The 576716-nt window shown below is 39.2% G+C and overlaps 1 protein-coding gene, 2 non-coding genes and 3 pseudogenes across 6 annotated transcripts; 2 read left to right on the top strand and 4 right to left on the bottom strand.

The window, feature by feature from the left end:
- Positions 1–27025: 27025 nt before the first annotated feature.
- FUT8 (fucosyltransferase 8) lies at positions 27026–359949 on the top strand. Of its 4 annotated transcripts, none has more exons than XM_063089805.1 (14): positions 27026–27135; positions 89931–90028; positions 96407–96458; positions 136468–136561; positions 158606–158692; positions 182589–183015; positions 227088–227203; positions 227315–227477; positions 249504–249618; positions 290712–290949; positions 336572–336818; positions 338584–338760; positions 345316–345466; positions 358962–359949. In XM_063089805.1, the coding sequence occupies exons 6-14, from the start codon at positions 182813–182815 to the stop codon at positions 359277–359279; spliced, it is 1728 nt and encodes a 575-aa protein (XP_062945875.1). In that variant the 5' UTR covers positions 27026–27135; positions 89931–90028; positions 96407–96458; positions 136468–136561; positions 158606–158692; positions 182589–182812; the 3' UTR covers positions 359280–359949. The 4 variants fall into 4 exon arrangements, with proteins under 4 accessions (XP_062945875.1, XP_062945874.1, XP_062945876.1 ...); XM_063089804.1 differs by lacking the exon at positions 27026–27135 and adding an exon at positions 28218–28357; XM_063089806.1 differs by lacking the exons at positions 27026–27135; positions 158606–158692 and adding an exon at positions 28218–28357.
- Positions 77777–77850, bottom strand: TRNAI-GAU (transfer RNA isoleucine (anticodon GAU)). The gene has a single exon. It is a non-coding gene; the product is annotated as a tRNA-Ile (tRNA).
- LOC134373920 (ribosome biogenesis protein WDR12-like) lies at positions 156548–157809 on the bottom strand (annotated as a pseudogene).
- Positions 179158–179729, top strand: LOC134373602 (large ribosomal subunit protein uL6-like; annotated as a pseudogene).
- Positions 313694–313816, bottom strand: LOC134374458 (U6atac minor spliceosomal RNA). The gene has a single exon (XR_010023302.1). It is a non-coding gene; the product is annotated as a U6atac minor spliceosomal RNA (small nuclear RNA).
- A 70079-nt stretch (positions 359950–430028) lies between the features above and the next one.
- LOC134372766 (glutamine synthetase-like) lies at positions 430029–431155 on the bottom strand (annotated as a pseudogene).
- Between the last annotated feature and the right edge of the window lie 145561 nt (positions 431156–576716).

The following is a 576716-nucleotide window of genomic DNA, read 5'->3' on the forward strand; positions in this document are numbered from 1 at the left end:
GAGGCTAGGAAGTCCAAGATCAAGGCACCAGCATTTGGTGTCTAGTGAGGGCCTCTTCATATGGCAGAAGGGGTGAATGCTGGCTCCTCACATGGAGAAAGGTGGAAGAGCAAAAAGGGCCTAAGCTAGTTCCTGTCACCTCTTTTATAAGGCACTAATCTATTCATGAGGGCTCCACCCTCATGACTTAATCACTTCCCCAAAGGCCCCACCTCTTAGTACCATTACAATGAGGATTAAGTTTCAACATGAATTTTGCAGGGGGCACATTTAAACCATGCAGCAGGCTAGACATAAATAATAAATAGGATAGGGATAGAGTGCTGTGGTATTTTAGAGGCATTGCTCTGCAGCCTATTGCATGGGGTCCAATAGCAACTTTTTAAAAAAAGATGACCAGTAAGGGGATCTTAACCCTTCACTTGGTGTTGTCAGCACCACGCTCTCCCAAGTGAGCTAACCAGCCATCCCTATGTAGGGATCTGAACCCATGGCCTTGGTGTTACCAGCACCACCAAGGGAGCCACGGGCTGGCCCTCCAATAGCAGCTTTGAAAACAATTTATATAGTGGGCCAGTATTCAGGATGTGGAGAGCCAATTAGTGATGCTCCTCTGAGTGCATCCCAGCCTTTCCCAGACTCCTACAACCTCATCCCTGCCTTTGCTCTCACTGGATTTCAGCCAGCCTGTAGGATCACTCAGGCAGGGTGATCAGGTTTTCTGCCTTTTCTTGCAGCTACCCCTTCTCCTCAGCTTGGTTCACTTGGATATCAATGAAGAAAAACCCTTGGTAGCTACTTCTGAATTTACTGATCCTAATTTTGGAAAGTGTTTCCCAGAGAAAAGAACAGCCAATGTCACAAGTTTCCCATTTAGAGGTTCCCATTTGCCATCTGAAAAACTGGAAGCCATCTAGCCTGCTGGCCTGCTTGCCTGTACCACATGGCATAGATGACAGTGCGGAGGATCTGGCAATGTAGGATGGTTCAATGCTCAGCTTATATCCACTGAGCCCACACAATTACGCAGGCATTATAGAAAGAGGTGGCACAGTCCTAGCCTTTGATGGATTTGCAATCTAAAGTTACGTTTTTTTATACTTAAAAAAGGAACTTAAAATATGCAGGTTAAATCTACTTCCTAAATATTTATTGATTGCCATTAACTTGCACCATTGAAGACTATCTTTTTTTTTTTTTTTTTTTTTTTTAAAAGATGACCGGTAAGGGGATCTTAACCCTTGACTTGGTGTTGTCAGCACCACGCTCAGTCAGAGAGCTAACCGGCCATCCCTATATATAGGATCCGAACCCGGGGCCTTGGTGCCTTGGTGTTCTCAGCACCGCACTCTCCTGAGTGAGCCACAGGCCGGCCCAAAGACTATCTTTTTGAAGCCCCATCTCCCTTTGCCTTCACTAATGGAGCATTCTCAATAATAGGCTTTTTCTCTTTCTTAAATGATCTACAGCTCTTCCCTTTAAACTAAACTAAGGAAATATTATCATACTGAAATCTTATCCTATTCGGCTAGAAAAGAGCACTTAACTTAAAACAAATTGCAGGCCAAGCTTTAAAGGGCCATTAATTAGTAATGGTTACCAGAGGAGCAAGATGGCTAGATGGCTGAAGTTGGGCAGAATAGGCCTAATTTTTGCTTCTTACCCCCTCTGATAACATTTGTCCCTGTAAAGCACATTTAATTACTGAGTAAGGCAACTTGGTAGAACTCCAACATGGTGCCTGGCACGTGAAAAACTCTCAGTAACTGTTCTTTGCCCCTTTTTCCTTTCCCTTCTACCTTCTTTGCTCTCAGCAGTCATTCACGCCTTCTATCTCATTATCAAAATACTAGCTTGAACTCCTTCAGTTTTCCTCAACTTATAGCTTCTTTTTGGTATTTCTTTCCTGGGCTGACTACTGCATTGATGTCACCCACTCTGGGTTTCTGCGGGGCTCTGCTCTTCCAACAACCCCCTCTCTACTGTGTATCTACATTATCAAATGTTTTCTTACCCTTTGTTGACAAAGATGCTCTAACTTAAAATCCAATAAAACTTTCTCTCATCCTTTTTTCTTTGTAAATCACTGCCTGTTTTCTCCTACCTACTGCACCAAACTTCTTGAAAGAATAGTCTATATTCCCTTCCTTCAGTTCCTTGTCTAAAATCTTCTCCTTGCCTATTGCAACCTGGCTCCTGCAGCTACTAAAACTTCTTTCCCAGAGATCAGTAATGTCCTCCTATTTACCAAATCTAGTGGCCTTTTCTCATTCCTCTTCCATGTGTCCATGGCACGGATGTGCTTGTCCACTCCCTTGACAAAAATCTCCTTACTGCCTTTATCTCTATCTGCCACTCTTTATCATCTGTGCTGTTTTATCATCTCCCCTGCCAGTACCTGGTGCTAGTGTCCTCAAATACCCACTCTTAGCTGCTTCTGTTTTGCTCTGGATTAGTACTTCTCAATCTGGATGCAACTAAGAAGTTACCTAGGGAGCTCTTTAAAAATACAAATCCAGATTAAATCCCATTAAATCTCATTAAATACATACCAATTAAATGCGATTTCTGGCCCACCCAGAAATCGGATTTAAGTGATCTAGGTTTGGGCTCTGCCATCTAATTTTTTAAATGCTCCTCAGGTGATTCTCAAGTGCTGCTAGGATTGAGAACCATAGCTTTAGAATATCCACTTTTATATTCAATTCTTACCTCATTCCTGAATTTCCAGCTCTTTGCTGAGCCTCTCAGCCTGAACACTCAGCAGCATCTTACTTTCTATGTGGTCCAAATCAAACTCATTTTGTTCCCAATTCTGAGGACCTCTTCCTCTTATAGAGTTTGGATGTGTTGTCCCCCCAAAACTCATGTGGAAATCTGATCTCCAATGTGGCAGTATTCAAAGCTGTTTGAGTCATGGGGTGGATCCCTCATGAATGGATTAATGCTCACCCTGTGGGGTGGTCATGAGTGAGTTCTCACTCTATTAATTCCTATGAGAGCTGGTTGTTTAAAATGACCCTGGCACCTCCTCTCTCTCTCTCTTGCTTCCTTTCACCATGTGATCAGCTTGTACCCACCGGCTGCCTGCCATTTTCTTCCATGAGTAGAAGCAGCCTGAGGTCCGCCCCAGATGCAGCTGTCCCAGAATTGTGAGCCAAATAAATCTCTGTTCTTTATAAATTACCCAGTCTCAGGTATTTCTGTTAAAGCAGCACAGAAAGGGACTAATACATCCTCTGTGTTTATAGGGCCACTATTTTTCCATGCTCCTAAGCAGGAGACCTGAAAGACATCTTTAAAAATCTCTGTGCTTTGCCACTCCATTCACTTAATTGCCATAGCCTGTATATTTTATTGCCGACCCATTTCAAATCCATTCTCCCTACCACCAACCAGTGCCCCATTTTGAAGCCTTATTGCAATAACTTCTTACTTGGCTTTCCTGCCTTCAGTCTCTTTCCTCTTCATTTCATCTTCCACATACCAGCAAAGAGTTCTTTCTGGAAGACATATCTGATGATATCCGCTCAATAACCACCACTGGATTTCTCTTATCCAAAAATAAAGTCCAAACTCCTTAGTGAGGTCCCAAAATCTGGCCCCAATTTTCTAAAACCATTCTCCTCTATCCTAGGTTCCTACTGCGATGATGTTCCTCAAAGTGCAATTGTGGTTCCCCAATCATGTGTTCCTTCTTGTCTTTGCTTATACTATCCTGTCAGTTTACTCAGATGGTTCAAATGAAGGGACTATTAACAGAGAGATGGTCAGGGTAAAGGGAAACCACAAGAGTGGTTGAGGCACCCAGAGACAAGTAAAGTGGGAAGCTCTTACCTTCCTTAGGCTCAAAGGGCCAAGGGGATGAAATACTGTTACCACAGCTCCACGTGGGAAAGGGGGCCATCAGCACAGCTGTAGGCAGAGAAGGTTGCAGCCACTGCCAGAACCTCAGTGCTGAAGCAGAGAGGGGATAGTGCAGAAATACCCCAACTTCTCTCTCCTTCTGCCCTGTAATCTCCAGCCAGTGTCTTTCTTTGGCAAAACTCAACCACAAGGCAGCCAACCAGCAAGGATGGTCAGAGGAGGCAGTCTTCTGGTTACAAAGCAGGGCAAAGAGAGGCAGAGAACGAAAGGTGGTGGGAGGGTGGGGGAAATGAAATAGAGAATAACCACATCATCCTCTTTCATATATAGTAAAATCCCTTTTTCCTTTTAGGACACAGTTCAAATGTCACTTTTTATGTGACGTCTTTTCCTATTTTCCTACCCCAAGATTTAGTTATTTTACTCCTCTGTACTCCTTTAGCTGTTGTTATGTCTTCATTATTGCAGCTATCAGTCTGACTTATGATACAATTATTTATGTATCTGCACCCATTGCATCATATTTTGTGTTTCTGGAGGAAAGGGATAGTGCTTCATTTTGTGCAGTGTCTTGCAGGTAACAGGCACTCGATAACTGTTGGTTGAATTTAATTGCATTTTCATGGTATCCCCTTTCTCAGCCTCTGTCAGGGAGACTCATATATTGTAAACAATAGTTTTCACATTTTTTTAACATGCCTACTTTTCGTAACAGTTTCTTTTTTGATCCCACTTCTGCTTCTTTGATTTTTCCCTCCTCCTTACCTATATTTCATAGGTTAGATCCTTAACTGCAGCTCATCCACAAATTGTTGGGATACTGCCATCAATGATTTTGGCAAGGGTCTAAAAATCACTAGCTTTATTCCATATCCTGAGTGGTGCATATAAAAATATTTTTTTCTTTAATTTATGCATGCACCAATCTCAAAAATGAAGTCACAGGACCCAATTTTTCATTCTTCGTTGGATTTTAACTTCATAGAAGTTATGCTTGGCTTAGCATGTTTTGCATATAGGAAAGGCTGTGTGCTGCTCTTATTCTTCATAAATACCAATAGCAAGTGCAGGCAATGTATTTTTACTATGCAAACATTATATTACATTGATAGTTTTGATGCACATTTGTATATGGCTTTGAGATTTTTTTATGGAAAGGGACTATTTTTAGAACCAATGAAAAATATTTTTCTACTTGTGTGTTGATAATGATAGAAATAATGGCAAAAATTATAATTCCATAGCAGTACTGAATTTTTTCTCAACTATTGTAGTATTCATCTTACATTCAACTTGAGTTTTTTTTTATAAAAATATCTTTTCTCTCCTTAACAAGCTCACGCCTCCCTCTGCTTTCTTGAACATATGGAGCATAGTTATAATTGCTGTTTTAATGTCTTCATCTACTAACTTTATCACCTGTGGCATATCTGGGTCTGTTTCTATTGATTGATTTTTTCCCCCCTCATTATGAGTTATATTTTCTTGCTTCTTTGTATGCTTGGTAATTTTTTAGTGGATTTTAGATATTGTGAATTTCACACTGTTGGATGCTGGGTTTTTGTTTGCTTGTTTTTGTTTTGTTTTGTTTTGATTTATGTATTCCTTTAAATATTGTTGGGTTAGGTTCTGGGACACAATTTAAGTTACTTGGAAACAGTTTGGTCCTTTTGAGACTTGCATTTAAACTTTGGTAGGCAGAAGCAGAGCAACCTATACTCTGGGCTAATTTGGCCTCCTCTTGAGGCAAGACCTTTCTGAGTACTCAACTATTGTATCACAAAGTTTTTCCACTCAGGCTGTTGGAAGTGTGATCTATTTCCATTCCTGTGTTTCCTTTCAGGTGTCTCTTTCCCTGATCTCAGGTAGTTTCCACACACATGTGTGCCGATTGGTACTCAGCTAAAGACTCAAGGGGAAGCCCCTGCAAATCTCTAAAACTGCACAGCTTTCTCCTCTCTGGTTTTCTACCCTAAAAATTCAAGCTGTCTAGGCCACCCTGAATTATCCACTCCAACTCTTCAACTCACGAAAACTGCCAGGCTTTGTTGGGGCTCCCCTTGCCTGTGCTGTCTCTCCAGGCAGTGAGCTGGGGCAATTATAGGTTTACCTCATTTGTTTCTTTTCTTTCAGAGATCACTGTCCTGTGTTGCATGTTGTCCAACATCTGAAAACTGTTGTTTATATATTTTGTCTCGTTTTGATTTGTTTAAGGTACAGGGTAAATCAGGTCCCTGTTATTCCATCATGGCCACAAGTGAAAGTCACAGTTTTTATTTTTATTTTTTTTATTTTTATTTTTATTTTTATTTTTTTAAAAGATGACCGGTAAGGGGATCTTAACCCTTGACTTGGTGTGGTCAGCACCACGCTCACCCAGTGAGCGAACCGGCCATCCGTATATGGGATCCGAACCCGGGGCCTTGGTGTTATTAGCACCGCACTCTCCCGAGTGAGCCACGGGCCGGCCCCACAGTTTTGATTTTTAAATGGGGGATTAAGGGGGAGTATGTTGAACCAATTTTGAGTAAGAAAAATAAGCCAGAGTATGACCATGACCCAGTCATTTGTTGTCTTTTTAGCTTTATTTTCCTCATTCATAAAATGAAGAGGTTGGCCTGTGTGATTATAAGGTTCTTCTCTACCTCTTATATTCTGTGATTCTATAATTAAGCACAGGTGTATCTTTTAAAATTTTAGTTTATCAATATACAATGTAGTTGATTTTCATGTCCCTTTACCAATTCCTCCTTTCCCCTAAGCACAGGTGTATCTATACATGGAAAATTGATGTATATAGCCCACAAAGTGATAGATTAAAGATTCAGGGCTATGAACTTCCATTTTAAGAGCAAATTTAGAAGAGGTTTGTGTTTTAATAGATGAAAAAGGAGTCTTTACTTACAAACTTGGGAGGGACAATAAAATACCATGGCACTCATATGTAAAATGACCAAATAATTTAAAGATGAGGAAATGTATAGGAATATTCTTAGTTTTATTATTGTTTATAGGGCCTAGGCATAGTGTATTGAACATAGTAGGTGTTCAATAAATATCTGTTGAATGTCTCAGTGGTACATGAAATCATTTTCATAGCAGGGAAAACTCATTGAAAAAGCTCCTTCAATTCCAACAATACTGGGATTCTTTTTTTTTTTTTTTTGGTGGCTGTCTGATATAAGAATTTGAACCCTTGACCTTGGTGTTATCAACACCATGTTTTAACCACCTGAGCTAACTGGCCAGCCCAATATCAGGATTGAGAAGTGGTAGATCTGTATTAGTTCATTTCTGTTGCTTATAACAGAATACCTGAAACTGGGTAATGTATAAAGAAATGAAATTTATTTCTTACAGTTTTGGGGGCTGGGAAGTCCAAAGTTCAAGGAATACATCTGATGAGAGCCTTGTTCTTGGTTGTGGCCCTCCACGGCAATGAAGGGTATGACATGGCGACCTGACTGAGCAAGTGAGCTCACGTCCTCACTTGCTCTCCTTTTAAAGCCATCAGAACCATGCCCATTACCACACTATTAAATCATCAATAGATTAATCTATTCATGAGGTTACAGTCCTCACAATCTAACCACATCTTAAAGGCCCTACCTTTCGATTACCGTAATAGGATTTCCCACCCTCTCAACAGTTACAGTGAAGATTGTTTTCAATATATGAACCTTTGGGGGACATGTTCAACCCATAGAAACATCTGTCTAATGGAATGCTATGCAGCAGTCTAAAACACTGAAGCAGAGTGGTATGCTCTAATATGAAATGCTTTCAGAGACATATTGTTAAATGAAAAAAACAAGATCACTAAATATATTTTTATACTGTTCTATGTATATGATACATTTCAAAATAAAAAATGATTTAAAAAGGAAGTTAAGAAGCAATGTGTATAAAAGTATATATATATAATATATAAACACATATGTTTAAAGGCAATATATAAGTGCATACTTATATAGTCAGAGAATAGATCAAGAAGGATATACAATTGGTGAAACCAGTTCCTCAGGGGAGGAGGACTGGGGGACAGTGTGGGAGGGAGACTCACTTTTCCCTCCATGTCATTTTATGTACCCCTTGAATTATTATTATTTTTTTTTAAGATGACCGGTAAGGGGATCTTAACCCTTGACTTGGTGTTGTCAGCACCACACTCTCCCAAGTGAGCCGGCCCCTCCCTCTGAATTTTTTATTATGTGCATATGTTCTCTAGTTTTCAAAAATGCTGCTACTGGATATATATATTTTTTTCCAATGAAGAAATCGAATTTCTCTAAAGAGGTTAGATTTCTACAAGTCATTCTGGGAAAATTTTCCCATCTTTAGATAATGTGTTTAAAGGAGCCAGATCGCACCCACTCTCTCTACTATTACACCAGGAAAGTACAGAGCACCTCCATGGCTATGATTAGTTTCCTATTTCTTATGAAATAATTGTTATGCTAGATGCCTAAGTGACTGCATCTGGAGCATAATGCTTCCTTGAATATGCAATTCTTACTGGAATATCGGTGCTACAGAGAAAGAACAAGGCTATTCGTTTCTAATGATCCTATATACATTTTATGGTATTTAACCCTTATAATCTAACTACCATCTTTCAGGCTTCCAGAGGAGCTACCAAGAAAGCACAGGGTGCAGGAGCTAAACAGTGTGATTCACAAGATGTTAATTGTGGCCAGTTTGCTACTTTCAAATGGTACTGGTGACGTGTAAATGTGTTTGGAAGAGAGTGAAGTAACACCCACCAAGGGGGGATGCTACCTTTTCTGTTTTAGGAAAAGAGTTATTCTTCTGGTAAGCAATCATAAAAGAATGACTTCTAGACATAACCTGTGATCTTACAAGTGTGTGGCACACCTCAGGTAGAACCCAGCCAAGTAATCCCTGGAAGACATGGGGAGATATTTGGAAACGTGTGCAAGCCCAAAATTATAAAATCCATGGCTCATTATACAAGTCAGATTTGCTATTATGCATGCCCAAGCCACTTTCTTCTGACAGTTCTATCTGCTTTAAAATTTCTGGTGTTATTGCTGGTTTTGAATTCCTGAAATGCCAATGTAGCAAGTAAACAGCACATGAAAGATGTCACCAAGATCCAGCCAGCCAATGAAAGAATATGAAGAATAATATTCTTGACTTCAAGAAGCTTATTTTGTCATATGGGAGATATTATTGTGTAGAAATCACTGTAACACATGAATAATAGGAAGAAAAACATTGCTGTTGAGAAAGGAAATCTTATTTAAAATGGCAGTGTTTTTTTGGTGGATTATGCATCGGCAGGAAGAGTCCTGCTTCTCCCCGCAACCTGAGCCAAAGTTAAGAATTTAATAAATTTTTAATCCACTAAGGCCACTGTTGGGCAGGAATCTCAGATCCTTCTGCCACTTCCTGTGCAGGTTGTGAGTCAGGTAATCGAAAGAAGATACTGGCAGCTTTATGCAAGGTAGACACACTTTATTCTTCAGATATGAGCTTCGCAGACATGCTTAATTCTCAGACACAAGCTCAGGCTTTACTCCACTGACTCTGCATGCTCTGACCTCCTTCCATGCTCCACCGTCCCCTCTGCTGTGCTGACCAGTGGTTTAGACCAGTTACCTTTTACTCTTAGTACACAATAGCAGCACAAGCCAAGCATTACATAATTACAACAATCATGCTGAATCAGTAAATGGGCACACATGTGCAGTTACACTACTTTTATAACTTGTTTCTAGTGAATGTGCTGAATCTTGCCCATTTGTAACAGATGTGAGGTGAGAGATCCTGACTAAACTTTTTTACTTTCCTTACAGTCACTACTAGGGTTGCCAGATTTGGCAAATAAAAATGCAGGACACCCAGTTAAATTTGTATTTCAGAAAACAACAATTTTTTCTTTTTCTTTTCTTTTCTTTTTTTTTTAGCATATGTATGTCTCATGCAATATTTGGGACATACTTATACTAAAAAATGATTCACTGTTTATCAAATTTAATTGGGTGTCTGTATTTTATCTGGCAATTCTAGCAGTGACACAGAGTAGGAGTAGATGCATTACATGCTGTTGTCTTTCCCTCACCTCTTGGTTCCCTTGTGATGGGGTGAGTTGATATTGACACCCTCCACACAAGTATGATCTAACTAGGGATGAGAACACAGCTATGATTCTTTCTGTGCTGCAGAGCCAGAATGGAGGAACAGGCTGCAGAGTGAACTAAGCCAGGAATAACTGTGAGACAAACTCACTTCCACCCCCCTCCCCAAATTAACCAACTTATAATAATAAGGATGGAAGTTTAGCTTTTTAATTTGGATATTAAAAGAAAGGGTGACCCCAGAAGGCTGGGGACTTGAAGAAATTCCATGATGTGAAAATTCTTGTAGTAAGTGAAGGTGGAGGTTCCGTAAACTAGGTAGATGAAAGCTAGATATGAGATGGGGTGCACCTGCTATGTGGAGTCAGACTGAGGGAGCTCCTGGCTTTATGCCTTTCCAGAGCTGGAGAACACGGGTATGAGAAGACAAAGATAGTGATGAGGCTGCATAGGTGGATTTGTTCAATGAATTGTGGAGGATCTTGGAGACCATATTATGAATTTGAGGCTTAATCCATCAAGCAATGGGGTCCCTCTAAGAGTTTCTGAGCAGGAAATGGCATGATCAAAGCTGTGCTTTAGGAATATTAATGTGGAATCTCTTTATAGAGGGATTACAAAGGAGAAGAAGAGTGGAGACAAGATGGTCAATTGAGAGGGAACTACAGTCAGTGCTACTGCTAGTCTGTGTGGCATCTGTGTGTGAATTAGAAAAGGTACCTCCCCTGGGGGTATGCAGCCCAGGGCATTCAGTTTGGTAAAAGACTGAGCCAGGGCACATGGTTTGGTGACTAAACCAGGGGCTACTTTTTAGTTCTTCATTATCCCCTTGGCCAGTATAGTAGTTGGTTAATTAACATTAGTGGCTTAATGCAATAAAGAATTATTTGTTGCACATATCTCACAGTCCAATGCCTGTAGGGTGGCTCTCCTCCTAGTAGGCACTTCAGGATCCAGGCTACCTCTATCTTATAGTAGGACCACCTAGAATAAGTAGTCTCCAGGATCACCAAGGCAGGGGAAGGAAGAGCTCCTGGCAGGTGCTGCCAGATGCATTCATTGTAAGTTATGGAGGGAAACTAATCAAGGACATTTTTGTCTTAGAGATACATAGAATATTATAACTAAAAGGCCTGCATAGATTATTTTATTAGGCCTTTATTTTATTTTAAGAATCATTTATTTATTTGTGGCTAGCCAGTAACAGGATCTGAACCCTTGACCTGGGTGTTATCTAGGCCCTTATCTGAAAAGTGATATTCCTACAAAAAAAAAGACAAAGTTAATCGGATTTCTTCTATTATTTAGGAATGAGGACATAGGTATGTATAAAGTTTCCTATGGTATTTTAAAAATAACTATTCAAAGCTATTAAAATTTCCTTGGAAAACATTTGTAGGCTCTAACAACTTATAATGACAAAAATTCTTGTATTTAGTTAAATCATTTCCATTGCAATAAATTCCACTTTCTTCATTCATGCATTTATTCATTCACTCAGACATTCATTCGATAACTATTCATTGAGCATCTCCCATAGGCCAAGCACTATTTTATACACTAGAGATAAAATGGTGAATACATCTGACCATGATTATTTGTTAGGATATTTTGCATTTTTGTAAATGAAATACTGAGACTAACAGAGCAAAAAGAATATTGGGTTTAAGAAGACCTGAATTCTAAGTGTAATTATACTCAACCATGAACTATATTAATGACATCAAATAATTATTCACACAAGCCCCAAATCTCATTAATCTTTAGTCACTTTTTCATACAGTTATCAAGTCCTTCACAATTTCTGAAATTCACCTCCTGCTATCCATTTCATCTCCTGGTCATATTTGAATTATTGCATCCAGAGCCATGCCACATATAGTTGCGTAGGTCATCTACCACATGTGGCAGAGATATTAGTGCCCACCAAATATCCATGTACTCCTCTGTATTTCCAGTCTCCCCTGTTAATTCAGAGCCATAAGACTTCTATTGCCACTGTTTATATATTAGACATTCATAAACTCTTTGTTTTAATACATAGCATTATAAGGGATCCAAAATTATGAGCAAGCAGAAACCAAAAGGTGGAATAAAGAATGGAAGCGAGTTAATACCAAGAGAAAAGCAGAAATGAAATGGGGAGCATGAGCGAGATGAAGACATGGAGGGGCGGGTCTCCAGTAGCCTCAATATCCAAAGGTGTTTCAGCTCTAGGGCAAGTTTCAGATCTCAAGGTTTTTTTTTTTTTTTTTGCAGCTGGCCAGTAAAGGGATCAAACCCTGGACCTTGGTACTATCAGCACCACACTAACCAACTAAGCTAACTGGACAGCTAGCTCTTGTGTTTTTTTAACTAGCTCCCCTTTGTTTGAAGTAAAATGAGTGATTCTTGGTTCCTTGAGTTTTAAAAAGCTCAAGTTAGTTGTATGGTCTTCTGAGCCATATGACACATGAGTGTAAGAGCCAGAAGACAGAGTATATTTTAAACTAAATGATCAGCCCTGTAATACAGTTAGTTCCACTTGACCTCTATCTATCTGGATTTACAAGTCTACTTGTAAATTATGCCAGCACAATTTATAGGGAGTTGTTTTTAGAACCTTTACTCCTTGTTTCAAATACCAACAGTTGTGTTATAGCATGTGTTGCAGAACTGAAACGACATTCAGCCTCTGTTTCAGGAAATCTTGTCAATCACTTATTTGTTTTGCTTTTTTAGCTTCTGTTTTTATGTTATTATGACTTTGGATTTAGACCAGATAATAATAATAGTATCCACAAAGGCTTGCTTTAGCTTTGCATTTTTGGAGAGCTATAAATGACTAACATTTATTGTGTGCTCATTCTTTGTTAGCTCTGTTCTTAAGAGCCTTACATGTAATAAATCATTTTATAGTCACAACAACCCTATGAGGTAGATAATATTATTATTCCCATTTTACAGATATGAAAAAATGAAGCAGAGAGAGGTTTAAAATGTTTCCCAAGGTTTCATAGCTATTAAGTGGCAGAACCAGGATCAATCTGTAGTTAGAATCTATATTCTGAACCACGACTTTATATGGCCTTGTTCCCCTGGAAACTGTGGACAATCCTGACTAACCAGAGGTAATGAGTTTCTTTATCCCACTGGAAGTTATACTGTAATGGAAATTAATTAACCCATTCAATAAATGTGCTACAAAAAAAAAAAGAAAAAATTGTTGTTTTCTACATAGTGGCGATCAAAATGGATAGGCAAGGTCTCTCCTCAAGGGCTTCTGGTCCTTCTGACTCTTGTCAATTTGGTTAGAGTTAGTTTTTCCCCTCAGAACCTAATTTTCCTTTGGGTGAACTCATAAGATAGAGTTTCTGCTCCTGAAAGGCTGAATGTTGGAACTTTCATGATTTCAGCAAGCTTCGTTTTTGCTGGGGTAAATGTTATAACATATTGATAGTGGTCAATTATTGTATTGGCTGGAATTTTTCCCTCTGACTTTGCACCTATCCCATTTTTCCCCAGTCTAAATCTTTATTTTTAATTATTATTATTATTTTTGTGACTGGATGGCACTGGGATCCAAACCCTTGACCTTGGCGTTATCAGCACCATGCCATCCCAAAGGGCTCAGCCAGCCCTTTGGTTTTTAAGTTTTATTATTTTATTTTATTTTTTTAATCTTTATTTTATTTTATTTTTTTAAATTTTATTTTATTTTGTCAATATACAATGTGGTTGATTATAGTGGCCCATTACCGAAACCTCCCTCCCTCCTCCCTCTCCCCCCTCCTTCCCAACAACCTCGTATCTGTTCACTTGTTGTATCAACTTCAAGGAATTGTAATTGCTGTGTCTTCTTCCCCTCCCCCAAAGTTTATCTGTGTATTTATTTATTTATTTTTAGCTCCCACAAATAAGTGATATTTCTCTTTCTGTGCCCAACTAGTTTCACTTTATATATTTCTCTCTAGGTCCATCCGTGTTGTTGCAAATGGCAGTATTTCATTCTTTTTTATAGCAGAGTAGTATTCCATTGTGTAGATGTACCACATTTTCCATATCAACTCATCTGATGATGGACATTTGTGCTGGTTCCAACTCTTAGCTATTGTAAAGAGTGCTGCAATGAGCACTGGAGAACAGGTATACCTTCGACTTGATGATTTCCATTCCTCTGGGTATAGTCCCAGCAGTGGAATAGCTGAGTCATTTGGTAGATCTGTCTGCAATTGTTTGAGGAACTTCCATTCCATTTTCCATAGAAGCTACACCATTTTGCAGTCCCACCAACGATGTATGGGAGTTCCTTTTTCTCCACAACCTCGCCAGCACCATTTGTCTCTTCCCCAGTGTATAGGCTTGGTGCCTCTGTCAAAGATCAGATGGCTATAGGTGTGTGGGTTAATTTCTGGATTCTCTACTCTATTCCATTGATCAGTGTGTCTGTTTTTATGCCAGTACCATGCTGTTTTGGTTATTATAACTTTGTAGTATAGTTTAAAGTCAGGTAGTGTTATGTCTCCAGCTTTATTTTTTTGGCTCAGAATTGCTTTGGGTATGCATGGTCTTTTGTTATTCCAGATAAATGTCTGGATAGGTTTTTCCATTTCTGAGAAAACTGTCAATGGAATTTTAATGGGGATTGCTTGAATTTGTATATCACTTTGGGTAGTATGGACATTTTTACAATGTTGATTTTTCAAATCCAAGAGCATGGGATATCTTTCCAACTTCTTGTGTCCTCTTTAATTTCTCTCAGCGGTGGTTTGTAGATCTCATAGAGATTTTTCACATCCTTGGTTAACTCTATTCCTAAGTATTTTATTTTTTTGGTGGCTCTTGTAAATGGGCAAGCTTTCTTGATTTCTCTTTCTGCATGTTCACTATGAGAGAATAGAAATGCTACTAATTTTTGTGTGTTGATTTTGTATCCTGCTACTTTGCTGAAATCATTTATCAACTCCAAGAGTTTTGTTGTAGAGGCTTTAGGCTGTTTGATATATAAGATCATGTCATCTGCAAACAGATACAGTTTGACTTGATCTTTTCCAATCTGGATGCCCTTTATTTCCTTCTCTTCTCTGATTGCTCTGGCTAGTACTTCCAACACTATGTTGAATAGGAGTGGTGAGAGTGGGCATCCTTGTCTAGTTCCTGTTCTTAAAGGAAAAGCTTTCAGCCTTTCCCCATTCAGGATGATATTGGCAATGGGTTTATCATATATGGCTTTAATTATGTTGAGATACTTTCCATCTATACCTAATTTGTAGAAAGTCTTTATCATGAATGAGTGTTGAATTTTATCAAATGCTTTTTCAGCATCTATAGAGATGATCATATGGCCATTGTGTTTGATTTTATTGATATGGTGGATCACATTTATTGATTTGTGTATGTTGAACTAACCTTGCATCCCTGGGATGAATCCCATTTGATCATGGTGGAAAATTTTATGTATTTGTTGCTGTATTCTGTTAGCTAGTATTTTAGTGAGGATTTTTGCATCTATATTCATCAAGGATATTGGCCTGTTGTTTTCTTTTTTAGTTGTATCTTTACCTGGTTTTGGTATCAGGGTGATGTTTGCTTCATAGAATGAATTTGGGAAAATTGCCTCTGTTTCAGTCTTTTGGAATAGTTTGCAGAGAATTGGTGTCAATTCCTCTTTGAATGTTTGGTAGAATTCTGCTGTGAATCCATCTGGTCCTGGGCTTTTCTTTGTTGGGAGCCTTCTGATAACAGCTTCAATCTCTTTTATTGTTATTGGTCTGTTCAGATTTTCTACATCTTCTTGGCTCCGTTTTGGTAGTTTGTGTGTGTCCAGAAATTTATCCATTTCCTCCAGATTTTCAAATTTGTTGACATATAGTTTTTTATGGTAGTCTCTAATGATTCCTTGTATTTCAGAGGTATCAGTTGTAAAATCACTTTTTTCATTTCTAATTTTTGTTATTTGGGTCTTCTCTCTTCTTTTTTTAGTTAGCCATACTAATGGTTTGTCAATTTTATTTATCTTTTCAAAAATCCAACTTTTTGATTCATTTATCTTTTGTATCATTTTTTGGGTTTCTATTTCATTAAGTTCTGCTCTGATCTTAATGATTTCTTTCGGTCTGCTAACTTTGGGTTTGGATTGTTCTTGTTTTTGTAGTTTTTTAAGGTGAAGTATTAGGTTGTTCACTTGCCATCTTTCCATTCTTCTGAAGTAGGCATTTAATGCAATAAATTTCCCCCTTAGTACTGCTTTTGCAGTATTCCACAGGTTTTGCTATGATGTATCATTGTTTTCATTAGTTTCAATAAATTTTTTGATTTCCTGTTTGATTTCTTCTTGGACCCATATGTCATTAAGTAGAATGCTGTTTAATGTCCATGTGTTTGTATAGCTTCCAGAATTTCATTTGTTATTGATTTCCAATTTTAATCCATTGTGGTCTGAAAAAATACATGGGATAATCCTTTTTTTTGAATTTGTTGAGACTTGATTTGTGACCTGCATGTGATCTATCCTGGAGAATGATCCATGTGCTGATGAGAAGAACGAATATTCTGAGGTTGTTGGATGGAATGTTCTGTAGATATCTGCCAAGTTCAATAGGTCTAGAGTGTTGTTTAGATTTTGTGTTTCTCTGCTGATTCTTTGCCTAGATGGTCTGTCAAATATTGATAGTGGGGTATTCAGGTCCTCTGCCATTATGGTATTAGTGTCTATTTCCTTCTTTAGGTCTAATAGAGTTTGCTTTATAAATCTGGCTGTTCCAACATTGGGTACATATATATTTATGATTGTTATGTCTTCTTGATGGATCAATCCTTTAATCATTATGTAGTGGCCCTCATTATCTCTTTTTATGGTTTTTAGTTTAAAGTCTATTTTATCAGATATAAAAATCGCTACTCCAGCTCATTTTTCATTTCTGTTTGCATGGTATATCTTTTTCCATCCCTTCACTCTTATTCTGTGTGAGTCTTTATGGGTGAGGTGGGTCTCTTGAAGGCAGCATATAGTTGGGTCCTCCTTTTTAATCTAGTCAGCCAGTCTGTGTCTTTTGATTGGGGAATTTAATCCTTTTACATTAAGAGTTGTTATTGAAAAGTGTTGATTTACTCCTAGCATTTTATTGATTTTTGTTTGGATGTCTTAAGGGTCTTTTGTTCCTTTTTTTCTGATTTACTGTTTGTCTTCTGTATTTGTTGGTTCCTTGGGTTGTAGCTAAACTTTTTTTTTTCTCTTCATTGTTGGCATTTTTATTTTACTAGTGGGTTTTGATTTTTGAGTTTTTATGGCAGTGGTAGTTATTTATCAGGTACCAAACCCAGTGCTCCCTTGAGAATTTCTTGTAAGGGTGGTCGTGTGGTAGTGAACTCCTGTGGTTATTCTTTGTCTGAGAAATATACTAATTGCCCTTCATTTTGGAAGGATAGCCTTGCAGGGTAGAGTATGCTTGGCTGGCAATCTCTGTCTTTTAGTATTTTGAATATATCATCCCATTCCTTTCTGGCTTTTAGGGTTTGTGATGAAAAGTCTGATGTTAGTCTGATTTGGGCTCCCTTAGGTGATTTGACGCTTCTCTCTTGCAGCTTTTAAGATTCTCTCTTTGTCTTTGAGTTTTGCCAATTTGAGTATAACATGTCTTGGAGAAGACCTTTTTTGGTTGAATACATTTGGGGATCTTTGAGCTTCCTGAATCTGAAGATCTGTGTCTTTTCCTATACCTGGGAAGTTTTCTGCCACTATTTTGTTGAATATGTTTTCAATGCAATCTCCTTTTTCTCCCCTTCTGGAATACCCATGACTCGGATGTTTGAGCGCTTAAGGTTGTCTGATATCTCTCTTAGATTTTCTTCAGTGTTTTTAATTCTTTTTCTTTTTTTTGTCTGCCTGTGTTATTTTAAACATCTCCAAGGTCAGAAGTTCTCTCTTCTGCTTCTGCAAGTGTGCTGATTAAACTCTCCATTGTGTTTTTTGTTTTGTGAATGAATTCTTCAGCTCAGCAAGCTCTGCTACATTCTTTTTCAGGGCATTGATTTCCTTGTACATTTCTTCTTTCAGGTCCTGTATACGTTTCCTCATTTCATTGTGTTGTCTAGCTGAGTTTTCTTGTATCTCATTGAGTTTCCTTAGAATTATCACTCGAAATTCCTTGTCAGACATTTCAAGGGCTTCCTGTTCTACAGGATGTAGAACCTGAGAGTTATTACCCTTTGGTGGTATACGTTCTTGATTTTTCATATTTCTGGTATCTTTCCTTTGATGTTTAGTCATTGTGGCAAGGGATTTCACAGTCTACTGGTTCAACACTATTGTCTGGCTAGGATGCTACTGGGGCTGCCAATTTGGCACAGCTGCCTCAGTGTCTGCTCAGTCACCCACTGGTGCCTTGGGTGCATGGTCACCTTGGATTTTGGACCTCTCTGGGGAGGTGCCTCTCTGGTCGGTGTGCACTTGGCCGGGCTGGTGATGGAGTCTTTCAGCAGCAAGGCCTACCTGCTTGGTTGCACTCTGGCACCACAGGGAACGTGGTCTCCAGGGATCTCAGGCCTCTCTGGTGGGGTGCTTCTCTGATCAGCGCACACTCAGCGGGCTTGGTATGGAGTCTGGTGGCGGTGAGGCCTGCCTGCTCGGTCGTGCGCTGGCACTGCGGGGCACGTGGTCTCCACAGATCTTGGGCCTCTCTGGCAGGATGCCTCTCTGGTTGGTGCACACTTGGCCAGGCTGGGGATGGATGATGCTGGACTACTCTTGGTTTTTAATTTTTGAATATGTACATGCCTGTGCAACATTTCTTTCAAGATCCTTTTTGGTTACTTTTCTTTTCTTTTTGGCAGCTGGCGGGTATAGGGACCAATCCCCTGAACTTTGATGTTATCAGCATTAAGCTCTAGCAAACTGAGCAAACTGGCCAGCCCTACCTTTGTTTCTTTTTGTAGAGCATTAATAAGCCAACTTAACTTGATATAATTTATCAAACTACAATGGCATTGTATCAGAATTAGGTTCATTAGCATGTAACAGAAAACTCTAGATGATAATGGCTTAAAGAAGATAGCTTATTTCTTTTTCACATAAAATAATTCTGCAGGTGAGCATTCTGGGATTGGTGTGGAGGCTCCACAAAGTTGTCTGGAACCCAGCTCCTGCCCCAAGGTATGGTTCTCATGATCCAAGATGGCTGAAAGAGCCCCAGTCATTATATTTTGTCCCAGGTAATAGGATGGAGAGAACACATAAGAAGGGTGTACTTCCTTCCTTTTAATAGATTTTTTTTCTTTTATTGAATCATAATTCATAATATATATTTTTGGGGTTCAATGTCAACATGTTGGTCAAATCAATATTATTAGCATATATATTATTATAAATCATACTTTATGCCCCTTATCTAATTTCTCCCCACTCCCCTCTCCCTTCTCCCTCCCACCTCTGATAACCCTAGATTTCTTCTCTCCTTCCGAAAGAGTAACAGGCCCCATGACAGTGGTGGCATGCCTCGTTGCGGGAGGAGGGGTAAATCCCCAGCTCCATAACTCAGGATCCCAGCTGGGTGTGCCCCGTGGCAGTGGTGGTCTGCCTGGTTGTGGGAGGAGGGGTCAGTCCCTGGCTCCATACCTCCGGACACTGGGCAGGCCCCATGGCAGCGGCAGCATGCCTGGTGGCTGGAGGAGGGATTGGTCCCTGGCTCCATCTGTTTTTACATTCTAAGTTGTTGTTGTAGAACAGTTGGGTGGGAGGGGGAGAGGGGAAGGGAAAAAGGAGGAAGGAGGAGGGGCATGGTTGAGGCCCATGGCACCCCCCTCATTCTTGCAGGGGAGACCAGGGGGCTTCCAATGCTGGCTTGGTTGTTGCTGGGCTAAATGCAGATGTCAGGGGTATGGGGCTGAAGTCCTCAGCCCCCCACTGCCCCAGCTCAGGAGCCCGGGGTGCTTCTGCAGTGGTTCAGTGGTCATTGCTGGGCTGGTTGTGGGTGTTGGGGGGTGATGACACCACAACCTCGTGGGTGCTGAGGCCCTAGGTCCCCCACCGTCCTGGTTCAGGAGGCCAGGGTGCTTCCTGTTATGGCTTGGTGGTCATCACTGGGCTGGTTGTCAGTGTTGGGGGGCATGACTGAGGCCCCGGCCCTCCCCTCTCCCTGGCTTGGGGGCCCAGGGGACTTCTGGTCCTTCTAGGTTTTATAGGTGTCCTTTGGTGAAGTGAGACCTTTACTAGTTAATATCAAACTTTGTCTCTGGTCTGTGGGTATTTTGTTTTTTCTTTCAGTTCTGTGTTGGATTATTTGCTGTTCCCACTACTTAAACTCTGCACTGGAACTAATTTGTTGTCCTTTGCTTACTTATAAAATGGGGGACCAGCACTTGAGCCCTGAGGTTGAGCTAAATTGCTGCTTTGCTGCTCATTCCCTAGGGAAGTCTTTTTGTGCAGCTCAGGTTTTAATGGTTGACTTTGTAGATACTTTTGAGTCTCATGAGATCTGGTACACGTGGGTTATGTGGAAACCCTGGTCTGGGCCTGAGTCTTTTCAGCAGATTGCTCCCCCTGCAGATCTGTATTCCTGGCCAGTCTCCACTGAGTGGTCCTGCACGGACTGGAGGACAGATCAACTGTTTTTGCTGTGCCCCATTATTCTCCTGGTGGGCCTGTCTCCCCCACTGTCTGCACTCCAAACACTTCTCATGGGATGGGCTACATGCTGGTCCCTTGCGATGACTCACTGGCCTTCTGAGTGGCTTCTTTTTCCTATTGCTGTGGCCCCTTGCTCCTATGTGGGTCCATGGGAACCCTGTTAGTGGTCTTGCTGGCCTGAGGGCCACCAAGGCCCTCCTCTCCCCTGCCGCCTCCAAGCAACTTCATAGGAAGGGCACAGCAGCGACTTTTGCCAACTCTTGCTCCATGTGCTCACCAGCTCCAGCCTCGAAGCAGCTGGCCAGGATTCAAAATGGTAAGAACAGTTTTTTCTTTCTCTCATTCTGGCTTCTCCTGCCTTCATGTACTCCTTAGGTCTCTCCTCCTCTTCCCCTGAGCTCTAGTGGCCCCAGCTTGGCTGTAGTTGGTTTTTAATAGTTGTAAATTGGTTGATTTGTGAGAGATAGTGATGCTGGTGACTGTCTATTCTGCCATCTTGACCGGAAGCTCCTTAATGGATAATTTTTGTAAATACAAGTCCCACACAACATTTCTACTTAGATCTCAACATCCAGAATTTAGTTATGTGGCCACACCCACTGCAAGGGAGACTGGGAAATGTAAGATTTTCACTGAGTTGCAATAAGACCATCCAGAAATGGGAGAGAATGAGAGAGTAGATATAAGGAGGTAACCTGAAGTCTCTGCTGCAGATACTTTATTTTTTTTAGTTGTCATTTTATAAAAATTTGTTAATTCATTTTGATAAACTTGATGATCACTTTTTTAGTAGTATCACCCAGGTCATTAATGACGATAATGAATCTAAAGGTTTTTCTTCTTGTTTTTTTCTACTTTTTGATAATATAATATAGCATATCATTGCATTAATTGCATCTAAAATAAGCCCAACTGGAGGCTGGCCCGTGGCTCACTTGGGAGAGTGTGGTGCTGATAACACCAAGGCCACGGGTTCAGATCCCTATATAGGGATGGCCGGTGCACTCACTGGCTGAGCGTGGTGTGGATGACACCCTGCCGAGGGATGTGATCCCCTTACTGGTCAGAAAACAAAACAAAAAAACAAAACAAAAGAAAGATCCCCTTACCGGTCATCTTTTTTTAAAAAATAAAATAAAATAAAATAAGCCCAACTGGAAATAGCTTAGGAAAGATGGGAAATATATTGAAAGGATACAGGGAAACTCTAGAAAGAGATGAGCCTAAGAAGAAGGAAAGGCAGAAATTCAGCTATTGGTCAAGAAAACCTGGGACTGAGAATTCCAGTATAACAAAGACACTCTATCTTTTTTGCTTCCCTCTGTGCATTGACCTTACTGTCTAATGCAGAATGGGTTTATCCACTTGGCAAAAACATATCCATTGACATCTCCCAGATTTCATATCTAGGTGAGGCTCGAAATGACCTCTCTTCCAAACTCTAAGAAGTCTGAAGGAATGGCTTCATTGGTCCATCTTTGCAGGTGTTCTCCTCTTGACCAATTAGCTGGGGCCAAGAGATGGTCAGCAGTAACATGGATTTTCTTGCTGTCATCAAGATAGAGGTGTGGGAATGGGACGAGCAGTTCCTATAGGAAAGGTGGCCGCTGGCCACATAATTGTATAGGTATCCACTATAACTATATGTGATGGAAAAACACAGGTCAGTGGTCTGAATTAATTGAATGGTAAAGGAGAACAGGATCTATCTTAATGCATAAAAATGATTTATCTGTGAATAAACATCATTTAATAGGGCTGCAATGTGTATAATATTTACTATGTGTCAGGCATTGTATACTAAGTGCTTTTCATATGTTGAGTCATTTATTCCTCACAACCCTATGAACTAGGAATTATTATCCCCTTTTACAAATGAAAAAACCAGAGCTCAAAGAGGTTAAGTAAAACTTGTCCAAGATCACATAGCTAGTAAGTAAACTACATTTGTTTTAACTTCAAAGTTTTCAACTACCAGGGTAATATACTCCCTCAATACTTTATCTTAAGTTGGAAACTATGGTCATTTTTGATGAAGCAATTATTAGTTGTTTTTTCCCTTGTCAGTTCCGCCATAACAAAGCTGTATGAACTTGATAAACCTTGTAATGCTTTACAAGGGTTTAATCTCTTCATCTTTAAAAAGATTTGATTGAATCAAATTGCTTTTCCCCCTTGTTAACACAGATACTATTTTATTTCTGAAGGCAAGAGTGTGAGCTATTATATTTTTAAAAATTTTCTGCATATTTTTGAATGCTTCTTGAGCTAGATGTGCATTAGGAACTGTGATGAAATTAAAGATATACAAGATGTAGTTTCCCTGACAGTGTTAAGAAGGAACCAAGTTATTATTTTGCAGAATTAGAAGTCCAGGAGTGGTATGACCATTAGCTTAATTTTATCTCCAAAGGTTTTTTTTTTTTTTTATCTCTGTTTGCCATCCTCAGTATGTTGACTTCACTTTAAGGTTAGTTCCTCTTGTGATTACAAGACTGCTGCCAGTGGCAATCTGGGCTATAGGCTGACTTGTTCATACCTGGCAAGAAAGAGAAAATCCTCTCTCCCACTCATGGACTGAAAATCCTTCTCTTTGGTTTGATTGGGCCAGTTTACCCAGGACTAGAAAGGTTTTCAAGGTATTAATTAGAATACTCTTGGACTATTCTAGCATATATTAATCTAGCATAACCAACATTCTAGGTCATACTGCAGTGAAAAATACTCCCAGATCTCCGTGGGTTAAACAACAAAGGTGTATTTCTTACTCAAACTATACGAGGGTGGGAGGTAGGCTGCTTCATGGTCTTTTTTTGGGAACCTGGGCTGATAGAGGATTTACCATCTTCAGCAATACTGGTCTTGAGTCGGGGGAAAGAGTAAACACTGTAAGAACTTACACTGGCAATTAAATGTTTTAACTAAAAGTGACACATACCACTTCTACCCAGGATCCACTATAGACTGGTTGCTATAACTAGTCATGTGGTCCAGCCCAATTGCAAGGAAGGGAGGGTGTCCTGGGTGGGTGTGGGAAATGGTAATCTTTTTATATGACTGGAAGGAGAGGGTAAGCATTATAAGTCTCTTAGGGAGTCCATTTACTGATTGACTCAGTTTAATTGAGTTGCCCTTCTGTAGTTGGAGTTTGGGTGGTTACCTAAAAAAAACAAACAAATAAAACAAAAACAAGGAACTGTATTAATAAGGAAGGAACAGGAGTGGATGTTGAATAAGAAACCTGTCGTGTAAACCATATGCTCTTTTAACCCAATAGAGAAGTCAGAAATTTCAACCACGGAGGCGAGTCATAAGGAGTGAGAATCTGGCTAGTTTCATCAGCCTTTAAATCAATCATTTAGTTTACTCTTCTAATGGGACAGATTAGCTCTGGCTTTTTAATGAGTGGGTATAGAGTTTATACTTAAAGAATTGGCTCAAAAGTAAGTTAAAACATGTATTGGATTTGAAAATATAGACTCTTTTTCCATATTTCTTTTTTGTGGTTACTGTCAATGGTGTGTCAAGCTGGCTAGATTTATAGTTTTAGAACTGGCAAACAACAAAAATTTATCTAGTCCAACACCTTTATTTTACAGATGAGGAAGCTGAGGTGAAAATGAGGAAAATGATTATCTCAGGGTCATACCTTCTTGCCCATGATGATAACAGAGATATCCTTTGGATGATTTCCTGCAAAATGCAATCCTATAAGTGAAATGTAGCTAGAGCAACACTTGTAAAACAACAGGAACAATGAAAAGTTATTAAGAATGTTTCCAGGGCTGACATTCAGTTGGTATACATTGGTAGAGATGGAAAACTTTCTGAACTATTTGATAAGTAGCTGCTCCTGAGCTTCCTGAGAGCCTCGACTCCTCTTGGGGACCCCATAGATCTCCCCACTATAATAATAGAATCCATCTCAAAGCTTTGATTTGAGAATTGAATAGTTGCTGTAAAGAGTTTTGCATGGGGCTTGGTGCTCAGCAATATTATACCTTGGCTATTATTTTTATTACAGTCAAATAAAATGGTAGTAAATTTCAAACTAGTTTCTACGTGAATGTTCACAAGTTAGGAAACGTGATAGCATTCAAGTTCATTAACTTTGATCTAGCTAATCTCTCAATAAAATGGCCACTCATGTCCTCACTTTAACTTTCATTTCATCTTTTCCATTGTGTAAACTTTGCTTCTTCCTCACCCCCCACCCAAGTCCCCACAGTTCTGGTTGATGACCAAAAATTTGACCCAGGCTGCGTAAAAGAAAATAATATGCCGATAACGTGCTGTTCTTAGTATATAACGGGTCATGCAGAATGTTCTGTACAATCTTTTGTTGAGCAGAACCTGTCTGTATTGTTTGGGATAAGCAAAGATAGGCCCAAGGTCTAGTTTGGTGAGGGAGGGATGGAGGAAGAAGTGGGGCACTTCTACTTGCTTAAGCAAATATCAAAAATTAAGAGCGACAGGCAGAGGCAAGCAGTTGGGGTGAGAAGAGAAAGGGAGTGAGAGGTCCTAAGAGCAGGGTGGGAGGCTGAAGCTTCTGGAGAAAACACCTTTAACAGAGATACTTTCTGGTGGCCAGTGATGTTTAGAACCCTCTGGGGACTGCTTTCCCCCTCAGAAATTTAACCTGGCAAGAGAAAAGCAGAGTTTCAGCTTTTACTTTTTAAAAGCTGGTACTGCTGTCTCCACTTAGAGGAAGGGTAGGCACCCCTGGTATAAGTGAATTTTCTGGAAATTCATATTGGTCTGGAACTTAATGTCTAAAGATGTATTTTCAAATGTCAGTTGTTTAACGGATACTTCCAGTTCTGGGATAACAGCAAAATCTGGGCATGCCTTGGAAAGGGCTTAGATAATAGTGTTCTGTCAGAGGCTGAGAAGCACATTGACTCGACACAGCAGAGATCACAATCGCTGAAGAATTAGCTCATGAGTGTATTCCATAGACACCAAAGTTATTTCATATTTTAATATATACTATACTGTCCTATTAAAATGCTCTAAATCCTGGACAAACATCCCTAGGACAGGGTTTGTTTTTATTATTATTTTTATTGGAAGGAGGTGAGGAAGATAAGTATTTTAATTCCTAGGTTATTGGAAGGAAAAATTGAAGGCTACATTAAAAAACTGAACATTTTGAAGCAAATATAAAGTACAGCTTTGAACTTGGAGATATTAAAGTATTAGACAACATAAGCTATAATGATTGTTAACCAACCAGAAATTGTTCTCTTCTTTCTCCCCAAAATTAAAGTTACACATGCTTGTTAAAATATTTAGAAAAAATGCTGTGTTTCAACTAAAAAGTAAATATCCACTCCACCTCTGATTTCTAAAAATTACCTAGAGTATGTCTCATTAAGACTTTGTTCTTTAATCCATTTTGCTGTGGCATATGCCTAAAATTTCCGTTCATTTCCAACAAAGTGTGTAAACTTGGGCCGGCTCGTGGCTCACTTGGGAGAGTGTGGTGCCGATAACACCAAGGCCACGGGTTCGGATCCCTATATAGGGATGGCCGGTTCCCTCACTGGCTGAGCGTGGTGCTGACAACACCAAGCCAAGGGTTAAGATCCCCTTACTGGTCATCTTTTTTAAAAAAACAAACAACAACAACAAAAAACCCAAAGTGTGCAAACTTTACAGCAGAATTTTGTTCCGTTTGTGAGTTTAGTGCAGAAATTTCATGGGACATAGTATCCAGGCATTTAATAAATGATTACTGAATGATTTTATTGAATGATGACATTCAAACTCGCTGAGCTAGAACGTAATTCTGACTCTGCCAGTGTATTTTTTGTGTGGCCTTGGATATCACTACTCTTTCCTCTCAATTTTCTCTTCTTACAGGGAGAAAACAATCATAAAAACGACCTTAAACTACTTCGTGGAGAGCTTTTTGTTTGAAGAGCTGATGAGAAATACCAGAGTCACAAGGTCCAGCAAAGCCTACCTCAGAAGAACTGAGCTGCTTGGGGAACAGGGCATTTTTTTCTTCTTTGAGTCTATCTTATTTGTATAACTGTAATACAGTTCCTGGCCTATAAGAGGGTCTCAATAAATATTGTAGATTTATGAATGTTATAAGGCAGATTGCAGTCTTGGCAGGCCACTGCTTCTTAAATGTCTTTTCTGGATCCTCTTAATACTTAACATCTCAGAGGCCGCCGCTATTTGCTCTGGGATAAGTACCCATGGTATTTACTTAAAAATACCCAAGCCTAGAGTAATAACTCTTGTCTTCTGGGAACCACTTCGCTTCCCAGCATATTGCGCCCCAGGCTTGGGATCTGAGTCCCGAGGCTACAGGGAAGAGTTCGGTACGGGAAGCTCATTTCCCGGCCCTCTGATTGGTCGGCTCGCACTCCACTCACGCGGCTCGCGGCTCTGATTGGTCCGGGCGACACCCCCTTGGCCCGCGACTACTTTGTGTGCCGGGGCGGCGCGCTCAGGTCCTGCAGCTCAGCTAGCAGTCCGGGCTGGTCTGAGGTAGCTCTTCGGCCCACTGCTGTGCGTCGCGGGCGCCAGGAATGTCCCGAGTCCGAGCGGGTAGGAAGCATCCTAGGGAAAAGCCTCCCCCTCCATCCCCATGCTGTTCTTTTTTTCCCCTTACTGAATAAACTTCCGCCTCACAGGGGCTGTCGCAGCCGCGGGTCGGGAGAGGCCGGGCGTCGAACTCAGGCCCTCGTGGGGGGGTCTTTCTCTTGGAGCGAATGTGGAAACACGGCTCTCACAAGATAAAATAGGGCTTCGCGGAGTCGCCTGTGGGAGCGATGCCATAGTATCGTATGATCGCTCCGCAAGCTGCAGCCGAGCGGCCAGGCGCGGGCCGCGGGGGCTGAGCGACCACCCCTAAAAGTAGCAAGGAGCCTGCTTCGGATCCCCAGTGCGGGTGCTCCTTCGGGCCGTAGACTGAGCTGGCAGGGCCCCGTGCGTTCCCCGGATCTCTAGAGAATACGACATTCCCCGGAGGTGGCTCCCCGGGAGTGGGAAGCCAGGCTCGACTCGCGCCCCCCTCAGCCTCCGGCCTGCCGGCGGTAGAGGGCGGCCTACGCTTGTGCTAGGCGGTACCGCGCGCAGCCAATACCCTGCTGGAAGTCGGCCGTCCCGCGGTAGCCCGCGGCTCTGCTCGGCGGTGGATGCTGCAGCTACGCTATCCACGGGCGCAGCGAGGAAGGGGGCGGGGAGAAGCCCTGGCACATGCCAGGGTCGCCGTAGGTGGCAGCGGCCGGCGCATGCGTGCCCCCTCCCAGCAGCCTGGAACGCTGAGCGGTGCGCGCCCCCATCCGCGCGCGGCCGCTGGCGCTGGCCGAGGCTTCCCTGCCCGCGCTCCTTGTCAGCCGCTCCGGCGCGTGCGCGCGTTATCTCCGGCCGACCCGAGCCGCCGGTGCCCTCGGCTCCCGGCCTGCCGCCCGCCCCGCTTCGCCCGCTCTCGGCCCCCAGCCAACCCGTCCCCTTCCTCTCCTCGCGGAATGGGTCCGGCGCTGCTCGGGGTCGCGCGCCCTGGACCCGGCTCGCGCTCGGTCTCGCGCTGTCAGCTACTGCCCGGCTCGCGCCGCCTCGCGCTCTCCCTCAGTCAGTGGCGCCGAAGGCTCCGTTAAGCGGCGGCGGCGGTTCCTGTTTCCGTTTCTTCCTCTCCCTTCAGTCGGGAGTAGCATCCTCCACCCAGCCACCCCTCCCACTCCCCCAGCGCAGGGCAGCTGCAGCGGAGTGCTGTGGCTGTGGCGGCGGCGACGAGGGACGGCGGAGACCGCCTCAGCTCCCGCCTCGGGTAAGGGGGCGTTTGGGAGCCGGGCCCCGCGCGCCTTGAGGTCTTGGGCTGGGCAAGCGCGGGATCTGAGGAGGCTTCAGGGCTGTCGCTGCTCTTTTTTTCTGGGAGATCCCCGGGCCTGTTGCAACTGCTGCTGCTTATCCAGCAGCTTCCGGAAAAGTGGGGAGGAGCCCCCGGGATGCTCTGGCGGGTGCCACGGCGCGGCCCCGGAGGCGCGGGCAGGGGGTGACCGGCGCCCACCGGTCCAGCCCGGACGCGGAGCGACGCCGCAGCTGCTCCCGGCGTCGCGCATCCTTGCTTCGGGCAAGGGCTGAAGCCGAACAGCGGAGAAGGGATGGGGGCGGGGGCGGGGGCGGGAGGTGTCACTCATCTCCCCTCGTCTCCGCTCATCTCCCCTCGACACCTACCTTCCTTTCGCGGGCAGCTCTCTCGCAGTAGTCACGGACTGTGGGAAGGAGGATGCCTGTGTGTTGTGGGGTTTCTGTGAGTGCTTCTCAGGCTAGAAATCAGGGAGTGGACCCGCACCAAGATCCGCTCCCGGCGAGGGGCCATTGCAGGGCAATTAACAGCGTGAGTGCCGCTGTGCACCTTTTTGATGTGCAAATAATGAGCTGGCGGCTTTTGAGTATCTAAACTTACTTAGGAGTGTTAAATGGGTTCATATTTATTAGTTCCAAGAGGTCTGTCCTGCAAGAATGGGTCGTCGGGTGCATCACCTGTTCTTGCCTCACTGGGGGGACTGCAGTCTTCAGAGATGCAATGTATTTCTTAAGTTAAATGGCAGTGTCACGGTTAGGGTTTATCCCTGGTGAGCTTTCAGTGTTTTGATTACCCTTTAGATTGAGGCCTTGGATAAAGGCAAGGAGAGGTGGTGTTTTTTTCCTTCCTGTGTATGAATTAATTTGCAGTTTACTTAACCCAGTTCAAGAAGGTGGACCCAGGAAAGCCAGACTCTGCAGATCACCCCAGACCTCAGGATTTCACGGAACGAATGAAACACGTTTTGTATCAGTTTAGAGTTAAACTCATCGCAAGTAACTGACTTAACTTTGGCTTGCCTGTGTAGAAACTGTAGGCAGGTTTCGTTATAGTTTTTTTTCCTTGTTATTTTTGGGGTTAAGTGCATATCTGTTTTCTTGATTTAAATTAAATGTTTTATGCAAAATTCTTTAAAAGGGTGCATCATAAAGAAAGTATTTTAGGAGGGAAATTATTTAAGCACTACAGAGCTATTCTGAAATAATGGAATAAATTGTAGTCTCCTTTCTTTAAAATAACTTTAAACCAACCTAAAACCCTATGCTGAATAATAAGGCCCTGTGCATTACTATCCTTGTGAAATATGTGAATAGAAAGTCTTAATTACTTGATTTATAAGTACTACAGTACAGTAGTAAGGAGGAGGTGGGAATTTAAGCATTTGAAATTGTGATTTTACAGGCTTAGTATGTAAAAATATCGGGAGTTAGAGATGAATAGGCTTTAAGGAACATACAAGTATGGTTTGGAGGCATGGATTTTCCTTTTGCTGGTCTGTAGATTGAGAATTCTGTTTCATTTTGAACAGCTGGAATGAAACTTGCATGGATTGCAGAAAGAGATGCAGAAATGTATTTTTGATCAAGTAGCCAGTTAGCATGAAGGGTATCTTGTGGTTGTTAGGATAGTGATTCAAAAATTTTCCATACAGTATGGCACTATATAGATTGTATTTTAAGGATGGTTTTGAATTTAACTAAAAAGTCACTTGAAGTTGTGTTCCTACAAATCAGTTCTATTTAAGATATACAGAATTGAAAAAACAATCTGATTACATACTGCAATGTTTTGATGCAAAATCTAACCAGTTATTTTTAAGAAATTGGAATGTTAAAAGTGGTGAAATTTTGAAATTTCCTAGTGCTTTGGGAAAACTTGTGTGCCTAACTTGTTTATTTTTTAAATGCGGTTGTATTAGTAGGTTGGTCTGGAGGGGGAGCTAGTGCCAAATCAAAGTATAGCTTAATAGCTGAACTTTGAAAACACCTAAAAGCAGATTTTTATGACCAGGAGAAACATACATTTTTAATCAAAAGAGTAGGGAAATTGTGTGGGCATATATTTGTACATAGTTACTTGTGGAGTCATATATTGTGTATTAAAAATTAGTCTGAAAAATCTCATGATCTGAAATAAGGGAAAGCAAATGCTTATTTATTAAATTTCTCATTTGAAAATCTCTGAAAATGTGTCCCAAAACTTAGAACATGTCATTAGTATTTTCTTAACCTTCTTGTGCAGTGCATCAGAAGGCAAGGTGTGTATTCTTTACCCTTTGTGCATGTTGCATGTTCTTAAATTTTTTCTTTGCAGTATCTATTGTCCTGAAATTTCAAAAAAAGTTTAAAAAAATTTTTTAAAAGTTGAGTGTTCTACGGGGATGGATACTAATTGTTTATTAAGCTAGGTATTTATCTAAAGTAGAGATATTCTCAATAAAGAAATGGACCCTTCATACATCTAGAAAGTAATATCCCAAGGTCACTTCTTAACCTCTGTTTCCTGCAATATAATGCAGTAATCCAGCTGATTTACTAAATTGAACTTGTGCCTTTGAATATGAAGCAGTTATTTTGTGGTCTATGGCACTTTATTTAGATTTCTTAAGTGTAATCAATTAGGTATGTTAATTTATTTCTGCCTATTCACATATTCTTTAAATTCAAGCCTAGAAATTGATAATTCATGTGTCTATTAAAATAATATATTCAGTTTTCTGAGGATAGTTGTTAGGCTGTTTGTTATCCATAGCTCTTTATTATGTAAATAGAATTTCAGTACTGATAAAATAGATTTTTCCATTTCTTTATCGGTTATTTTTGACCTACCATAAACTGCATTTAGTAAATCTTACTTTAATTAAATGGTAGATACACGTGTTTCATATGTTAGCACATTTATAAACGTAAAAGTGTTTTGTTCAATTTTATGATTATAAGAGTAAATGTTTGAACAATGTTAAATTAGTTCTTTACTTAAAAATAAAACAGAACTAAGATTCTAAGGAACTCTGAAACCAAAAGTATTACTATTATAATTCTTTTATACCCTGCATCAATACTGGTCCTATTGGTTCTTTTCAGATGAGATAGCAACTTCTGGTCTTTTGCAGTCAACAGTAGTGTAACATTTAGAGGACCAATACAGGATTCCCTTTGGTTCTCCTCTTAGTGATTCTCTGGCTTGTTATTTCTGTACCATATAGTAAGTACTGAGTTTCTTTTTGTGCCGTTTGAATTGTTTCTAAATTGTAGCTTGTTATAATGAGACAATTAAACATGTTTAAAAGTAAAAGATATTTACAACTGATTTTTAAAGAAGGTTTTTTAAATCCCCAAAGAAGAACATTATGTGGGGATGTGTGTGCATTTAAGATACGTATTTTTAAATAGATTTGTCTTCCTTTTTCTCTACATTCTACTCTCCTGCCTACATTTTCCCTTCCCCAGCCACCCTCCGTCATGCTACAATTTTCTCTTTGGAATAATTAAGAATCAAACCAATAAAGTTAACCTTATTACTCACCTGGCAAAGGTTTTTCTTCCTTGATCAAATGACTTTATATCAATCTCTGTAATATTTGGAACCCATGTAAACTTTACATGATACTGTACATTTTACTTTTAATGCAAGAAGAGCAGATAGGGCCTGTGGGGTTATGCCATGTATGTCAATGTAAGTTTTACTCTTTACTGCAAGCAGAGCTATAGGGTTAATTTCATTTAAGTTTTCTTTTAAGAAGACTATTTGCCAAAACCTAAGCCTCACTCATCTACTACTTTTTAAAAACATCTCTTTGTAATTGTTTTTTTGGTTAGAAAATGACAATGTGAAGGGGAAATATGTTTTGAATTTACATGTTTTTTTTTTCAGAATTAACAAATTATACCAATGTAAGGCTAATGTGATTCAAATTTGCCTTTATGAGCTGGCCAGCTAGCTCAGTTGCCTAGAACCTGATGTTATGACACCAAGGTCAAGGGTTCGGATCCCCATTCCGGCCAGCTGCCAAAAAACCCCAAAAACCAACCACACAGAAACTACAAATTTGCCTTTACTATTACTCTAGCTTTTCTTTTGTATTAGTTCTATAGTATAACTTCTTCATTGAAACACCAGAATAAAAAAAACTTTAAAGATCATTACAGAAATGCTCTCTGTATTTATTATACCTTAGAGTTTGGGTTTTTCAAATGTACTTTTCTACTGGGATAAACTGAATAAATATGAAAACAGACTAAAATTTTTTGTCACATCCTTGATAAAGTTCACATCATGAAATAAATAATAAAATGTTGATATTAATCTCAGATGTAAATGGGAAATTAAGGTAACGCTTATTTTAGAATCAGAGTTATGAGAAACAGTATATTGTTATAATTGTTATATTTTAATATTTGTTATTGTTAATATCTCACTGTGCCTAACTTATAAATTAAACTTATTATCATAGGTATGTATATGTAGGAAAAAACATAGTGAATATAGGGTTCAGTACTATCCAAGGTTTCAGGCATCCACTGGGGTCTTGGAACATATCCCCTGAGAATAAGGGGGGATATCTGTAGTTTCCTGAGAGCTCAGGGGGGCTTCAAGCTAAAATCTGAGTTTTTCTTTTTTTTTTTTTTTTAAGTAAAATGTTCTTTTCCCCCCAGTTTTATTGAGGTATAATTGGCAAATAAAAATTGTATATGGGGGTACTTCACAAAGTTTGTGGAAAAATAGAATTAAAAGGTAATATTAATCTTTCTATGAGCTTTTCAAATTACCCTCATATTTATTTTTTATTGAAACATAATTGATTTTACATATTTGTGGGGTCCAGAGTTGATTATCTATACCTGTGTACAATGTATGATGACCAAATCAGGATACCCTCATATATTTAAAGTGTATTTGTATGTACACATTATGAAATTATTATCACAATCAAGCTAATTCACATATTCATCACCTCACATAGTTACCTTTTTTTTTTTTTTTTTGGTGGTAGAAACATTTCAAATCTACTCTCCCAGCAAATTCCAAGTGTACAATATAGTATTGCTAACTGCAGTCACCAGGGTGTACAATAGATCTTCACAGTTTATTCATCCTGCATAACTGAAACTTTGTACCAACATCTCCCCATTTTCTTCACCAGACCCTTGCCCTTGGTGACCACCATTCTACTCTGCTTCTATGAGTTCAAATTTTTTAGATTCCACATATAAGTGAGGTCATGCAGTGTCTGTCTTTCTGTGCCTGGCTTATTTCACTTAGCATAATGTACTCCGGGTTTATCCACATTGTTGCAAATGACAGTGTAGGGGAGGCAAAACTTTACATTCACCCTTTTAGGGCTTTTTCTGGCTGGGCCTGAGAAATTAGCATAGGATAGGTCAACTGGAGAAAAGAATACACATTTATTTAACGCAAGTTTTACATGGTATGGGAACCCTCATAGGGAAATGAAGGCACGAAGACACAGTTAGTGTTGAACTCTTACATAACAAATTAAACAAAGAATAGAAAGTTGTGCAAAAGCAACTCAGTTATATTGGGAGACTTAAAATGTAAGAATTATTTTACCAAGATCTGTACAGAATTGTTTCAGTTTCAGCTTTCCATCCTTGATGGTAAGAATGTTGTTTTCAACTACAGGTAGAACTTCCATATGATCCAGCAATCCCACTACTGGGGATATATCCAGAGGATTAGAAAACATCAGGTCAAAGGGATACCTGCACTTCCATGTTTATTGCAGCTCTATTTACAATAGCCAGGCAAAGGAACCAACCTAAATGTCCATTGATGGATGACTGGATAAGGAAATTGTGGTATATATACACAATGGAATACTACTCAGCCATAAAAAAGAATGAAATTCTACCATCTGTGGCAATGTGGATGAGCCTGGAGAAAATTATTCTAAGTGAAACAACCCAGGTACAGAAAGAAATACTGCATGTTCTCACTCATAACTGGGAGCTGAATCCATAAATAAACAAATAAACAGTAAAGAGAGATAGAGAGAAAGAAAGAAAGAAACAACAATCACAGTAACATGTTGAACTTTTAGAAAACTAGAGGTGGGAAAGGGGAGGGGAGGGGAAGAAGGAGGGGGGCTAATGAGGAATTGGTCAAAGGACACAAAGAATGATTGCATATTGTAATGATGAATAAACTAACTATTGATCTAACCACCACACGTTCTACACAATTTGAAAATCAACGTTGTACCCCACATGTATGTATAATTAAAAAAAAAAAGAATGTTGCTTTTAGTAGTATAGGGAGAGCATCTTTCATGTGGGAATTTCATCTCCTTTTAAGAAACAGAAAGGTCAGAGTGATCTTCTTGCACCTGCTGTTTTTCAAGTGCCTTTAGCTCAAAATAGTTAATATGCCAGAACAGCATATTTTTAACTCCTTCAACAGGATTGCCTTCTTTTTAAAGCTAAATAGCATTCATTCCATTGTGTATTTGTGTGTGTATATATGTGTATATATATATACATTTATACCACATTTTCTTTACCCATTCATCCATTGATGGATACTTACGTTGATTCCGTATCTTAGCTGTTAGAAAAAAATGCTTCAATGAACACGGGAGTGCAGATATCTCTTTGACATACTGATTTTATTTCCTCTGGATGTATACCCAGAAGTGGGGTTGCTTGAGCATATGGTAATTCAATTTTTAGTTTTTTGAGGAATCTTTGTGCTGTTTTCCATAAAGACTGTACCAATTCACTTCCCCTCCAGCAAGTGTACGAGGGTTCCCTTTCTCCACATCCTCACCAGTTGTATTAATCCATTTCTGTTGCTTATAACAAAATACCTAGAACAGGGTAATTTGTAAGAAAATGAAATTTATTGCTTATAGTTTCGGGGCTGGGAAGTCCAAAGTCCAGAGAACACTTATGAGGAGGGCCTTCTTTGGTGGTGACTCACATGGTGAGAATGGCGGAGCAGAGAGAGGGAGACTCTCACGTGCTCTCCTTTTAAAGCGCCCAGAACCAGACCCGTGACCACCGTTACCAATCCATTCACTACAGCATGGTCCTCACAATCTAATCACCTCTCCAGGGCCCCACCTTTCAACTACCACAATAGGATTTCCCAACCTCAACAGTTACAGTGGGGATTAAGCTTCAATGACTTTGGGGGGCCATTCAATCCATGGCAACAAGACTTGCTATATCATTTGTCTTTATGTGAATAGTCATTCTAACAGATGTGAGATGTTATCTAATTGTGGTTTTGGTTTGCATTTCCCCTATGATTAGTGGTGATGAGCAGTTTTTCATATACTTGTTGGCTTTTGAGAAATGTCTAAGTTGTTTGCCCACTTTTTAATTAGGTTGTTTTTTTGCTGTTGAGCTGTTTGAGTTCCTTATGTACTGAGTTTCTTCTTAGTAATTTAAAAAATAGCTTTATGGAGGTATAATTTATATACCAAAAAATTCACAGCTTAAGTTTTAGTAAATTTATACAGTGTGCAACAATTATCACAATCCAGTTTTAGAACACTTTCATCTTCTAAAAATTCCCTCTTGCCTATTTGTAGTCAATTCCTGCTCCGATCTCTAGTTCCAGGTAACCACTGACCTGCTTTTTGTCTCTCTAGTTTGGCCATTTCTAGAAATTTGCCATTAATGGAATCATACAATTTGGAATTTTTTTTTTTTTTTTTTTTGGTGGCTGGTCACAGGGATTGAACCCAGGACCTTGGTGTTATCAGCACCACGCTCCCAACTGAGCTAACTGGCCGGCTTAATACGTAATCTTTTGTGTCTACCTCCTTTCATTTAGCATACTCCTGTTTAATAATTTGAATGAATGAATAAAGTAGAAAAGCTTTGAAATTGGAATCAAGAGACTCGGATACTAATAATAGCTTGGCCACCAAATGTATACAGTTGGGTAAGCCACTTGTCCTCTGAGGGCCTCTGCTTCTTTCTCCATAAAATGAGTTATTTTAACTTTCTCATATTTCAGTTTTTACAGCGTGGTAGGCATTCACTGACCTTCTCCTAGAATGTACCTTAATAACTCTTCCCTTAAATATAGTCACTGGGTTTTTTTTTTTTTCCCCCTCCTTGTGGGGGAAATGAGGCTTATGTCTGCTATGGTCTGAATGTTTGTGTCCCCCCATAATGTGTATGTTGAAACTTAACTCTCACATTGGTGATATTAAGAGATGGGGCCTTTGGGAAGTGATTAAGTCATGAAGGTGGGGAGCTATTTTACCCCTTCTGCCATGTGAGGATGCAGTGAGAAGGTGCCATCTATGAAGTAGAGCTAGTCCTCACCTGACACCGACTCTGCTGGAGCCTTGATCTTGGACTTTCTAGCCCCCAGAGCTGTGAGCAATACATTTCTGCTTTTTGTAAACTACCCATTCTAACATATTTGGTATAGCAGCCTGAATAGACTAAGACATGGTCTAGTAGATGACTAAGCAATGAACAAATTTGGGACTGTCTTGAAGAATTAAAATGGGTGATTAAACTTTTTCTTGGGCATTTCTTAGTTCATGTATACAATTCTGAGAATAGGGATAATCTTAAATGCTGAGTTAATAATAAAGATTTTTGAAGAGTATAAAGGCACAGTTGAATAACTCTCTGAGGTAGAGCTTCAAAAGTGATTGAAGCTTATTGTGAAGATAAGAAAGAGGCTGCTGTTTTAGTTATTTTTTTGTTTCGGGGGTAGAAAGTGGGGTGGAACAATATTATTAAGTATGTGCCAAACTGACAGGTAAAATTCAGGTTATAAACTAGGAAAAAAATACATATATAGGGGATTAAAAAAAATAAGAATGTGTGTGTGTGCATGCATATATGCATGCATGTGTATATGTGTGTGTGTGTAACAGGAATAGACAACTGATTGAGTAGGCTGGTATCAGGTATATGCCAAAGAGGTAATGTACATTTTCAGTATAGTGTAACAAAAGAAAGGGCATTGAATAACAACTAGCTAAATTTAAAAATCAGAGTGCTGTAATTTCTTTCAAATATTCAGTAATTTGACTCTTAGAGACCTTCAGGGCTTCTTATATTACCTGTAATCGTAGGAAGTATGGCTATATAATAATTGAACTTTATCTTTACCCAACATACTAGAGTGTATGAGTGGTAACTCACAGAGCAGACACTGGCAAGGAGGTATAGCTATAAATATATTTTATAAATATATTTTAATGATGGTGTCATTACAGCAACGTAAGAGAATTTGTTTCATGTTTTATAGTCACACCTTTTGTTCAAAAGAGGCATTTCTCATTTAGGTGAACCACTTTATGTTAAACAGAAATACCACCAAATCGAACCTATATTTAATATATGAAGATTTGTCACTTCTGACAATATTATAAAAATTGTGTTAAGACTTTAAAGTGATTCCAAAAATTGAATTCCAAAGTTTTTTATGCAATGCCAGCATTCTAGGAATAAGTGTAGAGTTTTCTGAGGTGACTGTTTTTATGGCAAGAATATTCTTTTGAATATATGCTATGTCATATTTATTTTTAAATGTCCCACTGAATTTGTAATACATATAGAGTAGCTAAATATGAATTGTGTAATTGGAAAAATTTCAGTGTAAAGGAAAAGTGACACCTCTTTCTAACTTCTGAAGCTTCAAGATATTAAAGACCATCATCATTTGTATTTCCTCAGGGGATTTTTATTTTTAGTCATAATAATAAATGAGCAGTTGTCAGAAGATAATAGCCATTTCTCGGTTTAGAATTTCTGTGTATAGCTTTCTCAAATACTTTTCTTTAGCAAAATAGGTATTAAGGATTTCTTGAGTAATCAAATACTACTTTGATATTTCTGCAATGTATCTGAGTAAGACTAGAACCACAGTAAAGCAGTAAGAATGATTAATCTAAAAGTTTTGTAACATAGCAAAGAACAGATGGGGTAATGCGCAAAGGAAAAGAAGACATGCAGAACATCATTACCTCAGATCAGATATAGAAGGCTGTCTTTTCGAAAGAACAGCAATCACATCAAATACACTAAAGAATTTGTACCCTTCTACTAGTTAAGTGAAAAGGAGATGAACAATGAATTAGAAAATATACTCTAAAATAGTTGCTTACATTGGTTGGCAATTCTTTTTCACTTCCTTTAGGGGCTGTTTCAGACCTTTTCTATCCCTTTCTAGTGCCTGATTCCAAGCACGATATACTCCTCTCAGACTATGTAGGTTGTTTCACTTACTATTTTTTTTTTAAAAAGAGTAAGAAGATTCAGACCATTCAACAGAAGCTTCTTCAGCTTCGCTTTCCTCTTGCTCTAAATTGCATAATTTTTCCTCTCCCATTTGGTGTCAGGGGTGTATCCTTTAGGTTTTCATGACTAACTAATGGCTATCTCTTTTATCCCTTCTACCTGTCAGAATGTGTAGGTCTGTTAATTAACTCCTTTATCATTTTTATTCCAATCTTTCTTAACAAACATCATTGGCCTAAAAAGAAACAAAACCCAAAACCTTTCCTTATTCTTTCTTCTTCCCCCTTTTTCCTTCTTTTGAATTGCCCAACAGCTCAAAAGAAAAAACCAATATCTATTGTTTTAATTTTGCTTTCTTTTTCACTAAAACTATTCTATTGTTATCAGTAGCCTTCTGAATTACCAAATGGGGACTCTTGTCTTCTTGTTTCATATCTGACATGGTGAACCCCTTTTCCTCTTCCCTTCCTCTTTACTTTTAGTCCTCCTGGCTCTCCTATAGAAGATTCTATCTACTCCTCTTTTCATTTACAAGGTCAACTTATTTCTCAAGTATTTGCCATATGTGTGTGTGCGTGCGTGTGTGTGTGTGTGTGTATATATATATATATATATTCTCTCTCTCTAGATTCTTTGCCTTGCAGTGTTACCTGTTCCTTTGGCTTTAGTGAGAACTTCTTTCAGATAACTCCTATACTGAACTTTGGTTTCCAGCGGAGGTTGTCACCTGATCATTATGCTTTCAAGCTTGACACACCCAAGTTTGAATTTTCTTTCTCCTAAAATGTATTCTTCTTTCTGACTTTCCTTTCTCCAATATTGGCTTATCCCTTCTATTGCCCAAACTTGAATTCTGAGTCACCTTTGAATTCTCTATCAGATCCATTCAGTTGTCAAACTTTGAATACTACAGTGTTTCTTTACTTCACTGACTCTTTTCTATTTCATTTTTTTCTAACAGTTCAGGCTCTCATTACCATAACATATAAATAAATATTGGTAATTGCCATGATAGAGGAAGAAGAGGCAATTCTACTAGGGTGTGATAAGTGGGGATGGTTGAATTGAAAGGTGACATTTAAGCATAGTATCAGAAAAGTAGTAGGTGCACTCTAGGCAGACAAACTGAAGAAAGGCTTATTAGAAGTATTGCCAACTCATGAAACCTTTTACTTTAATCCTTACTGCAAGTATGTGCTTTTCCTATTGGCATATATTATTGCCTTTCTTCAGATATTGATTAAAATCAGTGAATGAGCATGTAAAGACAGAGTGACACAAAATAACATATATCTTTATTACCTAGTTTTGAGTGAGTAGAGTAGTAAAATAAAATGTAAGGTAGCAAAAAGTGAGCACTGCCTGCACTGAAGATGTAAAACCTGACTAAAATTTACATTAAAAGCTGTCTTAAAGGTTCCTGACTACTTGGAATGTAAATCTTCAATAGGCAGCTGTTTTTAATTTACTAAAATGTGGCTTTATCTTTTATGTCTGCTTCTTTTCCACATGTGTGTCATTGCCCTACAGTAAGGTTGGGTAATATCTTTATATTAATAGCTACTAAAAGTAGATTAACTGAAGGCTACAGCAAGTAAAGAGGTAATTTACTATTTTTGCTTCCTTAGAGAAACAAAATATTTTGTGCTTTTAAAATGAGAAGCATTAAAAAGAACAATAACAATTCTAAAATGGCTTAAACAAAAAAGTGATTTATTGGCTACATAAGCAGGAAGAACAGAGATGGAGTAGTCTAGAAAAAACCAGATCCAGGAACTTAGATGATGTCTTCAGGATACTATCCATTTCCAGGCTTCATTTCTTTTTGTGTGTTGGTCTCATTTTGTGCTTATGTCAGAAATCTTCTTTCATGACAGAGATGCATGGCTTCACACGGTTGAGAACTTAGTTTCCCAAGGAAGGCCTCTAATGGGCCCCATCCCTGCACTAATCACTGTGGAGAATTGTCATTGGCATTACCATCTGTAAAGCTACACGACTGTGCCAGTTGTAGTGCTACCAGGCAATTGTAGGGCTAGGCATTTCATAACTAAAGTCAAAACGTTTCATTATTTTAGTTATACTAAGTTTCCATTTGTATTGTCAGGGCTAGGGCTCAGACCCTTCAAACCCATTGTACAGACTGGGTCACCAGATCCCTCACACTCAGATCCATGCTAGGTAATTGGGAAAGATCGTGGGAGCTGTTGGCAGATGACATGAGCTCAGTCCTCAGCAGCAGCAGCAGCAGCAGAGGCAGCTGCAGCAGCTTACAGCAGCCTCCAGCAGCAATGGCGGTGGCCTCCTGGAGGGTCCCGGGGGCCCTGGCAGCAACAGCTTGCAGCAACAGTAGCGGCTTCCCCGTGGTCCCCCCGGGGGCATCCCAGGGGCTGGGGGGCACTGTGGATCAGAGCCACTTGTCCTTTATACTTAAGTCATGATCCAGGACACCTGGTTGCGCATGCGCAATTACATTAGACAATAACCAAGGAACAACTGGGCACACGTGCCTATTTACATCAAATGCTTGAGAAGATTCTGAACCTCTGAGGGGCCCTGACCATTTTCCTTGCTTTCCCTACAATCCACCCCCTCAGCATCCCTCGCTCTACAGTCTACGTGTTCAGAATCTTCCACGATGTTATCTTAATGAGGATAACTGATCCTTGCATTCACATATTACATATTCCAACAGTCTCAAAAATCTTGAGTTGGTGCTACAACAAGCTAAAAAGTCCAAAGTCTCATCTGAGACTAAAAGCAAACTCCTTTCAGCTGTGAACCTGTAAAGAGTCAAAAAAGAATTTTATCTACCTCCAAGGTACAGTGGGACAGACACTGAGTACACATTCCTGTTCCAAAAGGGAGAAATAGAGAAGAAAGGAAAAACAAGCCCAAACACAGCAAACATTAAGCACACTGGGGCATCTGGACCCCCAAAGCATTGGGCAGCCTGGCTCCTGCAGCTCTGCCAGGTGTAGCCTATTGAGGTGCCCTGATACCTGCCGCTTTTCCAAGCCGGTACACGTTGCCAGCAGCTCCACAGTTCTGGGCTCCTGGTGGCAATCCCGCCATCCTGGCTCCACTAGACATTTCTCCAGTGGGGGCTCCCTGTGGGGGCTCTGACCCCACTTTTCTGCTCCACATTGCTCTGTAGATGACCTCCACAGCGGCTCCATCCCTGCAGCAGGCCTCTGCCCGAGTTTCATACATCTTCTGCAATCTGGGTGGAAGCTGCCACGCCTCCACTTCTCAAATTCTTCCGGCCAAACTTAACACAATGTGGATGCCACCAAGTTTTCCGGCTTGTGCTCTCCGGAGCTCCTGCATGAATCACATTTGGGGCCATGCAAGGCAGGGCTGCTCCAGCCAGAGTGGCTGGGATGCAGGGAGCAGTTTCCCGAGCGCAGTGGTGCCATAGGTCTGTCCTCTGGAGAAACTCAGTTCTCTTAGGCCTCCAGGCCTATGATCAGAGGGGCATTCCTCCAAACTTCTGAAATGCCCTCAGGGCCTTTCCTCCATTGTCTTGGTATTAGCACCTAGCTGCTCCATCCCCAGCTCTCGAACTACTTGAATCAGCTCGGCTTATACCGGCTATTTATTTACAGTCTTCGGCAATTCTCCAATGTTCGCCCACTCAATTCGAACAGCTGAGTTCACCCTGTCCATCAAGGAGTGGCTATCCTGTAACCACTGCCACTGAGACAGGTGCTTAGTAGCAGAGGCTTTTTCCACCTTTTCACCAGATGAAAACATACTTGAAATTCTGCAGTGGTACCCATCCTCAGGTCATCAGCCCATCTGCATGAGGCACTCTTTTCTTGGGTTTAAACAGTACCTGGCAAGCCCTCAAGTTTAAGTGGCACGCTCCAAGCCTTCTTGGGTTTAAGTGGCACTCGGCGAGCCATCTGCCTTTGGACAAATGCAACATGCGTTTATTACATCGTGTCCAGAGCACATCACACCATCCATCCCTAGGTCCCGTAACTGCAGCAGCCAGGGGCTTTACCTATTTCTGCTGCTTTACGGTTTTCCCAAGTCAACCAATTCGACCTGGGTATATGTGACACAGGTAGTAAATTGGGTCACCTGTTGGTTGCCTACCAGTCCACCCAGTCCCATAGGCTCAGCTCGTGCTTCACTTTCTGGTGAGCAACGGGTTGTTCTGGGAGACACTCAGTCTCCAACTCACCATTGGGTTTGTCATCATCCCCGATGATGGAAGCAGGAGTGACCTGTTGCTGTATTTCAGCCTCCAGGGCATGTATCTCTACTTCCAACCTGCCTGCTTTCTGCTGCAAATCTCAAAACTGTGCCACTTCATGGGGTTTCTGATCCATGTTGGCTCTCAGGACAGTGAGCAACAGCCAGACCCTGTTCAACAGGAAAGTGGCCACCGAGCACCACATACTCAAGGGTAGCCACATTTCTTTCTCCTCCCAAGGGGCTTTCTGCTTCTTTACCTGCTTGGCGTCCTACTCGTGATGCTAATTGCTGGGCTCTTTTACCTGCCTGGAATCCTGCTGACTACACCAATTGTAAAGTTACGCAGCTACGCCAGTTGTATTGCTACCAGTCAATTGTAGGGCTAGGTATTTCATAACTAAAGCCAAAATGTTTCATTATTTTAGTTATACTAAGTTTCTGTTTGTATTGTCAGGGCTAGGGCTCAGACCCTTTAAACCCATTGTATAGACTGGGTCACCAGACCCCTCACATGCAGGTCCACACTAGGTAATTGGGAAAGATCCTGGGAGCGACTGGCAGATGACACAAGTTCAGTCCTCAGCAGCAGCACTAGCAGCAACAGCTTACAGCAGCCTCCAGCAATAATGGCGGTGGCCTCCTGGAGGGTCTTGGGGGCCCTGGCAGCAACAGCTTGCAGCAACAGGCTCCAGCAGCAGTAGCAGCCTCCCTGTGCCCCCCCCCCCGGCTCCCCCGGTCATCCTGGGGGCCGGGGAGGTGCTGTGGATCGGAGCCACTCATCCTTTATACTTCAGTCATAACCCAGGACACCTGGGTGCACATATACAATTACATTAGACAATAACCAAGGAACACCTGAGCACACGTGCCTATTTACATTAAATACTTGGCCAGATTCTGAACATCTGAGAGGCCCTGACCATTTTCCTTTACTTTCCCTACATGATCACAATACATAAATAGGGGAGGGTCAGTTCCCCAAGGAATAGAGATAATATTAACCAGAGAAATAGGGGGAAGGAATGTGAAGTAGCAAAAATAATTGATAGCCATTACAGAGGTGGAGAAAAGAAAAGAAGAAAAAAAAAAGTGAGTGGGAGATATAGTGAAAGAGAAATGCTTGCATAGGATAGAAGCAGGGAAACGGGAGGGAACTAGTAATGGTTAAACATTTACTGTCTGGTAAACCTTGTGTTAAACATTTTACATTATATCTCCACAGCTCAGTAGAGGCCACTATATTATCTTCAGAGGATAACCATTTCTAGGTCTAGTAATTAAAACCTTTTTCTTTCCTTTTTTCCCCCCAATCTGGCACATTTTATTTTTCCATTCATATTTTTCCATTTTAAAATTTGTATACAGTAGAATTCACACTTTGTGATACAATTTTATGAGTTTTGGCCAATATATAGAATATGTGTCTGCTCCCATCATCAAGACACAGAGCTTCTGCTGCCCCTCTGTAGTTAGCTTCTTCCCCTGCCTCCATCCCCTGGGCAAACTCTGATCTGGTCTCCAGGGCTATTGTTTGGTTTTCCAGAATGTCATATACATGGTATCATAGTTATGTAGACGTTTGGATCAGCCTTTCACTTAGAAAATGCATTTGATGTTCATTCATGTTGTTGCACGTATCAATAGTTTGTTCCTTTTCATTGCTGAGTAGTAATCTATAGTTTGGATATACCATGGTTTGTTTATCCATCTCCATCTGTTGATAGACATTTGGCTTGTTTCTGGTTTTTGGCAATAATGAATAAATCTGCTATAAATTTTCACATATAACTTTTTGTGTGATCATGTTTTCATTTCACTTGGGTAAATACCTAGGAGTGGGATTGCTGGGTCATGTGGTAAGCATATGTTCAATTTTGTAAGAAACTGCCAAATTGTTTTCCAAAGTGGCTGTACCATTTTCCATTCTCACCAGCAGTGTATGAGAATATCAGTTGCTCTGCATCCTTGCTAGCACTTGATATTATCGGTTTTTAAAATTTTAGCTCTTTTAATAAGTGTATAATGGCATTATGTTTTTAGTTTTTATTTTCCTAATAACTAATGATTTTGAGTACATTTTCTTGTGGTTTAAAATACCTTTCATTAACATTCTGAGAATGCTTATCTGCTCTTTATTTTTTTATTTTATTTTATTTTTTTATCTTTAAAAATTTTTTTTAATCTTTTTTTATCTTTTTAAAAATCTTTTTATTTTTATATTTATTTATTTATTTATTTATTTATTTATTAATTATCATCTGCTCTTTAAAAAGTGATTGTAGTTTTTTTTTCCCCCCAAAATGGAACAGTAAATGGTCTTGATGAGGCTTTTGACAAGCATTTGAGTTACCACTACTACATCATGCAACTCCACCATTCATAAAAGAAAAACATTCTCTGGGGTTGTGCAGCTGTCCTGGCTATATATTTACAGCCATTATCTAGGATTATCAGTTATTAGGTTCCATGGCCAATTTGAGTACTATCAAATGATGCATTTAGAAAGCATTTTTCAGTGTTTCTCTGAAATGAAATTCTGTCCAGGAGCTGATTCTGAAGAAATGCCTAAGGCAGTATGTCTAATGGATCAGACTTGGGAGACAGAAAGGCCTATTTCAGATACTCACATCTTCCATTTACTGCATGAGTGACCTTGGGTATCTTATCTAGCCTCTCTAGGCTATTTATCAGCAAAACAAGGTTGATAATATCTCCTTTTTGTGGATGTGGTAAGAATTATAAATAACGCAGGGAAAATACCTGATAAGAGTAGACCTCTTCAAGTTGCAACTGCTTTTATGTCTCTTTCTTACCACTACTTAGTGCTGATTACCCAAATGGCATAGCAAACAAAGCATACCAGCAAAGCAGAGGAAAAACAATTTGAAATAAAATTGAAAGCATTTACTATTTAATGTTTTAAAAAATTATTGAAGTAGTAATCCAGAAAGAAATAAGAATTTTATTGGACTAACTTAATCTTAGTTTTTTAGCATTGTTTTTACTTTGAATTTAATAGGGAGTAGAGGGCTATACATTGTATGAGTATTTTCTATACTTAAGGCCTTTTTTATTTTTTTGTCTTTTTGTGACTGGCCGTACCGGCCATCCTTATATAGGACCCAAACCCGCGGCGGGAGCACTGCTGTGCTCCCAGAGCCGCACTCTCCCAAGTACGCCACGGGGTCGGCCCATTAAGGCCTTTAAAGGTCTTAATTTGGTCTTACCACCATCACCAACACCACCATCATCATCACCACCACCACCACCACCACCACCACCACCACCCCCCCACCCCCGGTTATCTTTATATCATGCCTATATTAAAGACAGACGAATATTTTACATAATGTTCAGGGTTTTAGAAATGCAATTTATTTTCTTGAGACAAGAAGGCCCATGAATGAATACTGGTTGACATCATTAGTTCTGCCCACTGAAGTGAGAGTATTTCAGGTCCTAGGTAATTTTATAGGATTCTTAAAACTTTATAAGTTATTTATGATTATTTTTTTTGTAATTACCCATGGTGGTGACAGTAAAATCCTTAAAACAGCAAGGAAGGAGAATTGGGGAGATTAGATGTGCCTTGTGGATGTAAGGAGAGAGATTTATTAAGCAATGGAGTAGTAATGAAGAGGAGGAGTTTAGACTGAGTTTCTGGACCTGGGAAATAATTTTAAAAGTCTTAACTGTAGAAGAGTCTACATAGTGATAGTGATTTTGTTTCTTGTTTGGTCTTAAAGATCTCTTTCTATCTTGGTGTTTTTTATTTATTAGACATACTGGTTTCAAACCTTTGTATAGTAAGGAGATTTGAGCCAAATTATTTTGGCTCACACTTTTGTTTCTCATATGGATTTTTGTAATACTATGAAGAGAAGGAGTAATAAATAGTCTAAGAAGTAGGATTAAAGGTTCTTCTTCTCTTTCTCCATTTTTCTCTCCTCTTTCAGGTAAGTAATACATCAAAAATGTTTCAGTCTTGCCATTTTGTAGCTTGAGATTAGAGAAGGAAAGTTTATATTCACATCTCTTATCTTCATCTGCCTTTCTTGCCTTTAGCAGAGGTTGCTAGCTTTTTCCAAATATCTGTTCTCTACTTCTCTGAAGTTAACAAAACCTAGATATTTAGGGTGCACAATTGCCACATGCTGAAAGACCACATTTCTGAGGTTCTCTTGCAGTTAGGTATAACCTTGTGACTAAATTCTGATCAATGATACTCATATGTAAGTGGAAGTGTGATACTTCCCAAAATTCTATTTGAAGGGAGAAGTGTACCCTTCTTTATCTTTTTCACCACCTGCTAACTTAGACCATGAAGACAGAGGCTATACTCTAGCGATGGTAAATAGAGAGCTGGAAAGACCCTGTATATTGATGACATGGTAGAGCAGCCCTGGACTGTCTTTTCAGATTATTTTATGTTAGAGAGAAATAAACTATTTTGTTTAAGCCACAGTTATTTTGGGTTTTTCTTTTATGCATAGCTGAATCTACTACCCCTACATCTCCATCCTGAGATACTTCCCCTTCTCCTGCTTCCTGATCTATGGTTGAACTCTTGGTGCCATTTTAATTCTCCACTTATAAATCCCTGAAGTCTCTTGCTCCTAATGTGTTCCACAATATTTATTCACAGGCACAACATTGCAGTTAGAAGCTGATGTGCATGCTAATTATGTAGCTTCTGAAATTTTAATTCCTTTAAATAAACTTTTTAGACAGGAATTAAAAGAATGTGTAAATACAGTTTATTTCCTAATGAAAAAGATATAATTTCTAAAAAAATAATGTGTAGCCACTGTTTCCCCTATCCTGCAGTTGTAATAGATATAGATTGGTTTGCTTAATTGACTGCTAGCAACTCCTCCCGTGAGTATGTCTAGATCATTAACAGCCCCCTTCTTACCTGCTTCTTTTGGAGAACTCATCCTACCCCTATTGTAAGGCCATCACACATATGGTCCAGATGGAAGCCTATTATCATTATAATTATTGGTTCAAGGATGGTTATGTGAGATGTACAAAAATACCAGCTGTATCATGGGTTTTTGGAATTGTGCCTAGGAGGAAAAGAGGTCTTCTCTATTCTTGAGGCTATAAGGATATGTAAAAGCTGGTTTAGGAGAATCATCAAAAACTGACTATATAGGGCTGGCCTGTGGCTCACTTGGAAGAGCATAGTGCTGACAGCACCAAATCAAGGGTTAAGATCCCCTTACTGGTCATCTTTTTTTTTTTTTTTTTTTTAAAAAACTGACTATATAAACATTATCAAGCACTAGGAAATGTAAACTGAAATCATGCAATATCATTACATACCTACTAGAATAGCAAAATAAAAGCAAACAAATCCTGGCAATACAAAGGTGGCAAGGATGTCGAGTAACTGGAACTCTTATACATTGCTGATGGGAATGCAAAATTGTACAGCTACTTTGGATAATAGTTTGACAGCTTTTTATAAAGTTACCATATGAGCTAGCAATTCCACTCCTAGGTATTTGTCCAAGAGAAATGAAACATATATTCACGCAAAAACCAGTACAGCTCTGTTCATAACTGTCGAAAACTGGAAATAACCCAAATGTCAACGTGTGATGGACAAATCTCAATGTGTGAATGGATAAACAACAATATATCATTGTGATGGTTAATTTTAGGTGTCACCTTGACTAGATTAAGGAAAACCTGGAAAACTGGTAAAGTGTTATTTTGGGGGTGTGTCTGTGAGGGTGTTTCCAGAAGAGATTAGCATGTGAGCCTGAGTGTACTAGGTGTGAAATATCCACCTTCAGTATCGGTAGTCACTATTCAATCTGTTGGGGACCCAGAGAGAGCAAAAACAGAGGAAAAGGCAAACCTCTCTATCTGCTGGAGCTGGGATATACTCTTTTCTTCTGTCCATGGACATCAGAACTTGAGACTCTTCAGCCTTTAGGTTCCAGGACTTAAACCAGTAGCACCTCTGGGCTCTCAGGCCTTTGGCCTTGGACTGAGAATTATACCATTGACTTCCCAGGTTCTGAGGCTTTGGACTTGGACTGAGCAACACTACTGGCATCCACTTTGCACACAGCTTGTCATAGGACTTTTCAGCCTTCGTAATCATATGAGCCAATTCCCCTAAGAAATCCCCTCTCATATATCTATATACATATTCTATTGGTTCTGTCTCTCTGGAGAACCCTGACTATACAGTAGTACAATACCGTTCAGTAATACAAAGGAATGAACTGTTGGTGCATGTAACAAGTTGGATGAATCTCAAAGGCGTTCTGCTTTGTGAAAGAAGCCAGTCTCATAATAACATTAATATGACATTCTCAAAAATACAAAACTATAGTGATGGAGAACAGATCACTGGTTCTGGCGCTGTGGTTTGAACCTTTTTATCCCCTCCAAGAATTCATGTTGAAACTTAATCCACAAAGTTGGGAAGTGGGGGCCTAATTGGGAGTGTTTAGGTTGTAAGGGCTCTGCTCTCATGAAGGGATTAATGCTGTTATAAAAAGGGCTTGTAGTAGTGGGTTAGCTCTCTTCTGTTCTTCTGCCTTGTGAGGACACAATGTTTGTCCCCTTTTGCCCTTCCATCTTTCATCACGTGAAGACACAGCAAATAGGCCCTTACCAGATGCTAGTGCCTTGGACTTCTCAGCCTCCAGAACTGTGAGAAATAAATTTCTGTTCTTTTAGAATTACCCAGTTTCAGGTATTCTGTGTGGCAGCATAAAACAGATCAAGACACCCATGGCTATGAGTGGGGAGAGAGTATGACCATGGATAGATAGCATGAGGGACATTTTGTGGTGATAGAACTATTGGGTATCCTGAGTGTGGTGATAGTTACATGAATTTATATGTGTGTCGAAATTCATAGAACTGTATACTGCCACTCCCTCCAAAAAGTCCATTTTACTGTATGTTAATTTAAAAAATAAAATGGAAGACATATTAAACTGAATATATGTATATTTTAAAAGGAATTTGTTCTGGTTAAATACACTTCTTTAACTACTGTCTGATTTTTCTCTGTTAGATTTTTTTTTTAACTTTTAAGGATTTGTGTGAAAAATGACTGATACACAGGAAAACTTTTATATTAAAAGAATTAGCACTGTAATTATTCCGTGCAAATAATTTGGATGGTCACCTAGGACACATCACATTTTTGAATAGGTAATAACTATCATTTATTGAACTAATACTATTTAGTGGGCATTTTGCTAAACATTTTAACTCTACTATGCTTATAATTATGGTACATTATTTTCCCTTTTACAGATGAAGAAGCTGAAGCATAGAAGTGTTAGATAACTTGCTTAGATTCACACATCAAGAATGTGATAGAGCTGGAATTTTAACTTTGTACAAGTATGGCACTCAGACATCCTTTTTGAGCTTAACAAAACTCAAACTGTCCCATCTTTGAATAGTGGGAGCCTCTTCAAGAGGTTCTGAATCCTTCTAACATAATCCTACTAGTTTTTGATAGCTTCCTTGTTACTGGTGTGACAAGTTGATCCAGGCTTATTTTGTAAATTTTCTGTTGATTCTTTGGAAACAGTCATTTCTCCAAAAATTTCTGGCAACAGAGATTATTATATAATAGGTTTAATGCTAGTTGAAGAGAGCCCCAGCTAGAGCCACCAGCAAAAACAACTTTGATTTGGCTTATAACAGTACCGGGAACATAATAGTAGCTCAAAGAATATTTGCTGAATGAATGGTGTTAGGATGTGAATATCTTTAGGTTAAGGCCCATAATTTGTACCTCTTTTTCCCCCCATAGAGCCTGGCTCCTAGGTGCTCACTACATATACTGCAATGAATAAGATCATGGTCTTTGATATCAGACCTCACTCTACCAAATATTAGTTGTGAGACGTTGAAGAAAGAAGTTACTTTACCAAACTTCTATCTCTTTATCTGTGAAATGGGTTAATAAATTTAAAAAATAAATAGCTTACAGGGTTGTTATGAGTTTTGAATGAAATAATTTAATCAATCAACATAGTGGCTGGTACGTTGTATATGCCTAATAGAACATAGTATAATTATTATTACTGTTATTGGGTTTATATGTATATTTTCAATTAATTGTCTAATTATATTTCATTTAATATCAATGTAAAACTAAATGCATGGAGTATATATACTAATTGGTGGGTGAGAGCCACTTAACAGCAGGGTGGGTAACAAAAATGAACTAACTTGGCAGTGTAGCTTTCCTGTCACAAATGAATGTAGAGATAAGAGTTGCATGTGTTAATTTAAATCATAACATTTGCCAAATTAGCTATTAAGCATTAAATTTATAGTTTTATGTTAAATGGAAACAGACAAAAAGGAAAGTAAAGATGTGTTTTCTACAGCACACCAAATTTACTCATGATATAGTTAGTGTTTGACTTAAAGCACCCTAAGTGCTTTATAGAATAGAAATTGCCAATATGGAAGCCCTTCTTCTGCTTTACTCAATTTAAATTACTTGGGAAGTGAGTGATACCTATGTAGAGGAATGCCATCTCTTACATGATTGTACATATTCTCCAGCAGGAACCATCAATTTATCTTCTCTTTGACCCCAGACTCTGCTGCTGAATCCCTGCCTCTCTCCAAGGCTGCTATGCTGTCATGGGTGTCAGGGACATCCCTGCTCTCTCTGACAAGGAGGGAGGCAAATGAATTCCTGGGATCACAGTTTGGAACTCCAGAATATAAATACATACATTTGTATATTTCTCTATCTTTATAAATGGTAGCTAGTTATTTAGTGATAAATGTGGGCTGACTTAGGAATAGAATTACCTTTTATAGCATTGTTTTTATATAAAAGGAAAGTGCATTCTAAGTTCTGAATAGGTCTTAGAACAGCCTGTTTATTCATGGTAACCTGCCTGTTTTTACATATGAGGACCATGTTGTTTGTCAGGTGCCAAGCATGAAATGTTTGGTACATTTACAAACTTGTAATCATCAGGGATTATTTATCTGAGTCTGGGGTTAAACCATTCACTATAGATAATTTATTCTTTTGTGTAATTGAGCCTGAATGATAGTATCTTAGTCCATTTGTGCTGCTATTACAAAGTATCACAGACTGGATAATTTTTAATGAACTTAAGTTTATTTCTTACAGTTCTGGAGGCTGTGAAGTCCAAGATCAGGGCCTCAGCATTTGATATCTGGTGAGAGACTTCTTCCTGTATTCTTACAAGGTGGAAGAGTAGAAGAAATTGAACCCACTCTCTCAAGCCCTTTTAAGGACTCTAATCCCATCCAGGAGGGCTCTACCCTCATGGCTTAATCACCTCCTAAAGGCCCACTTCTTAATACAATCACATTGGCCATTAAGTTTCAACACATGAATTTTGGGGACATATTTAGATGATAGCAGATTTGATTACTGATATTTTATTAATGAGTGATTGAAGACTAATTTTTAATCTGTATAACCTGGTAGAATGGAAAAAAACTCTGGTACTGAGTATCTGAGAACTCTGGTATCTGAGTTCTGACCATTTCATTTACTAGCTGAATTTGTTCTCTCAGCTCTAAAATGAAGATGATAATTACAGGGTTTTGTCGAGGTTTTAAATGATTTAGCAGTAGCCCACGTAAAGTGCTTAGTCAAGGCACTTGGTACACATTAAACACTTAATAGCAATACCATTAGAATTTTAAATCCTTGCAGTTGGTTCTTTAGTAACTTGACATGCATAAAAATGATCATTTTACTGAGTTACAGTGTAGGATTATGTTTTAAAAATCATGATAGTATATAGGTGTGTCTCTTTGGCTATGTTAAATAAAAGATGGCTTTTTAAAATTTTTCACTTTTTTCAATGCTCCCTAAAAGCCTTTAACTACTTATGTTTTTTTTTTTTTTTTTGGTGGAAGTACTGGGGAATTAAGTACTTATCTAGCAAGTAAAAACAATGAATAAAATAATGTGCTGCGGTTTTTTTTTCCTGTCTTTAAAAAAAAAAATTATCAATATACAATGTAGTTGATTTTTTTTTTTTTTTTTTAAAGATGACTGGTAAGGGGATCTTAACCCTTGACTTGGTGTTGTCAGCACTACACTGTCCCAAGTGAGCTAACCAGCCATCCCTAAATAGGGATCCGAACCCATGGCCTTGGTATTATCAGCACCACTTTCTCCCAAGTGAACCATGGGCCGGCCCTCAACGTAGTTGATTTTTATGTCCCTTTACCAATTCCTCCTTTTCCTGCCTCCCTCACTACCCTACACCCCCAAAATAATGTGCTGTTTGTTCTTCAAATTGTTATTGTAGTAGTGTTTGCTTTGGCAGGAATTTTGTGGAGATATTGTATTTTTAATTTTCTGTTATGAAATAGTGAACTTTTGAAATGCATGTATACTTCTGAAATTCCAGTGTAGTTTAATTTAGCATTGGCCAAGACTGACCTACAAAGCTATTTAAGTGAATGTGAAAGTGAGCCTTAGAATGTAAATGAATTTGATTATTTTTTTAATAATAATTTTTATTTTTATTTTTAAAATTTTTTTAAAAGATGACTGGTAATGAGATCTTAACCCTTGACTTGGTGTTGTCAGCAGCACGCTCTCCCAAGTGAGCTAACTGGCCATCCCTATGTAGGGATCTGAACCCATGGCCTTAGTGTTATCAGCACCACACTCCTCCCAAGTGAGCCACGGGCCAGCACTTAATGATAATTTTTATATGAACCTGATGATATAAATATAGTTTAGCTATTTTAATATGTTTACAGTCCAATTTCAGATTAGCAAGACTAAGCACAATTACACAAATAGAATAATGTGCCTGGCCTTGAACACTGAAAATGGTTTGTAGGAAAGTTTGTCTCAGTTAACAAATGCTTCATTTAAACAATGCTATTTGGCTAGGCCGTAGTAAGTATGAGATGCCTAGAGAAAATTTGTTGATGGGTATCATATACTTAAAATGTCTAGCCAGCTTTGTGGGAGGTAGTAGAGTTAGGAGGTTCTTCACTCTTCTCTACCTCTCCTCTCTGGCTGCTGCCTTCTCCGCCATAACTCAGCGTAGGCTGTTACAAGTAGCCATGCAGCTTCCTTAATGCTTTGCTGCTTAGAAATTTCCACCAGGTACTCTGGTTCACAAGTCTTAGGTTCCACCTTCCACAAAGTCCTAGGGCATAGACAATGCAGCCACATTCCTTGTCAGTTCACAGCAAGGGTGATCTTTGCCCTAGTTTCTGATAAACTTCTTATTTCTGTCTGAGACCTCTTTAGAAGGGTCTTTACAGTCCATATTTCTGTCAGCATTCTGCTTGCCACTACATAACCAATCTCTAAGATATTCCAAACTTTCCCTCATCTTTTTGTCTTCTTCTGAGTCCTCCAAACTCCTTCAACCTCTCCTCAACACCCAGTTCCAAAGCTGCTTCCACATTTTCAAGTACTTGTTATAAGTAACACCCCACTTCTCTGGTACCAATTTTCTGTATTAGTCCGTTTTTGTTGCTTATAACAAAATACCTGCAACTGGATGATTTATAAAGAAAATGAAATTTATTGCTTACAGTTTCTGAGGCTGAGAAGTCCAAAGTCCATCTGGTGGTGGTTACAGTGACCCAGAGATCTCACATTGCAAGATGGTGGAAGCAGAGAGAGAGAGACAGACTTTCCTCTTCTTTTAAAGCCTCCAGAACCACGCTTTAATCCTTCATTACTGCATGGTCCTACAACACAATCACCTCTTCAAGGCCCCACCTTACAATTATTGTAATAGGAGTTCCCACCCTGTTAACAGTCACAGTGGGGGCTAAGTTTCTAATACATAAAACTTGGGGGATAAAGTTCAAGCTTCAGTGAGTTTTGGGGGGACATAATTTAATCCACTACAACAGCCATTCTTAAAAATTATTGAGGTACTACAAGGAACTTGTGTTTCTTTTTCTTTTTTTGGCAGTTGGTGGGTATATGGATCCAAATCTTGACTGTGGTGTTATTAGCACCATTCTCGAACCAAGTGAGCTAATTGGCCAGCCTTAGGAGCTTTTTTTTTTTTTGAGTTGTATTGATATTTATCAGAAATTAAAACTGAAAAATTTAAAACAATTAATCATTAAAAAATAGCAGTAATACACATATTACATGTTTACATAAATAACATTTTTTAACAAAAATTAACTGATTTCCAAAAAAAAAGTTTAATCAGAAGAGTGGCATTGTTTTACAGTTTTGTTAATCTCTTTCATGTCTGGCTTAACAGAAGATGGCTGGATTTTTATATCTGCGTCTTCATTAAATATATGCAGTGTTACTTTGGTTGAAGGAAATGAAGAAAATCTGGACTCATATACATATAGAATTGGAAAAGGGAGAAGTATTTTAATAGCTTTTTAGATGATTGTGGATATCCTTTTTTGATATTACATCAAAACTTGACAGATGATAGTTTTTTAAACTGTGAAATCTAGAACTGTATTGGTGAACCTTTTTACTTTTTACTTTGTTAACATTAAAATCCATGGCTCTGTTGTTGAAGCTCCTGGAATGGAATCCACATAATAGAAGTAGCTTCTTCAGAAGAACCAATCTCAAATATTAATTATTTAACAGTCCCAAAGACCTAAAAAGTGGAGAGAAAAATGTTTTGTCTTGGGTTTGAATGATTCTTTGGATCGAGGTTTAAAAAAAGCAAGGATAATTAGTTTTGTTAGGAAAAGTTTGTATCAGTGGAGGCTGGTATAATAGCTTTAAAATATAGACTATCTTTTTATCTCTAAATTGGGTTCCCAGAGCTCTTAGATGTTGAAAAATTGATGTTGGAGTTTCCGGGCTGGAGGAAGAGAGTCAGTTGAGGGGTTTCAAACCTCCATCCCTGCCACACTAAAATGACAACAACTCCACTTTATTATTTTTTTCTGCATTGGGTTTCTGTTTAAGATTTTAATAGAAATGAGGATTCTGCTGTTTAGAAGTAAGTGCTGAAGATGAACTTGAATTGTTTAAAAACTTCATGTTCATCTTCAGGACTTACTTCTAAACAGCTTGGTTTGTTTTCTCATTGCAGATTATCTGTGCTGGTTGTTATTTACATATGGGTTCATCCATTTAACACATATTTATTGAGTATACCCTGTGTGGCAGTCACTGGCTGGGTTTGGGAATGAGTAAGACAAAAGGCAGACATTGACAGACATGGTCCTAGTCCCTACTTATATGCTATACAATTTTGGGCCTTACAGTCTAGCAGAATCTTCTCTATACTTTAGTTGGTTCTGGGTTAGGTTCTCTGCATTTCTGTTCCAATCCTAAAATTATTACCCTAGTGACCTTTATTCTTAATTTTATTTTGTCAATATACAATGTGGTTGATTATTGTTGCCCATTACTGAAACCTCCCTCCCTCCTCCCTCTCCCCCCTCCCGCCCAACAATGTCCTTTCTGTTTGCTTGTCGTACCAACTTCAAGGAATTGTAGTTGTTATGTTTTCTTCCCCCCCCCGTTTTGTGTGTGTGTGTGTGTGTGTGTGTGTGTGTGTGTGAATTTATTTATTTATTTTTAGCTCCCACCAATAAGTGAGAACATGTGTTATTTCTCTTTCTGTGCCTGACTTGTTTCACTTAATATAATTCTCTCAAGGTCCATCCATGTTGTTGCAAATGGCAGTATTTCATTTGTTTTTATAGCAGAGTAGTATTCCATTGTGTAGATATACCACATTTTCCTTATCCACTCATCCGATGATGGACATTTGGGCTGGTTCCAACTCTTGGCTATTGTAAAGAGTGCTGCGATGAACATTGGGGAACAGGTATACCTTCGACTTGATGATTTCCATTCCTCTGGGTATATTCCCAGCAGTGGGATAGCTGGGTCATATGGTAGATCTATCTGCAATTGTTTGAGGAACCTCCATACCATTTTCCATAGAGGCTGCACCATTTTGCAGTCCCACCAACAATGTATGAGAGTTCCTTTTTCTCCGCAGCCTCGCCAGCATTTATCGTTCAGAGTCTTTTGGATTTTAGCCATCCTAACTGGGGTGACATGGTATCTCAGTGTAGTTTTGATTTGCATTTCCCGGATGCTGAGTGATACTGAGCATTTTTTCATATGTCTGTTGGCCATTTGTATATCTTCCTTAGAGAGATGCCTACTTAGCTCTTTTGCCCATTTTTTAATTGGGTTGCTTGTTTTTTTCTTGTAAAGTTGTTTGAGTTCCTTGTATATTCTGGATATTAATCCTTTGTCAGATGTATATTTTGCAGATATTTTCTCCCACTCTGTTGGTTGTCTTTTAACTCTGTTAATTGTTTCTTTTGCTGTGCAGAAGCTCTTTAGTTTGATATAATCCCATTTGTTTATTTTTCCTTTGGTTGCCCGTGCTTTTGGGGTCATATTCATGAAGTCTGTGTCCAGTCCTATTTCCTGAAGTGTCTCTCCTATGTTTTCTTTAAGTTTTATTGTTTCAGGGTGTATGTTTAATTCTTTAATCCATTTTGAGTTGACTTTAGTGTATGGTGAAATACCCTAGTGACCTTTAAAGTTTTTTTAAGTTTTGCATTTTTAAAATAATTTCAGACTTGAAAAAATAGTATAAGACTAGTACAAAGAATTCTATATCTTTCTTGTAGTTCCCCCAAATATAACATTTTACCATATTTTCCTTATAATTTTTTTTATTATATGCATATTATTATTTTTCTGAACTATTTGAAAGTTACAGACATGTTCCTTTAAACTTCAGTGTTATTTTATGAAATGTAGGACAGTCTCCTGAAGTAACCAAAGGACATTAATCTGTCTGCAGATTTCATTCATTTAATCTATCCCTATATTTATTAAACTTCATTTATTTATTCTACCTTTAGATCATATTTAAATTTTATATCACCAAATTATATAGCAGAAGAAAAAATTTTTTTCCAAGTCTAGGATTAAATTCAGGGTCATGAATTGCTTTTAGTTCTCATTTTCTTTTGTTTTCTTTAATTTGGGAAAGTTCCTCTGTTTCCTTTCTTTTACGACACTGACTTTTCTGGAGCATAGGCCAGTTATTTTGTAAATTGTCTTTCAATGTGGATTTGTTTAGTGCTTCCTTTTAGTAGAATCAGGTTATGACTTTTTGACAGGGATGCTACAGCAATTCATGCATTTTTTGGCAGGGTTCCACGGCAGTGATGTTGTATCCTTCTCAGGGTGTTATATCTGGAAACATCTGATGTTGATTTGTCTTATTACTGGTGATGTTGACTTTGATCACCTGTCATTTTTCTTTACTATAAAGGTACTATTTTTTCATTTGTAATTAACAAGTATCTTGTGAGGAAATAATTGAGACTATGTAAATATCTAATTTCTCATCAGACTTTTATTCACTACTTTTGCATCCCTTTGCAGAGTTTTGATTCAATCAGTTATTAATGTGATGGTTGCCAAATGGTGAATCTTTCCTTTAATTAGTTGACATTTTTGACATATAATACACATGGGTTCTTATTTTACTCAGTGCAATCAAATTACTACTGTTTATTTTGATTCTCAGATTATCCCAGATTTGGCCCTTTCAGGCTGAGTCCTGTGATCTAAAGACATGTTTCCATCCTTCCTTAAGCATTTCATTGGTTTATGGCATGAGGTGTTCTGGGTCCATCTTGTACTATCTCCGCTCCTTAGGTGGAATCAGACATTTTTCCCAATTCCTTTTAGTGGACAATAGTATTTAGACACGAAGGTCTGGGTGCTAGTTGCTGTGCTCATTATTACTGGAATGTTATTGCTTTTTGGCCCTCACAGTTGACATACACACAACCAAAAGTGCACACGCACACGCATGTATTCGTAGCTATGTATATTTCTGTCTGTGTATCTGTAACTCAGTTCAAGTTGATACCTTCAATTGCAATCCAGCACCATAGGGTTCATTCTAATCTTCCCCCTTTTCAGTATTTCTAACTTCCTTTGCTGACAGTGAGACACCTGTTTCGGATTACCTGTATAATACATTTACTTTATCAATCCTAGAATGCCTGGAAGATAGTTTTGGAATTGATAACCCACCATGAGTAAGAACGAACTTATTAACTAGTGTTCTTTTTTTTTCATCTTGAGGGTATATAGAAAAAATAACATGTTCAAAAGTTACTTCAGTTAGTTCTCCATTGGCCCTCCCTCTTTTCAGCATGGATATTTTTAGCATTAATTATTTGACATACCATTAGATCTATTTCCTTTTGTTTGTATTCCATTTTAGGGGTTATCTCTTTTCCATCCTTGTTGATTTTATTTAAATATTTTTGAATATGTGAAATATTAACATGGTTCCAGGAGTCAGATCTCTATAAAAAGGTGTATTGAGAAGTGTTATTCCTCATCTCTTCTACTTCATTCTTATATAACTCCTCTCTGGCTAAAAAATGGCCCCATAATACATGTGTATACCAATCCCTGTAAGCTCTGAGTGTTACCTTATATGAAACTAGGGTCTTTGCATATGTGATTAATTTAAGGCTCTTGAGATGGAGAGATTATCCTGGGTTATCAGTATGGGCGCTAAATGGAATCACAAATATCCTTATAAGAGAGAGGCAGAGGGAGATTTGACATAGACAGAAGAAGAGAAGGCAGTGTGATCATGGAGGCAAAGATCAAAGCGATACAGCCACAAATCAAGGAATGCTGGCAGCCACCAGACTCTGTGGAAGAGACAAAGATGGATTCCTTCCTGAGCCTCCTAAGGGAGTGCAGCCCTGGGTACACCCTTGATTTCTGCGCAGTGAAACTGATTTTGACTTTTGGCCTTCAGAACTGTGAGAGAATAAATTTCTATTGTATTACGCCAGCAGGTTTGTGCTAGTTATAGCAGCCACAGAAAAGTAATATACACAATAAGTAATATTACTTACTGGTAATTAATCTTATTATTTTCTGGTTTAAATTTTTATTTTGCAAAATGCTGACTTATGGATATTTTCTTATTTCCTTTTCTTACTTAAAAGGTTGCATACAATAAATACTCTTTGCCCTTTGCTTTTTTCTGTTTATACTCATATGTCTTGGGAGTCACTCCATATCAATTCATAGAGATCTTCCTCATGTCTTTCTGTAGCTACATAATACTTGATTGTAAACTGTTAAGTTTATTCAACCATGCCCAACATTAGGGTTTTTCTGTTAATTTGCAGTTAATAGCAATGCTGCAATGAATAACCTTGTGCATATGTGTGTTGTATACTATACTTACTCTTTTTTTCTTTTCCTGAGGTAAATTCCTAGAAGTGAAATTGCTAGGTCAAAAGGTAAATGCCCTTTCTAGTTTTGTTAGATATTGCCAAATTGCCCTCCATTAGCATTGTACCAATATATATTTTCAACAGCAATTTGTGAAAGTTCCTTTTTTTTCCAGTCTTGCTAGCAGAATGTTATCATTTTTTAAAATTTGGGATAGGTGAGAAGTAGTATGTCTGTACTGACTGAGTGAGGTTGGACATTTTTTCATACGTTTAAGGACCATTTTTATATATTTTATTTTTTCATGTGAATTGTTTGTCTATTGACTATTTTTCTATCAGGTTTTTGTTCTTACTTTCAATTTTTAAGAATTCTTTCTATACTAAGGATATTAGCTTCTTATCCGTAATATATATTGTAAGTATTTTTTCCTAGTTTTTCTTTTGAATTTGCTTGAGTTAAAGAGAAGTTTTAGGTTTACAGAAAAACTTATCAATAAATACAGAATTCTCACATTACACTCCTTCCTTCCCCAGTCCCCAGTATTATTTACATTTTATTTTAGGGTGGTACATTTGTTACAAATTATGAACCGTATTGATACATTGATAAAGTCCATAGTTTGCTTTAGAGTTCACTCTTTGTGTTGTATATCCTGAGTTTTGACAAACATATAATCACATTTATCTACTATTACTGTATCATACAGAATAGTTTCACTGCCCTAAGTAACCCCTGTGCTCCATCTATTCAAATTTCCCTCCTTCTTGAATCCTTGGCAACCACCAATATTTTTACTGTCTTCATAGTTTAGTCTTTTCTAAAATGTCATATGGTTGGAATCACATAGTATTTAAGATTTTCAGATTGATCTCTTTCACTTAGCAATGTGCTTTTAAGGTTCCTCCACGTCCTTTCATTGCATGATAGTTCATTTCTTTTTATTGCTGAATAATATTCCATTTTATAGATGTGTCACAGTTTATTTATTTATTTATTTATTTATTTTATTTTTTATTTTTATTTTTTTTTGTCTTTTTCGTGACCGGCACTCAGCCAGTGAGTGCACCGGCCATTCCTATATAGGATCCGAACCCACCGCGGGAGCGTTGCTGCGTTCCCAGCGCTGCACTCTCCCGAGTGCGCCACGGGCTCGGCCCTCAGTTTATTTATTCACTCACCTATTGATGGACATCTTAGTTGCTTCTAAGTTTTGGCAATTACGAATAAAGCTGCTATAAGTATTCATGTGCAGATTTTTGTGTGGACATAAATTTTCAGCTCATTAGGGTAAATAGCAAGGTGATCAATTGCTGAGTGATATTGGGTAAGAATATTGTTTAATTTTGTAAGAAACTGCCAAACTGTCTTCCAGAGTGGCTGTACCATTTTGCATTACAACAGTAATGAACGAGACTTCCTTTTGCTACATATCCTCGCCTGCATTTGGTGGTGTTAGTGTTTTGAATTTTAGCTATTCTAATAGATATGTAGTGATATCTCATTGTTGTTTTACTTTGCAGTTTCCTAATGACATATGAAGTTGAGCATCTATTCATATGCTTGTTAACCATCTGTTGTCTATCTTTGGTGAGGTGTCTGTTCAGATCTTTTGTTCATTTTATAATAGGGTTATTTATTTTCTTATTGTTGAGTTTTAAGAGTTCCTTGTATGAGGGTTCTTAAAAAGTTTGTGGAAAAATAGAATTAAAAGATAATATAAATCTTTTCATGAACTTTTTGAAGTATCCTCATATTCTTGGATACCAGTCCTTTATCATTTATGAGTTTTATGAAGATTTTCTACTAGTTTACAGCTTGTCCTACCAAATAACTTGGTAGGATTTTGATTGGGTTTTCATTCGAATCCATAGATCAAATCAGGAAGAACTGACATCTTGACAGTATTGAGTCTTCCTATCAATAGACGTGGAATATGTCTCTATTTATTTAAATCTTCTTTAATTTCTTTCATCAGACTTTTGTAGTTTTCTTCATGTAGATCTTATACAGATTGTTTTATTTTTATACCTAAGTACAGCAATCCCCTCTTATCCAAGGAGGGTATGTTCTGGGATCCCCAGTGGATGCCTGAAATTGCAAATAGTACTGAACCATATATATACTATTTTTTTTCCTATACATACTATGTTTTTTTCTGCACACACACACACATACTTATGATAAAGTTTAATTTATAAATTAGGAACAATAAGAGAGTAACAATAACTAATCATCAAATAGAACATTATAACAATATAGTGTAATGAGTTATATGAATATATGAATGTGGGCTCTCTCTCTCAAAATCTTATTTTACTGAACTTACCAATATTCAGATTGTGGTTAACACTGAGTAACTAAAACCATGGAAAACAAATTTGTGGTTAAATGGAGACAACTGTATTTCTTTTTTTGTGTGTGTGTGCTAATATAAATGGTATTGTGTTTTTAATTTCAAATTTCAGTTCATTGCTGGTATATAAGGAAGCAGTTAACTTTTGTATATTAAACTTATATCCTGCAGTCTTGCTATAATCACTATAATCACTTTTAGATATTAAACCTGTATCCTGAAACTTTGCTATAATTGCTTTGCTATAAAACTTAGTTCCTGGAGTTTTTGTTGCTGTTGTTAATCCTTTGGTATTTTTTAGACAATATGTCATCTGTCAACAATTTTATTTCTTCCCAATCTGTGTAACTTATATTAACTTTTCTTGTCTTATTGCATTAGCTAGATGTATTAGTCCATTTCTTTTGCTTATAACAGAACACCTGGAACTGGTTAATTTATAAAGAAATGAAATTTCTTTCTTTCTTACAGTTTTGGTGGCTTGGAAGTCCAAGGTCCAGGTGTTGGGAAAATGGAACAATTTGGTCAGGCTCACTTCTCCTTGGAGCCGGTTTAGGGGTGGTTCAGAAAGCATTGTGTGGTGGAGTGAGTGTACCCGCATGGTGCTGCTTTGGCTGGTGTTTTTACTGCTTCAGGCACCCGCCCTGCACGGCCATGTTTTTTCCAGACCTGCAGCTTCCAAGGACCGTGTGGCCAGTTACCTAGCTGATAGACCTGGGTGGAGGGGTCTGGTGACCTGGCCTGGCATGTTAAGGGTTTGTGACCGAGTCTGTGAATGGGTTTGAGGGGTCTGGGAGCTCCAGACCCAGCCCTAGCTCAACCATCAGCCCAGTTGGTGCAGGATTACCGGCAGGTAAAAGAGCTGTGACAACTAGCATGGTTGCCTAGCTTTACAATTGGCGTCATGAACAGGATTAAGAGCTAAACAATTGGTGCTGTGAGGATTCCAGGCCTTACCCGTAACCACTGCAGTAGCCAGACACCAGGGAACACATCTGGTGAGGGCCTTGTTGGTGGGTGGTGACTCTTCACAGCAATGCAGGGTGTCACGTGGCAGATGGCTTGAGTGAGAGAGAGCTATGCTTTTCAGTTACGCTCCTTTTAAAACCATCAGAACCATTCCCATTACTCCATGAATTGATCAACCCATTCACAAGGGTACAGTCCTCACAATCTAATCACCTGTTTGAGGCCCCACCTTTCAATTACCATAATAGGATTTCCCACCCTCTTAACACTGACATAGTGGGAATTAAATTTCTAATATGTGGAACTTTGGTGGACATGTTGAACCCATATCTCTAGAACTTCCAGTATGAAATTGAGTAGGAGTGGTGAGAGGGGGGCATCCTTGTCTTGTTCCTCATCTTAGGAGGAAAGCATCTAGTTTCTCACTATTAAGTATGATATTAGCTGTAGGTTTTTTGTAGATGTTTTTTATCAAGCTGAAGAAGTTCTCCTCTATTTCTGGTTTGCTTAGAATTTTTATCATGAATGGTATTGGATTTTATCTAATACTTTTTCTGCATCTGTTAATATGATCATATGGTCATGTATGAAGAAAACTTTAATATGCACATAAAGTTATAAAAGTAGATTAAATAAATGGAAAGACATTCTTTGTTCTTGCAGAGCACAAGTGAACATCATAAAGATGTCATTTCTCTAAATCTGTAAATTTAAAGCAATCCTTATAAATATACCAACATGTTTTTTACAGAGCTAGTTAAGTAGGTACTAAAGTTCATATGAAAAATTAAAAATGTAAAAAATGCTAAAAAAGCACACAAAAAGTTAAACTATAAGGGAGGATTAGGTCTACCAGAAATTAAAATATGCAACAAAGTTTCTAAAAGTTGAACAATACTGGTATAGGAATCAAGAAAAACCACTAGAACAAAATAGAAAGTAAAAAAGGAAAATAAACCAAAGTACATATTGTATTTAGTATATGTGGAAGATGGCATTGCAAATCACTAGGCAGAGACAGACTTTTAAAGTGTGTGTGCTAGCTCAAAGACAGTCTAGTTACTGATTGTTATGTAAAGATACTGAGAAACTGCTAGAGGGAGAAGGAATGTTTGCTAAATCAAGCCTTTGTTAGTGGATCACTTAATTGCCTAACAGAATGTCATCTGACTTGTTTTTACTGAATGTTACCAGCTTCTATTGTAAAACTTGTTAAACTGTACTTAGCAAAACCCCACCTATGTCTCTTCCTGTAATTTCTTGGTCTGGAGAATAAATGCAGGAAGAGAAAAAAAAAAAATAAAAAAAATAAAGTGTGTGTGCTAGGGCAACTCAGTAGCCATTTGAAAAAGTTAATTATATTTATACCTCACACTATACACAAGAACAAAGTACAAATGTATCTAAGATCTAAATATAGAAAAATGAAATCATAAGAGAATATGGATAAATTCCCCTTTAATCTGAGTTTAGGGAAGAGCCTTTAAAACATGGCTCAAATCAAAAAGCAATAAAAGAGGGCTGGCTGGTTAGCTTACTTGGTCAGAGCATGGTGTTATAACACCAGGGTCAAGGGTTTGGATCCCCTTACTGGTCAGCTGCCAAAAAGGAAAAAAAAAAAAAAAAAAAAAGTGGGTGGCAGGGTGAAAAGAAATCTTTAATAAAATTGACTACTTAAAATTTTTTTTTTCTGCCAAAAAAGACTTCTGTTTTCTACTTTGGCACGTTAAGGAGCTTGGAAATTGTCAGTCTTTAATGCTGAACAAACTGAAAATCAACAACTCTTTTAGATCCATCAGAAAATCGAAGTCACAGGGCTAAATAATGCACCCCAAACTGGAGAGTCAGACAGAGAAACAGCTTATCAGAACGGAAGCCTAGGAGCAAAAATAGAGCTGAAGTCACCACTGATAAGGAAAATGTATATGGTAACTAAGTAATTGCTGGAGGCTTGGAATGGGCAAGCTTGAGTGTTAAAAAATTCAGGAGGGACCAAGTGGGAATTTGGGGATGGTAAGGGGAGGGGACAGGAATCAGAGAAGCATTTGTGAAAGTCACAGCCTAGGGGCACAGCCTCACTAAAAGACATAGATTTAATCATAGTATTATGGAATGCTTTCCTTTTCCCCATAACTTACCACTGTATCAGTTGGGCTCCTGTATATTAACAGGAGAGTACCACTGAAAGAACTTCAAGTCTTAGATCTCATTTAAGAAACCTCTAGGGAAACCTAATAATAACCGAGGAGACAGAAACAAGAACACCAGAGGAGATTTAAGCTTCTGACACCCACAGTTCTTAGATATTCTGTTCCATCCTTTTCATTCTTTTTATTTCTTTCCATTCAGTTTTTGAAGTTTCTATTGTCACAGCTTCAAACTCACTGATTCTTTCATTGGTCATGTCCAGTCTATTGATGAGCCTGTTAGAGGCATTCTTCATTTCCATTACAGTTCTTTTGATTTTTAGCATTTCCTTTTTTATTCTTTCTTTATTTCCTATCTCTTTGCTAACATTACTTATCTGTTCTTGCATGTTGCCTCCCTTTTCCATTAGAGGCCACAATTCTATTCTCTACCTCCATAATATATTTTTTTGTTTTTCCCTTAGTTTCCACATATGTGTGAGACCATGGGGTATTTGTCTTTCTGTGCTTACTTCACTTAACATAATGACCTCCAAGTCCATCCCTTTTGCGCAGAGACAGGAATTCATTCTTTTTTATGGTTGAATAGTATTCTATTGTAGAATATGGTAAATGGTATAATAATATGGTATAATATAATATGGTATAATGTGGTGTACACACACACACACACACACACACACACACACACACACACATTTTAAAAATTCATTCATCTGGTGTTGGATGCTTAAGTTGATTCTATCTCTTTGGCTATTGTAAATTGTGCTGCAATAAACTTGGGAGTGCAGATATCTCTTTGACATACTGACTTCATTTCCTTTGGGTATATACCCAGTAATGGGATTGCTGGATCAAATGGTAGTTCTATTTTTAATTTTTTCAGGAAACTTCCTCCTGTTTTTTATAATGGTTGTACTATACTCCTACCAACAGCACAAGTGTTCCCTTTTCTCCACATCTTCACCAACACTGTTTTATCTTTTTGTTAATAGCCATTCTAACTGGAGTGAGGTGGTATCTCATTGTTGTTTTGACTTGCATTTCCCTGATGATTAGTGATGTTGAGCAATTTTTTACATCCCTCTTGGCCATTTGTATGTCTTCTTTTGAGAAGTGTCTATTAAGATCCTTTGCCCATTTCTCAATTGGGTTATTTTCTTTTTTTGCTGTTAAGTTCCTTATATATTATTGATATTAATCCCTTGTCAGATGTATGGTTTGCACATATTGGTTGGCTCTTTGTTGATTGTTTCCTTTATTGTGCACAGCTTATTAGTTTGATGTAATCCTATTTGTTTATTTTTTTGTTTTTGAGGCCTATGATTTTGGGGTCATATTTAAAAAAATCATTACCCAGACTAATGTCATGGAGCTTTAATCCTATACTTTCTTCTAGTAGTTTTAGTTTCAGGTCTTAACTTTAAGTTTTTAACCTATTTTGCATTGGTTTTTGTGTATGTTGTGTGAGATGAGGGTCTAATTTCGTTCTTTTGCACGTGGCTATCCAGTTTTCCCAGTACCATGAATTTTATTATTTCTGGCATGGTGGCTTAAAGATCAGGGGATAATAAAAGCTGAATGGCACAGTTGTGTCTCAGTATAACCAAGATATTTTTAGCAGAATTAACTGTGTATTTCTTATTTCGTCATAGGCATTGAGAACTTGAACTCAATATAAAAACAATACATGTGAGATGGAGTAACTGAGTCTTACAAAAGAAAAATTAGTTAGCAACTGGTAGTAACTATTCTACTTCAAGAATTTTACTTTGATCTACTGCAAATCAAAGAAGCTATGGCATTAATTGGTATATACTCTACTTAAATACTATATAAATGGAATATGTACTTGGTTACAAAATTATTTGTGAGCATTTTTAAGAAACAACTAAAAAACATTTCCAAAGGGTATTTACTTACTAGTATTATGTAGGCTTGAAAAACTTTATTTTTTCTAATTATTTGGATTAACTCTGCCATTTCTTTTCTACCTCAATTTAACCTTTCTCCCTGATAGTGTTTATTTGTTTGTTTTATAATTTAATTTATGTAAGATTACTTTGATGGCATAAAGAAAACCCAGAGGTAGGAATAAAAGACAGATAATTTAAAACTAGTATGTTTATTTATCTAGAACCTTTGGAAGCATTTTTTAGTCACCTTATTTATACAGTAGACCCCCCTTATTTGCAGGGGATATGTTGGAAGACCCCCAGTTGATGCCTGAAACTATGGATAGTACTGAACCCTATATACATATATAGACAATTGAGCCTTGAACAATGTGGGCGTTAGGAGTGCTGACCCCCCACACAGTTGAAAATTTGATTATAACTTTTGACTCCATTTTGCGTGCTTTTCCCAGGTCTTGGCTGTGTGGTACTGCCTATCCTAACCCCTTCAGAGGGGTACCAGGTAGTTACTTAAGTAGTAGTTAAGTAGTTAAATAATTAAATGCTTAACTACTAATAGCCTACTGTTAGGTAGGCTGCTTAAGTGCATTCATGACATACTTAACCAAAAAATTTCCAAAATATTTTTTGAAAAAATTCTGCATGTAAGTGGACCCACGCAGTTCAAACCTCTGTTGTTCAGGGATTTGCAGTACTATGTTTTTTGATCTGATATATAGCTACTAAATGACCGAAGGGCAGATACTGTATATATATATCATGGATACACTGGGCAAAGGGATGATTTACACACCAGGCGGTACAAAGCAGGATGGTGCAAAATTTTACCACGCCACTCACAATGGGCATGCAATTTAAAACTTATGAAATGCTTATTTCTGGAATTTTCCATTTAATATTTTTGGATTGTGGGTAACTGAAACCATGGAAAGGTAAACCACAGATAATGTGAGGCTATTGTAGTGTGCAGCTGGTTTGTAAGGGAATTTAGGTTAGGGTTGAAGGCCTTTACCTAGCCGCTTGTAGAATGTTAGTTGGGTTTAGCTGAATTGGCACTGTACTTTCAGTTTTGTTTTGTTGATTGACTTATTCTTTGCTCCCGCTCTATTTTTCTGCATTTAATTCTTCTTTTGTTTATTTATGATATTAATGACATAATAGCAGTAACGATTAACATTTCTTTTTAAAAAAATTTTATTTTATTTTGTCAATATACAATGTGGTTGATTATTGTGGCCCATTACTGAAACAATTAACATTTCTTAAATGCTTACTATGTGCTGGGTACTGTTCTAAGTACTTTTTATATTACGACAATACTATGAAATTAAGTACTATTATTATCCCCATTTTATAGATGAGTAACCTGAGGCATGAAGAAGTTAAATAAGTGAGATTACAGCTCAAACATTCTGGATCCAGAATCTTTGCTATATTAACCACTATACCATATTGCCTCTCAACCAGGGAATTGTATTTGGTTTTCATTTCTTTCATGTATGCTTTCTTTATTCTTTGATTGTGGTTGATATAGCATGGCTGTTAAGAGCATGGATTTAGGAGTTGTCCTGGGCCTGAATCCTTGATTCTGCCCCTTATTCTGGTAATGAGACCATGGGCAAATTATCTCATCTCTTGAGGCCTCCGTTTTCTCACTGGTTAAAAGCAAATAATAGTACCTACTTGTCTTTTGAATAATGTATCTACCTTAAATAAAATAATTTGTGTAAAGCTTTATTTTTAATCATAGGAGCTTTTATTCCCAAGGAATTCATCCAGGAGATATACCTGATTATTTCCACAACTCATTTTTTATTTCTCATAACCTTGTCATGTCTGCTTACTGTTCTCTTTATGGTATATAAATATATCCATATAATGTAAATTTGTCGAAGACTAAGCTTCTCAAATCCCAGACCTCTCTCTTTTCCTTACATTTGCCTTACCTTCCCCAATATCGTTAAATGCCTTTGTTATTCTGTCAGTCCCTAAGACTGTAAATGGGGAGACTTTCACCCCTTTCTTCCAAATTTTCTATCGCTACATTGTTTTGCTTTTTCCAATATTGTTGGTCAAATCTTATCTTTCCTTTTCATATTGTATAGGTCTCATTTAGAACCTAAGACCAATAAAATTATGGTAGTAAGTTCCTGACACTTTCCCACCTTTAGCATTTCCCACCTGTAATATAGATTACTGGTCTTTACTGATTCATTAGGGAAGAGAAGGATGGGATGCTTTTCTGTTTATGACTTTCTTACTGAAAACCCTAAAAGATGTAGTTGGTTCGTACTGTTGGCCTTCCTGTTGGTTGGATGATATTTTAGTAGCTCCTTTTCACCTATCTTTTTTTTTTTTTACTTTTATAGTGACTGGCTGGTACAGGGATCTAACTTTGGACTTTGGTGTTATCAGTACCATGTTCTAACCAACTGAGCTAACTGGCCATTCTTTGCAATATCATTTCACCAAAGACTGTTTATGGCTCAACATTGTGTTAAGATTACAGGAAATAACTGACCTTGGTTTTGTGTTCTCCGAGTAGGCAGCTGTGGTGTGGTAGAAAGAAAGATTTAAAGTTAGAGAACCTGGATTTGGATCTTGGTCTTGGTCTTGACATTGAGCTGTATGAGGCAAGTTACTTATCTCATTGGCCCTCAGTTTTCTCAATTGTAAAATGGGGACATTATTTTTCAGATGAGGATGAAATGAGGAAAGAGTTGAAAGAATAGTACCTGTGTACCCACAACCTAGATTCAACAATTGTTAACATTTTTCTTTATCTCTATCTCTGTATGTAGATGTGGTATATTTTTTCCTGAACTATTTGAAAACAAGTTGAAGAATTTATGATTCATTCTTAAATACTTAACCATGCATCACTTGAAAATAAGGACATCTTCTGTAACTACAATATCATTATCAAAGCTAAAAAAACTAATAATTTCCTAATATCATTAAGTCTAAATTCAGATTTCTGTAGTTGTCCCTGAACATGTTTTAGGTCTGTACTTTTTCAACCAGGATCTAGGCAAGGCACGTGCATTGCATTTGGTTGTTATGGATCTCCAATATCTTTTAGTCTGGAGCAGTCATCCTAATTTTTGTGCCCCATGAGATTTATTTTTTTGAAGAGACCGGGCTGATTGCTTCATAGAATATTGCACAGTCTGGATTTATTTCCTTATGGGTTCTCTGTTTCCTATATTATTGTAAATGGAAGATAGACTTGCTTGATTTGGATTAAACAGTTTTTGACAAGATATTTCATAGATGATATTGTGTAGCTAGTATTATTTCACATTATGAGAGACATAAAGTCAGATTGCTCTACTGGTAGTTTGATATCTTGGTTACTGTGGTGACCCAGCAGATCTCTCTGTTGTAAAGGAACTTTATCTCTTTGCAATTAGCAGGTAAAATGTGGGGTGATACTTCGGCACTCTCTTTAAAAGTCTGTTCCCTAACTATCCTTTACTTAACATTTTGAACACTCATTGATAATCATTGCTTGAATTAATTAGTAGGGGGTTACAAAATGATTTTTAAAGTTATTTTATTTTCTTCAGCATTTATTAGTTGCCATTCGTCTGTAATGAAGAGCTTTTGTTTGTCAATTGGGAATATTCTACAGTTCCTTTTATAGTTATGACAAGTGCTTAATACATCACTTTAATTGCCAATTACCTAAAAAGAGTAACCAAATTGATCTATTAATAAAATACCTTTGTGGCAAATGAGTTATCCCCCTTTTTTCCGCAATATTTTATTATGGAAAATTTAAAACATACAGCAAAGTAGAAATGATATAATAATAAACAACCATATACCCACCACCTAGATTAACATTGTGCTACACTTCTTTTATCACATATCTATCTGTCCACCCCTCTATTCATTTATCACTTAATCTTATTTCCTGCATTTCAGAATTGTAGACATCAGTATACATCTCCCGAAATACTTAAGCATGCATATCGTTAGCTAGAGTTCAATACTCGTTTAATTTTTTAAATCATGATTCAAAATTTACATTCAATGAAATGTACAATTCTTAAGTGTTCATTCATTGAGTTAAAAAATGCATGCATTTGTGTATTGCAGACCCCTATAAGATACAGAACATTATATCCCCTTAGAAAGTACTTTGATGCCCCTTTCCAGTCAATTCCCTCCCTGCTACCTTAGATTCAGCCATTTTTCTGAATTTTTCATGCTGTGAATCACTTTTGCTCTTATAAGTAGAATTACATGGTATGTACCTTTTTGTGAAAGCTGTCTTTCACTTAGCATAATGTTTTTGAGAGGTATCCATATTTTTGTGTGCTTTAATAGTTTCTTTTTTTTAATAGTTTCTTTTAAATTTATTCTACTGTATTAGATACTACAGTGTTTGTTTATTCTCCTGTTTCAAATTTTTGGCTATTATGGATAAAGCTACTATGAACATTCTCATATGAACCTTTTTGTGAATATATGTTTTTATTTTTCAGGTGAATACCTAGGAATATAATTCCTGGGCCAAAAGGTATATGTTTAATTATAAGAAATTGCAAGACCTCTTTCCAAAGTGATTTTAACATTTTACATTCTCACTATGTTATTTCTAGTATTTATGAATACATGCATACTATATTTGTAGAATTCTAGTTGCTGTACATCTTTGCTATTATTTGGTGTTGTAAGCTCTTTTAATTTTAGCAATTTTGGTAATGTGTATGTTATTTCATTGTGGTTGTAATTTTCTTTTTTTTCACTGATGAATGATTATGTTGGTTACTTTATGTGCTCACTGGACAATTGTATTCTTTTGTGAAGTATCTGTTCAAATCTTTTGACTGTTTTTTAATTGGGTCATTTGTCTTATTATTAAGTGTGGGAGTTCTTATCCTGAGTATGAATTCTTTGTCAGATATATGTTTTGGGAATCTTTTCTTCAAGTCTGTTGCCTGCCTTTTCCATTTTCTTAATGGTGTCTTTTGTTGAGCCTATGTTTATAATTTTGAGGAAGTCTAATTTGTCACTTTTTATTTCATGGTTATTGGTTTCTGTAAACTATGAAACCTTTGTCTATACTCAAATTATGTTTCCTCTAAAAGCTTTATATCATTAATTTTTATGTTTAGGACTATGTTCTATCATGAATTAATTTTTGTGTTTGATATGTGGTAGGGATTAATTTCCTTTTTTTTTAAATGTGGATATCAGATTATTCTGGCGTCAGTTTTTTTTTTTTAAAGACTTTACTCCTCACTGGATTTCTTTGGTGCTTTATGTTTTATTGTTTTCAACATAGAAGTCTTATATGTCTCTTGTTAAATTTATTTCAAAGTAATGTTTTTTTCTGAATGCATTTTTTAAAAAAATTATTTTCTAATTATATGCTGCTAGTATATAAAAATACAATTGATTTTGTATGTTAACTTTGTATCTTGTGACCTTACTAAGTTACTTATTAGTTCTAATAGTTGTTTTAAAGATTTCTTAAGATTTTCTAAATAAACAATCATTTTTCTTTTTGACTGGTAAGAGGATCACAACCCTCAGCACAGTGTAGGCTGCACCACGCTCAACAAGTGAACGCACCGGCCATCCCTATATAGGATGAACCAGCGCCTCAGTGCTACCAGTGCTGCACTCTCCCGAGTGAGCCATGGGGCCAGCCCAACTATCATTTTTTCTGTAGGTAGAGACAGCTTCCTTTCCTACTTTTATGCCTTTTATTTATTTTTCTTACTTATTGCAATAGCTAGAGTCTCTATTACAATATTTAATGAAGTGCTATGGAAGGATCCTTGCCTTATTCTTGATTTTAGGGGGAAATCATTCAATATTTTAATAGTAAGTATGATATTAGCTGCAGTTTTTCATGATTGTCTTTTATCAGATTGATGAAGTCCCATTCTATTTCTAATTTGCTCAGAGTTTTTATTAGGAAAGGTAATTGAATTTCATTATATATATTTTTTGTATTTATTGAAGTGATCATAGGATGTTTCTCCTTTATTCTGTTTGTGTGATGAATATATTGATTGATTTTTTAAAAATGGTTAAGCCAACCTTGTGTTCTTGGGATAGACTGTATTTGATCATACTGTATTATTATTCTTTCTGTATATTGCTAGATTTTATTTGCTGATATTTCATTAAAATATTTTTTGTATATTTGTTCACGAAAGATATTGGTCATTAATGGTGTTAGTCTGCTTGGGCTGCCATAACAAAGTATCACAGACTGGGTGGTTTAAACAACAGAAATTTCTTTTCTCACAGTACTAGATGCTGGAAGTCCAAGATCAAGGTGCCAGCAGGGTTGATTTCTGGTGAGGCCTCTCCTTGGTTCACAGACAGCATCTTCTCACTGTGTCCTCACATGGTCTTTCTTCTGTGTGGGTACGTGGGGGTTGGTGATAGGTCTCTGGTGTCTCTTTTCTTTTATAAGGCCACTAGCCCTGTTAGATCCTACTGTTATGACCTTATTTAACCTGAATTACTTGCTTAAATGCCTTATTTCCAAATGCAATCACATGGGGTGTTAGAGTTTCAGCATGTGAATTTTGGGGGGAAGCAATTCAGTCCAAAATAGTAATTTTCCTTTTCAGGAATTTCTTTAAGAATGAAAATGGTTTCTTTTATTGGGTTTTAGTATTAGAATTTTGCTGGCCCCATAAAACAATTAGGAAAGTGTCCCCCCTTCCTGCTTTTTGAATAAATTTATGTAAGATTAGTGCTCTTTCTTTCTAAATGTTTGAAAGATTACTCCTGGCTTGGAATTTTCTTTATGAAAGGTTTTTAAATGACATATTCAATTTCTTTAACAGATATAGGACTATACAGAGTTTTTGTTTTGGCTTATATCAATTTTGGTTGTATTTTTCAAGGAATTAGGCCATTTTGTCGAAATTGTCAAATTTTATTAGCAGAAATGTTTTCATAATATTTTCTTTATTATCCTTGTAATGTCTTTAGGATCTTTTATCCTGATGATGGTAATTTATGGTTGTTCTCTTTTTTCCTTGATTATCTAGCTAGGGTTTATCAATTTTGTTGATCTTTTTTTCCAAGAGGTAACTTTTGGCTTTGTTATTTTTTCTATTGCGTTTTTTTTGTTTTCTATTTAATTGATTTCTACTTATATCTTTATTTCCTTTTTTCTACATACTTTGGGTTTATTTTACTCTTTTTCTAGCCTCTTCAGATAGAAACTTAAGATATTGATTTTGCAACTTTCTTTTTTCTTTTTAAAGGTAGAGATTTCCTTCTAAGCATTGCTTTAGCTGCATTTCACAAATTTCAATGTTATATTTTTATTTTCATTCAGTTAGAAATACAGTTGTCCTTCAGTATCCATGGGGGATTGATTTGGGGACCCTCTACCCTCTTCACAGATACCAAAAATCCATGGATACTCAAGTTCCTTATGTAAAATGATGTAGTATTTGCAAATAACCTATGCATGTACTTTAAATCATATCTAGAATACTTATAATACCTAATGCAATGTAAATACTATATAAATAGTTGTTAATACTGTATTGTTTTTTATTTGTATTATTTTTAATTGTTGTATTGTTATTTTTATTGTTTTTTTCTTCTTGAATATTTTTGATTCATGATTGGTTCAATCTATGGATGCAGAACCTGTGGACATGGTGGGCTGAGTGTAATTTTATAAAGTTTTCCTTGTGATTTCTCTTTGGACCCATGTAATTTTTGAAAGTATATTGTATGATTTCCAAATATGAGACATTTTTCTAGATATCTTATTGTTATTCATTTCTAATTTAATTCTGTGGTGGTCAGAAAACATACTCTGTATGACTTTAATCTCTTTAAATTTATTGAGACTTTTTTATGGCTCATCATATGTTCTGTTATGGTAAACATACCATGTGCACTTGAGAAGAATATGTATTCTGGAATTCTGGTGTTGTTTAGTGGAGATTTTTATAAATATCAGTTAGGTTAAATTGGTTGTAGTGAGGTTTGGATGATCTGGGTCATTACAAATTTTTTGGTCTGGTGGTTCTATCAGTTATTGATAGAGAGATTTTAAAATCTCTATTCTCATGAAATATCTGTTTCTTTATTTCTGATTGATCAATAAACTGCACGTGTGGGCTACTCATTTGTAATTATTTGTTCCTGATGAATTGACCCTTTTATCATTGTGAAATGTTCTTCATCTCTAATACTCTCAGTTTTGAAGTCTTTTTTTTAAAATCTGATATTAAAACAGCTACTTCAGACAGGTTTTTTTTTTGGCAGCTGGCTGGTATGGGAATCCAAACCCTTGACTCAACTTATGCTTACTATTTGTATGGTATTATCTTTTCCAGTCATTTATTTCCACTGTAAATGTTTCTTTATATTTAAAGTGTGTTTCTTGTAGATAGCATATAGTTAGATCTTGTGTTTTTATTTGCTTTGACAATCTCTGCGTTTTCTTTGGAGTTCATCAACATTTAATGTAATTATTGATATTATTGGATTTAGGCCTACCATTTATTATTTGCTTTATGTTTCTTCTATATTGTTTAACATTCTTTTTCCTTTATTGCCTTTCTTTGGTTTATTTTAATGTTTGAAAATTTTTATTTTTTAATATTGTTGGGAAAATTAAATAATTTAATCAGGCCCCCTCGCCTGCCTGGTTGGGGGTGGTGCAGTGCATTCTTTGTAAGCAAATTGTGTGTGTGTGTGTGTGTGTGTGTGTGTGTGTGTGTGTGTGCGTGTGCGTGTGTGTGTGTGTATGTGTGTGTGTGTGTGTGTGGAGTTAGTGTGCATGTGTGGCACTGTGGCTTGGCTGGTTTATTGCCTTGGGCGGCCACCATGCAAGCAGCCATGCTTTCCAACTTATTTCTTCCAAGGACCTGTTTGCTGGTTACCTAGCTCACAGACCTGTGTGTGAGGGGTCTGGTGACCCAGCTTGATGTGTGTGGGGTTTGGGGACACAGCCTGGCATGCTAAGGGTTTGTGACCCAGTCTGGACAATGGGCTTGAGGGCTCTGTGAACTCCAGACCCAGCCCTAGATTGACAATTGGCCCAGTCGGTGCAGGATTACTGGCAGGTAAAAGAGCCCAACAACTGGCTTGGTCATATAGCTCTACAATTGGCATCATGAACAGGATTGTAGCGCCACAATTGGTGACGTCGGCAGGATTCTGACATTAGCCTAGCTTTACAAATATATTATTGGCTGTTTAACTATATCTCTTTGTGACATTTTTAGTAGTTCTAGGGATTACATTATACATCTCAATGGTTTTACTTAGAGTTAATATTGTTCCATTTCCCATTAAAGTCAGAAATTGTACAGCCATACAAGTCCATTTACTCCCTGCTTGTTGCTTCATGCTGTAGTTATTTTCTATATCTATGCGTATTGCTTCATATAGTCATATGCATTTTAAAGAAATTAAGAACAATTACCTATCCAGATATTTTTTGTTTCTGATGATTTTTTGGCTTACTGAAGATTCATGTTTTGATCTAGTATCATTTTCCTTCAGCTTGAAGCACTTCCTTTAGTAGTTCCTGTAGTGGAGGCCTGCTGGCAATACATTATTTTAGTTTTATTTTATCTGAAATATCTTTATTGTGCCTTGTTTTTGAAGGCCATTCTGAGAGTTCTTTCAGCAAGGTATTGTTTTATTGCCTTTTGACCTCTGTAGTTCCTTATGAAAAGTCATTGATTTTGATTTGTATGTAACATATTATGTGTCTATGGTTGCTTCAAGATATCCTGTTTCTTTTAGGTTTTCAACAGTTTGGCTGTAATGGGCCTAAGTGTGGTTTACTTATTTTTTTAATCTTAGGGTTAGCTGAGCTTCTTGTATCTATAAGCTTGTGTTTATTATCAGATTTAGGAAATTTTCAGTCATTATGTCTTCAAATATTTCTTCCTGACTCTTCTTTATCTCTTGTCTTTCTGGAACAAAATTTCTTGTCTTAGAAATTTTGTTTTGGTTCCACCAAACCCTGAGGCTGTGTCCATTTCTTTTTTTTTTTTTAGTTCTTCTTCTTCTTCTTTTTTTTTTTTTTAAAAGATGACTGGTAAGGGGGTCTTAACCCTTGACTTGGTGTTATCAGCACCACACTCTCCCAAGTGAGTTAACCAGTCATCCCTATAAGGGATCCGAATCTGTGACCTTGGTTTTATCAGCACCACATTCTCCCAGGTGAGCCATGGGCTGGCCCTCTCACTGTTCTTCTGAATTGAAAGCTTCTATTGATCTATTCTCAGGTTACTGACTTTTTCCTATATCATCCCCAATCTGTTCTTAAGCCCATTCCATTAATTTATTATTATTATTGTTATTTTTTGGTGGCTGGCTGGTACAGGGATTGAACCCTGGACCTTGGCGTTATCAACACCACACTCTGACCAACTGAGCTAACCAGCCAGTCCTCTATCCAGTTTATTTTAAAAAAATTTCAGATACTCTTTCCGTTTTCCAGAATTTCCATTTGGTTCTTTTTATGGTTTCTGTTTCTCTGTGAGCATATTTTCTTTTATTCATCCATCATAATTATGGTAGCTATTTTAAAATCCTTATCTGCTGATAACATCTGGTTCTACCAGTTCAGTATCTATTGTTCTTAGTTTGTTTGGTCTCATTTTCTTGGCATTTCTATGTCAAGTAATTTTAGATCATATTCTTTATGGTATTGTAAGAAATTGTAGGAAATTGTAGGGGAATTGTAGAAAAATATAACTTTAGTATACGCAGTTTTGTAACAAATGCCTAAGTAAAGCAGCTTCTAAGGGGCCATACAAAGGTCAGGCCCGAGCACACTAAACATTCCAAGGAAGGGAATGTCCCCCACCCAGTTCCAGGAACTGACTAGTTCCTTATCTAAAGGCCACCTGGCCAGACCCTGGGGAAGATAAACGATTGAGAAATGCACCGTTCCTTATCGGGGTGCCAGCCAGCCTGCTAAAACCTACCTGTAAATCTAAAGGTGCCACAGATCTATTGGGGTACCAGCCTGCTAAAGCCTACCCATAAATCTAAAGGCGACACAGATAACCAGCAACTCATCCTGTCACTAAAAAACTGTATAAAAAGTGCTTGTATTGTAAACTCAGGGTCTCTTCTGTCCAGAAGACAAAGTGACCCCAGCATGCTGGAATAAAGTCCCTCTTGCTTGATTGCATCGGTCTCAGTCTCATGGTCTTTGTGAAGTGAGCTGTCCCAGTCTGTGGGATTTGTGCATGGTGCACGGATCTTACAGTATGATTGTAGTGGGTTCTGTTATATTCCTCCAGAGAGGGCTGACATCTTTGTGTAAATAAGCAATAAATTTGGTTGTATTTATATTGCAAACCCTGTATCTTAGCATTTCAACTCTTAGTTCAGTTCTTTTTTTATCATTAGCTGGAATCTGCACTGCAATTTGTGCAGTTCATTGGTCGGTCACAGATTTGGGTAAAAATACACGTAGAATTTATGACTTCCCCTTTCTGGCCCTTCCCTTTCTGGGATTTCCCCCTCACTTTTGAGTGTTGGTGGTTGCTTTGAATGCTTCCTCTGTTTCTTCAGAAAATAAAAACTATAAATGAAATCTGCAGTTCTCTACTGGAACTTTTAGCTACTTTGTGTGGCTGCTGATTGTGGCCTGCCTTCAGGCTATATGCAATATGTTTGGCAACTTACCTCCTGCCATTCTCTTGTTCCAAATATTCATTGCCCTCCAGAATCTGCCTGCTCTTTTTTCATGTTTCTGTGCCTTTGGGTAGTAGATTGCAGAAGGATTGGTCTGGTACAGGCTTTCTCTACCATAGTGGACATGGAACACTTCCCCTCCATCTTTTTTTTTTTTTTTAATGCATAATCTCATTGATTTTTATATATTTAATGTTGTACAATCATTTGTGGTAACTTTTTCTTGATGTTCATATTTGCCCAGTGGGAGCCCCTTCAGGCTCACTTTTGTGTCTTTGTGTGTGGGTATGTCTTTTTGGTGTGCCTTTATGGTCTTTGAACTCTTTCTTTCAGGCTTAAAATGATGTCCCAGTCTCACTTTTCACTTTTCCTGATTCAGATATGTAAACAAGATTTAGATACCAAGATCTGGTGCTAGGTTCATTTTTTTTTTTTTTTTTTTTTTGTCTTTTTCGTGACTGGTAAGGGGATTGCAATCCTTGGCTTGGTGTTGTCTGCATCGCGCTCAGCCAGTGAGCACACCAGCCATTCCTATATAGGATCTGAACCCGCGGTGGGAGCGTTGCTGCGCTCCCAGCACCGCACTCTCCTGAGTGCACCATGGGGTCGGCCTTGCTAGGTTCATTTTTTGAGTGTATCATTGTTTCTAAGACTTCTTATTGGACAAAGCTAGGAAATAACAGTTTTTTAGAAAAGTAAATTTATATATCCATTCAAATTTAACATTAGAGTTTACTTTGTCCTAAATTTTTAATTTTATATTTCATGTTTTTCCTACCATACTAAAAATCCTTGTTTCTTAAAACATATTTACTTATCTTTTATCCTATAATATGCAAAAAAGTTGTTTGCAAATCACAATACCAGTATTGCTACTGTCATGAAACTGAATGAATTTCAAGATTTCTTTAGCAGTTCTTTTTTTCCTCAGAATACTTTCTACTAATACATCCTATTCCTATAGCCAGAGTACTATCTTTGAAAATCATTTTAAATGATTCTCTTTTGTGTGTGGTTATTTTACCAACTCAGTATACATTTGTTTTGATTTGATTTGATTTAATTTTTTTTTTTTGGGTGGCTGGCTCATATAGGGATCCAAATGATTTTACTTTTCAAGATGTAAAATATTTGCTTAGTGCAAAAATCAAAACTATTCAATAAGATATACTTAGATGAGTCTTGCTTTTGTCCCTATCTCTTCCTTCCTCACCCCTTTTCCTTAAAGTTTTTAATATTTCCTTGTAGTATTTCCTTTAAAAAAAACAAAATATTTCTACTGTTTTTCTTAAAAGGTAACATACAATATATTTATCCTGTTCTGTGCTTTGCTTTTATTTATGTAACCATATGTTCTGGAGAGCACTGGATATCAGTGCATCGAAATCTTCCTCATTCTTTTTTTACAGCTGTATAATATCCATTGTGTTTATGTAAAACAGTTTATTCAACCATCCTGTTGGGGTATTTCTAATCTTTTCTCTTCCAAATAATGTTTCAGTGAATAACCTTCTGCATATGCTTTGTTGTATTTGTGAAATTGTAGTTTCAGGATTGTTACTGAACTCAGGTCTGGCTGCCCGCCCCCCTTGAGAAGGAAAGAAAAAAGCTGAGAAGTCAAATGGTTGGTGTTAGAAAAGCAGATGTATTCAGCTCAAGGAGATGGTAGGCTATCCCATCTCAAAGATTTAGATTTACCGAGGGCTTTGTAAAGGAGGGGCTGAGGGAATGGAATGTGGGAGGTGAAAAGCAGGAGAGAAGGAGAAGTGAGTTAGGAGGGGTCCATTTCTGTGGGTCAGGTACGAGGTCTTGTCAGGGCCTCATGTGGTTTCTGTTCTCATCTTTGCTGTTGTCTCTGGACCCTGCAAGATTTTGATCTGTGCTGGTGTACATGGCTGGTGCCCAAGGTTAGCTTCCAGTCATTTGGCCTTGATCATTTCTCAAAACTCTACAAGTCTCAGAGAAAGAACTGTTAGCTTTGCAAAGTACTAATTAGCATCTTGGCCTTATTTTCCTACTTAACGAGCAAGGTAAGAAAGTCAGGCGATGGGAAGAAAAAGAGTGGAGAGAGAAAAACTGTCCTTTTTAAAATCCTGCCCCCCTCCACATCCCAGGCAGTTTTAGGTCCCTGTGTTGCTCACTCCAACAGGATGGTCACAGGGTCAGGGGATAGTTGGGTCAGAGTCTAAATTAGTGCTGTCCAATAGAAATGTAGTGTAAGCTGGATGTGCCTACTAGAAACTTTAAATTACATGTTAAAAAATTAAAAATAAAGTTTTAGTTAATTAATTAACTTAATTATATGTCCAAACATTGTCACATATATTCAAAATATTTTCAAAATTCAACATGAATGTTATCATTAACATTAAATCAATTAAAAATTATTGAGATATTAAATCAACTAAAAACTATTGAGATATTAAAGAATTTTTTTTGATACCATGTCTTCAAAATCTGGTGTGTATTTTATTACACACATAGCACATCTGAGTTTGGACTGGCCACAATTCAAGTGTGCTGTAGTGCTTAGTAGCCACATATTTTCTCATAATTTGATTTTTGCCTTTGCTTATAAGGTTTTTTTTTTGTCATGTAAACTTTAAAAAACTTTATTTATTGTTGGGTCTGTCAATTAAAAAATACTTTTGTTTTGCCTTTTGATTTTGAGTCTCACTGCTTGATTTTCCTCATTTCCAGATTATAACTGAATTCATGTTTTTGTCTAGGACTTACATGGTTTTTTTTTTTTTTTATATATATATATTTTACCCTCTCATCCATTACGAGTGTATTTTTGTGTGCGTGTGTGTATTTTACAGTTTTGGTTGTGTTTTCTATTTCATTCAAAAGTTGTTTAATAGAGAATTTTTTTTCAGGAGGAAAAGCTTTTTGTTGTTGCTGTTTTCATATCTAGTTTTATTGCATTGTGATCAGACAACACAGTTTGATCATTTCTACCCTGTTGAACTTATTGAGATTTATGATCTTAAATATGGTCAGTGTTTGTGAATATTCCATGCCCACTTGAAATGAGGTTGTTTTCTCTTTCAGTACAAAAACGTTTTTTTATTGCATTAAATTCATTATAACATTATAAGATTTACTTTATTGATTATATTGCTTGGGTCTTCTATTGCTTTACCTTCTGTTTCTATTAATTTCTCAATGTATCTACGATAGATTTTTGCTTTACAAAACTTGTTACTGTGCTATTTGGTGAAAACATTAATAACCGGGGTTTTTTTCATTCATAATTTGGCCTTTAGCATAAAAAGTGTCCTCCTTTGACTTGTTAGGTACTTTTTGGCCTGAATTTTGACTTGTTAGTTATTAAGATAACTACCCGTGCTTTCTTTTTTATGATATTTGCCTGTTATGCCTTTGCTCTTCTCTTTTTCCTTTTAATGTTTCTTAAAGGTGTATGTCTTTCTATATAGAACATAAAAGGGGTTTTCTCTGTGAGCCAATCTGAAAATCATTTTTCTTTTAATAGAGAAGTTAAGCTCCTTACACTTATTATTGAAACTGGTATTCTTGATTTTAGCTTTGACAATTATTTATTATATTTTCTGCATATATTCTATTTACTGTGTTTTTTCATTACATTGTATGCTTTTATTGCTTTTTTTAAAAGTTTTGCTTTGAAATTTTTTTTTGGTATTTAGTATATTTATCTGAATCAAGTACGGAGTTAAATAGTGACACACTGTTTCATTAATTGTGACATATGTGCCATAGTAATGCAAGATGTTAACAATAAGGGAATCTGGGTGCATGATATATGGAAACTTTTTGTGCTATCTTTGCAACTTTTCTGTTAAACTAAAACTATTCTAAAATTAAAAAAGAATTTTTTTCAATGTACTGGTGTTGAAGGTATCCTGAATTGTTGTTGCCAAGCAAATTTTATATGAATTTATTACTGAAGTTGGTAAATATAAGCCACATTTTTCAGTTTCTAGTAAATCAGGAAGTGTAATCATTGTACATTTCATATTCCAGGAAAGCATCTCTATTTTACAATAATGAAGCAAAAGAAGTTTTTGAATTGGAAAATAATTTTTTAATAAAAGATTAAAGAAAAATTTTGCTTCTAGAACTGATTACTCAAATGGTATCTTGTCTGGTTGAATTATTTAGAATGTTATTGGCATGTTTAGTAGCAACTGGTAAGGTTGACTGAAATATAAACTGAAAAATTTTAATGGTTCCTAGAGGTGGCAGTTCAGACTTTCAGTCCCAGAATTTTAGAACTGGAAGAGACCTATAGATTTTATTCCAGTTCCTTCATTACGGAAAAATAACTATAAGTCTAGGGACATGATGTGTCGTGTCAAAGATCATGTAGTAAATTGATGTTTAGAGCTGGGACTGTATAATCTTCATTCTTATTGCAGGATTTTTCCTCAATGTCAGAAAGGCACAATAACCCAGATTCTGGACTCCTTATATTCTACTTTCAATTAGTGCAGCTAAGGCAATGTTACATATTTATATTGGTATTTTAAAAGAGGCACAGAAACATAAGGGATTTACTCATTACAGAGATAAAGTTCGGTCATAAGACCCTGATCTATTGATTCTCTCTCTGTATGTTATCCAGTAAGGGGTGAGCTAGCTTGAAGATTGTAGCTAAAAAAGCAAATTGTTATGAACTATAGACTTGGAGCTGGAAGTGAAGTTGGTATTGGTACTGGAAACCATAAAAATGCCAGATGATGTTTGGGGTGTAGTAAGGAATACTACGATGATGTGTTTGGGGAGTGATGAAAGCTTCTACTATGACTAAGTGGGCTCTAGAACCTGTAGAATGGGGGACAGAAAAAAGGAGGCTATAGAGCCACCGTCTATCTCGTTTTTATCGTGAGGGTTATTTGTTCTGTTCCCATTCCTTAGAGCATGCTACTACTTGCTAACTAAGATTTAGGGTAATCATAGATAATAATGAAGTAAAATCTGTTTGATGTCTTCAAAGCATTTTTATTTTCACAGTATTCTTACAAGTATTATAGTATTTGATCCTTGCAATATCCTTGTGAGGTAAGTAGAAGAGTTATTGGTGAACAGAAAATATTAAATACAACATGATTTAAGGTAGTGTGCTAGAAACCACTAAGGGACAAAGATGAATAGGCAATAGACTGTGCCCTCATGGTGTGAACAATCTTGTGGGGATTGGGTGTGAAAAACAGCCAATTATAATGTATGGAAAGTTGAAAAATATTTAGAAATTCAAACTATGTCCTATGGGAATTTAGAAGTGATGATATTACAACTAATGGAAATTTTGGTATTTTGCCTTCTAATTTCAGAGTAATTGAAAGGATAATGACTATAAAAGGATCTTTTGTAATAGAAAATTGATAAAGTTTTTCTTTTTAATTTTCCAGAAATCTTATTTTTATTTTGGATAATTCTACAAAGCTTATCTGAACAAATTTGTGAATTAAGGATGATGGAAGTCACTTAAGTTGTTTTAGTTATTTTTGGCATATGGAGCTGGCTTGAGGAGGAGGATTAAAAAACATGAATTGATTTTGTAACATCAAACAGATCTTGTAAACTTAGGACATATTTACCTAGGCCAATATGAAGAATATTTAAATGGGCCCTATTAATTGGTAGGAAACTAGACAAAATTTATTAGGGTAAAGTTGATTCAGTACTAGTTTACGTTAACAATGTAGACAACCATAGAAAAGGGAGAGTAGTGAGTAAGTTAGTTCCTAACTTCTTATTTTACTTTAAAATAATGTTAATTGTGAGGATAATTATAGGAAACATTTGCTTACCAAAAAATATGAGTTTGACAGTCTTACAGTGATGAATTTATTTTTGTTAAAATAGTGGACAAAACAGACTTTTCAGTTTTTATATTTGTTCCTAAAATTCATTTTAGTTTCTTTAGTCTTTAACATAAAATACTTTTCTTTTTTCATTAATATCACCTACGTTACCTGTTTCTCTTTGACAATATAGAAAGAATGCAACTTCCCTTGATATACTGTCATCACTGGAATATTAATGATACAGGGAAAGGAGAAGGAAGGGGAGGGTACACCGTTATCACTTGCCCATCTTTGAGGCTTTATTTCTCCCTCCTTGTATTTTCTCAATATTTTTCCATAGCTAGAAGACACTGAGGTCCTGCCTGATTGCTTTTTATCTAAGCCAGCCAGCAACATGCCCCCAACTATATTTAGGTTAACAGATTTACAGTAGTAAAATTATTCACAGTGAGTAGCCTCCTCTGGGCTGTCCTCACCCCTCTTCTGCCCCACTACAATCTGGTAGTCTCATCAATCTAATAATACTTTCTCTCTGAAGCACCTCCCTGTTTGAAGTCCAGCTTTTGGGGTACCTAGAACCACCTTAGGACCATCGATCTTCTGAGACTCAGTAATGCCTCAGTCATAATTAGCTTTTTAATTTAAACATGCTTACAGTCTTCACTCCCTATAGGTGTATATTAACAACACAGTACTTCTTCTTTTTCTTAAAAATGACAATTTTTACCTGTAACAGAGTTTCTTTTTGACATATGTTTAAACATGTATTATTTTACCATAAATTTATTTTTTTCATTTCGTATGTGCTTGTGTGTGTGGTTTCCTTTTTTAGAACAGGACATATTATTTCTTTAAAGATGATAATCAATGGGCCATTTGCTCTTTTTCTCTTCCCACCAAGGTTATGTTCAGTTTAGTTCACAGTCTTTCTGCCTAACAATGTGGGTAAAAATGACTCGCTCTGTTCAGTATGATGGATTGAAAATAAAACCTGTGATTCTTAACCTCCTTTTTTGCACTTTATTTAAAAATCTTATAATGGATTTTTCTTTTTTAAACTTTCCTTTACCTATCATGGAAAGAATTTAAGATGTTTATTTAGTTCTATTATTTTGCTTCTCTTCCTTTAGTATGTTCACTTTCAATTAATATACAGCAGATCTTGTAATACTTAACCCGAATTTCAGTGTCACTAATGATAAGCAAGTATAACATTTTCTCCACATTTGATTTGAGCATGTATGAAGTTATATGCTGCACCCTTGGTTATATATTTCCAGGTACCTTTCCTTTTTTCAGAGAAGTCTTTCAGTTTGTATCTTTTCTAAAATGAGTTTTCACTTATGTTGGCTTTTTATTATAGGTCATTACTGGGTATTGTTTATTCTTTGTACCCTGCTGATACTCACCTGTTTCACTTTCATGGTTAATATTTTTTTCTACCACATATTATGCATTTATTATATGCTTTTAGTTTCTCATAGAATGATATTTCCTGTTTTCACACTAGTCCTCTTTTACTCTTTGATCCATTATCTATCCTTTTTTGCTTCAGGATAACTTATGAACATATGAATGGTATTAATTGAATACATCCAATTTTTAGAAAATGTCACCACTTGGTGCTGTCATAAAGTAAATTTAGTGCATAGTCCCTTCCCATTTAAAAGAAGTAAAATAGGGGCCGGCCCGTGGCTCACTCGGGAGAATGTGGTGCTGATAACACCAAGGCCCCAGGTTCGGATCCCATATAGGGATGGCCAGTTAGCTCACTGGCTGAGCATGGTGCTGACAACACCAAGTCAAGGGCTAAGATCCCCTTACCGGTCATCTTTAAAAAAAAAAAAAAAAAAAAAAAAAAGAAGTAAAATAGTTTTTCCAGCCAAGATGGAGTAACAGGGATTGGTACCCTTCCACATGAAATAACTAAAGGACTGGACAAAATAATGAAACAACAGTTCTCACAGACATTCTTCATCAAGCAACAAAAGACTTTGATCCCTGAGAGACAGGAAACAAATCAGATGAGCCCCAGCTACTGCCTGGAGAGTTTTTAGGCATGGGAGAGGTCCATAGAACCAGGAGGAACCTAGAGATCTCCCTGAATTAAAGAGATGAAGCTTGGAGACTGGGAAACTCAGGCCACTACAGTTCACAGGGTAGAATACCAGAGAGGAGAGAACTTCCACAGATCTGCACAGGTCCCTTTCAAGAATTTAGTTGAGTACTGATTAATATGTGCTGTGAGGAAACTACTTGAGGCCCAGGAAGAATTACCCAAAAGGAATTGAGGGAACAATAGAATACTCAGAGATCATACAGGGCCAGGAATCTCTAGAGCCTGAATCCGTCAGAGTAAAAAACTTAGCAATTCACTGCTTATCAGTGAGAGCATTTTCAGTATTCCCGTTTTCATTTCTAGATGTTCCGTTTGGATCTTTTTTTCTGTGTCTTTACTTAACATACTTAATCTTTCCTCTGGCTTCTAGAGCATATGGAATACGTGTATAATAACTTTTAATGTTCTAGTCTGCTAATTCTATCAACTGTCATTTTTAGGTTGATTTTCATTGATTGATATTTCTCCTCACTATGGCTCTAGTTTCTTGCCCTAAAATTTTTTATTTTTATTTATTTTTTTAACTTGCTTGGTTATCATTTGATGCTTACCCGCCATGTAAAAGATGATATTGTAAATTTTACCTTGCTGAATTCTGGATATTGTTGTGTTTCTATAAATATTCTTGAGCTTTTTTCTGAGATGTATTTATGTTAATTGAAAAGTTTTTTTTTCTTTCAGGTATTGCTTTTAATCCTTGTTAATTGGAACAATTTAATCTGAGGTTAATTTTGCCCCACTACTGAGGCAAACCATTTGAATACTTTACTTGATGTCCCATAAATTATGAAGTTTCCCATTCTGGCTGGTGGTTATAGGTGTTGAGTTGAGGATTAGATAATTCCTTCAAGGCTTGTTTTTAAGCTCTCTTGGGATCATTATAGTCTTTATTTTAGAATTAATTTAGCTCTATTGAGGTCTGTACTTATTGCCTAGAGTGTAAACATGGTCCCTCTACTGTGGCTGGATGGAACTCAATGTCTCCAAGCTCACAGTAAACCTCTAAGTTGTTCATTTTTTAGCTCCTGGAAGTTTTTTTTTTTTTTTTTTGCGTGACTGCATGGAATTTCACCCTAAGTGTGAGTTGTATTAAAGTGAGATTAGTATTAAGTTGAAGACTCAAGTGCACCCCTGTGTACATGTCTGGAACTTTGTTCTGCATAATTCCCTCCTTTCTGGCACATTATTCCAGTAATTCCTGCCACATCTACTGTTCCACACTCTGATCTTTTTCTCTTCAAGTTAGCGAGGCTGAATGTTCTGCTTTGAATCTTCTGCTTGCAGTGGTGTCTAGAACATGTCTCTTGGCAGAAAGCCAGAGTGCTCTTAGGGCTTTTCTAGTTTGTTTCCTTCCTTCAGGGAACACAGATCTTCACTAATTGTTGTTCAGTGTCTGAAAACTTTTGCATCATATATTTTGTCTAGTTTTGCAGTTGTTTACCATCTGAGGGTAAATCTGGTACCACTTACTTCATAATGGCTAGAAATGTAATTCCCATACTATTGTATTATTGTGGAAGGCTGGCAAAAGCCTTTGCTTGAAGTTACAGGAAAGAATCACAATGAACCTTGGCTGATTTTTAGTCTAATGGCTATTTAGCAATTGCATATTTATGGGCTTTGGGAGTAGTTGACTTGGCAGTTGTTTTTCCTCTTCAAATAGGCCTATTAGTTGAGATAATATAAATAATAAAGTACTATATAAATGTGCTTATTATTTTGAGTTTAGAATAATTTTTTGAATGTTCTTATAGGCTGTTCTGTCTCAGAGCAGAATTTTGACTCTTGGAATTTAAAATGAAAATATTTGTATTACCTTTGTGGTGGAGGAGTTTAAGTTGGTGATGGTGCTTTTATATTACTTCTAATGGCCTAAAATTGGTTTCAGTAGCTTTTGATGTTATTGGAAAAAAACTGCTTCTCACAGTTGAAAGTAATGTCAATCTGAGAATAATCTCATGTTGTAACATAGCAGTAAAGCAACTAGCAAAAAGACATATTTCCGTAGAATGTATTGTATCTTTATATTATTCTTGGGATTTTATACTCAGTGACTTACACATACATACTCAGTAAAGGTTTGATGTGTGAATCTTTATTATGACCATTTTACTTGTTGGTTAATCATATTGATTATGTACTGTGTGTCAAACATGGTACTGGATGATGGACAGGCAGCATCAAAAGAAGTAGGAGATATGGCCCCTAATCAGAAGACTACATGAGATGGCAGATATGTAAGGCAGCAAAATATTCTAGAAAAGATTAATGGAGTATAGAATGATTATATCAGCTCTCAGACGTTGGGTATAGAGGGGTTGGGTTTTGAGAAAGTTGATGGATATGCATTGATTGACAAAGAGGATAAGGGAGGAAAAAAAATCCCTGTTCTAAAAAGAAGGTATGGTGTGCTGCAGGGTGACAGCTGAGAATCACACAATTGTCCTTTGGAAAGCAAGCAAATTAAATTGGTTTGAGTGGAACTTTGTGTAGAATATAGTAAGAAACCAGGTTATAGAGCTAATCAGAGTGTGGAGGTGTTGATTTTGAGCCATAGTCTGAAAAGAAAGACATTTCTGATTGTCCTATATGTTAATAGATAGACGAAATTAAAGAATTTCATGTGGATGAAGCAAGTTTTATGGACACTGACTTATTTTAAGATGAACTATGAAGCAAATTAAGACACAGTGTTACTGAGTTTGGGTGTAATTTGCAAAATGAAAACCCATTCCTTGTTGGCATTTGAAAAGGACTGCTTGCAGAATAGGTGAATGTACAAATACGTGAATTTACATGTTATGACTGGCTACATAGGGAAAATAAGAGGGATTTTTAAAAAAGTATAATGATGCTAACTGAAATTTGAGTAGGGCTGAATTTCACATATTTTTCTTTTGTTCTAGGTTGCTGCTTTTGCTAAGAGGGCATCCATGACCCTGATGTTGTTTTCACTCAAGATAAAGTACTTTATTGCCTTTATTGATTAACTGAACATTTTCAGGTTAGTATATTTTGTGGACAGCACTTCCCTATTCCAATTATATGTTAATATTTTGAAAAATGGGTAATTTTATAGTTAAAGTCATATATGTATGTACCAGTGAAGTAGAAAGGTCAATTCAGTCTAAACTCTATTGAATTGTGTATTAGTTAGGAAACATTTTCTGACTACCCACTGTGTACAATCTGCACTGCATAAAATGAAAAATATTTTACTTCCTTTTTAATAGTTTTGTGCTTTAAAGTATGGGCCTGAATAAAACAAGCTGTGGCTAACGGTGGCATATCAAACTTTTGGTACCTTTGTGCGGCATATTTGATGCTGAAAATAAACAACTCATCTTAAAAGTTTCTGACTTTTTAGTAGTTGGCTTTTAAAGATATAATTCTTGCCCAGATTTCAGTCATACATTAACGTTTTTATTTATTTATTTTTAGTGTTCAGGCTATGTGTTTTGACAAATGTATATTTATCACCACAATTAAAACAGTTCTATAACCTTCCAAATTTACTCATGTTGCCCCTTTGGAGTTAACTTCTCCTTCCACCCAATTCCTAGCATTTGTTTTCTGTATCTAAACTTTGCCTGTTCCAATGTGTCATTTAAATGTAGTCATCTAGTATGTAGCTTTTTAAGTCTGGCTTCTTTTACTTAGCATAATGCATTTGAAGTTTATCCATGTTACGGTGTGTATCAGTAGTTGTATGTGTCAGTATTTAGTTCTTTTTTTAATGCAGAGTAGTGTTCCACTGTATGGATATACCACAGTTTATTCCTATACCAGTTGATGAATATCTGGAATATCTGGGCTCTTTCTAGTTTTTGGTAATTATATAGCTGCTGCAGTCATATATTAAAAATAAAAAGGTGATTCTATATTCTTTATTAATAGCAGTTACTTTTTTGTTGCTGTTAAAGAGACTGCAAGTATGTAACTATTGCATTTTTGGGCCATGATTGCATTTTTTTAAAAAATGTCATTAAAAAATAACCAGAAAAAATTTTTTTAACAGACATGGTGGCTAGGGGAAGAGACCTGCAATATATGGTCATTTTGAGTATAGAAAGAGAAGTAATGCAAAATTATAAGAAATGGGGTATATTGGAACTTGAGGAACTTTTGGAAAAATCAGGTAGATTTAATAGTTAAGTGCAGAGGTAGATCAAGTGCAGAGGTAGATCAGAAATATACAGGTAGATTTAATAGTTAAGCTCCAAAAGTTACCTGATTATAAAAGTCAAGTAAATTATTAGAGTTCTCTTATCTTAAAAATTTACTTGAAGAGGTCAAATGTTGGGCATGAAAAAGTCAATTTAAGCCTTCTTGAATGAATATTTAGGATGAATGTGGTAGAAACTGTCCTTCTGCCTTGGGGAAGTTACTGAACTCAAAAAGTAGCTTTGAAAAGCTGTTTGAATATTTATAAGAAATACCTGGTTTATAATTTGTTATAGAAATAAAAATGTCTTGAGAAAATATTATGGTCTGACTCAGAGAATGTTGGTTGGTTTTAGATTTCAGCTCGTAAGCATGGATCCTAAAAGAGTCATAGCAACTTCAAACTATTCTATTGTTTCTGAATATTTTTAGATGAATTATATGACTTTCATAGTATCTGTATAGATAAATGGTAGGCTATATTGTGTTCTAAGAGAACACTTCTAATCAGGCAAGACATTTTAGGCAGAGTCAGCATTTTAGAGATGTTTCTGAGAGAGAATAATTTATTTGTTCAATGGGCAAATGCAACACAAGAGTCAAAGACAGTTCTGTGCTCAAGTCACTATTTCTTTGGGAATTCAGGGTACTTAATTTTAAACCAGAATTCCAATCTCCATATTTACCTAAAGTATTTGTGAAAATAGGGCTCTTATTTATTTATTTGGGTTCTTGTTTAAATTTCAATTCTGTAAATTTTAAATTAATCTATAAAGGAATGTTTGGCGGTTATTACGAAATAAAAAAAATTTGTTAGATTTTTCCGGCTGTATATTCAACATCAGCATATTTTTGTCATCTATTGGAAAATTAAGATCATATCTTGTACCATTTGTACAGTGGCCAGTTTTAACGTAAAATCATCTGGAAAAGAAATAAATTAAAACTGCGTTTTGTAAACAATATTAAGTTGAGCAATTTAACTTTATCTCAATTCAGTGATCTCAGGGTGAACAGAGTTAGGGTGATGAGTAAAATGGGTACTACACTATGTTTCTTCAGTTAGCTGTATGATTAAAAGCATATCACTTCACCTCTCTGTGTCTGTGTTTTCCAATTTACAAAAAAAAGGCATAAGGTATTCATTAAGGTCAGGTATAACTGGTGAAATTTAAAACAACCAAACAGATTCTTTTATTTCATGAGCACTACCAGGCCTAGAAAACTAGTGATAAAACTTGTTCAAGATATTATTCTAGAAATGGAATATTTTAAAATAAAAATAAGATTTAAACATATCATAAGTATTTACTTTTGGCTATTTGATGTATAAGCATGTTACGAGATTGTTACTCAATTGAAGTGGTTTTACAGAATTTTTGAGAGAAGTATATTTTTTTGCTCCATCTTTTCCCTTCTGAAACATCTTCTACTCATTGTATTACACCAACTTCATCCTGATACCCTGAAAATCTTTTTACCCCTTTAGGACAAAGGCAACAGCTATTGGGAGACATTTCTCTTGGGTGTCATGAGGCTTGGTATTTCTGCACATCAACTGAGAAGAAGCATTGACAGGTTTTGCTGGGGGCTTTTTCAAGGAAATCTGTACAGCAAACAACCTAGGACAATATAAGCAGTGTCTCCATTAGTACAGGGGGAAGATTTCTTTGCTGTCTAGGATAATAAAGACAATCCTTCTAGAGAAAAGGATGGGCATACTTTCTTGCAGCTCTTTTAAAATACTGGAGTTTCATAAGCTCAGGTTTCTTCTCCTGTAATACAACACATTGAGTGTGCAGGCATCTCTTGGTTCTCTTTGCATTTCTCCTGAGGAATTAGAGCTTGAGGAACTAGTACAAATGATGATACTCTAGGTATTGTTATTGTTGTGAGTAGTAAACTGTTCTTTGTTTCTGACTGAGGAGCATCATATCTTCTGCTAAGGTTATCTGATGCTAGCTTACTAAATATCATTAATACATCCTATAAAACAAAGCTGAGTTTATTGCTTATTGCTATAAGGAGGAATACCACCTTGACAGAGCTTTGATAGTATCTGCATAAGTCCATTTCTGTTGCCTGTAACAAAATACCTGGAACTGGATAATTTGTTAGAAAATGAAATTTATTGCTTACAGTTTGTGAGGCTGGGAAGTCTGAAGTCCAGGGAATATATCTTGTAAGGGTCTTCTTTGGCAGTGGCTTTGTAGCAATGCAGGGGTCTCCATGGTGGTCCCACTCCACTAGACATGGCCCTGGTGGGGTTTTTCTGCTGCAAGTCCGACAGTTCCTCTTGGCATCACTCTAGCAAGACTCTATGCAGTGAATCCGCCCCTGTGACAGATGTCTTCCTGAGCCCCCAGGCTTTTCCATAGATCCTTTGAAATTGGGGTGTAGGCTCCCAAGCTTTCACAGCTCTGGAATTCTGTGAGCCTGCAGACCTAACACCACGTGGATGCTGCCAAACCTTCCAGTGTGTAGCTGTAGGTCCAGCCACACCTGGGGCCAATTCAGCCACAGCTGGAGCAGCCAAAGCAGCTGGGGTGCTAGTGTGGGAAGCAGCATGGAGGGTGCCTCGGGCCTGTTCCCCAAGACCATTCTTAGAGGAACAAAGTTAAGGTCAAAATTTGAGAGTTTGAAGTTTAGTTTGAGTTGGGTCTTTCAGTGGTGGTGACGGGGCCTGATTAGGATTGGGTAGGTAACATGATAGAACAGTTTAGGATTGATGGAAACAGTAAAGCAAGGATTTTGAAAACTTGATGCTTCCTACTGAAGAGTTGATGAAACTTTCCAGAAGGTTTGTAATGAACACTCAGGTTATATCCCTGCAAGTCTCCTAGAATAGTAAAGTTATGCTAATGAAGGCAATGGACTAGTAAATTCATGCTAATGTACACAGAAAGCTGTGTGTTTGGAAATATTAGTTTTCTAGGGCTGCTGTAACAAAGTACCATGAACTGGATAGCTTAAAACAACAGAAATTTATTCTCTCATAGTTCTGGAGGCTAGAAGTTTGAAATCAAGGTGTTGGCAGGGCCATTCTCTCTTCGAAGACTCTAGGGAAGAATCCTTTCCTCCCTCTTCCAGCTTCTGGTGGTTTCCAGCAATCCTTAGTGTTTCTTGGCTTGTGACAGCTTAACGTCAATCTCTACCTCAGTATTCACATGGAGGTCTTCTCTCTGTGTGTTATCTGTGTCCAAATTTCCTTCTTCTTATAAGGATATCAGTCATTGCATTAGGGCCCACACTAATCCAGTGTGATGTCATATTAACTTAATTATATCTGCAAAGACTCTATTTCTGAATCAGTTTCCATTCACAGATTCTAGTGTATGAATTTTTGAGGCACTGTTCCACCTAGTACTAGCTGTGTGTGGGTAGGTGGTTTTGGTTCTCATGAATCCATGAAACTATAGCAGGCTAATTTTGTTAGCTTGCATGTAGGGTAAAATCTCAAGCTCTTCACAACATCATGGTGTAGTAGAAAGAATACCAGTCTGGAAGTCAAGGTGCCTTGGTTCTAGTTTCTGCTGTTATTAACTAGCTTGAGAAAGTTCCTATCTTCTCCAGCTATTAGTTTCCTCATGGTTAAAATGGAAGGCCTTGAGGGAAAGAGGAGGAATGAACCAAATGATCTCTAAGGACCTTTCTAGCTTTCAGATTCTGAAGTTCTGTAATTTACTGCCTGCTGTATACCATATTTATAGTAGTTTTTTTGGAGTCACAAAATAAAAAGGAAATAGAGGATGTTATAAGTGCTGATCAGATAGGTTCTGACTTATGAATGTAGTATCTACAGATTAATTTAAAATGTTTTGTTTACTTGGGTAAAAATCATTAATGAAGATAATAGGTAAACATGCTTTTAGCTCTGATCTTTCTGACTTACCATATTTTATCTTTCAATTTGAATAGTGTATTTGGAAGAGGAACATTCTTCTGGTCAGTTAATTTGTTCAAAGTTAGAAAAATGTGTGTTGCTGCTCTCTTGTGCTGAGTTCAGAAAATGAAATAACCTTTCCAGAAGTGAGCATGAGAATGTATTCCCTCCTTCATTGCCCACATTTCTCAGTCATATCATTCCTGTGGTCAAGGAATCTTAGAAAAATAATTACTAGAGAATGGTAATAGTCCTGAGAGGTGGAGCATGGTACCAGAGTTCTAGGTGTAAGTGATTCATCTGCTATTGATTTTCCTTGTGTTTGAAATAGGTCACTGTGGTATTGTGTTTGAATTCTTTCTTTGAGTCATGTTAGAAATACATGATAATTACTTCAAAGAGATATTTTGGGCACTAAAAAGGAAATTCTTTTGTAATACCAAAATGTGTATGTGTTTGTTCTTTGCAGGGTATAAATTAACAGTGTCTGAATATTGATGATAAGGATAAGTTCAGGTTGAACCAACATTTTTTGATCTGGATAAAAGTCACTGAAGTGGGAGGAAACAGGAATTTTTGATTCATTCTATACAGTAAAAATTCAAAACCATATTCCAGGGGGTGCTGGGAATCTCTCACTACTTGAACTTAAGGATTTTCCTGCATGCAGCCCTTCAATTACGCACAAATTGTACTAGGTGTTTTCATAGTGGGTATTTGGGCAGTTCAGAGTCTATCACCAGATGTTGTAACAATGGTGATTTATTTATTTATTTATGTTTATTGTAGAAGCTACATTAGAATACAGAATTTGTAGGAACACTGCAGCAATACCTGAATTAAATTTATTAAAATGGATAGAATATAGAAACTAAAAAGACACTATAATTATAATAATACAAAGATATACCTCTGGATCATATTTTCTATTCACATTTCTATTCTTTAATGAGAAGATTGTTACTATATTTTCTTAATAACTTGACCTTTTTGGTGTGGGCCTTTTTGATGATTCCTGGGAAGGCTTTTTTTTTTTTTTTTTGACATGGTGGCAGATCATTCAGGCTTGGATTAAATTCTGTCCACTTGCAATTTTCCCTACTTAGACTTTGGAGTTGGTATTCTGATATTGCCAATAAAATAACGTTCCTCCAACTTGTAAGAAATATTTTCGAGTTTCAGAGAATTGGCAAAGATTAAAAATTAGTGTATGGACGTGTTTGATTTCTATACTTTCATGGTTTGGAGTATTCACTTTATACATTGTTTATGTTTGGTTGGATTCATAGATGCTTGAGAAATTAGAGTGATTCTCCCTAACTTTTCCCTCCCCAGCCATCCCAACAGCACCATCGGGGAAAAAAGGAAAGAAAGAAGGAAAACCATGGTAAATATTTTTTTCTTTTCTCACCTATACTGAATTAATGTATTACTGTGTACGTTGTTGAAGGTGTTTTTATTTTTGCTTTTTAAATAGATTTTATTTCTTAGAGTAGTTTTTAAGTTTACAGAAAAATTGAACAGAAAGTACAGGGAGTTCCCATATACTCTCTTGTATCCTGCAACCTTCATATAATCACTATTACTTCCAGAAGTTTGTTCGACAGTTCTTTGGGATTTTCGACATAGGCGACCATATCATCTGCAAACAAAGACAGTTGTATTTCTTCCATCCCAATTTGTATGCCATTTATATCTTTTTCTTGTTTTAGAGCATTCGCTAGGATGTCCAGTATGATGTTTTTTGTTTTTTGGTTTTTTTGGCTTGTTTGGTTTTTTTTTTGGTGGCTGGCTGGTACGGGGATCCAATCCTGTGAACTTGGTGTTATAGGGCTCCGCTCTAACCAACTGAGTTAACTGGCCAGCACTCCAGTGTGATGTTGAATGGGAGTGGTGAGAAGGGAAATTCTTACCTCATTGCTGATCTTAGGGGGAACACATCTAGTTTCTAACCATTAGGTATGATATTTGCTGTAGGTTTTTTGTAGTTTTTTAAAATTAAGTTGAGGAAATTCTCCTCTATTCCTAGTTTGCTGAGACTTTTAAATCATGAATGGATATTGAATTCTTTCAAATACTTTTTCTGCATGTATTGCTGTGATCATATGATTTTTCATGTTTACTGGGTTGCATTAATTGATTTTCAGATGTTGAACCTGCCTTGTATACTTGGAATAAATCCTACTTGTTGTGTAAAATTTGATTTGCTAATATTTGTGAGGGCTTATGCATGTATGTTCGTGAGAGATAATGATCTGTAGTTTTGTTTGTTTGTTTGTTTTTCTTATGCTATTGTCTGGGCTTAGTATTAGGGTAAAGCTGGTCTCAGAGAATGAGTTAGGAGATGCTCACTCTGCTTCTGTTTTCTGGAACAGATTGTAGAGAATTGTTATGATTTGTTCCTTAAATATTTGGTAGAATTCACCACTGAACCATCTGGGTGTGATGCTTTCTGTTTTGGAAAGTTATTAATTATCTACTCAATTTCTTTGATTGATATAAGCCTACTCAGATTATCTATGAGTTTTGGTAAATTTTGTCTTTCAAGGAATTGGTGTATTTCATCTAAGTTATCAAATTTGTGGGCATAGAACCACCTTTTAGTTTTGTGGATTTTTCTCTGCTTTCCTGTTTTCAATTTTACTAATTTCTGCTCTGAGTTTTATTATTTCATTTGTTCTCCTTTCTTTGGATTTAATTGGCTCTTCTTTTTCTAGTTTCATAAGGTAGGAACTTAAATTATTGATTTTAACTCTATTTTTAATAATTCCTTTTTAAATTTATTTTTATTTTTATTTTTACTTTTATTATTATTTTTTGATTATTTTTTTTTTTTTGAATCAAAAATGATTATACATATTTTTGGGGTTCAACACTGAGATATTTTGATGAAATCAATATTACCAGCATATATTGTTACAAATCATAATTATTCTTTTTGCTCCTTGTCCAATCTCTCCCCATCCCCATCCCCCTCTCCCTTCCCCTCCCCCCTCTAATTACCCTAGATTTCTTCTCTCCTTCTGGAAAAATAATGGTTACTCTGTTGATTTGTTGCCTAGATGATCTGTCCAATGCTGAGAGGTGTGATCAGGTCCCCCAATATTATCATAGAGCAGATGCTGCTTCTGTCACTCTGATATGTGCTTTGTGGAAAGAGACATCCTCTTCTTTTCTTTATCTCTGCTGGTGACTCTCCTTGTGTCAATGCACTCCAGTGGCTGGTGGACCATCTGCATGGTGGTTGTGGTGTCTAGATGCTTCCATGGCAGCCACGGTTATTGTGGTGGCTGTGGTGGGCCACCCCACAGAGGCGATGTTTTTGGCATGCTCCTTGGTGCTGGTGGTGTACCTGGTTGTGGAGTGTGTCTGGTCCCTGGCTCCATGCTTCAGGTCCCCTGGTGGGTTCCGAGGCGCTGGCATGGTGTGCTTGATTGTGGGAGGGGGGCCACTCCCTGGCTCCATGCTTTGGGTCACCGGGTGGGCCCCGAGGTGCTGGAATGGTGTGCCTGGTTGTGGGAGGGGGTCTGGTCCTGTTCTCCATGCCTCAGGTCCCCAGGTGGGCCCTGAGGTGCTGGCAGTGTGCCTGGTTGTGGCTGGGGTGGGGGGGGTCCGGTCCCCGGCTCCAAGCCTTGGGTCACTGGGCAGGCCCCTAGGCACTGGTGTTATATGTCTGGTTGTGGGAGGGGGGTCTGGTCCCTGGATCCATGCCTTAGGTCCCCAGGCAGGCCCCAAGGCGCTGGTGGTGTGCCTGGGCTGAAACTAATTTGTTGTCCTTTTCTTACTTCTAAAATGGGGAAACTTCCTATGGGAACCAGTATTTGAGCTGTGTGGTTGAGCTAAATTGCTGCTTTACTGCTGTTTCCCTAGGGAAGGCTTGTTGTGCAGCTCAGGGTTTAATGGTTGACTTTATAGGTACTTCCGGCTCTCCAGAGACCTGGTGGGTCTGTTTTGTGTAGAAACTCTGATCTGTGCCTGAGTTTTTGCATCAAACTGCACCCCATGCAATTCTGCATTACTGACCAGTCTCCCCTGAGCGGTCCTGCGCCGATTGGGGGGTGGGTTAGCTGTCTTTGCTGTGTCCCAGTGTTCTCCCAGTTGGCCTGTCTCCCACACAGCCTTTGCTCCCAACACTTCCAAGGGACGGGTCCTGTGCCTGTACCCTGCGATGACTCACCAGCCTCTGAATGGTTCCCTTTTTTCAGATGTTCTGGCTCCTCACTCCTGCATGGGTCCATGGGAATCCTATTAGTGGTCTTGCTGTCCTTGGGGCTGCAAAGGCCCTCTTCTCTCCTGCCGCCTCCAGGCAACTCAATCTGAAGGGCACAGCTGTGGCTTCTGCTGGCTCCTGCTCCATGTGCTCATCAGTTCCAGCTTTAAAGCAGCTGCAGCCCGAAACCCTCAGAGCAGTTTTTTCTTTCTCTCTTCTTGGATTCTCCTGCCTTCATGAACTCTGTGGTCTCTCCTCCTCTTCCCCTTAGCTCCAGTGGCCCCAGCTTGGCTGATGTTACATTTTTATGATTGTAAATTGATTGATTTCTGGGAGAGAATGATGCTTTGGACTGTCTATTCTGCCATCTTGACCGGAACTCTCTGATATAATTCTTATTCTTGTTCCTCTGTAGGTAAGATTTTTTTGTTTGTTTTGTTTTGTTTTTCCCTTTTTTCAAGATTTTCTCTTCGTCTGATCATCTTCAGGTTTTAATATCATATGCCTACTCATATTTGGTATTTATCTTGCTTGGTGGTATCTGAGCACCTGGTTTGCTGTCTATAATTAAAGATATTATTTAGTTTTTGCATGCTGTTCAATTTTACCATTAGAACCCTTTGTTTAAATTCCTGGTAATAATTTTAAAACCTCTGACAAATCTGAGTCTGTTTTTGAGGCTTGTTTTGTTTCTTCAGATTGTGTTTTTTTGCCTTTACAATGACTTGTAATTTTTTGTTGATAGCCATTCATGATGTATTAGGTATAGGCTTTTAGTGTTAGAGTTTGTGTTTATCTAGTTATGAATTAGGCTATTTACTGTTTACTGTAGCTGTAGTGTCAGAGGCTAAAATTTCTTTGTGTCCTTTTTTAAATCTTCCTTGTTATCTTTGGGTTTTTGTGGAGAATCTTTAAATAGGGACTGAGGCTTGTAGTTCTGTTAGTTGTAATCCCCTGTTACTGATACAATGGTAGGGGGAGAGGGGTGAGGGTAAAAGTTCTGTATTCTTGTAATTAGGTCTCAGTCTTTTGTGAGCCTGAATTGGGTATCTCTTTCCCCATTTGAAAGGATAGATGGGGCTGGAGTTGGGTTTTTCCCTTCCCCCTGGTTAGTTAAGCGTTGTAAAACCATACTAGGTTAGGCTATATAAAACCCCAATTGGTTGGGTTCTGGTAAAATAATTTTCTTTTTGGGAAGGCCTTTTAAGAAGGACAAAGAGCTCAGGGAATATTTCAAAATGGTTACTTTTCTCTTTTCCCTGCTGGAAGCAGGAGGGGATTTTTTCCAAGATCTTCACTGTGAGAACCTGGTAGGGCTCTTAGAGGTAAAACTCAAGAAAGTGGGGAGGGGAGGCCCTCTCCAAGACTGGGTCTCCTCACAGTTTTTAACTCTCTAGCTTGTCTACATTGAGCCACCAGCAGTTTCTCAATTACTGTTTAAAGTGTTCCTACTGAGATCCTAAGATGGCAGTGGCTGCGGCGGTTGGCGTGGAGTAGCTGAGGTGGAAAAGGCGGCTACTGGGCCTTAGGCAGCCGGGAAACTTGTGGACCTTCCTCTTGCCGTCTCTTAAGGGAGGACTGCTGCTGGTGGCCGGTCGTGGGGGGTGACCGCCACTTTGCCCTTAGCAGGAGAGGCTGCCTCATTTACAGGCAACAGCTTTGAAGTATGGAGCAGGAAAAGAACTGTTTCTTAGCTGCAAAAGCGAGTCTATAAACAGAGAACACAGCTCCGGGGCTGCTGTTGATGCTGCCAGGATCCCGGAGGCCGGGGTTGCGCTGAAGGCGGCCAGCTGCCCTATTCAGGATTGGAGGTTTCAGGCTGGCATAAAAAAAGATTCCTGGGAGCCCCCGAGCCGTGCTGCGGGACCGAGTGAGCAGCCCAAGGCGGCGGCGGCCGAGAACGGCGACGACGCAGAGGCAGAGAGGGAGCCGCCCGAACCGGCACAGCCCTGTGAGTGACCCCTGGCCTGGCCCGGACCTGCTCAGGTGGCGGACACCTGCCCGGCTTCCGCCTGTCCCACCAGGCCACTCACTGGCCCCGGGGCTGCCTCCATTTTCTCAGGTGGTGGTGGTTCCGGCCCGGCTCGGCCAAGCCTGTCCTCCTCGCCTGGCTGGGCTCCTCACTGAGCCTTCCCACTTGCTTGCCCCGGCATGGGGCTTCCCGGGGCCTGCGGACCGGCCTTCCCTCCCACTCCCTCCACGGTTCTCTGGCAGGGCTGGTGGTGTGGGGCGTCCACAGCCAGCGTTGGGAGGGCAAGGAAGTACGGGCTGGGCTGACTGTCACTCCACCGCACCCTGGGCTCCGGCACCTGGTAAACTTCCTGTTACCGGGAAGCAGATACCATCTCTGCGGCCACCAGTTCGGAAACACGTCTAACCGATTTCTGGTTAGGAATAGTGTGGTCAGAGAGTTCCCGAGTTCCCTTGAACCTGCCGGAGAGCTGACTGTGGGCGGGCACCGGACTCAGTCCGCACCAGGGGGATGCAAAGGTGAACTGTGTGCTGTGGGCTCCTCCCCTGAGGAGATCATGCTCTGGTGCGGAAGATAAGACAAGTACACAAATAATCGTGATATCAGGAGGAAGGTGATAAGTCCCGAGAAAGATCTACACAGTGCTACAGAGGCACCCAGAGCGATCAGTCGTCTGCGCCTAGCAGAAACCTGGTAGACTTCCTGGGTGAGGTGGTGCCGAGCAGGGTCTGGAAGGCCCAGCTGATAGATGAGGGTTGCAGAAGACACGTCCGAGCCGAGCCCAGTGCGCACAGAGCGGGGAGACATCCGGCTAGGGAGGTGGAGACTTGACAGAAATCACACACCCTGTGGGGTTGCCACTGCGTGATCCAACAGCCTGGGCCAGAGCGCACGGAACAGGGAGAAGTCCTGCACGGGAAGTGGAAGCTCAGCAGAGAACACACACCCTGCGGTATTGCCCCGTGATCCAGCAGCCCAGCAGAGTCCAAGCTGACCAGAGAGGTGGCTCCCCAGAGAGGCCCAAGACCCGAGGCAACCACACACACAAGGCACTACTGGCCAACTGAGCAGTCACGGAGGTAGCCATACCAAGTTGGCAACCACAGCAGCATCTTAGTCAATAGTCTCAAACCGGTGGACTGTGAAACCCCCTGCCACAATGAATAAACATCAAAAAAAAGATACCAGAAATACCAAAAATCAAGAAAGTACACCACCAAAAGTTAATAAATCTCAAACTCTAGATCCTATAGAACAATAAGCCCTTGAAATGACTGATAAGGAATTTCGAGTGATAATTCTAAGGAAACTGAATGAGATACAAGAAAACTCAGCTAGACATCATGATGAAACGAAGAAAAGTATACAGGACCTGAAAGAAGAAATGTACAAGGAAATCAATGTCCTGAAAAAAAATGTAGCAGAACTTGCCAAACTGAAGAAGTTATTCAGCGAAATAAAAAACACAATGGAGAGTTTAACTAGCAGGCTTGTCGAAGTTGAAGAGAGAACCTCTGAACTTGAAGATGGGCTGTTTGAAATAACACAAGCAGACAAAAAAGAAAGGAAAAAGAATCAAAGACATTGAAGAAAATCTGAGAGAGATATCAGACAACCTTAAGCGCTCAAATATCCGAGTCATGGGTATTCCAGAAGGGGAGGAAAATGGAGATTCCATTGAAAACATATTCAACAAAATAGTGGCAGAAAACTTCCCAGGTATAGGAAAAATCACAGATCTTCAGATCCAGGAAGCTCAACGATCTCCAAACGTATCCAACCCAAAAAGGCCTTCTCCAAGACATGTTATACTCAAATTGGCAAAACTCAGAGAAAAAGAGAGAATCTTTAAAGCTGCAAGAGAGAAGCATCAAATCACCTATAAGGGAGCCCCAATCAGGCTAACATCAGACTTTTCATCACAAACCCTAAAAGCTAGAAAGGAATGGGATGATATATTCAAAATACTAAAAGACAAAGATTGCCAGCCAAGAATACTCTACCCTGCAAGGCTATCCTTCCATAATGAAGGGCAAATAGTATATTTCTCAGACAAACAAAAACTGCGGGAGTTCACTACCACACGACCACCCTTACAAGAGATCCTCAAGGGAGTACTGGGTTTGGTTCCTGAAAAATAACTACCACTGCCATAAAAACCCAAGAAAAATCAAAACGCACTAGTATAATAAAAATGGCATTCATGAAGAGAAAACAAGCAAACAAAAAACGCTATCTACAACCTAAGGAACCAAGAAACACAGAAACCAAACAGTAAATCAGAAAGCAAGGAACAAAAGACACCTAAGACAACCAAACAACCAATAAAATGCTAGGGATAAATCAACACCTTTCAATAACAACTCTTAATGTAAAAGGCTTAAATTCCCCAAACAAAAGACACAGACTGGCTGACTGGATCAAAAAGGAGGACCCAACTATATGCTGCCTACAAGAGACCAACCTCACACATAAAGATTCACATAGACTAAGAGTGAAAGGATGGAAAAAGATTTACCATGCAAACAGAAAAGAAAAACGATGAGGAGTAGCTATTCTTATATCTGACAAAATAGACTTTAAACTAAAAACCATAAAGAGAGACAATGAGGGACACTACTTAATGATAAAAGGACTGATGCATCAAGAAGACATAACAATCATAAATATGTACGCACCCAATGTTGGAGCAGCCAGATTTATAAAACAAACTCTATTAGACCTAAGGAAGGAAATAGACACTAATACCATAATAGCAGGGGACCTGAACACCCCACTGTCAATATTAGACAGATCATCTAGGCACAGAATCAGTAGAGAAACACAAGATCTAAACAATACTGTAGACCAATTGGAATTGGTAGAAGTCTACAGAACATTCCATCCAACAACCTCAGAATATTCATTCTTCTCATCAGCACATGGATCATTCTCCAGGATAGATCACATATTAGGTCACAAATCAAGTCTCAATAAATTCAAAAAAATTGGAATTATCCCATGTATTTTCTCAGACCACAATGGATTAAAACTAGAAATTAATAACAAACGAAACTCTGGAAACTATACAAACACATGGAAATTAAACAGCATTCTACTTAATGACATATGGGTCCGAGAAGAAATCAAACAGGAAATCTAAAAATTTATTGAAACTAATGAAAATAATGATACATCATACCAAAACCTGTGGGATACTGCAAAAGCAGTTTTAAGGGGGAAATTTATTGCATTAAATGCTCACCTCAGAAGAATGGAAAGATGGCAAGTGTACAACCTAACACTTCACCTTAAAGAACTAGAAAAACAAGAACAATCCAAACCTAAAGTTAGCAGACGGAAAGAAATCATTAAGATCAGAGCAGAACTGAATGAAATTGAAACCCCCAAAATAATACAAGAGATCAATGAATCAAAAAGTTGGTTTTTTGAAAAGATAAAATTGACAAACCATTAGCATGGCTAACAAAAAAAAGAAGAGAGAAGATTTAAATAACAAAAATTAGAAATGAAAACGGCGATATTACAACTGATTCATCTGAAATACAAGGAATCATTCGAGACTACTATAAACAACTATACGCCAACAAATTTGAAAATCTGGAGGAAATGGATACTGGACACACACAAACTACCAAAACTGAACCATGAAGACGTAGAAAATTTGAACAGACCAATAACAATAAAGGAGATTGAAGCTGTTATCAGAAGGCTCCCAACAAAGAAAAGTGCAGGACCAGATGGATTCACAGCAGAATTTTACCAAACATTCAAAGAGGAATTGACACCGATTCTATACAAACTATTCCAAAAGATTGAAACGGATGCAGATCTCCCAAACTCATTCTATGAAGCAAACATCATCCTGATACCAAAACCAGGTAAAGATATAACCAAAACAGAAAACTACAGGCCGATATCCTTGATGAATATAGATGCAAAAATCCTCACTAAAATACTAGCAAACAGAATACAGCAACACATACGTAAAATTATTCAACAAGATCAAGTGGGATTCATCCCAGGGATGCAAGGTTGGTTCAACGTACGCAAAACAATAAATGTGATACACAATATTAATAAAGTCAAACACAAGGACCATATGATCATCTCTATAGATGCTGCAAAAGCATTTGATAAAATTCAGCACTCATTCATGACAAAGACCCTCTATAAGTTAGGTATAGATGGAAAGTATCTCAACATAATTAAAGCCATTTATGACAAACCCACTGCCAATATCATCCTGAATGGGGAAAAGCTGAAAGCTTTTCCTTTAAGAACAGGAACTAGACAAGGATGCCCACTCTCACCACTCCTATTCAACATAGTGTTGGAAGTACTAGCCAGAGCAATCAGAGAAGAGAAGGAAATAAAGGGCATCCAGATTGGAAAAGATGAAGTCAAACTGTCCCTGTTTCCAGATGACATGATCCTATATATCGAACAGCCCAAAACCTCTACAAAAAAACTGTTGGAATTGATAAATGATTTCAGCACAGTAGCAGGATACAAAATCAACATGCAAAAATCAGTAGCATTTCTTTTCTCCAATAGTGAACATGCAGAACGAGAAATCAAGAAAGCCTGCCCATTTACAATAGCCACCAAAAAAATAAAATACTTAGGAATTGAGTTAACCAAGGAGGTGAAAAATCTCTATAATGAGAACTACAAACCACTGCTTAGAGAAATTAGAGAGGATACAGGAAGATGGAAAGATATCCCATGCTCTTGGATTGGAAGAATCAGCATAGTGAAAATGTCCATACTTCCCAAAGTGATATACAAATTCAATGCAATCCCCATCAAAATTCCAAAGGCATTTTTCTCACAAATGGAAAGAACTATCCAGACATTTATATGGAATAATAAAAGACCACACGTAGCCAAAGCAATGCTGAGCAAAAAAAATAAAGCTGGAGGCCTTACACGACCCGACTTTAAGCTATACTACAAAGCTATAATAACCAAAACAGTATGGTACTGGCATAAAAACAGTCACACTGATCAATGGAATAGAATAGAGAATCCAGAAATCAACCCGCACACTTACTGCCATCTGATCTTTGACAAAGGCACCAAGCCTGTTCTCTGGGGAAGGGACTGCCTCTTCAGCAAATGGTGCTGGGATAACTGGATATCCATATGCAGGAGTATGAAACTAGACCCGTACCTCTCACCATATACTAAAATCAACTCAAAATGAATTAAGGATTTAAATATACACCCTGAAACAATAAAACTTCTTAAAGAAAACATAGGAGAAACACTTCAGGAAATAGGACTGGACATAGACTTCATGAATACGACCCCAAAAGCACGGGCAACCAAAGGAAAAATAAACAAATGGGATTATATTAAACTACAAAGCTTCTGCACAGCAAAAGAAACAATTAACAGAGTTAAAAGACAACGAACAGAGTGGGCGAAAATATTTGCAAAATATACATCTGACAAAGGATTAATATCCAGAATATATAAGGAATTCAAACAACTTTACAAGAAAAAAACAAGCAACCCAATTAAAAATGGGCAAAAGAGCTAAGTAGGTATTTCTCTAAGGAAGATATACAAATGGCCAACAGACATATGAAAAAATGCTCAACATCACTCAGCATCCGGGAAATGCAAATCAAAATCACACTGAGATACCATCTAACCCCAGTTAGGATGGCTAAAATCCAAAAGACTCTGAACGATAAATGCTGGCGAGGTTGTGGAGAAAAAGGAACTCTTGTACATTGTTGGTGGGACTGCAAAATGGTGCAGCATCTATGGAAAATGGTATGGAGGTTCCTCAAACAATTGCAGATAGATCTACCATATGACCCAGCTATCCCACTGCTGGGAATATACCCAGAGGAATGGAAATTATCAAGTCGAAGGTTTACCTGTTCCCCAATGTTCATTGCAGCACTCTTTACAGTAGCCAAGAGTTGGAACCAGCCCAAATGTCCATCATCGGATGAGTCGATATGGAAAATGTGGTACATCTACACAATGGAATACTACTCAGCTATAAAAACAAATGAAATACTGCCATTTGCAACAACATGGATGGACCTTGAGAGAATTATATTAAGTGAAACAAGTCAGGCACAGAAAGAGAAATACCACATGTTCTCACTTATTGGTGGGAGCTAAAAATTAATATATAAATTCACACACACACACACACACAAAAAAAGAACCGGGGCGGGTGAAGAAGATATAACAACCACAATTACTTGAAGTTGATACGAGAAGCAAACAGGACATTGTTTGAGGGGAGGGAGGAGAGAGAGGAGGGAGGGAGGTTTTGGTAAGGGGCAACAATAGTCAACTACAATGTATATCGACAAAATAAAAATTAAAAATATATAAATAAATAAAGTGTTCCTACTGATGCTGGCTGCAGTTGAGGACTTCTGTTCTTGGGCTTCTGCTGCTTGCACACAGATTCTCTGTATCCGTCAGCCTGTCTCTCTGGTTTTTAGGGCCGCCATCTGCCCTCTGTCCTGAATTCTCTGATGGATCTAAGAAGAGTTGTTGATTTTTATTTTTTTGTGTTTAAAAATAATTTTTTTTCAGTGTTTGTTGTTGTTGTGAGGATGGGTGTGATGAATTCCAAACTTTTTCCATGTTGAACCTGGTTGAAGGTAATTGTTTGAATATTTTTGACAATTTTTTAATAATAAAGACTCAGTACAATATCCTTTGTCTGAATTGGCTGTATAACTCATTAAGAATTTTATTTCCTTCTGACATCAAGTTTACACATTTTGGGATAATGAATTCTAAGTTGCCAGAAAGATTAAGGAACTTTTCCAGAGGGAAGTTGATTGTTGACCTGAGTCTTGCTATTTGTGAGGTAACTCAGTCCATTTACTGCTTTTCTGTTTGCAAGAGTAGTTTGCGGACAACAGCAACATTTGTTTCCTATGTGGAGAGTTAAAGGTTCATCTTTATGCTCTTTTACTATATGAAAAATACCTTACGTTTATACCCTTTTCCGGGTATAGGGTCATGTTACGTTTCACTAATTGCACTTCTGATAACTATACTGATGATGTTGAGGCTGGTTATTAAAGCTCTGTGTTGATACCTTGGATTTATGGAACCAATTAATTGGACTACTCATTTATATTGGATTCCTTAATTAGTAGATTGCATACTAATTATTTTTATGAGCAGAGAATAGGGTATTGATAATCCATACATTTTCTCTGATGTGGTAAAAAACTTAATTCATATCATGAATGTAGTTCAAATATTTTGGTAGATACTTAAGTAGAAAAAGAGAGGTTTGTGTAAAGTAAATGTAAAATATAGTTTTTAAGATTTTCCTTTGAAAAATCTTCACATTAAAAAAATCACTTTGTAGACAAGTTATAATTAAATAAAAGAATTCCTCTTAATCCCATGAACTAAACATGACTATGGTTACCAAGTTGGTGTATGTGACTTCTAGTCCTTTTTTATGTACATAAAAATAAAATCATAATTTATTTTTAAATTCGTGCCTTTCTTTTTCTCAGTATGAGTGTTTCTCATTCTGCTACACTGTATTTTTAATAATAATGTTTTTCATTGAGTGTGGTACTATTAGGTTGGTCAGAATGACATTTTATTGTACCTTTTGCTGTGATGAACATCTTTGTGCATTTAGCTTTTCCATGTCCTTTGATTCAGCTTTTCCATGTTTGTGCCAAGTTCTCATCTGGATTGTCAGAAGTCTCAGTTTCCCTCTTTCTTTGTCTGGTCTCTCTCTCTTTTTCTTTTAAGGAGCATTTTATATTCTCTTTCACAGGGCTAATTTTTACTGGATCTCGAAAGTGGTATTAAATTTTTTTTGCTTATATCATTAGAAAACAATACTTTAGGTCTTACATTGCCACAGTGATTCACAGTTTTGTTCCAAAATATTGGGATTTTGTAACTAGGTGATAAAAATGATCTCCTAGATGTGTCAATTTGCTTTAGTCAAATAGTTTAATATTTATATTTAATATTTGTAATTTTTTTCACAAATTGAATTTTTATTTACTGATTTAATGTTTCTGGGTTTAATTTGGTGTTTTTTTTTTCAGGATTCCTTATTAGATTTCTCTGCATTATTCTGATTTGCCTTCTTCCCTATCAGTAGTGTTTAGAGCTGAAGTGGATCTAGCCATTTAAGTGGAAAAATCAGTATGACTAGAGACTTCTAGAAACTTTTGGTTTCACTGAGGCTCTGAATTTGATGATTCTGACTCCACCTCCTGACTTGTAAAATCTAGCAGAGGATTGTTTTAAGACTTTCTGTCCTGCCTAACCCTTTCTTGCTTTCTGTGTTAGAGATTTTAGAAATGCATTTAGCTCTTTTACTCTTGTTATCTTCAAGATATTTTACCACGATTAAAAAATAAACACATCTTTCTACTAAGACCTTGGTGAGCCCAAGGGAAAGAAAGGGTTACACAGAATTGTTGGGTTCATTTCATTGTAAAAGTGGTGAAATTCCTCAACTGATATTTGGTCTTGTTCTTTGTGGATTTGTTCAGGGAAGATAGGATTTAAAAAAAAAAAAATTACTAAGGAATATCTACTGATATGGGATCTAAAGTGATGTATACAAGGGTGCTCACATATTTTTTTCTGTCCTATTCCTCCTTTTCTCCCCTAGTTTTGCTGTCCTGGCTTTTTTCTAACATATTTAATAAACTACAGGCATACCCTGAAGATATGGTGGGTTTGGGTCCAGATGACCACAATAAAGTGAATATTGAAATACACTGATTCACATGAATTTTTCAGTTTCCTAGTGCATATAAAAGTTATGTTTACACTAGACTGCATTTTATTAAGTGTGCAATAGCATTATATCTAATAAAACAATGTACATGCCTTCATTTAAAAATACTTTATTGCTAAAAAGTGCTAACAATCATGTGAACATTCAGTAAGGTTGTCTCATTGATAGACGTTTACTTTCACAAAAGATTTCTCTGCAGCATTTGATGCTGTTTGGTAGCATTTTACCCACAGTAAAACTTCTTTCATATTGGAGTCGGTCCTCTGAAGCTTGCCTCTGCTTTATCAACTAAGTTTATGTCATATTCTAAATCTTTTGTTGTCATTTCAGCAATGTTCACAGCGTCTTCACCAGGAGTAAATTCCATCTCAAGAAACCACTTTCTTTGCTCATTTATAAGAAGCAACTCTTCACCATTAGAGTTTTATCATGAGATTTCAGCAATTCATTCACATCTTCAGGCTCTACTTCTAATTCTAGTTCTCTTGCTATTTATACCATATCTGCAGTTACTTCTTCCACTGAAGTCTTGAACCCCTCAAAGTTATCCCTGAGGGTTGTAAATAGCTTCTTCCAAATTCTTGTTAATGTTGATATTTTGACTTCCTCCTATGAATCATGAATTTTTTTTTTTTTGTCTTTGTTGTGACCGGTAAGGGGATCAACCCTTGGCTTGGTGTCGCCCGCACCGCAGTGAGCACACGGGCCATCCCTATATAGGATCCGAACCCGCGGCGGGAGCGCCGCTGCGCTCCCAAGCGCTGCACTCTCCCGAGTGCGCCACGGGGCCGACCCAAATCATGAATGTTTTTAATAGCATCTAGAATGGTAAATCTTCCTAGAGGTTTTCAATTTGCTTTGCTCAGATCCATCAAAGGAATCACTGTCTATGGCATATATGGCCTTATGAAATGTATTTCCTAAGAAATAAGACTTGAAAGTCAAAATTACTACTTGATCCAGGGGCTGCAGAATGGATGTTGTGTTAGCAGGCAAGAAAACAACGTGAATCTCCTTGTACATCTCCATCAGATCTTTTGGGTGACCAGATGCATTGTTAATGAGTGGTAATATTTTGAAAGGAATCTTTTTTCAGAGAAGTATTTCTCAGCAGTGGGCTTAAAGTATTCAGTAACCATGCTATAAACAGAAGTGCTGTCATCCAGGCTTTGTTGTCTCATGTATAGAGCACAGGCAGAGTAGATTTAGCATAATTCTTAAGAGGCCCAAGAATTTTTGGAATAGTAAATGGGTATTGGCTTCAACTTAAAGTCACCAGCTGCATTAGGCCCTAACAAGATAGTCAGCCAGACACTGACTTCTCCTGAAAGTCCTGGATAGCATCTTCTTCCAATATAAAGCTGTTTCATCCACACTGAACATCTGTCGTTTAGAGTAGCCACCTTCATCAGTTATCTTTGCTAGATCTTCTGGATAACTTTCTGCCTCACCTTTCAGTTTTATGGTACAGAGATGGCCTCTTTCCTTCAGCCTCATGAACCATCCTCTAGTAGCCTCAAACTTTTCTTCTGCAGCTTCCTCACCTCTCTCAGCCTTCATAGATTTGGAGAGAGTTAGGGCCTTCCTCTGGATTAGGCTTTATCTTTAGGGAATGATGTGGGTGGTTTGATCTACCCAGACCACTAAAAAAAATAAAGCTGCAATAAAGCTGTTTTGATTTCTTATCATTCCCATGTACACTGGAATAGCACTTTTAATTTCCTTCAAGAACTTTTCCTTTGCATTACAACCTGGCTATCTTTTTGGTGCAAGAGGCCCAGTTTTTGGCCTGTCTTGGTGTTCGACATGCCTTACTCAGTAAACTTAATCATTTCTAGCTTTTGATTTAAAGTGAGAGATGTGCAGTTCTTTCTTTCACTTGAACACTTAGAGGCCATTGTAGGATTATTATTAATTGGCCTAATCTAATATTCTTTTTTTTTTGGTGGCTGGCTGGTATGGTAACTTAATATTCTTGTGTTTCAGGGAATAACGAGGCCCCAAGATAGAGAGAGATGGTAATGGCCTTTCGGTATAGCAGTAGACAACTTTTTCTCATTAAGTTTGCTGTCTTATATGTGTGTGGTTCGTGGCACCCCAAAGCAATTACAATAGTAACATCAAAGATCACTGATCACAGATCACCATAACAGATATAATAATAATGAAAAATTTGAAATATTGTGAGCATTACTAAAATATGACACAGAGACATGAAGTGAGCACATGCTGTTTGTTGAAAAAATGTTGCCGGGAGACTTGCTCAACACAGGGTTGCCACACACTTTCAGTTTGTAAAAAGTGCAATATCTGAGAAGTGCACTAAAACTTATGCCTGTACTATGAGTTTGGAATACAAAATGATAAAGATCCTGCCTTTAGGAAGCTGATAATTGAGTAGGTGAGCTGGAAATGTAAGTTGATAATTGAAGTACATGAAGTTCCTAATTTCCTGTGTAATGTTTTCCAAAATGTGGGCGAAAATAAAAAATCCACATGTCAAAGGGGTAGGAGGTATTTGGGTGTTTGTATGGAGAGTTATTCCACAGAGCTAAATTTTATTATTATGAAATATCTAATTCTAGTTCCTGGGCATGCTGTCTTCTATGGGACCAGAAATCCTAGTTGGTGTATAACGTTAAAATTATCTGGATGGGACTGCTAGTCATCCTTGGAGATGGCAAATGGATTCTGGGCCCAGCCTTTTGTGGGGATGGGTGAGGGTGTGGTAGTTTCTGAAATTTGAGACTTGGTCCTGGGATGGTAGGTATAAGAAGTTGGGAGGAAAAAGGTCTTTCTCACTTTGCTATGACGGTATGAGCTGGGTGCTTAATGGATGCCTCCCACTTATGTATTTGATCACCAGGGATGTCTGCTTAGAATCCAGAAACACTTGGAACTATGCACTGTCCCAAGGGAGAAGTCAAAGACCATTGGGGATGGTCAGGGGTAAGATTTAGGCCAGATGACAGGACACCTGTGTTGCAAGATATTAGAACTAGAGCTCTTGTCACTCCTTCACCCTCACTTCTTCCCCCTTCCAGCTTCTAAGTATATGTGACGAAGGCTTTGTCCAGAGCAGGACTGGAAGAAGGGGTGGGAAGAGGTACTTTTTTTTAATCATAGGTCAGGGTAGTGACAAGTGTCCCCCTAAACTTCAGGGAGGCCTGGCTTCATACCTCTACTCCCAACTCCCTAGCATTGTGAGATGACACAACTTCATAAAGTAACTCGAAATCATCATTAATAAGGTGATGTCTAAAAGATTGAATTTGGTGTTCTGAAGTTGGTTTGAAGATGTCAGTCTGTAATGTGTGAAATATTTTGAGCTGTGTGAAATTCATTCCTGGTTAGTGTTTAAGTTCAATTGAAGTATGTGTAAAACAGTAGTAGCACACAGGAAGGAGTAATGAATTATGCTTAGAGGGTCAGGAAAGGGCTCACAAAGTAGGGGATACTTGAATTCTTTGGTAAACTAGTGGATTTAAAAAAGTAGATCTAATAGTGGAAGTTTCTGCCTGATAAACTGAGATCTTGAAACCTACATTATTTGAGACTAAACTGTCCTAAGTATCTTTATGCCTTAATTCTTTATGCATAAACTTCAGCAACTTCTGAACTACCATTAGTAAATTTCATTGTAAATTATGCATCAGATGATTGAGTTTTCATAATTAGAGTTATTCCAAATAAAAGTCAACCTAGGTATAAAACTTTTCTGTACTTAAATAATTTTTTTAATTAAAAAAAATTTTTTTGGCAGCAGGCCTGTAAGCAGATCCAAACCCTCATCCTTGGTGTTATCAACACCACACTCTAACCAACTGAGCAACAGGCCTGCCCCTTCCTACTTAAGTATGTGCTATTTTTGTACTATTGAAGACTCTGAGTATTTCTGTGGGCATTCAGGTCAATCGGGTGTTTGTGTGATTTCTAGAATTGCCCTAGAGAGCATAAGATACAGAGTAAGGCAAATGTGGTGTACTGACTTGATGATTTAAGAGCTGAGCAACCTTGGATAGCTAACTTAGGTGCTAAATTTACACATTTGTAAATTGTGGATAAATAATAAATATAGAGTCCTTAGCACAGTGTGTGGCATGAAGTAATGGGTCAATAAATGTCAGTTATTACTATCGTTAACTAAACAGGAGCTCCCTAGGTCTCTGGTCTTAAACATATATATGTCGGAAACTGTGAATACCTTGGGACCATCTTGAGGGAATACTAGATGCTAGGGAGCATGTATTTTTTCATTATAGTCAATTTTATTTCTATACATTTACATCTATATAGAGAAGATTTCCTATTGGATGACCTATTCTGGGTTGCTTTTCTGACCTTCAGCTAATCAAGCACCCACAGCTTTGCTATTTTTTTAAAAGAGCCTCTAATATTGTAAAACAGTAATACAAAAGAAACAGGCTTTGGTATACTTCTAAACTCTGGCATGGGATGAAACTGCAGGTTGGTTAGATTTCCCTACATTCACTTACGTTAGTAAGCAAGTCATATAGCAAGGGTTGTTGAGAGAACCTTTTTCACAGCTTCTCACCTGGGTAAGTTTGGCTCACTTGAGATAAGTTAGAGGAATCTGAACTATAGAGCCAAACTGTAGGGAAAGATGCCTGGGTGTCACTGATGTGTATGTATGTTTTTCAAAAGAAGATCTAGATATAAGAAGCATCTTGTTTTAAATGTTATCAAACATCTGTGAAAGCAGCAGAAAAATCAGACTAATGAAGCCAAGTCTAGATCATATCTCCTGTAATCTTTTCAGTCAGAAGATCTGGGTTCTAGAACCAGATCTGTAAAATATTGAGAACCCTCTTAGGGAACTCCATGATAGTCATATACTTAAAGGGGTTGATGTTTGTGTTTCTTCTTGGGCAGTGCAGGTTTGAAGTGCATTCACAATCACAGAAGCCTTTTTATATATGGCTAATGTTCTGAAAAGAGAGTATTCCTCCTCTACCTCAGATAGTATCTATCTTGAGGGTTTTAGAACAATAGTGTTTCTATGCTTTAGGTTCTAAGTTACTGGCTTGACGGAATTTGATAAAGGCAATTGCAGAATAGAAAGAAGATAAAACTTATTTTAAAAATATTTGTTCTTCAGCAAATTGTGCTGGGAGAACTGGATATCCATATGCAGGAGAATGAAACTAGATCCATACCTCTCACCGTATACTAAAATCAACTCAAAATGGATTAAGGATTTAAATATACACCCTGAAACAATAAAACTTCTTAAAGAAAACATAGGAGAAACACTTCAGGAAATAGGACTGGGCACAGACTTCATGAATACGACACCAAAAGCACGGGCAACCAAAGGAAAAATAAACAAATGGGATTATATCAAACTAAAAAGCTTCTGCACAGCAAAAGAAACAATTAGAAGAGTTAAAAGACAACCAACAGAGTGGGAGAAAATATTTGCAAAATATACATCTGACAAAGGATTAATATCCAGAATATATAAGGAACTCAAACAACTTTACAAGAAGAAAACAAGCAACCCAATTAAAAAATGGGCAAAAGAGCTAAGTAGGCATTTCTCTAAGGAAGATATACAAATGGCCAACAGACATATGAAAAAATGCTCAACATCCCTCAGCATCCGGGAAATGCAAATCAAAACCACATTGAGATACCATCTAACCCCAGTTAGGATGGCTAAAATCCAAAAGACTCTGAACGATAAATGCTGGTGAGGCTGCGGAGAAAAAGGAACTCTCATACATTGTTGGTGGGACTGCAAAATGGTGCAGCCTCTATGGAAAATGGTATGGAGGTTCCTCAAACAATTGCAGATAGATCTACCATACGACCCAGCTATCCCACTGTTGGGAATATACCCAGAGGAATGGAAATCATCAAGTCGAAGGTATACCTGTTCCCCAATGTTTATCGCAGCACTCTTTACAATAGCCAAGAGTTGGAACCAGCCCAAATGCCCATCATCAGATGAGTGGATACGGAAAATGTGGTACATCTACACAATGGAATACTACTCAGCTATAAAAACGAATGAAATACTGCCATTTGCAACAACATGGATGGACCTTGAGAGAATTATATTAAGTGAAACAAGTCAGGCACAGAAAGAGAAATACCACATGTTCTCACTTATTGGTGGGAGCTAAAAATTAATATATAGTCACACACACACACACACACACACACACACACACACACACACACACACACACACACACACACACACACACACACACACACACAAACCAGGGGGGGGGGGAGAAGATATAACAACCACAATTATTTGAAGTTGATACGACAAGCAAACAGAAAGGACATTGTTGGGGGGGAGGGGGGGAGGGAGAAGGGAGGGAGGTCTTGGTGATGGGGAGCAATAATCAGCTACAATGTATATCGACAAAATAAAATTAAAAAAAAAAAATTTGTTATTTTCTGTGCCACCAGTTAGTAGTGACTTGTAATGTGGAAACGTTCTTAACAATTCTAGGGGAGCTATATTTTTGAGATAGTTTAATTTATTGTACACACGTTGTATTTTGGGGTTTTAAAAAAAGTGCTACACAGGGAGAGGAATAGCTTAAAAACGATAACTTTGGGGCCGAGCCCGTGGCGCACTTGGTAGAGTGCTGCGCTAGCAGCGCGGTGACGCTCCCGCCGCGGGTTCGGATCCTATATAGGACTGACCAGTGCACTCACTGGCTGAGTGCCGGTCACGAAAAAACGACCAAAAAAAAAAAAAAAAAAAAAAACCGATAACTTTGATTCTTTATGCATCAATAAGTTACTTGACAGTTTGACTGATTGTAATTGAAAGTAGAGTTTTTCATTTATTTAACTTTAGGTTCTAGAGGATGTTTTAAAAAACACCCATTTAATCAATAGAGTAGTAGTTTTCATGTGTATTGTTAAAAACTGCATTTGTAGGGGGTTTGAAGAGTTAAAAACAAAACAAAACAAAGCAAAATAAAACTGTGTTTGTAGAGTGATAGCATTATGTAACGACACTTTACCAGAGAGATTATATTAGTTGACAGCCTCAGAGAAGCTTTTCCTCATCACCCAGTCTGAAAAAAAATATCTATTTTTATCATATTATTTTATCTTCATTCTCTGTGTAACACTACTGTGCTCACATTTGTGTGTATATATGCATGTGTGTTTCTATTTGTTTACTGGCTATTTTCTTACTGGAGTGCAAGTTCTATGAAAACATATCTGGAGTACCTAAAATAGCACCAAATGCATATATAGTAGGTGGCCAATAAATATTTGATGAGGAGGATATTCTTTATTTAGAGAGGAGGAGCGGCAAGGTTCAGATCTGAGTGAGATATAAATAGCTGTAGATAATATGTTTTCATAGAGACTATGGCAGGAAAATGTATTTGCATAATAAAGTAATATATTTTAACACATTTAAAATTAAGAATGAATTAGTTTTAAAGCTTGATAGTTTTCATCATTGTAATCTGTTAAAGGAAAATATAAATTGTGATAATTCAATTGAGAATTCAAGAGAAATTTTGATTGAATTGGTAATAGATTTGTAATTAAATTAATAAATAAAATTTTAGAAAAACTTAAATACTGTGAAAGCACCACAAGTCAAAAACCCACAGGAAAATATCTGAAGTAAATCTTATTCCAGAATCTGGAGGAGAAAAGGAATGTAAATCAGATTATAAGTAAGGGTAGGTGTTGCCTGTGCAGGTCAACCAGAGGCTAAATGTTGTCAATCAGGATCAATGCTTTAGACCAGATGTTAGGTGGAGGAACTCAGAAGTAATGCCTTTAGTCCACTGTTAAATTAGACTGTGTTACATATAGCATAGAATCTTTGTAAGAACAATGTCAAAAGACAAAATTACAACAAATTTAGTTAAAAGTATTGTGCTGATTGAGAGGTGCTTCTGCAAATTTCTGGGTTTTTTCCCTGTGTAGCTTCTCTAAGACTTTCTCCTGGGATAGATGCATTAATTATCATAGACTCTCAACTCTTCATTTAGTCAACTCAAGTGAGTTCCTCAACTCACCTAGCTCTGCCTTGATTTTTCTTCCCTGTGCCATAGCCTGAAAAGTCTCTAAAGGTAGTAAGCTGGGGCAATTGTAGGTTTTATATTTGATTTCTATCTCTCTGGAATCACTGTTCTTTGTTGCTTGCTATTCAGTTTCTTCAGAACTCTTGTTTTCTATATTTTGTCTGTTTCTGTTGTTGTTTCAAGCAAGAGGACAAACCTGATTCCTGTTACTACATCCTGACCTCCCAGAGTATACTTTTAACCCCATTATTTTTGGTGGTCAAAATAATTGTGGTTTGGGAATTATCGTTTCTTTATATTTTAGTTAATGCAAGTATCTATTGTTGCATACAAATTTGTATTGGCAACTTGGTTTTTTCCTGATAAAATGAATCCCCCCAAAGCAGTTAGTCTGCATGTATAATACTTGGGTTTTAAAAAATTTTATTTCCAATATCATTTCTAATTGGTTGAAATATAAACTACGTACGGTACATACTAATGAAGTCTAATTATTGAACTGTGATGTGAAGAATAGAGAAAAAAACTGGGAAATGTCCAGGGAACATATCCTGATGAAATCTGAGTACAATCGTTTTAACTATAAAGTTACCTTCATTCAACATTACTTCATGCGAGACAGTTATAGGATACTTTAAGCCTCATTGTTGAATTTATTTTTGTGTGTGTGTGTGACCGGTAAGGGGATTGCAACCCTTGGCGTGGTGTCGCCCGCACTGCGCTCAGCCAGTGAGCACACCAGCCATCCCTACATAGGATCCGAACCTGCGGCCTCGGAGCTCCCAGCGCTGCACTCTCCCGAGTGAAACACGGGTTCAGCCCTTGAATGTATTTTTTTGAAGAATTTTTTTTAAAGCATGGAGGCTTACTGAAAGATTGAAAAAAGTAGATAAGTAGACCCAACAAAACACAGGGGGCTCAAAAGAATGCAGTTGCTTAGTTGGAGCTGGGGCAATGTAGCTTGTTGCTTTGGTTGAGTGGAAAGAGTTGGCCTGGGATAATTGGGTTTAAATCCTGTGTTTACCATTTGCTAACTGGGTAAGTTTCTTAAACTAATTTTCTGATTTCTCATCTGTAGAATGAGCATAAGAATATTTATCCCAAGGGCTATAGTGAGGTCTAAATAGAATCAATTACATGAAAGTGCATAGCTATATAGTTAGGTGGTTAGTAAGGATTTGTCTTTGTCTTTATCATTTTTTTTAATGATCAGTAGAAGCTTTACTTCCTATTGCACATTTTCCTCATGGGTATATGGACACAGAAGCAGTGCTTATAGTTGGAACCCATCAAGAAAACAAAAATGAAACATATTCCTGCCATGTGGACTTCCTGGAACATCATTTGGAAGAAAATCAACCAGAGTACTGTTAGCATAAGATTACATTAGAAAATGCTGGGCATGAGAAGGCTCTGAAGGAGAATTCTGACTTGGAGAAGGATGGTGGAATTTTTTTATTAGGCTTTAGTGGGAGGGAGTCAGGCAAAGTTCAGCTAGTTCGGGGAATAGTTGGTCAAGGATGACTCTCAGAGGAGGTGAGAATTGATCTTGTAGATTAGCAGCCATTGGGAAATTTGGATTTTATTAAGAGGGTTAGGGAGAAGCACTTGTCGGGAGCGAGGACATGAGAGGGCCCATGGGAAATTCTCAGTTTTTCAGTATCTTCACAGTAGATTTTTCTACCATTGGCTCTTGTGGTCTTCTCCAACCTCCCTCCTTTCCCCCCTAGTAGAAGGACCCATTATCCTGGTCATGATTTTAGACTCCTTCTAGCTACTGATTTCAGATGCCAATGTCTTTGTGAAACTTCAGAGAACAAGGAATTAAATATTTTGTGGTGTTGGAAAGTTCTCTCAGTCTTTGCTCTCTGCCTTCTTTGCACTGTTTTGGATCCTGCTATGTAGGTGTTCTGTAGTGGAAGAAAAAGTAATATATACTAATGAAAAGCTTCAAAGTAGACATTTGGCTGGAAGGAAGATTTTGAATAGGGTTCTGCAGCAGCTATTTTAGATGTCAACTTAAACTGCTATTGGCTTTTTTCATTTTGCCTCATCCTTCTGTGATAATTCTAGTAGAAGACAAATGAGATCATTTATGATAGTTGGTTTGCAAGCTTTGGTAAGTACACCTAACCTTCTAAAGCCTACCTGTGCTTTTCAGGGAGCTCAACTTGTGACTGAAAGGATCATCTATTCTCATATCTTTTTAAAGCTTTACTGGTTTCTAGCAGCCGCTTCTTAACACTGTTCATTCTTGAGTTTGGTGAATTGTTGTCTGTGCTCCGTGTGATTTCTTTGCCGTAATGAGGTATTTTTTGACTACATGTGAGCCAATTTCCTGTAAATATAATCTATGCTTTGAAATTAAATTGTACATATTCTCTTTGAATACATAAATCCTCTTATTATCTGCTAGTTTGCTTCTTGCTTTGTGGCTCCCTGTTTTCCTCTTGTAATGCTTAGCTTTTAAATACCAGGCTGTGTTGTTGAGCATCCATGGAAGGCATAGCTTATTCGGATGTTAGGAAAGTGTGAATATTTGGACACCACATTTAGGATTATTGGGGCATTTCTTTCTAACTTTTCAGAATATAGAAAAAGAGGTGAATTTCTTTTTCTTTTCTAACTGAGCTCAGCATAGACTTTGTACTTTTTAAACCAACTTGAATGGGAAAAATATGGAGAATAATATATCTGCTATTTGTAGATATATATATTGACTATAACTATGGAAAATATAGTTAATTCACTGTGAAGATATAAGAGTAAATGTGTCACATGTAACCAATATTTTAGTATTGTTGTGTATTGTGAAGTATTTTTCCTTAAATGATGAGAAAGTTATTTATGATTTTTTTGTTGTTCAGCAAAATTTCACAAAAATTTCAATAGTGTTACTTTCTCTTTTTGATAGCCAGAGGAAGTTAGAGAACACATTTATCTAACACTAAACAGTAAGTCACTGGTGAGAACCTTTGCTTTGTAATTTATTACTTTGCTTCTTAAATCTCATCTCTTCCACTTGTAATATTTGATAATATTAAACAAATGTTCACTATTCTAACTTTCTTTAATTTTCCAGGAAGTATTTTTTTTAGTCTCCATATCTTAAATCTTGGGGAATTGGAAAGGTTTCTTTATCCTTTTTTGATTCTTCCCAAGAAAGAATTTTATTTACTTTTGGTGTTTTTGTAGATATTCCAGCTACAAATAGATGGGAATAAAAACATGTAATTGAAAAAAACTCACCCATTGAGGACATTTTTTAAATTAACAGATTGGTTATTTAAAAAGTTCCATAGATTTGTCATTTTTTTCAAAGTAATTCTCCCTTTGAATAAATAATTATCCAGAGAATTAATTAAGATGCTGATCATATCTAAAATATAACACAAAAATGAGTCTTAAAATGTGTATAACTTCATTTGTGTTGATGCATGATGCAACTTTTTTGAATAAATGCACCATTAGAAATATATTTGGAATGATAACAGAAAGGATTCTTTTCATTTGGGTCATAGATGTTTCATAGTTACATAAAATAGATGTCATGACAAGGGAGAAGAAACATAAAATGCAAGTTTCTGCATAAATAGGAAGGAAAACAAAGGAAACAATTTCAGTGTACGTTTCCTTCAAAAAACATTAGAAATTCCAAAACCCAAGGAAGCTGAAAAAACTTCTTGCATTTGTATAACAATTCTTTTCTATTAGTTGCAGGGCAAAAATAATAGAATATGAACTAATTATGTAGTCACAAATAGCTTTTAACTATGAAGAAATTTTTCTATCTAGTTCTTTAGTTCATTAAACCTACTTTCGGTTATTATTTTTTAAGAAGTGTAATTGGGCAGTTCCAAGAAAAGTTTCAGAACAGCTGTAATTACAGCTGCAGATTTAGTCAAAATAGGGGTTTTAAAAGGCTCTTTACTCCCCTTTCGCATCTCTTTTTCCCACCCCAAATAACCCAAATTTAGTCGTAAAGTTTTGGTAAGCTCAGGATTCCTGAAACTGGAGTGCCATATGTTTAACTGCATGCAGATGTGATGATTACTTGTGACTTTTTATTAAGTTTCTGGAACCTTTTCATTCTTCTACTGCTCAAGGTATGCACAGTTAACTGATTTTTGTCACCTTATGTCTGCATTGAATTTTATAGATATACATGTATTCTAAACACAGTTTAGCAATTTTTGTCAAGGCCCAGGCATCTGCTAAAACTACATGGAAGAGTAATAGTTTTCAATCTAAATTTGAGCTAATGTTGAAATTATTACAATTTGACTGGAAATATCTGCAAAAGCCTGTATCTGTGTTTTAAAAAATATTTCTTCACATTTTACTGTAATTTAGAATTTACTGCAAATTGTGTTTAACCTCATCTAGAAATAAATTTGGCTAATGTCTTAATTTTTGGATCTAATTTATAATAATAAATCAAAATCTAAATACACATCCATGTTAGGTCCTCCCCCACTCACCTCACAGCTTTATAATTTAGGGACTGGATGGCACTGTAAGTTTCCTCAGTCAGGGATTAGATATAAGGGTTATGGAAGACTGGCTAAGAGCAAGGTTTGGGGCCAGTTTCCCTTTCCCAGTTAATTACCATCTCTTGAGGATTCTAGTTTTGCTGACTATCAGTCATGGGATATAATGACATAACTTGTATTCTAATCACAGTTTTACAGTGTTATCGACTCAGAATCTGGTTCAGAATCATAGTGGCTTGTTGAGTCACACACAGGGAAATTTGAAGAGTCTTCTACTGAAGCCAACAATTTAACACTTTCAGTTAGAAGACCAAGTGAAACTTGCATATATTTGCAAAGCACCATGTTCAAAGTGATAAGTGTACAAAGCTGTGTAAAATATGATAGACATGGTACAGATATATGCATTAAAATAATAAATCAACTGTTGAAGGGTAAATAAACTTGGGTTTAAGTCTTCAGACTCAGGAATGCTTTAGATCTTCATCAGCACCGCACTCTCCCGAGTGAGCCACGGGCCGGCCCATGCTTTAGATCTTAAAGAAATTCCAAAGATCTAGACTAATTTTCTTATTATTACACATGAAGAAACAGATTTGGAGAAGTGGAGTGAATTACTTTAAGTCATTGATTAAATAAGACCTTTACAAGACATTCTAAATATGAACTCAGGAGTGACAATAGTTAGCAAATTAACTTTGCTTTTATAATCTTGATTGTCAGCTAGTGTTGACTGATTGTTTATGGCAAGTACTTTTTTAAAAAATTTAATTTTATTTTGTCAATATACCGTCCCTCCTCCCTCTCCCCCCTCCCTCCCAACAATGTCCTTTCTGTTTGCTTGTCTATCAACTTCAAGGAATTGTAACTGTTATGTCTTCTTCCCTCCCCCCCCCAGTTGTTTGTGTATTTATTTATTTTTAGCTCCCATAAATAAGTGAGAACATCTGATATTTCTCTTTCTGTGCCTGACTTGTTTCACTTAATATAATTCTCTCTAGGTCCATCCATGTCATTGCAAATGGCAGTATTTCATTCTTTCTTATAGCAGAGTAGTATTCCATTGTGTAGATATACCACATTTTCCATATCCACTCATCTGATGATGGACATTTGGGCTGGTTCCAACTCTTGGCTATTGTAAAGAGTGCTGCAATGAACACTGGGGAACAGGTATACCTTCGACTTGATGATTTCCATTCCTCTGGGTATATTCCTAGCAGTGAGATAGCTGGGTCATATGGTAGATCTATGTGCAATTGGTTGAGGAACCTCCATACCATTTTCCATAGAGGCTGCACCATTTTGCAGTCCCATCAGCAATGTATGAGAGTTCCTTTTTCTCTGCAACCTCGCCAGCATTTATAATTCACAGTCTTTTGGATATTAGCCATCCTAACTGGGGTGAGATGGTATCTCAGTGTAGTTTTGATTTGCATTTCCCGAATGCTGAGTGATGTTGAGCATTTTTTCATATGTCTGTTGGCCATTTGTATACCTTCCTTTGAGAAATGTATGGCAAGTACTTTTATAGAGGAACTGCTTGTCTTTTTCTCACATGGGTCTAGGGGGAATCTCAGCAGAATGTGGACTTATATACAACAGGTTATTTTTAGAGAGGGTCAAATTGAACAGAAGCCATTTCAGAGAATACTGGTAAATGCAAATGAATAGTAAATTACATTCATGAAGACAAATTAAGGAAATTGTATTTACAAAATTGTGTAACTTTTAATATGTGGATTGAACTTTAATTACAAGAGAAGATAGAGGGTAAAATTTGAGATGGAGTATAATTTTGATGATGAAGGTACAACAAATTATGTGAAGAAAAAGGAAGAAACTTAACAGAAAGAAACCTTTAGGAAGGAAAATAAATCTTTGAGATGTTAATAAGATAGGTAAAATGAAATGTGAAAAGCAAGTTAATTTTTTTTAGGGACTAAGCATAGATTTAGCTCATTTTCAAAATCTTGTCATCATCACTGTGTTCTTTTGTGTTCTTTCTTTTCCCCTCGGTTCTCTCTGAGAGAAGTTCTGGTGTGGTGTGTGGTGTGGTATAGTGCTGTGAAGTTCTGGTTTTGTCACCTGTGACCAGCATGGTCTTAGACTTATTAAGACATACAAAAGTGAATAATTTTAAATTAATTAATTTGAACTTGTGAGATTCAGTTATTTAGCAAAAAATGAAACTATGTCTTTGATATGCCTAGTTATACGATTTTTGGGACAATCAAATGAAATCATGTGAAGTGTTTTAAAAACTGAAGTGCTTTAGAGAGGTAAATAATATTTTTTTCAGAACTATAGATTCAGTTCATCATGACAGATATTTGAGCAGTATATCAGATGCAGTGTTGTAGACTTTAGAATTCAGGAGGATACAGTCCTACCTTTAAGAAAAAGAAGAAATAAAACATGATGTAAATGTCTACAATAGATGACAGAATATGAAACAGGTAGTGAGAGGTTCAGCTTACCTATATTTTGGCTTAAGCTAAAGAGCTACCAATCTACATCTGCTCTAAGTCCATGAGACTTGGTTTGTCAATAGTGACAAAGTAAGCATTTTGAACTTTTCATATGTATCTTCTGCTTTTTGAGCTCTTGAGTAAGAATGAACAGATTTTTAACCTTGGTTGCCATAAGGTGAATGTCTAAACTTGGGCACTTCACTATTTACAGACAGTAGCTTGTTGATTTTTAGCTGTACAGGCATGTATCAGTAGCGGGGTCAGAGTGTCACAAAGAAATGTATAAGTTTTAGATTTGATGACTATTGCTAATGAGATAGGTTCTAGATTTTTAACATCTGGATTGGATATCTTACAGGGAACAGATGATTGAAGGGGGATTTTAGAAATATCTTTTCTAACGCCCTGTGAAGATACTTATTTATAGAGTCCCAGACTTAGATCAACTACTTTTCATAATGAGGAATCCTTCTATTATGTGATGCAAACCACTTTCTTGTGGCCTCTGGTATTTGGAATTCCTTGCTTTTGTCAGTCCCAAATGACTTCTCTCTCCAATTGTTGTTCTGTATTCTTTACATTTTATTGGATACACGGTAGGCTTCACTGAGGAGAGAACCTGTTGATGGGACAGTTAAGAATAAAAAAAGGAGAATGATAGGTTTAAGAAGCATGACAGTAAAAGGAAATCATGGTAATAATAATAATGGCTAATACTTATTAGCATTAAAGTCCCAGGTGTTTTTCTAAATGCTTTTCTTTTATTATCTCACAATAACCTATGGAATTGATATTAAAATATTAAATATTAAATGAAATATTAATTTAATATTAGATTCTAGAGAGCAAACCATTAAAATTACCACACATTGCCTCTTAGAGATAACATGGAGGTCCCTCTGGGAAAACTTATCTCTTTTCCTTTCTTTGAGTGAATCATTAGAAATAAAAGGTTAGTATTTCAAGGCCCATAACTTGGGTAGGAGTTGGGGGTGGTGGTGGAGGAGGTGAAATATTTTAGAATTTATTCAGCATTTTAAGGTTGAACGGAAATATCACAAAGAAAGGAACCTGGAAGAAGGTAAGTGAATGTAATCTACTTTGCAAGTCAGGAGGAAAGGTAATTTTGGTTTTGTTGTTGTAATGACTAGGTTTTATGCTGCTATATAAACATGAAAGCTTGATATAGGAACAGTTTAGTAAAAGCACGATCATTTGTTTATAGACCAGCGCTGTCTTAACAGAAATATAATGCAAACCACACATTTAATTTTAAATTTTCTGGTAGCCACATTAAAAAAATTTAAAAAAAAACAAATGTAATTTGTTTCAGAATTATAACTGAATATATTGAAAATATTATCATTTCAACTAATCAGTATAAAAATATCAATGAGCTACTTTACATTCTTTTATTCATACTAAGTCTGAAATCTATGTGTATTTTACATTTACAACATGTCTCAGTTCAGACTAGTCACATTTCATGTGCTTAATGGCCACATTTGGCTACTGAATACTTTACAATTAAAAGATACTTTACCATTAAAAGATAAAAGATTGCTTGCAGTTGTTACGTTCATAAAAAAAATTCTGATTGAATTACAAGTAGAGGGCTTATTTTCTCTGTGTGTGGCAGATTAGGAGTGGAGGGTAATATGGGGCTGAAAGGCATCACTATCTGGTTGTGTCCAGAGAACCTGCTCAGGGGAATTTATTTTTTATACCAAGAAGGAAGGGTGGAGGAAAATTTACCAAATATTTACGCTCCCTGCTGTTTGAGGTTCTGGGGATGTTATATAGTTAAAAGGACTTTCAAGAGATTTGAGAGAATTTCTGCTATTAGAAGTTCTTGGCTCTCTGGTTTTACATAAAGAGCCAATGCTTTTTCTGTAGAAAGAGCTCTGAAGGAGAAGCATGCAGTTCTTGCTCTTGAAATATAGTGTTTGTTGGTTCAGGGTCTCTGCCTCTGACTGAAACCCTTCACAATCTCACTATTTTTTTTTTTTTTTTTTAACTTTTACAGGAATTTCTAAAATCTGCTTTCCGCTTTAAAAAAAAAAACTAAGTAAACATCACATTAAAAAAATACACAAATCTTTTGTAGCTGTAAAAGTGTAATATTTATTCTTTGTAAAAATTTGGATAATGGAGATACCTACTTTTACGTATGTAATGAACAGATCTCCAGCAGAGGGAAGTGTTCTTTGGCTTCCTCCTGTAGCACTGGGGTTCCTTGGGAAGTAGCACTCCAGTAAATCATCACCTCTGTGGTTTGGATGAAAAAGTATTTAAGATTTTATTTCCTTTAAAGAGAGGGTGAGTGAATGGGAGATATGTGTTCTTCCTGGCTGAGGTATATTTGTACATTGCTCTTTATCTATGTATTATATTTTATTTGGCTAAGAGCCTAATAATGATGCATTTAATTAAAAAAAAGTCTTCTTAGAGAGTGATCTGTAAATTTGTAGGACTTATAAAACTAAAAAACAGTAATAGGAGCTGTATTACTTTTTGAGAGATACGAGATTAAAATACAAGTTCTCTGTATGGCTTAGAAGAACAGAAAATACTTTTATCATTAGTAATTTTCATTTTTTGAATTTGTAGTTTTAGTGATGTGCTGATGTTATCAGTATAAAAATGTAATCTCTTTTGCTATGACTAATTGTGTTTTGTTTGTTGTGAATGTAGTCTTGGTTCAAGTGGGGTAAGGGAGGTTCGTGGAAACCAATGCTGATTACCATTTTGGGGATAGGTGGTGGGAACAGACAAACTAGAAAGAAAACAACCACTTAAGAGGAACTTATGAGAAAACCATGTTTTGGAAAAAGTTACAGTGTTTTAAAAAATAAATGATTCATATAAAAAAATTAATCATTAGTAATGTAGATTTTTAAAAATTTGAGTAGAAAATATCATGTTAAATAGGGAATTTTAAATTTCATATTTATTATGTTCATATTTTATGTTGATGAAATAAGTCTCAGTTGTTTTTAATTCCCTGCCCCCCCCAGTGGCTTTTTAGATGTTGAAAACCCAGGACTGAGTTTGTAACATCCTTGAGTTTAACAGCTTACACTGAGGGACTTTATACTAGATTCCTTTAACCTGTCTGTTCATATTTTCTGTCAAGCTCTTTATGGAGTTATTTTTACATGGATTATCTAATTTGTAATTCTAAAGGGCTGTTGTCTGCTGTCTAGCTACTGCTAAACTATGGCTAAGGCCTGGAATCCTCACAGCGCCAGTTGTCTAGCTCTTAATCCTGTTTGTGACTCCAATTGTAAAGCTAGGTGACCACGCTAGTTGTCACGGCTCTTTTACCTGCCGGTTATCCTGCACTCACTGGGCCGATGGTCCAGCTAGGGCCGGGTCTGGAACTCCCAGACCCCTCAAGCTCATTCACAGACTGAGTCACAAACCCTTCACATGCCAGGCCGGGTCACCAGAAGCCTTCATGCAGGTCTATGAGCTAGGTAACCGGCCACACGGTCCTTGGAAGCTGCAGGTCTGGTAAAAACGTGGCTGTGCAGGGCAGGTGCCAGAGGCAGTAAAACACCAGCCAAAGCAGCACCGCTGTGCAGGCGCACCCGCTCCACCCACACACACAATGTTACCAAAGCACCCTGAACCGGCTCCAAGGTGAGGGGAGCCTGACCAAATTGTTCCATTTTCCCAAAGCTGTGAAACATTTAACACTCTTAGCAGCCCATCATAGTCCTATGCCTGTCTTTCTTTAACTTTTAGTCATACATTAACATTTGTGAGAATGTGTATAGGCCATGGTGGACCTGGGGATGACTCAGGAAAATTCTTGTAAAGGGTGGTTTTGACTGTGGAATGGTTTTGTTCATGTTGTTGTTGCCTTGCTGCTTCAGGAAGTTAGTCTAGATTAAAGAGTTCATGTTTTAGAGTCACATGGGTTGCCATAAATCCTTTCTCTGCTCCTTAACTATTCTTGTGACTTTGGGCAAATTAACTAAACCTGTTTCTTCAACTGCAAATTGGAAATAATAGCAACCACCTCCTAAGGTTGTTAACGAAGATTAGGGATAATAGAAGCTACGTTTATTGAACATTTATTTATTATAGCTAGACATTGTTACATACTTTATATGCAGTATACGTAAAAGTTCATGGCCAGTAGTAATATATGTCCAGTCACTGCTTGCTATTATTTTTTCTATATGTTAGTTCCTTAATCAGAAGTTGAGACTTTTAATATGAGAGTTGGAAGTGGGCATCTGATCCGACCTGAAGGACTTATTTGGAAGTTGATAGCAGTTTAAAGGTGAAACATTTATTAGAATGTGATTCAAGAATAATCTGCATGGTAATTACCTAGGAAGCCTGTTAAAATGTAGAGTTTTGGGTCTGTCCTCAGAAACTCATACACTGTGAATCAGAATCTTTTGCCATGGAGCCTAGACTGCAATTTTACCAGCTTAATCATAATTCTTACTATGAAACTTGAGAGTCATCTTTTTAATATATCCTTCCTGATGATTAAAAAATGATTCTAGTGATTTTTAAACAGTCATTTTTCTTTGCTGTAATAAGCTTTTCATTTTATTAGTGATAGAAATGGTGAATTTTTTTCATTTAAATTTTTACAAATGACATACGATAAATGTGATTTTCCTATATTATGAGGGTAGAAGGTATGGTGACATTTATTTATTCAACTAGTATTTAATAAATATCATTTATATGGGGTGTTTTTTGATTTTTTCATAAATATATCATATTTTACTCAATTATTCAAATAATGTAGTCTCTTTGAATATGGTGGAACAGAGGGCAGAGTGAGAACATGCTATTATGAAGCTTGTTGGAGAGGGGAAGGGTATGATTTTTCTTGCACTAACTAGATGGAAAAAAGTATTTAAAGCAGAGCATTACTAAGATATTTTAGCTTTATCTAGTCTGAGCATGCTCCTAAAAAAAAAAAAAAGTGTACAAGACCTAAAAAAAGCGTGCAAATGATTTACATAACTAATATGAATGATTAAAAGCTGATGGAAATTTTCAAGGAGTTTTGGTTTGGGTCATTTTATTAGTCATATTAGTTAATGAAAGTGTCATATCAGGAACACTCAGCTTCTGTGTTTTTTGACTGTTTTCTTGCCTCCTAAAAACACTTTTTTGGGTTTTATCTGTGTCAGTTTCCTGGGAAGTCTTACTTTACACTTTAGGAAATCAAGTGCTTCACATGGACCTTACCTTTTTTTAGATTCTTCTGGTAAAATAAATTGCTTCCAGTCATAATTTTAAACATAAGTGTTTGGAAGACTACATTTCAGTGAGTCTTTGCATTTGTCTCTTTAATTTCTAAATCTTTTGCTCCAGCATCCACTTTAGTAATTCTTATGGATTAAGCAACTCTATTTTTAATATTTATAGTTTTGTTCATTCTCAGAATCTAGGTCCTAGGGCATTATAATTGTTAATGAAAGGGTGTTAAGGATATTGTATACTTCTTTTCAGGAGCATGCTTGGACTGAATGAATCTAAACTATCATAGTAATGCTCTACTTTAAATACTCATAAGATATAATTTTACATATTTTAAACTTAATCTGTTTGCTAGTACAATGATGGTATTTATCTCTAGGAATTTTGACTCTTCTATTATGCTATACAGAATTCACAAGAATTATTAAAACTTCTTTTTTTTTTTTTTTTTTTACTGGTAAGGGGATCACAACCCTTGGCCCAGTGTGGTCCGCACCACGCTCAGCCAGTGAGCGCACCGGCCATCCCTATATAGGATCCAAACCCGCAGCCTCGGCACTACCAGCGCCGCACTCTCCCGAGTGAGCCACGGGGCCGGCCCATTAAAACTTCTAATAGGCTTTCTACTAACAGGTTCCATCTGACCTCTTCTTAGAAAGTTGTCCTCAACATTTTCAGAAGTAACATTTGGGTCTTAATGGAACTAGAATTTTAGCTTCTGTAATGACAGATGGAAAGAGAGTGGATTTTGTTAGAGGTTGGAAGCAGTGGGGTACAGAGGAGGAGACTCATCAGACTAAATTTACATCATGCCTCTTTCATTGTGAAAAATAATCATAGCCACATGTATTTTACTTTTCTGAGGGTGGTGGTGGTAGTGGTTATGGTAGTAGTAGTAATGTCGGGGTGAATTAAGGAGGCATTAGAGAGAATGTCTCCTAATAACATGGGGTTTCAATTACTTCCCAAATATAGAGATAACAAAGTGGTTATTACAAAAATTTTTCTTCTGTAGAATAGTCTCCTGTGCAGTGTTCGTTTATCACTCATCCCCAAATTTTGACAATGTTGGTGTTATAAGTAACCTTCTGAATTACTGTCTTCTTTGTCATGTTCCTCTCTCTTTTAAATGTGGATCACAAAGGGGGAGAGGGATGGGGGCTTAGGGAGAAATTGGTAAAGGGCCACAAAAAATAAATACATTGTGTAATGATAAACAGTAATTGTCCTGATTTGAGCATCACATATTGCACACAGATATTGATATTCAACACCACAGATATATACAATTAATGACGTTTCAATTAAAAAAAAATTTAAAAAATAAATAAGTAAATGTGGGCCACAGACTCGAATCAGTGTTGATGTAATTATATCATTATTATAACTCTGTTGAATTTTTTTTTTTAACCAGAGAAAAGCACACTACATTTTTCCTTTTCTGTTACAGCATTTTCATTAACAGTTATTGTTGGAATGATTTCAGAATGTTTTGGGATGATATTGGTAAGCACAGTATTATTTTGTGGTTTAGAGTATATCGGCTCTTATATAAACTACCTGGGATCAAATCTCAGGTTTGCCACTTACTAGCTTTGTGACTTGGGGCAAGTTATTTATTTAATGTCTCATCTATTTGTGAAACAGGGATTACAAAATACCTACTTTATAGACAAGTTTTGAGGACTGAATCAGTTTGTAAAGAATAAGACCTGCAAATAGTATGTGCTGAATAATTAATTCTTCTTATTTTTATTTGCTTTCTAAACTAGTATTCTCAGTAAACTCTAACAGACTTTAAAAGTGATAAATTTTATATTTAAAATTAAAGAAAAATTCAACTTAGAAAGTTATTTTTAGGTTGAATTTGGCCACACGGTAACATACACACGCACATTCTCTCTCTCTCTCTCATGCCCATTTCCAACTGTTATAGAGCAGTGTCTTTCAAACTTCAATGTGCATGGGATTATGGGATCTTATTAACATGTAGATTTTTATTCAGTAGTTTTGCAGTAGGCTTGAGATGTTGCCTTTCTAACAAGTTCCCCCACTAATCTGGATGTAGTCCATAGACCCTACCTTGAGCAGCAAAGTTAGAGAATGTGCCATTAGAGAAGGCTCTCAGTCTTTTTGCCAATATCTTATAAACACTTGGGTATTTTTTAAAAAATATGCCTGGGCTCTGTTTTAAACCGTTTAAATTAAATCTCTGGCACTGGGGTTTTGGGCATCATCATCATCTTTTTCTTTTTGGTAAAAATATCTCGGGTCATTCTCACATGCCACTGTTAGGTGATTTGAAGGAGAGTCAGTAAGTAAAGAAACTTCATTTTATGTCTTCATTTACTTTGTCGTCTTCCAGTTTAAGCTCATTTCCTTTGTAGAGATGATGAAGTACAGCTGGTCAGAACTCTTAAACTGGAAGGCAACTAATATGTTGGTCTGAAGTTTTCTATTCACTAGACTAGACTAAAAAGTTTGACTCCTTAAAAGTTTCTTAAGGGATCCTATTTCTCTTTCATCATTTGTGTAATCTTTTTTGATCTCTAATTTCTCAACAGCTTCCTTAAAGTATAGTAAACCAAACTAGATATAAAACTGCTTTAAAAAAACTGAATAATGGTAGAGGCAGAAGAAAATTTCTTACACTTTTAAAATTCTATGATTTCTGTTATTTAAAGTAGAAAACATATTTGTTTCAGATTATTTACTGGCCTTTTCTTTATGTTTTTGAGAGATAAATGTGCTTTCTACCATATTTAATTCAATATATTGTTATTTCAGGTTGTGTTTCCTCTTCCTTTTTTCTTAAGTGCACTACTTGCATCTATTTCTCATCTTGCACCTATTTTGGGGGCGAAGCAGTAAATACTTTCTCATGGATAATCATGTTTTGGGAAAACAGTTTAACAAAGTGATCAAGATTATGTTGAATGTTACTTATTCCATTTAGCCATGATTAGATCAGTTAGGATCAGGTCAGTTCAGGAAATCAATCCGTACTAGATACTTGAGTTTAAGAAAACTTAATAAAGGAATGGGTTATGCAGGTTTTGGAGGGCAGAAAAAGAGAAATGGGAACATAGGAGTAACACAGAGACAATAATTACAGGTCACCATCCATAGGGCTGAGGGAATAAAGAAGAGCTTGGAGTAGGGGCCCCATAGAATTGAGGGTCCAAAACCTCTACAGGGGGTAGTGTCTGGCTGCTGCTGGTATTTCTGAGAGGTATTCCTGGGAGTGCCAGAAAAAGCTGGTGGCTGTCACCAACTACCACTGCTGGGGCAGTGCTGACTGGAAAAAGCATGTATTCTTCCTTTAGTGCCCTTACTGGCAGTTTGAGGAAGCTAGCTGGCTAAAGAGAAAAATAGTTTACAGAGTTCTGTTTTCAGCGTTACAGAGTATTAAAAGGTGGATTTGGAACTGAAAGACAATAGCTGAATAAGTAGCACATGTATGCCTATTTTGGTTACACGATGGCATAGACCTTTGGTTTCCTGGTCTCTTTCCTAGCCACTGGGACCCCAAATGCTCGTAGTACTGAGGGCTTGGAAGGAAAGGCATTATTATGATTATTATTTTTATATTAATTTGCCTAGTTATATGATTTGGGGGCATGAGATATGACCGCTTGCTCTAAGATAACTTTGTCACAGCTTTTCTTGGGACTTGAGATTTAATCATTAGATACTCACTCTTTGACTTTTGAGGGGTTTCTGTTTTTCAAGAAATATTTGTGACAGGAGTAATGATGCTACAAACAGAGGTTAAAAATTGGCTGCCTGTTGTCCAAATTGGGGTCTGCAGTGGGAACCAATCTTTGAAAAGAAGATTATACCTTCTCTCTCATTCTGATATTCCCCCTCCTGTAGAGCTTCACAAATTTTAATGTGTATATGCATCACTTGTAGATCTTGTTAAAATGCAGATTCTGATTTAATACGTTGATGGATAGGGCCTGAGATTCTGCATTTCTAACAAGCCCTCAGAGGAGGCTGATGCTGTTGGTCTCTAGACCAGACTTTTCTCCTCCCTTTTCTGCTTTGAGAAGTACTGGTTTGGCTTGGATCCGCTGTTTCATCTGGGTTTGCATGGTTGAGTGGTAAATGATCATAAAATAAGAGTTTCTTGCAAGCCTACCTAACTGTCTAGAAATACTTTGAACAACCTTAGTAGAGGTATTTATAGCTGTTTTTTTCCTGGCAGGACCAGAAGGCATATGCCACTGAATAGGTTGAGTTTTCTTCTACAATTTAATACTGTCCTGGATGCAGACTATCACTTGTAGTTTTCGTGGAAGGTCTGAGGCTTTTCAGTAATTTTATATATGTTTAAGGGAAACTGACTAATGGGTGATAGGATAGAGTAATTAGCAAATGTATGCATCAGATAACTTGCTTTCATTGAAGCCATTATTGCCTTTTTTTTTCTTTCAATATTGCTCTTTTTTTTAATGTTTACTTGTACGTATTAGTGGAGGTATAGCGTGTTGTTTCAAAGCATGCGTATACGGTACGGTACAATGATTCACTTAGAGTAGATAGCATAGATGATAGGGCATGTATGGATTTTAAAATGTATGTTTGGTCTGAATTTTTTACTGATTGCATTTCCTCATTTTTGAGAGTTTCATATACTTAAACTTATCATCAAAATATATGATCTTGCCTTGAGCCAAATAATTGGTGATCTTTCTTAATGGAACTCTGAATAGAGCCCAAATTTATGAAGTTGTTACTTGCTCTTTACATCTGGATTTTACCTAAGGCGTCCCTGATAACATGAATAAAAAGTTAAATTAAAAGTTGTCATCCTTTGAGATCTTCTCTCTGCCCCTCTTTTCCTGAATTTTTCTTTTTGTCTTTATAGACCTAGATTTGCAAAGATTCTAGGCATTTTCCTTTTGTCTGTTGATGCTTATATGAAAGTTATCCTTAAAATTTTAATTTAGGCCATGAATAGAGAGATTATTGATCTCAATCAGCTGGGGTGAGAGTTAAAATGAAAGTTAAGGATTCAGGGGATTCCTACAGAAGGGTGAAAGAAAGCTCAATTTAGAATCCTAAACAAAGCATTTTGATTGGCATATGGAGACCCTTGCATGCACACAAACATCCATATTTGAATATTTATAGAAGATAATTTGTCAGAATTACTGTTATTTTAATTTGCCAAGCTTGGCTGATTGCCGCAGATGGATGTTCCTTGAATTCTAGATGAGGAACTGTAAATATGTTCTGGTGTGAAACTGGCTTTTGTCCTTGAAGCTGTTTGAATATTCCTGCCTCTTCCCCCCACCCTCATGTTTTGTAAACTGTGGAGCCTTTGTGTATTAGCTGAACTTTCATGTTCTTTTTTAGGGAAAAATATTAAAGTAGGATGATAACTGTAAAGATGTTAATTTTTTTTCACTAAATCTGTTGACATTTAGTGATTGTAAGAAAATAAGCTAAGTGATTCATTTTCAGAAATAATTCAGGCCCAGCCAGAAAGTTGTCTGACTGGTCCAGCTCATTCCTGGGGGGGTCCCTGAAATAGATAATGTTGTCCTTGAGATGGTAATGAGTTACCAGCCCTTAATTGTTTACTTCAAATGGATAAAGTTGTCCTTGAGATGGTAATGAATTAATAGCCTTTTATTGTTCTCTTCATTTTCTAATGTTTCTCCTTTCACAGGGTTTTGGGTGGGGCTTTTTTGCCAGCTTGTCCTGAGCCCTCAGACAAAGAAATTTCCTACAAGGGGGCAGTAAATTGGGGTAGTCTTAGACGTCCTCCAGGAAGACTGTGTACCCTGTAGTACTCTCAGCCAATGAGGAGGCAGGGGCAGGGACTAGCACACTATGAAATAAATTGCTTGTTAAAGCCCTTTTCTGTGTGCCTGCCCATCAGACACATGAAACTTGCAAGGCTGTAATTAAAGTCTTGCTTCGCTGTACCTCATGTCTCCATGTCCATCCTTTCACCTTGGAAGGGTGAGGGCGTTTCTCACAGTGATCAGGAATTGTTTCAATAATTTTAAATATTTGTCCCAATCTCTGCATCACAGAAGCTATCCCTGGAGTCAAACTCAGGGATATATATCTCATTTGAATGGTTTTGTGTGAGATATATTTCATGTTAAAAACAAAGAAAAGGTATACTTTTAGATAATTAACCTTGTCCCTTTCTTTTATCTCATTTTGAACAGCTAATAATGTTAGTGAACCACATTCAAGCAATAATACCTTCCTTTGGAAATATCATGTGGTTTCATCAGCTTCTTATGTTCTAGGGGAAGGAAGGTAAGCTATTTTTCACAGTTAATATTGAAATAACCTTGTTAACAAATCAATGTTTTCTCTTTTTAAAAGCCAGGAATGCTTTTCTCTTTAGATAGTGTCTCCTCACCCAGAAAAAACTATATTATTTACTGATGCACTATCACTATTCCTCAAAGGATTCTACTGAGATTACATTATTTCAGCTCTAGAGATAATACTATGACTTTCTCAAAGTCATATGACAGTTTTTGGAGCAGGACTACATTCTATGCTCCATCTGCTAGGCTATCTTGTCTCTTGCATAGCCCTTATCACCTGAGTAGTTTATTTTTACGTATACAACTACCTGCCACCATATACAACTACCTGCCATGACTAGCTAATCTTAAGTTTTTTGTGTGTGATGTTTTCATTTCTTTATTTCTTGTAAACTAACATAATTGAATCTGTTTTGTTGGTTATTTCTTTAGCTAGAAACTATGTCAAATGCTAAGTTTCTGTTTTACTTAGATATTGACTTTTTGGGGGGTTTCAGGAATATGGGGTCTAAGGAATATATTTTATATTTAGCAAACGGAGTGGAACTTTTTAAAAATAGCATTCTTTTCTGTTTTTCACAAGCATTCATCATTTTCATTCAACAACCTTTTTTTTTTTTTTGGTAGATTAATTTCTGATGTATCTCACTCTAATTCCTCATTATTTTCCTAGGACAACTTATTTGTCCAACTCTGTAACTATCCTCTGGCTGGATAGCAAAATTACTAATAAATCCTTAGGATGTTACCCTATTGTTACCCTAGCTCTTAATTTTGTAATGGCTCACCATCTGTTCACTGTGTAAAGGGTTCAGAGATATCTGTTGTACCTAATGCATCACACATGTGGAAATAATAATAAAATAAAATTTACGTATATATTTTTTGTAGGGGGATTTGAACCTGTGCCCTTGGTGTTATAAGGCTGTGCTCTAACCAGCTGAGCTAACTGGCCAGCCCCCAATTTCCATATATGTAAAGTGGAGATACTGCTCATATGTTCCCTTGTGTGTGGAAATTCTGATATTCTTATTGTGTTTGGAGGCTTATTTTGCAACCCTGCTTTCAAATTTCTTAAGGTGAATTAGCTACTGCATTCATCTTAACTTACTTAACCATCATACTTTTGATTAAGTAGGCTAAAACTCTGTTGAATAAAATTTAAGCCAGTAATATAAAAAGTAATAAACTGTTTTTTGGTGTTATTTGAAAAAAACATTGAGCTGTATTTCTTGCTATTAAGAACAGCACAGCACTATGCAGTGGGCAAAAATTTCCTATGTAAATTAATTTTGGTAAAAGTTAATTCCATGGTGATAGCAAATGTTGGGGACTGGCATCCAAATGTCAAATTTCACATAAAAATTTAGCTTTCTGCTGTTCCCCCCCACCCTCAAGGAAGAACTGTAAAACTTACATTTGTGTAGAAAATGTAATACTACTTTAGGAATAAAGAAACAGGCTTTAGTATTCTGAAAATTGAGCAGTAAGGATAACCAGTGATTGTAGTACTTATTGATAGATTTTTTTTAAAAGCCCATATTGAAATTTAATATTTAGTTGTTCATTTAGGAAATATTTTCATTACAATAATGATGTAGAATCTAAATGATCCCTGTAATATTTGATTGTTCACGTTTTCCTTGTGTCAGAAAGAAAGAAGTATATTTTTAACAATTTGCATTTTCTCATTATTTACAGAGTAAACAGTATAATTAATCATATTTTAGGTAATTTGTGTGCCACTGAGACAAATTTAGATTTTAATTTTTTTCTCTCCTTAATATAATAAGTGTTATATATTACTTTATCAATTAGTAAAATGTGAAGGTAAAAAATGAAAACGGAGATTTTTTGTGGTTTCTGGTCCAGTATGTAAGAAGTTTGGAAGTCGTCCCTCTGTCCTAACAACACATCAAAAGATGAACAAACTGAAAAATCAACACCTTTTCTTAAATTCTTCAGAGAAGAGGGGTCACAGGGTAAACCACTGCCCCCAAATTGGAGACACACTCAGGCAAATACAGCAAATTAAAACTTACTGCAGTAGAAACCGAGAGGCAGAAACCTCCACAGGAACCAGTACCAGGATAGGAAAGCCTAAACTGTAGTTGAAGAATTACTGGATGCTCACTGTGGACAAGTCTGAGAATTAAAACTTTATGGTGGCCCAGTAAAACTTGGGTGATTTTACCTCTAGGAGCTCAACTAGTACCTGAAAGTGAATATCACAGAAAAATACCCAAGTCCAGCCACCACTAGCCATTCTGTTTCATTCAAGGTGGCTGGGGGTGGGGGGTGGGGTGGGGTGAGGAACAGGGGCATGGAGGACTGAGAAGCACTTGTGAAGTTCATATTTATAGCTCAGAGGCACAGGCTCACTAAAAGACTTAGACCTAATCATGGGACTGTGGAATGCTTCTCCTCCCCCACATCTTACCATCACATTATTTGCTGCAGCCTATTTGTTGCAGTTCCTTTTACGTAGCATAACATGTCTGATTTTCACTGAAAAATTACAAGACACACTAAAAGGCAAAAACAAAACAAACCAAAAAACACCTCACAGTTTAAAGAGACAAATCAAAAACATCAGACAGACTCAGACATGGCAGGGATGTTGGAATCATCAGAGTGGAAATTTAAAACAACTATGATTAATATGCCAAGGGCTGTAATGGGAAAAGTAGACAACATGTAAGAACAGATGGATAATATAAGAGAGATGGAAATTCTAATAAAAAATCAAAAAGAAATGCTAGAGATCAGAAACATTTTAACAAATGAAGAATGCCTTTGATGGGCTCTTTAGCAGACAGGACACAGCTGAGGAAAGAATCTCTCTGAGCTCCAGACTATGTCAATAGAAATTTTTCTAAACTGAAAAGCAAAGAGACAAAAGAGTGAGGGGGGAAAAAAAAAAAGACAGAATATCTAAGAACTATGAGACAACAACAGGTATAACATATATCTAATGAGAATGCCCGAAGAAGAGGAAAGAAGAAAGGAACAGAAGAAATAATGATTGTGAATTTTCTCCAGTTAATGTCGGACACCAAATCACAGATCCAGGAAGCTCAGAGAACACCAAAAAGGATACACGTTCCCTGCAAAACACCTAGGTGTATCATAGTCAAACTGTAGAAAATCAAAGATACAGAAAATATCTTGAAAGAAGCCAGAGGAAAAAAACATCTTACCTGTGGAGGAGCAAAGATAAGAATTACATCTAACTTTTCCTCAAAACCAGGCAAGAAAGAAGAGAGTAGAATGAAGTATTTTAAGTGTTGACAGAAAAAAATCCACCAACTTATAATTCTGTGTCCTGAAAAATTATTCTTCAAAAGTGTTAAAGACTTTTTCAGACAAAAATTGAGAAAATTTGTTGCCGTAGACATGCCTTGCATGAAATGTTAAAAGAAATTCTTCATAGAGAATGAAAATGCGATAGGCCAGAAACTATGATCTGCATAATAAAAGGAAGAACATTAGAGAAGCAATAAGTGAAAGTCAAATAAAAACTTTTATTTTTCTTATTCTTAATTGATCTAGCAGTTAACAGATTATTCAAAATAATAATAGTAACATTGTATTTAATGATTTTATTATGTGTAAGTGAAACAAATGACAGTAAAGGAATGGAAGGGAGGAATTAGGAATATCTTGTTAGCTTAAGGTATTTGTACTATACATGTAGTGTTATTTGAAAATGGATTTGGATTAGTTGTAAATGTAGATTGCAAACTCTAGGAGAACTACTAAAAACGGTAAAAAAAAAAAGTATAGTTGATATGCTAAGAAAGAGGAGAAAATGAGATCATGTAAAATTCTCATTTAAAACCACAAAAGTCAGAAAAAGAGTGAAAGACAAAAACAGAACAAGAACAACAAATAAAATACAGTACAAATATGGTAGATACTCATCCAGCTATATCAATAATCATTTTAAACACAAATGGTCTAAATACATCAATTAAAAGACAGATTTCAGAGTAGATAAAAAAAGCAACCCACTTATTAAGCTGTCTACAAGAAACCCACTTTAAGTATGAAGACACATGTTAGATTAAAGGAATGGAATGGAGAAAGATAAATGATGCTAACACTAATCAAAAGAAAGCAGGAGTAGCTGTATTAATAATTTCAGACAGAGCAGACTTCAGAGCAAGGAAAATTATCAGGAATAACGAGGGGGCATAACAATGATAAAGGGGTCATTTCTCCAAAAGACATAATAATCCTTAACGTGTAGTTGCCTAACAACAGGGCATTAAAATATGTGAGGCAAAAACTGATAGGACTGCTAGGAGAAATAGATGAATCCATTATTACAGTTGGAGACTTCAGCATCTCTATCAGAAATGGGTAGATCCAGCAGGCAGATAATCAGAAAGTACATAGCTGAACTCAACAGTACTATCACACACAACTGGATATAATTGACATCTATAGACTATATCATTCAACAACAGCAAAATACACATTCTTTTTCAGAAAAGAAAATGCAATTATTGAGAAATGTCAGAGTTCTTTTTATACTTAATTTTTTATCTGTAGGATTTGCATCATAAATAAATGATCAGAGAAAAGAAAGATGAGGAACTCATTTTTTAAAAATCTAATGCACTGTTACCTGCCTGGCTATTTGATTATTATTCACCTGACCTCCAGATGTGTCACTGCCTTATTATTCTTTTGAGTGATCTTAAGAAGTACAAAAGCAGATGAGAAAGGTCAGGGGAGAATTTGTAAAGGAAGAGAAAATTCTAACTGGATTTAGAAGGCTAGTAGAAGACAAATTGCTGAACTTTCTAAAGGTGAGATGAAAGTGACTTAGGTTTGATTTTTTTGTTTGAAATGGTGGTGTTTCTTTTCCAAGACCACACTTTTCTTACTGCTCTTTCTTGCTTTTAGAGTTAGGCTAGTGGAGAGCAAGGTGATAGTGGAATGTAGGGACACTGTGTAGGATGGGGAGAAGTATTTAAGCTTCTTTCTCTAAATGTTAATTCCCGTTCTTTGTTACTAAAAGTGGTGTTTCAGTCATTTGCATCTGGTTCAAGAAGGGGGTCTGGTTCTTTGCGAAGCTATTCTAATGACAAAAGGCATTCACAGTGTTTTCCTATTGGATTAGTATTGGGTTGACATCTATTTGCATGCTAAGTGCTATATCATTGTTATCATTTGATATTTATTAACTAGCCTTAATATACTCTTCATTAATTGGCATTTATAAATGTCCTAGTCTGTGCATTAGAAGGAACATCCTAAAAGGGAGCTAAGGTGAGAAACACAGCCTTTTCTCACAAAGAGGGCTCCTTGGGAGCCTTCCTGTAAAGCCTTCTGTTTAAGCATTGCAAGGTCATTCTTTTAGTTGTTAGGATAGGACATGATAGTCTTGTAAAACATCTGCCAGTTAGACTTATGCTAATTGACCCTACAGGAGATTACGAAAATATAGATGTGATTCTCTAAGGGAATTGGAAATCTTTTAAAAACTACATCAGTGAAATTGTTCCTTTCTCTATAGAATATAAAAACAAAATAAAAAAACCCCATCAAATCAAACAAACTTCCCCCCTTGGATCACAGCAAGTGGTAGTTTCAGGACAAAATCTATTAATGAGTAATTCCAGAGTTTCTGTCTCGTCTTAGTTGCTGACTAGGTATACAAACCTAGTCAAGTCAAATCACTTCTTACCTCAGTTTCTTCATCTTCAAAATGGAGATAATACCTACCTCATAAAGCAATTGTGAGAATCAATTGACAAAATATGAGCAAAAATGTATTGCATGCCTAGTACATATTTGGCATGCAGCAAGTTTAAGTTGTTTTGGATCTCCCTGGACTCATTTACGTAATAACAGCATTCCTCCCCCAAGAACAGGCAGGTGCCTTCCTTCTCGGCTGTAAGGAAGTAAAGGGCCCAACGGTTCTGTAAAGCAACTGTTGCAAGTGAGGTGACTTGTCACTGGAGGGAGGAGATGCTATCTACACTTAGTTCTTCTGAGAGTTTTTGATAGAATTGAGAGGCAGTGGCAAGGCCCGCTATACCAGTTTCAGTTGCAGGAAGGAGCCCTGCCCCAATTAAAAAGTCACAATTAGTGCTCTACAGGAGCAGGGGGCACTTCCTGAAAGGGGGGGCTGAAGTTAGCCCCAGTGCCTTCTCCATCTCTCCATCTGTCTGGAGGGTGATGTCAGGGACGAGACAAAATAATATGCAAGAAATCGCATTAGCCGGGCAGGCACAGATAACATAGTTTTACAAAGGAAATATATTCTGGTTTTAGGGCATGGATGAGGAGGGGGTAAGTGAGTGGTAGCGTTTGGTGTTAGTAAGGCAGAGTATGGGCAGGCCCCACATAACACTGACAGTCCCCACTGAGGTGAGATTAAAGGAAAGTGAAGAGACGTTTGTGGAAACTTTGTGGGCTACATCAACAGGGAGGAGGGTGGCCACAAAAATTTTCTTGCAAAGTGGGAGACAGATGAGTCACCCGTGGACCAGTCTGATTCGCTGAGGACTGCATCATCCCTGCGGACCTGGAACCTCCATGTTCCAGGTAAGGGTGGGGGGGCATTGAGATAGGAGGAAAAACACGGGAAGGATGCAAAGGGTTAGGAAGCCAAAAGAATTTAAAGGGCACATTGTCACAGTGAAATTGCTAAGAAGCATCCTACCAATAGGAGGTAAAGGAGTGCCAGGAGAAATCTTCCTGTAATGATACACTCTTTGGGGGCAGCACTGGCTAATCCTGTAGCAAGTTCTAGAACAGATAGTAAAATAGTAGCTCTTGTGCGAAGGATGTGAAGCAGGCCTGCAAGAGTGAGAGGATAATCACCAGGGAAAAGATCATCCTTCTTCTGGGACTGGGGGAAGAGCAGAGGTCCTGGAGATTTTCAGTTTTGTGGGTCCTAAAACGGACGAAGTGTAAGGAGATGTCAGGTTGGGGTTTGAGTAGAGGGACCCCTCTGGCTTGGTGTTAACAGGTTTTTGGGTAAAGTCTCAGGTGCTAATTTTACTAAGGATAAGTGATACCAAGGGGCCTTTCCTAGTACTTTTACTGCCCTGGGGGTGGTGAGAAGTACTATATAAGGCCCTTCCTAACATGGCGAGAGAGGCTTTGGGATTCGGGTTTTAATATACACTTGCTGTCCCTCCCTCAGTGTAAAGACTGAGAGGGTGTTGGGGAAAGGATGAGGTAATAGAAGGTTGGCCTGTTCCTGAAGAAGAGCCCTAATGAGCAAAAGAGTAGGGAGATACTGTTCTAAAGGCAATGAGCTGGAAGGGAGAGGTGTGAGAGTGAAGGGCCTACTGTACATAAGTTTGAGAGGGCTGAGGCCTGTGGGCTTGCGGGGGGCAGTCCATAGGCGAGTGAGTGACTGGTGGGGAGACCAAAATGAGGGATGATTTCTGAGGTGAGAGCATGCGTTACTGCTGTAGCATCCTCTGAAGTGCAGGGAAAAGCCTCAAACCAACCTGAAAAGGTATCTACTAAGGTTAAAAGATAGCATGTTCTTTTGTTGGGAGAGTAATATAAGGGCTGAAAAGGCATAGTAGGGGTTCATAGCCTATATGAACTGAATTATGGAAATCTCAGCTTGTGTAGTAGGGAGGACATAGTGACTGGAGAGAGTACACCAGTTGTTCTTTCTCTGTGCCCCCAACTGTTGGAGGTGTTGTATTTCTTGAGGCATGTACTGGGGTGAGGGCATAGGGGCCATGAGAAGGACCTGAGCAGGAGATGAAGAGTGGGGGCCTGGTGACTGAGCAGCTTGTTTTGCGGTTAGATCCACCAGTTTGTTTCCCTGGGCTATAGGGTCAATGGAGGTTTGGTGTCCTCTGCAGTGTATAACCCCAACCTCCTTTGGGAGTTGTGCAGCCTCAATAGCTTGTGTTAGATTTACTATGGCATAACCCGCCCAGGGGCTCTCCCATCTATGAACTGTGTAATGGGATGTGGGAAGATGTGTGGAAAGGGATTGAGAAAGAGGTCTAAAGCCTCCATGCAATTGTGTTCTGATGGCCATGAGTGTTTTGTGATGAGAGTTGCTGGATTTTAAGAGAGGGTGAAGTTTAAAGGAGAACTGGGAATTTTCACTGAAAGTAAGGTGAATAAGTTGCAGGCAGGAAAGGGAGAGAATTAACTTGGCCTTATGGCTGAGAAGGTCTTGATGGTTTGTTGCTCAAAAGTTAGTTTGGAGCTTTTTTGTGTTAAAAGGGTGGCTTCCACTAAGGCTTGTAAACAGTGGCCTATCCTTGAGATGTGATGTCTAGTTATTTAGAGAGGTTGGTATCTGGGGAGAAAATATCTCCTGCCTTTTGTCCCAAAACCCCAACTGCGAATCGTTGGGATTCGGTATCAAATAGGATAAAAGAATGAGATAGATTTGGGAGAGATACAGCTGGGGCTGTGAGGAGAGCAGCTTTTAATCACTGGAAGGGAGAATGAATGAGCTTTGTGGGATCTAAAGGAATGGCAGGATCCCCTTTGGCTGCCCCATAAAGTGGCTTTGCTAGCACGCCAAAGTTAGGAATCCATAGGCGCAGATACCCTGCAAGCCCCAGGAAAGGAAGGATTTCACCCTTGGTGGTAGGAGTAGGGAGTTCAGAAATTAGACTCTTGAACTGAAGGAGAAGAAATTTGGGCCTTGCTGGGGGACACTTGATATCCCCTTGAGGCCAGGAAATTAAGGAGAGCAACAGTGTGGGCCTGTGAATCCTCATAGGAGGGGCTACAATGGAGGAGGTCATCCACATATTGTATTAAAGTGCTAAAGGTTGGAGGAAGTTCAGATAAGTCTTGAGCTAAGGCCTGGCTGGAGAGTGGGAGCTATCCCGAAACCCCCGAGGTACTACTGTTCAAGTAAGTTGTTGGGAATGGCGTGTGTTAGGATTAGTCCTGTACTAAATGGTAAATGGTATGAGCCATTAGGCTTTATAACCAGAAGGATGGGTGTATTAAAAGGCAAGCAGGTAGGCTGTGAGAGATGAGAAGAAAGGAGTTTGTATATGATGGGTTTTAAGCCTATTAGGTGTTTGTTATCGATGGGGTATTGTGGGACATCAGAGAACAAAGAGGGGTTCCACAATTTAACAAGGATAGGGGAATGGCGCATAGCAATGGAGGGAGAAGAAGCATCCCATACTAGGGATTAACCTTGTCTGAGGGGGAGGGGAAGGTGGAAGCCTCAGGGGCCAGGTCTGTGTGTGGCCTGTAACAGGAGTATTGTAGCTGGAGTTAAAGTGTTTAGGGTAAGTGTAGCTTTGAATTTGAAAAGAATGTCCCATCCCAGTAAGGGGGCTGGGCATTGAGGCATAATTAAAATTTGTGTGTGAATTGGGTGTGATGTAGGGTGCAGGAAAGGGGTTGAGTGATCTGTGGATAGTATTCTGATCCCATGACACCTACTATTGTGATAGAGGGTTAGGTTGTTGGTCCTGCATATACAGGAAGGGTTGAGTAAATGGCCCCTGTATTGATGACAAAAGAGATCGGCTTACCTGCTACAAAGTGAGTTATCATGGGCTCATGCATGATGATCTCTGTAGGGGCCTGGGGTCCTGGGCATCGTCAGTCCTCCTCCTGGGCAAAGCCAAGAAGCTCCAGTAGGGATGGCCATGAAGCCAAAGGCTGTAGGTTGGGGATTAGGCTACTCCCTCCTGGCAAGTGGCACAGTCAATCCCCCAGTGATCTGGCCGTTTGCAGTGAGGATGGGTTACAACAGGCCCGTGCCCAGTGGCCCAGTTGACCGCATTTGAAGCAGTTCTCGGGGGGCTTGCCTTTTAAGGCAGCTGGCTTTGGAGTATGTGAGACACGGATGGCATTAGCCAGGAGCTGGTATTTGGCCTGATCTCTTTTATAGTTTTTTGAATATCAGAGGCTGATTGGGTAATGGAATGAGAGTGTCAGAGGGCCATGCCTACAGGGGTGCTTGGATCTATGCATGTGTATTCATGTAAAGCCTCAGAGAGGCGGGTTAGGAACTTGCTGGGATTTTCAGTGGATCTCTGTGTGGTTTCTTTAAGCTTGTCATAATTGACTGACTTGTGAGTAGCCTTTTGGAGACCATGAAGTAGGCGTGTGATCATATTTTCCTGGAGATCCCAATCCCTGTGGCCAGCCTTGTAGTTCCCATTTGGGTCTGTGCAAGGAACAGCTCCCACAGGCCACCTATTATTTTGAGCATGTACCTGAGCCACCATCCAGACCTGCTCCCTGTACATGGACTCAGACAATTCCTTCCATTCCAGCCACTTCATGGAAGTGTTATAAAAAGCCAGAGCTGAGGCGGGGTTGTTACCTGATTAAGGGGGAGAAGGAGAAGAGTTGGGCTGAGGACGAGCATCTGGAGGCCAGGTGTGGGGAAGAGAGAAATGTGGAGGGCCGACGGATCAGCAAATTGATCCGAGTCTGGAAGGAGAGGTTGAGTATGAGCTAGGATAATTTGAGACATAGGACATTTCGAGAGAGAGAAGAATGCGTTCAGAGATAGGAAAAGGTCTGAACAAGGAATCTGTACAGCTTTTGGCATTTCTGTGAGTGTCTAAATCAAGTGCTATCTTGTAACCACTGGGATCCATTGTAATGAGGCGTACGGTAGAAAACAAGATGTTTAGGTTTAACGTCTCCCTGGAGGCCAAGAAATTGGCCAGGAGTCAGTCCAAGGGTATAGAGCATGGAGGTTTGGATTGTGAGGATCCATGTAGAGGGTGAGAAAGGGCAGTCAGTCCTCTCTGCTGTCCACCTTCTTTTCAAGAAAAAAGCCACTGGCTAGAGGAGTGTCCTCCAATAACTGGGGGGCACAAGAAGAGTTCCTTGGCCAGGCACCTGGGCTTCGGGAACGAGAGCGAGAGCGAGTCAGGGGGAGCGAGAGCAAGTCAGGGGAACCGAGACGAGGCAGGACTGACCCACTGACTCACCCTGAATTGAGGCTGGTGTTGGATGCATTGGTCTGAAATGGCAAAAGCAGAGAGTCCCGGAGGCATGCGGTTTTGGCAGGTCCTGGAAGGTTGGCTGAGGGACAATTACCCGAAGAGAGAGGGGATCATCCACAGCATCGGCCAAAACCCTTCCTGGGTTTCAGCACCATAATGAAAGAAAGTGAGACGAGATGCCAGGTACCATTCAAGCTTTATTAAAGAAAGGAATCTGCTGGCTGTGCTCAAAATGTAGGATAGCCCAGCAGATCTTTAGTAAAGCTTGAATGGTACCTGGCATCTTGCTCACTTTCTTTCAGAATTCAGTAGTTACTAGTTTTGAGATCAAATTGTTTTGTCTTTCTGAACCTCATTTTCCTTTAATATAAGACCAATAAAGCCCATTTCATACAGTGGTGGTTGGAATTCAGTTTCTGGTATAGTCTAGGAAACTTTTGTTGAATCTGAATTTGAATGTTAAATTCGTAAAACCTTATATAAATATGTGAGTTTTGCTAGATCTTTTGGACACAAACCAATGGTATCTTTTTTAGGAACGTATAGTAGGAGGAATATCGTAAGGAAAAGTAAATATCTAGGGTGTTTTCGTGGGGGACTCTACAATAGCTTACTGCATTTATATTTAATGTAATTCATTGGGATGGTAGGGAAATTATGGACGCAAAGGATTTATTTTCACTTCAAATAGCCACTTCTAGAAGGAGTATGAATAGAGCACTACTAGGAAGTCAGACACTTGAACAGAGCTCTTTCTTTGCTTTTATTCTTTTTATCTTAGGTGATTTGAGATTTTAATGAGACTTCAGTATACAATAATGGTTTTGTAGGAAGATCTTGGAAAATTAATGAGTACTGAAAATTTCCTAGTTTGGTAATTACCAGAGAAAGAATGAATAAACCAATATTATTAAAGTTTAGTGTGAAAATTAAGGCCAGGATTCAAATGAATTGTGTTAAATGAATTATGAATTAAATCAATATTGTTGAGATTAAGTGTGTTAAATCAATATAATTTCTTTGATATAATCACAGACTAGAAATCAATGTATGTGTGGTATATTGTATTAATGAAGGGTTGCAGAGTGATTAACAAGGGAGCTTGTATTTTTAAGGATATTATAGTATCATGAATTTTAGTTTGATTTAGTTAGTTTGTGTGAATCACTTTCTTAAATATTCAGCAACAAAATATTGCCTCTGTATTTTGTAGCAGTTGAATCAGCTTTTGTAGCAGTTGAGTCAGCTTTTGTATGTATCTACATGAATGTAAATTTTAACTTTTTTTTTTTAACATGTTAACAAAGTTTAGGAGATAATTTAGCATACTGTTTGCTAATCACTTAAGAAATGCCAGTTTAGTATTTTATTTGATGTTATGGCTCCTTATTAAATGCTTATTAACTGTCCTGAAAACGTTGCATAAGTAGAGAATAGTCCTTACATGCATAGCCCTTACCCCCAAGGAAAAATATAAGAGAAAGTAGAATCAAAACTAAATTGTAAAAACGTTAAGTGCATATGGCTGTGTTTAAGTATTTTTGTTGTAGGCAAAAGGTTTGTAGAGTTTGAGTAAATGCTTTAAAGATATATGCAAAAAACCCTATTTTTCAAGAGTTTTTTTGGTAATATGTTTGTTTTTTAAAGAAACCGGATACTTAAATATAAAAGTGGGTAATTATTTTTCTAACTGTGTACATTATGCATAATAGCTTAATGTTAAGAATTCTGTTATTTTACATTTACAGAGTATTATTTGGGCGCATCATAAAGTAATATTATAGCGATACGTATTTTCTCCCCTTTTTATTGTGGTAAAATATACTTAACACTAATTGCCATTTAACCATTTTAAATGACAATTCAGTGTCACTAGGTTCATTCATATTGTGCACCCATCACTACCATTCATCTCCAGAACTTTTTCATCATCCCGAGCTGAAACTCAGTATCCATTAAACAATAATTCCTCATTCTCACTGACCTCCAGCCCCTGTAAGCACTATTTTACTTTCTGTCTATATGATTTTGACTGTTCTAAATACTTCATATGAGTTGAATCATACACTATATGAGGATACTTCCGAAAGTTCATGGAAAGATTCAGATTATCTTTTTTTTTTTTAAAGATGACCGGTAAGGGGACCTTAACCCTTGACTGGGTGTTGTCAGCACCACGCTCTCCCAAGTGAGCCATGGGCCATCCCTATATGGGGATCTGAACCTGTGGCCTTGGTGTTATCAGCACTACACTCTCCCAAGTGAGCCATGGACCAGCCCTTCAGATTATCTTTTAATTTTACATTTTCATGAACTTTTTGAAGTACCATAGTATGTTCTTTTGTGACAGCCTTGATTCACTTTGTCTTCAAGGTTCATCCACGCTGTAGCATGTATCAGAATTTCATTTCTTTTTAAGACTGAGTAATAATATTCCATTGTATGTACAGTCAGCCTTTCCTATCTGTGGGTTTCACATCCATGGATTTAACCAACCATGGATCGAAAATATTTGGGAAAAAAATTGTCTCTGTACTGAATATGTACAGACTTTTTTCCTGTCATTATTTCCTAACAATGGAGTATAATAACTATTTACATAGCATTTACATTGTATTAGGTATTAGAAGTAATTTAGAGATGATTGAAAATATACGGAGGGATATGCATAGGTTATATGCAAATACTATGCCATTTTATATCAGGAACTTGAGCATCTGCAGATTTTGGTATCCATGGGGCTTCCTAGAGCCAGTCCCCCATGGACACCAAGGGATGATTATACCACATTTTGTTTGTTCATTCGCCAGTGGACATTGGGTTGTTTCCACCTGTTGGCTGTTGTGAATAATGCTGCTATGAACATTGGTGTGCAAGTATCTGTTTGAGTATGATAATATATTTTTGTATATCAGTTAAAAATATTTGGGGTAACAAAATTCTACTTAAATGGTCTAGATAAATACCTGAAATTTTGGTGATATCAGCGACTATTTATTGAATGCCTTTTGTATCACAAATATTGGGAATGTGAAGAGTTATAACATCATGATACTATTTTTGAAGAATGTACACTCTAATAAGAATAGGACATTTAAAAAAAATGCAGTACCTGATATCATATGCTTTTTGAAGGTGAAGAGATAGCCACAGTCTGACTCAAACTAACATACTCTCTTACCAAGATTTTTACTTGTCATCCTAAACAGAAGGCGGAATACATGGCCATAATCAAACATGCACATATTCCATTCAAGCATATGCATTTGACATTCAAGCATAAATTTTTGGGTGATCATATTAAAATGGAAATTGGATCATGACATACCTCTAAATAGTTTCCAAGGATCATATATGTAGGTGGCTTACATTCCTTTGGTGTTTCACCTTTGGTTTTTCAGTTGTTTATTTTTTTCCCCTTTACAGAGTATTTTTCCTGAAAAAGCAAAATAAATCTTTTATAAATTCAGTCATAGCTTTGCAGTTTAATTGAACTTCTAGGGTTTTTTTATATGTGCCAGCTGGACCTTTTGGACTTTAGCAGTGGAATACCAGCTTGAGTCCTCTTACTCTTTCCTTCCACTGAAATGTTAGAACAAAGGAAAACATAGAGGCAGCTGTTAGAATCACATTTCTTTTGAGTGATGTTTTGAAGGTCAAAGGAACTTTTTAAAACACAGCTAAGCAGAGCTTCCAAAAGGTAATGGTAATACTGGTTTTTCTCCCCCATATTTATATACTTGGCTCTCCATTGTGAGCCTGAACTTTGAGTTGTAAAGGCTCAACACTCTGTAGGGTAGCCTGCCCCTAAATAAAAAGATTTTTCTCATAGCCTTCAATCTCTGAATTTTTATGATTCTGTAAGCCTCTTGGTAACAGGGACTGTGGCTTCATTTTCATAAAACAGTAGTATGGTTGGTGCCTTCCACATAATAAAATTTATTTTTTGAAGTTATGAATCCTTGAAGAAAATGAAAACAAAACTAATTTCAAAGTTAAAACTTAAAAAAGGAGGTAATTGCAGAAGTGAAGAAGGCTGAGTGAACAAGGATGGCCAAACTATTCATTCAACACACATATGAAGGCCTACTGTATACTGGACACTCCAATAAGCACTGGAAATAAAGTGATGATTAAAGTAGACTCAGTCCTTGTACTCATGGAACTTAGAATGTTTAGAACAGCGTGCAGTGGCGTATACTAGGCACTTAATATATTTACATGAATGAATGTCTGTTTTGTGGAGAATGATTTGGAGTATGGGGCATTTTATTGAGGAATTGGAGATTGTCCCATTCATTGTGTTAGACATATATTATTTTTTAAAAATGGAAACAATTTATTAATAGGGAAAATAGTTAAGTAAGTTATGGTAATACATAGAAGGTAGTATAGTAGAGCCCTTAAAAATAGTGATATATATATATATATATATATATATATATATATATATATGTATAGGCTGACACAGAAAGATGTTTTTTACCTAATATCAAATTAAACAAAATAGGCTATAGAATAGGATGTATGGAATGATTCTTGTAATGTAAGTTTACCTACATTCATGTAAAAATGTCTCAAGATATAGTGGAGAAATAATGATTCTTCTAGGAGGTAAGTTTTTCTGGTATGCTTTTCTGTGATTGTTTCTTTTGTTTTACCATAACCATGTGCTGCTATTTAAGAATAAAGCTATTTTAAAACAATCAGCACAGTGAAAAGCAACCTACAGAAAGGGAGAAAATATTTGCAAACTATGCATCTGAAAAGGGGCTAATATCCAGAATATACAAGGAATTCAAACAACTTAATGGTTAAAAAAAAAATAATCTGATTAAAAAATGGGCAAAGGAGCTGAGTAGACACTTCTCAAAAGAAGACATACAAATGGATAATAGATATATGAAAAAATGCTCAATGCCACTAATCATGGAAATGCAAATTAAAACCACATTGAGATATCATCTCACCCCAATCAGACTGGCTACTACCAGAAAGATAGAAAATAACAAATGCTGGCAAGGATATGGAGAAAATGGAACCCTTATTTATTGTTAGTGGGGCTGTAAATTAGCATAGCCATTATGGAAAACAGTATTGAAGTTTCTCAAAAAACGACAGATAGAACTACCAGTGAACCAGCAGTCTCTCTACTGGGCATATACTCAAAGGAATGGAAAGTATCATGTCAAAGGGATACCTACACTCACATGTTTATCACAGCTCTGTTCACAATAGCCAAGATATGGAACAAACCTAAATGTTCATTGACAGGTGATTGGATAAAGAAAATGTGGTACGTATACACAATGGAATACTACTCAGCCATAAAAAGAATGAAATTTTGCCACTCATAGCAACATGGATGAGCTTGAAGAAAATTATATTAAATGAGATAAGCCAGGCACAGAAAGAAAAGTACTGCACATTCTCATTCATATGTGGGAGCTAAAAAATCAGACAAGAGAAAGAAATAAAGGATATCCAAATAGGAAAAGACAAAGCCAAAATTTCTCTGTTTGCAGGTGCCATAATCCTATAAATGGAAAACCCCAGAGACTCTACCAAAAACCTCTTAGCATTGATAAACAAATTCAGTAATGTTGCAGGATATAAAATCAATATAAAAAAAAATCAGTAGCAGTTTTATATTCCAACAACAAACTAGCAGAAAAAGAGATCAAGACAGCAAGCCCATTTACAATAGTCACCCCCCCCAAACAAAACAAGACAAAACCTAGAATAAATTTAACCAAGAAAGTGAAAGATCTTTACAATGAGAACTACAAATCATTGTTAAAAGAAATTAAAGAAGACATCAAAAGTTGAAAAGACACTTCTTGTTCATGGATTGGAAGAATCAACGTAGTGAAAATGTCCATACTACCCAAAGCCATCTACACATTCAGTGCAATCCCCATCAAAATACCAAGGGCATTCTTCACTGAAATAGAAAAAACAATCCTAATATTCATAGGGAACAACAAAAGACCCCCAATAGCCAAAGCAATCCTGAGCCCAAAAAATAAATAAATAAATAAATAAATAAAGCTGGAGGCATTACACTTCTGGACTTCAAATTATATTATAAAGCTATTGTAACCAAAACAACATGGTACCAGCATAAAAACAGACACTCAGACAGTGGGACAGAATAGAGAACCCAGAAATCAACCCACATATTTCAGCGACCTGATCTTCAACAAGGGCACCCAGAACATACAATAGGGAAAGGAGAAACTCTTCAATAAATTGTGCTGGGAAAACTGGATATTCATATGGAGAAAAGTGGAACTAGATCTGTACCTCTCACCATATACCAAAATCAACTCAGTATGGGTTAAAGACTTAAGTATAAGACCTGAGACTTTAAAACTCCTTGAAGAAAACATAGGGGAAACACTGTAGGATATAGGGCTGAGCAAAAACTTTAAGAATAAGGCCCCAAAAGCACAGACAGCAAAAGAAAAAAAATAAACAAATGGGATTATATCAAACTAAAATGCTTCTACACAGCAAAGGTAACAGTCAACAAAGTGAAAAGACAACCTACAGAATGGGGGAAAATATTTGCAAACTATAAATCTGACAAGGGATTAATATCTAAAATATATAGGAACTCAAACAACAGTAAAAAAAACACCAAATAATCTGATTAAAAAACGTGTAAAGGAACTGAATAGACATCTCTCAAAGGAGGACATACAAATGGCCAATATGTACATGAAAAAACACTCAGTACCACTAATTATCAGGGAAATGAAAGTTAAAACCACTTTGAAGTATCATCTCACCCCAGTTAGACTGGTTGTTATAGAAAAGAATAATAAATGCTGGTGAGGATGTGTAGAAAGGGGAACTCTTCTGCACTGTTGGTGGGACTGTAAATTAGTATAGCCATTATGGAAAATGGTACAGAGGTTCCTTAAACAACTACAGATAGAACTACCATATGATCCAGATATTCCATTACTGGGTATATACCCGGAGGAATGGAAATCATCATGCTGAAGGGATACCTGCATTCCCGTGTTCATCGCATGGCTACTCACAATAGCCAAGTTATGCAATCAACCTAAATTTCCATCAACAGATGACTGGATAAGGAAAAAGTGGTATATATACACAATGGAATACTACTCAACCATTAAAAAAGAGTCAAATTCTGCCATTTGCAGCAACATGGATTAGCCTGGAGAAAATTATGTTGAGTGAAATATCCCAGTCAGAGAAAGAAAAATAACCACATGTCCTCACTCATAAGTGGGAGCTGAATTAATATAGAAATAAACAATAATGAAAGAAAGAGAAAGGAACATCAGTCACAATAATACATTGAACTTTTAGAAGGAGAGAACAGAACTGCAGTTACTAGAAGTGGAAGGGGGTGGAGAGGAAGGGGTATTAATGGGAAATTAATGAGAAATAGGTTAACGGACACAAAAATGATTATGTATTGAAATGATGAATAAGGTAACTATCCTGACGTGACCATCACATACTGTACACAACTATTCATAGTCAACTTTGTACCCCCTAAATATGTATAATTAATTATGCTTCAGTAAAAAAACAAAACAAAACAATAACATAAATAATAATAAGTTGGACTGTTAAAAAGACAGAGAAAAACTGGTTACTAGAGGCAGGGAAGGGAAGGTGGAGAAGGGTTGGTGAGAAGCTGATTAATGGACACAAAATTACAGTTAGGTAGGAAAAATAAGCCTTATTGGTATATGGTTGACCCAGGAATCTATAATTAAGAATGATTTACTGCATGTTACCAAAGACTAGAAGAGAGGAGATCAAATGAGTACATCACAAAGAAATGATGAATTTTGCAATGGTAAATATGCTAATTATCCTGAATAAATCATCACATGTATACATTGTATACATGTATTGAAATATAAGTCTGTACTCCATAAATATATACAATTGATATGTTTCAATAAAAAATTTTTAAAAAATAAACAAGGAAACAAACAAAAAATAAGTTATTTTAAAACGTTTTTGGATAAATTAACTCTTTTTTAAGCTTAATATCTGCATTGATAAACATAGTTCTGTAAATGTTAAATGTATGTACATTAAAGAATTCTGCATTTTCGTTCTGGAAGAATATAGTTAACCAGAAGGAAATTCCTTTAATGTTTAATGTTTACCTTTAACATTTAACATTTACTTGTAACATTCAGAGATTATAGTTTTAAAATGAACAGTAACATTTTAAAATGTGTGTGATAGTAGGAATATTTAACAGTAATTTTAATTTTGTTTTGAGATACTTTGAAGTATTTCTACATAATTAAATAACGGATAACTGAAAATTTTTTAGCTTTTTGTGTATTTATTTTTATTTCTTATTTTACTTTTAAAAAGGAATTAAAAACTCAGTTTAATTTCAAGAGTTTGTATAGGATATAGAATATAGGCCACTGGCTTAGTCCATTTTGTGTTGCTGTAACAGAATACCTGAGACTGGGTAGTTTATGAAGAAAAGAGGTTTATTTGACTTACTATTCTGAGACAGCTGTATCTTATGCGGGCCTCAGGCTGCTAATACTCATGGAGGAAAGCAGCAGGCAGCTAGCGGGTACATGCAGATCACATAGGAGAGGAAGGAGAGAGAGAGAGAGAGAGGAAGAGAGAGAGAGAGAGAGAAGGAGGAGGAGGAGGTGCCAAGGTCTTTTAAACAACCAGCTCTTGCAAGAACTTATAGAGGGGGAACTCACACACTACCCTCTCCCCAGGGAGAGCATTAATCCATTCATGAGGGATCTATCCCTGTGACTCAGGTCCCAACACTGCCACATTGGGGATCAGATTTCCACATGAGTTTGGGGGGACAACACGTCCAAACACATTTTATATTTTATAATCACAAACTATTATAGATACAAAATAAAGAAAAAAAGATAGTGATATGTTAGGGTAAAAGCATTATAGAAACTTAAATGCTGTTTTCTGCATCTGATGGTTCTCTACCATTTCATTTATAGAAAGAATCTCTATAATCAAAGTATTCACTTTCATGCTCCCACATGGGAAGTGGTAGGTGAATATCTATAGGAATACAGTTGATTGTCTGCTTCTCCACTCAGAAGTAGCCCTGTGTCTGTCCAGTCTACACTCAGAACTTTGTATTCATAAGCAGCCAGATCATAGAGAGGAGCCTTACAACTTCTTGTATCCCACAGCTTGACAATGTTATCTAAAGAACTTGAAATCAGTTGCTGTTCATGGGTAGGAGACCACTTTACTGATGTGACCCAGTCTGTATGTGAGGTTAGGAACAGAGACACCAAAGAACCGTGTTTAGTTTGGGGATCCCACAGTCTGGTACGCCTATCTGTGCTTCTAGATGCCAAATGTTTACAAAGTGGAGAATAGGAAATACAATTAAACAGTTTATTTCCTGTCACGTTGACTTAAGACTGCCAAACTCAATATCCCACACTCTAATTGTGTGGTCCCAGGATTCACTGGAAATTTCTTCATTATCTGACCACAGAACTGAGGAAATGGTTTCCTTATGGCCAGAGAGGGTCACCATGGGAGTCCTTGTTAGTCCCAACTGCTCTGTTTTCTGTTTCTTTCTTGGTCTCTTCGTGGATTCCTCCATTTCATCTTCCTCATCTGTAGGGACTGTAGACCAGATCTTTAGCATCATATCCCAGGAGCCACTGCAAATTTAGTTCTGGAGCTATTAACAGTTATAGAATCCACACTTCCAGCATGACCTCTGAAGCAGTGTAGAGCTTTCACTTTGTTTCTTTTACATTCCACTCTCAGAATAGCCTGATGCATAAAGGCACTCAGTAATAAGCAAGACAAACTTGTCTTTTTTCACCCAGGCCACATCTTTTACAATGTCCGTGTGTCCCACAATTGTCATTATTGACTTTCCTTCCAAGGATCAGATTCGAGAAGTCTTTTCTTACGAACCATTCAAGATCCGTTCCTCTGCCCCTTTAATTGATCTTATCCAATTATCATGGAACATGCATTGCTCTGGCTGGGGTGCAGTGTACTTCTCCATGTATTCTAGTTCCACAGCTTTTTCCGATGAGATGTTCTCCAGTTCCATGTGTTTGACCAAGGGCATTTGCAGAAACTGGCCCTTGATAAGGAAATCAAACTCCACATGTTTGTGCAACTCATTTTTGGCCTCCAGGAATTTATCAATGATATTACTAATGTCAGCAATTTCAGAGGCAGCTAAGATTGTGGAGGGGACGCCATCTACTGCATATTTCTTGTCAGTATAGAAGCAAGTCTGGAGCAGGACCATGGTGAGGAATACATACAAGACTTGCCCACAGGAAGGTATGGCTTAGTAGTCAGAATGGGAACTCTTGTCTCTTAGGACTACAAAAAGAGAGAGCTCAAAATTAGACTACACAGGTATGCCAGAAGCTGCAGTAGAAGCCTGGCTTCCACTTTCTTTCCTCAGCAGCTTTTTTTGTGTATTTAAAAACAGTTTGGATGTAGTTATTAATAGATAGTAGATTGAACTACATTTTTAATCTGAAGATATTGGTTTTCCCCTTTGTTTGTTATGACTACTGATTTTCTCAATAGAGGAGAGAAGGCATGCTTTTTGGGAGTCTATTATATTATCTATTCAATATTCTTAGTTTTGATAGCATAATAGGCCATATTAAATTATTACCACATGACTTTTCTTCTTGATTTCTTTCAACAACATGTTTTTATCAGAAATTAACGGACTAATAAAAAAATGTTCCATTCTACACATAGATTGCTTGTAACAAATTCATTTTATTAGAAATGTTAAAGTAACCTTTTTTTTTTTATCCTCCAGAAGATCATGTTGAGTCTAGTTAATTGGAGTTTCAAAACATATGTGATCCAGTTTGAAAACTGTGTCTCTGGGTCTGTTTAACTTTTTAAATTATATTATTTAAAAAGGTTAACATTAAAAAAAAAAAAGGTTAACATTGCTTAGGTGGAAATAAAAGTATTATTCCTTTTCAAAACAAAAGTTTTATTTTTCAGAGAACACAGTCCTTTGGATTCTGATAGACCAAATTTGAAACAGTTCTTTCGTTTTTGTTTTTTTTTAGATATTTAGCTGTAAGTGCCATAATTCAATAATATCTTCGGAAACTATAAGCATATGATGCAGAGGTAACAGACTGTAAACCTTGAAGGTAATTTTAGATCTTTCTCTTTCTTTTTTTACTTCTTAACTTCTGAAAAAGTAAGATGCTTGTAACAGTTCAGTGAATATGGTAACTTAAAATCCTGGTAGAATAGTACATCTCATTTTGTCTTCATTTTTTAAGGTGAGATAGTTTGTATCATGGAGAATAAATTGCTATGTTAGAGGCTGACTCTATTCAGTATAAAAATATTAATCTTATTTAGTAATGTAACTCTATTTTAAATGCTCTAAGTGTTGAAAAATAATTTATAAGAAAAACTGAAATGCCTAAATTAATGCCTTAAACATGAATGATAGCATTTAGAATTGATATTTTAAATTGTTACATGAAGACATGTATATAGATTAAAAACAGTGTATATATTAGTGCAAACGAAATTAATGGTTTCTCCTTTTATACACTCTTATAATACTTGTACTTTCCTTCATTGCATTCATTTATTCATTATTCATCAATATTTATTGTCTGCTATATTCCTGGCATCAAGTGATACCAGTGAACAAAATAGACAGAAATTATTGATCTGATGGAACTGATATTCTAGTGGGTATACAGATACTGAACAAATACATATGGTCCGATGGTGATAAAATTCTAGAGAAAAATAAGTACATCAAGGTAGGTGATAGGGAAAGTTGGAGTGGGGAGCATGCCTTTTTTATATTGAATAATCAGGGAGGGTTTCACTGAGAAGGTGATAGTTGAGTGATGCTCTGAATTTGATGAGGGACACTGCTATGGGGATATTTGGGCAAGTTTGTTTCAGACAAGTTCAAAAGCCCTGTGCTGAGTGCAGGCTCAGCATATTTAGAATCATAAGAAATTAATTGTGTAATTATTTGTTTCATTTTTGCTTTCCTGGTAGATTATAAGACACAGGTCTTGCTCAACATGATATCCTTGGCACCCAGTATAGTACCAAACACAGGATAGGCAATGGATAAATATGGGGACATTTTAGAGTAATCTTTTTATTTCTTATTTTTAAGGTCACACTACTAAAATATCTCAAGTCTTTGTAGATCATCTAGATCAACTCTTTTTTGATGTTATGCATAAGAAAACAGGAGAGCTCTTTAGAGAGCTCCGACTCTTCTAAAAGTCACAGTTAATAGTAACCTTCTTCAGATGGCAAAGATTTTTTATCTCTTGTTCTAACTCTAGTCCATTGATGGGAGATCCTTTTATTTTGGATGTCTGATCTATACATGGGAAGATACTTGCTGTGGAAGGCCTCCTTGCAAAAGTCCCTGAAGTGAGAGATATACAAAAACGTATTTAAAAAAAAAAAAAAAATCAGACATTCCAGAAATCAGGCTCTGGAATTAGGTTGCTTGGTTGAAATTCCTGTTTGACACTTGGTAGCTGCGTGATTTTCTCCCTTTCCCAATGTCACATTTTAATGCCGTGGTTTTCTTATCTGTAAGACAGATACTGTTATTCCTGTATGGTATAAATGTTTTATACCATAAACATTATCTTAATACATTTATAATACATTTATTGTAAAAATGTATTATACCATAAACATTATCTCTTGTATAGTGGGATTTTCTCATAAATCTTTTAGTTTACTATTTCAGACTGTTATTTTCTTTTCTTTCTTTTTTAGGATTTATGATTAAGAGCATAAGACTTTGAAATCAGGCATACTTGAGTTCTATAAAAGTTTAATTCCTAAAGTTACTTGTTAGCATTTATCAAACTTATTTAACTAATGAGGGAATCATTAGAAAGACAAAAGGACTGCTTTCAAGAGTATTTGAGTGTCAGGAGTTCATGTATTCATTTAGGAAATTGATGCCAAATGAGTTCAATTTAGATCTTGTCAAGATCATCTCCAGTATCATAACACTGGATTTCATTAGAATCTCCAGGAACATATATATATATATATATATATATATATATATATATATATTTTTTTTGTATAGCTCTCTCACTTCAGGAACTTTTCTCCAAAATTTATGTTGCCTCCCCCTGCCACCATATACCCCCCTCTAGCCCCTACATAGAGTTTGCCCTATTATTAACATCATTCATTAGTGTGGTACATTTATTATAATTGAATTAATAGTAACATAATATTATTAGCAACTGAAGTCCATAGTTTACATTGGGGTTCACTGTTGGTGCTGTACATTCAATGGGCTTATTTTATTTTTTGGCAGCTGGCCAGTATGGGGATCTGAACCCTTGACATTGGTGTTACAAAGGTGTGCTCTAACTAACTGAACTAATAGGCCAGCCCCTGCCTTCGTGTTTTTGAATTCTGATCTCTGTCTTTTCAACTCAGCAATGGCACTGGATTGTATTTGGGTTTCCCCTCCTACATACTGCAGTCCCAAAAGTGCTTTCAGAAAGAAATCTCAGGCAATTAAATTATAAGGCTCATCTGTTTTGTTCTCCTTTTTCAGAAATCAGTTTTGAGCTGCTTATTGTCAAATGTCAGATACATAGTTTGTCCAATTTTCTAGTTGTTTACATTTGGAGAGTAATTCTGGACCCTATCACTCCCTCATGGGTGAAAGTAGAGGTCTCTTGACACTTTTATATGGAGAATAATGTCCTTAGCAAGTGATACGTCCTGCCCATTTCAAATTGAGTTCAAGTATTATTCTGTTTAAAGTCGCTTTTAAAAAATATTGCATAAATTAAATTTGTTAGTAACAACATTTCTGACATTTCTTTTATTTACAGCTGTAAATAAAGCCTGCATTGGCTGTTTTTCATCTAATATTTGTTACCAGTTAACTGATGCATTAAATTAAAGTTGGTGTAACTTTAATGATTTATAATAGCTGATTCTTTTTGGTGCTCTTATGCCTCACTGAAGATCACTGCCTGATTTATGGTGTCTTTTTTCCTTCCTTCCACCAAATTTAATACACCAACAATAAAAAAGAAATACTTAACTGTTAATTAGTATCGGAACATTTTACCAATATAAAGAGATACATTGAATTGGTATTAATTTAGTACTGTTCATTATTTCTTTAAAAGTTTCCCAATTACTTTAAAAGCATTGGCAATTGGAAGTAGGATGCAAACATTAATTTTTGTGAAGTAATTGAGAATGTCTCATTAAGTATGAAATTAAGAAAAAAGGATGTATTTGGTGAAGAATGATACACTGATCCTAAGTTTTTTTTTTTTTTTTTTAAAGGTTATGAGGTGCTGATGAAAGTTAAATTAATGGCTTTCATACATATGGTTGACTTAGTTGGTGACACGAGCTTCTTTATTATTTATTGTTTACAGTGTTTCAGTTACTGTAATAGGTATAAGGTGCACCCTACCTCATGGTCATTGTATGTCTATGCTGTTCTTGGAAGAGGGACTTGAGATTCTTAGGGGTATGTTTAAAGATGAGCCAGTAGTAGCATTTGATTGGTATGTTGTGTGCCTAGGCTTTACAAAGGCATTTTTTGACTCTGGCAACAGAAATCTTAAGAAAAAACCCTGAAGAAATTTATAGCTATAATTTCCATATCTCTCAAGGAATGAAGGTCAGGGTTGTGATTATAGGTAAGAAAACTACAAATGCATTAATTCTGATAAATACCAACAAAATGTCTGAATTTGATTTCATTACTTTTTATTTCCTAAAAATTTTTTTCTTATATCTTTAAAAATGACTGCTTCTAGAATATCCATTGAATTTGGTATAGCAAATATTTATCCCTTAATTTTTTGATAGCCTGTGTAAAATGCAGACATCTAATTATTCAAGATCTTTTAGATACTAATGACCATTCACCTGTGAGAAAATTCACACTCATGTATGGCAGTCACTAGATATATTTGCCAAAGGTGCTTTTGTTTTGGGTTTGTTATTGCTAAAAGAGATGGGTCTATCTGTAGTGTTACCTAGGAAATGTAAATTGCACTGGGTTTCATCCATCTAAATTGCAGTCCATTGAAATTCATGGATGTTTCTTATTTTGGTAGTGTGTTCCCTTGCAACACTGCCCCTGAAGAGTTGTAATTCCTTGGTCAGCCAAATCATGTTGCTTTGATTCATTTGGAGTTGAGAACAAGCGCTCCATTGTTAAATAGATGTGTCTGTGAATCTTGGCTCCTCCTGGTTTTGTGATCTTAGGTGAGTTACTTAACCTCTCCTGGTTAGTCTGATATTAGCATAGTGTAGTAGTTGAGTGGACTCTGGAGCCAGTTTGTGAGGATTTGCATTCTGGCTTTGCTACTTGCAAGCTGTGTGACTTTGGGCAAGTTAGTAACTTTTCTACCTCCTCTTTCTCATCTATAAATTAGGGATAATATTAGTATTTATCTGTAAAACACTTTGTGAAAACCTGGCACATAGGAAGCATTCAATACGTATTTGCTATTATCCTCTATAAAATAAGGGTAAAAATAACATAATAGGGTTGTTGTGAGGCCTGAATGAATAAAATAACTAAAACACTTTGCACAGGCACCTAGTACATATTTAGCAAATGATGACTGTAATGGGATTGATAAAAATTATGATGAAGAAGATATGTCTGTGGAAGAAGCATAGATTCAAGAGTAGTAATGATATTACACTGTGGAACTACATTGATTTGCTAATTGGTGTAGACACAGTGAGTTTCAGCATTCTATTAGGTAATTTGTACAAAACAATCTCCTTTTCTATCCCAGGTGATTCAGAAGATGTGACACATCGAGAATGACCTATCTAATGAAACTTCAGAATTATGGTCTTAGAATACCTATTGCATTAGCAGTTCAGTTTGGGGTTGGCCACACTCCATAAATGCTGTTGTTGGGGAGAGCTTTACACCAGCTGTGTTAGATTAAAGATATGATGAGAAACCTTTCCCAACATCAGTGGTGTGATTCAGAAGCTATGAAAAATGGATAGGGAGTCATGATGCAGGCTGACCCTAAAATCCATTTCCCCTTTCCTCTGTAGTGTCACTTCTCACTGTGTGACAGAGATGCAAAGATTACTCAGAGCCCAAATATTAAGAGCAATGAGAAGCCTGAAGGGACTGCCCTGAGAAAACTCCCTCAAGAAGGGAGAAACAAGGCACAGTCCCGAGTTGGTATTTGCTTCAGCTTTTATTGTAAAGACAAGGAAATACAAGAGAAAAAACAACTTGATCCATCATTTATCAAAGGAATGAAAAGAAATTGGCTATGTGGCATTTTCTGGAAAACATCTTGAGAAACAAAGGAAAGGGAGTGAAGCTGGTTAAGAAATGATTTTAATGTTCTTATCTAATCTAGCAGAAACTTTTTTCTTTTTTTGGCACTTGCTGTTTTCAGTACTTAGGTTTTGCGTAAGTGCATTTAAGACTTTTGCCCTTGGTGCACTCCCTGTTTTTTGTCAAGCCTATGTGTTCCCATACTATAGTAATAGAATCCTGATTTTTTTTTTTTTAAATCTGGTTACATTGATGCCTAGAAGAAAAGACTATATATTTCTCAGCCATGTGACTACGTTCTGGCAAAAGAAATGAAAACAGAAGTATTATGTGTGTGCTTCTGAAGGGCACTGACTCAGCTGGGAAGAGACACCTTTTTCCCCATTTAGTTTTCTTCCTCTTTTTGACCTTTATTGAAGATGTAATAACTGGAGCTTTAGCAATCATTTTGGACCATGAAGTGATTTTGGAGATGGAAGCCAGGTACATAGAATGCTGGAAGAGAAAGTTAGATGTTTGGGTCCCTGAAGACACTGTGCAGCCATCATCTCTATATTGCCTATCTCCAGACTTCTTCTACAAAAGAAAAAAGCAAGCCTCAGTATTGTTTAAGCTACTGCTATGTTGGGATATTCTGTAATGTGTAGAACCATATTCCTGTACAGAGGGGAAGAAGTATAAATAATAAAGTAACATTGAGACTTAATGGTTTGTATGTGTGTGTATGAGGGAAGTGAAGATATAAGGAGAATTGAAGGAGAGTAGCATAAGTGCCTAAGGGAATGAGAAGATTGTAGATCTATTATGATCATGCTGGTGAAATTGTATTAGATTGAAAGGAAATATGAAACTTTAAAATTTATTTTATAGGAAATATATTTAATAATTCAGTGACATTTGTACAATTAGTTATCAAATCACATTTTATTGGATATCAGAGGTGATTAGGAAAGCTGGTGAAATTAATAGAGGGTATAAATCATTCTTGTTTTTAGAATATACAATGGCAGTTTTTAATAGGTTGCTCTCATTAGCTTGCTATACCACTGTTAAATGAAGTATTTATAACTTCATAGATTTTTTTTTTCCCCAGTAAATTTCTTCCTATTAATGACACTTTAAGTGTCTCCTCTCAAAATTTTGGATTGGTAAATTTGAAAAAAATGTTAGAAAACATTGGATTAGACATTTCCTGTGGAAGAGGTTGAGCCTGCACAGCAAATGGTTGATATTCTTTAACTTTTTAATAGAAAGATGGATAATTGTTAGGGTTCTCCAGAGAAACAGAACCAGTAGTATACATATATACAGACAGATAGATGTATAAAAGGGGATTTATTATAGGAATTGGTTCAGGTGATTAAGGCTGCTGAGAAGTCCTAGCATATGCCACTTGTAAACTGGAGAATCAGGAAAGCCAGTGGTGTAATTCAGGCCGAGCTTGAAGGCCTGAGAACCAGGGGAGCACAAAGTGTAAATCTCAGCCCAAGACGGAATGCCTGTGTAGGGGAGTGCTGCTGCTGGTGTAAGTCTTAAGGCCCAAGAACCAGGAGTTCTGATCTCTGAGAACAGGAGAAGATAGCTGTTCCAGCTCAAGAAGAGAGAGAGAATTTGCCTTTCCTTGGCCTTTTTGTTCTATTCATTGGGCCCTTAGTGGATTGCATGATGTCTTCTCACATTGGTGAAGGCAGATCTTCTTTATTCAGTCTACTGATTCCAATGCCAGTTTCTTCTGGAAACACCCTCACTGACACACCCAGAAATAATGTTTTAACAGCTATCAAGGTATCCCTAAACTCAGTTGTCTTAGTCTGTTTTCTGCTGCTATAACAGAATACCACAGATTGGGTAATTTATAAAGAAAAGAGAGTTATTTTGTTCATGGTTCTGGAGGCTGGGAAGTCAAAGATCAAGGAGCTCCATCCGGTGAGGGCCTAATTGCTGCATCATAACATGGTGGAAGGCATCTTGTGGTGAAGAAGCATGCCTGAGAGACAGAGAGAGCAAACGGGGGCTGAACTTTTATCTTTTTATCAGGAGCTTGCTCCTGAGATAACTAAACCCCTCATGCATTAATTCATTTATGAGAGGAGAACCCTCATGACCCTCTTAAAAGTTTCACCTCTCAACATGGTTAATATGGCAAATAAATTTAACATAAATTTTGGAGGTGACATTCAAAGCATAGCATCAGTCAAGTTGACATGCAAAATTAACCATCATAAGATAGTCTGGTTTTCACTCACAAATCATAAAAATATTAAATTGTGGTGTTGCCTGTCTTTAGGTTAAAAAGTATGTACAGAAAGAGATTTTCTAGCTTCTCTTGCAATTCTTAAAGTCAGAATTCTTAATAACAATAATTTAAAAAATAGCTGCCATTGATTCTGGTTCTGCCATTTAGTGACTTTATGACCTTGGGAAAGTTTTTTAATCTCAACGTGCCTTAATTTTCTTCACTGTAAAGTGGGGATAATAGTACCAACTTTGTAAAGGTGTTGAGAAGATTAAATAGTATGATAATTGTGAAGCAATGAGAAAAGTGCCTTGCATTCAAGAAACACTTTGCAAATGTAGCCATTGTCACCATTATACTTAATGATAGGCCAACATGATATGAATTATTAGTCACTTCAAAGACAGAATATTCAGGCTCAGAGAGGGTAAGATGCCCTGATGGATTCTGTATTGGCCTATTTCTAGGTCAGTATTGCCAGGATTTAGATCTAGTTCTCTCTGAAATCGCACTTTCCAAGTTATCATACTACCTCCTAACAAATCATCAAATCCCTTTGTGTCCTTTTTCACCTAAAACCTTATGTATATTTGTGTTTAACATTTTGAATTGAGCCATAATATCTCTCCAGTGGTTGTGCAGTAATATATTTCTCTTTCCCTTATTTTGGGGTATATATATATTCTCTATGCCACCCATCTAGCCTATGTATTAGTGAATCGAATACCAGCCAATGATATTCTTTTTATATTATGATATTCTTCATGCACGCAGTAAAAAGATTAGCTTTTAACGGGCTTTCATGCCTCTTGTATGGAGATTGAAATTTTATTGCACTTTTGCATCTCTGCTGTTCTGTTGAAACAGTTTTGAATGTTTGAATCTTTACTTTTGAATCTTCTTTAGAAACAGTTTTCTTGGGCTGGCCCATGGCTCACTTAGGAGAGTGTGGTGCTGATAACACCAAGGTCACATGTTTGGATCCCTATATAGGGATGGCCGGTTAGTTCACTTGGGAGAGCACGGTGCTGACAACACCAAATCAAGGGTTAAGATCCCCTTACTGGTCATCTCTAAAAAAGAAGAGAAACAGTTTTCCAGAAAGACTGTGAATATTTATTAATTATTCTATCATATATAACTTGGAACTTTTTGCGATATGTTTATCTCTATTTACTAATTATTAAATGTAGTGTTTAAGTACTCTGCAGCTTACCAAGAGTCAGCTTGACTACAAGACTTTTTCTGGAATTATATTTGGACATATTTCTGAGCATCTATTTTTGACATTTTCTGCATATAAAAATAAATGAGTGAACGTATGGAAATGACTTTGAATCTTAGTTCTAATACTTCTAAGGCTTGATTTTATTTTTATTTTGCCTAGCATTTTGACTATAGGTATTATGTAAGTATGAGTATATGTATACTTGGGTAATATTCATGAACTAACTTATCCAACAAATATTAATAAAGGACTTGCTGTGTTTTAGGTGCTGTGCTTTAAGCTCCTGTTCTACTGATAACATACCTTTGGTATTAGAAATAAATAAGCCGATAAGTGCTGTAATAGAGAATAATGGGAGGAGTTGAGTGCTTTTCTAAAAAGTTAAGGTATTGTAGCATTCTTGTAGGATGTTGTAGTCATTCTTTCATTCTTTCTGGCTTTCAGGGTCCCAATTTTTTTCTGTAGCCTACCATCAGGGATAAATCCTGATTAGTTTAAACTAGTAATGGTAATCCTGTTCCACTTGCCAGTTATAGATTTTTCAAGGGACAGGTGATTCAATCTTGGATAATAAAATGTGCACATCTTTTGGGGAGACTTCTGTCTCCTTTCTCTAGTTTCTTTAGTTTCCTTTCTCTTAAAATGAGACAGATTGGAAGAGATTCCCAGCTGTTCTTTTGCACATAATTGCATGGGGCTGGAATTGAAGTTGCCAACTTGCTACCATGAAGAAAGCTAGCTTGAGGACAAAAACTGACATGCTAGGGAGGTAGAATAGAAAAATAAAAAGAGATCTTTTACTGTTTCATTGAACTACTGAATTTTCTAACTTTTTGTCAATTGAGAAATTACATGTCCACATTTTTAAAGCCATTTTGAGTTGCATTTTCTCTTACTTGTATTCTAATGTATTATAATTGCTACAAGTTGTCAGGGACTGTCCCTGAAAAGAGTTAGTATTTAAATAGAGATCTGAATTAAAAGAATGAGCCAAAGGTAGAAGGAACAGCAAGAACGAAGGCCCCATGATGAGTAAGGTCTTGGCATATTCTAGAAAGTGGCAGAAGGCTGGTATACTTAGTTTCTAATGAACAAGGGAAATATAATAGTAACTAATATTTATAAATTGCTTTGCATATTATCATATGATCTTCACAATTATGTGAGTTTACACTATTATTATTTCTATTTTTGGTGAGTAAACTGCCCATTTGTTATAGATTTGAAATGGTTGCTCTTTCTATTACATCATGGTACCAGTCAATATAATACGTTATATGTATATTATGTGTGCATGTATGCATACATACACACATGTACATATATACACACACACAACCAGAGAAAATAGTATATTTATACATTTCATTTGAATTTGTTAGTATTACCACTTTTCAGCAGTATAAATTTATTCAGGGCTGAAGTTACAGACAGTAAGGCCAGATTCATAGACCCATTTGAATAGTGTAAGTTAATTGTATCAGTAAACACACCTGGTGTGTTATCGTGTGTCACTGCTAAGGTGAATGAGATACTTCTAATAGAAACCTCATATAAATGTGATAATATGTTTGTATTTCATAACTAGGAAGATTAATTTGTAAGATATTGGCTGGTTTCAGTGAATTAATAGAACATTTTGTACTCATGTATTCAGGATGCCTGGTGTTTTAAATTCATATGTACATATACTGTTATCCTACCGATAAGAAATGTGAAAATATGATAGATGACTGTGTATGTAATGAATGCATGTTGAATTTTATAATTTTGGTAGGGGCTATATGAAAATTTTATTTTCTCTCCTGCCCTGACCTCTTCTTTTCTCCTTTTCCTTCCCATTCTTACTTTCCTCCTTTCCTCTCTCTCCCTCCCTCCTTTCCTTCCTTCCTTCTACATTTCAATTTAGTTGGTTGAAACCAAGTGCTTTTACATAAAGTAGAATTTGATTTCAGCTAGCATTAAAGGGCCATTTTAATTTATGATACTCTTACTTCTTCTTACTGCTTTCTTACATTGATAAACACATATTTTATAAACTACCCTTTTCCCTTACAGGGAGTTTGAGTGGAAAGATTTTAGTAAATTATATAACAATACTTAATTTAAAAATGAATTGAGATAAAAGGAGATGATGTTTAAAAGGTGTAGTCTTGGGCACATGTTAATCTAGAATCGAATGTATATGTATAAGCTCTTTAAATTAAATTTATGCTTTATAACAGATGACTAGGCTTTCTCTAAAAAGGTTTATGTATAATTTCCCTTATCAGCCTTAAAAATTTGTTTCCTAGCATTGATAATGAAGAAAATATGCCTTTAAAATGTGTTATGCTTAACCTCTGTTGCATTGTAGTCATCATTCATTAAATTTGTTGAATAAGTGATTTCATTTTTGTTGAATTTTTTGGTTCATTACATTATACTGAATTACTTCAGGAAACAATCTGTAATAATGATTTTGGTTTTTATTCTTTCTGGTTGTTAAAAAAGTAAATTGTTCTAAAGGTAACTTTTAAAACTGTAGTATATATTTATTGTAGTTTAGGGAATCTTATATGAATATTTATGATCATTTCTTTTGTTCTAATAAAAGGTTATACTGCTAAAAAGGTTCAGCAGAATTTCTCTATGGTTTATTAGTTATATTACTAGTTAATTGAATTGATTCTTACTGTCTTTGAAATGTGTGAAAAGTACGACTTTCACATTAACATTTGGATTGAAATTGATCATATCTATAGAATGCTAACTGTTGAACTTTTTTCTTTGAAGGTAAGAATGTACTATGATGATTTTGTTGAAAAAATCTGTCTCATATAAACTTAAAAGGCAAACACATAATTTAGGCATTTAATGAATTAGCAGCTTTCAGTTACTGACATTTTCAATTATATTTCCCAAATGGCGATAGTTTATATTTTCTCTTCAATTTTTTTTATCTTTGTTGAAGTATAATTTATATCAATTAAACATACCCATATTAAGTGTACAGTTAGATAGTTTTTCTCAAATCTATACCCTCATATAGATGTCATTTCCCTTTTTAATCAATCACCTTGCTTTCTGGCAAGCACTAGTCTGATTACAGTTACTACATATTAGTTTCTTTGTTGTAAAGCTTCATATAAATGGAATCATACAGTGTGTATTCCTTTTCATCTCTGACTTCTGTCAGGAATGTTTTTGAGATTCATCCATGTTGTTGTGATATCAGTAGTTTGTTCCTTTTTACTGATGAATAGTATTCCATTGTATAAATGTTCCTTCTAAATAAGGCACTTTACTCAGTGCAGTCATTCATGTTATATAAGCTTTATTTATTTTTAGATATGCAGCATGGTTCTTATAACATTTACACTGGAAAGCACCTGGAAGAAATCTGCCATGTATTTTATATGTCTATACAACACCATGACCCATTTACTCACACACTGAAAAAATACTTATTGAGTCCCTGTTACATAAAAGACACTATCCTAGGCCCTGGGAATGTAGCAGTGAACAAATGACAAAAAAATAACTGCCTTCAAGAGGTGATATTCTAGTGGATTTTGTTTTTTGAGCTGCACACTAAGGTGGGGAATTGCCTATAGATTTCCAGCGAGCTCTGAAGCTGATATTATAAATAGCTTTTTTGCTAGTGATGATGGATGACTTTTATTTGCCTTTTAGCATCTGAACAGTTTTTTGTTCATAATATTAGTCACTATAAGGTGATGCAGCTGTGGTGAAGCTATAAAATACCACAGTATCTAAAGATAAGTCCTGTTGACAGTCGCTACCCTCTCTAGGTTTTTTTGGCTTCACTTTGAATAATTTCTGTTAATCTGTTTTCAAGTTTACTTAACTTTTCTGCAGTATCTAATCTACTCTGAAGCCTATCCAGAAAATCTCTTAAAATTTCAGATATTGTATTTTTTTTTGTTCAAGTTGTACTTTTTGTTACAGTTTTTTTTTTCAATGTATTCATTTATTTCTTTAAATCCTAGCATTTAGTTTGAGAATTGTTTTAGTGTTCTTGTCTGCTATCACCCTCATCTCTGTTTTCTGGATTTGTTTTAATTGGTTGAGTTTCTTCTTGGTTATGAGTCCTGTTTTCCTCCTTGCTGGTATCATAGTATAAAAAATTTTGGGGGAGTAATTAATAATTTATTCAGCCACACATCTTTTGATGGGCAATTATGTTTTTTCCAGTTTTGAGCTATTGCAAACAATGCTGTAATGAGTAGCCTTGTGAACATATTTTGTTTGCATGTTACAATGCATCTTAGTATAAATTCCTGCTAGTGGAATTTCTTGTCAAAAGGCACATATATGTAAATATTTGATGTATAATACCATATTTCCCTTTGCATAAGGTACACATATATATATTAGTTAAATAAGTGCTGAATTATTTTTGAGTTTAGAAGTCAGTCCTTCTATGAACTTGGTTCCTAGCAAACCAGCTTATGGTCATTTTTACAGCAGATTGTCACATATTCATCTTCTGTCCTTCTCATAAAAGTGAAGCCATGTGAATGTGACTCTTGGAAGCATCGTTTTACACAGTCAGATGCCAAATGCAGCTATTGGTCTTCTTATTTGTTAGACTTAAGAACAGTCAGTTTGATAGTGTTATAAGTGGTACTGCATTTTTGTTGTTCCTAGTGGAGTGACTGAACTATTTCTATCTTTAAGAAATATAGGAAAAGGGACATATTTGTCAAAGAGTACAAAGTTTGATGATGTAAAATAAATAAGTCCTAGAGATCTACTGTACAGCATAGTGCTAATAGTTAACAATAAGGTGTTGTATACCTAAAATTTTACTAAGAGGATATATCTTACATAAAGTGTTCTTAACACCCCCCCCCCCACACACAAATAAATAAGAGAGTGGGAGGAAACTTTTGCAGGTGATGGATAGGTTTATGGCATAGATAGTGGTGATGAATTTACTTATCTTCAAACTCATCAAGTTGTATTCATTAGTTATGTACAGCTTACTGTATATAAAAAAAAGTTAAAAAGAATGTTTGATTTAGAAAAAGGAGAAAAAGGCAATACAGCATAGTCTGCTTATATTTTCAGGGAATTAGGATAATGGTAATGGTCACAATGATAGCAACACAGTTACCATCATAATCATTGTAAATTGAATAGAGACTCCACCTCTGAAGATTTTATTCAGTATAGCTGGAGCTAATAAAGGTACTAAATTATTTGTAATAAAACTTTGAAAGTCGCTTAGTTTCAGCTCTGTAATAAAACTTGACACAATAATCATCTGTTTGTGTATAATTTTAAACATTCTGTAATACATCTGTTACAGCAATAAATTACAAGGTTTTATCCTGACAATACACATATATTTCGATATGTTTTTAAAATTATAGTATTGTATCATTTTTGTGTTGTACAGGTAGCTATGTTCAATCTCATGCTTAAATTAAACACAATAAAATGATAGAAAAAAAAGAAATGTAATTAGGTGGTATAGTTTATATTCAATTTGTATTACATCACTCAGAATGTTAGTTGCTGTAACATGAGGGTATTTTGCTGTTGGTATTGTTGTTTGTTTTAGTGGTCCTTTTGCAGTCAGAATCCGCTAGAATATTACCTCTTGAAGGCAGTTATTTTTGTCTGTTTTGTTCACTGCTACATTCCCAGTGCCTAAAGTAGTGTCTTTCATGTAATAGGGACACAGTATTTTTCGAATGGGTGAGTGAATGGATTATGATGTAGTATAGATTTAGGTAAAATACATGGTAGGTGCTTTCTATTTAAAATAAATAAGACAAATGAATGGTTGCACTGAGTGAAGTATCTTATTTAGAAGGTGAGCTACTTTGTGGCACAGCAGAGAATGCTTCAGAAGTGACCATCCTAAAGAACAAAGACCTTAGCTCATGCCATTTCTTGTACTTCAGATGTGTTTTCACTACTGCAACTGTGAAACTTTTCCTGGTCCTTTTAAGATAGTGAACTCTCTCCTCTCTGAGAAATCCCATAGCACTCATCTTTATCAGATATCCTATCTTCTTCACTCTCTGTTTTCTATTGTGAATGACTCTTTTATTTTTTATTCCATTTTATCTTCACTGTTGCTTTTTTGTTTTACCTTTTTATTTTATTAAAAAATATTGTTTTTCTGGGCGAATGCTGTCTGATGTTGGAAATGCTCTGTATCTGCACCATTCATAATGGTAACCATTAGACACAGGTGGCTATTTGAGCAATTGAAATGTAGCTAATGTGACTGAGGAAATAAATTTTTAACTTTAATTCTAATTTAAATAGTTGTATGTAGTTATTAGCTATTGAAGCAGACAGTGTACCTCTAGGGCTTATAATATATGTCTTTAAGTTATCAGGCTACTTTCAAATAATATACCAGTTCATGTGTAGTGAGAGCTTTACTACAGTGTACTTCTATTTCCTCCCTACCATCTTTTTGTGTTTTGTCATATATATTTCTATTATAAACCCAATGTTAACATGTTATCATTTTTGAGTTAGACAGCTGTTTATCTTGTAATGTGATTAAATTAAGGGAAAATATCTCATGTGTTTTAGATTTTACCATTTCTTGTGCTATTTATTTCTCTGTTTAGATCCAAATTTTTGTCTGGTGTCGTACTTCTAGTGCAGTTTTGCTGGCATGGAATAATTTTTAGCTTTTTGCCCCTTTTTTTCTGGAAAAGTTTTTATTTTACCTTAACCTTTGAAAGATATTTTTACTGGGTTTAGTATTTTAAAGATGTTCCATTGTCTTCCGACTGGCATTGTTTCTGACACAAAGTATGTTCTCATTCTTTGTTTCTATGTATGTAATATATTTTTTTTAGTTACACATAAGATTTTCTCATTATCTTTGTTTTTCAACAGATTTGTCTGAATTTTGAATTTATCCTGCTGGTGGTTCTCTTCATTTCTTCAATCTGTGGTTTGTCATCATTCATTACTTTGGAAAATTCTCAGCTAGGATCTCTTAAAATAAGGTTTTCTGCCCCATTCTCCCTCTCCTCATCTTCTCGAAGTCCAATTAAACATTATTTGATATTGTCCCACAGCTTTCAAATTTCCTATTCTGTTTTTTTATTTGAATCCTTTTTTTTCCCTTTGGGTTTCATTTTGAATAATATTTATTGATCTCTCTTCAAGCTGACTTTTATTTTAGCTTTGTCTAATTTTCCAGTAATCCTCTTGAAGCCTCTCTGATATTTTGTTTTTATAGTTATTTAGCATTTCTTCTCTGTTGAATCTCTTATCTGTTCATGTATACTGCCCATATTTACCATGAGATCCTTTAATATATCAATCATAATTATTCTAAGTTTTGTCTGATACTTGCAACATCTGATTCATTTATGGGTCTGGTTGAGGGGTTTTCTTTGTCTTTTTGACAATATTTTGTTTTTCTTGCTTTTTTTGTGTGTGTGTGTGTGTCTCACGATTTTTTGTTGCATGTCAGACATTGTAAGTAAAGGGCAATAAAGACTGAGGTGAATAGTATTTATGCCCAGAAATGTGTATGTGTGGTTGGGGAACTGGGATTGAGTGTTGAGTGTTTGTGTATGTGTGGATGGTGTTGTGGGGGTTAGGGTTGAGTCAATTTAGTCTGTAATTGAGTTGGGTTTCTTTGTTTGTTTGTTATTACAGTAGTTAACTTTACTGAATGAGGGATTTAAAATTTCTGCAATACTGGTCTGCTGCTACCTTATTCCTGGTGTGGAGCCTAGGGGGCTGTAGTGTTTTCTCAATGTTCCAGTTCTATTCTTGGCCTTTAGCAGGTCCTTGGATGCCTGCATCACAAGATGATCTCTCTTTGTATTCTTAGTAATTTTTGATTAGTCACTGGATAATATGAACTTTATATTGTTGAGAGTCTGTGTTCTGTTATCTTGCTTTAAAGAATGTTGACTTTTATTTTGACAGGAAGTTAATTTACTTTTGGGTCACCTTGATCCCTTTGTAGCTTGTTTTTAAGCTTTGTTAGGGATCCTTTTAGCATAGCCTTTATTCCATGGCTAGAGTCAGTAAACTTTGGCTTATGAGCCAAATACGGTCCACAGCCTGTTTTGTGTAGCCCTTGAGCTAAGAATGGATTTTATGCTTTTAAAGGATTGTAAAGAAACAAAAATAAAACCTAAGAATATATGGCAGAGACTGTATGTGTTCCACAAAGCCTAAGATATTGCTGTCCTACTCTTTTACAGAAAACATTTTCTGATTCCTGCTTCCTTAATCCTAACTTCTAAGATATATTATTTCTTGGGTTTTTACTTGATGTTCCAGTTTTATATGTGGTATTTTCATTGTACTTGGTTGGAACTCATAGGTCTCCCAATTTTGTACAGTTTCTAAGATGTTCAGCTTTCAGCTACTCAGTATTTAATTTTTCTTTCCCTGATAATTGTTGTTTGCCAGCCTCATGAGGCATTACTATGTATGCATAGCTTAATATCCAGCCAAAAGACTGAAAGGATCTCCTATGCAAATTTCTGGAGCTTTTTCTGTGGGAAGCTATCTCCTCCTTAGTACACTGTCTTGCAAATTCCACCGACCTTAAACTCCCTGAACTGTGGTCTCTATCTTTTCACTTGAGGGAGATGGCTGTGCTTTGTTTGGATTATCCCTTTCTATGCCGGTGTTCAGTAGATTCCTCTAGGCAGAAGGATAGAGTGATCGTAGGGTTTACTTTTATTGTTAGTCTTCTCTAAGGCATTACAATCTTGTGTGACCGTTGCCCAATACCTGAAAACAGTTTTTCTAAATAGGTTTTTAAAAATTTTTCTAATTTACATATGAGCATAATCAAGTACCAGTTATTCTTTCATACCAGTTATTCTTTCTTTTGTTCTTTTATTAATATTAGTAAACAATAAAAATGCATTTAGATTTCTGATATAGTATAATACCAATAGTTGTAATTTATTTTCTATAAATTGAGGCTGTTTCTATACCATATATAAGGGGTATTTGCAGGATATATAAGGAGATGTGATTAAGATTCAGCTCTATCCTGCATCTTGAATTCCTACTCTATGTCCCAGGGTTTGTACAACTTTCTGGGGATGGAAATGAACTGAATGTGAACTGAGTACCAGGTCCTCAGTCTAGTAGGGAAGGTAGACATGTGTATTAATTATCTATTACTGCATAACAAATTACCCTAAGACTAAGTGGTTTAAAACATTTATTATCTGTTGGTCAAAAATTGGGGGATGGTTTAACTGCATCCTCCAGTTCAGCTACATTCTCTGGCTCAGGGTCTTTTAAAAGCCTGCAGTGAAGATGTAGACTAAAGCTGCATTCATCTGAAGGCTTGACCGGTGATGGTATGTTTCCAAACTCACTCACATAGTTGTTGGCAGGACTCAACAACCTTATGAGGTGCTTGCGGCCTTAGGACTAAGGTCCTTAGTTCTTCATTGGCTGTTGGTTGGAGGCTGTTCTCAATTCCTTTCCACATGAGCCTCTTCATAGGGCAGCTCACAATATGGAAACTTGTAACATTAAAATGAGCAAGTAGAGAGAATGTGAACAAGACAGAAGGTCCAGTCTTTTGTAACCTTATCTTGGAAGTGAAATCCTATCACTTCTGCTATATTGTATTTAAGAAGCAAGTCACTAGGTCCAACCTACACCCAAAAGGAAGAGATGACATAAGGGCATGGATACTTGACACAGAGATCATTGGCAGCTATTTTAGAAGCTGCCTGCAACAACATGCAGTAGATTAATTATGTAAGTAATTATAATTGGGTTTATAAAATAATGTAACAGCCTTAACATATACTCATAACAATTTGCTACATGGTGTGCTTAGTGCTTCCCATAGGTTATTTTATTTAAAACTTTCCCAATATTCTCTGGGAGAGTAGTATGTATTATCTCCTTTTTAACTGAGGTTACCTAACTATGATGTAGCAGAACTGTGACTCCAGTCTAGGCACGGCTGATTCTGGTACCCACAATTTTAATTTCCACATCTTGTCAGCATTAAAATAAAATTGCCTTTTATTGAGCACCTTTTATGTGCCAAGCATTATAGTAAATGATTTATACATACAGTTGGCCCTCCATATCCAGGGGTTTCACAGCCGTGGATTCAACCAACCATGGATTGAAAATATTCATAAAAAAATTGCATCTATATTGAACATTACAGACTTTTCCTACCATTATTCCCTAAACAATACTGTGTAAAAACTATTTACTTAGTATTTACATTGTATTAGGTATTATAGGTAATCTAGAAATGATTGGAAGTATACTGGAGGAAGTGTAAAGGTTACATGCAAATGCTTCATCGTTTTATATTGGGGACTGGTACAACTGAGGATTTTGGTATCCATGGGAAGTCCTGGAACCAATCCTCTGTGGATACTGAGGGACGACTATATTAACCTCATTTAAGCCTCACAGCAACTCTTTTAAAGCTCCTGATCTTACTGGTTCTGCACTCTAGCTTCCAGATTCAGGAAACTACTTTGAAAAATCACATATATTTATTGTTCCAGAGATATTAAACAAATATAACCCAGAGACTCTCTGCAAATACCAAAAGAAAAGAATTTAAATATCCTAGTAACTTAAAAAATGAAATCACTAGTTAAATAAATTTGCAAAAGGAAGCCTGACATATTTCAATTCATTTAATATTTGGCAGAGGAAGGGTACTATTTGAATCCTAAGTGGGAAGAAGCTTATAAATACTTGAAAAGAAAACAACCATTATAAGAAAAAAAATTTCAACAAACTGCTATATAAATTTTAGTCAGAAATTAGCTCATGGTATATGTAATTAATGTTGAAATTTTTTACTAATAAATTTAAAATATTTTCACTAATACTTTCACAAATATTGAGTGGCTTTCATATGAAAGGCTGTTCATACTTTTTTCAGTGACACCATTGTCTTTGCAAAGTGAATTTTCTAGATGAGGAAATAAAACAAAGTGAAGAGAAATTATTTTCTCATGGTTAAAAGATAAACCATAAGACTACTGGTTTGTTTTATTTTTTCCTGGTTCAGAATTTATTTTTTTCCATTTAGTTTTTGAATTGAAACATAACTGATTATACATATTTATGAGGTACAGAGTTGACTGTTAGTATTTGCGTACAGCATGTGATGATCAGTTCAATATTATTAGCATGTTCATCATTACAAATCATAGTTATTCTTTGTGTCCCTTACCCAATTACACCCTAACCCCTCTCCCCTTCCCCCTTTCCCACCTCTAGTAACTATAGTTCTGTTCTCTCCTTCTGAAAATATAATGTTTTATTGTGGCTTTCCTTCCTTCATTCATTCCCTCCCTCCCTCTCACTTTTGAGTGAGGACATGCGGTATTTCTCTTTCTGTGTGTATGGCCTTTTAGACCAGTTAATTTTAATCATTTAGGAGTGTTTTATGAGATATAGGTTGACAATATAAATTCTAAAGTTTATTAATGATTTTATTTTTGAATGGTTTTCTTTATAATACTACTCTCACTTTCTGGATTCAGATTTGCTGTCCTAAGTGGGGCATATGAAGCTGATGCTGGATTCCATGGCGTATGTTATTCTAGCGTATGTCATATGTGACACCCTTCTTTCACTTATTCACTTAGTCATTCATTTATTCAAAAATATTTATTAGTGTCTACTAAGAGCCAAGTACTGTTCTAAGTGCTTGGGATACATCACTGAACAAAATGAACAAAAATTTTGGTGCTAGCCATTTAGCTCAGTTGGTTAGAGTGTGGTGCTGATAACACCAAGGTCCGGGATTCGATCCCTGTACTGGCTAGCAAAAGAAAAAAAAGCTCTTTTTGCCACATCTACTGTGAGAATGAAGACCATTCTAAGCAATCAGACTGTAGATATTCCAGAAAATGTCGACATCACTCTGAAGGGACGCACAGTTATAGTGAAAGGCCCCAGAGAAACCCTGCAGAGGGTCTTCCATCACATCGATGTAGAGCTCAGTCTCCTTGGAAAGTAAAAGAAGAGTCTCAGGGTAAACAAATGGTGGGGAAATAGAAAGGAACTGGCTACTGTTCGCACTATCTATATTCATGTATAGGGTGTGATCAAGGGTGTTACGCTGAGCTTCCAGTACAAGATGAGGTCTGTGTAGGCTCACTTCCCCATCAACATCATTATTCAGGAGAATGGGTTGAAATCCAGAATTTCTTGGGTGAAAAATACATATGCAGGGTTCGGATGAGGACAGCTGTTGCTTGTTCACTCCCTCAAGCCCAGAAAGATGAGTTAATCCTTGAAGGAAATGACATTGAACTTGTTTCAAATTCAGCTGCTTTGATCCAGCAAGCCACAACAGATAAAAACAAGGATATCAGAAAATTTTTGGATGGTATTTATGTCTCTGAAAAAGGAACAGTTCGGCAGGATGACGAATAAGAGCTACAGAAGCAAGCAACAGGATGATTCCCAAGACATGCTTGTAAATTTTAAAGTACCTATTCATTTTGGGGGCGGGGGGAGGGAGAAAAAAGTAAAGAAAATCATGTAGTTTATATTTTAGCAGGCATTGTTCAAATAATAAACAGCAAACATAAGCAAGTAAGCAAGCATTCACTGTGGTTAGTAGATAAGGAAGAATTCTATACCTGCTCTTTTAAACCATTCTAAGGAAAATTACATCAAAAATTAGCTGTTTTTCAGCTTGGCTTGGTTTTGTTGGTACTGTTTTAAAATATTGGCTGAGAACAATAAAATCCTGGGAAATACTCTCTCCAAAAACTGAGTTAAAATAATGCTGTTAATTAAGAAAATGACCATGTTTTGCTCTTACAATAATTTCTTTCTTTTTACAACTTATATTATTATCAATATTGCTGTATAATGTAGTAATTTAATGGATTTTGTAGTAATTTTGTAGTATTTTTGTAGTAATTGAATATCCAAAAATATCTTGGATATTTTTGATGGTAGTTAATAAAAATCTGAAGTACTTTTTTATGACAAAATTTGTCTCTGTAAATACTTGTGTTATTATTCAAGTTATATTATGTCTTTTGCTAGCTTTCTGAATATTTATGATAATGTTTACAAGTAAAATGTTTCAGCACATCTTATTTGTTATTTAAATTATTCTTTTTTAGAAAGCTCTCTTTGCTTTGGTTGTTTATCACAGATGTCTATCTAAGTTATTTTGCTTTGAAGGGAAAGATAAAAATTTTTTAATATTTTCTATATGTCTATTTTAATAGCTTAGAATTAACTAGGATATAGGTTCCTCTATGTATCTGTTAACCAACTTCTCCCTACAAATAATATGATAGCATTTTATCATATCATATGATATGATAGCATTTTATCATATCATATGATATGATAGCATTTTATCATATCATATGATATGATAGCATTTTATCATATATGATATGATAGTATTGCATATGTGGTCATAAAAAGTATTATTAACTCAAATGTTAATACTTAAATTTTTTGTTGACTTACTGAATTGAATCCATCCTTAGGCCATCAGAGTTGATTCATTTTTTGTTTTTTAATCAGGAAGCTCTAAATGTCTGCATTTTTTCTACATAAGATGAAAAGCAGACCTCAAATGATTAGATCTTTTACCTGAAACATTGAATAGACTTTAATTATTCTTATGTTTTTGTGGATAGATATGGATACCTGAGAATTCGAAATTAGAGGAGCAGGGTTTTGACAAGAGTTTTGAGAAAGGAACAGGAGGAACAGTGAAGTCAATAAAAAAAGGGTTCTTGATACTGTATATTCTCACTCATGTGGGAGCTGCAAAAAAGTTGATCTTATCTTATAGAGTAGAGAGTAAATTGTGGTTACTAGAGTCTGGGAAGGCATATAGAGAGAAATTGGTTAACAGATACAAAATTACTGCTAAACAGGAAAAATAAACTCTAGGAGTTTATAGTAGTAATAGGCATCTATAATTAACAATAATTTATGATATTGTTCTGAAGTGACTAGAAGAGAGGAGCTCAAATGTTCTCATCGCAAAGAAGTGATAAATTTTTGTGATGATGAATATGGTAATTATCCTCATTTGATGATCACACATTGTATACGTGTATTGAAATATAACTCTGTACCCCATAAATATGTATAATATGTGTCAATTAAAAAATAATTAAAACATTTTTCATTTGGGCTATTGCTTTTTCATTTGGTTTTCGAGCATTTCTCAGTGAGTATAATTCTTTTCATTCTTTGTTTTAGGCAGCATAAACCAGTAACATCAAGGTACTAGTATAGTAGTAAATGGGAAGGAAGTAGAGTGTTTGTAAGACACTCATTTGAAGAGATTTACTTCTCTTTGAATACCTGGTCATTTAAAAACAATTGAGATTTGAGGTTCAAAAATAGAAAATAGTGACCCCGTGCTCTTATTTTTGAAGTCTTTTCTCCAACTTTTCTATCTAATCTTTTATATTTGTTTCATTAGTGGTCAAGTGCCCCTCACATTCGGTCTTACATACAGAGCTATTTCTTATCTTTTCTCTCTTTTCTTTTACAAAAAACTCTGCTTCTGGACATATGACTTCTCTTCTATAGCTCTGGAATTGTTAAATGGATTTAAATTATATCTTTGCCTACAAATTCTCTCTTTGGGGAGAAAATAGTTTTGTTTTCCAAGAGAATTCTAAGGCTAATAATGGAGAAATGATCAATGAAACCTATAACCAAGCCTGGGAAAGCATGTGCACATGTAGTTTCAGATGCACAGTCACTAGGATTTAACTGGTATTAGACTTTTGTTTTAATTGTTGGTATTTTTAGTGAATTTGAGGAAGAAATTGAGCCTGATCCATTTGAACCCTTGCCTGTGATGTTTGGAGTGGTTGCCAGCTGGTTAATGGGTGTGGTAACCTTTGCTTGACTAGTATGCATGTCACTTTTATAATTTATCCTAAAAGTGACAGTTTACCTCTCACCTGCAGAGTTAAACAGTATAATGGCAGCTGAACAGTGAGATGGAAGGGGATGGAGTAGAGAACTTGTAGAAATGAATTCACTTATACAGAGAACATGTTTCTGTTTGAGATAATGAACACATTAGCCCAAAATACATAGTTGAATACATTTTGTTTTTGACTGATTATTCAAAGATACAATGTTTTAATCACCATATATGATCTATTTACAATAACATAAGAAGGAAAAGTGATGATGGAAACACCAATGTGTTTCCTTTAACTCCGTGAATCTTCAGCATCTGCTATTTTACATATCCTAGAAATTTAAATACATTTCTTACTCTTTCCACAGCATGTAAAGTCTATGAAGCACAAGACAATAAAACTTCTACTCATATCACCAGAAGGATTCCTTTCAAAGATTCACCACAGGACTACCAGAGAGACTAATTTGTCTGAAGCACCATGTGTTGAAACAGCAGAAGTCTATTCACCTGTGCACTAACTAGAAACAGTTACCATGTTTTCAATTCTTTGAGCTCCAGGAAGCCAGGGAAGTGAGTTGAAAATCTGAAAATGCGGCCATGGACTGGTTCCTGGCGTTGGATTATGCTCATTCTTTTTGCTTGGGGGACTTTGCTCTTTTACATAGGTGGTCATTTGGTACGAGATAATGACCACCCTGATCACTCTAGCAGAGAACTGTCCAAGATTCTGGCAAAGCTTGAACGCTTAAAACAACAGAATGAAGATTTGAGGCGAATGGCTGAATCTCTCCGGTAGGTTCTAAAATACTGAAGGAAGAATGATGAAATATTGTATTTATTTTAAGGTGTAGGGCTTCATTCAGCTATTGAAAAATAGTTAATAATTTCTAGAAACTGCTGTCTTTGCAAAAATTTAATTATCTTAGGGTATTTTTTTATACCAATGGCATCTCTATATATTTAATATAGAGAATTTCTCCATAGTGGCAAAACTTATTTTATATATGAATTTTAATATAGAAAAATTATGCCATTAGGCACTTATATTTTATTTACAGTTATCTTCAGCATCTTGACAATTTGATGTATTAAATCCAAAATTTGAATGATTTAAATTAGTGTATATTAAAAATTTTATCATATGAATTATAACAAAGACATTAAAGTGATTGGGAGGCTAGGTCAGTCTAACCACAAACTGTTAAAATGAAGAAAATATTTATCATTAAATAAAACAACTGGATCTGGAAGTTGGAGAATTATCATTGCTACTTGTAGTCTATTAAAAAAAATGATGTATGTTTGTTGGAAGACATCAACTGTTTGGAAAACCAAAGTCTCCTATTTTCAGGGAGCAAGTAAACATTGTGTTACATAGGTGATCCTTATATTTTTTTCAAAGTTATTGAGTTTAAAAGTTATCTAGAATCTTCTAATTCCTTTACTTTATAAATGAAGATGACCATGTATTTAGTGCTTTCTGTCTCTCAAAACAGAGGTTGAGGCTAGAAACGAAGATGACCTTCACCCTTTCTTTAGAACTCAGTCTTTCCCTTTGCCTAGTTCTGTACTTTTTTCTTCACCATAATAATATTTTGGGTTTTTTAAAAAAATTTTTTTATGTCCAATGGAAGGCAATGCTAAATGTTAGGAGTTTTACAAATATGAATGAAACATCATCCCTATCATTTGTAGTAGTAGTGTCATCCAGCAAGGTGGTAAATGGTCAGTGATTTGAAAGTAGATAACTTCTTGAATTTGTGTTATCATTTTATTTCCTGCTGGAGAGTAATTAGGGAGCATCATGAAGGAGGTGATCTTTCAGTAGAGTCTTATTCAGTCATGCTTTATGAGAACTAAAGACCGATTATTTAGGGATTAGTAATAATAGCTATCATTTATTGAGAGTTTATAATATACCAGGTACAGTGCTGAGCACTCTGAATAGATAATCTCATTGAATTTCACAATATCTTTATGAGATGCTAGTACTATTTTTATAAGCATGTTACAGATGAAGGATCATAGGGATGTTAACTAATTTAAATTTGCCCAAAGTTACACTTTTCACAAGTGGTAGAGACTACTTTGAATCCCAGTAAAATGCCTCCAAAGCTTGAGCCCTGAGGAGTTAACTATATTGCCTGCATGTGCAGAAAACAGAGAGAAATCCATGAGCCCAAAATTTCAATTAAAAGTCTCAGGTAAGAGATCACCAAGAATAGCTGCTGCTGTAGCTGATAATGGAGTTTGCTTTGATTATAGTAAAATCTTGTTTTACATCATGGGAATTTTGTTCCTTAAAGAATATTTTGCCTCTTAAAATTTAGGCTCACAAACAATTGCTCACTTTTTCCTACTTTCATCTTCAATACTGATACTTCCATTTATTTCTGATTGCCAAGTGTCTTGCTTTTGTTGCATGAAGGAAAGCTTGCCTTTAGTATCTGTTGTTTCTAATGCAAAATAATCTTTGGGCCTCTTGTGTCACTTTCTTTATATTCTTACATGTTGAAATTAAATTCTCAATTAATACATTTAAATGTAGAGACAATTTCTAAGAGCTGAAGCACTAAGTCATGCTGGAATATCATATAAATGCAATCTAAAAATGCAGACTAAGTAAATGAGCCCATTTTTATATAAAGACATATAATGTTAGGAAAATAAATAAGTAGTTATTTTCTCTTATTGGGGAAGAAAACCTCCCTGGGCCCTTCCATTGACTTCACTCGTGGGGCCATTTGTGTTTTATCCAAAGGGATTTTATTTTAGAGCCCCTGGCATGAAAAGGAGAGCAATGGAGATGCTTCTGGCATTGGGATTTTTGTCTCTTATTGTAATTCAGCCAACATTTTGAACTTAATTTGCTATGTCTTTTTCTTATTAGAAAATTTATTCATAAGCCAGACCATAAAGGATTAATTCGGATGACTGTAAAACTAGGTCATTTCTTTGAGATAAGGCATATGGTTTGGAATTGGAAAGCAATCCAGAAGCCTGAAACTACAATTTTTTATATTCAGGACAATAATTTTAAAAGTAGTTCATCGACCTTCCAGCTAGAATTTGCTAATTTTATCGATAGTGCTACAAGTTTAGGAAAATAATTTAAAAATCATTTCTCTAAGGGATGCAAATGTATAAGCTCAATGTATGGGAAGTTGCTGTGTATGTGTATGTATACGTGTATGTGTGTGTATGTGTGTTTAAGTCTGACTTATTGATGAATAATTTTCATTAAGTAAAATTTACTTCTTTTAGTGTAGAGGTCTATGAGTTTTGGCAAATGCTTAGTCATGTAACCACTACCACAATCAAGTTATAGAAGAATTCTAAGTCCTCCCCCAGAATTCTGTTGTGCACCCTTGTAGTCAAATTCTTTTTTTTTTTTTAAATTTTATTTTGTCGATATACAATGTGGTTGATTATTGTTGCCCATCACCAAAACCTCACTCCCACCCCCCTCCGCCCTCCCCCACAACAATGTCCTTTCTGTTTGCTTGTCATATCAACTTCAAGTAATTGTGGTTGTTATATCTTCTTCCCCCCCCTTTTTTTTTTTTGTGTGTGTGTGTGTGTGTGTGAATTACATATTAATTTTTAGCTCCCACCAATAAGTGAGAACATGTGGTATTTCTCTTTCTGTGCCTGACTTGTTTCACTTACTATAATTCTCTCAAGGTCCATCCATGTTGTTGCAAATGGCAGTATTTCATTCGTTTTTATAGCTGAGTAGTATTCCATTGTGTAGATGTACCACATTTTCCGTATCCACTCATCTGATGATAGACATTTGGGCTGGTTCCAACTCTTGGCTATTGTAAAGAGTGCTGCGATGAACATTGGGGAACAGGTATACCTTCGACTTGATAATTTCCATTCCTCTGGGTATATTCCCAACAGTGGGATAGCTGGGTCGTATGGTAGATCTATCTGCAATTGTTTGAGGAACCTCCATGCCATTTTCCATAGAGGCTGCACCATTTTGCAGTCCCACCAACAATGTATGAGAGTTCCTTTTTCTCTGCAACCTCGCCAGCATTTATCGTTCAGAGTCTTTTGGATTTTAGCCATCCTAACTGGGGTGAGATGGTATCTCAGTGTGGTTTTGATTTGCATTTCCCTGATGCTGAGCGATGTTGAGCATTTTTTCATATGTCTGTTGGCCATTTGGATATCTTCCTTAGAGAAATGCCTACTTAGCTCTTTTGCCCATTTTTTAATTGGGTTGCTTGTTCTTGTAAAGTTGTTTGAGTTCCTTATATATTCTGGATATTAATCCTTTGTCAGATGTATATTTTGCAAATATTTTCTCCCACTCTGTTGGTTGTCTTTTAACTCTGTTAATTGTTTCTTTTGCTGTGCAGAAGCTTTTTAGTTTGATATAATCCCATTTGTTTATTTTTCCTTTGGTTGCCCATGCTTTTGGGGTCGTGTTCATGAAGTCTGTGTCCAGTCCTATTTCCTGAAGTGTTTTTCCTATGTTTTCTTTAAGAAGTTTTATTGTTTCAGGGTGTATATTTAAATCCTTAATCCATTTTGAGTTGATTTTAGTATACGGTGAGAGGTATGGATCTAGTTTCATTCTCCTGCATATGGATATCCAGTTATCCCAGCACCATTTGCTGAAGAGGCAGTCCCTTCCCCAGTGAATAGGCTTGGTGCCTTTGTCAAAGATCAGCTGGCAGTAAGTGTGTGGGTTGATTTCTGGATTCTCTATTCTATTCCATTGGTCAGTGTGTCTATTTTTATGCCAGTACCATACTGTTTTGCTTATTATGGCTTTGTAGTATAGCTTAAAGTCAGGTCGTGTTATGCCTCCAGCTTTATTTTTTTCGCTCAGCATTGCTTTGGCTATGCGTGGTCTTTTATTATTCCATATAAATGTCTGGATAGTTTTTTCCATTTCTGAGAAAAATGTCTTTGGAATTTTGATGGGGATTGCATTGAATTTGTATATCACTTTGGGTAGTATGGACATTTTCACTATGTTGATTCTTCTAATCCAAGAGCATGGGATATCTTTCCATCTTCTTGTATCCTCTCTAATTTCTCTCAGTAGTGGTTTGTAGTTCTCATTATAGAGATTTTTCACCTCCTTGGTTAACTCAATTCCTAAGTATTTTATATTTTTGGTGGCTATTGTAAATGGGCAGGCTTTCTTGATTTCTCGTTTGCATGTTCACTATTGGAGAAAAGAAATGCAACTGATTTTTGTGTGTTGATTTTGTATCCTGCTACTGTGCTGAAATCATTTATCAATTCCAACAGTTTTTTTGTAGAGGATTTGGGCTGTTCGATATATAGGATCATGTCATCTGCAAACAGGGACAGTTTGACTTCATCTTTTCCAATCGGGATGCCCTTTATTTCCTTCTCTTCTCTGATTGCTCTGACTAGTACTTCCAACACTATGTTAAATAGGAGTGGTGAGAGTGGGCATCCTTGTCTAGTTCCTGTTCTTAAAGGAAAAGCTTTCAGCTTTTCCCCATTCAGGATGATATTGGCAGTGGGTTTGGCATATATGGCTTTAATTATGTTGAGATACTTTCCCTCTATACCTAACTTATAGAGGGTCTTTGTCATGAATGAGTGCTGAACTTTATCAAATGCTTTTTCAGCATCTATAGAGATGATCATATGGTCCTTGTGTTTGAGTTTATTAATATGGTGTGTCACATTTATTGATTTGCATATATTGAACCAACCTTGCATCCCTGGGATGAATCCCACTTGATCTTGTTGAATAATTTTACGTATGTGTTGCTGTATTCTGTTTGCTAGTATTTTAGTGAGGATTTTGCATCTATATTCATCAAGGATATCGGCCTGTAGTTTTCTGTTTTGGTTATATCTTTACCTGGTTTTGGTATCAGGATGATGTTTGCTTCATAGAATGAGTTTGGGAGATTTGCGTCTGTTTCAATCTTTTGGAATAGTTTGTAAAGAATCGGTGTCAATTCCTCTTTGAATGTTTGGTAAAATTCTGCAGTAAATCCATCTGGTCCTGGGCTTTTCTTTGTTGGGAGCCTTCTGATAACAGCTTCAATCTCCTTTATTGTTATTGGTCTGTTCAAATTTTCTACGTCTTCATGGTTCAGTTTTGGTAGTTTGTGTGTGTCCAGAAATTTATCCATTTCCTCCAGATTTTCAAATTTGTTGGCGTATAGTTGTTTATAGTAGTCTCGAATGATTCCTCTATTTCAGATGAATCACTTGTAATATCGCCTTTATGATTTCTAATTTTTGTTATTTGAGTCTTCTCTCTTCTTTTTTTTGTTAGCCATGCTAATGGTTTGTCAATTTTATTTATCTTTTCAAAAAACCAACTTTTTGATTCATTGATCTTTTGAATTGTTTTTGGGGTTTCAATTTCATTCAGTTCTGCTCTGATCTTAATGATTTCTTTCCATCTGCTAACTTTAGGTTTGGATTGTTCTTGTTTTTCTAGTTCTTTAAGGTGAAGTGTTAGGTTGTTCACTTGCCATCTTTCCATTCTTCTGAGGTGAGCATTTAATGCAATAAATTTCCCCCTTAAAACTGCTTTTGCAGTATCCCACAGGTTTTGGTATGATGTATCATTATTTTCATTATTTCAATAAATGTTTTGATTTCCTGCTTGATTTCTTCTCGGACCCATATGTCATTAAGTAGAATGCTGTTTAATTTCTATGTGTTTGTATAGTTTCCAGAGTTTCGTTTGTTATTAATTTCTAATTTTAATCCATTGTGGTCTGAGAAAATACATGGGATAATTCCATTTTTTTTGAATTTATTGAGACTTGATTTGTGACCTAATATGTGATCTATCCTGGAGAATGATCCATGTGCTGATGAGAAGAATGAATATTCTGAGGTAGTTGGATGGAATGTTCTGTAGATATCTGCCAATTTCAATTGGTCTAGAGTTTTGTTTAGATCTTGTGTTTCTCTACTGATTCTGTGCCTAGATGATCTGTCTAATATTGACAGTGGGGTGTTCAGGTCCCCTGCTATTATGGTATTACTGTCTATTTCCTTCTTTAGGTCTAAGAGAGTTTGTTTTATAAATCTGGCTGCTCCAACACTGGGTGCGTACATATTTATGATTGTTATGTCTTCTTGATGGATCAGTCCTTTTATCATTAAGTAGTGTCCCTCATTGTCTCTTTTCATGGTTTTTAGTTTAAAGTCTATTTTGTCAGATATAAGAATAGCTACTCCAGCTCGTTTTTCTTTTCTGTTTGCATGGTAAATCTTTTTCCATCCTTTCACTCTTAGTCTATGTGAATCTTTATGGGTGAGGTGGGTGTCTTGTAGGCAGCATATAGTTGGGTCCTCCTTTTTAATCCAGTCAGCCAGTCTGTGTCTTTTGTTTGGGGAATTTAAGCCTTTTACATTAAGAGTTGTTATTGAAAGGTGTTGATTTATTCCTAGCATTTTATTGGTTGTTTGGTTGTCTTAGGTGTCTTTTGTTCCTTGCTTTCTGATTTACTGTTTGGTTTCTGTGTTTCTTGGTTCCTTAGGTTGTAGATAGCGTTTTTGTTTGCTTGTTTTCTCTTCATGAGTGCCATTTTTATTATACTAGTGGGTTTTGATTTTTCTTGGGTTTTTATGGCAGTGGTAGTTATTTTTCAGGAACCAAACCCAGTACTCCCTTGAGGATTTCTTGTAAGGGTGGTCGTGTGGTAGTGAACTCCCGCAGTTTTTGTTTGTCTGAGAAATATATTATTTGCCCTTCATTTCGGAAGGATAGCCTTGCAGGGTAGAGTATTCTTGGCTGGCAATCTTTGTCTTTTAGTATTTTGAATATATCATCCCATTCCTTTCTAGCTTTTAGGGTTTGTGATGAAAAGTCTGATGTTAGCCTGATTGGGGCTCCCTTATAGGTGATTTGATGCTTCTCTCTTGCAGCTTTTAAGATTCTCTCTCTTTTTCTCTGAGCTTTGCCAATTTGAGTATAACATGTCTTGGAGAAGGCCTTTTTGGGTTGGATACGTTTGGAGATCGTTGAGCTTCCTGGATCTGAAGATCTGTGATTTTTCCTATACCTGGGATGTTTTCTGCCACTATTTGGTTGAATATGTTTTCAATGCAATCTCAGTTTTCCTCCCCTTCTGGAATACCCATGACTCGGATATTTGAGCGCTTAAGGTTGTCTGATATCTCTCTCAGATTTTCTTCAATGTCTTTGATTCTTTTTTCTCTCTTTTTGTCTGCTTGTGTTATTTCAAACAGCCCATCTTCAAGTTCAGAGGTTCTCTCTTCAACTTCGACAAGCCTGCTGGTTAAACTCTCCATTGTGTTTTTTATTTCGCTGAATAACTTCTTCAGTTCAGCAAGTTCTGCTACATTTTTTTTCAGGACATTGATTTCCTTGTATATTTCCTCTTTCAGATCCTGTATACTTTTCCTCATTTCATCATGATGTCTAGCTGAGTTTTCTTGTATCTCATTCAGTTTCCTTAGAACTATCACTCGAAATTCCTTGTCAGTCATTTCAAGGGCTTCTTGTTCTATAGGATCTAGAGTTTGAGATTTATTAACTTTTGGTGGTGTACTTTCTTGAGTTTTTGTATTTCTCGTATCTTTTTTTTTGATGTTTATTCATTGTGGCAGGGGGTTTCACAGTCCACCGGTTTGAGACTATTGACTATCTATGATGTTGCTGTGCTTCCCAATTTGGTATGGCTACCTCCGTGACTGCTCAGTTGGCCTGTAGTGCCTTGTGTGTGTGGTTGCCTCGGGTCTTGGGCCTCTCTGGGGAGCCACCTCTCTGGTCAGCTTGGACTCTGCTGGGCTGCTGGATCACATACCACAGGGTGTGTGGTCTCTGCTGAGCTTTCAGTTCCTGTGCAGGACTTCTCCCTGTTCCGTGTGCTCTGGCCAAGGCTGTTGGATCGTGCAGTGGCGACCCCACTGGGTGTGTGGTTTCTGTCGAGTCTCCGCCTCCCTGGCCGCACGTCTCCCTGCTCTGTGCGCACTGGGCTGGGCTGGGACGTGTCTTCTGCAACCCTCGTCTATCAGCCGGGCCTTCAAGACCCTGCTTAGCACCGCCTCGCCCAGGAAGCCTACCAGGTTTCTGCTAGGCACAGATGACCGGTCTCTCTGGGTGCCTTTGTAGCACTGTGTAGATCTTTCTCGGGACTTATCACCTTCCTCCTGTTATTGCGGTTATTTGTGTACTTTTCTTATCTCCCACACCAGAGCGTGAGCTCCTCGGGGGAGTAGCCCACAGCACACGGTTCACCTTTGTATCCCCCCGGCATGGACCGAGTCCGGTGCCCTCCTGCAGTCAGCTCTCCGGCAGGTGCAAGCGGACTTGGGAACTCTCCTACCACACTATTCCTAACCAGAAATTGGTTAGGCATTTTTCCGAAGTGGTGGCCGTAGAGATGGTATCTGCCTCCCAGTAACAGGAAGTTTACCAGGGGCCGGAGTCCAGGGTGTGGTGGAGTGACAGTTGGCCCTGCCCGTACTTCCTTGCCCTCCTGACGCTGGCCGGGATGCCCCACGCCACCAGCCCCGCCAGAGAACCGCGGAGGGAGTGGGAGGGGAGGCCAGCCCGCAGGACCCGGGAAGCCCCGCGCCGGGGCAAGCAAGTGGGAAGGCTCAGTGAGGAGCCGAGCCGGGCGAGGAGGACAGGCTTGGCTGAGCCAGGCCGGGGCTGCCACCACCTGAGAAAATGTAGGCAGCCCCGGGGCGGTGAGTGGCCTGGTGATGCAGGCGGAAGCCGGGTGGGCATCAGCCCCCCGAGCAGGGCCTGGTCGGGGGTCAGTCACAGGGCTGTGCCAGGTCGGGCGCTCACTCTCTGCCTCTGGTTTGTCACCTTCCCCGTTCTCGGTTTCCTGCGCGGCTTGGGCACTCCCAGGAATCTTCTTTTATGCCACCCTGAAACCTCGAATCATGAATAGGGCAGCTGGCTGCCTTCAGCGCGGCCCCGGCCTCTGGGATCCTGTGTGCATCCACATCAGCCCTGGCGCCGTGTTCCCTGTTTAGAGACTCGCTTTTGCAGCTAAGAAACAGTTCTTTTCCTGCTCCATACTTCAAAGCTGTTGCCTGTAAATGAGGCAGCCTCTCCTGCCGAGGGCAAAGTGGCGGTCAGCCCTCACGACCGACCACCAGCAGCGGTCCTCCCTTAAGAGATGGCAAGAGGAAGGTCCACAAGTTTCCCGGCTGCCTAAGGCCCAGTGGCCACCTTTTCCACCTCAGCTACTCCGCACCAACCACCGCAGCCACCGCCATCTTGAAACCCCTTTGTAGTCAAATTCTATCACCACCTCCTTACCCTGAGTTCTACTGATCTATCATCTATCCCATATTTTTTCCTGTTCCAGAATATCACATAAATGTAATCATGCAGTATAAAATAAAGCCTTTTGAGTTTGACTTTTTAAATTTCACGTAATATATTTGAGATTCATCAGTGTTATTGTACATATCGTTATTGTGCTTATTCTTTTGTATTGCTGAGTAGTATTGTCATTCCTTTTTAATGTTGAATTTTATTCTATTGCATAGATGTATCACAGTTTTGTTTTTTCAAAAAATCCATTGACCAACTGAGGAATGTCAGGTTGTTTCCATTTTTTGGCAATTATGAATAAAGCCACTCATAACTTTTGCCCTATAGGTTTTTGTGTGAACACAAGTTTTTATTTCTCTTCAGTAAATACCTAGGAGTGGGAATGTTGGGTCATATGTTAAGTGCATTTTTAACTGTATAAGAAGCCACCCCAATATTTTCCAGAGTACCTGTACCATTTGAAATTCCCACCAGTGATCCTTGAGCGTTTGACTTGCTCTTATCCTTGCTTGCACTTGCTACCTATGTTTCAGCTGTTCTAATAGATTATGTAGTATTATCTCATTAAAGTTTCAATTTGCATTTCTATACTTAATGATGTTGAGCATTTTTTTAATGTGTTATTTGCTGTTCATTAATCTTCTTTGGTGAGGTATTTATTCAAATCTGTTGTCTATTTTTAAGAATTCAGTTATGTTTTCCTATTTTTGAGGTTTTTTAAAATTGGGGTTGCACATAAAATTATACATAAATTTATATATAACATAATTTAAAATAAAATCTTACATTATTTTTATAATGTAATTTAATATAAAAGCATAGTGGCTTAAGACAACAACAGTTTATTTGCTCTTGGTTTTTCAAATTGGGTTGGCCTTAGCTAGTCTTTTTTTCTAGGTATATATAGGGCCACTCATGTGGCTGAAGTAATCTGGTGGCTCAATTGTGGTTGGGCAGTCCAAGATGACTTCACTCATATTTGGGGATTATTTGGGACCATGAGCTGGTTACCTTCCATGTGTCTTCTCTGATAGGATGGTCCAGGTTTTTTTCCATGGTAGTGTTCCAAGCAGGCAATAGCAGGAATTGCAAGGCCTCTTGAGACTGAGAATCAGAAGTAGTTCAGTGTAGCCTCTGCCAAATTCTGTTGGTCAGTGCAAGTCGAAAGGCCAATCTCCACTCTGTATTCAAAGATGGAAGAAATAGACCTCACCTCTTGGTTGGAGGAACTACAAAGGGTTTGTAGCCATATTTATCCTACCATTCCTACCTCCAGAATAAGTTTGGATAGCGGGATTAAGTCAAATCATGGTGTTCTTAAACAGCCAGTGTTTAGTTTAGACCTGATTGATAGATATTAGGGAGTCATAGTCACTTTTCAACAGAGGAATGACTCTGAAAATGTTTGAGGAAAATTTAGGTTTTCAGATGGATTTGGGATACGTGCCAGAATGGAATTAAGAGATTACCTGGAAAACTTTAAAAATATTAATCTAGACCTGAGGTGATAGAGAGGTAGACTAAAATTAAGGATTGAATATGTTGGCTTTGGTACTTAAGTTTCTTACATGCTTATATTTGTCTTTTCCCAGACATCTCTTTCATACTTGTTAATTGGTAGCACATTAGGTACACATATACAGGTTGAGTATCCCTTATATGAAATGCTTTTGATGTTGGAATATTTGCAGAATACATACTGGTTGAGTATCCCTAATGTGAAAATCCAAAATCTGAAATGTTCCAATGAAAATTGCCTTTGAGTGTCATGTTGGCACTCAAAAAGTTTCTGATTTGGGGGCATTTCAGACTTGCCTCTCAGAATTGAAATTTACTGAAAAACACCTGGAAATTATTGAAGTTTGTACAGAAAGTCCTTAAGCAGTGAATCTCAAACTAGATGGGTGTTAGAATCTCACAGAGTTGTGAAGTCTGCAGAATGCTTGACAGCTTTCCTCTTAACTTAAATCCTTGTTATTCTAGGGACATTTATTTTTGAGAACATAACTTAAAAAAATTCAAATGTGACTTTGTGGCCCATTAATAAGATTATTTACTTATTTATTTATTTATTGCTTGTTTGTTTGGTCCAGGAAAGCATAAGAGATTTCTTCTGGAATTTAGATGATAGCTGTAAAACTGTAAATTTACAAACCACAAAGAATGTATAATTAACTTATCTGGGCAGATTACACAATCTACCCAGATGTATTACAGCCAAAGCATGAATCTTCTGGTGGAAAAAATTGTCCCAAGCAACAGAGTTATGGAATAATGAGGTAAAAAGCAAATTGAGGTGGTTCTTCACAGGTCATGTCTGTCTTCTGTTTGAGAAGATTGTATTAGAAATTGGGGGAAGCCTTTGTTCTAGTTGGTTGGTTGGAAGATTTGCTCTAGGCTCTCTTCTCTATACCTGCTTATCTCTCATGTAAGAAGTGTACTTATGTTCCTAGAGCAAGGGGCATAGATTGGAATGTTTGTTGGAATTCCATCAGTGAAGCCATCTGGGCCTGGAGTCTCTTTGCGTGGAGGGGTGGTAGGAAGGAGGATGTGTAGGAATTTTAAATTCTAGATTTGATCTCTTTTACAGAAACTGAACTAGTCAGCTTTTTAGTTTTTTTCTTAATGTCAGTTTTGGTAAGATGTGTTTTTTTGTGTCCTTTTTGTCAGCATTTCTAAATGAACTGGTATAAAGTTGTTTTCACTGCCATTTTCTTTTCCATGCCTGTAATATCTATAGTAATGCCCCCCCTTCTCATTCTTAATATTGTTATTTGTGTATTCTCCTTTTATCTTACTAAAAGTTTATTAATTTTGCCTTTTCAAGGAACAAACCTTTGTGGTTTTTCCTTCTGTTGTATGTCTGTTTGCTATTTTATTGATTTCTATTCTGAGTTTGATAATTTCTTTTCTTATACTTTCAAATTTCTATTGGGATTTCTTCTTTGACCCATAGGTTATTTAATGTGTTACTTAATTTCCAAATTGGGCAATTCTATTTTTCTTTCTGTTTTTGATTTCTAGTTTATTCTTCAACTAGGTAGAATTATATTCTATGTTTTTTCAGTTCTTTGAAATTTATTTAATGGCTCAGCAAATAACTTAGTTGGTGAATGCTTAAGAAAAATGTATTCTGCTATCGTTGGATCTGATGGTGCTATGTATGTCATTTAAGTTAGGTAATTTTGTTATTCAGATTTTGTAAATTCATACAGCCTTAATTTTTTAAAATGTTTTTTCTAATGAGAGAGGTATGTTCAAATCTCCTACAATGATTATGGATCCATTTCCTCTCAGCTCTGCCAACTTTTGTTTCATATATCTTAAATCTATTTAATTTGGTGAATGCAAATTCATGACTATTCTATTTTCTCTTAATTGACCCTGTAATCATTGTGAAATTTTCTTATTTATCTCTAATAATACTTTTTTGGCTATACAATCTAACTTTTTGGTATTAATATTGCTGCACCAACTTGCTTTTGGTGAGTGTTTACATGACATTTTCTTTTCCATCTTTTAAATTTAATCTGTCTTGTCTCTTTATATTTAAATATAATTTTGATATTTAAAGTGTTTCTCATAAGCAGAATAGAATTGAAATTTGTTGTTTTTGTCCATTCTGACAGTCTGACAACCTCTGTCTTCCTGTTGTATTGTTTTTTCCATTTATATTTAACATAATTACTGCATTTAAGTCTGCCTTGCCTTTTTTTTCTTTTTTTTCTTTTCCTTCCTATTTGTTTCATCTCTTTTTTCCTTTCTTTTAGATTTACCATTTTTTATTCTATTTTTTTTACTTGTAATAGAGCTTTAATTATACATTCTTTTAACAGTTACCATAGATATTATAAAATAGTCTTTTTTAAATTATAGTTTATCTTAAGCTAATACTTTAATCATTTCCAGAGCAATGCAAGAATATTATAGTATTTCAGCTTTTAAGACCTCATTCACTTTTGGTGTTTTTATTGTCATATATTTTAACAAAATGTAAGTTATAGGTTGGATATTATGTTATCATTATTTTTTAAAAAACTTATATTTGTTTATAATTGACCACATATTTGTCCTTTCTAATGTTCTTTATTCCTTCCTCTAATTCAGTTCTCTATTTTTAACAAAATGTAAGTTATAGGTTGCACACTGTTATTATTAATTTTTAAAAATACTCATATTCTTTTATAATTGGCCACATATTTATTCTTTCCAGTGTTTTTTATTTCCTTCTGTAATTCATTTCTCCCATGTTGAATCATTTTCATCAGCCTGAAGAACATCCTGTAGTATTTTTTATAGTACAGGTTTCATAGCAATAAATTCTCTCATTTTTTTTCTTAAAACTTTTTTATGTCTTTGATTTTTAAGAGGTATTTTTACTGAGTATAGAATTTAGGTCAGCAGTAATTTTTTACAGCATTTGAAACATGTCATTCCATTGTTTCCTGGCTTTCATAGCCTTTTTTGAAAAGTCTGCAATTTTAAGAAGTATATCTTTTTCTTTGGCTATATTTACATTTTTCTTTTTGTCTTTGGTGTTAAGCAGTTGACTGTAATGTGCCTAGATAAGGCTTTGTTTGTTTTTTATCCAACTTGAAAAGGTCATGATCTTCTTAAATCTGGGAGTTGATGTCTTTTATCAATTTTGGAAAATTCTAGGAATTCCGATTGCATATATTATTAGACTTTTAAAAATGGTATCTCCCACTTCTTTTATATGACTTTCCTAACCTTATTTCTCTTTGCACTTCATTTTGTATATTATATTAGTTAGTTTTCTGTTGCTTATAACAGAATACCTGAAACTGGGTAATTTTAAAGAAACAGAATTTATTTATTACAGTTTTGGAGGCTGGGAAGTCCATGGTTAAGGACTACATCCAGTGAGGGCCTTCTTAGTGGGGACTCTATACAGAGTCCCATGGTGATGTATCATATAGTGAGGGCTGAGCAAGAGTACATGCTAACATGCTTTTTCCTCTCCTCGTAAAGCCAGGAGTGCCACTCCTGAGTGCTACTCCTGTAATAACCCACTTACCCATTAATCCATTAATCCATGAGTGGATTAATCCATTCATGAGGGCATAACCCTCACAATATTATCACCTCCCAAAGGCCACACCTTTCAAATACCATTTGAAAGTCTGATTTTCCACTGTCTTAACACTGTTAGATGGGGATCAAGCTTCAGTGAGTTTTGGGGGCACATTCAAACCATAGCACATTATTTTCTAGTGAACTGTTTTCCAATTTATTTGACTTATCTTCTGCTGTGTGCATTCTGCTAATAAACACACCTAGTTAGTAATTTCTATATATTTTGATTCTAGAATGTTCAATTGATACTTTTTAATAATTTTAAATTTCTTTGGAAATTCTTTTTTAAAATTTATGCTGCTCATGGTTCTTTTAATTTCTTTTAATAGTTGTACTGAAATAATCATTATATTTGCTGCTTAGATCACCTTTTGATAGACTTCTATTGATTTTTCTTTTATTAGTCAAATTATTCTAATTCTTTGCATGTCTAGTAATTTTTAATTTTATGTCACATATTGTGTGTAAAGACAGTATGGAGAGTCTCTGTTAGAGATATATTATTTCTGGGCTGATTATTTGAATCCAGTCTAATCAGAGATTGAACATGGCTGTGTTGTGGTTTTAGTAAAACCTGTCCCACTTCTGTTTCTTCCTTGTTTCTCAGGCATAATTCTTCCAGGCTTTTTATTGAGAGTGTGGTGGATTTTTCTTTAAGACTTGAAATGTAGGAAATTTAGTCTGCCCTTCAGAGGTTTTGAACTTTGATCTTTGGTCTGTTGCCCACTCAGCATCTAAATTTGACAAACACTGAAGAGATTAGCTGTGAGTTTAAGGTAGGCCTCAAGCAGGACTTTGTTTTGTAAATATCACAAGATTATGAGAAATTTTAGTCTGTCTTAAAATTGCTCTCTAGCCTCCCTTGTAGCCCCAGAATTTAGTGAATATACCATAGAGAATACTGGCTATATGTTTAGTGCTCCTGCAGTTTTTAAATTTTTACCCTACTCTTCTGTGTGATCCAAGTCTATACCTCACATTGTACCTAGAATCAGCAAATGTTCCCTAAGTAAGAACATGACTAGTTCTAGACTGCTCTCCTCTGGAATTTTAGTTAATTTAATCCTGCATTTCCACAGTTTTCTGTTGGCTTTAAAAAGATGATATTGCAAATTATCTTTTTTTGAGGTGGTCATTATTGCATTTTTACAATGAGAATAGGGATTGCCATGTCATACCTACTACATTCTCCTTGTAACCAAATCTACTCTACCAGTATTGAAAATGGTTAGAGTGCATTTATCCCAATGTTGCTGCTGTAAGAGATTCCCATTAGTTCCTGTGCCTGTATCTCTAGGGCTGTCCTGGCTCTTGCCCTTTTTAAGACCTGATTCTTCAGGTTTTCCTTTGGGAAAAAAAATTTTTTTTTTTAAAAACATTCTCTCCCATTTTATCCCCAGTTGGGTGGTAAGGGAAAGAAATGGTTTAAGTGGTTTAGAAGTTTATAACTATCAGAGTAATTTTCTTCATTGACTGATTGACTGAATCAATTAGGTGAAAGAGATTAAGATAAGATTTAGATAGGTTGAGCTTCATGTACTTGCTGAACTTTGGAAAGTGAATCTAGAACTTGAGAAAAAATTCAGGGCAAGAGAGAAAGATGCTTTTGGGAACCATCCACATAGAAATGATTGCCAGAAAATGTGTGGCACAAAGTGAAAATTTCTCCATTTACTTTAGATAATTTATAGTTTCCCTAAACACTATAGATTTGGAGAGAAGAAGATGTGGGAATAGCATCAACGTACTCTTACTTGCAGGGCCAGCAAGAATCTCATATGGTAGGAAAATTCATTTTTCAAACACTGCACCTGTTTCATGGGTAAAGCAACTGGTTATATGGCACAGAAATATAGTATTACATGTATTTTTCCACAGTGTTGTCATTAGCAGCTTTTATGGGGGCAGAGCCTTAGTTGGAAAAGAACACATTGAGAATGTAATGCTGCTTTCATCATCATTTGTTACATTATCTTAATTTTCTTCTTTATACCCAGGATTGAATTCATATATATTTCTATTAGTTTACTTGGAAAAATGCCAAGTAAGGGGTTTCCAGGCAACAAATAGGTATTATATCAATTGTTCTGTGTCTTGCTATGCTACATATCCGTGTGTTCAAAACACTGCAGTTGTAGCATTGTAATCTGCCTTTTCATATGCACTGAAAAGTGTAACCCCGCTTAAACAAACTCAGTATGTGAAATTCTAGGGTTACCTGGAAGAGGGAGGGTAAAATAGTCTTTGGAAAATAGCAAACTCTTAATGAATTTGGACTTAAAATATAACACCCCATAGTCTTACAAGTATTTTGTAAAGCTAGACCTACCAGTGTGTAGACACAATGAATGGCTTATAATCCTATTCATAAGAGACCTGTAACTCATAATAATAATTTCATGGCACTTTTCTCAAGGTTTTATGTAGTACTTCATTGACTGTGTGTGCGATGCAGTGGGAAATGTTGTAAGAAAAGATGTTAGCTTCTGCTTTTACTGCTAGAATTTTGATTGTCCTTAGAACAGCATCAGTAGCAGCAGGAACTGCAAGACAATAACAAAAAAACAGCTATGAATGTTAATATGTGTTACTATGAATCATGCCATTTTCTAAACTCTTTATGTATATGAACTCATTTAATCCCTCCAGCAGACCTATGAATAAATATTCACATTATTCTCATTTTATAGATGTAGACAGAGAAGCACAGTTAAGTAGTTTGCTGAAATTTCTACAACCGAGTTGGAGCTGTAGTTTAAACCCAAGCATTCTGGCTTCATAGTCCACATTCTGAATCATGTTGCTGTGGTGACTCTAAAAGTAACTGCTATGTCACAAAAAATGTGCAAAAATCCTTTTTCTAACACCCTTTGCTTGTTGTGTATGTGATTCAGTAGACTAGACTATAGGCCATAATGGGCATCCAACGAATAGTTCTAGAAAAATGCTGTGCTTCATGCCCCTGTGCCTTTGTACACTTTACTATTTTACTGATTCAGCCCCACCCCCATCTTTCCTAAGCATTTTTAGTAAGTGATAGTGATCCTTTAAGACTTAGCCCAAGTATGCCCTACTCTGAGAATCTTTTCTTGACCCCATTGATCTGAATTAGGTCCCCTTTCTGTGTGTTCTCCCATCCCCTATGGTTTACTCCTGTCATTGTACTTACCACAGTGTGATAACTTTTTATACAGTTGTCTCTTCAGTTGAATCTTACTTGAGTCTCTAAGGAGTGGACCATACCTTATTCATCTTTGTATTACAGTGTTCAGATTCTGGTACCTTTGATAAAATGTTCATAAAATGAATGATTGAATGAGCGCACATATTACTTAGCTCAGTACTTTGGGCATAGTGAATGTTGCATGAATGAATTGGAATGCAGGACTATGTTTTGTATAAATCATACAATAAACATTTTTATCTGTAGATTTAAGTCTTTTTATGATTAAAGTTTAACATCCTTACATGTCATCTTTTTAAAAAATGATTTGTTGATCTACCTTTTACTTCCTCGATTACAGTACTCCTTCTGAGTTCTATTGCATTATGGATATTTTGTTGTCTAGCCATAGAATTCTTGTCAACAATTATATAGCAGTTTCCTCTGAAATTTTGCATGCTCATGTCATTGTGAAGGATATTAGAGATAATATTTTCTGTAGGTCAGGTCATGATGATAGTTATCACTGTGATAAACTATATAAAAATGTACATTGCCATTTATAAGCAACAGGAAGACCTAGTAAAGCTCTCTGCTAAGTGCTTTATAGGCTCTAGGCAACATAAGTGATAGTGAACTTATTTACATTGCTGAATATAATAAGCAAAAAAGAGAAAAGAGAACCCTGAGGCAAATGCAGTGCATTTAGCATATCCCATAACTTTGTATTTAATGATTAATCAGAAAGTGTATAGAAGCTGTTTGTTCTTTTCAACCCCATATTTTGATATTGAGGATCTTATCTTTGTTATGGAGTGTAGGCAGATATTTAGGAAGACAGTGCTTCACATTTATTTTCTTTAAACTTTTTGAATTAGATCTGAGTTATACTTCTTTGCTTCTTAATATCAAATCTTGAAATTTCCTGTTCAAAAGATTAAAGAAAGTGAATTACTATGTCACTGTTGCTATTTGCTTATTAGGGACATAAAAAATGGAACAAAAATGGAAAGATGAAAGGTCAGGTGGTAACAATTAAAGAGGAAGTAGAGAAAGTAAGTCAAGAGACTGAAGACATGTAGACTCAGAGTCAAGTTCTACTAATATTTTAATGTATCCTATGTGCCAGGATCTAGATGCTTTCAATGTTACCTTTAATTTATTTAATATCAAGTGAAAATTGTAGTTTGTTTTGCCTTAGGTCCTTCTTTTGCATCTTTCGGTATTTAACTCTTTAGTTTCTATATGTTTGCATTTGGCATACTAGTTTGTAAAACTTCATTTATTCATACATTCCTTCATTCAGACTTTGTAGTCAGACAAATCTGACTTTATATTCCATCTCTGCCATTTAACCAATAGCTAGGTGTGACCTCTGTGTTACTTATCTTCTCTGAGCCCTAGTTTTATCATTTATTAACCATAGAAATTAAATGTCTTGGTCAAAGATTTTTTGGATTCAGGTTATAGAAATCTACCTAATCACAAAATGATATTATTTTGTAGGGATACGTGGGTATCTTTTGCAATTGAAGGGCAAGAAGCAAGTCAAGACCTCTTGAGGGTCTAGAAACAGGAATTGGAAAGCTGATACAAATGCAGACCTTTAATCTCTGTCTCTCTTTGTCTCTGTCTCTCTTGTTCTATCTTTTCATATTCATTCTCTTTTCTCTCTTTTTTTTTCTCATTTCTGATTCTCTTTGTATGTCTTCCTTAATCTCCTCTCTTTCTCTCCTTCTCTCTCTCTGTCTCTTTCTCTCTCTCTCTCTCTCTCTGCAAATCAGCTTTCATTGTTTCAGGGTGCATATGGCCAAACATGGGAACCCCACAGCTCCCGAATTTACATAAACTCAGTTTGAGTGACAAGCTGAGACTAATTAGTGTCTCTTAGTCCAAATTGTGAATTTCCAGGAGAAAGAAACTGATTGGTCCAACTTCTATCAGATGTATGTTCCTGGTCCAATCAACTATGGGGGAAGAAGGAAGAGTCACATAGTCCAATGTGGTTGCCAGGACAGCTCTATAGGTGATGGCAGGAGTTGATGCTAAAATAAAGTGGCTGGTGGCTGTCTACTTAATACCTGTCTTATTAGGCTGCTGTGATGATTACATTAAATATCACACAAATATCTGTGAGTTCCTAATAGGCAGCCAACTACTAGTATAGTAGAAAATACCATGTATCACTCCAAAATGGATGCCTCCCAAATATTAATTACTTAACTTAATCTTCCTGTTTAAAAGGAACAATCATCACTCACATTTTATAGTTGTTCACATAAATATTAAGCAAGCTGCTTAATATAACAGAGTAAAATAGTTTTATTTTAAAATAGACTTAGAAATAGAATCTAGGCCTTTAAATTTCCTCTTTCTCTTCATTAAAATGCACTTATTAAATTCTTCATAGCACATGAGCCTATGCCAAGAAAATTACTTTGACCCCATTCCCTGATCTCTAATAGCTTATAATTAAGACATGCATTAGATATTGCAAATAGCCAATAAGAAATATCATTCAGTCATAAAAGGGCTAGTAATGTGCTTACATTTAATGCAATTTTAGGGTGCATTTATATGGGTTAGAATGCAGTGGTAATATTAGAGACAATATTGGAGTAGATATTAAATTTATGTGTGACCGTGGGAATTACACATCTCACCTGAGTAAGGTAAGTCAATGCAGTACACTTGAGTTGTAGTATGAAACCTCTTTTATGTTATTATTAAATATGTATACATCTATATTTATATATACATATCAGATTCAAAATTTGATTGTTCAAAATTATAAAACCTCTGTTAGATAATAACGTAACAGCTAAAGAATTTCTGAACTGGCTTATTGCCAGGAAGCCTTCAAAAGGAAAGAAAGATGAATAGATGGGGTGGGAGAGGTATTAATTGCATTGTTCATGCTGTCACTATCTGCTTTATCTATCTGAAAGTGGAATAGTAAAGTCATTGAGCTAGTTATAAGTAACTTGTAGGCATTATCTTTGATTCTTAGTAGTCATTAAGATAATGTTGATCACACTGTATATATTCATTATATAAGCTGATGCATAAACTGGTAGAAGCCTAACCTTGAAGGTCTTATTTCTTGGCATTAGTGATGGCAGAGAATAAATCATCAGTTATACTCAAGCATACATGCAACACTGGTGTAAAATTTCTGTAAGAGCTTTCCCAGCACTCTAAAAGGATTGAATAGACTCTTTTAAATATATATGAGATGGAATATTATCTCATTTTTTCAGAAACATCAAGGCAAAAGCAGCAAATGGTGATTTCTTTAATAAGATGGTAAGTTGAAAAGAGACCTTGATGATTGAATTCATTAAAATGGTATGCTATGGTTAAGTATTATGAAATGTGCTACAACAGGCCTAAAAGTGACAAAATTACAGAACAAGGGGGAAATTATTTCACTAGCTCATATGTTGCTTTTGATTGTATGTGCAATGAATCTAAGAGAAATTTGCTGCTATTCCTGGAAGAAAGAAAGTCTAACCTGGAGAAAAGCCTTCCGTGGAAGGTCTATCCTTTTTTGTAAGACTTTAAAAGAGAGTTTATGAGTCAAAATAAAGAAAAAGAAATATCTGAGTTTTAGGTATGATTGAAATAGAAGATAAGGAACATATTAAGACAGTGGAAGAGGAGATACAGGTTAATTATCTAAAGTTACATTTAAAGCTTTAGGAAATTATTTCTTATGCTTTTGTGTAGATTCCCAATCAAAGATACGTTTTTTTCTAGTTACAAGGTATTTTGGGACTCTTTGGATGTTACATACCTTTAGAATATTTTTAGCCTATTATATTGTATGCATTATGACCATACTAAAGTTTATTAAGTAAGGAAATAACATCAAAATGACTGTCAAATAAAAAATTAGCTAATTGGATATTTGTATAAAGGAAATCAGAGTTCATAAAGAAAATGGGAATTTGGAGGCTGGAGTATAAATGCTATTGAAACAGAAATGAAGCTGGTTCGTGAATGATTAAACCATCCATTCATTGCCTTCTGTATAAAGGGCAAATGTAATTCCACCACGTTTATAATACAGGCAACCCTGCCTAAAGAGTTATGGTTTTAAGGGTCAGTTAACTACATATCTATCAACTGTAATATTAGCAGAGTGACTATGTAACTAATCCTCTGCCTAGTGAAGAGGTGACTGTTTACAAAATGCAGTAGCACCTGCAATTAGTTGAGGTTTATAGCTCAAATGCATTGTATCACTTCATAAGGAACATCCCTTTAAATTTATATTAACAAATCTCCTTTGGCTTTGAAATGAGGAGTGGCTTTAAGGCACTCTGTTTCAGAGAAGACAAGTGGAGAATAGCTTGCTGAGGTTAAATCACAACTTGGCCTCTACCCCAGATGACGTCGATCATCTGAGGTTTGAAGGACCACTCTTGACAACTAAACTACATTTAAGTATTTAGTTCACTGTCATGTAAATACATTTTAATTTTCAGAATATAAAACAATATAATACCATTTCCTACAAAAAAGAACTGTACAAGTTTACTTCTCAAGCAATCATTAGAATGACATATTACATTTTTTATTGAGACTGTTTGTAATACCCATGTTTGAGTCATTTGGCCTAGTTGATGGCATGGGGCATAATGTTAATGAAAAGGTCATGAATTGAATCCACACACCGAACAGTTAGGTTTGTATGTAGAGTAGTTCTGTTTTGTAGTTAGGATGGCATTCTTCACCTGTAGGTACATATTTTATTGATTCCTTACTCCCCCTTTGAACACTATTTTAGAAGTGGGTTAAATTTTTCATGAAAGAAAATCAAATATACTATTTTTTTTTTTTTTTAATTTTATCGATATACATTGTGGCTGATTATTGCTCCCCATCACCAAAACCTCCCTCCCTTCTCCCTCCCCCCTCCCCCCCAACAATGTCCTTTCTGTTTGCTTGTCATATCAACTTCAAGTAATTGTGGTTGTTATATCTTCTCCCCCCCCCCCAGTTTTGTGTGTGAATTTATATATTAATTTTTAGCTCCCACCAATAAGTGAGAACATGTGGTATTTCTCTTTCTGTGCCTGACTTGTTTCACTTAATATAATTCTCTCGAGGTCCATCCATGTTGTTGCAAATGGCAGTATTTCATTCGTTTTTATAGCTGAGTAGTATTCCATTGTGTAGATGTACCACATTTCCCGTATCCACTCATCTGATGATGGACATTTGGGCTGGTTCCAACTCTTGGCTATTGTAAAGAGTGCTGCAATGAACATTGGGGAACAGGTATACCTTCGACTTGATGATTTCCATTCCTCTGGGTATATTCCCAACAGTGGGATAGCTGGGTCGTATGGTAGATCTATCTGCAATTGTTTGAGGAACCTCCATACCATTTTCCATAGAGGCTGCACCATTTTGCAGTCCCACCAACAATGTATGAGAGTTCCTTTTTCTCCGCAACCTCGCCAACATTTATCGTTCAGAGTCTTTTGGATTTTAGCCATCCTAACTGGGGTGAGATGGTATCTCAGTGTGGTTTTGATTTGCATTTCCCGGATGCTGAGTGATGTTGAGCATTTTTTCATATGTCTGTTGGCCATTTGTATATCTTCCTTAGAGAAATGCCTGCTTAGCTCTTTTGCCCATTTTTTAATTGGGTTGCTTGTTTTCTTCTTGTAAAGTTGTTTGAGTTCCTTGTATATTCTGGATATTAATCCTTTGTCAGATGTATATTTTGCAAATATTTTCTCCCACTCTGTTGGTTGTCTTTTAACTCTGTTAATTGTTTCTTTTGCTGTGCAGAAGCTTTTTAGTTTGATATAATCCCATTTGTTTATTTTTCCTTTGGTTGCCCATGCTTTTGGGGTCGTGTTCATGAAGTCTGTGTCCAGTCCTATTTCCTGAAGTGTTTTTCCTATGTTTTCTTTAAGAAGTTTTATTGTTTCAGGGTGTATATTTAAATCCTTAATCCATTTTGAGTTGATTTTAGTATACGGTGAGAGGTATGGATCTAGTTTCATTCTCCTGCATATGGATATCCAGTTATCCCAGCACCATTTGCTGAAGAGGCAGTCCCTTCCCCAGTGAATAGGCTTGGTGCCTTTGTCAAAGATCAGCTGGCAGTAAGTGTGTGGGTTGATTTCTGGATTCTCTATTCTACCATTGGTCAGTGTGTCTGTTTTTATGCCAGTACCATACTGTTTTGCTTATTATAGCTTTGTAGTATAGCTTAAAGTCAGGTAGTGTTATGCAACCCACTGCCAATATCATCCTGAATGGGCAAAAGCTGAAAGCTTTTCCTTTAAGAACAGGAACTAGACAAGGATGCCCACTCTTACCACTCCTATTTAACATAGTGTTGGAAGTACTAGCCAGAGCAATCAGAGAAGAGAAGGAAATAAAGGGCATCCAGATTGGAAAAGATGAAGTCAAACTGTCCCTGTTTGCAGATGACATGATCCTATATATCGAACAGCCTAAAACCTCTACAAAAAAACTGTTGGAATTGATAAATGATTTCAGCACAGTAGCAGGATACAAAATCAACACACAAAAATCAGTAGCATTTCTTTTCTCCAATAGTGAACATGCAGAATGAGAAATCAAGAAAGCCTGCCCATTTACAATAGCCACCAAAAATATTAAATACTTAGGAATTGAGTTAACCAAGGAGGTGAAAAATCTCTATAATGAGAACTACAAACCACTGCTGAGAGAAATTAGAGAGGATACAAGAAGATGGAAAGATATCCCATGCTCTTGGATTAGAAGAATCAACATAGTGAAAATGTCCATACTACCCAAAGTGATATACAAATTCAATGCAATCCCCATCAAAATTCCAAAGACATTTTTCTCAGAAATGGAAAAAACTATCCAGTCATTTATATGGAACAATAAAAGACCACGCGTAGCCAAAGCAATGCTGAGCAAAAAATACAAATATACTATTCAAAGCATATCACTGTGTAACAATATTTCCCCGAGATTTAATTTGGGTGTTTCATGGCGTGGCATCTGGCTACCCCCAGAACAAGTGATTTCAAGAGAGCAAGGCAGGAGCTTCAATGTCTTTTGTGATCTACATTAGAAGTCACACTACAGCATTATGCAGTATCAAAGTGGTTACTACACAGGTCATCTCTGTTCATTGTGATAATGGACCATAAGAGAGTGCACACCAGGAGGTGAGAATCATTGGGGGCCATCTTATAAGCTGGCTCTCCTAGCTGGTACCATAATTTTGTTACATGTTCATAGAATTTGAGAACTGAAAAGGGCTTTAACGGCCATCTCTGTCAACTCTTTCTTTTTAATAGCTAAATAAACTGTATATTAGATGGCTTACTGAATATTTCCCCCAAGGTGATACAGCTACAGCTAGTTCATGACAGAGCAAAGAGTAGAACTCAAGCCTCTGAACTTCAAGACAACTGTTAGACCTTATGATGTCACCGTCGGTTATAAAGTAACATTTTACAGTTTGGGAATATATTTAATCTGAACATTTAATTGTTTTAATAGATATTCCTAATTATTTATACATTACTTGGTTAAATTAATTTATTTAAAAACAATTCTATTTCATTTGCTTTCCAACTCAACTGTTAAGATGTTTGTGCATGTTTGCTCCCTCCTCTCCTCCTCTTCTCTCCCTCCTCTCCTCCTTTCTTGCTCTCATTCTCTCCTCCCCTCTCCCTTCCCCTCCCCGTCCACCTCTCTGTCTCTTTCTCTTTTATAATTCTCTAACCTGTAGAATGGCTGATTTGAAATGATAGCCAGGGTAAAGATCTGCCTATATTAATATGAAATAATAGGAAGTAACATGAACAGTATTGTAAAAATATGGATATTTTAAGCTATTCCCCTTTTTGATGCAACTACAATTACTTGTATTTTTTATTATACCTTTAGACAAGGAGCAAAAAAAGAAGGAAATACAAAGGGGGAAAAAGTAAATATAAATAAAGGGATTTTCCATAAGTTGTTACACAATAGTGAAGTTTGGGGAGTGGCAGGCATATCTGGTTAGCATAGTTTCCTTTGGAAATAATGTCTCTCCTGATTTCCTCAAAGCTGACAGGACCTAACATATGGAAGTCAGGTAGGCTTGCACCAGAAAGAATCTTTTTGCATGGTATCTTGAAACATAATTACTGAAACAGTAAATAAAATAGAAATAGCAAGGTAGAGACACAATAGCTAAAATTAAATTATTAACATTGGAGAAAAGCTTGACATAATTACAGAGCGTATAGATGATAAAACAATAGATTAAAACACATAGAATAAAATAAATATGGAGGAACAGCAAAGATCCAGCATTAAGGTAATTGCGTAGGGAATGTAGAATGTGGAAGAGAAAAATGATTCAAAGATAGATAAGTTTTCCCTGAAAAGAATAAACAATTAAATACTCAAGCCAAAATAATATTTTGGGTTCTATGAATTTTGATTACTTGGCATATCTAGGTTAAATGATAGAACTTTCATGTTTCTCCAGGTATCCAGGGAGAAGAGCATATCATTTCAAAGAGGGGGAAATCAGATTTTAAGTAAACTTCTTCCCTAGAACAGTCAATGCCAGAAACCAATGTAGCAATCTCTATACACTTCTGAAATAAAGAAAATATGATCAAGAAATATTGTTCCTAGCCAAGGTACCATCTAAGTATAAATTCAGCAAGCAGACATTCCCAAATATCCATGATTTCCCATACCTATTATTATGAAATTGAGCCAATTGATAGATAAATTAATAGCAAAATTGTAAGTGACACCATTTAATATGAAATACTAGATATTTATGTAAATTATGATTGTGGAATCTAATATGTTTATTATAAAGTTTGACAGTGAAAAATAACATGCCAACAAAACTTGGAGTAGGAAGTGGATGTTCTCATGTTTTGGTTAGTAACATCTAAAATTAAAAATATACTTATAAAGGATATAATTACTTTAGTCTATTAATGTTTTTCACAATTTTTTAACCCTAGATCTTTTAGAAAATATTCATTTAAAATGAGGAATTCATGTATTTTCACTGAATTTGTGCTTCTATTAAATTCAGTTAAAATTAAATGTATTTATAATTAAAAATCACTGATAATATCCTGTAATTTTTAATAAAAGCTTTTTTATTCATTTCCACATATGCACTGAAATGGCTAGAATATTATTATAAATGATAGTTATTTCTCTGTACCAGTGTATGAGGTGTTTTTTCCCTACATACTTTTTTATCACTTTAATCCTTTTAGAGGATGTACTAATTTTTACAAAAATAGTAAATTTTTATTAATTTAGGAAAAAGTTATGACTCTCACAGATGAAAAATGTGAGGCCCAGAAATAACATGACTTAAGTGAAATATTTAGTTTATTTATAGCCCGGTCAGTAGTCTAAGTCTTCTGAGTCTTTCTTTGTTTACTATCATTTACTCTCTTGCACAAGCAGTAATAGATAGGAATTAATATGTTTCTAGGGTAGTAGTATATAGAGCTACAGTGTGTCATAAACAGAACCAATAATAGGTTCTGTGTGTGTGTGTGTGTGTAAAATAGGCTGAAATATTTTACTAAGGCAAACTTATCTATATAGAACAGGTGCTCTTAAAACACGTATTAAAACATTCTAACATGTGCAAACATTCTAACATGATAACATGTTAGAACCCAATGTGTCATTCATCCATTACCTAAATGTGGATTGGTGTATGGGATACGTTAGGTATAGGAGAGAACTGCAGCCCTTTTTTAAAGTGGGAACACAGTAAAAACCTAACTCTAATTCTTACAGTAGACAAAATAAAAGGTTCTAAAACACTACCATGTAACTTGAGGGTTCAGTGAAGTTCTCCTTAAACTGTTGTTTTTCTAAGTCTCCCGGTATTTTTTAGAAATAGGTTTCATACTTCGGGCTGCTATTATATGCCTGAGGGCAAAGGATAGTAATGTTCTTTCACCTTCTGTCACTCCATCTGCCTGGATAAAAAATCTCCATGGGGAAAAGAAACGGTGTTATTGCTGTATTTTGGGGATTTTACTTGTCTGTCATTTTATTATAGTGGAAAAACAAAAACATTTCTGTATTGACTTGGGAAAATGTTACGTTCTTCAGTTTGGGGTTTTTAAAAATCTATATTTTGTTTAAAAAACACACACCTATTATATAGTGTTCTATAGTAATGGAAGAAAATTAAAAGTACTTTGTTGACACTTTGGGAAAAAAAGCCTAGAAGTTTTTGTGCAAAAGGTTAATTGTTTCCTCATAAGAACCGTTGTATGAATATATTGAAGTTACTTGAATGTGGAGTTAGTTTTAAATTTTCCCATTTTAATGTTGAGAAACTCAAATTTACCATTGGACTTGGTATTAATGGTCTGTATTGCTTTCTCTTGGCCTATTTTGATTATTTTCAATGAAAGGCAAAAAAAAAAAAGTTGATATTTAGTTCAGGTTTCAATTGAAGTACAGTATTTAAGAATATCAAAGGGGCATGAAATTCTACTTCTGAGAGCTTATAATACATTATATCTTTGAACTTCAACTCCCTTGTACTGACAACTGTATTACACCTCAGTTAGACAGCAAGATAATATACAAGAAAAATCCAAGTCTTTGAAAGGATTAACCTTCAGTTGTTAACAATGCTTACCTCAGTGAGTTTTGTGTAGCTGAGTTAGCATTGGCAAAGGAGCTTGATACTGTTGGATGAAAAGCAGTTAAGTTATTAAATGTTAGCTAGTGTTATTATGATTGCGATTTTGTAAACAGATGATCTTTTTTTTTTTCATTGGTGACATGAAGAGAAGCTGAAGAGAATGTTGGTCTTAACCTCTCAGGTAGTATAGCTTGAAGCTAGAATGCTTTATGAAGTGAGCCCCATCTTTAATATCTCAGCTGAAAATTAGTTTTCACCTTTCTCTTAAAATATTCTGGTACATAAACCAAGAGAAATGTGTCCTGTTAAAGCAGGCTTTTTGTTGTAATCTATAATCTATAATCTAGTAGCAGCATGCTTTACTGATGCAATTAACACTGCAGGCAAGTCACAGGTTAATTGCAATAATTCTTTGCATGGGTTGGTTGTAACTAAAAAGGTGTAAAATCTATTGCAAGATAACCAATTCTTTTTTTAACTGAAAATAAAAGATTCTAGATCTCACCTTCTAGTTCTTCAGGAAGTTTCCAGTTGGTTGTTAACTGAGGGATTAATTACAAAGGCTGTTTTGAAACTTTGTGCATTTGCAGCCATATGTACAATTGGGTTTTTTCCAGCTTTCTTTTTAAAACTATGCTGAATTTGTATATAAGAGATTAGTTCAGAAGTTCATGAAAGGGTTGACCAGTTAGCTCAGTTGGTTAGAGTGTGGTGTTGATAACACTAAGGTGAAGGATCCCTGTATGTCCCTGCTGCCAAAATACAAACAAATACCCCCCCCCAAAAATGCAAAAACAAAAAATTCATGGAAAGATTAGTATTATCTTTTAATTGTATCTTTCCACAAACTTTCTGAAGTACCCTGGTATATGAGGGTTTTCACTTTGGTTGTGTTATAATTGTTCCTCTGCTGGAAAATAGTTTACACACAAAAAATGATTGTGTGACTTAAAATAAAGTATATAATTTAAATTTATGGACCAAAAAAATGACTGTTTTTGGGGGATGGGGGGAAATGGAAAACTGACCTATGACCTATTTTTTTCCCTTCGTTCAAGCAATGGCTTCTTATAAAGGGAATTAATTGTGTTCTCTGAGAAAATGAATACGTAAGTGATGAGGTCTTCCTTAATTATCAAAGGTGTAAAGGGTTTGTTCAAACTTCAGCTTGTGGTGGAAAGCAAAAGAGGACTCTACCAGGGGATGTGATACTAGGCTTGCATTTAAAGAATGTCATTTTATGCAAATAGCTTAGTTTTGTCTAATAATGATACTAAAGAGAATTTCATTTTGGAGTATCCTCCAGACTACAACCTCAGAAGTTTTCATCCATATTTAATCACCTTCTCCCCTTATAATACTGATGGATCTGCTGTCTGTTGATTTATTGAAACTTTTTTTGAGCCTGTGTGTTGTCAACATTGGGAACAAAGCATTTCATGTATTTCTATTTTTTGTGGAGAGTATTCCTGTCTTTTACTTGTTGGGAAACTTCTATCTCTAATCATTCTTTAATGCATCATTCATTGGGTATATATTTCTTGAGCACTCACTATGTGTCAGCACTTGGACTGGACCAAGCCATGTTCATGGAGTTGAATAACACACGGTAGCTGCTCTCTAAGTAGAGGATTATTATTTGTGGATATCCTGGATGTTTTGTCCATCTTTCCTTTCTACTTCTTATTTTTCCTTTTCCTCCTCCTCTTCTTCTTCCTCCTCCTTTTCCTCCTCCTCCTCCAAGCAACAGATAAAATTTGCAATTATAGGGGAGGCTAAAGATCACCTCTTACCCATCTTAATTCCTAAGTGGGACCTTCAGCTCGGTCTAGGAATATAATTGACACAGGACAGATTAACAGGAGTAAAGTGTACAAGTTTTATTAATTTTACATGTACATGGGGACCCTCATGAGAGAGTAAAGATCCAAAGGAATGGCTAAAGCAGCAAGCTTTTATACTTTTTAGACAAAGAACGATAAATATGTAAAGAAATGACAGGACAAGGGATTTGTGTTAGGGGCAGTAAATTCTAGGGAAGTCACTAGAAGACATATTGGGGGAAATGGGGGTAAAGCTAGCGGAAGATAAGGGTTACATCAGTAAGTTTATTTGTACGGGTTTGTTGCTGCAACAATCCCCAGTCTCTGGTAATAAGGGCTACTTTCTTGCCCTGGTATAGGGAAGGCATCTTCTCAAATGAATTTTTATGGCTTGCTACATGTAGGAAGGGACAGGTCAGATAGCCTTTCTGCAACTATAGTTCTCAAATGCTTTCAGCTTGAAATAATCAGTATACTAAATTGGCATATTTTGGGGTGGATTGTCCTTAATTCTGTTTTAATTATATTATCTTTCACATGGTGCTACAGCATATCTTCACTGTGTCTTCCAGAATTCTTTAGCAATGATAAAATGGTCATATTTATAAAGTGCTTTTTGTTTTTCAGATGAAAGTCAATCATGTTTAACAAATTATATCTCTTTTTATTTAATTGGATAGGAATAGTCAGAAGTCAGAAAACATAAGAAGTCCCTTGAGTATTTTTAGGATATCTTTTTTGTTCTTAAGAGTAAGTATTCACTATTGCTTACCAGGGCTGGATTCAGTTCCACCAAGATTACTCAGAAGATTATTTGGCTCACTTTGTGGCTCTCAGCTAAGTTCCAAAGAAGACAGGCATTATGAACCACCAGTATATGATATAATTAATTTAGACGTATTTTATTAACCTGTCCTTATTTTCTTTTGCATTCTTTCATGTTAGTTTCAGAATCTGTGATTCAAAATCTGATCATCAGAATTATCTGTTTTTTTAAACATTAGATTTCTGGACCATTTAAAAAAATTAAATGTTATGTTTGTGAAGAAAAAAAACCTGATTGCCCTCCCCTCCCCCATTCATTGTTAACCTAAAAGATTTGTCTACTGTAATTTAAAGGGAGTATCCTTGATTTCATTTAGGAATATGATTCTCTGAATTGATTAGAGAGGGAAGCTCCTGAAATCCCAGCACTTTTCCTTTATTTCTTGAACATTATTTCTTTCCACTTCTATTGTTTTTGATAACTATACCATGGACTTATTATAGAGGAAGGGAAGCATGAAGGTACTGTTTCTCTGATCCATCCTATCCAGTAAGCTATCCAATTCCTCAACATCTCCAGCCATAGTAAGATGACTAGAGATCTCACTGTCTTCTGCCGTAGTATCTAATCCGTTTCCTTTCCTCTTTTCCATTTTCTATACACTATAGCTGAAATGAATATTCTTGACAACCTTATCTTGCCACAACTTGTTTAAAGCCCTTCAGTGACTCCCCGTTGCATACAGTAAAAGAAATTTGAACTTTTCATGGCATAACTTCTCTACTGGCTCCCACCAACCTCTTTGCCTTCAACTTCCACCACTCCCACTCTAAGATCAGCAGTACTACTGCTCTGCTATTCCATTTCACACCACCAATCCTTTGCACATGCTATTCTTTCTGCCTATAAGGCTTTCTACTCACTTCAGCCTATTTCTAGGTTACGCTTTAAAACACTCTTCCATTGTCTTCTCTGTAAAGCCACCTTTACCCATTCTCAATCTATCTACTCAGTCCACAGTGTTAATCACTTCCTCCCCTCTGCTACTTACACTCAAATTTGCTACTGCACTTTTCACATTGGATTGTAATTGTTTGCTTACTTGCCTACTTTTCCTTCCTCGACAGTGAGCTTGTTAAGTGTAGGATAAGGGTAGGATCTATGTCTTACCTATTTGTCCCAGTGTCAGGTACAAATAAAGCTCACAGCAAATGCTTATTTGAATAAAATTAAATTAGTATTTCACTTGGAGCCAAAGATCAGATATAAGGAGGTTACAGTACTCTGAGGCCATATTGAGGCTATGAGTCATTGGAGATCCTTTATAGATTATATTAGAAAGCAGAGTGATTGGCTTAAATGAGTGGGATGTTTAACTTGGGATTCCAGAAACAACATTTAGAAAGGTGATAGAGATAACTCCTTAGGGAAGGATACATTCCTGTAAGTGACAGCACTGATAGAATCAATAGTGCACAGGGTTTATGAGGGCATAGTCTCTAAAGAGCAGGTTCTGTGTGTGGTGTTTTGGTAATTTATTTCCCATTTCCTTCTCATCCTCTGAGATCATGTCATGCATCCAGCTTAGTTTCCTTCTACTAGTCTTCAGGTAATTGGTCAATCCTTTCAGGCTTCAATAATGTTAATAATCTCAAGCATAATTCCATAGATTGCCTGTTAATGTTTACCATATTTTTTTCTTGACTCATTTCCTTGAACCACTGTGATACACAATCCACTTCTTGGAGTCCACTTCTTTTGTGAGTCTTTATGCTGTATACCTTTTATTTACTTTTTTTTTTAACTGAAAAGAGTAGAGTAAGGAAAATATCCACTAGTTTTATTAATAATAATGTAACTTAACTACAATGAGTCTTGAAGTTAAGTGGGCAATCTACTGCATTTATTTTGAAACAGGGAAAATTGTTTTAGGAAACAAACCAGATTTTCTTTTGCTCTTGAAACATTCAAAATTTTATCATGAACACTGCAGATTCTATATTTTACAGAGTGAGGATGTAGATTAAAATTGTCTGCAGAATATCCATGTAAGGGAATGTGAAATTAATTACAGAAATTAAAATAGTCGTGAAATGATATGCTTTTCTAAGTGATTCTTTTCTAGCAAATTTCACAGTGCCAAATTAGACTTTTAAGAAAGCACCATTAAAAGTAATTAGAAAATAAAGTGAAAAACCACTTTCAAATGTGAATTCTTAAAATATAAATTTCATTTGATACATAAGAATGCAATCTTTGTTAATGGTATTTATCTAGCACCTAATATTCACTGTTTATTAATTAATAACCCCTAAATGTCCTGAAAGTGTCTGAATATGGTTAACATGAGGGGATATAATAACCAGAATGCCATCAGCTAGCATAATTTCAAAAATATTTAGATAGGGACTTTTCTTGTGTCTATTTAACTATTTTAATATGATCTAAAAATATTAGAATTTATTTTCTGAGGTGTAATGATGAAGAAAATTTATTCATTTCCACGGTTCATTTTATCTTCCATAAAAGTGAAGTTTTTCGTTTCCTCATTTCCATGATATACCTCAGTCTTGTTTAGAACTTTATTTTAAAATCAATAAAATGATTTTGAGAAGAAAGGCCACTTTGAATTAAAAGGAATTGACGCATATTCTTTATTAAAGAACATGGTAGGAGTGATTTATTTATCTTTCACAACATTCTCTTCTTTCAGCTCTAGTTTAAAATATTACTGTTCTGGCTGATAAAAAAATAACTGTTTCTTAGAGGATCAGTATAAAATCATCTAGTCCAGGAAATGTAAATTTATATAATAACAATGGAAATGAAATTTGTATAATGACGTGACACTGGTGATCTGGAGTCTATCACCTTTGTCAGTAGAACTGAAGATTAATTTTTGTTCTCTTTAGGCTTTGTTAATTTTTTTGCCCTTTTGGAGTGATTTTTTTTTTTAGCTGGATTAAATAAATTGTACACAGAGATGAACACATGCATATACACATGCAAAATAGAAAGTTGTAATTTTGTTGTGTTATGATTTTAAATATAGGTCTACTATATGAGAACCACATTTTTAACTTAAGTGTGAGTGTGCATAGTTTGAAGATTAAATACAGTAATTATCATTGCTTTGACAGCAGCAATGTTTAGTTAGACCTCTTGGCATTGTCATATAATTTATACGGCATTCTTTTCAAAGCTGTTAATTTACAGCAGTTATCCAGCCTATTGTTCTGGAGAAGGATTGTCTTCCTTTCTTATATGGTCAGCAATTTTAATGTTGCTATAAGTTTTAAGAGTCATCTTTCTTTCCTTCTCCTTCAGCTTTTTCTAGGAGGGCCAGCCTCGTGGCTCACTTGGGAGAGTGCAGCACTGGTAGCGACGAGGCCGCCGGTTCGGATCCTATATAGGGATGGCCGGTGCGCTCACTGGCTGAGCGTGGTGCAGACAACACCGCGCTGAGGACCGGTCAGAAAAACAAACAAACAAACAACAAAAAAACAAAAAACAAAACAGATTTTTCTAGGAGACTATGGTATGGCTTTGCAGGATAACTAGGGAAGTTACTAAATCTTATTTATTTTTAAGATGGTTTTCAATTAACATCTCCTAGATAGCGTGATAAGAAAACATACCCTCAAGAATATCAACTACACAATTATTTGATATCATAAGAGATTCTTTTTAAAAAAAAATTATAGTTTAAAATTGGTATTTAAAAATTAATATTGTTTTCTCTCATAGGACTTTCTATATTCTAGTCTATTGAGTTTTCCATATCTAAACACTTAACTGTGATATGTAGAATTTTATTAACTTTTTTTGTAGACCATTCATCCTGGTTTGCTCAGCAGCATAATTCATAAAAGGAAGCTATCATCATATTCTTTATAATCTTTATAAAATTTTAGGAATATACCATAAAGATATTCCACAGTATTCTGTGCTGCTCCATAATAGAACACAATAAAAATGTTAATAGGTAGCATTTCTTTGAATCCCTGCTATTTTGGAGCATTTAGTCCTCAAAATAAGTCTTTGTGGTATTATTGTTATTTTAATAGTACAGATAAGGAAACGGGCTTAGAAAGGTTAAATAACTTGCCTACAGTCACACAGCTAATAAATGGTAAGATTCTTATCAAGGTCTATCTTCCTCTAAAACCTATAGTTTTAATCTCTGTACTGCTTGCTGCTCTAGATGATATACCCAGCCAGCTGTTAAAAAGGTACCAATGTGGGCTGGCCCTGTGCCTCACTCAGGAGAGTGCGGCTCTGGTAGCGCCGAGGCCACGGGTTCGGATCCTATAGAGGGATGGCTGGTGCGCTCACTGGCTGAGCGTAGTGTGGACCACACCACGCCGAGGGTTGCGATTCCCTTACCGGTCAAGGAAAAAAAAAAATGGTACCGATGTGAGTGATCTTTTCAGTGATGGTAATGGAGTCATCTGATTTATTCACACTTATCAGAAAGATGCATATCTCAGAGTAGTTTGACAGGGGATAAAGTCCATTATAGTGTAACAGAATTTTTCTTTGGAGACCTGAAAACTCTGAACACCTATCTTAAAACACTGAGGATAACTGGCTGTAGCAGCACTGACCAATATGGACAAATAGATCAGGGTAACACTGAGTCAGGTATTTATAACTCATGCCATCTCATAGTGAATTTGTTCTTAGTGCTTTTTTTTTTTTTTCCTTTTTAAAAAATGTATTCTGCTAACAGGAATAAAGAAAAATAAAAGTCTGTATTTCAACTCTGGCTACACCATTTATGAGCTTTTTGTAATCTTGAGCAAAGTTGCCTCTGAGCCTGTTTTCTACCTCTTTTTTCAAGGTTATTGTGAGTTGGGTTATTGTGATTTGTTGCAAATGAAATAATGTATATTAAATGCTAAACATATTGCTTTGAATACAATGGGAATTGCGTACATATAATAGCTGTTATTACTGTATTATTATTGTTTTCATTATTGTTGTAAGAACAAACAAGAGTAAGGAATAAATTTAAAAAAAAAAACTGAAGCACTTGCTTAGTAAACTTGAGTCTTTAGGGACTAGCAGTTTGGTGATAAGCATTCATCTGGACTAATGTGCCCTGCCCTTACATTAAAAACATTATAATCATAGAAATCTATCAACTTCTTTAATTTAAAAGAGTTCTATTATGAATATAATTGTACATGTTTCTGCTTTTGGATATATCTGTGTATCTGTACATTTGTATACATCCTTGTTTTGGTGGAGAAAAGAGTATATGTATACATCTATTTAAATCTAGACTAATTTATCTTTGAGTATTTTCTTTTTTGATAGAGGTCTTTTCCTCATTTCTCCATTTCAACTTATTTAATTGAATTTCATAAATGTTTTACTGGTCCAAAGACTGAAATATTATTTGAAGATATATTTTATTTAGAAGTTAAGTAAAAATTTACAAATATTTTAATGGTTTTTGGAACAAAAATTTATTTGTGAGCCTCTGAACACAAAACGTAATTTTCGACTGAGCTCAGTTTTTCATCTTATAAATGAGAAACAAGCAAAAACAGACCTAGTCATCAGTGTTAAATAGAAAAAAAACGTTTTCAGAATGTGGTGTTCACTCTAGTATCAGGCATATAAATAAGATAATCATTTTTCTGAAAAGAAATTACAGGAGAAGATAAGAAAAGAAAATAACTCAAACCCATTGAGAATTAATTGTGTTTCCTCCCTTCTCTCCACGTGTACTTTTAACAGTGGTTTAACTTTGTCTCATCTTTATCTTAAAGCATTTCTTAAAAATTGAAGGTGTGCTTGAAAGGAGACAAAAGTTCCTTTTTGTTAACTTATGTGTTTCTTGGTTTGGTTATGAGTATTTTCAGAAATATTCTAAATTCTTACTCATGCTTAGGGAATGACTGATATGGGATGATAAGCAATCTACATGTGTTGGGCCTGTGTCATATAAAGGCCTTAGAACTGTGTTGCAGGAAGCCTATACTTAGAAGAATTTCAGGATACATTCCTGGGCCGGACATCCAGAGATGCTTTGTGATGTGCAGGTTTACAAGTCCCTTTTCAACTTTTTTGTCCTAAGTATTCTGCTTTACTTAGTAAACTAATAATTGCAGGGTTATCATTTGCAGTTGTGTTAATTGGCAGATAAAAAAGATCTTTCCATTTCTTAATAAAACCATTGATTGCTTTCTTTATTTGTAAGAGCGATTTCCAATAATACTTTATCAGGTCTACTTAGTACATAAACTCTGACAAAAATTTAGCAATCAACTATAAATCCAGTGCCCAGAAGATATTCTCACCAAAGTTTCTTGTCCTTTTGAGTACATGAAGAAAGTTAGCTAATACTATTGAGAAATGTCACTGTAGTATAGAAAATTTCTTCAGAAACCTATATAATTTAAAAGTAGAGTAATTCAATAATAGGGCCAGAATTGTACACATTGTAACCAAGTAAACCTAGAATAATATGTCTAAATTCCCCACAAGAAGTTGCATCTTGGGCATTTTCTTTCTTTAAGGGTATTCATTTCCTAATGCACAGCTTCAGCTTGTAAAGAGTATGTAAGTTGAATTGTCTATTTACTCATATTTCAATTTCACAAATGCTCTATTTTCACTTCTCACCAGTCTTAGCTGGTTACATGACAGAGCTTTGTTATTTTTTTCCTGCCTTTTCCACTTTGTTTTCTTTTTCCTTCTAGCTCTGGTAAATAGTAGGTGATTTGTTTATTTGTTCCTTCATTTATTCAAAAAATATTTTTGAAGCAACTGCTATGTGTCAGAGAATGTGTCAGGTGCTAGGTATAGAATAGTTCTCTCACAAATTTGAATGTAGCAGAGAGACAAGCCCTTAAACGAAATAAGTAGTTACGGAAACATGTTAAATAAACATCAGTTGGGGATGGGTTAATAGATAGTGAGTCTTCACGAGATGAAAATTCTGCAGCTGCTAAAATATATAAAACATTTGTAGAAGAATGCATAAGACACTAACAGTGATTGCCTCTACTGAGGGTTCTTGGGGACCAGACTCGTCATTCATTATGTATAATTTTGTACCTTAAAGTGAAAAACGAAAACAACTCTACTCATGTATTATATTTTCAGTTAAACTCTAAGTAAATAAGATTTACAAAAAAGTAGTAGTACACTGAACAAGCACATAAGTAAAGAAATACATTTCTATCAAAAAAAAATCTGGAGGTAGAACCTTGAATTATTAAAACTCATTACCCTGTTTTATAAGTTTTCTGCATAATCCCTTCTTTTAATGCATTTGAAGTAAGCATGGACAGCTATTCAGTCTACATTGTTCTGTTTCTGACTGCTGGATGATAAAAGAATGGTCTAGTTTACACTTGTCAAAGTAAACATGGACACAATTTCCTCAGAGAATTGAGCCAGAGACTTATTTAATTGATATCACAGTATCTTAGAACTGAATTTGGATACAGATTATCCCATGCGATATTCTTTTTGAGTCTGGAAGTTGTAGTTGGAAAATTATAAATGAATTATTTTGAATTTTTGCACACGTTAGGTAAAATGGATAAGTATAGACACAAGGAGCAATTAATTTGAATAATAAAATATTTTCTCTCAGCAGATAGAGGACCTGGCTCTTCCATGTGTCTAACTTGACAGACTCTTGTAAAACTTGACATTTGAATAGATGTAATTATTTCTTGTGCTTTTGCTGGGCATGTTTTAATCCCATGGGTAGCCACTTAAAGTTCTAATAAAAAAAAAAAAGTGAGCCTCTGCAAGTCGTTGAATATAATTCAATTTTCAGCCAGTTTCTTTTATATTTATAAATGGTACAAATTTGTGTTAATCTTAGTAGTTTGTGGACAGGATGCCACTATTACTGATTCTCTTTATAGATTGTTTTCTTTTTTATTTAAATTTCTTTTGTCAGTTGAAATGATCTTATTTTGGCAGCTTTACTCCTCTATAACAATGACTAAAAATTTAGGTAGGGATCGGGCAACTATGATCATTAATTTCTTCTGAATAAAAGACATTCCACTTGATATTTTTATAGCTGTATTCTAATTTTGTTGTATTACGTAATGCCAGAAGTTGAGAGTCAAATACCATTAATGATGAGCAACTACCCATTTTTAATTTACAAGGGATATTTCTGCTGTTAATTAAAGAATGCTTCTAATACATATGCAAAGCTCAGAAAATAATGTAACCCCATGTCTCTTATCAGATTGCCCTTCTATGACCCAAATATAAGCCCCATTCTTCAGGAATTTAGTGTGTCTAACCCAAAATATGAAAATCAATAAATTACTGCTTTGCAGCCAGAATATGAAAAAGCAGTGCTTTATAGCCTAAAAGGAATTATTATACAGCCCTCTGAGAAATTAAACTTTTCTTATCAGGAATGCATTTAATAATCACCTAAAACAGGTTGCCTTTCTCATATACTTTCAACAATTATGCCATGAATGCTAAGGAGAATAAAGATCTTAATTAAGAAAAAGAACATAGGCACAAATAAACAATATTAAGAATGAAATCATAAACACATAAAAAATTTTAAAACTCATCACAAAACACGATGAACATTTTCAGGCACTTAGTTTAAACACACAGAAAAAATAAATAATTTCTAGAATTAAATTACCAAAATAGATTCAAGAAGATACAGAAATTTTATTAGTAGTCAAAAATCTACTGAATTAAAAAAACTCTAGGTCTGCACATTTTTATATATGAGTTTTATAGATCTTCATAAAATAGTACCTGAATAGAAGTTTTCCAGAAAATATAAAAAGAGAAAAACTTCTAAAATTCTATTCCTGAGATTAATGTAAGATTGATATAAAAATAGACAGGGTTAATTTAAAAAAAAAGGAAATTTAAAGGCCAATTCAATTATAAACTTTTAAAAATCCTAAATGATAAAATTCATAAACATAGCAATGTATTAAAAAATATGTCATGACTATCTAGACATTATCCTAAGAATATTAGATTGTTTTATGATTAGAAGAGCTATTAATGTAATATCTTTTTCTTTTTTTGACATCAGGATAATACTGGCTTCATATAATGACTTGGGAAGTATTTCCTGTATGTTTCCTGATTAGTCTGGCCAGAGCAAACTATGGTTCATGGGCCAAATCCTACCAGCCTTTATATAGCTGCAAGCTAAGAATGATTTTACATTTTTAAATGGTTACATTTTAAATGTTATATATGTACCTATGTAATAGTCTTGATTTTGCCTATTGGCTTACAAAACCTAAAATATTTACTATTTGGCCCTTTAGGAAAACATGTCAATTTTATTGATTTTTCTAAAGAACCAGCATTTAGGTTTATTGATTTTTTTCTCTTGTTTTTCTTATTTCCCTTTCATTGGTTTTCTCTCTGGTCTTTATTATTTCTCTTCTTCTACTTAGTTGGGTTTTTTATTTGCTCTTTTTTCTTATTTTCTTAAGTTAGAAGCTACAATATATAATCTGCAATAAATTTCATTCATTATATTTTTCATTTAATGCATAATAATTTTCATCTTTAGAAGTTCAACTTGGGTCTTCATTATATCTTTAATATCTTTTTTATATCTTACCTGTCTATAACTTTTGAATGTATGAAATACAGTCATAAATAACGACTTCTTTATGCCAATTCTGTGTCAGTTTCGAATTGGTTTTGATTGATTTTTCTCTTCATTAAGAGTTGTCTTTTTCTGTTTCTTTGCAAACCTGGTAATTTTTTTTTGGATTCCAGACATGTGAATTTTACCTTGTTGGTTACTAGAAGCTTTTGTATTATTACAAATATTCTTAAGCTTTTTTCTTGTATGTAGTTAAGTTACTTGAAAGTAATTTGATCCTTTTGGGTCTTGCTTTTTAGAATTGTTGAGTAGGACCTAAGCAATGTTTATTCTAGGTCTGATTTCCCCACTACTGAGGCCAAATTCTTTTGAGCATTCTACCCAGTGTCCCATGAATTATGAAGTTTTCCAGTCTGGCTGATAGCATCAGGAACTGTTCCCACTCAACCCTGTGTGAATGCCAGGTACCACTTCCACTAATCCTTTTAGAGAATTCTTTCGCCAGCCTTGAGTTGTTTCCTTACGTGTGTGTGCTGATCAGTACTCTACTGAATCTCAAGTGGTACCCTCTGGCGATCTCTGGAGTTCTTTCTGTTCAGCTCTTTTTCTATACTTCAGTACTGCGTCATCCGAACTCTAACTGCTTTGATCTTTTTAGACTCAGTTTCATTTCTTCAACTTAGGGAATTTACAAGGCTCCACCGGGATTCCCTTTCTCTGCACTGTGGTCTGGAAACTCTCAGGGCAGTAAGCTGAGTCAGTTGTAGGGCTCTCATCATTTGTTTATTTCTCCTGGGATCACTGCCCTTTGTTGCCTGATTCCAATTTTATTAGAACATTGTGTCATACATTTTGTCTGGATTTTGAATTGTTTCAGGTAGGATGGTAAATCTGATCTCTTTTACTCCATCTTGGCCATAAGTGGAAGTCGTATATATCTTTAGCATAGTGAATATAATGAGAACATTTCATTCCCTAAGTAGTCAGAGAAGAGTCTATGCATGCAGATTGACTCTTTTCTGGATGGGGTTTGGAAAGAATAGGCCTCATGTATTTTTTTATGTTGATTTTTCCAGTACATTTATTTACAGTTTATTCACAGTTGCATTAGATTATTATATATAATAATGTTATATAAATCACTAGTTCCATCATGTTTTACTAGAATTAGATTGGATTTAGACTTAACGGACATATTTTGAAAAGATCACATACTGTTTTTTCATGTCTGTTTTGCTCCTGATGTTATTCCATCAATATATGAAGAAATGAGATAAAAAGAACCTAGGTATAATCTTTTTATTGCCTGAATTGTTCTATCACTGAAGTATGTTCTGCAAAAGGACACTTCTATCCTCTGGTGTACGGTTGCCGAAATAAATCCAAGCTGTAGAAGTTTTATTCTGTTTTCAAATTGTTTCCTAGAAACCAGCCATCTAATTCTGAAAAAGAGTAAGAGCCAAGTTTTAAAAACCATAAGCTTAACAAACTATATACCAGGACATGTCTCATTTGTGAATGTATATACACATGTACTCATAAATTGGGTAGTTGTACACCTAACTACTATATTCATTTTATCATTATTCACTTTGTGCTTATACAAATGAAGCATTTTTCATTCATGCTCTGTTACCTTGTGCACTCATGATTGGAGGAAGGTTATTTTTCATGCTCCTCTTTAATATTAAAGTGTATAATTTCACAAGAAATTATAAAATGCCTCCAATTACTCTGGTATAGCTGTAACAATAACTTCTTTACTAAACATGTATTCTGAAGTAGTGTAGGTTATTAATAGTTAATTTGTCTATCAGTTATATAAAAAATGTTAGAAAAGCTATAAAGTAATCTACTGTATCAGAGTCTTTTTCATCAAGGACTATGTTGACATCTGAATATAAGTTCTGCAAAATATAATTTAAAAATTAATTAAATTAAAAATTACATTCCCTTAAACTGATTGTGATGGTGAGAATAGATATCTCAGTCTTTTTGAGATTATAACTCATCTATAAAGTGACTAAGCCCAGATACAATAGCCTTTGTAAAGTTTATTGCCACTGTGCTTAGTACTTTTACAGACATTTTCTTATTTAATAAACTTTGAAAGGAAAATCAGCCATTATTTAGTCTTTGCAACAATTTTGCAAAAGGATATATATGTACACATGTATATATGTATTAGTTTCTGATTGCTGCTGTGGCAAATACCACAAAACTAGTGGCTTGAAGCAACAGAAATTTATTCTCTTACAAGTTTGGAGGCCAGAAGTTCAAAATGAGTTTGACTTGGCTAAAACAGGTATTAGGAGGGCTACATTCCCTAGGGAAGCTCTAGGAAAAAATCTGTTTCCTTGCCTTTTCCAACTTCTAATGATGCATTTCTTGCATTACATGCTCATGGCCCCTTCCTCCATCTTCAAAGCTAGTAGCCACATAAACTTTTGCTCTTCTGAAGTAAAATCTCCCTCTGCCTCACTCTTATAAGGACATTTGTGTTTACAATTATGGCCTTCCTGGATAATCCAGGACACTCTCCCAATCTCAAAATTCTCAATCACATATTCAAAGTTGCTTTTGCCATACAATTTAACATTCACAGGTTCCAGGAATTAGGATGTGGATATTTTTGGGGGACCTTTTTCAGTCTACCACAAAATTTATTTTATCTGTCTATTTATCTAATCTATCTTTGCCAAAATGGAATACAGAGTACTGCCAAAAGTTATATAAATACAAAACATGTTAGAAATATGCACAATGTGGAAAGAAGTTGAACAGATATGTCGATAATATAAGCAAAAGATCCTGGGGTGGTTCTGCTATGTTCCAACATATTGTACTATTGACTGATATTTTTTTATTGCTGATAGAAATGAATAGAACATTAAATTTTTTGAATATATTTCATCTTCCACTCTTGTCTTTCCCTATAAAAGCAATGCTTAGCAATATAAAGTTATAAATTCATAAGTTGAAAAACAGATTTGTATAGCCTGATATTCTGATTTCATTTAGAAATACTTTGTATTATTTGAACATGTCCACATTCATATATCCAAATACATGCTTCTGTATTCCCTTTAAGCCTTTTCTTCACCCTCTCCTTCACCTTTGTTATTCTCAAGACTAAAGAAAAATTGACCACTTTGCCACTGGTGGTGGTACTCTAAGTAATAGGATGAGAGTTTTTAGGAAACAGCTCTAAAGGTTTCTTGACTATTACAAGATTGTGGATCTGTAGGCTAGATTATTTTTTTCTGTTCTTTTTTCCCCTTTCATCATCATTACAATGTTTATGGTTAATCCTATACCTTTGAAGAGAAAATTTGCTTTTGTCCGTCTTTTGTGCTATTTGGTTCAATGACTTGTAGAGTTACTGATAAATATGCTTTAGAAAAGTGAGCATGTATTTTCTTGAATGATTTAAAAGCTAAATGTTAAAATTTTCTTTCTCGAATTGCAGGATACCAGAAGGCCCCATCGATCAGGGGCCAGCTACAGGAAGGATACGTGTTTTAGAAGAGCAGCTTGTTAAGGCCAAAGAACAGATTGAAAATTACAAGAAACAAACCAGAAATGGTAGGTGATTATACCAAGTTTTCCTCCCTCAATATATTGGCTTTACCAAAAAGAACTGAAAATTTCCTTTTTTCAAAATGTTGGAAATGCTGCTACTCTCTTTGACTGCAGGTCTGGGGAAGGATCATGAAATCCTAAGAAGGAGGATTGAAAATGGAGCTAAAGAGCTCTGGTTTTTTCTACAGAGTGAATTGAAGAAATTAAAGAATTTAGAAGGAAATGAACTCCAAAGACATGCAGATGAATTTCTTTCGGATTTAGGACATCATGAAAGGTACAATTCTCTTTTTATATTTTATTTGGGCTTTAGTAAAGATTATAATCTAAGAATGGGAAACTGAAACTTTTGTTAATTTTCCTGCCCAGTGGTAAATGGTACTGTGGAGCTAGGGCTGGGTCTGGAGCTCACAGACCCCTCAAGTCTGTTCAGAGACTGGGTAACAAACCCTTCACATGCAGGTCTCTGAGCTAGGTAACAGGCAAAAAGGTCCTTGGAGTCATAGGTTTGTAGGTTTGAGAGTATGGCCCGCGCACTGGGCGCACGCCCGAGGCAGTCAACACCAGCCAGGTGGTGGCTCCGCGAATGCGCACTAACTCCACCCACACACAACTTTTTTTCGAAGAATGCATGGCACCACCTCCAACTGGACCTAAGGCAAGGGGGCCTGATTAAATTATTCTGTTTTCCCAACTGATAACTTTCATGTTTAAGAGCAGGAGAGTACCTGAGGTCTCAAAGGACAATTGCCAAATGGAGTTCATCAAAATATATCACTGGAAAATATTATTTAAAATGTATTTCTAGAAATCTTTATACTCTAAGTAAACTCTGAAGGTAGCAGTGTCAGCCAACAAAACATTAAAATATCCTCCTACAAATTTCCTTCATATACAATCAATATTTGAAGTGGAGCATGCAGTTTTGCATTGTTTTACATTGAAACTCGTACTCAGGCTGGCAGTTATGTTTCTAATGTAAACATTAAAATCCTTAAAATAGCATCTTTTTAGGATTTCTGATTAAAGGTTAACAAATTTTTGAGAAACAGGAGCATTCTGTTAATTGCTCTTCCATTTAGTTACTAGAAAGAGGAACCTGAAGTCTGCCTAAATTTGTTCCTGCTATTTGTACATTTCTAAATAATATGCAGTTTATCTTCCATAGAAAAGAAAATATTTTGGTGCTGGGGTGTTCATGCAGAACAAAATGTATCTGAGAGTCATAAATACAGTGAAATCTGTCCTTAGACCTATAATATTTAAAAGTCTATGTTCCCAGTAGGATTTTGATGGCCATTACTGTCTCATTAATGAATAGTAAAAGTAAAATTGTTGTATTAGCACAACCCACCACTGTGAAGAGGAAAAGAATTACTCCATACAAACAAGAGATTCATATATTAACATCATCAACAATATTATAATGATTTGGAAAATTGCTCTGCTTTAGTTTTAAGTGAAATTACAAATAAAATCTATCAGTTTATTAAATCATTTTAACATTAATGAATCTACAGCATGGATTTCTATCATGGATTATGATAGCATGGATTTCAAGGGGCATTGAATTATTAAGGCACATATTAGACAGTCTCTTTGAAACATTTAGCCCAGCTTGCAGTCAGGCTGTACTTAGACCTTTAGACCAAATGCTGTGTAATTCTGTCCTTAATGCTTCTCTACCGTAAAGCTGATTCCAAGCAAGATTCTGTTAGATGGAGCTTGTGTGCTTTACTTATCACAGTTTTGTAAGAAAATGCAGATCTGGACAGGATTTGACTTGGATATACTATATGGTATGTAAAGGAGAATTTTGGCTATTGACTTCTCGTGGAATGTTTAATTTTAAGGTTTGAGATTTAATTCATTACTTGAGAATTTAATTTTAAGGTCTTTTCTAAATTAAAATAATTCTTTAAATATAATAAAAGGGCCACTGAAAAATTGATGTAAGTCAGTGTTACATTTTTTGTTAAACTCTATTTTAAATGTATTACGATTTTTGACACTGCCATTTAGTATATGTTAAATAATAATACTTTACTGAAAACAAAAATGGAATGTAAAGGTACCTAAATCAGTTTATTTTGCTGTCTTAAGCAGAAATTATCATGAATGTGCGATACAACTTCATAGGGTAGGAATTTAACTCCAGGATGCCAGATTAGAATGCAGCAATATAAATAATGAGAAAAACACAATCAAACATTAGAGAAATAACCTTTAAAGTAGTAAATGTACAAATAGAAAAGATTGGTATTATATAGACAGTACCCGCTTGCTGACCATTTTCAAGATCCTTAGTATAAGAATTAAAATTTTAAAAAACTTTTATGTTTGCCTCTGGTGATTTTTATATGACACAAAAATTGCCATTTCATTTTTACATTTGCTCAAAGGATAGAGTATAAGTTTTCTCAGGACTGAAAGCCTATATTTTCTGAAAAATCAGAAGTTGAGTCTGTCAATTTTCTTATTTTGACTTCTCTACGAACCACTTTTAATTTTTGGTTTAGAGAGTCATCAGTTATAGGGAAAAACGCCTCTGTGTTTTTGTTTCTTCAGAAGGGGTTTCTGTCTTTCTTTCTTGGAAACATTTTTATTTTCCAGCTTTATTGAGGTATAGGAAATAAAAATTATATACATTCAAGGTGAACAGTGTGATGATTTGATATACATATATATCGTATAATGATTGCCATAATCAAATTAATGAACACATAGTTAGCATTTTTGTATGTGTGTGAGATGAGGACACTTAGGATCTGCTTTCTTAGCAAATTTCAAGAAAACAATACAGTGTTATTAACTGTGGTCACCATGTAGATTCCCAGAACTTATTCATATTATAACTGAAAGTTTGTACTCTTTGACCACCATCTCCCCAATTTTCCCTACCTCCCAGCCTGTGGCAATCGCTCTTCTACTCTCTGATGCTATGTGTTTGAAGTTTGTAGATTTCACACGTAAGTGAGATCATGCAGTATTTGTCTTTCTCTGTCTGACTTATTACACTTATAATAATACCCTTTAGGTTTATTCATGTCTTCACAAATGACAGGATTTCCTTCTTTTTGTGGCTGAATAATGTTTATCTATATAATGCAGATACCTGTTTGTGATACTGATTTCATTTCCATTGGATATATACCCAGTGGGATTGCTAGATCTTATGGTAGTTTTATTTTTAATTTTTTGAGGAACCTCCATACTGTTTCCCATAATGACTATACCAATTTACATTCCCAAGAACTCTATACAAGTGTTCCTTTTTCTCTGCACCCCCTCCAACGCTTGTTACCTCGTCTTTTTTATAATAATTGTCCTAACAAGTGTGAGATGATATCTTATTGTGGTTTTGATTTGCATTTCCCTGATGTTGAGCACCTTTTCATATACCTATTGGTTATTTATATGTCTTCTCTAGAAAAATGTCTACTCAGGTCTTTTTCCAATTTTTTAATCAGATTTTTTTTTTTGCTGTGAGTTCCTTATGTATGTTGGGTATTAACCTTTATCAGATATGTGGTTTGCAAATATTTTCTCCTGTTCCTTAGTTTGCCTTTTTATTTTGTTGATTGTTTCCTTTTCTGTGCAGAAGCTTTTTTGCTTGACAAAATCCCACTTGTTTAGTTGTGCTTTTGGTGTCATACTGAAAAAAATCATTGTCATAACAAATGTCATGGAGCTTTTCCCCTATGTTTTCTTCTAGGAGTTTTACAGTTTCCAGTCTTATATGGATTAAATTTTTAATTCATTTTGAATTAATTTTGTATATGGTGTAAGACATAAAAAATACAATGAATATCCAATTTCATTCTTTTACATGTAGGTATCCAGTTTTTCCAGCACCATTTATTGAAGATAGTATGCTTTCCCCCATTTTGTATTCCTGACACCCTTGTCAAAGATTAGTTGACTGTATGTGTGTAGTTTTACTTCTGTGCTCTCTGTTCTATTTCATTCGTCTGTGTGTCTGCTTTTATACCAGCATCATACTGTTATGATTACTATAGCTTTGTCATATAGTTTGAAATCATGCTTCCAAGTTTATTTTTCTTTTTCAAGATTGCTTTGGGTATTTGAGGTCTTCTGTAGTTCCATATAAATTTTACAATTGTTTTTTCTATTTCTGTGAAAAATGCCATTGGATTTTGATAGGCATTGCATTGAATCTGTAGATCACTTTGGGCAGTATGAACATTTAAAAAATATTAATTCCTTTGATTCATAAACACAGATACCTTTCTATTTGTGTCTTCAGTTTTTCACATCTAGTCTTATAGATCAATGTACAGATCTTTCACCTTCTTGGTTAAATTTATTCCTAAATATTTTATTCTTTTTAATGCTATTGTAAATGGGATTATTTACTTAATTAATTTCTTTTTCAGATAGTTCATTATTAGTATATGGAAATGCAACTGATGTTTATATGTTGATTTTGTGTTCCACAACTTTACTGAATTCTTGTATTAGTTCTAAATGTTTTGTGGTGGAGTCTAGGGTTTTCTATATATAAGATCATGTCACCTGTGAACAGAGACAATCTAATTTCTTCTTTTCTGATTTAGATGCCTTTTATTGCCTGATTTTTCTGCCAGTACTCTTATGGAGTGTCCCTTGTATGTGACAAGTTTCTTTTCTCTTGCTGCTTTTAAGATTTTCTATTTGACTTTTGACAATATGATTATAAAGTGTCTTGAGTATTCTTTGGCTTGATCTTATAGGCGTCCTTTGAGCTTCATGAATGTAGATGTCCACATCTCTCCCTAGTTTGGCACGTTTTTAGCTGTTATTTCTTTAAATGAATTTTGTGCAGTTTTCAATTTGTCTTCTTCTGGAACTTCCATAATTTGTATATTCATTTATTTGATGGCATCCCATAGGTCTCTTATGTTTTCTTTACTCTTTTTCTCTATTATTTTCTTTTTGTTCCTCTAATTAGCTAGCTAATTTCAAATGACATATGTTTGTGTCTACTTACTGATTCTTTCTTTTGCATAACTGAGCCTGATGTTGAAACTGTCTATTGTATTTTTCAGTTCTGTTATTGTATTCTTCAGCTTCAGGATTTCTCTTGGTTTTTTGTTTTTGTTTTGTCTTTAAGATTTCTGTTTCTTTATTAAACTTCTCATTTTTGTTCATTCCTTGTTTTCTGATTTTGTTTTTAGTTTTCCATGTGTTTTCTTGCATCTTATTGTTATTAAGATTATTTTGAATTCTTTGCCAGGCAATTTGTAGGTTTTTTCTTCTTTGGGGTTGGTTCCTGAAGATTTTTTTCTTTTGGTGGTGTCATGTGTGTGTGGTTTTTGTTATCTGTGTAGCCTTGTGTAAGTTTCTATACATCTGTGGGAGCAGTCTGTATATCTCTTCCAGTCTTTACATACTGGTTTTGACAGGTAAAGAACTTCTCCTGTGGGATCCCTGTGCTATCAAGGTTGCCTCTGGGATCACAGTCTTGTGGGCTTGGAGGCAGGTCACATTGCTGTTGCTGGGTCCACAATGGGGTCTGCAATTAGTGAGCCTATTACTGTGTGTGCAGATAGGTATGGCTCCCTTTTGAACTTGGGAGGGCTTTTACTGGGTCACAGGGTTTGTCCATGGGCAGGCAGGTCTGGCTCAAGACTGCAGCTGAGGAGAGCTGGAACTGAATCACAAGGCTCCTTCAGGGTCCACAGCTGAGTCTGAAATCTATAGGCTTGTCTCTAAGGGCATGGACAGTCTTCATTCAGACTGCCCCTGGACTGCAGCTGAGGGAGTGCTGGAGCCAGGACACAGCTGTTTTAAGATCCGCAGTCAGACGAGGGTTGATGGGTGTGCTTCCATGGGCATGGGTAGATATGTATCTTGGTGGGTGCCTGGGCAGGCAGGACGGCTCTCAGAGTACATATAAGAGGGACTGGAGCTGAGTTGCAGTGCCATTTGAGGACCTGTTCTGTGATTGAGTTCAGCAGGCCTGCCTCTAGGAGTGTTATAAGGGTGCTAAAAGGTGTATTTCCCAGTAGGTCTCTGGATGGGCAGGACTGCTCATGGACCATGGCTGGAAGGGGTTGGAGCCAGGTTGCAGGACCACTTCGAAATCCTCAGTGGGATCAAGTTTGGCAGGCCTACCTCTGGGTCACAGACAACCATGTCTCCTGGGTATGTCCCTGGTTTCAGACAGCAGCTGAGAGGTCCTGGAGCTGAGTTACAAGGCCACTTCAGAATCTGCTGTGAAACTAAGGTCTGCAGGCCTAACTCTGGGGGCACAGATGATTGGGTCTGCTGGCAGTTCTTTGGGTGGGCAGGACTGCTCTAAGACCACAGCCGAGGCCCTGGAACTAAGTTACAGGACTGTTTCAGGATCTGCTGTGGGACCAACATCTGCAGGAGCATGGATATATGTTTCTTCCAGCTGGACCCTGTTCAGGCAGGACCGTTTTCTGGCTACAATTGAGAGGAGCTTCAGCCAAATTACAGGTCTGCTTCAGGGTCCCTAGTTGGCATCAAGGTTGGAGAACCTATCATCCAGTACTTAGGTGAACATGACTACTACTGCTTCCCTTGGAGGATGGTTCTGTTGGTGGGACCAGGGTCAAATAAAGCTATACCCAAGTTCTCAGGGGGACAAGGCCATTTTTCGTTCTGTAGCTGGGACCTTAGTCAGCAAGTCTACTGCCTGGATATGGGCCTGCCCTCTCAAAACAGCCATCCTCAGTCTTGGGCTCTACTAAGATTTTGCAAGCTCTTACCTGGGTACAAAACCTCCCACAGAAGCACTTTTTTCCATGGATGGTTGCCAAATTCTTATTGCTATGGGGGGATATGTGTGGAGGACCTCCTATTCCTCCATCCTTCTGATGTCCCTCCCCAGGACTGTGTTTTTTAGAAACACTGATCCTCCTTTTTCCCTTTCTAAATTAACTTTATTGTGGCATACTTTATATTCAATAAAATGCACACTTTTTGGTCTATACTTCTATGAATGTTGACAAATGCTCACAATTTTGTAACCACACAACAATTAACATACAAAATATTGCTATTGCCCCAGAAAGTTTCTTCATGTCTGTTTGTAGTCAACACCTTCCCGCCATTCCCAGTCCTTGTCAACCACTAATTTGAAATGCAATACTTAGTGATAAATAGAGACATATGACAAGTCTCTTTCCAACACGTAGGTAAATTGGAAGGTCTGTGGGGAAGCCCAAAGTATTCTGTCCTAATTGTAAAGGATCTTTGTGTGTCATTGTGCCACTGCACAATGTTTTCAAGTACTACTGCACTGGTTTTCAAGCTTTAGTGAGGCAACGGGATCACCTGGAGGGCTTTTTAAAACATAGATTGCTAAATCCAGTCCCAGGGTTCCTGATTCAGTAGGTCTAGAATGGGTCCCAAGAGTTTACATTTCTAACAAGTTCCTAAGTATGATATTGTGATATAATAAGAAATATATATTTGGTCTACATCTCCAGTTCCACAACAGAGCACAGAGCTTCTAAAACTCTTGGAATTTCCTGAGTGACATGGGTGAAAGGAGCATCTTTTGTTATTTATAATAACCCCCTTTCAATGGTACCTGAGTTTATGCTAATGAGGTGATTCTTGGTGGGCCCCTAGATAGATAGCTTCAGGAATGGGGCCTGGTTGCCAGAGGAAACAACTATGTGATTAGAGGGTTTGAACTTTCAACCCCACCCCCTGACCTCTAGGGAGGGGAGAGGGGCTAGAGATTGTGCTAATCAATGGTGAACAATGATTTAATCAGTGATGCTGATGTAATGGGACTTCCATAAACACCCTAAAGAACTGAGTTTGGAGAGCTTTCGAGTTGGCAAAACATCAGTGTGCCAGGAGGGCAACACACTTCAACGCCACTGAGACGGAGCTCCTGTACTCAGGATCCTTCTGGACCTCGCCCTATGTACCTCTTCCTCTGGCTGTTCATTTGTGTCCTTTATAGTAGCCTCTATAATAAATCTGTAAAGGTAAGTAAAATGTTTTCCTGAGTTCTGTGATCCCTCATAGCAAATTATTAAACCTGAGGAGGGGATTGTAGGAACCCTCAATTTGTAGCCAGGTTGGACAGAAATGTGGGTACCCTCGACACCCAGTACTTGTGATGCCATCTGAAGTGGAGGCCAGTCTTGTGGAACTGAGCCCTTAACCTGTGGGGCTCTGCACTAGCTCCAGGTAGTTGGTATTACAGTTAAATTAAATTGTAGGTATCCACAGAGAATTAGAGAATTGCCTCGTGTGGAAAGCCACACATTTGGTGTCAGAAGTGTTCTGTGGGTTTAAAACAGTATTATTATTATTAGTAGTAGTAATACTAAATGTTGCTGATGTTGGTTTTTGAGAACTGAGACTCTACAGAATTGCTAGTTTTCTTTGTGATTTCACCACTGATGCATGTGTTTCCTGGTAAAAATCACATTTTTCTATAGGTTAGTGACCACATCAATAAGTGTTCAGGGAAGACTCTTCTCCTTCGTTTCCCCACTTGATACTGCTCCCTATAGTGAAGGTACCATGTTTTCTCTTCTGGAATGTGGCTCCCATGGTTCATTACTGTGAATACCAGGCATTAAAATGCAAACTGGGGGCCAAATATCATATGTTTGAATCTGGGATTCAGCTTACCTGAGATTTTTAGCAAAACACTGTGTACTTACCTGATTAGCCTATTACTTGGGAGCTAATAACTAGGAGAGCCTAATCTGTGCCTGCAACCACAGTTAGGTGATCAACTGATAGTAATTAATAATATTCCTTGGCTTTTGTAAGCTTTTAGAAGATTTTTAAGAATTTAGGGGTTGATGCAAAGTAACATATTAATATTACCTATTATATTTATCTCAAGTTTTAGTATCACTAGATTTTCAATTGATGATTTCATTCTAATAATTGCATATGACCATATTTCACAGTAATACAGTCAAATTTACCTGCTGTTTTGATATTATTGATCATGTATAGACTTCGGCCTATCTCTTTGAAATAGAGAGAGGGAAAGAAGCAGTTTAGTGTTTTCATCATTGTGATTTTATTATTTATATTAAACTGTAGGTTCAGTGCTTGGATTTATGGCAATTTAGATTTGTACCCCAACCTCTGAACATGTCATTTGGTCTTATCACCCTTTTAGCTTGCCACAGAGACATATTTAACTTAATCACCGTCGCTTTGGTTCTTTTTGTCACCTTCATGTTGCCAGATATTAGTTTATGAAACAGTTCCCGAGCATCTTCTTTCTTCTTTTAAATTATAGCCACCATTAAACCTCAAACTGACGGACAGCAGGGCTCACAGAGCTGATGAGCTGTTTCTCAACTAAGTTGATTGAAGCTATAGAGAAAAAATCTTGCGAAGCAGCAATCTCATCTCTTCTCCCCAGTCTGCTTCATCTCATCATCAGTAATATGTAAAGCATCTTTGCTAAGACTAAAGTTAGATGTGTTCCCCAAATGATGAATGATATGTATGGCTAATTAAGCTGATTGGCAACTGGCTGATTTGTGAAAAGACATTGTGGGGAATTATGTGACAAAGGAAAGGACTTTGAATCAGATAAGTTACAGTATCTGACTGATTATATAGGGAAAGATTGGTAGGTTAATAGCTTTTAAATCTATCTGATTAAGTTTCTGGTCATAATTGTTGTGGCCTAATAGCTTGTATTTTCACTCTTTGGAAGGTAGACTCTCTTTGAAAGGTCAACGAGTTGGTATTTTCACTCTTGAAGTTAAGTTTTATGAATTTTCAAATCTCCTATTCTTTGTGTTTTATTTCATATGCACACGCAGAGGAAGGAATGAAAGAAGATCTTACTTGAGTTTTTTGAGATGTGATTTGATTGAGACATTCATTGAACTGATATGTGGATACTCTTTCTCGAGTTTTTAATTTCTTTGGACAAAATGGCTTTTGTATAATTATCTTCCTACTAATGAATCCAGGGTTGTTTTCAGGTGGTGCTAGGACATTTCTGCTAATATTCATGAGCAAACAGGGGAGACGTTTATTTTCACATGAGGTTGCCCATATTCTGCTCATCAGTTAGTCTCTATCAGCCAAATAATCATTCTGCATCTTCTTTAAGGGAACACTCTCCCCTAAAATAATGTTTATATTAGAAGAAAAATCTCCAGATGGAAGAGTGTGTCTTATCTAGTGGCTCTGCTTTGTTTTGGCTTAAACCACTACACATCTCTTTGGGTGTGGTTTCCAAACTCAAGAATGATTTTGAAGTTAAAAATAATCACTTACTAGGAATTTCCTACATGCCAGTCACTGTGGTAAAGACTCTCCATTCATTGTCTTATTTAACCAACACAATAATCATATGAGGTAGGCATTATTACTCCCCTTTTTATAACTAAGATTATACTCAAGCATAGAGAAATTAAGTAGCTTACACAAGTAGCAGAGTTGTTTTACTCCAAAATCTTTTCTCTTAATTGCTAAATAACTAGCTTCTCTGAGCTTTATTTTCTCTTCTACACATGGGAATATGATTTCTATAGCACAGCATTGTGATGATTAAATTGGAGAAAATATATAAAACACTTTCCATTATGCCTGACACATTATAGATTCTGGTAGGTTCTGGTCAAACCTGCATAAGGAAAATTCATAAATGAATATAAACAGAAGTCTTTTAGACCTTGCAGGGCAGGAACAGATAAGGGGAGATTGTTGAAGTGCTCAATAGGAAGAATTTTAAGGCCTGGAACCTAAACATAAGCTTAGTGGACATCACTCACTAAGTAACATAATTGTTGCCTTATATGATAGTATAAGGTATTTTTGTTGCCCTTCTGGAGTCTTCCCTACCTTGTGTTAGCTGTCAAGATGGCAGTATCCTAAAATCCCTCCTAGAGACAACAAGGGAGGCAATAGGAAGCTTTTTCCCCCTGACTTGTCTCCTGGTCATGTTTTGATTCTTTGCACTGCTTATTTCTGCCTCAGGAGCAAACCACAAAGTAAATGCAAACTTGGACAAAACTAGTAATTTTTCTTGCCCATGATCCAGATTTACCCAAGGATTAGACTTCATGGTATAGCTTTCCTTAGTCACATTTACATTAGTAAATGTTAGTTCCTTCACCTCAAGATTTTCTTCACTTATATCTCTTTGCTGGCCCCCAAGTACAACTTCTCTCTTTAACATTTTGAATCAAGTATAAACAAAAAACCCTCCTTGTGGTTAGTTCCTCAGTGATATAATTGAGACAGACTAGAAGTCTTTTTAAGGAAGAGTTCTATGAACTATTAAAATAGCAGAATAGAGAAATTAACAGAAAATACCAAAATCAAAAATCATGTAGCCAGCTTTTGAAATAGAGGTTTTGATGCCTGGTTTACCTTGCTTGCTCTCAGAGTCATAAATTCTGTTCTATTCTCATTGTCTTCAGGCATCTATATCCTATACTCAAATGCCTAGCACTGTTTTGCTGGTACCTTGCCTGGGTTTGTATTTCCAAACCATGACCTGGCCTCATACAAGGCATTTAGAGTCACTGCCCACCTACTAGATTCCTTGATATGTTCATAGTCAAAACCAAGACAGCCAGATTCCCAGCTTTTAGAACTTTTCTAGGAGATTTGGTATCAAGATACAGTCACTGTAAACCCAGGGCTTCTGCAGAATAGTTTTAAGTCATCATGTTTTCCAGTAATGGGCCACAACTAACACTTTTTGCTTTGATTATCCTCATGTCTTTGGCCAAAAAATAAATTTTGCAGGATGGTAACTTCCAAACATGATTAAATCAGCAAACAACTAATTTGAATTTAAAGTTGTTTCCTGGATTTATTTAATTGTCTTCCTTACATGGTCTCCAATGGGGAGACCAAGGAAAAAAAATTTAGAAAGCAAGCTTACTTTTAGTGGACTGTGAAGTAGAGTGACCTATACTGAGACCCTGACTGCATTCTCATAAAATATTAATGAACACTTTTTTATTTTTCATTTTTTTGCTGTTCAGTATTTTTTTTTTTTAAAGATGACTGGTAAGGGGACCTTAACCCTTGGCTTGGTGTTTTCAGTAACGCACTCTTCCGAGTGAGCCGCAGGCCAGCCCTGATGTTCAGTCTTCTAGTTGGTTGGTTATTCTGCTTTCTACACAGAGACTAGTATGAATGTGAGTAATTTACTGACAATACTTAGTACTGATGTAACTTGGTAAAACATTCACTTTTATGTTTTCTAATTTATTAAAAAACATAAAGATCTGCTTTCATTCCCAGTGGTAAAGGAATGGCTTGATTCCTATGACATGAAAGCATAAATCATGCCATTTTTATATTTCAAAGGACTTTCCCCTCTAAATTAGGCCTAATGCAATTTTTAACATACTTGAGGCTATACAATGATTATCAATGAAATTGTAGTGCTTTTTTCTGTGTGTGTGTGTGTGTGTGTGTGTGTGTGTGTGTATGTGTGTGTGTACACACCTGTTGGATTTAATGTAAAGCCAAGGAGAGCATATTGAATTTCCTTTTTTTTCCTTCAATAGGCATTTGCTGATAGACTGGTTATTTATCCCACTGTACTACATTTCCAGAAATGATACTGATATTTAACTTTGAGATTTGCCATCTGATCCTGGGCTTTTCTTTGTTGGGAGACTACTGATTACTACTTCAATCTCATTACTCATTATTGGTTTGTTCAACTTTTCTGTTTCTTCTTGTTTCAGTCTTGGTAGTTTATATGTGTACAGAAATTTATCCATTTCCTCCAGGTTTTCAAAGTTGTTGGTATGTAGTTGTTCATAATAGTTTCTAGTGATTCATTGTATTATTGTGGTATCAGTTGTAATGTCTCCTTTTTCATTTTTTTTTTTTAAATTTTATTTTGTCGATATACATTGTGGCTGATTATTGCTCCCCATCACCAAAACCTCCCTCCCTCCTCCCTCCCCCCCTCCCCCCCAACAATGTCCTTTCTGTTTGCTTGTCGTATCAACTTCAAGTAATTGTGGTTGTTATATCTTCTTCCCCCCCTCCTTTTTCATTTTTGGTTTTCATTATTTGGGTCTTCTCTCTTCTTTTTTTAGTTAGTTTAGCTAATGGTTTATCTATTTAGTTTATCTCCTCAAAAAACCAACCTTTTGTTTCATTGATATTCTGTATCATTTTTAAAATCTCTATGTCATTTAGTTCAGCTCTGATCTTATTTCTGTCTACTGATTTTGAGGTTGGATTGTTCTTTTTTTTCTAGTTCTTTGAGTTGTAATGTTAGGTTGTTTATTGAGGTCTTTCTATTCTTTTGATGTAAGCATTTATTGCAATAAACTTCACTCTTAGTACTGCCTTTGCAGTATCCCATAGGTTTTGTTATAATGTATGCTGAATTCTATCAGACCTTTAAAAGAAATTAATATCAATCCTTTTTAAACAATTGCAAAAACGGAAACATAGCCCATTCTCCCAGATTCATTCTGTGAGGCCAGCCTGACCCTTATATGAAAACCAGGCAAAGATACAACAAAAAAAGAAAACTACAGGCCAATATCTCTGATGAACTTAAGTGTAAAAATCCTCAACAAAATATTAGCAAACAGAATACAACAGCACATCAAAAAGATTACACATCATAATCAAGTGGGATTCCTCCCAGGGATGCAAGCAAAACAATAAACATCGTACACTATATCAACAAAATCAAGGATAAAAAATGTGATTATCTCAATAGATACAGAAAAAGCATTTTACAAAATTCAACATCCCTTCATGATAAAGACTCTCTCAGCAAATTAGCTATGGAAGGAAGGTATCTCAACATAATAAAAGCCATATATGGCAAACCCAGCATCAGTATCATCCAGAATGGGGAAAAGCTAAAAGCTTTTCCTTTAAGAACAGGAACAAGACAAGGATGCCTGCTCTCACCACTCCTATTTAACATAGTATTGAAAGTACTTTCCAGAGCAATCAGGTAAGAGAAAGAAATAAAAGACATCCAAAAGATAAAATCAAAATGTCCCTTTTTGCAGATGACATGGTCCTATATATAAAAAAAACCCTGAAAATTCTATTGAAAAACTCTTAGAGCTGATAAACAAATTCAGTAAAGTTACAGGATACAAAATCAATATACAAAAATCAGTAGCATTTTATACTCCAACAGCAAACCAGCAGAAAAAGAAATCAAGAAAACAAGCCCATCTACAACAGCTACCAATAAAATAAAATACTTAGGAATAAATTTAACCAAAGAGGTAAAAGTTCTCTGCAATGATAACTGCAAATTACTGGTGAAAGAAATTAAAGACAACACCAAAAGATGGAAAGATATTCCATGTTCATGGTTTAGAAAAATTGATGTTGTGAAAATGTCCATATTACTCAAAGCCATCTACAGATTTAATGTGATTCCCATCAAAATACCAATGACATTCTTCACAGAAATAGAAAAAAACAATCCTAGCATTCATATGGAACAACAAAAGACCCCAGACAGCCAAGCAATCTTGAGCCAAAAAAATAAATAAATGAAGCTGGAGGCATAACACTAACTGACTTCAAATTATAGTACAAAACCATAGTAACCAAAACAGCATGTTACTGGCATAAAAACAGACACATGGACCAATGGAACAGAATAGAGAACCCCAAAATCAATTCACATACTACAGCCAACTGATCTTTGACAAAGGCACCAAGAATATACATCAAGGAATGGACAGCCTCTTTAATAAAATGGTGCTGGGAAAACTGGACATCCATATGTAGAAGAATGAAAGTAGAACCATGCTTGTCACCATATACCAAAATCTATTCAAAAGACTTAAATGTAAGACCTGAAACTATAAAACTCCTAGAAGAAAAGAGGAGAAACACTTCAGGATGCAGGGCTCGGCAAAGACTTTATGAATAAGACCCCAAAAAAGCACAGGCAAAAAAAGAAAAACAAATGAGTTGTATCAATCTAAAAAGCTTCTGCATAGCAAAGGAAACAATCAACAGAGTGAAAAGACTACCTACAGAATGGGAGAAAATAATTGCAAACTATAAATCAGACAAGAGATTAAAATCCAGAATATAAAAAGAAATCAAACAACTTAATAGTAAAAAACCAAATATTCCAATTAAAAAGTGGGCAAAGGAGCTGAATAGACATTTTTCAAAGGATGATAGACAAATGGCCAACAGGTATATGAAAAAATGCTTAACTTCACTAATCATCATGGAAATGCAAATCAAAATGACATTAAGATATCATCTCACCCCAGTTAGACTGGCTATTATCAAAAAGACAAAGAGAATAAAAATGCTGGTGAGGATGCAGAGAAAGGGGAACCCTTCTACACTGTTGGTAGGACTTTAAATTAATGCAGCCATTATGGAAAACAGTATGGAGGTTCCTTAAACAACTACAGAAAGAACTACCATGCGATTCTGCAATCCTACTACTGGGTATATATCCCCCAAAATGGAAATCATCATGTTGAAGAGATACCTAATTGTTCATCAACAAATGACTGGAGGAGGAAAATGTGGTATATATCCACTGTGGAATACTACTCAGCCATAAAAAAGAATGGAATCCTGCCATTTGCAGCAACATGGATGAGCTTGGAGAAAATTATATTAAGTGAAATAAGCCAGGCACAGAAAAAGAAATACCACATGTCCTGACTCATAAGTGGAAGCTAAAACGGAAAGAGAGAGGGAGAGAGAGAGAGGGAGAGAAAGAATGATCGTAATAATACATTGAACTTTCAGGAGAGAACAGGATTGTGGTTACTAGAGGTGGGAGAGAGGGAGGGAGGTTGGCAAGAAATTGGTTAATGGACACAAAGATTGATTACATTTTATAATGATGAATATGTTAATTATCTTGATTTGATCATCACATATTGCACACAGGTATTGACAGTCAACTCTGTACCCCACAAATATCTATAATCAATTATGTTTCAATAAAAAATAAGAAATAAAAAATAAAGTTGAGATTTGCAACAAGTTTTTGTGATCACTTTTATTTGATGGGTAGGAAAAACAAATGACAGTGTACTGATATGATGAAACCTATGAAATAGGAAGAATAATGAGTGATGACGGTGATAGGAAAGAGGCTTATATAACTGAGAACTATTTTTTTAAAACCTCTAGTTGAGCAATGTAGCACTATTACAGTTAAAGAACTCTCTTCCGTGATCAACTCACAATTTCATATGGGTGGTGTATTAGTCCGTTTTATGTTGCTATAACAGAAATACCTGAGACTGGGTAATTTGTAAGGAACAGAGGTTTATTTGACTTACAATTCTGGGACAGCTGCATCTGGCACAGGCTTCAGGGTGCTTCTACTCATGGTGGAAAGCATCAGGCAGCCGGATGGTACAAGCAGATCACATGGTGAGAGGAAGTAAGAGAGAGAGAGGGGAGGTGCCAGGGTCTTTTAAACAACCAGCTCTCACAGGAACTAATAGAGTGAGAACTCACTCACTAATCCCCCCACCTAGGGAGAGCATTAATCCATTCATGAGGGATCCACCCCCATGACTCAATCAGTTTCCAACACTGCCACATTCAGGATCAAATTTCCACATGAGTTTTGGCAGGGACAACATATTCCAAACTCTATCATTCTGCACCAGCCCCCCAAAACTCATGTCACTCTCACATACAAAATACAGTCATTTCATCCCACAGTCCCAAAAAAGTCTTAGCTTGTTCCAGCACCAACTTAAAAGTCCACAATCCAAAGTCTTATCTGAGAACAAAAGCAAAAGTCCTTCCAGCTGTGAACCTGTAAAAATCAAAAACAAATTTATCTACTGCCAAATGCAGTGGTGGAACAGACACTGGGTGCACATTACCATTCCAAAAGGGAGGAATAGTCCAGAGAAAGGAGAAACAGGTCGCAAACAAGTCTGAAACCCAGCAAGGCAGACATTACATCTTAAAGCTCCAAAATAATCTTCTTTGACTCCAAGTCCTATATCCTGGACACAATGAAGCATCCAGGCCCCCATAGCCTTGGGCAGCTCAACCTCCACATCTCTGTTGTGCACAGCCCACTGAGCTGCGCTGGTGCCTGGAGCTTTTACAGGCCTGTGTTGCACATTGCCAGTGGCCTTACAGTTCTGGGGTCCTGTTGGCAGCCCTGCTGTGTTGGCTCTGCTAGACATTTCCTTGGTGGGGGCTCTCTGTGGGGGCTCTGACCCCACTTTTCTGCTAAGCATTGCTCTAGAGATGGCTTCTGCACTGGCTCCACCCCTACGGCAGGTCTCTGCCTGGGCCCCCAGGCTTTTCCATACATCCTCTGGAATCTGGGTGGAAGCTGCCACACCTCCACTGCTCTCACGTCCTGTGGCCTGCAGACTTAACACGCCATGGATGCCATTGAGATTTCAGGATTCTACTCTTCAGCGCTGCTGCACAAACCACACTTGGGGCTGTTTGAGGCAGGGCTGCTCCAGCCAGAGCCGCTGAGATGCAGGGAACAGATTGCCGAGGGCAGCTGTGCCCCAGATCTGTCCTCTGGGACAACTCAGTCCTTCTAGGCCTCAGGGCCAGTGATGGGTGGGGCACCCTTCCAGACTTCTCAAATGCCTTCAGGGCTTTTTCCCCATTGTCCTGGTTATTAGCATTTGGCTGCCTCATCATCAAGCTACTGTCTTTAGCAATCAGTTTATCTGCTTTACCCTTGCATTTTTCTCTTGCTCTCCACTTCTCTACCACATGGCCAGGCTGCAAATTTTCCAAATCTTTACATTCTGCTTCCCTTTTAAATTCTGCCTTTATATCATGCCTTTGCCACCATAACTCAGAGTAGGCTTTTAAAAGTAACCATGCAGCTTCCTTAATGTTTTGCTGCTTGGAAATTTCTTCTGCCAGACATTCTGATTCACAACTCTTAAGTCTCACCTTCCACAAAGTCCAAGGGCATGGACACAATGCAGCCAAGTTCCTTGCTGTGGTGTAGCAAGGGTTATCTTTTGTCCAATTCTCAATAAATTCCTCATTTCTATCTGAGACCTCTTCACCCACATGGTCTTTACTGTCCACATTTCTATTAACATTTTGGTCACAATGATTTAACCATTTAACTCTAAAACATTCCAGATATTCTCTCATCATTTTGTCTTCTTCTAACTCCTCCAAACTCCTCCAACTTTTGCCCATTAACCAGTTGCAAAGCCACTCCCACATTTTCAGATATCTGTATAGCAACACCCCACTTCTGGTACCAATTTTCTGTGTTGGTCCATTTTGTGTTGCTACAACAGAAACACCTGAGACTGGGTAATTTATTAAGAACAGAGGTTTATATGGCTTATGATTCTGGGACAGCTGCATCTGGTAGGGGCCTCAGACTGCTTCTACTCATGGTGGAAAGCAGCAGGCAGCTGGCTGGTACAAGCAGATCACATGGCAAGAGGAAGCAAGAGGGGGGGGAGGTGCCAGGGTCTTTTAAACAACCATCTCTCACTGGAAATAATAGAACGAGAACTCACTCATCAATCCCCCCACCTAGGGAGAGCATTAATCCATTCATGAGGGATCCACCCCCATGACTCAATCAGTTTCCAATGCTGCCACATTCAGGATCACATTTCCACATGAGTATTGGTGGGGACAACACATCCAAACTCTATCAAGTGGTTACTTTTCCCCCAGGAACTGTAAAAGAATACTGTAGGGTACATAATAGTCCACAAAGGACTCAGTTTTGTAATCTGAAAAAACTTAAAAGTTGAAAGACTTTTCAGTGTGTAAGACTACAGGTTACTTTTTTAAGGTGGCAGTAAGTTTTAGATTAGGTTTTTGGAGCTAAAATGTCTTTTGCATGAAAAGAAAATGTTTTCAATCTTAGGTGAGAGTAACAAATATAAAATTAGAAAAAGCATCACATACTAGACTCTTTCCCTGTTTAGAAATGATAAAATGGAAATAGCTAAGCTGCAGAGTGTCCTTGACACATTAAACAAATGCCTAAAATGCTTCATAAATGACCCTTTCATTCCAAAGCACTGTTCAAAGCTGCTCCACTATTAATTTAGGCTGAATATTCTAAACTGTGGCTAAGGTTTTTAATTTTTATTTGTGTATTATTAATAGTTTTGCTTTATTCAAAGGGGCTATTATCAAGTATTTTCTGTTAATCATGTGTATCTCTTAATGGTTTTCTGTGATAGTTAAGTATGACTTTAGGCCGTAGGCTGTAGTTCTTAGTATCTAGTTAAGAACTAGGAATAAAAAACTACTAGGACTGTGTCATCTACTCCTAGATAAATCGCAGTTGTTGAGGGCTGGTTTTATCATCTGAAAATGAGTTCTTCTCATTGATCAATCCCCTTCGTCAGGGTCTCATAGGGAACTGGTTATTGGATCATTTTTACGATTGGCCTTCAGTACCACCTATCAGTGTCACCCATATCCATGGATCCTTCCTCTGTGTTGTAGAATTATTTGTAGGTCCTTCTCAGACACAAGGTAAAAGCTCTGAAACAATTCTCTGAGGGCCTCTAGCATTAAGGAAAAACAAAAACAAAAACAAAAACAAAAACAAACTAGTTACCACATGTATCCACATATGTTACTACATTGTGTATATTATCACTAATCCTTTTTAAAAAATCAGTATGGAAGGTATTATGATACCTATTTTAAAACGAAGTAACTAAGTCTCAGAGATGTCAAAATAACTTCCTTAGGACTCAAAGATAGTAAGAGGTAGAGCCAAAACTGAGTAGATCTCTCTGATCCCAAAGCTTTCTTCTCTGATTCACTTTTTGATTTTGAATATTTACATTGAATAGACTGTACATTACTGTACTCTGGACCTCCTACTTTAATATTCGCCTGAGATTTAGAATCGCATTGCTTGTGTTTGAATTCTTACACTGGCTTTTTGTTGTTGTTGGTGGTGGTGGCTGGCAGGTGTGAGGATCAGAACCCTTGAGCTTGGTGTTATAACACTGCCACTCTACCATTTTTGAGCTTTGTGACTCTGAGCAAATTATTTAACCTTTCAGTACCTTACATTTTTAAAATCTAGTTTATAAGATAGTGAGGATTAAATGAAATGATGAAATGAAATGATATAAAGCACCTAGAATAGGTATCTGGCCCATAATAAAAGCTCAATACATGTTCATTGTTGTTCTTTTTATTTAATATTATAGATCAGTTTTCTGTAAGTACTCTTGGAACCTCCAGCTAATGCTTTATGTTTGTAGTTAACACCATCATTGTAGGTGATTTCTAGAAGTGTATGTATGATTTATTTTTTGTGGAAAAATAGAATTAAAAGATAATATGAATCTTTTCATGAACTATTTGAAGACCCCTTCATATAACTTTTCTGGCAAATATAAGTAAATTTCTAACTATTCTTTTTACAAGCAAATAATCCATACTCTTAAGCATACCTAGAACAGAGAAGATAATATGGAGTGTAGAGAAGGGGTGAAGTTGGAGCTGCAACTAGTTAAGGATTATTCACCAAACCTCTCTACCACCAAATTAGATTTGTGAAAGATAAAAATTATCACTATTACCTCATTATCTAAAACTCTTGAAGATTTTTCTTTTGTTACTTTTTTATTCATTTATCTATTCAAAGATATTTATTGAATGTTTTGTCTGAGACCAACATTGTTTGAATTCTGATTAAGAAAAAAAATCATTAAAAAAATACCCCTGCTCTCATAGAGCTTAAATTCTAGTAGAGGGAGAAAAATAATAAGGAAGTTAAAAAATTTTTTAAATAAAATTTTAAATGAGACAAAATTTAAAAAAGTAAATGATCACTGTATATTAGAAGATAATTGCTTGAAAAAAAATAAAGCAGGAAAGGAGGAGAGGGAAAGCCAAGAAATTGTGGTGGTAATGGGATGTTGGATTTTTAAAGTGGGGTAATTGGGGAAATGCTTATGGAGAAGGTGATATGTGAGCAAAATTTGAAGGACATTTGGGTTACTCATGGGTATCTGAGAAATGAGCATTCCAGGACAGGGAGAGCAAATATAAAAACTCTAGGGTAGGAGCATGCCTGGTATTTTCAGGGGTTAGCAACAAGAATAGTATGGCTGAAATAGAGAAAGCAAGGAGGACAGTAGTAGGTGACAAGATCAAAGAGGCAATGGTGGCCCATGTTGTGTGGGGCCTTGTACGTCAGAGTAGTAACTTGGCTTTGACCCTGAGTGAGATAAAAAGCCAATTCAATTTAAGAGTAAAGGAGTAACATTATTTGACTGATGTTTTCAGAGCCTGCTGTATTGAGAATAGATTATAGACGTAGGCAGGGGTGTAAGCAGGGAGACCTATTAGGAGGTTATTGTAGTAATCCAGGTGAAAGAATATGGTGGTTCAGTTGGTAACAGTGCTGGTGGTGATATGTGGTCAGAAGTTTGCTATATATTTGCTGACAAATTGCTGGGGGACATTAGAGAAACAGAGGGGCTTGCTTTTTACTTTTCTTTTTCCTAGATGCAAGTCACTGTTTTTATTAATGTAATATAAATATAACCATCTGCACCAGCCCTAAAGTTTCTTTTCCTAGTTTACTGGGGATTTTAGTTCAGTTGAAATTACTGATGCTAATATAATACATAGAGTGGAAAGTATCTTAACAATCATTTATTAGTTTAGACCAGGGATCAGCAAATGGTGGCCGAAGGGCCAAATCTGGTTTATTGCCTGTTTTTGTGAATAAAGTTTTATTGGAACATAGCCACACCCATTCATTTGCATATTTCTATAGCAGCTTTCCTGTTACAGAGGCAAGAGAGGTCCACACAGCCTAAAGTATTTTCTATCTGGGTGTTTAAAGAAAAAGTTTGCGGGCCCTTGATTTAGATCATTTTTTAAGAGCCCTGTCTCTTAATTTTTAAATTAAGAATTTTTTTCTGATCTTTTTTCAACTACTCAGAGTATTTAGATACGAAGAGAAAATTTTAAAGGGGCATAAAATGATAATAGAGAACAAAGAGGTACTATTCAAATACTAACATGAACTTATTTCTCTCCCTTTTGATAATCTACTTAATTCTTTGCTTTGGGTATTCATTTCCCCCATATCTCTAGAGAGCTTTTTGTGTTAGGAAACAAGTGCAGCTGACTGGCCTGAAAAAAAAGTGTGTTTTCTCAACAGTAAAAATTTATTACAGGAATGCATCTTAGATGACAGAGACTAATTTTTGAATTTCACAGCCTTGATAGAAAATAAAAGATGAGTACTGCCTCAATGTGAGCATTAATTCTTATGAAGAATTTGGCTTTCTTTATATGCCTTTGTGTAATCCAGTGAAGCAGTATGAATAAGTTAGACCTCCAATGTTGTTTGCTTTAATAGGTCTATAATGACGGATCTATACTACCTCAGTCAGACAGATGGAGCAGGTGACTGGCGGGAAAAAGAGGCCAAAGATCTGACAGACCTGGTCCAGCGGAGAATAACGTATCTTCAGGTAAGAAGGTTAAGTTAAGAATTAAACCTGAGTGAAAAAAAAGAAGGAAAAATAATAAAACTAGGAATTGCTGTTGGTTTTTTGTCTTCCTACCTTGCTATCCTTTTGAAAGTACTTACTCATTTTACGTGTTTGTTCAGAAAGACAGTGTTATGCCTTGTGTGGAATACAAAGATGTCTAAAACAACATCCCTGCTATAAAGGGGGCTACTGTTTACACACATGAACACACACACACATACCCTACAATACAAAGTAGAACATACTACATTTTCTAGGAGAGAAATAGATGAAATGCTTATGGGAGTTTTGAGGAAGGAAACATCAGGGATAGTCTTGTCAAGAATGTATTATTTGAACTGAACTGGAAAGGATAGGTAGGATTTGGACACACAGAAATGGAGGAAAAAAGCACACCAGCTGGCGGATGTGATGTGAGCAGTGGTCTGTGCCTGGGAACAAGCAGTACAGGAACCCATGTGAGAAATGGGATAGTTCAGTTGGTCTGGAATTTTAGGTTGTGTGAAAAGAAGGAATGGGAAAAAAAGCTGGAAAGGTAGGTTTGGGAGTCAGGTTACAGAGGTTAAGCTTTATGGTGCATTAGTAATAAATAGTCACTGAAAGATTTTATTTGTTTTTTAAAAGTCATTATAACAACAAATAGGAAATATTGGTAAACCCCAAGTCCCAGGCCTTTTAAAATTAATTCTCTTAATTTTTTGTGTTCTTTTATAATTTTTATTGATATACATACACAGTCTTAAATATTTGTGATGATAGATTTATTTACTTTTGAATTTTGTTTTTCTGCTCAATGCACCATAAACATTTTTCCATTTAGAGTCACAACCTACTTTTGGAAGGCTTTTACACATAAGAGCGGCGTGATGAGAGTGGTACACGAGTAATATTAATCTGAAAGTAGTATTTTGGTTGAACTGGATTAGTATTTGAAGAGACTAGAAGCAGGGAGACCATTTAGGATAAGAAGACCATAGTGCAGGTGAGAAGTATTGAGGTATGTGGCAGTTTGCTTTGGAAGTGAAGAGACAAATTTGAGAGAGATTGGAAAGATAGAATTGATAGGCCTTATGAAATAGGTGGAAGAGGTGAAATAGCTAGGATAATAGGAGCATCATTAACTGACAAGGAACTGAGAGAATAGTTTTCAAGGGAAAACAGTGAATAAGTAGAATTCTTCGAAATTCAAAAATGCTTCAGTTGAAATGACCATGGAACATCTTTCATCCCCATCCTTTTCTAATGCCATTGATGGCATTTCAGTGTACGATCATTCTGCTTTCCCTTTAAAGTTAAAGTGTCAGAATAACAGCCAGTGACATGATTCTGTGTATTTTAAGGTATACATTTTCCTGCACTTAAATAGGAAAAAATAGAAAATCAGTTGTTTAAAAAGATCGTTAAAAACCAAACTGATCTTGGCATGCTGTCTTGGTCTCATACTCCTGTGGCCATTCATAAGAGGTGTCTGCAGAATGAGAAACACTTTGCCTCTGGTAAGGAAGAGGTAATTATCTACTATCAACTAGAACCTCATTCAATGAACTATAAACATCTGATGGTGCAGAACCATCATCCTTATTTAAAATGAAATAACTATTGTTTTTGAGTGTCTTCCATTTCTACATATTCATTAAATTTTTACCCACTGTATTTAAACTATGATCTGGTTATGTTCAGCTCCCTGCACTGTAACTGTACCTGCCACCTACTTTTGTTTATTTTTCTCTTGTTTTTTAGGTGGCCAAGTACTTTCACCTATAGTGCTAACTTGATCCTCTATATGCTGATTTCTGTGGTTCTGTATTAGAGAATTTCACATGTAAATCATGCTGATGATTTAAAACTACATGGCTTTTTTTATCTTTTAAACCATAGCAAAACTTAGCATTTCACTTGGACCTTAACTTCAGTTTCAAATACTGCTGTCTAACAAATTCTTACTTTCATGCTATTCTTTTATTTTCATTGTAAAAGAAAAAGTGATTTTTAATCTTCAAGGACATAGGAAAATCTCAGTAGGAAAAATATAATTTGGAAAAATATTTTCCTTTAATTATTTAATGAATTGATAATCTCTGTTTTCATCTGGACTAAAAGTCCTTTGAAGTCAGGAACTATATTTTTAAATATGTATTTTTTTTTTTTTTTTTTCTTTTTCGTGACCGGCACTCAGCCAGTGAGTGTACCGGCCATTCCTATATAGGATCCGAACCTGCGGCCGCTGGGAGCGTCGCCGCGCTCCCAGCGCAGCACCCTCCCGAGTGCGCCACAGGCTTGGCCCAGGAACTATATTTTTAATATGTTATTTGTTAAAGGTTAAAGATACCACTTATTCAGTCTTCCAATAAGAGTCCTTTCCCCACCAAAAGTTCAACAAAATTAAACATACATATTTGTAAGGAATGTTTTCTCTGACTGAAATTTTTATCCCCAGTACATTTTAGGCCCAATAGCTACTTAAAAAACAAGAAAAACAACAACAAAAGATTTATCAAGTAGATAGGTTCCTTTAATCAGAAGAGTTGAACAACTTATACAGATAAAATGTGACTAATTTTTTTCCCTAGTACAACTTTTCTTGGTATTCAAGTCTATTTTGTGTTCCCTTACCATTACTTTAAAGTGAAATGTTACTATAAAAAAGCTATTTAAGTAACTTAGATTCCGAAAGACTTCAAAAAGACTTAGAAAATGAATAGGATACTGGGAAATAAAGCCTTTAAAAACAGTATAAAGAAAAAAATCTTTGGCCTTTGATAACTATACTCAAAATAAAAATTATAAGCAGTTCATACAGCTTATTAATGGAGATTTTAGAGGGCTCTACTTGTTTAGCCCATCAACCAGTTTTATTCAGAGTTGTGGGTTCTTAAGTGTATTGAATATTTATGAATTTTTCATATTTAGCCACATGATTTTAATCAACCAAGCAATTCATTCAAAAATTATAGTGAACCTTAAGTCAAGCTACTTTTGTCTCTTTTCTCTTTTCACTCCATCTCACAGCAATTAATATTTTTAAAGTATGATTTTGATATTAAAATTATGGGTTATAATTTTGTAATGCATTTTTTTGTTCTTATCTCCTCAGCTCACTGGTAAATGCTTAGGTCAATCATATAAACACTGTGCTCTAATGTTTTTCTGTTAATTTATGATAATAATATGAGTATAAGAAGTTGTTTAGGTGAGTGAGTTAATATTGGTAATGTGCTTAGAGATCTTTTGAAAGTACACTGGAGATAAAGATAATTTATATCTGAGTAAGAAGTAATAGGAAAAATGTACATTAAATGCATATGTTATTAATATTTTAAGTCTATTTGGCAGGTTTTCATCATGTAAATACCTTATTGTATTTCTGATAAATAATTCACGTAGCTTTATACTGTTAATGATTGGTTTAGGGACCACTGATAGTTGAAAACATTTTCAGTTTTAGTGGATTTTTGCTAGTACTGATGAAATTTATTGTCAGTTCTCATATCACCACCAAGCATTTATTAGACCCTAATTTGTTCAAAGTATAATGCAAAACCCAGAACAAAGAAAATGATCTAGATTAAACTCTTGTTTTAATCCTAACAGGTTTTATTTTGAATCTAAGCCTTTCTGTCTACAATTCTCCAATCCTTTAAGTAAATATCATTATGTCTCAGGGAAATCCTGCTTGACTTATAGTCATATAGCTCAGTTATAACAATAAGTTTGGTCTCAATTTTAGATTTCTATTTATTTACCCTATATCTTGGTTTTACTTTGGAGGAGCAATTTCACAGGAGGTGCTAGAAAATAAAAAAGGTACTTTGGGCAGCTGGAGTTTAGTGGGATGAAGTCCATGGTTGTCATAATTAAAATTATTTTCTTTTTAGAGTTGAAGGCCCTATGTTTTGATTCACAAAGATTAAACTGATTAAAAGATTACAATAATCTGATTGAAGACAACCTCAGGTGTGCTATTAGGCTCAAGCAGAATGGATCAAGCAAATCTGAGGTCTTAGTTTTGTACATGTTTACCTAGAAAGTTTTTCACCCATGAAGTGAGCATTAATATTGGGTTGTTTTAAGTACCATTTTAAGATGATTTTTACTCTTGTGTTAATATAAATTGTAACAGATTGAGAAAGTGCTATGTCTCTATTTCTCTACTTTCCGATATTCACCTCAGGCTTATTTTAAAAACTGTACGTTGCTGATATTTTCATTATGGGTCCACATTTTATTATACTGTAAGTCATTTTCCTAGACTATCTATTGAGTGATCTTATATGGAAATGATTCTCTTGAAACGTTCAGGGCTTTTCCCTGTTTTAAAGGAATTATTAGATGAGATCTACTAGGCAAAAATGGACATTTTCTCAGAACTAAGACATAATAGTATAATGAGAAAGAGAATACCTTTCTCAATATCAAAACAATCAACAATTTCATCTAAGGAAAGAACAAGTATTAGTAAGTGGATATGGTGGCAGGGATAGCTTTCATGAAGTTTAAGGGGATTACTCTACTAGAATTTGACTAAGGACAAAGGTGGTAATAGGAAATAAAGAAAATTTACTGAAGGTAGTTTTCTAAGCATTACTGAAAACTACTTTATCTTGAATAGATAATCATCTTACTCCAGTTAGGATGGCTATTATCAGTGAGTCAGAAAATAACATGCTGATGAGAATGCAAAGAAAATGCAATCCTCCTACATTGTTGGTGGAAATGTAAATTGGTACAGTCATTGTGGAAAACAGTATGGAGGTTCCGCAGAGAACCAAAAATAGATCTACCTTATAATTCAGCTATTCCACTACTGGGTATATACCCAAAGGAAATGAAATCAATATACCAAAAAGGCACTGGCATTCCAATGTTCATCACAACACTATTCACAGTAGCCAAGAGATGGAATCAACCTAAATGCCCATCAATGGATAAATGGATAAAGAACTGTGTATATATGCACAATGGAATACTATTCAGCTATAAAAATAAATGGTGTGTTATCATTTGCAGTAACGTGGATGGGAACTGGAAATCATCATGTTTAGTGGAGTCAGTCAAGCACAGAAAGACAAATACCACATGGTCTCACTCATATGTGGAATCTTAAAAAAAAATGTTTTCATAGAAGTAGAGAGTAGAATAATGGTTACCAGTTTATCAGATGACTGTGGTGGGAAGGATGTGGGGGTAGCGGGGAGAGAAGGGGTAGACTAACAGGTACAAAACTGTACTATCTACCCTAAGTGATTAATTGTGTAGTACACGCATGTATTGAAACAATACACTGTACCCACAAAAAATAAATATAAATAAAAAAATTTTAAAAACGATTGTACCATTTTACATTTTCAAACAGCACTATATCAGAGTTCTAATTCTCCCACATCTTAGCCAGCACTTGGTATGGTCACCCTTTTCAATTTTAGCAATTTTAGTGTATGTGTAGAAGTATGTTATTGTGGTTTTATTTGCATTTCCCTATAACTAATGTTGATTATCTTTTCATATTCTTATTTGCTGTTGTATATCTTCTTGAGTCTGTTCAAATCTTTTGCCCATTTTTTAATTGGGATGTTTGTTTTCTTATTGAGTTGTTGAGGGTTTTTTATGTATGATAGGTATGAATGCTTTGTCTGATATATGTTTTGGAAATTTTTTCTTCCAGTCTGTAGCTGCCTTTTTATTTTTTTAACAGTGCCTTTTGGAGGGCAAAAGTTTTTAATTTTGATGAAGTCCAACTTATTACATTTTTTTATTTATAGTTTGTGCTTTTTAGTTTTGTATTTATGAAATTTTTGCCAAATCTAAAATGACTAGAATTTTTTCATTTTCTTCTAGGAGTTTTATAATTTTAGCTCTTACGTTAGGTCTATGATCCATTTTGAGGTATGATATAAACTAAGAATTGAGGTTCATTTTCTTGCATATAGCTATACAATTGGTCTAGAACCATTTGTTCAAAGATTATCCTTTCTCATTGAATTGCCTTAGTACTTTTGTGAAAAATCAGTTGACTGTATGTGTCTATACTTTTGCCAGTACCACAATGTCTTGGTTACTGTAGCTTTGTAGTAAGTGTTAAAATTGGGTAGTGTGATTTCTCCAACTTTATTCTTCTTTTTCAAAATTTTATTTATTATGTTTTCTTTTCATTTTCATTTAAATTTTAGAATCAACTTGTCTGAGTGTTGCTAGTACATAGAAATACAATTGATTTTTTTGTATATTGATTTTGTATCCTGCAAACTTGCCAAACTCACTTATGAGTTCTAGTAGCTCTTTTTGTAGATTCCATCAGATTTTCTACATAGATTATTATCATTATTATTATCATGTCATCTGCAAATAGGGATAGTTGACTTCCTTTCCAATTTGGATTCCCTTTATTGCTTTCTCTTGCCTTATTGCTCTGATAATATGCTGAACAAGGTGGGGAAAGTGGTCTTCCAACCTTGTTCCTGATCTTAGAGGAAAAGTCTTCAGTTTTTATCCCTTCAGAATGATATTAGCTGTGGGTTTGTCATATATGGCCTTTGTTGTATTGAGGTACATTGATTCTGTACCTAATTTGTTGAGTGTTTTTATCATGAAGTGGTGTTGGATGTCAAATACTCCTTCTGCACCTATTGAAGTGATTATATGGTTTTTTCCTTCATTCTGTTGAGGTGAAGTATTGTGTTTATTGATTTGTGTATGTTGAACCATCCTTGCATCCCTGGGATAAATCCCACTTGATCATGGTGAATGATCTTTTTAACATGTTGGATTTGGTTTGCCAGTATTTTGTTGAGGATTTTCACGTCTATGTTCATTAAAAATATTGGTCTGTAGTTTTCTTTTTTTTGTTGTGGGTTTTCCTAGTTTCAGTATGAGGGTAATGCTGGCCTCATAGAATGAGTTTGGAAGTATTCCCTCCTCTTCAATTTTTCTGAAGAGTTTGAGAAGAATTGATATTAGTTCTTTAAATGTTTGGTAGAATTCAGCAGTGAAGCTGTTTGGTCCTGGGGTTTTCTTTTGGGGGAGAATTTTTATTACTGCTTCAATTTCATTATTGATTTTTGGTCTGGTTAGGTTTACTAATTCTAATTCTTTATGATTCAACCTGAGTAAGCTGTATGTTTCCAGTAATTTATCCATTTCTTCTAGGTTTTCCAGTTTGTTTGCTTGTAGTTGTTTATAATAGTTTCTTATGATCATTTCTATTTCTGGGGTATCAGTTGTCATGTCTCCTTTTTCATTTCTGATTTTATTTATTTGTGTCTTCTCTCGTTTCTTATTCATTAGTCTGGCTGAAGTTTTATTGATTTAGTTTATCTTTTTGAAAAGCCAACTCTTTGTTTCATTGATCTTTTGTATTTTTTAAAAATCTCTAATTCATTTATTTCTGCTCTGATCTTTCTTATTTCTCTCTTCCTGCTACTATTTCCATTTGGGGTTTGGTTTTTCCAGCTCCTTGAGTCGTAACATTAGGTTGTTTATTTGGAGTCTTTCTCCAAATGATGTAGGCATTCATTGCTATAAACTTCCCTGTTAGAACTGCTTTCACTGCATCCCATCGGCTCTGGTATGTTGTGTTTTCATTTTCATTTGTTTCCAGGAATTTAAAAATTTCCTTTTCAATTTCTTCTTTGACCCACTCACTGTTTAGGAGCATGTTGTTTAATTTCCATGTATTAGTACAGTCTCCAGTGTCTCTTCTGTTATTGATTTCTAGTTTTATTCCATTGTGGTCAGACAAGATAGCTGGTATGATTTCAGTTTCTTAAAATGTGTTGAGACTTGTTTTGTTACCTAACAAATGGTCTATTCTAGAGAATGATCCATGTTCTGCTGAGAAGAATGTGTATTCTGTGGCTGTATGATAAAATGTTTTATAAATTTCCATTAGGTCTAATTGGTCTATAGTGTAGATTAACTCTTTTGTTTCTTGGTTAATTTTCTGATCTTTGCTGAAAGTAGGGTATTAAAGTCCCCAGCTATTATTGTGTTGGAGTCTATTTCTCCCATTTGGTCTAATATTTGCTCTGTATATCTGGATGCTACTGTATTGGGTGCATATATAGAGAGAGAATTGTTATATCCTTTTGTTGAGTGCATTCCTTATAATTATATAATTATCTTCCTTATCTTTTTTTACTTTCCTTAGCTTAAAGATAATTTTATCTGATATAAGCATAGCTACTCCTCTTTTTTGATTTCCATTTGCATTAAGTGTCTTTTTCCTCCCTTCACTTTCAGTCAGTGTGTGTCCTTATAGGCAAAGTGAGTTTCTTGTGAGCAGCATATTGTTGGTTCTTGTTTTATAATCCATTCAGCCACTTTGTGTCTTTTAATTGGGAAATATAATCCATTTAAATTTAGAATTATTATTAATATATAGGGACTTGTTACTGCCATTTTGTTACTTGATTTTTCTGACTGTTTTGTAGATTCTCTTTTACTTTTTTCTGCTCTTATTGTCTTCCTTTGTGATTAAGTGGTTTTCTCTAGTAGTATATTTTGATTTCTTGCTGTTTACTTTTAGTGTGTCTATTATGGGTTTTTGTGTTATGGTTACCATGGGGCTTACAAAAAACACATTATAGTTATAACAGTTTATTTTAAACTAATAACAACTTAACATTGATCACCATGAAAAAAGAAAAAACCAAAGCCAATTCTATGCTTTGACATTACTAACCCCTACTTTTTGGCATTTTACTTCATGTTATATTTTTTGATGTTACCAATCTCTTGTACAGTTGTTCGATTTGTTATTATCTTATTGGGTTTTTCCAGTAGTCTTCATAGTAAGGGTATAAGCAGTTAATCACCATCCTTACAACATTGAAGTATTTGGATATTGTCTGTATACTTACTTTACTAGTGAGTTTTGAACCTTCAAATGTTTTCTTGTTACACTTTAGCATCATTTTCTTTCAGCTTGAAGAACTCCTTTTAGCATTTCCTGTAAGGCAGGTCTAGTGCTGATGAATTCCCTTAGCTTTTGTTTGTCTGAGAAATGCTATATTTCTCCTTCACATTTGAATATTAGTTTTGATAGATACAGATTCCTTGGTTGATGGTCTTTTTCCTTCAGCACTTTGAATATATCATTCCACTCTCTCCTGGCCTGTAGGATTTCTACTGAGAAATCTTCTGAGAGACACATTAGGGCTGTGTTGAATATTATGTGTTTCTTTTCTCTTGCTGCTTTCAGTATTCTTTCTTTGTCTTTGGTTTTTGATCATTTGATTATGAGGTGCCTTGAGGTGTTCCTCTTTGGATTGAATTTGATTAGTGACTCTGAGCTTCCTGTACCTGGATACTGTCATCTTTCTCCATACTTGGGAAATTTTCAGCCCTTGTTTCCTTAAATGTGCTTTCTAGGTTTCTTCCTTTTTTGTCTCCTTTCTGTACACATTATGCAAAATTATTTTGATTGTGGGAGTCCTATAATTGTTGCAATTCTGTTTTGCTTTTTCTTATTCTTTTTTTTTTTTTCTTTCTGCTCCTCTGGATAATTTTTTATGTTCTGCCTTCAAGCTTACTGATTCTTTCCTCTGTCTGATCAAGTCTGCTGTTGGAGCTTTCTGATCAAGTCTGTGTTAGAACTTTCTATAAAGTTTTTCAGTTCAGATAACATGTCCTTTATTTCTAGAATTTCTATTTGTTTTTTAAAAATTTAAGTCTATTTCTTTATCAAGTTTCTTGTTATGCTTCTGGATTATTTTTTAAATATCATTTAATTTTATATCCGTATTTTCTTGTGACTCCCTGAACATCTTTACGAGGATTGTTCTGAATTCTCTGTCAGTCATTTCAAAAATCCACTGTTCTTCTGGTCAAATTTCTCTGTTCTTGATCTTTGAGTCTTTAAGTTGATGCCTGCACATTTGAAGAGACAACTACCTCTTCTAGGTTCTATTGGTGTTCTTTGGTGGTGTTAGACCTTTACTGCTCAGTATTAGGACTTTGTCTCTAGTCTTTTTTTTTTTTTTTTTCATTCTGTGGTGGATTAATAGTAACCACCACTACTTAAACCCTGCACTGAACTGATATGCTGTCCTGTGATTAATTCCCTGATTGGGGAAAACTTCCTGCAGGGACCAGAACTTGAACTCTGTGCCTAAGCTAATTGTTGTCTGCTTTTGTTTCTCAAAATGGGAGAAACTTTTTGTGTAGAATGGTTTTAATTGTTGATGTTTTAGTCACTCCTGGGTCATGTGGGGTGTGTAGAAATTCTAACTCAGGACTGAGTCTTTCTTACAAACTATGTCCCTGCAGTTCTGTCACACTGACTGGTCTCCACCGCGTGGCTCCCATATGTATCAGAAGGTAGATCAGCTGCTTACATTACTCCTCGGTGCACTCCTGGTGGATCAATGCCCTCCCACCCCCACCCGGTATTGCAAATGTTTCTTATGCGGCAGTCCCCACACAAGTCCCCCTTGAAGACTCATTGACCTCTGGGTGATTCCTTCCTTCTATCAGCTGTGACCCCTCCCCCAGGAGAGGAAGCTTGCAAACACTCCAGAGTGACTTTTTTTTTTTTGTGGCCAGCAGTTATAGCACCCTTCTTCCCTGTAGACTCCAAGTAACTTCACATAAAGGGTGCCACTATGCCTTTGCTACCTCCAGGTAGCTCTATGTGCTGGTCCCTGCTCCATGCACCATGCCATGCTGGTCTGGGGACCAACCAGGGCTGGCTCTGATCAGGGTGATCCCTTCTCCTGCTTGCCATGGTTTTCTACACCTTCACAGACTCAGTGGATCTCTTTTCCTCTTTCCCCAACTTTCAGTGATTTCAGGATGGCAGCTTTTGTGTTCTAATGGTTGTAAGTTGATATTTTGGGTTGGGGGGGAGTGACACTGGGATCATATAATCCACCATCTTGAGAACATCATTTTGTAGTATTTTCTATAAAGAGAATGGAAAAACTGAATAGGTCTTTTCTCTAGCATGGTTGATAAAAAAGTTGTTTTGTTATTATTGATATTTGTAATGTATAAAATTTGCAACATCAATATAAACACACTTTGTATGTGTAGTACTGGTATAAGCTTGTGTCCTACACACAAGGAATTCAGATCATTTCTATTTCATGTGATATTCATAAAAAAAGAAAAAACTATGGTACATATAATTGCTTATACTACAATTTCAATTGTATACCCTACATTTTTGAGGATATTAGTGACAGAAAAGAACTTCTATTTTGATAGGCATCATTGAGAACAGACTCCTCCACTTCTTTTATTAACTTATACTTCCCATGCTCAGCACCATGGGATACATTTACTATCACAATGCAACTCCTCACCCTGTATCTATTTATGTCACAAAAATAACTGCACAAAAGCAACTATGAACTACATACATATATGGAACCTCTAAATCCAAACTAAATGAATCTTGAGCTTAAATTTCCCCATAACAGGATCCCAGAATTGTGGATGGCTGCTTTATTTGCCACCCAACACCAATACTGACACCAGGGAAGTGAGATAGCAGGGTGTTCTGAGTGGAAAGACACAGCTATGTTAACTTATTGTGGGCAGATTTTGAAAACTTTACAAAAACTTATGACCAGGTGAACAGATAGCTCCTCCCAGGGCCTTTGAAGGGACCTGTGCAAATAAAAGTCTAGACCAGAGGTCAGCAAACTACCACCCTTAGGCCAAATCCAGACCATCTGTTTTTGTAAATAAAGTTTTATTGGAACATAGCCATGCCTACTTGTTTATATATCATCTGTGACTACTTTCAGGCTGTAGTGGCAAAGTTGAATAACTTCAACAAAATATGTCCTGCAAAGCCAAAGATGTTTACTCTCTGGTCCTTTACAGAAAAAGTTTGCTGACCCTGGCCTAGACAATGATGGAAACAATTCTTAAATGTTTTTGCCTTCTATTTTCCTTTCTTCCTCTTCCTGTTCCTTCTGTATCTTTAGCTATATATGAACTCTTATCGATTTTGAGATGTCAGCTCTCTGCCCCCTGCTGAGGTTTCACTCCTAAACAGTTTTTTTTTTTCCATTTATGAGGTTAAGGATTTTTACTGGTTAGATTGGTGGAAATAGGTATAAAGAATATGTAAGGACTCAGTAATATACTCCCTACTTTGTCACAAACTGGCCATCATTTGTTCACTTTAGGTCATTATTAAGAGCACAGTGATCTCCTTAAGATATAGTAAGGAATAATGTTAATGATGATGAAGCTTTCAAATGCACAATGATGTCTTTTTATACATTGGGATGAAATCCTGATTCATTCTGAATAATATCAGGTTCTGCAAGAGGGGGTTTTAAGCATCTGTGCTAATGAATTCAGTTTTCTTTTTAAATTTTGTTTGATTTCTTTCATGTTGTTGGCTGTGGGGAGGAAATGAGGGTTACTGATTATTTTCTTTTAGTTCCTAATTTTATTCTGTTCTACTCTACACTAAAATTCTAATGGTATATGGGCTATTGTTTTCATACTGTTACCAGAGGCTCTAGTAGAAAGATTAAGATGCACATGGAAAAGGAAACATATGGAGATTTCAATAAGGGGAAGTAGAGTGTCTCTGACTACATCTGAATGCATAGAGCCATGTCATTATTTTTACCCCTGCTTATTACTGTTTTCTTCCAAATATTGTCTTTTCATAACGTTCGCACCTTTTATTCCTCTCTCTTTTCATTGGCATAAACATTGTTCGTTGTTAAAATATATTACCTAAAAAAGTCTGATACTTTATGTGCACACATACCATCATTTCTGTCATAAAGATGAATTATATCAGAGGCTATCTAGGATTGTTGGATGAATTCTAGTTAACATTCTGCCAGTAAAATACCCCTGAGCTTTGGACATTCCTCTTGCTCACACCTACTTGAAGTTGGTGGTTTTTTGTTTGGTTGATTTTGTTATGTTTTGTTTTGCTGCTTATTTTATTTTGATTTTTGGTCTGAATCTTCTTCCCCTGAAGTGGACAGAATGGCTGGACTTGCTGGGTTTGGAAATGTCAGGGCTACTCGGGTAGCTTGAAGCTGCAAGTAACATCAGAAATAAAGAGAGGGGTTACTGTGGTGTCCCATGTGAGATGATTGATTATGTTTCAAGGGCTAGGGACAGGATAGATATTCTGTGTTTGGCTTTGCTACCAAAGGACCCAGTGCCCTGCCCTTTGTACTTAATATAATGGATGAAAAAGGAAATAAAGCTGAACCCTAGGAGAAAGTTTTTAAATATAAAGATTCCTTCCTGTGTTCAAAACCTATATCTCATAGAGGCTCTGAAAAATCTCTTTAAGTGTTCACTACTAGAGTCCATTTCTTCAAATAAATGTTATGTTTTCTCTTTACATAAGATATAATGCCATATTGTTCTCAAGATTAAAATTGTTAAAAAATGTTGGTTTACCATTTTTTTTTTTCTATGACCGGTAAGGGGATCTTAACCCTTGACTTGGTGTTGTCAGCACCACGCTCTCCCAAGTGAGCTAACCAGCCATCCCTATATAGGGATCCGAATCTGTGGCCTTGGTGTTATCAGCACCACACTCTCCCAAGTGAGCTATGGGACAGCCCTTGGTTTACCATTTTTAAAAGGAATTTATGTCAGCAAATGCCTCTGGAAACAAAAAGTCATTAGTTTGCCAATAAATGAGTAGAATTATAGTTGTGAATTAAATATGCATTAAATGTTTGAGAATATGTTGGGCCTAAAATACAGCTTTAGGCTTCTGTTTCTGGATAAGGTATAGTAAACACATTATACTCTATACTTCCTGTTAATTATACAAAAAAAGTCCTGTATACAGTGAATTTCCTGTATTTTGTATGTTTGCTTGCTTGTTCGTTTTGTCATATATATATCCTAGTCAAGGGTGCTAGAGAGACCTGCAACTAGAAACATGAGTGAATGAGCAAAAACACCCCATTTTGGTTATATCTGCCCTATTGCAGGCAAACTTCATGAAAAAAAGTTGCCTCGCTGCCCTCCCCAGGTGCCACAGCTGTGGAAATTGGCTATGTAGCCTTGTCCACCATACTTGCTATGTAATAATGAGGGCACTCCTAGTCCTCCCACTGGGCACTGCAGTCATGGAGATTGGATGGAGCTGCACTCCCTAGTGGATTTTATAGTCACAGAGACTGTGGACAAAGCCCTGTCTATCATTACCACCCTGAAATTAGGAGGCAGTTCCCCTCCCCCTCCCAACTAGAGATAGAGTGAGGATTACAAAGAGGAAGGAGGAATTCAAATCTGTGTTTGAAATCCTGGGCAGACCTCTGAGCATGTGCATAAAACTGATCAGAATCAGTACACAAAATGGTTTGAGAACTGGCCTCTGGTATTCTATACCACCCACGTTTCAGATCAGCGTCTGAGTAGCTCAGTGGGGCACAGCAAAACAACACTGAAAAAACTTTCATAATTAAATTAACATTTGAACCCCAGCCCATAAAAGTCAGCTAAGACATTCATTGTGATTTTAAACAATTAGACTGCCTACTAAAATAGAAAACTTAAATAGAAAGGACAGGCTTATAACACAATCATCATCATCATTCCAAGAACCAAGAAAATCTTAATTCTAATGACAAAAGATAATCAGCAGACACCACACTGAGATGACACAGATGCTGGAATTGTATGACAAGGATTTTAAAGAAGCTATCGTAATAAAAATGTTCCAATAGCAATTACGCTCTTGAAACAAATGAAAAAAATCGAAAGCCTCAGCAAAGAAATAGATAATAAAAGGAAGAACCAAATGGAAATTTTAGGAACTGAAAAATGCAATAACCAAAATAAAAAACAGGTTCAATAGTAGAATAGAGATGACAGAAGAAAAGAACTGGTGCAGTCGAAGTTAAATCAATAGAAATTATCCGGTCTGAATAACAAATAAAGAATAAAAATTGAGAAAACAGTGAACAGGGACCTCTGAGGCAATAACAAAAACATCTTTATGTTTTTATTGTTGGAGTCACAGAAGAAGAGAAGTAGGGGTGAGAGATTGAAGAAACTATTTGAAGAAATGACTGAAAACTTCTAAATTTGGAAACCTGCATATTCAAGAAGATGAGCAAACTCCTAACAGGAAAAACCCAAAGAAATTCATTCCCAGATACTTTATAAGTAAGTTGCTGAAAACTAAAGATAATGAAAAAAATCTTGAAAGTGTCCAGAGAGAAGCAATGCATTAGCTATAGAGGAACAATTTGAATGATTGTGGATTTCTTATCAGAGAACATAGAGGCCAAGAAAAGTAGCAAAACATTTTATTTTATTAATTAATTAATTTATTTTTTGTGCGTATGTCTAAGTCCATGGTTTATTTTGCCATACAGAATAAATTTCAACCACATCTAAGAGTAAAACTGGATTCTTTCGTTTAGTCAACAAAATTTTTTTTATACTTTAATGATTTTTTAAAAAATATTTTACTTTATTTTATTTTGTCGATATACAATATGCTTGATTATTGTGGCCAATTACCGAAACCTCCCTCACGCCTCCCTCTCCCCCTCCCTCCCAACAATGTCCTTTCTGTCTGCTTGTTGTATCAATTTCAAGGAATTGCAATTGTATGTCTTCCTCCACCCCATCCCCCCGGTTTGTGTGTGTGTGTATTTATTTATTTATTTTCAGCTCCCACAAATAAGTGAGAACATGTGATATTTCTCTTTCTGTGCCTGACTTGTTTCACTTAATATAATTCTCTCTAGGTCCATCCATGTCGTTGCAAATGGCAGTATTTCATTCTTTTTTATAGCTGAGTAGTATTCCATACTGTAGATATACCACATTTTCCATATCAACTCATCTGATGATGGATATTTGGGGTGGTTACAACTCTTGTCTATTGTAAAGAGTGCTGCGATGAACATTGGGGAACAGGTATACCTTCGACTTGATAATTTCCATTCCTCTGGGTATATTCCCAGCCGTGGGATAGCTGGGTCATATGGTAGATCTATCTGCAATTGTTTGAGGAACCTCCATACCATTTTTCCATAGAAGCTGCACCATTTTGCAGTCCCACCAACAATGTATGAGAGTTCCTTTTTCTCCGCAACCTCGCCAGCATTTATCGTTCAGAGTCTTTTGGATTTTAGCCATCCTAACTGGGGTCAGATGGTATCTCAGTGTGTTTTGATTTGCATTTCTCGAATGCTGAGTGATATTGAGCATTGTTTCATATGTCTGTTGGCCATTCGTATATCTTCCTTAGAGAAATGTCTATTTAGCTCTTTTGCCCATTTTTTAATTGGGTTGCTTGTTTTTTTCTTGTAAAGTTGTTTGAGTTCCTTGTATATTCTGGATATTAATCCTTTGTCAGATGTATATTTTGCAAATATTTTCTCCCACTCTGTTGGTTGTCTTTTAACTCTGTTAATTGTTTCTTTTGCTGTGCTGAAGCTCTTTAGTTTGATATAATCCTATTTGTTTATTTTTCCTTTGGTTGCCTGTGCTTTTGGGGTCGTATTCATAAAGTCTGTGTCCAGTCCTATTTCCTGAAGTGTCTCTCCTATGTTTTCTTTAAGAAGTTTTATTGTTTCAGGGTGTATTTTTAATTCTTTAATCCATTTTGAGTTGACTTTAGTGTATGGTGAAAGGTATGGGTCTAGTTTCATTTTCCTGCATATTGATATCCAGTTCTCCTAGCACCATTTGCTGAAGAGGCAATCTCTTCCCCAGTGTATAGACTTGGTGCCTTTGTCAAAGATCAGATGGCTGTAGGTGTGTGGGTTGATATCTGGATTCTCTATTCTATTCCATTGGTCAGTGTGTCAGTTTTTATGCCAGTACCATACTGTTTTGGTTATTATAGCTTTGTAGTATAGTTTAAAGTCAGGTAGTGTTATGCCTCCAGCTTTATTTTTTTTGCTCAGTATTGCTTTGGCTATGCATGGTCTTTTGTTAATCCTATAAATGCTGGATAGTTCTTTCCATTTCTGAGAAAAATGTCATTGGAATTTTGATGGGGATTGCATTGAATTTGTATATCACTTTGGGTAGTATGGACATTTTCACTATGTTGATTCTTCCAATCCAAGAGCATGGGATATCTTTCTATCTTCTTGTATCCTCTCTAATTTCTCTCAGCAGTGGTTTGTAGTTCTCATTACAGAGATTTTTCACATCCTTGGTTAACTCAATTCCTAAGTATTTTATTTTTTTGGTGGCTATTGTAAATGGGCAAGATTTCTTGATTTCCCTTCCTGCATGTTCACTATCGGAAAATAGAAACGCTACTGATTTTTGTGTGCTGATTTTGTATCCTGCTACTTTGCCGAAATCATTTATCAACTGCAAGAGTTTTTTTGTAGAGGTTTTAGGCTGTTCGATATATAGTATCATGACATCTGCAAACAGGGACAGTTTGACTTGATCTTTTCCAATCTGGATGCCCTTTATTTCCTTCTCTTCTCTGATTGCTCTGGCTAGTACTTCCAACACTATGTTGAATAGGAGTGGTGAGAGTGGGCATCCTTGTCTAGTTCCTGTTCTTAAAGGAATAGCTTTCAGCTTTTCCCCATTCAGGATGATATTGGCAGTGGGTTTGTCATATATGGCTTTAATTATGTTGAGATAATTTACATCTATACCTAACTTATAGAGGGTCTTTGTCATGAATGAGTGCTGAACTTTATCAAATGCTTCTTCAGCATCTATAGAGATGATCATATGGTCCTTGTGTTTGAGTTTATTAATATGGTGTATCACATTTATTGATTTGCGTATGTTGAACCAACCTTGCATCCCTGGGATGAATCCCACATGATCTTGTTGAATAATTTTACGTATGTGTTGCTGTATTCTGTTTGCTAGTATTTTAGTGAGGATTTTTTCATCTATATTCATCAAGGATATCGGCCTGCAGTTTTCTGTTTTGGTTATATCTTTACCTGGTTTTGGTATCAGGATGATGTTCACTTCATAGAATGAGTCTGGTAGATTTGCGTCTGTTTCAATCTTTTGGAATAGTTTGTAAAGAATCGGTGTCAATTCCTCTTTGAATGTTTGGTAAAATTCTGCTGTGAATCCATCTGGTCCTGGGCTTTTCTTTGTTAGGAGCCTTCTGATAACAGCTTCAATCTCCTTTATTGTTACTGGTCTGTTCAGATTTTCTGTGTCTTCATGGTTCAGTTTTGGGAGCTTGTGTGTGTCCAGAAATTTATCCATTTCCTCCAGATTTTCAAATTTGTTGGTGTATAGTTGTTTATAGTAGTCTTGAACGATTCCTTGTATTTCAGATGAATCTGTTGTAAAATCACCTTTTTCATTTCTGACTTTTGTTATTAGAATCCTCTCTCTTCTTTTTTTAGTTAGCCACGCTAATGGTTTGTCAATTTTATTTATCTTTTCAAAAAACCAACTTTTTTATTTGTTGATCTTTTGTATTGTTTTTTGGGTTTCAATTTCATTGAGTTTTGCTCTGATCTTAATGATTTCTTTCTGTTTGCTAACTTTACATTTGGATTGTTCTTGTTTTTCTAGTTCTTTAAGGTGAAGTGTTAGGTTGTTCACTTGCCATCTGTCCATTTTTCTGAAGTGAGCATTTAATGCAATAAATTTCCTCCTTAGTCCTGCTTTTGCAGTATCCCACATGTTTTGGTATGATGTATCATTATTTTCATTAGTTTCAATAAATTTTTTGATTTCCTGCTTGATTTCTTCTTGGACCAATATGTCATTAAGTAGAATGCTGTTTAATTTCCATGTGTTTGTATAGTTTCCAGAATTTCGTTTGTTATTGATTTCTACTTTTAATCCATTGTCGTCTGAAAAAATACATGGGATAATTCCATTTTTTAAAAATTTATTGAGACTTGATTTGTGACCTAATATGTGATCTATCCTGGAGAATGATCCATGTGCTGATGAGAAGAATGAACATTCTGAGGTTGTTGGATGGAATGTTCTGTAGATATCTGCCAAGTCCAGTTGGTCTAGAGTATTGTTTAGATCTTGTGTTCTTCTGCTGATTCTTTGCCTAGATGATCTGTCCAATATTGACAGCTGGGTGTTCAGGTCCTCTGCTGTTATGGTATTAATGTCTATTTCCTTCTTTCGGTCTAATTTAGTTTTATAAATCTGGCTGCTCCAACGTTGAGTGAGTATATATTTGATTGTTATGTCTTCTTGATGGATCAATCCTTTAATCATTATGTAGTGGCCCTCATTATCTCTTTTTATGGATTTTAGTTTAAAGTCTATTTTATCAGATATAAGAGTAGCTACTCCAGCTCGTTTTTCTTTTCTGTTTGCATGGTAAATCTTTTTCCATCCTTTCACTCTTAGTCTATTTGAGTCTTTATAGGTGAGGTGGGTCTCTTGAAGGCAGCATATAGTTGGGTCCTCCTTTTTAACCCAGTCAGCCAGTCTGTGTCTTTTGATTGGAGAATTTAATCCTTTTATATTAAGAATTGTTATTGAAAAGTGTTGATTTATTCCTCGCATTTTATTGATTATTGTTTGGTTTTCTTGGTTGTCTTTTGTTCCTTTCTTTCTGATTTACTGTTTGTTTTCTGTATTGTTGGTTCCTTGGGTTGTAGATAGCCTTTTTGTTTCTTTGTTTTCTCTTCATGAATGCCATTTTTATTATACTAGTAGGTCTTGATTTTTCTTGGGTTTTTATGGCAGTGGTAGTTATTTTTCAGAAATTAAACCCAGTACTTCCTTGAGAATTTCTTGTAAGGGTGGTCATGTGGTGGTGAACTCCTGCAGTTTTTGTTTGCCTGAGAAATATACTATTTGTCCTTCATTTTGGAAGGATAGCCTTGCAGGGCAGAGTATTCTTGGCTGGCAATCTCTGTCTTTTAGTATTTTGAATATATCATCCTATTCCTTTCTGGCTTTTAGGGTTTGTGATGAAAAGTCTAATGTTAGTCTGATTGGGGCTCCCTTATAGGTGATTTGATCCTTCTCTCTTGCAGCTTTTAAGATTCTCTTTTTGTGTTTGAGTTTTGCCAGTTTGACTATAACATGTCTTAGAGAACACCTTTTTGGGTTGAATACATTTGGGGATCTTTGAGCTTCCTGAATCTGAAGATCTGTGACTTTTCCTATACCTGGGAAGTTTTCTGCTACTATTTTGTTGAATATGTTTTCAATGCAATCTCCTTTTTCCTCCCCTTCTGGAATACCCATGACTTGGATATTTGAGTGCTTACGGTAGTCTGATATCTCTCTCAGATTTTCTTCAATGCCTTTGATTCTTTTTTCTTTCTCTGCCTGTGTTATTTCAAACAGCCCATCTTCAAGTTCAGATGTTCTCTCTTCAACTTCCACAAGCCTGCTGGTTAAACTCTCCATTGTGTTTTTTATTTCGCTGAATGAATTCTTCAGTTCGGCAAGCTCTGCTACATTCTTTTTCAGGGCATTGATTTCTTTGTACATTTCGTGTTTCAGGTCCTGTATACTTTTCCTCATTTCATCATGTTGTCTAGCTGAGTTTTCTTGTATCTCCTCCAGTTTTCTTAGAATTATCATTCAAAATTCCTTGTCAGTCATTTCAAAGGCTTCTTGTTCTATAAGATCTAGAGCTTGAGAGTTATTATTGCCGTTTGTTGGTGCACTTTCTTGATTTTTCATATTTCTGGTATCTTTTCTTTGATGTTTATTCATTGTGGTAGGGTGTTTCTCAGTCCACAAGTTTGACACTATTGTCTGACCAAGATGTTGCTGTGGTTGCCAATTTGGTATGGCTACCTCAGTATCTGCTCAGTTGGCCACTAGTGCCTTGTGTATGTGGTTGCCTTGGATCTTGGGCCTCTCTGCGGAGCCACCTCTCTGGTCAGCATGCACTTGGTCATGCTCCTGGGTCACGGGGCAGTACCGCATGGTGTGTGGTCTCTGATGAGCTTCAGCCTCCACTGCTGGACATCTCCCTGTTCTGCGTGCACTGGGCCCGGCTGCTGGGATGCTCAGAGGCACCACAGAGAGTGTGGTCTCTGTGAAGCTTCCACTTCCCCTGCTGGATGTCTCCCTGCTCTGTGCACACTGGGCCGGGCTGAGGATAGAGCTGGGTGGCAGCGGTGAAGCCTACCTGCTGGATCATGTGGCAGCGGTCCCACAGGGCATGTGGTCTCTGCAGAATTTCCACTTCCCCTGCTGGATGTCTCTGTGCTCCGTGTGCACTTGGCAGGGCTGGGGATGGAGCCAGGTGGTGGTGGTGAAGCCTATCTGCTGGATCGTGTGGCGGCAGCCCCACAGAGTGTGTTGTCTCTACGGAGCTTCTGCCTCCCCTGCTGGACGTTTCTCTGCTTTGTACGCACTGGGCCGGGCTGCCGGATTGCGCGGCGGCGGTGTGGTCTCTGCAGAGCTTCCGCCTCCCCCTCTAGATGTCTCCCCGCTCCGTGCTCACTGGGTTGGGCTACTGGATCGAGCGGTGGTGGTGTGGTCCCCATGGAGCTCCTGCCTCTCCTGCCAGTCATCTCTCCACTCTGTGCGCACTGGCCTGGCTGGAAATGGAGCCGGGTGGCAGCGGTGAAGCCTTTCTGCTGGATTGTGTGGCGGCGGCCCTGCAGGGCGTGTGGTCTCTGCGGAGCTTATGCCTCCCCTGCCAGACATCTCCCCATTGCGTACGCACTTGACATTATGTTTTTATAGTTGTAAAGAGGTTGATTTGTGGGAGAGAGTGACGCTGGGGACCATCTATTCTGCCATATTGACCGGATTTTTTTTAATAACCCAACTATACGGCATCTCCAAGAAACTCAGTTCATGTATAATGATTTAGGTAGATTAAAAGTAAAATGATGGAAAGATATACCATGGAAACAATAATCAAAACAAAGGCAGAATGACTTAATCTCAAAGTAGATTTCTGAACAAAGAAAACTAGCAGAAATAAGGAGGATAAAACAATAATAAAATGATCAGTTCATCAAGAAGATATAATTTTAAATGTGTACACTTAACAACAGAGCTTCAAAGTACATGAAGCAAAACTTACACCCGAAAGGAGAAAAGACAAGTATAGTTGGAGACTTTAACACCCCTCTTTCAATAATTGATAGAACCACTAGACAGAAAATGAGCAAGAACATAGAACTGCACAATACCGTCAACTAATGGTAACTAATTGACTGTTATAGCACACTGCACCCAGCAGCAGCAGAGTACACATTCTTAACAAGTGCACATGGACTATTCATTAAGACAGACCATATCCTGGTGATAAAGCAAACCTTAAAAACATAAAATAATTGAAATCATACAAATCTGACCATAAAGGAATCAAATGAGAAATCAAGAAGTACAACAGGAAAATCTCCAAACATTTGGAAATTAATACATCTCTAAACAGTCCATGGATCAGTGAAGAAGTATTACAGCAAATAATACAGTGAACTGAATAAAAATGAAAGTAGAACACATCAAAACCTATAGGATACAGCTAACGTAGTGCCTAGAGGGAAATTTATAGAACTAAAAAAGAAAACTAAAAAATTTATAGAACTGAAAAAAAAAATTTTTTTAAAAATCAAAAGAAAGAAAGCCTCAAATCAACAATCTAGTCTTCTACCACAAGAAAATAGAAAAAGAAGAGCAAAATAAACCCAAAGCAAGCAGAAGGAAGGAAATAATAGAGAGCATAAATTAAAGACATTAAAAATAGAAAGAAAATAGAGAAAATTAATCAAACAAAACACTGTCTTTTTTAAAAAAATCAATAAATTTGATAGACCTCTAGCAAGATTAACAAAGAAAAAGAGAGAAGATACAAATTATCAGTGTATGAAATAAAGGAGGGGATCTCACTGTTGGCCCTGCAAACATTAAAAAGATGATAAGAAAATACCATAAAAATCTTTACCCAGAGAAACTTGACACCTTAGACAAATAGACCAATTCTTTGAAAATCACAAGCTACCAAAACCTGCTCAAGATGAAACAGATAATCAAATAGTGTTATAACTATTAAAGAAACTGAATTTGTAGTTCTAGGCCCAGATGTCTTTACTGGTGAATTGTACTGTGGCAGACGGAGTCTAAGGTGGCTTCTCATGATCACTCCTTCTTGTGTTAATGCCTTTGTGTAATCTTTCCCCCTTAAGTGTAGGTGTAACCTGTGACTTTCTTCTATCCAGTAGAATATGGCAAAGATGATGGGTGTCATATGATTATGTTACTTTATGTAAGGACTCCATCTTGCTAGCACACTTCCTCTAGGGCCTTGCTTTGCTGGGTTGATGAAGTAGGCAGCTGGGTTGGGAAAATCCAAATGGCAAGGAGCTAAAGGCAACCTCCAGTTGATAACCAGCAGGATATGAATACTGTCACAAAAATCCTTAGGAAAATATTAGCAAATTGATTCCAGAAATATATATATATATATAAATAAATATATTATGACCAAGTGGGATATATTTCAGGAATGCAAGGCTGGTTAACTATTTAAAATCAGTTAATGTAATCTACCATATTAACAGTTTAAAGAAGAAAAACCCCTTGATTGTATCATGATCAGTGAAGAAAAAGCAATTTGACAAAATCCAACACCCATTCATGATAAAACACTCAGCAAACTAGGAATAGAAGGGACATTCTTCAATCTGATAAGGAACATTTGTAAACAAATTACGGGTAACATCACACTTAATGGTGAAAGACTAAATGCTTTCTCCCTAAAACTGGCATGAGGCAAGAATGTCCTTTCTCACAACTCCTGTTCAGCATCATAGTGGAAGTTCTATCCAGTGCAATAAGGCAGGACAAAAAAATAAATGGCATAAATACTAGAAAGAAAGAAAACTGTGTTTGTCTGTATAGAAAAATCCAAAATAATCTACCAAAACAACAAAAAATTTTCTAGAATTGATTAGTGAATTTAGGAAAGTCACAGGATACATGATCAACACACACAAATTAATTGTATTTCTACATCCTAGTAATACACAATAGAAACCAAATTTTTTTTTTTTTTTTTTTTGGTCGTTTTTTCGTGACCGGCATTCAGCCAGTGAGTGCACTGGTCATTCTTATATAGGATCCGAACCCGCGGCGGGAGCGTCGCCGCGTTCCCAGCGCAGCACTCTACCGAGTGTGCCACGGGCTCGGCCCTAGAAACCAAAATTTTAAAGCACAGTGCCATTTACACTTGCTCCAAAAAATAAAAATGCAGTATTTGGTAAAATTGCTTATGAAATGCTGATGAAAGAAATCAAAGCAGACCTAAATGAATGAATGAACATACTGAGCAGGACAGTGTAGGGACATGCCCCAGGGAGGCTGCTCACAGTACTCAGACTGGATCAGCCAAAGCCTGTGCATTAGGTGGGACAGGAGGGCAGGGATCAGCCATTAGGAGTTTGCAAATGGGATAGAGAGGATGGAGAAGGTCGGTGGTGCATGCATCTCTCTCTGGCAGAGATGCCTGCACACTTCCTTGGTGTGTACCTTCGCTTGGTAATAAAGCCCTGTTGTTTTTCTCTATCCCTCTTTTCCTTTCCTTTTGCTGGTGCCATTAAAAATTCTTTATTCATAGACTAAGAACCTGGATATGCTGCTCAGTAACAATACTGTGTTTCTGAATTGGAAGACTCAATATAGAAAAGATATCAGTTCTTTCCAAATTGTTCAATAGGTTTAACAAAATTTCTGTCAAAATCCCAGCAAGTCTTTCTATATATATATATATAAAGAATTTTGAAAAACAAAGTTGAAGAAATTATACTCTTCAGTTTTAATACTCATTATTACAGTAATCAAGATAGTGTGGTATTGGAGGAGGGTTAGAAACATGGATCACTGGAACAGAGTCCAACTTGATTTTTTTTTTAACTGAGGTGAAATTTACATAAAATTAGCCATTTTGAAATGAACAATTCAGTGGTATTTAGTGCATTCACAAGGTTGTGCAACCACCACCACTAGTTCTAAAACATTTCATCAGCTTAAAAGAAAACCCCATGCCCACTGAGCAGTTATTCCCCATTCCTTCCATTCCTTAGCACCTAGAAACCACCAGTTTGCATTCTCTATGGATTTACCTATTCTGAATGAAATTATTTAATATGTGTCCTTTTTTATCTGGCTTCTTACCATAGTGTTTTCAAGTTTCATCCACGTTGTAGCATGTATTAGTATAGTCATGCACTGCATAATGACATTTTGTTTGACAATGGACTGCATATGTGACAGAGGTCCCACAAGATTATAATGGCTATACCATATAGCCTAGGTGTGTAGCAGGCTATATCATACTTTGTGTAAGTACACTCCATGTTGTTCTCACAACGAAATCACCTTACGACGCATTTCTCAACGTGTCCCCATTGTTAAGCAACACATGACTCTACTTCATTCTTTTTATATGGCTGAATAACATTCCATTGTATGTATATAGCACAATTTGTTCAGCTGTTCATTTGCTGGTAAACATTTAGGCTGTTTCCACCTTTTTCTATTTGCAAATAGTACTGCTATGGACATGCCTCTACTGTATTTGTTTGACTACCAGTTTTCAGTTCTTCTGGGTATTTACCTAAGGAGTGCCCAGTTGATTTTTGAGAAAGGTGCAAAAATAAATAGTATTGGAACTGGACATCCCATAGGCAAAACATTAACCTTGGCCTAAACCTTATGCAAAATTAACTCAAAACGGATAATACATTTGACACATAAAATAAATGTAAAACTATAAACTTTTAGAGGAAAACATTGAAATAAATTTTTATGACCTGGGCTAAAAGTTCTTAAGCATGATACCAAAAGAATGACCAATAAAAAAAAATAATAAATTGAACTTATCAAAATTTAAAACTTTTGATCTGCGAAAGAGAATGAAAAGACAAGTCATAGAATGGGAGAAAATCTTTACAAAATCACATATCCAACAAAGGTCTTGTATCCAGAATGTACTAAGAACTCTGTAATCTTAATTGTAAGAAAAAATCCAATTTAAAAAATAGACAAAAGTTTGAGCAGACAGCTTAACAAAAGAGGTATATATATGACAATATACATATAAAAGCACATGAAAAAGTGTTCAAAATCATTAGCCACTAGGGAAATGCAACTTAAAAATATTACGAGATACAACTACACATCTATCAGAATGGCTAAGATAAAAAATACCAAGAATGTGTGTTGGGAAAATAAAATAGCTTGGTCAGGGCCCTTGCTTCCAGTCCAGTTGGGTGTGGTTTTAGCATGTCCATTGTAAGCAAATTATGTGTGCATGCGTGCGTGTGTGTGTTTGTGTGTGGAGTGAGTGCGCATATGCACCAATGTGTCTTTTGAGTTTTGTTGCTATTCTTGTGTTCTTCAGAAAGAGAGAGAGAGGGAGAGAGAGAGAGAGAGAGTCTTTGGTGAGGCAGGCTGGCGGGCATTTACCTCAGGCGTCTGCCCAGCACAGCCATGCTTTCCAACCTATGGCTCCAAGGAGCTTTTGGCCGGTTACCTAGCTCATAGACCTGCATGAAGGGGTCTGGTGGCCCAGCCTGATGTATAAAGGGTTTGTGACCCAGTATGTGAACGGGCTTGAAGAGTCTGTGTGCTCCAGACCTAGCCTTAGCTCGACAATCAGCCCAGTCAGTGCAGGATTACCAGCAGGTAAAAGAGCACCACAACCGGCGTAGTCATGGAGCCCGACAGTTGGCGATGTGGGCAGAATTCCAACATTAGCCACCACACTAGCCCCACATTGGGTGATGTTGACATGATTCCAGACATTAGCCTTAGCCGTAGTGCCACAATGTGGAACAACCTGTTCTTTCATGCATTACTTATGGGAATGTAAAATGGTAGTTTCCTATAAAGTTAAACATACCCTTACTGTATGATCCAGCGATCACATTCCTGTATATTTATCTTGAGAAATTAAAACTCATGTCTATACAGAAACCTCTAAATTTATGTATATAGCAACTTAATTTTTAATAACCAAAATCTGGAAACAATTCAAGTGTCCTCCAGTGGTTTAATAAACTGTGGTACAATCCACATAGTAGAATACTACTACTCAGTAATAAAAAGCAATGAACTACTGATATACACAGCTTGGATGGATCTCAAGAGCATTAAGCTGTGACAAAAAGCCAATTTCAAAAGGTTAAATACTGTAGGATTCCATTTACAATATTCTTAAAATGACTAAATTATAGTGATGGTGAACAGATAACAGTTTCCAGGGATTAAGGTTTGGGGGAAGGGTGTCACTTGCAAAAGGGAAATACTGGTTGAAACTCTGTTCCTGTGCAAAGGCTGCTGCAGATGTTTTGTTTTAAATAAAAGTAAGAGTAAGTTGCACTGTTCTGCTGGCTTTTCCATTCTGCAAAGTACCTTTCTTTTGGATAGTACTGGTAATTGTAGCACTTGTCTACTCACTAGCTTTAAAATCAAACCAACAATGATTAAACTAAATGTCAAAGGTGTGACTTTTGTTAATATACTGTGGTTAACTAATATGTTTTCATTGGGGAAAGTTTTGTGGAAGGCACATGGTAGCTGTACTGCTTTGGCAATTTATTATGGGTTTTAAATTATTTCAAAATAAAAATAAATACAGTGTTAAAGATTTTGAAGAATAAGTAAAATGAATCAGAGCACTGTTAACAGAGGTAATTTGAGAAAAGTGATCTTAAGAGGTTTTTTTTTTTTTTTTTCCTTAAAAAAAAATCTCTGAGTATTCCAAAGAAATACATGCTCAACTAACAGTGGATTCTCAGTGTATGGCTAGCTGCATGGAAAAATGATATAAAGCCTCTGGTGAAGAAGTAGCCAGATTTGCCATCAAGCCTTTGATGGGCTTGCCTTTATTCCTCTCCTTTCCCCCCTTCTACCCTCTTTTTCTTTCTCCCATCCCCCTTCCCTTTCCTCCTTTTCTTTCTTCTTCTTTTTCCTCCCCTCAGTCCTTCCTCCCTGTTTCCTTTTTTTCTGTCTTACTTCCTCTCTCCTGTTTCCTTCTCCCCCCCCCCCTTTTTTTCTTTTTCTTTTTAAAAGAGTACCTGCCATATCATCCCGTATTTTGCTTTTGAGGAAAAAGAACCTAATAAATAATGTTAAGGAAAATGTTCATGGAGGGCCTTTCTGAAATTCAGTCTTAATTTTGTAAGCACGCTGTTTTTTTTTTTTTTTTTTGTCTTTTTGTGACCGGCCTCACCTCGCTCAGCCAGTGAGCGCACGGGCCATCCTTATATAGGATCTGAACCCGCGGCGGGAGCACCGCTGCGCTCCCAGCGCTGCACTCTCCGGAGTGTAAGCACGCTGTTTTTTAACCTCACCAGTTCAACTAGTTCTGACACCTGGGAATCAGGCTATCAGTTTATGGAGAAAAGTTGAGGTGCTTGAGGAGATACATCTTCTATGCCTTTATATAGGATTGGTCGAATCTGGGTCTGCATGTAACTTAACTCTTCTCTATCCTTGGAGGGAGTTTCACTTACATTATATTCTTGAATGAGAGAATTAAACTGGATGTGTCTCATTCATTTTCTGTCTTTCCTCTGTGGCCCTTGTGGTAGCAGAAAATATTACTAAGGTTTGTTCTGGTGTCCAAGTCTCTTGAATTGGAATTGGGTATTTTCTGGAGACCACCTAGAACACTCAGAGATGACAGAATACTGTCTCGAAGACCCTCAGCAGAAGAAATGCCCCACATTTATTTGTTGTTTTCTTTGGATTTGTAAAATTTCCATCTTTAAAAAATGACTTTAAAACGTTCCATAGAGACTTCTAGGCAAAAAGCAAAAGTTTTAAAAGCGTATTTAAGGTAAGTCAGTTGTTGCTTTACTTAGCAAAATAAGCTTTCCTTTTCTATAACTATAGTAACTATCTGCCTTTGCTGCAGTCTGTCAGTATAACAGTCTATAAACTATGTATCTTGATATCTTTTCTCCATTAAGTTTCCACACTGAACTTTTACATAATATCCACAGGGAAATTGTTTTCCTGAAGCACTGGGTAGTCTATTTGGGCCTGAGCTGTTGTGTGTTGCCCTCACTACTTGCAACAGATTGTTCTTTGCTAGAGGGGTGAAAAGTAAACCTCCATACTCTTAACTTTGCTATGGAAATATTCTTGTTTAATATGTTAAGAGGCAATAATTTCCAGTCTTGGCTTTTAAAAATGAGAAAGCTTTTTAACTTTCTCTTTCATGGTTATTAACTATGTACAGACTTTTCATTTTAATTACCACTATGCAGTACTTCAATTCTTTTATTTGCTTCATTACCTTTTCTGCTTTGGTTTTGAAAATAATTTTGGAGAAATAAAATCAGATTGTTTTCAATACAATGAAATGCTTTCACCACACTATTCATGAATCTTTTTTTCATTACCAACACAAAACTAGATATTGTAAATCTTTTTAAACAAACAAATTAAAAACTGCGTAGTCTTGTTATTAGAGCAGACAAAGAACACAGTAAAATTTAACTTACCTGGTCTGACCGGTTTCTTTGGTTTGTACAGAGCTCTTTCCTTGGAGATCGGAACTATCTACTACTTAACTCCTCCCAAAAGAAGTAATGTTCTTAGGAGATGGAAGGGATCCCCTGGGGTTCTTATTTTCTTTTTTTTTTTTGGTTATGAATATTCATGAGCTACAAAGCTGATTGTCACCCCTTGTGCCTGTGATGTGAGGGCCAGATTCATGCTGGCAGCATACCCATCACCAGAAATTGCTTTTGTACCCCATGTTCCCACCCAATTATCCCCAACCTCCCACCTTCTCCCTCTTTTTCCCCCACTTCACTTTGTAGCCCAAGAAATGTTCTCTCCCTCTGCAAGTCCAACACACTACTGTGGTCTTTCTTTCCTTCCTTTTTTCTCTCTTAGCTCCCACATATAAGTGAGTGCATGTAGCATTTATCTCTCTGTGCTTTGCTTATTTCACTCAACACAAGTTTCTCCAGGTTCATCCATGTTGTTACCAATGGGAGTATTTCATTCTTTTTTATGGCAGAGTAGTACTCCATGGTGTATATATACCACAGTTTCCTTATCCAGTCATCCATTGATGGACATTGAGGTTGGTTCCATATCTTGGCCATAGTAAACAGAGCTGCGATGAACATAGGAGAGCAGGTATCTCTTCAACATGATGATTTCCATTCCTCTGGGTATATACCCAGAAGTGGGATTGCTGGATCGTATGGAAGATCTATCTGTAGTTTTTTGAGAAACCTCCATATTGTTTTCCATAGTGGTTGTACTAATTTACAGTCCCACCAACAGTGTAGGAGGAGTGTTCCCCTCTCTCTATACCCTTACCAGCATTTGTTATTCATTGTCTTTTTGATTATAGCCAGTCTAACTTGGATGAGATGGTATCTCAATGTAGTTTTAATTTGCATTTCCCTAATGACTAGTGATGTTGAGCATTTTTTCATGTACCTGTTGGCCATTTGTATGTCTTGCTTTGAAAAATGTCTATTTAGCTCCTTTACCCATTTTTAAATCCATATCCTACACAAGTGGCCAGATAGTGCTCTGAACCTGTACTCCTTGCTGTATCTTATGTTGAAGACATCACGGGGGAATAGATAAGGACCCTGGACAATGGATCAAGAGACCTGAATTCTAAATTCTGGCTTGCCTATTAGTTTGTTTTTGTGGCTATGGGCTTGACATCCCTTTTGTCTCTGTAGATGTAATTCAGTCGAACTGATTATTGAGCATTTACTCTTGGCAAGAGATGCCTGGAGATATTATGTCCAGTTTGTATTTACTAAATGTTTTCATTTGTTGTTGATTTAGCCTTTTTCTGCAATGTTTTTGTTCAGTAGTAACTCTGGGCAGATAAGTGAAAGAAATTACATTGTGGCTGGAAAATTTGTAGTCTGAAGAGGCTGTTATTTGTCTGTAGGGAAAATCTTTCTAAATATTTATTGCAAAAGACCATGATTTAATTTAAAAGCCACAAAATTAGTACTATTTGTAATATTACATTATTAATTCACAATTACTGTTAATTTACCAAGTGGAGACAGTGGAACCCTCTAAATCCTAATACTGTCTAAGTAATATAACAATGGCTGTGATTTTCTAGTGGATTCAAAATTATTCTTTTGTAGCAAATAAAAATTAACCTTGTGTCCTAATTTTAAATATGTCCGATAGTAACTATTTTCATATTTTAACCAAAGTAAAAGACTAAAATATTTTAGCATTATGATGATGCCCTCACTAAATTAGTAATTATTTATTTTTAAGGACTGCTGCTTCTTTTAATATACCATCCTGGTTAGAGGCATACTGACAAGTATAGTTCCAAATGTTGATTCATAGGGCAGTGAGAGCAAATACAGATTTTGGTTTTGTTGAGACAGGGTCATTCTTGGGAACTAACATGTCAGAAGAAATGCCTTAGATAGTGTAAAAATAATAATTGAAGAAAAGAAAAAGGGAGCTGAACAAAGAACTCTATCATATCTTAAGTCCTTATTTCTTGATTTATATGTACTGTGGTGACAGCTTTGCTGATGAATTATAACTACAATAATGTTACATGACATTATTTGCTTATAAGGGTCCATGACTGGGCCACCTTGTAGCACTAAATGCAAAAAATAAAAAATAAAAAAATACAAAATTGCATTTATCCAGTATGAAATAATGTTTCTTGAGATTATGAGGAAAAAGGAGATGGTATATTTGAATTAATTTTGAGCATATACCGTTGTATTTAGCCTCATAGTGTCTCTGAGAAGGAAGGGTGGGTGAGCAGAGAGAGGTAATTTTTGTCTCAATTTTAAATTAACAAATGGAAGCAAACTCACACAATTGAGTTCATAACATAGCCTTCACTGAAGCACAATCATATATTAAACTTCTCTATCCAAAGGTCTTCATTAGAGCATGTTGTCTCAAGTAATTTTGACAAATTTACTTTGTTTTTCTAAAATTTGAATAGTAATCATCATCATTGCAAGGAGCTAGAATGTGTCTGCCAATTGATGAGCCTGACTTTAAGACCCCATATATAAAACTCTCACATTATAAACATAATTTATGGAATTTATAATTTATCTTTGGTCTTCAAATTATTCTAAACAACAAGGACTCCCACTGAATAATGAAAAGAAGTACATTTTCTTAGAATTTTATAAACACAATAAATTATATCGTTCAAGTTTTAGCTTAAATGCAGTTTTATTCATAACCCTTCCAGTCCAACCTAAAGTGATTTTTTCCACTTTTACTCCTTAATTCCTTATTTATCAGAGTCTTAGAACATTTTAGTTATCTATTACTATAGTTATTTGTATATATGATTTCTTATTTTATTGAATATTATCTCCCATGGTTTATTGCATATATTAGGTGCTTAATAAATATTTCTTGAATGAACAAAAGTTGACCTGTACTTGTTCAGTGAGTGGTACTCAAGGCAGAAAGAGAGCTCTTCTGGGAAGATGGCAGGCTAGAGGAGCCCAGGGTACAGTCCTCTTGAAGTAGAAGATCAAAACAGGACCATCGCCACTGCTGCCACAATTGCCAGAGCTATTAGCTGGTCCAAGAATCATCAACCATCTTCTTGCAGAGCAGTTTCCACACAGCATCAGTCACATGGGGAGCCAGCTGCCACCAAGGACATGATAGCCCTGTTGGAGGCCACTGCAGTTGCCACCGCCTCAACACAGGAAGCTCACTGCTGCCATGGACACTGTAGCCCCGTGGGAATTCTGCTACAACCACTACAGACACTGTGGCCCCGTGAGAGGTTGATGCAGTTGCTGCCATACAAGAAGACTGCCTCCTCCACAGACATCATATAGCCCCACAGGAGGCCGCTACAGCCACCATTGCTGCCAGTGCTGCTGTCAGATGAGCAGACATCAATGCAGAGATGCCAGAAACATGAGAAAACAAAAAAATATGACACCACCAAATGAACATAATAATTCTCAAGTACCAGACCCAATAGAGTAGGAAACCAGTGAAATGACTGGAAAGGAATTCCAAGCAACAATCTTAAGGAAACTCAATGAAGTACAAGAAGAATCAGTTAGATAACACAATGAAATGAAAAAAACGATTCAAGATTTGAAAGAGGAAATTTACAAAGTGATTAATACATTTAAAAAGAATGTAGCAGAACTCATGGAAATGAAGGATTCATTCAACAAAATAAAAAACAAAACCAAGAGCTTAGGTAGCAGCTAGAACAAGCAGAAAAAGTAATTTCTGATCTTGAAGCCAGTCTTTTTGAAATAACTAAGGCAGACAAAAAAAGAAAAAGAAAAAATCTAAGAGAGCTAGCAGAAATCCTTACATGCCCAAACATCTGAATCATGGGTGTACCAGAAGAGGAGGAGAAAGGAAAGGCATTGAAAACATATTCAGCAAAATAATGGAAGAAACCTGTACAGGTATAGGGAGAGACAGGGACCTTCAGATACTGGAGGCTTAAAGATCCCCAAACAGATTCAACCCAAAAAGATTCTCTCTGAGACACATTATAGTCAACTGGCAAAGCTCAAAGACAAAGAGAGAATCCTAAAAGCAGCAAATGAAAAGCATCAAGTCACCTATAAGGGAACCCCCATTAGACTAACAGCAGACTTCTCAACAGAAACTCTACAGGCCAGAAGAAAATGGGATGATATATTCAAATATTAAAAGAGAAAAACTACCAGCCAAGAATACTATACCCAGTAAGGCTATTTATTCTTCAGAAATGAAGGAGAAATACTGTATTTCTTCGAGAAGCAAAAACTGCAGACATTCACCATCATGACCAGCCCTGCAAGAAATCTTCAAGGGAGTCCTGAATCTGGAATCCAAAAAAACAGTAACCACTTCCGTGAATAAACAAGAAAGAACAAAACTCACTGGTAGAACAAAAATGCAAATGAGAAGGAGACAGAAACTAAATCTTACCCCCTCAAAAAACCAACAAACACTGAATATAAATGATGAAGGGAAGAAAGGAACAAAGATATTTAAACCATCCAAGTGAAAATCAATAAAATGCCAGGAGTAAGACAATACCTTTCAATAACAACCCTAAATGTGAATGAATTAAACACACCACTGATTGGATTAAAAAGCTAGGCGCAACTGTATGCTGTCTATAAGAGACTCGCTTCACCTGTGAAGACACACACAGACAAATAGTGAAGTAATGAAAAAAGATATACCATGCAAATGGAAACCCAAACAAACAGGAATAGCTATTCTTATATCAGATAAAATGTACTTTAAAACGAAAACCATAAAAAGAGACACAGAAGGCAATGATATAATGTTAAAGGGATCTATCTAGCAAGAAGATAAAACAATCATAAATATATATGCACCCAACTTCAGAACATCCAGCTATATAAAGCAAACGCTATTAGACCTAAAGAAAGAGATAGACCCCACTATGATAATAATTGGAGACCTGAATATCCCTCTCTCAACATTGGACAGATCATCCAGGCAATAAATCAACAGAGAAACACAGGATTTAAACTACACATTAGATCAATTGGACTTAGCAGATATCTGCAGAACATTTCATCCAACAACCACAGAATATACATTTTTCTCATCAGCACATGGAACGTTCTCTAAGATAGACCACATGTGAGGTCATAAGTCAAGTCTCAACAAATTTAAAAAAATTAAATCATTTCAAGTATCTTTTCAGATGGCAACAGATCAAAATGAGAAATAAATAATGAGTGAAACTTTGGAAAGTATACAAACACATAGAAATTGAATAACATGCTCCTGAACAACATATGGGTCAAAGAAGAAATTAAACAGGAAATCAAAAAGTTTCTTGAAACCAATGAAAATAAAGACACATCATACCAAAGCAAAACTTGTGGATACAACAAAAGCAGTATGAAAGTGAAGTTTGCTGCAATAAACGCTTATGTCAAAGGAAAGATTTCAAATAAACAACCTAATGGTACACCTAAAAGAATTAGGAAAATAAGAAAAATCCAACCCCAAAATTAGTAGATAAAAAGAAGTAACTAAGATCAAGCAGAACTAAATGAAATAGAGACCCCCAAAACAATACACAAGGTCAGTGAAACAAAATGTTGGTTCTTTGAGATGATAAACAAAATAGACACCATTAGCTAGGCTAACTAAAAAAAGAAGGAAGATCCAAAAACAAAAATCAGAAATGACAAAGAAGACATTACAACCAATACCACAGAAATACAGAGAATCATTAGAGATAATTATAAATAATTATATGTCAACAAATTTGAAAACCTGGAGGTAATGGGTAAATTTCTGGACACATAGAACTACCAAGACTAAACCTAGAACAAAAAACTTCTCGAACAGACCAATAACAAGCAATGTGATTGAAGCAGTAATCAGCAGTCTTCCAATAAAGAAAAGCCCGGGGACTGGATAACTTTAGTGCTGAATTCTACCAAACCTTTAAAGAGGAATTAATACCAATTCTCTTCAAGCTATTCCAAAAAATTGAAACAGAAGCCATTCTCCCTAACTCATTCTGCAAGGCCAGTATTTTCCTTGTACCAAAACCAGACAAAGATACAACAAAAGAAGAGAACTACAGGCCAATATCTTTGATGAACATGGACACAAAATCCTCAACAAAATATTGGCAAACAATATAGTAACACATCAAAGAAATTATACTCCATGGTCAAGTGGGATTCATCCCAGGGAGGCAGGGATGGTTCAACATTTGCAAGTCAATAAATGTGACACACCACATCAACAAAATCAAGGACAAAAGCCATATGATTATCTCAGTAGACACAGAAAAAGCATTTGACAAAATTCAACATCCTTTCATGATAAAGACTCTCAGCAAATTAGTTAAAGAAGGAAAGTATCTCAACACAATAAAAGCCACATATGACAAACCCATCATTAATATCATCCTGAATGGAAAAAAGCTTTCGACTTAAGAACAGGATCAAGACAAGGTTGCCCACTCTCACCACTCCTATTCAACATAGTATTGGAAGTACTAGCCAGAACTATCAGGCAAGAGAAAGAAATAAAGGGCATCCACATTGGAAAAGATGAAGTCAAACTGTCTCTATTTGCAGATTTTGTGATCCTAAATTTAGGAAAACCTAAAGACACTACAAAAACCTCTTAGAGCTGGTAAATGATTTGAGTAAAGTTGCAGGATACAAAATCAATGTGAAAATCAGTAGCATTTTTATACTCTAGTGACAAACTAGCAGAAAAACAAATCAAGAAATCAAGCCCATTTACAATAGTCACCAAAAAATATAAGATACCTAGGAATCAGTTTAACAAAGGAGGTGAAAGATCTTTACAATGAGAACTACAAATCTCTATAGAAGGAAATTAAAGAGGACACGAAAAGATGGAAGGGCATTCCACATTCTTGGATTGGAAGAATTAACATTGTGAAAATGTCCATACTACCCAAAGCAATCTACAGATTTAGTGCAATCCTCATCAAAATACCAATGACATTCTTCACAGAAATAGAGCAAACAATCCTAACATTCGTATGAAACAACAAAAGACCCAAAATACTCAAAGCACTCCTGAGCAAAAAGATAAAGCCAGAGGCAATACACTGTCTGACTTGAAATTACACCACAAAGCTATAGTAACCCAAACAGTATGGTACTGGCATAAAAACAGATGCACAGCTAATAGAACAGAATAGAGAATACAGAAAGCAACCCACACTCTTACTGCCAAGTGATCTTTGACAAAGTCACCAAGAACATACATTGGGGAAAAGACTACCTCTTCAATAAATGGTGCTGGGAAAAGTAGACATCCATATGTAGAAGAATGAAACTAGACCTCTACCTCTTGCCATATACCAATATCAACCCAAAATGGTTTAAGGACATATATAAGACATACGTAAAACTACTAAAAGAAAATATAGGGGTAATACTTCAGGAAGTAGGACTGGGCAAAGACTCTATGAACAAGACCCCAAAAGCACAGAGAAGAAAAAAATAAATAAACAAATTGGATTTTATGAAGCTAAAAAGCTTCTGCACAGCAAAAGAAACAGTTAACAGAGTGAAAAGACAACCTACAGAATGGGAGAAAGTATTTGCAATCTGTGCATCTGACAAGGGATTAATATCAAGAATATACAAGGAACTCAAACAACTTAACAGGAGAAAAGACAAGTAACCTGATTTAAAAATGCACAAAGGAGCTGAGTAGGCATTTCTCAAAGGGAAATATACAGACAGCCAACAGACACATGAAGAACTGCTCAACATCACTAAGCATCAGGGAAATGCAAATCAAAACCGCATTGAGTTATCATCTTACCCCAGTTAGACTGGCTATTATCAAAAAGACAGAATAACAAATGTTGGTGAGGACGCAGAGAAAGGGGAACTCTCCTACACTGGTGGTGGGACTGTAAATTAGTGCAGCTATAATGGAAAACAGTACTGAGCTTCTCAAACAACTACAGATAGAACTGCACTATGATCCAGCAATCCCACTGTGGGGTATATTCCCAGAGGAATGGAAATCATCATGTTGAAGTGATACCTGCACTCCCATGTTCTTTGCCACCCTATTTACCATAGCTAGGATATGGAACCAACCTAAATGTCCACTGATGGATGACTGGATAAGAAAAATGTAGTATATATACACAATGGAATACTACTCAGCCATAAAAAAGAATGAAATTCTGCCATTCGCAGCATGAGGGGGGGGAGTTGCAAGGAATTGTTAAAGGGCCGCAAAAAATGATTACTGTGTATATTGTTGAATATGTTAATTATTCCTATTTGAGCATCACATATTTAAAACAGGTTTTAATATTCAACTATGTACCCCATGGATATGTATAATTAACTATGTTTCAAAAAAAAAGAATGAATGAACATTAAATAGGCAGAAGGAGGGAACATGATTGAGACTCTCCCCCAGGGAACTTGTGGAGGCGTTTTCAGTCTGTACTCTCTCATCTTCTACTCCCAAATAAGAAGTACATTACTTCCTACTGAGCCTCCTTGTGCTGGAGTGTATTATGGTGTGTGTGTGTGTGTGTGTGTGTGTGTGTGTGTGTGTGTGTGTGTGTGTGTGTGTGTGTGTGTGTGTGTGTGTTTGTGGTGAGTGGATATGTGGATGAGTGGAGGGAATACTGTAAAAGGGGAAGGAGGGAAAGATTGATAAGAATCACAATAAGTAAAACAATATGCCTGCTGTCTTGCATAACTGGTAGATATATGTATAGATATATATATATGGAAGAGAGTATGTTAGGCAAACTGGAAACAATTGGAAAAACAGATTATATCATCAGAAATAAAAAGTGTTAATGTGATTGAAATAAGGCCTCTTTTTAGTAATGAGGCCCTTCTACATATTCTTTCTTGTGGTTGAGAAACATGTTCAAGCCTTTTGCAGGCATCAAGTAAAAAGTATAAAACTAGTGTCAGTGGTTATTGACAAAGGCGATTAGGTAAGAAATTTGAAGATTACAAAACTATGGCTCTGTTTCTCCTTTACAGACTCCCATATATCTTTTTATGTTTATTGCTACTCTGTAACAATCGTGGATAACAAAAATTTAGCTCAGATTACAGGTTTCTTATAAAGTTCCTTTCCATCAGAATAAATCCCTGTCCATCTCAGAGTTGTTGTTTTTTTTGTTTGTTTGTTTGTTTTTTTAAAGTCCTCTCCATTTACCTTAGAAATATCTACTTGTTTTTTCCCAGTATTTATTCTGGTGAACCTAATCTTGTGTTAGGAAGAAATATACCTTTCCTATTTCTCACTGTCTTCTGCTTTTTTCTAGACCTTTTATGAACAAGATCTTTTGAATATTCCAGACTCAAATATTATTATGACAAAAAATTGAACTGTGGCTGTGCATTTTTTCAGTGTTTTTTTACTGTTATCATTCTAAACAGTGATTCATTTTCTCTTATGGCTCTCTGCCTTGGAGTCTTCCATTGATTACTTTATACATGTAGACCTTTCTCATTTCAAAACCAAGCATAATGGGGTTTCCCCCCTTTCTTTGTGGTGCCTATGACATAATGTAAACAATTAATATTCAAGGTACTTCAAAAAGTTCATGGAAAAATAGAACTGAAAGATAACTACAAATCTTTCCACGAACTTTTTGAAGTACCCTGATATTCTCTTTTCCACTTGATTTGAGGCACACTAAATGTTATGAATAAGCCTCTTTCATAAATTGACCTTTCCTTTCTCTTAGGTCTCAGCTCTTATGCTCAAAGCATTGGGTTGTAACTAAACTTTTCTATTAAAACCCACAGTAGATGTGCTTCTTAAATGAAGATGTCTTTTTTAAAAGAAATCTGTAGCTTTCAAACTAAATGCAAGATGCTTCAAACATTATGTTCCCCTACTCTTTTTTTCCTTAAAAAAATGTAAAGGCTAACTAACCTAAAGTGGAATAATAGTGGAAACTGGGCATGGGGTATATGGGAACTCTCTGTACTGCCTTTGCAATAATTTAGTACATATTTGTGTCCTAAAAGGAAAAATTTATTGAAAAATATATGAAGGACATTTTCTTTTTTGACCACATGAATTTTAAAGATATTCCAATACTATATTTCTCACAAAATGTCAGTGTTATTTATCTGCCCTCTTGATAGACTACTGAGTCAATAATAAAGTTTTGGATCAATTTGAGAACATTATTTATTCCCAGGATTCTTGTATAATATCATACAGAAATTAAATAATGTAGGTCTCCCATACCCAGATGACTGCACACTCCTGTTCCTCTCAAATCTTTTGTGTCTATAGTAACAAGAATAGGAGTGCTTGTTGCCTTAGGAATATGCCATGAATTCATAGTCTCAAGTGAAAAGAATCAGCAACTCTAATATTTGATTGTGAAAACAGTATTGACTAAATCTTGCTGAATTTTATCAGGGCTCTCTTGGATTCATAAGGGCTCTAACTTCCTGAGGTTCTTGATGACACTGTTTCTGCTTTAATCTAAAAAAGACCAGCTTGCCATGACACATTTAAATATGAAAGGTACCTCTTCTGAAGATAGCTTGTATCACATTTTCCCTTCTCAGCTTTTCCTTCAGAATAATTTTATAGCCTCACCATCTTAGCTTTTGTTTCTAGGGCTCTCCTTGACAGAACAGGTGATATACTGGAAAATAGTTTTAGATTTGGGGTTTGATGACTGCTTTATTCAAAGCTCATATAAATTGAGAACTGTTACCTTACCTCTTGCCATGTGGAAAAAAAAGATTCTGTTCGTAGAAGCACCCATCCTCACTCTTCCCTTGAAGACAAAATAGCCTAGAAAACTTCTCAGTCTAAAGAGTCCCTGTCAAAACAAATTGTTATATGAGGAACTAAGATGCCTAGGGATATTTGGTAACAGCTCATACAAATTAGAGCAGAATTGAAACTTTAGAATGGAAAAAAAAATTCTCGTATTAGCTAACCATTTGCTAACTATCTATGGCAAAGCATATAAATAGAAAAATGGATCTCCTGATTAAAAATAGTATAACACATTCTCAAGATAGCGAGTATAGAACTTGTTCTATATTCGATTGTGAAAATTGCTGTTAGCAATCATCAGGGATGGTTTAAAAAAAATTTTTTTTTTCGTGACGGATATTTTGTAATTGTTGAATTCAGATATCCCTTTTACTCAGTGGCTTTTACTTCATGATGAAAAGAATAGATTTTGTTTGTAACATGTAGAACTCTGGAGATAGACGAAATTAATAGATACGTTAGAGTTTTTCCTTTAAGATAATTTGAGTTTCATCACAGAAGGTAAGCTCAGAACGCTGAAGTGCTGTTGGAGTAAATGAACTGTTTTGCTTCTTTAATAAACATCTCAATGTATGCAACTTTGAGTTCAGAGATGATCACATTTACATGTTCTGAGTGATAGAGAAGTGAAAGAATTTTTTTTAGAATGTAACCACTTAATTTCATGTTTGTTTAGTGATGTTTCCAAAGTAACTGTTCTTTTTCACTGCCATCTCCATGAACTTGCACATAAAATTTTCACTGGATTATTTGATCCAAAAAAGCTGGATTCTCTGCTTAATATGAAATATACTGACTCAGTCCTGGCTTATTGTGTGATTTTTGATACTTGTCACCTGTAAAGAGAAGTTGAGCTCTCAGTAGAGTTTTTCTTCACCTTTGTTTTTCTTTCTCCCTGACAGAATCCTAAGGACTGCAGCAAAGCCAAGAAGCTGGTATGTAATATCAACAAAGGCTGTGGCTATGGCTGTCAACTCCATCATGTGGTTTACTGCTTCATGATTGCATATGGCACCCAGCGAACACTCATCTTGGAATCTCAGAATTGGCGCTATGCTACTGGTGGTTGGGAGACTGTGTTTAGACCTGTAAGTGAGACATGTACAGACAGATCTGGCATCTCCACTGGTCACTGGTCAGGTAAGGAATCTGCACAGCATGTCAGATCTCTGGGTTGAACCACTGCATGACCGTATTATCAGATTTCTAGGTACAACTTTACGGATTGTAGTCATCTTTTGCTCTGGATCCATGATTGCCATGCATTATCCAGATAAAATCTAGAAGAACAGTACTTTATTTTTAAAGTATTTATGATCTATTTCATTTTTATCTGGATCTCTAGTACATTTATATCTGGATTTAGCAAAATCACTGTTTTTTTTCAAGAAGCATAATTTAATCTTTTAATAATAATGATGATGATATACCTTTGACTTTTTATGGTGCTTTTACATTATTGAACTCATTTGATCCTTATCATTATTGTATAAAGTAGACTAGTGGTTCTCAAATTTTAGCATGCATAAGAATTACCTGGAGGGCTTGTTAAAACACCAATTTCTGATACAAAAGATCTGGGGTGCTGCCTGAGAATTTGCGTTTCTGACAAAATTTCCAGATCTAGCAACCATGCTTTGAGAACTGCTGAGGTAGACTGTGCAGATAACTGTATCTTCATCTTATAGTTAAGGACAATGAAGCCTTATTTGTTTATGTGATTTTGATTTTATTCAAGAAACATTTGATGAAAAGTAATGTAACTAAGGTACTATGTTAGGCATTATAAGGAGATATAAAGATCAATAAGAAATTTCCCTTCTCCCCAAGGAAGTAGTTATAGAGGGGCTAGATTATAGATGGGATTTCTTACTACTAGTCTAGTGCTCTTCTTTCCATAATCATGATGTTTAAACAAGACCTAAAGTTGGGCTACATTTGTTAAAATCCTGGCTGTATCATTTTGTAATCTTGGGCAAGTTACTTAACATAGGCTAGTTTCATTATGAGTAAAACAAGGAATAATAACTTACCTCATTCAATTGTTGGTTGGATTAAATGAAATAATATATGTGATGTACTTAGCAGGGTAGCTGATATGTATATGAGCCCTAGTAATTGTCAGCTGCTATTAATAGCCTTTGTTCTTTGAGCAAATATATAATGAGTGCCTATAGTGTGGCAGATACTGAACTAAGTGATTAGGATAAATGTTAAGCAATACAATACACTGTCTTTACACTCACATCTTGTGCAAAGTCAAACATTTTTCAAAAAGCTAAGGCATTTCAGTTAATATTATTTATCACAGGATTGAACACCTTTTTTCACAAGTTACAATGCTAGATGTGAAATAGAGAGTTATTTTATTGGCAGAGAAGTAACTTGATTTTTTTTGTTTCTTTGCCTCATTTGGAAAAAGTTAAGTAATACCTGACTCTTTGCAGAAGTGTCATGAAACTTAATGGGTAATTTCTATAAAATACTTTGAGTTGCTCTATAAAATGTCCCATATGGATTAAAAATATTTTCTTATAATGTGATTTTTGTCTTCTGTAGGATGATTTAGAAGACTTATTCCATATATCAACATATTTTTTTCATTGTAGCTCACTTTATATTTTAAAGTGAAACTCTTAATCTAGAACCTACCTGAACTTTAGTTTTGAGATTACATCTTCCACTGATCTGGTCTGTAGTTTACAGCTAGTTCCAACAGATTAGATATAAAGGTTAGGAAGATACTAAATTTGTCAGTCAGGAAAAGCAATTCTGCCAGGCTCACTGTGGCATTTTTCATATTGTGGACTTAGTCCAGTTTAAACCTCTTTGATTGTGGAAATGTATGGCCAAAGTAGGACAGGTTCTTATGTTTCACTGTTTCTAGGGAGAGGCAACTTTTTGGGTGGCAGTCAGTTAATAAGAAAGTGAAAAGTTGGTCTCACTAAACTTATTAGATTTAGTATATAGTTGGGCCCTGCCTATATGCTACAAGTAGTTATTTGGATTGTTTGATTTTTTTTTTTTTTTAATTTTATTTTGTCGATATACATTGTGGCTGATTATTGCTCCCCATCACCAAAACCTCCCTCCCCCCTCCCCCCAACAATGTCCTTTCTGTTTGCTTGTCGTATCAACTTCAAGTAATTGTGGTTGTTAGGATTGTTTGATTTTTAATCCTTCCTTGTACATTTTGTAGTCTGTAGTGGCAACCATAGGATATGAAGATTAAAAATGGCTTAAATTTCAAACATTCAGAACTTCTTAATGTTACAGCTAAACAGGATCTGGAAATCATCTTTCTTTTATTCATCTGGAATGTAAGGCCTAATAGAGGCTATGTTTATCCAGGGTTATACAGCTTATAAATGACAGGACTCTGATTAGCACATTCACTAATACTATCTCCAGTCTAAGTCCTTCCTGGTAAACTTATGCCAAGCACTTACTCTAGCAGAATAATGATTACAGGCATAGAAACTGCCTGGAATGTCAAGGAACTAAGTAAAGTAATTTTTATCTATATTCCTTCCTTTCTCTATCCTGTAACTTGTTCCAAACCTTCCATATAACCTAAAATATTGAAGAGTTATCAATTGTATTTTCTTCTTAGTCATCTGCAGTTCCTGATTAAAGAAGTCATTCTATCATGGCAGCACAGAATTATAATTTTAATTAAACAGATCTTTTTTTTATCACTACAGGTATCGTATAAAATCATATATTTTTCTTCATGCTAATGAATTGAGCCGTGCCTATTGGACACTTTTAATTAGTTAAACTAGTGATTATTTTTAATGTGCTCGCAGAACTGATCATAAGTAAAATAATTTAGATACTAATCTTATATTCAAAAGAAGAGATTTATGTTTGAGCTTAGAATATTTTTGTTTTTATGAAAAGTAGAGTTGCTGTCCATTTCTGTTTCTGTTTATATACATTATCTATAAACATACCTTTTGGACAAACTAATTAACATGTTTCCAAGAATTAAAGGAAAGAGCAAATTCTAATAACCTCTTTGACATTAATCCTTTAGTTAGCTGTAAATCAACTACATATGTTATTGTTCTGACTTGTACAAAGAATCTCAGGATATTTCCCTTGGCTCCACTGCCATAAAATTATTATTGTTCATACACACTTGACATGATGTGCCTGCAGGTGGCATTTAGTGATTCCTGTTCAAATCTGTCACCAGTACAGGAATGAGTATGCACATCTAGTCATTTCAATAGCTACATCATATCTTGTTGTAGGTTGACTTCTATTTTTCTCCTGCATTATTTTATGTTTGTGTATGAAACCATATCCTTTGTAATAAGTAATTTGGTTAAGTGAAGGAAAATATTAAAGATTATCCTTTTAGTTAAAAATATTCAAACTCTTTCCCACCTGCAGATATCATGTCTACTCCAAATACTTGTATGTTCTAAAATTGCTGATAAAATGATCAATTTTTTTTGTACCACAGATGTTTCCTAAACCTGAACTAACTTTATAAGTATGTCTGATTCTTCCACATAAATTCCTTATAATTCAAAATGGGAATTGTGCCTTCATGTTAATAGTTTAAAGTATCTTTCAACAATTATTGATTTGTTTTTTGAAGTATATTGACTGTTTTAGGCTATGTATGATGACTAGCTTCCAAAATGCTTTTCTAGGTGACATAAATACCCTTGAATAGATTTAGTGATAGCAAACCCCAACCATTTAAACTCAATTCTTCACTGTTTTTTCCCTTATAAAAATTGAAAATTTATTCAGATTAATAGTTAAACTACTTTAGTTGTTTTGCCTTTCCTTCTCTTGCATTTTTCCCACTGTCTTAGTAAATATATAATTAATTTAACTGAATTACTGAATATGACAAATCTAATTGGAAAACTTTCTTTGTGAATGAAAATAATGACTAGTGAGAAATAGTGTTTATAAATATGATGAAGTTTGATGCCTTAGAGGTGCCTGGTTTAAGTGTATTTTTAGGTAGATGGCAATTTACTATATATTTACTTATCTGCTGGAGACCAGCTCCGCAGGATTCATTGGACCTGAATAGATGGTGTGGATAGGATGAGGAAAAAAGAAAGAGGCGGACCACAAGTGTCTAGTGCAAGTGTGGACAACAACCACAAGAATCTTGCTTTATTTATATTTTTTACTTAACATTTTACATTATGATTTATCTTTTAATCAAAACTTTTTTTATTTCATCTCTATGAAAAAAGAAAAATCAGAATATTCCAAAGCACTCATGCCGGGATAAAAAAATCTACTCATGCATCAATAGTTCACCCCAAAGCTTGTGGCTTGTGGCCAGAAAACTATACAATAGCAGCATGTTTGGCTTTAAAGAGCGTCAGACTTTTAGTTTGAACTATAATTCTTAACCTTCTTAGCTTACAATTTAACCCTTTTTAAATCTTACTTATACTTACTATACTTGATTTTAATAACATTGATTAGTTATGTTTGACAATTGTTTATACTCTGTGTAATCATTTTAATTTATAATCAAAATCACAATATTTATAACATGATTTTTTATCATAAAACTTAACTGTAAATCTCTATTAAATTTTGTTATTGATACAAATTTTATGTTACAAACTGATTTAAACAAAACATATTAATATCAAAATTTATGTTTTTCTACTATCTAACTTATTCATCTTTATAACAAAACTTCTCATCTCCCTGCCATGAGACTCTGGGAACAGCACAGGGGACAAAGTGAAAAGTTAAATGACCCTTCTTAAGTTTGTTAAAATACGCTGCGTCATTCTTATTATTACTATGGAATGACATGTTCTTGGTGAGTCAAGTGAAGCAGTGGGAGTGGAGAGGGAACAAAGAAATCTGTAACTGGTTAATGATCAAATAATTGTAAACACCACTGCACTTGGACCCACCACCTCCATGGGGGATGTGGATAGAAATCCAACATAATAACTTCATTCCACACATACAAGAGAATGACCACAGCCACAATGGGTCCATGCACACATCACAAACAAGAAAGATCAACAACAAAATTAAATCGAACCAACCCATACTGGGAACATGCATCAAAAACACCTTTAGTACTGACGATGCCCTTTAAATAAACCAGTTAATTGTGATGTATTTTAACATGTCCTTTGAGAAACTCCAGGTAATTTCCCAAAGCCATACTAAGCCAAAAGGTTAGGCTGTTTAATTCTGGGAAGCCTTGTCAAGCAACCAGAAGGGAACAACCAAGAAATTCCACAGAGCCGTGCCACACACATGGGACCCCCTTGTAGCCTGCAGAACAAGGGGTATCACTCCTCAGGCTCCCATGCCATTCCCTATAGCACGATGGCTCACGGCACTTACCCAAACTGGGTGAAAGAAATCTGTGTTGTCTCATTTATAGTTACAAAATATGTGAATAGAGAAGCTCTGTCCACAGTATAGCTTTGCCCCTTGTGAGTGTACATTCTTGCACACAATCATAGATGTTTATTTCCATATCTATCCTACAGGGCTTCTCAAATTGAGTTATGAGTAAACTTGGGTAAAATGAATCAGAGATTTGCAAACTACAGGGATAAAGGTGGTATTTTTTTGGACTATCAATTTTATTTGCTGATAGGCAAGCTACATCATTTTCAAATAATAAAACAAACAGGATGTATAAAGGTGTATAGTGAAGATTTGATAAAATATCAACTTCAGCCCTTTGATTTAGGCCAGACTTCATAATCTCAGTAGTAAGAGTTTACCCTCCTCTGCTATTAGATTCATTTTGGTGAAAAACTTAACAAAGCACCATTTTATATCTGAGTTTTTTTTAGCTGTTTATCTTATCCTGAAGGAGACTTCAAATGGCAGCAGGGCCTCTGTCATCTGGGTTATATACACAGTGCCAAGCACTTGACCAGAGCACATTAAATGCAATAAAAGAAACAAATAAAACCTTCCTCTCCCACATCCCAGTCTAAATCTCAAAACATTACCTTTCAAGCTGTGAGGCACTTTTATTAAATTGTAGATTTTGTTTTTTTAAAAAATAGTCTATTGCTAGGAATTAATCTTTTTAGCAATATATTCTGCCCTTTTTAGACAAGGTTCTGGCAGAATGAGTTCGAAGATAAAAAGAGGTGATTTAGGAAGAAGCAGCGCATAATTAGCACCAAAGTCGCTGTGGATTGGGAACAATGTCATCAGAAAACTTTTGAAAAAAATCCTAAAATCTATTTAGAACGTATCCAAGGTTGCTAGAGCTAGAAATAGAATCCAGGTGCTCTTATTTCCTATGGAATGTCTGGGCCACATAGCTTTAATAACTGTCTCAGAAATTATCAGTGTTTTTGTAAATACTGATATACATTTTGTAAGTGTATTCCTTAGAGATTTGATATAAATTAAATTATTATAAATCAAATCTTGTTTTAAACATTCTAGTGGAGCTGTGTAAAGAATTCCCTTCACAAAGAAAAGATTCTCTTTTCTAGAATGAGCTAATAGTCTCTTGATCCCCTCTTCCATGCTTCCTTCCCTCTTACCTTCCTTTGCTCCTCCATCACTCCCTCCCTCCCTTCCTCTCTTTCATCCTCCCTTTCCTTTTTAAATGTTTAGATTTTTCTGTTTCCCTTAGACACACCTATGTGAGTCTTTGAGGCTCAGTCACATTTGACTTTCGATTCAAACATCAAAGTATATAAAAGAAGAATGCAATCTTTCAGTAGTGTTTTGATAAAAGAGTCTTATTTGTTTAAAGCATGTAGATCATATTAAAATTTAGAGTGGTTCTACAAACAGGATAATTTTTGAAATGCTAAGGAAAGTTAAGAATACATCTTACTCTTTTTGTTTAGTTTTGTATGCCAGGGCTCTGGGTATGATGTAAATCTATAATTCCTTTATCTCTCTCCCTCAGTTTTATATAAATTATAAGCTAATTTCACAGAATAGAAAATAATAATAGTTCGTGATCTTTAGTGGAATTATACATATTTTTTTCTCTCTTGAAAAAGATGTTGCTTGATAATAAAGCTCTGTAGTGGTCTATACATTAGGTCACATTAGAAACAAATAGATATATATATGTATATTATTTAAATAATAGACTTTCCCCCTCATGGATTTTTTATTGCCTTTAGCAGAAGGTAAAAAGCAGATTACAGAATTGTAAACATCCCTAGGTGGTACTTCGGCAGTATTGAAAAGGATTATAATTGAGTCCTCCACCTCTTCTGAGAGAGATGCTTCTTTTGATTAAATTAAAGTTTAATCTACTAATACAAGTAGCCTTTAAATTTAACGCAGATTGTATTCCCTGGAAGCAAGAAGTTGCAAATAGTACTTCTATAAGTCAAACAGCTTTTCCCAAAAGATATACTGTTACAATTTGAGTTATAATTCTTGTTCAAAATTTTGGTGTCCAACTTTACTTTTAAAAAAATACAACTGCTAACAAATATAGGTATAAATAATGGGCACATTTATATTTATAATTTTTTTTAAATTATCAAGTTTCTTTTAAAAATAGATCACTACCGTAAACAGGAAAGTGCACTGTTCCTTCAGTGAAAATTTGAGTGTTTCTAGATGCTATGGGAGATATAAATATAAATAGGACCCAGTCTCTGCCCAGTTGCCTACACTAGTAAATGATAGGGGGGAAAAAAGTATGTCAAGACCCATACATCTGTAAATGTAAAAAAGATAGGATATGTTAAGTGTCAAAAGAGAAATGTAAAGTCCTGTGGGTCACCAGAGGATAGAGAAACTGTTTCTGACTGAAGGAATCAGATACTTCACTGGAACCATAAAGAGAACCATTCTCTTTAAAGAATGAGGTAGGGCATCATCTACCAAGACAGATCAATGTCATTGATTTGGAGTCAAGAAGTTATTAGCTGTGTGCCTTTGGGCAGTGTCCCTTGACATCCCTGTTCTATGTACCTTACAGGGTTGTTACAAGGATTCAAAGTGGTAACGTATTTGACGGTGCTTTATATATTCTAAAATACCCATATGTTGTTATTACCATTATAGTGTTTTGGGAACAAAGCAGAATAACAACAATAGCATAATTGGGTCATGGGATTTCAGCAGGGCTTCTTTTGAGAAACTTTGACAGGCAACATTAATGAAACTTAGAACTACTTGATGACTTTTTGTGAAACTCATTCAGAAATGTAATGAAAAGAAAGGAAGTAAATTATGGTAGAGGAACAAAATGAAGATGAAGGTGACCATTGCCTTTGCTTGTTCTCCTAAGGAGAGCCAGCTTTGACTCCCCAGCTCCCTAACACACATGAGGATTATTTTCCACTTCTCTTGGGTTTTATTTAGATTACCCAGTAAACTCCCAGTGTCTAGACTGATTAGGCACCAGAAATATGCTCCTGTTAAGAAGCTTGACCAATTTCCTTTAGTTTCTGGGACAGAGTTGCCATCTTAGCTAGAGCCATCATTGACCCCAATCAGAAAAGCTTCCTTACAAAGCAGTCTTCAGTTAGTCTTCTTCCTGTTAGTCTCTCCAAGGTGATAGGATGATGGTTTGTGGGTGTGTGGAGACTTGGAATAAACCCTGTTCTCTTGGAGCTCTAATATGTATGTAATACTAAGAGAAATAAAAATAGACTCCTGTGAAGGTCCTACTCTGTGGCAGCTGGGTCAAGGCTGATGCTTAGGAATCTGAATGTACCCAAGGTGTTAATTTCCAAGTAACGTTTACCTAAAAGTGGAGAGAAGTTTTAGTGAAAAAGTTTTTTCTAAACACTAACAATGGAATTAGGCAAATCCTAAGAATGTAAATATTAGAAATACATAAAAGTGAGGGCCTTTAACTGAGAAACCATTCCTCTGGTACCTATTGAACAGATGGAGGTACCAGAGCAGCAGAGATTATGTAAGCAACCAAAAGCAGTATTGAAGCACTGTAGTGTGGTTCTTTCCTCTCTAATTTTTGGGCATTGAATATTACACTTCAAGCTATTATTATTCTGGGAGAATATACTGTATCTAGGTTGTGTCTAAGAATGAATTAGCCTAGAACACTCCAATAGGATTCTAAGGCATGATGAAAAAAGCATTTGATAAAAGAGTAAATCACCAGTATTTTCCTTTCTTTGCTGCCAATGCCTATGTTGCTGTGTCCACTGAGAATAAGTGTAGGAGTTGTGGAGTAGGTTGATTAAGTAGCTGCTTCTGTTGCTACCTCTGGAAAATCTTACTCCATGCAGTTTAGAATATCCAAAAACAGAATATTGGCAAAAGTGGGCATTGTACTCTGTTTTCCTTTTTTCTAGATTATATCTAATACCAATCATGGAGCCACCCAAATTGAGATTTTAGAATGTAAAGAACAACCTATCAGCCTCTTTTGGTAATGTCTACCCTTTAATATCTAGATTGAATTAAGAATATGACATCTACTTTTTAAAAGTAGTGCATTGTCTTTATTTATGGTCTGCCATGAATGACCATCTTAGAGGTAACCATTTGTATTATGTAATGAGTGGAAAGTTAAGCTTATTCAACTATTTTTTTCTGTACATCTGTGTCATGGTTTATGTATTACTTTATTGATAGACATTTGATTATTTCTAATTTTTGGCATCGTAAACAGTTATGTAACAAATATCTTTGTGCATGTCTCCTTGTGTATACATGTTAGTTTCTTTAGGGCAGTGCCTACCAAACTTTTTCACTTCATGTCATATGTAAAAGATATTTTTACTGCCTATATTATCACCCGGGGGGTGTGGTATATGGTAAAGCTACAGAGAGAAAGCAGGCAAGGAACATGCAGAAGCAAGGGATGCCCCCACCATCTGGAAGCCAGCAAAGAGCATGCCAGAAACACCACTTCCATGTGCATGGCCCACCACAGTCACTGCCACAGCCACAGTTGCCGCAGAAGTGGCTCGTAGACACTCGACTGCATTTACACAAGGAGAGTCACCAGAAGAGACCAGAAAAAGTAGAAATAGTCTCTCTCCTCAAAGCCAACTCCAGAGTAATAGAAGAAGCAACTGCCCTACCAGATGACTAGACAACAACATAGAGATACTAAATATACAGAAGTCCAGAAAAATATGACACCACCAAAAGAATACAGTCATTCTCAAATACCAGACCCTATACAGCAGGAAACTCTTGAAATGACTGAAAAGGAATTCTGAGCAACAGTCTTAAGGAAACTCACTGAGATATGCAAAGAATAAGATAGACAACATAATGAAACAAGAAAAAAAAAATCCAGGATATGAAGAAAAAATTTACAAAAAGATTAATACCTAAAAAAAGAATGTAGCAGAACCCATGGAACTGAAAGATTCACTCAATGAAATAAAAAACATGACTGAGAGCTTAAGCAGCAGGCTAGAATGGGCAGAAGAAAGAATTTCTGATCTTGAAGATAGTCTTTTTGAAATAACCCAGGTAAACAAAAAAAAAGGAAAAGGAAAAAAGAATTTTAAAAAGTGAAGAAAATCTAAGAGAGCTAGCAAACAACCTTAAGTGCACAAACATTCAAATCACAGGTGTTCCAGAAAGAGAGGAGAAAGGAAAAGGCATGAAAAAACTATTCAGCAAAATAGTAACAGAATACTTCCCAGTTATAGAGGGAGACATGGACCTTCAGATCCAGGAGGCTTAAAGATCCCCAACAGGTTCAACCCAAAAAGATCCTCTCCAAGACACATTATAGTCAAACTGGCGAAGCTCAAAGACAAAGAAAGAATCTGAAAAGCAGTGAAAGAAAAGTGTCAAGTCACCTATAAGGGAACCCCCATCAGACTAACAGCAGACTTCTCGACAGAAACTCTACAGTCTGGAAGAAAATGGGATGATATATTCAAAATACTAAAAGAAAAAAAACTGTCAGCCAAGAATACTATACCCAGCAAGGCTGTTCTTCAGAAATGAAGGAGAAATAGTGTATTTCCCAGACAAACAAAAACTGTGGGAGTTCACCACCACATGACCAACCCTGAAAGAAATCCTCAAGGGAGTCCTGCATCTGGAATTTGAAAACCAATAATCACTACCATGAATACACAAGAAAGAACAAAACCCACTGGTAGAACAAAAATGCAGATGAGAAAGAGAAAGAAACTAAATCTTGCCAACACAAAAAAACATAATGACAATGAAACAAAAGCAAACAAACTCTCAGTCTCTGGAAGATGATAGGGAAACAATTCTTTCTAAACTACTAACTAAAAGGGAAGAGTCAAGTATTTATCCTGTCTTTCCTATATGAATTGTTCCTTGGGGTAACCATAAATAGCTGAGGAGGGAACATTTCTTTCTATTGAAGTATCCAAGCTAGTAAATAAAGAGGAAATACAATAATTAGAATATGGTATTTTGCAACCCCCTATTGAAATAATGGATCTAGCAATTGTTCATCAATGTCTTCTAATGTCACAGAGAGATGATCAGACATAATTGGCCTCCTGCAGTAAGAACATATACCTCTGAAGCCACATCTAAACTGAGTGAGATGAAGCCACAGGATCCAGCAACCAATCATCAGGAAATGCAGGGGACAGTGGAACATGTTAAATGACACTACTGGGAAGGAGCCCATAAATCCAGACCTTGAGAGTATTTCTGGGGTAAAGGGGGAAAATTTGATGAAGGGGGAACCTATAGATTAAAAGAAACTGAAGAGACAGCTGACATAGCAACCAATGCAACAAGCAGAACTTGTTTGGATCCTGATGTAAACAAATCAATTGTAAGAAAGAAAGAAGGAGCGGGAGAGAATTGGAGAAATTTAAACATGTTTAATATTTGATTATATTAAGGAATTATTAATTTTTAAAATGTGGTCATATACTGCAGTTATGTCTTTCATAAAAGAGTTCTTATCTTTTAGAGACATACTGAAATATTTACAGATGATGCTATAATACTGGGATTTACTCAATATAATCTGGGGGAAGGCAAAAAGCGTGAAGGGTACAAGTAAGATGACTGGTCATGAGTTGTTGATTGTTGTAGCCAGATTTATTGAATATATACTAAATTTTTCATAGTAAAAAGTTAAAAATAAATAAATAAATAAATAAAAATAAAAAATATTTACTCACACTGTATAAATTAATTACTCTTTACGTAATAGGATAATCTAGTTTCTCTTTTTCAATGTACTCCATTCACATGCTGCACATTGCTGTAGGGGTAGTTATGAATCCACTGTTTCTGAAGGATTATGAGATATAATAAATGTCTATATGAGCTATAGTTGATTTCCTAAAGCCTCACTAGTTGTGACTTCATTTAGTTACCAAATATTCATTGTGTTACTTTGATTACCTTTGATTTTCACTGTATCCCCAGCACCTACTAGAGTCCCTAGAAGAAGCAAAATGCCCAATAAAATGTCTGTTGAGTTGGGAGGCAGGGGGAAAGCTATAGAGATATCTATGACAGTGTGTTATATATAAAATCTAATGCTCTATAAAGGGGTTTCGCAAACTATGGTCCTTAGACCAAACTCAGCCCCCCGCCTGCTTTTGTAAATAGAGTGTTATTAGAACATATCCATGCCCATTTGTTAACATATTGTCTACAGCTGCTTTCCACACTACAGTGGCAGAGTTGAATAGTTGCAGTAGAGACCATATGGCCCACTATATTAGGGTTCTCCAGAGAAACAGAACGAATAGGATATATATGTAGATAGATAGAAACAGATAGATAAGTATATATAGGATATATATAGGTATATATATAGAGAGAGATACAGATAGATATACATATCTATGTATGTATACCTATCTATCTATGTATGTATATCAATCTGTATCTATATATATATCTAGAAAGAGATTTCTTATAAGATATTCACTCACATGATTATGGAGACTGAGAATTCCCATGATCTGCTGTCTGCAAGCTGGAGACCCAGGAAATCCTGTGATGTAGTTTAAAGGCCTGAGAACTAGAGAGCTAATGGTGTAGATTCTAGTCCTAGTCTGAAGGCCTGAGGACCAGGAGCAGAAAGAAGATCCATGTCCCCAAAAATATTCTTTTGTGTTTTCTTTGAGAATATTCTTTTATGTTTTATGTTTCTTTGAGAAGCTTTATAATTTTAGCTTTTACTTTTATGTCTATGATCCCTCTATTATTAATTTTTGTGCATAGTGTAAGATAAGGGTTGAGTTTTCCATATTTTTATCCAGTTGTTACAGCCTTGTGTGTTGAAAAACTTTCCTTTTCCTATTGAATTGTATTGGTACCTTTGTCAAAAATCATTCAACAATGTGTGGGTCTAGTTCTGGTTTCTCCCTTCTGTTCATCTGCTCTCTATATGTCAATCCTTACACCTTAAATTTTTATCAGCCAACAAATATTTTGTAGCATGTCGATTGGAAAGCTTGTGCATATGCCTAGAAGTAGTATTGCTAGGTCATAGTAAAGTATACATTTCTTTAACTTTTCCATGTATGCCTAATCCCTCTATGGGAAAATTATTTCAACATCCCCTCTGTTTTCAGAATCTATCTCCCTTTAATCCATCTTCCATATTGCCATTAGAATATTTCCAAAACCAAGTATTATTTTGTCTCTTTTCTTAAAGTCTTTTACTACTCAGTGTCTAGGGACTCGTTACTAAGAATATAGGAAATAAGCCCCTTCACATATACTGCCCACTTCTTGTAATGTGCCCTGTGCTCCATATCCCACTTATCCACTTGCAAATTTATTCCTTGAAATTTCTGTGCACTTTTACTCCTATACTGGGAACATATAATTTCGTTTTGTAGATTATCTTTCCTCTACTTCATCCTAGGAAATCCTGTTTATCTTTTATTATAATTTCCCTTGTAATATTTCCTTCCAATTGACCCCATGTTTTCACTTATATACTATACTTAGTTTGTTTACATATCTTTTTGACCATATTGTGAGTTCTTTGAGAAACTTGCCCTATTTATTTTTGTCTTCTTGTTGCCTGATAGCACTTGTCTATAGTTGTTACTCAGGTTTGTTTGTTTTCTTTTTCTTTTAATTAAGTTGCCTATGATAAGCAGAATGGTCCTTGAAAAATTTTAATCTCTGTTTCCAAATCTATCAAATAAAGAAAACATAGCCTAATCTATGTGATTCACAGATTTCTGGTGAGGAGCAAATGAGGTAGTAGGCATGGAAATGATTGAAAAATGTTTTAAAAATATGATGATTTTATGGTTGTTCGTAACAAAATTCCACTAGAATTAACCCTTTTAGTGTCTTATAAGCTTTATTATAATGGAACTTTACCTTCACATATTTGTATTGATTAAAATAATGCTAATATTAAAAGGCAGTTTTCAGATTTTTATCACTAATGTTTATAGTAAAACTGAAAATAACTAAGTTAAAAAGTACTTGTGTGTTTAAAAGTACTTTATGGATTACATAAGACATTTTCTTATACAGAATCTCAGTTGTATGTGTGTATGTGAGGGCCTCTGTGAACATCTTCAATTCAGTAAGCATTTATTGAATTCTGCTTTGTTCAGGCACTATGAAAATTACATATATATATATAGAGAGAGAGAGAGAGAGAGAGAGAAAGAGAGAAAGAGAGAGAGAGAGAGCAATAACTAACATTTAATGAACTTTACTGTGTAACAGTGCTAAGAACTTGGCATATATTATCTCATGTATTATTTACAGTAAACCTATATTATCCATGTTGTATATAGGTGAGTAACTTGCCAGAGATAATATAACTACTAAGATCCAGAAACCCAGTCTGGCATCAAACCTGACCTTTAAACATTGTGCTCAGGGATGAGCAAACTATAGCCCCATAGCCTAGATTTTGTAAGGACTGCTACATTTTTAAAGGGTTGTTTAAAAAAAGAAGGAAAAGAATATGCAACAGAGATGTATGTGGCCTGCAAAGCATAAAATATTTACTATCTGGCCCTTTACAAAAAAAGCTTGCTAACATCAGTATAGACGATTAAAGACAGAGTCCATGTACTCAACAAGCTCCCAGTCTAAATAGGAAATAAACACAAACATTTAAAAAGGTCTATCTCATGAGGCAAAATGTGGTTAATGATGTTATAAAGATGTAAACAAGAACCTTAAGGGATTAGGGAGTGTAGTCATTCCAGCCAGAAAAGTTAGAGGAAATGGCATTCAAACTGGTTTTGAAAAGTTGTAAAATGATCAGAAATCTTAGGTATAGAATTCTGCACTCTTGGAGTGCTTGACAGATGATGATAAAAATGCTTGTGTGCCCATCACATTTTGCTTAGAGTAGGTGCCAAAATATCTGAATTCATGGGCATTATTTCTTCTTCTGCCTCTGAATTGCTCACAATTATGTAGAAGAGAGCATTAAACCATCTGCTTCTCAATTTAACCTTTAGTAAATATGATTTAAATATTGGTTCTGATAGCTAGTTATGTTGCATTTTTCAAGTGAATCAAAAACAAATCTGATGGAGGGTGCTTAGGTGCAAGTATTTTTTAAGCTGTACAATTATGAAAATGATAGTGCTTTAGTTAAATAAACCTTGCATTTTGTATTTATTCTTAACTATCATTGGATAGGCGAAGGTGAAAACCAGTATTTATGCTCACAGTAATTGCAATTTTTGCAATAGGTTTCTTATTTATAGGAATCAGCATGTAATTTTATAACATATTTGCATCAATTTGGGAAAAAAATGCAACCATGCTTGTGAAGAAAATTGACAAAAGTAGTCAAGTTGATATAGAATTGCTTGTTAGGAAGTTTTTTAATTGAATTGAGGAAATGACACAGGATTGGCCTGATTATTACTTTTTGTAGATTACTTTGTTGTTAACAGTGCCAAAGATATAAAGAATGTACCATGAAAGATTTGTACTTTCTAAGTTAAGCACTCAGGAAAATATTAAACTATATTGGGAATGCCTTTTTCACTAACATAATTTAGAACATGACAGTTAAATAATTAATCAAATGTTTAGATATTGAGGGATTTTATTCTCAAAGAGAGAAAAGGATAAATTACTCCATATTGATTGAAAGGCAGGGGAGGCATAAAGAGTCCCCAATTTTGTAGTTTGCACAGACTGGCATTCATTATAGGAATAATCAATGTTATATCTATATTTACAACTTTTTAAAACATCTGATAATAGCTTTAAGCTATTTCTTTTTTTGAATATCAGTAATATTAATATGTAATCATTGAACTAATTAATGTGTATATCACCAAGTCACTGTTTCCTGTTTTGCTATGGATATAAAATTTAAATTAAATGTTTCTCATTTGATTAAATGAAATCTCATTGAACATATTTCTTAGCCTGAAAAGAATGTACATTAGTGATAAATTGCAAATTTGGTTTCTGTATTCTATATTGGTGCAGTTAATTTTGCTGGCATTGATTTCATATTAAAATGTATATTTGATGATATTTTCAATTGTTTGACAAAAAGACTAATACATATTTTGCTATAACAACAGTCATATGTCCTTAAATATTTATTAGTACCTATTCCTCTCTATTTTAGTAGTGGAATTATCTGTAATTTAGTAAAAAACGGAGTAGACACAGGTGTGAGAAATACCCTCACTCGTCTGATGCCAAAGAATGGACACAGACACAAGGTACAATGAAGCAAGACTTTAATAACTGTCTGGCAAGATCTGGTGTGTGATGGGCAGGCACACATGAAACCATTACAGCAAGCAATTTATTCTCTGGTGCGCAAGTCCCTCCCCCAGTTTCTCATTGGTTGAGTACTACGGAATGCGCAGTCTTCCTGGACATCGCCTAAGATTTATCCTTTTGTAAGGAATACCTTTGTCTGATGGCTCAGAAGAAGCCGGCAAAAAGGCCTACCAAAGCTCTGGGAAGGGAGAAGAACCAGGAAATGAAGAGAATAAAAGGCTAGTGACTAACCCACCATCGTGAGAAGTCATTTCTCAAGAGTTAGGTGCAGCTTCTAAGCTCTGCCGGTTCAGGGACCCTCTGGGAATGGGTTGAGCCAGTTAAACAATTTTCGGGATGAGCCAGTTAAACAACTTTACGGTTGAGCCAGTTAAACACCCCTTGCTAAGCTATTCCTGAAAATTAATCACTTAGGCTAATTCTTACATAGGTACGTAAAAAAAAAAGTCTGTAGATTAATGCATTTGCCGTATCATTTCTCAAAGACTGCCTCGCGGTTCTCTCTCATTGAAATGAATTGCTTGTAGGTCTTTAGAATGTGCTGAGATGATTAAAGAAAAAGAGAAGAAAAGAATCATTCTGAGAAGGCTTGAATGTAGCCTTGAGTTGTGGCTAAAAAATAATCTGAACCCTCTATCTCGCCATGTCATTCTTTAAAATAACAGGGAAGGAAATGGTTCCACAAAGCTACGTTTTCATGGTGTTATATGTTGTCAAGGGCAAACTAGCATTTTAAAGCCATTGCTTCTTTAGTAAAACATAGCATGCTTTTATCCAGTTTTACGTTTAACTAGCTCAATTAAATTAATCAAATGCTGTTTGGTATTAAGGACTACGGGTAAGAGAAACCTACAGAAAGAGAGTGCTAAATTTGTGAACTTTTAAAGGCCATTGCTCTTTCTTCTTTCCTTCCTCTCTGTATATTTAGGTTAGTGACTACCAGACAGAAATAGGAAGGTAAAAGCTCCGACTTTTTAAAAAAAATTTGTCTTTTTACAGTTTCTTTTGTCAGTGGAGTGTGAGACAATGCATTTTTCAATCTTCCACTCAGCTTCCCAATTCAAAAAAGAATTTTGGACAATTTTCCCTGGAAGCACTGAATGGAAAAATTCACTTTCTCAGTGGCTTTTACATAGAACAGTAAGAACAATGTAGTCAGTTCTCTCCTGAATTAATTAAAAGAGATGTAATTGTGTATAATTTAAAGTGGTAAATATTCCAAAAGTCACTTTTTCTTCACTTTGGATAGTTCTGTACAGTATTGTTGTAGCTTAACCCCAGGTTACAGAAATAACGAACAGAGGCCACAGTCCACCATGTGGATAACACACCTCAAGAAATGGAGAGCTTTTGTGTTTTTGTTGCAGGATGGTAAACAGCTGTAGTCACCAGTGAGCTTGTCCTTTTTGGCAGCTAGTTTTATTTAGCATTTTAAGCAATTGTATGCTGTTTGCCTCTGGTGCCCAGCACTCTTCAATTAGAATTTTAAATGCTTTCTTATCATCCCCTAACACAAAGCTCACTTATACAATCCCAAATCTAGCCTGCAACACCTGTTCTTGAATCTTTTTTTCTTTAAATAGTAAATTCAGTGTGAAATAAATCTTGGTACTTTGTCGTGCTGGAATGAAAGCAAGCACACATTATTTATAATGGAACTACTACTACAGGCTACTTAGGTGAGCTTAAGTTAATGGTTGAGGCCTATTAATGAATATGTGTTATTATTACATCAAAGCCATTCTCAATAAAGGATTAATGTTGTTCTTAATTTTAAGATTTGTTTTGTTTTGTTGGGAACACCCTGAACAATGCTGATTTTTGTCAAACTGAAAATGCCATCAAATATAAGTAGGGAGAGGGCCTTGATTACTGGTTTGATTGCTTTTAAGCCTTAAAATTTCATCAATTAGCAAAGAACAAGAAATTGTTATATATGAGGGCAAATTTTATGTATCTATTTGCTATGAAAGGTAGAGGACTTTGGAAAAGCTATATTTCTATTTATATCTAATTATAGCCTTTATATCAGAATTTTCTAGAAAATTCTTACCTATAAACTTGAAAACATCTACATTGAAGAACAAATTAGATGTGTTTAGACAGAACAAGTTTCTTCCCTGAGAAGTCTCAGGTAACCTATGACTCATACTTTGTTTAATTTAAGTAATTTCTCCATATAGCCTCACAGGTGGACTAAAAAGGCCTTGATTTAATAGAATACTGTCTTTGTATCTCTAAATTGTGGTAAGTTTGGCCTTTGCTGGTTATTTAGTTAGAGGTTCCACGGCATCCTCTCCAGGCCTAGCCCTCTCTTTAGTGAAGGAAAAAAACTTATCTTTTCCCATCCTTAATAAAATTAAGCAGTAGTACTAGGATATCATTTTTAAAATTTTTAATCTTTAAAGAGCTTTTCTCATTTATTGTCTCCAGAAAACAACCACAAGGGGAGGTTGCATTATATTTAGTTAATATAAGACAGGAAAAAGAAGGGTTAGAGGTTGTGTTAATTGGACAACAGTGTCAGAGATAAGAATTTTCTGGATTTAATTTCATGTGGATCATACTGTTGTTCTGGTGGTGCCAAATTTATTCATTCTATTTGGCATAATTATTTTTAAATAAAAATTTTAAACATAAAGCAATTAAAACTTATTGCTGAAAAACTCACAAAGTGTAGAAAACATAAAGAAGAAAATTAAAATATTACTTAAATATATAAATATGAGTATATATGTTTGTGTCTATATGTATTTCTTTCAGTCATTTTTGAATGCATGTACTTTTTCAAATTAATAGACTTTATTTCTTAGAGCAGTTTTAGGCTTATAGAAAAATTGAACAGAAAGTACAGAGAGTTTCCATATACATTCCCCTCCCCATTGCCAGCTATGGCCCAATTGCCACTGCTATTAATATTTGCATTGGTGTGGTACATTTGTTGCAGTTGATGAACTGATATTGATACATTATTTTCAATGAAAGTCCATAATTTGTGTTAGAGTTCACTCTTTTGTTGTACAGTTCTCTGGCTTTTGCCAAATGAATAATGTCTTGTAGCCACTGTGACATAATTATACAGAATAGTTTCACTGCCCTAAAAATCCCCTGTGCCACACCTATTCATCCCTTCCCCCTCCCCTTAACCCCTAACAACCATAAATCTTTTTGTCTTCACAATTTTGCCTGTTTCAGAATGTTATATAGTTAGAATCATACATTATGTGGTCTTTTCTGACTGGCTTCTTTTTATAAGGTTTCTACATGTTGTTTTGTGGCATTGAGAGCTCATTTCTTTTTATTGCTGAATTATATTGTATTGAATAGATGTACCAGTTTGTTCATCCATTCAGGTTGAGGACATCTTGGTTGCTTCTAATTTTTGGCAGTTGTGAGTAACAATAGTACAAATATTTGTGTGTAGGTTTTACTGTAGGCATAAGTTTTTAACTCATTTAGGTAAGTACCTAGGAGTGGATTGCTGGATTATATGGTAAGATTATGTTTAGCTTTCTAAGAAACTTCTAAACTGTCTTCCAAAGTGGCTGTCTTAGACTGCTTAGGCTGCTATAACACAATACCATAAACTGGGTGGTTAAACAACAGACAGTTCTAGAGGCTGGAAAGTCCAAGATCGAAGTGCCAGCAGATTTGGTTCTTGGTGAGGGCCCTCTTCCTGGTTCGTACACGGTCACCTTCTTGCTGTATCCTCACATGGTGGAGAGAGAAAGCTCTGATGTCTCTTCTTATAAAAGCACTAATACCGTCATAGGGGCTTATGACCCTCATCTAAACCTAAATACCTCCCAAAGGCTGCAGCTCCTAATACCATCACACTGAGGCTTAGGACTTTAATATATGAATTTGAGGGGAGGGAGGGGGACTCAAACATCCAGTTCATAACACTGGGGGGTGCGATACCGTTTTGTATTCCCACCAGTGATGAATGAGAGTTCCTGTTGTTCCATATCCTCACCAGCATTTGGTGTTGTCACTGTTTTAGAGTTTAGCAATTCTAATAGGTATGCAGTGGTATCCTGTTTTAATTTGTAATTCATTAATAACATACCACATCAGTGTATATACTTATTTACCATCTGTATGTCTTTGTTGGTGAGGTATCTTTTGCCTGTTTTATAATTGGATTGTTAATTTTCTAATTATTGAGTTTTAAGAGTTCTTTTTCTATTTTGGATACAAGTCCTTTCTCAGATATCAGTTTTGAAATTGTTTTCTCCCGTCTGTGGATTTTCATTTGGTTTGTCAAGGCCACATACACCTACCTGGTATTTGATCATATATGATCAGCATTTGATGCAGACCCCAATCTGGACATAATGCAGTGCTGGAAATCATTCACTGTTACTGATACAGTGACATTCATCAAAGCTGCTGCTATGGATAAATTAAAATCAGAAACTATAAATGCCTGCTAGAAGAACTTATGGAGTGAAGTCATGAATGATTTCAAAAGCTTCACAGGTATCAGTGGAGAAGAAGTTAGGAAATGTATTCCTGCAGCAAGACAAGTTGGTAGAGAAGGATTTGATGACATGCTTGTTGAAGAAGTGGGAAAATATATTGAAGGTCACTGAGAAGTATTAACAAATGAGGAATTGGAAGAACTTGTTAAGACATCTACAGAGGAAGAAGAAGATGAAGAAGAAATTTAAGCAGAATCAGCAATGTGCATGTTACCAAAATTGCTGGTATTTTGAATTTCACAGACATTAAAGGACAAAATTATGAAACACAATCCTAGGATAGAACACGGCCTTAAATTCACCCATATTATCACTGAAGGATTGCAGCCTCTGCAGGAACACTTTGATGAGCTAAAAAAGAAAGAGGCAACTTCCAATTACAATGTTCTTCCAAAAGGTTTTAGCAAAAAAATCCTTCAACAATCAACGATCTCCAACCGTCAACATCGTCTGCTCCTGACATACAATTGTCAACATCATCATGGCTCAATATTGAGGATACGAAGCAGATGATCCTCTTTCTAAAGATACGTCAGAAGCTCCCTAAAACTGTGGCACAATTCCTATGTCATTCACCTCACTTCATCTCATCATGTAGTCATTTTATCATCTCACATCATAACAAGAAGAAGGATAAATACAGTACAATGAGATATTTTGAGATAGAGAAACCAAATTCACGTAACTTTTATTACAGTATATTGTTATAATTGTTCTATTTTATTTTTAGTAATTGTTGTTAACCTCATACTTTGATTAATTTATGAATCAAACTTTGTCATAGATATATATGTATAGGGAAAAAATAGTGTATTGTTAAAAAGAAAAACTTTAGACAAATTAATTTTAGCAGAGTTTAAGAGAGCAAAGAACAATTTACAAATCTAGCAGCCATCAGAACTAGAATAGGTTTACAGCGACTCCACAGCTGCTGTGTGTTTGGGTAAATTTTAAAGACAAAAAAAGAAAAGTGACATACAGAAAACTGAAATGAGGTGGTGAAACAGCTGCATTGGTTGCAGCTGGACGTTTGCCTTATTTGAACATGATTTGAACAGTTGGTTGCCTATAATTGACTGAGACTCAGCTACCTGTTACAAGAGTAGGTTACAGTCTGTTTGCACATCAAGTTATGTTACAGTTCACTGTGTCTGAAGAGAACTTTAGGCCAAAGTTAATTTAACAGTATGTAGGGTTCAGTACTATCTGTGGTTTCAGGTATCTACTGGAGGTCTTGGAATGTATTTTCCATGCGTAAGGGGGACTACTGTACTTTTTTCTCTATATGACCTATATATGTCTTGTTTGTTTATTTTTGTTTTAAACACTTTATTTATAAAAAAAATATATTTTTTCCCTCAGTACATTTTTCAACCCATTATTTCTTTTATTGGTTATGAATATTCATGAGATACAAAGCTGATTATCACCACTTGTGCCTAAGATGTGAAGGCCAGATTCATACTCATTATCACAAATTGCATTTGTACCCGATGTCCCCCACCCAATTATCCCCATCCTCCCTACTCCACTTTGTAGCCCAAGGTATGTTCTCTCCCTCTGCAAGTCCAATGCACCACTGTGGTCTTTCCTTCCTTCTTGCTCTCTTAGCTCCCACTTATGAGTGAGTACATGTGATATTTATCCCTCTGTGCTTTGCTTATTTCACTCAACATAAGTTTCTCCAGGCTCATCCATGTTGATGCAAATGGGAGAATTTCATTCTATTTTGTGACAGAGTAGAAAAACAATGGTTAGATGCCACGAAGTAGGTGGCAATGCCTTAACCATATGTGTGTTGTCAGGCTCAAGAGCCTCTTCCATCCTTGTCAGGGGGAGTGCTAACCTCTCCTTTCATATAATGCAACCCATCATTTTTTAAAAAATACAAATAAAAGGGGATGATGCAGACCCCCCTGGGTCAGAACCAGGAGAATCTGCTGGGCCATCCCCAGGACAAAAGGCAGAAAGGGTGATGAAGAAACTGAAGCAAGGGGAACATATCACACTCAGAGTGACGGTGGTAGCTTCTCCTGGACTGTTTCCATTTATACAAAAAAAAAGAAAGAAACTAATTTGTTTGGCCAAGAATCACATTCCTCACAGCAGAGGTCAGAAGAACATCAGCACTGGGTGTAGCAGGGGCTCCTTGTGGCCTTGCAGTCAGGGCAACAGCATGGACTCATACCTGGGCCCTGGCAGGGGGGCTGCTTCCCAGGTGCTCCTGGCACAGGGCAGTTTGTGAGGTCTCCCTGTGGGCGCAGGGGTTTGGGGGAACTCACTCTTCACTAGGAGAGGGTTTCTATTGGAAGTCAGTCTTTGTAGGTTCCTGACTGGACCCCCAGAGGCCTGGGAACACTCCCCTCCTCCCAGGAGAAGGGACACCTGTGTCTGTTTGGCTCAAGTGAACTGTCCATACCCACCTAACACAATTCCCAAGTCCTCTCCTTTGAGAATGGCAGAAAAGTTACCACACTAGTAACTTGTGGGGTCACATGCCCAGGAAACAGGGCCCCTGTGAGTGTCTCTTATGGCCCAAGCACTGGGAAACTGTTTCTCCTTCAGGGCTTTCAGCAGGAGAAGCCCATTCCTCTGTCATGTCTGTGTTGAGTGTCCATCTGGTGCACCACAAGTGTGTGCCTGTGTGTGTGTGCACATACCTGTGCTTGGGTCTGTCAGAGGTGCATGTGTCGTGTCCACCATATGCACGTGTGCTGGGCCTGAGGTACTGCACTTGCATGCTTGTATTCACCTATTTTGTGCTGCTGTTGTTCAGATCTTTTTGATAAAAGGGGACTCAGATGGTTCTGTTACACATTAGAACAATATGAAAATCTGTTTGGAAATAGGGGGATAGGTGGAGTACGCAGGGAGTGGTGGTGGAACAAGGACAGGGAGGGTAACAGGAGGCAAGATTGGGTTTCTTGTAGACATGTTGTTAGGTTTGCTTTTTTTTTCCCCCCTCTGACAGTCTCTGTCTTTTAATCGGTGTATTTTAGCCCATTTGAATTTAAAATGAGTATTCATAGAGTTGGGTTAATATATTCCATACTTGTGACTTTTCTATTCATTGCTCTTGTTTCTTTTTTTTCTCTTCCTCTATTTTTCTGCCTTCTCTGGTTTTAATTGATTGTTTTATAATGATTCCATTTTTTCTCTTGTCTTAGCATATCAATTATATCAATTATAACTTCTTTTTTTAGAAGTTATAATATATAACTATATATATTGCAACTTAGAAGTTGCAATATATATTTACAACTAATCCAAGTCCACTTTCAAATAACACTATATATTCCTTCATGGGTAGCTTCAGGACTTTTTAAAAGAGTATTTCCAGTTTCTCCCTCCCATCCCATATAACATTGTTGTCATTCATCTCACTTACCCATAAGCCATGGTCACCAAACATATTGTTGCTATTATTATTTTGAACAAACTGTTATTTGTTAGATAAATTAAGAATAAGGAAAAGATTTCATTTATTTCATCTCTAACACTCTTCTTTATATGTATCTGATTTTATGACCTATATAATTTTCCTTGTTTCTGAAGCTGGCAACAAATTTCCTCAGTTTTTGTCTGAGAAATTCTTTATTTTTCCTTCATTTTTGAAGAATCATGTCACTTAATATAGAAATGTAAATGAGTGGTTTTATTCTTTCAAAACTTTGAATATTTCACTCCACTCTTTTCTTGCTTATATGGTTTATGAAGAGAATAGAATGCAATTCTTATCCTTGTTCCACTATAGGTATGCTTCTCCCACTCTCAGCTTCTTTCCAGATTTTTTTCTTTGATTTTCTGCAACTTGAATATGATATTTCTAGTGTAGATTTAAAAAATTTTTTTTCTTTTTTTGGTGTTTATCCAACCTCGTGTTCTGTAAACTTTGTAGATTTGTGGTTTGGTGTCTGTCATTAATTTTGGAAAATTATCAGGCATTATTATTTCAAATATTTCTTCTCCTTTTTTTTTTTTTTTTTTTTTGGTATTTCCATTACATGTATTTGTAATTGTCTCATGGTTCTTGGATATTCTGTTCTATCATTTTCATGTGTTTTTTTTTTTCCCATTCAGTTTTGTAAATTTATATTGTCATATCTTCAAGCTCACTGATTTTTCCCTATCTACTCATGAGGCCACTAAAGGCATTCTTCATTTCTTTTACAGTGTTTTTGGTTTCTAACATTTTCTTTTGATTTTTTTCTTAGAGGATCCATCTCTCTGCTTGCATTACTTATCTGTTCTTGCATGTTATCCACTTTTTCCATTACAGTTCCTGGCTCATTAATCATGGGTGATTTTATGGGTTTTTCTTTTTTTTTTTGGTTGCTGGCTTGTATGGGGATCCAAACCCTTGACCTTGGTCTTACAAAGTTTTGCTCTAACTAACTGAGCTAACTGGACAGCCATATAATTATTTCAAATTTCCAGTCTGATAATTCCAAAATCTCTGCCATATCTGAGTCTGGTTCTGATGGTTTTCTTGTCTCTTCAGACTGTATTTTTTGCCTTTTAGCATGCCTTATAATTTTTTGTTAAAAACCAGACATGATATATCAGATAAAAAGGAACTAAGGTAGCTTGGCTTTTAGTGTGAGGTTTTATGTTTATCTGGCTAGAAGTCAGGCTGTGTTTACTGTTTAGCTATAGCTGTGTATCAAATGCTAAAATTTCCTCTAGTCCTTGTTTGTGCTGTCTTTAGGCTTCCTTAGAGATTCCTTAGTTATTTTATTTTATTTTATTTTTTCAAATCTCAATTTTTTTTAAAAAAATTTTCATTTATCAATATACAGTGTAGTGGATTTTCATGCTCCTTTACTGAATCCTCCCTCCCCCTTCCCTCTCCCTTGTCCTGCCCATCAACATTGTATCTGTTCGTTTGTCTTAACAAGTTCAAGGAATTGTGATTGTTGTGTCTTCTGCCCCTCTCCCGTTTATGTATTTATTTATTTATTTTTAGGTCCCACAAATAAGTGAGAACATGTGGTATTTCTCTTTCTGTGCCTGATTTATTTCACTTAATGTAATTTTTTCTAAGTCCATCCATGTTGCTGCGAATGGTAGTATATCATTCTTTTTTACAGCAGACTAGTATTCCATTGTGTAGATATACAACATTTTCTGTATCCACTCATCTGATGATGGACATTTGGGCTGGTTCCAACTCTTAGCTATTGTGAATAGTTCTGCAGTAAGCATTGGAATACAAATAACCCTTCTAAATGATGATTTCCATTCCTTTGGGTGTATTCCCAGCAGTGGAATAGCTGGGTCATATGATAGATCTATCTGTAATTGTTTGAGGAACCTGCAAACCATTTTCCATAAAGGCTGCACCATTTTCCAGTCCCGCCAACAGTGTAGAACGGTTCCTTTTTCTCCACAACCTTGCCACATTTATCATTCTCAGTCTTTTGGATATTAGCCATCCTACCTGGAGTGAGATGGTATCTCAGTGTGGTTTTGATTTGCATTTCCCGAATGCTAAGTGATGTTGAGCATTTTTCATGTGTCTGTTGGCCATTTGTATGTCTTCCTTTGAGAAATGCATATTCAGCTCCTTTGCCCATTTTTTAATTGGGTTATTTGTTTTTTTTAAGGTAAAGTTGTTTGAGTTACGTGTGTATTTGGGATATTAATCCTTTGTCAGATGTATATTTTGCAAATATTTTCTCCCACTCTGTTGGTTGTCTTTTAACTCTGTTAATTGTTTCTTTTGCTGTGCAGAAGCTTCTTAGTTTGCTATAATCCCATTTGTTTATTTTTCCTTTGGTTGCCTGTGCTTTTGGGGTCGTATTCATGAAGTCTGTGCTCAATCCTACTTCCTGGAGTGTTTCTCCTGTTTTCTTTAAGAAGTTTTATTGTTTCAGGGTGTATATTTAATTCTTTAATCCATTTTTGAATTGATTTTGGTATACAGTGAGAGGTACAGGTCTAGTTTCATTCTCCTGCATATGGATATCCAGTTTTCCCAGCACCATTTGCTGAAGAAGCAATCTCTTTCCCAGTGTGTAGACTTGGTGCCATTGTTAAAAATCAGATGACTGTAGATGTATGGGTTGATTTCTGGATTCTCTATTCTATTCCATTAATCAGTGTGTCTGTTTTTATGCCAGTACCATGCTGTTTTGGTTATAATAGCTTTGTAGTATAGTTTAAAGTTAGGTAGTGTTATGCCTCCAGCTTTATTTTTTTTGCTCAGTATTGCTTTAGCTATTCATGGTCTTTTGTTATTCCATACAAATGTTAGGATAGTTTTTTCCATTTCAGAGAAAAATGTGATTGGAATTTTGATGGGGATTGCATTGAATTTGTAAATCACTTTGGGTAGTATGGACATTTTCACAATGTTAATTCTTCCAATCCAAGAGCATCGGATCTCTTTCCATCTTCTTGTGTCCTCTTTAATTTCTCTCAACAGTGATTTGCAGTTCTCATTGTAGAGATTTTTTACGTCCTTGGTTAACTTTATTCCTAAGTGTTTAATTTTTGGTGGCTATTGTAAATGGGCTAGCTTTCTTGATTTCTTTTTCTTCAGGTTCACTGTTGGAGTATAGAAATGCTACTGATTTTTGTGTGTTGATTTTGTATCCTGCAACATTGCTGAAATCATTTATCAATTCTAAGAGTTTTTTTGTAGAGGCTTTAGGCTGTTTTATACATAGGATCATGTCATCTGCAAATAGGGACAGTTTGACATCATCTTTTCCAATCTGAATGCCCTTTATTTCCTTCTCTTCTCTGATTGCTCTGGCTAGTATTTCCAACACTGTGTTGAACAGGAGTGGTGAGAGTGGGCATGCTTGTCTAGTTCCTGTTCTTAAAGGAAAAGCTTTCAGCTTTTCCCCATTCAGGATGATATTGGCAGTGGGCTTATCATATGGCTTTAATTATGTTGAGATACTTTCTGTTTATTCCTAACTTGTAGAGAGTCTTTATCATGAATGAATGTTGAATTTTGTCAGATGTTTTTTCATTGTCTATAGAGATGATCATATAGTCTTTGTCTTTGATTTTATTGATGTGGTGTATCACACTTATTGATTTGCATATGTTGAACCAACCTTCCATCCCTGGGATGAATCTCACTAGATCATGGTGGATAATGTTGTGTATGTGTTGCTGTATTTTGTTAGCTAGTATTTTATTGAGGATTTTTGCATCTATATTCATCAAGGATATTGGCCTGTAGTTTTCTTTTTTTGTTGTATCTTTGTCTGGTTTTGGTATAGGGTGATGTTTGCTTCATAGAATGAGTTTGGGAGAATGGCCTCTGTTTCAATCTTTTGGAATAGTTTGTAGAGAATTGCTATAAATTCCTCCTTGAAGATTTGGTAGAATTCTGCAGTGAACCCATCTGGTCTTGGGCTTTTCTTTTTTGGGAGCCTTCTGATAACAGCTTCAATCTCTTTTATTGCTATTGGTCTGTTCAGGTTTTCTGTATCTTCTTGGCTCTGTTTTGGTAGTTTGTGTGTGTCCAGAAATTTATCCATTTCCTCCAGATTTTCAAATTTGTTGGCATACAGTTATTTATAGTAGTCTCTAATGATGTCTTGTATTTCAGAGGTATCAGTTGTAATATCACCTTTTTCATTTCTAATTTTTGCTGTTTGGGTCTTCTCTCTTCTTTTTTTAATTAGTCTTGCTAATGGTTTGTCAATTTTATTTATCTTTTTAAAAAACCAACTTTTTGATTTATTGATATTTTGCATTGTTTTTTGGGTTTCTATTTCATTAAGTTCTGCTCTGATTTTAATTATTTCCTTCCATCTGCAAACTTTGGGTTTGGATTGTTCTTGTTTTTCTAGTTCTTTAAGGTGAAGTGTTAGGTTGTTTACTTGCCGTCTTTCCGTTCTTCTGAACTAAGCATTTAATGTTATAAATTTCTCCCTTAGTACTGCTTTTGCAGTATCCCACAGGTTTTGGTATGATGTATCACTATTTTCATTAGTTTCAATAAATTTTTTTATTTCCTGTTTAGTTTCTTCTTGGGACCCATATGTCATTAAGTAGAATGCTGTTTAATTTCCATGTATTTGTATAGTTTCCAGAGTTTCGTTTGTCACTGTTTTCTAATTTTAATCCGTTGTGATCTGAAAAAGTACATGGAATAATCCCAATTTGTTTGAATTTGTTGAGACTTGATTTGTGATCTAACATGTGATCTCTCCTAGAGAATGTTCCATGTGCTGATGAGAAGAATGAATATTCTGAGCTCGTTGGATGGAATTTTCTGTAGATATCTGCTAAGTCCAATTGGTCTAAAGTGTGGTTTAGATCTTGTATTTCTCTGCTGATTCTTTGCCTACATGATCTGTCCAATACTGAGAGTGGGGTGTTCAGGTCCCCTGTTATTATGGTATTAGTGTCTATCTCATTCTTTAGGTCTAATAGAGTTTGCATTATAAATCTGGCCGCTCCAACATTGGGTGTGTATATTTTTATGATTGTTATGTCTTCTTGATGGATCAATCCTTTTATCATTATGTAGTGGCCCTCATTATCTCTTTTTATGGTTTTTAGTTTAAAGTCTATTTTATCAGATATAAGAATAGCTACTCCAGCTCATTTTTCATTTCTGTTTGCATGGTATATCTTTTTCCATCCTTTCACTCTTAGTCTATGTGTGTCTTTATAGGTGAGGTGAGTCTCTTGAAGGCAGTATATAGTTGGGTCCACCTTTTTAATTCAGTCAGTCAGTCTGTGTCTTTTGAGTGGAGAATTTAATCCTTTTACATTAAGAGTTGTTATTGAAAAGTGTTGATTTTCTTCTAACATTTTATTGATTTTTGTTTGGATGTCTTTAGGGTCTTTTGTTCCTTTCTGATTTACTGTTTGTCTTCTGTATTTGTTGGTTTCTTGGGGTGGTAGATAAACTTTTTATTCTCTTTATTGTTACCAGTTTTATTTTAGTATTGGGTTTTGTTTTTTCCTGAGTATTTATGGCAGTGGTGGTTGTTTTTCAGGTACCAAACTCGGTACTTCCTTGAGAATTTCTTGTAAGGCTGGTTGTGTGGTAGCGAACTCCCGCATGTTTTGTTTGTTTGAGAAATACACTATTTGTCCTTCATTTCAGAAGTATAGCCTTACTGGGTAAAGTATTCTTGGCTGGCAATCTTTGTCTTTTAGTATTTTGAATATATTATCCCATTCTTTTTTAGCTTTTAGGCTTTGTGAGGAAAAGTCTGATGTTAGTCTGATTGAGGCTCCCTTATAGATGACTTGACACTTCTCTCTTTCAGCTTTTAAGATTCTCTCTTTGTGTTTGAGTTTTACCAGTTTGACTATAACATGTCTTGGAAAGGACCTTTTTGGGTTGAATAAGTTTGGTGATCTTTGAGCCTCCTGAATCTGAAGATGTGTCTTTCTGTATACCTGGGAAGTTTTCTGCCATTATTTCATTGAATATGTTTGCAATGCCATTTCCTTTTTTCTCCCCTTCTGGAATATCCGTGATTCGGATATTTGAGTGCTTAAGGCTGTCTGTTATCTCTCTTAGATTTTCTTCAATGTTTTAAATTCTTTTTTCTTTTCTTTTTTTTTTGTCAGTCTGTATTATTTCAAACAGCCCATCTTCAAGGTCAGAAATTCTCTCTTCTGCTTGTTCTAGCCTGCTGGTTAAACTCTCTGTTGTGTTTTTTATTTTGTTGAATGAATTCTTCAGCTCCAGAAGCTCTGCTACATTCTTTTTCAGGGCATTAATTTCTTTGTACATTTCTTCTTTCGGGTCCTATATACTTTTTCTCATTTCATTGTGTTGTCTAACTGAGTTTTCTTGTATCTCATTTAGTTTCCTTAGAATTAACACTCAAAATTCATTGTCAGTCGTTTCAAGGACTTCCTGTTCTGTAGGATCTAGAGCTTGAGAGTTATTATTGCCCTTTGTTGGTGCACTTTCTTGGTTTTTCATATGTCTGGTATCTTTCCTTTGGTGGTTAGTCATTGTGGCAGGAGATTTCACAGTCCACTCATTTGACTGTAATGTCTGGCTAGGATCCTGCTGGGACTGCCAATTTGGCAGGGCTGCCTCAGTGCCTGTGGACGGGAGGCTTGGTCCTCTCTGGGCAGTGTGCACTTGCCTGGGCTGGGGGTCCCACGGTGGTGCCTACCTGCTCCAGCATTGGCTCAGGGCACATGGTCCTGGCAGCTCTCGTGCCTCTCTCTGGGGGGGGCCTCTCTGGGTGGTGTGCACTGGCCTGGGCTGGGCTTGTCCTTCGGCACCCGATTCCTTAGTTATTTTAGCTGTAATCCCTCATTATTATTCATCAGCCCAGTTGATGTGGTGGTATGCTGTGGGGAGAGAAGTTTTTGATAATATTATGATTAGGTCTTAGTCTTTTAAAGAGTCTCAGTTGGGTATTTTCCTTTCCCCACGTAGGTTAGGCTTTAATAAAACCTTGGTAGGTTAAGCTCTGGTAAACTAGTTTCTCTTGAGGGTAGGCATTGAGAACAGAGAGCTCAGTTGAGTATGAACTGAGCTAATATGTGAACATTTTTCCTGAACTGAAAAAAAGTACAGTATGTTTTAATAATGATCACAAAGCAGCAATAAAAAGGAATATAAAATAAATTACTTTTAAATGTAATGTTTAGTTTATTTCTCTATTTTCTGTTATGATATGTAGAAATATTTCAAGTGAAAATCTGATAAATGAATTTCATTATCTACTTAAAGTTATTATAGAATGTGAAACCTGCAAAATTCTGAATGGAGGGGTAGACATTATTCAAGCAGTACTGCATGCCTAGCATAATTTCATATGGCTCTGTACTTCATGTAAAAATGAACCATAAGTTCTGATATTGTTAAATAACTAAAATATAGATTCTGTGGTCTATAACTCTCCAAGATAATTCTTTGGGTCTAGGAAATTAGGTTCAACTCCCTGGGAAAGTGAACAGTGAAATAATAACAAAATTAACAAAAGCAAGAATGATACCTCCTTTCCTGTCATGTACTATTTATGTAGTATATGTTTATAAAATGTTGATGGAATCTAAGACAGAATGACTATATATTTCTGAAGTAGTGAGCAAACAATGAGAAGAATAAAAGTGTCCATGTAGCCTAGCAAGTATTTATTTACTCTTTCCTGGGTATTTGTGGTCTTAAACTATTATCTTAAACTGGTGGAGTTCTTAAATAGTGGCAGAACCTGATTAGTATTGACCATTTTGCATCTTAAAGCAGTAAAACTGGTGATAATCACAAATCTCAAAATTTACCCGTAACATTGAGATTGTGATGCTGGATGGTAAGTTCTTCTACTACCTAGCTAAGTGATTACTTCTTACCGCAGACTATTAAATACAGCACTTTATAATATTAAATTCATTTGTTCAATTAAACATTTATTTTTTGCTTTCTATGTGCCTGGGATAGTGGTAGTTGCTGAGGCAATAAACATGAATAGGCTTAGTTTTATGTCCTTGTTCCAGACTTGTGGGGAAGACAGAAACACAAAACATAATTATAATGCAGCTTTGAAAACGCAGTGATAAAGATATGTACATGGATGTTCTTAAGAGTTAAATTCCTGAAATTTTTAATTCCTGAAAGCCAAAAGTTTACTGTGCTACTTCTGTGTAGAGTACAAGGATATTGGGACCAAGGATACCAGTTATTAACTTAAGAGTTAAATTCCTGAAATTTTTAATTCCTGAAAGCCAAAAGTTTACTGTGCTACTTCTGTGTAGAGTACAAGGATATTGGGACCAAGGATACCAGTTATTAACTTCCCACATGCCATCTAATAGGATCTGCTTGGAAAATACAATGCTTGCTGTCTTGTGCATATCATCTAATCACTCCTCTCCTAAACACACACATGTGCACACACTTGTTTGTGCACACACACACACTTATTCATAACTGTTCAGACCAAGATGATCACCTGGCCCTGGGAAACATTTAGGATGAACTGTGCCAATGAGATTCTCTGCTGAGAGGTAATATAACCTGGTAGTTGAGCTTTCCAACTCTGGAGCCCGATGGGTGTGGATTCCAACTTCCTCACTGGTCATCTATACAGTCATTTTAGTAATTAAAAGAAATAATAATTCTAAGCATTTAGCACAGTGCTCAGCACATGGTCTCAGTAAGTGTTAGTATTATTACAAGACAGAAACTCTAGTTTATATGAGGGTAAGACTAAGCTGTAAAATCCCATAAACTGAAGCTGATGCCCACAAGATGGGCCCTGAGCAAAAGGGAAGTTGGTTAGCAGAAAGGAGAGTATAGCAGACCTGCTCTGACCATGTGGCCACAAGAGAGATGGTAAGAATTGTAGGTTTCCCATTTCCTGTAAGATCCAGTTGTACTTTCTGCTCTTTGTCTCTTGGTAATTCTCTTGTATTCTTTCAGTAATCTTTCTCACTTGAGCTAATTTAACTAAGTTTCTATTCCTTGTAACCAGTGATCCCTTACACAGTTTTCAAAAAATATTTATTGGATTTTGAAATTGGTAAGAGTGAATCATGTACAAGTTTTGCTTGCTGTATGTAATAGTAACTTCAGAATTCCAATGTCCTTTATTTTATGAATTTTATATCCTTTTCTTGTTTCTGTGTTATATTTATCTCTCACCTCCATACTGCAGGGAAGAGAAATAGCATGTTTGTTGGTACACAAAGAAAATGTATTCTTCTCAACTGATATATAACCATCTCATAATGTATATGTTGTTCCCTGTGTAATGAGACGTAAGGAGAGCATTTTGGGTCATACCACTGATTCATCCAGTTCTCTACTCTGATTTAACAATGGTTATTGATTTCATAGGAGATATGGTTGCCATCCATGATTTCAAGGTCTGAACATTCATATTTTTCTCCAAACATATTATCTCTTGCTTTTATATTCTCTTGGAATAATGAGTTCTGTAAAAATTTTTCCTGTTGTGTAAAATTATGCTTTATTTTACTTATTCTTAAGCTGCTTCTTTCAAACACCAATGAGAGATCCCTAATTCTGAGATATGGTGAACACATTCTTGGACACCATATCTGAGTATTTTGTGATTTCACGGGCTTTGAACATATCCCCTCTCAGCTTTTACCTGTTCAGGTAGAAGAGTATTATTCTGTTGTCATTTGGGAGGTTTCTATCCTCCTAAATAATATGACTTTTTTTTTTTAATTAGAACATTCTGGAGGTACAGTAGTGAAACCGCACAAATTTATTCATAACATATCATGATTGTCGCTATTCATGTATGTATATTTAACTTAGTGATCTGTTGAATTAACTTAAAAATCATTTTGTATAACCTCTAAAAGCTCTTTAATCTTTTTAACCTTTTAGAAATTCCACTGACAAGAATAAAGTTTGTTTTAATAATAATCAGGGCTGAAATTTATATCTGAAAATACAAAATATTTGTATTTATTTTGTGATTCATTTTGGATACCATCAGTTTGTTATATCTTAAATTTTGGTTCATATCATCAGAAAAAGATACTTTAATTTATAAAGTCTTCATGAGTAAATTGAAATTGTTTTATTCTTTGTGGATTAATTGAGATAATGTACGGAAATTAATCACCTTTAGAAATTATAATAATATAAATAAATATAATAAAGTATATTTTAAGGACAAGAATATTAGATTGCAAAATATTTTTGCTTCAATTTTTAATAGTTGGAAGTATTTAAGTAGATAATAGGGAGAGTAGTTTACAAGTTTAATAAATCTCTTTATGATAACTTTGCTTCTACGTTCTCTGTTTCAAAGTAGGCTATTTTTCTTTCATGAAAAGCTTATTGTATAATTATTAGGAAGTAAGTCTGTCACAGGTCAGCTAATTTACATTCTTTCTTTACAATCAAATTATGAAGGTATTATTAACTCTTAGTAATACCATGAGCTTTAAGCTGACTTAAAAGCACCCTAATTGTTCCATACAGATAATTTAAATTTGAGATGAGCTGTCTTTAGCTATTATTTTTGTTTCTTCGGGGATCCCAGTATGAGCCCAAAGTGAAAATGAGTAAAGTTGTTAAGCCGCAGTTCACGTCTACTAATTGCTTTGTAGAGGTACAATGATGACCAGCATTTAAAATTTGTATCTTTTATTTAGCAATAAATTCCTAGGTTATAACATTAGATTCCTAGTGCACACTGTAGTGAGATCTGGACCTTACCCATAGGAACTTCTCTAGAACATTCCTTTCCCTTTTCCGTGCTATTAAACTCACACCTGGATTCTCCCCCCCCCCCCCCATCTGTGTTATTCAGTGAAGAACCATTTTGTTTTCCTCTGAAACTTTGTGATAATGGAAGAGGGATGGGGTAAGACTTCAGATTGTGGAATCAGAATGTCTGGGTTTAACTCCTGTCTGTGACTGCTACTAGCTGAATGACTCTGAATAAGTTACTTCACTTCAGCTATAAAATGGTAGTAAGAGAGTACTTAACCTCATGAAGACTTTGTGAATTAATTGAGATAATGTATGGAAAACATTCAGTTCAGTACCTGGCATATAGTTGGTGCTCAGTAAGTGTTAGCTCTTGACTCAAGTACTGGTAGAGTGCTGGGGAATGTTAAAAGTGGCTTATAGCATGGGTCATTGATAAGAAGTAAAGCATATAGAAAGAACATAGTCTGGACTTTCATCCCTACCAAAATCTTTATGACTTGAAATGAAGATAGGAATATAGTAAAATGATTTGGTAAGACTTTGTGGACAATTGACAACTATCTACAGGTTGAGAAGCATGTTGCATAAGATGGAAAACAGTGAATAACCTTCTTGGCAAGGGAGTGGCAGAAGTCTTCTTTTACAGATTCTAGTTCAGGTTCTAAAGAAGGTTGTGGGGATGCTGAACCCATCTTAAGCCTAAATGAGAAATTTCATGGGGGCATAGTGTGAAGTATCAAATCTGTACAGAGTATTGTCTTTTTTATGCCAAAGACTACTTCTCACCATATCAGACGTCTCCTCTTTGCCCTGTTTGCTACATGTATACTCCTTCCTCCCCTTTTGATGCTTTATTAGTGAAGGTTTCATACTTTTCATCTCAAAGTGCTTTTTCTTCATTTATAGATATCCCCAGTTCTTCTCCAGTTAAACCAAAAAGGGTAAAATATAGCCATTTTTGAGGCAATGCCTTTATGGTATTTGTCTCAGCTATGCCATCAGAAGCTATAGATTGTAAAATATTAGCTCTCTTTCTAGAGGTGTTATACAACCTAGAAGAAGCGGAGAGTGAGGTGACTTTCGCCAGATCAGCAGCAATAGTGACAACAGCAGCAGTGGCTTGGCACATAAGGCCATACCCCACAGCCTGCCTTCTTTCTTTCACAATGGAAGCAGAGGCAGCTGTGAAAGAAGATATATTCTGCAGTCTAAGATGGCAGCAAGAGTTAGAGAAGGGAGTGATGGTAGGGTTACTGTTGGAGCTGCTGGTACTTTGTAGATTGATACAGCTTACAATACTAGAGAGATTTGCTGTTCCAGTTACTATGTTAGTAGGCTAAGACATGTCTATTTTATCAGCAATTTGCATAGCACTTTAGCACAGTGTTACACTAATTAAGCTATCTTCTCCCCTCATATTCCACAAAAGTCTTAACTGTTTTGTTACTGTTATTTTCTTCAACATGGCTCTGTTTTTATTTTATTGTCCCATGGTGTAGCCAGAATTTCTAGTTATAGTTCTTGTGTTTTAGGGTATTAGAATTGATCTTTACCCCATCATCAAGAAACCCAAATTAGGCCTTCCTGATTTAACATAATTGGATGATATAGCAGAAAAATTACAAATAGCCTTAAATCCATTGTGAAACATCTCATTCTTAACTCTCCATCTATGCTAATCCTAGAGGCAGCTATAAAATTCCCCCAAAGCAAAAGGGAATCCAGCGCGCTGACTGATAGCTCCATCCTGTGAAATCCTGATGGCACACCTTTCAAGAATTCTCTAGCTATTTCTTTCAAGGAGACGTGACGTAGTGAAAGAATAAGAGGAATAGGAGAGTGAAATTGTGATTGTGATTTTTTATAAGGGAATGGGAGAAAGGGAAGTTGGAGTTTGGTTCTTAGTAAATTTTTTCATCAAATTTATGATGAAATTTAGCCTTGTCTTCCCACTGCTTTCCATTCCACTATTCTTTTGTTTCTTGCCAATGAGAGAAGCTATTCTAGGATCTTTGGTATCCTTTGAGCTGGACGGAAGTTCTAAGTTAGGAGAGAGTATTAACTTATAGAAAAATAGACCAAATAAACAAAAAACCTTCCCCAAACTTCTAGCCATGAAATTATCGGGCCTTATCAAAGAGACTGTTGGCAGTATCCATCCTTTTTATGAGCAAGCTGTCTGTAGAGTGACTGCAGCCTCTTGGCAAAATAACAATTGTGTGTGTGTGTGTGTGTGTGTGTGTGTGTGTGTATTTTAAATATATATATATATAGAGAGAGAGAGAGTCATGCATCATTTAATGACAGGGGGATACATTCTGAGAAATGTGTCATTATATGATTTTGTAGTTATGCAAACATCATAGAATATACTTACACAAACCCAGGTGGTATAGCCTACTACACACCTAAGCTATATGGTATAGTCTGTTGCTCCTAGGCTACAAACCTGTATAACATGTTACTGTATTGAATACTATAGGCAATTGTAACACATGGTAAATATTTGTGTATCTAAACATAGGAAAGGTATAGTAAAAATATAGTATAAAAGATGAAAAATGGTATACCTGTATAGGGCACTTTACCATGAATGGAGCTTGCAGGGCTGGAAGTTGCTCTGGGTGAGTCAGTAAGTGAGTGGTGAGTGAATGTGAAGCCCTAGGGCATTACTGTACTGTAGACTTCATTAACACTGTACACTTAGGCTACACTAAATTTATAAAATTAAATAATTGCACTACAATGTTATGACAGCTATGATGTCACTAGGAGACAAGAATTTTTCAATTCCATTATACTCTTGTGGGACTACTGCCATACGTGTGTCTGTTGTTAACCAAAACGTCATTGTATGGCAAATGTTGTTATGTGGTGGATGACTGTGTGTGTGTGTGTGTGTGTGTATTTATTTCAGAAACATTAAGAATGACTGAAGGGAGCCTTCTGTTTAGCAGCATGAAGCAAACAAACCTCTTTGGCCTTTTTGCTTTTGACACTGCCCTGCCTGTCTTATTGTATCAGTCTGTTTCTGTTGCTTATAACAAAATATACAGAACTGGGTATTTTGTAAAGAAACAAGAAATTTATTTCTTACAGATTCTGAGGCTAGGAAGTCCAAAGTCCAAGGAACACATCTGGTGGTGGTGACATTGACCCCTCACATTTCAAAATGGTGGAAGCAGAGAGAGCAGAGCAGAGAAACTAACCTCCTCATTCACTCTCCTTTTAAAGCCTTTGGAACCATGCTCCTGCCCACCATTTTTAACCCATTCACTATGGCATGGTTCTACAATCTAATCACCTCTCCAAAGCCCCGCCTTTTAATTATCATAATAGGATTTTCCACCCCCTTTTGCACTGTCACAGTGAGGACTAAGTTTGGGGGGGACATTCAACCCAAGGCACTTATCCTCAACTACATAACTTACTAAGATATTACATATTTTCTATGACTCATTTCTTTTAGTCCCCAATCCAGAGTTAAATCTTTCAGAATTTCATTGAGGTCAGTGAACCATGAGTCTAGTTGCCTTTGTAAGGCATTTCTGTTGCTAGTAAAAGCAGCAAGCACCTCATGAGAATGCTGCCCAGTCATTCCCACAATGTGATATGCTAATTCTTAAGAATGTTGCTAATACTATACAGTGTTTTGTATGATTCAATTTAGAACTTTTCATTCAATTAGTTGAAGGCTTCAAACTGCCAGTAATAATTGTCTTTGGAGTTGTTGCTTAAGTAGAGCCGTGATAGAATTCATATGCTGCTTATTCAAGTTCACGAAGAGATTTCTATCAGCTGAAGTGGTTTAAAAACAAAATGAGAGTAGCCTAGATGTTCACTTTTTATAGTATATCTTTCCTTCATATTTTAAATGAGAATATTCATCATTAAATGAGGATATAAATATTTATGTCATCATTTTTGAAATCCCAAAGAACAGACCTCATACATTTCTTGTTTTTTTTTTTTTTTTTTTTTTAATGGCCATCTTTTGTGTCTAATGAAGAAAAGCTAGTTAGCTTTCAGTCTTGATCTGCTTTTACTCTTACCTCCTCTAACAAGTCTCAGATAGTTTACTAAGAATTTAATCAGAGTCATATTTGGCCACAAACTGTTAAAGAAAATGTAAATCTCAGAAGTCTAGATAGTCTTTATATAAGTTAAACATACAAATCCCTTGCTGTAATATAAGCAGAAGGTATTACTGCTTTAGACAACTAGCTGCTACTCTTTGTTTCGATACAGAGCAGAGTTTGGTCAAGTCAAGGTGGTAAGTCCTAGCTTTCAGTTTGATCATTTGTTGAATATTTTGAATAGATAAAATCTGTTCATTGTTCTATTGCCTGTGGTAAACAGCATGAATAAGATATACTTTGGGAGGAAAGTGCTCACTGAAGTGAGCATTTCATACATTTTCAGAGAATATGATATTTTGGCAAATCTCTTCCAGAACCAGACTGTAGCTGGCTTCTTGAGAGTTGCTCAGCAGAATTTACCCCAAGATAAAGAGTTAAATTTTTTTAAGAATTACTGTGTCAGAAATTGTGCATGGCTTTCTACATGCAACATCTCATTTCATCCTTAATATAACTCGATGAATAAGATACTATTATTAATCCTGTTTTACAGATGAGTAAGGTGCTATTATTAATGCCATTTTCCAGATGATGAAACTGGGTTGAAGTTAAGCATAGCTTATTCAAGGTCACACAACTGTTAAGTGATAGAGGATTTGAACACCAGCTTTTGTGATTCCAAAGTCCATACTCTTAATCACAGCATGCTACAGTCAAGACACTGCATGAATAGGCATTTCCTCAGTATATTTTGCTTGATGTCTCTGCTCCAGTCTTCCCCAGCAGGACCACAAGTCTCAGCAATTTGCACAGTTCTTGGGATGGCTGTTGGATGTGATGGCACCTAGCAGCTATAACCATTCAAAGCAACCCACAGGAAGAGAATATAAAATCTCACTCTACTCCTCTGTACATATTCAGGGGAAGTCAGGATCTCCATGGGTTGTGAGGTAGTGAGCCTTTTTATGAGGCTTGAGTCTAGAAAGCAGATAGCTTTTCTGGTTTAGAATCCCCAAATATTGCTAATAATCCTTTCCTCTGCAGAAGTAAAATTTAGTTTCAAGCAGTGATGTCTTATCAGAGATTTTTCTCAACTGGCAACCCTATCCCAGACCTCTTCACCTTGAGTTCTGTCTTCAGGATTCCCCCTCCTGAATTCTGCTTATCTCTCAAAGTCAGAGTGCTAACCATTGCTGAGTAGCAACTGAAGAAAGGTGACAGTAAATGCAGAAGAATCTCATGGACTGGTGCCCAAAATCCTTTGCATGCTTGAAACATTTTTCTTAACAGCAGAATCTATTCATTCATAGTAGATGTTAAGTTTCTCAAGACTTTTCTTTTGAGTAATAAAGACCAGTAATACTAATTGACCAGGACTAGGGTCTTTGTCTTCTGTTATGTGGAATGATGACAGAATAATCCTTTTATATATGGCTTATATGAATTGGCTAACAGGGAAGAGGGCTTCTGTAGAGGTGCTTGCTTATAGCTGTGCAGATTGTTCCTTTCAAAGAGCTATGGTCCTGGCAGAGGGCTATAAGTGTCCTAGCAAGCCTATTAGTCTTATCTGCCCTTGGCAAAGAGAATGATCTTATAAAACAGGATTATTAGCAACAGAATTGTAATAGTCTGTTTGGGCTGCTGTAACAAAATACCATAAACTGGGTGGGTTATAAACAACAGAAATTTATTTCTCACAGTTCTGTAGGCTGTGAAATCCAAGATCAAGGCACCAACAGATTCATTGCCTGCTGAAGTCGTGCTTCCTCATAGAGGCACCTTCTTGCTGTGTTTTCGCATGGTGGAAAGGACAAACAAGCTCTCTGGGGTCTCTTTTATAAGTGTATTAATCCATTCATGAGGGCAGAGTCCTCCTTCCAAAGTCCTCACCTCCTACTACTATCACTTTGGGGGTTAGGATTTCAACATATGGATTCAGTGGGGTGGAGGGGTGGGGGACACAGACACTCAGACCATAGCAGAGAGATAGTCTTGAAAATGGTTACCCCAAATAATTAATAATGTTCGTATCAATTAAAGTTGAACTGGGTAATCAGTTGTCTAAAGCCCAGGCTAGTTTGTACTAATTTTTTGGTAAATGAATAGTGCTAACATGTATGATTTATACATATAAAACATTCTCTGCTGGAAGGTTGATACAATGCATTTTTTTAGAACACTAAAGTCTTAATAGATTGGCAGGGCTCTCTTGCTTGATCAAAGGTGCCATACTTAAATGCCTTTTGAAAAAAATGTAGGTTTCAAAATAGCTGAACTAATTTACATTTCCACCAACAGCATACAAGGGTTCCCTTTTCTCCACATCCTCGCCAACATTTGTTATCATTTGTCTTTTTGATGATAGCCATTCTAACAGGTGTGAGGTGGTATCTCATTGTGGTTTTATTTGCATTTCCCTGATGATTAGAAATGTGAGCATTTTTTCATATATCTGTTGGCCATTCATATCTCTTCTTTTGAAAAATGTCTTTTCAGATCCTTTGGCCATTTTTTATTTTTATTTTTTACTTAGTTTTTGGCAGCTGGCCACCTTTGCCCACTTTTTAATTGGGTTATTTGTTTTCTTGCTATTGAGTTGAGTTCCTTATATGTTTTGGATATTAGCCCCTTATCAGATGTATGGTTTGCAAATATTTTTTTCCAGTTCGTGGGTTGTCTCTTCACTCTGTTGTTTCCTTTGCTGTGCAGAAGCTTTTTAGTTTGATACAGTCCCATTTGTCCATTTTGGCTTTTGGTTCCTGTGCTTTTGGAGTTCTATCCAAGAAATCATCTCCCAGACCAACATCATGTAGCTTTCCCCTATGTTTTCTTCTAGCAGTTTTATAGTTTTGAGTTTTATGTTTAAGTCTTTTATTTGTATTGAGTTGGTTTTTGTATATGGTGTGAGGTAATAGTCCAATTTCATTCTTCTGCATATGGATATCCACTTTTCCCAGCATCATTTATTTAAGAGATTGTTCTTTCTCCATCATGTGTTCTTGGCACCTTTGCCAAAAATCAGTTGACTATAAATACTTAGGTTTACTTCTGGGCTTTCTGTCCTGTTCCATTGGTCGATATGCCTGTTTTTATGCTAGTACCATGCTGTTTTGATTATGATAACTTTAAAATATATTTTAAAACCAGGGAATATGATGCCTCCACTTTGTTCTTTTTGCTCAAGATTGCCTTGGCTATTCAGTCTTTTGTGGGTCCATGTGGATTTTAGGATTTTTTCTATTTCTGTGAAAAATGACATTAGAACTTTGATAGGGATTACATTGAATCTGTAGAGCACCTTGGGTAGTATGGACATTTTAACAATATTAATTATTTGAGCCCATGCACATGGAAAATTTTTCCATTTATTTCTGTCTTTTTCAATTTCTTTTATCAGTGTTTTATGGTTTTCAGTGTACAGATTTTTCACTTTCTTGGTTAAATGTACTCAAGTATTTTATTTTATTTTTGATTCTCTTGTAAATAGAATTGTTTTGTTAATTACTTTTTCAAGTAGTTTGTTAGCATATAGAAACACTACTAATTTTTGTATGCTGATTTTGTAATCTGAAACTTTACTGAATTTTTTTTTATCAGTTTTAACAGTGAAATAAGCCAGGCACAAAAAGACAAATACTATATGATCTCACTTATATGTAGAATCTAAAAAAGTCAGCCTTATAGAAACAGAGAGTAGAAAGATGGTTACCAAAGGCTGGAGGATAGGAGGAGGGATGAGGAAAGGGGAGATGTTGACCAAAGGTACAAAGTTTCATTTAGACTGCAGGAATACGTTTTAATGATCTATGGCATTGTATGGTGACCATAATTAATAATAATGTACTGTGTATTTCAAAATTGCTAAAAGAATAAAATTTTAACATTCTCACCACAAAAAAATGATGTTGGTAAGGTGATGCATATGTTAATTAGCTTGATGTAATGAATACATTCTACAGTGTATACATAGATCGAAACATCACATTGTACCTCATAAATATACACAATTATTTTTAAGTAAAAATAAAATTTTTAAAAATGTAGATTTCAGAATATTGGATGTAGTATAAGCAATGGAGTGAACATTAAGGTCTGATCCTGGCCCTTTTATTAGCCGAATTACCTTTGAGAAGTTCGTTTAACTTTTCTTAGTCTGTTTCCTCTGTAAAATGAAAAAGTTTATTTTTTAATTGATTTTTTATTGAAACATATTGATTGTACAAATAAATTTGTTTCCCAAACTCCAAAAACCGGTACAGATTACTAGGGATGATTTTAGGTGGTATATGAGATCATTTTAGGCAGTGCCTTGATAAAATATTAAAATAAACATTGAATCATGTAATGAGAAAGCTACTCCTTTTTCAGTCTTTCTGATTATCTTAAAAAGAAAGTCTCAGTTTGGTATCAAGATACCTTTAATAGCTCTCTAATTCTGGATAATTGTCCTGGAGGTTGGGGGTGGGCAGGTACTATGAATCCTTCACTCTCAGAGTTTCTACAGGAGTGAAATTAATTCCACTTCTTAGAAGGGAAAAGTACAGAGGTTCTTTTTTGCTCTTTCTGTTTACCGTATTTCCCTTCTACTTGGAAGGAAAGTAGTGTTATCCAGCTGGTAAGTTTGGGAGGAGGAACCACACGTGGGTAGGAAATGTTAGAAAGTCCATGAAACCATAAACCTAAACCACAAAATTCATATTCTGGATTTCATCCTCATTGGTTATCAAGCTGATATTTTGATTGCCATCCTATTCCTCTCTCTGTTTCTCAATTGGTTTCAAATTCATAGGAGATATAAGGGGGAAAGCAATTATCACCCTTTAAAACTTCAGTGATATTCTCCCTTTCACTATTTCCCCTCACACTCTTAATTATAGTTTTATATCTGATAAAGGTGCCCCACTCATTTCTTAACTGACACCTTAGATGAACTACAATACTGATGGTAAATTTTTATTGCCCTTTATTTATGCAACAAATGTCATATCTCAAGGATTTTGTTCTAAGTATCCCGAAATGAGTGTTACATATCAGAGAGAGAATATTAACCAGAGGTTTTTAATTAGTAATACCAAGCTGACTTTCTAATAACCATGCAGTGGGTTTGATTGACTACATTCCCAGATCATTTAATTTATTTTAAAACATTTTGCATATGTACAAATAAACAGAATTTGAAGACTGTTTCATTCTAGTGAATACATTTTAAACATATTCTAGGTTTATTTTCTAGAAGTGTGTTCTTTGTTTAATGGTTTAGTGATTGTGTTCTAAATCATTATGCACAATGACAACATCTTAACTGGAGTTATTTTGTATGTTTAGGCTAATAATTTCTGTTATTGAAAATTTAACTCGGTATGTTTTATGTTAGTGAAAACTCTCTGCCTGGTATCTTTATGTCTTCTAGTTATTACTGTGTGGTCTTTAATATGTAAAATAAGTTCTAGGAGTGCTGGCTTTTTGGTTTGTTCTTATCATTACGTTATAAAGTTGATTGATTACCCTAAGTGAATCATTGTGCAGTATATGCATGCATTGAAACAACACACTGTACCCCATAAATATGTACAAGTAAATGTTAAAATAAAAAGTAAAAAAAAATGTTTATAGAACAGCAGTAACAATGATACATAGAAGTATCATTGTAATCATCATCTGTAAAAATTAGGATCTAATCTCCAGTCAAACTTTAAATTAATATCCAGGTGAAAAAGCAACACAGATTTTATTATTATCATAATTGAAAATATGATGTAATTTTGCCAATGAAAAAAGGACTTTAGAATTATCTAATTTTTTTCCCAAAAGATATAGATGCTTGACTTATAATTAGAATCTTTAGGTATCTTCAGAGTCATTGTGCTCTCTCAGGAAAGTAATGCAAGAGCCATTTGTTATAATGACAAGCTGGAAGTATTAAGAGCACTTTATTATCTAATTCTAAAACAACAATAATGAAAGAACAGAACTTTGCTAGCTGGCTGTGTCTACTGGCAGTATGGCTATTCTCTGATTAAATATGCTTTATGTGCTGGATACCATCCTTACTTAGGTTGTGAGGTGTTGATATGACAGCATGTTATGATAAAAATTTTTAGAAAAGGCCATAGACTTGAAAGGCAGACCAACCTGCATGTGAAATTCAGCTCTATCCATTTTGCTCTGGTACCTTAAGTAAGTTACTTAACTTCCTCTATAAAGTGAAAATTATAATACGTCTTTAGAGTTACTATGAGGATGAAAGCGCTGAGAGTGAGTTCTTGTTGAATGGTAGATATGTGAAGAATATAGTAGGTGATGATGATATGTTTTGATATTCTGTCAGGTGAAGTGAATGGTAGATATGTGAAGAATATAGTAGGTGATGATGATATGTTTTGATATTCTGTCAGGTGAAGTGAAGGACAAAAATGTTCAAGTGGTCGAGCTCCCTATTGTAGACAGTCTTCATCCCCGTCCTCCGTATTTACCGTTGGCTGTACCAGAAGACCTCGCAGATCGACTTGTACGAGTCCATGGTGATCCTGCAGTGTGGTGGGTGTCCCAGTTTGTCAAATACTTGATCCGCCCACAACCATGGCTGGAAAAGGAAATAGAAGAGTCCACCAAGAAGCTTGGCTTCAAACATCCAGTTATTGGGTAAAATCTGATTTTTTTCTTCAAACCATTATATGTAATAGCAGGTTTATGTACCTTTACAATATATTGTGAACTTTACAATATATAGTTTAATTTTCATAGCCCCACCAAAGAACAGAGGTTCCAGAGTTTACCTTAGGGCATGGGGAGACTGTTCTTTCTTTGTTCACTTAACAACTGAGATAATTGCTTAATAGTGCTCTGCTACTGTCTCAGATACTTCTCTTCCTTTGGCCCTTCCTCCTATTGTTACAGGTCTCCTTTGTTTTTTATTTTCATATTTTCCTCCCCACATTTTTCCTCATGTCTTAGTCTTCATACGTAGAGAATTTACTGACTCCAGAGCTAATGTAAGTACATGTGAAATCAGCATATCAAATAGGGGCCGAGCCTGTGGCACACTCAGTAGAGTGCGGCGCTGGGAGCGCGGCGACGCTCCCACCGCGGGTTCGGATCCTATATAGGAATGACCAGTGCACTCACTGGCTGAGTGCCGGTCACGAAAACGACAAAAGAATATCAAATAGGGTTTCTTCTCATGAAACTTTTCATTGAAATTCAGTGGAATTGTTCTTTTTGCCCCACTTCATCTCTATAGACCACACTGGATAATTCTAATTTGTCAAGAGAAGCGGTGATTAAGAAGGATGTGGGAAGGAAAAGATGATAGGATAGATATTCATATGATAGTATTCACATCTGGAATGTAGTATGGAGTGCAATGGAAAAAATAGCCATGAAGATGGCAGTGTAACTCCACTGAAATCAAACCTTTACTCCTAATTCATAATAAAAAGCTGGCCTTAGGCTTGGCCTAAGGCATACCCATATACTGCGACCTACAGGGAAATAAATCTACCTTTTTCCTATTTTGAGGGGGAGGAAGAGATTTAAGGAGAGTCTTTAATTTTTGAAAACAACTATGACTCTTATTATTCCTTATTACCTTTAAAATTACTTTGGGAGCACTAAGATGGGAGGAGAATACTATGGAAGTCAAGGCCTTATTTAGTGCAAATAAATCTAAATGTAAATCTGTGTCCCCAATTTTAATATTTTGGGGCTTTTCTTAAATAGGACAGTGAGATATCTGTATCTGCTTGCTTTTGATAGAGTGAAAAACGGAGAAAGGAAATTCATTATGCACACAACAAAAGGGCTGGAATGGTTCCATGAACTTGAAATAGTAAAAACCCTTAAAAGGTTTGCCTGTCTTAACTGTGCTATAGGAAAAGTTGATGAAAGTCTGTGGGGTTTTTTTGGACAACTTTAAATTCTATAAACTGACAGTTATAGTAACTCTACAGGGTAAAATGAAAAAAAAAACCAAAAAACTATAGCATCAGAACATTACAAACAATATCTTTCATGTTCCGTAGTAACAACTGTGAATCCTGGTTATCATTTTGTTCTTAAAAATCTTAGAAGTTATACCTGTTTTTTCTCATTGGTATTTTGCTGCATAGTATGAAGTGTAACTATGGAGTCTCCCATTTATTCTTGATATGCCAGTGACTTTCTCTATAAGAAAGCATTCTTCTAAGATTTTACTTTTCTAATTCCTCTTGTATTGTTTAATCTGCAAATATGGTTAGAAAATATGTTCGAGGTTTTTAAATATTTGTTTTATTTTTTTCAAATGGTGAAAATGAAAAATTGGCTAAAAGTACCCATAATGCCACCATGAGTAGGGGTATAAATTGAGTACCCCCAAAGCACCTTGTGGATTGGGATATTATCAGCAGAATCTGAATATCTCCCCCAGAGTCCACGTCAGACGCACAGACAAAGTGGGAACAGAAGCAGCCTTCCATCCCATTGAGGAGTACATGGTGCATGTTGAAGAACATTTTCAGCTTCTCTCACGCAGAATGCAAGTGGACAAAAAACGAGTATATTTGGCCACGGATGACCCTTCTTTATTAAAGGAGGCAAAAACAAAGTAAGTTAGACTAACTATTGACTCTAGAATGGGATTGTCTCTCTTAGCTGAAAAGGATCCTTAATTGCCATGACTTGTGATTCTTGTTATAATATTATTACTAAATATTGGAGTTTTTAAAATTCAAATGACTTTGTATTTGTATAACTGTTAATCTAATCAAAACATATTTTATTAGCCATATCTGATGATGCCTTCTAATAAGAAATCCAAAATGAACTAGACCACTGACTTACCACCAGCAATCATAATGGTCATTAAAAGCTTATCACCCCATTTCTCAGTACCAAAATCTGTTTTAGTCTGCTCGAGCTGCCATAACAAAATACCATGGAATGGATGGCTTAAATGACAGAAACTTATTTCTCACCATTCTGGGGGCTGGGAAGTACAGGATCGAAGTACTGTCAAGGTAGATTTCATTTTCTCTTGACTTGTAGGCAGCCACCATCTTGCTGTGTGCTCACATGACCTCACCTTTATGTGTACAAGGAGAGAGAGAGAGCGTGCTCTCTGGTGTCTCTTTCTATAAAGGCATTAATCTCATCACGAGGTCTCCACCCTGAAGACCTCATCAAACCTAATTATCTCCCAAAGGCCCCATTTCCAGATTCCATCACATTGGGGTTAGTGTATGCAACATGAATTTTGGGGGTACATAAACATTTAGTTCAAAACACTAACCAACTATACAGAACTGTTAGCAATAAAACATACCAGGTGTCCTTTTGATCTCACTATATTCACTAATAATTACAGACAACTGAACATTTATGTAGATAAAGAGTTTTTATCTTATAAAAATTTCTGGAATTTGGAAGTTATACTAAAGAAAGGTAAAGAGTCAAAAGATGAGTTTTTAAGTGGAGGAATAAGGACTACTAGTATGTATTGAACAGTAACCATACCTTTTTGAGCCTGCCTTATTTCAGATACTGTGCTGTGTGCTGGAGATTTCTATGGTAAACAAGATACTGCCTGCTTTCAAGGAATTCCCAATCTAAGGGGGGAACAGACACTTATACTACAATGGAATAATTTAGGGTTAACACAAGGTGTTATGAAAGCACACAGACAAAACACTCATCCTAATTGGGAATTTCTTATCAGGATCTAAGTGAATCTGGAGTTGACCTTTATTTACTTTCTATAAAGAGTATATTAAAAATATGTGACAGTAGGGAACGAGGGAGAAGAAAATTGTAGTCTTAGCTCCGCTCAGATACCTTTCCTCCAGAAATGATTCCTGAACCCTTGACTGGATTGTATCCCCCTCCTCTGTGTATTCCCCTGTCATGGTGGACATGTAAGCACTTGCTTACTTCTATCTCCCTCCTAGACTATAAGCACTTTGGACACAATACCTAGCTCAAGTAAGTGCTCAGTAAATGTTGAATTGTGTTGATTTCATTCCCATCAACTTGAAAACATTTTATTAGCAGTTAATCGTTTAAGCTACTTGGCTATTAAAGTATTTTTGGTTCCTTTTTTTATGTCACAGATGGGGGTGGGGAAAGAAACAAATTTAGGATGAGGACTATAATTCAGATATTAATCTAAGTCATTGGATAACAACTTAAATCCTATTTCTACCTCCTAAGAATACAAATTAACCTGATACAAATTTCCTTTTTTTTTTAAAGGCTCCTTCTCTTGAGTACACATTTGTGCATACATATCCACATATAAAGAAAAGATCAAGAAATTCATCAGCCAAGTATAAGAATGAGTTAACGTAAGAGGGATTAAATGAACATTTGGTCATAAAACACATAAAAAAATGTTCACAAATACTTTTCCAGTTTAATGTTCAGACCTGTTAAAAAGAAATAAAGTAGAAATAGTTTACCATATTCCTTCATTTGTAGTTTGGTTAAAGAAAAGGATATGAATTTTGTCTGCTCTTTCATTTATTCTCGAATGTATCACAAGTTTTTTCCTTTTTTCCTTGATTATCAAAATAATTCATGCTCATTAGAAAATATGGAAGTTGGCAGATACACAACAAGGAAAAAATATTATCCAGTCTCATTATTTACTGGCAACAACTGTTGAAATTTTGACAGATTCCTTCCTGTCATTTGTATAGTTATGTTTTTTAATAGTTGATTGTATTCTATATAATTTGAACTCTTTATTCTCTTTTGTCTTTTTTTCATGACCGGCACTCAGCCAGTGAGTGCACCGGCCATTACTATATAGGATCCGAACCTGCGGCGGTAGCGTCGCCGCGCTCCCAAGCGCCGCACTCTCCCGAGTGCGCCACAGGCTGGGCCCTAAACTCTTTATTCTCTTAATACAGCAACAGATACATTTCCCAGGTCCCTAAAAAAGTCATTGTAAACATTTTTTTTTTTATTGACTGTGTACCCACTGTATAGATATGCCATTGCTTACTTGACCAACTGTTCTCCTAAGATTGGACAATTAGGTTATCTCTAATTTTTTACTCTTAAAACTAATGCTATGAAGTATGCCTAAAATTATCTGCATTATTTCCTTAAGCTAGATTTCTAGATGTGGAAATATTTAGATAAAGGGATGTGAACATTTTATAGCTTTGATTTGTAGTGCAGCATGATATTTTTACACCAAGCAACGCTTATAGTACAGTTGGTGGTATCTACTGTGGGAATAGTAAAACTTGAATTTCCTCTTTGTAGTCAGCAGCTATAACTCCTTTCCCTGGGGTAGTCCAGGCAGCAATTTTCTCCATGTTCTGTTATAAATGTGGAAGTAGCATTTTATGCATAATTTTTTTCTCTTTGGAAATTCTTTCGTTTTAATTTTCTATGTCACGTGAAAGATATTCTCAGGAATTTAAATGCTGTCTTTCTCCTTCATTGTCCTAAATATTTTTCAACTCAGAAGTAACTCTGCTCTAGACCTCCCAGTACTGGTTTTGATACCTAAGAAAATCATAAAACCACTGCCATTGTTTTAGGAGCCCAAAAGCATGAATTAATCTCTCAGCAAATATTTAGTGTCCAAGGTAATCATTTTAGGACTTTTCTCCTTCAAGAGGGTGAAGAGATGAAGAATTAAACTTAAAAGATGTGTAGGGTTCACACAGCCAGAGCAAAATCCATTTTCTATGTAGCTTATCCTTTAAAAAGGAGATTAAGATCAGCTTTTACATAAGGCTTCTTGTGAAGATGAGTGGTTAATGCTTTGCTGCTTGGTATTACACCTCAGATTTCTTTAGTTACGATTGAGTTCATCCATGAGATTTTAGCACCAGCATCCCAGTGACTGTGGCAGCCATTGCTAATGTGGCGATATCTCTGTTGAGTAATTCACTGTTACAATGTTTAAATTACAAAATCATTGGCGGTCAAAGAAATAAGAACTATTAAAGTTGTCTATCCAATATTATATTTTAAGATTGTGGAGACTGGAGATGAGGGTAAAATAGGAAGAAAAATAAGCCTTTAAAAATTTCCCAGATAAACTATTTACATATCTAATTTGTTCTTTATCAAAAATGCTGGATGAGCTCTTCCTAAAATTAGGTACATTGAAATGAATAGAGGCAAGAAAAATTTGTTGAAAAGTTTTTGTAAAGTGTTTGGTTGCCGTGTGAAATGAAAAATCAGCAATGAGTGTTAATTTGTTTACTATTCTATTGAACACCTGTAATATGCTAGACATAGTACAGGGCACTAGGAATTCAAAGACAAATAGAAAATATGTGGCCCCTTATCTCAGGGAGTGTCCAACTGATGGACAATATACATGTAAAAAATAATTACACTATAGTTAGGTAAGCGTCCTGAAGGAGTTATATACCAGGTACGGTGAAATCACAAAGAGGAGTATCTCCCTCAGTCTGGAGAAAGACATCAAAAAAGAAAAATTGATATTAGTTTATAATTGTAAGCTAGTCCTTTGCAGGTGATGTAAAAATTAATTTTTGTAAAGTGGAAAAAGAAAAAAAACTATATTATTGCCAATCTCTGAAACCTCAAGGTAAGAAGAATTCCTCTGCTGACATACTTGAGGGCAAAAAAGACAAGAATCATATTTGTACAGAAGGTTCCATACTCATTATTGGAGGTACAAAATCTTCCCATTATTTATTTTGTTTTTGTTTGTTTGTTTCCACTCTCAGTACCCTTCATGAAGCTATCTTTTGCATATAGAGATAAGCCTGAGGAACTTAGGTACCCTTTTGGTTTGTTTCTAGAGAAGGGCTTTTAAGTTAGGAAAGCCATTAATGTTAATGTCACTTTTCAGTAAATGGATCACTACTTTGTTTCACTGAGCACCCAAACCATGCACCCAAAATTAATCTTTATTCAAGGATAAAACCTGTATTGGTTTTTATCAGTTTCTCCTCTCTCCCACCCTCGGCATTTTTATTTGTCACTGTTTTTCTGCCCCAAGCCTGGGTTTGCAGCTTCACAGGGATCACATTAAAAGTATTTCTGCTTGTTTTCTTTTTGGAACAAATGTTACCTTTTCATCTCCCTGATTCTGAGCTGAGGAGGGCAAAATGTCAAAAATAATGAGACCAAATGAATCTGAATACTGAATACCAGTCTGAAATAGTGCTCAGAGACTTTGCCTTTACAGTCATTAATAGAGAGGCAATCAGGGAAAGCTCCTTGGTGGCCATCAAATGAAGAGAAATCTGAAGCAACTGTTAGGGGATTAGGAAAAGTCTCAGACACAGGTAGCACTTAGTTGTTCATGTATTTATTCACACAGCATTGAGTGGAGCTCTAGGTGCTGTGATGCAAAGAAAAATAAAGTATGGGCCTAACCTTTGGGGAATACCGTTTGGAAGACAGACATGTAAAATGACTCCTTATGTTTCAGGGTTTCTAAATAGGAGTTACTATTCTTTCCACAAATATTCATTCATCTTCTGTTATATTCCAGATTCTCTTCTCACTGCTGAAAGTAATACAGTGAACAAAGGAGAATAAATGCCTGCCTTTATAGAGCTTATATTCTACTTAGAGATGATGGAGGAGGGGGGTAGATGCAGGCAGTAAACCAGAAATATATATTATGTCAAGTGATAACAAGAACCATGAGAAAAATTATGTCATGAGACATAATTAGGAGAAATTTTTCATGAGAAAAATTAGGCAGGTGAAAGGGATAGGAATTGCCAAACTCCTCACTAAGATGATATTTTAGCAGAGCTCTAAAGAAGTGAGGAATAGAATCAGGTGTATATCTGGGAGAAGAATGTTTAATAATCACAGCTAATATTTATTGGGTATTTACTATGTCAGGGACTCTACTAAGCACTTTACATCAATTAATGTATGAATTCCTATGAAATTATATAAAATAGGTACAATTATTATCCATTTTTCAACTAACTTCCCAAGGTTTGCAACTTAATTTTGAAGATCTACCTCATATATTGAGAAAATGAATCCCTCTGTCCTAGAGAACAGTTAAACCTGTAATTCCGAGTAGAATCATTTGAACATATGATAGGCTTTTTAAAGACATCCTATTTTAATATTTTTAAACACATATCTTATCTCAAGCAAGACTACCAAAATATTAGTTGGTGGACGTCTACAAGGAATTGCTTTGGTTAATTTATTAGAAAGGTTTTTTATATTATTGTTTATTTGTTAAGTGTAAGTAGATGGCTCTTCAAGAACTGTTTACTAGAGGCTGAGAAAGGGAGAAAGGAAGTGGGGAAGAAGTTGGTTAATGGACACAAAATTACAGCTAGATAGGAAAAATAAGTTCTAGTAGTATACAGTAGTGCTAGGTATCTATAATTAATAATAATTTATTGTATGTTATCAAATGGCTAGAAGAGAGGAGCTTAAATGTTCTTATCACAAAGAAACCATAAATTTTTGCGATGATGAATTTGCTAACTACCCTGATGTGATCACTAAGCGTTTTATACGTTTATTGAAATATACCTCTGTACTCCATAAATATGTTGAATCAATACATTTCAATTAAAAATTAAATGAAAAAAATAAAGTAAGATTTGGTTGGATGAATGGCAGTGAAACATCTTAAAACATTAATATAAAAAAGCAAAAAAGGGAGTTAGGAGAGACTTGATTATCACAAATTTTTAAAATATTCAGCTCTTCTTTGTATTATTAACTTGTAGTATCAATGAAAAAAACATTTACAAAGTCTAATCTGAATTATCACAAATTCAAAATTAAAAATGTAAATGAAGTTTTATCATGATATTTGTATTCTAAAGGAAAAGCTTGGTGAGCAAGTATGAAAGCAGCTTGAGTAAATCAGGGGTAACTTATTAAAAGGAGAATAAGTAGCCTTCATTTTTCAACTCTTTCATGAATTGATAAAGGACATTTTGATACATGTATGTGTGTTTTATGATATGCCAATAACATTAAATATACAGGGCATTCCAGAATGGTTTCTATCCACTGATAGATTCAGAGATGACTCATCAACAACTCTATCGAATGCCTTAATTAAAGCCCTCCATACTATTAGAAAGTGAGGAGCTCTTGGTCAAAAGAGCAGGTCTACCTCCTGATAGAATACTATGATTTCAATGACCATCTGTAAATTTATTTCTTTTTTTAGGTACCCCAATTATGAATTTATTAGTGACAACTCTATCTCTTGGTCAGCTGGACTGCACAATCGGTACACAGAAAATTCACTTCGGGGTGTGATCCTGGATATACATTTTCTCTCCCAGGCAGACTTCCTAGTGTGTACTTTTTCGTCCCAGGTAGGTGACAGTAAGTCATTTTTAAATCACAAATACTTGTTGGTTATACTGGGGTCAGGAAAATTATTATTTGCATGTCTGTGTGTTTTTAATGTTAGTTGTCATGACTCAGGTGCAATTTTTCTGGTATTTAATAATGATCCCTTTTGTGAAAGAATTCCATAAAATAGCTATTTGAGTGCACTGAATATTTAATTGTTTGCAAACAATGGTTGAGTACATCTCCACTGAAGCCAGTTAGTGGAGTTATTTAAAGTATTTGGCGTGTTCACAGCATTTAACAGAAATAGCAAGTAATTAAGCTTACTTTCTGATTTTGCATGTAGTCAATATGTAACCAAAATCCATCCATTTCAAGCACTGATACTAAGAGGCTTAAATCTCCAGCATTTTGCCTCACTTGATTGCTTTATAAAAAAGACTAAAGAAAGAATAAATGTAATTCCTTTTCAAGTACTATTACATTTCTAGCAAGCAAGAAACTGTACTTTAAATTTAAGCAATACAGCATCACAATCATTCTTTTAATTTACTTGTTGCAGATAATTATATGTTGTGCTCTTGATGTGTGTGTTTTTATGAATGGTCCAATCAGCCTTATGTGCCCTGTGGAATATCAGTATAGCAATTTATTGTGGATTTTATTCTGATCTTTCATTTATACACAATACAGTCATTCGCTGCATAATGATGTTTCGATCAATGATGGACCACATATATGTTTACTGTACCTTTTCTATATTTAGATATGTTTAGATACACAAATACTTTCCATTGTGTTACAATTGCCTTCAGTATTTAGTACAGTAACATGCTGTATAGGTTTGTAGCCTAGGAGCAATAAGCTATATGCTGTGGTATAGTAGGTGTGTAGTAGGCTATACTATCTAGGTTTGTGTAAGTATACTCATGATTGTTTGCACAACGATGAAATTGCCTAACGACGTGTTTCTTAGAACACATTCCTGTCACTGAGTGACACTGTGTTATTGGTTAGTTCATTCAATAAGCTGTTAAATGACTGTTTGTGCTCAAAATTATACTAGGTGCAGAGGGGATCTCAAAGGAGATTGAAGATACAGTTTTTGCCCTGATCCAGTATCTAATAAGCAAAATATTCACACGAAATAATTAGAATAATTACCAAAAACTATATCCATATAAGATAAATGTATGCGTAAGTCCTGAGAAGAAGCAGAGAAAAGAAAATGTGAAGAAGGAAAGCCACATCATTTTCATGGGAATATACTTGAGAGAATAAAGAAATGGACAGTTTTTTTATTGTATGACAATGTTCATTGTCATGATGGGATGGTGATATGATTTTTGGAAAGATATCTACCTAGACAAAGGCTACAAGTTCATTCAGTATGGAATAAGAATACAATTTACTACCTACCCATAGACAGCTACACAGAACAGGAGTCAGATAGCAGTCCTAATCAGATGGAAAAACTTCCTTGGCCTTTGAGTTCTTGGCCTTTGAGGCATCATAATTTCTCCCTAATTAGGGTGAGGATCTTGTCACTGAGGAACTCCCTTTTCCATTCTTATGTAGGGAGGGGGCAGGGGTTTATAACTACTTTGTCACTCTCAACTATTTTTGAGAATCTGGCTAGGTATCTAACAGATCACAGGTGCATGTAACTAGTAATAACTTCCACACATTTCTGATGCTTATTATTTGAGTGAATCAAGAGTCACTTTCCCAGATGTACCACCTTCCCTGTAGACATAGATTTTAGGCCTGCCTGAAGTCTATTCCTCTAGTCCAGGGTTTCTCAACCTAGACACTATTGGCATTTGGGGCCAGATAATTCTTTGTGGTGAGGAGCTATACTGTGCACTGTAAGTAACATGTTTAACTCCATCTCTGGCCAGTAGCACCCCCACCTCAAATTGTGACAACCAAATATGTGTCCAGAAATTGCCAATTATCTCCTGGGGACAAAATCCCCCTGATTGAGAACCACTTTTCTAATCATAAAGCTCTAAAATGAAATAAATACATACATGTCTGTATTTACTGGCCTTACATGAAGGTAGGCACTGAGACTTACAGCAACATGCTCTGTGATGTGCTTTCCTTCTTCTAGCCCTCAATAATACCATTATACTCATTCTGGAATGGAAAGAAAATCTTTTTTCTCTGTTTATTTTTTTTCCCTTTCCAAGGATGTACTTTCGAATTTTTGCTCCTCATATCTCTAATTTTGACCCATAAATCAGAATCCATCATTTCATGGTGGTAGAATTATGTCCAGGCTTGAAGAGAATATTGTTCTACTACTTTATTCTGCTTTATGCATAATATCAACCTCAGTATGTTCAGACCTTGGGTCCAGAGAAGCAGTTCATATAAAGAAAAAATGGTGCTGAGAGGACTTTTTGTATCCAAAGTAATGAGATTCATACTTATATATTATATTGTTCCTAAAAACTTTTGACAGTCAGACAGAGTTTACCCAAAATAATTTCTGCTCTCTTGAACCAAAGCATAACTCAAACAATATTTTGTATCCCCAAACAGACTTTGAATACCTCAAAATATTTTGTTAGGGTTCAAAATAAAAGTTTAACAATAAAAATATCTTACATGTATGTAGTGAATGGAAGTTTGTCAAATGTGGTCACTTCCATTATTACATAACTTATTTGACAACTAACAGCTATAGCATTTGAGATTGTGGAATAATTCTACATTCAGTGATAAATCTTTGGGCTTACTTCATTTCAGTATTTTCTGGCAAATATTTTTAGTACAGTTTAATATTTTTGCAATGTGAATGAAATTGGTTGCTGGATGGCAGAGGTTCCCTTGCCATAAGCCACAATTGGAATTGTTGGAAAAATGCCCCAGAAATGTCTTGTCATCATCACCAATAGGCTGTGACAAAGTCAGTGATAGGATCAAAACCCCAAGCCATTGACTTCACTGGATAGAGAACAAGAATGAGGCAATATGGGCTCTGCAGTCAGACTATCTGGATATAAATCCAGCTTTGACCACTTAGTGGCTGTGTGGACTAGAACAAATTACTTAGCCTATCTCAGCCTGCTGTTTTTTTTCACATGTAAAAACAATAATAATAATAGTACCTACTGCATGGAGTTTTTGTGGCGATTAAAGAGTTATTACATGTAAAGCATCAGAATAGTATTTGATAACATATTAAACACATTAGCTGCTATTACTATATATATAGTAATATTTATACGAATATCTTTGCCTGTTAGAGAGACTCTACAGTTATTTTGGCAGCTCTTTTTCACATGGCTCCATTGCAAACTATATGCTCTCACATTTCAGGAGCATGAAACATGGCTATTCAAGGACTCCATTACCTCTGCTTATGGTCATGGGTAATGCTTAGGGTCCACCCAATCGTCGTGTCCATTGGACGGGAATAACAATTCTTTTTCTAAAACATTTTTTAATTGACACATTGATTTACATATTTATGGGGTACAGAATTATATTTCAATACATGTATACAATTTGTGATGATGAAACAGGGTAATTAGCATATTCATCATCACAAAAATTTATCATTTCTTTGTGACGAGACCATTTGAGCTCCTCTCTTTTAGCCATTGGAGAAAATACAGTAGATTATTGTTAATATAGGTTCCTAGCACTGCTGTACACCAATAGAACTTATTTAACAATTCTTTACAAAGAAGAGTAACAAGTAACATTCAGCATATTGATTTCTCCGTACCAATGTACCACATCAACTCCATTTTGTTCAGCTTACTGAAAGAGAATATTGCTATATAATATGAATTTTCAGAAACAAAAGTTCTTTATTCATAAGTCATAAGTCGTAGTATTTGCTATGGCAAATGCAAGTAAACTTTGAGCATATGATGATCTTAGGGAAATTAATCTTCAGACTCTCCTATATATACCACAGGTGTGCTAGAGAATGGGAGAATACTAAAATTATAAATCCAGAAGAGTGACAAAAGATATAATATCTAGAACAAAGTCTGAGCCCAGAATAAAACATGGATAACCAAGTCTCAACTGTCATTGATAATCTCATATTGCAAGAGATGATTAGGAAGTGGTACAAGTTTAATATGTTTTTCATAATGCTTTGACAATCCTTAAGTTTTATTCATGTAAACTTTTTCCTATACACTATTTTTTGAGGAATTTTATATTTTATAACAATAAAAAGAGTTGATCTGTTGACCATGAGCTACTGTAGACAACAATGAAAGAATGACCTGCCATACTAGGAGGAAAAATACACAGCTTGATGTTTGAAAAACCACAGGCACGAATGTCATGGCACCTTAATTAGGATTCGTCATAAGGTTTTGTATCCATCACCCTAGTCTTGGAACTTCTAATCTTTCTTGGTTTTATATACATAAGTGAGGTCTTGGAATTCTCTCATGAAAATATTGGAATTCTTAAATGAAAATATTTTATTTTACTTTTATTTTATTTTATGTAAACATTTTTTGTGGCCCTTTACCAATTTCACCCTAACCCCCTCCTCGCCTCCCCCTTTCCCACCTCTGGTGGTCAGTTCTGTTCTCTCCTTTTGAAAATTCAAGGAATTATTGTGATTGTTGTATTTTTCTTTCTTTCCTTCCCCCCCCCCCCCCCAGCTCCCATTTATGAGTGAGGACATGTGGTATTTCTCTTTCTGTACCTGGCTTACTTTACTTAACATAAATTTCTCTAAGTTCATCCATGTTGCTGCAAGTGGCAGAATTTAATTTCTTTTTATGGCAGAATAGTATTCCATTGTGTACGTATACTACATTTTCCTTATCCAATTGTCTGTCGGTGGACATTTAGGTTGGTTCCAACTCTTAGCTATTATAAATAGAACTGTGATAAACATGAGAGTGCAGGTGTCCCTTCAACATATGATTTCCATTCCTTTGGGTGTACACCCAAGCAGTGGGATGGTCATAGGGAAATTCTATCTGTAGTTGTTCGAGGAACCTCCATAATGTTTTCCATAATGGCTGCACTAATTTACAGTCCCACCAACAGTGTAGGAGTGTTCCCCTTTATCCACATCCTCATCAGCATTTGTTGTTCTCTGGCTTTTTGATACTGGCCAGTCTAACTGGCATGAAATGATATTTCAGTGTGGTTTTGATTTGCATTTCCCTGATGCTTAATGATGTTGAGCATTTTTTCATGTGTCTTGTCCATTTGTATATATTCCTTTGAAAAACACCTATTTAGCTCCTTTACCCATTTATTAATTGGATTACTTGGTTTTTTACTGTGAAGTTGTCTGAGTTCTTTGTATATTCTGGATATCAATCCCTTGTTGGATGCATAGTTTGCAAATATTTTCTTCCACTCTGTAGGTTGTCTTTTTGCTCTGTTAACTGTTTCCTTCGCTGTGCTGAAGCTTTTTATTTTGATATAATCCCATTTGTTTATTTTTTCTTTTGTTGCCTGTGTTTTTGGGGTCTTTTTCATAAACTCTTTGACCAGTTGTACTTCCTGAAGTGTTTCCCTTATGTTTTCTTTTAGTAGTCTTATACAGTTGGGTCTTATATATGTCTTTAATCCATTTTTAATCAATTTTGGTATGTAGCAAGAGGTACAGGTCTAGTTTTATTCTTCTACATGTGGATGTCCAGTTTTCCCAGCACCACTTAATGAAGAGGCGGTCCTTTCCCCAATATATGCTCCTATTGCCCTTGTCAAATATCAGTTGTCTGTAAGTATGCAGGTTGCTTTCTGGGTTTTCTATTCTGTTCCATTGATCCATGTGTCTGCTTTTATGCCAGTAACATGCTGTTTTGTTTACTATACCTTTGTAGTATAATTCGAAGTCAGGTAGTATAATGCCTCTGGCTTTATTTATTTATTTTTGCTCAGGATTGCTTTGGCTATTGGTGGTCTTTGGTTGTTCCATATGATTCTTAGGATTGTTTTTTCTGTTTCTATGAAGAATGTCGTTGGTATTTTGGTGGGGATTACATTGAATGTGTACATCACTTTGGTTAATGTGAACATTTTCACAATGTTAATTGTTCCAGTCCAGGAGCATGGAATGTCTTCCCATCTTTTTCTGTCCTATTTAATTTTTTGTTTCCATTTGCATGGCATATCTTTTTCACTATTATCATTCACTATTTTATATTTTTATATACTATTTTATATACTATATTAATATATTTTTATATTTTTAATACTATTTTATATATTTTTACATACTATTATATATTTTTTATATTTTATGCATTCAGTATTTATCACATCCCTTCACTATTTGTGTGTGTCTTTACAGGTGAAGTTAGTCACTTGAAGACAATGTATAGCTGGGTCTAGCTTTTTAATCCAAGCAATCAGTTTGTGTCATTTCAGTAGTGTGTTTAATCCATTTACATTTAGGGTTGTTATTGAAAGGTATTGTGTTACTCCTGGCATTTTATTGATTTTCATTTTGATATTTTAAACATTTTTTGTTCCTTTCTTCCCTTTTTATTGTTTGTCTTTGATGTTTGTTGGTTTTTTGAGGTGGTAAGATTTAGTTTCTTTCCCTTCGTCTTTTGCATTTTTGTTCTACCAGTCAATTTTTTTTTCTTGTATATTCGTGGTAGTGATTATCATTTTTCAAATTCTATATGTAGGACCTCTTAAGGATTTCTTGCAGGACTGGTCATGTGGTGGTGAACTCCAAGTTTTTGTTTGTCTGGGAAATACAGTATTTCTCCCTCATTTGTGAAGGATAGCCTTGCTGGGTGTATAGTATTCTTGGCTGGAAGTTTTTTTTGTTTTTTTGTTTTTAGTATTTTGAATATATCATTCCCATTTTCTTCTGGCCTGTAGAGTTTCTGTTGAGAAGTCTGCTGTTAGTCTGATGGGGACTCCATTATAGGTGACTTGATGCTTTTGCTGCTTTTAGGATTCTCTCTGTCTTTGAGCTTTGCCATTTTGTCTATAATGTGTCTCAGAGAGGATCTTTTTGGATTGAATCTGCTTGGGGATCTTTAAGCCTCCTGTATCTGAGGATTCTTATCTCTCCCTATACCTAGGAAGTTTTCTGTTATTATTTTGTTGAATAGTTTTTCAATGCCTTTTCCTTTCTCTTCTCCTCTGGAACACCCATGATTCAAATGTTTGTGCACTTAAGGTTGTCTGCCTGCTCTCTCAGATTGTCTTCATTTTTTAAAATTCTTTTTTCTTTTTTCCTTTTTTTTTTTTTTGTCCACCTGGGTTATTTCAAAAAGACTACCTTTAAGATTAGAAATTATTTCTTCTGCTTGTTCTACCCAGCTGCTTAAGCTCTCAGTAGTGTCTTTTATTTCAATGGGTGAATCAGTTCCATGAATTCTGCTATGTTCTTTTTTAAGGTATTAATCTCTTTGTAAATTTCCTTCTTCATATTCTAGACTTTTTTTTTTTCATTTCATTATGTTGTACAACTGATTCTTCTCGTATCTCATTGAGTTTCCTTAAGATTGTTGCTTGGAATTCCTTTTCAGTCATTTCAAGTGTTTCCTGCTCTGTAGGATCTGGTATTTGAGAATGACTGTATTCTTTTGGTGGTGTCATATTTTCTTGGATTTTTGTATTTCTGGTATCTCTACATTGATGTCATCTGATAGAGCAATTGTTTCTTCTATTACTCTGGAGTGGGCTTTGAGAAAGAAACTTCCTCTTCTTTTGGCAGTCCCCACTGGTGACTCTCCTTATGTCAGTGCAGTCAAGTGTCTGGTGGGCTGCTAGCATGGAGGCTGTGGCTGCTACTGTGGAGGTGAGCCACTTTTGTGGCAGCCATGGCTGTGGCGGTGGCTGTGGTGGGCCACCCACGTGGAAGTGGTGTTTTCAGCCTGCTGCCAGGTTCGAGGCACTGGCCTTAGCTCCTGCCTAGGACCTTATGTGTGCTCCTGTTTTCTGCCAGGTGGTGGGGCTGCCAGAAAAATTTTAAAAGCCAGCAATATTGCTCTACTCTCTAATTTTGTCATTGTTGCTCTTAGTTTTCTGAATCTCTTTATCAGAGCTGTTTCTCAAAGCCAAGTTTTTCTAAAAGCCTCATAAATTGAAGTGAACAGCCCTCAGGATTTAATATGAAAATTAGAAGCAATATTAGCATTTTCCAAGAACATCAAGTGAATTTTGAAAGCTATGCAATCCCATTCTAAACTGTTCTACCAAATATGCTAATCTTGTTCTGTGTTACTGGAAATTGCCTATGCCCAGAGCATCTACTTTGTCACTTATTTTCTTATTTGATGAAACTATCTTAAATCTTGAGCAAAGAAATTATAGTTAGAAATAATAGTGGTTGACGGCTCAGTTGTAGATGGGCAAAATATAAGAAAGATCTTTTGAAACTATTGTTTATCAAGTTCTGGAATCAATTTTTATTATTCTGGAATCTGATTTACAGAAATGGTTGTAGATGCTCACTTTAAAGACTTCAACATTGTTAAAGTCCACATTGTTTAATGAGCAGTTAATGTTGCTCAGTAGTTTCAGCCATTAAAAATCACCATAGGAAAAAATTACATTTTTCCCCCTGTGGCTCCTCCCTTTATGGCAGTTATTACAACACTTTCGTGGCACTCTCTGTTGTCTCAATTCCAAATCCACACACAACAGAACTATCCTCATTACACTTAGGATCAGATTTTGGAAGGCCCCAAGGGCAAAACTACATTAATTTTATTCCAGACAGATTTATTCCAGGTCCAGGCTCTGGATAGGAATTTCTGTGGAGGTATGGTTCATTAAAGAAGAGTGGATACCTATTGAGAGTACCATGGAGAAAGCACAGGGTGAAAGCCCAAGATGTGATGTGACTACTTCCCAGAGTAGAAGGCAAGAAGAGTACTTGTATCAGCATGGGCTCTAGCTTGCAGTGCTGAATGCTCCACTGTGCAACTGTTATTGCATTAGACCTTCTGGCATTCCTCATGATGTAGCAAAGACCTTTGTCTTATTCCTTCAACAAAGGAGTTTACAGGGAAGGTGCACAGATCTCCCAGCATCACCCAATGAGACAAGAACCCATCTCCAACTTATACTAGGAGAGCCTCCTGGCCCTATCTATCTTGATAAAAACAAGATCCCATCTCCTTTGAGAAAGCTAAGGAGTCTTAAACTCAGCTGGATGTTCCTAAGGGATGAAATTCTGACTAAGGGACACCTCCCCCTTTTTAAATTGCTTTTTGGAAATAAGTTATATCTGTGTTTTATCCTTTGGTGGGATTTTTGCTGTTATCTATTACTGTGTGCTTAGTGGTGTACTAAAAATGATATGGTGCCATGTCAACACAGAATGAAATAAAACATACTACGTGTAGCCAGTTGCAGCTTTGTAAACCATAGACTATCCCTCTCAGTCATGCTACCTATCAAGAATCAAACCTTAGTGTTGACATCAGCTGCAAGCCTGTATGGAATTGTCATGTAATTTGAATTTGTAAAGCCCAGAGAGGGAAGCCTAGGGCGATTAAATGCAAACATCAACAAGATAGTAATCTTTCTAGCCCTTTGCAATGAAATGTCCCATGGTTGATATAGACAGTTTTTTAATTACTCAGAATGTTATTCATTCAGATTAAATACCACCCATGGACTTGCATCTTCATTACTGGAGTGGTATTATGTATAGAGCATCATTCATTCAACAGATACTTATTGAGTGCCTACTATGTGGCAGGCACTGTTCTAGGTGCTTATCCTAAGGCAGCTTTATGTGTGGTTGAGAGCACATACTCAAGAGCCAGAAAGAGTTCTGTGGCTCTGCCATTTTCTAGCTCCCTTTTTATTGTTTTGTTTTTTGGAAATGTATTTAATCTTTTCTGTTTCTTCATCTGTAAAATGTGAATAATAGTAGTACCCACCTGACAGATTTGTTGTGAGAGTTAAGTCAGTTGGGGGTGGTGGAAGCACGCTGCTTGGAACAGTGCCTGGAACATAATCAGTGCTTATTAAGCTTAGCTGCTATCATTATGGCCATTATTATGAGGAAGATAAAGGGCCACACCTGTCTGGCACTGCTGTGATTGGAGAGACCTGCAATTCATTTTAGTCCAGAAATCTCTTACATTAGCCCACTTCAGTGTCTGAAATTTCTACCATTAGTTATTTCTTTGGTTTAAGAAAATACATGTATTATCCACCAAGGCTAACACATTAATAATTATTGATAACAAAACATAAACTACTTGTTAGGATTATCTGCAAAAGAAAGCAGGTCCCAAAGGGTGTAGGACAGAGGGCAACATTGTTTTTATGAGAGTAAGACATTTAAGAGTAGAGAGAAGGAAACACATCAGGGTTCATTGCCCCAGTAGAGATTGTGGTCATCCTAAGAGTAATACAAGGTCCTGCATTCCTGGCTAGGGATAACTGAAGAGTATGTGGAGGGACCCTCAAAAGAAAACTCTCTTGTTTTCCCAAGGCTGGCCTTGACCTTTTGTTATATGTTTCTGGTATTACAATATGAACATTGAAAACAGGATTTACAAGAGAAAATATGTATAGCAGTTACAAGCATATTGTCAAGCTGGGTCACAGACCCTTCAAACCTGTTGTGCAGACTAGGTCACGGACCCCTCATATGCAGGTCACAAGCTAGGTAAAAGATCTTGGGAGCCATTGGCAAGGTTGACATGCTTTATTCAGACATGAACTTAGACCCCAGCCTCAGCAGCAGCAGTGGCCCCCTGGAGGCCTCCCTGGGGCATCCCTGGGGCCCTGTGGATCAGAGCCATTTGTTCTTTATTCTTAAGTCAGATAACCAAGGAACACCTGGGTGCAAGTCAGATAACCAAGGAACACCTGGGTCCACATGTGCAATTACATCAGACAATAGCCAGGGAACTCCTGGGCACATGTGCAAAGTTAACATATTTATATCAAACAGGCTAGGTCATGCTTGGCAAGATTCTGAACAGCTGAGGTAGCCTGACCATTTCTCATTCTCCTTACACATATGCATACTGTCTGGTTTAAACTTGAATCTACCACTTATTAATATTATAACCTTGGGCAAATGCCTTAACTTGCCTTTGACATTTGTAAAATAAGCATAATGATAGAATCTTATGAAGATACTAAGAAGATTACATTAGATAATACCTAAAAGGAATGTCTGACAGTTAGCAAAAGCCAGTAAATACTAGCCTCTATTGTTGTTATTGTAATGTGCTGTTGTTGGAGTTGCTTTGTTTTAATTATTTAGTTTCTTCCTATCCAGAGTCCCCACATAATTTTGCTTGCCCAGTGTGGGACTTTGACTGAATTTGAAGTTCAAAAGTTTCAAAACTTTTTGATCCTCATTTTATTACAGTCTCAGTTTTCTTATAGTGATCTCGATTGTATCATGACATTCCCAGTATAGACTTCGTTTATTGGGGAAGAAACAAACTTGAAAGTAAAGTTTTAATTGTCTTGGTTCTATGTCTAGTTGAAATTCTAACACTAGAACTTAGCAAATCACTTAATGTCCTTCATCTCTAGAAAATTAAAAATACTGTCTGTAAAGCTACGACTACACCACTTGTCTGGTTGAGGCAATAGCGACGCTAATTGTATTGCAAGGGCAATTCATAACTAAAACCACAACATTTCATTTTAGTTATTCTAAGTTTACTAAGTTTCCATTTGTATTGTCAGGGCTAGGGCTCAGACCTTTCAAATCTATATTACAGACTGGGTCACCAGACCCCTCTCACGCGCAGGTCCACACTAGGTAATTGGGAAAGATCCTGGGAACCATTGGTGGAAGACATGAGCTCAGTCCTCAGAGACAGCAGCAGCAGCTTACAGGTCCATCAGCTCACAGGTCCGGCGGTAGCAGTAGCCTCACGGAGGTTCCCGGGGACCCTGGCAGCAACAGCTAGCAGCATCAGCCTCCAGCAGCAGTAGCAGCCTCCCCATGGTCCCCCCTGGAGGCATCCCGGGGATGGGGGGCACTGTGGATCAGAGCCACTCATCCTTTATACTTAAGTCATAACCCAGGACACCTGGGTGCACATGCGCAGCTATATCAGACAATAACCAAGGAACACCTGGGCACACGTACATATTTATATCAAATGCTTGGCAAGATTCTGAACATATGAGGGGCCCTGGCCATTTTCATATATTTTCCCAACACTGTATAAATTTAGTTTCATTTGCAAATTACGTATAATATTTGAGAATTGCCCCTCATATTCCTGAAATTCTGATTTTCTAAGAAGTTGAAGAAATGAATAACCTAATCAGATTCCATTTGATCATAACAGTTAAGAACGAGCATCTCCATTCAGTTTTTGATCTTCATGAATGCCAAGGTTTTTAAAGACTGCCAGATAATCCTAAATTGCTCCACCAAGCAGATTAACAATTACTATTGAAGTGTCATTTTAAATAAATGCAAAAGTATTGGTGTAAGGACAATGAATCTTTATTAACTGAGATGACCATAACTGGAGATTTAGAAAAATTTGATCCAATTTGAGTTCTGTATTCACAATATATAAAGGAAGAATTTTCTAAGCAAAATGGTAGTATTCTCTCTTCTGTTCTTACCTATTCTTACAAAAGGTTCTGACGTCCATTTACTCTATAATGAATCTATTTATTAATTGCTTAAAATGTTATCCCATTGTGGAATTTCACCTATCATTTGGTGGGCAGGGAAGATATTCTTTGGACAGAGGGATCTTTTAGTAGCCTTAAAATGACACTAGTTAGGGCTGGCCAGTTAGTTCAGTTGGGTAGAATGCGGTGTTTTAATACCACAGTCAAGGGTTCGGATTCCTGTACTGGCTGGCCACCAAAAAAAACAAAAACAAAGAAAATCTACACTAGTCAAGTAGATGCACCTTCTCCCAAGGCTAGCCAAGCTTTTGCCCGTCCAAGCATGCTACTGTCTACACAGCACACTTTAAAACTCTTTGGAACAGAAATGGCAGATATGTTTTAGCATCCTTGCCAGTGCTAGTTGATTGTCAGTAATTACATGACTCTCTGTTAAGAAGAGTTCTGAGATCAAGTTCTAAGTTAGCAGAAAAGAGTATGTGATTGATTAACAGTGAATGGGGGAAAGAGAGCAGCAGCATTTAACACTTTTTGTGTTAATTATTTGCAATTCTAATCCTAGACCTTAAATTCTTCAAGAGCATGAACTATGCCTTACTTATTTTTGTATCACCAGCGATAGGCCTGGACCACTGTGTGGCTCTTAAATAAATGTTTATTAAAATTAACTGCTTCGTGTTTTTAAAGTACTTTGCACAATATATATATATATATATATTTTCCCCCTAGAAACCTTACTTGTAATCATCTTTTGTTATTTGTTTTGTTTTGTTTTGTTTTGTTTGTGTCTTAAAAAAGGATCCAAGCACAGAAATGAAGAGAACAAATGGACTGAAAGCTTGGACTAGAATCCACTGCTTCTCAGCCTCTCAGTCCTGGAGCCCCTCTCTTTGGTTGAGAGCTTCCAGACTGCTATGAAAGACAACTTTTATATACTAACAATTTTTTTCATTCTTTTCCAAGGTCTGTCGAGTTGCTTATGAAATCATGCAAACATTGCATCCTGATGCCTCTGCAAACTTCCATTCTTTAGATGACATCTACTATTTTGGGGGCCAAAATGCCCACAACCAGATCGCCGTTTATCCTCACCAACCTCGAACTGCAGATGAAATCCCCATGGAACCTGGAGATATCATTGGTGTGGCTGGGAATCATTGGGATGGCTATTCTAAAGGTGTCAACAGAAAACTGGGAAGGACGGGCCTATATCCCTCCTATAAAGTACGAGAGAAGATAGAAACGGTCAAGTATCCCACGTATCCTGAGGCTGAGAAATAAAGCTCAGATGGAAGAGATGGACAACCAAATTCAGTTCTAACCATTTGAGGCAAATGGTAGATGAAGAAGGCCCTGACCTAACAACATATGGTTAAATGAGTAAACACCCTCAGTACCAAGAGGACTTGAGAGAGAGATGGGAACCAGCAGATGCTTCCTTGGTGGAATTTCTCTTTAACAAGGACTACAATGCCCTCAAACCCATGCACAGTACTATAATGTACTCACATATAACGTGCAAACAGCTTGTTTTCTACTTTGCCCCTTCTTTCAATATTATGTCCCCATGAAACAAACACTGCCACATTGTGTAATTTAAGTGACACAGAAATCTTATGTGAGACTTCAAACATGGTGCCTATATCTGAGAGACTTATCTGACCTATTGAGAAGACCTGAACAGCTCCCTGCTGTGGGGAAGTTTATTCTTGACCAGTGGTGGTGGTGTGACCACTGAATTCACTCCACTCAACAAAATGAGAATGGGTGTTTTTTCCTTTATAAGGTTGTCTGGGTTTTTTTTTTTTTTTTTAAGTAATTGCATCAGTTCATTCACCTCATCATTAATAAGTGAAGGATACATCAGAAAATAAAATATTCACTCTCCATTAGGAACTTTTGTAAAACAATGTCATGAACAAATCCTTTAGTACTCAAATGTTTCTGGACATTCTCTTTGATAACAAAAAATAAATTTTAAAAAGAGGAATTTTGTAAAGTTTCTAAAATTTTTCTATCATTAGATGATGTGGTGATCAGCTTTACAGTGGAAGAACTATGATAAAAAGAGTTTTATAGTTTTCCATCTTTACTTTTTTTTCTATTTCTGATAGAGTAACTAATCACTTCTTAAAGAGACAATGGTCCATTTAAAAACTGATTTTAGTTGGTTACAACATTACAAAGTTGCTAAGAACACTCTTTGGGAGCTTTCATTCTTTTATTTTGAACATTGTTTTAATGGAATGAAATGATCATGCTTATTTGGTAATCTTTCTTATTGTGGCTAATGCCACTTTTTGTGAGTTGGGTCTTGTTGTTTTATCCAGGAACCAGTTTGTACCCTTTTCTATCATTTCCTGCTTTTGAGAGTACCAGGAATCTTTGGGGTTGGGTAACTGACTCTGTTTCTACGGTATGTGTCTCACAGTAGTAGAATTTGGTGACCAAAGGAGAGAGGAACCAATGTGAGACCTAAAATGGACTTGGGATTGTCTCTTCCAAAAACTTTCTTTTAGTAATTCTCTGTGAGAGTTACTTCAGAAGATAAGACTTTGATGCTCTCTCTCAATATCACTTTTCTTGTCATGACAACACTTCCTATTTGTATGTAGCCTGCCTCCTACAGATTTCTGGCAGGAGTTCAGCTTTCTAAAACAAAAATTTGATCTATGTAGGAAACAGTATCAGGCCTGGTGTTAAATATCAGGGATCCCAGACAGAAAAGCTCAGTTAGCTCTGGCCTTCACATCCTCACTAAATGAAAATGCCTCTATGTAAAATCTTCCCACCAAACTTTCCTAAATTCTCACCTCTCAAGTCAAGCCTACCAGAGACCAAAAATTAACTACTTACAGTGTCAGTAAGCAATTTTTCATTTAATTTTGGTACGAGTGAAAGTTATTTGAAACAAAATCTCCGTGAGCAGAGATAATTTTGAATAAGAGTTATCTTCCAGCTCCAGTCTCACTTGTCATCAAAACATCAGTAACCGTGAGTCTGATTTGTACCCTTGTAGGAGAGCCGAAGGTAAATCAGTCTCTTTATTTTACATTGACCCAGTTCCAGAGGTGAAAAACCAAAGAACAGAAATACAAAGGAAACAAGTAGTATTTCTCAAATGGAGATGAAGACTCAATTTTGAATGTTTCATTTTTCATTTCTAGAGTTTTCATTTAATTCTTTATTTTCTCTGCTGAAATTTCTTCTTTTTATTCACTGCAAGCATGGCACCATTACTTCATTGAACATAGTTATAATAACTGCTTTAAAATCCTTTTCTGGCAAATTCAACATGTGAATAATCTCAGAACTGGTCTCTTTTCTCTACAGAATGGGTCAGATTTTTTTTGATCCTTCATAGGTTGAGTAATTTTAGATTGTGTCCTGAACATTTTATATGTTTATATTGTGGATTCTGTGATAGTCCTCTGAAGAGTGCTGGTTTTTTTGTTTGTGTTAGCAGGCATTTAACTTTATTGGACACAAATTGTAAACTGGTCTGGGACAACAGCTCATATCTCAATTCACTTCATTTATCTTTAGCTGGAGTCTATCCCACACATAGTTCAGGGGTCAGCTAGAGATTTGGGTAGAGTTTATGCACAGAATTTAGGGTTCTCCTTTGGCTTTCTTTCTTTTGAGATTTCCTCTCTCACTTTCCAGCAGCTATAGTTGCTCTGATTCTGTGGTTTTCTCTGATTCTTCAACCAGAAAGATTGCAGTTTTCTATCAGCCCAAAAGCCATAAATATGGGAAACTCACATTGTGGTATTCCCTTCTTCTAAGTTTCAACCTCCCACCAGAATTTGCAAGCTTTTTTGTTCAGTCTCCAGTACCTTCGGGTAGTTTTTTGTATTTTTTCAAGAGTTTATAGTTGTTGTCCCTTGTATGATTGGTTCGATTGGGCACTTACTCCACTATACAGGAAATGAAACTCTGAGAGAAAGACTTAAAATGCAAAAACATGGCAGGGGAGAAGGGAGACTTAGTGACAGCTCTATTTAGACTGTGGCCTTAATAGCTAAGAAGCCAGTAGCTTCCAGTAGGAAGGAAGATGAAGAACTAACCAAAATGTTAAACCTGCAGGTGTGAAGGGCTGATGAATACTGCTGACCACATGTTTCTGAAAAGCTTTTCAGAGCCTTTTTTTTGCAAATCGTTATATACATTTTGGTTATTCCCTCTATACACACTGCCATCTTGGGAAGGCTGACATTTTTACCACTGTTGTACTTTCTCCATGAGAACCTGGTACTTTAAAACCCTGCATGGTTTTGGATTGAGTGACCAATGCTACATTAGGAGGACTTGGATCTTTCCTTTGTTAGAGACCCATTTCTGAAAGAAACATCTGGAACCAAAACCTGGGCTCACTGAATGTGGGTAACAGAATCCTGCATATTAATGAAAAAATAAATACAAAAAGTCTTACCAAGGTTTTCTTGGTCCTTCCACTCAAGTCTGATTTAGTGCTGAGCTGGGCACTTGATGAGTTCATGCCACTTGTGAAAGGGCTTCCAGCCCTAATGCAGGGTTTCTTTGTGTCTCAAATGAATGAGACTAGTTGCTTCCCTCTCTGAGCTTTAATTTTTCCTGTTATATAGAGCCAAGCCTAATTATTGGGGTCCCTCTTCATAAAGTTGAGAAGATGAATAGCCCCAGCTTCTGAGGGAGTTGAGGGTTCTGGGAGAATACAGTCACTGTATATTCAGTAAGCAGGAAAAGTATTGGGGTCTAAATGGTGCAGCCAGATGAGTCTCCTCTCCTTCATTGAGAGTAAATCTATTTTACTTGAGAGGAAATACCCAAGCCCCCTTTGGCCACAGCCAACTGCCTGATATTTTTTGTGCTTCCAGGAGAATGTGTGGCTTGGAGATTGGTGAATTTGGGAACTTGGCTATAACACCCTAATTTATGCCAGATACAGACTCTAGAGAATTTTTAAAGTTCAGTGCCCAGAGGGGAGCACAAAAGAGAATTTGCCCCTATACTTACTGGTTCCTAGCAGCAATCTCCCTCATGGAAACATGGAAGGGCTGTTCCAGGATCCTTGGCAAGGCAAAGGCAGGCATTTGAAAATTATTTGGCATCAACTGTTATGGACGTTATGCATGTTTGAGCCCTTGCCCTTTGACTGTGTATTTATTTTTGATTCTTTATACTAGTCAGGATCTTTGACTCTTGCATACCTGCTCAGCTATTCAGCCTCGCCATCTCCAGTCCAGTTCAGTTGCTACCTGCTTTCTCCTCTCCTTATCCTTCAATAAAACAGTCTTGATTTTGTATTCCTATCACCTTTGCAGAGAATGATCTCATGTGAATAGTTTCCTTGTTACTATTCCATTCCTCATACAGTTCCTATCCTAATTACTTATATAGACGATAGTTTTGTCATTGGCATCTACAGGATATAAAGAGAACCAAATATCCCTTTGGAGAGATTTACGTAAAATATTCGTGGACCTAACCTGAGTTATAACAAACCTGTGATACCGTGTATTCACGTCCATTTAAGCTAAAGATTTCAAAGATTATTACAAATCAATGTCACTACACTTGAGGAGAGAGCATGGCTAGGGCATCCTTTGTGTCAAACTATGTCAATCTGGACAGAGCTTATACTTTTTAAAAAGCAGCATACTAAAGGCCATGGCCATGGCCATTTGATGTTTTAGGAAGAGAGCCAGGAAGATAGTTCAAAGCTCCTACTGACCTCATGTCATCTGTAACTGTTCTCTATAACCTCTCCTCCTACGTCAGTGTCCCATGGAGGCTATCACTCCCTAACTGCCTATGTGGGTAGAGAAAAGGTCATTAACAAAAGAAAGGGCAGCATGTTTGTTCATAACCAAGCTGGGTATGAGAGCATCTGTGGGGGCTGGGAATGTGCAGTACTTTGCACAGAGATCACAAATACTTTAGACTGTGGGTGTAGTCAGTAACCAGAGTAATGTTGGGGCTTTGAGTTCCTACCTAGTTTTGCCTCCCTGGTGGATTGCAACCCCTAAGAATTTCGGGCCCAGCAAAGGAAATGGAGGATAGTGGATGCAAAGGCAGAAGACCCAGTTCTCAGTTTTGTTTCTCATCATAATGCCTATGAGCGGGTAATATCCCTGTATCTCAGTTTCTCTAGGGAAGAATAAACAGTACTCACTGAAGATCACTGAGCTGGAGTTCAGAACACCTGGCTTCAGATTTTAACTCTGCCATTAAATATGGACAGGATGAACAGTTTTTCAGAACTTCATTTTCTTTATCTGTGGAATGAATTGCTTGTATTTATTCAGGGTTTGTAAAATTTATTGACTGGTTGGGTTCCACATGTCTAAAGAGGGTAGCCACTAATCAGCTTCAGCTGATTATTGTCCTAAGTATATAATGTGCCAGATCTTTCTGTTTTTCTGGACAAGCAAAATCTGTTTTTTATTCAAAGTCTTCATATATTTTCAAATAGCAGCTAGTTCAAAGTGGGGGCAAATAAAATATCTTTAGCTACCTTTGGTCCACTGTCCATTAGTTTATAATCTCTGGACTAGATTGAGAAGGTTCTTTTCTAACTTCAAGTTCTTACCCCTAAAAAGGATTGGTAGGTGGGTAACAGCTGCATAATACTTTCAAGTTCAATTGCTGCACATGTCCCAATTCTTTGAAAATACCTGCCTGTCTGGTCTCATCCTGGGCTGAGAAGTAACTTAATATGCTAAATGACAGCTATGCTGTGACAACTCATATGCTGGGCCCCTCTCAGACTTGCCCTCAAGGACGTCAAGAATGTAACAGGGTTTAGATAACTCCCAAATTCTCTTCTAGCCCTAAATTTCTAAAAAGGTCGTGATAGACTGAGATTCTAACAAGGTCATAAAAGTGCCAATCTGAAGATGCCTGGGCAGCTTGATTTGGTAGCAAGAGGAACAAGGGCCTATTTACTGGGCCAGGTGACTAGGTCTTTTTCTGGACCTCAGTTACAGTAGAGTAACTTAATTCCTTACCTAATTAACAGGCTGTTTAAATCCACCTGTTTGTAATTGAAAACACCTCTTTTCTTGTTTGTTTCTTTCTTAGAATCACAGCTTTGTTTCAGCTAAACTGAAACAGGGATTTGTAAACACAAAGGCCAAGAGAACTGAGGTGTCAGAATTTCCTTGGAGGCCAAAAGTTGAGGTGACATCCCCCTCGGGACTAGATCTGACTTTCCCTCCCATTCAAGAAATGGAAGAAGTGTGAATGAGTGCCCACAATGAGTCCCTTCTGGTCTATTTCGTTATTTTTTTAAGTAATATCCACAAACACTGGAAATTGTTTGCAAACATACTTCACAATTGATCACCGCATACCAATGGGTCAGGATGCCAAGAATGAGAACATCTGATGTGTTAAAGAACAATTGGTTTTAAATCAGCTCTAATTTCTAAGTTTTGGTTTCACACCTATTGAGCATCAATAGGTTCAATCTAACTGCGGTTATGCTCTGTCAAGAAACTCATATTGGTGATTCAAATAAGAATTCTATAAGTCAGTAATTGGCAGGCTATACCCACTGCTTCTTTTTGTAAATAAAGTTGTATTGGAACACAGCCACGCCAGGGCTACAACAGTTGAGTGGTTGCGACAAAGACTGCCCACAAAGCCTAAAACATTTACTATCTGGCTTTTTACAGAAAAAGTTTGCTGACCTCTGCTATAAGTAGTCCTGTCTTTTAGATTCAAATTTGTAATCTAAAGGGCTCAACATCCCAACATACTGAATCATCAAAAAAAAATTGGTTGTAGCAGATATTTGAGCCTCTAATCTATATGGTGCCTTTGCACAAATTGGATAAAGGTGCTCCTTAAGACAATTATTGTAATATAGTGATTTTTATAACAAAACCCTTATTATCCTCTACCAAAAAATTGCTTAATAAATATACAAATTTACAATTTCTACAGTATGAATTGCACTCCCCCGTACAACCATATGCAGGAACCTTGCTACAGTGTGGTGATCTGGTAAAAAGTACACTGTACTTAGACCTGAGTACTACTTCCAACTGTTAAACTGACCTGCAGATAACATGGGCAAGCCACATAATCTGTCTAGGCTTCAGTTTTCTTCTTAACTAGCTCAGTTAGTTAGAGTACAGTGTTACAACACCAAGGTCTAAGGGTATGGATCCCCACACCAGCCAGCCACAAAAAATAAAAATAAAATAAAAATAATAAAATGGAGGTAGCTCTAGTTGTTTTGAGAAATTTGATAAAACAACAGACATAAAATTCTTTGTAAATGCTAACAGCTCTGCAAAATCAACTTTCAATCATGTTTTGAATGATTTCTGTAGTTCTAGAAGTGTAATAGGTCCTGAAAATAATGAAATCAGTTCAAGGAGCTTAAAGTATACTGAGAAAGTTGTGCACATATGAACTGCATTGAAAAGTTGCAATCTAACATAAGAAGTTATGCACATTTGAACTAACTGGAGCACTAGTGCTCCAATTGATCTAATTGGTTCACACTTACTGACCTCCTTCTTTGTGCCAGACGTACTAAGTCCTTAATATACATTATCTCACATATGTGATCTTAACATCAGTCTTTTCAGGTAAGTAGTAGTATCTGCATCTTACAGATAAGGAAAAAATAATAACTGGCATTTATTATTCATTTAGTATGTTTCAAACACTATTCTAAGTGGTTTACATATTTTAATTCATTTCATCCTCACAATATGTACTATTATTCTCATGTTTTTTAATTTTTTTGTTTAAAAAAAATTTTTTTTTCCACCCATCCACCACACCCCAGAGCTGCTGAGATGGTGCCAGGGCTATTCTCATTTTTTATATGAGGAAATTTATTCACAGAAACTAAACAAGTACTTTCTGATCTTTTTCATATGCTGGCACACATAGAAAATTCCAATATTTATTTGGTATTCTGAGGTAAACTTGAGGGGATTTGGGGCATCTATGTGGGGCTTAGTGAAAAGTTCAGTACATCTCTATTAATAATTTGACTAAAAGATGATTCAGTGAAGGATCAGGAAAGGTATACATGATGTGTTCACCTCAGACTGCTCTCTGGCAATGGATACTGAAATAACAAATTACTAAATTTAAGACGTCTCAGAGGGTGTCATTCAAATAGTATTCAAATGTAATTTCAACTGTTATAAAATGTTGAATAGTTAAAAAATTTGCATTAAATATTTTATCATTATAAGAAATTTACAACCAACAGCACTTTATGGCACTCCTTCAACCTATTCGTGATTGGGAAGGTCTGGGTTATAGTACCTGCAAGGCAGATGGCTAATAAATGGCTGAGGAGAACCAAGGCTTGCATCCAGGACTGTCTCACTCTAAAGTCTGTTCTTCCAACCTCTAAGTAATCTTGCCCTTCTGTAGTGAAGAACCAAACTGTGCAACCCAGACTCCATTTATCCTTAGAGTATTTGATTATTTGAAGTTTGATCATCCAGGCTCACTCTAAGGATGATTTTGTTAACCATGGTCTTTACTTAATCTTATCCCTCTACCCCATTGTCCAACAATTTTGGAACTAGCATTCCATACTTTTTTCTTCTCATTCTCTACCCATATTCATAACAGGAAATAGATGGGCAGGTGGGACAAGTGAAGATTCTGGGAGTTGATAGGCAGCAGACTGCCCCTGGGCTCTGGAGACATCTGCTTGAGCTCACTCTCCCTTTAGGCCTCTGCTTGCCTGCATCCACTGGAAGGTGAGTCCTGGCAGAGTGTCCACTCTGAGTTCAACCTGCTGTGTGGTTACAGAGAGATGCTAGATTATAATAAACGGCTACTTAAGCTATCATTTACCCAGCCCCTAAATGCAGGAGGAACTTTAGGTGTGATTCTATTCGGCTTTTGTACTTAACAAAATATATCTCAGAGCAGAAACAATTTCCCCATGCGTGCTTCAAAGACAATCCACTGTCTCATACAGGTGAATATTCTGCGACTGAAGTTGATGTTGGACTTACATTTGTACCTGAGGACACGTTTTAATATGAAGCTTGGTATTGCTTGCATGTTTTACCTAATGTTGGCTTGTCTAATTTCCAAGCCCACTTCCATTTGAATTTCACATAGCAGGCTTCTGCAGGGTAGAGAGAGCTGATGGAGGTGGAAAATACAAGTGATATTTTATTACAAGCTTCGTCTGGCATGTTGAATGACTGGTGTGCTGGTGGTGATATGTGGCAGGATATCTGAGGTAAGGTTAGTAACCCATTAAGGTGTTCTGAGCTCTGATTAGAGAGAGCTTGGAGCCAGAGCTGTCAACACTATTTCTTTTTGATGAAGATTCTGTCTCTTAACACCTGGAGGCCACTTATCCTTCCCACCTCCAAGAAAAGACAGAATTAAAACCTGAGGTCATTGCTTAGTGGAAGCCCCAGGAGCTGACTGGACTGGAAAGGGCCTTTCTTAACCTCTCTCAGCAGCTGTTCCATTATTAGGCTCCTCTCCTGACACTTGAGCTCATGTTGTATGATATACAGAGCTCCTAAGCTAAAATGGCTCTCACAGGAGAAGCTACTCCAGGAAGAGTGCAGATGCCTACGGAAACCCACTGGTGAGACAGGGAGGTCAGGAAAAAATAAGGCTATTGATTATTGTGGTCGCTTTGGCTGTTTCAAGATGATTTTTTTTTTTCCTAGCGCATGCTAGATGTCAGGCTACTAGGCTCCCAAACAAGGAGAGAGTTCCGTTTTCTTTTGTCATTGTGATTCATTCTGACTTATCTCAATAAGCTTTAGTCTATAAGTTGCTCACTCAGCTTTGGTTCCTTAAAGACAAAAGTTATATTTTATCATTGTATTCCTAGTACACGCATAGTGACTGGCACACAGTAAGTGCTGGAAAACTTACTGTGCTGAAATAATACAGATCTAGTGGTGCTACGCCTTGAATTTGCTTCAAAAAAGGAGAAATTGGTAAATGTAGATGAAACAAAATTGACCAGGAGATGAAAACTGTTTAAGCTGAGTTATATGTCATGGGGATTTGTTACACTATTTTCTCTAGCTTTGTAATTGTTCAATGTCTTCCATAATAAAACGTTTTTAATTAATATCCTAGTTAAATATAACAAAATGATGACAGATGTGGCAAAGACTGGCTTAGTGCTCTCCAAACTGTCTCATCTTTTTCATAGGCACAGAGATGATTGCATTGTTGGCAGGCCATGTGACCTAAGTTCTGGCCAATGGAACGTGGACAGAAATGATGTAAGCCTCTTCCAAGTGTAAGCTTTATTCTGCATGATCCTCTAAACTTTCTCCCTTCAGTTGCCTCCAGCCTGGATGCACAAAATCTAGCAAAGAACCCCAAGATTCTAGGTAATGATGGAGCCTAGGTGAAAGAGCCTGGATCTTTGAATGACCTTATGGGGCAGAACCACATCCTCCCCTTTACTGACGGACCTATAATAGACTATGTGACTGAGAAATAAGCCTGTATTGTTATTGTTGTCATTGTTTGTAAGTACAGTATTGAATTGCCCGTAATCTGGCAAACCAGATTTTAAACCTATCTTTTACACATAGGAGGATACTCTCAGAAGTTATTTGACTTTTTAGGGAACTGAGAGCTATAATTAAGAAGCTCTGAAGATAATGATAATGTTGATGATAATAACAAAACTAAAATCTTCTGAATAATCACTGTATGGCAGGCACTATTTTAAGTGCTTTATATGTAGTAACTCATTTCATTCTCACAACAACCCTGTGAGGGAGAAACTAATATTGTTCCAATTTTATAGAAGAGGAAACTGGGTGAATAAGTAATTTGCCTACGTCAAACAAACTGTAAGTGGCAGAGCTAAGATTCAGATCCAGGCAGTCTGATCCCAAGCTCTGTCTCTTCTCCAGCCCACAATACTGCTTCAACATTTTGGACTTTGCCATGGGGAACGAGTACTGGCATGAAGTAATATCTGGGCATGTGATGTATCACCTTCAGAAGCAGTGCTGGACCCCCATTCTGGGGAGGACACAGAACAGGAAAAGATCCAAAGTCTGCCACTCTCCTGCCCATGTTCTAGTGAGCAGAATTTAATGGTAGTGTCATTTGTCATTTAGGCTAAAACCAAGTATGAGGGCTTTATTTACCCTGAATAATGCTTCTTGGGTTTAATTCTCTTCCATCTCAACTCAGCCTTTGCCTCTCCTGCATTTGCAACAAGGAGAAAATATTTGTCATCTGTTCCACCTGCGTCTCCTTCTCCCCCACCTGGCCCACCCTTCACGACCTCCTCTCCCTGATCCCATCCCAGAACCTATGTTCACTCCTCTCTTCCAGGCAACTCAGAGCTCATATTAGGACACACAGTCATGTAAATGCTCATCAAACCTCCAAATGACAACAGTAATTAATCACTCCCTTGCTTTCTGACCTTGCTTGCCTGCTGCAGACACTACCAATCCTCAGCAGCCAGCAGAGCTGAGGAGGGGGCACCATCAAGCTTTTTGCCAGTACCCTACCTAGGACAGGGCTTTTCAAACTGCATTCCGTGGAAAGGCTTCAACAGTCATCTGAGAAGATATAGAGAGCATTGAACGAGTGGGGTTCTAAATCTCCTAACCCTTCTTCTATCAGAGCAGTTCTACTTTTTCTGCTATCACATAAGATTGCATCTGGAGAGTTCTTCCACTTTTGGAAGAGAAAGAGAAGAAAACCCTTGCTTTGGAAGATCTTTTGGCTCTCCACACGTTCGAGCCCTTTATTTCTTGAACCTCTCAGGTCCCACCATTCCAGCCACCAGGAGCAGAGGTGGGAAAGGATCCCAGCTGACTCTCCCAACATTCCACTCTCTAGGCTCCAGAACCAAGGGGAATTACAGCAAAACAGAGCTCATCAGTGGAGTAAGGGGCTTTGGGTTGCTGCTCCACCCACAAGTCCCACAGTTCTGAATCTTGGCCTTACATAGCATAGATGCTAAATGAACATGGCATGACCGGATGGGCGATCCGATCTCTATTAGTCTAGGAAGTTCCGGTGTGTGGGAGAGGCAGTGGGGGGGAGGGGGGCGTTGGCTGTGGGTCTCAGAATGACCACAATATTCATTCTTTAAGATTCAGAGAGACAATTTGGCATAGACATTAAGAACATGGGATCTAGAATCAGATCAGACTCTCTGGCTTTACATCCTGGCTCTGCTACTTCAAACTGTGTTAACTTATCCTTGTAAATATGAATATCCTTGTAATATGAATAATAATATTTCCTTCATAAGGTTGTTGTGAGGATTGAATGAATTAATGCGTGTAAAATGCATGGTGCCTTACTCCCTCCATAGCAATTATAGTTACGTGTCTGTTTCTACCTCTCAATCTCTGGATCCTTGGGGGAGGATTCTACATTTTACTCATCTTTGTATCCCAAGGGCGTGGTGTATTTTAAGTGCTCACTGCAGTTTGGTTGAATGAGTGAGCAGCACTGGCATTTGTCTGGAGTGAGTGTAATCCTGACCATTTCCTCACAGCCTTTCTATCTGCTTTGCTTCCCAGAGGTTCAGCTCCTTTCTTTGCCCCAAGATGAGGATGAGGTGAAGAGTCTGGACTGGCCATCTCTACTAGGCCTGACTGTGAGGCTGTGGGAATTCAGGGCATGCAGAGGAAAATAGTATTTGTGGAGTACCTACCATGCTCCTGGAACTGTGCTGGCTCTTTACAACATTCAATTTTTACAACAGTTTAGTGGCAGTATATTCTTATTAGTCCCATTTTTATACATGAGGAAACTGAGTTTAAACAACTTTCACAAGGTCACATGGCTGTTGTGTCGGAGGCAGAATTCACACCTGGGTCTGACTCCTATGCTTGTGCTCTTTCCACTTCCCTTGCTGGCTCCCACAAGCCAATATCTGCACCCCATTCCACCTCACTGTACCACCCCATCTCTCCTCTCTACCTTGGTCTTATCTTTGTTTTTCCATACTAGCCTCTCTAATATTATTTTTCTTCCTGAGCTGGCATATTTATCACTTGGCTGTGTCTCCCTATTAATATAACTAGAGCTTAAACATTATGTATCCCCACTGCCTCATTTACCAGCACGGTGCTGAGCACTTATGAGCTTGGCAATTAGACTGAGCTCAAAGGGGCCATAACATCTGCATCTTCAGCTGCTTTCACTGGGAAATGGGGTAGAGAAGAACGGATGTGAGATAGGGCAGTGTGGGGCAGTGTGTGGCAAATGGATGGTAAAAGACAGACAAAAGGGGGAAAGCAGGATGAAGGCACTTCTCCCTTAGTACCCAGCCTTAACTCAAAATGACCTGCTTATGACTCGGGGCTAGGAGCCTCCAAGAAAACCCTCAGGTCATTTCTACCAAATAGCTCCCTTCCATCTTATTCCAATGACTGGTATAAATAGCAGCATCAGCAGCAACCACTCATTTATTGAGCACCTACTGTGTGCTTTACATACATTTAATCTCATTTATTCCACAAAACAATCCCATGAGCTAGGTATTAATATAATTCATTTTACAGATGAGGAAGCTGTACCTCATAGAAGGTAACTGTTAAAAGTTATACAATTAGCAAGTACCAGAATGAAGAGAAAGGGCAGAAAGACCTGAAAATGAAGGAAGAAGAGTTGGGGTGAGGGGCAATTGCCATAAGAGTAGGCATTTCACAGCTGCCCCTGTTTGAACATATGCCCAAATAAGCTGACAGAGTATGAGAGGAACTGAATGCCCTTAGCAGCTCATCTCATGGCCTACCTGGGAAAGAAGGATCTCTGGGCCCCAAAGACTGATGCGGATTTAAAACTGGCAAAGGTCGTCCAAGGACCACAGGGACTTTATCCTCAGGAAGAGGATAAAGACCATTATGTTTTATACTTCCTGAACTGAGACAATTTACTTTTCCAATGGACACCTCAAGAGCCCCTCTAAAAAGATGTCTGCTCAGCTCATTGATTGGTCTGTCCCAAGACTTGTCTTTTCTGGTGGCTTTTCCCCAACTCTTTTACTTTTCTAGTCTCTCACTCCAGTCTCACAATTCCTGAACTAAGTATTCCAAGGCCATTAGGAGCCTTCCAACAAGTATAGTTCCAAGATAGTTCCCTCTGAGCTTTAACACAAAACCAAATCTTAAGAAAACGAGGCTATTTGAGATTTTATCAGTTGCCCTGGTATTGTCCCCTCCCTCCAGGGATCTCCTAGAACCCAGCATTGGTCTATTCACAAATTTGGGCTACGCCATGTAGCTCAGGAAAGTCTGTCCCAAGCATCTTGTGGAAGCAGCTACTATCAAAAAAGTAAAAAGCTTTGGTAGAACAATTGGCTTTTTTTCATTCTTAAAACCTTCTTAGAGTGATATGGCTGCTAATGCAGAACCGAGTATTAACAAGGCAGACTCTAGTTGAGACTGGCTCTGCTCAGTGGCCCAGAGCTCCTCACACCTCACCTCACTTCACTTTTCTTCCTCTCTCCCTTTCTTGTTCCCCTTTCTTCCCATGCAAACAAGTTGGTAGTTGGCAATTCCCACTGCCAGTGTATATGGCAGTGAGCAGCAAAGTAGTGCTCACGGGGTTCTTTGTGTGGTATTACCAGGAACATGGCGGTAGCTGGAAGAACCTTGGAGACTACTCATTTGACAAATATTTATTGAGCACATACTACGTGCAGGACATGGTTCCAATCCTAGAAATAGAGCAGAAGACAGAAAAAGATTTTTATCCTAATGGAGCTTATAATCAAGGAGGGAGACACAATAAATTAATACGTGAAAATTATAGTTTGTGAAATGATAAGAGTAACCAAGGAGACAAAGCAGAGAGAGGCATGAAGTATGCTACAGTAGGGATAGAGGGTTAACATTTTAAATGGGGTCGTCAGAGAAGGCCTCACTTAGAAAGTGCTATGTGAGCAAAGAGCTGAAGGAGACAAGAGAGCGAGGAAGGCGGCTAACTATGGAAAGAGCATTTCATGCACAAAGAGCAACAAATGCAAAGGATCTGAGGCAGGAGCATGCCTGGGCAGTTCGAAGAATATCAGGGAGGCTGGTGTGACTGTGGAAAGAAGAGGAGCAGGAGAAGTGGTGAAATAAGTCATGGAGGTCTGGATGGTATAGACCCTTGCAGACGAGCATGAGGACATAACCCAAATGAAATGGGAAGTGTTTGAGGGGTTTTGAGCAGTGAAATGACATGATCTGCCTTATGTAATAAAAGCGATTACACTGGTACTGCCTTAAGATAGCCTGGGGGGTGGGGGTGGGGGATGGGCAAGGAATTTTTAAAGACAACTTCAAAAGCACAAACAATAAAAGCAAAAATAGACAAGTGGGATTACATCAAACTAAAAAGCTTTCGCACATCAAAGGAAACTGTTAACAGAGTAAAGAGACAACCTACAGAATAGGAGAAAATATATGCAAACTATACATCTGACGAGGGGTTAATATCAAGAATATATAAGGAACTTAAACAATGCAATAGCAAAAAAACAACCCAGTTGTGAATTGGGCATAGGCTCTTAGACATTTCTCAAAAGAAGACATACAAATGGGCAACAGGCATATGAAAAAATGCTCATCATCACTAATCATCAGGGAAATGCAAATCAAAACGAGATACCACATCACTCCAATTAGAATGGCTATTTTCAAAAAGACAAAAAAAGAAAAAAAAAACTCCACAAGAGGTGAGAATGTGGAGAAAAGGGAACTCTTTTTTTTTTTTAAAGTTTATTTATTTACTAATACGTATATTTTTTACGTTCTATAATGTTGTGGAGCAGTTGCGGGGAGAGGGAGAGGGGAAAGGGGAAGGAAATAGGGTGGGAGAAGGAGGGAGGAGGAGGGGTGGGGTTGAGGCCTGTGTACCCCCCTCATTCCTGCAGGGGAGACCGGGGGGCTTCCAGCAGTGGCATGGCCAATCCTGGGCTGAGTACAGATGTCAGGGGGGTGTGGCTGAAGCCCTCACCCCTGACTGTCCCAGCTTGGGAGCCAGGGGTGCTTCTTGCAGCAGTTCAGTGGTTGCACTGGGCTGGTTGTGGGTGTTGGGGGCATGTGGCTGAGGCCCTCAGGCCCCCACCACTCTGGCTCAAGAGAGCCCAGGGAGGCTCCTGCAGCAGATCGGTGGTCATCGCTGGTCTGGTTGTGGGTGTCGGGGGGCATGGCTGAGGCCCCGGCCCTTCCCTCTCGCTGGCTTGGGGGCCCAGGGGACTTCTGGTCCTTCTAGGTTTTATAGGTGTACTTTGGTGATGTGAGACCTTTACTAGTTAATATCAAACTTTGTCTCTGATCTGTGGGTTTTTTGCTTTTTCTTTCAGTTCTGTGTTGGATTATTTGCTGTTCCCACCACTTAAACTCTGCACTGGAACTAATTTGTCCTCCTTTGCTTACTTCTAAAATGGGGGAACTTCCTGTGGGGACCAGTACTTGAGCTCTGTAGTTGAGCTAAATTGCTGCTTTGCTGCTGATTCCCTGGGGAAGGCTTTATGTGCAGCTCAGGTTTTAATGGTTGACTTTATAGGTACTTCCAGGTCTTGTGAGATCCAGTACACCTGGGTTGTATAGAAACTCTGGTCTGGACCTGAGTCTTTTCAGCAGACTGTACAACCTGCATTTCTATGTTCCTGACCAGTGTACACTGAGTGGTCCTGCGATGATTGGGGGCAGATCAGCTGTCCTTGCTATGCCTCAGTGTTCCCCCAGTGGGCCCATCTCCCCTACCGCCTGTGCTCCAAACATTTCCCATAGGATGGGCCATGCACCAGCCCCTTGTGATGACTCACCAGCCTCTGAGTGGCTCCTTTTTTTCATTTGTTCTGGCCCCTCACTCCTATATGGATCCACAGAAACCCTATTAGTGCTCTTGCTGGCATGGGGGCCACCAAGGCCCTCTTCTCCACTGCAGCCTCCAAGCAACTTCATCCAAAGGGCTTTTGCCATCTGCAGCTTTTGCCAGCTTCTGCTCCATGCACTCACCAGCTCTAGCCTTGAAGTGGCCGGGCCTGGGCCTCGAAACAAAACGGCAGGGACGGTTCTTTCTTTCTCTCATGTGTCTTCTCCCACCTTCATGCACTCCATAGGTCTCTCCTCCTCTTCCCCTGATCTCTAGCAGCCCCAGGTTGGCTGTCATTGCTTTTTAATAGTTGTAAATTGGTTGATTTGTGGGAGACAGTGATGCTGGGGACTGTCTATTCCACCATCTTGACTAGAAGCCCAGAAAGGGAACTCTTGCACACTGTTGGTACGAGTGTAAACTAGCACAGTCATTATGGAAAACAGTATGGAGGTTCCTCAAAAAATTAAAAATAGAACTATTGTTTGATCCAGCAATCCCACTACTGGGTATATACCCAGAGGAAATGAAGTCAGTATGTCAAAGAGATGTCTGAACTCCCATGTTTATTGCTGCATAATTTATAATAGCCAAGATATGGAATCAATCTAAGTGTCCAACAATGAATGAATGGATTAAAATAATGTGGTATATATGTATATGCTGAATGGAATACTATTCAGCCATAAAAAATAATGAAATCCTACCATTTGCAGCAACATGGATGGACGTGGAGGACATGTTAAGTGAAGTAAGTCAAGCACGGAAAGACAGATACCATATGACCTCACTCACTTGTGGAATCTAAAAAAAAAAAAAAGTTGCTATAAGTTGATATTATAGAGGCAGAGAGTAGAACAGTGGTTACTAGGGACCGGGTAGGGGAAAGTGGGGCAGGAAAACAGGGAGAGGTTGGCCAACAAGCATGAAATTCAATTTGATAGGAGGAATAAGTTCTGATGTTCTATTGTACAGTAGGGTGACTAAGGTTAACAGTTAAGTTTTTTATATTACATAATAGCTAGAGGAGAGGCTTTTGAATGTTTTCACCACAAAGAAATGATAAATGCATGAGGTGACTGGTACATTAACTATCCTAACCTGATTGTTATACAACATGTATATGTATCAAAACATCAGATTGTACCCCATAAATACAATGTGTCAATTAAAATTTATGAGAAATAAATAAATAAATATTGAGAGGCATGGAGCTCCCTTATCATTAATTTTTTTAAAAAAGCCTATGGGGATATAGGTAGAAGCAGGGAGACTAGTTAGGAGGAATTGCATTCTTCTGGAGGAGTAATAGAACTTGGTACTAAAAGCAGAGTCTCTGGAGCCAGACTGCCTGGGTTCAAATCCCAGCTATGCCTCCTACTAGCTGCACGACCTTGGGCAAACAACATAATCTCTCTGTCTCAGTTTCCTCATCTGCTGAATGGAGAAAAGAATTGTACCCACCTCATAGAGTTTTTGTAATGATTAAATTTGTGAAACAAACCCTCTGGTTGTTGTGAGGAGTTAAAACACTCAGAACAGCACATAGCAAATACTGTTTCTGTGTTTGATGTTATCATTATTATCAATGAGTGAGAGATGATGGTGGGTCAGGTCAGAGTGTTCATAGTGGAAGAAAAGTGGTAATATTCTGGGAATGTTTTAAAAGTAGAGCCAACAGGATTTGCTGACGTGTGGAATGAAAAGAGAGTCTAGTCCTCTACCCTATATTATAGATGAAGAAACTGATCACAGCCCAGGCCACCATTGTTACAAGCAGTTTATAGAGTTCTTATTGCTAAACAGTTTAAAATGAACAGAAGTTAAAAGTTAAAATTAAAGAACAAGTTCACTCATGGTCTAACATATAAAAATCCCTATGCAATAAACTAATTTCAGTTTTATCTATTCTCTTTAATCCCTCTCTTTATGCATGCATGATTCTTTTTTTAATCTACTTTATTTTTTTTCACTTTTATTGAGGTATAATTAACAAATAAAGATTGTGCATATTTAAGGTGTACAATGTGATATTTTGATATACATGTACATTGTAAGATTACAACAATCAAGCTAATTAACATATCCATCACCTCAAAGAATTACTTTGTTGTGTGCGTGTGTGGCAAGAACACTTAAGACATACTCTCAGCAAATTTCAAGCAAACAATACAATATTATTAACTATAGTCACCATGCTGTATGTTAGATTTCCAGAACTTATTCGCCTTTTAACCCTTTGAGCAAAATCTTGTTTCTCACACCCCTTATCTGCTAACGACCACCTTTCTACTCTCTGTTTCTATGAGTTTGACTTCTTTAGATTCCACATGTGAGATCACACAATATTTGTCTTTCCATGTCTGGATTATTTCACTTAGCATAATGTCCTCTAGGTTCATCCACGGTGTTGCAAATGGCAGGATTTCTTTCCCTTTTAAGTGCTGAATAATATACCATTATGTGTGTATGTGTACATATATGTAAATATGTATGTGAACATATATGTATATGTATGTATGTGTACCACATTTTCTTTATTTACTCAACAGAAATTTAGGCTGGTTCCATATATTGGCTATTGTGATTAGTGCTGCAATGAGGTTCTTCCTGGTAAAGGAAACAATCAACGAAATGAAAATGCAACCTGCAGAATGGAAGAAAATATTAGCAAACCATGTATCTGATGGGGGGTTAATACCCCGGTCATATAAAGAACTCATCTAACTCAGTAGCAAAACAAACAAACAAACAAAAAACTACCTGATTTAAAAATGGGCCAAAGAAATTTTTTTCCAAAAAAGGCATGCAAATGGCCAACAGATATATGAAAAGACACTCAACATAACTAATCATCAGGGAAATGCAAATCAAAACAATGAGATATCATCTCACACTTGTTAGGATGGCTATTATCAAAAAATCAAATGATAGCAAGTGCTGGTGAGGACGTGGAGAAAAGGAAACCTTTGTACATTGTCGCTTGGATTGTAAATTGGTACATCAATTATGGAAAACAGTATAGAGGTTCTTCAAAAACTTAAAAATCAAACTACCATATGATCCAGCAATTCCACCTCTGGGTATATATCCAGTATCATCTATCCCTCCTTAAAACAAGTCATCCATTTGTAAACTGCTGATTTCTTTGGGGCCTTGTTCCCATAAACTTTTCATAAAGCATCACTGATTTTGCCATTCTTCTACACAAGCTTCACCATCAATTTGATGTTTGTTTCTGCTTCAATTTTAGCAGAATTCATGGTGCTCTGAGACAGGCTCTTTTCAAACTGATCCCTAGTGTCTCGAGCTAGATCCTATTCAGATACGTTATAACAAGTTAGCACTAGTTTATTTTGGTGCAAAAATTTTTTGAAATTCATGTGTAGTTTTTTTTCAGTAATATACATTTTCCATGAACTTTTTGATGACCTCTCATATTTGCCCCAAGTTGCCACCAGAGAAGAATAACTTCTCTTCTGCTTTAAATCTGGCATAGGTGTTCTCATCGGCAGAATATAAACCAGAACCATAGAGGAAGAGAGATCCTCAGAAATCTTTCCCCAGGCTTCTCTCCTGCAATGCAGAGGAAATTTTAGGAGGGAAGAATGATGATGCTGCATTGACAACAGACAGGCCAGCACAGATGACTTCCCCAAGTCTCATCTTTGAGAAGGAAGGCTTGCACAGCTCTGGTGACATTGAGCCTTACTTTCCCCACCTCTAGGAAGCTGTCATGTTCAGTCCAAGCATCTTCCTGCTGGAGCAATACGACAACACATAACATTTCCATTCAACCAAATCATGAAAACCCACCGTTTAGTAAGCAGACCCAGGCAGAGTGGGGTGTTGGAAAGAACTTAATTTTGGAGGGAGACATACTGAGTGCTAATCTCAGCTGTACTGTTTATTGGCCATGTGAACTTAAGCGGTTGTTTAATACTTCTGGAAAAAAAAGTGAAGATTATAAAGTAATCAGAGTTATATAAAAGAATGTTTATAATAGTATTTTAAAATAGAGAATACACTAAATAAATTGTGATACATCCATATAAAGCAATATCACTGCATTGACTTAAAATTATCTTGTAGAAGAATAGTGTTGACATAGGAATATGTTCATGCTGTGGTGAAAAGCGAGAAAAACGAATTAAAAAACAGTGTGAGCATTGCAGTTCTATTTCTATAAAACGAGTTATAACTGAAAGACTTTACACCAAAATGTTAACAGTAGTTATCTGAGGGTAGTTGGGATTACAGGTGAGTTTTTTTTTTCATGTATGTGTGAGTTTCTCAGATTTTCTGCATTATGTATTTATTACTTTTGTTAGTTAAAAAAAATTAGATAAAAATAACAGTTCCTGTAGGATTATTGAGAGAAGTAAATTAGGCAATATATGCGAAGTACCTGATATACTTTCAATAAATGATTGTGCCCTTCCCCATTCACTTAAAAATAATTTTACTTCATTTTATATCTGAATAAATAATAGTCACATCCAAAATTTTTAAAATATGAAAGTGAAAATTCTCCCTCCTACCTTAGACTTCCAGCCACTCACTTTCTTTTCCTGCAGGCAAACAATGTTATTAGTTTCTTACATATCCTTTAGAGAAGATGTGTGTCTATGGAAGCAAATATATAAAGCTTTGCATTCTCTATGCCTTTCACAACAGATGGTAGCCTCTCATACTGCCTTTTATGCCTCCTTGTATTTTTTCTTATATTCCTTTTTTTGGGGGGGATTTTCCCATATCAGCATACGTAGGTTTTAGAATAGCTTATGGCTGTACCAGCCTTTACTTAACCAGTCCCCTATCAGTCGACAAGCCAGTGATAGTTAAGGGGGCCTCAGATACAAGCATGGCCTGCTCTTCAGGAGTGAGCGCCCTGACCCTGGTCTCCTCTGGGCTGGCAATCATCCCTCTCTCCATAGGCTCCAGTCATGTGTTGGCTCCTAGAAACCAAGGCTAGGCTCAAACCTGTCCTGGTTACAGTCTTTTTACCTATTTCTTTTTTTGGCACTGATTGGGTCTGGCATGGTTCTAACGATATTCTTGTCTAGGTTCTAAGAGCTGATAAGCCTCGTGCCATGTGTTTGATGATCTGTTCCCTCTGCGAGGCTTTCTTTCTGTGTCACTGTTTACTTCTGCACTGTCTCCTGCCCCCGGTCTTTTCTCTGGAGGAGTCAGTGCCCCATGAATCCCAGAGCTCCCTCTCCCACCTCCATACTTCTCTCATCCTCTTTACCATCTCGAAAGACCTGGAAACCTAAGGGCTATGGTGTTGTCACCTAATCTCACACCTGCACAACAATGAGGAACCGGGCCAGAGGGTGCAATGGTGACACAGGTAGGGTATTAGCTGGATGTGCTGGGTCCTGTCAGATGATCAGGAGTATGGATGTGAGGGGTTAGGTGAGAAGAACTTAGCTTACAGTAAATCTTCTGGATGGAGATTCTCGGTGGTGGTAGTTCGGACCTAAGCCAATAAGAATGGCCTCATCCCTATCCTTAAGTTAAAGCCTATAAAGAGAACTTCCTCAGAGTCACTGGTTAATTTCTTAATTAAACAGATATTGATTGAATACCTATTACATGTAAGACATTCTATTGTATGGTCTGCAGTCTCTCTTTTATCGTTTTACACACTGTGATTTTGCCTCTCTTGCTGGGCAAAACTATGTCATGCAGACACTTTTATTGCCATTGCCACAAACTTGTGTGGTCTTTCAAGCCCTGTGAGTTTTTTTCCCAGGGAAAAAAAACCTGGAAACCAGAGGGCAAGTCCTTGAAAGTCACAGTGTAAATCAGGGCAGTCACAGAAGTAGACATCTGGTTAGGATGGCACACAGAATGTGCTTAATCAATGTTGTTTAAACGGAACTGGTCAGGGTCAATGAAAGCCCTTCCGCAGAACCACAAGGGGTGCCACGTGCCTTCAGTCACTGGAGATAATGGCCTTGGGAACAATTATCAGCCTAATTTCTTTTTACATCAATGTAGATTTGATGCCTGGTAATATATGTGTTGTACCTTTAATGGCCTTTTAATGATGAAGAGGATCAAAAGCATTTTAGATCTGAACCTGCTCCATTAGTCTCCATTCCAGAAATGACCGTAATTACTGCAGCTGCTTCTTCAAGCCCCGCAAGAGCACTGAGTTCATTGCCGTGAATGTATCTGCACAGTTAATCACTCAGCACAGAGCTAAGTGTGATGCAGGGTTCGGGGGGCGGTTGCTGAAGGTAGAGAAGGACAGAGTGGAGTAGAGGGGGTGACAGTGGGAAGGAGTGAAAGGCTGACTCGTTCAGAACCTGGAGTGTCAAGATCTCTCAGAACAGGGGTTCTTTCAGCCCTGCTCCCCTCTTCTCTCCTTATAGAGAGTTCCAGACTTATAAAGTGAAATATGAGTTGCTATAATACTCTGTTGGGTTCTACAAGTCATATTGGAAAAGACTAAGGATTCATGGTAATTCTGTATCCCACTCCATCACATGTATGAATGTTTGGCAGGGGCAGGGGCGGGTGTGAGGTATGTGACACAGGGGGACCAGCTGGGTGAGGGAATCTGCATAGGCAGATTGGGAAGGGGGCACATAGGGAAGGATCCAAGGGAGAATGATGCTTCCCAGGGAGGGGAGATATTCAGATGGATGGTTAGTGTGCTGTTCCTTATTTGAATCCCTATCTCCCAAGGCCCATTTCTGCTCTTCTCTGTGCCCTGGGAGGCTGACCACTATGGACTGCATTACCCTTGCTGTCTTGCCCTCGGGCTTCTAATTGGCTTTAGCCATAAGGAGGCACTGGCAGGAGATCTGAGGGTTGAAGGAGAGAGAGGTTAGGGCATTTCTTCCTCCATCCCCTTCCTGTTTAAGTGTTGCAGTGCTGGCAGTGGTTGCGTCCCTCTGTAACTGTAGCTCCTGTTAGGAGGCCCTTCTTTCATGGCTCCAGCTTTTACTGGGCTCTCATAACCTGATTTTCTTTCCTTATCCCAGGACTAGGGGTGGTATAAGCTTACCATTGTTGCTAGTTCCTGGATGCCTCAACATTCCTAATAGGTTCTAACCTTATCCCTGTCTACCCCTCCGTAAAAAGTACCTTCATTAAATCCAAAATCCCAGCTAGGTGTGCCCTGACTGATACGATGGATAGGTCAGAGACTGAGGAATGTTTACCAACCCTATTTCCTTTTCCTGGACACACAGAAAGATGACATTTTCCATTCTCCTTTGCAGTTATGTTGAGGCTGTGTGACTTGGCCCTGGACAATGGGATGACATATGACACTTCCAAGCCTGGCCATAAAACCCCTCTGTGATTGTCCCCACCCTCCTCCTCTTCCGCGGTCACCGTGGAAGTTGTATGATTAAGATTGCAATGTCTCAAGCTGGAAGAAGCTTGGATTCCTGTGTCACTGATTGGAGAATTGCCCAACTGCATTAGTCCATGGTATGAGTGAGAAATAAGGCTTTGTTGTGTTAGAACACTGAGATTTGGAGGGTGGTTTGTTACAGCAGTTAGAGTTAAATACCCTAATACAGTGGAGGTATTAGATGAAGAGGCCACCTAGAGCAGTGGAGTAACTAAGGCACAAAAATAAGGAAGCTTATAATCTTCTAACTTGGGTGAGACTGCAATGAAAGTTAACAAAGAATATAGCGTTATTGCTTCGTGAAAAGGGCAGCAATTTGGATGTCAGAGTTGAATTGAAATGCGGGCTTCACCACTTCTAGCTGTGTTATCTTGGACAAGTTACTTTACCTTTTTAAGTTTTCTCATATGTAAAATAGGGAAAATAGTACCTGTTTCACAAAGTTCTTTTGTGATAATTTATTTATATAAAAACGTAGTTGTTACTTAATAAAAGTTCCCTCCTTTTCCTCTTAGCTGTGAAATCTAAACTCAGTGCCTCCAGTGACTAGTAGGTAATTTCAGTTTGGGTGGGCATTTCCTAAGCTCTAATGGCAGAGGACAATTCACATTACCATGAGCATCCTGGTAATGGATTTGAATATTGACCAGGAAAAGGGGATTTGCTTTAGGTCTTAGGCTTACCTCTTTCACTTCTCTGCCTTGTAGGGCCTCATCTCTGAAATTTGCAGGCAATCTAACATGTATATCAAGTCAGGCAAAATTGAGGCTATAGAGTCCCATTTCCATCACTTATTTCACAAATGAGTGAAATAAGGATCCCAAAGCTAAAATGTCTTCTGATAAAGTAAAGAGAAAGGATTCCCCACGGACACTTTATTCAGCATCAAGAGGGCTTATCTGTCCATTAATCCATCTATCTATCTGGAAGATAATTGTCCACTGCCTAGCATGTGTGAGGTACACTTCCAGGCCCGTAGTAGATACAAAGGTAGATTAGACACAGTCTGCCTTGCAGAGCTTACATTCTTGCAGAAGAGAGAATAATTTATCTTCATAAATAACTATAAGACAGACCAGGATGTGATAAGTGTGGAAGATACAAAATGCTATAGAATTCAGAGGAAGGGAATCCTCTGCTAGCTGGTGAGATCCAGGAGCATTTGAGTACATCATGAAGGTGGGGCAGGATTGGTATATACAGAGATGAGGGAAGGCTCAAACATGGGAAACTGCGAGACGCTCATGGGAAGTGGTGGCTGGAGCACTGCTGATGAAAGGCAAGATGAGGGAAACAGTTGTAGAAATGTCACCAGAGAACAGATTGTGCAGAGCCAAGACCCTTGTGATGAGGGCAGAGATGGCCATCGTAGGTCTCTGCAAACTGGAGTGGCACATGCCCTGGGAAGGTGAGTGAAAGCCGTGTGCAGTTTGAGTCGGAGGCAGCAGGAGACAGGGATGAGGAGGCCAGTTAGAAGACCCGCAGCCATTCAGAGGCTGTAAGTGCTAAAGAATGTTGGGGAGAGTCATTCAAAATGGGTTTACTAGTATCTACTCTATCCTCCAGCTGTGTAAGTCACTTTGGGGGGATGAAAACTCATAAATAACATAATTCTTGCCTCGTAGGTGCTTAGACTATGACCTGAGGGGTGAATCAGTCAAAGTAAATACGTTCTTTCTAAACTCTTCCCCTTTACAGCATCACAGTATAAGCATAAGCTGGTTTACTCCTGCCCTACCCCCACTCTGCACCCTTTTAACAGCACCCCAACAACATCAAAGGGTTTAATGTTTTAAGTTAAGATGTGGTCAGCTGTCCATCCTTATTTAACAAGCATTATATAGCACTTACTATATGCCATGTACTATTTTAATAGCTTTATAAATACTACATCATTTTATCCTTCTAACAATCTTATGAGGTAGATACTATTATTATTCCCATTTTGTAAAAGAGAAAACTGAAGCATAGAAAGATTAATTTTCCTGAGGTCATAGAGCTAGTAAGTAGCAGACCTGGGATGTAGAGCCCCAGGAGCCTGGTTCCAGAATCCTCACACCCAACCATTCCCTTATCCCACCTTGCTGCATCTCTGCTTCCCTTCTGCCCACCTGCGAAAAGTTGCAGCCAAAAGGACGTTGCCCATCCCTGCTGAATCAGTTCTTTCCTCTTGGCTCATGATGCTGTCCAAGGTCACAGTCATAGCTAGAATCAGACTCACCAATACAGTCAGCACTGAGCTTCCTTCACTGCTCTGCCCTGTCATGTAACCAGCCGAGAAGGTGGGTGGGCAAATGAGTGAACTAGTAAAGGATGGTGGTCTTATAGAAGATGGTCCTGAGCTTAGAGGATCTCCCACTCTCTCTCCAGAGCTGCCAGTTAATGCTGCTGTTAATGCATGCAGTTAATGCATGCCACTCAGGAAGACACAGACATAACAGCAGTGCTTAGCGCATGGGCTCTGACACTACCTCAGCTTCCCTAAGCTTCTGTTTCCTCATCTATATAATGGGAGTATTACATAGTATTCCCCTAACAAAATTGTGACATCAACTTCTTCATCTGTGAAATACTCTCATTCCAACCCTCAGTGAACTGGATGACCTCTAAGTGACATCCTTGCAGCTCTGAGATCCTGGTAAGTGTTGGAACAATACAACTGCATTAGGAGTCCAGAGGAGGGACAGATCAGTAGGGGTTGAAGTAGTCAGAGGGGGCTTCACGGAAGAGAGAACCTGGGAGGATTTGTGTAGGCAGAAGGGAGGAAGAAGTCCTCTTCTTGCTCACAAGGCCCTTAAACTCCATTCTAACAGCCGGCGACCTTTCCGAGCCCATTCATCAAGCCAGGTGGTCTTCTCTCCAGAGAGTCCCAGCCTGCTTTCTCACTCCAAGATGCCATATAGCCACACCAAGGGAGCCAGCAAGGCCTCAAGCTGAGGCGTAGGTTGACTGAAATGTCACCTGCCTCAAGGCCAGCCACCTGGGACAGTCTCCTTTCTGGTCAGAGGATTGCTTTCCTTTTGTCTGTATCTGCTAAGCACTGTCCAGATCATTGGAACAGATGTCCCAGACTCCAGAGGTTGTCTTGAAAACAAGACTGAGGCTCTTGACCAAGGTTAGGTCCCACAGTTCTCTCTGAAGGACGTTGCTCATTGTGAGTAGGGGTGTGGTCAGAGGGTACTCAGAGAACCTGATGTCCGCCAACCTCTCCCACCCCGCCCCATTTTTCCTCAACACTGCAAAGCCCCACCAAAGAAGCTGTGCTGGTCACTGCTTAGAAAGAAACCCACCCCTTTACATTCCACCCCCTAAAATGGCTCCAGTTGTCAAGCACTGCTGGCCTCCCTGCCAAATCCAGCTTAACGACACAAAGGCCCTGGCTGTCTTTCTAAACTGATGAGATTTTTAAGAAAGGTTGGAAGGAGAGGAGAGAACTACAACCCTGGGAAAATGGGGCTTGTGGGAGCATCCTGGGGAGCCTATGGGAATTCAACTCTGTGCCATGTGCCTTCCCCTGACCTTGATTTTTCTCTCCCCCCTCTTCCTTAGGGCCTTTCTCCACCTCCTTGAAAAGCTGCACACTAAGGTTATTCTTTATAAAAGAGGCTATCTTCCTATCGCCTGTGCTAGGAAGGTGACATATTTCCCTTTTCTCCTAAAGGTCAACCTAATTCATTCCCCCCTGTGAGGGAGTCCAGTGTGCTTGTCACGAATGGCATCTGAGCACTGATGGATGACAAGGGTGGCAGCAGCTCCAAGGCAGGACCGTGCCTCCACGATGCAAGCAGCCGGGATACTCGGTTGCTTCTGGCTGAGAGATGAAACCGGAGTGAAAGTTCAGAGGCCCATGATAGTAACTGTCCCCCTTAAGCCCTGCTGATTATCTGGTTACTGCGATCCCATCCTTCCAGTCCTCAGCTCTTCCGCTAACCTCCAGAGGCACTTGGGAGCAACCCAGCCTCATTACCGGTGATTCTCTCAGGCTCCAGACTCTAGAGCTGCCCTCAGATTTTCTATCTGGTGACATGGAGGGTCATCATTTCAGGTGTCCAAGAAGAGGGTTTGTCACATCTTTCTTTCCATTGCCACCAGAATAAACTGCAGCAGGGAACAGAGGTCTCCTACTGTAGGTTGTTGCTTGTCTTTTTTTTTTTTTAACCTTATAGTTAAGATCTTGGTTCCTCCTGTGTCGCATTATTTTCCAAAAATGAGAGGTGATTAATGCAGACAAACATTGCGCCACATCAAAAGGTAACAAGGCCCTGTTTCTATGATGAGAAGACCTGCTCCTCGCTGAATCATCCCCCTCCCCCCACCTGCCACCTTTGAGGAAAAAGCCCACAGGCACAGAGTGACACATCTGGGAGGGGCCTCAGAAGTCAGTCATGTAGCCCCCCATTTTCTAGGTGAGCGAATGAGGTTCACAGAGGTAAGGTGACTTGGACACTCAGGACATTCAGAAAACATGTGAGAAATGTGGTTCACAGTGACCCTGGTCTTAGAAATGTGGTTCACAGTGACCCTGAGCTTTCTTCTCTGTGGCCTGGGAAGGGTTACCTGCTCTTCATATTCCTACTTTTGAGATCTGACTCCATCATTTTGGAAAAACACACACAAAACAAAGAAATGCTGAAAAAAGAGAGTGATATTTCCACTTCAGAGTCTCACGATAAGAAAACTCCTTCTCTGTCCCCTTCCCAGCTCTACAAACCCTCTGCCCTTACTTCCTTAGGCTTTCTGGCATCCATTTCGGCATGGACTGGATCCCAGCTGTCTGTACTGGATCCTGGCTGTCCGTACTGGGCATATCTGGTCTTGCTTCTCTGCCCACACTGATTGAGACCCCAGGAATAGCTGGCTGGAGTGGAGAGAGACACCTGACCCTGGGGAGCCCCATTCATAGGCTGATCATCTGCAAATGACATGCCTGGTTGCAAGCACTGAAATACAGGACACAGAAATTGTGGTTCCCCAGTTGCCGGTGCTGGACCTGGAAGCAGGTGCCGCAAAGATCCGGGTACTGGGGTGGCCATGTTGAGCCTTGTGTGGAAATAGTAAGCAGAAAAGCCTGGTTTTTAAAAAAGAAGCAGAAGGATGGAATCAATAAAGAGAAACAGAGGCACAAGTATTCATATTTCCCAGAGAGATGAAAGAAGGCCCTCAGCCCTTGCTGGTTTCTGGATCGTGAGACTCGGCTTCTTCACTTCCTTTCCTGCCCTTGGCTGGCATGGATTTTCTCAATCTCCTCTCTCCTGCCCTTTATTTGTGTTAGCTTTGGTCCCTCACAACCACAACTTCCCTAAGAACACTATCTTGTACAGTCCATGTGTGTAAGTCTTGTTCCCCAAACCAGGAACAAGCTCCTAAAGGCCAGAGATTAATGTCTTAGTCCTTTGAAAAATCTTTCCAGGTAACTTGTACATCTGACAGCCCTAGAAAGGTTGGGCTGAAAGGCTTTCTGGAAATCCAGTTCTAGAACCCCTTTTAAACGTTTATGTCATTTCGCCCTGAGGAAGCCTTTTTGAGCTTTCTAGCATAAAGCTACTTGGTAGTAACTGTCATTGTAATTTTAAGAGAAATGAATTCCAATGTGTCTTATATAGCCCTGCTTTCCCCAGGCCTCTTCAGCTGACAAGTGAGATGGGATTACAGGTACTGCAGTAACACAGAAGGCACTGGCTCGGGTAGCACCTGACGGTGCCTCTCCCCCATTTATTGGGTTCCAGGGGGTGTCTCACCTGGGTGCATGGAGAACTTTATTCCTCTGGGGGCCACTGATGCTCCAGCATCTCCATTGATCTACCTTCTGTCCACCCTTCAGTCTACCCTCTGTCACCTTCCCATCCCCACCCAATCCTTCCTCCGTGCTGCCGCCAGAGCTGTCTTCCAAATGCAAATCTTATCACAGGATTTTCCTACTCTAAAACCCATCCGTGGCATAGACTCAGTTGCCTGTTCTTCAGCTGTTCCCAGTGCTATTCCATCCAGCTGTGCTGGCAGAACCGGCCTCCTGCGAACGATGGTGGAAGTGCCAAACATGCATCCTCCCAGATCCCCTTGCAGCTGGGACATAGAGATATGACCCAATCTGACCAACTGGACCTGGGGGGAAGACCTCTGAGGGCTTCAGGGAAATACGTGCGTCCTTGGAACATATATAAAAACAAGTGAGAGGAACTCCTTTTGTTCTTGCTTTGGGGCTTTGTGTGTTTGAGCCCTGATGGTTGGACCTGGACTCTCATGCTGTGATCATGGGGGAAGTTGACCCAGAGCCCTATATTGAAGAGTTCCTGAAGCTTTCCACCACTGGACTTTTTATTATGTAAGAACATTTCATTTAATGTCCTTATCATTTAAGCCACTTTTAATTGGGCCTTCTGTTGTTACTTGCAGTCAAAAGCAATCTAAGATATTGTCCACAGATCCCTACAGGAGAAAGCCCAAGTTCCCTAACATGGGTACGCAAGGACTACACAAAGCCTGCCGTGTCTCCAGCTTCGGCATCATTTTTGGCCAAACCCATCTTGATTCCCATTCCCGAGCCACACCAAACGACTGGCTAAATGGGCCCAGCTCTTATAAACCTCGGTCCCTGTGCCTCACATGTCCTTCTTTGCCCTTCCCTGCCCTGGCTAACACATATTTCAAGACCCATCTCCAGCTTTTCTTGATCCTCACACCTTCTGTGGAATGGAATGCTCCCTCCTTTGTGCCCCTCTGTGTCTGTGAACACTTCCATGGTAGTACCTGTAACACCCTTTTTCCTTGGCTGTCTACATGTTTAATGCTCCTTTCCAGCTGTAAGTTCTTTTGGGCAAGGCCATATGTTTTTTCTTTCAACTTTGTATGTCCAATAAAGATGCTCAATAAATGTTTTTGTATAAATCAACAAATAATTGAATGAGTGATTAAATTAATTAGTTGGTCCCAATTCTCAGCCTTCCCCTAGTAACTGAATAATTTTAGGGCTTGGTTTTCGGTTTTTGTTTGTTTTCAAATGTCTGAGTCTGTTGGCCTATTCTAGACCAGTGCTGCTCGAGCTTCAGTGTACCCCCAAGTCATCTGGGAGTCTTGTTAGCGTGCAGATTAGGACGCGGCAGGTGTGCAGTGGAGCCTGAGACGCTGCATTTCTTACAGCTCCCAGGTGCCGCCGCCACTGCTGTTGATCCAAGGAGCACATTTTGCAGAGCAAAGTCATCAGGACAGCAGGGTCCTAGTGGCCAGAGGTTGCCTGTCCATAGGTGGATGAAACCCTAAAAAACAAGTGGAAACATTAAAGATGACAGGAAGATACAAAGTATCCATCATTTCCATGCAGGAGCTTTGGTCTCCTTTTCTGGAATTCTTCTCCAGTGATGAGCTGAGCTTTCTCTGGAGCTGTTCTCATGAACACTACTCCCTCCATACCTTTGTGATAGTTGTCAGGAGCTCAGCTGAGCAGGGAGAGAGGGAACTGAGCTGCCAGGAGGCAGAGTAGCCAATTAAGGCAGCAAGCCAAAATCGAGCGGGCTAAGCCTTTAATCACTTACTGCGATGGTCTACGCAAGAGTCTAAGACGGGAGAAAGCGCCACCGGCTCCCAAGTTCCATTTTCCCCCACGGAACAGCACAGGGGCCCAGGGTGGGGGCGTCAGCACAGACATGGGGCTGTCTTGCTATCGAGGGAGCCCTGAACAAATCTGCAGCTTTATGGACCTGCCCCCCACCCCGCGAGGCAGGGGGAAGGGAGGACTGGGTGAGGAAAGGTACCAGGCACTGAGTGGTACTGAGAGGTACTGGGTGGGAGCAGGGAGAAGTGTCCCCTCCAGGTTTCCTCCATCACCCCCCAGGAGGCCCTAGCAGTGGCGGCGCCTGAAGGAGGCCTCGGCCAGAGGCCTCAGATAAAGAGACCTGGGAATGAAGGCCCCAGGCAGGCTAGGAGTGTAAATATGTGAAGAGCGTGACCAGCAGGAGGGCCTGAGACCTGGCCTGCAGCTCCCTCCGGGGACATCTGGGGAGGGAAAGGCAGGTTTGGGGGTACAGGGGCGTGACATGCCAGGCAGAGCCTTTGTAACTGCCTGGACGTAGGCCTGAAAAATCACACACGTTTTATTTATTTATTTATTTATTTATTTATTGCAGTTTAATAACCTTTTTTTGACAGTTTGTTTATTGAAGGATAATTGATTACATATATTTGTGGGGTACAGAATTGAATTTCAATACATGTGCACGATGCGTGGTGATTAAATCAGGATAATTAGCATACTCATGTTTACAAAATGTAATCCATCTTTGTGACCCTTAACTAGTTTCTCCACATCCCCACCCCCTCCCCCTTTCCCACCTCTAATAACTACAGTTCTTCTTTTTTCTGAAAGTTTAATGTATTATTGTGATTCTTTATTTATTTATTTTAGCTCCAACTTAGTTTATTGCAGCTCTATTCACACACAGGTTTTAAAGGAAACCAAAACATATCATCCTATAATATGCCTCTTTAACACAAGAGTTAGTGTGAGCTGAAGGCAATTAAGAACAGCAAATGTAGGAAAATTTCTCTCCTCTATTTGCCTAAAAGCTGGACATGAATTTACAAAGGTGTCCCTTATCCTCTCTCTACCAGGATGGACAAAAGTTATCACTGGAGACAACTTTAGACCCTTATTAGCCTGGAGACAGAACCAGAGGGCCCTACGAAACAAACTGCACCGACTGGTCTTTATCTGCTGTGAGGTTCCCACACCCTCGCCTTCCCACAGTCTGTTGCCCTCATAGCCCAGAACCACTTTCCCTTGTTCTGTCCTTTCCCCACAGATTTACTGTTCCTAATTGAAGATGCTGTACATGTCACAGTGCTAAGCCACTTCTTGGAGTCACTCATCTCTGGCTACTCCCATGTGTCACAAGCATGATGCATATGTTAATAAACCTGTTTGTTTTTCTCCTATTAATCTTTTATTACAGAGCACCAGCCAAGAACCTAAGATAGGTAGAGAAAAAATTTCTATTCCTCAATAGCTTTCCTCACCAAAGCATTCAGTTGATATTTATTCATTGGAATTTAGCTATTGAGAGATCCAGGAATGATTTGGAGCCCTTTAAGAACAGAGAAAAGATGAAAGGCAAGAGAACTAGCATTTTCCAGTGAGTATCTTGTTGAATTTTCCCAACAAATTTGGGGTGGAGCTTATCACCCCAACTTCACACATATGGAGTTTGGGGCCCCACAATTATCAAGGAGCAGACCCAGAACCTGAACCCAGACCTCAGAGCCTCTCCCCCAGCCCTGCCTTGTGCTTCTAGGTGTGATTTCCAGACTGATTTACCCCCAAATCAGGGTCCTTTTTTGCTGGAGCTAATTGCAGTTTCTGTGGCCCATTTATGTGTTCTGAGATGCCCAGTAAATACCTGATGAATGAATTCTCCCCTCCTGTGGGGGAGGGGAGGTGGCCAAGGGGCTTCCACACTTACTCCCAGAGGCCAGGCCGAATGTTAAACCTACGCTGCTAATGCCACTGTCCCCACAGCGTGTGGAGAGGAGGAGCAAGGCAAAGAGAAGCTGGAGAAGGCGGGGTGTGGCAAAGAAATCTTGTCACAGGCTCTGATACCCCAGGAGGAGAATGTTGCTTGAAACGCATGTGGGACTTTGCCACACAGATTTGTTTACCCTTTTCTGAGGGATCCCAGTCCCTGGTGGGACTCTCGGCACAGGGTAACGTTTCAGGGGACACTGAACAAACCCAGACATGCATTGAGGTAACGCGGCAGGCCTGAGGATGCTCTCATTTGAAAGGCCTGTTGCAAGGTTGGCCACTAGCTGGCATCTGGGAATGTGGCTTTCAGAAGAGTTTCCCTTACCCTAATTGATAAGAGTGACCCATGGGACCTAAACTGTGCAAGCAGTGAGCTTTATGCTGAACACGTGCTTTCCTTTGGGGGTCTGAGGTTTTGGTGTGTGCTGGGCAGAAGGTGCCTTTGTGACCAGCCCCCGGTAAAAACCCTGGGCCCTGAGTCTCTAATGAGTTTCCCTGGTAGCATCTTTTCATGCATTTTGTCACAGTTTGTTACTGGAGGACTTAAGCATGTCCTGTGTGACTCCACAGGGAGAGGACTATTGGAAGCTTGTGCCTGGTTTCCCTTTGCTGATTTTGCTTTTATCCTTTCACTGTCATGAATCTTAACAATGCGTCCAACTAAATGCTGAATCCTGTGAGTCCTCCTAGCAAATCATCATCGAAACGTGGGGCACTCTTGGAGCCGCCCTGACACGCTAGGGAAGGAGGAGTGGGGGTGCGGTGGGGGTCGGAGCTCTCCCTAGCTAGATGTCTGCAAACCCTCCTCTCTTAACAACTGCCCAAACTTCTCCTTCCTGAATTTCCCCTTTCCCTCTCACGGTCCTATCTTTCTCCTTTTCCCCATTGAATAGTCTCATTACTCAAAATAAATGTGTGAGCATGTCCCTCTGTGATTCAACCTAGTCCAAACTCTGATATGGGGGAATGAGACCAGGGCTTATTAATAAGAAGAAATCATGAATCCATTAATTAATAAGTAAAATGATAATAAAATATCTATAGGTACTTAAAGTTCTTCTGAAATGGTATCCTTTTTCTCTGAGAATGTAGGTGGGTGTGCAATTCAGGATTTCCAGTTTCATGTGCAGGGGTGTCATAGAGCAGGAAGAGTATCAATTGGCATAGTCACAGAAGTCAGGGTCCGTGGAGTGACTCACGCCTTACATCCTTGCAACCCCCCACAATGTCCCCTAAGCAGAGGGCACTTGAGATGACTGGGAATGTGACAGATGCAAGGTTTCTTCCCAAGATCTGGGGGGGGTGGGGGGGTGAGAAAGGTAGAAGCAGGGCTCAGATCCTGTGGGCAGTAGAATACTTTGTAAGAACTTCAAATTTTAATTCAGGTGCAGGGGGACTGGGAGTCACTGGAGGGTTTTTTGACAGAGGACTGAGATCTCATATATCTTTTCTAGTTCAAAGATTATGTATATAAATACCGAGCACCTTGGACAATTCCTGAAGAAGTATAGGGCCATTTTGGTGAAATTGATCTGTAATTCTGTGTCCTTTCATTGTAATTTCTGGGAGCCGAGAGCCATTGGAGCGTCGTCAGGGAGCCTGCCTAGCATGACACTCTTCTGTCCTCCCTGCCTGCTTCCTTTTTTTAAAAGAAATAGAGTTCTAGTCTGTGACAAAAAACAAAAGTCTTCATGTTCTTCTGTATAATATTGTCATTCAAATTATACTCATGTGCCGCCTGATGACGTTTTGGTCAACAACGGACTGCATATATGGCCGAGGTCCCATAAGATGATAGTACTGTATTTTTACTATACCTTTTCTGTGTTTGGATACATACTTACCATTGTGCTACGATTGTCTACAGTTTTTGGTAGAGTAACATGCTATACAGGTTTGTAGCTTAGGAGCAATAGGCTATACCATACAGCCTAGGTGTGACGTAGGCTACAGCATCTAGGTTTGTATAAGTGCACTCTGTGATGTTCACACAATGACAAAATTGCCTAAGGACACATTTCTCAGAACATATCCCGGTTGTTAAGCAATGCATGACTGTAATTCATTTAGTAAATGGGCCTGTGATTTGCATTTGGAAGAAGATCAATGTTTGAGTTTTAAACTAGAACAGTTGGGTGGTAAATCAACAGGAACTCATAGCACCGATTCCCCATTTCCCAGTAGGATGGGTAGCCCCACCCCAGCCATGCAGCTGGGGCGCACCCCTACTGACTGTGGGCACCTTTAGCTGCTCAGATACTGGCCTTTTCCTGTGAGTAAGCCACATTTGCCCTTGGAGGGCATGTCTAGAATTGGCTGATTAATTGTGCTGTTGTAAAATACTAATGCCACTAAAGCAAATTGAAAATGGTGACACAAAAGTCTTTCAAGAGGTTAAACTCAACATTTGCAATAGAATTTTCCTCTTGTGATACAAAATGACTTTCACAGTTGAATTCCATTTCTTAAATATTTTATTATGTGCCTACTATGTGCCAGGCACCCTTCTAAGCACTTTACCTGTGTTATTTAATTCTCACAACAATCCTTTCTTTACTAGGACGATTACTTCTCCCATGTTATGGTTACTTTTATCAGTCAATTTGCCTGGGCCATGGGGTGCCCAGATATTTGGTTAAACATTACTTCTGGGTGTTTCTGTGGGGGTGTTTCTGGATGAGTTTATATTTAAATAGGTGACTGAATAAAGCAGATTGCCCTCTCCAATGTGGGTGGGCTCCACCCAATACACTGAAGGCCTAAATTGAATAAAAGTCTGAGTAAGAAAGAATCCTCTGCCTACCTGTCTTCATGCTGGGACATTGGTCTTCTACTGTCTTTGGACTCAGGCTTAGACTGGAACTTATACCATCAGCTCTCCTAGCTCTCAGGCCTTAGGACTTGGACTGGAATTAAACTGTTGGTTCTCCTGGTCTCCAGCTTGCTGACTGCTGATCTTCTCAGCCCCCACAATTGTATGACCCAACTCATTACAGTAAATCTTTCTCTTTTTCTGTCTCTCTGTCTCTATCTTTCTATCTATCTATCTATCTATCTATCTATCTATCTATCTATCTATCTATCTATCTATCTATCTATCTATCCTGTTTCTCCGGAGATCCCAGACTAATACACCCCATTTTTACAGAGGCGGAATCGAAGGCACAGAGCCATGATTAAATTGGCTGTGTAAGAGGATCCAAATGGTCTGATTTCACAGTTCACAGTGCATGGTCCACATCACCAAATGTTAAAGAAATGCACATAACAGTGAGGATTCAGTTCTTTTGCTTCTCCAGTTAGAGGAGTGAAGACAGTGAAATGTCAAAGTCATGTCAATGTAGACCAAAAGGTGTCTACGCTCCGTGTGGCTGTAGACAGTTTGCTCTCATTCCTGTGCACTAGCATTTTGTCTCTGTCTCTTTTTCTCCTTTCTCTTTCTCTCTCTGCACAAGCACACACATACACACACATGCACACACATGCACACACTTTGGAGTCTGAGACTTGAGCTTCCTGGTATGAATATGACACCAAGTAACCTTTGCCTTCCTTCATTACCCACCCCCACCCCCTGCAAGCCTGGCTAAAAGCACATGTCATTCTCCTCCCAGTATGAAAGTAAAATATACTCAGAAAGTGAAAAAAAAAAAAAAGTATAAAGGAGCAAAACAAACAAACAAACAAACAAATAAAAACCTACAGTTTTCTTTGAATAAATACAAGTAAAATAAAAATTTGTAGGAGTTTATCTGAACTCCTTTCCCTTAAAACCTTTGGAATTGTCTCTTTTCCTTCTGAGTGCAGTGTGTGGATGTGCATACTGGGTTTGATTTGTGTTCATCGGTCTTGAGAGAGCACTGATGGGAAAGAAGATTTGATATAAAATTTGTCATTGACCTCGGAATGATTGTATCTAATAGTTTCTGGGCTCAGACCTCTCGCCCTCTGGCACCTCCGACAGCTGCCTTCCCTTCCCTGGCAGTTAGCAGCGACTGTGAGTGCACCTGGTGCTGGGTTCTTCCCCAGCATGGCCCTTCCTCGTTCATCTCCAGGGGCTGTTTTAGAAGCTCCTGCTGTGGGAGCCACCTGCAGGGAAAGGGCACAGATGCTATGTGCCAATTGAAATTACAGAAAAGACCGGATGCAGGTAACAAAGAACTTATCTAAATAATTGTTGTAAATATGGACACAAACAATGTAAATGCCATGGTAAGGAAATTATGGTACCACTTTTCTCTTCCTTATGTGCTTCCATTTGAGCCATTTAGGAATTTTGCTTATTGAAGACGTCTTTCATCTCTGCCTGCAGAAACTTATAGTGCTAACTTACTTTATCATTCTACTGTGCTAACTTTTCCATTTCACATCCCTTCCTCCCTTTCAAAATGGTTTCAGCAGAAGAAATTGGGACCTTGCTCCATTTGTCATAGCATCCAGCAGAATTTCTGAAGCTCCAAGAAAACCCTGACCTGGCCTGAACTTTTAGAATCAGCAGAAATGATGTATGGAAGACCACTGAGCACTGCCAAATGATTTAGATGCGATAGTGTTGAGTTAAAAATTTCCAAGAAGAGCCATCCTTTATTGACTTTGGTGTCTGCTTCTCCTTATACCTTTGCATTTTGAGAAAAAGTCAGAATATGGAAATGAGAGGGCCTGTGTCAAACAAGGAAAGCATTGAGTTTCCAGTAAAAGAAAACTCTGACCACAGTGGTTTTAATAAATAGGAATTGTTTTTCTTTCAAACAAGAAGTTTGGAGATAGGCCGTTGGTGGTGTTTATTCAGAGATTTGATGATGCCAGCGTGAGGCCCCAGGAACCTCTTGTCATTTCTCTCATGGTTGTCACATGGCTGCTGTCAAGCCATCATGTCTTCATTCAAGGAAGGAAAAATGCAGAAGTAGTACTTTTTTATTGGGAAAAACAAAAACCTTCCTGGGAGCCCCAGCAGACATCGGCAGACATCACTGGCCAGAACGGTGTCACATGGCCATTCCTAAATACCTGGGAGGTGGGGAAACAAGATTTTAGCTTTCCCAACCTTGTAGGAGAGCCCATCAGGAGAATGGGCTGGGAATGTATGTTGGTTCCACCAGTCTTCCACCGGGTCCACAGCCTTGAGTGTGAGACATTCTCTCTCTCCCTTCTGTTTTGTGTATTGTGCTCCTTGCCAGTTTGCTTTAGTCAGCACAAACTAGTTGGCTTAGTTTTCAGACCCTGTAAATTATTTCTCTAATGAACTTAAGCCTTTTGCAAAATGAGAAAAGCACACAACTGTGTAGGGGACAGAAGTGTGCAAAGAAGGCTGAGCAAGAAAAAGGCTTGGAGGAGGTGCAGTTAGACTTTTCTTAGGCCAACGACATTGGCCTAAAATTCCCTATGGTCACTCCCCAAACTGATGAAAGCCAGTCCCCCAGGCATACATCAGAGCAGAAATTGGGCTCCTCTTAGAACCTGCTGAACTTAGAGCCCTCAGAGCAAATTACTGACTCCTTCAGTCCATCATTGTAAGACCCATTAGAGCATAATGGAAAAAGTGCTTCACCAGAGTATGCTGGGGTTTGTGAGAAGGGCCAGATAATGTTTAATGTGAGTGTGGAGTGGCTGATTTTCCATCAGGAAGGCTTTGCAGGAGCATGGAGAGTGGGCTGAACAAGCCAGCCATTTTCTCAAAACAGAGGCACCCTGGGGCTTTCTCTGCACCCATCCCCCTGACTCTGTAACCTGGCAATGTCCTCAGCACCGGTGGTTCCTGCCCCCTGATGGCCAGAGTTGTTCATCACCTTAGCAACCTCGAGACTGGCTTCAAATGAGATCTCTGTGATCCTTGAGGATGCAGGTGCACTTTTCTCTCTTTCTTTCTTTCTTTCTCTCCCCTCCCCCCTTTCTTTTCTTCTTTCTGTCTTTTTTTCCCTCGCAGGGCAGGTGGAAGGATGATAAAAGGTAGGGCTGAGAGGAGCTGCTGAAGTTGCCCACTCCAAGGAGAAATGGCCCACGCCTCGAGGCAGAGCATGCGCAGATGGTGTAACTTGTACTGGTGCCTCTCACAGCACCTGCCCTCCCACAGATCCTCAGATCCTCACACAAGGAACAGGGGATTTGCATTATGGCTACATGAGATAAGAGAAATAGGATTGCTCTCCTAGGTAGAATTTTGATATATAAACAAGAAAATTAGGAGAACGTTTTTCTGTTATTGCTCTCTCTGTGCTTACTCATTTTTCAGGAGCAGTCTGGTTTATGTGGAAAGATTCGACAATTCAATAAATTCAGCAAACTTTTATGGAGTGTCTCCTCTTTATTTTTTATTTTATTGTTTATATCCCATCTCTTTCAACGGGAATTCTAGGCAGCTTACAACAAAGGACATAACAGACAAGAGTAATAACATAAAAAATCAGGACCGAGGGAAGAAAAGAGAAAATATTCTAACCACAAGAGTTAACATAGTGGTAACTGAGAATTAAAATTTAACTTGGAGAATCCTGAACATAGGGACAAAAAAAAAATGACATTCTCATCAGTTTCTTTTGGAGAAAAATTTTTTTTCTCCTACTGAATAATAAAAGACAATTCTCCTGAGGAATTTAGACTTAGTCAAAATTGAGTGACATATCCTTTTTCCTTCATCATCATCATCAGTGACATTCATTGAGTGCTGTTTATTGACTGGGATTTATTTACTGACATTTATTGAATGTGCTAGACACTGTTCTAAGGACTTTAGATATACTTTCCCATTTAGTCCTTGAAATAATCTTATGAGGTATATGCTGTTACTATCCTCATTGTATAAATGGAAAAATTAAAACATGGGTGGAGTCTACCAGGCCTTCCACATGACAGATGTGGTTCCTGGGCTTGGTTTCTTCCAAGAAGGCATGCTCATCTGCTGAGCCTAACTCCAAGAGTGTCTTTAAGGACCAGGACTAACTGGTGTCAGGGATCCTGCAGGCTTTCACCTGCCCCAGGAGAGTTCACATGCTTTCTCAGGCTGAAGAGCAGGGGGCATTGTCTCGCTCAAGATGACCTTGACCTTAGCTTGATTGCCATATACACCACCAACCTTTTCAGCTGTTTTCCTATCTCCTGGATCAGTTTTATGGTTTTCTCAAAGCTGGATCTTGGAGACCTATAGGGATCAAGACAGGAGATCAATGAATATTGGTCTTCTGCATATACTTGAGCCATTTCTAGTATCTAATGGACAGATCATGCATGATCTTCCGAGCATCCTATCCCTACTTTGCCTGTATAACAGTGATCCATGTTCTGATCTGACATCTTCTAATCTAACTTCAAATAGTACCATCCCTGGGCCAAGATGAAGGCCTGCATTTTTGAAGCTGGATGGTGAGATTTTAGGCTGAGAACTGTCTAGCTGAGATATCCACATGATTCCAAAGCATTTGGAGGCCCCGGGGCAAGCAACAATGTACAAACAGTTCCTGGAATTCATTGACACATCAATACTTCATTTCCAATTTGGGGCCCTATCTCCTCAGGATCAAAGCTCCTCAACAAAAGGGGTCCTTTGTCCTTCAGGGTGGAAGAACCCACTTGATGGTAGGTGGTTCAGAACAAGCTTTATTCTTGAGTCATTCAGAAACGGATGCACAACTTGGGCTGCTATTGTCCAGTGAGTAGGAGGAGGATTGAAGTCTGGGTTCCTCTTAGCAGAGGATATTAAAACACATCTTGGATCTATCATAAAATTAATTCTCTTTTCTTCTTTCTGGCTTTATATCTGACTTCAAGGTTTCCTTTAGTTTTCTTTTCCCCATTTTAACTCGTTCTATATATTTCTTTCTGCTTTTCCCATGAGACTTTTGCATTCCTGATGACAGTCCTCCAGCATGGCTGGAGCCTTCTGATAACTCTACTCCATCTAGTCCTATTATTATCAAAATCTGATGCTTACAAGGCCAGGATGGTAGAGGTGGTGGCAAGGCAGTTGTCAGTATTGGGAGCTACAACAAGGCTCTCTCCAAATAAGGGAAATTAGTTTTCCACTGAGAATTAAACTTGGAAATTAACACATAATAGAATAGCATAGAGACATGTGAAAGGATTCATTAGATCTCAGGTCCACAAGACTCGATGGCAATATGATTAAAAACATTAATGGAGCTAAATAAAGGTGGGTTGGTGAGTTCATGGAGCACAGAAAAAGAGAGTCACAGAGGCAAATGCTGGAAGAGTCGATATAAGCATCATCCTGGGGAAGGGAGTCTTAGCTGATGAACTTCTAATATTCTGGTCTCACTGCTAAAGTAGTTCCTATCGTGGAAGGGGTTGCAGGAGGCTGATCCTGGCCAAGGTCAGTTATGTCCAATTTGGAGTAAGAACTGAGCAATCAAGGCAATACATCCTGTTCCATCCCAGAAAATCCCTTGACAGGAGGACTTTGCAGACACTCAGCTCCAGCTGTGCCTGACTGGGTGATTCGGTGCAGGTGGCAGCCTCCTGGGATGAGCTCCAGAAGGCCAAGGGACCTATAGCCCCAAGTGGAGTAGTCCATCCACAAGCATTTTTTGCTTTAGCTAAGATGACAGCCCAGCTGGCCATTGTGGCTTATTCAAAACACTAAACATGGTGCCCAGGGCTATTTTGTGCTCCCCAGTGGACATGGTATTCTCTAGGACACAAGTACTGGGCACCAGTGAAGGGCTGGAGTGGCCTGAGCAACTACTCACATTTTGTTTCCCTCTCTCACTTTTACAGTCCTCTCCACGGGACTCTAAACTCTTCTGGTCATGTCTTTCAAAGAATGTGGCAGCCTGTCTCTGTCAGAACGACTCTTTCTGCGAAGTCAATGCTCGTCTTCATCTTTCATTGCCCGCCTTTCGTAGGTGAGATATGTCCTGCTCCACTGCAGTAGCCAAGCATAGGTGGTGACCCTTCCCTCTTTCCCTCCACATTCTTTCTCCCGGACTCTCCACCCCTGTCATGATTTGCATGGTCATATTTGGAATTTGTCACATTCCTCTTCATAATAATCATTACTGTTTCTCAAGCGCTTATTATGTGGCAGGCATGGAGCTAAGAGATTCATATAAATCAACTCATTTAAGCCTCCACTCTATGGAATACAGAGTGATTATTACCATTTTAAATATGAAAAAGCCCACGTTCGGAAAGGGCCCATTACTGCCAGGGTCCCATACCTAAGAGGTGGCAGAACTATATCCCAGGAGACTGACCCCAAGGCCTGGATCCACACACCATGCAGGACCAACTTCACCTTACGCCGTCGGTTACACGGTTTCGACAAGAAGGAACGCAGAAGCTGTTTTCCATGCACCGCTGCACGTTGCTTACACGCACTGGAAAGGCAATCTTAAAATTCAGCGTTTTACTCAATTTTAATCATAAATATTAGGTTGTACTTGTATTATTTATATATGCTGCCTTTTAACTATTTATGAGTGAATAGCTACCCCAGGAAATAAATCTCTTAGGATTCAACATGGAAAAAAAAAAAAAATCCTTGTTAAATATTTTGTTAAAAATCATTTTGTGTTGCTGCCAAAGCAACAGAAAATAATTAAATTCCTTTCCATTTTATGACATTATTTACATAAGCAGTCATGCTCTTCCTATCTATAAATGTCAAGTGTCCTAGTTTGGGCCCCCTATGGTAGCCTGCGTCGACGTAATTATGATTCAGTGTCGTGAGCCAAGGCGGGTGGTGACTTGGCAGTTCAGTCTACATATAGGAGTCTGTGACTAATTCTTGGAAACTGACAACACAGACCTGGAATAGGAAAAGGTCCTGTCAGTCCTAGGAGCCCTGAGAAAAAGCAAAGCCAAGAAGATTCCCGAGCCGGATCTCTATTCAACCACCACGTGCCCTGCAGTGGCTGCTCTGAGAATGTCACTGTCAATAGCGTCACGTAGGAGGACCAAGGCCATTTCTCATTCTACTCCTGACTCCCAAATATAAGCCTGGGCTGTCTCATCTTCTGTCTGTGCCTTGGTTTTTCTGTTTTTATAAATTGCACTCCTCTCCTGTATTAGGGAAAGGCAGTTGTGTAAAAGGCTTTGTATTCACTGGCGGGGGCAATCTCCAGATTAAAAACACTATGTCTGTATTTAATTTTTCTTTGGTGTTAGATGTAACTGAATGTCAGCAACAATACTTTCCATTCTCTGTATACTAACGGGGGTGTGTGGGGCAGGAGGTGGTGGGGGAGAGTGGCCTCCATGTGATACCAGGACAGAAAGAGTAATGCTTTTCCTGTTTCCTCCTGCAGTGCTTTCAATAGAGCAGAGTAATCTGTCTTTGGGCATTGAGGGGTCCTGGGTCAGCCACACAGATCTGCAAGTGGCTTTTATGGCCTTCATCCACTACATTAAAATCAGTCATATTAATCAACAGCTCATTAGTATGTAGTGGGAACTGGATTATTTTAAATGTTCTAAAAATTTTGCCCACCAGCTGGTGATGACTTGGCTGCTATGATCACAGGTCACCAGAAACACAGACTAATAGCATGACACTCATAGGGGCTTAACTACTGTTATCTGCTGGGAGACCCAGGCAGCATCCGAGAGGTTTTTAAATCACATGGAAGAAAATTTTATGACTTGGAAATAAGACAACACAACCACTCTAAACCCGCTGCTTCCTATTAGGAAGGAAATGATTGGGGAACTCCAGAGCCACAGGGAAGCTTCGGTACCAATGACCGTAAACCGTGCGGGTTCAGCAGGAAAAAAAACAATTTCACCAGCTCCAGCCCCAGGAGGGCCTGAGGGAACAATGAAGGGAAAGGAAACTAAAGAAAACCTTAAAACCAGAAGGATAATTGGAAAAGAGAAGTTCCCTGGGCAATTCATCAAAGAGGGGAATTAATTTCAGATCAGACCTAAGCTGCCACAGGTTTTCTCTGATGAAACGAGGCAGTTGCTCAAGGCCCCCATCCATTTCTGCATATAATCCAGGGATGTGACTCCATTCTGATGAGGTCTCAGAGATTCCAGGCTCTCTGGGCTAAAAGACCCATAGCCGCGCCTTTCAGCCATAGAGAGGTGCAGGGCTGAGATATTCATAGGGACAGGACAGCTTCTGATGGCCCACAAGTGATCCTGACAGGGTACTGCCTGCAATCCACTTCAGCTCAATTTTCTAACTTTGTGGATGAATTTTCCTCTCTTTGCAGTCAAAGAGAGGAAACATTAAGTAATCAAAACACACAGAAACATTGAATAATTAAACACACAGAAAACAAACTCCAAAAAACAACTAAGGAAAGCAAGCTGGAGTCAGATGGTGGCAAGTATAATTCCTTAGAATGCTTTTCTTTTCTGCATGCTGTCAAGACCAGAGACCAATTAACATTTGTAATCAAAAGACTGAGTAAAACCCTTTCTGAGGTCTTTTCTGGTACCTGGATAGTTCAGGGCACCATGCTACTGAGAACCTTCTCGATAGCTGAGGGGCTTTCTACTTTCTCTTGAAGGGTGCTAGAGAAGCCCAGCAAGGGGGAACGAACAGGACAAGAGCACTCCAAAGCCCGTGTGCATTCATGTTAGGATGCATATAAAACTCACTTGATTGGCTTTTTTTTTTTCCTAAGAGAGCAATCCATGATGCTTTCTTAGCTCGTAGACAAGCTACCATGAGTTTAAATGACTTACAATATATTAAAGTGTGTGTGAGGATGTTTAAACACATCAGTATATCCTAAGGCCACATGGCATAAAACAAAACCAAGATGTCTAATATGATACAATTAAGGCAATAGAAAAAAGAATGGCTATTACAGAGCAGATAAAGGAATATTTGAATAATCTGAACCTATGTAAACAAATAAACCATCTTGCCTCCTTGCGTGATAATAAAATTAGACAATAAACTGTAGGATGAAGAATTTCTGTGATTGCACAGAGCTAAAGGAGATAAAAGGCTAGCCTGCTTTGATTTTTAATAAATGTTATTAGTGTTGTTTAAAATTGTAACTGAAGAACTCTACTACCGGCAGTTGGGCAAAACAAGTAAAACCAGGGCAATGGAAAAAAAAAAAAAAAAAAAGCCTGGCACACATTTCCAAAAGATGATTCATAAACTGTGCACAATCCATGGGCCTGAGAAGCTAACGGAGCTAGCAGAGCCTGACCACGTCGGGCTGGGCAGCTGCGGTGGGTTGTGCAAGATTAGAAAAGATCACTAATGGCAGCCCAAAGAGAGATTTCTGACCCCACCACTCACATCTTCATGGATTTGTTCATTCCACCTATATTTATTAGTGTCCATGATACATCAGACTTTGCTCTGAGCATAAGAGACAAACAAGGTCTCTGCTATCATGAAACTTATGTCCTGTGGGGGGTGGGGGGTAGATTGAAAACAAACAAGGAAGCCAATGACAGACAAGATGAAATTGAGAGAGGTAAGTGCAGTGAAGAAGTGAAAATGGGGTGGGGGGGTCAAGTGTGACAGGCGATGATTGGGGCAGTAGTTAGATAAGGAGTTCTGGGGGGAGGTGGCATTCGTACAGAGGTTTTTAATAGTGAGAAAGATGTGGTCGTGTGGAAATCTAGGGGAAAGACATTCTAGGCAGCAGGAATGGCATGTGCAAAGGTCCTGAGAAGGCCGCAAGCCTGCTGTGCTTGAGAAATAAAAAGAAGGCCCACACGTCTGGCAAGGGCAAGGGGCCTGGGAAAGGTCTGAGAAGCAGGCCGGGGCTAGTTCTGAGAGGGCCTTGTGAACAAGATTAACTCATTTTATCCTCACAACAACCCTATTCTCATCCCTGTTTACCGATGAGGAAACTGAGGCACAGAAAGATTAAATCTACCCAAATCAGGCAGGTAATGAGAATTATTTTGGCAGCTGACCCATATGGGGATCCAAACCCATGACCTTGGTGTTACAAGGCTGTGCTCTAACCAACTGAGCTGCAATGAGGCTTTATGCCCAACTAGGCTGAAGAGTGAGGTGGGTGTGCAGAGAGACAAGGTTGACAACAAGGCTCCCTGAGTTCCCCACAGCCATCCAGACTTGGTTTTTGAGTCTTGGATTTCTTGCTTTTGTCCCTCCCTTTTACTGTCTTAGTCTGTTCAGGTTGCTAGAATGGAATACCACAGACTGGGTGGCTTTTAAACAACAGGAGCATATTTCTCATAGTCTTAGAGGCTGAGAAGTCCAACATCAAGGCATCACTAGATCTGGTGTCTGCTGAGGGCTTGTGTCCTGGTTCACAGCTGGCTGTCTCCTCCCTGTGTCCTCACATGGTGGGAGAAGAAGCTCTGGGATCCCTGTTATAAGGACACGAACCCACTCCATGAGAGCTCCACTTTCCTGACCCAATCACCTCCCAAATGCCCCTCGTCCGAATACCATCACCATGAGGGTTAGACTTCCACTTGTAAATTTCGACGGGTCACGTTCAGTCCATTGCACTGACCCTCCCCTTTCTGCCAAGGCTGGCCTGAGTGGATTTCTGTTATATGCAATCAAGAGTCCCAGCTACTGAATGCTTAAACATCTGTCACTTGTTTCTATATAGAGTCTATTCAGCTGGTGTCTCAAGGGGGCAATTCCTTCCCTTCCATAGACAATTATAATGACAACATTATTAATCACAAATAACATTTGTGGAACACTTATTATACAAGGGTACTTCAAAAAGTTCATGGAAAATAGAATTAAAAGATAATACAAATCCTTCCATAAACTTTCTCATATACCAGGCACTGTTCATGCACCAAATTATCGAGTCCTCGCAAACACCCTACGGCGCATGTGCTATCATCCCCTTTCTTAAGGGGAAATAGAGGCAGAGATAGTTAAGGGATGAATTGTGTTTCTACCAAAAGATATGTTGAGGTCCTAACCCCCTAGTACCTCAGAATGTGACCTTATTTGGAAATAGGATTGTTGCACATGTAATTAGTTAGGATGAGTTCATACTAGAGCAAGGTCGGCCCTTAATCCAATGTGGCTGCTGTCCTTGTTGGAAGAAGAGAGACACAGAGAGTCGCCATGTGAAGGTGGAGGCAGAAACTGGGGTGACGCAGCTACAAGTCCAGGAACACCAAAGATTGCTGGAAACCACCAGAAGCTGGGGGAGAAGCCTGGGACATACCCTCATTCAGAGCCCTCAGAAGGAACCAACTCTGCCAACACCTAGATTTGGGACTTCTAGCCTCCTGAGCCATGAGGGAATGCATTTCTATTGTTTTAAGGCACTGCTTTGTGGTACTTTGTCATGGCAGCCCTAGGAAATGCATATGAAGATTTTTTTTTAAACATTTTAAAAAGTTTTGTTGAGGTATAGTACACATACACTAACCTTTACCCATTTTAAGTGTACAGTTTGATCAATTTTAGTAAGTTTATATAGTTGCACAGCTGTTACCACAAGCCACTTTAAGGATATGTCCATCACCTCCAATGCTTCCCTTGTGTGATTTGCAGCCAGTCCCTGTTCCTCACCCCAGCCCACTACTGATCTGTTTTCAACACAGAGATGTTAAGCTGCTTGCTATGGTTACACAGCTAGTTGGGTGATAGAGGGAATGTAAGCCGGACGGGGGTCCATCTCAGAGTTGATGTTTTCAGCCTCCTTGCTATTGTGACGCCCCATAGCTGCAGGAGTATTGGATGGGACCCCTGCTCAAATTGCCGGTGAGGGGCACCAGGGAAGCCAGATCCACCCTCTGCTTGCTTCTCCCCACTCCTCCTCACTTTGGGCTAAGGCAGGGAGGATAAACAGTTAACGCACGTGCAGGAGAATCTGGATCGGGCAACTCTGCTGGAGCTCAGCCCCCCCTCCCTGAAGGAGAGCCTGCCACAGTGTGTCGGACAGATGGTCACTCAGCGTCTGCACAAATACCTGCCAGGAGCAGTGCTGTGCACGGGTGGGTGGAGGGGGCGTGAGCGCCGGACTTGGAACCCCGACTCTGCCTCTCATCGGCTGGGTGACCTTAGCCCAGGAGCCTAACTTCCCTGCACCTCAGTTTCTATGTCTATAAAAGGAGGATGAGTTCTACCTCCTGGTGTCGTTATAGTAAATGTGGCAGGGAAATGACCACATCCAGCCCGAAGCAGGCTCTTAAAGTCGAGAGAGAATCAGCAGAGGCCCTCAGTTCTGCCACTGTCCTCAGTGAGGGCCACAGCCCAAAGCCCCAGGGTTTTCCTCCTTTCTTCGCCTCTCTTGGCTTTGTTGAAGCCAGGCCAACTGTGGCGTCTCAAGTTTGGCTCTCAGTATGCACAGTCCTTCCCCAGGCTTCCAAGTGGGATGAGCTACATGAAAAATTAATTATGTATTTTTTTCTCCTTTTTTTTTTTTTTTCAAGTAGAGAAATTATTTAGGGCTTTGGGGAAGAGGGGGCAGCTATTTGCTATGCAGTGGCTCATCCTCTTAGCCATCACCCCTGCCATGTTCAGCAAATGATTTTTCTATTCTCTTCCTGGCAGGTGGTCTCGCAGCTACATGTGTTCCGTGCATCCAGCAGGGTACTCCAGGGAGTGCCACGTGCTTGTGACTGCTGTTCCTAATTACTGCCATGTCGGGAGGCAGAGGAAAGGGACCCCACCAGCCTGGTGGGCTGCTGTGGAGACACTGACGTCCCTGGTTGTCAGGTTCCTGGGGCTGGAAGGGCCTGGTGGGCTGGCTGGTCACTTGGGAGTGAGGATTTACCTTTCCCCAAACAAACTCAACATCTGAATGACTCCCGGGGACACAGCAATCAACATGTCCTTCTTTACTAAGTGCTCCTGGTTCTGGGGGTGGTGGGGGTGGGGATACCAGCAGTAATCACACACAGCTCCGGCCTTTAGGAAACTTACACTGTAGCTGGGGATGAGGACCGAAGAAAAACAGAGAAAAAATAGCTGCATTCATCCATCCAGCAGCATTTATTGAGAACTGCCCTTGTGGAGTTTATAGTCTAATGGCAGAAAGAGACATTAATCAAACACTATCACAAATATGTAGTTACAAACCACGGTCAATTCTATAAAAGAAAAGTACAGGGGCTATGACAGCATAAATGGGGATCTGATTTGTTCTGGGGTCAGAGAAGGATTTCCGGATGAAGGGCTATAAGCTCTGATGGGGAAATGAAAAAAGAAAGGTTGACTCTAGGAAGTGTTTGAAAAGAATTAACAAGCTGCGTGGACATAGGTAGGGGTGAAGGAGATGGATGTTAAATATGACTTCTAAGTTTCTAACCAGAATAACAGGAAATCGAAGGCACTGGTGTCACACAGGGCAGTTGGGATGGGGAGTCAGTTTTGCAGAGGAAGCGGCACGGAACATGCCAAGTTCAGTGGACAGATGGGGTGACTGGAAGTGCACGGTGGGGAGGCAGGTGAGGGGAGCCTGGCTGGGGGGCGTTCGTGGCTGTGACTCTACAGGAACCAGCTCCAGAGGGAAGTGAAGACTGGGGTGAGTTCTGAACCTTGGGAACTGCTCGTAGCTAGGGCGTTAGGTGGGAGAAAGGGAATTCTCACCGACAGACACCTACTGTATGCCTGGCTCCGTGTTAGCTATCTATACACTGCCAGTGTGTGGGGGATTAGGCAGCAAGGCTCAAAAACCTACTCAAGGTCGTTTCTGTGAAGAGAGAGAGTGTGTGTGTGTGTGTGTCCGTGTCCGTGTGTGTGTGTCTGTGGTGTTATTATATCCCAAGGCAGGAAACAGCTGGACCACCTGGGACTTGACCTTGGCAGTCACAAATGGCAGCCTCCCTTTCTGCCTCTCTTGGGACACATGGTCTCTCATCTCTGCCTTTCTCTGTGTGTCTGTCCCATTTTCCTGCTTCTCTGCTGAGTGCTGGATGCCTTCCTTGCTTCCTTGTGGCCTTCCTGTGGCTTTTTAGTTCAAGAGTCCAACATTATCCATCCCATCATTCATGCAGTAAAAACGCACTGAGAGGGTACGACAGTGAGTCAGGCGACATCTGCAGACACGGGGCACGCTGCAGATATCAAGGCAGAGTCCCTGCGCTGACGTTCTCCTGGGGGAGACGGACATTCCGCAAATAAAGGTTCGGTACTTTGGTGAGGGTCTGGGAAGTGACTGTGGGGTGTGCGGGTGTTGCCATCTCAGGAACGGCTGACTCCAGTGGCATTAGAGCAAGGGAATGTGGGCGAGTGGGCGACCCAGGCAGTGTCCCAGGCAGAGGGGAGAGTCGGGGCGAAGACCCCAGGCGGGGCTTCGCTTGAGGTGTCCACAGACCAGCCAGGAGCCAACGTGGCTTGTGTGGAGTGGTGGGGGGAGAGTCATGGAGGCAAGTTCACACAAAGCTGCCCGACCGCCGTGGTGCCAGGTTCACGTAACAGGCGTGTGCTGTGCACCGTGTGGAGACAGACCAGTGAGGCGGTGGCAGTGTGAGGGCGGCAGGGAGGTTGTCGTGGTGAGCCATCTGAGAGACAGAGCCCTGGCCATCTCTGGGCAAGGGCGGGAGCTGAGGAGGTGACGAGGGACGGTCAGATTCTGGACAGGTGTGCAGCCCAGCTGCTGCACTGCTTAGGGGTCTGACTGACTTGTTTCTGGAGCTTTTATTCCAACTCATTGCAGGAAAGAAACTTGTGGGTCCAGCGTGGCCTCTGGTTAACCGACCAGAGGGAGCAGAGGGTCGAGGGGCTCGAGGAAGCCCTCGGGCCAGTGGGTGCTCCCGGGGTTGGCGTGTTCCCGTCGCTCATGCCCCCTCATTTAAGGATGCTCGCGACAGCCTGTGAGGGAGATGATTTTTATTCCAGTTTTCTTTTTAAGAACCCAGGGCTCAGAGAGGAAGAAGAGTAAGCTCGCCAAAGAGGAAGAACACGGATTTGAATTTTTGGAGTCTGTTCAATTCTAAAGCGTGTGCTGCAACTGCAGTCAGGCTGCCTCAGGGGGATAAAAAAGAAATGCCAGGAGAGGAGGTAGGAGAGAGGCCAGGCCCTGGAAATTCCCAGTGAGGGGGTGGTTCACGGTGCCCATGCGAAGGCTGGGATGGAGAGCCAAAGCCCGGGCAGACGAAGGCGGCAGCGGCTGCAGGCAGGCAGGCAGTGCCACCAGGAGCGTGGGCCGCGCGCCAGGAGGATGCTGTCCCCTGCTGGCAGCGTGAGCTCAGGTGGTGACTCCCCTGGAGCCTCCAATTCCCTTACTACAACGTCAGCTTAAACCAGGTTATGCTACGCTAAACAACAAGCACAGAAGTTCGCTTGTCACTTGTTCCATGCTCACCATGGATGGTTTTCAGCTCCACTGCTCCCGTCCTTGGCACTCTGGCCCCGGCTGACAGAGCAGCCCCTGTCCGGGTCCCTTGCCTTCTCAAGGGCAGAAGGTGGGGGTTGGTGGAGGGGAAGATCACTGACAACTGTCCGAGTCAGTGGGGGACGAGAGTCTAACCCTCCCCCATGGAAGGACCATAAATACTTGAACAGCAATACAATCTACCCCAGCGCGTACCTCCAGGAGTTTAAGAAGCATTGAATGCAGCATCGTGGCACATAGTGAGAGCTCAAAAATAACAGCTGCTACTATTAACAGGCTGCGGTGCCCTGGGAGGCAATCTGCTGGTAGCACCTAGGAGAAGCTCCCATTGCTCTCATTAAGTAGTTCGTCACCATGAAGTGGCCAAGGCAGTGGAGCCCCTGGCTCGCTCTGCACACTAGCCCCATGGTGGCTGCAGACTTCTGCTCCCCACTCCTGCACCCCTGCAACCTTGGCCTGCTCCCTGGCTGTCTGGGCATCTTGCTCTTTTCCTGTGCTGTCCATGTCTTTTGAGTTTCTGTCTCAGCTCCTCTCTCTTCCAGGCACTTTTCTTCTTGTGTGTTGTTTGTTTAACAGAAATTTGGGTAGAAACCATTTATAATTACAGATTTTGGTCAAGATATCTACCTAACCAAGTTGCACTGGAGTAAGGATTCCTTACTTTCAAGAGTGTAGGTAGGATAAGGAAAATTTTCTTCCATGTTGATTTCTAATAGAAAAAAAGATAAAGCAAAGAACGGGGCAATTTCAGTTCTCATAAACCCAGAGGAATCCACTCTGAGTGGGCCCGTCATTGTCCCTCCTGGTGTCCTTGAGTGTGTGCCCACATGCCAAGGTCCGAGGTCAGGTACTGTATATGAATTCATTTTTATAAATTGAGATGGACACAGTCTAATTAGGAATTCACATTTTAAAAGAATGGTTGATAGTTACATACCCACGGGGGTGCCTTTTATTCAAACCCATAATGGTAGCTGAGAAAGGACTATTTTACTCACACAGACTGCAACGACTGTGAGAAATGGGACAAACAGCCCAGCCAGGGAGCTAAGAGGAGGGAGAACCAGTTGGGAGAAGATAGTGCCCATTCTTGGCTCTAATTTTTGCCTGGGCACAGGTTTAATGATTCACAAGAAATGTTTTCATTTCATTTTCTGATGTGGATCTCACAACAACCTTGAGAAATAGAAAGAGCTGGTGTAATTATCTGCATTTTCATACACAAGATAAATAAAGCTCAAGGAGAATAAATGATTGAGCTGAGGACACACAGCCAGTAAATGAGAGAGGCCAAATATTTCAATTCCTTGCTACATGTTATTTTTATTACTCTGAGTAGCCTCTAGAAGGTGAACATAGGTTTTACAAAATGAATAATCATTATTTCTTTCTTCATCAAGAATCTTGAACATATTCATATGATTTTGTTGGGGGATGGGCTAGCTTTTGACCGTGAGTTGCAATAAACTACATCACTTTTAGGCTCGTTAGTCCAGGGCTGCAGCCGTATTCTTACAAACCGAGATGGTAGCAAGATTTATTAATATAGGAGTTTTAGGTATCAGCTAGTATTCTTTGGTTGCAAACAATAGAACTCAACTTGGATAAGGTAAGCAGGCAAATTTATGGGTGGTAATTTGGACAGCTCATAGAATCTAAGGGAAGACTGGAGAATTAGGCTTGGAAAATGGCAGGAGTCTGGGCAGCTGGTGGGGTTGAAAAGACAGGACTCCATGGCGGTGGGGGTGTGGGGTGGGGGGACAGGCACCAGACACTGCTGCTGGGATGAGTGAGAGAGGGTATGACTCACTCCTTGGCCAGGGCCTCGTTGCCAGTCCCACTAAAATGACCAGCAGTCAGAAGGGAAAATAGAATTCACAGTTGCTAAAAGAGGAGGAGATGGATCCTGGGAAGCAGATGGCCACCCTCTACCTGGACTACCCACCTCCATTCAACCCCCTAGTAAAAGAGAGCCTCTGCCAGCCCTGGTTCAGGATCTTTTGTGACATTGACAGAAGGGGATAAGTTAAAAGGGTGGGGTGATAGAGGGGCAAGTCAATCTGTACAGGAGATGACTGGGGAGGAGAGAGAAGAAAGGTCAGCCTGCTGGGGCTGAAGGAAGCATTTGGGGTTTGGAGCATCTCCTGGCCAGTGCCACATAGGGCAGAGAGAGGTGCTTTTGTGATGTGTGTGTGAGTTATGAACGGAATCCCTTTTGATATATTTTGTGAGCTGCAAGTTAAGATGAGCAATTCCCTTTAATTATGTGTGGTCCCTGTATTGTGTGATTTTGAATGTGACTGTGCACAGACTGATTATGTAGGGCCCTGGATTTTATTAGGGACCCAGGAATGTTTAGTGTTTATTATCAAAATTCTTGGAACATGAGTGGCCTACAGCTAGAAGGGCAGCAGATGAATGTGGCTGAGTTGATCCATGCCCCTTTCTTTCTCCTTATTCTAGAATTACTCATTTTACTTTTTCCATGAGAAACATTCAAAATTTCCTTAAACTTTCCTTAAGGAAGCAAAACCTGTGACGGCTTTATTTTCTAGAAAGCATTTCTGGTCAGGGGTTGCTATATATACGTGAATAGGCCCTACATTTCCATTATTATTGTTCCCTTGTAAATAGCTCATCATTTTTATTATAAAATAAGAATTTGGGTGTACCATTTTATAGATAAGAAAATTGAAGCACACGATCTAGCTCATAAAAGTTTAATTAGGCTAGTCTGTAATGTTATTTGGAAGCTGTATTAGTCCATCGGTGTTGCTGTAATAGAATACCCGAGACTGAGTAATCTATAAAGGAAAGAGGTTTATCTGGCTCATGATTCTGAAGGCTGGGAAGTCTGCAACTGGGCAGCTGCATGTGGTGAGGGCCTCGAGCTGCTTCCCCTCATGGAGGAAAGTGGAAGGAGAGCTGGCGGGTGCAAAGAGATCACATGGTGAGGGAGGAAGCAAGAGAGAGAAACTGAGGAAGCCAGACTCTTTTTAACAACCAGCTCTCTTGGGAATTAATCCATTCCTGGGAGAGCTCACTCACTCCCCAGGGAGGGCATTACTCTATTCATGAGGGATCGGCCTCCATGATCCGAACTCCTCCCACTAGGCCCCACCTCCCAACACTGCCACATGGGGATCAGATTTCAATGCGAGTTTTGGAGGGGCAAACATCCAAACTACAGCAGAAGTCACTATTGTGATCATCATAGTAACTAACTTTTGAGTAAGCATTTTATATGCACAGTAACCCTATGAGGTGGATCTACTATTATTCCCATTTTACAGATAAGAAAACTTACTTGTTTACAGTCACATGGGTAATAAGAGAGTGTCCTAAACTAGCCCATCTGACTGTGGAGCCCATGCTCTGAATGCCTACCTTGTACTGCAGGCAATAATCCAATTACCTACTTGCTGCTCTGGACTCTGATATGATCCCCGCATAGTTCTAGCTCCTAGGAACACTCATTCACCACACCTGCTAAAATATGCAGAACCCAGTCTCTTGTATAATTAAAAGAGCTTTAAAAAAAAGAAGTCTAGTGGTAAACTAATGAATCCATTTTTGATTAATTAGAGTGTGATAATTAATTTAAGATCTTTTTTTGGGGGGGTATTTATGATGTGCTAGGCTCTGTGGACAAAGCAGTGAGATAAAAAAAATAAGATCCCTGCCCTTCAAGGAACTTAGAGCCTGGTGGAAATGTCAGATGTTCATCTAATAATTGCAAAAAAAAATAAACATATAACTATAAATTCTGATAGTGATAAGTTCTTTGGGGGGAAATTAGAACAGCAGTGATAGGTGGACAGCAGAAGAATGAAGGGGAGCAGTTAGATGTATGAGATTCTGTCACCCAGCCATTCAGCAGACACAGAGTGAGGGTCCTGCAGGTGCCTGGCATGATGTCAATTGAGGACATGAAGGTAGAGATGATATAGACGTAGGTCTTGCTCCCAACAGGAACTCAACGGAGAAAACACATGCACATAGATAACCAGAACCTTGGCACGGTGGCGATGGAGATTATGATAGTTTACATTTATTGGCACAATTTAAAGTATGCTACGTGAAATAACTCATTAATCTTAAAACAATCCTATTAGGTAAGTACTACTATTATCCCTGAATGAATGAGGAGGGATAGAGAGCAGCCAGGCAAGGATACACCCCAGGTTTGGGGCCAGGAGACAAGGAAATGAAGGCAGAGAGTTTATGGAAGGGCAAGGAAATGGTAGAGAGGGAGAGACCAGATGCTATAGGCATTCAGAGGACGGAGAGCACACTTCTGGCTGGAGGAATCAGGAGAAACTTCTGGAGGAGTGGGCCTTGAAGGAGGGGGAGAATTTGGCTGGCAGAGACTGGGGCTGTTGGCAGAGAGAGCGGCATGTGCCAAGGCAAGAGTATGTGGCAAATGTGGGGGCTGGGCTTGGTTCTCTTTGGCACCCGTGTAGGACACACAGCTGTGCTTCAGTCACCTGGAGAACTTTTTACAAATAGAGTCTCGGTATCCACCCCAAGAGTCTAGTAAGTAAGGCTGGGTCAGGCCTGGGAATCTCCACTTTTACAAAACACCCCAGGTGATTCCGATCCATGGACAGGTGTTTGGGAGGTGGGGCCATGTAGGTCAGTAAGGTGAGGCAGGAGATGGCCAGATTGGGCCTGGCCCAGGACCTGGGGCCAAGAAGTTTGCTTTATTAAGAGGCAGATAGCTGAGAAGCACCATCGGAGCCAGGCTCTGGGAGGGGCAGTCTGGTCCAGGATGCTGGGCTCCTCAGGGAGGAAAGCCTAAAGGCAAGGAGACTAGTTAGTGGCTAGTTAATATCCCTACAGGAGGCACATGGACTGGGGTGGTGGCAGTGGGGTGGCAAGAGAGCCTGAGTACGTCACTTGGGCAGAGTCAGAAGGACGTGGTACCCAAATGGACAAGGCAGAGACGGAGGGCAGCTGGCGATGCCACATGTGGACCAGGTGGTCTCTAGTGAGGTTTCTGCTCCGCGAGGGAAGATGAGGGAAGGGTCGTCTAGCCAGAGGCTTGACTTTCTCATGGCACAGGTGTCTGGCTGGGATCTTTCTCCCCTCACTATGTCTCTAAGAATGGTCTCTGGAAGAAGCTCTCTAAGTATCTTAGAAACTCAAGCAACATTCCTCAAATCTTTTAGCTAAGAGGGATGGGTTCTTCAATTTACAGAATAAGAAAGGAAGGTACATGCAGGGACAATGACGTCAAGACCAAGACTGAGGAAAGACATGCTTGTTGAGTGCTTCGGCTCACAAGCAGAACAGTTTCAGCCAAGTGACAACAATGTCAATGATTAAGATAGTAACAACTACTGGGTACTTACTATGCGGTAGCCTCCATGTTAGGAACTTCACCTACATTGTCTCATTTAACTCATGCAATAGCCCTTGAGGAGTGTTAACTGGCTTCTTCTCAGCTCCAGTGGCAGAGGAGGAAGCTGGGGCTCAGCAAGGTAATTTGCTCAAAGTCCCTCTGCTCCTGAGTGGCAACATCAGATTCTGTTTCCGAATGATGGGACCGCGCTGCCTGCAGAAGAGTGCTGCCCAGAGGGACACAGGTGAGGTGGAGAGGGAGCCGTGGGCCTGTGGCCAGAAGACCAGGCCTAATCTCAGCTCTGTCACCTCCAGTCGCTCGAAACAAAGCCCAGTTCTCACCCTTGTAAAATGTCGGTGGTGGCCCTTGCTCCCCCAGCCTCACTGGGTGGTTGTAAAGCTCACACATGAAGTAGAGAAGGGAGGAGTCGTGCAGGATACCCTACCACAGCCACCGCCCACTCAGGGAGGACCCACGGTGCTGTCACTTATTAATTCAAAGGCTCAAAGGGGGCAGAAGGGACAGTTATACTCTGCTCGGCTCAGCTCAGCAAACCCTGAGGGCCGACTGGGTGTCTGAAGTTGTGCCTGGATGTTATCTCAAGATCCTTGTGACTGGTCCTCATCTGAAGGGGCAGGGGAAGTACATAAGATGTGAATGTCACCCCTTCTACACCGCAGCACAAGGAACAGCGGGAATGAGCAATTCCATGGAGATGTCCTTTCCCATGAACTTCAAAACCCGCCAGATGCTGGAGCAATAGACCGTCATTTTGAAAACAACCTAAAGACAGGAATGTGGCGATAATCAGTAGGGTGCATGGATCTAGTACTAGATACGAATCATATGAAATGGAAACATTTTCTTTCCATCAGAAACTAACTGGTTTTAGTTTGGGGCCAACAAAAAGTGAATTTGGAGGAATATTGTTGTTGTGGGAAAACTGCATGCTTCCCAGTCAGGGAACCAGTATGTTGTGGGAAACTGCAGGTTTCACCAGCTAAATCCGGGTTCCTGGTGTCTTGAACAAAGAATTGGATGAGACACTCCAGAGGTGAAAAGCACAGGACAGTTTATTTGGTAAAAAGAGAGAGTACATCCCACAGAGAATGCAGCAGGCTCCAGCGACAGTCGGCTCTAGAGCACTGACAGTTACATTCCCAGGGGTTGTCAGCCCAGCTGGATTCGTGTTGTTTGATCATTGGTTGAGCCTTGGTAGTCTCTGTTGATTGGCACCTTAGCTGCTGGGAGCCCATTGGTCCAACCGAATGGTGCCCTACGTGGAGGCAGAGCTCCCTGTCTGTCTGTATTTCCTGTGCCCTGCACGCCTAGTCCTCAGGGAACCCACTGGACCAGCTATCCTACTCGTAAACAACCAGGTTCCTCTTCCCTCTTGTCCTTTACTAATTTCCCACAACATCGTGGCTCAATGAAGAAGTAACTCTTACTTTACCTTTCTCTGAATACTAACGTGGGGAACCAGCAAATGCACTAATTCTTCTAAATTGGGGGGGGGAGTAGGGAAGAAAAGGAAAAGAAACACTGCATCTTGTTGGAATTCGTTTATCTTGAGAACATGGTCGAGTTCACCTCCTTTCCACCAAAGGTGAACTTCTTCTATTGATGCAAGGTTGTCCTGGGGCTCCCAAGCTGTGGAGGAAGAATGTTTATTGATTGAGTTCCTGCATTTTACAAGGGGAGAAATGCCCTGGATTGCTCCGATCACATTTTATGGTGTAACTGTTTCTTACAGCAAAGTATTTTATTTTGAAGCATCAGCTCCACATAGCTTGGTGGTCCTCAGTTGCCTTAGGCAAGTTTCAAGTATTTTGTTATCCTAAACTAGACACTGAGAACATTTAGGGCAGATGTACAACTCTCCTCCTCTGCAGGCTCCCTTCCCCCCAGCCCATTCCTGATCCAGCGTGAAAACTGGAGGAACATTCCAGTTCTGGGGTAGAAGCTTTCTTGCCCAGCCTCTTAGCACCAGATGTAGTCTGACCTCGGGCCCTCTGTGCGTGTCTGCCAGGGTGGAAACTTTAATCTTGCACTGTCTGTCTGATATATGACTGGGAGGATCTGTCAGATGGGGTTTGTCTTGCCTCACTAATAAATTCAATAAAGCCTCTGTGTGTCATGGTTTGTAGCACTCGAGGTTAACAAAGCGTCCACAAGTCTGTATGGCCAGGTCTGCCCATATGGTTCTTACATGACTATGTATGGTTTACATGTGAGTCTGTCACTCATTCATCCATTCAACATCTGTTGAGCACCTACCATGTGTGAGGCACAGTGCTTAGCTACTCATGGGAACATAATGAAAAGATACCCTGCAGCTTATAAAAGCCCAGCACAATTGCAGTTTAGGGCAATAGATGCAAAGGTGGAGGTGAGGGAGGTCCCAGGAGAAAGTGAATAATAACTGCTTTCAGGGGGTCAAGAAAGGCTTTCTGGAAGAGGAAGGAGGGGATAGTTTATCTGGGTCTTAAAAGACTCAATAAGTGTTCCTCAGGCAGTCTGGGCTGTAAAGCCCTTAGAGATGGGACCTGATGACAGGGCTTGAGAGTGGGGGAGGGAGATATTACTAGAAGAAGGGGACCTGGATGCCAGGCAGGCACATGTAATAGCAGGTGTTACCGCTTGAATTCCCAACAAGATTTGAGCTCCTTGAGCTGTCACCTGGATCACAAATTTGTCTTGACTCCCCCTAGCAAGTGGGATCCCACATTAACAATTGCTGCGGAACCAGCCTGTCCCTTCAGCTATAATGTATGGCCATTTGGGAAGCAGCTGTCAGCACAGACTTACCTGAGAAGAGACTGAGGAATTGTCCTCAAAGGCCAACCACCTTTGTCCCTCTCCTTGGCTTTCCCTTTGCGCCCCAAGTACAAGCTCCTGTACCTTTTCATCAGGGGGTGCCCTCACTGTTTTTCCGATTTGGGAGGGGGGCTGTCACCAGAGGCCCAGCTGGGTCCACTCTCAGATTAGTCCCTGATCCTCATCAGCTGCTCCAGCCGAACAGGGCTGCACAGTGATTCACATCACTTAGAGCTAAAACAGCTTTCAACAAACGGGAATTGCCACTGCAGGGAGCTTCAGACAATGTACTTTAGATTAATTAAAGTGACAGGGAGATATTCAGGCCTCAGCTGAATACAGATGATTAGGTATTCAGGGTTTACACTTCAGGACTTAAGGCAGACAGAGAAGAAAAGGGGCTGGAGTGGGAGCAGAGATAGCTGCTTGGAGCAGGGACGACCCCTCGGAGAAGACCAAGGTCAGATCCAATGTCACAGATGATCCAATTTATTTGATTCCTCTTCCAAAGGTTTTTGGCCAAAGGACAGACTCTGCCATGAAAGAATACCAGTCCAGGGACTGGGAAACTGGAAGTATGGTCCCAGCTCTGCTGTGAGTTGAATGAATCAAAGAGGACAAGCTACTGCCTGTGTCTCAGTTTCCTTATTTGTGAAATGGGAGCTGGCCTACCTGCGAGAGGTATGGTGAGGGTTGCCCAGGACATGAGGGGCTCTGAGCCTCATCTGTATATGAGAGATGGGCTCAATCTCTAAGTCCCTTCTAGATCTAAAATCTGGTAGGTATTTTGAAAAGTGAGAAATTATGACACAAATACTTGGTATTTTGGTATTATTGATATTATTCTGAATAGTAAACTAAAGATCTCACTAAGGTACTTGATAACCTGCTGTTCTCTGCTGGCCAGTGATGAGCAAAAGGGAACAAGGCAACCTAGAACTTGCGACTGGCTGGGTCACCCTCTCTGTGGAACAATGTCATGACAGCCTGCTTGGAAAGGAAGATTCCATGGCCAAGCGATTGCAAAGAAAATAGCCATCATCTCCCTCTTACAAGTGATTGAAACTTGCTTGACAGCAAAAAGGATATTTTTGCTAAGGAATAGGTATTGTAGTAAAAATAAATAATCTGGCTTTTAGCTAGATCTAGAAAAAAATCCTCTAAGTATGACCCTGTGGAGAGATACAAAGAGGAGCAAGACAAAGTCCCCTGTGTTCCCATTGGGGAGGCAGGACGTCTGAACACGAGGCATTTAAGAAAAGCAAATTAAATGAGGACATAATGAAAAGCACATGGGTCCTGAGGGTTGTTCCAAGCTTAGTTGGTAAATGAGGGCAGAGAGTGGTCTTAGAGGGCTTCAACAGAGATATGACATGAAGCCAAGTTCATGGAGCTTGGAGTTTAAGAACACACCGTGAGCGGCCAAGACAACGGCCTTGTTGGTCAAGATGGCAGCCTTGCTGGTTCCTGCCGAAGCAGAGGTCCAGGGTGGCAGGTGCAGAAGGGAGCTGGCATTGGCCGTCCTTCTCAGGGACCTCCTGATGTGAAAGTCCGGGGCTTCATTAAACACAGAGGCCATTCCCCTACGTGGATGCCCTCTTGTAACTTCTACATCAAGGAATTTACTCAGGAACTTGGCAGATTTTGAGATCTCCTGATAAGTTTTTCAAGAAAGAGTTCTCTGATTCAGGAAATTCTTTGTCAATTACGGGAAAATCACCTATTTATATCTTCCAGGCTTTCTCCTGGAATGGACAGGAAGCAGAAGGTATCATGAAAAGCACAATGAACTCAGAGGCCGCACAGCCCGAACTTCAGATCTTGGACAAGTCCACGTAAACTCTTAGGGTCTCAGTTTTCTTATTTGTAAAATGGGTCACAGAATAAGTATGGCTCTGAATTGAAAGGAAATAGTCTATGTGGAAGAGCTTTGTGAACTCTGAAGTTGTGATTGAAAACTGAAAATATTGTCTGATGTAGCTTCTCCACTTAATAGCTATTTGAGCCCTATTTCCTCATCTGTAAAATGGAGATAATTTATAATAACACCTACCACTCAGGGTCACTTTGAAGGTTAAATGAGGTGATGTGTGCGAGTTATTCAGTATGCTGCCAGGGTCATAGTGCTTGGGGAGTCCGTGTTTGTTCCTCCTCCCTTTCCAGTGGCTCAGCTAAGTTACAAAGCTCAGTCATAAAGAAAATTTGAAGCCTTGTTAGCAAAAGTCTCCATTGTAAACACCCTGGTGACTGTCACCTCTGGAAAGTTTCTAAGAATTAAAACAGCCTTAGGCCACCTTTCAGTCCAGCAATTCACAAGCGATAGATATCTTTACAGAGAAGGCTCAAGCCTGGAGCCAGCAGCCCACACTCACCCTCCCCGCCTCCTTTCTGGGCCTCTGAAGAAAGCCAAGGTGGCACGGAGGACGGGAGGTGATGCCGGGAACTCCTGCCATCCCAGAGCTCCGTGATGAACGGGGAAATCGAGTGCTGCCGGGTGCCGCCCGTGCAGGCGGTAAATCCTTGTTTGTTAGGTCAGCCTGAGCGCTGGCTCAGGAAACCTCACATTTGCCAACACCAAAGCCCGGTGTGCCCCACTTAGGTGCTTGCTGGGAGTCGCTGAGACTTCCTCCGCCTGTTGGCAGCTTTTCCTCATTCTACCTTCTGGGTGCCATTCCCTTCCCCTTCGCCCAGCTGGGTCAGTTGCACTGAGTCCCAGCCGTAGTCCCTTCTGTCCCCGGGCAGCTCCCCACTGCCTTGGCTTCCACCGCCACAGCCTGCGGATGCTGCCTGGGTTTCTACCTGCAATCCCCTCCTCTCTGAGCTCTCATGACCATGTTTCCAATGGCCTTGAATGTCCAATATGAACCTTGCACCCAAAGCATCTCACCAAACTCATTGTTTCTCCCACATTTTGATAAAAACGTCTCCTGCTCCTGTTTCCTCACGTGTGTCACAGCATCACCACTCAACTTGGGTTCACTTCTGAAACTTCCTCCTCACTTCACCAGTTGTCAGCTCAGGAAAAGAAAAGCCCCTGACTCATTTCCTTACTGTTCATCTTGCACATGGCCAACAGGGTTATACAAGGGGATTTCAAAAGTTAATGCAGGCATAAAACTAGAAGATAATGTGAATCTTTCCATGAACTTTTTGAAGACCCCTTGTATTGTTAAAAATCAGATTTGTTTATATCTTTCCACTGCTCAGAAATCTCTTATGGCCCTCCATGGTTTGCAGGGGAAAGACCAAACTCTTCAGTATGCTTGTCACACTCTCACCTTAATTTCCTACCTGTGCCAGTGTCTCTTGGCTTTTTTCTTGCCCAAACACACCCGAAGATCAGTAACAGTGACTCATTACTTTAGTGATGCTTGTTGAGGAAGGTGGGAAGGAACCTCCTAGGTGGGCATTTCAGAATCTGGGTTGGAGGCGAGGGATGGGAAACACTCCTGGAGGGCCTGGCACACAAGCCCTTCCTGCATCTGTGACATCTTTCTTGCTACTTTCCCTTGTCATCCTGCTCCATTCTGTACTCTTACAGCTCTGTGCCTCTGGCCATGATGTTCTCTTGGCTTGGGATTTCCTTCCTTCCTATTATCAGATCCCGGCTTATTATCAGATCTCAGGGGCTGTATTGAGTTGTCCCATAAAATTGCAAATAAGATTGCTCTCTTGAGAGTTAAGCAAGAAGGGATCATGCCTTAGCCTGGGGTCCTCTAGAAAGCACAGCCCAAAGCCAAGTCTAATGTGCTGCTGCTTTATGGGAGGGGTGGAAGCCAGGGGACAAAGGTGAGAGGGAGAATGTCAGTGAGGCAAGGGGAGTGGGAAATGGTGGAGGTGCTACCAGCAGCCTTGGCTCCACTTCATCACAAGTTATGGAGACTCTGCAGCCACCTGGCAGGCAAGGTGGCAAGGAGACCACACTCCAGAATAGCCCATGGGTAGGAGAACCGAAGGAACTCATCTGCCTGCCTCCCGCCCTTCTCTCTTCCCCCGTCACTTGTCCACACTGGGCCAACTCCTCTATACATCTGTGTCCATCATCAGCCCCCCATGGCCATTTGGGGAGCCAGTTCCATGCTTCACGGGTGGCATTTCACCCAAGTCAGATGACTTCGGGCAGAGGGCTTGGTGTGTGGGGCAGGACACACATTCCTGGAGATTCCATTTGTACTGGTAGGCAAGTAAAATACTATAGAATAGAATGCAATGTCCGTATTAAATATTAATGTGGAACTTAAGAGAAAACGTATCTGTTGAGTTGCCTTTGATTATGCCCCCAGCTCTCCATGGGGTACAAATTCGTTCTTCCCATAAATGACCTGAGCTACCTTGAATTACAGCACAGATATAAGAAAGCTTCTGTAGCAGAAAGAATGAAGAGTTTCCAACCAGGAGACCTGGGCTGTCATTGACTCAGCGCGTAGCTGGGCTTGGTCTGCAGTGGAGCCCCAGGAGAAGGAATACATGTCCATGCACTGACCAGGGAAGGAGGTGTCTCGGCCACTAGACCTTCAGGCCTACAGACAAAAGCATGTGTAATGTGGAGACTGGGTGCAGGAGGTGGACCCAACAGACTCAGTTTTCCCACTCTGTAAGTTGTAGGCTGTGGGGGAAAATTTTTATTTTTCCTCCTACAATCTGCTCGTCCTGTTTTTCTTAGGAACATTTACTTTTTAAAATTATTTTAGTTTATCAATATACAACATAGTTGATTTTCATGTCCCTCTACCAATTCCTCCTTTTCTTCCCTCCCTCTCCCCACCCCCATCAACATCATATCTGTTCACTTGTCTTAACAAGATCAAGGAATTTTGATTGTTGTGTCTTCTTCCCCCCCACCCCATTCGTTTGTATATTTACTTATTTATTTTTATTAGCTCCCACAAATAAGTGAGAACATGTGCTATTTCTCTTTGTGGGCTTGGCCTATTTCACTTAATATAATTTTCTCTAAGCCCAACCACGTTGTTGTGAACAGTAGTATTTCATTCTTTTTTATAGAACAGTAGTATTCCATTGTGTAGATGTACCACAGTTTCCGTATCCACTCATCTGATGATGGACATCTGGGCTGGTTCTAACTCTCAGCTATTGTAAATAGTGCTGCAATAAACATGGGAGTACAGGTATCTCTTCCACATGATGATTTCCATTCCTCTGGGTATATTCCCAGCAGTGGAATAGCTGGGTCATATGGTGGATCTATCTGTAATTGTTTGAGGAACCTCCATACCATTTTCTATAAAGGCTGCACCATCTTGCAGTCCCACCAAAGTGTAGGAGGTTTCCTTTTTTCTGCATCCTCACCAGCATTTGTCATTCTCAGTCTTTTGGGTATTAGCCATCCTAACTGGAGTGAGATGGCGTCTCAAAGTGGTTTTATTTATTTTTTTTTTGTATATGTTTTTTTCTTTCCTTGTTTCCTTACTTTTTTTTTTAAATCGAATCATAATTGATTATACGTATTTGGGGGATTCAATGTTGACATCTGTTGATCAAATCAATATTATTAGAATGTATATTGTTACAAATTGTACTTATTCTTTATGCCCCTTGTCCAGTCTCTCATCCTTCTCTCCCTCCCCCCTCCCACCACTGATAACCCTAGATTTCTTCTCTCCTTCTGAAAGAGTAATCGTTACTCTGTTGATTTGTTGCCTAGATGATCTGTCCAATGCTTAGAGGTGTGTTCAGGTCTCCCAATATTATCATAGAGCAGATACTTCTTCTGTCACTCTGGAATGGGCTTTGGGGAGAGAGACATCCTCTTCTTTTCTTTGGTCTCTGCTGGTGACTCTCCTTGTGTCAATGCACTCCAGTGGCTGGCGGGCCATCTGTGTGGTTGTTGTGACGCCAAGCAACTTTTGTGGCAGCCATACTGTGGTGGCTGTGGTGGGCCACCCACATGGAGGTGATGTTCTTGGCATGCTCCTTGGTGCTGGTGGTGTGCCTGGATGTGGGTGGGTGGTCTGGTCCCCGGCTCCAAGCCTCAGGTCCCCTGGTGGGCCCCGAGGCATTGGTGGTGTGCTTGGGCCAGAACTAATTTTTTGTCCTTTGCTTACATCTAAAACAGGGGAACTTCCTATGGGAACCAGTACTTGAGCTGCTTTGCTGCTGTTTCCCTAGGAAGACTTTTTGTGTAGCTCAGGGTTTAATGGTTGACTTTATAGGTATTTCCAGCTCTCCAGAGACCGGGTGCACCTGGGTTGTATAGAAACTCTGATCTGGGCCTGAGTCTTTTCATCAAACTGCACCTCATGCAGTTCTATATTTCTGACCAGTCTCTTCTGAGTGGTCCTACACTGATTGGGGGGTGAATTAGCTGTTCTTGCTCTGTCCAGGTGTTCTCCCAGTGGCCCTGTCTCCCGCACTGCCTGTGCTCCAAACACTTCCCATGGGACGGTCCCTGTGCTGGTCCCTTGCATTGACTCACCAGACTCTGAGTGGCTCCCCTTTTTCAGTTGTTCTGGCTCCTCGCTCCTGCATGGGTCCATGGGAACCCTATTAGTGGTCTTACTCTCCTGGGGGTCACCAAGGCCCTTTTCTCCCCTGCCACCTCCAAGCAATTCCATCTGAAGGGCACAGCTGTGGCATCTGCCAGCTCCTGCTCCATGCACTCCAGCATTAAAGCGACTGCAGCCCGAAATGCTCAGAGCAGTTTTTTCTTTCTCTCATCATGGCTTCTCCCCCTTCATGAACACCGTAGGTCTCTCCTCCTCTTCCCCTGAGCTCCAGCGGCCCCAGCTTGGCTGATGTTACATTTTTATAGCTGTAAATTGGTTGATTTGTGGGAGAGAGTGATGCTGGGGACCGTCTATTCTGCCATCTTGACTGGAACACTCATCCTGTTTTTCTTAATAGCCAACAATTAATGTTTGAGATTCACCCTTCCTCATTCTAAGGCCACATATTTTAGGAATGGTCCTACCCCCAATTCAAGGGGTGGAGCATGGAATGAGCCTGGGCTAATAAGCGGTCCCCCTTCCCCTGACTACAGTGTGTGAGTCTTGGGACTTTTGCAGACCTAGTAGAAAAGAAGCTGTGCCCTCACCTAGTTCTGGAGTTATGAGTGTAAGACTGGAGCTACTGCAGCCACCTTGTCACCATGTGGAGAGAAATTTTCTGAGAACAGAGCTAACCAGGAGGGATCAGGGATAAGATATATATATATATATATATATATATATATATATATATATATATATATATCAGAGAAACTAGATCTCTTTGAGCTCTCCTATAAAGTCATGCTGGGTCAGCTCTGCTTCTGGCTTTCTCAGTTGTGAACCCTTTTTACTTAAACCCATTGGGTTGGGTTTTCTGTCACTTGCAACCATAAGAATTCTAATGACCACTTGTACATCAGACCATCTAGACCTGATGGCAATTACACATTTGCTTCTTCTCACTTTCCTTAATTTCGTTTCATTATTTCCAAGCTGCCTTCTGATTATTGTTTATCTCCCGAGTAGGTCTTCCCAGAGGGAGTAAAGGTACCAATCACATATGTTCATAGACTTTTCCCATTGGAATAACTTTTTGTTTTGGTTTGTTTTTATTGTGAGGAAGTAAAAGGGTTTTTTTGATTGTATAATCTGGTCACTGTGAGCCTGATTCCTCAAAGAAGGTGCAAGTTGAGTTTCTGGCTTACAAGATGGAGAGTCAGATTCTGGATTGTGGAAAATTAACCAGAGTGGTAGATGCAGGCTCTGGGCCTTTTCCCTGGAAGAACAACCGGGTGTCAATGTGCAGCTGTGTGAGCACCAGAAACATGTCACTCCCTTGTTCTTCAAGAACCATCTGAAATGTCTCCTCCTCCTCCTTTCATATTTATTGATTCATTCATCCAACGGTATTTACTAATCACTGGATAGACATAGTGAAAAAAAGACCAAAGTCCCTGCCCTTACTGGGCTTACATTCTAGTGAGGGGAGACAGGCGATAAGCAAGGTAAGTGTGTGATATCGATAGTGATCAGTGTTTGGGGGGGCTGAGAGTTTCACACAGGGTGATCAGGGCTGTGACTCCTGAGCAAAGACCTAAAGAGAGAGAGGGAAGTAGCCAAGCAGTCGTCTGGTGAGTCTCCGTTCGCGTAGAAGGAGCAGCCAGCGCCAGGCCCCGGGCGGGAGTGGGCCCGGTGGGCTGAGCAGCAGGGAGGCCAGTGTGGCTCAGGGAGCAAGTGATGGCATCGGGGCGAAGGCCAGGGGAGGTGGCCAGGGCACGTGGGGGTCAGAGTGAGGAAGTGGGGGTGGGACATGCGGAAGCCCTGGGCTGGGGAGTGACGTGACCCAGCTCGCGTTTGGACAGGACCCCCCCAGGGCCCCGGACAGAAGCAGGACACCAATTGGGAGTTGCGGTGGCCTGGACAAGCATAGAAGCCGACAGACAGGACTCGCTGATAGACTGGGTGGGAAGAGAAGACTGAGGGATGGCACTGAGGTTTTGTTTAGTTTGGCCCAAGTACCAATGCGTCAACTTCGTTTATGCTACAGCGGACACTTATTTTGTAGCACCGTTATGTGAGGGTCTGTTCCTTTGACAGGACTGTGGGCTTCTTTAGGGTAGCGGCCTTTTATGTTTTCATCCTTATCTGCCCAGGATCTATGTAGGAGACACTTCTGCAAAGAGAAGATTGTGTGACAAAACTGAAGGAACCATATCACCACAAGCCAAGTGGTGCTCCTTTGGGACCCCCTGAGGGTGCTGGTGAGGGAAGGGGGAACGTTTCCTTCCTGGAGGGTGACACAGGCAAGCAGTGCAGCTGTGGAGGAAAAGCTCAGGACCTGTGTCAGTGGAGCAGACCCTGAGGGGTTTGGAGGTCAAAGGGGATGAGGGCTCTGGGGTAAGCGGACTGGCATGGTGTCAGGAGCAAAGTGGTCTTGAACATGGCCTGTCATCTGTAGTAGCACAGAGTGCAGCAGAGATCAGCCATCCCAAGAAAATCGGCAGTGGCACTGGCCGAAAAGAACATGCAGGTCGGACTCCTGGGACAGTGAGGTGCACCAGGCACAAATCACTAAGGAGGGCCAGCAGGGTGACAGCAGACAGTGCAGGAGAGTCGTGGACAGACTGGAGCAGGGACAGAGACTGTAAATGGAAATTGCCCTCCATCCCTTTGGAGATTCTTAAGGAGGCACAAGAAGGCAGAGGACTGAGATCCTGCAACTTGGTAGATGGGGGAAATTGATCTAGAGGACATACTGCAAACTATTAACATGACTTTACCTCCTAGGGCAGGAGCTAAGGGACATTTTCGTTTATAATTGCTGTCCCAGGAGGGCAGTTCTATTGATAATCCCCAATCTCCCCTGTTCTCTAGGGGGATTAGCAGGCTAAGGTGGTTTCATTATGGGTCCAAACCTCTTCTTTATTATTTTATTTTATTTTTATAAATGTTAGGTTGATTTATAAGCACTGCTCTGGGCAGCTACACAGTTTGTTTACAATGAAGAGTCATCTAACTCTGCACATACTGTACACAGCAATTAAAAGTCGTCATGGCAAGAGAAAACCACAGCTGGCCTGCTGCGGCCAACACAAACACAACCAGAGAACAGCGGGGGATGAAGGGATAAAGGTGGGGGCTTGTTTTTTGTTATAAAAAATAAATAAATAACTCCTCAGCAACTTAACAAAGGAAAGGAATATTCTAAACTGGGAAAAAAGACACCAGGATACAAAATGACAAGTGTTTTGACTCCAGCCTTGTCCCCATCTCCTCCAAGAGCAGAGGTGACAGTTGATGCAAACAAGCAATTCTATAAAATTACTGAGAAACCCTAGAAATATGATTAAAATCTAAACTTCTATTTTGCTTCTTTTTAAAAAAATTTAACATATCAAAAGGCCTGCTTCAGTGACACGGTAGTCCCACCAGAAAACAACCCCAGTACCCCCTCTGTCAGTGACATACTCAAGTAAACCCCCATGTGTGGACAAACACACATGCGTCTTTTAACCAAAGCCACGAGGCTCAGGTGACTAGCTATTAATCTGTGTCCACTGTTAACTGACCTGTGTCTCCCCTCCCAGAAGTGTGGGCAGGGCAGAGAAACCCTTAAGTGGTCATGAGGGACTAATGGCCCCAAGTCGCCAACTTTTCGAGCACCGACCGCTCCCCCCACCCCCTACTCAAAAGGAGATCCTTATTTCTAAACCAGATTATTTGCCTCAGATTTAGCTCCTGGTGACCAAGATGGTTTCCTCCTTTAGAAAAGCACACATATCCACCCACCCATATATATGATTTTGTTGTTTTTACATTTAAATATAAAAATACTACTCTGCTTTGTGTTATACATGGAGGACCAAGCAGTAAGAACTTTTTCTTCTTTTAAGATAGGGACATCCCGTCTGCTTATTCTCCTAGCTTGGTGTCTAGGGGAGGGCATTCAGCCCCAGGCATGGGAAGCACCACGGCAAGAGACCAAGGGCATTTCTTCCCTGGTTTTCACCCTTCCTCTCCTAGTTCCCACTTTTAATAGAAAGTTGGTTATAATCTCTTAAGAAACAGCCTTCTACCAGGAGGGGAAATCCTAACCTAACCACAGAGTAAGTCAGTACCTCCCCTTTCAGCTACCTCAAAGAAAAGGTCCCCTCCCTCCTTCTCAAACTCTTTCGGATGCTCTGTCCAGATGGCTACGGGCCATGGGACTAGCACATGTGATCAGCACATGTGATCAGATGGAAGCTGTGGTTACGTCTCCCTGCCCCACAACCCACTAACACCCTAGAGAGCTTCGGTGATGGGGAGGAAAGGGTATGTGCGTGAAGAGATTAAGAACTTGACCCCTCTATCCTAGCCAAAAAAGCAAGATTAACTGAATGTGAAGAATTAAAAAAAGACCTTGACATTCTACTCTTTGAATTACAATTGGGACAATATAGTCTGTCGAGGGAGGGGGCAGAGCTGGAACAGGAGGAAGGACTAGGAGGGGCTCGATGGCTGGAAGTCTAGTCCACCCAGGTTTTGGATTGGAAGGTCTCAGCACCGGTTTCTTTGAGAAGATGTGTGGATGAGGGCTTCTGTCACCGTAAAGGAGTCACAGTTGGCAGCGGAGCAACAGTCTTCTAAGTAGCCCCTCCTGTCCTGGCTGACAGTCCGGGGAACGTGGACGCTGGCGCCACGGTTGGCTACGCCAGCAGAAAAGTCACTGCTGTTGGATGTTTCGTGGAATCCAGTTAGGCGTCGGGGGTTGTCCAGGCCCTGTTTGGGATCATAGGTGCGAATGTGGTGCTGGTGCCACTTACTTAGCTTCTTAACAGCCTCCTCAATGTACTGCAGACCATTCTGTTCCTGCACAGCCTTGGTGCTCAAGTTGGTGTGGCAGGCTGCACCACTCCAGTTCCCAGGGGTGGGCCTGGGATCAGAAGTGGCAACCACTCCAAATCTTCACACACATGATGCAAGGTGAAACCCGCCACCTGGAGATGATCTCCCACGCCAATACCTTCACAGGGTCCTATTTGGAATTCTCACTGGGCAGGCATGACCTCGGCATTTGTCCCTGCAAGCTTGACTCCAGCATACAAGCAGGCCCAGTAGTGAGCCTCCATGATATTCCTGCCATAGGCTCTGTCTGCTCCCACACCACAGTAATACGGACCTTGGGGACCAGGGAAGCCATTGGAAGGCCAACTGAAGGGGTGCTCATCTGTCCCCATGACAGAGTATTCTTGCCCCATTCTGAACCAGGGGTGCTGGTTGCCTACCATGCCCATTATCCATTTGCAGGTGTGTCTGAAATTGGACTCTGCAGGCTTTCGGGGGTGTTTAAAAACTTCACAGAATACCAGCTTGCTGTGATCCTTGTAGAAGAGGTCCCGAAACATGGCAGCAGGCATGAGGTACATGTCACTCTTGGAGGCTTCAGACTGAAAAGTACCAGAGCCATCAAAACTCCACTTGGGCAACTCTTCTGTGCACGTGGGCTCACAGTCCAGGGCATGGGTCTTGTGGTGCAGTCCCTGCCCAGTACCATCGATCCAGACAGACATAGGTTGACTGCCCCACCCAGAGGGAGGGCCAGGTACACCTGACTGATGCCTTTGTTCAAGTGGGAACGTGCTGAGGTGGCCATCATGGAAGGGCGGCAGGTGGGTGTGCGGGCTGTGGGAGCCAGGTGAGGAGAGTAGAGGGGAGGCCGGGTGCTCCTTAGACCTTCCCCTCATCTCCCGTTCTCAGCTCTCTAAACCTCTTCTTTATTTGTCTTCTCTTTAGATCTACTGTTTGTCCATGTCCCGAACTGACCCATGTCCCTTGCGGGCCCCTGTTAGTCAACACTGTATTGGTGGCTCCCCACTTCAAAGTCTGTAGACAGACTGTTCTGCACTCTCAGTCTCTCTGTCCCGAACTGTTTGCAAAGATTAGGCATTAATGTACACAGACTTTCTGCCTCAATTGTATAGCCTTAATCAATTTGGCTTTATTTCTTTTTTCATGAGATCTATTGTCTTCTGATTACAAAAGAAATACATGCCTATGGTAGAATGCAATTGATTTTCTAGAGCTTTTATTTTAAATTTGCATTCCCTGTGAATGCCCATCTGGGTTATTTGGGAGATGCCAGAGGGGCAACTCTCCTCGCATGCAAATGCGTTAAGTGCCTCCCGAACAGCTTTGCTGGTGAGAGGGCTTCCAGAAATGAGTGTTCGCTGGATGAATGCTGCCTGGATCACTCTTTCTCCTTGTGCAAACATCCTGTCCCTCTAGGTGTTTTTTGTTTCTTCCACTTCAACATGCTTCTAACCACAACAGCTGGAATTAAAAGGCAAAAAACGGTTTTGCTGGGGCTTGGCTATTTACTTGTTTCAAGCTTTCCACTGGGATAGTTCACATGCAATATGAAGGGCTAACTCATTTGTGTAAAATTCTGTAGTTCATTCATGTACTGGTTTTATTGGGTACACTCTAAGATTTCTGAGTATGCAAGGATATTGCACTTATGTTCATTTGGTCAAAGTAGAAAGAATTAGGTAGTTAACAAAACGTATTGCATGCTACACATTTCCTGTACCTTCTCCCTCCTCCTGAATCCATTAAATTTTGTGGGTCATATACATGAAAATTACCTGTTTTCATAAATACCCGGGGAATAAAGTGACATTTATGGAACATCTAGTCATTGTCAATCACTCCTAATCCTCATCACAACTCTATGAGGAAAGTACTGTTCCTATTTTACAGATGTCTCTGTCATATGGACGTAGGAACTGGGACTCAGAGAGGTTAACTGCCTGCCTAAGAATTTTGAGTTCGGCCACTGGAGTTGCCGCGACATTGGATAAGTCCTTAAACATTATTTCAGGGCTAGGACCAGAAAAATTGCAATGTGAGAACAAATTAAATTGTTAAATTATAAGACTAAAGGTGTTGATTTTCTGTCCAGATTATTATTATTATTATTTGATGGTTGGCCAGTGAGGGAACCAAACCTTGACCTTGGTGTTATAAGGCTGTGTTCTAACCAACTGAGCTACCCAGCCAGCCCCTACGTCCAGGTTATTTTTTTCAGCTCTTTCTCAACTCCGCTTTCTCTTCTTAAACAACTTGACCAGTGAGTTGCCCAGGGACTGACAGACTGCTGGGAGCAGATTTGTGTGAGCATAGATTGGGAGCCAAAGGGAAACCTACTGGCTTGGCTGATGGGTTGACAGTTTGGTAATGGACCTTGGAGAGTGTATATATGAATTAAGCACCTTTCATTTTCTTTGCTGCAAGAACATCAATTAAGCTTGAATCCATGGGTTTTCCTCATTTTCAGACAGAAGAAAATCAGCACAAAATGGCTAGAGTGTCTTTTCCTCTAGGCTTTGATCATTAATCATTTTCAGCTCTTTCCTGCCCTCACCACCAATCCCCCTCCCCCAAAGAAAAACCCCCAACACCCACACACAACCATTTCTGGCACCTGCTGCAAACATTTACTAGGCAACTGGTTCAGTTTTGAGTATAATGAAGATATGCATTCAATGTTTTGAAGGCTGATACTGTGGAGAAGGTTCCAGTTTGTTCTACTTAAGGTTAGTGTAGAGCTTATTCAGAGCACTTTTTACAGGTTGGCTAAATTGATTGGCTTTGACCTCACAGTCTGGTCCCTGGCTGGTGCTGCCCTGCACTTGAGCCAAACAGATGTGTCTCTGCAGGCCTCTCCATCTGACACAAGCCAGAGAAAGCCTCATTTGTCTCTAAAAGGCCTCCCCCGATGCATGCTCTTTTTCTGAGATGATGCTGGAAATGCTGTGCTGCAGCAAGAATCTTTCTCTCAACTCGGAGCCCAGTATTCCAATGGTTTGGGTAACTCTGGGCCCACCTGATAGGATCCTGGCTGCCTGAGAGACCTCAAGAAGTCCTCCAGCTCCCCCTTTGCTTCTAAGCAGGGAAACACCCAAACCGTCTGACAAAACGTCTCTCCTTTCCATAAGGCGACGGTTTATTGAGTGCTGAGTTGTTCTACACATGAGCTCTCACCACAGCGTCACTGGGTAAAGTGACGCTGAACCTGTGAAGTTGCTAATGTGTAAATGCTTTTGTCCTGGAAAAGAGGCCATTTCCTGTGGTTCAACCTCATAGGTATGATTAGCCCCATTTTCCAGATGAAGCAATTGAGGCTCAGAGAGGTTTAAATCTTTTTTTTAGTGAGTGGAGTCAGCTTCTGCCCAGGATTGAGTGGTTCCTAATCCCACACTTTCTTTAGTTTTTGTAAAAATTGTGAAACATTTTCATCATACAAAGAAGCACAGTATACGTAGACATCATATTTCATATTTTATTGAAAGCTTCCTTCAATTTTTTCCTTTTCTCCCCAGAGAGTTGCCCCGCCCCCCGCTTCCTGTGGTCTGTAACACACCCATGTAAGATTTACAGTGTCACTCCACATAAACATACCCGGGAACATGCTACTGCAGTCTTGCATTTTTTAACTTTATTTAATTGGTATTAGACTGTGATTTACTTTTATTTTTTCCTTCTGTGACTTGTTTTTACTCCACTTTTATGTCTTAGATATTTATCCATGTTACTCTGTGTAGTTCTAGTTCATTTATAACAACTGCTGAGTAGTATTTTATTATTTGACAGGCCACAACTTATTTATCCATTCTTTAGTTGATGTTCATTCTGTTTATTTCCAATTTTCTGGTATTACAAATAGTGCTGCAAGGCACATTCTTCTCTGTGCCTCTGTATATACATCTGAGAATTTCTCTAGGAGCAGGATTTCTGGGTCACAGAGCATGAACATCTTCGATTTCATTGGTTGTTTCTGAATTGCATGCCCAAGTGCCCGCATCAGTCCACACTCCTATTCGCCACAGAGGAGAGTTTTCTTTTCCCCGCACGCACATCAATGCATAGTGCTGTTAGACGTTTACACTTGGCTGATGGTGGTATAAATGGTGTATCGATGTTTTCCCTATTCCTTCCCCCCTTTCTCTAATAAATTCAGAAGAAGAGATGTCACATCCTGCAGAGATGATCTCTCTGTGTGCTGTATTGTTTTCAGTGCAGGAAGGAGTACTGGGCATAGGTTAGGTTGACCGGCCATGTGGTTGTTTGCTCAGTACCATGGACATTGAGACGCGCAGCACCCAGTTCTGCTGACCACCCTTCCTATGCTCAGAGAATTCTCATATTACGTGTCCCGCCTTCCTAGTAGAAACCAGAAACTCACTTCACTAGCCTCCAAGAAATCCGATTTTAGGCAGGGCTTGCAACCTGTCCATCAAACATACCTACATAAAACAAGTGTGGGCCATGAGGAGTGGGGTGCTGTGTGGGTTCCAGTCTGGTGAAAGGGTAGAGAGACGTCCTGCATCCTGCAGCTGCGCTCAGCCATGATGGCTGCCATAGCGGTGTTTCCCCTGGAACAGTCTAGAGATGCCACTGTGCACTATCCCTGAATGCCAGCCTACTTCTCCGGCCCTCTTCGATATTCTCTGGGCTATCCTTTATTCAATGCCTTTCTTGCCTGAACTTGCTGGAGTGGACCCTTTTGTTTGTGACCAAGAACCCCAGCATCCCTCTCACTTTTCCAGGTCTTCCTGTTTGCCAGGGCTTCACATATGCACTTAACCCTCTCAAGCAGTCTGCACAGCAGGTGTTAGTAACCCTGTTTCAGAGATGAGAAAACCAAGACAGCCCAGAGTAACTTGTCAAGTCCATGCAGATAGCGCATGGCAGAGCCGGGGCACAAGCCCAGCACCGACTGGCTGCAGAGCCCATCGGAGGCGCCCACCCCACCCACTCCTGGAGGCTCACCTGCACGTCACCGGCTTTTCTTACTTTGCAGTACTCCCCACAGCCTGGAATTAGCTTATTTATTTATTTACTTATTTTCTATCTCTCCAACTAACATACCAGTTACATAAAGAGCAAGGACAGGTTCTCATCCACCATTTTCTCTAGCCCCCAAATTATACTTAGCATAGTAGGCACTCCATAAATATTTGTTGGATGAAGAAATGAACAGAACTAACCTCCCATGGATTTCTTTGGGGGAGATCAAAGGCATTTCTGCCGAGCTCAAAAATACTTTTTAATATTGTCTTGCATGTGTTCTTTCATTCAATGGTAACAGATCACAATGTCTCATGCCTCTTAAAATCTGAAGCTGTATCTAATGCCTGCTTTTCTTGCATTCCCTAGATATTTCAAGTCCTTCTAAGGTCTATTCAAATATGCTGCAATGCTTGTCCCCTGGCCTGTGTCCCCACTGATACAAGATAGTTCCAGGGTCTCTGGGGCAAATGAAAACCCTGTGGCGGAGCTGGACGGGGACAGAGCTGGGGAGCTGCTCAGCCCTTCACTAATTGCGTGTCTCCCAAAGCCCTGCTGTGTTCTGAATCACAGCCCTTGTTTCGGGAGTGAGTCATAGAGCCAACATGTTCTCAGCTTTTCACCTGGGGGACAGTCGAGGCCCAATGGCTCAGTGAATCTGTCAGACACGGGTAGGTGTCTCTCGCTTGGCAACCTTTCTGTTTCTAATCCCTGCATTTCACTTCAAACCTCTTGCCCTTATCTCCTTTCCCATAAACTCTCCACTCTGTTCTTTTGGCCCAGTGTCTCATGACCACTGGTTTACAAATAAAGACCAAACATAATTGCTTTGTGTGCTTTCCTCGTCCAACCGATTCCTTGAAGATGGTCGTTTGAGTTGCCTCCTCTCTCTTTCTCTGTTGTCATCTCCAGTTCACTCTTAAGGTCCAGAGAAGAGAATTAAGATTCTTTACTGGCTCCCAGAATAACCTAGATCGTGAGACCCAGCTTTGGTTCCTGCCTGTTAATCCACTCGCACAGTTAAATCCTGATACTGGAATTAAGTTAATGGGCAGAGAGAACCGTGGGGAAAAGGTACCGTGAAAGGCAAAGAAATACTGACTGAATCTATTGACGTTTTAGTTTTCTCTAGACTGTTATATGGGATACTACCTGACTGAATGAGAAGAATGTGTGCTTGTGACTTACCCAGGCCTGGCTGAATCCCAGTTCCTCCACTTACTGGCTATGTTACCTTGGGCAGTTCACCTAACCTTTAACTTTCTAAGATCCAATTTCCTCATTTGTAAAAACCCTTGTGAGGTTGTTGTACAGTTTAGCGATAATGTATGTAAATCACTCAAAGAGCAGTTCCTGCTCTTGCCAAAGCTAGGACAGGCCTGACTTGGAGCTCACTCCATTCCTGGCTCAGTGCCCTGCCCAATACATATGCACACATACACACACTACACCACACAAACACAAACACATACGCACACCACTCACACACTGCACATACACTCACACACACATACACATATGCACACACACCACAAACACCACACACAGCAAACATACATACATACCGCGCACACATACACCCCTGCAAACACACATACACGTATGCACACACCACACATACACTCACTCACACACATGCACACACACATACACGTATGCACACACCACCCATACGCTCACTGCACGCACATGCACACACATACACGAATGCACACACACCACAAACACCACACACAGCAAACATACATACATACTGCACACAAATACACCCCTGCACACACACATACATGTATGCACACACCACACATACGCTCACTGCACACACATGCACACACACACATATGCACACGCATACACATATGCACATGTACACACACTGCACACACATACACACTTTCGTATCCTTTCCTATCCACTCAGCTGACTTGGTGAAAAAAGAGAATCTCTGCTATGATGGAATATTTTAAAAGTCATTTTGATTTCACTGAGAGAAAAAAGGATGCAGTTTTACCACTCTACCTGAGACGTTCCAGGAAGTACACCGAGGGAAAGAACAAAGTTACAATTCAGGGAAGAAGCTAAAAAAAAGACTAATAGAAACCTATCAGCTTAGCTATTTGGTGTAACTCTGGCAAAAAGGTCTTGAGCAAAAGCAGGTCAAAACTACTGCCTAAAACACGTAAGGGTTTGGGGTGATTCGTCTCCTTTTCTCTCAGGTAAGGTAGAGTTGTTCACTGTTTTACTAGATGGACTTGCTGGAAGAGATCAGAACCACAATAGTGACATCATCTTAAAACTGTATAGAGCGGTCTTCCTTCAGAGTGCCTTGAATGTATATTATGTGACAATGGAGCATCTCTTGGAATGTGCCAAAGCTGACAGCCATCTGCTCTTGTTAAGCCCTGCAAGCTTTGGGGAAATAACAACTTGTTTAGATTCATGTTGAATTACGCTTTTCGACCCCAGTCCAGGCAATGTGGAAAATACATATGATCTATTTGCAGATATTTGCTATGCTACATGTAATGATCTTTGGGGGCAGGATGAACAGGAGCACCCCCTTTTCCAAGGAAGGAATTTAATTTATTGAAGCTACTGGGCTCAGCGCCTTAACATATTCTCTTACAACATCCACCCAAATTAGATGCTGTTGTCCTCCCCATTTTACAGATGACAAAACTGAGTCAAGTAACCTGCTCAGGGCCATAAGTGGAAGAGTCGGGATTCAAACCCAGGCAGTTCAACTACAAAACCCGCTCCCACCTACTGAGCTGTGCAAGATGTTGCCCAGTACAGTGATGTTGGGCTTTATTGCCATCCAGCGCGAGATCAAGGGCACAATAACTATCAGGAGGAATAAGCCTTCCTTGTAGGGGACTAGACTGTGTTTTCTATAAAGAAAATTCATGTTCAATTAACGTTCATGTTGGAGAAACATACTTGCTTCTTAGAGCAGTGAGAAAATCAGCTGTCAGTCTCACTGGTGGGAAATACCAGGGTCTCTGCTCTCCTGCTCAGCACCTGAGTGATTCTGCTACGGGTCAAATGTGTCCCCCAGAAGTTCATGTGTTGGAAACTTGATCCGCACTGTAACAGTGTGAAGAAGGTGGGAAATCCAGTTACGGTATGTGAAAGGTGGTCTGCTCTAGGACTGACCTGGAGAAGCTTGAGGAGTGGAAAGGTATTCTGGGAAGGGACCACGTGCTTCCAAACCATCTTGCAGTGGCTGCAGCCAAGGAGGAAGTGGAGCAAATCCATTCACCTCATGGTTGGATTACTTCTTCAGAGCTCTGTGCTGGGGCACGGAAGAGCCTTCCAACAGAGAGGGACGTTGTAGATACAGCTGTAACATCAGCACGGGGGATTTGGGGAGGGTACTCCATTTGGGAGGGCATTTCAGACAGAAAGTCACACCTAGCATTGAATTATATGCAGTGAAGTGTGAGCTCATTCAAACACCAAGTCTTGTTTAGGATGGACCGGGGGAGATTGACTGTGAGGCACTATGTAAACCTGTGCTTTGCTCATAGAAATTTTAAAGAGTCAGTCATTCCTTATGAGAGAAGGTGGGTGTGGGGCCAACACATGGTGGTGGATAGACCCAGCCAAGCCTGCTGCTCCTGGTGCCACAGCTATAAACTGGTCTAGATGTTTGAGCAGGTCACATGCTTTTCCATGCCTGCTGCTTGGATAGTGGTAGAGCAGCCATCAACTGGGAGTGATGCCCTGGATTGGGACCAGGGGAGAGTATGTGTGACCTGTGGCCCCACCACCCTGCAGAGGAGCAGCAGCAAAGGAGAGCTCCAGGGACAGAGAGATGAGGAGGGAATGAGGACCTGGAGGAGCGGGTGGTAAGGGCTGTGTGTTGCTGAAGCTCCAAGTGCACTGGCCCAGGGAGCCCAGCTCAATGCCGTGGGGTACACAGCCCTCGGCAGGGAAGGCTGCACTTACTTTTGCATAAATGCATGAAGTGGTTGTATGCTTTTGACTGAAAATAGTATGAGGCCCAGTGGAAACAAAGAGACTTAGAAATCTAGGCTTTTTAGTTTTGGGTACTTGCCTGAAGTGCTTAAGCCCATAGGAGACACTCAGACGCCCCTCGTGTGGAAGCATCTACTGAATGCAGACATGAGGACCAAAGTGATGGAGGGCGGTGAGAAAGTGATCCCTGCGGGAAATGTCCGCGGTGCTGCGCCAGCCGTGCCTCTCACTACACCAGTCTCCTCTGCAAGTCTGATTCCCTGAGTAATTCCTTAAATCCAACCTATCTGAGATCCAGTCCCAACATCACCCAAACATTATAGCACTCAAGTGCCCTAGAGCTCAATCCTTATTTCCCTTCTCCATCTCTAGCCGCTCCCCTGGTGACCTTGATGATCATCTCCAGTCTCACAGCTTTGATTACTTTCTACGAAGGTTCTGAAAGTTCACAGAATGATTTGTATTATCTTTTAGTTCAGTTTTTCCACGAACTTTCGGAAGTGCCCTCCTATTTGCTGAGGCCTTCCCAAGTTACATCTTCAGGCTGGATAGACTTGACAACCTCACTTGATGTCCAGGGATTTCTCAAACTTAACACACCCAAATAGAAAGCTCCCATCTTTTCTCCCCAACCATCCATTATTTGCAGTCTTTCCCATCTCAGTCGATGGCCACTCTATGGACCAGGAGTCAGACGTCATCACTAATCTTCCTCACACCCCACATTTACCACCTCACACTTCTGCTGGTGCGTCCTTCACCATTGTACTTGGGATCACAGCTTGTCACCACCTCCACCACGACCACCCCTGCCAATGTCATCATACCTAACTGTGCTCTGTTTCCTGCTCTCAGGCTAATCTCAACACAGTTGCCAGAGTGATCCTATAAAAATACACATCAGATCACATCACTCAAACCTTCTGCTCAAAACCCCCCAAAGGTTCCCCATTTTCACTCAAAGTAAAAGCTAAAGTCCCCTGGCCCCACCTCCTCAGACTGTCCCCTCATTCACTCTGCTCCAGCCACACTCCTGTCCCACCCACATACTGCTGCTGCCTCAGGGCCTTTGCACCAGCTGCTCCTGTGCCTGGAATCCTCCTTCTCTACATACCAGCGTGGTGCTCTGCCTCACCTATTAAAAACCCTTTCAGTGAGACCTGCCCTGACCACTCTTTAAAGCTGAAAACTATTCTTCCCTGATCCCTAATACTTCTTATCCTCCTTACCTGGCTGCGTTTTCTCTGCAGCAGTTGCCACCAGTATCTAATATTCTAGATTATTTGTTTATTTCATATATTTAGTCTCTTTCCTCTCACAAGGACATAAGCTCCATGACAGCAGAGATTTTTGTCTTACTTGTTCGCTTATGCATCCCTAGTGCCTACAACTGTGCCAGAAGGAGCTTAATAAAGATTGTTGAGTGGAACATTTCCCTTAAGTTGGAATTCCTTGGAAGAAAGAAGCACTAGGGATCTAACTGAAATGTTTTCTGATGCTTCCATGTTCCTACTTGCTAGTCCGTTCTTTCATTATGGATGCTTTCAAATTAATCCTTGTACAGCCACAGCACCTGAGACTCTAAATGCCCTCTGCACAGCCTTGCTTGCTTTCTCTGCTTCCCAGCTTGGGTTGCATTGATTCAGGGAACCGTTCTTTGGAGCACACCGTAGCCAGGCTACACTGCTGCTCTGGGGAATCCTGGAATGGTCTCTTCCAGGGTGGGTTCTCTGGGCTTCTGGGTCTTGTACCCAACCCTGACCTGGTAGTCCATGAAACTGAATCCCTACCCTACTCCACCCCTGGCCCCAAGTGGGGCTCCTGGTGCACATTCTGAGCTCTCCTAGAGTCTGTGTCTGGTTTTTTCCCCCCTTGAGCCAGAAGTTTGAGAACAGAAAGGTAGAGACATGGATGAGAAGCAGGGAGTGCATTTGAAGACACTTAATACAACCAAGAGAGTTAAAGGATTTCTTCAAGGCTGGAGATGAGAAGTGGTTTGCATTCATTTAATAAAATGACACAGGAGCCAGTTGTAAGACAAAAAACAATTCAAAATTCTAAAAGACTTTATCAGTAGGTTAAGAATTCTTTAAAATTCTAAAGAGCTTTCAGCATTTGTGCTGTTTGCTGGGGTTAAAGAAACACAAAAAACAAAAAACAAGAATTGCCTCTTAGGTAGAAGGATGATGTCTAAAGCATCTATTTCTTTTGCTACATTCCATTTCCATTTTATTCTGAGATCCTACTAAACTCAGGAGGTTGCCTTTGGGTTTTCACCACTGCAGGGGATGACTTAAATCTAAATAATAATAAAAAGCTGCTGCTTTTATTGGACTTTTATTTTAAAGTTGATGGAAACATTTCATATACACATTAGGTTTTGTAACCCAATCTTGGTACTTGCTGAGTCCTGGAGGGGCTGTTTCACTACTTGGGAGTTCCCTGGCATTTGCATTATTCCTTCAAGGCAGGAGAAAATGTTTTCAGTGCCGAAGAATAGCATTTTTATTTGAAAGAATTCACATTTAAGGCAAGATGCACACCCTTGTAGGTGCATACACACACACACACACAGTTTCTCTCATATAGGCTGTGTCATGGAATTATAGCGTTTTAGAATTGAAGGGACCTTAGAGATCATCTATTCTAACACTGGCATGTTACATAAGAGGAAGCTTCTGCCCAGACAGGTTAAGTACCTCATCCAAGGTCACAGGCATCTAGTGGAAGACACCAGACTACAATTCGGTTTCCCTGACTCAAGTCTAATTTTCTTTCTGCTACACCACATTGCCTCCCAAATAAGATAATGTATATGAAATCACTTTGAAAACTGAACGCATCACCCAAGTAATGGGTGTGGAAAAGGAGAAAGATAATACACTTGCTTTCTTCAGAGGCGAGCATGATCTGCTCAGGTCTCTTTCCAAATAAAGTAAATTCATGTTACGTAAATCACGAATCCTGTATCTAATGAGGTTCCTGGGTATGAAAATGAGCATTAGAGGGGTTCAACGAAAATACATTCTTTGTTCAAGTACACCCACCCGGTGTACAGCTCATCGCTTCCTTCCTTCTCACCCTCTCTGTCTAGCTCCCTCTAGTGTCCACCTTTAGCTATTGCATGTAAGCCAATGGGTGCATCCATACCGTAGAAAATAGTCATACATTACTTGTTAAAATGATCTGGACTATTTCTTGATATCAGCAGCTGTTATCAAGAGCAAATTAGAATGTTTTTTCACATCAGCAGGAATAACTGGCTAATATAAAGACTTGGGTATTGTTAAGAAAGGTCTTTTAAATAGTTCTGTGATTGGAATGATAACGTATTCAAAGTTTGGTTATTAAATTGTTTTTAATAGACTTGAATCACATAAAAAGTCCTTATAATGAATTGAAATGTTTTAATTCCAAAAAGATATAAATTTTTTAATGTAGAAGGCCTTTTAAATTAACACATGATTCATCAAAATAATTAATTACTACTTTACTTGGAATACTGTCAATTACTAATTATTACAAATTACTTGAGGGATTGAAATTTTATTTTGGCACTATTATATATTAATTTACCAAATTATGTAGTAATTATGAATAAGTTTTAATTAGTCCTATGTTGCCCTCTGTGATATATACTCGTGTGTGTGTGTGTGTGTGTGTGTGTGTGTGTGTATATATACATATATATATTTTTTCAGGCCTCATCATTATAATTTCTGTGTTTCCTTGAAAGAAACTTGTCTAACTTTTCAATATTCTAACCAAGGCCCTTGTTAATATATAAAATATTGGCAAGAACACCCACAACCCATTGGTAGGAGATTATTTGGTAGGCTTGCCTAAATAATGTGGATTGAGTAAAACAAATAGGCTGCTGACAAACTGCAGGAACTCTGGATCCCATTTCCTGACCTTAAAAAATCCATGCAAAAGTCTGAATGATTATTACAAGTAAGAGCCTTCCACCGTGTTCCCTGCTCTCTTCAATCTGTGACAAATAGGTCACTGTGGACAGCAGGACAAAGGGGACTGTGCACCTGCCTCCTTCCTTGAGCTCCGCCTCCTGCCTCCACCCTTCACCTGCCCTTCCACACTCCTCACTGTCTAGAGACACACACAGGGGTACAGGAGTTCTGAATGCCGAAAGGCAGGAAATCATCAGGTGGACAGCTGTGCCCAGGTCTCGGGAGAAGGTGGGTAGCTGGGGGTGGCTGTGCCTGCTGGTCTCCCATGCCACTCAGCAGGACGGTGCTCTGCGGACAACTCAGAGTGCCTGTCCCCCTTTTTGAGAGAAGCTGTCAAATAATAGAAGGGTGAAAATTAAGCTGCAAATAAAAATGTTTACAGTTTTATAATATAAAGGAAACCCTACTCTAATACTCCGGGTGTGGCCCCCAAAAATTCAACCACATAAATTGTAGAGGTGCCTTCTTGCCAGCTTAAGAAAATGACCAGGTGCATAATATCTGAATGGGCCTCACCAGGGATATTTTAGGGAGGGGTTTCACCATACTCTGGAGGGAGGAAGTTGAGGGGGCTATTGTTTTCACTGCCTTCACCTTTTCCAGTACCTTCTTCTGGTGAAAGACCTCCCATCTCCTCTCTGTAGGTTGGGCATGTGACCCAGGAGAGACAAGTCACAGCCCCAGATTCAGGGGTGGGTCCAAGGATAGACCCACAGCAGGGCGATCGGAGTCCTTCCCTGAGACTGTCCTCTCTTCATGAGGCTGCGTGGACATGGAAGTCCAGACTCTGGGACCCCAGGAACCAGCTTTGTGGGGATATGCAGGCCAAGGAAGCGAAGCCCACTCCAAGAAAGGAGCAGGCTGGCTGGCTGAGAAAGAATGCCCCGATGCTGTTGTCCCTAAGTCCAGTTGTACCATATCCTTTTCTGCAGTTTAGGATTTTCTCCTCTTTTTGGCATAAGCTAATTTGAATGAAGTTTCTGTTGCTTGCCACTTAGAGAACCTCGAATAATACAGAAATGACTCCAGGGTCTGGGTCTGAAGACCATTAGTGAGGCAGCGGATACAAGGGGTGAATTTCATCTTCAATTAGCTTAAGCATGCCTGGGAGAGCCTCTCATTTTAGGCTCCCCTGGCTTTTCCTCCGACCCTCTGCTCCGCCTTCCCTAGTGTTGGTTTCATTCTCCAGGTGGCTCTCTCTGCGTGTCATCAACATCCCCACCTGGCACCCCTCCCCCCTGAGGAGCTTCAGGCTTGCAAGGCTCAGTTCCCACCATGCAGAAGGGAAATGGCTCTCCCCATGTGTATCGCCACCAAAGTGAGCCAATCGCTGTGTCCAGAGGCGTGGGCACTGCTGAGGCAGAACCGACCTGGGCCTGACCCGGAGGCTGGGCTACTTCCTCACTGCACAAACAGGATTGGTACCATAGAACTGGGAGAAAGGTGAGCCACTCTCTCTTTGGGAGACTGAAAGATAGGTGTAGTCATCACTGCACAGAAGACGGAGGGGACGTGGCTGTGACAGAGTGTGCACAGGGTACAAGGAACAGGAAATGCAGATTAGACACTACCAAGCAAAGTGGCAACAGATGTGATGGGAAGGTCACATTTCAGGCACCCAACCCGGCAGAGGAGAAGCCCCCCAGCTCCACCTGGGAAGGTAGCACCTGGAGCTCCTGCTGTGCACTCAGGGAAACACCAAAGCAGTGCACATCTCAGGGACGAGCGCAGGCAGCCTAGCAAAGCTGCGCGGGCACATCAGGACACCCGTGGGGATGGCAAAGAGGAGGATGAGGGGACCAGCACCAGCCAACAGTCCTGGCGACACTTGGCTTGGGTGGGGCAACCGTCAGGGCACATGGAACGGAAACCTGCGGGGGGGGGGGAGTGTTCTGTTTCTCTCTCTTTCTTATTTAATGACAGAGTTTCTCTCTCCCTTGGCTTGACCAGTGTGACCAGGGAGGTAGGGATGAATTAGGGTAGATGTCTTTGCTGGGACACCAAGAGCCTTTTTAAAAGGCACAGGTGTGTGGTGGCTACAAGGTACCCCCTGGGATTTACTGCCATAAATGGGTCAGGTGTAAAAACCTGGCCGTTAACTAATGCTGATGAGCTGAGGATACCTTGCTTACCCCGACTGCTCAGCATCAGTCTTTTCTTGCATCTGCTTGTCCGACCCCCCAAGTCCTTTGCTGGATGGACTGCCTAGCCTGTGCTAATTTGTAGTTTCTCTTATCCCAGTTAACAGGAACATTTCTAGGTATTCCTGATGTGGTCTGTTGTTTGTTACTTCCCTATAAGGCTCCAGAAGAGCAAGAACCATGTCTCCCACTCCACTGACACCTCCAGCCGATGCCAGCTTAAGCACAGTCTCTGTCCCTAAAGTCCCAGGGCCGCTTTATGTGCATCGTAACCCCCATGCATGATGACGGTGTCTGGAGCCTGGATCCAAACCCTCACTGACCCCCGCCCCCTCATTCCCTTTTGCTTTTCTGCTTAGAGACAAGATTATACCACCTCCTCCTCCAGGTTTGGGAAATCAAAAGTACCTTAAATCAATATTCTGAGGACAGAACCAAACGTGTTAGTTAATTCCAGGCAATGTAATTACTGAAATACCTAGTCGGCCACTCTCTTCCCTGCGATGCCAACATTTGAAGTGCCTGGAAAACATCTCTGGGGACCCTGGGTGTCATTTTGGACTCACCCTCCCCTCCCCTCAGCACATGGTATTCAGAGAAATGGGCTGACAAGAAATTCCAGGTTGAGAATTAAAGTTAAAGGGAAAGGAGGTGCCTGGCTACAGAAAGGAGTTATGCTTTTTGGGGGGCAAAGTAGATAATCTTGTCTCCTTCATATGAAGGCCTTTGCCCCCAGGGGGACTCAAAAGCCAGAAGGGATTCAGAGGCTGGTCTAGTTAGCCATGAAAGTTCTTGGCAGGGTAATAAATCTGTCTCAGCTGAGAACACTGTTTACTCATAGAACCAAACCAAGCAAGTCAGTCCCTAATAGACTAAAGCTGGTTGGCTGCTTCCATTCCTGAATTTGGTTCTGGCCTCAAAATATTGATTTAAGGTACTTTTGATTTCCCAAACTTGGAGGAGGAGGTGGTATAATCTTGTCTCTAAGCAGAAAAGCAAAAGGGAATGAGGGGGCGGGGGTCAGTGAGGGTTTGGATCCAGGCTCCAGACACCGTCATCATGCATGGGGGTTACGATGCACATAAAGCGGCCCTGGGACTTTAGGGACAGAGACTGTGCTTAAGCTGGCATCGGCTGGAGGTGTCAGTGGAGTGGGAGACATGGTTCTTGCTCTTCTGGAGCCTTATAGGGAAGTAACAAACAACAGACCACATCAGGAATACCTAGAAATGTTCCTGTTAACTGGGATAAGAGAAACTACAAATTAGCGCAGTCTAGGCAGTCCAGCAAAGGACTTGGGGGGTCGGACAAGCAGATGTAAGAAAAGACTGATCTGGGCTAGTTCTCTGGAGGGTATGGAGAGGAGCTTAACTTAGATTTTAAAAATAAATCACTCAGTACCCACTAAGAGCCCACTCTGAGCAAGACTCAGCAGGAAAGATGGGAGGAAGACCATAAAGCCAGAATGCTCCCCCTGATTCTGTCAGACCAGTGCCTCTCCAGCTACCCTCCCCCAGAACAGCCAAGGCCCACCCAAGTAGGCAAGAAGGAGGAAAGGCAGCAGGTTTGGGAAGGTAGAGTCAGATTCTCAATTAAGGACAATGTCATCCCTTCCTGCTCTCTGGCCTTGAGGAAATCACCCATTTCTCCTCCTGGGAAAGGCTGTTCCCCCTACATGGTGCCCTGCACCAGCCTTCCTGAATTGTCCTAGTCTTCTGATATGGGGTGTGTTTGGGGGTGAGTGTGGGTGCTTGTGCGTGTGGGTGCGCGTGCACGTGCACAGCTTTCTCCTGGGCATTTGCAACTTACAGCTGTAGCTCTGAACTGAAATGCCAGGATAACTCCCCCAAGATGAGGGAGCCCTGATGTCCAACACAAAGGCCTCTTGGGATGCGAGAGGGATAAATGCCGCTCATTCTTTCACTCCCACTGAAGCAAAACCAACGCAAATTGCTCTCTCAGTAGGTTGTTCAGCACGTTCCCACTGGCATTTGGGGTTGGTGGAAGTGCCTCTCTGCATCTACCTGATTATGTAGGGGCAGAGAAGAAACAAGGTCAAGGTCCGAGAATGCCCTTGTTGTTCTCGCCCCCTAATCTCCTCATTATCTTGACCACTGATACACACACACACACACACACACACACACACACACACACACACACACACACACACACACACACACACACACGCACGCAAAGCCAGGTCTGTTTGGGCTGACTTCAACCAGGAAATGACAACAGGGCCCCTGAGGGGAAATCTTCCGAGGAGGGGGTGGCACCTCTCCTGGCCAGGCCTAGGGAATTGTGGCACGTGCTATGGTAGATTTAGCAGGTGACCCACAATGTGTGTTAACTAGCGTGAAGTGAGGGGGACCCCCACCCTCCCACACTGATGGATTGGAGTGGCCCTGCTCAGCGATCAGGGGTGTGTCACTTGGGCCAAGTGGCCACAGACGTGTGAGAAGGAGCTGTGGCTGGTGGGTGCTCATCCAGAGCCTTGAGTGGAGTCTTCCACAGCCTGGACTGCAAAGCCAGTCTCTGCACTGGGAACACCAGGGTAGGCAGCAGGTGAGCCCTGCCCTGAGCGAGCAGTAACCCTGAACACTGCTCCTGTCTCCACAGACCCCTGCCTCCATTTCTGGCCAGCCAGGGGTGGTGCCTGAGTAATGAGACCCCTCAGAAGGAGCTGATGGGGGCAGTGCTGGGGTGCACAGCCTTAATGGGTCCCTCTGGGGTCTTAGCTCCCCAGCAGGCAGAAGTAGGGTGAGGACCCCTCAAAACCAGGCAATGACTGACTATGCTGCCAGGAATTGGGGTGGCAGTTGGAGCTTTGGGGAGCTCATGTGAACACTGCTGCTTATTTGCAATGGTTTTCATTAAGTAGCAAGCAGATGTGGCACGTCGCATTCTCAGAGGCACTGAGTTACCAGCGGGTCCTCACCGCTCTAGACGAGGCAGCACGCAGCCGCGGCAGGGCCTGACATAATGAAGATTGTGTCTCTGGAGGATTTTCTCCCAAATCATAGGCTGTCATCTGAATTATGTGGCACTTAGGGTATCAGGTTTAGCAGGTGATCCAAATGACGCATTAATCTAGCCCATAGAGAAGAAAATAGATCCATGTGAAAAAACATGGAAGGCTTCCCAGCATGAAATTGCCGATTGTAAACTGCCCTCCAATGGCTCCCTTCTATCAAATTGTTAAACTGGCAGCAATAATTTATCTTAAAAATAAAATAAATAAATCTCTCTGAATTTGTGTCGTCTGTGTTTGTTATTGCTGTTGTCACTACCATTATCGCAGCTGTCAATCACTTCAGAAAGCAAAGATGTAAGTGACTATTTAGGTCATTTCCAATCTCTCTCTAGAGGACAATTGCTTCTTCTAGCATGTTCTCCCAGGCTTTGCTAGCACTGGTTTTAAAAGGATCCTAAAATGAAGTCCTGACACTTCCCCTGGGAAAGATGATTCCATGGTTAGATCTTATCACAAAGACAAGTTTCCCTTTGTTATTCTTTCCCAACTTTCTTTTCTAAATGTCATCTAAGCAATCATTAATCACAGTGAATAAGAAGATATAATTAATAGAGGACTAAATCGTTCAAATGGAAAATTACTCTTTTGAATTCTTGTACTTCTCTTGGAAGATGTCCTCGAGTTAATTATTTAGTATTTGGGTTTTTTTTTTTTTTTGTAAACCACAGTCTTGTGTCTGAAGAGACCAAATTGATCACAGTCATGTGGGGATGAGGAGATTATGTATAATGTACGCAGGCTGGGGGCTTTGCGGCTCCCCCTGCTGGCTTTTCAGAGGGAAAAGATCAGTTGCCTAGACTCAGAGCTGCACAGATCCCGAGGAAGCTTTGGGGCGCCCAGGAAGTGCACAACCGAGAGAGATGCCCATTAGACGCCCGGCTGGGCTGAGGGTGAAGGATCACAGCAGGAGAGAAGAGCTAGTTCTCAAGCGAACGGGAGGGTTTGGGGGCTGCAGGGTCCCTGAGGCCCTTAGTGCACTAAGGAGTCATATCTTTTAGATGGAGCCATCTGGCGTCCCCAGAATTCAAAACCTTTATCCACCTTGGGAACAGGGAACATTCAAGCTCTAAATTGAAATATGGAGACAACAGTCCAAACTTGAGACCTGGAAGAGGGCAAATTAGAAACCACACAGCTGTGGAGTCTCTGGTTCTGTGGTTGGGGGAGAGGCGGAGAGTGCGCAAGTCTCTAGTTCCTGTTCCCTGACCTGCTGGCACTGGCTTGGCAACTCAGACCGCTTCCCTCCTGGGGCTAGTGTTAGGATCACATGCCCAGGTACAATCTATATTTATAGCCTATGTTTCCTTGTTAGGCTCATTGGTGCCACTTGTTTTTATAAAGGACATCACTGTGTATTTATTCTTCAGGCTCAGCAATTTCTGCGGCTACACAGTCCCAGGGAGGAGTTGTGTTATGCTGCTGGGCTCTGCGCTGCTTGTGGCATCTTTCTGGCATTGGGTTACAATGCCCGGACCACATTCCTGCTGACCTCAATTCACCCTGCTGGCGTGGGAATGCCCTGAATCAAAGGATCTTCCATTGCGGTGGAAATTGGGCTGGAGAAACAGAGCAGCTGAACCGTGCAGGGTGGGTTGGCATGGAACGGCAGTGCTGGAGCCCAAGTCTGAGAGGCTGAAATTCATTCATTCCTTTGTTCACTCACTCACCCACTCACTCAACAGGTGTTCACATAGAAATTAGTTCCTATCATGATAATATAACGCAAAATGAGTCCATGTGGCTTTTCAGAAAAATTTTCACACCTCTGAATCTTTCCACATGGTAGTAAATTGTTGGCAAAAATGGCTCTGATTCTTCCCCTCCCTATATCCACTGTTTGAAAAAAATATGGCTTTGCAGTTTCCCCATGGAAGAGAAGGAATCTATTTCTCCTGCCCTTGAATCTAGCTGGTCTTACTACCTCCTGCGACCAATAGAGAGTGGCAGAAGGATGGTGTGCCAGTTTGGAGCCTAGGCCTCGAGAAGACTTGGACACTTCTGCTCTCTCTTATAAAGTTGTCACTTTGAGATCAAGCCCAGTATAGCATTGTTCTCTGTTGGAAGAATAGAGGCCAGATGAAGAGAGTCCAACTGTTCCAGCTGAGAAGGTCATAGTTCATCTGACAACCTGCTGACCTCCAGACCTGTGTGAGTCCAGCCCAGACAAGCGGAGCTGCCTACTCCACTGACTACAGATGCATGCGTGACCCCGGCTGAGACAGGAGACTTCCCAGCTGACCTGTAGGCTTGGAGCCAGTAAGCAACGGTTACTCTTTCAAGCTTCTAAGTTTTGGAATGGTTTGCTACACAGCAATAGCTAAGACACAGAAATGCCTGCACACACAGAGAAATACGCATCAACACTTCAGTTGCAAAATAGAACCAAGACCTAAATTTCCCATCAAGCATGCCAAATGCATTCTCAGCAATGGATAGACAAGGCAGAATCTGTCCACCAAGCCTGGAAGAATTTGTTGTTACTAGGAATTCCAAAGTGGTCTACCAGCCAGGGCCATGGAAGGTAAAGAAAGTTGTAGCATAATTCCTGAGAAATCAACCCACTTTGGATAGCTGAAATGGGACTGGTTCCAATGGTAGCCAGACTTTTAGAAATGGGGGAGGGGGAGAGTTGCTGTGACAACCAGCACACCCTCATTATGCTACCTAAGGCTCAAGGTGGTGAGGACTCAGTGACTGTGGGTCCCCAGCAGGACTCGGGTGAGGTTGAGGTGTGGCAGAGGGGCTGCGCATATCAGGCAAGATAGGCCTGGTTTTGCCTAACGTGATGCCCCAGCCTCACAGGCCAGCTGAACGCTCACCATTACTAAAGGTAAAGCAAAGTCTCTAGGAAGAGGACGACTCACTCTCAGGAGCTCAGAGTAAAGAGAGACACTTCTGGTGGCAGTGAAGAGAGAAGGCCATGCAGAAGTGGCAGCACTGGCCTGGGCTCTGAGAAGTGAGGACCACCGTTGTTTAGCTCTCACGACCTTGTTGTTTGCCTGCTGCCTGTGGAGTCATTGATGAGAGTGTGAGAGAGACCATTGCTGCGGTCCAGTTTTCTGACCCTTTGGGCAGCAGAATTCTTCCTCATCTCAGAACAGAGAGTTCACTGTTTGCCTGTGGTGCTGGGAAGCCAAGACATCATAGTCATTCCTGCTGATCATGGTGGGTCAGTCAGGGAGGCTGCTCTGTGTGCTGCTGCAGTAGGAGGGGACATTTGAGACCATCCTTAAAGGCTCATAATGCTGGCATGGGGCACCCCAAAGCTAGGCTTGGACTCCAATCTATAAAGGCAGGGTTTCCCCTGAGTGGCCCTCGGGCCACCTGTGTCAGGTTCCCATGGAGAGATTGCTAGACACACAGATTCCTGAATCCCCAAACCTACTACCTCAGAAAGAGGGGGCTGGGCCTGAGAATCTACTTGTTTAGCAATCTCTCCATACGAGGCTTCTAGCACATTAAATTGGAGAACCACCGCCCTGAAGGAGCGTACCCCAGCCCTGCAGGATCAGCAGAGGCCTCATGCACAGGTGCCAAGGCCAGATGGGCAAACACAGTGCTCCCTCCAGCCTCACAACAGCCCTATTCTCTACACATTCCCTCATCTACCCGAGCAGCTTCCAAACACACCCGTATACCAGAATTGCCTGGAAAGATTTTTTCTAAAATGTGTATTTCAAGGCCTCATCCTAGACTAACTAAATCAAAATCCCATAGAATAGGGCCCAGGAATAAACTCATCATTTTAGAAAAATATCTCGGCAGTGGTCTTTGATGCTCAGTCAGATGAGGGAACCACTGGGCTCTACCCACTCTCAGTCATACACAGATGACACTAACAGGTGAGCCATTCTTACATCAATGCTCAAAGATCAAAATCTACCACCAGCCTTTTAGTGTATTTTCTCAGGGTATATGTTTCTTTCCTTTTAATTTGGAGGTGCTCTGAGTCAACTAATTCTTGAGTCTTTGAAAACCAGAGGGAGAACAGTGAACGTGGACTTGCAGGAAGCAAACTGAAACAACATGCCATCTGCAACAAAGTCAGCATAAATTCCCCAAATGGTATCGCACTGCCAAGACAACTCTCCAAGACTTCGCTGTCTGCCTCAGTAGAGTACGGGCCCTGGAGAGGTTTAATTATCATGCACACATGTGCTTTTAGGGAGCCCAGCAAGAGAAGAGACTGGAATGTTTAATAATAAACTTCCCAGGGTTTTAGAATAAAGGGAAGGGCAGGAAAGTCAGAACTCAGCTTGCAATTCTATTACAGCATTGATTGCTAATAATTAGCCAATGATTCGGTTGTGATACTTGCATTACTAACCTAATTGAAAAATAACTGATGGATGGTGTCCTTATTAGGGACATATCTCATAATCGAATATCCATTCATTCACTCAGCAAATATTTTTCTACCATGTGCAAAACACTGGACAAGCCATATGGCTTCTACTTTCAAGTTGCTTATGGAAAGAGAGGTGTGACAGCAGAGAGGAACTACAAATTAAAGAGTTTAAAGGAGATATGTTCAGCTTGGGGAAAATAGGACTTTTTAGGGGGCAGATTGAATTTGAGTAGGGCCTTAAGAAATTGGTTGCGTAGCTTAATTGTGGTAGGAGGTACACTTGGTGGGGAGGAAAGACGGTATAAACAACACGTGGCAGTAGGTGGGTGCAGGATGGGTTTGGAGAACTGCTGCATTCTGTTTTTCAGCACTAGGAGATTGGAGAGCTCCAAGGTTAAGGAGATGGTAATGGCAGGTCAAATGATGCCAGCCCTAGAAGTGGGGTGGCCCTATGGAGGCATGGGTGTCCCATTGCCCTCATCTAGTGCTCATACAATACATGACCTGTGAATCCTGGCAATCTTTTCCATGAACTATGCATAGAGCCTTGGTGTTCTTTTCCAACCAGCCACCACCAATCATTCGGAGCTGGCTCATGATGAAAGACTTATTCCATGACCCTCTCTGTGGAACTAGCATTTTATTCTGGAGATGATGACTGGAGGAAACAGTCTATTTTTTTTCCCCACTTAAATGGGTGAAATTAATCTGCCAACAGAATCTGGAAAGGACTGGGATGGGGGGTCAGGGAGTAGATGAGGCTGGGAAACCAGTCAGGAGACCACTACAGTGGTCTCAGTTCAGCTAGAAGTGATGAGGCCACAATTAGGGAAGTGGCTGTGATGATGGGAGCAGAAAGTAGAGGACAGGAGCAAGAGACCTTCTGAGGAGGAACTGTAAGGGCTTGGAAGCTCCTGGCATATGGAGAGCTGAGAGGTGGGACAGATCAGATGACTCGAATGTCATAGCTGAGATTGTGATCATGCTCCCAGCAGAGGAAGGGAGCTCAGAGGGAGAAGCAGGCTTCAGTGGGGGTAACATGATGAACTGAGTTGGAGGAGCTGGTGCCTCTTTGGGGGAGATGGTCAGGAGAAGTTTGCAAGTGTGGAACCAAGATCAGGAAAAAGAGGAGCTAGAAATGTGGCTTTGGGAATCATGGACCTCCAGGTGATGGTGAAGGCCTGCGAGCAGATAAGATCATCCAGGGAAAGAACGTAGAGGAAACAGAGGTGGAGGAGAGTGAAGGCAGGCAGGCAGGCAGAAGACAGGGCAGCCTGTGCGATGAACCCATTACAGGACAAACGGTACTTGTATTGATCTTCCTACATCTACTTGTTTCCAGCCTATTTGAAAATATCCACTTTCAGGTACTAAAAGCCTCTGGTGAATATATAGCACCTCCTGTCTCTTCCCCTCCCCACAATTAATCAGGTTCAGGAAAAGACCTGAAAGCCGGGCACCAGTTAGGAAGCATCAGTGGTTGGTCCCTGTGGACACTTGGGTTTTTGTTGCTGTGCAGATGCAGACATGTAAACATGGCCTATGCAGGCGTGCTAAGGAAACCCGTCCTATTTTCAGGAGCCCAGCGCTTCTTCCCTTAAACTGCACATGGCTGGCCCGAGGTCTGGATGACAGAGGGAGGGAGGGCTTCCGAGGTCCAGCCCAGTCCCTGCCCAGTCCCTGCCCAGATGACCAGGTGGTGTCGTGGGAGCAGAGAAGAGCTTCTGTACAGAATGCTGGTGCAGGGCCTGTCGATATCTTACTAGAGCATTCTCTTTGGCATGAAGAGGCAGCCAGCCAGGACTGATCCCGAAACCAAGAGCTTCCAGAGCCACAGACGCAGAGTGCTTTGGGCCCTGCGTGCATGTCCTCAGGTACCCCTCAGCCCCCACCCAGTGTTTGACCAGTTTAAACACCTCAATGGATCCTAAAGCAGGCTGCTGAAACAGATATCAGGAAAAACATTCTGCAGAGACGAATGCTGAAAACAACACTTTAATAAACAAGTGTCACTTTAATAAACTTTTAATAAACTACAGGAGTGTCAGTTCCCAAAGGTAAGTTCATGCTCTCGGTTGTCTCTGTCGAACCCTTCACCTCCGCCAGCCCTCCTCACTGGCCGCTTTCCCAGTGAGGATTCTGGTCCCCTGGCTTGTGGGGTGCTGGCAGCTTCTTTACCACTGTCCATCCTCCTCTGAGCTGCCATCCTTCTCCTCCTCCTCCTTGCTCTGCACTTTACAGGGTCTGCTTGGCCTTTTTCACGTCCATCACCTCCTTGGCCGCCATCTCCCTTCCGGCCAAGTGGGGCCGTGCTCTGCCTGCAGCGGCTGTGGGGTGGCCACGGCTTGGCTGGGGCCCCCATCTCTTGGCAGGTGACATTTCTGCCGTCTTGCAAAGGTCATGGCTGCTCTCTCGCCAGTGATGTTAATTGCATTTTATTTTGGCTGGTGAAGGCATTATCTTCATCTTTGAATTAGCCACAAGCTTCGCTTCTTCTGAGAGTGTGTCTTCTTCACCCCTCCCCCACATCGAGCTGAGAAGGTGATAGTGATTATCATTTTCATGATAATAGTAGTAGTAGTAGGTGTCAACACAGATTGCACTTACCTTGTGCCAGGCCCTGTTCTAAGTTCCTTACAAGGGGAACTCGCTTAATCCTTATAATAACCCTATAAGGTTGAGGTAGGCACTATCATTATCCCCATTTCACAGATGGGGAAACTGAGGCAAAGAGAGGTTAAATAACATTCTTAAGGTCCGTGTAAATCTCTGAATTCCATGACCGAAATGTGGTGAGCTCTAGATAAATGTTAGCTGCTGCTATATCTGTTATTAGTTCACATCTGCCTCTGCCTGGCTGTGATCTTGGGAAATACATCCCGTCTTTCTAAGCCTCAGTTTCCTCATCTGTAAAACATGTATCTTCTACAAGTTCCCTTCCAATTGTAACCTTCATATTCTTCGCTTATCTTGTTCCTGCTTTCCTACAGAAGAAATCCTGTTTTCTCAGAGATTCTCTCTCCAGCTTTCCCTGCGTTTTGTGGAGAAATAATTGCTTGACTGCTCTGTAAACCTTAAGAAAGTAACTTGAAATAATGCTCAGGGGGCATTTGTCAGCTCCCCTTTCTATCAGAGGGCTGCAGAGTCACAGCTACCTGAGCTGTCTTCAGGAGCCTTCATTAAACCAGCGTTTTGATACTAAAACGATGTTTTCCAACCCGAATTCCCTCTGGGATAGAAGAGAGAAGAGACAGGAGAGGCTGGGTCAGTCCTCAGTCACACATCTTCTCTCATTAGATCTCATGTCTCCACTGCATTAAGCAGACAAGTCACCCTGGGATTTGGCCAGAACAGAGGTTAGAATCAAGGGCTCCCTCTTGGCCATCAAAGGATTTCCTTTACTTGGAATAACCACAGTGACAGAGAGTGCATTGGTTTTGTTTCCTGAACTGTTGCCATTTATAGGTGATTAAAGTTCTGAGCTCCCAGTTGCCCAGGGAGACAGGCGAGCCCGTGAGCTGGTCGTGTGGGCTTAGGACCACAGTGCTGACAGGATGTCCTCTGATTCTGCCTTGTCAATTCCAGTAAAAGGACCTCAACATGAGCTCTGGAGATCTCTGACCAGGGTGCTGAAGGACAGAGTGTTAAAAGAGAAGACTGCAAAGCATAAAGCAGTGTCCTTGCCAAAGCAACACAGCAGAAGCCTGCCGGGTATTAATAGCAACTGCTAACATTTATGGAGCATTTACAATGTGCCAGCTGCCATGTTAAGCACCATTTAATCCTCACAATGACCCTCAGAAGTAGATTTTATTATTATCATTGCCCATCCTTTGCAGGTGTAGACACTGAGACTAAGAGAGGCTGAGCTATTTGCCTGAGTCGCACAGCTCGTGCCAAGCTCCTGACGCCGAAGCTCTGCCCTTACGCACCGCACACTACCGCCTTCCTCCCCAGTCCTTTGTGCTAAGGACTATCCCCCACTCCATGCAGATAAGGTGTCCTGAGGACAGCAGCTGAGAGGCTGCTCTGGTCCCAGCCTTAAGTTGGGTTTGCACCTTAGGGGACCTTCGGTCCCAGGTCTGGGTCTTGGTGCTATGGATTCACAAGCTCTTTTATTGGTGTATCTATGAAGGATTGGGCCTGGGGAAGGAATTCTTATTGGTCACACAGGAGGATTCAGGACGCCAGCCTGCAGATGTTAGCTACAGGGTGACCCATACCAGCCACCCCCACGGTAATCCTTCCTGGCAGATATGGAGGTTACTCAAGGGACATTTCCATCAGTGAATGACTCTTCTCTTCGCTAGGGATCTTTCTGCCTGGCTTATTCATACTAGTCTTTGGAATTTAGAGGACTTTCTTTCTTGATTATTGAAGGTGTTCCAATACATTTTACTCTCCAACTTTTAGTTTCTAAGATTCCTCCTTAGGCCTTAAACCTTCCGCACGACAACCCTGCTTTATGAAAACTATGGTAGAATTTCTGAGATTCATTTTATTTCACACCAATACATAAAAATTTCTGCCTTCCAAAGAAGAAATAGAAAGAGAAGTGGCTTAGGAGGCAGGAAAACTAGATGCCAAGCTCAGCTCAGCCCCCAGTGAGCCGTGTGGTTCCCGGCCAGTCAGCCCCATGGATAGGTTGGTCTGGGGTTGGCCCAATCCATCCTTTCTACTGCACAGCCGCCCTGGCTGGAGGAAGCTCAGCATGGATTCCTGCCTGGGGTTGGGATGAAGAGGCAGTGAAGGCGTCTTCCTCTGGAGGAAGAAGGATAGCAGGCAATGGTGGGGAGGGGGAGATCGAACAGTTCCCCACAACTAAGGAGCACATGTTCTCGGGTTGCTACTGGGTGAAGAGTTTTCCATAGCAGAGGGCAGCCCACTGAGTCCCCTCCAGAAAAAACTTCCCCAGCTGATGGCAGCAAGGTCCCTGTCCCTGAGGCACACGGGAAGTAAGATCCAAGATGATGCTCTTCCATAATCATTTCACTTCTAAGTTGATCAAAGCAATTTTTTTCAACTTCCTTGTCATTGACAGGTGGATATTATGAATTGCCCACTAGAAAACTGACTGCCAACTTTGATCCCATTGATCTGGACTTCTGGGTCTCATCAGGTTAGTTGTACTATTTTTAATATTTCAGAAAGTCTCTTGGAAATCATACATGTACGTAGAAAATAAAGTATATGCTAACAAAAAGGTCAAGTCTCTTTGCTCTTTAGTCAGAATTATACTATTAGCTCATGGTGGAAACGCTGGTTATCTCATGCGAATCTGAAGAGCTGATTGGCAGCTGTCTATATTTTGAATAAATAATAAGTAGGGAAAAGATAATAACATACTCATCTACCTGTCATTTACACCCTGTCCTGTTACACAGTAGATTGGAGGTGGCTGAATTACTACTTGACTTTTTTTTAATTGTAGAAAATCATTCACAACATTGGGTCCTTAGAGAAAAATCTCATGAAAGGAAGATGAGGGAATGAAGGGTTGGAGAGCTCTTTGCGGATCATTATCTCTCATCTCAGGCAGGTGGGGGCTGGGGGTCTGCAGAGGACACTTAGAGGCCACCCCTCCAGCTTGGGGGCACAGATGACTTTTTTCTATTCTCTACTAAAGCCATTGTATGCTCTGTGTTCACCTGGGCTCTTTGACTCTCCAATTACTTAAATTCTCAAGGACTGACTCAACTCCCAGCCTTTCTCTAAAACCCGTACCTTGCAGACCAGAGCCATCGCTTGCTCCTCGGAATGACTGTGGTCCTTTCTTCAACACCCCATTTAGCAGGTAATTAGGCACTGCCTTGGTGTCTTCGCTCAATGTTCCTGTTTTATACAACTCTCCTGAGGCCTCTTTGTAGGCTTCTCTCAAATCCTTAGTAGCAGAAAAATCTGAAACAGTGCCATAAATACCTTATCATTACATAACCTTTGCTATTTTAGAAATGCTTTCATGGTCCTCACCATGCATGATTTTTCTATCAATCAGGTGAGTTAAGTGGGCAGATGTTAATATCCTCCTTTTGCTAATGAAGAAAGGGAGCCTCAGTGAGGACAAGGGACCAACCCAGAGTCACCCAGCGGGCAAGTGGTGGGGCTGGAGTATAAACCACTGATGTCTCATTTTCCTTGCACTGCACTGTGTATGGACTTTCTAGGTATTCAATTCCAGGTGCAGCAGCTTTTCAATTATGTCACCTTACTTTGGTAGGACTGCAACAAGTATTTCTTAGAGGATTCTAGTGAGTTCTGATTAGCCCCATTGAATGGGTAAGGAGCAGTAAAGGTCAGGCTGTAGATTTCTTTGCTTAGTAAACTTTTTTTTCTGATACCTGGACCAGGTATGGGTCCTATAACCAGGGACTGGGGAGCCCTATGACCCTACATTCCTGTTCTGCTAAGAGGATTGAAAACATAAAAGCCATACTGGATAAATAAATCTGCCTGGTAAACAAGGAGAAGTGAGAATGGTCAAACAGAAAGCATCTCCTTCTGCCTCGCTGACCCCAGCTGCTACTGAGATTGTGGCCTTGTTGGGCTCTCCATCATAAACTTTCTAGTCCTTTTGTTCCCCTACCACTCACCTTACTCTCTCAATTCTGGATTCACCAAAGCCTCACTTCCCTTCTTGGTGAAGCCACAGGGCTGGCCTGGAAGGAGAGGATTGACTTGTGTCCTCTTAAGCCTGCAAATTCAGGCTCTGTCACCCCCAGGGTAGAAGCCCATCTCACTAGCCAAGAGGAGGATTTTAGCTGCTCCTTGAGGTTGGCTGCTGCATCTCAGTTCCAGGCCCCCAACACACTAACACTGTCCCGGCAGGCTGAGAAAGGAACCGCTTCACATCGAGGCAGCCAAGTGGATAGATGGTGAGAAGCATTTGGTTTGGAAATGCATTTCTCACAGCCAATAACATTTACACTGTGCCTGCAAATACTACTGTGGCATTTGCTAGGTTAAATGCAGTGCCTTTGCTTGCCTGACCCTCCTTGGCTCCAGCCCAGACATGCTCCTGGGGTCTGGGAGCTCCACCTGAGGGTGGGACTTTCCCCTCATCTCTGTCCTCTGAGAGCAAGGCATTTCCACAAAGAATTCAGGTTAAAGCTAATTGTGATCCTGGTGGTTCATTGATGTAAAGGCAATAACAGTGAGAGTTTTCCTGATGACCTCTTTCAGTTTCTATCTTCTGCCTCTCATAAGCTTACAACACACTTTGATAGGTCTTTTCAACGTTTTTTTTTTTTACTGTACAACTATGCTTCTGTACCATTTGCATAAACTTTCTCCCTTGTCTTGTAAATGTGCATTGTCTCCCCCAAAAGACGATAACCTTGTACACAAATACTGATAGTCAACTCTGTACCCCATAAATATGTATAATCATAGATAAATAAATAAAAATTTTAGGGGAAAAAAACAAAAACAAAAACAAAAAAATGAAGATAAGAAATAAGACAATTTTCTGGAACATTCCATTAAACATCATACTCTGATTTAATCTGTCTTGCCTCACCATGGCAATAAAGATATCCCCCCAAAATACTATGTGACAGACAAAACGTTTTTCAACTTTTGTGAGGAATGATGTATAATTCTCAGTTTTCTTAAGGGTAAATATTATTTTTAAAAATCTGTGTAATTTTAAGAAAACATGGTGAGAATGAGAGTCAGAGTTTAAGAAACAAGAATGCTATAAAGATCATAAAATTGCAATAAAATTAATTATAATGAAAATACAGAAGAGAGCTGTCCAGTGTATCCTAAAACACTTTATATTATTAAACCAGCTATGGATTAAGTGTTGACATATTAAACTTCATATGCACCTGACTTCAGGTTTGACGTAATTTCCACTTTAAATCCCGTGTCTCATCTTCTGAATTAAGGTGATAACATAATGTAACTTCCGGTGAAGCCTCTGACATACACTGTTTTTTTAGGGTATCAGCCAGTTCTTGCTGAACTGGTCTCACAGCTACCTGATAAGATATTTCTGTTACTGATTTCATAAATCACATTATTATTAAATTGTGGCGATAATATTTAACTCTAACATATATACTTTGAAAACTATCACCACATACATCAATTCACCTTCTCCTTGTGTGTAGATATTCCTATTTATCACGGAATTCAGTTAAGGGCACAGAAGGTGCTGTCTTCCTGCCTAGTCAGTATTATGTTACTTAGACAATAGATCCAGCCCACTATCCATTTCTCCCCTGATGAATTTGCAATGCTTCACGATCTACTGGTCTCAAAAAGAAATGGCTATGTGGGTGGGACTGGTGGTGGTAAGTTCTACAACGTGGAACATTTTTCTTCTTTTTTAGTAGAGGCTCAAATCAGCTTCGGAATTCCTCATATATTCAATCCTCTGCTCAAATCCTTCCAATAGATTCTTATCTTAGAACAAAAGTGAAGTTTCCCCCCCCCCAAAAAAAATCAAAAACAAAAACATGATAACTTTCTGGCAGAGAGAGACTATATTTTTTACTGCACTGAGACATTTATACACATAGATATACTATGTTTATACGCTTATAAGACCATTGATCGTAAAGAAATATATTGGAGAGTATATATTAGATTGCTAACCTAGATTATCCGGGGGAGGGGTGGCCAATATGGATGGAAGGAGGAAAGTTGGGGGGTGTTAAGCAAAGGATAGGGACAAAAATACCACACTTTAAAAAATAGCACCCCCCCCCAAAAAAAAGTATTCCTGGCACACCAGCAACTTTGGAGGAAAAATAAGGATAGTTAAGACTATGAATTAGCTGATCACATTTATAGATTTGTATGAAATTTGACATATTTATGTGTAAAGAAATTAACAGAGTATTATTGAGGAAGAGAAAAGGAGTACCATGCATATAACAGCATTCAGTAAATACCTGGAAAATGAAGGGATGCTGAGGTGTGCTATGATAATTTTACAGATTTGAATTTTCAAATATTGTCAGGACAACTGCAATGCTTGCAGCGTGTTCTCATAAGCAGAATCGCTGATGTTCTGTGGGTCATGGGTAAGGTGACCTGCCTGAGAGAGTCCCAGCTTACTCTGTGGTCACCCTGTTCACCTAGAACTAGCTGGGGAGGTGGAACTAGCTAAAGGTGGAAATGACAGGGCCCCAACCGTGGACCCTTGTGTAGCGAATTAGCCTTAATGGGGGAGGGAGGGAGGTTTGGGGTGGGGCTTGGGAATCTGTATTTCGACAAGCATCTCAGGTGATTTTTATGCTTATCAAAGCTTCAACACCATTGCTCTAGGCATTGTTAGCTGTCAAACTGATGCACTGCTTTTATAAGGAACTTTATTCAAACAAAGCAAAACAAAGATTTATTATTTACTATATTAAAAAAAATCATGCCTCATTGTCTGAATTTCCTTTGTTTTATTGCCAGTATTTAAAATACCTAATGCATATGAGCTTTCTAATGTGTAGATAGAACTTCAAATGAATCCATCTAACTTGGCAGGAATCAAATCCTGGAACTGAAAATGGGCTCAGTATCTTCTCCTGCGCCAGCTTTGTGCAAGTTTGATCAGCCCAAGCATCAGTTGGGTCTTTCGTCTTCCTAAAACAATTTTCTAAAAACAAAATGAATATGTCAAACGTGCAAAAGCATGGTGAATAACGTAGCATGTCCATGTTCTTACCACCTAGCTTTGCTCAATCTTAACATATTTCTCCGCTTTCTTCAAATATATCAAATATATTATTCCATAAGTAAAACATTATAGAAAAAACTGTGTAGTCCCCTCTTACCCATCCTTTCTTCCATTCCCAAGGTAACCACTGTACTAAATTTGTGATTTTATACCCACACATATTTGTAAATTTTTACTATACCCGTATAATATATTCATACACGATTTGTTATAACATATTTTAAACTTTATTTAAATGGCATCATGTGGTATGCATTTCTCTGCAAATAGATGTGTTTTACTCAGTGAATTACCATGTTGTCATATGTAACTCCAGCTCATTTTAACTGTTTTACAGTATAGCATAGTGTGATATAGTGTTGTATAGTATAGAATAGTATTAGTATAGTATGCTGTTGTATGAATGTAGCACCATTTTTTCATCTATTCTTTATTTTTTTGGTGGACATTTAAGTTGTTTTCAGTTTTTACACTATTATGGACAATGCTGAAATGAATGCTTTTGATGAATTTCTCCCAGTGTGTGAGGATTTTATATATCTAGCAATGGACTTGTGAGTCATAGTGTATGTGAATCTTCAGCTTTTAACAAATATTGCCAATTTGTTCTCCAAAGAAATTGTGCCAATTCCCCAAACCACTTCTTGAACATTCCACCAAGTTTTCCCATCCATGGACTCAAATTTAAAAGCAGAAAACAGAAATGCAAGCCAGGTAAAGAAAATAGCTTTGAGAACTCATTTAATTACCAGTGCAACTTACCTGATGTTCTTTCTCCCATCTGGAGGCATTTCTTCCATATAACCACCTCCCTTCAAATACAATCAGTGCATATTGGTTAAGCCCTGGTAACCAGGCATTCAGGAGTGGGGATTCAAAGGTATACATGCAAGAGACGTCCTCTGAGAGTTTAAAGACTAACTGGCAGGAGTTCTGGTCAAGATGGCGGAATAGACAGTCCCCAGTGTCACTCTCTCCCACAAATCAACTAATTTACAACTATAAAAATGTAACATCAGCCAAGCTGGGGCTGCTAGAGCTCAGGGGAAGAGGAGGAGAGACCTACGGGGTTCATGTAGATGGGGGAAACCACAATGAGAGAAAGAAAAAACTGCTTGGAGCATTTTGGGCCATGGCTGCTTTAATGTTGGAGCTGCCAAGAGCATGGAGCAGGAGCCAGCAGAAGCCACAGCTGTGCCTTTCAGATGGAGTCACTTGGAGGTAGCAGGGGAGAAGAGGACCTTGGTGGCCCCCAGGATAGCAAGACCACTATTAGGGTTCCCGTGGACCCACGTAGGAGTGAGGAGCCATAAGAGCTGAAAAAGGGGAGACATTTAGAGTCCAGTGAGTCAGTGCAAGGGACTGGTGCAGGGCCCATCCCATGAGAAGTGTTGGGAACATGGGTAGTGGAGGATACAGGCCCACCAGGAGAACACTGAGACACAGCAAGGACAGCTGACCTGCCCCTCAGTCAGCACAGGATCACTCAGAGGAGACTGGTTGGGAATGCAGAATTGCATGGGGTCCAGTTTGATGAAAAAACTCAGGCCCAGATCAGAGTTTCTACACAACCCAGGTGCACTGAGTCTCTGGAGAGCTGGAAGTACCTATAAGGTCAACCATTAAACCATGAGCTACACAAAAAGCCTTCCCTAGGGAAACAGCAGCAAAGCAGCAATTTACTCAACCACACAGCTCTTGTACTGGTTCCCAAAGGAAGTTCCCCCATGTTAGAAGTAAGCAAAGGACAAAAAATTAGTTCTGGCCCAGGCACACCACCAATGCCTTGGGGCCCACCAGGACATATGAGGCTTGGGACTGGGGAAAGGACCAGACCCCTGCCCACAACCACTCACACCGCCAGTGCCTCGGGGCCCACCCTGGAACCCAAGGCTTGAAGCCGGGGACCAGGCCCCACTCCCACATCCAGGCACACTGCCAGTGCCTTGGGGCCTGCCTGGGGGCCTGGGGCATGCATCTGGTGACTGGACCCCCCACCCACAACCAGGCACACTGCACTAGTATCTCTGGGCCTGCCTGGAAACCCGAGGCCTGAAGAAGGGGACCAACTCCCCTTCCACAACCAAGCACACTGTGCCAGTGCCTCGGTGCCTGCCTCCCAGGGACCAGACACTCTCCACAACCAGGCACACCACAAGCACCAAGGAGCATGCCAAAAACATCACCTCCATGTGGGTGACCCACCACAGCCATCACAATAACCATGGCTGCTGTGAAAGTGGCTAGATGCCACAACTGCCACACAGATGGTCTACCAGCCACTGGAGTGCATTGACACAAGGAGAGTTACCAGCAGAGATAAAGAAAAGAAGAGAATGTGTCTCTCCACAAAGCCCATTTCAGAGTGACAGAAGAAGCGTCTGCTCTATGATAATATTGGGGGACCTGATCACACCTCTCAGCATTGGACAGATCATCTAGGCAACAAATCAACAGAGTAACCATTACTCTTTCAGAAGGAGAGAAGAAATTTAGGGTAATTAGAGGAGGAGGGGGAGGAAGAGGAGGATGGGCAGAGATTGGATAAGGGGCATAAAGAATAAGTATGATTTGTAACAATATATATGTTAGTAATATTGATTTGATCAACATATCTCAATGTTGAATCCCCCAAATATGTATAATCAATTTTGATTCAGTAAAATTTTAAAATAAATAAATAAAAATAAAGACTGCCTGGCAAGCTAAGAAATAAATTATCAATAAAAGTTAATTATTGAAATAACAATTTAACAGTAAGAGAGAAAAGATATCCCTAGATAGGACTGATTCATCACTGAATGAATGGTGCCTACATTAATTCTACAGGAGTTCAAAATTTTTAAAATAAATAAAAATAAAGACTGTCTGGCAAGCTAAGACATAAATTATCAATAAAAGTTAATTATTGAAATAACAATTTAACATTAAGAGAGAAAAGATATTCCTAGATAGGACTGATTCATCACTGAATGAATGGTGCCTACATTAATTCTACAGGAGCTTATGCGATTCTAATTTGCCACAGAATGGTTTCTTGGCAACAGCACTAGATGAGAATCAGCTAACTCTGCTTTTCTAAACTAGACCTTATTCTGTTAGAAAAATAAATAAATGTCAGCTTAAGGTAGAATTGCACCACATGAAACTTTATTTGAAATATATGACTTTGGAACAAAGATCTAAAGTGGTTCCCTTCATGGGAACCTAACCAAGGTGGATCTATGAAAACAGAAGTGGCAACAGATTTAGATTTAAGAACTTTGACACCTAATTTTTCCCAGGAGTTGTGGTTGGACAGTGATGAGTAAGGAGGCAAAAGACAGACTCAGGGAAAGAGAGAAGAGCAATAAAATCTGTATTAGTTCATTTTGTTTTGCTACAACAGTATACCTGAGACTGGGTAATTTTTAAAGAACAGAGGTTTATTTGTCTTACGATTCTGGGACAGCTGCATCTGGCACAGGCCTCAGGCTGCTTCTACTCATGGTGGAAAGTGGCAGGCAGCTGGTGGGTACAAGCAGATCACATGGCAAGAGGAAGCAAGGGAGAGAGGGGGAGGTACCAGGGTCTTTTAAACAACCAGCTCTCATGGGAACTAATAGGATGAGATCTCACTCAGGACCCCCACCCTCCAGAGAGAACATTAATCCATTCATTAGGGATCTGTCCCCATGACTCAAACATCTTCCAGCACTGCCACATAGGGGATCAGATTTCCACATGAGTTTTGGTGGGGACAACACATCCAAACTTTTATCTGAACCTCACTCTGAAATTATGGAATTGAGCAGTTCCCTAGCCACAACTGGCCCAGGAAGTCTTGGAATTTGTGCAGCTAAATGGTGGGGAAATTAGTCATCTGGGCATTGTCCCTGGAGACTTGGTCCATAGCTTCTACTTTGTTCCTGGATGCTATCACCAAGAGAGTATACATCATGTATTTCCTGCCTCAGTGACAACAGCATTAGCCTGGTAGATCATTTCTATTTCTCTCACCACATCTTACCACTTCCAACAAGGATTGTCTGGTTGGATGAGGAAAGACCTTGTGGATATTCCCAGGAAGAAAGCCCACAAGGGGTATTTTGAGCTCACCATGCACCTGTTACCACAACACCCAGTAGAACTTGACAGAGGAAACTGTCATTATGGAAGGAAAACAAACTTATTCAGCTTGTACTATGACAAAAAGGCATTTCTTGACCCTTCAAATAGAAATGTAGACTCACAGAGTTCTGGAGTTGGAAGAGCATTTTACATATCAAATACATGGAATATAAAGAAATGGACAATTCTGCCTTGTTGTTAAATTATATTTGTGTCCAACTTCTCCTGGAGAGGAAACTGCCTGTTAATCTTTCTCCTTTGTAAGAAAACAAATATTATCAAATACTCTCAGAGACATCTATGAGAAAAGTCATTTTTTAAAGCTTAATTAATAAAACGGGAAATAAAGTATAAATTAAGAGATCTCAAAAAAATTTATATTATTTAAAAAATCTCCTAAGATTTTAAAATTTAGTTAAATTTAGAGTTAAGATTAGAGTTCTGTTAATGATAGATTACTTTAGTGCAATTTTACAGCACTGTAATTTCTATTATATATCAAATGTCATTGAATATCTTTATTTTTATTTTTTCAGTATTTGTGTACAATATGTAATGATCAAATAAATATTATTAGCATGTTAATTATTCCAAACTGTGTACCTTACACAATTTCTCCCTAACCCCATCTGCTTCCCCCTTTCCCACCTCTAGTAACCATAGGTCTGTTCTCTCTTTCTTTTTCTTTTTCTTTCTTTCCTTCCTTCTTTCTTAGCTCCCACTTATGAGTGAAAACATGCAGTATTTCTCTTTCTGTGCCTGACTTATTTCACTTGACATAATTTTCTCCATGTCAACCAGGTTGCAGTGAATGGCAGTATTTCACTCTTTTTTTATGGCTGAGTAGCATTCCATTGTGTATATATACCACATTTTCCTTATCCAGTCATCTGTTGGTGGACATTTAGGTTGGTTCTGTTGGGAAAAATGCCAAAATAATTTTCTCATAAGCCTGTTTTGTGCTTGAAGTAATATCTTGTCCTTGAAACTATATTTTCTTGCTCCACTAGTCTGGCTATTAATCACTGCTTGTATTTTTGGCTTCTGTAATCAAGCTCACTTATCTGCACAGACTACATATGCTAGCCTAGTGAATGCTGGGAAAAGAAAAATAAAAAAGTAAAATCCTGGAAGAGTCCACTTATAAAAACCTTGTGAGACCTGAGCTCAAGGTCCAGATTTTCGAGCATTAGCTTGTCTGGGCCCACTGGCATAACAAATACCTGGCTCTCCAACCTTCTGAGTGTAGATCACTTCTTGCCAAGTCCATTTCCACAACAGTTCCATATCTTGGATATTGTAAATGGAGCTGCAATGACCGGGGAGTGCAGGTTTCCCTTTGACATGATGATTTTCATTCCTTTGGGTATACACCCAGAAGTGGGATTGCTGGATCATATGGTAGTTCTATCTGTAGGTGTCTGACAAACCTCTGTACTGTTTTTCATAATGGCTGTACTAATTTACAGTCCCACCAACAGTGTAAGAGGGTTCTCCTTTCACCACATCTTCTCTAGCATTTAACTGGGGTGAGATGATATCTCAGTGTGGTTTTGATTTGCATTTCAATCATGATTAGTGATGTCGAGCATTTCTTCACATGTCTGTTTCAGCTTTCCCCCATTCAGGATGATATTGGCAGCAAGTTTGTTATATGTGGCTTTTATTGTGTTGAGATACTTTCCTTTTATATTTAATTTGCTGAAAGTCTTTATCACGAAGGGATGTTGAATTTTGTCAAATGCTTTTTCTTCATCTATTGAGATAAATCATATGGCTTTTCCCCTTGATTTTGTTGATGTGGTTGTATCACATTTATTGACTTGCATATGTTGAGCTGTCCTTGCCTCCCTGGGATGAATCCCAATTGCCGGTGGTGTTTGATTTTTTTTTGATGTGTTGCTGTATTCTGATTGCTAATGTTTTGTTGAGGATTTTTGAGTCTATGATTCATCAGAGATATCAGTAGTTTTCTTTTTTGTTGTGGTATCTTTGTCTGGTTTTGTATCAGGGTGATGCTGGCCTCATAGGACAAATTTGGGAGAGTGGCCTCTGTTTCAATTTTTTGGAATAGCTTCAAGAGAATAGCTTTAAAGGTTTGGTAGAATTCAGCAGTAAATCCATCTGGTCCTGGGCTTTTCTTTGTTGGAAGACTGCTGATTACTGCTTCAATTTCATTGTTTGTTATTAGTCTTTTCAGGTTTTCTATTTCTTCTTGGTTTAGTCTTCTTAGTTTGCATGCATCCAGAAATTTATCCATTTCCTCCAGGTTTTCATATTTGTTGGTGTGTAGTTGTTATAATAGTCTCTAATGTTTCTTTGTATTTCTGTGGTATCAGTTGTAATGTCCCCTTTTTCATTTCGGATTTTTTTATTTGCATCTTCCCTCTTCTTCTTTTTGTTAACTAGCTAATGGTTTGTCTATTTTGTTTATCTTATCAAAAAACCAACTTTTTGTTTCATTGATCTTTCGTATCATTTTTTAGGTCTCTATTTCCTTTAGTTCTGCTCTGACCTTAATTATTTCTTTCCATCTACTAATTTTAGGATTGGATTGTTCTTGTTTTTCTAGTTCTTTGAGGTATAATGTTTGGTTGTTTATTTGAAGTCTTTTTGTTCTTTTGATGTAAGCATTTATTGAAATAAACTTCCCTCTTAGTATTGCTTTTGTGGCATCCCACAGGTTTTGGTATGATGTGTCTTTATTTTTGTGAGTTTCAAGAATTTTTTTGATTTCCTGTTTAATTTCTTATGACCTGTAGGTCGTTCAGTAGCATGTTGTTTAATTTCTATGTATTTGTATAGTTTCCAGAGTTTTGCTTGTTATTGATTTCCAGTTTTAATCTGTTGTGGCCTGAAAAGATACTTAAAATGCTTTTGATTTTTTAAAATTTGCTGTGATTTGATTTTTGACCTAATGTGGTCTATCATGAGGTACACTCCATGTGCTAATGGGAAGAATGTATATTCTGTAGGTGCTGGATGAAATGTCCTGTAGATATCTGCCAGGTCCAATTGTTCTAAAGCATAGTTTAAATCCTATGTTTCTTTGTTAATTTGTTGCCTAGACGATCTGTACAGTGCTGAGAGAGGAGTGTTCATGTCCCCCACTATAATTGTATTGGAGTTTATCACTTTCTTTAGGTCTAGTAGTGTTTGCTTCATATATCTGGGAGCTCTAGTGTTGAGTGCATACATATTTGGGATTGTTATGTCTTCTTGCTGCATAGATCCCTTTATCATTATATAGTAGCCTTCTTTGTCTCTTTTTATGGCTTTTGGTTTAAAGTCTATTCTATCCAATATAAGAATAGCTACTTCTGCTCATTTTTCATTTCCATTTTCATGGTGTATCTTTTTCCATCCCTTCATTTTTAGTCTGTGTGTCTTCACAGATGAGGTGAGTCTCTTGAAGATAGTATATAGTTAGGTCTAGCCTTTTAATCCAGTCCATCAGTCTGTGTCTTTTGAGTGGGGAGTTTAATTCATCTATATTTAGGGTTCTTATTGACAGGTATTTTCTTACTCCTGTCATTTTATACCTTTTTGTTTAGATGTTTTAATTTTTTAAAAATTTTGTTGCTTTCTTCTCCTTTTATTATTCATCTTCAACGTTTGTTGGTTTTTTGAGGTGGCAAGATTTAGTTTCTTTCTCTTTCTCATTTGCATTTTTGTTTTACTGGTGGGTTTTATTTTTTCTTATGTATTTGTGATAGTGATTACTGTTTTTCAGATTCCAGATGTAGGACTCCCTTGAGAATTTCTTGCAGGGCGGGTCATGTGGTGGTGAACACACACAGTTTTTTTTTTTTTTTTTGGTCTGGGAAATATACTATTTCTCCCTCATTTCTGAAGGATAGCCTTGCCATGTATATAATATTCTTGGCTGGCATTTTTTCCCTTAATATTTTGAATATATCATCCTATTTTCTTCCAGCCTGTAGAGTTTCAGTGAGAAGTCTGCTGTTAGTCTGATGGAGTCTCCTTTGTAGGTGACTTGATGCTTTCTTCTTCCTGGTTTTAGAATTCTCTATTCATCTTTGAACTTTGCCAATTTACTATAATGTGTCTTGGAGAGGATCTTTTCGATTGAATCTGTTTGGTGATCTTTGAGCCTCCTGGACCTGAAGGTCTGTGTCTCTCCCTAAACCTGGGAAGTTTTTTGTTATTATTTCAGTCAATAGGTTTTCAATGCCTTTTCCTTTCTCTTCCCCTTCTGAAATACCCAATGATTTGGATGTTTGTGGGCTTAAGGTTGTCTACTAGCTCTCTTAGATTTTTTTCATTTTTTAAAATTCTTTTTTTCTTTGTCCACCTGGGTTACTTTGAAAAGACTGTATTCAAGATCAGAAATTCTTTCTTCTGCTTACTCTAGCCTGCTGCTTAAGTTCTAGGTTGTGTTTTTTATTTTGATGAGTGAATCTTTTAGCTCCAAGATTTTGCTACATTCTTCTTTAAGGTAGTAATTTCTTTGTAAATTTCCTCCTTCATCTCCTGGATATTTTTTTCTCACTTCATTGTGTTCTCTACTTGACTCTTCTCTTATCTCTTTGAGTTTTCTTAGGATTGTTGCTTGGAATTCCTTTTCAGTCATTTCAAGAGTTTCCTGCTCTATGAGGTCTGGTGCTTGAGAATCACTGTATTCCTTTGGTGGTATCATATTTTCTTATTTATTCATATTTCTAGTATCTCTACATTGATGTCTGGTCATCTGGTAGAGCAGTTGCTTCTATTACTCTGGAGTGGGCTTTGAGTAGACTTCCTCCTCTTTTTAAGGTTCTGCTGGTGACTCTCTTTGTGTCAATATAGTTGAGTGTGTGGCAGGCTGCCTGCTGGGTGGTCCTGGCTGCTACTGTGGTGGTGAACTGTCCTTGCTGCAGCAGTAGCTGTGGTGGTGGCTTTGGTGGTCCACCTCTGCAGGCGTGGTGTTTGCAGCACACTCCTGCCTTCTGTTTGGTAGTGTTGTGAGGCACCCCCCCACAAGAAATGCACTTACATGCAGAAAAGGGCAGTTTATTCACTCCAACTGGCCAGCATCCATCTCCCGAGGTGCAACCAAGGAAGAATGGCATCGGGCTTTGGTCTTTCAGGGCTTTTAAAGACAAAAATTACATCCCGTTGGCACATGGGTTGGTCCAGGCACACAGAGCAAGCTAGGGTGTTAGGTCACAGAGGCCAAGAATGTTCCATTTGAGCAATCAAGCATATAAGTTTTCATTGTGTATGATTCCTGCTCCCATGTAATAATTCACTGTGTTTGGCTCCTGTTTTTGTGTAATTGTTTTTTGTTTCTATGAGAAAGTCAATGGTTTCTCATGCAGAAGTGGCGGGGTAGTCTGCAGGTCAGACAAGGGGCAAAATGGAGTTACTTAGGTTAAGCAAGCAATTTTACAGAAGCAGATAGCATACGTTATGAGGGTGTAGGGAGTTCTCTTTCATTCCCAACTCCTCTTTAGGAAGGAATCAAATCATTGATTTATTGGTACTTAATTTCTTGTACTTAGTATGTAAGACAAGGAGTTTGACTAATTGTATTTATTTTTTAATGTAGCTAGTGAGGCAAGAAATTAGGCAGGGTCCAATAGTAACTAGGAGGAGACAGAGGACTAGGGGACCAGAGATTGCTGTTATTAAGGCCGTTAACCAAGGTGACCAGGAAAAAAGATTTCAAACCAATTTTTATTATTGCTATATGACTCTTCTCTTTCTTTAATGTGTTTTCTGACTAATGCAAGGCTGTCTCTAATAACACCTGAATGGTTGGTATAGAAACAACAGGTTTCCCGAGAGCCATATATAATCTACCTTGTTAGTCTGATTGTGTGGATTATATATGGGTGCAGCTTCTGCTGCATATTCAGATAGGTCCAGCCTCTGTGTAGGACACAATGACCACAGCAAAGAGGAAAAAAAATTAACATTTTACAACATTGTCAGATTGACTACTTGGTATAAATCTTTTTATCAAAGCACTTTGTATTTAAAAATTGTTATTTAATTGGAAATTAAATTAAAATTCTCAGTAGACTGGGAATAGAAAGCACCTTTCTCAATCTAATAAAGTGCATCTACAAAAAGCCCACAGCTAACATCAAACTTAATGGTGAAAAACCGGGTGCTTTTCTCATAAACTGAGGAATCCATACAAAAAGCTACTAGAACTAAACATGTTTGGCAAGTTTGAGGACCTGAGATTAAAATGAAAAAAGCAATTGTACTTCTATATACTAGCAATGAACAGTTTGAAAATGAACTTAACAATTTCATTCACAACAGCATTGAAGAGAATAAAATGTTTAGGAACAAATTTAACAAAAGCATGCAAGACTTGTTTGTCGAAAACTACAAAATACTGCTAATAGATATTAAAGACAATTTAAATAAATGCAGAGACATTTTATATTCATGGACTAGAATACAATATTGTTAAGATGTCAATTCTTCCCAAATTGATCGATAGATTCAATGTAACCCCTCTCAAATTACAGGAGTCCTTTTTGCAGAATTGACCAATTGCTTTTGTCGGTGGGTAGGCCTCTCTGACCAAGGGGTGAATCTGGAATAGACTGAAGAAGGTTATGGTTAGTGATTTCAGCAAGTTTATCATCTCTGAGGCAGGATAACAGAGAGAGTGTAGTTTCTTGTATGTACGGGTTGCATTTAACCCTTAGGAGGGCAAAGGGAAGGAGGCTCACCCAGTTCTCACCAGTCTCTAGTTTTAATTTGGTAAGTGTTTCTTTTAAAGTCCGATTCATTCATTCTACCTGACCTGAACTTTGTGGCCTATAGATATAATGTAAATTCCAATTTATTTTTAATGTTTTAGCTAATAACTGGGAAATCTGGGCTGTGAAAGCCGGGCCATTGGCAGATCCCAAGGTTACAGGTAGGCCAAATCTAGGGACAATTTCTTGTAACAATTTTTTTTTTTAGTGTTATCTGAGCAGTTTCAGTTTTGGTAGGAAAGGCTTCTACCCATCCAGAAAAAGTGTCTATGAACACCAAAAGGTAGCGATACTCATATTGTCCAGGTCTTACCTCAGTGAAGTCAATATCCCAGTGTTCACCAGGGTTGGTTCCTTGCATTCTGGTTCCAATGGGCAGCCTTGATTTTGGCTCTGGATTTACTTGTGAACAAATTTCATATCTGGTAACAATGTCTTTTGTTATTTTTGTCAAGATCTCGGATGTAATAATATTTTTTAAAATTTCAATTAATTTTGTGGATCTAAGGTGTGTTCCTTGATGTATCTGTTTAATCATCCATCTGCCTAGAGCCTGAGGCAAATAAATCCTGTGTTTTGGCAGAATTTTCTAATTCATGGCATTGTTGGAGGCTTTTAAGATCTTAGCATGTTTTACTTCTTCTTTAGTATAATGGGGAGTTGGCAGCAATTTAGGTGCTGGAATGACTATTAAAGAGTCAAATGGCCCCACTGGTTTTAATGTGGCCTCTTTGGAAATCAAATCTGTAGCAGTGTTGCCTTGGGTCTCAAACGAGTTATCTTTCTGGTGCCCCAGAAAAGGTATGATGGCCACTCTTTTTGGATACCATATGGCCTCAAGGAGGACTAGTACTTTTGCTTTATTATTCACTTATTTTCTGATGTTAATAGTCCTCTCTGTTTGTATAAGGCCCCATGAACATGGGCAGTGGCAAAAGCATATCTGTTGTCAGTATATATGTTAACAGTTTTATCTTTCCATGCTTTAAAGCCTGTGTTAGGGCTATGAGTTCAGCTTTTTGAGCAGATGTTCTTTGGCTTAAGGCTTGAGCCTAAATGACCCAGTCTAAAGTTACCATGACTGTCCCAGCATACCTGATTCCATCGGAGATGAAACTGCTTCCATCAATGAACAGCATTTCACTAGGCTCTGTCCAGGGCACACCAGTCAGGTCCGGCCGGAGGCCTTGGAGAGTCTCAATTGTTTCGAGGTGGTCATGGACAGGTTCAGTTGGGTTGTCATCTGGGAGGAGGGTAGCCATATTTAGAGCCATGGTTCTTAGGGGCTGATCTAGAAGTAAAGCCTGATACTAGGTGAAGCGGGAGTGGTGAGCCAATGTTCAGGTGCACTTTGTAAGAGAGTCTGTGCAGAGTGGGGGGGCCACTAAGCATATGTCTTGTTAGCCTCTTTTACTAGTAAAACAGTTGCTGTTATGGCTTGGAGACAGGTTGGCCATCCTGTGGCTACATGGTTCAACCTCTTGGAGAGGTAGGTGATAGGCCTCTTCCATGGTCCCAGGGCTTGGGTGAGCACCCCCTTGGCAATGCCTCACAGCTTGGTAAAAAACAAGCTGAAGGGCTTCATCAAATAAGGTTCAAAGGCAAAGAGAGATTGGCTTACTTCAGCCAGCAGGAGGCTAGAGAAGGCATCCTTAAGATCTAGCTTTTTTGGTTTGTTTCTATTCTGGACTATCTCTGTTGTTAAAGACCCTCTGGGCAATTTCAACCAGCTTAGATAACAATTTTCCTTTAAATCCTTCCTGTCTTTGAAGCTTTCTCCTAATGGCTGGAGCTGACTGGGTAACAAAGGCAATATTTATTGCCTGCCGGTTTTCTGGGGGTCTCAGGTCCATAGGAGTGTAGGTCCTGTAAGCCTCCATAGGCATTCCAGGAAAGCAGCAGGGGTTTTGTTTGGTCCCTGAATAGTTTCACTTACTTTTGATAGATAAGTGGGCTTCCAGACTGCTGTGTGGAGTCCCCTAAGGAGAGTCTGGCGATAGAGCCCCCTTACCTTGGTCCATGGTAGGGTGCCACCTGGATCTGTTAGAGGGGAACACACATTTGAGGTGAACGGAGTCATCAAAGGACTGGCCACCATGACCTGTAACAGTTTTCAGGGCCTCCCTCTGGATCCACTTGCGTTCTTCTGACGTGAAGAGAGTCTGCAGGAGCTGCTGACAATCATCCCATGTAGGCTGGTGGGTAAAGAAAACAATCTCCAAGAGGGAGATGAGGCCCTGAGGTTTTCTGAGAAAGAAAGAGTTCTGGGATCAGGTGGGGCTTGTTGGACCAAGAAGGGGGTTTGGAGGAACAGCAGGGAGAGGACTGATATGCAGTGCCACTCTGCAGGTGGGGGAGTGAGAGGGGGGTTTGAAGGAATGACAGGGAGAGGCAGTGCCACTCCAAGTATGTGAAACAGGCAAAGAAAGTCCAGAAATACACCCATAGTTCTGGTCAATTGGTTTTTAACAAAGTTGCCAGAGCAATTCTATAATGTTGACTCTGACAACTATTATACTATGGAGTTAATAAGGCTGTATATTTTTTTTAAGTAATGAACAGAGTATGCTTTCTTAGCTGCCTAATTCACATTTTTCTGAGGTGTTTTGTCAGTTAATACTTTCAATCAACTTAAAAGTAATGCTTTCCCCATTTTCTCCATGAGTGGAAAGAATGCAAACAAACCTGTGTTTAGCAATAAGGTCAGCATGACATAAAGTAATCAAAAGCCAATAAATCAAAAATGAGGTTGACATTCTGGGACTAATCTAGCAGTCCTACAACAGTTTTTCAAATTCTTTTCTTTGGTTACAGTATATTCAGAGATTAAATCATTGCTGTTATGAACTACTGCTGTTTAACTTATCATCAACTTTCCCCCAATTTTTAAATCTTCTCCAGTGAAGGGAGAAAAAGTTATTAAAGAAAATACTCTTAGAAACATTTTTTGTGGCCCTTTACCAGCTTCTCCCTAACTTTGCTGTTAGGCACCCTCCCACAAGTACGGGAGGTGCTGTGGGGGAGGCGCTCTTCTTTGGAGAAGCTGGAAGAGAAGGCTCAGTTAAAAGCACAGATGGTGTTCTATTTCCATTCACCTTGGGACATTTTTTATGGCATCCTTTTAGTCATGATGGCTTGTCAGAGATTATATCAATCCAAATCTGTATGTAAGGGGGTTGTCCCATAGACCTGTTTGGAGGAATTTTGTCCCATTTGTTATATAAGACCACAGTTAATGACACACAAAAACATACAACTGGCAACACACAAAAGACAGACAAGTGGCCACGTCCAAAATTACTCTAAGATATCCACAGACACAACAATCACAATGACAAAGATGAACAAGAAACATGGAAACACAGAAACACAATTCCTATTGACGTGCAAGTCCCAAATCCATATCCAAATTGCCACTGGGCTCAGTGATGTCTCAGGAGCCCAAGGAGTTAGGGGAGTTAATGCTGCATCCAGCCTCCCATTAAGTCCAACCATTTGTGCACTATCCCTTATTGAGATCTCCAGAGTAAAGTGCCCCATCTGCCTCCAGGGAGAAGAAGAGGAACAGCTTCTCTATCTTTTCCTAGGAGATAAGTGCACAGAGGGATATGCTCACAAGAGAAACAATCTTGCTGGGGCCTCCAAAATGTTGTGAGGCACCCTCTCACAAGAAATGCACTTATACTCCACTCATGCAGAAAAGGGCAGTTTATTCACTCCAGCTGGCCAGCGTCTGTCTCCCAAGGTGCAACCAAGGAAGAACGGCATCAGGCTTTGTTCTTGTGAGGTTTTTAAAGACAAAATCTACAACCCGTTGGCACATGGGTTGGTCCAGGTGCACAGAGCAAGCTAAGGGGCTAGGTCACAGAGGCCAAGAATGAGCCGTCCGAGCAGTCAAGCATACAAGTTTTCATTGTGTATGGTTCCTGTTCCCATGTAATAATTTACTGTGTATGGCTCTTGTTTTTGTGTAATTGTTTTCTGTTTCTATGAGAAAGTCAACGGTTTCTCATGCAGAAAGGGGGCGTAGTCTGCAGGTCAGACAGGGAGCAAAATGGAGTTACTTAGGTTAAGCAAGCAATTTTACAGAAGCAGATAGTGTACGTTATGAGGGTGTAGGGAGCTCTCTTTCAGTAGGGTGGAGGCTACCCAGGGTCTTCTGCCTGGGTGCTGGGTCAAGGACCATTCTTCTGCCTTCTGTTTGGCTGGGGGAAGGACTGCCCTACTGAAAATCTTTAGATGTCAGTGTTATGCCAATTTGAGAATTTTAAGGACTTCCTTGCTGAAAATCTTTAGATGTCAGTGTTATGCCAATTTGAGAATTTTATTGACAAATAAATTGCCATAGAAGTACCCTTTAGGTATTCCTTGACACCTTTTTTGATATACCAATTTTTATTAAAAGTAATTTTCTTTGAATGTAATCATGATTTCAGATGTACAAAAGTGTAAGATTTCAGACCCCACCAAAGCTGTTGGGTCTTTTAGTTCCTGTCACCTGAATGCAGCCTCTGTTCTGATAGATACAGTGATGTGTTGGGGCCAGCTCCTACAGACTTGCAAAGACTTGTTAACTCTTAGGGATCTTGTGAGCCAGTTGTTAAACAGAATCATTATTCAAAATTAAATGGTATAAACTCACATTTAAAAACATCCTATTTAAAACAAAGGTAATAAATACTCAAAACTCATTATTTCCTAACTATTTGGTTATATTTTACTGTTATCTATGCTCTTGGGTTTTTAATGCCTACTGTATCTGTCAGAAAATACCATACATGTTCATCTCTTCCCAAGTTTGTGTTCAGTGACATCATGTTGGTACCTTGAAATCGGCCATGGTGGGAGTATTTACACCACTAAAGCAGAAAATACTACAAATCAGGGCTCTTATTAAAAAGCCAGTTGTTAGACATTTACCAGCATACTCCTGGGGTACAAATCACCTCTGACATCACAGTGAACTGTGAAGCTTTGTTGGGCTCGATCACAAACTCCTCTCTGCCCCATCCTGTGCAGGTCTTGAATCAGGTAGTTGGAAGAAAAACCGAGCAGCCACCAGCAAAATGGACATGCTTTATTCTTCAGACCTGAGCTCCACCAACCAGCGGTTCAGAGCCGCTGCCTTCCAACCAAAAGTACACAATAGCAGCAATGAGCCAATGGGTACACGGGTGTGTATGTGCACTAACTCTACTACTACGTAACTTGTTTACAAAGGATGCTTTGAATCATACTCAGCTGGATATGAGGTGAGGGGGCCTGACCAAACCAACTCCACTTTCCTCACAAGCCTGCGTTCCTTCCATTGCCATCTGCCTCCCAGCTCATGCATGCCCAGGTCAAAGCAAAATATAATCAGAAAGGTCCTCTATAATCACTTCTTAAATTAAAAACAAAATGAAACAACAACAACAACAAAATCCCTCATAGAATCCATTACATAACTGACTGTTAGGTATAGTATTTTCTTTTGTGGGATTATCCACACTTCTAGAAACCTCTATTCCCATGAATAAGGGAAACATCTCTGGAAAGCCAATTCAATCTTCTGGAATATTCCTGACTTATCTTTCGCAGTGGGCCCAGCCTGATGGCTGTTCTGCCTGCTCGGGAGCTCCTTCTGCAGCAGCTTTTGGTGCAACACATTTGGTGCAACTCCCAGAGGAGCAGAGTCAGAAGCACCTTTGTTCATGCTGCTTGTTAGCAGCTTAGCTCCTTGAGTGCTAAGCCTATAACACCCCTGCTGGTTAAATCCCTTGTTTTTTCCTCTTGGTTTCACTAAGAGAATTGCTAAGTATTCATCACACAAGGGCAGTGTATTAGGCACCACTGTATCAGGAAAACAGGAAGCGTTTTTTTCACTAAAGCTGAGAGCCAATCCAGCATGATATAGATTTCATGAGAGGTTGGAAAGAGCCCAGCAGAAAGGTATGTGATGAGAGATCTGTCCCTGGTCTACTGGAAGGCCAGAAGTAGCTGATACTGAGACCCAGATAATGCTCAGTATTCTTGGCTCATTTTTGATGATGCTGACATATCCATAAAAAACCCAAAAAAACTGAAAATGAAAAATGTATTGTCACTCAGATTCGGGGGAAGAATACGCAGAGTAGATATCCATCCATCCATCCACCCATCCATCCATTCCACGATGGTTTATTACACATTACAAAACCCTAGGATCACGTCTGCTCAGGCTCCGAGGGTGGACAGGGCTCTGGGGGTAGAAGGTGCATAAAGTGGTGGAGAATCTGCCTGCTAGTAACTTGTTTCCTTCAGAGTGCTGGTTGTGGTGGGTGATACCAAAGAGCCTGAGGTCTTTTCCTATGGGGAGTCTATTGCAGTGGAGGAACTTATCATCTAAACTTTAAACGAGACAACTGGTGGCCATCATGTTTCCTGCAGTGATAGGGGTGAAGATGTGGATTTCATGTCTCATTCTAGTCTCTAAATAAAAGGCCTTAAAAAAGAAAAAATTTCAGAAGGTATAAAAGGAACCACTGATATCAACTTATAAACACTGCTAGGCCCTGAACTCCTTTCCCAGCTTTATACTGAGACAAGTTTCCCTCTATCTCAGGAAAGAAAGATGACCTAGAGCCAAGCTGGGATCTCCTGCACAGCTCCAGGAATGCGTTTTCCCCTTACATGGGCTGTCTTATCACATTTTGGGGGGCACAGGACTGCCCCAGCCTCTCTCTCCTTCTGATTCTGTGTCAGCCTAGTAGTGCACATACTGTCAGAGAAAAATCCGAGCAGCAGTAGTCATTTAGTGAAAGATCACGTTCCACAAGTTGAGGCTCATGCTGTGTTGGTCCCACAGATGCAATTAGTTACCCAACAGCAGAAAGCTGGTTCTGCTGTTGGCAGGTACCTTGGCACATTACCCACAGAACAGATGGCTACTGGTTCCACAAATTAGATTTCCAGATGATCGCATAATGGTGTGTCAACCAGCCACTGCTGCCTTGCCCTTCCTGCCTCTCTGACAAATTGAGATGAGTGTAGGTAAATGTGCTGACCTCCCAATTACCCATTCCTCTGGGGGAAAACACACTTGAGACAGAGTCTGAGGGAGGCAGGGATTCTGCTTTTTTGAAACATCTAATTAATCTGCAATGCGCATATATTCTTGCCCTTTCTCTCTAATCCCCACTTCATCTTTCCCAGATGATCTATGTACTGGCATGAAGGCACCTGGTCTCCCTTCATCTGCCTTGAATGCCAGTTTGGGAGAGTGTTCCTTGCTCCAGGTCTATCCTTCCGATTCATACTGATGTGATGCAAATAAGAATCTTGTCCCATCCCTACAGGGTGAAATAGGAGCGGTCCTCTGAAGCAGAATTGCCCACCAGTCTTCTCCTGTCCCCACACTCACTTCTTAGAGGATTTACATCACCCCAACCAGTCAAGGGTAGTTCTTCTACCATGCATTCTCCTTCCCACCCCAATCTCAGTGGACCAAGAAGGGGACCAATGTTGCCTGGCCAGAAGCTAATCAGATTTCCTCTCTTGCAAAATGAAGAGGGGGTTGGGGATTGGGAGCAGAGTGGTATTAGTGCCCAGGTGCAAGGGTGAAGGCTTAAGCTCTCTTGCTGCAGAGGCCCTTAGCATGGTCCTGGCTCCAGAATCCGCTTTGTCACCTTCTCCTTGCATCCCATTTAATCCAAATCTTTAGAATAAATTTCCTTTTATTTAAATGTGCATGAGTGGTTTCCATGCAGCCAAATGATTCCTCTCTGGTACATCCCCTCATTCTATTTTATTCCCCAAAGAAAAATCACAGAGACCATGTCTCTGCCTTGACTATGACTATTCCCTGAATCCTGAAATGTCAGATGCCTACTACTTACCATGCAAACATTTCTACGCCAAACCACAACCAAGTTCAAGTATGAATGAGTGTGGCTTTATTTGAATGCCTCTCACCTGTGTTCAGCCCACCAGTGTAGCTCACATTGCCCATGTCTTGAAACCATGATGCCAGTGTTCTTCCCCTGACTGCCAGAGTGACCGTGCTGAAGAGGCTGCCCTTCTTTGCCTTGGGCTTACCCATCAGTGGTGTTTGCATCGTCACAGTAATTGGGTTGGGCACTAATTGTTCTGTTTGATTTTCGTTTACCAGAAGGTGGTCTAGAATAGAGAGAAGTGGTACCACTCACAACAGAGGTAGCATGGGACATGGACAGTCCTCCAGCAAGGACATAGCTGGGCTCAGGCTCAGGGCCAGGCTTCGGTGGAGGAGAGTTCCTAGAGGCAAGTACAGAAAATGCTCAGGCACCTGGGGAAGAGGTCAGTTCATTTGTTTTTATTTGGTTTGATTGCTTTTGCTTATTTGTTTTCTCAAATTTTTAACAACACTGTATGCCAGGTGTGCACCAGGAATGCACTGGACTCAATCTTTAGAAAGGGGACAGTTACCTCTGTGGGTCTGATGCAAGTGATCTTCTAAATCCCCTGCCTGATGGCAAGGGAGAGCAGAGGCATTGCTCCTCACCCTTGTTCTAGGCTCTAGACTCGAGGTCTTTGAGGCCAAGCCCTGTCAACTCAACCAGTGACCACTGTCTGTTAACTGTTTGGAGACAGTCCTGATACAGGCCACTGGGAAGCTGCCAGCCAGCCTTAAGAGGGACTCGGGGTGAAGCACTGTCCATTGTCATGCTGCATGTCGCTAAAGGCATGCTAAGGAGTGGCAACTATGGGCCATGAGCCCATCTTTCCCTCTGCATGCTCCTTCTGTATGCTGAGACCTGTTTACACACGTGGTGACCCAAACCTGACAGTGAAGTCATTGTCAGGGATGTGCTAGCCAGGTAGATCATCCCCTATGGCCAGAAATGTGTGAATTTGTGGTTTATACAAGGCAAGGCAGTGAGATCTGGCCATAAGGAAGAGGCTGAGCAAACTGCAAAGTGGTCATTTCCAGATGTGTCCAGCTTGAGTCGAGAGCCAGCTGCCTCTCGCAGTCAGGCTAGCTGAGCCTTCAGCAGGAATTGGCTCTTGTTCCCATGGTCTGTGTTCATTTATCTTCTTTAACTTCACGCTGACCTATTGTTTTCTTCCTTGAAATCCCTAAGAGTTTATAACCAGATGATTATGAAATTTAAATAAGTATACACTTGGAATATGGGGAAGGAAATATTAAGAATCAGACCTCAAACAATGGCCAGAATATAGGCCGCCACAGATCAAAAGCAGGCTTCTCTTCACTTCACACTGCGGGATTATCTCTGATTGGGGCAAGCGGCTTGCCTGCTCTGCTTCTTGGGAGAGCCACCGCACTTGACCTTGCTTACATAGAAGTGCCTTTGGCCTCAAACCCACGACTCTTTGGAATGCTGGTAATTTAGAAAGGGTTATCTCTTCAACTCACTACCTGAAAGACTAATAAAACCCTAATGGCATGATTTAAAAAAATACAACCAAAGCAAAAATACATCAAAGGACAAAAAAATCACAGGGTTTACAGTTAGTGCAGGGAGAGGTGGTTGTACAGGAAGGTTTCCAAGCCCCAGCCCGTCCCTCTTAGCAGTTCTTTTCCCATGGTGCCATGCCATTCAAGGCTGACATCATGTTGCTATCTCCAAGTCCACATTAGGCCATTTGGTCAGGCTTTGCCTATTGGGGGCTTGTTTTATGAAAGGTTTGGGATTAAAAGCTGAGCGAGGAGAGAAGGGAATCTGAAGACCTGGTTCCTTGTATTCACAGAATTTGTAATTCCATTAAGAGATACGCTGTAGTTCAAACAATTCAAAGGTAGTTCTCTGAAATCATAAACTTCAAAATACAATCAGCAGAAGGGTCACCAGGGAGGGGAGGGCCTGAGACAGTGAAAACCCATCCATCTTGTCTGAGACATTTGGTAAACACATTTTGTGTCAATATCCATCCAACTAAGTCCTGGATCTAGCCACATAGATGTAAAGATCACAAGGGTCTTTGGTTTGCTTAGCTACTGAATTGCCAATGAGGGCTTGGTAAATGTTCTATGAACATCCCGTGGGAATTCTCACCAGTGGATTGTCAACTCTAGCTCAGTGTTAATTACCAACTTCTTTTCTCTTTGAAATCTTAGAATCTATTCCTTGCCTTGGTATGGTCAGATGGTATTTTTACACACCAATAAATTGTCATCACCTTTTCACCAATAATGTGTGTGACATTGGTATTCTTGTTGGGTATAAGGGTAATCATATATCTGGAAGTAAGTATATGGGAAAGAGTGCATATGTGAAAGATTGTGTGCATTCTCAGTATATGACAGGATAAATAACCCCAATAAAATGAGAACGTTTTGATTTTCAACACTAGTCCTCATGGGGCTGTTTATTTCGTCTTGTGTTCTTGGCTGGCAATTTAAGGTAACTGATAACCACATGGGCATTGGACTGCTGATTCTGGCCTCATGAGCCAAGCAGCCAGGCTCCCAGGAGGTTCAGTTTATTTAACCAAAGTGAATAACATGCTTTGCCTCTTTTTTTAAAGTACCCTTTTATTAAAACAGCTAATCACATGCATTTTCTAAAACTTTATTGCTGACTTTTAAAGAAGGCTGAATTCTAGAGCAGTAATTAAGGAAATAATCAGACCTGTGAGCCATGTGGTGAACCTGTTTAACAAATCTTGGCATATTGGTAGGAATACCCTGGAAACTTGAAAGACATAAATCTAGGTCAAGTAAAAAAATGTGCTATATCCTACAGTGGGTATTTGGAGTTTATTATCCAGAAGATGTAGATCAGACTGAAGATGAGAATAACAAAGTTTTAGATTGGATCCTGGGTTGAAGATTGATAGAAGAATGTTGAGGAAAATGAGGATTGAATGGATATGACTATAATGTTTTCCATTGAGAAAGGATAATCTCTGCACTCTCCTCCCAGATAGAATGTGCCTTGGGACCAAGTTGGGGAAAGAATGATGGGTGATCTAATCCGGCATAAGAGGCCCTTTGTATGGGGCTGACAGCAGCTCCCTTCATTAAAGTGATGTGTGATATTATGTATGACCTTGATAAGACCCTAAGGTAAATGCAGTGGCTTTTGCTCAGTTGACCACCAGCTCTGTAGGGATCTGCCACTTAAACTACATTTAGAGAAGCCTAGAGGCTAGAATAGGGAGCGGACAGTCCCAACTGCATCCTCCTTTAAACGGATCACTTCTAGAATGATCTCTTCAAGAGATGCAACTAGGAGTGCCACTGATGTTGAAACTTTGAGAAATAATGCTACAGCATTTGCGTGTATTTTAGTCATGCTCTAGAGTTCTCAGAGAGAATACATTTATCTTACTGAGCTTCACATAAACCCATGTTTCACGTTATCCCCATATTGCAGATGAGAAAACTGAGGTTCAGAGGGGTGAACAGGCTGGCCAGGAGGTGGAAGTTCCAGAACTTAAACACAAACTCTCTGGCACAGGACTGGTGTCTTTTCTACTATACCATGCTGCTTCTCTAAACTGCAACACGCCTGGAGGCTGGTGGCCAAGGCTGAGAATTCTGGAAGCCACATTCCAGAGGGAGCTTTTGAAGAAACTGGAGATGCTTGGCCTGAAAAAGAGATGCTTTTAGAGGGCCCCTGATAGCTGTTGTCAAATATCTGAAACTAGTAATATGGAGGAGGGAGGAGACTTTTGTAGCTTCAGAGGAGAATTAGGACTAACTGATGTGAATTATGCATGAAGCCAGAGGATGAATGCAAAACCGTGTCTGAAAGAGTGATGTCTGTTGAAGTTGCAGAGCCTTGTCCAGGTAGGTCAGCAAAGCAATGGCCTGGGAGCAACAGGAGGGCCTGGGAAGGTGAAGGCCGGCCGGGTGTCTAAGCAGGTGGGAGGGAGGGGCAGCAGCACAGATGTCTGCAGCTGGATTTGCACCTGTTTGTGTGGGCAGGCTGAGTCAGTCTGTAGCCCATTCCTGCTCAGTTTTGATTCCCCTCCCAGCAGTTTCCACCTCATGGGGCCCTGTTCCGGAGGGGAGCCCTAGCTGGTCAGTTTCCAAAGGTCATAGTTCAGAGCCACCTGAAGATCCCTTGCTCTCCCCCATTGGATTGGGCAAAGCCACTGTTTTCAGGCCTGACACTCTTCCCATCTGTTGGCTGTTTCGGGTTCTCCTGTCCTAGGTCTGTGGCTGCCCCAGGCTTTCCTCTGCTCCCTCACAGATGCTGAAAGCTCTCAGGGCTTGTAGCTGTGGCTGGTTTTCTCCAAACTGTATTAGGGGTTCATGGGGATATGTCACCAGCTGGCTTTATGATAATGTTGTCTATGGCCAGGTGTTTTGGTGTTGCTACTCAGTAGCTCCGTCTGTTTTTAGGAAGATCCAGAACTGGGGCCCTGCCACCATAGCCACCTTGCCAAAATCTCTGGCCTGCTACTGTTTGTTACTTCAAGCTCCTCTTTCTACCAGCTTTCTGGCCAGATTCTAGGAATCTGCTGATTTAATTGAACCCAATTGTCTCTTAGAAACTGTCATCAACATATAAAACCCAAAACTTCTGTGAAGGAGTTTGGAGTTGCAAAATAAGTTAAGCTGTGCTAGAACATAACTTAAAAAAATGGGAAGTGAAGAAGATTTAAAAACAGATATAAAGAGGTGTTTTTTGCAGTGAGCTGTGGTCCCAGGCCTGGTGAGATATGCCGCTCATCCCCATCTCGCACTCTCCATCCCAGCAGAGAACGATTCTCACAGTTGGGCATCCGCCTCAGTAATCTGTCGGTTTTGCCTGACTAAAGTCACATCCTTGATTGATGCCAAATCTTGCTCAATTACAGGTTCATTTTTCTTTTGGCTGTTGGCAAATGCAACATTGATTATGGGTACTTAGCATCCACCCCCTCAGATTGTGGATGTGCGGGGAGCATCTGCCTGCATACCAACCACGGCAGCAGCGGATACCTTCCTGTTCTGCGCCCAAGGACACCTGCCTGTGTGTCTGACTGCAGGGAGGGGATTTGCTTGGTCAGGCCCTTCCCAGGATGATTAAAAGAAAGGGGAATCTTTTCCTAGTCTCTGTCTCCCTCCCAGCCCCCGCCACGTCCAAGTCAAGAGAAATGGTGATTTTTTTTGTGATTACATTTGGGCTCTTTTTACTTGTCCATTCATTGATTCATTGGTTTATTCATTCGCTCATCCATTCAGTAAGTATTTTTGACTACCAGCTTGTGGGGGGAATGAAAAAAGCACAGAGACTGTGGAGAGATGAGACTGAACCTCCTAAGCCACGTGTGAACAGTCTCTACTTTATCACAGGGGTTCCTAAGCGGGACGTGGAAACGAGCCAGCTGTCGAGGCCACGTCTTCCCGGATCTGAGGCTTTCTGACGAGAGAGAAGCCAGCAGCCCAGTGCTCTGAAGGACTTTCAGATCTCACCGTCTTCCACTTTGGGATGTCCTTATGACATAAGTGTCCCCCAACCCCTCACACTTTCCCTGAGGCCTGGAGCTGAGCTTTCATTGATACCAAGACTTCACGGGAAGGATGGGTCGCTGACCTCCCTGCAGGGCTGAGACCTCCACGCGGAGCCCCCTGGGGGATGGACCCACACCTCATGGCTGCACGATTGACTTTTGTTCTTGCTTCTGCTCCTGAGGGAACCTGAGGTCTCCACCATTACGTAATGCATTTGTTTCCTAGGGAGGGTTGCTGGAACAAATGACCATAAGCTTACTGACTTAAAATAATGCACACTTACTGTCTTACAGTTCTGGAGGTCAGAAGTCTCACTGGTCTAAAACCAACGTGTCAGCAGAGCTGTGGTCCTGCTGGAGGCTCTAGGAGAGAATCTGTTTTCTTGCCCTCCCCAGTTTCTAGAGGCTGCCTGTGTTCCTTGGCTCACAGCCCCCTCTTGCATCTTCAAAGCCAGCAGGGTAGCATCTCCTCTCCTCCCTGAGCTCTGCTTTTGTCGTCACATCTTCTGATTCTAATCCTCCTGCTTCCCTCTTATAAGCACTGTTGTGAGAACAGTAGGCTCACCTGGATAATCCAGGATAATCTCCTTATCTCAAGGCCCTCAGTTTAGTCACATTGGCAAAGTCCCTTTTGCTGTGTAAGGTGACATCCACAGGTTCCGAGGATTAGGACGTGGACATCCCTGGGGCCCATTATCGTATTTGCCACACCCCGCCTTCATTATCCTCACAAAGGCAGGGGAAGCGCTCAGCGCCTCGGCTCAGCTGTGGCACGCCTGGCGTTTGTGGAAATGATAGTAATGAGAGCTAACACTGAACGAGTGCTTGCCACAAAGATCCCTGCCCACCTCAGAGCTTCAGATGCAGTTTTTTCATTGAATTTCTCCCCACCATCTTAGATGGTTGAGGAAACTGAGGCACGAGAGGTTCAATAGCTTGCTCAGTATAATCAAACCAGAAAGCGTCCAAGGCACGCAGCCTGTCTCCCGATGGACACAGCCTCCTGGAAAAGGAGGCCGACTAGGAAACGAGGGGGCAGACAGACAAAGACTTGTACCCAAATGCTGCCTGCAGCAGCACAACTTGAAGGATCTGATGTGAAAGACAGAAGATAAAACTTCTCAAACGCCTTTGTGGTCAGTGTCAATTAAGCATCAGCGCTCTAGGAGGCTGTTAATCACACATTTCTGTCCAAACAAGCAGTGCTGCTGAAGTAAGCATGACTTCTCTGCAAGTGACGGAATAACTGTCAGGCTCGTTAGAGGAAACTCTCCACCAACCCCCGTGTGGTTTGTTGATGACTCTGCTGAAAAAACGCCACGAGTGCTTTTTCCAGCCACAGTCCCTAGATGGGTCTCTCATCTTGGTGCTTACGTTCAGCAGTGAGTTCCTGTGCATCTTCAGAAGCCTAATTTTCTGTTTGGAAGAGAACTAGCAAATCATAAGAACTTGTCAACCCTACAATGATGACTGCTGTGTGAAAAACCAGCCTGGAAATCAGCGTTTAGGGGAATAAAAGGTCCCACTGCCACTCGCCCTAAAGAGCCCATGGAGAATCTAAGAAATGAAAATAAAATGCCCAGTTTGGATACAGGGCCAATCTCACCCATAGTTCAGTGTTAAATAGTGTCCTTAATCCTCAGCTCTTGGGACCCAGTTGATCAGCTTTGGATCAGCCCTGTGTTCACTGGACTGACATCCAGGGCTGTTTGCAGGCACAGTAAATATTTGTCCTGTCAGATGGCATTTGGCTGCTCACATGTCTTGTTTAAGAGATCAATGTCAGGGATCTCTCTCTCTCTCTCTCTCTGTCTCTCTTTGGTGTAAACTACAAGGAGATATACATGCATCAATATCGTTCCTACTTCCCTAGCAACCGTGAAGCTGGAGATAGAGACTAATATCATCAGAGTTCTCATATCCGGAAGGGGTTTGTGTCAAGTCAGAGTGAAGCCACCCCGGGCTCAGCAATGCATGTGCCATCGATAGCCCAGCCTCTTCCAGACCAGAAGCAATTTCTGTTCTGACACGTCTCTGTTACTGAAAAGTTAAGGAAAGTAGAAAAGGGAATGTAAAGATGAGATTTTTCAAAGATGAAATTACAAAGTTAATGGGACAAAGCCATCTGTTTGGAGAGGTAAGGAAATCCACAATGACTTTCGCAGGTATCGGAAATCCACAGGAAGGATCAACCATGAAGAGGAAAAAGAAAGAGAAAAAGAACACTTCCGCCTTATAGATAATATGTTATGATTCCAGGGATAAGAGATACTTATTGATTAAAGGGAGCCAACACTGGGCAACCTGCCATTGCTGCAAGCTGAACGAGCATAAGGGGACATGATGGCTTCACACTTTCATAAGTAGCAAATGATTCACGGGGAAACTGAGGCAAGGTGTCTTTTGTGTGTGCGTACTTACAGAAAACCAGGGGTGATGATTCCGATCAGCCCTTGGGAGCCTCTCTCAGGCTGAGGAAGAGGGTGTGGTGAGAAGCAGCTAGAGATCTTCTTGATTTGGTAGGGAGGGGGTTAAATGCTGACAGTAGTCGGACTATCTCCATTGCCACTGGGGAGAGTCACTCCGAGGAACTGCCCTGGTGAATGAGGTCCCAGGAGGCTCAGGACTATCCGTGGTGAATATTTTGCTTCCAGAATGAGTGCCCTCCCCAGTAAAGATTGGAAAGTGAGCTTTATTAAAGGCATCTTGTGTACCACTGAAAGCCAGGGACTAACAATTATGTGATGCTTTAGGGTTTGTAAACCACCTTCCCCATGACATATGACCTTGCAAGGCTCTCCCAGCAACTGTATTGGGAAGCATAGGCATTATCCCTATTTGATAGATGAGAAAACTGAGGCCCAGGGAGTCATATGACTACTCAAAAACACACAGAAAATTATGTGTCAGAGCAGGAGAGGACACAGATTGTCCTCCAAGTTCTGACGTCTTTCTTCGGTTTTGTATTCCCATTCACTGCCCCTTCTGACGCCTTGTCTAATCAGAACCTCTCACCATCTGTCCATGGGGCAGAAGAACAGGCAGAGCTTTGGTCCAGAAGCTTCATTAGGACTTCAGAGTGAATGTGGAAGTGAAGGTTCTGGACTTCCCTGATGCTCTCTGATAAGGATCCTCACCTGTGCCGTTAGCATCACCCTGATCCCTGCCCTTCCAATTAACACCAGCCCTACTCTCCCTTAGTCTTCACACACCTGGGCCAAAGTATATACAGTGCACATAACCAGCAGTTAGTGATGACTGCTGTTCATTCAACAGGCGCTCATGCAGCTCCTACTGCACACCAGGCACTGGGAATCCAGCGAGCTGTGGCCTAGTCATGTCCGTGACTTGATGTCAATAAGTATGTATACCAAGTAATTAATAACTGCTTGATAATAATTTGATATTAATCAAATAATAACAAAAGGAAATATACTTACAAATGGGGAGAATAACTGAAGGAAAAGAACGCTATGTTAAAGAAGCATAGATCAAAGAGAGCTGAACTAGTGGGGAAAGAGAGAAAGTGTGTGGGGTATTCTCCACCTGCCCCTCCACATTCGCTCCCTCCTTCTTCAAGTTGCTCTGACCCCTATGGAGTAACCAAGGGCTCTCTTGCCCACTGGCTTTTGGGTGGGTTTGGCCAATGGGAGACACCAGCAGGAGATCAGAGAGTGGAAGTGGGGGGAGATGGAGGTACTGTACTCTGGCTCTTCCCTGCTGGGCTGCAGCTTAGCAGTGATGGGTCCTCTACTGGAGGCCATGGCTGCTGTCGGAGACCCCTCTCCTACAGCCACGGCTTCCTCCCCTTGCCCTTTCAGACCTAGGGGTGGTGGCAGCTTCCAGCCCAGCGTGCTTCTCCAGCCCTTGTTAGTTTCCCTTAACTGTGCCCTCAACCTGTGACTTGCCCCTTCATTAAACTCCCTTCCATCATCCTCTTGGAGACGGCTGTTTCTTGCTGGGACCCTGACCAATACTAAAGGCTTCCCTGAAGAAGTGACTTTTGATTGGAAATTAACCAAGAGAAGGAATTGGAGGACAGTGTACCAGATAGAGAAGAACATTGTTGGTTAGAATGAACAGGACACCGTTGAGAAACTAGAATGTGGCTGAGTGTAGAGAACAAGGGCAAGACTGGTACAAAATGAGCCTGGAGAGATAGGCCAGGGCCCAGGACCCAGTGTACAGCTGTGCAGGCCATGAACTGCACAACTTCAAGGGGAGCCTCTGCCCAGACTACGATATAAACAGTGGCCCCTGGACTCATGCAACATGGTTGTCCTGCAGGAGCCAGATGCTGCTGGATCTTATGGGTTGTGTTAAGAATTCAGACCTGAATTCTAAGAGCAATGGAAAGCCACTGAAGAGTTTTAAGAAGAATGTGTGTGCGTGCGTGTGTGTGTGTGTGTGTGTGTGTGTGTGTGTGTGAGAGAGAGAGAGAGAGAGAGAGAGAGACAGAGTCAGATTTGCATTTTAAAAAAATCACTCAAGTGGGTACAAAACTATGTTATCTACCCCAAGTGAATCATTGTGCAGTATATACATATATTGAAACAACATACCATACCCCACAACTATGTACAAGTAAATGTTAAAATATTTTGAGTAAAAAAATAACTAAAAAATTAAAAAACCACTCAGGTTTTATTCACTCAGGGCAAATTTTAGGATCTGTGGGGAAGTACGGTTAAGAGGTCAGTGCTGTTGACCCGGTGAAAGAAGGTGATGGTTTGAAGAGTGATGTCAGGGGGCTGGAAGGAAACGGATGGACTTAAGGAATATTTAGAAAAGAGAATCAGTAGTACTTGTTGATGGATTAGGTATAGAGGGTAAGAAAGAAAGAGCTTTGTGAATGGCTCCAGATTAGTTCTGGATGGTGCAGCAGGTTAGGTGACAGTACCACCCCCAACCCTTGGCAGCAGCAGATCAGGACCAATTTGGGGACAAGGCTATGAAGTCAGGTGCCTTGAGACTTCCAGGGGAGTCTTGAAAGTATGAAATGTTATATGAGATGAGGACTGGAAACTGTCCACTGGATTCAGCAACTTGGAGATTGCTGATGGCCTTTGTGTGAGTTGCTTTGGTGCAGCAAAAGGACTGAGTGAGAGGTTGGCAAATGCAGCCAGTGGGCCTGGACAACTCTTTTGAGAAGTTTGGCTGAAACAGGGAGGAGTTCATTGGAGGTACTAGTTGGAGGAAAAAGGTGAGGTAAACAAGAGTATTTTTTGTTTTTGATGAGAGAGCACTTGGGAAAATTCAATGGAAATATAGAGATTGTATATGCAAAAGAGAAAGGATCATAGAAAGTCAAGATTCCCGAGAACGTGGGAATGATGGCATACAAAAATAGGTGAAAGAACTTGCCTTCGATTGCTTTAGATTGGACTTCTTTATTATAGTGGAGGGACAGAAAGAGAGGATGCACATGGATGTGGGTGGATTGTAGCTTTGAATGGGCGGTGCTGAAAGACTCTCCAGATGGTGGCTCCTATCATCTATGTGAAGTAGGAGACGATCGTTGAGATGGCACCTGCTGAGAGGGGTGAGCGTGTGTGTGTGCACGCATTCACAAGTGTGTGTGCAAATGTGCGTGTGAGCTCACATGCTCATCCAGAGTTATGAGGAAAGTCTAGAAGATTTGAAATTATCTAGTATTAAACAGAAAGTTTAAATTGAAAAGGCCAGAAGGAGCCAGTCCCAATCCAGTAAGTGGCAGCACAGGGTTTGAACCCAGTGTCTTATCAATGCCAAACAGAGCCCCCAAATGCCCTGCGATCTCCTCCTTCCCACTTTCCAGTTATTGCTGAGCCCTGGAGAAGGAGTCAGCTCTGCACGGTCAGGAAGTAAGACAGATTTGAAGTCTGCTTGGCTCAGGGCCACTGGGATTTGGACCCATTAAGGCTCACCTCCTGTTTCCTTCTACAATCTCCTTTTGTAACTTTCCAATTTGAATTCATTTAAATTGTCACTAGATTGTACAGCCTTGCTTCAAAAGACTTGTTCCATTGTGAAATAAAAAGTTTTCTTAAAATGTAAATGCTTTTGCAAATCGTGTCTTCCTACCTCCATTCTCTCCTTCCCAACCCAGTCCTTGCCGCTACCACTTGCGGTTCTGGGGCTGTACAGTGGTCACAGAGGAGCAGGGCAAATGTGACCATGACAACTGCTTAGTGAGCACTTACTCTGTGCCACAGACTATGTCAAGATTGCTATATTCATTGTCTCATTTTCCTTTTCAACACCCCTAGGGTTAGATGTTATTAATATTCTTATTTTAATGGAGAGATTAAGTAACTAGCTCAAGAATACACGGTTTCTGGTGGGGCCAGGGTTTTACTCCTGCTTGAAACCCAAGGCTTGTGAGCACTGTGCGTTCCAGTAAGTGTCTCCTTAGCCAAGAATGAGGGTAATGGGGCTCAGGGGTAGAAAGACAAAGAAGGGAAGGTTTGAATCACCTTGTGAGATTCCCTCAGGAGGAAAGGCATAAGACCCAGCTCCACATCCTATGTAGGGGAAAGGCACAGACTCTGGTCTGAGTCCTGGGTTCAAATATCACCTCCAGCCCTTAGAATTGCACAGTGGCAGGCCAGGTATTCAACCTCATGTAGCCCATTCTTTACCTATCAGATGGTACTACTGCTACTAATAATTTCCAACAACTCTTCCTACCCAACTTACTTCTCATGTTATTCCTTATTTCTAGGATATATACAAGTGTATGATGCTTGAGAAATGCCACCAAAATGGTAGATATTATTTGCAATTCACTCATTCATGTACTCAACAAATATTTATTGAGTGACTACATGGTTATCTTATCGATTTTGCCCCATAGCCACAGTGCCTAGGGCTTAGGAGTTTTTCAAGTGCCTACAAGAATGTTTGAAACCTAAAATTAAATTGCTAATTCCAAGATAGAAGGCAAAATTTAATAAATGCTTAATTGAATGTCTACTAAACTAACATTATGTCAACCAGTCAACTGTTGACAATTCAACTCTTTTATTATTACATATAAATAATAAAGTAGATTTTAAACCACAACAACAAAGTGAAGAATTTAACTTGTTAATGGATAATTCTTTAAAAGATAAAACCATGACTGTCACATAAATATACAAAGGGAACATGTCAAATATTTTATTTAACTTATTAATTAATGAGAAAATCAGTAAGATGTTATAATTAGTTCAAAGGAGAATTCAAAGAGTACAGACATATGTAGGCCATGAAATGAATTCACAAATAAACACAAAACTGGCTTTTTCCATAATGGGGGGTGGAGTGAGAATCAATTGTTCCTCCACTGAACAGAACTAATTTTCATGTTCATGTTGAAGAATGATCTGCCTTGCTGTTATTTTAATTTTATAACTTAGAGTTGTAAAATAGCTCAAAGACAATGAAAGGTTTAAAGCACACAGAATCAGATAAGCCAAAGTGGTATACTCCAAACAACATAGTTTTCCAATGAACATATCCAGTAATCATCTTGGTAATGTTGGGTATATTTTGAAGTGTTTCACAATTTTTTCTGACAGTCTCCTCCCCTCCATCTGTGATTATATAATCTCAAAGAAAGATAATTCTTGATTGCAAAATAAGGCTGATCTTAATAAGGTTTGGTCTGATTGTTCACACTGATGCAGCAGGATGTTAATTAATAAATAGTCTTCTTTAAGTTTGCAAATCTTTGCAAATCTTGAGCCTATGTATTCAGCAACTACTAATGCCCAACATTACCTTCTGTCTGGGAGTTTTCGTAAACAATCTCAGGTGGATTTAAAAGGCTCTATCATTTACTATATTGAGACTAGAAAACTATTCCCAAGAAACTCTCTCCATGAAATTTCACCTGCAGTACCTACGAATTTTGGTGAATTCCTCTCTTCTTAAGTTCCCTAGTACCCTAAAGTTCCTGATCTGATAGGAAATGACCTTCCTAATAATCTGAAAGGCTGGGACCCGGTCATCCAGCATCCAGGCCAGCCTTCCAGGGAGGGCTTTACAGGCATTAGTTCCATAAGAATGGCCAACCTTTGTTTCTTAAAGCAAAGTGGTGGTCGTACCTGTTAAATGAACACTATTCTCAAGTATGACACTTTAGGGAAGGCCTTGATTGCACAGTCAATTTGTCTAATCCTGGTGAAAAGGAGGACCAGTTCTAACCAAAATCATGCAAATAACTATGTTGCCATGAAAGTGAGGAGACTCGTTAAGGGTTTCTGAATGCTGGAGACTCAGTGAGAATCAGATATTTAAAATCTTTCATTTCAGTTTACAAAAGCAGAGATTACTAAATCATTGTAGGTTATAGAAGTGTAAGAAAAAAGAGATATGGCTTTCTTATAGATGTGGAAAATATGACACTAAAACAAAATCAATAATATTCCAGATAACCACAATAAAATTTCTCTCATCTGTTAACTCGGTCCCATAATTAATTCTTGTTCCTCTAGATCTTGGGTTAGCAGTCTCATGAAGCCATCTGTTTCTCAACTAAAAACAGTTCTGCAAATCTGGGCTCAGCCCACTGGTACTATCTGAGAGTTGTCTAAAGAATGTCACTTCAGAAGACTGTACTCAAAAGTCCATTCTTTGAAATGTCAGTAATTTTAAGTACCTGGTATAGTCCTTTTCCATGAGGCTCTCAGACTGTGCTTTTTTATTTAAGACGTAAACTCTGGCCTGCACCTGATAGCATTGCCTCAGGGATATATCAGAGTACAACAAAAACTATCTGTAGGTAACAAAGATGTATGTCTGTGGTTAATTTATTACTGATAATTTTGAAATATAAAAGGCCTGATGACATGTAAAACAGGTATAATAAATTCATTCGAAACATTTGGACAAAAACATCTCTAAAAGTATTGATTAAAAATTTCCAAAGAATTCAGTGAATAATATGTTTGGTTTCCAAAAATGTATGAATATATATATTCATTTTTTTTTTTTTGGACCAGTAAAGGGTTCGCAACCCTTGGCATGGTGTGGTCTGCACCACGCTCAGCCAGTGAGCGCATTGGCCGTCGCTGTATAGGATCCGAACCCACAGCCTTGGTGCTACCAGCGCCGCACTCTCCCGAGTGAGCCACAGGGCCAGCCCTGAATATAATTTTTATAAAAAAAAAAAAAAAATCTTGAGGTATAACACAATATCCTGAGATGTAATATACACAATATACCAAGAATATACCAAGAATATCAAGTAAAGAGAGTCAATAGGTCTGGATCCTACTTTCTTTGTTTAAAAAACTCCATGGGTAAGTCTGATATATATCTCTGATTGAGAAAAAATGACCTAGAATCCTCTAGATTCAAATTTAAAAAGTAAGGTTTTGGCTAAGTAAGCATTTCACATGATAACTGAATTTATGACTGAAACACCATACTGCTGTTGCCTTGTATTGTAAGGCAAAGCATCGCCAAGACACTATTAAGTATTGGAAAACTTGAAAAAACGATTTCTTAAGAATTTTGGTCAGTGTTTCCCCTGAAGTGAAAACATATTATAGAAAGTAGGAACACTGACAAATTGCCAGGGACTTCCCACAAAGCATATAACTTCTAAACTATTTATTTTACTTACACAAATTTAACTAGGGCAGACTGCATGTCTCTTCTGACAGCTCTTCCCATGAAAGTCCTACGCTTCTCACATATCAAACAAACCCAATTATTTCTACTACTTCTCTTCCTGTAAAGAGAAAGCAAAAACAACTTTGTGATTTTTCCCCTCAGGGAAATCTCAGATATGATTTTTTAAGTGTTAAAAATATCCTGAAAGTTCTATTTTTATTTTTTCTTTATTTGAAATCCTATTTCAGGAAGGCAAAACTTTAAAAGGTTGTCAGAGGAGTTTGGACACTTGCTTAATGGTAGGCTCATGGATGCCTGAGAAACAGTATTAAATTACCTATTTAATCAAAGTTACAGTAAAGCATTTAAAAATACACAACACCAACAAGGTAATTGGAAGGAACATTACTGCTTTCATAAGTGAGGAAACTTTGTTCCTTTTTTGTTTTCCCTTAAATCATCAAGAACATAATACCATCAACATAAAACACAGAAAATTATTCTGGTAAGATACTGAATCTTTTCTCACAGGACAGAAAGAATTCTTTAATTCTGTAAAGTAAGTATTTTATATAGTAAATTAAGAATAACCATTCATATTGCAAACAAAGGCATTTATCAATAAACCAAGGAAGCAAACCCATCAAAATAGGATGAACTAAGATTTTTACCACATAACTTCTTTTCAGACTCAGGTATCATCCACGAAGTCAAGTAAGATTCACATTCCAAATTTTGTCTTTCATGATGCTCTTTTATATACTGGAACAAACTGACACTTGCCATTAGGACAAATCTCAGGGGATCTACAAGATTAAAGCAAATTTTCTTATAATTCTAAGATATTATTTATGTAAACATGTAATTTGTTCATCACTGCTGTCAAATCAGACAATAAATCCATATTTTAAAATTTTTAGTTCTAATTTCTAATATGATATTGATAATCATAACCTATATACATAGATGTCCTTGAGTTCCTCAACAAGTCCCAAGGGTGTAAAAGTGTCTGGAGACCAAAAGGTTTGAGGACTGCCATTTTAGGATAAAACTATTCTTTTTCCTTGAAAAAACAAAACATATGCAGTTGAGGTTTCTCTGTCACTACTGCTCCTAAGTGCTGTTGCAACCACTCATATTAATTATAACTTTTAACCAAAGTAACTAACTTCTCATTCATAGAGAAAAGCGGCTATGAGGGTCGATAATTGAGAACTTTCTGCCTTGTCCAGCATTACAGCAGACCAGAAAAGCTCATGAATACAATCTTCTACAGTCATGCACATCTCTTTCATGTGTTCTTAAAGCAGCAAAAGTGCACAAGTTCATTTACAGTACCCATAGATGCAGCCCCTGTAGAACATACAACTAATTGTATGTTACAGTATTCTACCTTTGTATTAGTTGGTTTCTAATACGAAGTTTCTAATGCAAAGCAACATTAGCTTGCTGCTTATAACAAAATATATTAAACTGGGTAATTTACAAAGAAAATGAAATTTATTGCTTACAGTTTCTGAGGCTGGGAAGTCCAAAGTCAAGGGAACATAGCTGGCGAAGGCCTTGGTGGTAGCAACAATGACGGCAAGATATCACATTGCAAAATGATGGAGCAGAGAGAGAGAGACAGACAGACAGACAGACTCTCCTCTTCTTTTAAAGCCTTCAGAACCACGCCCCTGACCACCATTTTTAATCCGTTCACTACTACATGGTCCTACAATCCAATCACCTCTTCAAGGCTCCACCTTTCAATTACTGTAATAGGATTTCCTACCCTCTTAATAGTCACAGTGGGGGCTAAGTTTCTAATACGTAAAACTTGGGGGACACAATTCAAGCTTCAATGAGTTTTCAGGGGACATAATTTAATCTACTGCAATCTTATTTGGAAATTATCTAATCAATCAATATCCATTAATTAACTCAATTTAACACCAGCTCAAGGATTTAAGCTACCTAAGGATCTTGGAAATTATCCTCTAGCTGGCATGCTACGAAACATAATTATTCTTGAAATGAAATTGTGAAAATAATAATTCAATTTTGTTGAACTCAAATTCACATTATGTAAGAATAATGTTAGTTTATTTGATCAGTAACCTGATTAGTATAGGAAAAAGCAAACTCAAGTAGAATAAAATGTATGCTGCTATTATACTCAGAGATAAATCAGAAAAGATAAGTTTTATTAAACCAAACATATTAAACTAGTCTTATTTGCCAAAGATTTACCTTGATTATGTGAACTTGGATTCTTACAGTGTTTCTGAGTTAGTTTCTGTAAGAATTTTTTAGTGTAGTACACTTAAAGTATTAGAAGTTTAATCTCCTTATTTTATTAATATTTTAGGAATATTTTACTATATAAGCACTTATTTATCTCTTTAAGTCAATCAGAGTAGAGTTTCCTTAAGATACTTTATAATGTAATTTATTAATACTCTCTTAAGGTAAGAAAACATTTCATACTCACACAAAAAGAAGTAAAGGCCTTAATTACAGACGCATAGATATGTGGACATGAAGAGAGCTTAGAGCTTCAATTCTACAAATTTAGCCTGAGGTTACCAACCATAAGAGGCACAGAAACGCAAAAGCTCACTGGTCCAGATAGCTCTTCTTCCTGTTGGCACAAAATTCCTTGAGCTCAAAATAGACAAATTAACAAACAAATAAGACTGACCAACCAGACTTTTAGTCATCCCTTTACCTAACAGAGAACAGATTTCTATAATTTATTAATCCATATACAGAGGTCATTAAGTGGTCAAACCCTTAAACCAAATTCCCCATTATTGCTGCCACCATTGGGGAAAACTTCTCAGCCATAAACAAAACAAACAAATGAAACAAAATAAAACAAATCACAAAATTGGTAGAGGGGGAGAAGAAACTGGAGAAACAGAGTCAACAAAATTCTGTTGCTATTTCAGTTCCACCTCTAGCTGCCAAGAACTTACACCCCGGGCTTGGGCTGTGTGATTGCGTAGTCCTCTGGCGGTGCGATTTCTCCTGCTCTGTTGGGTGAACCAACTGGGCACATCAGTGGAACATCTCTCAAATTGATAAAGAATATTTTTTTAAAAAAGGTGAAGATGGGGCCGACCCCGTGGCTCAATCGGGGAGTGCGGCGCTGGGAGTGTAGCAGCGCTCTGGCCACGGGTTCGGATCCTATATAGGAATGGCCGGTGCGCTCACTGGCTGAGTGCGGTGCACGCGACGCTGAGCCAAGGGTTGCGATCCCCTTACCGGTCACAAAAAAGACAAAAAAAAAAAAAAAAGGTGAAGATGACTCTCATGCAAATATCAAATGAACTCATGTTAATAATTTTATTCCCCAATAGGAGAACTAGTAAGATGTTACAACTGGTTCAAACTAGATTTCACAGAGCAGAGACACATAAAGGCATGTAGGGGAGGAAAAGTATCTTTTCCTTCTACCCATTTTAGGGTCATTGGTAAGGGCCCATGTAACAAAAGACAGATTAACAACAGAAAAGCAAATAAATTTATTCAATATAAATTTCTCATGACACAGGAGCCTTCATAAGGAAGTGAAGACCTGAATAGACAGTTAACCTGAGTGTTTTATGCTAGGTTTTATGAAGAGTGAAAAGTTACAGAGGAATGTGGTAAGACAAAGCGTATGAGAAAACTGGAGAAACTTAGAAAGGCCTGTTTGCTCAGATTCCTCTGTGCATGCCTCCTTCTTCAGAGATAAGGATGCCCTTTCCTCCGGGTATAAGGAAGGCACCACTCACATGACGTTCTGTGACCTGTTTCAGGGGAGAAAGGCAGGGGAAGGTCAGAGAGCTGTTCCTGCACGTGCTGTTTCTCATATTCCTCCAGATTAAAATATTCCACATGCCCAGGTGCCATATTTTGGGGTAGCATTTCCTGAACCCCAGCGAGCACTTACATGAATTTACAAATAAAGGTAAAACCTGCTTTTTCCATAGTGAGAGGAAGAAGGGAAATCAATTTTCTTTCCACCTGACAAAATGTATTCTCATGTTTATAGACCAGAAGGATTTGTATTGCTATCAGCTATCTATAATTTACAGAGCTGTAAAAGATAATGAAAGGTGTAAACCCCATAGATTAGAAAGCCTGATAGGATGTGCTTTAGACAGCATACAGATTTCCATTGAAGATATGCTGTCATCTTTTTGTTGCTGTCATTTCAAAGTCCTTCATAAACATGGCACAAAAGAGTAAAAATTAAAAAATTTCACAAATCTTAGGAAATTTACAGCAAACAGTTATACTAAATGTGGGCTGTAGACACACTTTACTGTGTTTGATTTGATGTGGAGGGGGACAGGCCCTCCCAAAGTGAAAGTGCCTCGGATCTGTGACACGCTCCTTGGAGTTGAGTAGGAGCTGGCGCTGTGTTAGGTGTGGGGGCTCATTGAGAAGAAGGGCGATTTGGGCCAAACTTTCCTGGAACTTACATTCCATCATGATGTACAAAAACTAAGTAAAAAAATTAGATATTGATGTGCAATTTAGAAAATAAATTGAGTCCAGTTACAGAGGATGGTACAGCGAGAATATGACTGACTAAATAAGATGATATGAAAGATATTTTTGGTTGCTGATTTAGTAGCCATACCTCTGTCTCTTTCTCCCCAACTTTTTTCAGTTATAGAGAGGATTAACGTGTGTAAGGAAAATAGGCCCCTCTCCCAGTACCAGGCTATGGTCAAAGCCCGTCATGATAATTCCATTCACCATGTGTTTCTCTCCATTACCACTCAAATTACCCTATTTCTGGTGCTATTATCTCCTTAGGGGGGTTATTGCCTACCTCTAGTGCAGCCATTCTCCAAACCATTCTTTTTTTCTTTTTTTATTAACCTATTTTAAATTGTGGGAACACATACACACACACATAATGAAAAGCATATAAAACAAAAAAGTAAAGAATAGCTTTTAATAAAATGACCATTCATATAACCATCACCCAGGTATAGAATGAAATATTGTGAGCGTCCCCAAGTCTTTCCACATGTCTTTGCCTGGCTGTGGCCCCTTCCTTCCTCCCAGAGGCAATCATTGTCTTGATGTTGTTTAATTCCATCTAGCCTTTTCTTCAGGGTTTTATCATCTATGTATGCATCCCCAAATTTTGCAGTTATGGCTGTTCTGAACTTTATTGCAAGTTGCTTCTTCATTCAACATCATGTTTGTGAGATTTATCCATGTTGCTGGCAAATGTAATTTTGCTAACTTTCATTGCTATGTAGCAGTGTTCTCAAAACTTATTAATCTCAGAATTTGTTTATACTGTTAAAAATTATTGAGGACCCCAAATACCTTTTGTTTTGATGGGTTACATCTATCAATGTTTACTGCATTAGAAACTAAAATGGAAATTTTAACAATATTTATTTTTTAATTCATTGGAATTAACATTAATACCTCAAAGAGGTATTAGACATATGGCAAACTAGAATTACCATATGATCCAACAATTCCACTCCTAGGCATACATGCAAAAAAATTGAAAGAAGGGACTCAGACAGATATTTGTACACCAATGTTTATTGCAGCACTTTTCACGATAGCCAAAAAATGAGATCAACCAAATACCATCAAAATATGATACAAACATACAAGTGAATATTATTTAGCCACATAAAAGAACGATGTTCTGATATATGCCACAACATAGATGAGCCTAGAAAACATTACACTAACTGAAGTAAGCCAGACACAAAGAACGAATATTGTATAATTACATTGTATGAAATATCTAGAATAGGCAGATTCATAGAGACAGAAAGTAGATTAGAGGTTTCCAGGGGCTGGGGAAGGGAAAATTGGGGAATTATTGCTTAAAGAATACAGAGTTTCTGTTTGTGGTGAAGTAATTAGTGCCACAGAATTGTACACTTAATAGTTGTTAAAATGGCAAATGGTATGTTATACACATTTTAGCACAATAAAACAAACAAAAAAAAGAACAAAAGTAATGATATAAAACTATTACACACTAACTTAAGTGCTATGGTCTGAATGTTTGTGTTCCTCCAAAATTCACATGTTTAAATCCTAACCCCCAGGGTGATGGTTTTAGGAGGTGGGGCCTTTGGAAGTTGATTAGGTCATGCAAGCAGAGCCCTCGTGAATGGGATTAATGCTCTTATAAAAGAAACCCAAGAGGGGTTTCTCACCCCTTCCACCATGTGAGGACACAAGGAGAAGTCACCATCTATGAGCCAGAATGCAGGCCCTCGCCAGACACCAAATCTGCTGGTACTTTGATCTTGGACTGCTCAGCCCCTAGAACTGTGAGAAATAAGTTTCTGTTATTTACAAGCCATGTAATTTATGATATTTTGTTACAGCAGCACTCTGTGTACCGACTAAAGCAGTAAGTTATGTATTTTTATAAAAAACTATTTTTCAAAATAAAAAACTGAAGAATCGCATTGTTTTACATGTCTTTAATGTGTGGTTTAAAAGAAGACAGATGAATTCTCATTGGTTCAGTTGAAGTATCTGAAGAAAATCTAGCCTCACAAATATGAAGTTGGAAAAAGGAGTAGTAATTTAATAGCTTTTGCAGGTAATTTTGATATTATACCAGAACTTGATAAATGGTGTTTCTTAAAGGTTATTTTGCAGAGTGGAATCTGAAACCACATCCTTTGGTCTATCTTGCTTTTGGGGTGAATATTTTACCTGTGCATGATTTTATAACTTCATGCATTGGTCATTTAGAATATGCTGGTTCACTGAGTTATGCAGATCTCTCAAAAATGTTGATACATTTCATTATGAAGTACCAAAAAAATCACACCAGTTAACATCACCACCAATCTCATTGGGAGATTCTTCAAGTTTTGGGAAAATCATAGTGGTGGGTTTTCAAAAATTATAATTCTAAGTTTTCAAAAATTCTAATTTTTGCTTGAAAGTGTGAACTCTATCATTGGCAACAGAAATACTGTCATTCCCCACCCCCCCCCCCGGCTCACTTTGTTAATGTTTGAGAAAACATCTGCTAAATTCCCAAGTCTGAATAACCATTGCTGATATGTCATTTTTTTTCCAATAAAAACTGATGTTTTATAAACAAAATGAGTAGTTTAGCTCACAACTCAAATATTTGCACAAGTTTTTTTTCAAGGCAGCCATTGTACTTTGGTATGCAGCAAAAGTGTTTCATGCACACTACCCATTTTGTCACACAGAATATTTAAAAAAAAAATCTTTTTGGAAGGAAATTTAGCAATACCTAAAAAAACCCAAAACATATTCACTTACTTTTGATGCAGTAATCCTACTTCTATGTGCATATGTATGTATTTATTTATTGCAGCATTATTTATAATTGCAAACTATTGGGATCAATCTAAATGCCTATACATAGAAAAGTGGTTGAATAAACTATGGCACACTTACAAAATGGAGTACTATACAGCTGTATAAAAGAATGAAGAGGATCTATAAGAACTGATTTGGAGTGACTTCCAGGATATACTGTTAAGAGAAAAAAGCAAAGGGCATAAGAATAACTATAGTATGCTACTGTCCGTATAAGAAAGAATAAAAAACCACATATATATTCATATGTATCTCTTGTTTGTGCAGAAAAATTCCGAAAGGATAAATGAGATTGATTATCTTAAGGAGGTGTGTGGAAAGAAGTGGGAGTGGGTATGTGGTAACCGGGATGAGCAGGAGTGACACATCTTTGAGTACACCTTTTTGTACAGCCTTCGTTCTTAGAATCAGCATATCTTACACACACAAACAAATAGCTGAAAGCAACAAGGATGTAGGTGGAACAAAAACTGGGATACAAACCATAACAAATGAACCTAACTATTTAAAAATGAAAAACACTGAAGAGGATGGGGAAGAAAAGAACTAACCTAAATCACTATGAAAAACAACTGTTTTGACTGGGTTCTGTAGTCTAAAGATAAAGGAAGTGCACGTGGAGACTGTTCTCCAGTTAGTAGGTCTGTTTCTCACCTGGCATTGGTAAACAATTCTGTAACTACTTTATGTCTGTAATAGGATTGAATAAATCAGTGCAGATAATGAGAACCAGGCTTCTCACTGTTGGAGAAAGAAGCTACAAATAAGGAAAGAATAAATACTAGAATAAGTCTTGTATTGCTGGATTGGAATCAGAGGTATCACTATGAACTCATGGTTTTTGATAAATATGCACAGAGATACAGAAATAAACATGTATGTGTGTGTGTGTGTGTGTGTGATTTAATCCTGACTCTGTCTGCCAAGAGGGCCATGATAGCAATGAGCACACCTAGTTTATAGATCTTGGTTTCTCTAATAAAAGGAGCAAGGGTTCCACGGGGAAAAAGGTAGAGTCCAGAGTATGGGCAGAGAAAATACAAAATGAACTTGGAATACCATGCAGTAACAGAAAATAAGAAAGCGCTTGAAAAAGGATAGCGATATGTCAAAAAGATGCTGGAGCCCATATGAAGGAGCAACCAATGTCCAAATCTGACACAATTTGGGCAACAAAATAAAAAATGATAGAATTGGGTTATAACCTATGGACTGACACAAATATACACGAGTCCACACCCTAACCCCCAGAATCTGTAAATATGTTACCTTACATGGCAAAGGGACTTTACAGATTTGATTAACTTAAAAACTTTGAGATGGGGAGATTATCCTAAATTATCTGGGTGCGCCCAAGGTAATCACAAGGGTCCTTGGAAATAATGTTGCATATATAGACAACTCCTAAAAAAAGAAAAAGTAACAGAGTCCATAACTAACAAACTAATGGAAGAGGGCAGTGGAACGGTAAAAAACAAACAAAAACCTTGATTAATCCTGAAGAGGGCAAAAGAGAAGAGAAAAGGGAGCATAGAACAGGTAGCACAAAATAGAAAGACAGTAAAATAGTAGATTTAAATCCAAGACATGGAATGAAATGAGAAAAGCAAGATGCTGAACTGTTCACCTTCTGAGGGTTTTTTTTAATAGGCTTGTCAGTTCTTTGAATACCTCTGGAGGAATATATAGTGTTTCACCAGGGGCTCAGAGGAGAGGAAGGCTTCTCTCTCATTATTTAACTCTATTTGAAATTTTTCACCATACATATATATTACATTTCCAATTTTTTAAAAGTTAATTACAATGAATATTTGTCAGATGAATACATTGGATATAAAAATTCATAGAACAGACTTATCTTTTTGGTTTAAATTTAGATTTTCTCATCCCTTCCTTTTCACCCAAACCTCTCTCTCCTTCTCTCCCTTTCTTCTTTGAACACTTTGTGCCTAAAAGGGGATTAAGTGGCTTACTGCGAATATTGCAATTTTAAAAACATGTATTGTACTCCACCCTTTGTCTAGGCTGGACTGTGGCCTGCTGGCTCTGGAACAAAACTGGTCTAGGAGTTTTTCCAGGACCCCTGAGCTCCTGGAACTGACTGTCAAAACTTAGGACAGTGATGATGAAACCAGAACCCTGGCCACCTTACCCATAGCCATGCAAAGCATAAGGAAGTGCCCCCTACCTCCCAAAGGGCCTTCTCACTGAGTAGAAAAACCTGAGAATCTAGTTTCACTTTAAGAAGTTAGAGAAATTAATCCAGTAGCTCCTGTCCTAAATCCGGGCCAAGTGTGTGTTTCCATGATTTCAACTGCGTTTCCCCTGGTTGCTGTTCACAGCTGTGCTTGGGCCCCACTGTGTAGGGCTGATGTCTCCGGGCGCTTCATTCAGCAGCTGGGGAGCGTGCAGTAATAGACACGTGCGTGGGCAATGGGAAGATGGGAGAAGTGTGAGTTTCATGAACAGACACTGGAAGACATTTTGTACAGCTTTAGGAATGCTTTTTGGTAGCTGATCCCTGGTGGCTTAGCACAGGAAGCTGTGTCACCAAGGAGGGGGCTGTGTCTCTGAGCCAGCAGAGGACACCCAGGCAGGAAATGGCTCTTCCTTAGCATGACCTTAGAATTCTCCTGGTTTGGGGTGGGGATGGGGGTCTTTGGTGACTTTCAAGACCAAACTTAAATATTTGCGTATATTAATTGTTTTCATTCAACAAGCTTTTATTGAATGTGTACTATAAGCCAAGCTCCATGGGCTTTGATATATCAGTGTTGGGAGGAGGGCAGAAAAATAAAGCACGTCAAGGAGGAGAGTAGTATGAGCTCAGCTTCTCACCAGGGGTGAGCTGGTAAATCAAGTCAAGTGACGGGGTGGCAGTAAGACAATGGGGAGTCCCAGAATTAATCACTTCCTTTTCTCTTTCGTGAGCCCAGTTGCTATAAACCAGGGATTGACAAACTACAGCCATGACCAAATCTGACAGACAAACAAATCCAGCTCCTGGTCAAATCAAGCGCACTACCTCTTTTTATAAATAAAGCTTTATTGACATGCAGCCACGCTCATTTGTTTGCATACTGTCTGTGGTTGGTTTCATGCTAAAACAATGGAGTTGAATAGCTGCAACAGCAACCTTGTGGTTTTCAAAGCCTGGAAATATTTATTCTCTGGCCCTCTACAGAAAAAGTGTGCTGACGGCTGTTATGAACTCACACCAAGCAAGGAAGGGTACTGTGTGTCATCTGAAGACATTAGCGCTAAACTTTTCTTAGTAGTGACTGGTAGGCAGGAGAAGCTAAAGGCCATGTAGACTGGTGGTTGTTTTAGGGCTGAGCCCTGGCATACGTTAGTGTGCACTTCTTCTAGGAGAGCTCATGCTTTAGATCTGTACTCATAGGGCACAATGATGTGATTCAGCAGCGGGTAAAGGCACAGCTGGTTCCTCCTGCTGCTGCTTTTCTTGGCAACTGGATAGTGGTCAATGTGCAAGAGGACGGATAAACGCCATGGATCCATGCCCTAGGGTGCAACAGTTCGGAGCACTGGATGTGATGAACACCCAGCCACATGGATGGCCACCAAGCAAAATGTTGAGTGAAAACAGTAGGAAACAGAATAAGATCTGTAATGCTAAACTGTTCATGTCGACTAAAAATATCTGCCTACAAGTCAACAATTTGCATTGTTATTTCACTGATAAACAAAAAGATATACATTAAACACATTATGAGTGCCTTGTGGGAGAGGACAAAGGGAGTGGCTTTGGAAATAAGAATGAGTCAATCAATAAATTAGACAGTAGAGAGGCCTCACGTGGACAGATGATGGCAATGTGCCATGAGTCGAGGAGTTTCACTGACTCAGCCCTCAGCACCTGAGGTCCAAAGACATAAGGTAACATCTGAGAAGGAGGAAAGGGAGAGAGGAAGAGACTAAAAGAATCTGTAGACATAACCCTGATTCTGTTACACTCTGAGAACTAAATGGGTTTGTGACAACCTATAGGGACTCAACCTCCAAACAATCCAGAGTCTTAATGATGGAGGCAGTGGTGGTAGTGATGGTGTGTGTGTGTGTGTGTGTGTGTGTGTGTGTGTGTGTGTGTGTGTGTGTGTGTGTGTGTGAGACATCCGTCATCCGTAGGGTAGGGGTCAGAGCTGGGAGACTCCAAGTCAAATTAAGTTTAGTCTGGGGCTGGAAGGATGTATGAGTCCCAGGAAAGATGGGGTTCAAGCCCCAGTTGGGATTCACAGCCCAATGAGAGCCTGTTGCTCTGGTGATGGGGGTGGAGGTGGCACGTGGTGTGGGTCAGGGGAGGGCTTCGGCTCTCTGAACACCGACCTCAGGCATATTGGGTCTTGAATGTGTCTATTCTTGGGAGTGCCCTCTGAATTTAATACCAGGTTCCGACTAGCTCAAGGACTGAGCAGAAGCTTTGGGCAACAATGGGTTAAAGGATTTCGGAGACAACTATCAGATTCTTTGGTAAATGTCCCCATCCTCTGAACATAATTTCCACAACTTGGGATAATAGTTCCTGTTCTGACTCCCATGGGATTGTTCTGATGATCAAATGAGATGGTATATGCAAAAGAACAGTGGAAAAGTAAGGTATCCTACATCTCAGTTGTTAACATATTAAAGCAATTTCTTAGAAAATAATTCCTTTTTCCCATTCACCACATCAGCCCAGTTTTCTGGATAGAAAGAAAAAAGGCAGCTGGTAAAAACTCCAAATAGCCGATTTACTCCAAGAGACTTGAGAGGAAACACAATAGCTTTTATGTGATTTTAGGTATTTTCTTCAAAAGGAACATGTACTGTTACACGTAATTTCATCCTTAAATTTCAAAACTTAAATAAAAAATTAAATCAGTCCTATTTCATGATTTTTCACATATTACTGAGGTGTATCTCAGGACTGCCCAGTGTATAGCTAACTTCTATCAGGCTGTCCTAGCTTCTGACACTGGAACTCTAGTCATAATTCATCAGACTCAGAAAACAAGAAAAATTGAGACATTTTTAAAGTTCAGAAATCAGTGGACTTTACATATCAGGAAGGAAATGGGAAGCAAGCCGTGAGAATTGTCTGTGCTGTGCTAACCCACCTAAGATTGCATCTTTAAAGACTATGATAAATATGCTAGTATCATTTTCTATTATCAAATCATTTAGACACATTTCTAAAATAAACTTTTTCTCACTTAAAAAATATTTTGGAAATTACAGTAGGGTCTAACAAGAGAGTAAAACTCACCTGCAATGCATTTGGGGGAGGTTATATATATATGTGTACATATGAGCGTTCCTCAAAAAGTTCATGGAAAGATTCATATTATGTTTCAATTCTATTTTTCCATGAACTTTTTGAAGTATACACACACACACATATGTTGCATATATTATGTTAATTTTTTGCAAAATCAGATTCAACCTTTTCCCACTGTTCTTAAAATATAGTATTACATCACTAACACCTTTTCATGTTACTAATTTTCCTCAATAACATGATTTTTAAGTACCATATCATATTCCATCATATGAATGTGTCATGGTTTATTTGACCTTTTCTATATTTAGTTTACTTATAATAGTTTTTACTATTATAAGTAACATTTTCATGAACATTCTTTTACATAAATCTTCAATAGCGCATTAGACTGTTTCTGTTGCTTATATCAAAATACCTGAAACTGGGTAATTCATAAAGAAATGAAATTTATTTCTTACAGTTTAGAGGCTGGGAAGTGCAAGGTCCAGGGAATACACCTGGTGAAGGCCTTCTTCTTGGTGGTGACTCTCTACAGTTATGTAGGGTGTCACATGGCAAGAATGGCCTGAACAAGAGAGTTAACCTTTCCACTTGCTCTCCTTATAAAGCCATTAGAACCAGGCCCATTAATCATGAAGGATCAATCCGTTTACAAGGGCACAGTCCTCACTATCCAATCACCTGTCAAAGGCCCTGTTCTTCAAATATCATAATTGGATTTTCCAACTTCTTCAAGCTTCCAACACATGAACTTTTGGGGGACACATTTGACCCCTAGCAAATAGCATTGCTAATTGTTTCCTTGGATAGAGTCAGAAACTGGAATTACTGGGACACAGTATTTTAACACTTAAGTCGCTTGGTATATAGTTCCAAATTGTTTTTCAGAACCATGGTGATATTATACTCCAGTCAGCAGCTCAAGAGAGCATATGTCTTACCATGCTGTCACCAGCATTCAGTTTCATCTTTTTTTTTTTTTTTTTTTTTTTTGTCTTTTTGTGACCGGCTGCACCGCGCTCAGCCAGTGAGCGCACGGGCCATCCTTATATAGGATCCGAACTCGCGGTGGGAGCACTGCTGCGCTCCCGGCACTGCACTCTCCCGAGTGCGCCACGGGATCGGCCCCAGTTTCATCTTTAAAAAACAAAAATCCTGTCTTATTTGAAAAGTGCAGTGAACAAATTGTTTTGTTCTTCCTGTCATCCTTTTGGGGAACATTCTTTCCCCCACTCCATAATCATTCATATCAGACCCTAGAAGCATAAACAGTATTCATTGATGACATGTACAAGTATATTGCATGCCCCATGTGATGACACCACACGTTTTATTGCTTAAATTGGCTTTGCATTGTAGAAAAGGAAGGCTCCCACAATCCATGTTATTTTAGAAAATGTCATACGCAATCAGCATCTTATATACATGTCACTATTCCATAGAGGAATCCAGGCTTTACTGGGTCAGGGCTTCCCTCTCACAGATGAAAAGCTCCCCAAGGAATGCTTTTCTTTTTGGATTTCTGGCTCCACACAGAATCAGTCCTGATGTGTCCTATGCAAATGATGGTATTTCTAGCCCAGTGTGTAAACCTTATGGAAAGAAAGCATGTAGAAAGCATAGGCTGGGCAGCCAGTATGAGATAGGGAGGGACATGGTGGAGAATGTAGTGTGACTCCGCCAAAAATGCAGGAGACAGAAATAAAGGAGTGTGTAGAATGCAGCAAGCAACAAGCAGCAGGAGGATGTGGTTTCCAGGGCTTGAGATGTAATTTACTTTTAAACAAAAGCACGCCCTGATATAAAAGACACATTTCTTTTTCACTGTCCAGCTTTGATTGAAGAGAGAGGCAGGAATAAACTAGCAAAGGAAATAAAACAGAAACCTTTTGGAGAGCAGTATGAAGGAACTACATGCACAAAAACCTGGACTCAGGAATTCGAGTTCAAGGAACCTCTAGTTAAGATCTGTACCTCTTACTGGATGAGAGTGGGCTCTATCTACGAGGCACCTGTAATTTAGTATTAACACAAATACATCATTTATATTATTATACAGATATCGCTCTGTTCTAAGAGTCATCAGCAGTATAGTCAAACAGTATCATTTTTGTTAGCGAGTACGGGAGTGAATACAGGAGTTTAACACCCAATACGGTTGTTTTACTAAGAGTTATGATGTTTAGGGAGAAACAACACACGTCAGTTTAGAGGCGAGTGCTTAACTTTCTCACAGTTGGCCATTCCTGAAGAAGAGCTCACCCATACCTCAAGGCTCCGTGGCCTCCCTTTGGCAGCTCCTAGAATTGTTCGCATTATGTCTGGATGGAAACAGCCCGTCTCTGTAGGGTTTGCCTGGCAAACGTTGCACAGTAGCTGCTTCTGAGTCACCGCTGGGGAGGGATGCTGAAGGGGAAAGAAAAAGGCAGCCACTAACAATTTTGGCTAAGAGAAATACCCCAATTAACTTCTTGTTTTAGCAAAAGTACAAAGTGTGCACCGCCTTGACCCCACCGTCATGAGCTGTCCCAGTTACGCAGCTATCCTCTCGCACCGCAGACCCACCCTTCTGTGTAACGCTTTGTGATATTGCTGTTGGGACTCGACAAAGCAGATTTCTGCTTTGCCAGGTGGCTCTCTATTAGGCTGCCCAATAGCGGGCGCCCCAGGAAGACTGTGACGCAGACAAGGCGGAAAGGATCTGCTCCTCATTTGTGTCCTGCTGGTTTCTTTTTCCTTTCAGGATCATCCCACCTCATGAGGCACCTGGGGGGCTGCTTTCATCACTTGCTACCTCTGTGATACCATAGACTTTTCTTTTTGTTTCTTCAGATGCCTAGATAACAATTTAATAACCAGTTAGTAATTCTTTATATTAAACTTACTCTGTGCAAATAGTTGGTGTGGTTTCTGATTTCTGACTGAACCCTGACTGATCCATGAGCCTACCTGTGTCCTTGTGCACACAGACAAGTGGCTGGGATGTTTTGACTTGTCTGTTGGTCACTCAATATTTTCTTGCTCTTACTTTGTGCCCAGCACAGAACTAGATTATAGGGACATAGTGATGAAAAGACAAATCACTTATGGAGTAACCATTTAGCCCCTGATGAAGGGTGATGCCTGTGTTAGTCCATTTTGTGCTACCATAACAGAATACCACAGACTGAGTAATTTATAAAGAAGAGAAATGTATTCTCTCACAGTTCTGGAGGCTGTGAAGTCCAAGATCAAGGTGCCAGCAGGTTCACTTTCTGGTTCCAAGATGGCGCCTTGTTGCTGTGTTCTCTGGAGAGGAGGAGCAATGTGTCCCACTTTTTTGATTTTTAAGTATATACTCTTCTTTCTTTGTTATTATTATTTTTTAACCTTTATTTGTGCGTATTTGTGGGGCACAGTGTGTTGTTTCAATACATGCATATACTGCACGGTGATTCATTTAAGATAGTGTAGTGGATTGAATTATGTCCCCCCAAAACTCACTGAAGCTTGAAGTGTGGCACCCAGGTATTATGTATTAGAAACTTAGCCCCCACAGTGACTGTTAGGACGGTGGGAAATCCTGTTATAGTAATTGAAAGGTGGAGCCTTGAAGAGGTGATTGGATTGTAAGACCATGTAGTAATGAACAGATTAAAAATGGTGGTCAGGGGCGTGGTTCTGAGGGCTTTAAAAGAAGACAGAAGACAGTTTGTCTTCCTCTCTGCTCCACTATTTTCACAATGTGATACCCTGCTGTCACTGAAGTCATCAACAAAGAAAGCCTTCACCAGCTGTGTTCTCTGGACCTTGGACTCCCTAGCCCCTGAAACTGTAAGCAATAAATTTTGTTTTCTTATAAATTACCCAGTTCCAGGTATTTTGTTGTAAGCAACAGAAACGGACTAATACAGGTAGATAGTACAGATTTATCCCTGTTAGTCCACCACTTCTCCTCCCCTACATCCACCTCATGGCCTCTGGTAACCATTATTCTAATTCGACTCTCTACTTCTATGAGAACCACTTTTTTAAAATTCTTTTTTTAGAATTTACATATGAGTGAGATCATGTGGTATTTGTCTTTCTGTGCCTGACTTACTTCACTTCACGTGATAGTCTCCACTTCTGTCCATGTTGCTGCAAATGATAGGATATCATTTCTTTTTATAGCTGAATAGAATTCTATTGCGTATATATACCAAAGTTTTTTTTTCTCCACTCACCCACTGATGGGCATTTAGGTTGATTCTATCTCTTGGTATTGTGAAAGGCATTTTGATGAACATGGGAGTGTAGGTGTCTTTCTGATGTATAGATTTCATTTCCTTTGGGTATATACCCAGTAGAGGGATAGCTGGGTCATGAGGTGGATTTACTTTTAGTTTTCTGAAGAACCTCCACAGGGGTTTTCCACAATGGCTGTACCAATTTACATTCCTACCAACAATGTAGGAGGGTTCCTTTTTCTCTGCATCCTTGCCAGCATTTGTTATTTTCTGTTTTGTTGGTAATAGCCATTCTAACCAGGGTGAGGTGATATCTCATTGTGGTTTTAATTTGCATTTTCTTGATAATTAGTGATTTTGAGCAGCCATTTGTATGTCTTCTTTTGAGAAATGTCTGTCCAAGTCCTTTGCCCATTTTTTAATTGGGTTATTTGTTTTTGTTGTTGAGTTGTTTGTGTTCCTTATATATTCTGGATATTAATCCTTTATCTGATGTGTAGTTTGCAAACACTTTCTCCCATTCTGTAGATTGTTTCTTCACTTCGTTGATAGTGTCCATTGCTGTGCAGAAGCTTTTCAGTTTGATGTAGTCCCATTTGTATGTTTTGCTTTAGTTGCCTGTGCCTTTGTGGTCTCGCTCAAAAAAGTGCTGCCCACTCCCAGTTTGTGTAGTATTTCCCTTATATTTTCTTCTGGTAGTTTCATAGTTTCAGGTCTTAAATTAAGGGCTTTAATCCATTTTGAGTTGATTTTTATGTAAGGTGAGAGATAGGGGTCTAGTTTCAATCTTTTGCATGTGGATATCAAGTTTTCCCAGCATCTCTTCAGAGGCTGTCCTTTCTCCACTGTATATTTTTGGCACCTTTGTAAAAAATCAGTTGGCTGTAAGTGTGTGGGTTTACTTCTGCACAAGCACTTTTTACAGTAGCATTAACTCATTATTGGGAAGGAGCCCTCGTGACCTAAACACCTCCAATTAGGCCCCACCTTCTAACACTTGCATTGGGGATTAAGTTTCCAAAGCATGAATTTTGGGGAACATATTCAAACTGTAGCAATGCCCATGACAGGAAGTGCAGCCAGGTCAGTATTCTCTGTATGTATTTCTTGATGAATGTCACATTTCTCACTCTGTAACTATAGAGTTTAAAGTTTGTCTCTCCATCTACCTATCTATGTCTACCTATCTATCTATCTATCTTATCTATACATGTATTTTATCTATCAATCTATCTTCCCTCTCTGTCTATCTATGTGTCTTATCACTTTTCTATCTTTCCCACCAGTGTGGTATGATGAGCAGTTACAAGCCACAGGTTCTGGATTCAGACTGCCAGTGTTTCTGGCTTTGTTCCTCTCTAGTTGTATGTCTAAGGCTTACACTACCCAAGCCTTTCCTCTTCTATAAAATGTGGGCAATATTAGTATATGCTTCTACCTCTTAGGGTATGTCTAGCTCTTAATCCTGTTCATGACGCCAACTGTAAAGCTAGGCAACCACGCTAGTTTTCAGGCTCTTTTACCTGCCAGTAATCCTGCACTGACTGGGCCGATTGTTGAGCTAGGGCTGGGTCTGGAGCTCACAGACCCCTTAAGCCCATTCACAGCCTGGATCACAAACTTTTCGGGAGAGTGCGGCGCTGGGAGCGCAGCGACGCTCCCACCGCGGGTTCGGATCCTATATAGGGATGGCCGGTGCACTCACTGGCAGAGTACTGGTCACGAAAAAGACAAAAAAAAAAAAAAAAAAAGAAGAAGAAGCTGAAATTAGGAGCCTTGGGGTGTGAACCCAGCCAGCATCTGGGAAAGGCAGCCAGTCCCAAAAGAGGAGGAGCTGGCTACTTTTCAGTCCATCATTGGAAAACATAAAAAAGTTCTTAAAGGGTGTTTTGAAGTAGATATTGCTAATGCCTCAGAGCAGAAATCTGCAATTTGTATCTCCCAATAACTGTAAATCTCAATTTTTGTACCTTACATGTTTGTCAGACGAGATTTTACGAGTCCACTTCCTCTGTGCACGCTCTTCAATCAAGCCTCTTTCAAATCCAGTGCTCTGCTGTTCTCATCACTATCTGTCATCAAGTGCCCTCTAGAGCACCTGGCACTCCTAATGCTCAGTTCTCACAGCATTCTGTGTTGGAGAATTGCCCTCATTTCCCAAACCGTAGGTGGACAATGGGTGATGAAAATAGGTCTAAAGAGGTGCTGTAGCTCTGAGGTCCTCTGAAGATTATTTGGCCTGGGTGGGTGTCAGGAAGAGTTCTGGGAGCCCCATGTACATGGAACAGCATGTTGATGAGGAAGGATGTGGCTAAACTACAAGAGCCAAGAGAGAGAGAAAATCTGACTCTCATATTTCAACAGTGGGAGGGATGAGGAGGAAGAGTGTTTGCCTTAGCCGGGAGGTCTCAGCATGTGGCCTTAGCAGCAGCAGCACCTGGAAACGTAGAAATGTTGAAGCTCAGCCACCTGTGCTTCAACAAGCCCTTGGGGGTTCTGGTTCATGCTAAAGTTTGAGAACCACGTGACAGCACATGCACAGCCTTTACGACTGCCTTGGGTTGAATGTCCCCCCAAACTTAGTCCCCACAGTGACAGTGTAAAAGAGGGTAGGAAATCCTATTATGGTAATTGAATGGTGCAGCATTGAATAGGTGATTAGATTGTAGGACCACGCCATAGTGAATGGATCAATAGTGGTGGTCGGGGCATAGTTCTGAGGGCTTTAAAAAGGAGAGCACATGAGGAACTCTCTCTGCTTCCACCATCTTGCAATGTGAAGGGCCACAGTGGCCACCACCAGATGTGCCCCTTGAACTTTGGACCTCCCAGTCTCAGAAACATTAAGTAATATATTTTGTTTTCTTTATAAAATACCCAGTTCCATATGTATTGTTATAAGCAACAGAAATGGACTAATACAGCAATCAAGCCTGCAAAGTAGCTGAACGGGACTTTTTGGGGTGTACTGGCGTTAACACAAAGATGTGAAGCAGAGTATCAGGTCCGCCTTCTGGGAGAGGATAAAAGGGAAAAGTAGGAACACTCTTCTTTGTTTTCCTTGAAATTAAAGCATAGAATTGTGGAAAACAGAGGTGGAAGGAAGCTTCGCAGTTATGGGATTCTTCTGTATCAGTTTTTCTCAGCCTCCGTAATCTGGTTCCCTGTTTCTCTTCCATTTTATGTCCCTTTACAACCTTTATCGATGTTCTTTCCCCAGCAGGCATGCCTGTATTTCCTTCTAAACCAGTGGTCACTAAACTTTATTGATAAAGGGCCAGATGGTAAATATTTTGGGCTTTGTGGGTCATATGGTTTCTGTTACAGCTGTTCAATTTTGCTGCTAACAGTGCAAAAGCAGCCATAGACAATATGAAAATAAATGAACATGGTTGTGCTCCAATAAAACTTTATTTACAAAAACAGGTGCTGGTGATAAGAATGCTCAGCAAACTAGGAATAAAAGGTAACTTCCTCAACTTAAAAGAGAGCATCAACAAAAATCCTACAGCTAACATAAATAACAGTTAATGGTGAAAGATCAAATGCTTTCCCTCTAAGATCAGAAACAAAAGTGGGATGTCCATTCTCACCACTTCTATTCAACATCATACTGGAAGTTCCAATCACGGCAATTAGGCAAGAACAGTAAATAAAAGGCATCCAGATTGAAAAGGAAGGAATAAAATGATCTTTATTTATAGACGACATATTGCAAATAGACTATCACATTTGTATACAGAATATCCTAAAGAACTATTAAAAGCTATCAGAATTAATAAATGAGGTCAGCAAGGTTGCAAGATACAAGATTGATATTTAAAAATTGTATTTCTATGTACTAGCAATGACATTTCAAAAACAATTTCATTTACAATGACATAAAAAGGATAAAATACTTAGGAATAAATCTAAAAATAAATCCAAGACTTCTGAAAACTACAAAACATTGAGGAAAAACTGCAGATCTAAATAAATGTAAAGACAGTTCATATTCATGGACTGAAAAACAATACTGTTAAGATGGCAATACTTCCCAAATTGATCAACAGATTCAAAGCAATCTCTATCAAACTACCAGGTAGCTGGATTTATTTTTTCCCTCAGAAATTGACAGGCTAATCTTAAAACTCATATGGATGTGATGATCAAATCAATATTATTAGCATGTTCATCATCACAAATCACAATTACTTTTGGTGTCCCCTACCCACTTACTTCTTATCCCATCTCCCTTCCACTTTCCCACCTGTAGTAACTATAGGTCAGTTCAACTCTGTACCTCATAAGCATGTATAAATAGTAAGAGTAAAAAAAAACTAAAATTGAACAAAGAAAAAAACTCATATGGAACTACAAGGAACCCTAAATAATCCTGAAAAAGAAAAACTAATTTGGAGGACTTACACGTTCTGATTTCACAACTTACTACAAAGCCATAGTAACCAAGACAGTGGGGTAGGATAGACAGTCCAGAAATAAAACCATGTGTCTATGATCAACTTATTTTTGGCAAGAGTGACAGGACCACTCAATAGGGAAAGAAGAGTCTTCTAAACAAATGATGCTGGGACAACTGAATAGCCACCTGCGTAGGATGAAGTTGGACCCTTACCTCCAAATTGATTAGTTACAGATTTGGCCTGTAGGTTGTAGTTTGCTGATCCCTGCTCTAAATTTATCCAAATTCTATCCATCAAGAAGACTCTTGTAAGTCAAATAAAATCACCAATCTATTGAGGCCTATGATTTCTGCTGTAGTTTCTGCTGTTGTCTTAACTATTCTACAAAAATTTATTGAGGCCTATCATGTGTTAGAAACTGTGCTAAGTATCTGGAATACAGAGATTAGTTGGACACAGTTCTCTTCCTAAAGAAGCTTATAATCTGGTAACAAAAACAGGTGAGACAAATAACCCAATGCAAAGTGAGGTGGATACATATTATGGTACGTGTTCTCGGGATAAAGAAGGGATATCTAAACTTTTTTTATGGCTAGGTATTGAGGGATCAGAGAGAAAGGCAGAGTCAGGAGTCTTCAGACGAAGTGTAGGAGTTTGCAGGACACAGGAAGGAGCACTGCAGATGGACAGCAGTGTGTGAGCGAAGCTTGCAGGCCTGGATGAGCACCACGCATCTGAGAACTAAGCGGTTCTGAAGGCTGAAGACCCAGGGAGGACGGGCTGGGGCCGGGCCTGAGCATGGGCTCCCTCTTTTTTTTATCTCAACAGTCCGGCTTCTCTTTTCTCTCAAGCTACTGCTTCTCCTTTGTTCCCAGTTCCAATGTAAACTCCTTTTTCAACCCTCAGGGGTCTCCTTCCCCTGCCAGCCACACTTCCTCCTTTTCTCCTTCGTATCTTCCACTTGTTTCTCCACCACGATGTTTTCAATAAAAATATTGTCTGTTTCCTATTTTTCCACAAATCTCAAATTACCTCTGTTAAGTCTTTCTCACTGTTCTCACCAGTTTTCCAGAGTGTTCCGGCTCATCACCCTGACCTGTTGGCCTTCTTAAATTTTTCGATAGCTAAAAATGGGGGGAGGTCAGTGTTATGCTAAGTTCTGCTTTCTGCACTTGACCAAGGACAGGCGCTTATTAGTATTCAAAAATGATTCATTTTTGTATTTTCTCTAATATTTTACTCCTAATATTTTACTCCAATCAAGAGGACAGAGCAAGGGGGTCCTGTGACTGGGGCATCCATTATACATGACCATCATCTTGTGGTTCCTGGAATCTCCCAGGGTCAAGTGTCTTTTGCTTGGATACCAAATTTGTCAAGTGAATAACGTGGTCCTCCTGGCCAAAGCACTTTTTAGATTCTACCCACAGTGACACTGGTGCTTCATCATTTAGACACGGGAAACCACATACCTTGGCTCTGAAATCATAAAACAAATTCCTGATGTTCTCTCTGCCAAGGTATAATCTCATCCAGGTAGTGACCAAAATAAAAATATTTTGTGAAGTTAAGGTAGAGTAAGAAGAGAAGAGATGGAGTAGCAGAGAAGGAGAAGGGACAAAGTCATGGTGATCTGGAAGAAGAAAAGGGAGTTTAAGGTGCAAACCAGCTTATGCCAAGAATGAGGGATCCGTAGTGGGGAAAGGTTTACTATCACCTTTCATGCTTCACTCTTTCCTGAAGTCAGTCTTTAAAATTCTTGGACTAATGGTAATAAAAACGATGTTGACGTTGGCATTAGAAACTATGTTGGTGGGAATATGGGCACCTGTGTCTGCCAGTGCCAGTTCAGTAGATCCCAGGTCTGAAAGCCTAGTTTGGCTTCCCATGGACAGCCTCGATGTCCCCCTCAGCGAGGGCGAGGGTCCACCGCAGGTCACGGCCTGCCTCTGGGTGCTGCAGTGTGGGACTTTCTGCAAAGGGGCCATGCCAGGAGCTCACTCTTCACAGCTTGCCAATATTTCTTTTCATTTTCAATAAATGCTCATATCACAATCATTATCAAAAATTAGTCACAAATTAAAGTTTCTTTTCACTTAGGTCCCCAGTGTACTTTGTCAGCATTATGAAAATGAATTTTTTTTAATGGATTTTGGGAGGGCAGCAAACCACGGCCTCCCAGTCTGGAGAGGAGGAGCTGGAGGCTGGTGGAGTGTCACTCGGGCTGTGCGGCGGGGACCGGTGGCTGGAACCTCGCCTTCCTCTGGCTCCTGCAGCACTCACAGGCCTTGCTTGACCATCTCTGATTTTTTTTCTTCTTTTTTTTCTTTCTGTCAAAAAGATAACTCTGAGAATCTCAGATATCACCTGGCCTGCCAGCTGTGTAATACGTTCTAAGGACGAAGACTCGGCCAGAAGGCCATGGTGCCTTTCCCTCATCTTCCTTCAGTCTGCTTCCCACTTGCCCCTCTCCCAACTCCTCTGCTTTCCCAGGAACAACAACAGGAGCTGTGGAAACAAAAACAACAAAACCCTCAATTACCAAAGAAGCACTAAACTCAAATAGCTATCTGAGCCGGGGGACTGTCTCGTTAGTGGGGTCTGAACTGCAGACTCAGCCAGCCAAACACGCCAATGTATTTACCATCTTTGAGCTTATTTTGCTTCAGCCTTAGCCATAGAATAAATCACCTTGTGACAAACCCAGGTATGCCCCCAATGTAGCATCAAGGTAGGAAGCAATCCTCCCACTGCCAGGCTGAGGGCCTTCAGAATCTCTGGGAACAGAAGGCCCAGTGCCTCTCAGAGCTATGCCTTTTTTCCCAGGGAGTTGTTGACAGGAGATTTTTTCAATTACTCTGTAAGGGCTGCAGCCCCGTATGGTCCACTGCAAAGGTGAAAATCTTATTCCTGAATTTCTAATTAATATTCCTTCTCACCTTCTAGGGGCCTCCTCTGGGAGGCTCCATCAGGTTCTGGTTAGAGTGCAGATGGCCTCACTGTGTGAACACTGGTTAGGGATGTTGTGATCCCAGAATTGACTTTGGTCAAGTTCAGTGATGAGCTGAATAATGTAAGGTGCTGAATTATTCAGGATGCTTCCAGTACTCACTTGCAGAAGTGTTTTAGTCCATTTTGTGTTGCTATAACAGAAATACCTGAGACTGGGTAATTTATAAAGGAAAGAGGTTTATTTGGCTTACAATTCTGGGACAGCTGCATCTGGCACGGGCCTCAGGCTGCTTCTACTCGTGGTGGAAAGTGGCAGGCAGCCGTCAGGTACAAGCAGATCACATGGCGAGAGGAAGCAAGAGAGAGGAAGCAAGAGAGAGAGAGAAGGTGCCAGGGTTTTCTTAAGCAAGGAGCTCTCACAGGAACTAATAAAGTGAGGACTCACTCATTAATCCCCCCTCCCCAAGGGAGAGCATTAATCCATTCATGAGGGATCCGCTCCCATGACTCAATCAGTTTCCAGCACTGCCACGTTGGAGATCAAATTTCCACATGAATTTTGGAGGGGACAACACATCCAAACTCCATCATTCAGCCCCTGGCCCCCCAAAACTCATGTCACTCTGACATATAAAATACAATCATTCTATCCCAACAGTCCCAAAAGTCTTAGCTTGCTCCAGCACCAACTTAAAAGTCCGAAGTCCAAAGTCTCATCTGAGACCAAAAGCAAAAGTCCTTCCAGCTGTGAACCTGAAAAAGAAAACCAAATTTATCTACTGCCAAGATACAAAGGTGGAACAGACATTGGGTATACATTCCCATTCCAAAAGGGAGGAATAGGCCAAAAGAAAGGAAAAACAGGTCCCAAACAAGTCCAAAACCCGGCAGGGCAGACATTATATCTTAAAGGTACAAAATAATCTTCCTTGACTCCAAGTCCTGCACCCTGGGCATGATGGTTCTTCTGGGCCCCAAAAGCATCAGGCAGCCTCACTCCCACAGCTCTGCCAGGCACAGCACGGTGGGCTGTGCTGGTGCCTGTGGCTTTTCCAGGCCTGTGTTGCCCATTACCAGTGTCCCTGCAGTTCCAGGGTCCTGGTGGCAGCCCTGCTGCATTGGCTCTACTAGACATTTCCCTGGGGAGGGCTCTCTATGGGGGCTCTGACCCCACTTTCCTGCTTAGCATTGGCATTGCTCTAGTAGATGTTCTCTGCAGTGGCACCGCCCCTGTGGCAGGTCTCTGCCTCGGTCCCCAGGCTTTTCTGTATATCCTCTGGAATCTGGGTGGAGGCTGCCATGCCTCCACTGCTCTCATGTCCTGTCAGCCTGCAGACTTAACACAACATGGACACCACCAAGGTTTCAGGCCTCTACTCTCCAGGGCTGCTGCATGAACCACACTTGGGGCTGCTCCAGCCAGAGCAGCAGGGATGCAGGGAGAAGGATCCCGAGGGCAGCTGTGCCCCAGGTCTGTCTTCCAGGATAACTCAGTCCTTCTAGGCCTCAGGGCCTGTGATGGGTGGGGCACCCTTCCAGACTTCTCAAATGCCGTCAGGGCTTTCCTCTCATTTTCTCTGCTATTAGCATCTGGCTGCTTCACCACCAAGATAATGTCTTTAGCAACTAGTTTATCTGCTTCACCCTTGCATTGTTCTCCGGCTCTGTGCTTCTTTACCACATAGCCAGGATGCAAAGTTTCCAAATCTTTATGCTCTGCTTCCATTTTAACTTCCATTTTAAATTCTGGCTTTACATCATGTCTTTGCCGCCATAACTCAGAGTAGGCTATGAGAAGTAGCCATGCAGTGTTCTTAATGCTTTGCTGCTTGAAAATTTCTTTAGCCAAATGCTCTGGTTCACAACTCTTAAGTCCCACCTTCTACAAAGTCCAAGGGCACGGGCACAATGAGGCCAGGTTTCTTGCTATGGTGTAGCAAGGGTGATCTTCTGTCCAATTCCCAATAAGTTCCTCATTTCTATCTGAGACCTCATCATCCACATGGCCTATACTGTCCACATTTCTATCAGCATTCTGCTCACCATCACATAAGTCTCTAAGACATTCCAAGCTTTCCCTCGTCTTTTTCTCTTCTTCTAAGTCCTCCAAACTCCTCCAACCTTTGCCCATTACCCAGTACCAAAGCTGCATCCACATGTTCAGGTATCTGTTTAGCAACACCCCACTCCTGGTACCCATTTTCTGTTTTAGTCCATTTTGTGTTACTATGACAGAAATATCTAAGACTGGGTAATTTATAAAGGAAAGAGATTTATTTGGCTTACAATTCTGGGACAGCTGCATCTGGCACGGGTCTCAGGCTTCTACTTGTGGCAGAAAGTTGCAGGCAGCTGGCAGGTAAAAGCAGATCACATGGTGAGAGGAAGCAAGAGAAAGGAAGCAAGAGAGAGAGAGAAGGTGCCAGGGTTTTTTTTAAGCAATGAGCTCTCACGGGGACTAATAAAGCGAGAACTCACTCATTAATCCCCCCTCCCCCAGGGAGAGATTAATCCATTCATGAGGGATCTGCCCCAATGACTCAATCAGTTTCCAACACTGCCACATTGGGGATCAAATTTTCACATGAGTTTAGGAGAGGACAACACATCCAAACTCCATCAAGTAACCAAGGAGGCCACTGGGAGCCACTAAAAGGAAACAAAGACAACTGGGTAAGCCAGGTTGACTTCATGCAAACCTTCCTGCTTCCAGGGGCTCTGGCAATGCCTGTAATTAATCATCCTGCCCTGCCCACCTGCCCAATAGGAGGGATGCACTGGGCAGCTGTGGTTTCATGAATCTTTCTTGTATGAACCTTATTAAACCTTAGATTTCTCAAGGTAAACATCAAATGGGGAAAGAGAGTTGCCTGCATGGAAGATGCTGAGATTTAAAACACTGAGCAATAAAGCAATTCACCCATTTCAAACTTTTCTTTGTTGTCTCTTTGGCTTTCACTCAAGACTTCTGTGTACCTACTGCTAGCCGACACAATATGGGGATGTGAGGACGTGAGGATTCAGGGTGGGTGGGATGTGTGTGAAGGTATAAAGAGGGCATATGGGTGGGAGAAGTTGGCAGATCCTGGCTTCTCTTTTATTACAACCCCAAGACCATTTGAAGCACTTAAGAGAAGGCATTGGTAGATAAAGCTGCCCCTACGTCCTTCAGCCTCCCTCTGAAGCAGGGTCTTGAAGTTTGCCTACAGGTAACAGATCAAAAGGAACAGACCAACACGGCTAAAGTACAGTCTTGATGTCAGGGTGACTCCTGCCAGCATCATCAGCATTGCAGGATGAGGGTTGGAATGTCTTATCCTGGACCCTGAAGCTGCTGTCCAACATCTAAGCCAGTGCTTAATGGAGGTATCAAGATTCACAGCTGTGGGATGTGTGACAAGCAATCTCTTACAATGTTTATGATGGAATTTGCTGATGTTTTACTCAAAAAAATAAAATGTTTTCCATATTATCCCTGGAATATTGTCCCTGACATTTACCTGCATTTAAATACACATTCCTACCTAGGAGAGAGAGTGGCTGAGTTAGAGCTACCTACTAGGTATATGATGCATCATTGCCTGAAATTCTCTCTTGAGAATAATTCCAAGGCTGAGTCTGGGCTTAGTAAAGACAAACACTAGGATCTACTGGCGATGTCTACAATAGGTGAGGGTGGTGGTGACCATCATGTATGTGACACACATGAACTATAGGATGAAGTTTTATAAACTACCCCATTTCCCCTTGCCCTAGTCCCTTTTCTTAAACCTTTCAGTCAAGAAGAGGAAAGCAGCAGGGAGACTTAAAAATGTCCATTCTGGTCCCACCAGCCCAGGAGGAAGAATTTGCATGCACTTTTCCCCTTTGTGCTATGGCAAGTCCTTGGCATCCCCCAACCCCACCTCCTGTGGGTATGTGCTAGTACTTTTGTTGTAATTAAAACTTGGGAACAGGCATAGCTCCTGTTGAATTCCAAAAAAAATCCCCCACGTCAGTGGAATCTTGAGGAAGTTTCAGTAGTGACACTGTTGACATTGTACCAGGCTTGGAAAAGACATCTTAGTTTTTACTTATATCACACACAAAGTATACATTTATACTTTAGCTCCAGACTTTCTTCGCTAAATGTCCAGAGAGAGAAGTAAAAGGACAGAGAGTGATAGATTACTTCAAATACTCAAGAACCTCCAAATCCCTCACTAGATGAAAAACAAATTAAGGATCCTTGACAGGTTAAAATCAAGTATTTGGGGTTTCTCCACTGGAGTGAATGAATTTCCAGTTTAATAACTTTCTTATAATGCCCCCTGCTACTCTGTACTATGATCCTTTCAACTACATGAGTTTATTCCTGGTATGTGTCACGAGTTTTAAATCTGACAGTGGCTTTTAATTAAATCCTTGTTTATCATACAGTTAATGGACCAAGACTAATGACCAAAGGAAAAGCAGGTTTTCGGTGATTTTTCTTGCCCAACATATGATCCTTGAGAAAAATAATAAAGTGATTTACTCAAGGGTGAGTTAGTGTAAATGTCATTTCCCCTATTTGTTCTCCTACATAAGTTCTGGAATGATTTGGGACAGCCGGTCACTCTGCCTGGGTACATCAAAAAATTACTATAAATCTGTCCACAGGAGCTTAGAGATCCAGCGTCTCCCTTTAGCCACGAGCTGCTGCTGGGTCTGGGCATGCCGCCATCTGCAATGTGATCCTTGAAATTTGAGATGACAAATCGTCAGGGTCACCTTTCTCTCTTTTTTCTTTTTCAATGATGGAAATAGAACTGAAGTGTTTACTCTGGGAACTTTGAGCACATACCTGCTAAATGCACCCAGCTGTCCTGATTTGCTCGGCCTCATCTCCTGTGTGTATCTGTCTTTGCCACTCTTTTCCCACCCCCAACCCCTCCAAATTTCTAAATAGCAAATGGGGATTTGAAAGTCGGGAGCCCTGAGTTCTCTTCTCTGCAGTAATGCTACATGACCTTGAGACAGTCACTCAGTCACTTTGTACCTCATTTTCCCCCATCTATAAAACAAGGATAATCATATTATTCTCTGAAATACCAATATGAGGTGTTCTGACAAACAGTTATGGAAGCAAATGCTTCAAAAGAAAAGAAACCACGAGCCTCTGGCTCTCCAAGGATATACATGGACATACTCCCCTGAGCTCCAGGCAGGAAGTGCACATGGACGTGAAAGAGGTGGTTGGGTCGTCATTATCACTACCTTGGGGCACACAGCACACTCAAGGACTCCAGGGCGCTGAAGTGAGAGCACAATAGACACTGAGCTGTCAACTCGACCATCATGGCTGTCACACTGTTTCTAGTTCTCCTCACTTAATCCAAGCCAGCAATCTCAAATTTCCTCACTGGTCATATAAGAGGGAGGTTAGAGACAAGGTCTGGTCCTGAGGAGTTTGAGCCTCTCCACTGAGAGGTCCTACCTGAGTGGTCCTAGGGATTCCATGGATAGGATTAAACGGTTCTGTGAACTTAGATGGGAAAAAGTATGTCTTTATTTTTACTATCCTTTAACTGAAATTAAGTATTTTCTTTAATTATAAATGTGGGCAAAAAACCACAACAGTACTAGCAGTACCTGACTCTTTCTTACTATAAGAAATAGAAGATATTTCCATATATTATTATTATTGTTACACATACCTTAAAACATCATTTACATTGGCTACTGGTTTGAAATTGCAAAAGTTATTAGATGAGCTGCTGGATCTGGTTGAGTTAATAAAGAAGCACATGTATAATACTACATCACAGATTCGATTAAAAATATTTTTCTATTTCAATATACTTGGTTTTCCTTGAAATCCTATGTACTGGGCTTCATGTATTTAAAAAAATTATTCTGTAAGGGGTCACTGGAGTCCATGGCATAGAAGGGTTAAGAACTCCTGCCTCAATCTCTCTGCTGCCTCCTAAGGCCAAAGGCAACAGATTTGAGCAGGGTCAGAGGCCAGGCCTGCCAGTCAAAGGCCTGGTTCTGAGCCCTGGGTTCACCTCTGTCTAACTGGGGGTCATTTAGCTCCTCTGAGCTTCCATTTCCCCCCTGTAGAAAGGAGATAATGATAATTTCCTATATGGTTGATGTGGGGATTCATTGAAATAATAAGGGTCAGGATGCTCTGTAAACTGTAAAGTGCTATGCAAATACTAGGTATTAATGTTCAGTGGTTCCAGGCATTACTTTTAATTAGCATTTCTAGCATCAAGCCAGTGATGAAGGGGAATTGAAAGAAAACAATCTGGGGGACAGATGCTTCATGTGCAAGAAACTGGAGGAGAAATGTACATTTGTAGCTTGAATTATGGAACATTCATGTGTATGGTTAAGAGTATAATGGAATCAGATAGATCTAGGTAAAAATTTCTGCTCTGCCACATATGAATTGAACGTCTTTTCCAAATTTTTAAAACTCTCTGAAACTCAGTTTGCTCATCTGGAAAATGGGGACAATAGCTACCTCACAGGGTTGTTGGTAAAGAGTAAATAATGCTTATTCTTATGCCAGCAGGTAAGCTTCGGGATCTGTGTTTGGAGACTTTTCTAGACCCACAGTTTCTTAGCAATCCAAGATGCAGCAAACAAGAAACGGATGAAAAATAGTCTGTAGAATTTCCTCATGAGACACAGGTATAGAAGCTTTATTTTTCAACAATGTATTTCAGATGAGTTTTACCAAGAATATTTTCAATACCCATTGATGAGCTTGACCTTCCTTCCGGTGAGCTGTAGAGGGCATGAGCTCTCACGGTACCAGTTGTGACCTTCTTGCACCCTAATCCACATTGCTGTCCACTATGGTAGCCACCAGCCACATGTGACTGTTTCATTCTTAATTAATTAAAAGTAAGCAAAATTAAGAATTCCATTTTTTAGTTGCACTAGTCACATTTTAATTATCCAGTAGCCACATGTGGCTAGTGGCTACCATAGAATTATAAAGCATTTGCATTGTTGTGTAAATGTCATTGGACAGAGCTGTTATTCTGGCTGTGATGGGTTAGATCTTCCCCGACAACACAGTCTTGACTACGAGGGTAGTTTATGTGAAAAAAGGCAACAAACGGCCTGGGTTATACCCCCCACCCCCACCTGTTAGTAGGTTCCAGATACAGGGATGGAAGGTGTCCCCTAAAGACCTGTTTGCACAGAGCATTGAGCATGCTTCCATGACCCCCACACAGAGTCTCTGGACCTCATGATGATCTGCAAGGGATGGTCTGTGTAAGGAAAAGGAGACTCTTTCTGCCGACTCCTATTCCTCCTTTTCCACTCTTCCCACCCAATTTCTTCATAATATCTCTGATGATTTTCCTGGCATGGAGCTGTGGCCCCATCCTCTGTCATCTCAACTACTTCTGGATTTGTCTGATTCAAATTTAAGTTAGAAAGAATTGAGAGCCTTGCACCTACTTCCTTTGATATGGTGATATCACTGGTCTTATTTGCAAAATCTCATTAAGCCATGATTTGATGGATTTCTCAGCAAAGGTAAGCATTTACTCTGCCTCAGTTTCTCCTTTATAACATGGTGATGCCACTTCTCACCACTCATCACCCTCCAAATATACTAAGAGCATCACAAAGAGGTGGCTTATAAAATCATTCTTATCAACTAAGATGCTTAAACTTCGCTGGTGGTGAAGACTCACTGATCAGTTTTAAGGGGGAATTATTGTAGCTCACGAAGCAAGGTGTCTCTCCAAACTCACACATTCTAATGATAAATTTACCAATTTATCTGTTTCAAGATGCTTTTCGCTTGCCTTCCTTTTCTTCACATACTTGTGGAAGAAATAACCTTCTCTCTTCTTATCTTGTTTCCCCAAAACAATGAACTATCCATTTAATATGAAGTCTTCATATTGAATGGAAATTAGTAGACTGAAGATACGGGTCATTGGAAGAAACTATAACCAAGGGAAATCTGTCTCCTATCACCTCATAAATATGAAGATTACTCCAAATATCTGTGATTTAACCCAACGGAAGTTTATTAGTCACTCACATAAAGAGCCACCTTGTATTTCATCAGAGGTTTTTCATGATGAGTTTTGCAGACACGAAAGCACCTCTTTTAGTGTCTCTATCTGCGAGGTCTTTCTAGAATCAGCCAGCAGACTGGATAAGAGAGAATGGAGGCTGGGGCAGAAGGTTCACATGGGCACGGCCCCTCTTCCTGGTTGCACACACTCTGCAGTCTGATCACCATGTGGGACTTTTGGATGTGGCAGGGCAAAGTCTGGATTTGTTACACAGTTTTCCTCTTTTGTCAGCATCAGGGATGGGAAGACTTGTGAAGCCACCATGAATCTCAGTGCTCGTTGCTTATTTAGACCAGAACTTCAAGTCTTAGCTGGATGGAGTTGGGAAGATTCACGATTGTTGACGCAGCTTCCCATCTCCCCAAGGGAATCCTGGCTAGAAGGAGCCCAGGAAGCCTTCATTCTTGACCAAGCACAAGACTATATCCCATATTTCTGTTTCCCTTGGATAAATTAATCATTAGGATGTGTAAGTTTGGCAAGACACCTTCCCTCATGAACCATGATAATTCCCCCTGAAAACTGAACAGTGACATCTTTGCCATCAGAGAAGCACCTTCTGTAAGACGGAGGGAGTGGGGACCTCAGGTTGGACTCAGCTCTTTTAGAGGAGCCCTCCAACATTATCCTCCTACAGGACCTCAGCCCAGATGTTTCTTATCAGATCAGCTTCCCCTCCGCCCATCTCTTGCCATTCAAGGCAGTGTCAGCTTAGGCAAGGCAAACAAATTTAACTTGAGGGCAAGTGAAAACATAATTAAAAAGGTAAATCTGTTTCCCAAAAAGCATACAGTTCTCTGTTGACTGTGCATTTTTAAAAGTGTCTGTAAAGACAAAAGACATGCATTTGTCAATACAGATACAGCTGCTCATCTGTTTGTGGAGTTTTCAATGAAATACAATAGCTTTTTTTTAGAAACCCAGTTTCTGCCGCCCAGTGCAATCTATTTTGGAGGGAAAGAGAGAAAGGTTTTAGCTCAAAGCATTGAGCAGAGGGAAATAAACACTGTACAGGCACTGAATTCTCTCTGAATAGGAGCAAGTAAGACCCAGGATCTAAATTGTCCTCCAGGGTGGGGCTTTTTGTTTGATGTTATCTCAGCACCTTCACATTGCCCTGACTGACAAGTCAACAGATTAAGACGAATGAGCTTTCCCAGTTGCCTTAATATTTAAAGCCACAAGCAGGCCCCTGCCCTTTCCCAGAGGCTGTGGTTTAACTTCTGGGCAGCAGCCTGGTGCACTGTTGTATGAATACACCAGGCCCTGCAATTCAGCAGGTGACTCACAGGGCAGGGCAAGGCTGGGCTGGGTCCCCAGAGCACAAGGTCCTTGCCTGCCCATCCCTTTTCTGGAGGGAAGGAAGCTCTTTAGTATGCCCTACTTAGCTCACAATTCAAAGAAGTTTGCTCTGTTCCGAAGAAGCCATTCAGTCATAACAGATATGGTTAGAATGATAGCCCAGAGGCTGTGGGTTAGGAAAACACATTTATTACAGAAGGCCTGAGACCGCAATAATTAAGTGACACGAATGAACGCAAGTTAATGAAATCTTAATCAGATTGAACGTGTTCAACCACTGCCCCCGTGCAGCAGTCTCAGGCAGTGACACAGCTAGGACTCAAATCTTCTGATCAGGAAAGGAGGGGTCCTGGAAGGTGGGCCCCCGAAGTTTCCTGGAAAGTTAGTCCTGAAGGGGGTGGGTAGCAAGGACCTGGAGTGGCTACATCATGTTCTGTCCCCAGACTCAGCTGGCAGCTTTTTGTGCAGGTCTTTCTATACTTTGGTCTCAGGGTTTGCCAGATCCAGAATCCTCATCCCCAGGACATTTGAAAGAACACAAAGTGATTTTTTAAGAAGGCATTGAAACAAAAATAAAAAGCATCAAAGATAACGGCAATGATACACTTACACAATTTTATCCATTCACTTATTCATTTAAAGATTTATTGAATGCTACCCTGTATCAGGCACTGAGAGTACAGCAGTCAGTAATAACAATGATGACGATGACAGTGATACTAATGGTAACAATAACAATAACTAACTATTGCTCTATTTTCCAGGCACTGTTCTAGGTGCTTCACATGCACTCACCCACTCATCCGTGTGATAACTGACATTGCACTGGACAGGTAAACGAGGCACAGACCCTGCTGGGACAGAGCATGCAACCTAGCAGGGGAGGCCTCTGCCAGGAGACATCCAGGGCCGAGGGCACATGGGGGCATGCCCTGTCCCAGGGAGCTGGGGAAGGCCTCTGGAGGGAGCACTGGTGGAGCTGTCACCACCACAGCTGAGGCAGGAGGAGGGCGGCCTGGAGTCAGGGAGAGCATACTTTAAGGGACTGCAGGGACAGTTCCTCTGGCCGGAGTTGGGGGTAATGGTAAGAGATGCTGGGGGTCAGGAGAGGCTGGGAAAGACTTCTTAAAGGAGATGACACGTGATGTCCTCCCAGGGACCTGAAGGGTGCACAGGCATTGATCAGGCAAAGGGGTGGGGAACGGCTAAGAGCCCTGGCGGGTCTGACAGAGTGGGACCACAGGGTGCTCAGGGCACAGGTGCCCATGGGGGTGGGGACAAGAGAAGAGGCTGGAGGGGTGGGCGAAGACAGGCCATCAAACAGCTCAGCTCAAAGCTACCATATAGTCAGGAAGTCGGATGTCATTCTCAGGGCACGATCAGATCAGATTTCCCATTGAGGAAGATCATGGTGGGTAAGGCGTGGAGTATAAATAGCAGCAGGCCAGGGGTGGCGGGGAGACCCACGGGAGTCTGGGTGGTGGGGGCCGTGACAGTGGGAAGGGAGGCAAGAAGGAGGGGGATTTGCGAGGTAACGAGGAAGTGTGGTGGGAGAGAGGGCAGGACCCACGGCGATTTCTCGGAACCCCACAGACCCGCAGAGCAGCAGCAGGAAAGGACTCCTGAGGTCAGGGGTTGCCCGGCTCAGGTCACTTTTCTCTGCCCCCCACCCCAATGGCACAGGAGAAGGTTTCTCCACCAAAGGAGGATGGTTGCTACTGCCTGCTCTGCCCTTTCCCTGCTGTCCCCTCCTCCCTGTCTACACCCTACTGCCTGCCTTGGTCCTCAGAGCTCGGCACATACTGTTGGTGTAGGTGTCCACAATAACTCTATAGTCACAGTAGGGCCACTTTGGATACAAACTGTATGTGGCAAGGGCCAGGAAACTACCTAGAGGGCATCCTCAGGGTCAGTTGGCTGGCTCAGCATCTAGCGATATGCACGTGCTTCCAAATCTTTCTGACATCAAGCTCTGTCAATTGCAGGCTTTTCTTTCTCCTAAGAGAGATTCTTAACCTGGGGTCATAAATTCCTTTAAGATCCATAGATGAGCTCCAGGGAGTCCATGGTCACCCTGGAATTAAATATAAAGTTTTATGTGTGTGTGAGGTTTTTTGGGGGCAGAACATTCACAGCTATCAGATTTTTGAGGGGTCTGTGATCCCCAAAGCTTAAGACCCATTGGTACGGGCTCTGATTTGCAAGGTTAAATTTTCCTGGCCAATTCTCCCTATCATTATCACTTCCCAATGCTAGAGCCCTGGGGTAGGGTTCACCTCATCTCTTCAGAGTATTGCCAGGAATTAAAAATAAGCATTTGCCCATTAAACCCTGTCCCAATCTTGCCCTGAAAAGCCTCCATTATGTTGCATTAAATATTTCAAAATGCCCACCAGCACATTTATGTGCTGTTGTAGGAAGAAATCCTTATCTGAGTGTCCTTCTTCCTGCAGATCCCATTACTTCTGAAGGGAGCAAGCTGGCCGTACACGTGCCTGACCTCAGGCCTCCTGACTTCACAAACCCTTGCTAAGGACAATAGCTAGCACTGGCTGGGAGCTTACTGTACGTCAGGCACGGTGCTAAGCATATGTACGATCTCAGGTAAACCTCTCAATAGTGCTGCGAGATAGACTCTAGGAGTACCCCGATTGTAAAATAAGAAAACTGGGCATGGAGAGTAAATGGCCAGGCAGGAAGAGGCAGACCCAGGAGCCCCATCCAGGCAGTGGCTTGCAGAGCCCCCATCGTCACCTCTTACTGAGCCATCTGCTCTCCTGCTCCACCCGAGGGTCACTGCACCAACTGGCCTCCTAGATTGAAATTGATAGCTTGGAGTCACATCCTAACCCTTCTCACTGAGGTCCCTTTTGGAAACAACGGACAGGAGTTGTTCCACAGAGGAAGTGGTAGCTTTTTAATGACAGGAATGGCCAGAATCAGGATCTCTCACCAAGGGGTGATTTGAAAGGCCAAGGAAGGTTCTGCTACCCCCAAGTCGTTGCCTAACCTAGAATTCCAGTGTCTGAAATTCCAACATTAGAGATTAATTCCTTTGGATTGGTTTTGCCCCCTCCCCCAACCAATCTCCTTGAGCTTCTTAAAAAATAGGAATCACCTGAGGTTATGAATGAGGGAGGCCCATGAGCTATATTAGTAACCCTGAAAGACCTGATGGTAGAGGATGTTCAAAGAGGAAAGAGGTGCATAAATGGACACTCAAAGAGGTGTTGCCAAGGACCAGCCCGGCACAGAGTTCCTGCCTCACCACCGTATTGGAAGGGGTTTTGTGGACTAGACTTATTACTGGATCTTCCAATACCAGACTCTCAAGTGCCCTGGCTGTGATTCCACAGCTGAGGGAGACTGAAGCAGGACAGCCAGCACCGTCCAAGGCTCTTGGACGATTCCCTTGCATTTCCCCTTTGTGAGGTGGGGAAATGTCACCTCTACGAGGTCAGCAGATGGCCTGACATTACCTGACATTAGAAGGATCAATGCTGGCTTCTGCAAAAGGTGGTCCTATGGCTATCAAAGTGGCAGCATTACCACAGAGGCTGCAGTGTAAATGGCCAGCTAATGGCTTGAAGACAGACGCCCCCAAGAAACCTCCCATTGGCCCCAGTGTCAGACATCAGCCTCTCCTTTTCTGCGTGGGGCCATCAGACTTTTATCCGAAAGAGGCTCTGTTGGACTGAATTGTGTCCCCTTAAAATTCATATAAAATTCATATTCCCTAACTCTCAGTATCTCAGAATGTGACTGTGTTTGGAGATAGGGCCTTTAAAGAGATGATTAAGTTAAAATGAGGTTATTAGGGTGGGCCCTAATCCAATCTGGAAAAAAGAGGAAATTTGGACACACAGAGAGACACCAGGGGTGTGTGTTCACAGAGGGACAACCATGTGAAGAGGCAGCAAGAGGGCAGCCATCTGCAAGCCAGGGAGAGAAACCTCAGGGGAAACCAGCCCTGCTGGCACCTTGATCTTGCTTTTCCAGCCTCCAGAGTGATGAGAAAATTAACTTCCATTGTTTAAGCCACCCAGTGTGTGATCTTGTATGGCAGCCCAAGCAACTAATACAGGCTCCACGAGATTCAGAGCAGTGGTCTCCAAAATGGGATGTACCTAGATGACCCATTGAGATGAAGGAAGAAAATGTTATGATGTCTATTTCTACTTATTTTCATCAGATTCCATGTTAATTTAAATTTCTTGTGTATGTTTTAAAGTGTACATAATAGATGAATATGGTATAGCATGCATAAAACATATAAACACATGACGTATTGGGGATGTGTGCTTAAACAAACTTTACAGATGAGGTAAGTAATCAAAAAAGTCTGGAGACCAATGAGCCAAGATAGTGGCTATCTATGTATCTCTAAATCCTAAAGACAAATAAGAATAATTTCTTCCTTTGTAATTATATGTGCCCAAAAGAGCTCATCATCTGTCCTACTCTTTCCCAGCTTACTAAAAATGTCTGGGTAGCTATTCCTTGCCTAAATCAGGGAGATTTATACTGTTGTTACTACAATTGTTATCTGTAAGTGCTTGTAAGTAATGGCTCATAGAAATGTATTTTAGCAAACAGACTAGACATAGCAAAATGTTCAATCCATTAAAAATCATGCTTTTCTTAAACTTCTCAATTGGCTTTCCCCCTTTTTTCTTTCTGTTCTTGAAGAAGAGACCAGGTATTTCAAGATCCTGAAGTTGCCAAAATTACTAAGCACTAATAATATTAGGGAAAGGCATTTGGAGATCTCTGCAACTTTCCCCTCCTATCCCACCCAGTTGTATTCAGGCCAGACTTTGAAGAGGCTGACCAGACTGAAGGAGGTGGGTCTCATTAACCCCTCTCTCTAACCTGAGGGGCTGCTTATGACATTTAAAAACCTGTTGATCAAGAAGTTTAGTGTACACACCCCCTATTTTTAAAAAATGTGGATCCAAGACCCTGGAACTCAAAGAGGAAGCCTATTGGGCCTCATGCTCTTCTCGGGGGTCAGAGTCCACCCCGGGCCTGACACCTTGGTCAAGTTCACTGTTTGTGGATAGGCAAAAATCATTTATCTTCATTTAAAAGGGAAAGATCCCCCTACTGGGATTCCAAAGTGAGCCAGTTTGGCCTGGTTCACCTAAGCTCAGACCCAGTCAATGGTCTTATAATTAGGAAGGACTTTGAAGGTCTTGGGAGTAACCACCTCTGACAGACACTGCTGAAGTGTGAGAAAGAATATTTCTGGTATACATGGTAGCCCTGCATCGAATTCTGCCAGCAGAATGATTGAAGTGGAAAAAGTCAATGCTATGGTGGTAACAATAAAAATGTCTCTTTGTCTGAGTGGTTAATTGTTTAAGTGTGCCTACAGGGCTAGGGAGAGTCACAAATCTGCATGAAGGGGAACCCAACTCTCAGAATTAGCAGCAGATATACATATGGCTTTTCTGACTGCTGGAGAGGAGGCTGTGCAGTCTGTGTGCTACTTATGCCATCAGTGCTTGGGAGTCACCATGACCCATGTCCTAAGTAAGTGCACCTTTGACAGGAGCATAAGCAGATTGGCCCCCAAGGACAAGGCTCTCAAGATGCATCATGCCATCTCTAGTTTGGCATCTCCATGGTGATATAATGAGACATAATGTCATTTTGGGACTATGTCAGTCACACTTGGAGCCTTATGCAGACCACACATGGTTAGATTTGCTTCTCGGCTTTCCGGAATGAATGGAATGTGACTAAATAGCAAAAGAAGGAGGTACTCTGCCTGCAGACAGATCTGTGAGATACTGACTCTTTTTCACGGGTATGAGATCTTGGCTAAGTAATACAATTTCTTTAGTGCTCAATTTTCTCATCTAAAATGGGGATAATAAGACCTACCCTATAGGTATTATTTGGTGAGGGTTAAATTAAATAATGCGTACAGAGCACAAAATGCACACTCAATTGTGCGAGTCCCCTCCCTTTCTCAGCAAGGCAGAAAGCTGACATGTTTGGTCATTATATTGTCTCTATTTGTAGTCATGAATAATAGTTGTACTTCCCTTTGTAGAAAACCTGACATTGCTAAGGCTTGCTTTGGCTTCTTTCTCTCAGTAGTATTAATTCATTCTTTTATTCAGTCATTCAGCAAACATGTATTTTTTGGTGCTGTGCAGGTGCTGGGGACACAAGTTTGAGTAAGTTAGACTGCACCTGCCCTTGCAGAGCTTTTGACTGTTGACCAAGGCAGACAAAGATCCCCAAACTGGCTTAGCAGGTGGCCAGGGGGCCTCCCAGAGGAAGTGATGTTTGAGTGAGACCTGAAGAAAATGTACAGGTATGGCCACATCCTCTCCTTCTGCTGACTTCACTCTCAGTAATAGACATTTGTAAATTGGCTGGAAAGCAATATTCAAGGCTTATCAGACAGAGAGCAAACCCACAGGCTTGGCTTTGTTATTTCTGTTCTCTAACCTACTGACCTAGCCAGCCACGTCCTCGGTCACAAAGTGGAATTGGAAAGTGGGACTCAACAAAGCACAGAGTTTGGCAATTGATGATACACGACATTGGTGTTGGTGTTTTTGCACACATAAAAACCTTAAGATTTTGCACACTGCTTGACTCAGAAATTCCACTCTGGCAATTTATGCTAAGGAACTAATAACGTATTTGTACAAACATTTGACAACAAAGCTGTTGCTTGCCAAATTATCTTAGCACAAAATTTGAAACAATCTAGACCATCCAAAATAGTGGATTGTGGAAATAAATCCTGTAAATGCATTCAGAGGAATAATACGTGGCCATACAAAATGATATTGCAGAAAATATGTATTAACATGGAAAGATGTTCATAATGTATGGTAAATGAAAAAAGGGAAGTTAGAAAATAGTACATAGGCATGTCTTCTATATTCTTTTGTTAAAAAATCTGGAAAATAATATAGATAAATGTATTATCAGTAATTATTTCTGGGTTGTAAAATTAAGAATGACTTTTATTACCTTTTTTATTTTTTATTTTTCCCCTAGTTACCATATATTCTTTCTATGGAAAATATTAGCAGAAAAAAATAGTTTTCACATGAAAAGATGGTCAACATCATTAGTCATTAGGAAAATGCAAATCAAAACCACAATGAAATATTGCTTCATACCCACTAGGATGGCTATTACCAAAAAGATAGATGATAATAAATATCTGCAAGGATGTAGAAAAATTGGAACCCTTATGTATTGCTGGTGTGGCCACTTTGGAAAATAGTTTGAGAGTCCCTCAAAAAGTTAAACATAGAGTTACCATATGTCCCAGAAATTTCACTGCTAGTATAGCCAAGAGAAATGAAAACATACTTCCATACAAAACCTTTACATAAATGTTCATACCAGCATTGTTCATAATAACCAAAAACTGTAAACAACTCGACTGTCCCTTAACTGATGAATGGATAAGCAAAATGTGGCATATCCACATGATGGGATGTTATTCAGCCATAAAAGGAATGACATATTGATACATGCTACAGCATGGATGAACCTTGAAAACATCAGTTAAGTGAAAGAAACCATGCACAAAAGACCACATACTGTATGACTCCATTTACATGAAATGTCCAGAATAGGCAAACTCATAGAGATGGGAAGCAGGGGTTGCCAGGGGCTGGGAGCAGTGAGAAGGAGGAGTGACTGCTAATGGGTGCAGAAGTTCTTTCTGGGTGATGAAAATCTTCAACTAGAGGATGGTGATGTTTATACAATTTATGAACAAACTAAAAACTGCTATTGTACACTTACAAAACAAAAAAACAAACAAAAAAAGTACTGCTTTCCCCTCTGCCATTAACCCTTTCACACTGAAGAGTCACTGTCAAGGTCCCCCCACAAACATGAGACAATATCCCTGAGGCCCTTCCTCTGTCTTTGAGAACCACAGGAAGTATGATCTTGGCATGTGGGTATTAACCATGTCTTTTTATTTTCAGTGTTTGGATGTTTTGACATCTTGAGGCCTTGCTGACCCTGGAGGCACTGCCCCTCCCAGGGCTAGCCAATTCCTAGAGACAGTAAACAGCTCACCTGCGAGCATGCCTTGAACATACAAATCAACCAAACCAGAGCCCGCACCCCAACCTCTTCCTCTATAGGTTTCTCACATTCTTGGCCACTATCCCCCTGCCCTAATCACCTCAGGGCCAGGTACCAGACAACTAGGGACAGTCCCTGTGCTCCAGAGCCTGCTGAAATGATTCAGTGAGTCCCGTACTGCTTACCCTGCCTCACCTGCTGCTTCACTTGGAATCTCTTCAGCTCTAGAGGCTCTGGACTCCCTTTTCTCCTCATTCCCTCTGTCTCCTGACCAGCCCTGGTGCTTTCCTCTGTCAGTCTAACAAACTTCTTCCTTCATGACCATCATTTCTGTGTCTGTGCATCTTACCTCACCTGATTAAAACAATTCATGGGTATTTATAAAACAGTGCACTTCTGGAAGACTGCCGATCCCTGGCCTGACATACTGCCAGAAGTCACATGACAATCAAAGAAATCAGTGCTTCTCTGACGTCATTAGCAGAAAAGGCAATGATTGATATTGCCGAATCCTCCTCCAGGACTCCGGATCCCATAGTTATGAACCAAGTTTCCAAAACCACTTTGTCCACACACAGTTGTCATGTTACCCCATCAGGGGTTATCAACAGAAAGCCAGGTCTTAGAGTTCCCAGTGTCTCATCTGCCAAATAAACACACATGCACATACACATGTACACACACATACACACACACACTCATTTTTGCCTCATCAGTCATGGAGGTCCCAGGTAGCAGGAACTGGGTGGTTTGGGTTTGCTCTGCATTACAATGTCTAACTTGGCAAAATTAAAACAATCCATCTTTCATCCTCTTCCTTCTCAAAGTCTTACTGGCCATCCCAGACATAAAATGGGATCAACCCTTAAGGTATTAGAAGCAATCCCATGACAGGTGCTAGTCACCCCAAACATGCAGCACACAGCCACATGGGGGGCCCTGCCCCCCTTTCCTGCAAATAGCATAAGAATTTTCATTTTTATTGAATGCTGTTTTGTAAATAAAAAACAAATGGCTGAATTTGTGGAGCATGAAAGTTGTAAAAGTGCCCCATGGTCTTGAATAAGTAAGGGCAGAGTGTGCTCCCCCAGGACGGAGGGAGGAGAAAAAAAGAGGCTCTGGCAGAGAAGACAAACCCAGGCCTGGGTGAGAGAAAGCCGTTTCAGGCTGCGTTTGCTGCCTCACTTCAGCTGATGAAGTCTTGTGCATCTTGCCCATTTTTCCATTGCCCTTGGAGAATCATCCTGGGCTGGCCACATCCACTGAATGGAAACCAAACCGAACCAAATGCAGCAGCAAAGCCAGATAAGCCTGTACTGTCCTTGACTGAGATCTTTCTTCTCAGACTCACTGAATGGACATGAATCAATGGAATCAGAAACAATAACCAAGAGTCCCACAGAATACTTGGCCTTAGGTCAGTTTCTGCATTCGGAGTATGAGATTCCTTATCTATAAAATAGGGGAAATAAAAATAACTATTTCATAGAAATGTTGTGAATATTAACAAGATAATGCGTATAAAACCTTGGCATGTACTGAAGGAAGGAAAGACAATGTCCCGAGCTCATAGGACCTTGTTAGGAAATTGAGATTCTATTTTATTTACGCTCCTTTAAAAAAAATAAAGGAAAAAGAAAGTACAGTCTATTTCAAAGGGTTCGTCTAGTCACACCACTTTCCTTCTAAATAACATTTCTCCTTCTGGTTGCATTTTGGATCCACTGCTAACGTGCACTAGTTTCCAATTTCCCTGCAGCCACTCTCCAAAAGTGCAATATTGGTTCTTTGTCTTAGGGATATTTCATTTCCTCAATCATGTTAAACCAAACAAACCTCCCATACCAGCAAACAGAAAGGAGCAGCCCTGGGCCTCTGAACTAATTTGCACTGGCAAAACCGATCAGGCCTTCCTCCAGTGTCTTAATTAGGAGTCTTAATCCCTTTGACTTAAAACCAGAAGAAATACAGGACATGGTAGAAAACTCTGAGCATATTTATTTAATACAGACAAATAGGGTTTAAAAAGTTCACTTAATATACAGTGTCAACAGAAATATATGTCCTTTCTTTCTAATAATTCTTCCAGGATAAAGTACGGCTCACACTCAGATTCTAACCATCAGTTTTTATGTTCTCTTTCATTTAAAGAGACAGTTATTTCTAACCTATTCTGTTTCCAGAGATTTTTGACTGGTTTACTTTAATTTCTCCTATGACATAGGAGAGTGGCTCCAAGAATATGTGCAATATTGTTCACGCTGAATTTTTTTAAATGTGATGAATGGGTGGTGATGGATGGAGGCTTAACATGAGAAAATGAAAACAGAATAACGATGGCTATGAGCTGTCTCTGCAGACTTCGAGCAGGTCTTTTGCTACACACGCTAGAATGCCCTGGGATTTGGTATAAGGTGGGCTCTTCTTGAATTTTAAGGTGGTTCAGTTCTTGAGGAAACAAAGGGCAATGTCCAGGTGCACCTGGACAAGGCACTTCCAAGCTCAAGATGAGCAGGTCGCACAGCAGGGTCTCAGATTAGCACACAGGGTCTCAGATTAGCACACAGGTGACATCACCCATTGGTGTGATCAACTTAGGCTTCTGGGCAGCTGCTTTTTACAGGACCATGTGCATGTGGGCAGTTATTAAAAACTAAATGAGTGTGTTGATGACTGGGTGAACCCAAGCCACTTTCAAAAGAGTCACGCAAAACAGATTCCATGGCTGTGTGGATTCAGTGCCCTGCTCAGTCTGTCAGGCTATTTTCTCCTATAGATGAATGATGAGATCCTCAAAAACTTCAGCCTCTTAAGAACAGCACCCATAGTTTTGGATTGCTTCTCAGCACTGAACCCAGCAGACAGCCATTCACAACATTCGTCCAAGGATGCTCTAGAAGAGCCTGAACCCCGCCGGAGACCAGCTCTGCAGGATTCGTTGGACCTGAATAGGTGGTGTGACGTTGGCGAGGAAAGAAAGAGACGGACCACAGATGTCTAGTGCAAGTGTGGACAACAACCATACAAATCTTGCTTTATTTATATGTTTTTACCTAATCTTTTACACATTGATTTATCTTTTAATCAAAACATTTTTTATTTTGTTTCTATTGAAAAAGAAAGGTCAAAACGTTCCAAGGCACTAGTGTTGTGACAAGAACACCTACTCATGCATCAATAGTTCCCCCCAAAGCCTGTGGCTTGTGGCCAGGAAACTATACAAGAGCAGCATGCTTGGCATTAGAGAGCATCAGACTTTTGGTCTGAATCACAATTCTTGACCTTTTAAATTTACACATAAACTTATATTCTAAATTCTTATAAAATCTTACTTATACTTATATTTAACAATTTAATGTCTTATGTTTATATTTATTATTTTAATTTATGACCAAAATCACAATATATTCAAGATGATTTTATATAATAAAACTTGATTATAACGTTTTATTATATTTTATACTACTATTAAAAATAATTATACTATAAACTAATTTAAACAAAATCTATTAATATCAAAAACCTTATTATATATTTTTACTATTTTACCTATTTATCTTTATAGTAAAACTTTCTAATTTCTTTACCAATTGACTCTGGGAACAGTACAAGGAACAAAGTGAAAAATTAAATGATCCTACTCAAACTAACAAAAATGCAATATATCATTCTTATTATTACTAGGGAAACAACACGTTCTTGGTAAATCAAGTGAAACTATGGGAGTGGGGAGAAACAAAGAATGGGAGAAACAAAGAAATCTGTAACTGGTTGTGATCAATTAGTTATGAACATTACTGCAGTCGGACCCACCGTCTCCCTGGGGGAATGTAAATAGAAATCTAACATAATAGCTTCATTCCACAGGTACAAGAGCATGACCACAGCCACAATGGGTCCATGCACACATCACTAACAAGGAAGATTAATGACAAAATTAACTGGAGCCAACCCATACCGGGAACATGCATCAAAAACACCTTTAGTACTAACAATGCCCTTTAAATAAAACAGTTAATTTTTGATGTACTTTAACATGTCCTTTGAGAAACTCCAGGGAATTTCCCAAAGCCATACCAATCCAAAAGGTTAGGCTGTTTAATTCTGGGAAGCCTCGTCAAGCAACCAAGGTGAGCAAACAAGAACTTTCAAGGAGCCGTGCCACACACATGGAACCCCCTTGTAGCCTGCAGAACAAGGGGTATCACTCAGGCTCCCATGCTGTTCCCTGTAGCAGGATGGCTCACGGCAATGACCTAAAGTAATCTCTGACCATACTTAACAATCAGTGCAATTGGTGCAAGCCAGCTGGGCTCAAGTTCACATTGGAACCAGAGGTATCATGTCCCCTTCCATGTAAAAAGACAGTCTTTTCAGATCTAATTGTTCATGAATCAGAAAATAGCCAAACTAAGTCTGTGTTAATGAGACTTAAAATAATTAATTTGATCACTTTCAAAAACATGGAGAGTAAGCCTCAATAGGCAAAACATTAAACAAAATGTTTAAAAACGTAACCATAGGTGTCTAAAATACTCTCTTCAATGTGTGAAATAATGAACTGACAAACTATTTTTTACATTTAAAAGCCACTATCATATCTTTTATTTTGTTTACTTTTACAATACCTCTATGAAGTTGACAGACCATATTTCTATTTTACGGAAGAACAAAATAAATCAAAACTGACTAAGAAAGAAAGCTAAGTAACCTGTCTAGGGAAATACAGAGGCAGGGTGGAGTTTGGTCTCTTGACTATCAGACTCTGAAAGGATTTGGAAGGAACAAACTGGCTGTTTGTATGTAACTGAAGGTGATGCTGAAAAAAGCTAATCTTCTGAAACATGTTAAACACCCACCCCTGCGTTTTGTTTACAACATTAAGTTGCATCATCCTTTAGGAAAAGATCTGCTTCAGAAAAGGCAAATTTCGATAATTCACATCCCATCCAAATTATCGGTAATTCTGAAATTAGTGAAATCTAAACTACTAAGATTTGATTGTTTGCTGTTTCTTGGCACGTAACCATTATACACAATCTAAAGCCTGATATTACACAATTATCCTCTAAAGTGGGCATTTTTGGGTCTCCCACAAGTGTGCTCAGCTCTGCATCAAGTGGTAAAAGCAGGGAAACAAGGAGCCCCATGTAACTGTGGTTAATGTCTCCCCTGGAGAAGTGGGAAGGGCTGAGAGAGTTTAGATACTGGCAAGGCCATTCCCTGGTTGCCCCTAAGAAGCTATTGATTAGTCTGCTGCAGACCCCGATCATGGGAAGAGAGAAGCCTCATCAGCATATGAAACAATTACAGATCAGCACACCCACCGGCTGCCAGCACAGAAACCTGCAAGCACCGCTGAATAATTATGGCTTGAGCTATTGATTGGGACCATGGAAGAGTTTCATCCGAGTGCTTTTAATTTGCCAAGCAAAGGGAAGTGTGCTGTAGAGAGGTTGCTTCAAATAATGGCATTTCTCCTTCTGCTAATTAAGGGGAGAGCTTCACAAGGTGGTGGGGATTATTTTTAAATCTTTCCAGGTAAAATCAATGGCAATTTGAAAGGTGGCGAATGAGAGAGGAAGGGCTTGTCTTAAATGGCTTAAGACAAGTGGTTTGGGATGAGCTTGGGCCCTGTGGGAGCCCCTAGTCTGGTCAAGACCCCAAGACTCTCACCAACCAGAGGACTCACGCGATGCTTGTCTGAGAGACGATGGACCTAAGGCTGGGATAACAGCTGGAGGCTGAGCAGAGCCAGGGTCTCCTCCTCAGGTTCATGCACATTTGCTGCCCCCCTGTGACCTTAGTATGTCCTTGTCTCTTCAGCCCTCATGCCCCATCCTTGATGAAGAACAACATTATTACCCAATTGGAACTGATGAGTGGTTTTAAAAACATTATTATTAACTAAAATGCATAGTTTATTTGGATTCCCTTAGTTTTCCCCTAATGTCCTTTCTCTGGTGCAGGATCCCATTCAGGATACCACAGTACATTTAGTCGTCATGTCTCCTGAGGCTCCTGTTGGCTGTGACAGTTTCTCAGACTTTCCTTGTTTTTGATGACCTGAACAGTTTTGAGGATTTGGTCAGGTATATTGTAGGATGCTATTGAAATTTTTCTGATGTTTTTCTCATGATTAGACGACCAAAAGCACAGGATAAAGTTGACATAACCAGGGTGAAGAGGCAAAATGAAACATGTCTAACAAATGTATGCAATAGTTTCCACGTCCCCAAACTTACCACACATACATGCACATATACACTGTGTCTTCCAAAGTGCCTAGTATTGGTCTCTAACACAGTGATAAGCTAATATTTGGATAGATGAATGAATGATGGATGGATAAATTTTTTTATCCACTGCCACTATCCATACTATCCTCATGTAACTCTATGTTAATACCATTTTAAGTATTTTAAAAGACATTAATCAACTTTTTAACACAGCAGAATAAAATTCTTGTTGACTATGTGTCCTCACTCTTGTTTTAAGTGACTCGCATGTGACCCTACAGGCTTAAACTGGCCATAATTGTCATAAGAGCCCAGTACTAGCAGGATCTTAAGATTTGCACAAACTCTTCCCAGAGGTTACAATATACTAAGCTCCTAAGACAATTCCACCTATTTGTACCCACTAAACATAGATCTTGATCTTTAAAAACTGTCAGATATTCTATAAGACATAGTGCCGTCACACACAAAAAATAAAAAATTAAATAGAACTGGAGTTGCTTACCCTAGAGAAGAAAAGGCTATGGAAGACCACTATGGTTTGAATGTGTCCCCTAAAGTTCACATGTTGGAAACTTAATCCCCAATGCAACAGCGTTGAGAGGTGAGACTTTTAAGAGGTGATTAGGTCATGAGGGCTTTGCCCTCATGAATGGACTAACGTCTTTATCTCAGGAGTGGGTTCATTATCATGGGAGTGGGTTCCTGATAAAATGATCAATTTGGCCACCTTTCCTCTCTCTCTCCTCTCCTCTTCTCTTCTTCTCTCTCTCTGTCTCTCTCTCTGTCCCTCTCTCTCTCTCTCTCTCCCTCTCTCCCTCCGTCCGTCCCTCCCCCCATGATGCAGCAAGAAGAAGGTCCTTGCCAGATGCCAGCCCTTCAACCCTGGTCGTTTCAGCCACCAGAACTATGAGCCAAATAAACTTCTATTGTTTATAAATTACCCAGTCTCAGGAGTTCTGCTATAGCAACACAAAATTGACTAAGACAATGACCTAATTACAATCTTCTAGGATTATGGATAATTGAAGAGTGATACAGACTTGGATTCTAGTCCTGACTCTGCTATAAACTAGCTGTGTGACCATGGGCAAGTTATCTAACCTCCCCGTGCTTCAATTCCCACATGGAAAATGAGTAAGATAATGCCTACCTGGCAGGACTGTGGTAGATTCATGGGGGTGGGGGGAGGAATACATGTAATGTGCTTATTACAATTCTTGGCACAATCTGGGTTATTCAATAAAATTTAGTTTCCACGTCACATGTCACATGATCATACCTATGACAAAAACAAAACTACTGCTATGGTTTGAATGTCTTCCCAGATCTCATTAAAGCTTGATCCCCATTATAACAGTGTTAAGAGGGTGGGAAATCAGACTATGGTATTTAAAAGGTGAAGCCTTTGGGAGGTCATTGGATCATGAAGACTCTGCCCTCATGAATGAACTAATCCATTCATGGATTTATGGGTTAAGGAATTAATGGTTTATCATGGGTGTGGACTGGTGGCTTTATAAGAAGAGTGTATAAAATGCTCTTGCCATTCTTGCCATGTGATAACCTACACTGCCGTGGGACCCTGTAGAGTTCCCACCAAGAAGGCCCTCACCAGATGTGCCCCCCCAGACCTTGAACTTTGCAGCCTCCAAAACTATACAAAATAAATTTCATTTTCTTTTAAATTACTCAGTTTTGAGTATTATGTTATAAGTAACAGAAAACTGACTAATGCAACGACTTATATTTTTATGAGCCTTCACAGCTTAAAAAGCATTTTCCCACAATTTAGGGTAATAAACCATTGCCCTTCACAGCTTAAATAAGAGAAAATGGATTTTTATTCAAGTAATAGTGATTTTGGTTAAACAAGAACATTTTTGGTGATGGAGATAATAAAACTCAGAACAAGTTATCTGAAGGCTGTGGACTCTGTCCTTAGGGGAGCTTCCAAAGGGAGTGGGCAGCTCAGCGCAGCCTTGACCTCATCACCACCTGACAGCCGTCAAAATCCTGGCTGACAGGAATAATACTGTGGAGTTATGGGATGCATGGGAGGGGAATGATTCACTGTTCATCCTCTGAACACTCTAAACAAACCTCCTGCCTTTGGGAATCTTCCCAAGTTCTTCTTCCTGAACCCGCAGTTTCCTGGCACTAAATTTGTGTGGTGAAAGTAAATCTTAGTGTGTAATCCACTGTGCAAGAAATATCTCATTTCTGTATTCTTTAAAAAATCAATTTAAGGCCAACTCTGATCCTCTTAGCTGTGCTTGTGAGAAACTCAATTTCAGTCATTTAGGAGCTGTTCCCCAGGGTTGTGCCAAGGTTCTGGGGTCTCACCTGGTGCCAAAGCACTGGGTGGGCTCTTTGGTCCTGCTGAGACTTCCAGGCTGTGTTAGGGACTTATCACAATCACAGCACTAACCCATATTGTAGTTGTCTGTTTAGGTATCTGTCTCCCCTTCTAAAGAGTCGGCCACTTGAGGGCAGGGGCTGTCTCTTTTATCATAGTATCCCTAGAACTGGTGCATTGACTAATATTTAAAAGGGGTTTAATGAATAAATAGATGTTTCCTTTAATAGCACTTAGTCCGTTTTGTGTTGTTATAACAGAACACCACAGACTGGGCAATTTATAAACAGAAATTTATTGGCTCACAGTTCTGGAGGCTGGGAAGTTCAATATCAAGGTGCTAACAGGCTTGGCAATTCCGATTCCAGGATGGAGCCTTGAACACTATATCCTCCGGAGGGAAGGAATGCTTCCTCTTTACATGGGGGAAGGCAGAAGGGCAAAGAGGCAAAAGATGGTGAATCACCCTTTTATAACAGCATAATCCCACCCATGAGAACGGAACTCTCATGGCCTAATAATGTCTTAAGTCCCACCTCTTGGTATGAATTCAATGGCAATTAATTTCAACATGAGTTTTGGAGGGAACATTCAAACCATAGCAAGCACCTAGTATATTAGATGATTTTTTTCCCCTTGTGACTGTGAGCACACTGAGGGAGAGGACTGCTGTCTTACCTTTATTTCCTCAGTGCCTGTAGGCCTTAATAAATGTCCCTCAAGGAAATGATAGAATGGTGCTTCTTTTACTGTGCATTGCACTGCAGCGGTTTGCTAGTCTGCACGCTATGCATTGCCCATGAGCAGGGTCTGTCTTGGTCGCTGTGCAGAGATTGTCAGTTATTCCCATATCTGTCTTCTCCTTCACAGAGCCCCTGAGTTTTAGCTGGGCACATGGCTGCCCCTAATAGAGACAATGTTTTCCAGGCCTCCTTGAAGGGTCACACGACTAAGTTTTGGCCAAAGGGAAACCAGCAGCAGCGAAGGACGCAGCTCGTGGGAGTGAGCTGTGCACTTCCATTCCTCCCGCTGCGGCTGGAGCGCAGGTGTGGTGGGAATCTCTACTTGACCACCAGGGTGAAGGGAACACCCTAGGGAGAGTGGAGCAACAAGACAGGAGGAGGTTGGGTCCCCAACACCTGGGTCCTCCACATTGACCCCCGACTGTTGGGTGCAAGAGAAATAACTTCTGCCTTATTTAAGCCACTGTACTTGGTGTCTCTGTGAGAGCAGCCGAAACTTTATCCCAAATAATAACCTCATCTCAGTACTCTCCTTGACAACAGCCAAGTGCCTGGCAGAAGCAGGCCAGAATCATCATGCAGGGCCCCTTCCTGTTCTGTCTATCTCTGTGTTTTCATCTCACCACGGGGAGCTCCTAGGGGAGGTCATGCAGAAGTCAGGAGGCGGGACTGCTTTGCAGCTCCAGTCTGCATTAGCAGCAGTTTTCAGTTTAATGAGATGACACTAACGATTGTGCCTCCCTGGGAAGAGTGGGCCTGCCCTCCCTGAAGACATATGGAAGGTCTCAGCATTTTCATCACTGCTGAGCTTGGAGGTCAAGGGGAAGGCAGGAGTCTCAGAAAGGGGCATGACCTACAGACCATGCATTTGCTGCCTGGGAGCCAAGTCTGAACTTCAGTAAAAGGGGAAAGAGCAGTACCTGGGCCTGCTTCACCCTGGCAGGTGCCACTGAAAATGCCCCTTCTACCTCCCCTGGGTTTGCCAAGACATGCTGCACAAGACACCTGAGAAGTTCTCTTTGCTTAGCCTCTAATGAGTCTTGCTGTCTATCAAGTACACATCAGTCCAGCAGCTCCTGGCCCTCATGCAGCCTTTGACGCCCTGACACATTGGGTGGCTTGAACTATGGTTCATCTGTGGGTTTTTTTTTTTTTTTTTTTTCCTGTGCATTCCCTTGGGAAGCCATAGACCCTACCCCTTGGCCCGTTCCCCACGGACTCTTGCCCCAAGGATCCCTGCTCCTCAAATCCCTGCCCCGTGGAACCCTGCCCATCCCCCAGCCATGCTGCATTAACTAGATCCTCGGACTCTCCCTGGAGCTCCAGTTCTATTTTTTGAACCAGGTGGCCAGGACAGAGAAACCCACTATTATTGTAACCATTTTATTTTATATTTTGGGGTGTATAGGTGGTAAGCATCCATTTCTCACTCATGAAGATCAGTAGGGCCTTGGAGGCTGAATTTCTTATTTTATCTAACATTTCTTGATTGCTTAGTAAGGGTCAGGGCTTTACTAAGCATTCATTCATTCATTCATTTATTAGTGGTTGGCCAGCACAGGGATCCAAACCCTTGACCTTGGTGTTGTCAGCACTATCCTCTACCAAGTGAGCCAACTGGCCAGCCCAGTACTAAGCATTCACCATACAAATTAGTTCAGTGAATTCTCTCAGCTACATTATGAGGCTGGTGCTATCATGATCCCCATTTTGCAAATGAAGAAGCCGAGGCTCAGGGAGATTCAGTAACTCACCGTGTTAATCCAGTTCATAGCAAATAAACCCCAGAACAATATTCAAACCCAGGGGTAAACTCACCCAGACACCTGCTCTTCCCAGGATGAATTAAGTGTTTTCCTGGCATTCTAAAGCATGTGGTCTGGGACAGCAATGCAAACGATCTTCAGTGAGGATAGTAAAGGCCAGGACAAGATGAACAATACAAGTGTCAGATACACTGAGTCAGAGACAGAGCATGAGGTCAGAGATCAGGCGTCAGGGTGACCAGGAACAGGTAAGACAAATGGAGTGCAAGGCAGGTGGGCCAGAACAGGGCAGGATGTAGCTGAGAATAAGGCAGAAGGCCAGCAGTGCTCTGCTACTGGGTCTTGGCTACATCAGCCAAGGAGAGGCCACCTGGCTTGCAGGTGCTGGTAGAGATGAGAAAGGGGAAAGTGGAGTCAGATATTAGCATCACTCCTTGTAGTGAAATTAGCTGCTCCCTGCAATCTTGTCCTTCAGGTTTCAGGAAGGAGCAGGAGAAGGTCCCTGGGTACGTGACATGCCATATCTCCTCCTCCAGCGAGGAGGGACGAGGCCTGAGGGTGTGGGCATGACGTCCCCCCATGAGGCTCTTCCTCCGTAACCTTGTCCTTCTGCAGCCCCCTCCCAGCTGCAGTGCCCTAACTCAGGAGAATCAGTCCTTGCCAGACCAGCCTTGATTTGCAACAGCCCTACTCTATTTATTTTCAGATTTTATGTGCTTTAAAATAGCCTTGTTGATAGGTGCCAGAACCCAGCAGACCTCAAAAATGCTTACCAGGATGAAAAAACAGAAGGACATTGGCTTCCTGGACACGACTCAGGGCTACCCCCACTCACTGTCATTCCCTTCTCTCTCCTAGAACACATGTCCAGGCACAGAAACCCCCAAAATCTTTCCCAGCCAAATCTGCCAGACTTCTTCCATTAACACAAATTCCTATGAAAAGTTTATATAAAGCTGACTGAAAAAAAAAAAAGAGAGAGAGAGAGAGTAAAAATGGACCCTGGGGGCTGCAAAGAAAGAAAACTCACTTTCATCATCCAGAGGCTGAATTGAACCAGGTGCTTAGATTCACAATGATTTTGGATTCCCACTGCATTTGGGGGCAGCCAGGCACCTGCTTTCTCGGCCTCTCTGTTCCTTTCCTTTTGCCCTTCAGCCCATTTGCAGCTTCAGATGCTCAGAGTGTTTATACCTGGGAAGGGCTCAGCCTCCATGATGTCACAGACAGGACTGGCTGCTTCCACGATTCACTTAACCACTGCAGTATAGTAGTCGCAGCCACTGTGCTGTGCCCTTCGGAGACAGAAATATATAAAATAAACATAAAACATGGTCTCTGCCTTCAAGGAGAGTCAAGAAAACACAAGGGGCTATAGGTGCACGGAGCGGGGGAACCTAATGCCCTTCGAGGTTAAGGAAGGCCCTCTGGAGGAGGGGACCTGAGGCCAAGACGGGATGCTGCACAGGAGCTGCCGTCAGGTGGCAGGATGATGAGTGCAGAGGGAGGGGCACGTGCAAAGGCCGAGAGGGGAGAAAGAGCCGGCCGTGGTGGTGAGGCACAAGCTCAGTGCGACTGCAGTGGAGAATGCTGGGGTCGGGGGCCTGGGTGGGCTGGGGAGGAAGGAGGGTTCAGACGGTGGTGGGTCTTGTAAGCAGTGCCTGAAGAGTCTGGGCCTCATGAGAGCAGGCTTCTTTTGTTCACTGCTGTATCTGCCAAGGCTAGATCGGTGACTGGCACACAGTAGATGCTCAGTGCATATTTGCTGTTGAATAAGTTGTGAGCATTGGAAGATTTTAAGCAGGGACAAAATCTGATAAGTTCTGCAGTTTAGAATTACCCACAGGGCTGCAATGTTGAGAATGCACTGCAGGGCAATGACACTGGAGGCGGGTGGCAGAAGGTGGGGGGTGGAAGGGATGGTAGAATCCACAGGCCTGGTCATTTGTCTGGGGGGTGGCAGCAAGGAGGAGTCAAGGTGAATCTGCAAACACTGGGTGAGGTGCAGACCCAGACCTGAGGCAGGGCAGCCCCGTGGGCACAGCACCCACTCAGCTCAGAGCCTGGGCTTTGGGAATTGGCGGGTCTGAGAGGCTCCCAAGACACATACTGACATGGCTCATGTGACATGTGCTACCTTCCTACAGCCCAGAGTTCCCTTAAAGAGAAGACTATTGTTATTATATTCATCCACTTGAAAATATAATGTGTGGAGTGTTTGAGAGCCGTGTGTGTGTCTGTGTGTGTGTGTGTGTGTGTGTGTGTGTGTGTCTGTGTGTGTGTGTGTGTCTGTGTGTGTGTGTGTGTCTGTGTGTGTGTGTGTGTGTGTGTCTGTGTGTGTGTGTGTGTCTGTGTGTGTGTGTGTTGGGGAGGGGGTTGGAACCAAAAACAGGCTTTGCAGTTTTTCAAAGCCTTGAAAATATAGACAAGATGAGCAAGAGATGTCACGGCATTTTGTTCCTTCAGTCTTTAACACATTTATTGAACAACTGTCCTGTGCAAGAGAGAAGGAACCAACAACTGAGCATCTACTCACTTGCCAAGCTTCGTGCTGTGGTATCCCATTTAGTTTCCTGATAGTCCCATGAAGTGGGACTGACAATTGTGAAGTGACTTGCCTGAAGCCACACAGCTGTCAGGGCTGGAGCCAGAGTATGGAACCTGCGTTGTTCTTAAAGGCGGAGGTCCTCCCATGCACCCACATCTCCTCCATCACACTCCACAGTGCCAGTACCAGACATCCAGAGAGGTCCCAGTTTGTAGAGAGAGAATATGGGAGGAATTCAACTCATGCATCGGCTCCGTAAAGAGAGAAAATCAGTTGAAGGAGGCGGCAGTATTGGACTGTAGAACTAATATAGGTTTTAGCATCAGATAGATCAGGACTCAAATTTCGTTTCTGTCACTTGCTAGCTAAGTGGCTTTGAGTTGTACCTAACCTGTTTGCTGTTCAATTCCCTCGCCTGCAAAATGAAGATGCTACGACTCACCTCACAGAGAAGAGAGCCTGGAGATCATGCAAAGCACACAGCAGATGCTCAGCGTAAGGCCTCCAGGACCACTTGAGCCGGACCCTGAAGGACAGGCGCCTTTTCAACAGCAGAAGGTGGTCAGGAGAGGACAGTCCAGGTGGAAGGAATAGAATGAGCAAAATGTGTATTTGCTGGAAAGCGTGAGCAGTGGTGAGTCATTCAGCTTGACTGAAATGTAGGAAGACATGCACTGGAGAGGCAGGTTGTGATGACAAGTTAGGAAACAAGGAGGACCTCGGGTGCCATCGCTGCTCTCCACCCCTGCGGCGCCTCCGTAGCTCGGCCTCTGACCGCTCCCCAGGGTCCTCACCCTCTCCTCAGCCCTCTCCTCGCCTCCAGCCTTGATGCTGTGCATTTCATTCTCCACTCTGCCGCATTCGGGTTGGACTCATTCAGCAGCCGTGAGGAGCCTCTGAAGGTCTTGAGCAGGGGAATGAGTGGGTCGGCCCTGTGTGTCAGCACGTTGTGCAGACAGCAAGGCTGTGAAGTGAGGTCACAGTGCAGCTGAAGCAGCACGGTCACCTTGTCTGGGTGGGTCGCAGGGGCTGTCCACTCCCTGCAAGGTATAGCCCAGACTCACTCACGTGTTCTGTGAAGCTCATCCCCGTGTGGCTACTGCTGCCTGCCTTCCGTGACACCCTGGTCCCCACATTGTGTATAAACCAGGCTTCTCTTCCTTTCCTCCAGAGTACCCTCAGTGACAGATGAGAGAGACCAAGACCCCAGGATCTGAATCCGTAGCTGAAGGCAGGACCCCACATGCGCAGTATTAGGGCTAACACTTTATCTTAAAAATTCATGCCAATTTTGTCCTCCACTGCATAGCATTCATGCTTGTTTTAATTTAAAAGTGCCTTTAATTACTTCTTATGTGGTTAATTTTACCCAGACATTTAAGTAAAATTAACATCCCTGGAAGCCGCACCACGCTTATTCTGTGGCTGTGAGTGTGGCGTGACCCGCAGCAGTGGGTTTCCGAGCACACGCATCTCCAGTGGGGGAAGCACAGTCTTACACGTCAGCTAGCGTGTCCTTTCACTCAATTTTTCCTCCTGCTTTGTGTGCCATTCCATTCTTGAGCTGAAGAATTTCTACTTATACTTTAATAGGTAACAATGGAGCTGGGTATTTATTTAAAATGAATTGATTTGCTAATTCAACAAACAAGGCATTTACGAGAGCTCTTCCTGCTAGCCTCCCAGCCCTGCTGCTCCCGTCTGACCTGCTCAGCCTCCGTCTGCATTTCCGTAGTCCTCTGTGATGCCTTCACCGCGGTGCTTATCCCACCGTGTTAGAATTGTTTTGAAGTGTCTGTCTGCCCTACCAGTTTTGTGCAGGCAAAAGCAGAAGAGGATTTTAATTGTTTTTGTACTGTGGAGCCCATTACAGTGCCTGGCACATAGCAGGAGCTTATTCAACAGGGAGAGAGAAGCCATGAAGGTTTTGAATGGTGTGTGCAGCAGAATTCTGACAGTGATGAGATTCACCTCGATCACTGTTGTTCCTACAGCAGAGTCATTGGATGGCCTGAGCAAGGGCTCCTGCTCTGCTTTACTCACTTCAGGTCCGGTACCTTCACATGGGGTAGCAGGACCTTTCCCCTAATCCTAAATAAACACACCTTTGCTGCCAAGTGTATAACAAAAGCCAGATGCCAGGAGGAAGGGGACATCTTTAAAATACACAAAGAGCAATATATGATTGAGATGCTGTCCCCCTTCCAGAGGAAGACAGGGGCACTCTAGCATTTTACCAGCCTCCTCAGGGGGATCTACTCAGCCTCCAGACCACCCCTGGTCTGCCGGTTTTTCAAGCTGCCCACATATGTCCTCTGCAGGGATCTGGGAGCCCTGCCTGGAGGAAGCAGGGATGTCAGCAGCAACCCTTTAGCATCAGCTCAGGAACTCTCAGACTGGACCTGCCTTCTGTCTTTTCTTTCAGGAGTTTCCCAGATCTGGAGTCTCAAGGCCTCAGACCCCTGGTCTCCCACACTTGAGAAGCCCCGCCATCAGCAGTTGCAAATAAAGGCCATTTGATTCTGCCATGCCTTCAAGGTCTGGGTTTTGACCTTGATGGGATTTATCGACTCAGGTTATCCAACCATGGATTTTCAAAGGCTGTAGCATTGTGTGTTTTTTCTGGGTGTGACGCCCCTGCTCCTGCCTGTGACTTTTTATAAAGTTTGAACTCCAGTTTCAGATGTTTCCAAATCTAGGGAGTGAGAGGCAGGGGACAGTCTTGTCTTTTCTTCCTATTTACCTGTCTTTGGAGCTGCAAGAAACTAAAATATTCTCCTCCTACAAGCAGGCTACTGAGACTTTGGGGCACAAAAAGGGTTGTTTTAGCCACAGCAGTTCAACTATAAGAATCTTTGCTCAGAAAGGAGAAAATAAATCAATGTTTGCTTAAGGAATAAAGACTAAACTTCTCTGGAAAAACAAAATGTGATTTTTAAATTATCAAAGCTGGCTTTGGTAATCGCAGAGGGAACTAAACTCCTTGAAGCTCTTAATGGGTGCCTGATGGTGTCCTTGCTATGTTAAATACCAAATTTATTGGCCGTGATTAATTACTGATGCCTGGATTCCTCCCCTTCCTGTGGCTACATCTCATTCCCAGCCAACCTCAGCCAGCAGCTTCCATCTTCACCTTCATGCTTTCCTGACATTTGCATCTGCCACTGTCTTATCACTTATGTATGGATAAGGTGGAGAGAATAGGAGGAAACAACGAAGCTCCATTTTCAAGACATAGATCATTTCTTGCTTGAACCATTAATATAGGCTCCGAACCCCCCATCACCAGCTCTAATTTTGTCCTTTTTAACTTTCCCAATATTTGTGCCTGATGCTGACAAGAACAGTGGTACCCGTGTCCCATGCAAGGATTTAACCCCGCCGCCTCTTGTGCCAGCAATCCAATCCATCACCAGAAAGTGAAGCGTGACCCAGGCTTCCTGCACAGACCCAGGTTTCCAACACCATGCTAGTCTCACAGCTTCCTCCCGTCAGGCCTTCTGAAAGAGCTGAGATCTAAGTCCAAAAGTAAAGAAGGGAGAAAAAAAAACCTAGCAGAAAGGAAGTGCAATAGGAGGTAATGAAGGGAAGGAGAAACGTTCTTTTTCTTTTCCACTTTCCAGGCTGCACCTTGCCAGATGACAGCAGCAGAAGAATTAGGAATGTTGGTAAACGTGCCTTTTTTCCCCTTAAAAAGGGTTTTTATGAATTATAAAATACATTCAAATCACAAACGTACAGCTGAAAGAACGTTCATCACCTGAACACACCCCTGTAACCAGCACCCAGCTCAAGAAGGAGAACGTGGCCAGACCCCAGGAGTCTTCCTCATGGTCATTATCCTCACAAAGAGCACTATATTGACTTCTACCACCCCACCCTAGTTTCGCCCATTTCTGAAATTTATGTAAGGGTAGCCCTACAGTACGTACTCTTTCGTGTCTGGGTTCTTTCGCTCAACCTTATTTGGGTAAGACTCATCTGTGAGCGGTAGTTGTTCATTTCGGTTGCTGTGTAATATTCAGGTGTGTGAGTGTGCCATTATTTATCAGCCTGCTGCTGATGGCCATTTGGGCAATTTCCAGTTTGAGGCTATTATGAATAATGCCGTTAGTGGCACTGTTGAGTCATGGGCTATTGTGTATGTTCAGCTGTGGTAGGTGGTGTCAGATGGTTTTCCAACCTGTATGACTTGTACCAGTTCACAGGGTGTGAGACTTCTGGCAGCCCCACATCCTCGGGTGCAATCAGAATCCTTTATTTTAGGCATTCCAATAGGTGTGGGGCGGTATCTCGGGTGGTTCTAATTAGCATTTCCCTGATACTTTGGATGTTGAGCATCTATTCATACGCTTATCGGCCATCTGGATATTCTGTTTTGTGAAGTACCTGTTCAGGTGTTTTACCTGTGTTTCTATGGACTACCTGTCTTTTTAAAGGATTTATGGAAGAAGCTGTGCCATTTTGAGTAATGACATTCCCCAGTTTGTCCATCTTATATCCATTTAGGGTAATTCAATTTAGCAAGCTTGACTGAGTGCTATTTGCATGACTATGGTCATTCAGTGCATTGGAACACAGAGAGGAGAGAAACCCAAAGCTCGCTCTGCCCTCAAGCTTGCTCCTTGCCCTCCGGGATATTTGGGGATCTATCCTTAGGTCCCTGTACTGGCCAGAATTCTTAGCTGGGCCCTGGCCTCTTTCTCTCACTCGCATCCTGTCGACACTGGCTTGGTGTGGTGGGGCAAGAGTTAGATTGAATTTCTGAAAGTTCAGTGGTTAACTCTTCTTCAGGTCTCCATGAAAGGAACTGGCAGAGAGGAGAAAATCATTTGAGGCAGATGAGGTATTGTCGACCGTGTCCAACTCCACAGACCCTGCAAGGGAGCCGCACTGCAGAGCAGTCTGGCTGTGGCTCTCCCTTCCTGGGAACAGACAGCAACAGTAAGGAGCAATAAATTGATATTGATGCTGCCTTGCTTCACGCCTGCCAGTAATAGCTGGTACTTTGTTTGGTTTGGAAAATGTGAGTTTTTCCATATGACATCTATTTTGGAATTCTCTTGGCGTGTCTTAACTGATGGCTTCTATTTATACGGACTCCTGGTGTTGCTAAACACAGACATGTATCAACCATAGAAGTCTGTGAACAGCTGGGCAGGAATTCTTTATGGAATTACTGAGACCTCATACTGATCTCATTTTGTGATCTGATATTGTTCTGAAAGATATTTTGCTAGAATGATAATGAACATATCAATGATCTGGATTCTGACCATCACCTGACCCAGTCACTGTGTGACCTTAGGCAAATTGCTTAATTTCTCTGAGGCTTTCTCCCTCTGCTTATCTCACAAACGGGAATCCTAACTCCTGCCAGACTACCTTGCCAGGTTTCTGGAAAAATAAAATAAGGTGATAGATATATAAAAGACTTTTTGAAAAATCTCAAGTTCTATAGATAAAGGTAAAGTACAGCAGCTCAACAGATTTTGTTCTAATACGGCTATCAGAACCTTTAATGATCAGTTTCTTCTTTTAATCATCAATTTCCATTTTACCTGTATTAGTTGGTGTTCAGACTGTGACCCCTGGCTTGGAACTCTTTCCTGTGAAAGGTACCTCTGTGGTCTAGATAAACTCTTGTACTTTGGCATTTCACCATGCAGCTATTTCCATTGTGACCTTTTTCTTCCTTTGTTTCTTCCCAGGGTCTAGCAGACCTTTTGTCACCTGGACAGTACCCACGTAGGCAGCCTCCAACCCACATCAAGGGATGTTAATTTCCTCACAGCTTTGTTAGCATTTCATATTCTTACAGGTCAAAGCCCAAGGTTACTTACTAAGAGCTAAGAAGTGTCACTCATGTGAATCACAGGAGCCCCACGATTCCCTGTAGGTAGTCAGATCGGCATGTAGCACTCAGCATCCTGGTGAACTCAGCACGGGACTGACTCCCCCAAGCTCCTGACCCCGGCATTTCTGAGGGTGGGCCACCATCCCAGGCCGGGAAATGCCAGCAAACGTTATAGTTGTTCAAAGAGCATCTTCCTTTACTGGTTGTCATTTTGTTAAAGAAAATTCTGGAAGATTAACAATCTATTTCCTAACCAATGAGGGAAGGGAACGTAGATCTTCATTCTCTCATTCACAAATCACGCATCCATGATTTTGCTCACTCCTGCATCGGTGAGCATGCAAATACTAACGGGAGTGACAGTGCACTGCTGTCGATGTGTGCGTTTTGGCTTTCTCTCATCTGCTTCATCTTTCTATCATTACAAATGCAGCAAAGACATGGGGTAAGGGAGGCCATGATGACGGGGCCCCCAAGTTCTCAAGGAAGAAGGATGCATTCAGCAGCCATCAGAAATAGAACGACGGTTTCAGCTGTTTTCATGGCTATAAATGCCTTCCGCAGACCACCGGCCACCCCCTATCTTCCCTTCTATCCCCGGCCTCTCTTCTGAGCTGCAGGTGAGTACATCTACTTGCTCAGTTGCCATGTTCACTTGACGGTCTCAAAAGCTTCCCCAGCTTTACGTGTCAACACTTGAGATGTCCATCTTTTCTGGGGGCTGCATCTCCTCCACTTTTCCTCATCTCCACAAAGCCAGAAGCCCAGGAGACGGTCTTGATGATGCTCCCTTTCCCTTGCTCCCACCACCGCCACCCCCCACCCGGGAGCCGTGCGGGACCGTGCGCTTCTCACCGCCCTCTGGCCAGCACTGCCGCAGTGCCTCCGACCTAAGCCCGCTCCCTCTCCCTCCTCCTCGTGCCCCATCCGCTGGGCAGGAAGAACCAGCAAGTGTGAGCTTTTAAAAGTGAGAACTGGACCACGTCCTCTCCCTGTGTAGAACCCTGTGGGGGCTTCCTACGGCTGATGAGTGGCCACCTGCACACTGGTGGCACCTGCAGGACTGGCCCAGCCTGCCTCCTCCGGCACCTGCCCTCCTCTCACACCTGTCCCCCTCCTGCTCACCTCTGGCCTCCTCAGGTCCCCCCTCAGGTCTTCCTTCTGGAGCTTCCTTCTGCCTGGAGTTCCCTCTCTAGCTTCACTGGTCAACTCCTAGTACTCCCTTGGAGCTCGGCCCAAGTGTCACTTCTCAGGGGTGCCCTCTGTGCCTCCGCATTTGTCTCCCCTTTACTATTCTCATCTTTACAGCCCTTCCAATTTGTAACTATTTTTATATGTGAATATGTGAATTAATGTGATGTCTGCCTCCCCTGTATAAGCCCCATGAAGATGGGGATTATGTATTTTTCTTTTCCTTATTTTGGCACACTTGTGTATTTCCCCCAGTTCCTAGCACCTAGCAAGAACTCCATAAATAAATATTTGTTAAATAAATGCCCAAACTACACAAAATCGCTATTTAAATGGCAAAACATACATTCTATTTATTCTTTGAGCATAAAAGTTGTCATTTAAAAACCACTACTGCCCTTAGTCCTGGGAGAGCAGAGCCCTGGCCTACGGCGGGTGCTTAGAGGCCTCCCCCTGCCCACGGCCCTCCTGTGGGGGAAGGGTCCCCAGGACCCATCTGGGGAGCCTCTGATTTCTACATTTGCACCTGGCCTTCCATTTCATTAGGAAGATACACTTTTCAAGATAGGATACATGTTTTATTTACTTTGTGTATTAGGTCGATTTACCTTTTAAATAATTAACGCGTGGTATGCTGGCCTCCTTTTGTACTCTTCTTGACCTGGGACCCTCAAATGTCAGGTCTGTTTTAATCAAGGCAAAGAAATGTCATCAATAGTGCCATCTTGTGGTGAGATCTACTGTGACCATTTCCAAGCTGTCCACTTCTCTGCATCCTTCAGGCACCTGTGTTTAGGAACTTAAGAACTCTGCCTAGTACTGTAACAAGCAAAGTTCAAATTAGACAGCTGAAGCATTGGGAGGTTCTGAAATGTCTTATGCGACATTAAAGAGATATTAGATGACATTCAGCATAATATTCTTTAATATTAGTAATTATCGGTGGCTCATAATAACAATTTCTAATATTTGTACAGTGCTTTACAGTTTACAAAGCATGTTCACATACAAGTTCCTATCTGAACCTCACAACCACACCGTGGGCACCACTGAAAATGGAGACTCTGTGGTCCCTGACTTGCCTCAGCCTGTCCTGTTGCCATATTAGTGCCATCTTGCTGTTAATCAAGACAGGGGTTATGTAGAAAATTGAGTTCCCTTACCATGAAGAGAGCAAACTGGAACCTTTCTGGTGACCTTCTCATAGTGTTTCCAGACCAAGATAAGAGAGAGGAGGTTTCTGAAAGGGTCTTGTGATCCCATCCTTCAATACCAGAGATTGGTGCCGATTTCTTGCTGTCCACAACAAAGAGCATTTAGCAAAAGAGTGATTCTCTGACATTTCTGTTACTCCTCAAACTTTGAAACCTCTTCTCGGCTTGGCAGGCAGAGCCCACGAGAGATGCCAAAGACCTTGGCCTTGAGTCCGGGCTCATCAGGGTTAACCTTCACTGATGCCCTCACTGCAACACAGCGGGGGGGCCTGAGTGGCTTGAGGACTTTTCATCCAGTCTGCCAGAAATGAACATCTTGTCCAGAGGTAGCTGTGAAAACAGCTTTCCCCCAACAACGCCGTGGGTGAGCAAGGGGGGTTCACCATCATCGGGCTGACACTCAGCTGCATTTGACATTACAGCTGGGAATACATGGAGGGAATTCAGGGAACAAGACCAGAAGGTGGAAGCAGCACTTTTGTTAAATTATGCTTTTCTTAAAGATCAATAGATGCTTCAGAGAAGTCCGCTGAGGGGGTATTTGTGTGGCTTTGATGAAAACAGTTGTGCTTCTCACCTCTGGGACAGCCAATCTGAACCACCAGAGATGCCTCTCCAACTTTTTGATTGTGCATGATGTGATTTGTGGGAAAACAAGTTTACTTTGCCTTTCATTGTAGAATTCTGGGTTATGCAGTGAGCTGGGGATCCAAATTTTTCAGATCCATTCTGGTCTGCCACACTCCAGACTCACACATTTATTCATGCCTGCATTCGATAAATGTTTGTTGAGTCCCATCTATGCTTCAGGTGCTGTGCTCAGTATCAAATTAATAAGACTTGACCATGGGCACGTGGCATTTCTAGATAGCCACTGCTGGAGACACCTATTGCAGGGGACCAGGAAAGGCTTTCCAGGGGCAGAGGCTTGAGTCATGTTTGGAAGGACCATTCACCAGTTAGAAGACAGACTGGGGCAAAGGAAGGCAACTCAGGCTAGCTGAGTATTATGAGCCCATGCTCATAACTGCCAGGCTACATGGCCTCCGGAGGAGATGCCTCCTGTTTCAACAGAGAACATTACAAGAAGGGACTTCGCCAAGAGCTCAGTTGCTAAAGCCTCCACCTCTTTGAAAAGTACTGACTGTGGGTTACGGAAATGTCGAGGGGAGAAGGGCACAGAGGCAAAACAGAAACAGGGACTTCGTGGAGAAACCTAAGCAACCCCAGGGAGTGCAGCAGGTTCTGCAGATCTTCGCCAGCAGGAGGCAGTGCAGGGCCCTTTGATGAGTTGTTAGACTACACTCTTAAGTTGGGAGGATCCATAAGGTAAAGCGCCCTCCCCAGGAAGTTTACACCCTCTTCTTCATTGCCTTCACAGTGCTTATTACTTTCTGAATGATAATGTTCATTAGTTTACATTCTTATTTATTACCTTTCTCTCCCTCTCCAGGACATAAACTCCACAAGGGAAGGCCTTGCCTGTCTTGTTCTGTGCTGTATCCCAAGTGCCTGAGTTAGTGCCTGGCATGTTTAAAAAGAAATAAGTTAATGAATGTATGAATCTACTTGGCATGGGGAAATGGGCATTATAGAAAAGCAGGGACCTTTGTGTTTCCTCCTGGAAGAGCATCTTGATTATCTGGTCTATTCTACTTCGCAAAGCTGGCAGAAAAACAGACACCCTGTGTGTGCTCTGGGCTGAGTCCTGCTGGGGCCAAGGTAAGTGGTCAATGCCTAGCCAGAAAGCCCAGGCCAAGGACCAGTGGGCAGGGAGAAGTGGGCAAGGTCCGGAAGCCTCGTCCTGTGGCGGCAGAGGGTTGGAAAGCACAGCAGTAACGTGGGACACCCACTCCAATGAGGCCAACACTGAGACCGCAGCAGGGCGGTCTGAGACTCAAGACAGAGCGTAGCGATGAACGAGAAGGTGCTAAAGCCAGACCTGAGCTGTGGGGAGTGCAGGATGACTTCCTGGGGCACTGACTGTGCCTGAGAAACCTTGAAGGCCAGCCCTCCCTTGCAGGCCTGCCTGTGTTAACTCCAGGGGGAGATTTCTGGTTCTGACTCCTACTGTTATTTTGTGCTTTTAGTGTTGGCCTCATGGCTTCACTCATCTAGGGGCACCCCTTGGTCAACTAGATTTTTATACAATCTAAGAATGAAAAATCTAGGTAGATATGCCGTTAAAATTACCAGTCCAGCAAGTCAGCCATATAGATGGGCCGAGCTTTGGAGTGTGCTGGGAGCTTGATGTTGAGAACACAATGTTGGTAGCCTTTTAAAGGGACCTCAGAGAAGTATGAAGAATGACACAGTGATACCCTTCTAGATTGGAGCAGTCTGCATCACAGCATATCGCATATGCTGGAGGATCTGCTTCCTGTGACCAGGGCCACAGAGTCAGAAGTGGCAGTTTTCACATTTTAAATGTACTTGGCCCTGAAGTGATGTCAGAGAGCCTTTCAGGCCCTTCCCGCCTGCCCTGTGTAATCAGAGCCTGACTATGACTACCTAGGATGACCACCCTGGTTTTCTCAGGACTGAAGGGGCTCTCACGACATGGAACTTTCAGTTTCAAAACTGGGAAAGTCCCAGGAAAACCAGGACGAGTTGGTCACTGTATTATCTGTGTTGCCAGCTGCACTTTATCCTTCCTTCATTCCCTGGGCCATATTAACTATCTTTATTCTTTCGTTCTTCCCTGGTCCCTCAGCCTCCTCTCTCCCTTCTCTTGCTTTCAGACTTTTGTCTCTGATTCATGGGACTGCCTGGTCTCTCCAAGTGTCTCAGGAACCACAGTTCGATGCCATCCAGGATGAGGACTGGTGAATGAAATGCACCTGCTGGGCACTTGGTTACTGCTGAGGATCTTTCAACTAAATTAGTTTGGGACCTGTCAAAACCAGCTCGGATGAGGCAAGAAAAGGCTCTTTTATAGCCCTCTTCCCTATTATACAACGTGAGGAAGGGGCAGGGAATGATGCATCTAATTGTTTGTTTGGTGCTTAAGTCTAAATCATCATTCATGTTGTCAAGGTTCTAGAAAAGGTGTTGACTGCCCCATGAGCAAGGCCAGGCAAATGGGGGTCCCACAGAAGATGCTCAGGTTCTGACCAATGTAACCGATAGGCCAGCGATACCCATTTGCTGACTAAGCAAATTAATGAAAAGACAGCAGGCACGTCCATCTAGATAAATCTCACTGAGATAAGCCAGCATTTAGAAAAGCCATTCAAGGTGCAGGTTGCCAGACAACGTTGCCATCCTTACTCCCAAATGTCATACCCTGGAGGGGATGAAATCTATTTTACATTCCCCACCCTGGATGACAGAATATCTTTGGTAAATCCTTTGACCTTGCCCTTCAGGTAAAGGGCAATAATAGTTTTCTCCCTACTTGTACGTCAGAAATAAGAGGGAAAAGAGAAGATATTGGACAGACCCATTAATCTGTGCTACTGTGAGTTTGTTCCGGCAAGTCCGGGTTTAAAGGTGGCACTTCCATTGACGAGTCTGCTATGACACCTGGAGAACAGAAGAGCTGCAAAATGGAATTCAACCAGGGTGGGGGTGGAGGGAGTATTTTGAAATCCACTTTAGGTCATCCTTTAACAAATTGCTCATGCTCAGAATACCGCATAATTCTAAACATACCTGAATGCCATATATCACCTTTTCCTGTCATCTGAGGGTCCTTTCCCCTAAAGTTCTGACTTAAATATGTGAGTGAAAAGGAGTTGGGGCTTTTCACAAATTGTAGTCTTTGCTATAAATCCTGACTGAATCTACTCTCTTCTATTTGTGTGTATGTATACTCAGGGCACTTCAAAAACTTCGTGGAAAAATAGAATTAAAAGGTAATAGGAATATTTCCATGAACTTTTTGAAATACCTGCATACATATGATCCATTCCTAGCCCTCAAAGAACTTCTAAGTTAATGCCTTCTAAATCAAAGCCACTATGTTTGGATGATCAAGTTTCCGTTGGTGAAAATAGTACTTCAAAATAATATAGGTCCTTTTCTCTAATAGCAGAAACACAGCTGTATTTCTGGAAAATTAGAGAAATGTGGAGAAATCTGCTCTCTGTGTCTGTCCTGTGGCTTCATCACATTCTGGGATGATGGTGTGTCAATCACCTTGCCCTGCTCTCCCTGCCTCAGGAGTGATCTGACTCTCCCACCTCAGAAGGTGATTGGTTCAGGGTGAGCACCTGATCCAAGTACTGCCCAATCAGAATCCAGTTATGGATGAGGGGGGCGGGGGTGGGTTCTCCCTTTTTCTGGATTGCTGGGGTTTCCTGAAGTTATATTGCTGACACTTAGACGGAACTTGAATGAAAATAAAGCCAAACAAGCAAATAGAGCTAAAAGACTGCACTGGGTTGAATAGAGACTTGCAAAAAAAAATCATGTTCACCCTCAGAATGCAAACTTACTTGGAAATAGAGTTGCTGCAGATGTAATTAGCTAAGACGAGATCATACTGGACTACAGTCGGGATCCAATCCAATGAAAGAGAAAGAAGAGATACAGAGACACACACACACAGAGTACGCCACGTGACCACGAAAACAGAGAGTGATGCTTCTACAAGCCAGGGAACTCCAAGGAGGCTTCAGAGAGAGCGAGGCTCTACTGACAACTGGATTTTAAACTTCTAGCTTCCAGAGCTTTGAGAGAATAAGTGCCTGGTGTTTGTTGTTGTGGCTATTTGTTTAAGTTATGGTAAAATATGCCCAACAAAAAGTTACCATTTTAACTATTTTTAAGTGTACAGTTCAGTGGCATTAAGTACATTCACATTATTGTATAAAACCTTCTATTGTTTTAAGCCACCAAGTTTGTGGTACTTTATTACAGCAGCCCTAGGAAATTAATACAGAGATATATATAAAGTGTCCTGATGATATTATTTGAATCCTTGGATCCAGCCATGCTTGAATTCCCTTGACTCACTGATAAGAGGCAATAAATGCCATTTATTTGCTTCAGTTATTTTTTTGAGTGGGTTTCTGTCACTTCTGTCACATAAAGAAATCCTGGCTGATATGATGGGACATGTTGGTGGCACATGTTTTTATTACGGTTCCGTAAATGAAGGTCCTGACACTGTAATATGAACTGCCCTGTTCAGAGTTATACCAGCTGTTACTCCCTGACTTCTCTCTCAATTCCAGTTCTCTCACTGTGTCAGTACTCATGCCCAGCGTGGCATTAGCAAATAATAAAATATTTTGGAATATGAACTATATCCAAAAGACAGATATTAAGGAACAGTTTGCAAAGTTACAGTCTGATTAGAAGATGCCTCATTGAAATATGAGGTGAGTGGATGTAGATGAGAGGTGAGGATCAGGGAGTAAGGTGAGAACGTGTGTCTCAGAGAACCACCCAGAAAGCCACTTGATGCACGCAGCTGCTCCAAGACGGCTCTAGGTCTCACTTCCAGGGGATGAAATTGCTGATGCACAGCAAACAATTAATTTCTGTTAAATACCAGCTAGTTAATGAAAAATATTTTCAAGCCCAGGACAATCCCAAGAAAGATGTACTTATAAATGGCACTGATATTTAGCCAACCAACCGTGTCTGTTGCAACATTCAAATTTAATGGGACTGGTTGCTTTATATTAATTAACTGCAGATTGATTGCTACTGAGATTTGTTGAGATTTCATACAGGTGATTATCTGATAATGGAAGAGCTGTTAAAACTTGTGCCATGATTCCTCTAAGAGCCAGCTGATATTAAAAAGGAAATGAACAGCTATGCTAAAGCATAGTCATATGGAGTAAATAAAATGAGTTTTGGATATATGGGGAGGAAAGGTGAGAGTCACCACCAGCAGCTAGGTCACAGCACAGGTTGATGGTGAGAAGCCTATCCTCAGAGACACTGTGGGCTCCCATGTATGGGTGGGACAGGTGAGATCAGAAATAGGATAATGGCTAATTATTAGGCCACCACCCAGCAAGACTGTCATTCACCCTTTGAACCAAGAGTAATGAATAGTTCTGGCTTTCCACATAGCTAGATTGAACAAAACACAGTGTGGACATGTTTTAGTCCGTTTTGTGTTGCTATAACAGAACTACCTGAGACTGGATAATTTATAAAGGAAAGAGGTTTATTTGGCTTACGATTCTGGGACAGCTGCATCTGGCATCGGCCTCAGGGTGCTTCTACTCATGGCAGAAAGAGGCAGGCAGCTGGCGGGTACAAGCAGATCAGATCACATGACGAGAGGAAGAAAGAGAGAGAGAGGGGGGAGGTGCCAGGGTCCTTTAAACAATCAGCTCTCGCAGGAACTAATAGAGCGAGAACTCACTCACTACCCCTCCTCCCCCAGGGAGAGGATTAATCCATTCATGAGGGATCTGCCCCCATGACTCAATCAGTTTCCAACCCTGCCACACTGGAGATCAAATTTCCACATGAGTTTTGGAGGGGACACCAGGACACAACCAAAGTCATAGATTCAATATGGGATATATAGGAAGGAGTAGGTCAAGACCAGGCTTCACAACTTAGAAGCTGAGTGAACTTTAGCAAGTCTCCCATCTTTATTATCCTGCAGCTATGCAGACCAACAGTGGGTTTTCACAAGGCTCAGTAATTACAGTGGATGGCAAATGCTTTGTGAATTCTTAAGCCCTAAGCACTGGAAGACTGTTACACTTGTTTCTAAAGGCCAGTGGGATTGCTGTGAGCCACAGACATGGGCTGACTATCTAACCTTGGCCTGCCTCCTGCAGACATGCCAGAGGCTGGTCAGTGACTTCAAGATGCCACTAGAGTGAAAGCTGTTGTAGCTGGGTCAACAGCCATTTGGTGAGATTTGTCAAAGCTGCTCCAGGCTGATGTCTCCTGTGTGACTTGGCTCCCTTCTCATTATCAGCTTGGCTTCACCCACATGGTTTGGTTCTATCCTCTCCTGGCTCCAGGCCGGTCCCATTTGGTTTCTGATCTACTCTTTTCCAGACTTGAGATTTCTGGCTCTCTCCACAGAATGGCTGACACATAGTCCAGCTTGACTCTGTTCTTTGGACAAGGACCAATTTCAATGCCCAGTCTCCCACTGAGGACCCAGAAGGGCCTGGGGTTCTGTTTCTGCCAAGTCCTGTCCCATGGATGGACAGACAAGAGCATGTGGACAGCTCGCCCTGAATCTCCCCTGCTGCAGGAGGGGTAGCTCCTCATTCATATCCTGCTGTGGAGAGTTAACTCTGTCTTTTGACATTCACTGCAATGCATACCAGGTGTACAATACAGATCGCAAGCGACACCTGAGGGAGGTGCTGAGAGTAGTGGTGGTGACAAACAGGAGTGCAACATGGTGGGCATCAGGGGATAAGCGGGAGTCCCCTGCACTTCCAGAGCTGAGTTACTCTGCAGGATTGCAGAGGAACTAGGAGGCTAACCCACATTTCCTGACCCAGATTCTGTAACCAAGAGTATCTGTTCACTTGGCTGAATAAAGGCTCAGAAAATATCATCCATCCTCATACGGTGGTCTTTAAAGGAAGGTGCGTATCTGAGCTCTTTGCCCATGTTCTCACCTTCCAGAATCAGGTCACGCTGCCTGTGTCCTTGTCTCTTCCTCAATTCCTGGGACTCTGCTCCTCCACCCCTGGGGAAATGTGAATTTTCATCAGACAGGAAGGCTTGAGTTGTCAACTGTGAAATTGCTCCCTAAACACCTCCTATGCCTAGTCACATGCACTATTTCATTTACTTTTAATATTACAGATTTTTTTAAAGTGCCACAAAGCAACAGCTCAGCTAAAGATGAGTTTATGGCAACACTTGTTTAGAATAAAATTTCCAAAAGTTACCTTCAGTGTCTGAGCGGTTCCTCTCGAGACAGCTGCAGGCTCCCTTATTTGAAGCTGCGCAGTTTGCTGTAAATTAATGCAAAATTATATCGTGTTTTTAGGTGATTCTCTAGCTATTTGATGTTTGTCTTTGTTTATGGAATTTAAAATCCCTACAAGGAAGGAGAGGAGACCTCACTTTACATGAACACCTGTGAGATGGGTGCTGTGCAAGGCCACGTACACAGCGTTCTTCATCAATCCTAGTCACAACCCAGAGAGTGGCTTTTATTGTCCCCATTTTCGCAGGGACGTAACTGGGGATCAAAAAGATTAAGCAACTTACCCCTAGTTACAGAGGGGGACCCAGAGCCAAGCCACATCTGTTTGCCTCATAGGTAGCGTTCTTCCCACTATTTCTTAGATTTGCAATTTGATGTCTAAAACACATTGTTCAATACATGCTTGTTGAGGTGAATATGATGGTTTAAAAATATGATTTGTGGGCTAGCTTAGGCAATGACAGCATTTATAACATTTTTTTTTTCTGTGAACAGAAGCTATTACAATGAACTTTTAGAACTCATTTAAAAGTTGTACGGCAATTCATAAAAATATGTAAATAGGACAGATCAGTGCCCTGAAACTTCAGAGAAAAAGCAAATTACTATGGCCTCAGCTTCTCAGAGATGGCTTTGTAAGGAAATGAGACAGAATTCACTTACCATTTATTGAGTGTCTTATTGTTTACCAGACTTTATGCCAGGTGCTTTGTTTAAAAGATGAATAAAAGATGGTTCCTGAAGAAGATACCACAGTCTGATAGACCAGAGAGACGGTTAGGAGACTTGTAATTAAAATGCAGTGGGATAAGTGCTCCAACAGTTGATGATGCTAAAGTTTAGAAAATTGGCATAACACATGGAAAAGCCTTTGGAATTGTAGTTATACTTCCTGATTAGGACGAATTCATCCTACTCTGGTTAAAATTTCTTTCCTTTGATTTCTTAGCATTAGTTATCATTTCAGTCCCTGGATGAGAATCATTAACTGAGGCCACCATATTGCTTGTAACTGACATACAGGATCTGTGTAATTGTGATATTAGTCTGATCTGTAAGTGCTGGCATGAAGGAGGAGCCAATCAACCTTAGTTCTAGAGTATCTAGTACAGCTCAGGTCTCTCCAGTCTTGTCAGAGGCTCAGAGATGGCAAGAGCTCACCAGGAGAAGACTCAAGGGGAAAGAAGGCCACTGACTCCACCTGTCTTATTTGGTAATGCTCCTTTCCCACTGACTCTCTGCTCCAACCTCTTGCAATGAATATACTCCCCCACCCTCACCTCCCTGATCTACTTGCAAAATTGAACTTAAGGTTCAAGACCCAGGCACTCTTTAAGTCATATTACTTCTCCTTCTGGTATAGCTGCTCATTTATTTGTCTACACCATTAGAATGTAAGTTCCCTAAGGCCAGGCTCTGGTCTGTCATGTTTATTACTGGTTCTCCAGAATCTCACACTAAATCTGACACCTTAGGTGCTCAATATATACTTATTGAATGAATCACTGACTACACAGCAATGTTTAGAGAATCCTGGAAATGCCTCATTTGGAAATAATTACTTCCAAACTCAAAGAGGGATCTAATTTTAGAGATGCACTCAAACCCATCACGTAGCCCCCATCTCCATCAGTGAGCTTCACACCAGACCCTCATTAAACCAAAGTAAAGGACAGGTTAGGCAAATGTGGCTTCTTCTGTTTTAGGCTTCTCTTCATTGATTTTAGCCTCTCGCTCATGTTTGACAACTTGTCTCCCTGCCTGTCTGGATGCTCTGGATGCCCGTTATGGATCTTTGTTTCTAATGACTTTATCATTCCCATGGGGGCATTGGCAGAGCTCTGGCAAAGGGTCACAGGAGTAAGCTGGCAATCAGTGTGATCATCATTATATATTTTCTGCTCAGACTGTCAGAAAGTTCACCATGTCCCAAATATACAAAATCTCCTTACTAGGAAAAAAAGGAAAGAAAAGAAAGCACTTGACTCACATTGGTGTCCATTCACAGAAATAAGGAAGTGGCCATGTTTTAGTACTAGCTTCATCACTTAATATTTCTTAAGATTCCATTTCAAGACTGGCTGTTCCAAGGCTGTGAAAGCAAAAGTCAGAGGAATCACATGCTGCATAATGATAGCAGCCAACATTTACTGCTTCCTTACCACCTGCCAGCTAATTTGGAAGCATCAGCTCATTTAATCATCGACACAACACTAGGGGATAGGAACTACTGTTAGTCCCATCTTACAGTTGAGGAAACTGAACCTTGAAAAGGTAATTTGCCTACAGTGTCCCAACTTGTAACAGGTGATTCTGGAATTTGAATTAAGGTAGTTGACTCCACAAGACCCCTCCTTCTCTCATATATGGGCATCTCCCTAGGACCACATATTAATTGATTAAAATCTGGGAACTTCCCTGGCTGAGGCTCACTCAGGCCCAATTAACTGCTGGTAACACCCCCATAAGAAATGCCCTCTTGTTTAATATAGACACAGGCAGATAAGGGCTCTTTCACAGATCTCCTGCCTAGGGGTACTTGGTACCTTTGGAAGGATCCTGGTGGGAATCATAATCCATCTAGACTAACACCATCCAAAAGGGAGGCTGATGGGCATGCACCTTAATAGAACCATGACTTAATTGGCCTCTGGGTTTCAGAAACTAGAATTTTAGCTGTTTGGGCGTAGCTTTAATCTGTGGGGCTTTATCCCATGGGTTTGACTGCCTTGCACAAAACCCTCAGGGGCTCCTTACTGCCTATTAAAATACCCATATTCTTTCGTTTAAAACATTTTTAGATGTGATGTAACACACACTGCAATCTGTGTCACTATCACCCAGGCCAAGCAATAGAGACTCTGGGAGATGATGGTTAGCATCTGCTGGCCTCCTGGAAAGAGGCCATCAGGCGTTATGAACCTCCTGATGGAAATGCCCAACCCCACCAACATGGCAGTCTTGCAACAAACATTAAACCCAAATCTGATGAAGCTCTGGACTGAATTGCCATTTTATACAAAATACGAGGAGCAGAGGAACACATTTAATGTTCAGAGATGCAGTCAGCAAAATCCAGGCTTGGGGAAACTCATAGAGATGATGTAGTCCTTTCAACAAAAAAAAAATTGGAAGAAAAAAAAGAGAGGAGAAAACCATTTGGGTGATCTATCAACCTAGTTTGTATCCTGGTGTGAACAAATCAACTATAAATAATATTTATGAGACAATTGTGTACTGACTGAATATTTAATGATATTAAGGACATTGTTTCGGATGTAATAATTATATCATGCTTATATTAAAATAAAGAGTCTTTATCTTTCAGAGATGCATATTAAAGTACATTCTTTGAAAAGATATGCTTTCTGGGATTTGAATGGAAATGAGCCAATGGGTGTTGTAGTGGGAAGTGGGTGGGGTTTTACGAGACACAAGAGTGGCCCTGATTGAGATCTGAGGTTGGTTGATGTGCACATGGGAGTCCATTATGCTATGCTCTCTGCTTTTGTATATGTTCGAAAGCATCCGTAATGAAAAAGAAAGAAGCTCTCCTTTGAGGTGCAATTGAAATGCCACATTACGCAAGTCAAAGGTAATATTTTTCTTCTCAGGTAACTCACAGCACTTTCTTTGTTCCTGAATCACAGCATGAGTCTTGGTTACTTGAGTTTGTCTGCTCTTAACCTCCATTCCCTTCTTCTCCAAAGTTTGTCAACAGCCTGGGGACAAGAACTTTGCCTTGTATTGCCCCCTGATGCCTAGCAAAGTGCCTGGTGGCTGGCAGATGTTCAATAAATACTTACTGAATTAAATGGGAAGAGACTCCAGAATGCATAAAAATATCTGTAACAAAACCCACCAGCTGCCCACACCCCCACCATTCATAGAGGAGTAACTTCTGAAGCAGGCATGATCTCCTTTTTACATGTGGGGAGACTGAGGCCTGGAGGGGGGCCTGGGCTGGCTGAGAATCTTGGTTCTCGTACTACCAGAGAAACGCCCTTCACCACCCACCCAACATTAGAGCAAGCTTCTAGCCTGGAAAGTCCTCACAGGGATGACCTCCCTGCTGCAGAAGTCTGGCACTAGTCAGACAGCAGAGCCCTCAGTGAGGTTTCTACCTACTCTGGCTTTTCTCTCTGTTCTCTGAGAAAGTCCTAAGTGTTTTAGTAAGATCAGGATTTGTTAGTGACTCCCAAGGAGCAGGTTAACAATAAGAATTAATGCCCTAGGAGATTAGAGACAATTGTGACCAGGTGGATTGTCAGGGAACAATGCTAAGTGCTAGCAACTGCTTATGACCATCTATAGCTTCCTTTGACTAGAGCACTCGGCTGAGGAGACGCTCTGTGGGCATTAGTTCATTCACTCTCACCAACACTGTGTCATCATCATTTCTCTTTCATTTTTATTATGATCATCACAGTCATCATTGTCTACTAGTTCTCAGTGTCATTGTATGCATGCAAATGAGCTCAGCATCATACATTGAAAACAAGCATTTCTGGGGAGAAAACCATCTGAGAATCACAGTGAAACAGCAACTGAATTAAGTTAGAAGTGGAGTTATTTGAAAGAAAACATGAAATGTGGGGGCAGGGTAACAGAAAACACGCCTATACTAGTGGAGGGGGCAATTGCACTTAATCTTGGGTAAAAAAAAGAAGGTGCAGCAATTAAAAATGGTCCTGAGAAGAGAGATGGAAAGTAGAGAAATGGCTCCTCATGTTAGGGTTGCAAGGGCATTTTCTCCTGGAGCAAGAGGAGACCGCTTTAAGAAGGCTGGTAAATAAAAGCAGCTAAGTGAAGTGGGGGGTCTGAACTCAGTTTCTAACCATAGCCAGTCCCTCCCCAGCAACTCAGAAGATTGAAAAAGAAGAAATGGGCCTCATCAACAGAGAGTTCAATTAGAAGGAAACTGTGCCCATGATCACAAGCTGGAACAGGCTCTCAAAAGAGGTAATTGAGCCTCCCTCAGCTCAAATCTTCGAAAACAGAAAAATTCCCCATTTCTCCCACATGATCTGAGAATGAGTGCACTTAGGGACATTTGGCTGAACCAGGAGACTTCCACCTTTAACTCCCATCTCTCCTAAATGTTGTCTCTTGTCTAGAGCTTACATATCACCCAAAGTGGCACTTTTAGCCTCCCTTCCCTTCCCCTGCAGAAATGTACTGTGGAGTTATTTTTATAGGAGCAGGTGTGCTTTAGCAGCTACTTTCTGGGTTTGCAGATGATCAACCCAAATCTGAGGCTGCTGGCTGCTGGCTCTGGCTGTGGACAGAGCAATTGGCTCATGGAGTCTGGGGCTCACATAATTGTTCTTGCATCATCTGAGCCATTATGGGCAATTCCACTTTTCACTCTCTGAGTGCCACTACACCCAGCGTTACTCAAGGCAGTCCCATCACCTCTCTCCCCACCCAATTTTCAAAAAGAATTCTGGATTGAAAATGCCCTTATAAACCTCTGAGTCTGACCTTTTCATTATACAGGTAAAGAAACTAGGGCTCAGGGAACTAATCTGCCCAAGGCCACACTGGCATGTTCTTGCTGCTTCCTAGGCTACTCCATCTCCTCCTGTTTCAATAGCCAAGGATGGAAGAGCAACTCTTAGGAAGAGTGGAGATCAGCTCAACTCCAACCACAGGCAAAAGATGAAAGAGTTTTGCAGAGCTTCAGGGTTATTGTTTTTGCCATAAGTCTAGAGGGCTTAAAAGTAAAAGGAACACAATGGCCCTGTTGGAGTGAAGGACAGAGTTCTGAAATTCTGGGAAAGCTGCACCTGACAAATTTCTCCTTCTCCATCATGGAGATGTACTAAACTGGCAAAGTAGTAATAGTTACATCCACCTCATATCTGCATCATTAATTCTTTCATTTGACGTTCCTGTAGAAGGACCCACTAAGTGCTGGGCAGTGTGCTCAGTGCTGCAGTAAACCCTCAATTAAATAAACCCCTACTTCCATCAGCTTACAGACAGGAGGGACATATTGCTATGAGATGCAAGCACATAGACACCTAGGGAACTACGACATACTGCAGCCCCAGCTTTGTCCCTGGGACCACTAGCAAGATTGGGGCAGTCAACTGTAATCATTTTTGGATCATGGATATTATATCTGTTCCTGCTACCTTCTTTAGTATTTTTCTCCTCCTTCTCAGAATCTCAGGACTGGAATAAACCTTAGCGATCACCTAGCCCAACTCTCTTCATTACGTGGATGAATAATGAAGGAGGGGAGTGGCCATGCTAAATGAATACCCTATGTCAGAGCAGCCCCTGCCTCCCTGGGCACAGAACACGAGCTGATCTACTTCTCTCCCAGTCCTTCCCAGATTGATGTCAAGAGCCAAGACCCAGTGCAAAGCTGGTTTTTAGGCAGAAACCTGTTAAATGTAGACATACTGAATTATTCATATTTGGGGTGATAAATAATGTACTGGGTGTTAATATCAGATTTATAAATGCATCCATGACCCTAGTGGTGATTACTTACTGTTATGTGCTGCCTAGAGGTAACAGATAACCTGGCCCTAGTGTCCTTGCTAGCTCTCATCCTTGGAGATGGCACCCCTGTAGAGTGCAGTGTCCTTCCCATCTTTATTAGTCTGATGCTCGATAGCAGATGTCTGGGCTAAGGAATAGTACTGCAGAGCCCCAGTGTACTTTCAGCCTTTAGCTCTTAACACAAGCTGTTTTATTAAGCACTCAGCAGAGTTGTGTGGGGCTTCCAGTATGCCTTCCATGTGCCAGGGCAAAAAGCAACTTCTTAATACTAAATGTCTTTTGATAGCACCCCTGCATCCTCTGGCCCCCTTACTCCTCTCTGCCTCTTAATCTTAGAGAATCCACCTAAGATGGCCTCATTTTAGGTTGACAAAACCTAAAGGAGGCTGGAGAGAATAGCAAAAGCATTCTCTTCGGCCATCTATCAGTACCCATTTCACTGCTGTGTGAAGAAAATCAGAGAAAGTATAAGTCATTATTTGAAGGTCAAACACTGAATTTCACAAGGGGCTCATTTGGGGAGATGGTGGTCTCTAACAGATTGTCCCAAGCCAACTTCCTTCTGTGGGAAGGAACTAGGATGGAAGTACTAGTACAAGAGGTGGTAATCTAGTTTTCAACTTGGTCCAAGCCAGGAGAAGGTGGGTAGGGGGCAAGAAGTAGTTACTAACTATCTGCAAGGTGGAAAGATACAGAGAAAGAAAGAGAAGGGGAGAGAAAGGAAAGGCATCTGGGAGCCAGGATGCTGAAACAACTTCTTTACCTGTGGCAGTCCAGCTCCTGTGGCAGCAGGCACCCCTCTGAGGTCACTGTCTACGCACAGAGGACAAGGCCAGGCAGGAAAGCACACCTGAGAACACTTGGCTGGTAGCTGGAGCTCTTTGCAGGTCCCTGCAACACAGTCCTTGTCCTACTATTGTCCCTAGACTCAAAGTCCAATCTTGATTCTCAGTCTTCATCCCCAGGGGCGCCAAGCAGCAGTGTCCTCTGGAAATGCAGTGAGGGAGCCCCTGAACTGCCCCTAGGGGCCAAAACGAGCCTTTACAGTGCAGGGGACATGGTGCCTTGTTACCCGCATTCTACCCACCACGTGCGATTCATCCAAGATTCAAGAGTGGGGTGAGGGCTGAGACCTAGACTCCCAGTGCCTGGTCATGCGGACAGGAGCATCCATGCTGGCTGTGAGGTGCCCTGCTGGCCCCGGAGAGGGCCTGTGGAGGTAGAACGGCCTCTCCACCCAGACACACCACCAAGTGCAGCTCGGGGTACCCCTGGGGCACACGTGAGACAGCCCCGGGGTCCCCTCCTAACAGTGGTGTGAGAACGACCACACTGCTGCATTGTTACAAAGGGGGCGCTGACACGTTGATGCAAATGCTCATTTCCGACAAGGCTGAGAAAATGAAACGGCTCAGAAGAGAATGGGAAAGTGCCCAGGGAGTCATAACTGTTATGCTGTTGAAGAGCTTCAACAACGGATAAGTGTGCTGCGATTTCATCAGCTCCAAACCAATTAACCCCTGCGGAGCCGTCGCCACACTGTGCCCAGCGAGTGGGAAAGGCCTCCGGCGGCCCCCTTGCTCCCTTTTTACCAGCTAAGCATGAGACCTGGGATGGCTCTGAAGAGAGAAACGTCCACAAATGTGCATTTCATGGGGCCACACAATCTGATAGGTGATGTCCCCACAATAGTGCAATACTCACCAGGATGCCCCTCACAAGGACCACGGTGGGTCAGGGATCAGCGAGTTGAGGGGAACAGGAAATGAAGCAAGAGTGTTTGGGACAGACTGATTCCAGGACTCTCCCTTTCCCTTTAAGGGAAACTGTCCCTTCCCCATCTCCTGCTGCTTAGAGGGTCGGCATTTTCCCAACTGGCTCTGTTCCCCTCCTCTTAGGAGGAAACCGATGGGCTCAGAAGAGGGCATCTGGCCCAGAATGAGACCCAATGGGAAAAGATGGCCAGAGCTCATCAGATTCCCTCTCCTGTCAAACTAGAGAACATCAGAGCCTGGGCTGTTGGCAAGTGGAGCTGAGGTCATGAGGCTGGACTAGGCCATGTTGGACCAATGCAGGGCAGAGTGGAGAAGAAACAGAGACCATGAGCACACAGAGGAGGTCGCTGGAAGAGAGAGGAGAGAGAGGGAGAGAGAGAGAGACAGAAGAGAGAGAGAGAGGGAGGGAGGGAGATAACAGAGCAGAGGGACACTGAGAGGAGACAGGTGGCCTTGGGGAGGGGTGGGACAGCTGCTGCTCCCTGGTCTCACCTGCCTCAGATCCTGCCAGCCTCACAGACACTCACGCAGCTTCCCTGCATGTGCATGTCTGCAGTGACCGCCACCACGCCACCTTTTCTTCAGGCAATGTGAATGAGTCTCTGTTTCTTGCAACCAAAAATGCCTCAGTGGAAGAATGTGGCCAGGGGAGGAAAAAACCA

The sequence above is a fragment of the Cynocephalus volans genome, chromosome 3 (assembly GCF_027409185.1).
Source record: "Cynocephalus volans isolate mCynVol1 chromosome 3, mCynVol1.pri, whole genome shotgun sequence".
Taxonomy (NCBI): Eukaryota; Metazoa; Chordata; class Mammalia; order Dermoptera; family Cynocephalidae; genus Cynocephalus; species Cynocephalus volans.

Bases quoted from the DNA above. Each gene is read 5' to 3' on its own strand.
- FUT8 (XM_063089805.1), top strand. From the start codon at position 182,813: ATGCGGCCATGGACTGGTTCCTGGCGTTGGATTATGCTCATTCTTTTT. The intron at 227,478-249,503 runs GTACAATTCTCT...TTGCTTTAATAG, and splicing joins GATTTAGGACATCATGAAAG to GTCTATAATGACGGATCTAT. The intron at 290,950-336,571 runs GTAAGGAATCTG...ATATTCTGTCAG, and splicing joins CTCCACTGGTCACTGGTCAG to GTGAAGTGAAGGACAAAAAT.